The sequence below is a fragment of the Cervus elaphus genome, chromosome 19 (genome assembly GCF_910594005.1).
Source record: "Cervus elaphus chromosome 19, mCerEla1.1, whole genome shotgun sequence".
NCBI lineage: Eukaryota > Metazoa > Chordata > Mammalia > Artiodactyla > Cervidae > Cervus > Cervus elaphus.
The window spans coordinates 14575744-15152459 of record NC_057833.1 but is presented as its reverse complement, the minus strand read 5'-3'; the positions used below and the strand labels follow the sequence as shown (position 1 = coordinate 15152459).

General features: G+C 40.1%; 4 protein-coding genes and 1 long non-coding RNA gene across 36 annotated transcripts; 1 reads left to right on the top strand and 4 right to left on the bottom strand.

Moving 5' to 3' along the window:
• Positions 1 to 52993: 52993 nt before the first annotated feature.
• On the bottom strand, positions 52994 to 84476 carry NMD3 (NMD3 ribosome export adaptor). The gene is made up of 16 exons (XM_043874688.1): positions 84351 to 84476; positions 83757 to 83812; positions 82495 to 82629; positions 81027 to 81123; positions 76217 to 76297; positions 75360 to 75488; positions 74822 to 74912; positions 67555 to 67633; positions 66772 to 66868; positions 64544 to 64661; positions 63067 to 63212; positions 58524 to 58636; positions 57649 to 57721; positions 56190 to 56296; positions 54825 to 54895; positions 52994 to 54391 (listed from the first exon to the last, which is right to left on the bottom strand). The coding sequence occupies exons 2-16, from the start codon at positions 83798 to 83800 to the stop codon at positions 54261 to 54263; spliced, it is 1512 nt and encodes a 503-aa protein (XP_043730623.1). The 5' UTR covers positions 83801 to 83812; positions 84351 to 84476; the 3' UTR covers positions 52994 to 54260.
• Positions 84477 to 208425: 123949 nt separating this feature from the next.
• B3GALNT1 (beta-1,3-N-acetylgalactosaminyltransferase 1 (globoside blood group)) lies at positions 208426 to 236296 on the top strand. 31 transcript variants are annotated; one of them, XM_043873763.1, is made up of 8 exons: positions 208680 to 208819; positions 209539 to 209623; positions 211777 to 211861; positions 227173 to 227239; positions 227314 to 227380; positions 230351 to 230446; positions 231333 to 231353; positions 234151 to 236296. In XM_043873763.1, exon 8 carries the CDS (start codon positions 234224 to 234226, stop codon positions 235217 to 235219), a length of 996 nt encoding a protein of 331 aa, XP_043729698.1. In that variant the 5' UTR covers positions 208680 to 208819; positions 209539 to 209623; positions 211777 to 211861; positions 227173 to 227239; positions 227314 to 227380; positions 230351 to 230446; positions 231333 to 231353; positions 234151 to 234223; the 3' UTR covers positions 235220 to 236296. The 31 variants fall into 31 exon arrangements, with proteins under 31 accessions (XP_043729696.1, XP_043729689.1, XP_043729716.1 ...); XM_043873774.1 differs by lacking the exon at positions 227173 to 227239 and adding an exon at positions 230695 to 230813 and having other exon boundaries at positions 211774 to 211861; positions 234190 to 236296; XM_043873767.1 differs by lacking the exon at positions 227173 to 227239 and adding an exon at positions 230695 to 230813 and having other exon boundaries at positions 211774 to 211861.
• Positions 236297 to 254584: 18288 nt separating this feature from the next.
• Positions 254585 to 575423, bottom strand: PPM1L (protein phosphatase, Mg2+/Mn2+ dependent 1L). Of its 2 annotated transcripts, none has more exons than XM_043873747.1 (4): positions 574273 to 575423; positions 351092 to 351266; positions 263706 to 263867; positions 254585 to 260133 (listed from the first exon to the last, which is right to left on the bottom strand). In XM_043873747.1, exons 1-4 carry the CDS (start codon positions 574669 to 574671, stop codon positions 259787 to 259789), a joined length of 1083 nt encoding a protein of 360 aa, XP_043729682.1. In that variant the 5' UTR covers positions 574672 to 575423; the 3' UTR covers positions 254585 to 259786. The 2 variants fall into 2 exon arrangements, with proteins under 2 accessions (XP_043729682.1, XP_043729683.1); XM_043873748.1 differs by lacking the exon at positions 574273 to 575423 and adding an exon at positions 469527 to 469626.
• On the bottom strand, positions 561857 to 566160 carry LOC122675280. Its single transcript, XR_006335223.1, has 3 exons — positions 566046 to 566160; positions 564319 to 564364; positions 561857 to 563096 (listed from the first exon to the last, which is right to left on the bottom strand). It is a non-coding gene; the product is annotated as an uncharacterized LOC122675280 (long non-coding RNA).
• Positions 574681 to 575797, bottom strand: LOC122675895 (basic salivary proline-rich protein 2-like). The gene is made up of 4 exons (XM_043875073.1): positions 575703 to 575797; positions 575326 to 575632; positions 575071 to 575255; positions 574681 to 575026 (listed from the first exon to the last, which is right to left on the bottom strand). The coding sequence occupies exons 1-4, from the start codon at positions 575795 to 575797 to the stop codon at positions 574681 to 574683; spliced, it is 933 nt and encodes a 310-aa protein (XP_043731008.1).
• Positions 575798 to 576716: the final 919 nt, after the last annotated feature.

The following is a 576716-nucleotide window of genomic DNA, read 5'->3' as shown; positions in this document are numbered from 1 at the left end:
CCAGCACCTGTGATAAGAGCTCAAGGGGAATACAGAAAACTGAAAGTCACTTGTTCCCCAAGAGGGGCAAGAGCTGAGAGCAGAATGCCTAATTTTAGAGGACTGATTCACGATCAGGGGTTGAGGAAATCAGTCAGTCAGTGAGTACACTGCTTGTTATAAAAGGAAACCAATTTGTCTACCCATAAATTCTAGAAATAACAAAGCACTGGATTCTTCAATAAAGGGAAATTCATAACATAACAGATAATGTCTTCAAGCCACAATTTTATAAAGACATTCTTAAAACCTCATGAAAACCAGAGCATACTCTTCAATTACAGCCCAGGGAAAGCAAGTTTTATGGGAGCAAGTCAAATTGAGTCTGAATATATTATTTGCAGTAATCCAACTTGATTTAAAAAAAAAAAATGTAGAGAGTTTAGACCACCTGAATGAGTTACCAAAGGTAAAGAATCTGCCTGCAAGGCAGGAGACCTCGGTTCAGTCTCTGGGTTGAGAAGATCCCCTGGAGGAGGGCATGGCAACCCACTCCAGTATTCTTGCCAGGAGAATCCCCATGAACAAAGGAGTCTGGTGGGCTACAGTCCATGGGGTCGCACATCCGACACAACCGAGCGACTAAGCGCATACACACATTCAAGGAATATGGCCTCAAATCTTAAGAAAAGTGGGCTTTAAAAACCAGTGCATTAGCAGTCAATTCCTCATTTTTTTTTTAACAGAAACTGAATAAATTTCATCTCTGTGGACACGACCTTCATCTGTTTATGTCTCTGAATTATAACAGGTAGATTTGAAAGTCTTCTCCCAGTGTGGGTAGCTGAGGGCACAGATTACAGAGAGTTCATTTCCAAACTTTACTACAGTTCCTGGTTTGTGTTTTGGGAGGGAACTAAATATTCTGATGTATTTGTATGGATTAGAGAGTAATATTGCATGTTGTTCATTTATTTTTTAATGGAATATTAACAGACACACAGAGTAGACCACACCCACTCTGGAAAAATCAGTGAATATTCTAACCTGATTAGGTCTCCATCTTTTTTCAGCAATCATGAAATCCTAGGTGCTCCTCTTACAAGGCCCCAGTATCAAGGGTTAGATGTGAGGTCGAGATTCAGATTTTTAACTCCTCACACTGACAGGGCTTAGCTTGTTCTAATCCCACACCTCCTAGAATATGCTGGATTTTAGCCCACAAACTCAGAATTACAGAAAAATATTTATCCTCTTTTATTGTCATTCTTTCTATTTTACTATCTTCATTCTTTTAACCTTTTACTATCTTCATTCTTTTAATTAAATTCTTTTAATTTCTGTTTTGGGCTTCCACTCAGCTGGGCAAAAAGGAAACCCAGCCTGAGGACATGGACCCTCCCCTCTGGTCATGCTGCGTGTCAGAATCCGGGCGGTGGAAGGCAGTCAGGGAAAGACAGACTCGGAGACATCCAACATCAAGGTGGTGGCCCCTGGAATTTCAGAGTTTTCCTACTGCTGCCCTAAACTTGCTGGGGCCTGGGAGTCTCTGAGAAACTGTCCCAAACAGCTTTCTTAACTCTAGAGTCTTGCCAGCTTCCCAAAGCCCTGCCTGGAAATTAAGCAAACAGTTAAGAAAAACAAAACCAGCTTTCTGGGTTCAATACTTAGCTCTGATACCTACTATGAGATCAGCAAATTATGTAACATATGTCTCAATTTCTTCATTTGTAAGCTGAGACTATAGTATCTAATTCAATAGGTTGTAAGAAGTAAATACATGCCATGCACTTAGAATTCTGGCATACCAGAATGCCACACGTTTTGATGTTCACTAAAATGTAAGCCACATGAGAGCAAGGATCTTCATGCACTTGTTCACTGCCCTTAGACTAGTGCATGGTGTATACAGAAGTTAAGGAATGAATGAATGTTGAAAGATTCAGAGCATGTTCCTTCTTTGTCCCAGGACCTCAGAGTGCTATGTTTTCCTCACTCTCGAGCCCTGGAAACTCCCTCTCCAGTCTCAGAGAAACCTCTATTCATTTGTGTTTCTGGCCAATATGTTGTTTCAGTACTTTCTGACCCACACCTTCCCCACCTTTGCCCCCAAAGCCAGAAAGACATGTAGACTATGCTTGCTTTTCTCCTAACCATACCCCTCCACAGAAGCAAAGAATAGACTTCACTACCCTGCATCAATAGGAGGAAGAGAAAGGAGGAAACATAGAAGAAAAGCAAAGATTAAAAATGTCAAAATAGTATCCCATCCCAAGAGCTTTAACTTTTTTTTTAACCTTTTAGTTTCTCATGAATAAGTCCAAGGGTTTGCAAAATTAAAGGGCTTTTTGTTGTGATCAATACATGTACATGAAATGAACTCATGCCTGCTCACATCAGCTGAATCTAATCTGTCTGTGATTCATGGCCTAGTTACCATGTTGCTTTGCTGGTCAGAACAGCTTCCTCCTGGTTCCCCTGGACAGGATGGGGCTGGTTCTTTGTAGCCAAGTCATTGGAGTCATATCACTAAGCAATTCGCCTTCTTTATTAAAAGCTCTATTCTAGCTGTTAGGTACACAGAGCCCACACCTAAACATACCACATATACTTTCTCAACAGAGGTGGGGCAAGAACCACAATGCTTGTTTCTTGCCAAGTCAATAATGCTCCTCTCCTCCACCCTTTGTCGACCTAGTTTGCCATCTTTAGCTCCAGGCAGAGCAGATAATTACCAGCCTTCTATTTATTGGCCAAAGCTGACTGGGTTTCTTTGCCAAAAGATACACTCAGAAAGGCTTGTCCACCCATATCCTTCCCAGATGGCTCAGTGGTAAAGAATCCACCTGCCAAGCAGGAGATGCAGGTTCTTTCCCCGGGTCGGGAAGATCCCCTGGAGAAGGAAATGGCTACCCACTCCAGTATTCTTGCCTGGGAAATCCTACGGACAGAGGAGTTTGACAGGCTATAGTCCATGGGGTTGCTGAGTCAGACACGACTGAGCAACTTAGCAACAACAAAAACAAAATTTATTAGCCAAAGCTGTCTGGGTTTCTTTGCCAAAAAGATACACCCAGGAAGGCTTCCTGCCCATATCCAGTTATACTGGCTTTGCTACCAGTTGGAAGCCTCCCATCCTTCACCTTCCTGAAGAATACTAAAATCGGGACCCAAAGTTAACTTGACTTTTTCTAGAATGGCAGCACCAGAGCCAAAAATTTTTCACTAACATTTAATGAGATAGTTAAACACTTGGTTTCCAAACAGACCTGAAGTTGGTTTAGGGTTTTGTTTTCAAGCCAGATGTACTTTCTGGTTCCTAGTTTATCGAGGTATGGCTGAGACTTAGATTTCAGTCTAATCAGTGCTGCCTAGAGCTGAAGATGTGAGCAATCTTACTGGTAAAGAGACCTCTCCCTCAGCCTAAGTATTTTCCAGGGTTCACTACTATACCAAGTTCATATGGCAATACTGATAAGGATTGGAAATGATATAATATGGAGGTAAGAGCCCTGGACTGAAATCCAAATATCTGATCCCAATCATGGCCTAGTTCCTATTAGCCCTTGGTAAAAAACAGTGGCTTGGTCTGGATTCATTCTCCCCATCTGTACATTATGAGACATTTAAAAAAATATTTTCATATCCTACAGTTGTCCTTGCCTGTGGTAGCCCACTCATTGAAGCATTTACCCCTTTGGGAGGGCAGATACCATTTAGAACAAAGGTCAGTATCCATGCCCAAAACTGCCTATTAAAATTCTTATTTAAAAAATAGTAATCACTAATTTTAAAATCTCTGTAAATACATTCAGCTTCCTTTATATAACAAAAGCAAGCTTTGACCAACCCATTTTTATTTGCCCAGGACTTTCTCAGTTTTAGCCCTGAAAGTCCCATATCCCATGCATCCCTTCATTCCAAACCAGGAAAAGTGATCCCTCCACTTAGAGTTCTGGACCTACACTTTAGTTATGAACCATAGTATAGAGATTATTGAAGGAAGAAGACAAAGGAGTGGTAAGAATGTGAGCTCCAGAAGGAGTCAGTGCTTCAGTCCTCTGAACAAACCACCCCGAAAGAGAGACTTCAAATGAGAGCAATCATTTCTTCCACTCGTGAATCTGAGCAAGGAATGAATTTAGCTGGGTGTTTCCTGTTCAGGGCATCTCTTGAGGTTGCAGTCGAACATTGACTGAAACTGACACCACCTTGAAGCCTTCTTATCTTGCATGTCAGCACCTGGGCTGGGCACACATGAATAGCTGACAGCTCACTGTCCTCTGCCTCTCTCTCTTTCTCTCTCTCCCTCCCTCTCTAACACTCTCCCTCACCTCCACATCATCTCCTCAGATGGCTGTCCTAGGGTAGCTGGACTCACATGGTGGCTGAAGGCTCCCAGAGCAAGTCCTAAGAGAAACTGGTAGAAATGGCATGGCCTTCTCCAACTTAGCCTTACGTCACACTGCATAACTTCTGCCATATTCTTTTCATTAAGCAAATGTCTACCCAGGTTCATGAGAAGTAACATAGACTCCACCTCTTGATGCAAAGAGCATCAAGGAATTTGCAGACACCTTTAAAAACCACCATAAGGAAGAAGGACACCTACTCCTTCCAGCTCAGAGAATTTACTAGAAGAGAGGTAGGGGAAGCAAGATGCATCATGTGCTAGGGATCATTACCACCACACTTCTCCACACCATGAGCTCTGAGAGGCTGGTATCAGGCCAGACAAGAGTCAAGAAGAAAACTAAAAGTAGAGAAGCTTCTGCCACTCCCTCTTCATAACTTGGGAAGATGTCACCATATAGGGCACCTACAATAGATGATGCGACAGAGTGAAAATGGCAGCACCGCCCAGTCAGGTAATGAAAGCATCGGCTAACCAGCGCCTTCCTTGTGGCACAGGAGAAATTTAGCGTTTCCTGTCTGCCTCAGGAAGGATGTGAGAAGATGATGTTGCCGCTGGCAAAGAGGCCACAGAGCAAAATGATGAGGTCATTCTGAGGTACTTTAAACTGGGAATCACAGGAGTCCTCAGACCTTAGGGAGAAGAAACTGGGACATCAGAGAAAATGGAAGACAGGTGAGTCTGGAGGAAAGACCTCTGCACCAACTGAGCCCAGGGAATAGAATGAGATTTCTCCAGAGACAGGTAAACAAAGTGCTCCCAACCCCATAGCCTGACTGGATGGACAAGGGCGAGACAAGAGCTCTGGCTCCACCTGTCAAGATGGAGACAGGAGGAGCTAGAAGACAGCAGACAGCTGGTGGGCAGACCTGAGGCCTCTCTTCCCTGCCACCTTGCAAAGACAATGGAGTCATCTGAAAGCGATGAGTATACCACAAATTGGCAGCTTTGAATTTCTGGTCCCTTCTTTCAGTCTCAACTCCCATTCAGGGTGGCAGCTGTGAGAAAAATCACGTCAGCTCTAGAGGCAGAGAAACCAAGATTTCTTTTTGCACGTCTAAGTTACAGTGTCAAACTTGTCCCTGAGCAATATGAAGAACAGAAACCACTCTTGATTACCTTACTCCCCACCCTGCAGCCACAATAGCTCCTGTTGCTTACCTCCGGCTTGCCAACCCATTTGCTTCCTTTGTGCTTGTGCATGATGGTTCCCTCTGTCTGGAATGTTCTCTCTGCTGGCTCTACATACCTTTCATAGCTCACCTTAAACGTCAGATTCTACATAACTAATCAGAACCGACTATATAGCACAGGGAACCCTGCTCAATTCTCCGTGGTGATCTAAATGGGAAAGAAATCCAAGAAAGAGGGGATACATACATACATACATACATATATATATATATACGGCTGATTCACTTTGCTGTACATTAGAAACTAACATGATATTATAAAGCAACTGTACTCCAATAAAGAAATAAAACAATAAAATATAATAGCTGACATTTCATTTAGTAAAAAAATAAAAATAAATGCCAACTTCCAAGTGAGGCCTTCACACTGCTCTACCAAAATGGATCTACTCCTATTTTTCCTAATCTCAATAGCTTTATTTTTTTTTAATAGATTATTCCTCACCCATCTACACTGTTCCCAGCCTGCAACTCTCCAGACTTGCCCATCTCAGGAAATGGTCTGACCCTATCGCTTAAGCCAAAAACCTTTATTCTGAGTCCTTCTCCTTTGGCCTCAAACCCACATCCAAAGGAACTGCAGTCCTAACAGTTCTATCTCCAAACATATATTCTGAATCCACTCAATTCTTGCACTTGCCTGTGCCACCACCTTCGTTAGGCCAGAACCTTCTTGCCAGGCCTGATTGTGGTGCTAGCCTCCCTGTCTCTGCTCTTGCCTATCTACCATTCCACATCACACTCAACAAAATACTTTAAAAAGATAAATAAGCTCCTGCAACTCCTGTGATTTTAAACCTTCAATGGCCTCAGAAGTCTCCCGCTAGGCCCACGAGGCCTGCAGGGTCCAGCCCTCAAGCGCTTCACCCAACAGCGCATTTCCTTCCTGGGGCCCTGGTCTGCTCTGGATTCTTTAAAGCTGCCTTCCTGCCTCAAGGCCTCAGCAATTCCTCTACCCGTTGACCATCTCCCTCAGTGTCTTAACACAGATGGCTCCTTCTCATCATTCAAGTCTCAGCTTCAATGCTGTCTCCTAGAAAAGGCCTTCCCTGGGCTCTTCTGCCCCCATCAGGGAGTTCCTCTCCTTGGACTGCTTTTCCTTACAGCACTTAACACTCTGATGAAATAGGCATTTCATTTGTTGACTTCTTAAATTATCTAAATTAGCCCTCCTTCACAAACACGCTTACGTAAACTGCCTGGTGCAGGTCTCTATATCCCCATCACCCAGAGCAAGTATCTCCCAGATGCCCAGAAGGCAGTGAATGAAGAAAGGAATGAATGAACAGCTTGAAAACCAGTTTTTCTTTGAGGAAGAAGAAGCATTTTCTTCAGGTCTGTTTGCTCATCTGTGAAATAAATTTAAAGGGTTCTTTCAGTCTTCTCCTAGAGGACAAATTCGTGTCTGCGAAAATAGAGTATAACTTCACTAGGTTAACAATACATTTAACACTTGCCAATAAGATAAGGTTGCCAGGAGAAAAATCAATAACCTCAGATATGCAGATGACACCACCCTTATGGCAGAAAGTGAAGAGGAACTAAAAAGCCTCTTGATGAAAGTGAAGGAGGAGAGTGAAAAAGTTAGCTTAAAGCTCAACATTCAGAAAACTAACATCATGGCATCTGGTCCCATCACTTCATGGGAAATAGATGGGGAAAGAGTGGAAACAGTGTCAGACTTTATTTTTTCGGGCTCCAAAATCACTGCAGATGGTGATTGCAGCCATGAAATTAAAAGACGCTTACTCCTTGGAAGGAAACTTATGACCAACCTAGATAGCATATTTAAAAGCAGAGACATTACTTTGCCAACAAAGGTCCATCTAGTCAAGGCTATGGTTTTTCCAGTGGTCATGTATGGATGTGAGAGTTGGACTGTGAAGAAAGCTGAGCGCTGAAAAATTGATGCTTTTGAACTATGGTGTTGGAGAAGACTCTTGAGAGTCCCTTGGACTGCAAGGAGATCCAACCTGTCCATCCTAAAGGAGATCAGCCCTGGGTGTTCCTTGGAAGGACTGACGCTGAAGCTGAAACTCCAAAACTTTGGCCACCTCATGCGAAGAGTTGACTCATTGGAAAAGACCCTAATGCTGGGAAGGATTGGGGGCGGGAGGAGGAGGGGACGACTGAGGATGAGGTGGCTCGATGGCATCACCCACTCGATGAACATGGGTTTGGGTGGACTCCTGGAGTTGGTGATGGACAGCAAGGCCTGGCATGCTGCGATTCATGGGGTCGCAGAGAGTCAGACACGACTGAGCGAATAAGAACTGTGACTTCACGACTGAACTGAATAAGATAAGGTAAGCCTGAGTAAAATGTAAGTCCCTCATTTCAATAAATGATGAAATACATTGCCTGTGCTCCATGTGTGTTTATATCTGGCTTTTAGCTTTCCTCTGGAATTCGGCTCCTCTGGGCTGGAGCTCAAATTTAACTAAACACACACACACACACACACACACACACACACACAATCAAAACTCTGTTAACTGCAAATGGTTTGTTGTGTCCCTACCTGGGGCAGTATTTTTTATTGTCTGCAGTACTTGGTTTTCAATTTTGATTTATTTCTAAAGTTCTTCCTGATTTAAAAAAGAAAAGAAAATTAAGAGGGTGGAAGAAACACTCTTTTATTTTGGCAGGGTTCCCAGCTACATGGCTGCAGGTTGCTACCTCTAGGCAAATGGCAACAGAACCCAGGACTGAAAGTTCTCTCTCAAAGTATTTCTCTTTGAAGAACTACAAAGTGACTCTAACTGTTCTTTGAACTTCAAAAAAAAAGCACATTTCAAGCTAGTCCCCATGGTGAATTTTTACCGCATATAAAACACATCTAGCTTCATAGGCTAAAGGCATGAAAGAGTAAGTATGGAGAAAAAGTAGAAGTTTGAATAAGAAAATACTAACCAAAAAAAAAAAAAATCTAGGATATACATTTTAAAAACTTCCTAACTCTCTTCTGTACCTTCAGAATCAGATCCATCCTTCAAGGTTCACTTCAGAAATCACCTCCTCGAATAAATTTTCCCCAGTTTCTTAGGCCACTTTAAAATTTCCTTCCTCACAATTCCTGCCACTTGGCTTGTAATTATTCAATTGATTTGACTCAGATCACAGATGGCTGTTCACATGCCCACCTCCCAGTAGACAATGTGCCATTCACTGAACCATCTTCCCCACTGCCTGTAGGCGCCGAGCAGGCGAGGACTCCCTCTAACTCACCTAGAATGTTCAGCAAATCCTAAAAATCACACTTCTGTTATGTTCAAAATCATGATTGCCTTAATTCAAGTTATTAATAAAATATAGATACTTCTGAAATTTTTATAAGCATTTTTAGTCACTATCTAGGGCTTTTTTTAACTTTTTATTTTTAAACATTTATAATACCCTTCATCCACCTTCCCCCAATGGTGACATCTTGAACACAATATCAAAACAGGAAATTGACATTGGTACAAATATCCTTAACTAGACTACAGACCATGTTCGATGTTATCAGTTTTCACATGCACACATTTGTGTGTGAGCTTCTATGTAATATAAGCATATGCAATCCCATATATGTACAGTTATATAGCCACAATCAAGACACGGAACTGTTCCATCATCACAAAGGATCCTGCTCATACTCAGTTTATATTCATTTCCCCTCCCAACATCTATCCCTGCCTCTTGGTAGCCACTGATTTGTTTTCCAACTGTAGTTTTACCATTTTGAAAAAAATGTTATATAAATGGAACTATAAAGTATACATAAAATCTTTAAAGGTTTTAAAGTATAAAACCTCTTGATACTGACTTTTTTTTTTTACTGAGCACAATGCCCTCAAGAGCATCCAGGTTGTTGTATGCATCAATTGTTCGTTACTTTTTATTGCTGAATAGTATTCTATGGTGGGCTTCCTAATGGCTCAGACAGTAAAGAATCTGCCTGCAAGACAGGAGACCCAGGTTAGATCTCTGGGTCAGGAAGATCCCCTGGAGAAGGGAATGGCTACCCACTACAGCATTCTTGCTGGAAAACTCCATGGACAGTGGAGCCAGGCGGGCTACAGTCCGTGGGTTTGCAAAGTTGGACACGACTGAGCAACTAACATACATACAACAGTATTCTATGGTATGAATGTACCAGACTATTGACTGTTTCCCATTTGGTGTTATTACAAATAAAGCTCCTATAAACATTCATGTATAGAAGTTTGTGTGAACATAAGTTTTCTTTTATCTGGGATAAATGCCCAAGAGTGTAATTGCTGCATCATTATGGTAACTGCATGTTTAATTTTACAAAAAACTAATTTTGCAAAAAAAAATTTACAAAAAAATCTTTCCAGAGCAGCTATGCCATTCCCACCCTGACATATGAGGAATCCAGTTTTTTGGCTTTCTCTCTAGCACTTGGTATTATCACTATATTTAGCTTATCTCATAGGTAGGTAGTGATATTTTACAATTTTAATTTGCATTTTCCTAGTGGCTAATGATATTAAACATATTCATAAGCTTATTTTCTATCAGTATCCTCTTTTTCATGAAATATCTTAGAGTGTTTTGCCCATTTTCTAATTGGATTGTTTGAAGTTTTTCTTTTTTTTTTAATTGTTGAGTGTGGAACTTTTTGTATATTCTAGACACAAAACCTTTGTCAATCATGTGGTTTAAAAATGTTTTCCTTCAGCCTGCTTTCATGCCTTACCAGTGTCTTTTGCAGCACAAAATTTTTGTTTTGTTTACATTTATTTATTATTGAAATATAGTTGTTTCCAACATTGTTAGTGTCAAGTATACAGCAAAGTGATTCATTTTCGTATATATATATGAAAAATGCATATATTATTTTTCAGATTCTTTTCCAATATAGATTATTATAAGACATTGAATATAGTTCCATGTGTTATACAGTAGGTCCCTGTTGTCTAACTATTCTATATATGTGTGTGTATCTGTTAATCCCAAACTCCTAATTTATCCCTCTCCCACTTTCCCCTTAGGTAACCATAAGCTGTTTTCTGTCTGTGAGTCTATATTTTGTATATGAGTTCATTTGCATCATTTTTTCAGATTCCACATATAAGTGAAATCATATCTGTGTTTTTCTGTTTGACTCACTTAGTATGATCATCTCTAGGTCCATCCATGTTGCTGCAAATAGCAATATTTCATTCTTTTTTATAGCTGAGTAATATTCCATTGTTCATATGTACCATATCTTCTTTATCCATTCATCCATTGATGGACACCTAGGTTGCTTCCATGTCTTGCATACTATAAATAGTGCTTACAACACAAAAGTTTTTAATTTTGATGCTGTCCAATTTATCAGTTTTTGCTTTTATGGCTGGTGCTTTTCATGTCATTTCTAAGAACAGCTCTCTTAACCGTAGGTCTAGAAGATTTTCTCCTATGCTTTCTTTAAAAACTGTTTATAGTTTTACATTTGACATTAATATCTATGATTCACTTTGAATTAATTTTTATGTAAGGTATGGGCTTCTCTTGTGGCTCAACTGGTAAAGAACCTGCCTGCAATGTGGGAGACCTGGGTTCGATCCCTGGGTTGGGACGACCCCCTGGAGAAGGGAAAGGCTATCCACTCCAGTATTCTGCCTTGGAGAATTCTAGGGCCTATACAGTCCATGAGGTGGCAAAGAGTCGGACACGACTGAGCGACTTTCACTTTCACTAAGGTATGGGGGTAGGTCATGGCTTATTTTGCCTGTAGATGCCCAATTACTCCAGCGCTTAAAAAGAATATCTTTCCTCCACTGAATTACTTTGACTCTTTGCCAAAAATAAATTGGCAGTATATACTAAAAAGAGTTGAAAATGGGTACAAACAATATACAAATAAATACAGGTACACATGTATTCACAGAAGAACTATTCACAATAGCCAAAAGGTGGAAACAGTCCAAATGTCCATCGGTTAACGAATGGACAGACAAAATAAGGAATATTATTTAGCCATAAAAAGAATGGAGTACTAATACATGCTACAAGGTGAATGAACCTCTAAACATTTTATAAATGCAAGAAGGCAGACACAAGAGGTCACATATTGTGTGATTTCATTTATATGAAATATCCTAGAAAGGTATATTCCTAGAGAGGAAATGCAGACCCAGGAGCAGGGGAGAGGGGGAAACTGTGAGGAACTGCTTAACAGGTACAAGGTTTTCTCTGGAGGTGATAAAAATGTTTTGGACCTAGAGATAGTGGTCGCACAACATTGTAAAGGCACTAGATGTCACTTTAAAATGGTTGATTTTGTGTTATAGTAATTTGGCCTCAGTTGAAAAATAAAGCAGTTGAACAGATTTGTGTGGGTCTGTTTAATATCACCCAGCCTTGATTACTGTTACTCTAAGTAAATAGTTAACATCATACTTTTCATATATAAAGCCAACAGCAGGTGATCTATATAAACAGATGCCCTCTCCTCACCAAGGTTTTTCTGTCTCTATGCTGGGGGTTTTCCCCCAGAGGCACTGATCCCTTTATCCAAAATATATCCACAGGCCCACTATTATTAATCTCCCTATTAAATGCCGGTGGAAGTTGGCTTTGCTGACACAAATTGGCACAGGGTCTAAAGAAACTGGAGGTTCAGTTAAAGTTAATTCATATTATCACTTTAATTTTCTGCTTACCCAGCTTATTGTTTAAAAAATTCTCTTCCAAGTATTAAGTGTAATATTTGTATGTATTATTCACAATTGTATACATGATGAAAGTGAGGAGAGTTTTTACCCTCCTATTACTCTCTAAAGTTATTTAGAGTATGAATAACTAGCTTATCAAGATACTTAGACTTTTATAATTTTATTTAATTCTGGGTTTCACACTAGTGAGAAATGTCCTGGCAGGCATTTCAAAAATACCCATAAACTGTCACCAGGAGCTGTACTGGAATTAGACCATCTTCATGGAGCCATGGGACACCCCAGTCTCCCACTCACAGAAGGCTGAACCTATAACCGGTTTCTTCACCAGCCAGGCAGGAGGCTAACTGGCCTGTACAGTTCCATAATTTCTCAATTGTCTTATCAAACCTACAATTTGCTGACTTTGTGGATCTGATGTGAAGACTGATTTTTGCTGCCTTATCCTTCTTCTTGATCTTACAGTGAGATAATAAAGAGAATCAGCTCATGTCAAACTCCTGCTTAAAATCTTCCACTGACCTCAAAATAAAGTCCATCATCCCAGCATGTCACACAAGCTCCCAGGCCGTCCAGCCTCTCGGGTCCCTTCTCCAACCCTGCTTCTCAGTCTTGCACCACAATATTTCACTTCCAACACTGCCATATTCTCACTTGGCCCAGGGCCTTTGCATATGCTGTTACCCTTCAAGCTTGGCTCAGGATAAATCGTACCTGAGTTCTCCGTGACTTGTCACAGTCGTCTAGGGGTCTCACTGTATTACTCTCTTCTACAGGAAATCTTACCTGTGTTGTCAATTCCCTATTAACTTGTCTTTCTCCCTCATGAGACTAAAGACAGATTGTGCCAGGAATATTGCAGGAGCTTAAGAAATGTTTCTTAAATAAATACACTTATTAATTCATATAAGAGATACTTCTTGAACACCTGTAAAGTGCCAGATACTGTTTTCTACATGGGGATATAGCACTTTGGGCTTCCCAGGTGACTCAGCAATAAAGAATCCTCCTGCAACCCAGGAGATTAATATTTGATGCCTAAGTGAGAAAAACCCCCTGGAGAAGGAAACGGCAACCTGCTCTAGTATTCTCGCCTGGAAAGTCCCATGGGCAGAGGAACCTGCTGGTTACAGTCCATGGGGTCACAAGAGTTGGACACGACTTAGCAACTAAACCACCGCCATCAGATAGCAGTTTGCAAGGCAGGCAAAAAAATCCCTTCCTTCTTGGACCTTACAGTGAAATAAAGGAAGGAGACAATAAATAAGTACTTGATAAAATTTTAGGTGGTGATAAGGTATATGAGGAAAATCAAAGCAGAGTGAATGGGTGAATGAATGAATGAAGAATTTGGAGTTAGAAATCAGGTCATTCAGACTACTGCCATAGAAGTCAATTGTATTGCTATAAATTCAAACTTGAAATTGCATGAATTTATTTTTCATTTGTACACATTTTACAATATGTACAGATTGTCTTCTAGATGCCTAGGTCTAGGATACAGCCTAGCCATTGCTCTAGGTCTAGAATACAGCAGGACACAGCAATTTTTATTTCTGTCCTTATAGAGCTTTTATGTGAGTGTCAATGAGTAAATATATAATATTATCAGAGGCTGGTAAGTGCTTTGAGGAAATAAAGCAAATTAAAAGGCAAAGAAGGCTTCCCTGGTGGTCCAGTAGTTAAGAATCCACCTGCCAATGCAGGGGACACGGGTTTGATCCTGACCTGGGAAGATGCCACATGCTGTGGGGCAACTAAGCCCATATGCCACAACTACTGAAGCCTGTGCACCCTAGAACCCATGTTCCACAGAGGAATTTTTGAGTGTATATGGTGGGGTGGGGTGAGTAATTGATATTTTAAATTATCAAGGAAGAATTCACAAAGAAAGTAGCATCACTGCAGAGAACTAAATGAGGTGAGGGAGTGAGCCAAGTGGATAATCGCAAGATGAACACTGCAGATAGAAAGTGCAAAGGCCCTGAGGCAGGGATAAGGCCTCAAAACCTGAAACCTGCTCCTAATACGCAGCATAACTGTAAATTATAGCTGACAGTACACTAGACTGAGAGCCAAAGAGACGGAGGTATGAGACCCAGGGACTCCACTTACTGGTTGTATGACTTTAACCAAGTTTTTAATCTCAGGTCTCCAATTCTTCATTTGTACAGTTAATGCCTATCTGAAAGTGTGGTCATGCTACTCCAGTAGAATGATGGACTAAATTGACATAAGACAGGTTAACAGTAGAAAAACAAATTTAATTTCATAAGTACAAGAGCCCAATAAAAAATATGACTCAAAGAAATGACCAAAGCAGGCAAATTTCATACCTGCCCGACAAGAAACCAGTAGTAAATTAGTAAAGAAGTAACAAGGTTTGATTACATGTCCTTCTCAGCCCTAAATTCTCTCCCTGTCTCTGGTGATAAGGATGCCTTTTTCTAGCTTCCTGGTACAGGGAGGGTCCCTTTCACATGGGAGATTTAGTTCTTGCTTTCAGGGGTACAAAGGAAGGTCAGAGTGTTTTTGCACCAGATGTTTCTTCGATAACTTTAATTCAAAGGAATCAACACATCAAAATGGTATATTTGGGGGTGGCATATTCTGCGTCTGCTAAGTCATTTCAGTTGTGTCTGACTCTTTGTGACCCCATCACCAACTTCCAGAGCCTACTCAAACTCATGTCCATCACATCAGAGATGCCATCCAAGCATCTCATCCTCTGTCATCCCCTTCTCCTCTCGCCTTTAATCTTTCCCAGCATCAGGGTCTTTTCCAATAAGTCAGTTCTTCACATCAGGTGGCCAAAATGTTGGAGTTTCAGCTTCAGCATCAGTCCTTCCAATAAATTTTCAGGAGTGATTTCCTTTAGGATTGACTGGCAGGCAAGGAACATACCAAAATGTTAAAAGTGGTTGATGGGTACTTTTTTTCCAACAATCAATACTTACCTGTCCTGTGCTCCATTTCCTCAGAGCCAGTCTGATAAACTGTGATAATGTGGTGGAGGATGCTCCATGCAGTGTGGTGTGGATAGCTGCCTCTCCCACGGAAAATTGTTCTCTTACTACAGAGGCCTCCTGAAACCAATGCCTGAAGTCCAAGCCTCATCAAAAGGCCTGTAGTGCAGACAGTTTGAAAGGAAGTAAGCTTTCGATTTCTCAGATCACACCCAGTAAGAACAGGGGTTTTAATTAGTGTTTATTAGATGCCAGGCATTGTACTTGTGTTTCTCACAGAGTCTCATTTAAACCCCCAACAGTCTTATAAGTTAGGTACTGACATTCTCATTCTATGTATGAAGAAACTAAGGTACAGTCAGTTCAGTTGCTCAGTTGTGTCCAACTCTTTGTGACCCCATGGACTGCAGCACAGGGCTTCCATGTCCATCAGCAAACATGAGTTTGAATCAGTGATGCCATCAAAACATCTTATCCTCTGTCATCTCCTCCTCCTGCCTTCAATCCTTCCCAGCATCAGGGTCTTTTCAAATGAGTCAGTTCTTCACATCAGTGGCCAAAGTATTGAAGCTTCACCTTCAACATCAGTCCTTCCAATGAATATTCAGGACAGATTTCCTTTAGGATGGACTGGTTGGATCTCCTTGCAGTCCAAGGGACTCTCAAGAGTCTTCTCCAACACCACAGTTCAAAAGCATCAATTTTTTGGTGCTCAGCTTTCTTTATAATCCAATTTTCACATCTTGTGGCTCAGATGGTAAAGAATTCGCCTGCAAAGGAAGAGACCTGGATTCGATCCCTGGGTTGAGAAGATCCCCCGGAGAAGGGAAAGACTACTGACTCCAGTATTCTGGCCTGGAGAATTCATGGACTATATAGTCCATGGGGTCGCAAAGAGTCAGACACAACTGAGCAACTCTCACATCCATACATGACTCACATCCATAGCTTTGACTAGACAGACCTTTGATTGCAAAGTAATGTCTCTCTTTTTAACTGGCAGAGTAATGTCTCTGCTTTTTAATATGCTGTCTAACTTGGTCATAGCTTTTCTTCCAAGGAGCAAGCATCTTTTAATTTCAAGGCTGCAGTCACCATCTGCAGTGATTTTGGAGCCCAAGAAAATAAAGTCTGTCACTGTTTCCATTGCTTTCCCATCTATTTGCCATGAGATAATGGGACCTGATGCCATGATCTTCATTTTTTGAATGCTGAGTTTTAAGCCAACTTTTTCACTCTCCTCTTTCATCACAGATGACACCACCCTTCTGGCAGAAAGCGAAGAAGAACTAAAGAGCCTCTTAATGAAAGTGAAAGAGGAGAGTGGAAAAAAAAAGGTACAGAGAGGTGAAATAATTTCCCCAAGGGCACACAACTAACAAGAGATGGAGCGAGGATCCGAATGTAAATAATGACTCCAGAGTCCACAATGACTGCAACACTTGCCCACCCATTTTAATGGAAGACAGAAAAAAAATCAGTCCTATGTATCTCCTCCTCCTAGTGGTGGGGAGCTAGGCTGCAGAGGATCCAGTAGAAAATTTCTGGATGAGGTCTGCAGGAACCCTCTGGGTCTGGCACGTACTAGCTTTTGTAATTTGGGGCAAGTCATAACCCCTCCAAGTCTTGACTTTCTTACTCATTAAGGAAATAGCTTTCCTGGACCTTCAAGCCTCCCAGGATGGCTATAAAGATCAAAGGAGACAAAACACATGAAAATCCTGTGGAAACTACCCAGTGCCCTACAAGTAAAAGATATTAGCCATAATGCTTTTAGCATGGAACTCTCAGAATGTCAAACTGGACACCAGATTGCTCTGAGAGGCTCTCCCGAGAGTCATTCTCAAGGAGTTTATCATATGACCCCACAGAAATTTTCTCCAGCTGTGGCCTGACAATAGTGATGTGCTACTTGGAACAAAGCCCCTGATTTGCCCCATAGTGCAATGCTCTATGCAGTAACACCTACCCGGGACTAAAGGACAGAGGTAAGCTGAATAATGGCATTCACGCCACCCAAATCCCGACCTGGGAGGCCATTCAGAGAACTTCCTGAGATTCACGCAGTAAGGTCTTTCCTGAGTCACACAGCAGAACATAAGGGACAAACAGTAAGGTTGCCCACCACAGGCCAGGTCCTGCCAGTGCTAGACCCTTTAAAAACTTCTTCTCGAAGCCTCACAGCACACCTGCTATTCTCCACATTTTACAGTTAAGAGAGCTGAGGTTCAGAGAGGTTAAGGGGCTTGCCTACCAGGCGGCTAAAAGGATAAAAGGAAAATTAAGGTGACATAATTTTGTTCCTCCATTTCAGTTCCAGTAATGTTATCTAAATTATTTTTTAGATAATTAGAGGAATTTCAGCTCCTCAAAAATGAAGATAAATCAAATTTATGGATTTCTCTTGACATGTTAGATGAATAAAACTGACATTTATTCAAAATATTTTATTATAACATATAACAGTATTTTGAGACCAACATTTGATTGCCAGGCTTTTATGAAAATCATGTAAATAGAAAATAATTTTGTCTAATTTTTCTCAAATAACAGGGAAAGCTTTTTCATTTTTAATTGAGGGAAATGAAAGGAATATTTACAAGTATGACCCATCCTTAATGTCAGTAATATGTAAACTCATGTCATTCTACAAGTTTGTTTAATACATAAACAAATTACCCACTGAAAAGAGCAGACAGTCCACAAAGGAAGAAATACAAAATTTTTATCAAACATATGGAAGCTCACTAATAATGAAGTATATTCAAAGTAAAACAATGACACCTCACATCTTATATGCTGAATAGAGAATTTTAAATTTTTAATGTTTAATGTTGGTAAGTGTGCATTCTCATGCAGAACTGTTAGAACTGCATATCTGCACCTTTCTGGAAAGTGATTTTGGGAACTACGTGTAAAGACCCTCAACAATATGCTCTTTGTCTATGGTAGGATAAATATGACCACAAATTCCCTGTTTCTTCCCCTAGAAAACGATGTGGTCTACTCCACCCACCTCTGGAATCTGCCTGTGACTGCTTGGATCAACAGAGCAAGCTGGAAGAGCCCCTGTGCCAGTCTCAGGCCTAGCCTTCAAGAGGACTGGCAGTTCCCATCTCCTTTCCCTCAGGACCCAGGGGAGAAGCCCACACTGGAGGGGACCTTAGGCCCCAGCCAACAGTCAGCACCAATTTGTCAGGCATGTGAAAGTCACCTAGGAAGTGGATCCTCCAGCCCCAGTCAAGCCACTTCTGCCAGTTAACATGAGGAGCAAAGAAAAAATTTCCCCAAATTGCAATATTGCAAGCAAATGAATGCTGTTGTTTTAAGTGACTAGGTTTAAGTTCAGAGGACATGTAACACAGAATAAATATTGACCTGGTATTGCTCCAATAATTTTACTTCTAGAAATGTATCCTCAGGCACTAATCAGGAATGCAAACAAAGGCTTACACCCAGAATATTCTTGCTGAGACACTTTGGAGAATCTTAATATCTAAATTAGGAGAATGATTATGTAGGTCACAGAATGATCATTATGAAAGTAATTTAAATGTTAGCAATATGGTACAGTACTTATGATAGACTTTTAGGTGGAAAAAGTCATATAAAGAACTATGATAAAAAGAAAAGAAATTAAAAGTTAATATTGGTTATTTCTGGGCAATAAAATCATGAGTGATTTTATTCCAACCTTCACATTTTTGTGGTAATTGCACGAAATAGGAAAAAAAAAAAAACTTTAAAAATGAGGAAACTGTCAACTTACAAAATTTGTCCATAGATAAATAAATAAAGCTCCCTTTAAGCTACAGTTTCTAACTTTTTCATAAAACCATTTTACCAAGGCATGCAGCAATATTAATGTCAAATTATCTGCTATTATTCATAATTGACAGTCTGACAGTCAGCAGAGACAGACTTACTAGCAAAGGACTTTGGTAATCCATAAACTGGATGTAAAAATCCTGAAAAATTAAGCAGTTCTAATGATGTGGCAAAAAGTAAAATAATTGAAGAAAAACTTCAGAAAGATCAGGTTAACATCACTGAAAGTCTATTACTTTCATGGATCTAGGAGCTTTCCTAGATCCATGTCACTTAATCCTCTCAACAGGCTTGTGAGGTAGGTGTTATTTGCATTGTATAGATAAGGACCCTGTGGCCTTGATGGAACTTCCTTAACTAACTTTAAATCCCAGCAACATTACTCATGAATATAAATCCCTGCGTGCTCAGTCACTTCAGTTGTGTTTGACTCTTTGCAACCCTATGGACTGTAGCCAGCCAGGCTCCTCTGTCCATGGGGATTCTCTAGGCAAGAATACTGGAGTGGGTTGCCATTTCCTCCTCCTGGGGATTTACCCAACCCAGGGATCGAACCAGCATCTCTTATGTCTCCTGCGTTGGCAGGTGCGTTCTTTACCACTAGCGCCACCTGGGAAGCCTCCAAATGCAGAGTCTGGAGTCAAGTTCAACGCACATGGTTTTACCCCAGTACCAAGCCGCTACACTCCAAGTCAGGGTTCAACATTCTGACAGGATAGAAAAAAAAAAGTATTAAACAGGTAAGCTTTCTGAAAAAGTCTTTCTTGCATTCTAACACAATTAAAATCTAATTGAATTTTGTAAGCTGCTTTTGCGGGCTTATTTTCTTCTTGTAGAACTTGAAGTGATCCTAAAAAGGGCAATGCCTGACATATATAGACTACCATGGGTAAAACAGATACCTAGTGGGAAGCAGCCGTATAATACAGGGAGCTCAGTTCGGTGCTCTGGACAACCTAGAGAGGTGGAGAAGGGGTGGGAGTGGGAGGGAGACTCAAGAGGGAGGGGATATGTGCATGCTTACAGTCGATTCATGCTGCTGTACAGCGGAAACCAACACAATATTGTAAAGCAATTATCCCCCAATTAAGAATAAATTTTTTTAAAAAGAGAATAAAAAAGTCAGTGCCAATTTTGTAAGACGCCTAGACTATTCTTGAGCAATTGGAAGGGGTTGGGGCAGGGGGACCGGCCGACGAAGCAGAGGTACTTGTCCTCTCTCTCATGGCATTTCTGCAAAGCCCTCTCTTTAGCATGACTGAGGCTTTTAGGAAGTTAGAATTTGGCTGTGCTCCTTGGTTTTATTCACTATTCATATTTGTTGTCTTCTGTTTCCAATAGGCCACTTGTTTTGAGAGCCAAGATGTGAGGAATCAGTACCACAGAGGGGCCCCACAGGGCATTAGTTGGGATAAGGTGGAGAGCCAGATTTCAACCAGGCTGAGGGATTTTGTTTAAAGACAGAGGTTTGTTTTGTTTGTTGTTCCTTAAAGAGTAACTAGTGATAATAACAGCTAAGATTTCCGTAGTGTTTATATGCATCAACTTTGTGCTGTGCACTTTGTATGTGACTATTATCCTACTTAATCCTCATGGTTCTAGGAAGTAAGCACTATTTTCATCTTCATTTTTCAGAAGAAGAGGTGAAGTCTCAGACTCCAGGTGGGTGGTGGTCAGGGTGTGAATTGTTTGCCTGATCTCATCAATCCATCTTCCTAACTGCCACATAGACTGCATTAGTCAGGGCTGAAATTTCAAAGAGACGTCTGCTTCTTCACCCTCTGTCAGCTCCTGTGGGAACCCCAACTATGAGCAACAGGAGAAGGGCCATAGCCAGGAGAATGGAGAACTGGGAATCATAGTTGTGCAAGGCCAAGCTGGTTTTTCCCAGAACCAGGGCTCCTTGCCTCCTAGTTCCAGACTAAGGATTCTGAGTCTTCTTTTAAAATGTACTTCTAGTCATTCATCATCCCCTATATCTAAAAGGATATAAGGTAGTTTACAGTGATAGACAGAATATAACAACATGAAGAAAGAAAGAGAAATACAAGTGGTTAAGTATTCAATGGCCAGCATAGAATCATGATCAGTGAGCATCACAGATCACAGATTCATTAGATTGAAATAAACCGGTGGCTCAAGACAAGCACAGCTAATGCCAATGTTAAGACCAAGAAAAGACTTGCTCCTGAAGGCAGAGTGGCACCCTGCAGTGTAGCGGGCAGTGCTGCCTGCATCTCCGAAGGATGAAACACCAGGCGGCAGAGCAGAGTGGTTGAGCACCCAGACTCTGGAGCCAGACTGCCTGGTTCTCCACTTTTTAGTTGAGTAATCTTGGGCAAGCTATCTAAGCTGTTTGTGCCTTAATTTCTTCACCTATAAATCGGGGCTGGGGAAATATGGACGACTCTCTGAGATAACGGGTGTAAAGCCTTTAGAACAGTGTCAAGCCTGCAGGAAGCCCCGCGCCTGTGTGCTGTTACCATCAGCTTGGTTTGGAACATAACAGCCACTTCCCGCCTCAGGACCCCTCGGTCCCACTGCCCCCTCTGCCTGGTACAGCTCTTACCCCCACTATACACGTGGCTCACTCCTTTCTCTCCTTGAAGCTCTTGCTCTAATGTTGCTTTCTTGGTGGCGCCTTTCCAGACAACAATATTTAAAACTGAAATGCTTTCCCTAGTTTTCTGCATCAAACCAGTGGCCTACAGCTCCTGCCCCAATTCATTTTTCTCCTTTTCATGAGCTCTTCTCATGCTCAAATAACCAAAACAACGACTTAATTTCCTCTGCTTTTTGTCCATCTTCCATCACTAAATGAGGACAGGTTTCTGTTTTATTCAGTGCACTATTAACCAACACCTACAACAGAGTATAACAGAGAGTAAACACCCCATAAACCTATGCTGAATGAATTAACCAACACATTCACCATTGTACAACCAGCTGCAAGGTCACTTTGAAACACCTGTAAGGGCAATTCAGTCAGTCAGTCAAAAAGTGAGCCTGTCAATTGTCTAGACTTTACAATCCACTAACAATAATTTGAGAAAGACTCTGAAAGGCTTACAAAGTTTTATAGTGACAAAGGTAATTCCAATGCAATTTTAGGTGACGTGTACTGCTTTATACTCTTGTAGTAAGTTTAAAATTAGTAACTAACAATGGAGAGTAAGAATAAAGAATAAAGCATTATTGGAATCAAATCATTACTCTGTCAGTTCTTAATGGAGCCAGTCCAAATAAATCATAGGTTTTATTATCCCTTCTCTCCTGACAGCAAAGAAAGGATGGGAAAGCTGGTTATTAATGATAATATCTTATTTCATGCCTCAGAGGAACTCAAAATTCCATGCTTCCTAACACAAAGACAAGTGTTAAGTGCAGAACTTGGGAAAAAACACAAACGGAGCTCCCACTTAGTACTAAAACTTACAGGCCTAAGTGCTGAGTGGCCATCTTTTCAATCAATGAAAGGCAATCTAGCAGAAGGGAAAACACAACAGAAAGGGCATCAGAGGCCAGCAAGGTGAGTCAAGCTCCAAGTGAAGCTGGGAAACTCTCCTAGTCCCAAAGGTAGGTTGAGCTGTGTCATCCACATGTGGTAAAATGCCAGCCATTTCTATACACCACTCTTAGGTCCAAGAAGAGCTTGGAGTACTCTTAGCTGTCCCACGGCTGAATGACAGACAGGAGCATTTCCACCAGATCTTCTTCATATTCAGAAGAAAGTTGAGTTGACTGAGGCTGCATTCTGAGCATTCTGCTGCTATCCTTTCCTTTGTTCATGTGAATTATCTCACTGAGGTCCTCAACTGAGAGAGAACTGTGTGCCTGTAAATAAGCCTGTGCTTCTTTGTCTCTTGTTACTGTTTTTGCTTTAAAGTATATTTTGTTTACTAAAGTATAATATACCCCTGCTCTCTTTTGTTTTCCACTTGCATGAAATATTTTTTTCCCATTTCTTCACTTTGGGCCTATGTGTGTACTTAAGGCAGAAGTGAGTCTCTTGTAGGCAGCACATAGTTGGGTCCTGTTTTTCAATTTAATCCATTCAGTCACTCAGTGCCTTTTAATTATTGAATTCAATCTATTTACATTTAGAGTAATCATTTTTCTTGTTTTTTTTTTAATTGGAGTATAGTTGATTTATAATCTTGTATTAGTTTCAGGTGCTCAGCAAAGTAAATATATATATATATATATACACATACACACACACACACTCTTTTTTAGATTCTTTTCCATGTAGGCTATTACATAGTATTAAGTAGAGTTTCCTGCGCTATAAAGTAGGTCATTATTAGTTAAGGACATACTAATGCCATCTTATTAATTGCTTTCTAGTTGTTTTGTAGTTCCATTATTCCTTTTTTCCTCTCTTTCTGCCTACTTTTGCGAATTGGTGATTTTCCATGGTGGTATACTCTGATTCCACTCTATTTTTTTATGAATTTACTAAAGGTTTTTGCTTTCGTTGTTACCATGTTTACATAAAAGGTTTACATAAAACATAACTAAAACAATCCATTTTATGCTGACAGCAACTCCAGCTCCACCCTTCTACTCCTCCCCTTTGGTTTTGAAGTCACAATTATCTATTTTTATATTTCATATTTGTTAACAAATTAAGGTAACTGTGCTTATTTTTAATACTCTTGTCCTTTAACCTTTAATCTAGACTTAAGTTGTTAACAGACCACCATATTACAGTATTAGAGTATTATAAATTTGACTACATACTTAACTTTAACAATATGTTCTGTACTTTATTTTCTTATTGAACTATAATTGACATACATAATCTTATTGAAATATAATTTACATACCTATATTATGTTAGTTTCAAGTTTATAACATAGCGATTTGGTATTTAAATAATCATCATGATAAATCTTTCACAGGCTTCCCTGGTTGCTCAGACAGTAAAGAATCCATCTGTAATGCAGGAGACCTGGGTTCAATCCCTGGGTTCAGAAGATCCCCTAGAGGAAGACATGGCGACCCACTTCAGAATTCTTAGGGCTTCCCTGGTAACTCACTGGTAAAGAATCTGCCTGCAATGCAGAAGACCCTGATTCGATTCCTGGGTCGGGAAGATCCGTTGGAGAAGGTATAGGCAACCTACTCCAGTATTCTTGGGCTTCCTGGTAACTCAGCTGGTAAAGAATCTGCCTGCAATGCAGGAGACCTGGGTTTGATCCCTGGGTTGGGAAGATCCCCTGGAGGAGGGCATAGCAACCCACTCTGGTATTCTTGCTTGCAGAATCCCCATGGACAGAGGAGCCTGGCAGGCTACAGTCCATGGGGTCACAAAGAGTTGGACACAACTGAGTGACCAAGAACACATGGTAAGTCTAGCTACCATCTGTCACCATACAGAGTAACTATAATATTACTGACTATATTCTCTATGTTGTATATTATATCCTTATGATTTATTCTACAGCTGGAAGTTTGTACCTCTTAATGTCCTTCACCTACTTCACCCCTCACCCACACCCTTCATCCCTCTGGCAGTCACCAGTTTGTTCTCTGTATGTATGTCTTTATTGTTTGGTTCTGTTGGTTCATTGGGTTGTTTTTTAAATTTTACATTTGAGTGAAATATGGTATTTGTCTTTCTGTCTGATTTATTTCACTGAGCATAATACCCTCTAGGTTCAACCAAGTTGTAGCAAATGGAAAGATTTCACTATTTTTATGGCAGAGCAATACATATATATATATATATAGCATATATATTTTTTCAACAAACCATGGAAAATTCTTAGAGATGGGAATACCAGACCACCTGACCTGCCTCCTGAGAAATCTGTAAGCAGGTCAAGAAGCAAGTTAGAACTGGACATGGAACAACAAACTGGTTCCAAATCAGGAAAGGAGTATGTCAAGGCTGTATATTGTCACCCTGCTTATTTAACTTATATGCAGAGTACATCATGAGAAAGGCTGGGCTGGATGAAGCACAAACTGGAATCAAGATTTCCAGGAGAAATATCAATAACCTCAGATATACAGATGACACCACCCTTATAGCAGAAAGTGAAGAGGAACTAAAGACTATCTTGATAAAAGTGAAAGAGGAGAGTCAAAAAGTTGGCTTCAAGCTCAACATTCAGAAAACTAAGATCATGGCATCTGGTCTCATCAGTTCATGACAATAGTTGGGGAAAAAACAGAAACAGTGACTGACTTTATTTTGAGGGGCTCCAAAATCACTGCAGATGGTGAATGCAGCCATGAAACTAAAAGATGCTTACTCCTTGGAAGAAAAGTTATGACCAACCTAGACAGCATATTAAAAAGCAGAGATATTACTTTGCCAACAAAGGTCCATCTAGTCAAGGCTATGGTTTTTCCAGTAGTCATGTATGGATGTGAGAGCTGGACTGTAAAGAAAGCTGAGCACTGAAGAATTGATGCTTTTGAACTGTGGTGTTGGTAAAGACTCTTGAGAGTCCCTTGAACTGCAAGGAGATCCAACCAGTCCATCCTGAAGGAGATCAGTCCTGAATATTCATTGGAAGGGCTGATGCTGGAGCTGAAACTCCAAAACTTTGGCCACCTGATGCAAAGAACTGACTCATTTGAAAAGACCCTGATGCTGGGAAAGATTGAAGGCAGGAGGAGAAGGGGACGACAGGATGAGATGGTTGGATGGCATCACCAACTCAATGGACATGAGTTTGAGTAAACTCTGGGAGTTGGTGATGAACAGGGAGGCCTGGCGTGCTGCAGTCCATGGGGTCGCAAAGAGTCAGACGTGACTGAGCGACTGAACTGAACTGACTGATATAAAATATATAAATCTTCTTTATCCATTTGTCTATCAATGAGCTGTTTTGTTTCGCCCATGTAAATAATGTTGCAGTGAACATACAAGTGTGTGTAACTTTTTAAATTACTGTTTACATTTTCTGCAGATAAATACCCAAAAGAGGACTTGCTGGATCATGTAATTATATTTTTAATTTTTGAGGAATCTCTATGCAGTTTCACATAGCGGTTGCACCGATTTATATTCCACTAACAGTGCACAAGGATTCCTTTTTCTCCACATCTTTGCCAAAAGCTGTTATTTGTCGTCTTTTTGATAATAGCAATTCTGACAGCTAATATCTCACTGTGGTTTTGACTTGCATTTCCCTAGTAATAAGTGATGTTGATCCCCTTTTCATGTGTTTGTTGGATATCTGCATGTCTTTGGAAAATGTTTATTCACATATTCTGCCCATTTTTTAAAATGGTATTTGGACTTTTTTGAAGTTGAGTTGTATGACTTTATATATTTCAGATATATATGGAATATATCATTTGCAAATATCTTCTCCCACTGCATAGGTTGCCTTTTCATTTTGTTGACAGTTTTCTTTTCTGTGCAAAACTTTTTAGTTTGATATAGTCCCATTCTGTTCATTTTTGCTTTTGTTTCCTTTGTCTAAAGACACATCCAAATATATATAGAGAGAGAGCAAAGACTGATGTCAGAGTGTATCGCCTGCATTTTCTTCTAAGAGTTTTACAGCTTCAGATCTGACATTTAAGTCTTTAATCCATTTTTAGTTTAGTTTTGTACGTGCAAGTGCTCACTCAGTCGTGTCCAACTCTGTGACCCTTTGGACAGTAGCCCACCATGCTCCTCTGTCCATGGGGGTTTTCAGGCAAGGATACTGTAGTGGGTTGCCATTTCCTCCTCCAGGGGATCTTTCTATGATGTGATAAAGTACTTCAGTTTGATTTTTTTCATGTAGCTGTCCAGTTTTCACAACATCTTTTATGGAGGAGGTTGTCTTTTCCCCCATTATATATTCTTGTCTCCTTCGGCATAGATTATTTGACCATATACGCATGGGCCTATTTCTGGGCTCTCCATTCTCATCCATTAATCTCTTGTTTTGTGCCAGTACCATAATATTTTGATTACTGCAGCTTCACAGTATAGTTTGAAATCAAGGACTGAGATACCTCCAGCTTTGTTCTTCCTCAAGAATGATTTGGCTATTCAGGGCCTCTCATGTTTCCATACAAACTTTAGAATTATTTGTTCTAATTCTGTGAAAAATGATACTGGTGTTTTGCTAGGGATTGCATTGAATCTGTAGATTGCCTTGAGTCATGTGGCAATTTTAACAATATTATTTCAATTCAGGAGCATGAGGGATCTTCCATTTATGTCCTCTTAAACCGCTTTCATCAGTGTCTTATAGTTTTTTGAGTAGGCCTTTTAAATCCTTAGTTAGATTTATTCCTAGGTATTTTATTCTTTTTGAGACAATTGTAAACAGGGTTTGTCTCTTAGTTTCTCTGACAGTGTTATTAGTCCATAGAAATGCAACAGATTTCTGTATATTAATTTTGTATCCTGCAACTTTACTGAATTCATTGATGAGTTCTAATAGCTTTCTGATGGCATCTCTAGGATATTTTATGTGTAGTATCATGTCATTTGCAAACAGTGACAATTTTACTTCTTCCTTTCCAATATGGATTCCTCTTATTTCTTTTCCTAGTCTGATTGCTAGGACTTCTAATACAATGCTGAATAAAAGTGGCAAAGTGGAATCCTTGTCTTGTTCCTGATCTTAGAAGAAATGCTTTCAGCTTTTCACCTCTGAGTATGATGTTAGCTGTGGGTTTTTCACATGCATGCTGTGCTAAGTCACTTCAGTCATGTCCAACTCTTTGAGACCCCAAAAACTGCAGCCCACCAGGCTCCTCTGTCCATGGGGTTCTCCAGGCAAGAATACTGGAGTGGGTTGCCATGCCCTCCTCCGGCGGATCTTTCTGACCCACAGATGGATCCTGTGTCTCTCATGTCTCCTGCATTGGCAAGTGTGTTCTTTACCACTGGCGCCACCTGGGAACCCCTGGGTTTGACATATATGGCCTTTATTATGTTGAGGTATATTCTATGCCCACTTTGTTGAAAATTTTTTTCATATATAGATGTTGAATTTTGTCAAAAGCTTTTTCTGTATCTATTGAGATGATCATAGTGTTCTTAATTCTTCAATTTGTTAATGTGGTGTACCACATTGATTAAAGAATTTAGATCATGTTTCATGGTGTATGATCCTTTTAATGTACTGTTGAATTCAGTTTGCTAATATTTTGTTGAGAATTTGTGTGTCTATCATCACAAGTGATATTGACCTACAATTTTCTCTTTTTTTTGAGGTGGTGTCTTTGTCTATATTGATATCTGGTGATAGTAGCCATGTAAAAGGAGTTTGGAAGCATTCCTTCCTCTTCTGGTTTTTGGAATAGTTCGAGAAAGACAGGTGTTAACTCGTTTAAATGTTTGGGAGAATTAACCTGTGACACGTCTGGGTTTGGACTTTTGTTCGGGAGGCTCTGCTGTAAGGTGACCCTGCAGCTCATGAGAAAGCTTCCTGATGGAGTCTGCAACACAGGAGGATCTGCGTCCCTTTGATGCCCTCCAAGAACCCAGTGTGGTGCCTCCCACCTTCCCCTGCACCTGCCCAGTCATGCCGCTCACAAATCAGGGCTCTGGATGGGATGAGAGAGAAATGAGCCTCTTTGAGCAGCCCACAAAACTGCGAGGGCAAGGTGCTCATTCACACAGTCTCATTTTCTCCCACAGGAGAAATCACAGACTGAAAAGATCTCTCTTGGCTTGAAGCAGTGCTGTCTTGGGATGGGTAATACAGAACAAGTTCCTCTCACCCTCTCCAGTGCATCATACGTTTTTGTTTTAGTGGTATGTTAGAACTTCTGCACTGGAAATTTTTGACTTCCACAATGGCTCTCTTGTTCATGGATGACTTTCTAAGACAGTGTTTTCCAGGGGTTCTTGGTCTGTAGACAAGAGGGGCTGAAGCCAGCTAACAGGTCATTGCAGGGTCTAGGGCCAGGACCAAGGTCCAGTTGCCTATTACCTGATGCATGGGTGGGCAAGACTTCTAGATTCCTTGGTTTATGGTACTGGATCCCACAAAGGCACTTTTGTCCTTGGATGGATGCAAAGTTGTTGTTGGAAGGGGGCCATAAACAAGGGATGTCTTAGTCAGCAATATGTCTGACATCACTCCCCAAACAGCCCAGCCCCGTATCTTTCAGCAAGGTGAGCAATCCAGGAACTGAACAACGTGGACATTCCAGATTTTGTTACTTTAAAATTCTTGGATCCATCAGTTACCTAACTCTCAACCTCCATCTCCATTCCTACAATTCCCAGCTTCATCCAAATATATTATTGCCTCTAATCTTTGAACACTGCCCCCCATTGTCCATTCCACGCTTGTCCTTTGGATCTGAAATGAACTTGGCTTCTCTGACTTGATCCCCTCCTTATTACCTAGTCCCACCCATCCTTGGTGGCTCAGATGGTAAAGAGTCTGCCTGCTAATGCAGGAAACCCAGGTCCGATCCCCAGGAAGATTCCCTGGAGAAGGGCATGGCAACCCACTCCAGTATTCTTCCCTGGAGAATTCCATGGACAGAGGAGCCTGGCAGGCTACAGTTCATTGGGTTGCAAGGAGTCAGACATGACTGACTGACTAACACACACACACATCCATCCTGAGTATTTACTACAAAAGATCAAGCCTAGGTTCCCAGATCAAATTAGTCATTAGCCAGAGGCATGAGACTACCATTGAGCTTATCTAGTGCTCCCCTTGGGAAGAAGTAGGCAACAGTACATGATGCTTGGACATGTTATAATTGTCATGAGTATAGTCAGAAGGAGGGCACAATTCTGCCAGGCTCTCTGCTGCTTCTACCACCATCACCAGCAGTTCTTTTCCATGTCCTGGGTGTGTCAGAAGGAGTTGTCTGGCTTAGCTGACCACCACCAGAAGCAACAACTGATTTATCAGGCTGAGAGACCAAGGCATGAAAGTAGAGAAGACTGTAAGCTCCCTAGAAGTAAGAATTGTGTGTCTTATTCACAACTGCCTCCCTAGAGTATGCCAGTGTCTAATACGTGAGTAGGTTCTCAATAAACTTGTTTAAATAATTAATTAGGAAGAGTGGTACTATCTTTGACCTGTATCTTCTTGTTGTTCAGTCACTCAGTCATGTCTAACTCTATGCAACTCCATCTTACTCCATCTGACAGTCCTTTAAAGAAATTTAAGTCCAAAACATGTATTGTTCCAATCATGGTGCAAGGCCTTACAAATATATGATAGACAAAATGAGTTACATGTAATCTTTACTCTCAAGAAGCTTATAGCTTTCTTTAAGCAGAAAGGCAGACACATTTTAGATGTTTGTGTGTTAAGAGTTTCACAAGAGTTATGGATAAAGAACTGTGAGTACAGATAGTGCTATTAGGAGTAATTTATTCTATTAAAGTTGGGAGCCTACAGGAAAAATAAAAAGTGACATAGGAGGTGGGCCTTGAAATAAGCAGCAGTATCTCAGGGGAACTTATAATGAGAAGACTGAAACTGATCACACAGTGAGGACTCTGTGAGGAACAGCTCCAGTCTGACCGCAGAGTGAGTTCAGGGCTGCTAGTGCCCCTCCGGCAGACAGAGCTCATCGACAGAGACAGTAGACTTTATCACAGAGAGCCGAGGGTATACTGGAGATGTCCTAGAAGATCCCTGAGGACGTGTATTGCGAGCAGAAGGCTAAAGACAATTGCAGAACTTTCCCAAGATCAGCCAGTGGTCCATGCAGCTCAGCGTAGAAGATGCCTCAAGACACTGTTCAGTTCTAAGGCCCTCTCAGAGGGTGTCTGGGCTCTTCTGGGCAAGCCCTGTGGATCTAAGTCTAACGAGGTGGGTCAGAGCCAAGACGGAGAAGTCTGGGACTCAGAGATGGCCTGGAACTACTTGAGTCTCTAAGACTACGGCTAGCTTTCTGTGGCCACCCCACACAGGAGGCTCCTGTGCAATTTCCCCAGCTCCTGAGGTCACCAAAGAACAGAACCTCCCTGGAGATCCGGGCTGGTCTACACATAAAATAAGGGACATCATCTTACCTGCAGTCACCGATACAATCTATAGAATACGGGCTGAGGCCCAGATACTGAAGTCCACGTGGGAAGAAAAAGTCCATGATCAGTAAACATGATACGGAGATGTATTAAAGTCAGAAGGTTGTCTCTCTTGATTATTTAGAAGACAAAATAGAAACTTCACTGAGCAAGAAACTAGTCACACAAAATTAGAGGAAGTGAGGCCCCAAGCAGCACTGAATGCAGGAGACATAAAGACCCTGAGGAAGCAACCCAGGCCATGAATCAGGATATTCATATACTCCCCAGAAGCGTCATCAGAGCTCCAGCCGCAGCACTGCTACTTATTGTATGCCTGATGTTTTTGCTAATTATTGATAAATAAGTGTTACCAATAGAATATTATAATAGAGAAAACATCCATTTGCTAAGGAAAAATGAACCTCATTTAAATTATTTGCCTTATGAACTAAGATTAATGAGTAATGACAATAACAGTAGTTTCACTTTTCAACACACTTTCCCAATCATTGTTTTATATGGTGTTCATAAACTCTGATGAAATAGGCAGATAACACACTAACAGAGAGGTTATGTTATCTGCACCTCCTGTGGATTCACAGCAAAACAGGAGTCAAGCCCAAGAAGGCTGATTCCCAATCCTGTGGTTTCCTAATCCTGGACAAGGATGGCGACCAGGAAAACCACTGTGACCCACTTATTTAGTCATTTCCAGAGTTCATCTGTCAGATGCTTTCTATCTGAGTTGCTCTGACGAATTCCTGTACCTGATTGTTCAGCCATCAAAGCACCTAATTTCTTAAATACCTATTACATACTTTATGAAAAGGTTTCATAGTAGCGTTTGAAACAAAATCATCCTCATCTTTCATGAAGCATGTTTCCTTTTGCATGTAATAAGAGGAATATAAAACAGACTAGCTTTGTATGAGGCTTTTATATGTCTAAAGTCACAATTTGGGTAACTATGTTGAGGGTAGATAAGACACGCTGCTAAGGAGTGCTGAGGAACAATTTATCACAACTGAGATCTCCACACATTCCCTTATTTTAAAATCTGAATTCAGGAATCGGGAAGGATGCCAGCGAAGTCTTTAACCTATTTGCCATTATGTGGAAAATGCCCAGGGCCCAGCCCTGAGCAAACAGGCACTCCCTTGGTGGATGCCTACTGGTCGCCAGTCTCTCACAGCCTGGTCTCCCTACACCTCACCTCTGGCCACCCACGTGCTCACGGCCACCTCAAGACAGAATACGTGCCTGCTTCCCCATCTAGTGCTCCACTTGTAGACTTGCCTTGTCTGAATTCCAGCTCTGGCCTCTACTATTAATTAGCACAAGCTTGAAAAGAAGCATTAGCCCACATGTTGGATGAGTAATAAATTTACACCAAAATCACAGGGACGTACAGAAAGTCCAGCAAAAGAGTTTAATGCACTTGGCAGCAAGCATCGTAAAAACGTCTTGCTTTTCTTTTTAAATTTATTTTTGTTGGTATTTGCTGCTGATGTTACTCAGATTGCAGCTACAAACGAAGCCAAAGGACAGAGGAAGGGAATAGGGAAGGAATGAAATAAAGGAAGAAGAAAGTTAGCTGGCCAGGAGGCTCTAGCCTCACCCCTTCAGAGTTTTGCTCAAAACTACTGAGTTATACTTGCCTATCAATTAGTTTAGTATGTCAGTTTTTTAACAATATATTCCTAATAGTTAAAGAAAACTCAATGATCTGATGTTTATGGATAGAATTTAAGAGACTATGACATCTGAATGGAGAGATGGAGAAGTAGGAAATTCCTTCTAAAACTTTTTACACCATGACATTCTTAGATTTCAAAATAAAACTCTAACTTGCTTATGAGTTGCAGGCAAAAAATGTTGCCTGCCATTTCAGCAAACAAACATTGCCCACCAACAAGCCATCAGCCACAGCAGCCGCCCCCACTGGTATCTGCTGAGGAAATCAGGATGGAGACAAACAGGATACAGGCCCTAGATAAGATGCATATATAAGGAATAACTTCAACGAGCCCAGACTCTTGCACCTTCCCACACACAGGAAAGCACAAAAACCACTAACTGGAGGTATCTGCTTTTGTGATTGGCTATAATCTTTCGATGTTTGACTACAGGTTTTGTTTGTTTTCCCCTGGCAAAAACTCCTACACTGTACATCCTGGCTCTTTCCTTGCCTCTTCAGAACTGTTCCTCAGAGCTATCTGAGAAGCTGTCTCCTGGGCTATAGTCCTCAGTAAGGTCCCCAAATAAAACATACGTTGCAATTGTAGGTTGTACGTTTTTCTTTAGTCTATTGTCTTCAAAAAAAAGTTCTTGCAATACTCATCCTAAAAGAAAACCACAAGATTCCTCCCGTCATGTTCTGAGGTTAGAGTATACCCTAGCCTGTTCCTCTTTGGTAATCCATAAGCTTTTCTCTGAAGCCAGACTCCCCAGGTTCAAATCTCAGTTCTGCCACTTGGGACAAAATACTGTCCCTTCTCCATCACTTACTATTTTGAGTATGTGATTGAACCCTTTTTTTTGCCTCACTTTCCTCATCTGAATAAAGGTAACACTATTACCTACCTCATAAAGTTTGTGAAAGGATTACATGAATTAATGTACATAAGGCATTTAGAATGCCTGACTTGTAAATAGATACACACACACTGTGTGCTATTACTATTTCCTCTTAAGAACAAAGACATCCTATAGGCTTGCAATCTCAACTAGCATTGGTTATGCAAATACCAACCACAAGCCTCAGGAAGAACAAAAGGTAATGGTAAAACACATTCCACCAGGTAATTTTAACCAGTGAGCTGTCATCTCATTTACTTTTCCTCCCCTTGATCACCCTTTTGATCTAGAGATACAAAAAAAAGGTGATGAACTTGAAAGCCAGCAACAGGTAGGAATCAGGAAATGCAAAACCGGTGCCTTCCAGACTAGTCAGCCCCTTACTGGGGGAAAGCTCCACCTGGCCCAGCTCTGCTTTGTCACAGAGCTCAACCTCTCGCCTGCCTACTTACTCCCTGGTTGCAGAAGCACAGAGGAATGGAGAGAAGTCTGTGCCAGGGTCAGCAAACCTCCAGAGCTGTAAGATACAGCAGAAAGGGCAATCAGAGAATCAGATCTGGGAGTCAGGGCTCTCATCTTGGCTCTGAGTAACCTGTGATGAGACACCTGAATTCACCCTTCTCCTGTTTCATACAGAAGGAGAATGCCTATGCTATGTACCTCATAAGATGTTGTGAAAATTAGCTGAAATAAGGCATCTGAAGGCATCTTGAGAAGTATAAAGTACTATTAAAAGTTTCAATAATAACAGCTAGTATAGCGTGAGTCTCAGTGAAGCAGTGAAGTTGCTCAGTCGTGTCCAACTCTTTGCGATCCCATGGACTGTAGCCTACCAGGTTCCTCCATCCATGGAATTTTCCAGGCAAGAGTACTGGAGTGGGTTGCCATTTCCTTCTGCAGGGGATCTTCCCGACCCAGGGATCAAACCCAGGTCTCCCGCATTGCAGGCAGAGACTTTACCGTCTGAGCCACCAGGGAAGCCCAGCATTAGTATAGCCTTCCCTAAAGTTAGCAGATGTCACAAAAAATAAAAGTCAATTTTTATTAAAGTTAATTATCAAAGTTAATTTACCAAATGCAGGGTTAAAAAAATTCTCCAGACTTCTGGAAAATTTAGGAGAGTGGTTCCCAACCCTTTCAGATCCAATATTCCCTTGTTGTAAACACGTATCTTTTTAACACCTCCTTTACTATCCTGAAACAAAATTCATATGAAACATAATTTCCAAAAAGACCAACAATAACAAAAAATATATTTTAATATATAAATCTTGGGAATGACTAAACCAAAAGACATAGATAGTCAGAAACTTGCCTCTATACATGGTGAATCATGGTGAATATAACAGGTACAAACACAGGCTACAGAGTTGTGCTACATCAGACTCAAATACAACCAGTGTTGTTTGCTTTCGGTGTCCTTTTCTGAAATAGTAAACAATCCTGAGCTCCAAACAAAACAAAATACAATCTTCCCTTAATTTACAGGGTCATTGTATTCCTAAAATACTCAGTGTCTAGGATTATAAAATCACAACTACTTTGTGTTTATCTGTAAAACAGAGTTAGGTCCTGAACTTAATTATAAACAGATTTTAAAGCTACAAGAATAAAAGTAAGTCTCAGGTAGCAAAGGACAACTCTTGCTTTTACAGAACAGGCTACGTTGCAGGCTATCCATGACCTCTGGGCTAACTGGTGTGACAACGTCCCCACAAATTTATAATTTATAGTGTCTCCTAGGGAGCAATACCATTCCTTTGAGAATCATGGCTATAGGGCTTCAGAGAGTCTTTAACAAGTTTATGTGGGCAGTGCTAAGAAGAAAAGTTTGCTAAATCACAGAACACTTCCAAAGCCCCTTCTGGAAAGACTGTTGAATCACTAATCACACTTTAGGAAACAATGGTATTCATCACTTTTTAAAATTGAATTCAATAGTAAAAGCATGCTGAGTACCTGCCACAAAAGAACAACAGTAAGAAGGCTCTGAAGATATGTTTTCCAGGAATGGAAAGCCTGATGCTTGGCCAGCCCTCTCAATTGTATCAGTAAAACAGAAAATATAACACGTCTCCAAAAGGACAAGGGGGAGGGAGCTCATTAAAACTGTTGTAGAATACTCAGACCTAGAGCCTAAGTCATCAGTACCATTCAGGATAAATGGTATGAAAATTTTATACTTGGGAGTACAGGTTGTTGCTTGGAAATTACTTCTATGGTCCTTGGATGTATTATATTTATTTTTTCAAGGTCTATAAATTTTTCTATGCCTACTTCCCAAAAGAAAATGGAATTTGTAGATCAATCCAGGGAAGTCTAGGGAATGAAGCGGGTAATCTTGGCTATTTTTTCACTATCAATATATAAAAGTAAACAATGAAATATATATACTTCCATTCTTTTCCCAAACAAGCAGGTTTTATATGCATTGAAAGATATGTTTAAATTAGAAAGCCTACATTTTAGGTTTCACTTTTCCCAAACCTAGCTTTAACTCATAACCTAGTGATTACTAGAAAAATAAATAAAATCTCCACTACTCATGGCCTACGGAGGCTAAAATTTCCCAATCTTTACATCAAAGGAAGGAAATTTTAGTTGCTCAGTCGTGTCCGACTCTTTGTAACCTCATGGACTGTAGCCCACCAGGCTCTTCCATCCATGTGATTTTCCAGGCAGGAATATTGGAGTGGATTGCCATTTCCTTCTGCAGGGGATCTGCCTGACCCAGGGATCAAACCCAGGTCTCCCATATTGCAGGCAGACTCTTTACCGTCTGAGCCACCGGGGAAGCCCCAAATGAAGGAACTAGACTCCAGTAAATAATTACAAAGAAAGACACCTCACCCAACCTGGAGCCTTGGAAAAGGTTTCTTGAAGACTCATAAGGAGCCAAAATTATCTCCTTAGTTACACTGTCAATACATTCTTATTTCAACAGATTTTAACATAAGTGTGAGAATAATGCGTCTGATTTTCGTTAAGTACTTATCATGCACTAGTGCCACCTGGTGGACATTTTTAAACTACAGCTTAAATTATTATTTGAAAAGAGTTTGAGGCCTTCTCCATTAACTTTAAAAAAAAAAAAAGTAGAAAAATATACTTTATTATTTTGCAACATACTTTATCTCATAGTTTCTGTAACTTGGGGACCAATGCATTAATTCACTCCATGAGACTCACCTATTAACCTAACTCAGGGTCACTTGCAACCTGGCCACATTTCATCTTTGTCCAGATTTGTAAATGGATTGCTCCTTGGAAGAAAAGCTATGACCAACCTAGAGAGCACATTAAAAAGCACAGACATTACTTTGCCGACAAATGTCCGTCTAGTCAAAGCTATGGCTTTTCCAATAGTCGTGTATGGATGTGAGAGCTGGACCATAAAGAAAGCTGAGTGCTAAAGAATTGCTGCTTTTGAACTGTGGTGTTGGACAAGACTCTTGAGAGTCCCTTGGACTGCAAGGAGATCCAACCAGTCCATCCTAAAGGAGATCAGTCTTGAATATTCATTGTTAGGACTGATGATGAAGATGAAGCTCCAATACTTTGGCCACCTGATGCAAAGAACTCACTCACTGGAAAAGACCCCGATGTTGGCAAAGATTGAAGACAGAAGGATAAGGGGACAACAGAGGATGAGATGGTTGGAGAGCATCACCGACTCGACGGACATGAGCTTGAGCAAGCTCCAGGAGTTGGTGAAAGGCCAGGAAGCCTGGTGTGCTTCAGTCCATGGGATTGCAGAGTTGGACACAACTGAGAGACTGAACTGACTTTAAATGGGTTAAATTATCACATACATAAACAAAGCAAATTCAAATGAAATGGGCAAGAAGAGAGCACAGTGTTTATCTGTATGTTTAAACCCACTTCAATTCTTTAGTGAGAAGACTTTTGTTTATTCAAAAGATCCAAATTATAGATGGGTTTCCCAGGTAGCTCAGCTGATAAAGAATCTGCTTGCAATTCAGGAGACCCCGGTTCAATTCCTGGGTCGGGAAGTTCTCCTGGAAAAGGGATAGGGTACTCATTCCAGTATTCTTGGGATTCCCTGGTGGTTCAGACGGTGAAGAATCCGCCTGCAGTGCAGGAGACCTGAATTTGATCCCTGGGTTGGGAAGATCCCCTGGAGGAAGGCATGACAACCCACTCTAGTATTCTTGCCTGGAGAATCCCCATGGACAGAGGAGCTTGGCGGGCTACAGTCCATGGGGTCACAAAGAGTTGGACATGACTGAATGACTAAGCACAAATTATAGATATCAGTGGTCCTGCCTGAACAGGATCCAGAGAAGCACAAGCTTTAAGGAGAAGGAATTTATGGTTATAACTACATCAAAGTTAAATACTTCTGTTTAATGACGGATATTACTTGTAAATTTAACAGCTTAATATAAGGAGTGAAGATATTTTTAATTTCTGAGACCAGTAAGGACTACAAGACATTTCATCAAATCAACACATGACATAAAAATCAAATAGCAGGCAAAGAATATTAATAAGCACTGACCAAAAAGGGATATGAATGGATATTCAGCATTTTATCAAATAAGTATAATTAAAATGACAGATCGCTTTACACCTATCAGGCTGGCAAAAAGTCATTTAGAAAAGTCTGATACTAGCAAGTGCTAATGAGAAGCGTGAGGAGACAAAAGCCCTCAAGTATTTGCTGATATGAAAGAAATCTGGCATATACCCCACAACCCAACAGTCACATCCCTGGTTATATCAACTACTTATTACTATACAACAAATTACCCAAGATTTAAAGGCCTAAAAGGACAAATATTTATTTATTATCTCAAAGTTTCTGTGGGTCAGGAACCAGATGTGGTTTAGCTGAGTAGGGTCTCTCAAAAGGTTGCAATCGGGCTTCCCCAGTGGCTAGGGGAATCCACCTGCCAACGCAGGACACAGGTTTGAACCCTGGTCCGGGAAGACCCCACACGCTGTGGAGCAACTAAGCCCGTGCACAACTACCGCGCCCACATGAAACGGCTGCTAACGCCCGCTCCAGGACCTGTGCTCTGCAACAGGAGAAGCCATTGCAACGAGAAGCCTGAACACTGCAGCTGAAGAGTAGACCCTGCAACCAGAGCAGGCCCACAGGGCAATATTCAAAGCAGTCAATAAACAAGAGAGTCAGCTGGGGCCGCAGCTGGGGGAAACACCTGCCTCCAAGCTCCCTCACAAAGCTGTTGCCAGGCCCCAGTGCCTAGTTGGTTGTTGGTCAGAGACTTCAGTTCCCTGCTGTACGGATCTCGCCATGTCTCCCCCAAAGAGAGGATGAGAAATGGCGGGTAAGAAGAGGGTCAAGTCTTTAAAAATCTCATCTTGCAAGTGGCATCTCATCACAATTGCCAGATTTTATTCACTAGAAGAGAATCGCTAGGACGAGCCCACATTAAAGGGGAGGAGATTACACGAGGCATGAATATTAGGAGGCAGGGATCATTGGGAGCCATTTGAGAGGCTGCCTGCCACACTGGATATATACCCCAGAAATTCTCAAAAGATCAGTGTAACAGGGATGAGGCTGTTCATTGCAGCACCGTACGCAAAATAACTGCAGGCAACTTAAATGCCCATCAATGGGAAAACAGATGAGAAGAGAAAGGGTGATAAAGGAGTATGGTAGAATATCATGAAAAAAAAAAATGAACCAAATTTATCTTACAGCAACATGGATTCACTCCAGAAACCGACTGCTAAGTATAAAAAAAGTAATAAACAATTAAATTATCGGCACATTTATTTAAATTTAACCCATGAATAACATTATTTACCTTTAAAGAATTTATGGGAAGTAGACACACATAGGATAACTGATGATGAGAAAAAGCAACAGGCATAATAAATTACATGAACCAAGATCAACATGCTACTGAAATGAGTAAAATCAACTTAATTCTATGGATCTAAATGCATTAAAAACAAAGCTCCAAAGACAAGGAGTAAAATGACTGCATCCCTCCAGTGCCATGCCCAAGCCCCCAAGTTCTTCCCAGACACAGTTACTAATTATAGAAGGTATGTGCACAGTCTTTGCACAGATTAGTTACCTGTTATTTTTCACCCCACCTACCCTTCCATATGCTACTCTGAACATCTGGGGCTGGGAAACATCAAACTACTGATACATTTCTAAGGTCTCCTGCTAGGTGGCTTCCTGTTAGGCACTGAAGGGAACTGAGGAACCTGAAGAAGCAGAAAGGCCCTGGCTTCCAATGTGCGACAGTTGCTGGTGGACACTTGCCGCTACGAAAATGGACTCCAGATGAGCAGCCAGTGCAGAATCATCAGCCTTTAGTTACGTGACACCACTTCAGCAGCCCCTGGTGTCTTCAGGAGTACAACAGTAGGTCAACTCAAAGGCAACACCACCTGCACTTCTGACCTTCATCTTCCTTTTTCCTGCTCCAGGCCCCTTGTCTTCCTTTTTGCACTTCCAACCCTTTTATGTCAGTACAGTGTACAGGCATCTCACAAATACTACACTTCTGTAATACTATCTTCACAATCATTGGACACAATTTTAAACAACTGAATTCCCATTTTACAGATAAGGAGACTGAGTCAGAGACGGAAAGTACCTGCCTGAGGATCACAGCTGGGATGTGAACTCAGGACATCTGACTCTTATGTCTATGCACTGAACTATATTCTACACTTCCTTTCACACACATATAAGTAGACTAAAACTGTATTTCCACATGATGTCATATGGAAAAAAAAATGTGACTATGGTAAAGACAGCCGAGTACCACCTGCGGGCCTTTAAAATAAACATTTATTTTGTATCCTCATACTTTAGAAAACGGAAAATATTATAAAAGTCATACAATAAAGGATATGACCAACTTCCCTTCCTTCTTGATAGATTCATTCATATGCTTGGTGATAAATATGGTTCCATAAGTCATGCTACATGTCTGATGCTAACCTTTCAATCACGATAATATCTGACAGCAAAGGAGCATGTTACTGTGAACATTTGTATTAACAGATCTGAACGTTCCTAATGGAAAGAAAACTGCTTTTAATTTCTTAACACAAAGGTCTCCCTGGATTGCCAAAACTGAAAATTGCTAGTCCTCATTAGTTGCCTTCTGCCTAATAATAACCTCAAAATTAAGATCCTCTTTTCCCTCACCTAAAATCCTCCTCTTCCCTTTTGTTAACAACAGCAATAACAAAGGGTCCTTTTGCGGACTCTGATAATTCCACTGCTGCTGCTGCTGCTAAGTCACGTCAGTCGTGTCCGACTCTGTGTGGCCCCATAGATGTCAGCCCACCAGGCTCCTCTGTCCCTCGGATTCTCCAGGCAAGAACACTGGAGTGGTTGACATTTCCTTCTCCAATGCGTGAAAGTGAAAAGTGAAAGTGAAGTCAGTCGCTCAGTCGTGTCCGACTCTTAGCGACCCCATGGACTGCAGCCTACCAGGCTCCTCTGATTCCACTAGATGGAACTAAACAAACATACACACATACACACAAGCACCCTCTCTTCTACCACATTTTTCTCTAAAGAATATGTTAGATTATCAAAAAATGAATAAATTGCCTAATAAAATGTGTCAATATTCACTTAAATTTCTTTCAAATAAATCACCTGATTTATTTATTATTACAATTTACTATTGGTGACTCAGTGGTAAGGAATCCACCTGCAATGCAGAAGATGCAAGAAACACTTTACCCTGGAGGAGGAAATGGAAACCTGCTCCAGTATTCCTGCCTGGAAAATTCCATGGACAGAGAAGCCTGGTGGTCTATAGTCCATGGGGTCACAAAGAGTCAGACACAACTGAGTGTATGAGCATACACACACACACACACGATTTACTATTAAAGAAAGAATCATTTCTTTTCCTCTAATATTAGCTCTACCTAATGACTCAGACAGTAAAGAATCTGCCTGCAATGCAGGAGACCAGAATTCAATCCCTGGGTCAGGAAGATATCCTGGAGAAAGGAATGGCAACCCACTCCAATATTCTTGCCTGGAAAATACCATGGACAGAGGAGCCTGGCGGGCTACAGTCCACAGGGTCACAAAGAGTTGGACACGACTGAGCAACCCACACTTTCACTTCACTTTCACTATTAGCTTGTATACATGGCAGTGCTTTTAACTCTCAAATTTTGACTCTGAAATAATAATCTACTTACAGGAAGTAGAAAAATATATATATACATATACACACACATACACAGGGAGGTCCTATGCATTCTTCATCTATCCTCCCACCATAACATCTTACATAACTATAGTACAGGACCAAAATAAGGAAACTGACACTGAGACAATCCACAGAGCTTACTCAGATTTTACCAGTTTTACAAGCATATGTGTATGTATATGCATGTGTGTGTGCACACACCTGTCTGTGCAATTTTATCACCTATGTAGTTTCATGTGATCACCACAATCAAACCATGGAACACTTCCATCATCATAGCTCCCATGTGCAATCTCAGTATAGCCACACCCAACCTCCACACATACCCCCATCACTAAACACTGACAATCACTAAGCCATTCTCTTTATAAATGTGTTGTTTCAAGAACGTCATATAAATGTAATGACACAATTTATAACCTTTTGAGATTGACTCTTTTCACTCAGCATAATTCCCTTGAGGTCCATTCAAGTTGTGTGTATCAAACAGTTCATTCCCTTTTATTGATGAATATCCCACGGTATGAATGTGCAAGTTTGTTTACAAGCAACAATTTTTAATTTTGTAAAAAATACCTGTTTTTCCCTAACAAAATCTTACATGAAAATCAAATATCTAAATAAAAATGAAGTTGCTAGCTTGAAGCATGAGTTGGGACAACCAGAGCTAGGTCTTCTTGGCCTCCTCCCCAATCTGCCCAAGACACCATTATTTAAACCAGTAAAGCCTAAAAAACAGGCAGTAGAATGCATGGGAATGAACCCAATAAAATTTTTATATCTGCTCACAACAGTGAAAGTAGCAGTAAAACTCAGGCTGCTTTAAGGGAATCTACAGGAGTATACCCCCATCATCTTAACTGTAACCCTATGTGATGAGAGGGGGAAGGGAGACTGCCTGTCTCTACATCAGAGAAAGTACTGTCCGTTAACAACTACTTAATGAAATGAATTTTAAAGATGAGACTATCAGTTAGCTATTGCCAGTAATACTACATAAGAAACCACTCCAAAACTCAATGGCTTAACAATAATCATTTATTCTTACACTTGGCATTAACAGTTATTTACAGTGACACTGCTTCAGATGTTCCATTCTGAGTCCAGCTGAGGAGGCAGAGACTACAAAGGGCATTTTTCTTTGTGGTGAAGATAGAAAGACAGGAACATAAGTGCAAATAAGCAAAGGCATTTTAATCTTCTTACCATATCCACTAACACCTCGCTGCCAAAGCAAGGCACACAGTCAAGTTCAAAGTTAAGGAGTAAAGAAATACACTCCATCACCATGAGCACTGGGGAAACAATGCTATTTATTACCTACAGAGGGATTAAGAATTGTAACCAACAATTCAATCTACCACACTCAGAGGACTTGCTATCTCCCAAAATGTTTCCTCTACCTGACTGTGCCTTTGCTTAAGCCTTTGGTCCCTAACAAAAATGAAAACACTCCCAGGACTAACACTTTACTCCATAACTATTTATCCATCCCTTACTATGAGTATCAGACCATTTCCTATGAAAAGAGAGAAAAGGTACCAACGTGACTAGGGAAGGCAAAGAGTAAGGGACTGGGGAAACAACCCCAAACAAACTTTTTGCAATATACAAATTTGCTGAGGATCAGAATCTATGTATTCTTACAAAATGAAAGGCAAAATGTCACAGAAATACAGTCACAGATGTAGAAAACAAATTTATGGTTACTGGGCGGAAAGGTGGGGGTAGAAGGGGAGGGATAAATTGGGAGACTGGGACTGACATATACACATTACTATACATAAAATAGATACCTAAAAGACCTACTGTATAGCAGGGGGAACTCCACTCAACACTCTGTAATGGCCTATACAGGAAAAGAATCTAAAAAAGTATATATGTATAACTGATCCGCTTTGCCATATAACTGACATTAACACAACACTGTAAACCAACTATTCTCCAATTAAAAAAAAAAAGGCAAAATGCCAAAATAGAGCTCTACCATCAGAACACAGATATTTTTAAGATCCTCTCTGAATCACAGAATTCCACATCCCAGGCTATTCATAGTGTCACCACCGCAGGAATCTGTCTCATAACACTCGGCAGAGACTTCTGCAGCATTCATTTATGCTGACACTCTGTAGAATGCAGATGAACATGGATTTATCTCAGCCTCTGTCAAGTAGCCTGCGCTTCAACAGTATTTCTGATCTAAAGGTATAAACAAAGAACCATCAGACATACTTAATACTTCCTGAATACAGCCCAGTAGTTTATCCTTTTGATTAAAGGCTACCTTCTCTGAGTAAGTCATTTGTACTTCTCTGTCCACATGACCAATTACAAATATCATTTGTGCTATTATATACAATAAAGTACCCTGAAGGAAGAAAACTATTTACTGTGTGTTGCACTTAACAGTTTGTGATGATACTACATCAGACTTCTGTGGTTAACCAATCATAATCAGTACTACTCAAATAAAATTTATCAAGCTTAGAATTAGATGTAGGTTTTGTTTAAGTAAAATGAAGTCTTGACCAACATAAATAACTCTCCCTACAAATCCGATTTACTGCCTCTCTAACACCATTCAGATCTGCTTGATTTACTTCATGGACAGACTTGTACATAATTACTTAAAATTATGCCCATTTTTTTAAAATACTGACTTCAATCAAATCATACTACTAACTACCTGAAGACTATACATTGCACTCACATTGCCTTAAATAAATGCTAATTAGAAAAGTCTAGTTAGAGGGACAAATACATATAAAAACAGTAATGATAACTTAGGAGGCATCTAAAACCTAAGGAGAGATGCTAACTGCCCTAGATGTTCAACACACAGACCACTGTGGAATGCGCCTCACCTACGTTAAGTCCAGAAAATATTAAGTGAAAACAGGTCAATCACTAAGAATAGTAAGATTTTAAGAGACACTCCTAAAAATTGTACCACACAGTATCACTCTGGAAAGGACTTTTTGTAATGCATCCTGAGATTCTTAGATGCTCTTTGACAGCAATTTCATTTCTAAGAAAATAATGAGCAAAACAAAGATTGTTATAAGGAAAAGAAATGTGGCAACAACCAACTTTAGAGGTAGGATAATTAAATGTTGGCATATCAATCTACCAAATGTCTAATGCTGGGCAACAAGAGCAAACCCTAAGTGGCATGTAAGCAGTAAGCTTACATGTTAGTTGAGGCTGGCTCACCAGTTCTGCTGATCTTAGCTGGGTTTGTTCAATGTATGAGGTTGGCTGGCTTCACACAGGGTAACTGGGGCAACCTGGTCTGTGCCACCTGGATCGCTCCCTCTGACACTCACCCGGGCATGTTTTCACAGTTAAGACAGAGGCACGAGCCTCCTGAGCCCGCAACTCAGAACCTCATTCTAATCACCAAACCCAAAGAGTAGAAGGGCACTTCAAAGTTACATCAGAGGTCAACAAACTACAGGCAACAGGCAAAATCTGATCCACGACCTGTTTTTTTTAATAAAGTCTTATTAGAATATAGACACTTGCTTTCATTTCTGTATTTCCCACGGATTTCTTATACTGTAACAGCGGTGTAGTAGTAACAGAGACCATACAACCTGAAAACCCTTAAATGTTTATTATTTGGTCTTATTGCCAATTACAAGACAAAGGGAATGGACACAGGGAAGAGAAAAGAATTAGGACTATTTTCATAATCCACCAGTGGAATATGCTTTATTATTAAATATGTTTAAAAATTGTTAATGGTTTAGAAAAGGTTTATAAGATAATGTTAATGTTAAAGAGAAAGGAAGGTACAAAAATACAGACAGTATGATCCCACCTCTACATAATTATATATAAGTAAACACAAATATCACAAATAATTCATATAATCTTCACATAAATATTTAAAGGCAAGCCACAGACAAAAACATTTTCAAAATACGTATCTGATAAAGGACCTTTATACAAAATACATGAAGAATTTTTAAAACTCAAGAATATAATTAACACTGTTGTATGTTATATATATATATGTTATATATAAAAGAGTGTAAATCCTAAGAATTCTCATCACAAGGAAAATTATTTTTTCCATGCGTTTAATTCTGAATCTGTATGAAATAATGGTGTTCACTAAACTTATTGTGACAATCATTTCATGATGTGTATCATTATACTGCATACCTTAAACATATATAATGCTGCATGTCAATTTTATCTCAACAAAACTGGAAAAAAAAAAAAACGCAATTTAAAAATGGGCCTCCGAAGACAAATATCATATGATATATCCTTTATATGTGGAATCCAAAACAAAAATGATACAAGTGAACTTATATACAAAACAGAAATAGACCCACAGACATAGAAAACAAACTAACGGTTATCAAAGAGGGCGGGGGATAAATTAAGTGTTTGGGATTAACACACACAATAAAATTGATAACCAAAAAGGACCTACTGTACAATACAAGGAAGTATACTCAATATTTTGTAACAACCTACAGGGAAAAAAAATCTGAAAAAAAAAAGATACATATATATATATAACTGAATCACTTTGTTGTACACCTGAAGTGAACACAACATTGTAAATAAACTATACTTCCATTAAAAAATGGGCCAAAAATCTGAACAGACACCTCAATATATACAGAAGATATACCAGATGGCAAATAAGCAATATGAAAAGACACTAATCATCCTTTTATCAACAGGGAATTGCAAATTACAACCATGAAATACCACCAGGCACCTATTAGAATAACTAAAAGCCAAAAAGCGAACAAAACCAAATGCTGGCAAGGATGCAAAGCAACAAGAACTCTCACACATTGCTAGTGCCAATGTAGAATGCCACTTTGGAAGACAGTTTGGTAATCTCTTCCAAAGCTAAACACAGTGTTACCCTAACAGCCAGCCATCTTGCTCCTAGGTATTCATCCAATTGACTTGAAAACCTTTATCAACACAAAAATCTGCATACAAAAGTTTATAGCAGATGTATTCATAATAACCAAAAGCTGGTAAACACGATATTCTGACAGGTAAATGAATAAAGTATGGTACCTCTATACTAAGGAATATTATTCAACAATGAAATACATGCACTAACAAGGCACCAAAGACAGAGCAACATTAAAGACATGTTGCTAAGTTAAAGAAGCCAGTATACAAAAGGCTACATATGATTGCAATTACATGACACTCTGGAAAGGCTAAATTATACAGATAGTAAAATGATTAGTGGCTCCCAAAGGTATCGGGTTCAGGATGAATAGGTGAAGTACAGGGGACTTTTAGAGAAGTAAAACTATTCTGCATCAAATTATAATGGTGACTAGAAGACATTATGCATTTATCAAAATCCATAAAATTTGATACCACAAAATGAATCTTAATCTAATCTAAGAAAATTTTTAAAAATCATTTAGGAAGTCAGGGGATTAAATGCAGACTGTGACAAGAGATTTGAACTGTATTGCCAATACACAGAAACTTCACTGAAGATGCGTGTGTGCTGAGTCAGCCATGTCCATCTCTTTGCAACCCCATGGACTGTAGTCCACCAGGCTCCTCTGTCCATGGCATTCTCCAGGCAAGGACACTGGAGTGGGTTGCCATTTCCTACTCCAGGGGATTGTCCCAACCCAGGGTTTGACCTTGAGTCCCTTGCATCTCCTGTGTTGGCAGGCAGATTCTTTACCACTGGGTAAGCCACCCGGGAAGCCTATATACACAGAATTGAATAATTGATTGTATACCAGAATTGAATAATTAGATAAATGAATGGCAGATGAAAGGACCAGAGTTTTAGCTGTTTTTTTGGTTTTTTTTTTTTTTACTATTGGAGTGGGAGCTTACAGATAAACAATGGAAGTCAGATGGATCCATGAGGTAAAGATTAAGAGCTGGAGATAATATGAACTCATATTTAGCTTAATACAGATATAAATATGTACAAATACATAGGTTACTATAAAAGCATTTTTTTTCAGTCACTCAAGGCCTGAAAGAAATGACACCCAGTAGCAACAAGCATGCCTTGTGCCTAGACACGGGCTTTTAAAATCATTCTCCAATAAATGGAACCAGAATTTCCTGGCAAAATGGCTGATTCTAAAGCAGTAAATATACAAAATGAGTCTGCAGTACCATAATTATGGGGGCAGAGAAGGGGAATGTGAAGGGGGAGGGAGACAAGGAATGGGGGAAGCGGAAGTAGAGAGAGGGGAGGAGGAGAAAGGAGAGGAAAAGGAAAAAAACCACATACACAAGCCCAATGGGGTTGTGTCAAAGAAGACCAACCGAAAGAGCTACAAATCGCCCAAGCTAGAACTCGAACGGCAAAGTGCAGTAGTACTAGCTAATAACCTCAACATAAAGCGCGTACTCCTGAGTACACGCTGCTCTAAATAAATGACTGACACAGTCCAGCTGTCTCTGGGAATCTGCAAAGGATTAGTTCCAGGACACCCCAGAGGCTCCAAACTACGAGGATAAAGGGCATAATATTTGCACACTGCACACACCATGCGGCACACTTCCAATCATTTCTAGATTTATTTAAAATACCTAATACAATGTAAAGTCAAAGTGTTAGTCGCTCAGTCGTGTCCAACTCTTTGCGACCCCATGAACTATGGCCCACCGGGCTCCTCCTCCCACGGGATTTTCCAGGCAAGAACACTGGAGTGGGTTGCCATTTCCTTCTCCAGATCTTCCTGATCCAGGGCTCAAACCCGGTCTCAGGCATTACAGGCAGACTCTTGACCATGTGCGCCACCAGTGAAGCCCAATACAATGTAAATGCTATATAATCACTGTAACTTCTCCCCAAATTTTTTTTTACAAAATTTTTTAAGTGAAGTATAGTTGATTTACAATGAAACACTATACTGAAAGGAAAAACAGAATGGTTGAATGGGCACAGGATGACCGCAAGTTTATTGATTGTTTACCCTCATTGCTGACTTGGAGCTATGCTCGATGCCGCTGATCAACATCACAAGAGTATTGTATTGCATATTTCTAGCCCCAGAAAAGATCAAAATTTGAAATACAGTTTCTACTGAATACACATCATTTTCGCACCATCATCAAGTTGAACAATCCTAAATTGAACCACCATACATCAGTGACCATCTGGTACAAGCAGCATTGCTACAGAAAAAACACAGTGACTGTCAAACCTACTTCTAATAACTTTGAAATATTATAGATCTTGTTTTACCAGAAGGAATCCTCCAGCATGCCTCTTTCCCAGGCAATAAGGCAGCTCTTTCAAAACATATCAAACTGATTATTCTCCTTAAACTACTTATAAGTTCAGAGAGATAGGGAGACTGATTTCTTGCTTTCGTCAAGGCTCACCACCTTACTGCTCAAGTTAGTTTAACATGTGACAGAATTGATAAAACTGAGAATGAATAGCCTACATCTGTGCTTTTTATGACACCATTTCCTAATTCCTTAATTCCTAGGATGACTCAACTGAAGCTAGCCTATTTTGAAGTAAATTGGTCTATTTTTAGGAAAATTTGCCCCTATCATGAAAACAAGCCAAAAGCAGACTGCACAAAGGCCCTGAATAAGGGATACCCAAAACCTGCTCAAAGAGTTACATTATCAGCATCCATGAATAAAATCAAATATATAGAGGAGAACATGTGAAAAGGACACAGGAGCCAGACTGCTGGCACACCCGCTAGCCAATTACAGGACGTGAGCATCAAAAGAAAAAATTAACTCAACAAAAGGAAAACAAATAATCTGATTCTTAAGTAGGCAAAGGTTTTGAACAGCGATTTTATCAGTTGAAGATATACATATAACTAGTAAGCACATGAAAAGATGCTCAACATAATAAGCCATTTTGCGTGTCTGTGTGTGCCTGCTCAATCATATCCAACTCTGCGACTCCATTAGGAAAATGTAAATTAAAAAGCCACAAAGCACTCTATCTACTATCTATCAAGCTGGTTTAAAAAAAAAAAAATGACATCAAGTGGTAGTGAAGATACACAGTAACTGAGATGCTGACACGCTGCTGGTGGGAAAGCATGCATGAGTGCTCAGGTCCCTTCAGCCATGTGACCCCAGGGACTACAGCCCACCAGGTCCCTCTGTCCACGGGGGCTCTCCAGGCAAGAACATTCGAGTAGGTTGCTGTTCCCTTTGCCAGGGGATCTTCCCAACCCAGGGATCGAACCCACAGCTCCTGCACCTTCTGCGGTGCAGATGACCTCTTTACTTCTGAACCACCAGGGAAGCCTGGTGGGAAAAGTTCAAAAAAGGCACAAATCAACTGGAAAACAGTTAAATACACAATTACTATAAAGATCCAACGTCAGACCCCTAGTTATTTATCCAAGTAAAATGAAAACCTATACACAAATGTTCACAAGAGCTTTACTCCTAATCATCAAAACCTGGAAATTCAAATGGTGTCTCAACAGGGGAATGGATAAACTGTGGTACAACCAAACAATGTAACAGTATTTAAAATAAAAACTAACAAACTCTTGATATATACCACACCTTAGACAAATCTCAACTGCACCATGCTATTTGAAAAGCAGCAGACTTAAGTGACTACATACTGATTTCATACATAATGATTTCATATCACATATTTTGGAAAAAGCAAACCCTAAGGTTAAAAACTGTGGAAAATTCTGAAAGAGATAGGAATACCAGACCACCTGACCTGCCTCTTGAGAAACCTGTATGCAGGTCAGGAAGCAACAGTTAGAACTGGACATGGAACAACAGACTGGTTCCAAATAGGAAAAGGAGTACGTCAAGGCTGTATATTGTCACCCTGCTTATTTAACTTACATGCAGAATACATCATGAGAAACGCTGGGCTGGAAGAAGCACAAGCTGGAATCAAGATTTCCGGGAGAAATAGCAATAACCTCAGATATGCAGATGATACCACCCTTATGGCCGAAAGTGAAGAGGAGAGTGAAAAAGTTGGCTTAAAGCTCAACATTCAGAAAACTAAGGTCATGGCATCTGGTCCCATCACTTCATGGCAAATAGATGGGGAAACAGTGGCAGACTTTATTTTTCTGGGCTCCAAATCACTGCAGATGGTGACTGCAGCCATGAAATTAAAAGACGCTTACTCCTTGGAAGGAAACTTATGACCAACCTAGATAGCATATTAAAAAGCAGAGACATTACTTTGGCAACAAAGGTCCGTCTAGTCAAGGCTATGGTTTTTCCAGTGGTCATGCATGGATGTGAGAGTTGGACGGTGAAGAAAGCTGAGTGCCGAAAAATTGATGCTTTTGAACTGTGGTGTTGGAGAAGACTCTTGAGAGTCCCTTGGACTGCAAGGAGATCCAGCCAGTCCATCCTAAAGGAGATCAGTCCTGGGTGTTCATTGGAAGGACTGATGCTGAAGCTGAAACTCCAATACTTTGGCCACCTCATGCGAAGAATTGACTCATTGGAAAATACCCTGATGCTGGGAGGGATTGGGGGCAGGAGGAGAAGGGGACGACAGAGGATGAGATGGTTGGATGGCATCACCGACTCGATGGACATGAGTCTGAGTAAACTCCGAGAGTTGGTGATGGACAGGGAGGCCTGGCGAGCTGTGATTCATGGGGTCGCAAAGAGTCGGACACGACTGAGCAACTGAACTGAACTGAACTGAACTGAAGGTTAAAAAACAGACTGGAAGTTGGCAGGGGTGAAGTACAGGTGAACAGTTTGAAAACAAAGGGGTAGCAAAGGGAATTCAGGGGAGTTGGGGAGGATGACAGGATTTTTTTTAATTGTTGTGGCAATTATAAGGATCTATACACGTTAAAATTCAAAGAACTGTAAATCAAAGCATATGCTTCACCATTTATAAATTAATGAATTTAAAAAGAAAAATCAAGTTAGAATAACAACTGCAAAGGATCAAGTCTTTTAATCCCTTCAAATAGAAAACCAACTTTAAACAACCCAAGGTCTGAAAACACCTGGACTAATCAACAGCATACATTTCCTGATGCAATGCAATGAGAATTTACCACTACATCTGGGGTAATCCTGCTAAAAGGGCTTAACATAATTTTGAGGAAATATCAGACAAGGCTAAACTGAGGCCATTCTACAAAAACTGGTTTAAGACTCCTCAAAAATGCCAATTACAACTTTAAAAAAAACTCAGGAGCAGGTTCAGATCAAAGAAGTCCAGTAAGAGAACTCCACACAACACAATCTTAGATTAAGGACTTTATTACAGATGGGATAAAAGACAAAATTTCAGTGTAGTCCACTGATTAGATAACAATATTGTGGCAATGTTAATTCTCTGATTTTGATTACTGCACTGTGATTATGTAAGAAAATTTCTTGCTTTGGAGAGGAAAAAAAGTATTTAGGGCGTTACTCATAAATGGCTCAGGAAAAAAAACATAATTTAAAAGACAAAGAAAAAAAATAAGGTTGTGTTTACATTTGGCAAATCTGAGTGAAGGGTTTCCAGGAATTCTTTGTACTATTCTGCAACTTTTGTCTGAAATTATGTCAAAATTCAATTATTTTTTAAAATAAACATCCTTCAGGCTAAAAATAACAGATCAAGTTATCTAAAGGTAGGAATCACCATGAACACATTTAATAAATTAAGAGTCATGGGAAAGCTCTTGATATTACTCAAAACTGATCAGAGAACGGTGTCCCAGCACAAAACCTGAATTCTGGGTTGTACTGAGGCAAGGAACTAGCCTGATGCTGCCAAGCCTCTTAACTACTGAAGCAACTCTCCACTCGACTGCTTCCCTGCTCATCAAGGGCCTTTTGCCTATAAAATAGTGGCTTGACATGCAGATCTGGCTATAAAAAAATCACATTGACTTAGAAATTATTCCTATTTATAAAACTGGGTTATAAATCAGATTTCTGTGGTTCTGATTAATACCAGCATTTCCCAAATCGTATCAACTCTGGGACATCAACAAGAGCATTTTGGGACCCATAAGCCTGGGAACTATCCTCTAAAATGGCAGATTTAGCAAGGCAGTGTAACTGTGCACACTCTTGGCTAACAGCTTTTCTTTCAGCTATATTCCGTCATCTTGTCACAGCCTTCTTTCAACCAACAGATTTCATTACTCATAAAGACACGACATCAAAACAAGTAAGAAACACTAATTCTATCTCAGAAAACTGCAAGAAACTTAAATATGACACAAACATAATCACTTCAAGGACACAAAAAAGGGGAAGATTGTTTTTATTTTCATGCTTTTTAAAGTCTTGACATAGAAGAGATAAAGACAGACCACAGGTAAAAACTTTAAATCTGCAGACAGAAAAGAAGTCACTTTAGAAAGAACAAGGCTTTATTCATAACTTTAGGACTAAGGAATCAAATCTTAAATAGGAAAGTGTTCCACTAAGCACTTACTCAACTTCCTTATTTAGTGATATATATAGAATTTATGAGTTGGCTCTTAGTCCTGGCATGCTTAGTTATCTTGCTTATGGAAATAGGATCTTAAAACTTCATTTTCGGAACACTTTAAAAACCAAACCAATGCCTTGCCTTCAAGGATATGAAAGGTGTTTCCTATTTAAATCTGATTCATGGTTTTATAAAGCAAGATCACTTATATTATTTCATCATCCATATGCTGGATTCTAACATCCTTTTTGATGGTGATGTGTTCAATGAAACAAACTTATAAAGACAGAATTCCTTCTCAATTTGTAAACCAAAATTTTAAAAGCAAAATCCTTGTAGAGACAGGAAGACATTTTTATAACATAAGCAGCTACAACACTAAGCTGCTGGCACAGACCAAAACAATTAGGAATAAATTATTTTTTAACCTTTCAATACTCTGTTTGCTATATAACTTGTAAATATTTTAAATATACCTTCTTCTGCAACAAAAAGTAAGATTATCCCCAGCTTAACAGCTTTTGAAGATGTAAATATTACAAATTAAAAAAGGTAACCTTCCTACTGAATGTCCAATTATAAACTGAACCCCCAATTTTCCTATCCCAAGGATATAAAAGTGATCTAAAGTAGGTTAAAGTACCCTACAAGTTCATATTGAAAATGACTTTTCATATGCTCTTCCACTAAAGCACTCAATATAAAAAGAATGTAAAAGCATGTTTAGTGTTTGAAGGTTTAGGTAACCTCCAAGGAATCACAACTTGCAAGCTCTTAAACCCAGAGCTATACAGTATGTGAAAATACTAATGTCTCATAAAAAAGGCAAGCCAATAAACTTCTATTTGTAAATGGCCTAAATTTCAGTAATAATTCCATTCTCCATAATTTTTTATCTAAAACTTCAAAGCCATCAACTGTTTTCAGTTCTTCAAGTGAGCAACTGAAATAGTTGCATTTATTCAGGTTTAAAACTAAATTTCTCTTCTCTCACTGTGAAGGCATAGACAGAACAGAAAGTAAAAGTATTTTGTCCAACATCCTGACCCTACAGATGTGGAAACCATATACAACATGATCTCATGTCATCATCGATTCACCTTCGCCACCAGTAGCATCTTGAGAAATGTGAAGGTCTTCAAGCATCTCAGCCAGACTTATTCGAGGTGCTCCTTCATCGTCTGTGTCACTTTCCACAGGAATGGCTGAATCTAAGACAAAATATAAAGAGAATTTCAAATAAATACAAATATGGAAATATGCAAACACCTGCCCTCCCCATCATTACTATTTAACCATATTGTATCTGTAGCACTTATATCACATCCAGAGCAGGCATTTAAATATACATTAAATGACTGAACTTGCATAAATGTATGAACAACTACCCATTTGTATAGGGGTCAGCATACTGAGGGATCATGCTAGGATGCAAATTACATAAATGTAGCAAAGTAAACAATATTTTACTGTTGTGAAAGTTTGGGATTTTCTTTTAGGGGAAGATGGGTAAATGTTTAGAGTAGTTTTAGAACATATAATAAAAGTCGTTTATGGAATCGAAGTTTAAGATATCAAGATACTCATACTGCAGTAATTATTTATTTACAGAAGATACAACTTAAATACTCCTTATTCACCAACCTCTATAAATGTTCACATTTTTTCTAATTGCTTCATCTTCTTCAAGATCTTCAAGGAAATCTTGGTATTGCCTACAGAAGGATAAAGAAACATTTAAGTATCTCTCCTTTACCAAAAAGTGTGACGTTAATGTCTTCTTCATTTTCAGCATTACAAGGTAAGTGTGTTCCAAGTATTAAAATCCTTAATAATAACAACTGAAGGTCAAATATGGATCTTAAATAAATACTGACAGGTTTTTGAAAAATATTTTCCTTCAAAATTACCTGATTAATAAAAAACAATACACACCTGAATATAAGTGAAAGTCGCTCAGTCGTGTCTGACTCTTTGTGACCCCAATCACTATACAGGCCATGAAATTCTCCAGGCCAAGAATACTGGAGTGGGTAGCCGTTCTCTTCTGCAGGTGATCTACCTGACCCAGGGATCGAACCCAGGTCTCCCACATTGCAGGTAGATTCTTTACCAGCTAAGCCACAAGGGAAGCCCAAGAATACTAGAGTGGGTAGCCTATCCCTTCTAGAAGATCTTCCTGACCCAGGAATCGACCAGGGTCTTCTGTATTGCATATGGATTCTTTACCAACTAAACTATCTGGGAAGCCACACTTGAATATAAGGGGACATTAAATATAAGACAATGAGAAGACCCCTTCATACTTTACCCTCTCCCCCCAAAAATGTATAGCCAAGTTGAAATACAAACATTTTCAAGACTATAGATGAAACAGTCAAATATGTACTTATAGTATCTATTTAATATTATATATTTATACATACGTACTTATTTTAAACTACACTGAAACTATTTTTTTAGAAATACTGCTGTCTCCCACTCACATTTCAAGACACAACTTCATTTAAACTTTTCATTTTCGTAAATATCAATATTATTAATGTCATCCTTAAGGCCACTCTTCCAATCATCCAATAAATTTTTCTAGAACACAGCATCTTCATTTCTCCTTAAACTGAAAACAGCATATTTGGTATCAGAGAGCTGTTTTTCTTTTACACTAAGTCATTAAGTACTCATTTGCTCTCTGTGATATCCACAAGGTTATCATTATACCTTGTGGATTATACTCTGGACCCACAAGAACTCATTATATTTTGAAATGAATCATCTAGAACACCGCCGCAATTGTCAGGTCACAAATTAGGAAAAAATAACTAGATCTATGGTAAAGGTCATTATTATCTGCTCATCCTGATCCAAACAACATATTGATAAGAAAACAAAATTAATATTGAGTGCAAGAAGCAACTGTGTGCTAACTATTTCCTGATGATATAAAAACCATAAAGATTTATCAAAAGGATTTCCTTTGAGACAACATAAAAAGTATAAACAAAGGGGGACCTTTCATCATCTGTGTCCATGTTTTCTTTATCTCTTGCAAGCTCTTTCAGTTTCCAGTTCCTACGACGCTGACGTTTGGTACGGTCATAGCTCTTCTTGATTAATACCTACAGAAATATTTGCAAAATTACAAAAAATGAGAACTAAGTAACAGGACCTCAGAAGCCAATAAAATTTTTTAAATGAAAGATTATGGGACTGTCAGAAAGACCGCCAACTGATGATAGTGGTTATACCTCAAAGGAAAGGAGTACAGATCAAGCAGCAGTGTCAGAACTTTCAACGTTTTTATTAATGTACTTAATATTTTATGAGAATGCATTTAGCCTCATGAGTGTAACTGCTAAATTTACTGAAATTTTCCAGTGACCGAGACTTTTTTATACTAAAAATTTCATGTTTCTGGTGGTTTTTTCCTTCTGTTACATCGAAGTTCAGTTTTCCGCTACCATTCAGGTAAATCATTCTGAAACATTATCAAAGGAAGACAATTTGTCTCCCTCATATTCCTACTAATAAATACTTATAGACTACATATATATATTCACAACTATATATCCTGGAACAATTTCATAAAGTGGAGATAAAATAATTTCACAAAATCTTATAAGACCATTTTAATCTTCTCTTTATGACCTCTCTGAGAAATACCTATTTATAGACTTACACCTAAACCATGCTTCTATTTCCTAATTTATTAATTAATAAAAGCACAACTGGGTGATGAGGGGTGTCCTTCTTATGCCATGACTTGCTTTCTGCCCACAGCTAAAGAGATCAAGATTTATTTTAAAACATTAAGTTAAGCAAGCAGGAGATAGCCTTTCACATTTCACATTCACTGTTGCTCCTGATTCTTATAAACTCATGTTAAAATTTAACAATGTTTTTTTTCCTGGAAGTAACATCCTTTTCTAAGACTTAATGCTGTGAAGATTATTTTCAACTAATAATTATATTCAAACCTGAATGATGGTGTTAACTTTAAATGCCTTCTTAACAATACATGAGGGACTTTCCTGGCAGTGGTTAAGACTCCACGCTTCCACTGTAGGAAGCACGGGCTCGATCGCTGGTCAGGGAACTAATAAGATCTATATGAGCTGCCGCCAAAAAATGAAGAAAAAAAGCATGAAATAAACTGAGCCTAAAAGAATGAACAGAATAAAGGTCATCATTTTTAGCTGTAAATTTATTTTTGCTCTATAGATACTATCAAGCAATTTGAAACAATGAAAATTTGGTAAGAGAAAACAAAAAACTCAATAAATCTTGGATTTTGAGATTAGCAAAGAATAATTATCTTACATAAAGATTTTGCTATTATAACTTAACTGCAATTTCAAAAGAAACCTCTAAGTTTATTACTTTCAAAAAGTGTGATTTCGTGCATCTTCCCCGTAACAGTTACATTAATCCTCATCAACACAAGAAAAGGGGGAAAAATCTAAAGCCTTACCACATCTGGGACTCTATCTGATTTCATTTTGTTGACATACTCATCATTTAAGTTACAGTTGACCAAATCAAACCTGAAATGCAAACAAGGAAACAATTAATGACACACTTACTCTTTCCATGTTGTTTTATAAATGATCACCTAACAGTTCCTCCTAAGATCAAGCATTCAATATGCTTTCCCACTTCAGAAGTTGTGCGGTGAATAGGCTTCTACAGATCATAGTAAAGATAATAATGCATTCTATCTCTGAGTTTCACAAGTCATCCACTATTGCCCACCTTACCATACTCTTGTAAAAGAACAAAACAGATATCTGTCAGTCTAATGTAAGGATTCAGTTAGATGGCTCCATTTTATTTATAAACAACAAAAACAAAACATCCTTTATTCTCTAGTAAAATGAACTGAAACCCCAAGAGCAAAAGTAATGTTTAAGGCAAGCTTATTAAGTTCTGCATCAGAATGGGCTATCCTATGCCCATAAAGACCCCTTACATATATAGCTGCCATATTTTAAAAGTGAAATTTATTTTAACAACAGCATATGCCTAAGAAAAAACCACTTGCTCTCCCAAAAAACCACTTGCTCCCCAAAAAACTATACACATAATCTTATCATACAATTTCAGGGATCAATTACTCAAAATCTTGTAACAAATGACTCTAAGATAATGGCCAAAATGGAATAATTATAAGCTTCTGTCCAATCAGTAATTTAATTTATTTATCAGTAAAAAAGTGAGCCATATGGCTCCTAAGAATTCTTAAATTCTTTTTAGGATAAACAACTTTATTTTAGATAGCTCTGCTGGCTCCCAGAGAAAATCTGCAATGCTAGTGGGCAGTTTAAAATAACATAAAATAATACAAACCCCAACACCAGGTCTCCAGGATTTAGAAGATGTCCCAAATGAGTGCGACAAAAATACTGTTTATCTGTATTCATTTCAGATGTTTTCTGTACCCAGACTTCCCCGAGGGTATGCTTAACAGAGAAGAAAATGAACTCTTCAATAATCTAGGCATAACTTACAAAGCATCTCATAGAAAAGTTAAATACAAATGTTGATTTTGGTTTCTGATTTTCATTTTAAATTAGAAGTGTTTGACTTTCCAGACCTCTGAAACACTGTCAAAATTAACCAATTACTGAACTATGAGTAGAGAAAAACTCATAAGTAATCATAAAATAAATATTTTTGTTAAGATTTTATTCAAGGCTTCTAGAAAACATTAACACTGTCACCTAAAAACAGACACATATGTAGAACTTTCAAAAGAAATGTATTCACAGGGAGATCACCCAACAAACACTGAGCAAAAAGAATAAATCACGTGCGTCCGTGCATGTGCTCAATCGCGTACAACTCTCTGCGATCCCGTAGACCGTAGCCCCCAGGCTCCACTGTCCATGGGATCTCGAGGCAAGAATACTGGAGTGGGGTGCCATTTCCTTCTCCACAGAATTTTCCCAACCCTGCATCTCCTGCATTGGCAGGGAGATTCTTTACCACCGCACACCTGGGAAGCCACCTACTAAAAAAGCAGGGGAATCTTCATTTAAATACAGTAAATATCTTAAGTTACACCTTATGTTTTACACATAAGGTTAAAAACACCAGAGTTCATAGAAAATAATCTAACAATCCCAGCAGCACCACTGCCACAACAGCACCCAATCTTCATCAAATTAATTTTCTGAATGTCTACTATTTTGAGGCATAACTTTTTAAAAGAACTATCATGGAAACATCATCTCAAGTTTTAACTTTTTAAGCAAAAAACCACTAAAGGCCCTTTCCAACACAGAATTTTACAAGCAATTGTAAATGACATTTCAAATTTCCTGGCTGAGTTAAGTATAGCCATGCCAATGCCTTTTACTAACAAAAACAAACCCAGGTAAAACGGGATTCAGAGCAAAACACTAAGAATTATAGATAGCATTAAAGAATCTCAAAGAGGTAAAAAGAAGAGGTAAAGATAGAGGAAAAAAACCAAAGTTAACAGACAGGTCCTGGATTTAGGGGAAAATTGGGTGGGGAAAGAAAGAAAAGCAAACTACCAGGGAAACACTAAATTCTAACTATGTATTTCCTGAAAACAAAAAAAACATAATATCTAGCTTTATATATGTTGGAGAGGAAGTGGTGGTGTTTAAATGGTAAGTGTTTGCTCTTAAATACTACTTTCATAGTAGAAGAAATCAGACTGACATGCTTGAAGAAATACCTGATTTCAGATATTGGGGTAAGAACTACACAATGTGATTTTAGAATACCTAAATGTTGTGTTATCCCAAAACGTAAGGATGCTTTCAAAGACTAGTAAAGAAAGTCATGGCAAAGGATATAAGAATATACCTACAGCTATTAAGAAACTGAGTCAATAATTAATAATCTTTCAAAACAGAAAGCATCAGGCCCTGATGGATTCACTGGTGAATTCTAGCAAACAATTAAGGGAGATACACCATTCCTCTAGAATCTTCTCCAGATGGTGGAAGCACAGGGAACACTTCCTAACTCATTGACAAGCCCAATATTACCCTAAAGTCAATACCAGACAAAGACATTACAAGGAAAGTAAACTACAGACCAATCTCTCATGAACATAGATATAAAACTCCTCAACAAAATATAAAAGAACTGTACACCATTACCAAGTGGAATTTAACACATGTATGCAAGGCTAGTTCAACATTTGAAAATCAAGTTAATGGAGCCCATCAGTCATTAACAACAAGCTAAAAACAAACAAAAAAAAATCACACAATGATATCAATAGATAAAAAGCATTTGACAAAATCCAACACTCATTCATGATAAAAATGCTCAGTAAACTAGAAATAGAGGGGAAACTTCCTTCACTTGATAAGGAGTATCTATTTAAAAATTACAACTAACATTATACTTACAACTTCCATAAAAACTAACTCAAAATGGATCACAGACCTAAGTGGAAAACATACAACTATAAAACTCCTAGAAGATAACAAAAGAAAAAATATAGCTGACCTTGGGTTTGGCAATGACTTTGTAAGTAAAACAAAGGCATGATCTATGACAGAACAGTTGATAAACTGGACTTCATTAAATTAGAAACTTCTGCTCTATGAAAGACAATGTCAAGAGAATACGAAGATAAATTATACTGGGAGAAAATATTTCCAGAAAACACATCTGACAAAGGACATCATCCAAAATACATAAATAACTCTTAAAACTCAAAAATAAGAAAAAAACAATCTGATTTAAAAAATGGGCCCAAGACCTTAACAGACAACTCACAAAAGAAGACATACAGATAGCAGATAAGCATGAGCAAATACTCCTCATCATGCGTTATCAGGGAAATATAAATTGACAATGAAATACTATCATATGCCTATTAGGATGGTCCAAATTCTAAACATGGATAAATCCAAAATCCTGACACCACCAAATGTTGGTGAAGATGTGGAATAACAGGAACTCTCATACACTGCTAGTGGGAGTGCAAAATGATACCATCACTTTGGAAGGCACTTCGGTGGTTTCTTACAGAATTAAATATGCTCCTTGGTATTTACCAAAAGAAGCTGAAAACTCATGTCCACACAAAAACATGCAAAGGAATGTTTACAGTAACTTAGTCATAACTGCCGAAACTTGGAAGCAACCAATATGTCCTTCAGTAGGTAAGTGAGTAAACTGGGATATCAAGACAATACTTTGCATTACCAAAAAAAAGCTATTATAAGCCAAGACATGGAGGAACCTTAAACACACATTACTAAGTGAAAGAAGCCAATATAAAAAAAGACTATACAGGTACAATAGGAGAAGACCATATGACATTCTGGAAAAGGCAAAACTATAGAGACAGTATTAAAAAAAAACAAAAAAACAGTGACTGCCAGGGTTTAGGAGGGAATAGAAAAATGCATAGTCAGAGCACAGTAGGTTCTAAGGGGAATGAACTATCCTGCATGATACTATAATGATGGATACATGTCATTATATTAATACATCTGTCCAAACTCATAGACAGTACAATACTAAGAGTGAATAGTAATGTCAAATATGTAATCATTTTGTGTGATTATAACACATCAATGTGGACATAAATTGTATGTCCATAAATCTATTCATAAATTGTAACAAATGTACCACTCTTTTGGTGGGAGAAAGGCAATGACGATGGAGGAGGCTACCAATGTGGGAGGCAAGGGGTATACAGGAAATCTTTTACCTCCTCTTAATTTTGGTATGAACCTAAAACTGTTCTAAAAAAAATCTTTCTCCAGGCGATCTAGACCCAGGGATTGAACCCTGGTCTCCTGCATTGCAGGTGGGTCCTTTATCATCTGAGGTACCAGGGGAGCCCCTCTCCCACCCACCCCCACAAAAAAGTAAAAGTTATTTAAAAAAAAAAAAAAACCTTTTTTAAAGGACAGAAACTATTCTGAAGAGGCTGCTACTGGCTACATTTGAGGCAATCTGAGGAGAAGGGAGGGAGGCAGCGAGGGAAGGAAGGAGGAGGGAGAAGGCAGGAACAAAGGGAAAAAAATTCAAAAATCTCAACGGAGGTATCGGGCTATCAAACAATCAAACATTACTTGTCTCTTGATATATCACAAAAGGTACATGTATCACCTCTGAAATGTTCTGACCAAAAAAGAAATTAACCTAAATTTAAATGAGACTTCAGATCCACTTTTAAAGGAAATATAAGAGACTACAAAGCAAGTTAAATAACATCATGAGGAAATGAGAATATAAATCCACAAAATAAATGCCCTAGTTGCCTTAGAAAGTTGGTATCATAAAAAAAAAATAAATTAGAAAAAAAGAGCGGGTACTATTATTAATATTTAAGAGGTACAATATTCAAATTTAATGTACAGTCAGTCCCCAATTACGTACTGGTTTGAACAAACCATAAAAGACACTTTGGGAAAAATGAAGAAATTTGGCAAGCTATCTAGTTGATATGTATGATAATACTTTGATTATGTAGCAAATGTTTCTAGGTTTTATAGATGCATATTGAAATATTCAGTATTTAGTGATAATATATATATATTTAATTCAAAATGTCTGAAATTTTTTAAAAAGTGAAAGAGGGTTAAGCTTCTCATTTGCTCCTTCTATATGAAAAGTAAAAGAATACTTTTTCATAATAACATTTTAAGATTAAAGAGAAAGAAATAACCTACCAGACAGTATGTCTGATAGTTCTCACCACAATGGCCACGTGTTAAAAGCAGATGGCATACAAACACAAAACGCATTTTTACCTGAATGTGGTGTCAGCTTATTTGGAACCACATTTTGGAATTACTAACAAATTAAAAAAAAAAAAAAAACATTGAGAGAGGGGGACTAAAATAGTACGTCAGGATTAGAGGAAGGTGAACAGGATGGAACTTACCTTTTTTGATATCATTCCAGCACCTGCACTGCGTTTTATATCTCGGACTATGCTGCATTCCATAACAATAAACTCCTCTAGCTGTTTGGGATGGCATAAACTATTGAAAGGGTGACTCCAGAAGGTGTTCCCATCAATATCTGCAACTAAGAGGAAACACAGAACATTAAAGAACGAAAGAACTGAAGTATTTCAAAAGCCATCCAATGTGTTAACGAGGAAGAAGTCGATACAGTGACTGTGGAGCATCAGGTCAACAGAAACCAGAGTGGCAACTCACACTGCAGAGGACATCGTTTACTCCTATCCATCAACCCCAGGTTTCCCAGCGAGTCAGAGAAATACCAGGTGTCAAAAATACGAGCGCCAAAAAATTGATGCTTTTGAACTGTGGTGTTGGAGAAGACTCTTGAGAGTCCCTTGGACTGCAAGGAGATCCAACCAGTCCATCCTAAAGGAGATCAGTCCTGGGTGTTCATTGGAAGGACTGATGCTGAAGCTGAAACTCCAGTACTTTGGCCACCTCATGCGAAGAGTTGACTCATTGGAAAAGACCCTGATACTGGGAAAGATTGAGGGCAGGAGGAGAAGGGGACGACAGAGGATGAAATGGCTGGATGGCATCACTGACTCAATGGACATGGGTCTGGGTGGACTCCGGGAGTTGGTGATGGACAGGGAGGCCTGGCATGCTGCGATTCATGGGGTCGCAAAGTCGGACGCGACTGAGCAACTGAACTAAACTGAACAATGAACAAGTACCTTTAAAATAAGATCAGATCCAATCAGCTGTATAGCTGTTTCATGTGCTGGCATTTTATTTGACACATTATCAGCCATCTTAGGTGTTTAGTCTATGGGAAATAAATTTCTACCTGACAGATGTTCATCCCAATACTGCACACAGAATTTTGACTGATGAATTCTAATTGATAAGGATAATAAATGACTTTCTAGAAAATATCAAAATAAATTCAATGTTTTATAACAGAAAACTTGTATTACAGTAAACATATGAAAAAGATCAAGGAGATGCAACCAAGTACTGAGAGACACCTATCAATACAGGGTCTTCTTTTAGGTCGAATGCTCCAAACTTTAAAACATATGCTCTACACTAAAATTTGACAATGAACTTAAATAATTAGTCATAAAAAATAAAAGAGGTAAATAAGTCCAGCTCAGTAAAAATAAATGGGATAAGACTAATAAAAACTTAAAAATGCAAGGAAATTTTTCTTCAAAAAAAAAAAAAATACAAGGGCAACTTACCAAAAGTATTAAAAAATTCCAGTGTTTTAAACACTGTACAGTATTGATTTTAACTAATTTTTTAAAACAATATCACTTCCCGGGTTCCAGCACCAAAAACAAACAAAAAAAAAACCAATATTACTGAGAATACTTGATAAAATTAACATTAACAATTTATTACTGCTTTTTAAATAGAAGTGTCAAGGCAGTTTCTAAAACTTACCTTGTAGGGTATTTGGATCTATGAGGTGGATGACACTCGTTACTCGAATACACACACAAATCTGGTTCATGTTTCCCAGGCTTTGTGCCAGTTTTGGAGACAGACAGACAACATTATCCTAGGAATAAGAACTAACATTTAGTGGGAAGCAAATTTTAAGTAGGAGTCTTTGATAAACACTCATCAGTGTAAACCTGATCAAAGTGCATTTGATCAAACCAAAATGTCATTTTTAATTCTATGTATCAACAAATGGCTTAAGAGAATCAGATCATGCATAAACAGAAAATAAACTATACCCTCTTAAGATGGAGATAACTGTCTTAATAAAATGGCTGTAAAAAGTAATTTAAAGATTCTAGTCACCAAGCTGTTTGGTTCATTTCAATTTTATTGAAGTGTGAATGCTTGCTTATTACTCTGCATTAATATAGTGTGACTTCATTTACTCTCCATAAAAATTTCAGAGGAGCCGTTATGTTCCTCCTTGTCTGCATGGACCAATGTGTAATCAAAGATCTAATGCCCCTTCAAGAGCACATATGCCTATGTGTGCACCAGGACATACTAACACCGATGTGGCTATCTGTTTTTAGGCTGTTATTAAAATATAAAAGGGATCTGGATTATATTTTAAACTATATCTATTGACAATCATAGGTTCCCTCACTGCAAGGACATTCTGCACATCCTTACTGGCACCTAGCTCAGTCCATTTTTTTCCTGAAACTTACTAAGATTCTCCAAAGATTAATGGGAAAACTTCTTCACACTGTGTATTCATTCAGATACCTATATGAATCACTGAAAGCACTTAATACAAAAGGCCTAAATACGTCCTCTCACCTAGATTCACTGTTTTATTTAAACTGGGGGTCTGCAAAGTAAGACCCTGAGGCAAGTATTTGTAAATAAAGTTTTGCTGGGACACAGCCTCAGCCCTTCATTTACCTATTATCTATCGCCAATTTTGTGCAACAACAGCACAGCTGAGTAGTTGCAAAACAAACTATACAACCTAAAAGCTGCAACTATTTACTATCTGGCTGTTTACATAAAAAAAATTTGCTGACTCTGTTTGAGCCATCATTTCATGGTTCTGTACTAAACCATAATGATGACAGACTTAAAGTCTTAGAGTCACAGACCTAGGTACAAATCCTGGCTTCCTTCTGTTGTTAACTTTGGGCAAATCATCCAACCTCCCCAGGCTTCTTACTCATCTTCAGAATGATGGTATGATTTACTCCAGTTGTCATGAGACTAAACAGGTGAAACATCCTTAGGTACTCAGAAAGTACCTTTACGGAGAATGCTCACAACAAATTATAGGACTTATATCATTAGTGATTTAAACATGGACATGCAAGTTCCTATGTAGCAGAGACATCTAGGACACAGTCCTTAATACACTCTTCTATACAACAGATCCCCAATAACTATTTGTTGAATTTTAATTCATCTATATTTTTTGAAGCAGAGTTTTACCTTAGTACAATTAATGAAATGACAATTTTTGTCTTTAGAAAAAGAGATCAGATGTGCAACTACCAGAAGGGGTGGGGGTGGGGGCAAGGGGAAAGAGGAATTGGATTACCATAGTCAAAAGGCACAAACTTCCAGTTATAAGATCCATGACTATGAAGGATATAATGTACAACATGATAAATATAATTAACACACCTGTATGTTATGTATGAAAGTTGTAAAGAGAATAAATCCTAAGTTCTTATGAGGAGAAAAATATTTCCTTTCTAATTCAACTTTATATCTATATAAAATAATGGATGGTCATTAAGAAAATGATAATCTACATCTTAAGTATTATTCAGAAATTTTTAAAATCACAAAAATAATTCAAAGCTCTCCTTCCATAATATTCTTTAATTTTATCATGCCAAAATCCAGTTTGCACACATTCCACAAAGTGGCTCCCTGATAAGTAATTTCCTATATTCAAAGTTTCATAGAACTAGCATGTGTCCACTAGGACTGCAAAGTTTAAGGAGTATATGCCTTAAAAACTGCAATGAGGCCTTTTAATTAGCACACCAAAAATTTATAATTTTAAGCATGATTACTCTTAAATCTTTTTAACATGACTAAAATGTGTCAGAAATCATTAAGAAGTTATTCTAAATGTTTAACCAATCCCAGAAGGAAATCAGGAGCTAATAATTACATATAAACCAATTAAGGACATGGATTAATTAAATGAGAAAAAGTACCTTGCATATTGGAACAATTTCCACAGAAAAAGTGCTTTTGTAATTGTATGTATTACTATGGATATCCTGAGAGATCAGTCTCTGTGAGGCTTTGTATCTATTAAGAGAAAAAGTTAACCATTATAAAAAGGCAAAGGTTTTTATTTGTCTAATCTTGGGAATATAAATTTTCATTAAATCATCACTGTCCAAGGTCTGAAACAGGTTCGTGATGCCTGTTATGGTGAAGTCTCAGCTCATGCACTTCATTTATAAACTTTCACCAGTCTGACTGCACTCTATCTGTTCTCAAGCTTATCTACTGAAAACCTCCAAAACATGCCCATGGCTTAGACCAAGCAAGTCTACATATATCGTCCATTAAAAGCTACACTAATGTCCACTCCAAGTCATTGTTCACACTAACCTCACCCTTCAGTACAAACTCTACTTTTGAAAATTTCCCATTTTAGGAGCTTAAGTCCTTACGCCTCCATAAAGTTTCTCCCCAAAGTTTTTTTAACCCTCTTCTGCTTTTTTCTTATTTAAATACATTGAATCAGTGGTTCAGGACTACAGTGCTTACTATCACAGACTGAGTCTAGCTCCCCAAAGATTCTTAATGCTCTTTGGCTAATACTTCTGTTAAAAGTAGCTAATCCAACAAATGCTTACTAATTGTGTAAGTAATCCTACTATAATTTTACATATTTTAAGGTAAGTTGCCTAAGCCTGAAGAATGGATGTGACCTACGTTCATTCCCTGTTGCCTGGATTTAATCACATGTAGGATTCAGAACATACCTAGTGGGGACGGTACACTGAAGAAATTCTACCATCTTCTGAGCATGTTGTTTTGAGGAATAATAGAAATCCAGACCATCTTTTAAAGAAAAAAGTCATATTAAAGTAATACTGCAAAGATTTTCTTCTACTAATATGACTATATCACAAATAATTAAATGCATATTAAATAACTAAATTATAATTTTCTCACCATAGTACACTAGGAATGCCGTATCACTTAAGACTTGTTTGATAAAAGGATAGATTAATCAAATGCAAACAAAACAAAACAAGATTCATAACTTAAACTTCAGACAAAATTCAAGGTCAAAAGGGAAGAGAAAAATATTAAACAGAACAAAAAAGGGTATTTTATGTAATGAATGGAAGAATCCACCACGAAAACAAGAGAAATGCATGTAATAGCACAGTGCTGAGATACAGAAATCATAAACTACTAAAAAGAAAAAACTGACAAATGTTAACACATGTAATCACTGAGGGAGACCAGTATAAGACTAACAAAACCAAAATGGTCAAAAAATGAAATGTGCGGTACCAAATCACTCAGTCGTGTCCAACTCTTTGCAACCCCATGGACTGTAGCTCACCAGACTCCTCTGTCCATGGAGACTCTCCAGGCAAGAATACTGGAGTGGGTTGCCAAGCCCTCCTCCAAGGGATCATCCCAACCCAGAGATCGACCCCAGGTCTCCCACACTGCAGGTGGAATCTTTGCCATCTGAGCTACCAGGGAAGCCCAAACTGACCCAAAATAGAAAGGATACACAGAACTTGAATAACCAACTATCAAGGTTGATTTAACTGAGATTATAGAATGTGGTCCAAGAAAGAATACCTATTATTTTCAAAAAGTTGATAGAATATTCATAAAATATTCACATACAAAGATTAAATTTTAAAACTTTCATGATTCAGAAGACATTATTACAAGTAGGCACCACATATCCTAATTTCAAAACATATTACAAAGTTACAGTCATCAAAACAGTGTGGTATAGACAAAAAGGCAAGTCTATAGAATCAATCCACACATACACAGTCAACTGATCATGAACAAGTGTGCCAAGAATACACAGTAGGAAAATGATAATACCTTCAACAAATGGCATTGGGAAAACTGGATATCCACATGCAAAAGAATGAACTGAACTCTTGTCTTACATCATTAACAAAAATCAACTCAAAACAGATTAAAAAGACTCAAACGAGGACCTGAAACTGTAGAACTTCTAGAAGAAAATATGGAAAAAGCTTCATGACATCAGTCTTAGAAATGATTTCATGGATGACACAAAAAGAAAAATAAACAACTGAGGCTACATCACAGTAAAAAAGCTCACACACAGCAAAAGAAACAATCACCACAGTAAAAGGGCAACCTACAGAATGGGAAAAAATATTTGCGAACCATGTATCTGAAAAGCGGTTAATCTCCAGAATCTATCAGGAATTCCTATGACTCATCAGCAAAAAAAAAGAAAAAAAAACCTGGTAAGCCAATAAGAAATGAGAAAGGAATAAGACATTTCTCAAAAAAAGATGTACAAATGGCACAGATATATGAAAAAAGTTCAATGTTGCTAGTCATCAAGGAAATGCAAATCAAAACCACAATGAGTTTACACTTCACTGCTTTCAGGATGGCTATTATCAAAGAAAAAAAAGGCATCCTAGTGAGAATATGGAGACCCTGGAACCCTTGTACACTACTACTAAGGCAAACATAAAACAGTACAGCCACTACGGAAGACAATGCAGACGTTCTTCATAAACTTAAAATCAGAACTATCCAATGATACAGTAATCCTTCTTCTAGGTGTTTATCCACAAGAAGTGAAATCAAGATCTCCTGTGTTTATTGAGGTATTCTTCACTAAGCTATATAGCTAAGCTTATATAGTCAAGAAAATGGACATTTAGGTTGTTTCCACAACAGATGAATGGATAAATTGTGATATATACCTCCAATGGAATATTATTCAGCCTTAAAAAGGAAGGAAATTCTACAACGTGCAACAACATGGATGAACGTTGAGAACATTGTGCTAAGTGTAATAAGCCAGTCACAGAAAAACAAATACTGCATGATTCTATTTATATGAGGCACCTAAAATAGTCAAAATCATAGAGTAAGAGTAACTACGGTTGCCAAAGAGAAAGGAGAAATGAGGAGTGACTAAGTTAATGGGCATAAAATTTCAATCAAACAAGATGATTCAGCTAGAGATCTGCTATATAAACACTATACTTACTCAACTATAAGGTATTACACACTATCATACACTTAAAATTTTAAGAGGGTAGTTTTCATGTTGTGTTATCATAATTAAAAAAAAAAAAGAACGAACGAACCCATTAAGAAAATGAAAATTCAGACCAGGAGAAAATATTAACAACTCATATGTGAAAAGGGGCTTATATCTAGCATATATTTTAATAAATCGTATAACTTAAGACAAACAACACAATCAAAACTGGCAAAAATTTAAACTGCTGTTTCACCAAAAAAGATATAGAAATGATAATACAGTCATGAAAAGACAATTAAGATCATCAGTCACTAGGGAAAAGCAAATTAAAACCACAATGAGATACCACTTCATTCCCTAAAATAGCTATTTATACAAAGAAACAATAGCAAGTGATGTCAAGATGTAGAAACTGGAACCCTCAAAGACTGTTGACAGGAATATAAAACGGTACAGCCACTTTGAAAATGGCAGCTTCTTAAAAAGATAAATACAAATTTACCATACGACTCAGCAATTCTACATCTAGGTAGGCATTCAAGAAAATAAAACAGTTTAATGCTTGCTGAGAAAAAAATGGAAAAATATAGCTTTAAGTACCAGCTGCAGAGCCAATATGATACTCAGAAGAAAATTTATTAACTTTAAATCTATATATTAGAAACTTAAAATACGCTAAGCTTTCAGTTAACTTAAATAAAAAATACTAAAGAAAGTAGAAGGGAAAAAAATTGTATAGCTATGTATGGTGATGCATGTTAAGTAGACACAGGGTGATCCTTCAACAATATATACAAATATCCAATCAGTATATACCTGAAATGAATATAATGTTTTATGTGAATTTTGCAATTCTATTTCAATAAAAAAATTTTAAGTAGAAGGAGTTAGTAATAAAAACAATAAATAAGAAAAAAGTAAGACTTTGTTTTTTTAATAAAACTAAAACTATCTTTAGAAAAAACTACTATAATAGACAAAACTCTGGCAAATCTGATCTGAGTGGGGAGAGGGAGGAAGTGAAAGACGATGAGAAAAGACAAAGATTAGCAACAATGAAGAAGATATAATGATGAGTTATGGATGAGATTTAAGACACAATAAACACACATGTCCACACACACACCCCATGTTCAATTCTATGCCGAGTATGTGAAAAGCCAAATGACATGAAATTCCTTGGAAAATGCTATTAAAATTGATTCAAGAAGCAGTATAGTACCTGAAAAAAATTAACATTCTAACAAAATGATTTGAAAAGGTTTTGCTTCCTCCCTCTCCTCATACCAAACTGAATGGCTTAATGGGCTGGTTCTTATTAAACTTAAAGATGTTGATTAAATACCATGCAGAAAGAAAAAAAACTCTGACTGCTTCTACATCACTAACATAACTAATAGCAAGATTAGAGAGAACAGTTTAATATAATTATGCATGCATACGAACCAAATACAAATCTCAACAAATATTCTATTTAGGGATGAAACACAGATGGACAACAATGCCTGTTACATTATCACTCAATGCTATTCTCCACTCCTAGACACGGGGGAAAAAAGGGGAGAAAAAGAGGGAATGATACTGTAAGGGAAGAAATAAAACTATCATTGTATACAAATAATTATTTACCTAGTAAACCAAGAGTATTATGTAAATGACGCAAGAATATAATGTAAACCATTAGTGATATTAAGAAATTTCAGAAAGATCAACCTATAAAATCAAGAGCTTTCCGAAAATATCAGCAATAATGACTTAGAAAATGTAGTAAAAAACCACCATCCCCAATAACTACAAGTATAGAATAGTCTGGGGAAAAAAAGTGAGAATCATTCAAAATCTTGATGCGGGAAACAAAACTATGTCAAAGAAATACAGAAAAGAACTGAAAAAACATGATTATGCACCAGGTTGTCAGTACTTTACACAATTTAATTCTCACTGTAATCCTATGAGACAGGTGTTATTATCATCCACTCCATTTTATAGACAGGAAAACTGAGGCTCAGAGAAGTTAAATACCTTGCCTAGGGTCACACAGCAAAAACATGGTGGGAAAGAGATTCAAATTCACAAAATCTGGTTCCACAATTCATGCTCTTACTATTAACCAAGTTTTACAAAAGAATTAATAAGAGGGTATATATTATGAAGTATAATTTATACACTGTAACAAAAGCAATAAGACAAAATAAAATAGAACTGTGGGATGTGTATAAAGGAATTTAGTATATATAAGAAAGGAGAAATTTTAAATCTGTGAGTAAAGAAGAGACTACTTGGTAGGTAAGTATTGAGACAATGCAAGTTAACTTTTTGGGAAAAAGTCATACCAGGTAAGATTAAAGATCCAAAAGTAAAACAAAAATCTATTTTTTTAAAATAATCTTGAGTATAAAGATAGATTAAAGAAAGATAGAAATTCTATCCTATGTAAGATAGGAAGTCATAAGCCATAGCTATATGACTAAAATGGGATTCCCTAGTAGCTATATGACTAAAATGGGCTTCCATAGTAACTCAGTTGGTAAGAATCGGCCTGCAATGCAGGAGACCCCGGTTGGATTCCTGGGTTGGGAAGATCCCCTGGAGAAGGGAATGGCTACCCACTCCAGTATTCTGGCCTAGAGAATTCCATGGACTGTAAAGTCCATGGGGTTAAAAAGAGTCAGACACGACTGAGTGATTTTCACATGTCTTCATATGACTAAAATATGAACAGCTTAGATAAGAGAAGACATGAGACAGTATCTGCTCTCTCAGTTCACACTCAAGGGCATGCTCTATATGCTTCTCTCTGTATATAAATACACACATGAGACTGATATCCTCTGTAACAGGAAATAAATAAGGAAAAATTAGATATATAAAGAATAATTTACACTAGATAAAACAGCCAATACATATGAAAATGTTAACCCTCATTAGTAATCAAGGAAATGAAAACAGCCTTTATTTTCTTCATTAGAACAGCAAAAATTAGAAAGCCCAACACAACTGTATGCAGTACTGGCAAGTGTTTGGTGAAACAGAAATTCTCACAAGTGATGGGACTGTAAACTGGTACTATTTTGGAAAACAATCTAGTTGCACATGTAAAAATTTAACATTTGCATACTCTTGTTCAGTAATTTCAATTCTCGAACTCAGTCCCAAAGAAAAATTACTGGCTATGCACAAACATAAAGATGTTTGCTACAGTACTGCTTGTAGTAGCAAAAAACTGGAACATCTTGTAAGCCAATTAATACCAAACAACTAAATAATCAAAAACACAATGATTAACAAATATATAACCACAGAGTTAAAAATAATGAAACAGGATTATATGCAATGATGTGGAAAGGTTTCTAAATATAGTAAGATGGCAAATCACAGAATGTTACAGAACTACCTCAAATATGAGGAGAAACCAATGTTATCACATTTGCTACACAGAATAAACACTGTAATATCCTGCTTTAAGGGGCTATATCTGGGAATAACAAATGGATAAATGGGACAGAGGTCCTTTATTCATAAAAGCTTGTTTCTTTTATAATTTTTCTAATTTTTAGAATTTTAAATTTAAAGTTTTATGATTGTTTATAATTATGATGATTCTAAAAACACAGTTATAAGCAAATTAACAAAAGATTAAATTACATCAAACCAAGAACCAGTAGGAAAAAAACCAGATTTAATTCTGGATGAAAAAAGGGATTGTTAAACTTCCAGCATTTTTGGTTTTGAAAGTGACTGCAAAAGTATGTTTCAGAATGTATGCAAGTGTTTTGCTACAAAAAATTCGGTGAGGGTATTTCTGCTACAGTGATGAACAATAATCAGAATTTTCTGTTTCCTTTGCTAGAATATTAGGATCCCAATTCCCAAGTTACTCAAAACAAAGTTACTCAGAACAAAAGTACATTTTTGCCTGATGGCTAGCCACAAATAGCAGACACCATATTAAACAGGTAGTAAAGTACTTTACCTACAGTAAGTATTCAGTAAGTTTCATGTCACAGACTTTGACTATTAACCTTATGTCTACCGGTAATGCACTCAAATCAGATACAAAGTTTAAAAGAGTTTCTCCAGGTGACAAAACTGATATTTTTCCCTCCATTTAAGAGACCCCAAACCACACTTATAAGTACTTTCTTGAAGACATATGAAATAAATGAATAACACATCAGTAAGTAAAAGAGGAACTTACACTTTTAAAATAAGTAGCACAAGAATTTGGTCATTCCTTCAAGAAAAGCTATCTCTAAACCTATACTGTAACAATCAGGAAAACTATGTACATGTCCTACAACTAAAAACATTCACTTTTAGCAAGAGACTGAAGTATTTGCTAAAGAATATTTTTATTTTCTATTATTAAAGAAATATTCATCCATCAACTAGTATATGTAAGTATGCTAAACTAATAAATAATAAGTGCTAAGACAGAATACACTCTGAGGAGCCATTATGAAACTACACAAATATTTTAAAATTCCATCTTCAAGAAATCTAATTATATCATTTGTATATCACTGTTTATTATTACTGAGTTTACCCTTCTGATTCAAAGTATGCATCACAAATGCCACTAGGCATATGAAAAACAAAAATATTACAACTAACAGATCTCAAAAATAATTTCCTTTCAATAAGAAACTGAATTCTGCGTAAAACAGTTTTTGATAAATTTCTACCACTTTACATTCTGTTAATGCAGTTACTGGTTTACTCATTTGGTTAATTTAGTGTAAATATAAACTATAATAGAAAAAAATTAAAAATTTTTATTTAAAAAATTAAATTAAAAAATTAATCACATTTCAAATATTCAACAGCTACTTATGGCTAGTGGCTACCATATTAGTTGGATAATGCAGAAAAAGAACCAAGATTTTTTTTCTTCCTAACAGAAAGTTCTTTTGGACAGTCCTATTCTAGATACTATTACTAATGATAAAAGACTCCTTAAGATAGTTAAAATAAATCTGAAATCATTTCAAATGCTTTAAATTTTAACTCACCATGAATCTCTTTGATACGAAGTGTATTCTGGTGCATCCCATACTTCAAAATCAACTGTTCCAGATAGTAGAAAGTTTTTTTGTGCAAAGTCTAAACTTAAATGAGTTATTAGATCAACAGATGAAATGCAAAATAAAAGAAAAAAAAAAAGGCACCGACAGACACAGCACACTCATTTGTTAAATTTCTATTGGAGCACAGGTGCTTCACAATGCTGTGTTAATTTCCCCTGTACAGCACCGTGAAACCGCTATGTGCATACATGTATCCCTTTTGTTTTCCAGATCTCCTTTCCATGTAGGAGAGCACAATAATTTTTTTTTTTTTTCACAATAATTTTTAAAACAAAAACAATATAAAGATTATCTAAAACGTGGCAGTGATCTGTTTCTAAAGGTGAATGTCCCAAAGCCCTGGAACATCCTTGGTGCCTAAACTACTCGGAAAGAAGGGAAAGGAGGAGGCTTTACCCACTACTTATAATGGACAAAGGCAAAATACAGACGGAGGACTCACACATCACCTTTCTCTCATCACCTTTTGCCTGACTTGAACCACGGCCTTCCAGAAATCCTTAGCTTCCACTCTGTGGCAATCTCCACACATCTGGGGCTGAACTACATAATCCACCACAAACACCTGCTGAAGGATGGCACCATTCATCACCTGACAAAGAAAACAACCCAGTCCTTCATTCTTCCCTTTCTCAAAAGAAGATCCTTTAATATCTAACTCAAAATCTTTTTCCATGAAGGCTTTGAGGACATTAGTAATAAATAAGTTACATTTAATGAGTTATACTATTTCCAGAAACATATACAGGTTTAATTCATAGGATTTATTAGATTAGATTAACATTTCAAACTTACCTTTAGTTGAAGTGGTTGTAAGATATTCTTTGAAGATTTTTTATAGCTATATATACATATATATGCATGTGTGTGTGTATAAAATTCATCCTTAAGGGACAAAGAAAACTCTCAAAGAAAGAAGACATTACTTAATTGTTCCCAAACTTAACCCACCATCAGAAATCACCCAGGAAGTTTTACAGATTCCTGGATCTTACATCCAGGTGAATCCAGTTTGATTCAGTCACTGTGAGTCATAATCATCAGCCGAGTTTGAGAAGCACTGCCGTAGGTCATGTTTTTACTTCAATCTTATTCCAAATAAAAATGACTTTGAGAAAATTAACTTAGCCCACTAATCATGAACAAAGGCTGGTCTTACTAGTGACCTGATCATTTCTGCAGATGATCCAAAAGAAAACAAAAAATTAAAATTAATAATGTTATTTATTTCTCTTTAAGCTGTCGAGCCCTAATTTACCAATAGCCCCTTACTTTCACTACCTACACTTTAACCATGCCAAAAAATTATGTATAGCTTACCTCCTTCTGAATAGTCAGTTTAACTTTAAGTCTCTTAGAATGAGGCTCAGTCCAAACAAAGCTTGCATCTACAAGCCGTACCTTCAATAAAACACAAACAAAAAGAAACATAAGTTCCCTTCAAAAAAGAGAAAAAAGATGAAAGAATAACTCATGATAAAGAGATTTCACAGACGCTCAAGCATCTGTGACTAATCTACCCAACATCATCAATTTTTTAAAAAGCTATCAGAGGTATGGCAACAAAAACAGCAAGTAAAGTGAAAATCTAATGACTATATTAAAGCAACTGGTATAATTCAAGCAAAAATTAAAAAGGAAAAAAACTCCTTCCCCTTAAAAACAGTAGTTTCTCTATTTCAAAGGACACTTTTTAGGAGAAAACAAAGACCTGATGACTTCATCATCTACTAGAAAACTCATGAACAAAGGTTTCTACTTTTATTATTCTCTCTATAGTAAGTTTGTGGCTTAAAAAATATATAAGGACATTCATTCTTCAGAGGGAGTCTCATGCACTGAATACTGAATTCACAATGGTAACTCACTGCTAAATCAGCAGAGTCAGCAGAGGCCAAAAACAGTTTGCCCTATGTGACAAACTCAATGCAGCTCATATGGCTAAAACGAGTGTTTCAAGAAAGGAGGTTGGAGAACAAAAAATAGAGGTTGTTTCATTAATTTGAGCAGGAGTTTAAGTAACCTGAACTGAAGGGCTGGAAATAATAGCAGCAGAAGGATCCAAGCCAAGAGATATTAGGGAGATAAAATCTATAGGATTTAATAACAACTAGATATGGGAAGATTTTAGAATGATAGTCAAGGATCCAGCTTGGACACCAAGGTAACACTATTTTTCTGACACAATAAAAAAGAGATTAAATGCAGAGGAATGTGCTATATTTGGTTTCAGACACTTAAGTTCAAGAGGATTTATCTGAGACATCCAACTGAAGCTGTTCAGGAGACAGTGAGATATACACATTTGGTCTAGTGCTCTATGGAGAAATCTGAGTTAGAGATAACAGGTTTGGGAGACATCAGCAGGCAGATAATAATTTTATCAAGACCTGTCTGGTGAGAAGTAGATAAGCTAGTGTAGATACAGCAGTCTAGAGTAAAACCCTCCTCATATGACTGGCTCCCCTAAACCAAAGCCTAGTAGTCAGTCAACAAGTCACCAGGTACAAAGGGTGACAGAGAGCTGTTGATTCCCTCAGCCTCCATCTGCGGTGGTCCGCGGAAGCTCCGTGGGCCTGGATGAGACTGGCCTCTCCTCAGCCTCCAGTCTCCATCTGTAGGACTGGACCTATTTCACTATTCCCCAGCTCGGGCTCACCACACTCTGTCCTCAGACAACCAGGACTAAGCCAACTTACTGAGCCCTTCAGCCTTCTTTACCATTGCCTCGGCCACCGGCTCATCTCCCACACTCCAATCTCCATGCCTAACACATACGCCCTTTTCTGTCCTATCCAACACTCCTCCCCAAATCCTGAAAACCTTCTTATTGTGGCCTCTGGAATTCAACATTCACTAACAACAAAACCTTCTAAATCCTCAATCTTTTTCCTGAACATTCCCTTCACCTTCTAGATCTCCTGATTTTATACATATATATATATATATATATGTATTGCTCTCCCTACAGCTAATGAGGCTGCAACAGTACAGAGCGGCAGCTATGGTTTTTCCAGTGGTCATGTATGGATGTGAGAGTTGGACTATAAAGAAAGCTGAGCACTGAAGAATTGATGCTTTTGAATTATGGTGTTGGAAAAGACTCTTGAGAGTCCCTTGGACTGCAAGGAGATCCAACCAGTCCATCCTACAGGAGATCAGTCCTGGGTGTTCACTGGAAGGACTGATGTTGAAGCTGAAACTCCAATCCTTTGGCCACCTGATGCGAAGAGCTGACTCACTGGAAAAGAGCCTGATGCTGGGAAAGACTGAGGGCAGGAGGAGAAGGGAACAATAGAGGATGAGATGGCTGGATGGCATCACCGACTCGATGGACATGGGTTTGGGTGGACTCCAGAAGTTAGTGATGGACAGGGAGGCCTGGCGTGCTGCGGTGCATGGGGTCCCAAAGAGTTGGACATGACTGAGCAACTGAACTGAACAGCTAATGAAAAGTAATGACTGATTGTTTTTTCATCTTCTCAAACGTTTATCATCAAAGGATCCTAGGATTCAATCCTCAAATTTCTCCTTCTCTAAACTCCCTAGGAAATCTCATCCAATTTCATAGCTTTAAATACCATATACATCCCCAAATTCATTATCTGCAGTCTAGACCATGCCCTTGCTTATTCATCAAGCTCCCCACTATTTCTGCTTCCATGTCTAACGTACAGCTAAGTACCACCTGAGATGAGCTCTGATTTCTCCCACCTAACCTCCTCCTTTTGAAGTCTTTCCTACTTCACTGCCAGCAACTTCCCCCTGGTTGCTCAAGAACCACAGAAGTCACCCTTGACTCTCAACTCAAGCATACATCCAGCTTCATCAATAAAGTCTACTGACTACCTTCAACAACAGAGCCAGAATCAATCCACTTCTCACTACCTCTACTACTGATTCAAATATCATTTCTCATGATTACTACGATCACTTCCTAAAGGCCTCCATCCCCCTCAAATCTATTCTAAAACACATGGAATTCTCCAGGCAAGAATATAGAAGTGGGTTGACATTCGCTTCTCCAGGGAATCCTCCCGACCCAGGGATCGAACCCGGGTCACCTGCATTGCAGGCAGATTCTTTACCATCTAAGCCACCAAGGGAGCCCCACTCAGAGTAAAAACCAGTCTGCAAAAGGGCCCATGAGGCCTGACCTACTCGGACTTTCCGTGTCTTCCCTAGTTCACCCCCAAGTGCTTTCCCCTCCCAGTTCCACTCTAACCATACAGGTATGCTCCGGTCCCTGGCCTCTACACTTGTTTTGCTACCCATAGTGCTCTTCTCTAAACTGTGGCCTCCTCCCTTACTGCTTTTAATGTTTATTCTAGTATCACCACCGGAGAAGGCAACGGCACCCCACTCCAGTACTCTTGCCTGGAAAATCCCATGGATGGAGGAGCATTGTAGGCTGCAGTCCATGGGGTTGCTAGGAGTAGGACATGACTGAGCGACTTCACTTTCACTTTCCCTTTCCTGCATTGGAGAAGGAAATGGCAACCCACTCCAGTGTTCTTGCCTGGAGAATCCCAGGGACAGGGGAGGCTGGTGGGCTGCCATCTACGGGGTCTCACAGAGTCGGACATGACTGACGTGACTTAGCAGCAGCAGCAGGATCACCTCACTGATGAGGTCTCCTCTAACCACTCTATTTTGAATTGCAACTCTTCCTGAGAAGTTTTTATCCCCTTCCTCAATTTTTCCTCCACAGAATTTTTATCTTTTAATATACCTATTTATTTTGCTTACTGCCCACTCCACACCCTCCCCTCCTATCAAAATAAAAGGTCTCTAAGACAGAGATTTTTCCTCTCTCATTTACTGCCATGTTTCTGACACCACAAGCAGACTGGCACAAGGTTGACACTTAATAGACATCTGTGAAATGCTACTGCTACTGCTAAGTCACTTCAGTCGTATCCGACTCTGTGCGACTCCATCCCTAGGATTCTCCAGGCAAGAACACTGGAGTGGGTTGCCATTTCCTTCTCCAATGCAGGAAAGTGAAAAGTGAAAGTGAAGTTGTTCAGTTTTGTTCGACTCTTTGCGACCCCATGGACTGCAGCCTACCAGGCTCCTCCGTCCATGGGATTATCCAGGCAAGAGTACTGGAGTGGGGTGCTATGAAATGCTAATGAATTATTAATGAACATTTGACAAAAGCCTGAAGAATCAAAGCAAAAGACCAAATTACACACGAAACTGACTCCAGGAGGGAAAAAAGAGAAAAACTTGAGACACATCAGGGAACAGAAGGAAAGTATAAAAACAACAATTAAAACTTTCAGAAATATTCAACAGACTGAATCAAGAGCATTAAAAATTCTAAACTTAAACTATTAGTACTGAAAAAATTCATACAAAAATTAGAAGATAAAAGAAACTGCCAGGAACACACAGAAAAAAAGAATTAAAGACAATACAAGGGCAAAAAGGCATTTCACAAAGTCTTAAGCCGGTAGGGCCAACATTTGACTAGTGAGAATTCCAGGCAGAAAGAAATAAGGAAAATAGAGAGAGAAACTTTAAATAACTATTACACGAAATTTTTTCAGAGGATAAGAGAATCAGAAGACCTTCAAACCAAAAGAGTCCATTTCAATTAAAAACATAGCTGGTGGAAATAATTCATAGAGCTTAGCATAAAGAAAACTCAAAGTGTTATGTAGAGAGGCTAACTAAACTAACAAACCCTATTTGGTTTTTGGAGATGTTTATGTACTGACTTTAAATAATAAGCACAGGTATCTTCCTTCCAGAGAGTGATGAAAATTTTTTAAAAAACTGAAAACCATAGCCCTAATATTATTATAGCCTCCAAAATTATGTTTAGTGATGCTTGTATATATCTATTTTCATAAAAGATTACTGCACAAAAGAGGTTCTCAAATAATTAACGAAGTTTGATTCTATGCTAAATCTTTTAAAGCAAAAGGTCTTTCATTTCCATTAAAGAATATATACAACTTTAAAGATGAAAACAGCATGTGTAGTAGTGTGCTTACCAACAGCAGCATTTAACAGTTATTTTGTAAAATCTACTCATACAAGGATTATCTGAAAATGAGACATTAAATCATACCCACACCCACATACACCTACAAAAACTGATTTTAGCTATTTGACCTACCTTACTCAGAGGGGCTTTGATTTTTTTCAAACACAAAGCAAGAAGATCTCTGGATTCTAATGCACACTGTACCCAAGTTCCTGGTGGCTGAAAATACCTGGGAGAAAAGGTACCATATTGAAACTCAGTATCTCTCAGAAAAAAAAAAAAATTCCACCTAAATATGAAGACACAACAATGATTATTAACCAGATATAATAATACTCAAGGTTGATCTGAGGCGCTTAACCCAAATATATTTTAATAGGTTCAGAAACTTTCAATTAGACCAGTAGTTTAGTTAAAAAGGTGAAATTCTGAGTATTTGAGAAAGTCAATCTGTAATAACTTATTAAAAGGTCTTATTACTTCAAGCACCAATAAGAATTACGATGACAAAATGCAAAGAATTTCCTGAAGCTATGTTCTGAAATATGGATGAAAACTCATCTCACAATAGCATTAAAATGGTTTATGGTGTACAAATAAAATGCTTAAGAACTGCTTATTTCTCACACACACAAAAATGTAAATTAGTACCTAATACTATGTATAAATAAGAGCTCAAGACTACTCACGTACTTCAAATCCCTTTTCAGGCTTCCCTGATGGCTCAGACACTAAAGAGTCTGCCTGCGATGCAGGAGACCCAGGTTTGACCAGTGGGTAGGGAAGATGCCTAGAGAAGGGAATGGCAACCCACTCCAGTATTCTTGCCTAGGAAATCCCACGGAGAGAGGAACATGGTGGGCTACTGGCCATGGGTTCACAAATAGTCAGACATGACTGAGCGACTAACACGCGAATCTTAGTTTTAATTTTCAAATTTGAACTTGTAAAATTTAAAATCTTATATAAAACCTGACTAAATTAAAATCTTTTATATATGTACTTGAAGTCTTGTATCCCAACCAAGCATGGAGTTAGGTCAGTGCTTAGCATATAGTAAACGCTCAACAAATGTTTGTTAAATACGTAATACTTCTAAATGTATTACGTGAATACTTTGTTCATACTAGTTAAGTAAATATTCTGATTTTCACTTTTAAAGGTTCACTGAAAAACCTTACTTACACACTGCTAAATAACTTTTAAATATAAGGTGGTTTTATCATATATGGCTTCAAGTGGTTGAAGGGAAAAACAAAAACTTCATGGTAATTGGAACAGTTATGTCTTTAAAATCTGCTCTCACTCCTGAAAATATGAACTTTTATGTATTAATTATACATATCAAACCTTTTAATCCCTTAACAGAAAAAAAGAGATTCAATCCCTTTATACTAACTTTACCACATTAGCAGGGAAAACTAGGAAAATTACATTACAAAATTGCAAATTCTATAATCTCTAGCTTTGACGCCATAAATAAAACTTAAATCTCAGTTACGTGCACTTTAATATATGTATCTTAATCTCACTATATTCTAATAGCTCTCCTATATGTGAATTTCAACTTTAAGTAGGATAAAAAAGTATCACACTATACCTTTGGCATTGTTTGCAGAAAGATATAGAGACTTGTTTCGGAATGCCTTGGCTGATGTCTACTTTGCTTCGCAGACAAGCCACACAAATGTTAGCAGGATTTGGACTAATTGGGACACCACAGTCGCAGCACAAGCTTAAATAAAGCATACATTTTTTCCAAGTTACATTTCATAAGTGTACTAGTTAGATTAAAAAACTATCAAACAGGGATTAGCAGATACAAACTACTATATATAAAATAAACAAGGTCCCACTGTATAGCACAGGGAACTATAATCAATATCCTATAAGAAACCATAATGGAAAAGAATATGAAATATATATATATATAACTGAATCACACAGTTTATATATAAAACTGATCACACTGCTATAGAGCAGAAACTAATACAACATTGAAAAATCAATTATACCTCAATTAAAAAAAATAATAAAATTAACAAACAAACCAGTCTTCAAGTTAGGCCATAGTATCTCTGCCCTTTTAAAAAACCTGACTTTGAGCAATCTTCAAAGATGCACTAGATTTTTAAAAACCTTAGATTATTGAGGAAAACAAAAAGGATGGCCACAATTCCAAAAAGCCTCAAAATATGACTGACACACAAAAGGTTAAAAAAAAAAAAAAGGGGTCTAGAGAATCTAAATAACTGCTAATAGTAATCACTATCAGCAGTAGATAGATAGCTTTATAAATAGCACTATAGATAGCTTTATAATCCACAGGCAAAAATTTTTTAAAGCCTCAATGTAGCACGGGACTGCCAAAATGTAAAAAGGATGGAAGAGTATCAGCATAACTGATGGCAGTGTCATAACCCTAGGTGTATTGGGAACAGAAAGTATTTAAAAACCATTGATGCTACCCAAAATAAGAGTTCTATAATCACTAATGTCCACTATGGTAGCCACCAGGCATACGTGACTACTGAGGATTTGAAATATGGGTTATAGAAGAACTGAATACTTAGTTTTACTACATACTTGAAATTTAAAAAGCCACATATGGCCAATGGTTGATGCCAATCTAGAAGAATGTACAGAGACTAGACTATTTTAACACTTTTAAAACAGTATTTACCACAACAAACTTTCCAGCGAAAAATGAACTCGTTTTTTCCAGGAAACAAGGCTTTTCATTTTTCCCACTTAAGACAAAAGAACCCCCCTAAAAGAAAAGCTTTCCCCACAGTAAATTTTAAAGACTCATTTTTAAGTTTTTAAATTTAATGGGGATAGGGGAAAAGGGACGCGACTCACATATGTCCAGGTGTGTGCTTGACAGGTTCTGTCATATACTCCATTTTTCTGTACACCTTGATTTCAAGGACAGAGAACAGTGAGATTTAGACATTTTTCTATTCACCCCTTTATACAAATCTTCCTTCTGCATTTTCTGTATAAGACAGCCAAGCCTCGTACAGCAACAAATAAGAAAAACCCATTCCACCTGCAACCTCTGGAAGAAGTAATTTCCTTAATAACAGAAGGAAGCGACCCTCGGAGCCACGAAACTGGGCGCTGACCTCAGGTGTCACTTAGGCGCCAACCCCGGCAAACTCAAGAAGGGGTCAGAAACGGCCGGGGCCGTCCCGGACACCACCAGCTCCAAACCCTGCTGCGGACGCGCTTAGAACCCACTGCAGAAGTCCGCGGGCGGTGTCACCGGGCCTGCGGGCCACCCACCCCGACCTGACCCCGCACCCCGCGGATAAGACCTCATGCGAGCTCCTGCTGGCCGCCCACACGCTGCGCCCAAGCGGCCCGAAGTCGGCCCACGACCAGGGAGTCCGTCCCGGTCTCTTCTCAGAGACCCCCGAGACTGCAGCGCGGGGCTCGGCCACCAGAACTTACTTAACACCGCTGGGCCGGGCCCAAACGTGCTCAAAATCTGGAGCAAGACCAGCTTCAGTAGCCCAGTGAGCCGCCGGCAGAGCTGACTCCGGTACACTGCAGATCTCGCGAGAGAAGGGTTCGAAATCCCGCGAGTCGCGAGACGAGACTCACAGCTGCGGGTGGGGGCGGAGGAAGGGGAGGGCGCTGGGGAACGTCGGGCCGAGCGGAGGCCGAACGGGTGGGATGGATCCAAGGGAGAAGTTAGCGGGCTCTTTCGTCCTGTGGCTCCTGAGATTTAACACAGACTACAGCTCTTCTATTGGGTTATCATCCTTCCTTGGCCAGAGCTCACTCGAAGCCGCTATTTAGATATCCCTATTGGGAGCTTGCTTCTTGGTTAAATGATTATATGAAAGTTATCCGTTCACGGCACCACATTACACAAAGAAATTAGAGTAACTTCCATCGAGGGCAGTGCCTTTGTCGGTTTTGCTCACCGTTTTATGCCTAATGCCTGTCACATCATAACCGCTCCAATGAGTATTTGTTGAATGAATGAGAAAGAAATGTAAGAATTATTTGTGAACTCTATGTTAGTTTAAGACCACTCATTATTAGAAAAGAAAATCGCTCAGTCCTGTCTGACTCTTTGCGACCCCATGGACTGTAACTTACCAGGCTCCTCTGTCCATGGGATTTTCCAGGCAAGAGTACTGGAGTAGGTTGCCATTTCCGTCGCCAGAGGATCTTCCTGACACAGGGATTGAACCAGAGTCTCCTGCATTGTAGGCAGACATTTTACCGTCTCAGCCACCAGGGAAGCACATTATTAGAAAGTGCTCCCCAATAGTGCACTTAATGACTTTATACCTTGATCCTAGAGCAGCTCAGAAAGAATCTAATCACTCTTTCCTATGACAGCATTTCAAATATTTGAAAAGGGCAACCATATTTTTTTTTCTGTCTTCTCACCCCAAATTTCAAGGAATAAGCAAGGTCACCTTGTGATCAGAGATGGCCTCCCTTGTCTTGTGTAGGGAACTTAAGTAGTCCCCCATTCCTTCTCCTTATTTCCACACCCCATCCTTCCAAGGTATAAGTTTGATCTTGTTACACTCCCCTGCTTTTAATCCTTCAAAGGTCTCTGCTCTGGATTATTCAGTTCAGTTCAGTTGCTCAGTCATGTCCAACTCTTTGCAACCCCATGAACTGCAGCCTGCCAGGCTTCCCTGTCCATCACCAACCCCTGGAGTCCACCCAAACCCATGTCCATTGTGTCAGTGATGCCATCCAACCTTCTCATCCTTTGTCGTCCCCTTCTCCTTCTGCCCTCAATCTTTCTCAGCACCAGGGTCTTTTCAAATGAGTCAGCTCTCTCCATCAGGTGGCCAAAGTATTGGAGTTTCAGCTTCAACATCAGTCCTTCTAATGAACACCCAGGACTGATCTCCTTTAGGATGGACTGGTTGGATCTCCTTGCAGTCCAAGGGACTCTCAAGAGTCTTCTCCAACACCACAGTTCAAAAGCATCAATTCTTCGGCGCTCAGCTTTCTTTATAGTCCAACTGTCACATCCATACATGACTACTGGAAAAACCATAGCCTTGACTAGACGGACCTTTGTTAGCAAAGTAATGTCTTTGCTTTTTAATATGCTGTGTAGTGTAGGGGGGGTCATAACTTTCCTTCCAAGGAGTAAGCGTCTTTTCATTTAATGGCTGCAATCACCATCCGCAGTCATTTTGGAGCCCAGAGAAATAAAGTCAGCCACTGTTTCCACTGTTTCCACATCTATTTGCCATGAAGTGATGGGACCAGATGCCATGATCTTAGTTTTCTGAATGTTGACCTTTAAGCCAACTTTTTACTCTCCTCTTTCACTTTCATCAAGAGACACTTTAGTTTTTCTTAAGAACTATAAGGGTGGTGTCATCTGCATATCTGAGGTTATTGATGATTCTCCCGGCAATCTTGATTCCAGCTTGTGCTTCTTCCAGCCCAGCGTTTCTCATGATGTACTCTGCATATAAGTTAAATAAGCAGGGTGACAATATTCACCTTGATGTATTCCTTTTCCTATTTGGAACCAGTCTGTTGTTTAATGTCCAGTTCTAACTGTTGCTTTCTGACCTGCATACAGGTTTCTCAAGAGGCAGGTCAGATGGTCTGGTATTCCCATCTCTTTCAGAATTTTCCACAGTTTGTTGTGATCCACACAGTCAAAGGCTTTGGCATAGTTGATAAAGCAGAAATAGATGTTTTTCTGGAACTCTCTTGCTTTTTTGATGATCCAGACGATGTTGGCAATTTGATCTCTGGTTCCTCTGCCTCTTCTAAAACCAGCTTGAACATCTGAAAGTTCACAGTTCATGTATTGCTGAAGCCTGGCTTGGAGAATTGGAGCATTACTTTACTAGCGTGTGAGATGAGTGCAATTGTGCAGTAGTTTGACCGTTCTTTGGCATCACCTTTCTTTGGGATTGGAATGAAAACTGACCTTTTCCAGCTCTGGATTATTACCCATATGGAAAATTCAAATTTCTCTGCATAGCAAAAAGACCCTTCAGGATCTGGCCTGGACATAATGACCTGTCATATTCCTAAGCACACGGCCATACAAGCCAACTGGCAGGACTTGCAGGAACTAATCTTCCTTTTCTGGCCTATCTGTGAGTACAAGCCACGTTCTGAATGTCTGGAGCTGTTCCTTTTTTCTTTCTCAATACACTGCTTCCATAGTGTGTTTGATTTGTCACCAAGTGCCATAGTGCCAGGTTTGTTAGGCATTAGATCAACTCAGATATGGTCCCTGCCCTCATGGAGCTTATGTGTTATAGGTGAGGCTGATATTTCCAAACAACTAGGTAACTTGTTGACAGTGCCGTAGCAAGTAAGTGGCAGAACCAGGACCCAAACAACAGTTTGTCTAAGTCTATGTCCATGTGCCACTATACCAGGCTCCCAGCCCATCTGAGGCTCAGATCAGCTATTCTTATTCATGGCCTTTTTTTTTTTTTCCAAGAAACTATTTATTTTCCATCGACCTTATTTACATTTTCTGTTAAAGAGTATGTGAAGGAGCCGTGTAAGCCCACTGCGGTTGTTCCTCCTGGGTCAGTGGCCTGAGCCGCGGCAGTTATGGACCAGCCTTCAGAGGCAGGTGGAGCGCTGTGGTCCTCCAGGAGGAGCTGCCGGCAGGCACCGAGGCCACCTGTGCCTACAGACCCTGTCCCTGAAGGCCCGTCTGCAACTTGGGGTTGAGTAGAAATAAACTCAGGACCTGGAGTGATTCATTCACCCTGAAATTCCTCCTGAGTCTCAGCCTTATCAGCGCCACCTGCTCCTCCTTTTCAGGCTCTTCAGGATCCCTGGTGAAACAGAGACAGGACCTGACCTCGCACAAGTGTGCGCCCGAAATGGATCCTCACAGGCGCAGAATCCCCGGGCCGGCATGGCCACATCAGACCCCAGGAGCTCCTCTCTTGCTGTGGGGTTGGCAGTGTCCACACAGCACCGGGGAGAGTCTGTGTGACCTGGCGCAACAGTAGGCAGGTTACTGTAAGACGCCTCTGTGAGACCGGTGGTCAGCCCTGGGGTCTGTAAGCATAGCAGACAGGGCAGAAGCTGCCTATATCAGGTTACTGATGCTTATAGGAGTGGATGAAGCGCCCCACAATGGAAGTAGCTCCTGTGGCAGCAGCAAACGTACACAGCTTGGCTGAATGGCCAGCATTCCTGGAGCACGTGATTCTGGCATCAGCTGGGTTTTCAATGTCAGCAAGGGCATGAGCTGCCAGCAGAAGCTTCTCCCAGGTTCTCTTCAGATTCACAAGGTAACGCCATCACTTTTCCTTTTGTAGATGTGCTGTCCCGTTGGGAAGTCACGTTGGCACCCCCTAACTGGGCTCTGCTGTGAGGGATTTGAGGACATTTTCCTCCTTCGTTTGCAGGCCCTCAAGGGCTCCAGATATTGTGAAATTTTCCCTCCCAAATTACAAGGGGGAGCATGTAACCACAAACCACAAACATGACATTGATATAAATATTAAAAAAATTATATCAGAATCCATAAAATCTCTTTCTTGACCAATTAAGGTGAATATAAATATTTTCATCAGTTTTCTTTTAGCTTACAACATTACTTTCTTGGAGACCCTGGTTTGATTCCTGGGTCAGAAAGATCCGCTGCAGAAGGGTTAGGCTACCCATTTCAATATTCTTGGGCTTCCCTTGTGGCTCAGCTGGTTAAGACTCTGCCTGCAATGTGGGAGACCTGGGTTGGGACGATCCCCTGGAGAAGGGAATGGCTACCTGCTCCAGTATTCTGGCCTGGAGAATTCCATGGACTGTATAGTCTAAGGGGTCACAAAGAGTCTGACACGACTTTCACTTTCACTTTTCTTGAAGACAAATTGAATTAAGTGTTTAAAAGTAAAGTTTTCTTAATTTTAAGTATCTTGTATACCTAGCAAGTAATAAATGCTCAATAGCTGTTAGTGAAATTCTATACAGAATTTTCGAGTGCAGAGTATGGCTATTTTCATACCATGTGATAGCACATGTGTCTCATTATCCAGAGATTAGCGTAGGAGAGGTTTATTATGGAGCACACTTAGAATCAACACCTGTGGAAGGGGAGGAAGGGACCCATAGTTGAGTAGGGAGAGAAGCCCTGATGCCCTGTGCTCTGATGGAGGCCTCACCAACCGTAATGCCAGAAGCTCAGAGGCTGAGATGACTGTTCAGTTTTCCCCAGGGTGCTGGGCCATGGTTCATTGAAGAGTCATTGGATGTGACTGCCCACTGAAGAAGGCATAACCTTGGGTGAGGTTTCTTCTTCAGCCAAGGGAGTCCCAGCAGTGGGTGAAACTCAGAGTTTTCCACCAGTAGCAGGGATAAGGAATAAGTAGAGGAATAAGTCCTTCATTCTGAAGGGGTATCTAGGAAGCGCCTCACAGCATGCCTCACACAAGAGCAATTGTCTACAGAACTGCTACTAGACCTGGACTCTCAGGAGCCACTCAGGTGGTGGAGTGGTAAAAAAAATCCTCTTGGCAATGCAGGAGATGCAAGAGATGCGAGTTCAATCCCTTGGTCAGGAAGATTTTCCTGAAGTAGGAAATGGCAACCCACTCCAGTATTCTTACCTGAAAAATATCAAGGATAGAGGAACTTGGTGGGTCCATGGGGTCAGACATGACTGAGCATGCATAAATTCCCTTCCATGCTGGACTCTCAGGGCCTTGCTTCATGTCCCACGGCTTTTAGACTCTCTGCCCCCAAGGAATTGCTTCACCTCTTTGAGCCTCAGTTTCCTTCTTTTTTAAAAAAAAATTTTTTTTATTGAAATATAGTTGATTTAGAGTGTCATGTTAGTTTCAAGTGTACAACAAAGTGATTCATTTATATATCCATATTGTTGTTGTTTAGCTGCTAAGTCAAATGCGACCCCTGCAACCCTGTGAACTGTAGCCCACCAGGCTCCTCTGTCCATGGGATTTCCCAGGCAAGAATACTGGAGTGGGTTGCCATTTCCTTGTCCAGAGGATCTTCCTGACCCAGGCATTGAACACATGTCTCCTGCATTGCAGGCAGATTCTTTACCACTGAGCCACCAGAAAGCCCATGTATATATATATGTGTGTGTGATACATGGGCTTCCCGGTGGCTCAGTGGTAAAGAATTCTTTTTAAGATTCTTTTTCATTATCAGTTATTACAGTATATTGAGTATCGTAGTTGCCTGTGCTGTACAGTAGGTCCTTGTTGGTTCCTTCTTTCTAAAACTGTGTAATTGTTTGTCCCTCATAAAGTTGTTATGAGAAATGGTTAAGATAAGGTACGTGGAAATATTAGTAAGCTGTAAGCTCCAAAAGGAAGTGTTTAGTAAACTGCAAAAACTGTTATGGACAGAGTTATGTCATTCTTAGGCAAAGTTCCTTAACAGCAATTGAGTTAAATGGCATGAAATGGTTAGTATTTGATACATCCATTGTATAGAATTTCAGATATCACACTTGTGATCTTGCTTTACTATTAATTTACAAGATAAATTATAAACAAAATAAAATTTGAGTGTTCATTTTGTGAAATTCATTCAGCTATAACATCTATGCATATGTCTGCATGTGCATTTTACTTCAACAAAAAGTTTTAAAAAATACAAATAAACTTGTTAAAATCCCAGTTTAAAAAAAAACAGATAAAATGATAAAATCAAAATAATAATACTTGAGAAATTTTCCCACTTTTGCAAAGTTGGAAAATAGGTATCCTAATAGAGAAGATGAACAAAGAAAAAATAGAAGTGAACAAGTTTAGATGTACCAAAATAACTTTCAACAACAAAACAAAATAGATAACTAGTAAGGACCTGTTGTATAGCACAGGGAACTCTACTCCATGCTCTATAATGACCTATATGGGGAAAGAATATAAAAAGGGGTATATTATATGTATGTAACTGGTTCCCTTTGCTGTACCCCTGAAAGTAACACAACATTGTAAATCAACTAAACTCCAATCAAAATTAAGAAATAAAAAAAATAAACTTCACTGGGCCCCAAAGAACTAAGAATTTGGGGATATGAAACTTTTTCCTCTCATCTTTCTTTTCCAGTAATTGCTACCATGTCAGTGTCTCATTCATCCTAAAAGCCTCCTCACCTCTTCCTCTCAGATGATCTCAAAGATGCTTGGTGTCTGTTTTTTATTTCACTTCAGTAGCAAGAATTCAAAGGACACACAAAACTGTACTTGTAATGACCAGTCAGTCTGGAGGTGATGGGGAGAATTTTTCTGCCAAAACTGTTTAGAAGTAAACGTACGTTGCCTATGTGGGCATTTTATATCATCTGAAGTAGAATTTCAGGGGAGGTTTCAAGGATATACAGGGAGTGTATGTAGGCAAATTTGGATGTTAGATAAAAGTATTTTCTAAAACTTCTGGGCTGGGTAGCTGGTTTACTTTAGGATACTTTTCTGTTAGTTGAACCATGGCCTCCCAATTGGTGATAAAAAAATCCTAAAAGTTTCCAGGTAGGAAAAAACAGGTCTACAGAGGCTCAAGATCAGAAGAGCTTCAGACTTCTCAATAGCAACACCAGATACAAGAAGACAATGAAGACATACTTTGAAAATTTTGAAGAAAAATTGTTTCCAACCTTGAATTCTATACTAGACTGAATTATCAATAAAGTGTGAGAGTTGAATAAAGATAGTCTCAGTTTCACCCTTCTGAGGAAGTTACTGGTAGATATAAACCAAGAAAAAGGAAGACACGAGACTCAGGAAATAGGGGGAAAGCAAAATTCCAAGGTGATAGTTATATGCTGTACAAAGGGGACTTCACTCTGGATTGGAGCAATCAGATGACTCTGAGAAAGATTTCTACAAGAAACTACAAATTGATGACATATACAGTGTTTCTGAATATCTTAAAGAATTTGATAACTGGCAAATAGTTGGATATTGATAAGGGAATACTATGATAAAATTCCACACAAAAATTTGAAGACTTAATGATAATAGATCAATATCTCAAAAAGCGCAAACTACCACAACTCACCCCAAATGAAGTAGATAGTTTAAATAACCTGATAACTACTAAGGAAATTGAATTTGTAGTAATTTTTTTCACAAGGCTTCAACACTTTTCCTCATCATCAGTGAACTGACTAACCCCATCCCCGTTCCCCCTCTCGCTTCACCACTAGGAGCAACCTGGAGACAGGAATTTGGCCAGCAGATAACAAGGGGAAGCCTATTGGGCAATCTTCCAGAAAACTTTAGCTTTCTTAATAAGAAGGCGCAGACTCAGTGGGTATGCCATTTTGCCCTCATTCTTTGCTCCTTTGCCCTTTTGTCTGCCTATTGTCTGAAATGCAAATGTGATGCATGGAGGCACAGAAGCCACCTTCTGACCATAGGCAAAGAGCAATAAGGGCAAGGACCAACAAGCAGATGGTGAGGCAGGAGAGAGCTAGAAAGAGCCTGTGTCTTGGCTGTGTTATTATGTGGTGGCACCAACCCAGGAGTCCTTTCCCTTGAAGGAGAAAAAAAACACACCACTTTATTTGTGTAAGCCGCTTTTGGCCAGATTTTCTAATATTTGTCACCAAACACATTTCTAACAGATTCTTCACTCACAGGAGATTCTCAGCAGGACTAATACACTACAGCTACCTTATGAGACTATTACAAGGATGAAAAGCAGGATAGCTGCTTAATATTCTCTGTTTCAGAAACCCAATTGCTGACACTGCCTTTTCCTTTCTCCTTTCTCTACAATATTTTCTATTTCTTATTCTTCTCAGCTTGGCCTGAGTTTGTATTATAATCAGACTCTTGCCAGTCATTCTCCTAATTGGATTGGGCTTTTGTTCTAGCTCAGACAGCTCAGAATTTTTTAATGGTCTTTCTAAGCCATTCCAGCCCAGGGCAGTCACTCAATTCTTTGACCTCATAGCTCTTACTGTCTGCACTTCCCAACTGCCCATTCATCATGCACCATCCCGTGACACTTCTCATACAGCTCGTATAGAATAATCAATGTTTAGAGCTGGAAGGGACATTAAAAATCATCTTCTCCAGCCACCTCAGAGAATGTGAATTGTGGCTTAAATCTTGAATTTTTCTTTACCTCGTCGTGGTTTTACCACTGATCATCCCAACTAGATCTTAAGCTCCAGGGGAAAAGAAAAATGAATAAATATTTGTTAAGTTACCTGCTATAAGTCAGACACTTTACACTCACTGTTTAAATTTAATTTTCACAGCAGTCCTATGAAGTAGGTCTTAATCCCCATTTGCCAGGTGAAGGAACTGAAGCTCAGAGAGGGGTTACTTAGCAAAAGTACCATTAGTCTAAATTTTAGAAACTGAGACCTGATTGAAATTTTTAAAAATATTCATTTGGGATTTGTTAGGACTGCCTCCCAGAACACACAGATCCAGGATGCACTTGAATTGTGTTCTGCCAGACTACAAAATGAGAGAGACTGATAAAGGCAAAAACTGCAGGGTTACAGTTAATTACATGAGTTACTTACTAAGAATTATAATTGGAGCTGGCAAGAAGTAAGGGTGATTGTTAAGTACGGATTGGTTGAGGTCTGAAATGGTTGCCTAGCTATAAGGAGAGACCTTGAGAACATAAGATTGCAGTTGGCTGGGTTTGTTTTAAATGCATCTGCTAGTTGTGTGCCTGGATGTGGTACAGTTTAAAGAATGTCCAATTCTCAGTAGTTTAAGGGACCTGTCTCAGTAGTTTAGGGACATGGCCACCCAACTCCATTTTTGTATACCTGAACTGTGATCACGCCACTATAATTTCAGGTTGTCATCAGTACAATACCTAGAAAGAGGGGAAGCCCATTCTGGCTCAGGTCTTAAGAAGTTTACATGTCTTTAACCTCCCTCTAGGCTGCTAAACCACTTGATTGGATTTTGTCTTTGGGGGTTCTTCAACCTTTAAACTTCAAGAAATTCTGCATTTTCTTCCCAGGCTTTCTCTCTAATAAGAGATTTGAAATATATCTGTGATATTTTGCCATATAATAAGAAATATATATTTGGTCTTTATCTCAAATCCCTGACACAGGACTCCTGAAACCTTTGTAAATTCCTAAGTGGTAAGAGCACAAGCAGCAACTTTTCTCTAGGAGACTCTGGGTGGGCTCCTGGCTGGCTCCTGCATGAAGGATGATCGCCAGAAAGACCAAGCCATGATTAGAATTTCTGAATTTTCATCTCTACCTCCCATCCTCCAGAGAGGGGAGAGGGACTGGAAATGGATTTAGCAATTGACCATGGCTACATGAGGAAGCCTCCATAAAATCCCAATAGTTAGGGGCTCACAGAGCTTCCAGGGGGGTGAACACCCACACACCGGTAGGTGGACACGCTCCACTTCATGGGGACAGAAGCTCCTGTGCTTAGGACCCTTCCAGGTTTTACCCTGTGTATCTCTTCATCTAGCTGTTCATCTATATCCTTTATTGTATGCTTTAATAAACTGGTAAACGTGTTTCCCCGAGTTCAGTGAGCCATTTTTGTAAATTAATAGTACCTAAGGAGAGAGCTTGGAGAAGGGCATGGCAATCCACTCCAGTATTCTTCCCTGGAGAATCCCACAGACAGAGGAGCCTGGCAAGTAGCAATCCATAGGGTTGCAAAGAGTTGGACACAACTGAAGCGACTTAGCACACCACAGCAAGGAGAAAGCTGTGAGAACCTCCTGTTTGTAGCCAAGTCAGAAGTTGTGGGTAACCTAGAGACCCAGGGACTTAGGACTGATATCTGGAGTAAGTTGGGAGCAGTCTTGTGGGATTGAGCCCTTAACTAGTGGAATCTGACACTCTCTCCATGTAGACAGTGCCACGGTGAATTAAATCATCAATCCACCTGGTTTCCTGGAGAATTGCTTGGTGTAGGGAAAAAACCTTCACATTTTGTGACCAGACGTGTCAGGCATGTTATGAATGTGACAGCAGTGTGAGAATAAAGAGAAGCACAGGAGAATTATAGTTTTCTTCCAACTCAATATATCAATATATCATAGCCAAATAAGATATTGGTTCTTTGTATTTAATGTAACATGGTTAAGATGCAGTGCTGATAGAACAAAAATATTTTACTGTTTTGTTTTAGTGAAAAAATTGTTAGCTATCCATCATGATAAAATCTTATAACAAAAATACATAAATTGTTAATGCAGAAAAGTTTTTGTTCTATCTGAACAGCAGCAAACAAGAGTGCTTTGTAGAGAATAACTTTGTAAGCTATTTGAGATAATTCATGCCACTAAGAAAAAAATAATGGAAATATTTAGAGAAATGAAATTTAGTAGTTCCAAGGTTCAGAGAAATGTCAGCTATGTTTGATTCCATTCAGTAAACCAATTGTATCTTTATTTTTATCTGCAGTATTCCATACTTTAATCTGGGCCTCTCAGGTTTTTGATTTGGAGATTGGAAGTCTTTCAACTGCGTTACATTTTTGCAGAACTACCTTAATGCTAGATTGGCAATTAAAATGCAGGTGTTCAGTTCAGTTCAGTTCAGTCGCTCAGTCATGTCTGACTCTTTGCGACCCCATGAACCACAGCACACCAGGCTTCCCTGTCCATCACCAGCTCTCGGAGTTTACTCAAACTCATGCCCATCGAGTCAGTGATGCCATCCAGCCATCTCATCCTCTGTCATCCCCGTCTCCTCCTGCCCCCAACCCCTCCAGCATCAGGGTCTTTTCCAATGAGTTAACTCTTCACATCAGGTGGCCAAAGTATTGGAGTTTCAGCTTGAGCATCAGTCCTTCCAATGAACACCCAGGACTGATCTTCTTTAGGATGGACTGGTTGGATCTCCTTGCAGTCCAAGGGACTCTCAAGAGTCTTCTCCAACACCACAGTTCAAAAGCATCAATTCTTCAGCACTCAGCTTTCTTACAGTCCAACTCTCACATCCATACATGACCACTGGAAAAACCATAGCTTTGATTAGACAGACCTTTGTTGACAAAGTAATGTCTCTGCTTTTTAATATGCTGTCTAGGTTGGTCATAACTTTCCTTCCAAGGAGTAAGTTTCCTCTAATGCCATCGCTATTGTTTAGGTAACAAGAAAAATCTTAGGTAATTGGCTTTGAAGAGTGCAATCCTATATCTGTCTTCTGTCTCTGACATAAAACACACTTGATTTTTAAAGTGCATAGATAATCTCTTCATTTTTTAAAAAAGTGTAATTTTACATTTCTACATTTAAAAAAAATTTTGGTCATAATTTTAGATGCCTGATTTAATTAATGTACATGCCACCTTTGGGAACATACCTTTGCCTTTATGAGTTTATTTCTAACTTTCTGATTATATTATATACTGCTTAAGTCTATACACTCAAGACATGCAAATGAGTATCAAGCTTTTGAAAATACCACAGGTTATGGTAATCGGTTGTACATGCTTAAAACGTTAACCAAAAATAAATAAGCTAAAAAATATATATACATATATCTAATAGGTGTCTGTGTGTCACAAGGCCACACAGGCTTCTAGTCATGTGGATGATTATTCCTATTAACCATAAACCTCAACAGACAAGGACTATACCTTGCAGATCTTTATATCCATCAGGTATAATATAGGAGAGTCTAATAAACATTTGAAAGATGAATAAATGTGTTTCCCTGAAGGCCAGTCAGGTGATCCATACTTCTTTGAGTTTCTTCAGATTGTTAGCACCTGTTTTGTCCAAAGTAAACAGCATTTACTAATTAGCATAAGTGTTAAAAGAACGAAAGGGGAAAGTCTCCTTTGTCTTTCTCTCCAGGCTACCTGATTGTTCTAAATATTATGGAATATACATTCTCCCATCAGCATGTTATGTCAGGGATTCAGGCAAACTAGGTGTGCACTATGACCCAGCCATTTTACCCCTAAGCTTTGTCTTTTCTTTGATCCTGTAACAATTTGTTAAAGAATACTTAATAATTATTACTCTGTTAAATACTCTTTTAAAAAGATAGGATGCTGGGAGAAAATGAAGAAACCCAACTTGTATGAATTATGTTCATATTTCTTTTCCCCCACTTTGTTTATGAACAAGTTTGCTATTTATTCATTTATGTATTTAGCAACACCACGTGGCTTGTGGAATTTTAGTTCCCTGACCAAGGATTGAACCCTGGCTACGGCAGTGAAAGCAGAGAGTCCTAACCCCTGGACCACCAGGAAATTCCCAGGAGCTTATAGTTTATAAGGGATGACTCGAAGTGATGTACCATCACAAATCCAGTTCATGGGGATTTTTTTTTTTTTATGGGGATTTTTGATATTCTAACATTGGCTTTTAAAAAATTGAATGAATAGCTTTATCATGTAATCAGTTCAATTCAGTTCAGTCACTCAGTCGTGTCCGACTCTTTGTGACCCCATGAACCACAGCACACCAGGCCTCCCTGTCCATCACCAGCTCCTAGAGTTTACCCAAACTCATGTCCACTGAGTCAGTGATGCCATCTAACTATGTCATCCTCTTTCGTCCCCTTTTCCTCCTGCCTTCGATCTTTCCCAACATCAGGGGCTTTTCAAATGAAATACTATGTTCTTAATTATAAGCATGAGAAATTGACTCTGGCTTAGTTAGCAAAAGGAATTCGTGACATGCTCTTGAGAGGCCCCTGAATCCAAAGGAAGGTGAAAGACAAGACTGAGGGCCAGGCAGCCAGGAACACCACCCGAAATCACACAGCAGAGCCAACATGTCCAGTCAAAACCACATAGATACCACTATCGCAGTATCTACACTGCAGCCTGCCCTGCAGATACCGCTATTGCTGCTAGAACCTCAGTCCCTGCTTCCCTAGGAACTCTGTGTGGCCATAATGAGGCTTCCTGCCATCCTTGATTCTTTGCATCATTAACTCAGAAGTTAAGGGCTGGCACCTGTAATCAGCAGAGCCTACATCATGTGAGCAGATTGAGACTGGGCAGTAACTAAAGATGCACAGGGAGTGTGAGCCACTGACCACTGTAGTCCAGTCCTATTCATGCTAATTTTCCAAGAACTACCTCCTACTCTCCTACCTTTGCCCTTTCCAAGTTTAGAATCCCTATACCAGCTTAGCAATTTTCACATTCATTGCCAAAATTAACACAGTTGGGTGCATTCAGTTAAGAAGTCTAATAGCCAGATATTCTTGGTAAATGTTTGCTGGGCTATTTTTAGACAGTGGCGATGTTGTCGATTAATATTTGTGAATGTAAAACAGAAAGCCCTAAGTGGTCATGACTGCAGCCTTCCAATATTCTTTTAAATTTCAGAACTAGCTCTTGAATAGAGTCTGTAAGTGCCTTGAGAAACCAATTAAAATCTTAATCCCCGTATGGAGTGGTTTTCTTTCTCTTCATTACTGCGCAGTCTCTCTGCTTGCTAATCCATCAGCAGCACTGTCAATGACGGTCCCTCACTAATAACCTTTAATCCATCTAACAGACTGAGCAAATCAAACAGCTCAGTGAAAATTTACTTGAGTTCAACAAATTCTTGGTTACACTTACTAATTTTTTCAAAAAGCTTCTAAGAGGGTATGTGGTGGCCCAGAATATGATATTGATTCATGAGTTGCTTGGCATGTAGCTGCAAGTCTTAATTTCACATACAAGGAAATGCTTTTAGCTGCAGGCACTTTTACATCTGTTCAGAACACAACAAACTTATCTTCTAAAATCCTAGTGATGAATTTATTGCTGAAGTTTAGAGACTTTTCAGTAAAACCCATCCATGTCAGTAAAATCTATACACAATAAACAATTTTTTGCACATGTGATATTTCAAGAGACTAAACTGTCAGATTTAGACTCAATTTATGTTTATCGATCACAGACTATGTGTCAAGCACTGTTTAAGGCAAAGTTACAAGCATTCTCTACACTGTTGCTGCAAACTCATAAAGTGGAATAGATTAGATCCCACTTCACTGGTGAGGAAAACAAACTGGAGCCCCATGGGACTTACTGGCGATCACAAGTGTAGTAGTTGTTAAAGCCAGGGTTTGAGCCTGGCTCCTGGTCTAAATCAGCTCTCTGCCTCAGTGGAACCATCCAGGGTGAGTAAGGGTTTCAGCGTGACAGAGTGGTTAAGGTAGATTAAGCTTTAGGCAGAGATGTGTAACATCTAGCAATTCTTCTCTGATTCAAATGCCATGGGGGCTTCCCTGGTGGTCCAATGATGAAGAATCTGCTTGCCAACGCAGGAGACATCAATCCCAGGTCTGGGAAGATTCCACATGGCATGAGGCAACGAAGCCTGTGCACCACAACTATTGCAGCCCAGGCACCCTAGAGCCTGTGCTCCGCAACAAGAGAAGACACTGCAATGAAAAATCTGAGCACTATGACAAAGACCCAGTGCAGCCAAAAAAAAAAAAATAAAAGTCATGGATTAAGCCAATGATGAGCCCAAACTGCTGGGATCTCATCGTGGCACTGCAGTTTGGCATCCTATTATTCAAAACTGAGTTGAAAGGAGGGACACCATCCAAAGCAAATGGATGTTCCACCTGGTAAAAGGATGCGCCCAGATGATGGAGGATGGCTAAATAGAAACCTCCTCACATTTCAATAAATAGGTTTAGAAGGCAACAAAAATAAGCAAGATAAAAGCACATATAAAATAATGATATAGAGTGAAGTAAGTCAGACAGAGAAGGACAGATATATGACATCCCTTATATGTGGAATCTAAAAAGAAAAGACACAAACGAACTTAAAAAACAGAAACAGACTCATAGACTTAGAGAATGAACTTTTGGTTGCTGGGGGAAGGAATGGTGGAAGGAATAGTGAGGGAGTTTGGGATGTACATGTACACACTGCTGTATTTAAAATGTATAACCAGCAAGAACCTACTGTATAGCATATAGAACTCTGCCCAGTGTTATGTGGCAGGCTGGACGGGAGGGGAGTTTGGGAGAGAATAGATATATGTATATGTATGGCTGAGTCCTTCACCGTTCACCTGAAACTATCGCAGCATTGTTAATTGGCTATACCCCAAGGCAACATAGAAAGTTTAAAAAAAAATAATGATGTAGAAAATTGTCTTGCAATGTTTAGTGACTACGTGATTGGATAGTCTATGGCTAGGGCATGTATTTTGCAGTCTTTTTTTCCTTGTTTAATCTCATGATTCCTTGTCAACATAAGTAACTCTGGACTTGTTGATTGGATCCTAAAACTGGTCCAAGGGTGCTTTAGCATGACTCCCAGAGCCATATGGGTAACAGATTACCCAGTACTCTGGTTCCATGGCATGGAGTTCAGAATTACATCCAGCCCATGCTGTCATAGTTTGGAGGGGTTAAAAGCAATAAACAAAGAGTTTATTTAGCAGTACAAGTACTATATTGGAGAAGGAAATGGCAACCCAGTCCAGTGCTCTTGCCTGGGAAATCCCACGGACAGAGGAGCTTGGCAGGCTACAGCCCATGGGGTCACAAAAGAGTCAGACATGACTTAGTGATTAAACAAACAATATGAGTACGATGTACTCCTGCAAATCTGGCGTGTGTCCTATGATTCCCTGATGGTTGTGGTATACCTGGCCAGGGTGCAGTTGCCTCCAGCATGTACCCAAGCAAGACCAAGACATCCTGGACTGCTTTAGCATTATGTATACGAGACTAGGTCTGACAGTCCTAGTCTTTGAAAGGTCTGATGGGAGCCTCATTTGCTCAGACTTACCATCCCCAACTGTGTGTCTGCTCGTGTGGCCCCCTTGATGGGTTCTCAAGTAAAAGCACTTCTGACTGTTAATAGGAAATGAGAGTTGATGCCTCTACTGCCCAGCTAATCTGTTCTGACTTCATGCCGCACCTTCAAATACGTAAGCCGTGTTTGATTTACCCAAGTGTTGTCTGCTTCTGACTGTCCAGTCAGTGTGAGCCTATTATTCACATTTGTCAAGTTGGTGTGTGTGCAGAGCTAAATGTCTAAAATAATTCCCAGTTCACTGATTTGCTGATAATAGACTCTTTGCAAAGGAGATGGGTAGATTTATGGTGAAACTGATACTCAGTTATGGTTCTTATCCTTACAAAATGTAATGAATGAACCTTCAAGAAAAGATTTCTATCACGTCCATCTAAAATGAGTACTCTTTTAGACGTATCACATAACCTTAAACTAAGTTCTGCTAAATAACTCACATAGAAAGGAAAGTCTAGGGCAAAACAGACATCAAAATTTATGAAATGTGAAATGTGCTGTAGCAGTAAAGCTTCTAGAAGGAGAGTCTTCCAGTAGCAACAGAGTCTAATGTATTTTTGTATGTGATTTTGTGATATGGAAGGAGAAAGCTTTCAAAAGTAATTTGAAAATAATTTGAAGATCTAGGTATAGATCTGTAGGAATTAATAATCTCTGGCAAACATTTTTATCTGCAACATACAATGTTAAATTAACTTCTACTCAACAAAAATCTGCTCCTTCCACTGGGTTTATGGCTAATGGAGCCCTCACTCCATTTCCAACATCCATTTAACCATTTACCCATATCTTTTACTGAGAAGTACTCCTTTTTATTTTATTGGCTTGTGGCTGTTTTCTCTCTGTGGATCCAGGCCAAATGGGGAAAAAAAGGTTATTATGTCTTTGAAAAATCTTTAAAAGGCTATATGACTCTTAACAGAGTCGTATTTTCAAGGACCAAGTAAATTATTTGGGGATATATTACTCTCTGTTATAAAATAGCTTCATAGAGTTTAGCTATTTTGAAGGTTAGTATAGAGATTTGGTAACCTTTGTGTTTCATTGATTTTCTGACTTTTGTAATCCACTTCTATTTGTAGTAGAAAGTATTGAGTCATGAATAAAAATTCTTTCAGAGGCTTTCATGATGAGACAATGGGACTCCATTAATTAACCTTCTGGTTTCTACTCCCCTACTCCTTGCGTGGCCTTCCCATGTGGCTCACAGTGATAAAGACTCTACCTGCTAAGCAGGACACTTGGGTTCGATCCCTGGATCAGGAAGACCCCCTGGAGAAGGAAAAGGCAGTCCACTCCAGTATCCTTGCCTGGAAAATCCCATGGACAGAGGAGCCTAGCGAGGCTACAGTCCATGGAGTTTGCAAAGAGTCAGACGTGACTTGGCGACTAAACAACTCCTTCAGTTATAGATAATTAAATTAGCCAACTTAATATTACCCTGGAATTATCAGTTAGGTCAGTTTTGCCTTTTTAAATCTAGGGAGTAGAGTTTTTTTTTTTAATGTTTTAAACCCTGAAATGCGACATCCACGGAAAGTCACACGGATCTTAAGTGGTACAGTTTAATGAGTTTTCACAAACTGGACACAACTATGGAGACCGTGCCAGCAGAGAAAAAGAACACAGGCAGAAAACCGGTTGTCTCTCTCGCGCCCTTAACCCATTCTCCTGACTTTGACCCTGTAGACTACTTTCGTCTCTTTGAATTTATATAAATGGAAACAAACAGCATGTATTCTTTTGCTATGCTATGCTTAGTTGTGTCTGACTCTTTATGACCCCATGGACTGTAGCCAACCAGGCTCCTCTGTCCATGGGGATTCTCCAGGCAAGGATACTGGAGTGGGTTGCCATGCCCTCCTCCAGGGGATCTTCCCAACCCAGAGATTGAACCCAGGTCTCCCGCATTGTGGGCGGATTCTTCACTGTCTGAACCATCAGGAAAGCCCATGTGTACATTTGGGTCTGGCTTATTTCACTCTGGTTTATTTCACATTTATGAGATTCATCCATGTTGGTACATGTAACAATAGTGTGTTCATTCTCATTGAATATTACATGATTTATTTATCTACTCTATTATTGATGGACTTTGACGTTGCTTTTCATTCAGGGCTATTATGAATAGTGCTGCTATGAACATTCTTATACATGTCTTTGATGAACCTAGGTGTTCATTTCTGTTGGGGATTTATCTAGGAATTAATTGTCATAGAGCTCATGTAGTATTGGCTATCTTTTCATTCTGGTAGGTTCAAAGGTATGTCGGAGTTGGCTCAGACCAGCTCTCAGGGACCAAAGGTTAAATTGGTAGTAATTTTGACAACTGGTTGTTAAAAATAACCATTAGTAAAAATTAACTTACATAAACATAAATAAGTTATGTTAAAACAAAAGTATTCAAAATTTATCACCTCTTACTGTACTACATTTGACTATCATTCTATGCTATTGAGTTTATTTATAGTAATGTTATCCATATGATGGAAATACTATATAATACATAATATTATATGCATCTCTTTAGCAATATCTTCTAGGTAGCTTGAGGTTGACCACAGTGGAATATTTATACTATGAAAACTGGGACATGCCACTAATCAGGGCTTGATTTATATAGACTTCAGAAAGTGATGGGGGAAATATTAATAATGCAGATTAAACTTAAAAGTTTCATGTATGTAGTTGGTATCTTGTGAATAGCTAAAAAAATTATTAAAGCATGGTTGAATTACAGCCTTAGATAAGGATGCAAAAGTTCAGCAAAAATCAGAAAGAATTCTGTAAGAATCAATTGGCTGTATGGAAATTACAGTAAAGAGTATATCTTGTATATTTTATTATTTGTCAATTTGTGACACACACACATACACACTTTTCCTCCTTCTAGAAAGCCAAATGTCGAACATTTACCAGGATACCTCTGGTCATAGTGCTATCACATTGTGATTTAATGTTTTCTTTCCCTGATGACTAAGAAAGTTGAACACATTTTCATAAGTTTATTGATCAGTAGAATATCTTTTTTTGGTAAAGTCCCTATTAATTTTAAGTCATTTTTCATCTGTGTTCATTTCTCTATTGATTTGTAGGAATTCTTTACGTATTCTTGATAAAAGTCCTTTATGGAACATACATATTGCATAGGTCTTCTAGTGGTGTTTTTAAGTAGAGAAGTTCTTAATTTTCAGTTAGTACGGTCTTTTGCTTTGTCGTTAGTGCTGTTCACATCCAGTTTGAGAAATATCTGCAATCCCTGAGGTGGCCGTGTTTTCTTCTCAAAGCTCTGATGTTTTACCTTTCACATTAAGATCTGCAATCCACTTGGAACTGATTTTTCTTTAAGGTATAAGGTAGAAGCTAAGATTAATTTTTGTGTGTGTGCAGATGGACATCCAATAAATTCAGAACCTTTTGTTGAAAAGATCACATTTTCACCATTGTATTTTAGTATTCCTTTTGTCATAGCCAAGGGACTGTCAGCCTGTAAGTCTTACAGGACAGTTTTAAATCAATGGAACACTGAATTTTGGCATTTGCCAACCATCTTAGCAATTCATCCAGAAGAGATTTTATTTCAGTTTGTTAGGGAACAACTTGTCTCACCTCCAATCAACAATGTTTATTGATTTTCACTGTGAACAAGACTCTGGGCTGGCCTCTGAGAGCATAATCTCCTGCTCCCCGTGCCCATTAACTCTACACACAGTCCCTTTATTCTTTTATCTCTTTCTCAAGCACCTTGACCCTGAAAGTCATAAAATAAGAATTTCTGTCAACATCTTATTTTTCTAGAGATTTGTCATTAGATCTTTTTGCTTTAGGTAACTTTCTTTTTTTATCTCTGGCTGTTCTGGGTCTTCAGCGCTGCATGGACTTCTCTCTAGTTGCGGAGATGGGAGGCTACTCTGTCGTTCTGCTGCATGGGCTTCTCATTGTGGTGGCTTCTCTTGTCGCAGTGCAGGGTCTCTAGGGTGTGTGAGCCTCAGTAGTTGTGGCATGTGGGCTCGTAATTGTGGCCCACTGGCTCTAGAACACAGGCTCAACAATTGTAGCACACAGGTTTAGATGCGCCACGGTATGTGAGATATTCTCAGATCAGGGATCAAACCCCTGTCTCCTGCTTTCTCAGACTCTTCACCACTGGGCCACCAGGGAAGCTCTTTATCATTAGATCTTTTGATAACTTTGCAATTTACTTTCTCTCAAATATTTCTTTTATAAAATTAAAGCAAATTCTGATAACACATTCAGATTATCTGTTGAACAAGTCAATATTTATAAACTTGTGAGAAAGAGTATATTTGTCAATAAAGAGTAACCCTTTCTTTTTTTTTCAAAATAGGAAACAACAGATTTCCTCGACCTAATGACAATTTGGTTATTCGTATTTACAGAACAAAACAACTTAGAAGTAATTAAAATAAATAAAATTCATTCGGGAAGAACATATGAATGAGAATATAATTTATTACGTAAAGGAATTAATTTATTAATTCTGTTATTGATTTTATTGTTCAGAAAGAAAGCAAAAGCTCCACATTGCAATTGCCTTGTAATTGTGAATAGATTTTCTGTTCTTTCAGTTTGATTGTAAAATGTACCTGACCTTTCACTAGAGGGCATCTTTACTCCATTTGGTCTTTTCTAAAAATAAACAACAGCAACTAATATTTTGCTTAATGTTGTCATATTACCTTTTAACCTCTCCTGATCCTAAGGAGAAAGTTGTGGCTGATCCTGAAACTAGAAGAACTCTGAGAAATACACACACTCTCTTTTTATTAACAGTTCTAGCATTAATACCTCTTACTATTATGAATAGTAATTTTCCTTTACCCTTCTAGGTTCTGTGATCAGACCCCTTGTAATAAAAGACAGATTAAATAGAGAAAAACACACAGAAGTTTATTAACACATATATATCATGTATACATGGGAGATACCCATGAAAACTGAGTAAAATACCCTGAAATGGCCCAATCCATCACTTGAAATACTATCTTCAGCTAAAGACAAAAGAAAGATGTTGGGAACTAGCGGGGACAGTTACAGGAGGTTATCAGGAAAGACACAGTAAACAGGGTAAGGTTGTTATGCAGATTTAAGCCAGCACCTTCTTCATGGATGAGTTTTATGATTTAGAGTCATTCTCTTCCTGGTACAGAGAGGAAGATAACATAATCAATGGAGATTTCCCTTAGAAAAGGGTAAATTCAGCTCTTTTTTGGAGCTTCTCCTGTGTCTGCTGTTTCTTAAAAAATAATAATAATAATCAGTTCAAAATAATCCTTATGCCAAAGAGGTATATTTTGGAGTGGGATATTCTGCTGCTTTTCATTCCATCCTTTGAAAGTTCTCTGCTAAGTTTCATAGTCTTTGTGAAGTTGGTAGTCTCACTGAACTAGTCTCTTAGTACTGAGAACAGGTCAGTTCAGTTACAGAGCTGTGTCTCACTTCAGAAGGTGGTATAAGGGAGGAAAAATAATTTCCCCTCTATCCTCCCAGCTTGTTGGCTGAGACCCACCTGTAATAAAAAGACTAGCTCAGGTGACTGTGGCTCAGACAGTAAAGCGTCTGCCTGCCATGCGGGAGACCCGGGTTCGATCCCTGGGTTGGGAAGATCCCCTGGAGAAGGGAATGGCAACCCACTCCAGTACTCTTGCCTGGAAAATCCCATGGATGAAGGAGCCTGGTAGGCTACAGTCCACGGGGTCGCAAAGAGTCAGACACGACTAAGCGAGTAATAGGAGATAATCAACATAATTATATGAGACCCCCCCACTGCCCCCCGCCCCGCAAAGACATGAGACTCAAAGTGAGCAAAGCAGGACACTTTTATACTGTTGCAGCTACGTGTTCCAGGAAACAAACTCACTCAGAAGAGCAATGCAGATAGTGGAGTGCAGTTTATGACACCAGTGGGCCCAAGGCAGAGTCTCCTCTTAGCCAAGGACCCCAACCAGCTTTTGTGAAAACTTTATATACCCTAAGTGTACGTGCTCAAACCCACCTCCCCAAATGCTCTGAAACTAGTCTGAACAAAGGAAAAGAAAGATACACTCAAAGTTAACCCGTGATTCGTATGCCTTAAGCCTAGGTAGTTAACAGTGGACAATTATCAATAGGCCTGTGGTCCTACCCCAATAAGCATACTAGAATTTATGATTCTATGTGGTTACACAGATAATTAGGGTGTTCTTTTAGGTGACGGAGAGTCTAGGTACGAGCCCTGGGGCTCTTCCATCTGGGGGTCTGCTTTTCCAGGTGGTATGTCCTTTCCATAGATACCAGGCATAGAGCTCAGAGTCCACCGTCCAGCCCAAGATGGAGTCCTGCTTTCAAGATGAAGCCTGTTCCATCTGTTTCCTCCTTCAGTACATTTTAGACAAAGTAACAATAAACATGTGAAGAATTGACAAGATGAGGGTTTTGGCTTGGGGTAGTAACATGATGAAGTAGCAAGCTTTGTTTCTACAGCTTTCTTGGCCCTAAATTCCCTGTCTCTGGTGATAAAAATGCCTTCTAATTTCTTAAAAAACTGGAAATAGAACTGCCATATGACCCAGCAATCCCACTTCTGGGCATACACACTGAGGAAACCAGATCTGAAAGAGACACGTGCACCCCAATGTTCATCGCAGCACTGTTTATAATAGCCAGGACATGGAAGCAACCTAGATGCCCATCAGCAGATGAATGGATAAGGAAGCTGTGGTATATATACACCATGGAATATTACTCAGCCATTAAAAAGAATTCATTTGAATCAGTTCTAATGAGATGGATGAAACTGGAGCCCATTATACAGAGTGAAGTAAGCCAGAAAGATAAAGAACATTTCAGCATACTAACACATATATATGGAATTTAGAAAGATGGTAACGATAACCCTATATGCAAAACAGAAAAAGAGACACAGAAATACAGAACAGACTTTTGAACTCTGTGGGAGAAGGTGAGGGTGGGATGTTTTGAAAGAACAGCATGTATATTATCTATGGTGAAACAGATCACCAGCCCAGGTGGGATGCATGAGACAAGTGCTCGGGCCTGGTGCACTGGGAAGACCCAGAGGAATCAGGTGGAGAGGGAGGTGGGAGGGGGGATCGGGATGGGGAATACATGTAACTCTATGGCTGATTCATATCAATGTATGACAAAACCCACTGAAATGTTGTGAAGTAATTAGCCTCCAACTAATAAAAAAATAAAAAATAAAATAAAGTTGAGAACACTTTCATAGAAAAAAAAAAATACCTTCTACCCTCCTGGTACAGGGCGGATACCTTGTACATGAGAGTTTTATCTCCTACTTTTAGGGGGGACAAAGTAAGGTCAGAGTTCTTACATCAGCCATTTCTAAAGTAACTTTAATTCAAAATAATCAATATACCAATGTGGCATATTTTAGGGTGACATATTCTGAACCCCTATAGCTATAGATGATACAGCTGGGCTCCAAAAGTGAGGCATATATGGTTCAAGCCATTAGGTATTTAATAAGAGGCATTTCTAGGGAAACAAAATAGTAACAAAGGTTAGTAATTGAAAGAGACTGTAAGTCTAATTTCTGAGTTCTGAGGGGAACCAGTGATTTTGAGATATTTGGGTGTGAAGCATCTTTTGTGGTTTGAATCTCTCTGGTGATGTCATCAGGTATCCAAGGAACTTTATGTGTGGCCCACACAGCAACAGGCATGAAGGTTGGCCACACATGAACTGTTGCAGTGATTCCTCTGAAGTTTATATCAAGTTGTCCAGCTTCAGTTTGCAGAGAAAAAGGCAGTCTCTGTTCTCAGTGGCTTTAAATCAGATGAATGGAAGAAAATTAGAAATGTTAGCTTGGAGAGTCATCACCAGATACCTGAAATTAGAAGAATTCAGTATGCAGCCTAATTTACAGGTAGATAAAAAATCTCAAAGACAGTTTACAAGACTAGATTCTGGTATCCACTGAACGTGTGCTGTTGAATAATAATTCTCACAGTTTGCTTGTAGGTCATGAGAGTAAAAAACAGCTAACTATATGAATAGTACCTTGACCGGAAGATCAAAATGAGCACAAATTATCACAAATGAGGGACTGAGGACACATTGCCACTAATGTCGCCAGGATGCAAAATCTGAAACTAATGATGAGGAAATATTAGACAAGCTCAAAATAAGACGAATTCCACTTTTTTATTTTACAGGGTCTATATTTTTCCCAATTATTAAGGTCATAAAAGACAATGAAAAGCCAAGGAAATGTTCCATATTAAGGGAGACTAAAGAGATGTTACAGCTAAGTGCAGTTGTCCCTTGAACAACGAGGGAATTAGAGGTACCAGTCTTCCTCACAGTCGAAAGTCTACATTTAGTTTTACAGTGGTCTGTGCATATCTGAGGTTCAGTATCCTGGGATTCTGGTCCACCAAGTGTGGACCATGCAGTACTGTAGTGTGTATTCAGTGAAAGAAAACCGTGTATACGTGGACTCACAAAGTTCAAACCCCTGCTATTCAAGGGTCTGCTATGTAATAACCTAGTTCTAGATTGGACCCTCTGCTGGAAAGGAAATGTTTGTTATAAATATATTATTGGGTCAATTGACAAAACTGGAAAGTGGATGGTAGATTTAGGAAATATAATTATATCCAGATTAAGTGTACTAAAGTTGATAATGGTGCTGTGATTATGTGAGAGGGATACCTTTGTTCTTTGTAAGGTTAAATTAATTAAACAAGGGAACCATTAGACTGAGGTGCTTTGCCTGCATAAGTAAACCACAGCCTAGGTCTATAAATGCTTCAAGGTGAAGAACTCAGAATCAAAGGACAACCAGTCACCAGCAGCAAACTAGGCTTTCATAAATGAAGCAATTAAATAATTTCCTTGTTTTGTTTCTACCTGTTCTCTATAAAAATCTTTCCCTGAGTTCTTGTTGGCGGAGTGCTCCTTTCTCCTTCTTGTTTGGTGTTGCCTGATAGGAATAGTTCTTGTTCACATAAATTCTTAATATTTTTAATATGCCTCGGTTTGTCTTTTAATAATTCATACAAACTGAAGTATTAGGGGTAAATACAGTGGGGAAAAGGTGGTTCAGAAAATACACACATTCAATGAGTTTATATCTGTATATCTATCTTGATATTGATATAGATACATAGAGAGATGAGGGGACTAATAATCTACCAGAATGGCATAAAGATTACCTTCAATGATAAAAATTTGAGCGAAATATGCATTAGGATATCTTATCTGAATTGCCCTTATCTGGCTAAACCAGAGCCCCCCCAAAATGCAGCTGCCATTTAACACCCCTCCAAGGGAGTTGCATGTTTGGGAGAAAATGGAATTCTAGCACCAGGAGGTGAGAATTCAGCTGCCATAAGCTCCCCTCCGGGAGAGCTTCCAGCCAGAAAGGAGGCTCCCCATTAGCATCAGGATGAAACAGCCCAGTAGAATCTTTTGTACTTTCCAACTAAAGTCCTTAACCACCCCCAACTTTTTCCTCTATTAAGATGCTATACAAACTGTTATAAGTGGTCCTACAGGTTTGTAAATAATTGTCCTTCCTCCTGGAATGTGGCTATTGTCAGTTAATTCACAGACCTCCACCACCCCACTCTGAGGTGGTAGAGGAACAGTTCTTCCCCCAATAAAGAACAAAAGATAAAGCAAACGAAGCAAAATGTAAATAGCAGGGGGATCTGATGGAGGGCATATGGTCATTCTTTGTACTATTCTTGCAAATTTTCTGTGAGTTTGAAACCACATCCAAATAAAAAGTTTTAAAAACTAAAAAAACAGAGATACACATTGAAATGATATCTGTAATAGCAAAAAAAGAAAAGAGAAAAATTCTTAAATAATTTTTATGTATCCATTCAATGTCATCATCAAAGCTGATGTTTTTAAAATGTTCTTTAACATGGGAGAATGTAATATAAATATTCCTTTAAGAAAAAAAGAAATGAAAGCAATCTATACAGGAAGATGCCAGTTAGGTCAAACACTAAATGGTTTATGTATTTATACAGGATATTAAATAATGTAAGAAGAGTCTCATGAAATTGTTTTCAGCTTCATAACTGGAAAACCAAACTTACTCTGAACAGCTCTAGCAGTTAAGATATGTCTAGGGGGGGAAGTAGAAGAGCAGTACCATATTTCTCCTTGTCTCTCTAGTTCCAAATTTCTGCTTTTGATAAATAAGTCCCATCTCTATTCTCTAGAGCATAGTCCCCAATATAAGGCACATCTTTTCCTTGCTTTATTTCTAAAGGATAAAATAAATCATTTGCATGTACTGGGGAAATAAAAGTCCTGTAAATGAAGGGAGACCCCTCCACATCAATGCAGAAAAGAAAACTAATTTAGTACTTGAGATATTATAATTTATGAGAAATATATATTTGGTCAGTCAAATGACCAGAATATATTTCTCATGTATATTTCACCTCTATCCTCAGGTCCTGGCTCACTGGCCCCAAAAACCTTGGAATTTCATCAGTGTGGAGAGTGATAAAGGTATCTTTTATGTTAATGAGGTGACAGTGGAACCAACCATGAGATTAGAGGGTTAGAAACTTTAATCCTACCCCCAACCTCCAGGGAGGGGAGAAGGGCTAGAAGTTAAATCAGTCACCAATGACTGGTGAGTTAATCAATCATGCCTATGTAATGAAGCCTCCATATAAACCTAACAGAATGGAATTTGGAGAGCTTCCCAGTTCTGCACATGTGGAGATTGGCGAGAGCGTGGAGCCTGGGGAGGGCATGGGAACTCTGCGCCGTTTTCCTGTGCTGTGCCCTACACATCTCTTCCACCTGGCTGTTCCTGAGTTATATCCTTTCCTAACAAACTGGTAATCTAGCAAGTGAAATGTTTCTCTGAGTTCTGTGAGCTGCTCTAGCAAATTAACTGAACCCAAGTAGGGTGTCATGGGAACTTGTGATTTATAGCCAGTTGGTTAGAAGCTCGGGGGTACAAGCCTGGGCTTGTGACTAGTGTCTGAAGTGTGTGTCTTATGGTGGGGAGGTGAGGCAGGGATGGGCTGTCTTGTAGGATTTGTTAAAACACAAAACTCAACTGAGTAAATGTAAGGGTTTAATTGACTCTTCAGTGTTTCATGCAGCAGCTCATCTAGCAGACAGAAAGGAGCTCCAAGGAGCTATACAAAATGAAGCGCTTTTATAGGCAAAAGGGGGCTGGAAGAGGAAGTTTCTAGCAACGAGTAGATTATTTCAGGCAAGGTCACCTTCTGGTGTGGGAAGGTGGGCTCTATCAGACAGATTACCTTACTAGTGCCGACCAGGTACAGACATACCTCAGAGATACGGTGGTCTGGTTCTAAACCACTGCAATTAAAGGGAGTCACACAGATTTTTTTTTTTTTACTTTCCAGTGCATCTAAAAGTTATATTTGCACTCTACTGTAATCTATTAAGTGTGCAATAGCATTATATCTGAAAAAACAGCATGCATCCTGATGCCTGGTATATGTATTGTGTACTGGTACCAAATCAAATCTCAGAGACAGAGTTTTGAGTGAAGCAGAAAAGAATAGCTTCATTCAGGCAAAGGGGGATACAACGGGCCTGTGCTTGCAAAAACTGTGTGCTCACCAGGGGGAATTTGGTGAGGAGTTTTATAGCAGGGGTTCAAGGGTAGGGTTGCTAATAAGGGTGTGTGCAGGGCCTCCAGGGCTTTAATCTTGCTTCAGGCTGTCTCCTGTTGAGTTTCTGTGGATCTCAAAGTTATCAAACTGTGACCTTCTTTCTGGAATAAAGAATGCCTCATCAGGAGTTAATGTCTTTTTTTTGTTGTTGGGGGGTTAAGTTCTGCAGGAGAACTCAAAGATATTGTTATGTGTACCCAAGCCCATGCAACAGCGAAGACCCGGGACAGTCAAAGCTGCATAGATAAATAAATTAAAAATTTTAAAATACTTTATGGGCTTTCCCTGGCGATCCAGTGTTAGGACTCTGCACTATCACTGCTGAGGGCCTGTGTTCTACCCCTGGTTGGGGAACTAAGAACGCACAAGACGTATGATGTGGTAGGGGAAAAAATAAAGTACTACTAAAGATGATCCAGATACCCACGATGGTGTGATCACACACCTAGAGCTAGACATTATAGAATGTGTAGTCAAGTGGGCCTTAGCATCACTATGAACAAAGCTAGTGGAGGTGATGGAATCCCAGTTGAGCTACTTCAAATCCTAAAAGATGATGCTGTTAAAGTGCTGCACCCAGTGTGCCAGCAAATTTGGAAAATTCCACACTGGCCATAAGACTGGAAAAAGTCACTTTTCATTCCAATCCCAAAGAAGGGCAGTGACAAAGAATGTTCAAACTACCACACAATTGCACTCATCTCACACACTAGTAATGCAATGCTCAAAATTCTCCAAGCCAGGCTTCAACAGTACATGAACCATGAATTTCCAGATGTTCAAGCTGGATTTAGAAAAGGCAGAGGAACCAGAAATCAAATTGCTAACATCTGCTGGATCATAGAAAAAGCAAGAGAGTTCCAGAAAAACATCTACTTCTGCTTTATTCACTACACCAAAACTTTTGACTATGTGGATCACAACAAACTGTGGAAGATTCTTTAAGAGATAGGAATACCAGACCACCTGACCTGCCTCCTGAAAAACCTGTATGCAGGTCAAGAAGCAATAGTTAGAACCAGACTGGTTCCAAATTGGAAAAGGAGTATGTCAAGGCTGTATATTGTCACCCTGCTTATTTAATTTATATGCAGAGTACATCATGAGAAACACTGGGCTGGAGGAAGAACAAGCTGGAATCAAGATTGCAGGGAGAAATATCAATAACCTCAGATATGCAGATGACACCACCCTTATGGCAGGAAGTGAAGAACTAAAGAGCCTCTTGATGAAACTGAAAGAGGGTGAAAAAGTTGGCTTAAAGCTCAACATTCAGAAAACTAAGATCATGGCATCCTGTCCCATGACTTCATGGCAAATAGATGGGGAAACAATGGAAAGAGTGAGAGACTTTATTTTCTTGGGCTCCTATATCACTGTGGACAGTAACTGCAGCCATGAAATTATTATTATTTTTTTTTTTTGCAGCCGTGAAATTAAAAAACACTTGCTCATTGGAAGAAAAGCTATGAGCAACCTAGACAGTGTTTTAAAAAGCAGAGACATTACTTTGTCAACAAAGGTCCATCTATTCAAAGCTATGGCTTTTCTAATAGTCATGTATGGATGTGAGAGTTGGACTATAAAGAAAGCTGAGCGATGAAGAATTGATGCTTTTGAACTGTGGTGTTAGAGGAGACTCTTGAGAGTCCCTTGGACTGCAAGGAGATCCAACCAGTCCATCCTAAAAGAGATGAGTCCTGGGTGTTCATTGGAAGGACTGATGATGAAGCTGAAACTCCAATACTTTGGCCACTTGATGCAAACAACTAACTCATTTGAAAAGACCCTGATTCTGGGAAAGATTGAAGGCATGAGGAAAAGAGGACAACAGAGGGTAAGATGGTTGGATGGCATCACCGACTCAATGGACATAAGTTTGAGTAAACTCCGGGAGTTGGTGATGGACAGGGAAGCCTGGTGTGCTGCAGTCCATGGAGTCACAAAGAGTCGGACACGACTGAGTGACTGAACTGAACTGAGCTGAACCATCATCTGAGCCTTCAGTGAGTTTTCATAGTTGCTGGTTGAAGGTTGGAAGTATTGCAAGGATAAACAAACTGTGACAGACAGATACCAAGTGAGCAAATGCTATTGGAAAACGGTGCCTATAGACTTGCTCGGTGAAGGACTGCCACAAATGTTCAATTTATAAAAAATGCAGTATCTGTGAAGCACAGTGAAATGAAGCATAGTAAAATAGGGTATGCCTATAATTCCAGATTTGTTAAAAGTCATATTCCTGGGAGAGGCTGAAACTGCAGCTGGGTTAGATATTATGATGTCTTGGTCTGGTGATGTGGGGCTTAGCACAAGAAATCTCATTTTATTAACAGAGTGAAGTTTAACCTGTGGAATTGGATGCTCTCTCCGGGTAGATAGTGTCAGAATTGAGTTGAATTCTTGCACACCCTACTGGTGTCTGAGAATTGCTTGGTGTTGTGAGGGCAATCTTCCCCGGAAACACCACACATTATAATTGGGTCTAGGAACCTGACTGGGTGCTGAGTAAGCCCAGCAGAGCAGTGCTGCACATGGGTAGCCTGTGAGTAACTACGAAGCCAGGATGAAGTCTCACACAAGTGAGTAAAGCAGAGGAAAGACTGTTTAAACTTCTCTTTCCCTGAGAGGCAAAGAGTTACTCCAGACAGCCTGCTGGGTTAACTCCAGAATTGCGTGTGGACATTTCAAGGGGTGTGAAGCCCAGACCTTGCAGATAACTCTGCATAGGGAAACAGGAGTTGGAGCTTATCTGGAGAGATCTTCCCAAGTTCCAAAAAGTTAAAGTAGGGGCCAAGGACTGTTCTGTTTCTGAAGAGATTGTTTCAAAAGCAAAGGTAGAGAGAAAGCTCTTCCTCTCCTTTACAAGCAGAGGAAAATGATTTTCATCTATCCTCACACACGGGCAGCAGCTTTTTGCACTTTGGGGACTCTGTGTATGAAGTGTGGGGCCAAATGAGAGTGACAACTGGTGAACAGCTGAAGACTGAAGCTCCTGTTTCATATATCCTGGTTATTAGTCTTCTAGCCTCCACAGTTACTGGAATTTTGCCCAGAGCACCTCTATCTCAGCAGGCTCTCGCCTTTCCCGTGTTTTCTTATTCCATTTCTGACTCCACACTCTACTTCTCCCCCTTTAGCCACCTTCCTCCCCTAGCAAGGTGAAACTCTGTTTCCCTGGTATTTTTATGCAGAGTAATTTTGTTTCCTATCCACTACTAGTCTCTGGAGCATCAAAGGCATTTCTACTCCCTAATGCTTTCACAACTCAGGCATCAACTCCAGATCCCACTCTTTATCGGCAGAGAAAGATGGGCAGAGGCTTTGCAACTTCAGATTTCCCTTCTTCTTTATCAGGGTTTGAGGAGAAGGAAGAGAAAAGGAGAGATGTGTTGCCCAACTGCTGATATGAATTATGCCATCCTTTCCCTCCATACTTCCCCTCAGAAGGCAACAGTGAACAAGAAGGGAAAAAACAAGAAACAGCAATAGCTAGACTCAGGTTTAGTTTTAAATTAATATTTTCCTCTGATTTTTTCAATTTCCTTTGCTCTAGGATATCTATTTCTCTTCATGTCATCTAAAAATTGAGATATATCATATATATGTGTGTGTGTGTATATATATAATGCCATCAAGTAATAAGATAGCATTTTTATATATAAAATTAGTGAAGATTTTTGGTTTTGTAGGACCAGAGGAATTAAAATTATATTGTCAGTAGCAAGCTGCGTGGCAAGTTGGCATCGGTAATCATATTCAAGGTTCAGTTCTGGGGCTTCCCTGGGTGGTACAGTGGTAAAGAATCTGCCTGCCCATGCAGGAGACACAGGTTTGATCCTTGGTCTAAGAAGATCCCACATGCTGAGGAGCGGCTAAGCTCCGCAACTGCTGGGCCTGTTCTCCAGAGGACGAGAGCCGCAGCTACTGAAGCCCGAGAGCCTAGAGCCCGTGCTCTGCATCAACAGGAGCCTCTGCAGGAGGAGCCCAAGCACCGCAATGCTTAGTAGCCCTGCTCGCTGCAACTAGAGAAAAGCCCGAGCGGCAACAAAGACTCAGCACAGCCAGGAGATAGTTTAAAAAAAAAGGTCAGTTCAGTTCTAACCTAGGTTTGGAGTCCTAGTGTTCTTAAATTGTCTTCAAAAATCGTGCACAGAGCAAAGAGTACAGAGATAGAGCTACAGAAATTGTACCACATGTGTAGCAAATATTAGCCACTGAGGAATAACCGCAGATAGACAAAGCTGTCTCTCTTATTGTCACTGTTCCAAGTACAAAATGACTGCCTGTCACATGCCGGGAAATGCTGTCAAAGGCTGGACAAATTGTCAGAGCCTTTGGAATAGATCACAGATTGTTCAAGCCTAGGGGAGTTGGTGTGACTCACTCATCCAGGCTTCAAGGACTCTCAGTAAGATGTTGACCATCAGCTTGTCAAAAGTCTTCTGCTGACTTTCAGGAGACACTATTTATCTTCCTTCAAAATACAATTCACTCAGGAACGCAATAAAACCGACGAGTTGAACCAAAAGGTAACAGTCAAAACCCTTAAATTCCTTGATTAACCTCAAAATAAAACCATCTGCAACTGTGTACCTAAAGGTTGCTAGAGAAATCATGATCAGGTGCACATATTCCAGACATTATCATGTCTCCATGAAGATCTGCAGGGAATCTTCATATTCAAAATGTGGGGAAGTCCTGGACTCAGACTTCCATTGCAATGCTGAAAAGTGACAATTAGGTAGATGCAGTATATTAGTGTGCCCAGGCTGCCATCACAAATACCATAGACTGGGTGGCTTAAGCAACAGAAATTTATTTCTCCTAGTTCTGGAGGCTGGATGTGCATGATCAAGGCATTAGCAGGTCGGATTACTCCTATAGTTTCCCACTTTGGTTGCACATGGTTGCAACCATCCTCATCTGGTCTTTACTGTCTGTGTTAACCTCGGGTGTCTCTTTGTGTGTCCAAATATCCTCTTCCAAAGGACACCAGTCATATTGGATTAGGGTCCTCACTCTACTTCCTTTTAACTTAATCACCTTTTTAAAGGCCCTATCTTCAAACGCATGACTTAAGGTCTTCCCACCTTAAAGCATATGTGGTTTAAGGTCTTCCCACCTTAAACCATATGTTAAAAAACTCCATAAAAATCCTGCCTTTGTCTGCCCCACTTTGAAACACTAGGACTTTTCACAGTAGTCTTCTCCTTTATCATTTTGAGCAATAAATAAACTGTACTTTATCAGCAGATTATTTTGGTGGTATTTTCAGGCAGTCAGTTCTCAACATTTAGAAGACTCTTGACAAACTGTGTAGTTCTCCTATCGATCACACCTGAGTCTCTCATACATTATCCCTAACAGATAATATTCTGGTTTCTACTTGGCCCTGGAATCCAGGGCCTGGGAGTTCACTATCTGTAAGTCATGACCCTTTAGACAGTGACATTTTTGGAGCTGGCCAGGTATTTAACAGGAGGTAATAATGTGATGGTAGTAATAAATGTCATTTCAATCAGTGAAAGGATAGATGGCCCGTGTCAGGCTTCACTGGTACTCCTTTAGTTAGCTGAAAAAACTAGGATTAAAAATTTTACTTACCTCCTTTCAATCTCCTTTATTTTTCTGTGTTTTATTTCTTCCCTACTCCATCATTGTAAAATGATTTTAAAATGATTTTTGTGTGTGGTTATAATATTCTCTTTGTAAGACATTGTTGGAAACTTTGAGAAGAAATAAACAGGAAAGTAAATCTTTGGAGGACTTCCCTGGTAATCCAGTGTTGAAGACTCTGTGCTCCCAATGCAGGGGGCTTGGGTTTGATCCCTGGTCAGGGAACTAAGACCCTACATGCTGCACAGTACAACATAAAAAAAAAAAGAAAGAAAGAAATCTTTGGAAACTGGGGGGATAAAAGCTCAGGTAATAAATTTTTGAAAATATGTTTATTTTCAGAGCTTCATAATTATTTTCTCTAGATTTCTTCTTTGTTATGCTCTTAATTCACTTTGAATTAATGAAGACATAGTCTCCAATAGTATTCATTTTAAAGATTAATAAAACTAGTTTATGGAAAAAGAGAAGAAAAAATGAGTAGCTCCCAAAAATCTATTAATTAGGAAAAATATAAACTGCTGACATATATACAAAGAGAACAGCATTGCTGATTATCATTTTGATACAGAAAAACAGACACACCTGCCAAAAGTTCTTGCCCGTAAACAAACTGAAAAGAAAATATTGAAAATTTTTCTGAAGTTCTACTTACCAATAAAAACTACTTAATGATGTAATTATTTCAAGGAGGAAAAAAAATTAAGAATCACTCTGAATTAATAAGATGTTAGTAGTCAGAATATACAGAAAAGATGTGTATGCATATCTGGAGTGTTTTCCAACACCAACAGCCAGTTCTCTGATACTCTGGACACCAGTTGAATATCCTTTAATTCAATTAAAAAAAACAAAACAAAAACATTTTTCTTTTTTGGCCGCAGGGCATGTGGGATCATAGTTCCCCAACCAGGGATGGAACCTGCGTCCCCCTGCAATGGAAGGGTAGAGTCTTAATCTCGGATCACCAGGGAAGTCCACCTAGAATTTCATTTTGATATGAACTGCTTAGATTTAGCACAGATACCACAAGATTAAGACTCAGTCCTCCATAAAACTACCCCCACTTCCAATGCCAGTCTCAAGTCTACCCATACTTCCAACCTGCTGTTACGAACTAGAGGTTCCCATGATCCCATCCTAAAGTTTGCTAATTTGCTAGAATGGGTCACAGAACTTAGGGAAACACTTTATTTCTATTTATCAGTTTATTATAAAGGATATAACTCAGCAATAGTCAAATGGAAGAGATGCATAGAGCAAGGTACAGGGGGTGGAGGCAGGCATTGAACTTCAATGCCTTCTCCTGGCTTGCCACCTTCCCAAAACTTTTATATATTCACCAGCCAAGAAGCTCATTAAATCTCATCATTCAGGAGTTTTTATAGACTTAACTTTCCAGACCCAACATGCAGATGATACCACTCTAAGAGCAGAAAGTGAAGAGGAACTAAAGAGCTTCTTGATGAGGGTGAAAGAGGAAAGTGAAAAACTTGGCTGGTAACTCAACATTCAAAAAACTAAGATCATGGTATCTGGTCACATCACTTCATAGCAAATAGAAGGGGGAAAAGTGGAAGCAGTGACAGACTTTTTTCCTTGGGCTCGAAAATAACTGCAGATGGTGACTGCTGTCATGAAATTCAAAGACACTTGCTCCTTGAAAGAAAAGCTATGACAAACCTAGGATGTGCATGTTCAGTCCTGTCTGCCTCTTTGCAACCCCATGGACTGTAGCCTGCCAGACTCCAACATCCATGGAATTTTCCAGGCAAGAATAGTTTAGTGGGTTGCTGTTTCCTACTCCAGAGGATCTTCCTGACCCAGGGATCAAACCTGCATCTCCTGCATTGGCAGGTGGATTCTTTACTACTAACACCACCTATTATGTCAAATGCTTTTTATGCATCTACTGAGATGATCATATGATTTTTATCCTTTATTCTATAATTGTAGTATATCATAATGATTGATTTGCAGATATTGAATCATCCTTCTGTCCCTGGAATAATTTGATCATGGAGTATGAACCTTTTAACATACTGCTGAATTTGGTTTGCTGACATTTTGTTGAGGATTTTTGCATCTATGTTCATCAGGGATATGGGCTTGCAATTTTTTTGTGGCATCCTTATCTGCTTCTGGTATAGTGGAAATGCTGACCTTATAAAATGAGGTTGGAAGTGGTCCATCTGTACTGATGTTTTTGGGAAGAGCTTGAGAAGGTCTAATATTAACTCTTCTTTAAATGTGTGGGAGAACTCATCAGTAAAGCTATCTGGTACTGAAAAATGATAGATACTTACAGTTAAGATATATGAACAATGCTTAAATTACTTCTGGGTAAATACTACTCACTTGTACCCGGAAGACTACTATGATTAGTTTCACCTCTATATTATATTTATATAATTATATTCATATAATATTATACAATTATATTTATACTTTAATTATAATTATATAGTTATCTATAATATATATTATATTTAATATTGTTCCAATATTAAAACCCTGTGCAACCCTCTCAAATGATAGAATCAGGAGAGCGACAGCCGAGTCTTCCCCAGTCCTGTTCATTCATTTATGAATAATAACGTTTGATCCTATTTGTTACAGTTTGGCTAAACTTCTATTGTTGTTGTTCAGTCATTCAGTAATGTCTGACTCTTTGTGACCCCATGGACTGCAGCACGCCAGGCTTCCCTGTCCTTCACCATCTCCCAGAGCTAGCTCAAATTCACGTCCATTGAGTCAGTGATCCTATCCAACCATCTCATCCTCTGTCCTCCCATTCTCCTCCTGCCTTCAATCTTTTCCAGCATCAGGGTCTTTTCCAATGAGTCTGCTCTTCGCATCAGGTGGCCAATGTATTGGAGCTTCAGCTTCAACATCAGTCCTTCCAATGAATATTCAGGGTTGATTTCCTTCAGGGTTGACTGGTTTGATTTCCTTGCAGTCCCAGGGACTCTCAAGAGTCTTCTCCAACACCAGAGTTTGAAAGCATCAATTCTTGAGCACTCAGCCTCCTTAATGGTCCAACTCTCACATCTGTACATGACTACTAGAAAAACCATAGCTTTGACTATACAGACCTTTCTCAACAAAGTAATGTCTCTGCTTTTTAATACACTGTCTATGTCTGTCATAGCTTTTCTTTAAAGGAGCAAGCATTTTTTTAATTTCATGGCTGCACTTACTGTCCACAGTGATTTTGGAGCCCCCAAAAATAAAGTCTCTCACTGTTTCCAATTGTTTCCCCATCCATTTGCCATGAAGGGATGGGGCAGGATGCCATGATCTTTGTTTTTTGAATGTTGAGCTTTAAGCCAGCTTTTTCACTCTCCTCTTTCACTTTCATCAAGAGGCTCTTTAGTTCCTCCTCGCCTTCTGCCGTAAGGGTGGTGTCATCTGCATATCTGAAGTTGTTGATATTTCTCCCAGCAATCTTGATTCTAGCTTGTACTTCATCCAGCCTAGTATTTTGCATGATGTAGTCTGCATATAAGTATTTTGCATGATGTAGTCTGCATATAAGTATTTTGCATGATGTACTCTGCATATAAGCAGGGTAACAATATACAGCCTTGACAAACTCCTTTCCCAGTTTGGAACCAGTCTGTTGTTCCATGTCCAGTTCTAACTGTTGCTTCTTGACCTGATTATAGGTTTCTCAGGAGGCAGGTAAGATGGTCTGATATTCCTATTTCTTGAAGAATTTTCCACAGTTTGTTGTGATCCACACAGTCAAAGGCTTTAGTGCAGTCAGTGAAGCAAAAGTAGATGTTTTTCTGCAATTCTCTTGCTTTTTGTATGATCCAATGGATGTTGGCAATTTGATCTCTGGTACCGTTGCCTTTTCTAAATCCAGCTTGAATATCTGAAAGTTCATGTTTCACGTACTGTTGAAGCCTCACTTGGATGATTTTGAGCATTATCTTTCTAGCACGTGAAATCAGTGCAACTGTGTTGTAGTTTAAACGTTCTTTGGCATTGCCTTTCATTGGGATTGGAATGAAAACTGCTCTTTTCTAGTCCTGTGGCCACTGCTGAGTTTTCCAAATTTGCTGGCATATTGAGTGCAGCACTTTCACAACATCATCTTTTAGGATTTGAAATAGTTCAGCTAGAATTCCATCTCCTCTACTAGCTTTGCTTGCAGGGATGCTTCTTAAGGCCCACTTCACTTTGCACTCCTGGATGTCTGGCTCTAGGTGAATGATCACACCATCATGGTAATCTGGGTCATTAAGATCTTTTTTGTATAGTTCTTCTGTGTATTCTTGCCACCTCTTAATATCTTCTGAATCTATTAGGTCCATACTGTTTCTGTCCTTTATTGAGCCCATCTTTGCATGAAATGTTCCCATGGTATCTCTTATTTTCTTGAAGAGATCTCTAGTCTTTCCCATTCTATTGTTTTTCTCTGTTTCTTTGCATTGTTTATTTAGGAAGCCTTTCTTATCTCATTGCTATTCTTTGGAACTGTGCATCCAGATGGTAAATGTTTCCTTTTCTCCTTTGCCTTTTGCTTCTCTTATTTTCTCAGCTATTTGTAAGGCCTCTTCAGACAATCATTTTGCCTTTTTGCATTTCTTTTTCTTGGAGATGGTTTTGATCACTGCCTCCTGTACAATGTCATGAACCTCCATCCATAGTTCTTTAGGCATTCTATCACATCTAATCCCTTGAATCTATTTGTCACTTCCACTATATAACTATAAGGTATTTTATTTAGGTCACACTTGAATGGCCTAGTGGTTTTCCCTATTTTCTTCAATTCAAGTCTGAAAATTGCAATTGGGAGTTCATGATCTGAGTAACAGTCAGCTCCTGGCCTTGTTTTTTCTGACTATATAGGGTTTCTCCATCTTTGGCTGCAAAGAATATAATCAATCTGATTTCGGTGTTGACCATCTGGTGATGTCCATGTGTAGAGTTGTCTCTTGTGTTATTGGAAGAAGGTGTTTGCCATGACCAGTGTATTCTCTTGGCAAAACTCTATTAGCCTTTGACCCCCTTCATTTTGTACTCCAAGGCCAAACTTGTCTGTTACTCCAGCTATCTCTTGGCTTCCTGCTTTGCATTCCAGTTCCCTATGATGAAAAGGACAACTTTTTCTTTTTTTTTTTTTTTTTTGGTATTAAGTTCTAGAAGGTCTTATAGGTCTTCAGATAACCATTCAACTCCAGCTTCCTCAGCGATAGTTGTTAGGGCATAGACTTTGATTACTGTGATACTGAATGGTTTGCCTTGGAAACAAACCAAGATCATTCTGTCATTTTTGAAATTGCACCCAAGTACTGCATTTCAGACTCTTTTGTTTACTATGAGGGCTACTCCATTTCTTCTAAGGGATTCTTGGCCACGGTAGTAGATATAATGGCCATCTGAATTAAATTTGCCCATTCCCATCCATTTTAGTTCACTGATTCCTAAAATGTCAATATTCACTCTTGCCATCTCCTGTTTGACCTCTTCCACTTTACCTTGATTCATGGATCTAACATTCCAGGTTCCCATACAATATTGTTATTTACAGCATCTGGCTTTACTTTCACCACCAGGATCATCCACAACTGGGCATCACTTCTGCTTTGGCTCAGCCTCTTCATTCCTTTTGGAGTTACTTCTCTGCTCTTCTCCAGTACCATATTGGGCACCTACTGACCTGGGGAGTTCATCTTTCAGTGTCATACCTTTTTGCCTTTTTGTACTGTTCATGGGGTTCTCAAGGCAAGAATGCTGAAGTGGTTTGCCTTTCCCTTCTCCAGTGAACCACATTTTGTCAGAACTCTCCACCATGATACATCCACCTTGGGTGGCCCTACATGGCATGACTCATAGTTTTCTTTGAGTTAGACAAGGCTGTGTTTCCATGTGATCAGTTTGATTAGTTTTCTGTGATTGTGGTTTTCTGTCTGCCCTCTGAACAGAGGCTAACGCACAGTGGGTTAAACTAAGTTAACTTACTTCTCTCTCATAGAACAGTAATGCTAAGTGTGCTCACCTCCACATTTGGTTCCAGCCTGCTGGATGTGGGGGTTAAAGTCCATAGCGAGTGGCTTCATATTTTAGGTGATTATATAAAAATGGCACACAGCACCTGTGCACATCCCCATCAGGCAAAACCTAAGACACAAAGCGCCATCCACTGCAAGGCAAACTGAGATATAAGGACCAGCCGGGCTGCCACGCATGCACACAGTTAAAACTTGGGGTTCTCTTTCCAAAGGGAAGAGTAAAAATTGAAATGCAATTTGTACTCTAACCTATGCTGTCCTGAAAATACTCTGGAATATTATCTCCAAGTTCTGTCTGTCTAGCCTACCTCTCCTTCGTCCTACACCACTCTTTCCACTCTACCATTCTGCCTTTACATTCTCTCGACATTATTTAAATGCTTGATTCTCCATGGGTCTGGTCTAGACAGCATGTTAAAAAGCAGAGACATCCCTTTGCTGACAAAAGTCCATATAGTCAAAGCTATGGTTTTTCCAGTAGTCATGTACAGGTGTGAGAATTGGATCATAAAGGGGCTAAGCAGCGAAGAATTGATGCTTTTGAACTGAGGAGTTGGAGAAGATCCTTGAGAATCCCTTGGACTGCAAGGGGATAAAACCAGTCCATGCTAAAGGAAATAAACCCTGAATAATCATTGGAAGGGCTGAAGCTGAAGCTGGAGCTCCAATACTTTGGCTACCTGATTTGAAGAGCTGACTCGTTGGGAAAGTCTCTGATTCTGGGAGGATTGAAGGCAAAAGGAGAGGAGGATGGCAGACGATGAGATGGTTGGATGGCATCACCAACTCAATGGACATATACCTGAGGAAACTTCAGGAGATAGTGAAGGACAGAGGAGTCTGGCATGCTGCAGTCCAATGGGTCACAAAGAGTTGGACAGGACTTAGTGACTAACCAACAACAACAGTTCCAGACCCAGCTTCTCTCCCGGGAAGTCATTGAGTGGGACTCAAAGTTTCAGCCTTCTAATCACTTGCTCTTTCTGGTGACCAGCCCTCTCCTGAGGCTATCAAGAGGCCCCACCCAAATTATCTCATTAGTATAAATTCAGATGTATCCTAAAAGGCTAATTATGGATAACAAAGATACTCCTGGCTGTTGTTCAGTCAGTCACTCATGTCCAGCCCTTTGTGACCCCATGGACAGAAGCACCCCAGGCTTCCCTGTCCTTCACCATCTCCCAGAACTTGCTCAAACTTGTGTCTGCTGAGTCAGTGATGCCATCCAACCATCTCATCCTCAGGGTTTTAGGAGCTGTGTCTTCCACTTCCACCCTCTTTCACACCTGTTGGGCCTGTAACATACTCCTCTGGTTCAGTTTCTCTGGGATATAAGCCTGTGACTGCTGCCTGGGGATAGTTACTAGGCACACGGGAGTGGAACTGGGGATCCAGCCTCTCTTAATACTGACCTAAGGAGATCCCTCTGCTTTCAATACCACACCTTCACCCCTGCTGTGTCCAATATGTGAATCTTTCAGGAATTTTCTAGAGCAAACCTATCTCTCAGCTAGTCTTTAGCTTGTTTTGACCACTAGCATATGGTAGAAGTGATCCTATGTGACCTCTGAGCCTCACCCTCAAGAGATGCTGCAGCTTTTTCTCTCATCCTCTTAGAAATATGCCCTAACACTGCCATGGAAGAGAGCTGATGTCACCTGCTGAAGAACGAGAAGCCACATGGAGAACTGAGGCCCCCGTCAGTTGCCAGACACATGAATGAGGCCATCGAGAGCCAACTATTCCTCAGCCAACCTCAGTTCAGTTCAGTTCAGTCACTCAGTCGTGTCCGACTCTTTGCGACCCCATGAATCGCAGCACACCAGGCCTCCCTGTCCATCACCAACTTCTGGAGTTTACTCAAACTCATGCCCATCGAGTCAGTGATGCCATCCTGCCATCTCATCCTCTGTCGTCCCCTTCTCCTCCTGCCCACAATCCCTCCCAGCATCAGGGTCTTTTCAAATGAGTCAACTCTTCACATGAGGTGGCCAAAGTATTGGAGTTTCCGGTTCAGCATCGGTCCTTCCAATGAACACCCAGGACTGATCTCCTTTAGGATGGACTGGTTGGATCTCCTTGCAGTCCAAGGGACTCTCAAGAGTCTTCTCCAACACCATAGTTCAAAAGCATCAATTTCTCGGCGCTCAGCTTTCCTCACAGTCCAGACAAACCCACGTGGAACAGAGAAAAATCACTACAGTCACATCCTACTCAAAGTTTCAAGCCACAGAATCATAAAAATAAATGGCTAAATTTTAAAACTCTAGGTAATTTGTTTCCTAGCAAAAGTTAAACTGATACAGTGGTAAAGTATAATGATGTCTGGTACTTTCAAATGTTTCTGAAAAAAAAAAATACATATACATACACATACATACAAATATCTATATAAATATATTTGAGAAAGGTAAAGCAAATATGTCAACATATTTGTTATTTAGTCACTAAATTGTGTCAGATTCTTTGTGACCCTAGGAACTGCAGCACACCAGGCCTCCCTGCCCTTCACTATCTCCCTGAGTTTACTCAAACTCATGTCCATTGAGTCAGTGATCTCATCCATCCATATAATCCTCTGTTGAGCTCTTCTCCTCTTGCCCTCAATGTTTCCCAGCATCAGGACATTTTTCAATGAGTCTGCTCTTCACATCAGGTGGCCAAAGTATTAGAGCTTCAGCTTCAGCATCAGTCCTTTCAATGAATATTCAGGGTTGATCTCCTTTAGGATTGACTGGTTTGATCTCCTTGTTGTCCAAAGGACTCTCAAGAGTCTTCTCCAGCACCACAGTTTGAAAGCATCAATTCTTGAGCACATAGCCTTCTTTATGGTCCAACTCTCACATCCATACATGACTACAGGAGAAACCATAGAAGACAGTATGGACCTTTGTCAGCAAAGTGATGTCTCTGCTTTTTAATTCCCTCTCTATGTTTGTCAAAGCTTTTCTTCTAAGAAACAAGCATCTTTTAATTTTGTGGCTGTAGTCACTGTCAGCAGTGATTTAGGAGCCCAACAAAATAAAATCTGTCACTGTTCCTATTAGCAATTGTTAAATCTAAGTAAAAGGTATGTTAGTATTTATTGTGCTGTCTTTTCCATCTTTATGTATGTTAGAAATTATTCAAATTAAAAGTTGAAGGGAAAGAAGATCTAAAATACAAAGGAAAATAATATTGGCAAAATGTTGATAATTTTTGAAGGCACGTAATGAATATGCAGGGATTCACAATGCCAATTTTTGCTTATGTTTGATATTTTCACAGTAAACAAGCTAAAATATACAGCAGGCTTGATTACTAGGCAGGGAGTTAAGATTTGGTTCCTAGTCCGCTTTAACGGGCCTGCTTCTGTTGCCTCTACAGAACTGTTGCCTTTATCAGTTTTGCTAAAGTTTCAGACTCTCTAGGTTACCTACCTACTTTCCAACCCTCTCCTTCCTTTCTGGCAGAATCTGTTTCCTGCTGAAGAAACTGGAAATGGCAAGCTGTCACTTCCCTGGGCTTCCCAGGTTGCACTCCTGGTTAAGAGCCTGCCTGCCAATGCAGGAGGCATAAGAGATTTAGGTTTGATCCCTGGGCCAGGAAGATCCCCTCAAGGAGAAGGCAACCCACTTCAGTATTCTTGCCTGGAGAATCCTATGAATGGAGGAGCCTGGTGGATTACAGTCCATACGGTCACAAAGAGTCAAACACAACTGAAGTGATTTTGCACGCGGCACACACAGGCTGCTTATAGCCTTCCCAGAGCACGGATGGTTTAGGGCCCAACCAGAGGTTTGGGGTGAAATTTATATGCAGAGTTTGGGGTGCCCCTCTATGACTCTGTCCTTTCTAGGATGTTCCCCTTTATTTTCCTGCTTTTGTGGTCCCTGTGAACTCTCTCCCCTGGTACTTTAATTCAGTAAAATTGTGGATTTCTGTGTACAGGGATTCAGCCAGCCCTCCTAGGGTTTGTCCTCAAGCTTAGAATTTTTAAAAATGGGGAAACTCACTGAGTGCATTTTTCCTTTTCCAACTGCAGACCCTGTTTCTACCCACTTTTAGTCTCCAACACTTCCAGGGAGTTGTTTATTTTTGCCCAGACTTTATATTTGTTATATGCAGGAGGACTGGACTAACAAAAGGTTTTTGTTGTTCAGTCACTAAGTTGGGTCCAACGTTTTGTGATGCTATGGTCTGCAGCAGGCCAGGTTCCTCTGTCCTCCACTATCCCCCAGAGTTTGCTCAAACTTCTGTCCATTGAGTCAATGATGCCATTAAACCAGCTCATCCTCTGTCACCCCCTTCTCCTCCTGCCTTCAGTCTTTACCAGCAACAGGGTCATTTTCAATGTGTCAGCTCTTCGCATCAGGTGCTCAAAGTATTGGAGCTCCAGCATCAGTCCTTCCAATGAATATTGATACTTACTTCACAATTCTCTTCCAGAAGACAAAAGAAATATGACAGTAAACTCATAATTTTTAGATATTCAACCTTAGTGAATGCATACTACAAAGAGAATCAGAATCTGTGTAGAAATTGCTTAATCTTGCTTTTTACAAAATATCCCAGCTCTTTGAAGAATTGCTAATATTAAATATGTTCATTTTTTAAAATAGGCTAATGAAAAATATCTGTTGTCTTAACATATTAGCCAGATAAAACTATTGGTTTTTCTTATATATAAAAGGAAATAGTGTTAGTGATCATTTGACTTTTACTTCTACTGACCTAATTTAAAATGTTGATTTGCTCAACACTTTATTCTCAATAGCAGTTTGAGAAAGTATAGCCACTCAGTAAGTTGTTGAAATAACTTATACAGTGACCAATATATACAATTAATGGAGTCAATCTCTTTGTGGTTTTAATTGGGAAAGTATATATTCCAGATCAAAACTTAAAATGCAATAAAATTTTACCATAAAGACTTACCAGAAAAGCAAAGTACTCTGGTTGGTCCAAAAGTTCACTCAGGTTTTTGCATCTTATGGGAAAACCAGAACATTTTGGCCATCCCAATATATTACTTTTTTTTAATATACAGAAATCAATAGGGTCCAAAATAGTAGCCATAGGGGAACAATACATACGTTAGAAAAAGCAGAATGTGAACCAATCTGGAAGAGGCTAAAGATACCATCTTCTCTCATTTTTCAATAATTCAAAAGGTACCTCCTGCTATGCAATTAGGTGTTTATAATGCATAATTGCATTTATATGCATTTATAATGTTCCTAGATTATGATTAAGGACAACAGACTCACATTTTATATGCATGGCAGTATAAACCTTGTAAAAGTGAAAAGAGAAAAGGTGAACAGCACACTTATTTTGGACCCTTCAAAGTGCTGACTTAACTGAGGTGATTGTGATGGAATCTCAGCTTTCCTGATGCTTATGATGAATCAGAATCAGCCAACTGACAGATAACCTTTTCTGGATCGGCTTCCATTTATTGTTTTTGCAACTGGTTAAAGGATAATGTCATCACGTAGACCGCTGTGAATCCACAGGAAAGTGATTACAGACACAGGGAAATGTCTTTCTTGGAAACTCTAACCGGTTTATCTGTGTGAATGAAAACCCTTGATGAGAAGATTGTAAATACCACATTTGTCTTATGATGCAGTATCAGCCCGGGGCCTCTTTAGAAACCACGCATTATTTATCCAACACCTGTTGTTGTTTAGTCACTAAGTCGTATCAACTCTTTTGTGACCCGATGGACTGTAGCCCACCAGGTTCTTCTGTCCATGGGATTTCCTAGACAAGAATACTGGAGTGGGTTGACATGCCCTCCTCCAGGGGATCTTCCCAACCCACAAATTGAACCCGTGTCTCCTGCATTGGCAGGTGGATTCTTTACCACTGAGCCACCAGGGAAGCCCTATCCAACACCTGGGAATGCACGAAACACAAGCTGCTGAAACTTCGAGGAGATATAGGCTTTGTCCACAAAACAGTAACTTTTCAAGCCATATTCTGCTTCTGTCTCACATCTTGGTACTTCAGGAAATGACTACAGTCTCCAGATATATTTTGTTCAATCTGCAAGTATTTTTAAAGAATGAAACAGTATTTTAAAATATGGAGAGCTTTGTTTCTCAAAAAAAATTTTTAAGCATAAACAAAAATCCAGATTTCCATCTTCTCTTGAAACTTGGAGGATGTGGCAACTCAACATTCAAATTCCTGCATGAGAGCTGAGTATTTGCATCTCCTAAGGGGCCTGGGCTCTCAGTTCACTCCATCCTTTCCTTACCTTCTCAGCTCTAAAGGATTTGAATTTGAGATCTTTCCCTTAAACGATTACAAACTATCTTGTAGGCATTATTCACCAATGTATGTAAAACTGAAGTTGTTGCTGAGGAGGCCCAGTGGTCTTTGAGAATCAGGCCCAAATACAGGATATTATAGGAGTCATCTCTCTAATCAAACCCCTACAGAGAATATACAAGCTTTGCTAAGGTGACTTTTCAGCATACAAGCCAAAAACTATTTTTTTTTTCTGCATTAATCTATACATACAGGTTTTTAAGAGAGTTATTGAGCATTTTTTCAATGTGATTTATATCTATTACAAGATGTAAAAATTCGCTACTTTTGCCAAACACATATTTCCAGCATGAAGTAGAAGTAAAAACTGTCTATAACCTCTAACTTAAGAGTGATGGGAGGGGAATTCCCTGGAGGTTCAGTGGTTAGGACTCTGTGCTTTTGCAGGGGTTTGATCTCTGGTTGGTGAACTAAGATCCTACAAGCCATGTGGCAAAAAAAAAAAAAAAAAAAAAAGTGATGGAAGAATTTAAAGAAACTGAAAACAAGTCCTAAAAGTTGCTAAAACTTCAGAAAATTGAACTTGTCCAAAGAATAAGCATAATCTATAAAAAAGAAGTAAATTCCTGACCCAAATTCTGATAGACCTTACTAATATGTATATTCCACTTGACCTCATTTACTCATCAAGACAATCGTAGATTGTGGATTGTATTCATTATTTATTGCTGGATAAGAAATTGCCCCATAACTTAGAAACTAAAAACAGTAAACATTTATTGTTTAATTAACCATAGGTAAGACTTAGGAAAACCTGTATGATTACGAAACTAAAATGCTGATGGGTACTTTTCCTTCCATTTATTCAGATGGTGGTTTGTACAAAAATCCTCCTCAATATATACATACCCATGAAAATATATACATTTGAGAGAAGTTTTTGAACAGTGCGTGCCTGCATGCTAAGATGCTCAGTCATGTCCAGCTCTTTGCAACCCTATGGACCATAGCCTGCCAGGCTTCTCTGTTCATGGGATGCTCCAGGCAAGAATACTGGAGTGGATAGCCATGCCCTCCTCCAGGGGATCTTCCCCACCCAGGGATCAAACCCATGTCTCTTACATCTCCTGCATTACCACTAGCGCCACCTGGGAAGGCTTTTTGAACAGTAACATTATAGTAAAACTAGAAATGTTTTCCACGTGAACAGCTTCCACCACCCCCACCCCACCTGTTCTCACAGTGGTTGTGGATCCTTAGCTAACTGAGAGGGACATTGTTCAGTTTACTTCCCTTCTTTCCCTTGCTTTAGTTTTTTTCCTCTGTTTCCCTGATTCCTTCTTCAAACGAAACTACTTTTAAAATATTGCTTGGATTTTATGAACCCAATCTTGCTCTTGGGACATTCTACATGAATTAGCAAATAAAATGTATCCTATTTTTATAGTGACATTTTGGAGGAAATTAAAACCACACTATAACAACGACAAACAAAACCCCTGCAAAATTGCTATTATGGGCTCTTCCATAATGCAAATTAAATAGTTGACTGCAATACACATAGAACATCTGCTAACTCAAATTAAAATGAATGAGGAAATAAATTAGAATTGCTTTTTCCGTCTAATCATATAGAAAACTAAATGTATTATGAGCCAGATATTCTCAGTGTTTTAAGGCATTACCTATTAGTGAGCTTAGTACAGTAAATTGAAACAATAACTAAATAGTAGCCTGGAGACCTTCACTGAAAGAGTTAATGACAGTGGCTGCCTAAGTGCTTAATTAACAGCTGTGTAGAGCCACCAGGCAACTCTAATTCAGTAATAACAACAAAAGGTACAAATTTATTCTATATCTCAAGCCAGTATAGGTCATGGTTCTTTTTCCTTGAGTTGAACAATTTTATGCTCTTTTGCTTTAATTACTTGTTATCAAATGTATTATCTTGGTATGCATATAGTATAAAACAGTAGAAAATAGAAGACAGAAAACAATGTTTTAAAACATCTCATTGTCAAAATTTTTGAAAATGATCATTTGAAAGCCTGCCAGAAGGATACAAAATATAATGTCCATTTCTCTAAGAACAACCTGACTTCTTTCTTTTCAACATTTTTTCATCACTAAAGAAAAAATAAATCATGCTTCTTTCAATAGCATATATATCAAAATCAGAGCAAATCCCCAAAATGAGATTAGCATGACACTAGCTCCCTATGACATGAAACCTACTAAAGTATCCACATTTTTTACATTGCTTAAAGTTAAATGAATTACTTAAATTATTTGAATTCATTAAAATTAAATGAATTATAGCTGGAATGACTTTCAATTGTACCTAATGAGAAACAAACAAATACTTGTTTAAACAAACTATGGTAGCTATTCTCGTTAATTTTTCAAAGGAGCTATCAAAGAACCAGTTAGCTTTCCACGTTAGCATTTCTTCTTTTTTTTTTTTTTTCATTTATTTTTATTAGTTGGAGGCTAATTACTTTACAATATTGTAGTGGGTTTTGTCATACATTGACATGAATCAGCCATGGATTTACATGTATTCCCCATCCCAATCCCCCCCTCCCACCTCCCTCTCTACCCAATACCTCTGAGTCTTCCCAGTGCACCAGGCCCGAGCACTTGTCTCATGCATCCCACCTGGGCTGGTGATCTGTTTCACTATAGATAATATACATGTTTGGATGCTGTTCTCTCAAAACATCCCACCCTCGCCTTCTCCCACAGAGTCCAAAATTCTGTTCTATACATCTGTGTCTCTTTTTCTGTTTTGCATATAGGGTTATCACTACCATCTTTCTAAATTCCATATATATGTGTTAGTATGCTTTAAGGTTCTTTATCTTTCTGGCTTACTTCACTCTGTATAATGGGCTCCGGTTTCATCCATCTCATTAGGACTGATTCAAATGAATTCTTTTTAACGGCTGAGTAATATTCCATGGTGTATATGTACCACAGCTTCCTTATCCATTCGTCTGCTGATGGGCATCTAGGTTGCTTCCATGTCCTGGCTATTATAAACAGTGATGCGATGAACATTGGGGTGCACGTGTCTCTTTCAGATCTGGTTTCCTCAGTGTGTATGCCCAGAAGTGGGATTGCTGGGTCATATGGCAGTTCTATTTCCAGTTTTTTAAGAAATCTCCACACTGTTCTCCATAGCGGCTGTGCTAGTTTGCATTCCCACCAACAGTGTAAGAGGGTTCCCTTTTCTCCACACCCTCTCCAGCATTTATTGCTTGTAGACTTTTGGATAGCAGCCATCCTGACTGGCGTGTAATGGTACCTCATTGTGGTTTTGATTTGCATTTCTCTGATGATGGGTGATGTTGAGCATCTTTTCATGTGTTTGTTAGCCATCTGTATGTCTTCTTTGGAGAAATGTCTGTGTAGTTCTTTGGCCCATTTTTTGATTGGGTCATTTATTTTTCTGGAATTGAGCTGCAGGAGTTGCTTGTATATTTTTTAGATTAGTCCTTTGTCTGTTTCTTCATTTGCTATTATTTTCTCCCAATCTGAGGGCTGTCTTTTCACCTTGCTTATAGTTTCCTTTGTTGTGCAAAAGCTTTTAAGTTTCATTAGGTCCCATTTGTTTATTTTTGCTTTTATTTCCAATATTCTGGGAGGTGGGTCATAGAGGATCCTGCTGTGATTTATGTCAGAGAGGGTTTTGCCTGTGTTCTCCTCTAGGAGTTTTATAGTTTCTGGTCTTACATTTAGATCTTTAATCCATTTTGAGTTTATTTTTGTGTGTGGTGTTAAAAAGTGTTCTGGTTTCATTCTTTTACAAGTGGTTGACCAGTTTTCCCAGCACCACTTGTTAAAGAGGTTGTCTTTTTTCCATTGTATATCCTTGCCTCCTTTGTCAAAGATAAGGTGTCCATAGGTTCGTGGATTTATCTCTGGGCTTTCTATTCTGTTCCATTGATCTATATTTCTGTCTTTGTGCCAGTACCGTACTGTCTTGATGACTGTGGCTTTGTAGTAGAGCCTGAAGTCAGGCAGGTTGATTCCTCCAGTTCCATTCTTCTTTCTCAAGATTACTTTGGCTATTCGAGGTTTTTTGTATTTCCATACAAATTGAGAAATTATTTGTTCTAGTTCTGTGAAAAATACCATTGGTAGCTTAATAGGGATTGCATCGAGTCTATAGATTGCTTTGGGTAGAATAGCCATTTTGACAATATTGATTCTTCCAATCCATGAACAGGGTATGTTTTCCAATCCATGAACATGGTATGTTACGTTAGCATTTCTTGTGTTTAGCTTTCACCCTGTGAATGCATCTTGATACCAAAATAGCTCTTCTCCCACCCTGCACTTAGATTCCAGAAGGAATAATGAGAAGGAAGAAAGACAAGATACATGTACCTGCTTAAACCCTTTAAAGAGAGCTTTTCTAAATATCCCACATGGTAGACATAGCTCCTAGGCCAGACCTGTACTATTTGTCCTATGTCTACCCCTAGCTTCAAGAAAGTCCAATAAATCAAGTTTTGAGCTATACATATTACCATCAAAAACAAATGGAGTTCTGTTAGTGATGAAGAAGAGAGAAACATATCATGTAGTGATAGTCTATGGTGGACAATGTCAGATTTATGATCTCTGAAGGAGAGAATTTTGTTCAGGACCAAAGATAACGGCTTCAGTCATTCAGAGCTTCATGTGGCAAAAGTTTTATTACAGTGAAAAAGATATAGAAAAGGCTTCTGACATAGATATCAGAAGCTGGCAGAGAGTGCCCCACTGGCTATTCTTATCAAGGCCTTATATACTTTTTTAGTTGGTTGCTAAAGGTCTTACCAGACCCACTGCCACAATATACACCTCAAGATAACAGGATTAGTCAGAAGGTTCTTGTTAAGAAGGAGAAACATGTCCTTGAGCAAGATACATTGTTGGTATATAATCATTAGTACAGAGCTTAAGGAAAGACATGCCTTTGAGCAAGAGGTGTTGTTTTGCTGTGTAATCATTATTTCTGGGCTTAAAGTTAGTCTTAAAGATTGTTGTCATAACAACTCAGAGTTTAAGAAAAAACATCTTATGTGATTAAGGAATGTTTAAAAAAAAAAAAAAAAAAAAGCTTGTCCCTTTCTCCTCCTGGGTTATCATCCTACCTAAGAATTAGGTCTCTCAGTAGGCAACTACCACTGTCTCCTAGATGGCATAAAAGGAAGACTTAAGGATACCACAAAGATTGCAGAGGAAAAAAGCAAAGAGATTAAAAGTTTCAGAGAACGTGATAAACTGAACAGACAAAGATGACCTATCCAATAATTGATATCCCTGAGTTAAAACTCAACAGGGAAACTGTAAAAATTTAAATGTAGAAAAATTTTACTGAAAAAATACTGACCCCTGAGTTAGGATACATTATACATAAGGGGAAAACTGGTATAGATCAAGATATGCTGCAGTTAAGTTACTGAACTTGGAGAATTAAAAATATTAATGTCTTAAAAGGAATTTAAAAATATTATTCAGGCAAAACAAGTCCTTTATAAGAGAAAAAAGGATGTCTCACTGAGTCTCAGATTTTGATAAGGCAAATATCCATGCTAGAAAGGAATGGAGTGAGCACTGTCTTCTAAAGGCTGAAAGAACAAGCCCCACAAATATTATATCCAGCCAAGATATCACTCAGTCATACAGCAAAGCAGCAGACATTTTCAGGGACTAAAAACCTTAGAGAATATAGCAACCTCTAATTTCCAGGGGCTCTGGGTGTTGCAGACTTGGGTATGGCATAAGCCCTTTTGGAGGAGGTCGCCATCAACCCCACCATAGAGCTGCCAGAACTTACACAGGACTGGTAAATAAACTCTTGGAGGGCACAAACAGAACACTGTGCACCAGGACCCAGGAGAAAAGAGCAGTGACCCCATAAGAGACTGACCCAGAGATCCTGTGAGTGTCCAGGAGTCTCCATTGGAGGTGTGGGTCGGTGGTGGCCTGCTGCAGAGTTGGGGGCATGGAGTGTAGCAGTACATGCATGGGATATTTTGAAGGAAATTACCATTATTTTCATTACCTCCACCATAGTTTAGCCCTGGGTAAATAGCAGGGGCACTGATGAGTTTTCTGACTTTGCTGGCATATTGAGTGCAGCACTTTCACAGCATCATCTTTTAGGATTTGAAATAGCTCAACTGGAATTCCATCACCTCCACTACTTTGTTCGTAGTGATGCTTCCTAAGGACCACCTGACTTCATATTCCAGGATGTCCAGCTCTAGGTGAGTGATCACACCACCATGATTATCTGGGTTGTGAAGATCTTTTTTGTACAGTTCTTCTGTGTATTCTTGCCACCTTTCCTTAATATCTTCCACTTCTGTTAGATCCGTACCATTTCTGTCCTTTAATGAGCCCATCTTTGCATGAAATGTTCCCTTAGTATCTCTAATTTTCTTGAAGAGATCTCTAGTCTTTCCCATTCTATTGTTTTCCTCTATTTCTTTGCATTGATCGCTGAGGAACGCTTTCTTATCTCTCCTTGCTATTCTTTGGAACTCTGCATTCGAATAGGTATATCTTTCCTTTTCTCCTTTGCTTTTTGCTTCTCTTAACAGCTCTTTGTAAGGCCTCCTTAGACAGCCATTTTGCTTTTTTGCATCTTTTGGGGGGGATGGTCTTGATCCCTGTCTCCTGTGCAATGTCACAAACCTCCGTCCATAGTTCTTCAGGCACTCTGTCTATCAGATCTAGTCCCTGAAATCTATTTCTCACTTCTACTATATAATAGTAAGAGATTTGATTTAAGTCATACCTGAATGGTCTAGTGGTTTTCCCAACTTTCCTCACTTTAAGTCTGAATTTGGCAATAAGGAGTTCATGATCTGAGCCATAGTCTGCTCCCGGTCTTGTTTTTGCTGACTGTATAGACCTTCCCCATCTTTGGCGGCAAAGAATATAATCAATGTCTTATGGGAACTAAAATGATATCTGATTGTTTTCAGATCTCTCTGTCTGGCTTTTTATGACTGTTTTAGTCATAACATTCAAGGACATTCTACTAATTCTTTGGTGTTATTCAAGTAAAATTAAGCACTTTTTAATAGGTTCTGCTTTTGTGATCTTACTTCTTTCTCTATTCCCAAATGAACTGTTGTATCTGTGTGTGTGTGTGTGTGTGTGTGTGTGTGTTTGTGTGCACGTGCAGGTGCACACACTTGACTGTGGGCTTCCTAATTGGTGCTAGTGGTAAATGACCCACCAGCCAATGCAGGAGGTGTTAAGATACACGGGTTCAATTCCCGGATCTGGAAGGTCCCCTGGAGGAGGGCATGGCAACCCACTCTAGTATTCTTGCCTGGAGAATCCCGTGGACAAAGGAGCCTGGAGGGATACAGTCCACAGGGTCACAAGGAGTCGGACATGACTGAAGCAACTAGGCACAGATGCACACATGTGGTTGTTTGCTGTGCGTCTGTGTGTTTATCTGGGTATACTTGTGTGTATGGACTTGTGTGTGTGTGTGTGTGTGTGTGTGTGAATATGTACACACATACATGCAGGTGGTAGTGGGAGACAAAGACTCCCAATATTTTCAAAGCGAGTTGATAGCAATCATGTTCACCAACAATGATACTAGTTATTTCAGGATAGTAAGATTCAGAGATGTTTGCTGCTTTTTACTTTAAATCTTTCTCTATTGTTTGAATAAGCAAGTGTCACTTTAAGAGGGTAAAAAACTCTTTTCTTTAATATTTTTTTAGAGGATAACTTTTCTTGTATTGACATAGAAATATGTCTAATATGTCTAAACCATATTACTGAGGGAAAAAGGGGAGTTTTGGAATAATAAATATAGGTTTATATGATTTTTTTGATAAAAATTTAATGTGCTATTAATATAGGTGGGTCCCAAAAGATACATAATAAATATTAAGAATGTTTATCTCTGGGAGTGGGGTTGGAATTGGGATTGGAAGTATGTCATACATAACTTCCTAGAACATTGATGTAAACAAGAAAGGGGGTTATTTTTGTTCACATAAGTCCAGAGGTAGGCTATCTGCGGCAGGAGTGGAGGGAACCTCAAGGCTCTAGGCTCTTTCTATCTTTGGTCCCACCGTCTTTTGGGTGTGTTTTCCACACTCACAGTTATGGCATTATTGATCCACTTCTAGGCATTGCCTCCAAATCCAATCAGGAAAAAGATGGAAAGATAGATAAAGATGTGTGCCAGATGAGTTTACCTCTTTTTCCCAGGGGAAAAAAAACAAGTTTCCCAGAAGTCTTTCCTAATAAGACTTAAACTTCTGTCTCATTAGCAAGAATTATGTCATGTGGACACGTGTGGCTGCTAGGAAGCCTAGGAAACCTAGCTTCTCAGTTGTCACACTGTTAACCCCAAACATAATCCAAATATTTTTACATTAAGGTAAAAGAGATTTATTCTATATGCGTGTCTATGTGGTTTCCACTTTTATGATTTTTTTTTTATTTTTTAATTTTTTTCAGCCATGCCATGCAGTTTGTAGGATCTTACGTCTCTGTTCAGAGATTGAACCTAGGCCCTCAGCAGTGAGAGCACAGAGTCCTAACCACTGGACTACCAGGGAAAAAACGGCCCTGTTTTCACTTTTATAATAACAATGAACTTAATGCAGTGTGTGTGTGTGTGTGTGCGCACACGTGTGCACTTAACTTAGGAAGAATTCATATATATAAGTGAAGGGAGGACATTTCAGGTAGAGAAAATAGTCTGGTTTAAAATTCTTTAAAAAAAAAATTATTTGTAAATCAAAGCTTGAAAACAGAAAAAAAACTTACCTTCACTTCCTCGATGAGTAGTTTTAATTTTAAAACATCCTCATCTTTCTAGTCCTGACCCTTCCGTGTACATGTTTTACTAATCTCTAATTTCAAATGACTTTCTATTTGTAAACTGGAAACCAATTACTGCAGAGAAGAATTAATGCAAATACTTTTCTCATTTGCATAAACAAAGATGACATCAAAGCAGTGAGATCTGAGAGAATAAATAGTGCAAGGTGTTATCATCTCAGTGAGCTTTTTGTTTGTTTTCTATATTTGGGAGCACGTGATCGGGGTTTTTCTGCATTTTTAAAATCACTGTCTTTTTTTTGTGTGACACTTTATGTTTAATTGAAGGATAATTGCTTTACCGAATTTTGTTGTTTTCTGTCAGACATCAACAAGACTCAGCCATAGGTACACCCAAGTCCCCTCCCTCCCAAACCTCCCTCCCGTCTCCCTCCCCATCCCACCCTTCTAGATTGTCACAGAGCCCCTGTTTGAGCTTCCTGACTTATACAGCAAATTCCCATTGGCTATCTATTTTACATATAGTCATGTAAATTCCCATGTTACTCTCTCTGTATATCTCACCCTCTCCTCCCCTTTCCCCATGTCCATAGGTCTGTTCTCTATGTTTCTCCACTGCTGCCCTGCAAATAAATTCTTCAATACCATCTTTCTAGATTCCATATATATGCATCAGTATACAATATTGATACTTTTCTTTCTGACTTATTTAACGAAAAGGGAACCCTCTTGCATTGCTGGTGGGAATGTAAATTGATACAGCCACTATGGAAGACGGTATGGAGATTCCTTTAAAAACTAGGAATAAAACCTCCATATGACCCAGCAATCCTACTACTGGGCATATACCCTGAGGAAACCAAAATTGAAAAAGATACATGTACCCCAGTGTTCATTGCAACACTATTTACAATGGCTAGAACATGAAAGTAACCTAGATGTCCATTAACAGATGAATCACTGTCTTTTTAATGAAGAGTGCTTCCTAGGCATTAGAAGAAAGATTTCAGAAGGTGTGCTTGTGTGTATTCTGTCACTTAGTCATGGCGGACTCTGACCCCATAGACTGTAGCCCAGGAGCCAGGCTCCTCTGTCCATGAGATTCTCCAGGCAAGAATACTGGAATGGGTTGCCACTTCCTGCTCTAGGGGATCTTCCGGCTCCAGGGATTTGAACCCATGTCTTCTGCATTGGCAGGTGGTTTCTTTCTCCACTGAGCCACCTGTGAAGCCCTTCAAAAGGCAAAGCTCTCCAAGTAGACTGTGGGCTCTGGTTAGCAGGGAGCAGCTGCCTGAGGACAAGAAACTACAGCCTCTCAGGAGGAGCTTGAACACCCTGGAGAGGAGACAGAGCCCAGAGCTGATGGGCTGATGAGGTATTGAGGTGTGAGGGATGAGTCAAAAGCCTGGGCTGAGTGCAGGATGACATGGGGATGAGGCAAGTTTCTCATCTCAAATATTGACTTCTGGAGGGAAGCAGTTCCCTACCCCGCCATCCCCCCCACCCCACCCCCGCCCCCAATCTTGTGTGTCTGGGGAAAAGGAATCAGTTCTAGAGTATGGCACAAAGGAAGCAAGGGGACTGGACAGAGAAAAAGACCTACTAACTGCAATAACAATTTTAAAGGTCTGGAAGTTTAAAAAGAATTAAATATTATCTGCAAAGCCTCCAGTGATACAGGCCCTCGGAAAAATGTTAGCCCCTCTGCCCCACTGACATTGGAGGTCCCTTGGTGCCTGCAGGGTGATTTGCATTTGCTGAGTGCTCGCTAAGAACCTACTGCAGGACAAGATAAGGCTGATGGCCACAGCCTATTCATCCCAGGAGATATTTGTGCAAGATTTATAAGATTTCATATTTATAAGCCTGAATTTCTCTATATCATAATCCTCTCTCAGCATCCCCTGAGTCCAATTGCTCTGTCTTTACCACCTTCCAGAGAACTAGGAGCCTATTGTTATATGGAACTCTCCAACCTGTAGCCCTTGGGACCTCTTTCCTGGTCAGCATTTTAATCCAAAATTTAAGCTTCATCTCTCCCACACTGGTGGCCACACAGTACCTCTGTTCCTCACACCAGTTCAGGCACTAACTGTGCTGCTCCATGTCCCCGCCGGGACACTAGCCATGGCACCCTATCATGCCAGGCTTGGGTTCAGCAGGGGAACCCATCTAACCACTGGCCTGTGCATCTGCAGTCCTCCAGGGATGACAGAAAGCTTTTTTTTTTTTTTTTTAAACTAAAAACAACCAACTTAACAGTTTTCCATTTTCACATGCCTCTTATTTCTGCACTTAAACATTAACTATTGAAAAATCATGCCAGATTTTACTAGGAATATTTAACACCTTGCCAGTATTTCAACCTTCAGTTATGATTCATACACTCCACAGCAGTTACATCATCTTTGTTCAATATAATGATTATTCATGAGCACTCTTTTCCATTAGCTTTCCTCCTAATTCAGACCATTAATATACCTCATGCAGCTTCACTGCTCTGCCTAGCTCCTGGAGGAGGACAGGGCCTCCAGGCCCTCCATCACACCCAGTTATTCTAATTACCGTGTCCTAAGACATCTTTGTGAAACACAGACATGATCATGCGATGCTCCTGATCAAAAACCTTTGATGATTTCCTGCTGTAGAAGAGCTAACACCTGCTGCTTCTCAATCATGCCTACCTCTGCAACACGTCTCTTTAGGTTTCATTCCACACTGCTCATCTTCAGGGCTGTTGTTCAAGGTATTCTTGGTACACTGAGTGTTCACTAACTATAGAAGTTTTCTTGCAGCCTTGTTTTCTGTCTTTCCCTCCTCCATACTCCAAGAGCTTTTTGAACCTCTTTTACGATATGTCTTATGTTGAAATGATATATGTATTGCCCACTTCCATAAGATTGAGACCAAGGGACTAGAACTGGTGTTTCATTTATCCTCCTCACTCCCATTTCTCCTTGGGTAATTGACCTGTGTGTTCCAGAGTGTAAAAGCAACATCACCAATATACATGATTCTGGAACCCTCCTTCTTATAGCAGAATCTGATTGGAGCAGAATGGATACTTAGGCTAAGCCAAACAGATTCTCTCCTGAATTTGGAACTAGATAGAACACATGCACAAAATCTAGGAAAGTAGGTGGGCTTAGTGTCTGAAGCTGTAATTTGGGGTTATCTTGATGGGCCATCTACAAACAGGTCAGAGAGCAGAGAGGAGGCTTACAGAAAGCAGAATGAAGCAGAAGCATTGCAGAGGCAGGAAGTCATGCAGTAAGAGAGAAGAGGGCAACAGAATTGTTGTCCGAAAACAAATAGATCGCCAGATATTTCTCCACTAAAAAAAGGAGGGGGGGTGGTTTCTTCAGGATCAGCAGAGAATTGCAATTTGGGGTCTGCAGGGCATGAGCTTGAGTAAGCTCCAGGAGCTGGTGATGGACAGGGGAGCCTGTCCTGCTGCAGTCCATGGGGTCGCAAAGGGTCGGACACGACTGAGTGACACTGAACTGAACTGAGGGCTTCCCTAGGGGTTCAGATGATAAAGAATCTGCCTGCCGTGCGAGAGACCCAGGTTCGACCCCTGGTTCCAAAAGATCCCCTGGAGAAGGAAATGGCTACCCACTCAAGCATTCTTTCCTGGGGAATTCCGTGGACACAGGAGCCTGGTGGGCTACAGCCCATGGGGTCACAAACCACCTGACATGACTGAGAGACTAACGCATACACAACCATGGCAACCTCCTGCAAGGTCCCCCACAACAAGGGGAGGAGAACACTTAGAAAGGGGAAAGGTGGTGGGAGGGGCTAGAGCCAGCAAAGAGTCCAGTGGCTTTTCATTGGCTGAGCCTTGGCGGGGGGCGGGGGCTGGGTGCGGGAGTCGGGGAAGCAGAGTCTCTGCTTCCGGCTTGGCTGTTTTGCAGGGCATGAGCGCTCCAAGAGGAGAGTGAAAATGCAAGCTTAAAACTCAACATTCAGAAAACTAAGATCATGGCATCTCGTCTCATCACTTCATAGCAAATAGATAGGGAAACAATGGAAACAGTGACAGACTATTTTGGGGAGGCTTCAAAATCACTGCAGATAGTGACTGCAGTCAAGAAATTAGAAGACGCTTGCTCCTCGGAAGAAAAGTTATGACCAACCTAGACATCATATTAAAAAGCAGAGACATTACTTTGCCAACAAAGGTCCTTGTAGTCAAAGCTATGGTTTATCCAGTAGTCATGTATGGATGTGAGAGTTGGACTATAAAGAAAGCTGAGCACTGAATTATTGATGCTTTTGAACTATGGTATTGGCGAAGACTCTTGAGAATCCCTTGGACTGCAAGGAGATCCAACCAGTCCATCCTAAAGGAAATTAGTCCTGAATATTTATTGGAAGGACTGATGCTGAAGCTGAAGCTCCAGTACTTTGGCCACCTGATGCAAAGAGCTGACTCATTTGAAAAGCCCCTGAGGCTGGGAAAGATTTAAGGCGGGAAGAGAAGGGGACAATAGAGGATGAGGTGGTTGGATGGTATCACCGACTCAATGGAGATGAGTTTGCGTAAACTCCGGAAGTTGGTGATAGACATGGAAGCCTGGCGTGCTACAGTCCATGCGGTCACAAAGAGTCGGACACAACTGAGCGACTGAAATGAACTGAACTGAACTGAGAGCTCCCCATTCTGGTCTCCCAACTCTTTTTTGTTTTTTGCAACATTGCACTGCTTGCAGAATTCCAGCTCCCCATTCAGGGACTGAACCCACACCCTCAGCAGTGAAAGCTGAGTCCTAGGTACTAGAGGCCGGGGAATTCCCTCTCAACTCTCTTTAGTTGAGGTTTCTGTGTATTAAATTTTTACAGAGGACAGGACCAAAGAGGGTGTGTGGGTCAGGGCAAGGGAAAAACGAAGATGTCTAGCCATTTTCCAGTTCCAATGGGGTCTGACTATCTTCCTAGCATAGGCGCTAAGAAGCTTCTCTGCACCCTTACCCTTCATACAAACAAACCTGAGTGAGAATGGTCTTTCCTTACAACTAAGGGATCCCTTACTAACACAGCCTAGCATTGTGCTTTGCTTATTAAATGTCTATTAAATTGAAGTGTTAAAAAACATTACACTGATTAGAATTTCCTTCAGTTGAATTGGGACTGGGCAGCCTCAGGAATGCAGGACATAAGTGGACCAATGTGCCATGACTGGTGGTTGCTGATTGTTCCTATGGAGCTTAGCCTCCAACATGGAGGAGAGAGGGCAGGACTCTCTCCACTGTCCCAAACTGTCTCATAAATTTTACATTAAAAAATTATGAGTCATTTCTCCAGAGCAACACACATTTATTACCTATGTTATAAAAAATGAATGATTCAATATTTTTATTTTATTCCAGATTTTCAGTAATCTTGGGGTTAATTTGATATTGATTGATAGAATGAACACTTTTACTGGAAGCTACAAATAAAATATTTACAAGCACAATCCTACGGACTGAACTAGTCACAGGAGGTTTGATTAAGATGTATAGAATTCTCTATTTGCTGACCTTAACATGAGGGCCAAAGGGCAGCTCCCATCACAATTAAACCCTGCAGCCTGTATCAGAATTAACCTGTAGGAAAATCTGACCATTATTTAGACATTTCTGTTCTGAAACCCCTTCCTGAATTGGAATAAATAAATTATATGCCAGTCAGCGCTAAAACAAAAAATATTTTAAACATGAAATTTAGCTTGCATACAACATAGAGGCTATGTTGCTAGAAATGAATTTTAAGAACAGATTTTACACATTTATACCTCATAACTATTACCCTTCTCATGTGTGCAGTTAAGGATGTGACCAGAAAGGTAAGAAAATGCCTGCATGAGGATGTATGCTTTTTAACACAGTGAGAAATATTTACAGAGTAGCTTGATTGCTTCATCAAATAAAACAAAAAGCGGTGTTTTATATGTTTCCTTTCCTATCCTCCTTCAGTTTTATCTTTTATAGGTGCATGTGTGTAGCTAGTTATGCAGAACAGAGTAAAATGCAAGATCTAGGTCATTTTGGCCAAAGAAATGGAAAATGTTAACTGTTTTCTCAACTTAGCTTCACCTCTGGCAGAGAAAAGGAATTTGCCAAGAAATTCAATGCTAGTGCAGACTGAAGGAGATGCTATTGAATAAGAAATTAAGCAATGCTACTCACATTGAAACTATTCATATATAATCTCCTTATGAAATTCATTTATGGAAAGCAATCTGGGTAGATTGTATGTGCTTTACAATGAGAAAAAAAATCACAATTCTCCAGCATTCTTCAGTCTTTTCAAACTCTTCCTGTGAACTTGTTTGCCTGAAAGTTTATAGTGCAGACCTGGCCAGTTTTAATGCAAGTGGAGCAGAGCTGGTATCCAGTCCACTGACCCGCAGGGTACCGAGTCCAAGAATTAGCGAAACAGTCCAGGGTAGCATGAGCTGGGGACAGACACTGTGCATTTACCAAATAACTCTCCCCTGATCATTTGATCCAACCTTGTCAAACCTGTCATATGACAAGTTATTTATTGCTGAAGCACATAAAACTTCACTTTTAGAGCTTATTAGGTGCTTTGGATGAATATTTCAACTTGATTCATTATAAACCAAGATGTAGTTCAGCAAAAGGATTTGGACAGGATAAGAAGTAATTTAAATTATTCTGTTCTTTTTATGTACATTTCATGATAGATATATTTTTTACTTTTTCCATTTCTTTAAGGAACTTAATACAGTATTAAAAGATAAATTAAGTAAACTCTGGGATATTATGCAATGGAATATTAATAGAATAATATAGACTCATTTGAATTATATGTATAGTCTATGGCCATATCACCCTGAACGCACCCGATCTCATCTGAATTATATGTATAGAGATAAAGAAAAGTTCTTTGATGTAATAGACAATAAAAAAGATATCTACATACATAATATGATTCTATGTAATGAAAATCTACACATAGAAAATAATGCTAGAAGGAAATATATAAAAATATTTATAGTGACTGTGTTCGGGTGCCACTGAGAGTCATTTTTCCTTCTATTTTCAAACTCTGCAAGTTTTCCTTTATGAACACACAACATTTGTTAATGGTAAAATAAGCTTAACAGTGTGGTCACAAGTTTATACATTTTATGATCAGATATTCAGTGAAAATACAACCTTTAAAATTTTCTCCATAACAGATATGATCCCTTTTTTTTTTTTAATTTACTTTTGTCTGTGCCGGGTCTTCATTGCTGTGAGTGGACTTCCTCTAGTTGTGGTGAGCAGGGGCTGCTCCTCATTGTGGTGTCAGCTTCTTACTGCAGTGGCTTCTCTTGTTACAGAGGTTGGGCCCTAGGCATGTGGGCTTCAGTAGCTGTGTCTCACGGGCTCTCGAGCACAGGCCAAGTAGTTGTGATTCCTGACCCAGATATTGAACCCGCATCTCTCATATCTCCTACACTGGCAGGCATGTTCTTTACCACTAGGGCCACCTGAGAAGCCCCTGGTTTACAGAGAAGGCAAAAGAGAGAATGGATACACAGAGGAGACGTGAAATAATAGTTTAATCTGAGGAACTCCTAGTAGTTGGGCATGGGGACATTGTGTAAATGTGGGGAAATAAGATGAGACCGAGAAAAGAAAGTGGGGTTCTCTTTGTGAAGGTCCTTGCTTGATAAGCCCAGGATTTTTCATTTATGCAGCAGGTGATGAGATAGCATCAGAGGATTTTAAACAGAGATTACATTGCCAGGTTTGCATTTTCTGAAGAATACTCTAAGGCCAAATAGAGAAGTATTGGGGGGAAAAGAAGCCATAAAGGCTAGAATATAACCTATAGAAGAAAGGGTGAGGGTCTGAACCGAGGCAGGGCTGGGATGGGAAGGGAAGACAGGATCCTTAGGAGGTGAGGTGAACTAGAGCTAGTGATGGATTTGATACAGAGCAGGAAGTGTCTAGGCTGAGTCCCCATTTCTTTATTTTACAACTAATGACTAGTGACAAGACAAGAGGAATGTTTGGAGACTGGACAGAAGAGGAAGGTATTTTCCTTTAGAGTTGGGGTTTTTTTTTTCGGCCATGCCATAGGGCTTTCAGGATCTTAGTTCACTGACCAGGTATCAAACCCAGGCCCCCGCAGTGAAAGTTCTGAGTCCTAACCACTGGGCCGCCAGGGAATTCTTCATTAAGAGTTTTTGAGACATCTAGGCAAACATGTCCAGTGCCCAGTAGGATGGTTGGGTGTAGAGGAAAAATGAGGACTGAGAGACAAATTTTAAAGTCACAAACAGAAAGCTATTATTCATGGGAGAGATGATCTTGCTTAGAGAGATGCAGAGATTATGCCTTGAACCTAAGAATTTCTTTAGTGACACAAGGAAATCAGGAGTTTTACTGCAAATACATGGGTGGCACTTTCTTTATGAAACCTTCACAGACTCCCAGGCAAAATTAAGCCTTTCCATGTGTTTGGAAGGGATACCGTAATAAAATATTTACCACAGACTGGGTGGCTTAAACAACAGAGATTTATTTTGTCACAGTTCTGGAGACTAGAAGCCCAAGACCTTGTGTTGGCAGGTTTGGTTTGTTCCGAAAGCCTCTCTCCTTGACTGTGGATGGCCGTCTTCTCACTGTTCTTCACATGGTCACGTCTCTGAGAACATCTGTGTCCTAATTTCCTCTTCTGATGACACCGGTCACATTGGATTAGAGCCCACCGTAATGACCTCATTTCAGCCTAATCACTTCTTTAGAGTCCCTGTCTCCAAGTACGGTCACATTCTGAGGTTCTGGGTTAGGACGTCAACAAATGCCCTGAGTGAGCAGGGACACGATTCGGCCCACAAGAGTGCGGCTGGGCTAACACTGGACTTCCCAGGAGGCACAGTGGTAGAGAACCTGCCTGCCAACGCGGGAGACGCAGCAGATACTGGTTCCATCCCTGGGGAAGAAAGATCCCCTGGAGGATGACATGGCGACCTACTCCAGGATTCTTGCCTGGTGAATCCCATGGACAGGAAAGCCTGGTGGGCTACAGTCCCTGGGGTCACAGAGAGTAGGATGTGAGTGAGCACGCATGCGCAGGCTCACACCGCATCCGTCCCTGATGCTCCCTGCATGCCCTTAGCTGGTGCTCTAAGCCTTTGCCTATGTGCGCATCCCCTGCTGAGACTCAGAGCTCCTTTGGGGCAGTAGCAATATCTCACTTATCTCTGTGTCCCCAGACACTGAGCCATTGCCGCTGGTTTCCAGAAATTATTTGCAAGCTTGAGCATACTCTGAATTTGGGGGAAAACACCTCATTAACATAACAGGCTTTTCCGAGACCAGAAACAGAATGCCCTAGGACAAAGTGCAGCCCATAGATGTGTGTGTTTGGCCACATTGTTTTTGTTTTATGAAATCAAGAGTTTTTACTTTTTTTAAATCTGGTATTTTCACTTCTTTTGAATAATATAGAGATTTGGCAACTTGTAGCTTTGTTCCTGTGTGGCCATAATCAGCCTGGGTTTATTAGCAGCTGCCACATTTATTTCCTTTTCTAATTTTTATTGTGAATATTATAATGAATCCTCTTGTACCTTTCACATAACTTCAGCAATTATTATAGTTTTCACAATCTCATTTCACCTGTTTAGAGCAAATTCCAAATATTTTAGTATGCCTTTGTAACTGAAAAAAAGTATATGTTTTATATAACCACTATGCCATTATTATATCTCTGAAAATTAACAGTAATTCCTTAATAGCATCTAACATACAGTCTGTATTCATATTTTCCTGTTTCAAAGCTGTCTTTTTATACTTGGTTTGTTCAAACTGGGACTCAAAATTACTCATCACATTTGATTGTTTTGTGTCCTAAAACCTTTAAAAAATATCACCTAACTGTTTTAAAATATAAGTCATTTGTCCCATAGAATGTTCCAGATTCAGAATTTGGCGGGTTGTGTCCTAACAACATCATTTTATTTGTTTTTGTAGCTCTTAAAAAAAAAAAAAAAACTGTCTTAATTGCCTCTAGTTGTGGTGCATGGGCTGTAGAGCAAGCATGTGGGCTCAGTAGTTGCACAGTTGCAGTGTGTGGGATCTTAGTTCCCCAACCACGGATCAACCTGTGTCCCCTGCATTGCAGGCAGATTCTTAACCACTGGACCTCTAGGGAAGTCCCTCTTCTAGCTTTCATACCTCCTATAAATGGGTAGTTAAATCCAAAGCAGTACTGCTCAATCTCACTGTTCATAAGGGATAAGGATTTTCTATGTCTGTGCTATCCGATAGAGCAGCCATGATCAATATATGATGAGACAGTCCTTGAAATAACAGAGGAACTGAACTGTCCAGCCTGTTTTCCAGCCATCTATAGCTGTGAACTAAGGTTTAGTGCATAGGAAATAGAAGAAAGTGATGGCCTCAACTGCTGGGTCTTGTCTCTAAAAGGAAGGGGACTAGCTTTCACTGTCCCCTTCTTCAGACTTCAGATTCCTGCCTGTGTGAGTGCAGAGATGAGTCTTTCCCACCATGTAGGAAATATTTTACACACGACAGAGTGATAAGATAGAATGAACCTGGACTCCCAATACCATGCCACCCCCAGATTGCTTATGTTTAAACTATCATGGGAGAGTTATGCTCTATCTTTTAAGCCACTGTTAAATTGGATCTGACTACAAAGCGAACAGATTCTCTAATACATGTCCCATTTAACTTAGCACAGAAGCCTCCTGTAGGAGGAGAACTGTTTCCATGAATGTTAGTCATCCTTCTACTTTAACCTACTGTGTGTGTCTCTATCTAATGAACAAGGTACTGATAGGCACTTGCAGAGATGGCATACACATGGGCTCAATAAGGGATTTTCCCTCCCAAAGGCCCTCCCTGCCACTACTGAGTACTTAATTTTCCAGATGATAGCAAACCATAGCACCAAAATATTCTAGTTGTCTGGGGTCCTGACAACTAGCTCCATCACGTAGATGCCTGTAACCTTTCATCATGTAGATTGAGCTTCCCAGGTTGGGCTCGTGGTAAAGAACCTGACTGCCTGTGCAGGAGACTTAAGAGACATGAGTTTGATCACTGAGTCAGGAAATCCCTTGGAGGAGGGCATGTCAGCCTGCCAGGAGCCAGCACACGAGACCCTACCCATGACAAGGCCATAAGGGAGAAAACCTGACGGGCAAGGCGGATCAGGTTTTCAAGGATTCCAAAAAGGCTAGCTCACAAGATCCCACCCATGACAAGGTCATGGGGAGAAAGCCTGATGGGCAAGGCGGATCAGGCTTTCAGGGATTCCGAAAAGCTGCCCCAAAGCTGCCCCCGGCTCTCACCTTAAAGATGATATCTGTCTTTCTGATGCCTGCCTCAATGGACTACTCCCTAATTTCTCTGACACAGGCAGGAAGGCCTTCCCCGATCTCTTTCCAAATAAGAATTAATTTAGAACTTTATAAGTTTTTAGGGTGGTGGTATTTTATGAGATTATTTAGGGTGAAAGGAGTGTTTTAATTTGAGCTCCTTTGCTGGTAGTTTGTTAGTCAAATGTATTTATGCCCTTGGTACTAATATGCATGATTGCTTATGATATTTTAATCATAGAATAGCATAAAGAACCTGATTATATAAAAGCCCTAATAGATATAGAGCATTTTTGAGGGATGAAGGAGTTTAATTAAAAAATATAAGAAAAATTATTATAAAAGTGGTTTTTAGAAAAAAAAAAAAAGAAGTGGTTTTTGGGTTAACGTTTGCTAGCTGTGTTTTTGCTTTTAGTGTGCTAAGGTTGTGCTATGGTAACCATTGTTAATATAGTTATAGATCTAGAAAAATAAGAGCTTAGCCCTAGTATTGTAACAATGAAATAGTTGTTAATTATTAACCAGGAGTGCTAGGCAGAGGCCGTCTTATTAGAGCCACAGAGTCTGTATGGGGTAAAACTTTTAGATAAATTTAACTGACAACTTTTGTAGAAGAATTGATGTTGGTATTAACAGGGTCATATTTTTATTATGTTGTGACATGCTGTCCTGTTGCCCTATGAGACTGTAACTCTTCTGTTAAGGTCACCACAGAAACAGAAAACAGGCCTACATTCACCTGACTTACATAAAATGTTAATAATCCCTAAGGCCAAAAGGTAATGTGTAAAGATTTATTATAGAAACGAAATGCAGAAAGCGTCTTGTTCTTCCTTAAGGACAAACTGACGTAATGTAAACTAACCCTGTATAGACATGAGTGAGCATCTTGTATCCTGGATACACTCTGAGTGAGGGTATAAAAACTGTTGTCAAAAAATAAAGACAGACTTGGCCCTATCAAGGCTGGTCTCACGTGTCTTCTATCACTCGCCGACGCCGTTCATCCTAAGGGAACCCCCTGGATCCTACTGGGGCTGGACCCCGGTATCAGCCCACTTCAGTAATCTTGCCTGGAGAATCCCATGAACAAAGGAGCCTGGTGGGCTATAGTCCAAAGGGTTGCAAAGAGTTGGATGCTACTAAAGTGACTGAGCACACACACATCATGTTGACCATAAGAACAGATGCTTAATTCTGCATTTGCCAGGCTTCCTTTACCCATCATTCTTCTGCCAGAACTAACATCATTTGTGTTGTTTATTGAATATCCTAGACACCACCATGCTTTCTTAGTAAATGTTGCTTTCAAACAGGATTTTTATCAATGGCAAAAAAAGGTGAAGCCGTGGTATAATGCTCCAGCTGTTCCTATCATGGACTGTATCCTTAAAAGGCAGAAAATGGAATGGATAAAAGAGAGGGAAAATCATAAATGCCAAACTAAAGCTGCATGACCAGTCGTAAAAATGAGAACAAAACCTCTACTATACTATCTTAATTGGGCATCTGGCCATCAGAATAAAATTTACATTTTCCAGCCTCCCTTGCATCTATCTGTGGCTATGAACTAAGGTTTATGGAAGTTGAATAAAGTGGTAGATTCAACTTTTAGATTGCGTCCCTAAAGAGAAGGTAGTAGCTTTCACATTTCCTTCTTTAGACTTCAGGCTTCTGACTGGTAGCTGAATGTACTGCAAGAAGCTTGAATAATTACTCCTCCCCCCTATTCTTTTTAAGAAATAGCATTTGAACAAAAGTCTTTATCCTCTTTGCTCTTCCTTTTTCCCTATTGTTGTTTCATAGCAGTAGTCTGCAAATTTCTTTGCCAGTAGTTCCTCAAAAGAATTTTTAAAACATTTGTTGCACAATTTTAAGTTACCTAAGATTTTTCAGCATGTTTTAAGTGGATATAATGTGGAGTATATTATAAATATTGACATTTTAAAATAAAATACACCATTCCTTCAAAGAAATGCAAGAGAAACTTAACAATATAGCAGTTTAAAAATAATTAGCATTCATTTAAAAGTTAGAACAAGTTCTTTTTCAACAGTCAAAAGTTTTACACCATTTTTTAACTCCTTAAACTCCTATTTGCATTCCATGTCCTTCACAGAATTCCATTCTAATGTATTACATTCCTTTGTTTGAGTGTCTTTTATTGACCATTCTCTCATACTCTGTGTAGCAAAAATATGCATATATATAAAATTAATGTTTTTAGACTCTCTGTGAATTTGACTCTAAGATTTTAAAAAATGTCTTCTAGATTGGATCAGCCATACAATATTATGTAAACACAAATGATCAAAACAATTTCCATATAAAAACATTTGATCAAAGAAAATAAATATAAAAGTTAAAACTCAGATGTTTGTCACTTTCTGAATTAGATGGAGCTTTTTAAAATATATAACTTTATGGGTGAATAATTAGTAGAATGAGACAAGGTAAAGAATTATTTCCAATCTTCACATTTTTATAGATTTCATTTATGATAAATCTTATTCATATAAATAAGTAGTTGGGAATAAAAGGAGTTTCAGGCTAATGGTATCATTTGGCTCTTTGAATTCCTTCTAAGTCATTTTTTTAAAAATATAAAGACATGTTATTTAGCATCAAAAATATATTTACGAACCTGATAGTTTACAACACAACTGGGTTCTCCTTCAATTTTATTGTTAGCAAAGAATTAGAAACCGCTTGACTTGCAAAGGATTCAGTACAGAAAAAAAGAGTTTGGACCAGGACCTGCACTTCTGGGAGAGAAGGTTCCCATGGGTAGATCCTCACCCTGGGGAATGAAAAGGGCGAGCCACAGTCTGGATATTCCAGTCCTGGAATCCTGCACGGAGGAGGCAAGACCCCTTGCCTGCTGGGAAATGCAGAGAGCGTCTAGACTCTGCCTGGGAGGCCTGGCCATGTGCTGGCTTGCCAATAATCAGAGGGTATTGTGCTCTAGCCACTGCGCAATCTGAGGGTGTGAACACCCCGATCCTGCTCACTCTACACCACAGCCTGGTGCAAGATCTGGGACCACCACGCCGTGGGGAATGACTCAGTCACGAGACAGAGCGGGGCACCTAGAGTGTAATTTGGATGGCGCCTCAGAAGCCACGGACAGCACGTGCGTGAGGTGACGTCACACGTGTGCTCAGCAGCCAGGCGCTGGATCTTCGGCAGACAGGACCCGGGAGAGGCCAGCCTGGAGGGCCGGGGCGCGGGCTGAGTGTGGCCGCGATGGCCGCTGTCAGCACGCTCGGGGCGGCGAGAGTGCCCAGCTCTGCGAGCTCCACGCTGCAACTCAGCGCTGGCTCTGAGGCAGACGGGTCCTGGGAGAAGACCGCCACGGAGGCGGCCCAGATCTCAGGTGGCTGCAGACCACCGCAACTCCTGCGGCCACAACACCCAGACCCGCAACCTCAGCCTGCTCCACACCACCGCCCTGAACTAGACCCGGAACAAACACAACAGAGAAAGGGATGCAACCTTCAGCTGCTTCCGAGCGGAACTGAGCACATAGATCCTCCATGATCGCACAGGCCTCACTTCCTTCAACAATCACCGCCTTTGGCGTCAGCGCATGCACTCCAGGGCAATGGAACCTGCTCAAACCTGACCCTCGGGGGTTCTAATCCAACAACTAGGGAGCGGCCTCACCCTGTCAGGGTGACAACAGCCGTGGAGCGGAGAGGAGGCCCCACACAACATCCAGGGCAGCCTCTGGGCACCAGGGCACCAACCACGTGCCCTGTCAAGGTGATATCAGCCAGCATACCCTGAGGAAAGGCGTCACTGGTGTCCATACCAAAATCAGCCCTTACACCAGAAGCATTGGGTACACACAGCCTACACAGGGGCGCTCCCTCATAATAACACCACTTCAAGACCACAGTAATAACTCTTCCTCCTAAACTCGTAGAGACAACAAATTTAGTAAAATGAAAAGGCAGAGGAACTACTCCCAATTAAAAGAACAAGAGAAATCCCCTGAAAGAATAAATGAAGCAGATCTCACCAATCAATTAGAACCCAAGTTCAAAAAAAGTGGCAATAAACGTGCTAACTAAACTGAGAAAGATTATTGGCAGAAATATAGAGATCAGTGACCAAGGAACTAGAAGCTATAAAAATGAGCCAGACAAAACCAGACAATTCAATTGCTGGTACAGAAATTGATCTAGAATCAAAGATTAGCAGACTAAGTGACAAAGAAGAATGAATAAATGATATGGAAGCTAGATAATGGAAATCACCCCCATCAGAACAGCAGACAAAAAGACAAATTTTAAAATATGAAAGCAACATATGAGATCTATGAGATAATATAAAACATGTGCTAGCCTATGTATAATAGGATCAAACTGGTCTCATCAAATCCTTTATTTTCCTTCCAGTTTTATTGAGATACAATTGACATATGACACTGTATGAAAGTGAAAGTGAAGTTGCTCAGTTGGGTCTGACTCTTTGCGACTCCATGAACTATAGCCTACCAGGCTCCTCAGTCCATGGGATTTTCCATGCTAGAGTACTGGATTGGGTTGCCATTTCCTTCTCCAGGGGATCTTCCCGATCCAGGGATCAAACCTGGGTATCCTGCATTGTAGGCAGACGCTTTACCGTCTGAGCCACCAGGGAAGTCCATGGCACTGTATAAATCTAAGATTTATAGCATAATGATTTGACTAACAGAAATCATGAAATGATTATCACAATATGTTTAGTGAATATGCATCATCTCATATAGACACGAAATTAAAGAGGTAGAAAAAAATATTTTTCCTTTGTAGTAGAACTCTTAAGATTTATTCTCTTAACAACTTTCATATATAATATATAGCAGTGGGTTTTTTTTTTAAACTGAATATAGTTCCCTGTGCTATACAGTAGGTCCTTGCTGTTTACCTATTTTATATATAGTACATTTGTATCTGCTAATACCAAATTCATACTTTATCCCTTCTCCAACAGTTAATTATATTTATCATGTTGTACATTAAATCCCTTATAACTGGAACTTCATATCTTTTGATTACCTTCATCCAGTTCCCCCACTTCTTGCCTCCGGTAACCACAAATCTGAACTCTTTTAATATGACTTTGTGGTTTTTAAAGTACAACTTATCTAGAATGCTGTTAATTCCTGTTATACAACAAAATGATTTGGTATTTCTATTCATTTCAAAATAATCATGATAATTCTAGTTAGACTGTGTTACCATCCAAAGATATTACAGTTATTTACTATATTTGCTGTACTGTAGATAGCCATACTTTTTTAAAAGTTGCTAATCTCTTAAGCTCAAACACATTTTAACAACCCTGAATTTTTACTCCCCCCCTACCACCAGCACATTACTGATTTTGACATCATATTTTATTTTTGTTTGGGTGTTCTTACTGCTGATACAGATTATTTTACCACTATTATCTTTTAATCTTCCTATCAGCTTTATACATGGCAGTTTTGTTACCTTTACTGTATATATTTGCTTTTGTGTGTGCGTGCTCAGTCTTATCTGACTCTTTACATCCCCATGGACAGTGGCCTGCCAGACTCCTCTGTCTGCGGAATTTCCAGGCAAGAATACTGGAATGGGTTGCCATTTCCTTCTCCAGGAGATCTTCCCAAACCAGGGATCAAACCTGCATCTCCTGCATTGCAGGTGGATTCTTTATCTGCTGAGCCATCAGGGAAGCCCATATTTGCCTTTACCCAGTGGGATTTTTCCTTTCTTCATTGCATGTTTCTAGAAGTGGTCTTTTTTTTTTTTTTTTTTCCCTTCTTCTTAGAAAAGTCAACATTTCTTGTAAAGCTGGTTTGGTGGTGCTGAACTCCTTTAGCTGTTGACTAAAACTTGACCTCTATCAAATCTGAATGAAACCCTTGCTGGGTAGAATATCTTAGTTGCAGGTTTTTCCCTTTCATCACCTTAAGTATATTGTGTCTGCAGATTGTCTGCTGTAGTTCCCTTGTAGGTAACTTGTTGCTTTTTCACTTGCTGCTTTTAACTTTCTCTATCTGTAACTTTTTCTGTTTTAATTACAATGTTACTGGTGTGGTCTGCTTTGAGCTGATCTTGTTTGGGACTCGGCTTCTGGGACAGAGAGTTCCAGCTTGCTGATCCATTCCTCAGTTATCATGTAATCTATTAATGAGTCCTTCTAATATGTTTTGCATTTCAGTGATTATATTCTTCATTTTCATTCGGTTCTCCTTTATATTTTTCTAATTCTTTGTTTAAAATTTCTAACTTGGACTTAGCTGGGGGCAGTGGTTATGAATCCACCTACCTATGCAAAGGGTATGGGTTCAATTTCGGCCTGGCTGCAGGGCAGCTCAGCCTGTGTGCCACAACCACTAAGCCTGCTCTCTGGAACCCACGTGCCTAAAGCCTGTACTCTGCAACAAGAGAAGCCACTGAAATGCAAAGCCCTTGCACCACAACCAGAGAACGTCCACATGTAGCAATGAAGACCCCAGCACAGCTGAAAATAAATAAATTTTTAAAAATAATAAATAAAACTTCTAACTTCTCACTCAGTTCATCGAGTCTTCTCCCAAGTTCTTTGAACATCTTTGCGATCATTACCTTGAACTCTCTATGAGGTTGACTGCCAGTCTCTACTGCACTTACTTCTTCTGCGGTTTTGTCTTGTTCCTTCATTTGGAAGATCCTCCTGTGTAGCCACATTTTGTCTAAGTTGCTGTTTTTAATCTCTATTTATCTGGTAGATCAGTTATATTTCCTGACCTCGGAGAAGTAGCCTTTTGTAGGAGATGTCCTGTGCATCCCAGCAGTACACCTCCCTTTGGTCACCAGAACTGTATGTTCTATGGGTGCCCCCTATTTGGGTTGCATGGGTCCTTCTGTCGTGGTGGGCTGACTCTTGTGGGTGGTCTGGTCAGCATGGCTGGCCCTCAGTCTGGTTTGTTGCCTGGCCCTGCCTTGTGTGGAGACAGTCAGCCACTGATTCTAGGGCTGGGTCTGGGAGTTCCCTGGCAGGGCTGGTTAGGACTAGTTAGGACTCAGTGAGTGCTTTCACTGCCAGAGCCCAAGTTCAGTCCCTGATCAGGGAACTAAGATCTCACAAGCTGCACAGCATGGCCAAAAGCAAAGAACAAAAATAGCCATAAACAACAACAGCAACAAAGATGCTGGCTGCAGGCCCAAGGAGGACCCTGGCCCACTGGTGGTGGAGCTGGCTTCTAGAACAGATGGTTGTAGAGCTGGGGTCCCAGATCTAGTGTTGGCCAGCTGTCGGGCGGGGCCAGTTCCTGACACAGCTGGCTATAGGGCTGGCCATATCCCAAAGCTGGTGTTGGCCTGGTGGTGACTAGGGCTGGACCCTACGTGGGGCTGGTGTCCAGGAGGTCTTGGGCTTAGTGCCAGCTTACTGGTGAGCAAAGACAGGTCCCCAGATCTGTGGCTGCAGGACCCAGAGCTAATGCTGGCCTGCTCATGGTTTGGCTGGATGCTGGTTTGGAAAGCTGCCAGGCTGTGGTGGTTCTGAGGCTGCAGCCTGTCCACTGAGGGTGGAGTCAGGCCCCAGGGTCTCTGGCTGCAGGACCCTGGGGCTCCAAGGGCGAGTGCCGACATGTTGATATGCATGGCAGGTCCTGGGCTCTCAGGTGGAACTTGTCTGGGTCCTGGGGTGACTGAGAGCTCAGGCAGTCTTAAGGTAGCAAACCTGCTGGTGGGTGGGACTATGTCCCTACCTGGCTCATTGCTTGGCCTGAGGCATCCTAGTACTGGTGCCAAAAGACTGGTGGGCAGACCCAGGTCCCCAGGCTAATAAGCTGGAGGGTGGATTCTAAGATTGTTCTTGCCAACATCATTGTCCATGTGGTAGCATGAACACCTAAAAATATGAACAGCTGCTGCCAACATCTCTGTTCCCAGGGTGAGCTCTAGTTGCCTCTTGCCTCTCTGGAGACTTTCCAAGGTCAGCAGGCAAGTCTGACTCAGGCTCCTTTCAAACTACTGCGAAGCCCTGAGATTTTGTGTGTTCCTTTTAAGAGTGGAATTTCTATTTCCCACAGCCCTGTGGGCCTCCTAAAAGTAAATCCCACTGGCCTTCAAAACCAAATGTTCTGGGGGCTTGTCTTCCAGGTGCAGGACCCCAGGATTGGGGAGCTGGGTGGGGGTTCAGACCACTTGTTCTTTGGGGAGGACCTCTGTGACTGTAATTATTTTCTCCTTTGTGAGTCACTCCTTGATGGCTCAGTCCGTACAGAACCAGCCTGCCAATGCAGGAGACACAGGAGATGTGGATTCCAGCTCTGGGCGGGGGAGAACCCTGGAGGAGGAAATGGCAACCTACTCCAGTATTCTTGCTGGAAAATTCCATGGACAGAAGAGCCTGGTGGGCTAAAGTCCATGAGGTCACAACACCACTGCGCATGTGGTGTATACACACACACACCTCCCAGGGATATGGGTCTTAATTACACCATGCCTCTGCCCCTCCTTCCCATCTCATTGTGGTTCCTTCTTTATATCTTTAATTGCACACAGTTTTTCCTGCTAGCCTTCCAGTTTACATAGTTGTAACTTTGGTGTGTCCCTGGCAGAAGATGAGCTTAGGGCCTTCCTACTCAGCTGTTTTGGCCCCACCTCTGGTCTCATCAAATCTTTTGTGTCCAAGTTAGACAAGATACAGATCCTGTCATAGGTTTATCACCTGGGTGAGATAAGGGACCAGAGCCCCCATTTTCTACCAGTGGTCTTTGCTCTGATTTTTAGGGGTCCTTTCACAGAGGAATACTTCTTTAACAAGAGTCAGGGGGGTAAAGAGACTAAGTCATTGATGGGAAACTGTCATTTCTCATACTGTGCCACTTCCTGCATGCTCAGTCACTTAGTCACGTCTGACTCTTTTATGACACCTATAGCCTGCCAGGTTCCTCCATCCGTGAAATTCTCCAGGCACAGACACTGCAGTGGGTTGCCATTTCCTTCTCCAGGGGATCTTCCCAACCCAGGGATCGAACCAGCATCTCCTGCATTGGCAGGTGAATACTTTACCACTGAGCCACATGGGAAGCCCTGTGTCACTTCCTAACATATCTGAATTCAGAATATCCTGCTACTAATGTTTCTCTCTCAACCAAAAAACATGTTAGACAGCAAAAGACACCTGTGTATTTATGATGCCTTGATTAAAGAAAGCTTCTCCAGTATGAATGGCGTAAGATAGCTTGTTGTTCAGTCCTCCTGGGGTTTTGCACCCTGATAAATGAACCAGAGTAAGATCCATGATCTGGGGAAAGTACACTTGTAATAAGTTAGAGTCTATTGTAAAAGAGGAGATAGGGAAGCAGAGACTCAAGAGTCCTTAAACTGAAACACATCTCGGAGGGATCGGTTGTAGGAAGCTGAGAATCTGGACACTGATTCCCTCAAAACTTTCCATGCTGAAGTACCCCTTGGAATGTTTTTATGTACCTCTAAATTTACTGGAGTAACAGGCAAATTTGGCCTTGGAGTACAGAATGAAGCAGATTAAAGGCTAACAGAGTTCTGCCAAGAGAACACACTGGTCATAACAAACACCCTCTTCCACAACACAAGAGAAGACTCTACACATGGACATCACCAGATGGTCAACACTGAAATCAGATTGATTATATCCTTTGCAGCCAAAGATGGAGAAGCTCTATACAGTCAGCAAAAACAAGACTGGGAGCTGACTGTGGATCAGATCATGAACTCCTGATTGCCAAATTCAGACTTAAATTGAAGAAACTAGGGAAAACCACTAGACCATTCAAGTATGACCTAAATCAAATCCCTTACGATTAAACACTGGAAGTGCAAAATAGATTTAAGGGACTAGATCTGATAGACAGAGACCGTGATGAACTATGGACAGAGGTTCATGGCATTGTACAGGAGACAGGGATCAAGACCATCCCCAAGAAAAAGAAATGCAAAAAAGCAAAATGTCTGAGGAGGCATTACAAATAGCTCTGAAAAGAAGAGAGGTGAAAGGCAAAGGATAAAAGGAAAGATATACCCTTTTGAATGCAGAGTTCCAAAGAATAGCCAGGAGAGATAAGAAAGCCTTCCTCAGCATCAATGCAAATGAATAGAGGAAAACAATAGAATGGGAAAGACTAGAGATCTCCATAAGAGAATGAGAGATACCAAGGGAACATTTCATGCAAAGATGGGCTCAATAAAGGGCAGAAATGGTATGGACCTAACAGAAGCAGAATATATTAAGAAGAGGTGGCAAGAATACACAGAAGAACTATACAAAAAAGATCTTCACGACCCAGATAATCTTGAAGGTGTGATCACTCACACTCACCTAGAGCCGGCATCCTGGAATGTGAAGTCAGGTGGGCCTTAGGAAGCATCACTAGGAACAAACCTAGTGGAGGTGATGGAATTCCAGTTGAATTCCACCCTAAATCCTATTCCTATTTCAAATCTTAAAAGATAATGCTGTGAAAGTGCTGCACTCAATATGTCAGCAAATTTGGAAAACTCAGCAGTGGTCACAGGACTGAAAAAGTTCAGTTTTCATTCCAATCCCAAAGAAAGGCAATGCCAAAGAATGCTCAAACTACCACACAATTGCACTCATCTCACACGCTAGTAAAGTAATGCTCAAAATTTTCCAAGCCAGGCTTCAGCAATATGTGAACCGTGAACTTCGAGATGTTCAAGCTGGTTTTAGAAAAAACAGAGGAACCAGAGATCAAATTGCCAACATCCACTGGATCATTGAAAAAGCAAGAGAGTTTAAAAAAACACATCTATTTCTGCTTTATTGACTATGTCAAAGCCTTTGACTGTGTGGATTACAACAAACTGTGGAAAATTCTGAAAGAGAAGGGAATACCAGACCACCTGACCTGCGTCTCGAGAAACCTGTATGCAGGTCAGGAAGCAACAGTTAGAACTGGACATGGAACAACAGACTGGTTCCAAATAGGAAAAGGAGTGCATCAAGGCTGTCTATTGTCACCCTGCTTATTTAACTTATATGCAGAGTACATCATGAGAAACGCTGGGCTGGATGAAGCACAAGCTGGAATCAAGATTGCCGGGAGAAATATCAATAACCTCAGATATGCAGATGACACCACCTTTAAGGCAGAGAATGAAGAAGAACTAAAGAGCCTCTTGAAGAAAGTGAAAGAGGAGAGTGAAAAAGTTGGCTTAAAGCTCAACATTCAGAAAACTAAGATCATGGCATCCGGTCTCATCACTTCATGGCAAATAGATGGGGAAACAGCGGCTGACTTTATTTTTCTTGGCTCCAAAATCACTGTGGATGGTGACTGCAGCCATGAAATTAAAAGATGCTTACTCCTTGGAAGCAACGTTATGACCAACCTAGACAGCATATTAAAAAGCAGAGATATTACTTTGCCAACAAAGGTCCATCTAGTCAAGGCTATGGTTTTTCCAGTAGTCATGTATGGATGTGAGAGTTGGACTACAAAGAAAGCTGAGTGCCGAAGAATTGATGCTTTTTAACTGTGATGTTCGAGAAGACTCTTGAGAGTCCCTTGGACTGCAAGGAGATCCAACCAGTCCATCCTAAAGGAGATCAGTCCTAGGTGTTCATTGGAGAGACTGATGTTGAAGCTGAAACTCCAATACTTTGGCCACCTGATGCGAAGAGTTGACTCATTTGAAAATACCCTGATGCTGGGAGAGATCGGGGGCAGGAGGAGAAGGGGACAAAAGAGGATGAGATGGCTGGATGGCATCACCAACACAATGGACATGGGTTTGGGTGGACTCTGGGAGTTGATGATGGAGAAGGAGGCCTGGCGTGCTGCAGTTCATGGGGTCACAGAGTCAGACACAACTGAACTGAACAGTTTGAAAAACCACTATAATTTAGGATATGTTAATGATTAAATTTTTCAGCCAACTGGTTTACTATAGAATATGAAAGGTTGTTTTGACAGAACTGGCGGAGTAAGCGTGCTGTAGGAAATCCCTGACTTGCAGCTGTATGATCTTATGCCATCGGTCAGTACAGGGAGGAGTTTGCGTCATCTCCCACTGGAAAGGGGTGGTGCAGTTGTGTGTGGGAGAGATGAACCATGCAGTGACAGGAAGGCTTCAGATGTATGAGATGGGCAGGTGGGCACAATGGAGTGGACAGTTTTTGGAGTACTGTTCAGCTCACCACACTTTGTTTCTTTGCAACCTTCCACTGGTACACAGGGCTGGGCAGTCATGTCTGTAATACATGAATCTGTCCCCCTAAGAATAGATACTTGATATGGAGATTGATACTCAACCTAAGCTAAACCAATCAGATTTTCCGAGGACTTTGAAATTTTGGACTAAAAGTCACTCAGAATATGAATTTTAGACCTGAGTTACACTAATAGCAGAGTTCTAGAAAGAAGAACTCCTATTCTTTGAAGTTTCCTGATTTCTGACATTCCAGAGGCTTAGGTTTTTAGTAGTGCCTTATATTTCATGCAATATTATAGCAGCATCATAGTACCATTTTTTTCATTTGGTAATACTACATAAATAAGTAGGTCAATGAAACAGAATGAAATCCAGAAATAGACCCACATACATTGAATTTAATGAGAATATGACAGTGTTAATAAATACAAGACTATTATAAAAGTAGTACTCAAAACTTAGTGGAGAAAGGAATTGTTTGACAGATGGAGTTGAGAGAATCTCATTTCTTTTCCCAACATATACTTAAGATATTATTTTTTATCCCAAATATCTCAATGAAAAAAATTACATAAGGTATACAAAGAGAATTTTCCTGGCCTGTTTTCTTCGAAGATTGCATTCAAATCTTTCTTGGAAATGTACAACTTTGGGAGCTGACTTTATGCTGAGTGCAGATTTGGGGCCTGGGATTATTTTAAGGATTGAAGTTCGTAAGCTGTTGCTTTGAAAATTTTTTTAAAACTTTGGCTATGCCAAAACTTAGTAGATGGCTGGTCTACTAGCAAGAACCAGAGCCAAAAACTTCATCCAGACATGATTTTCAGTGTATCTGCCTGTCATTTACTTAGCTGGCCCCCCCCCATTCTGCATCCCTCCCATCCACAGCTCGCTTTACCCCATCTGGAAGATAACGCTCAATCTGAACTTCTCTAACCAGTTTGCTCCTGTTTTCTGGCTGAAGATTCTGATCAGAATGGAAGGAATAGGCATTAAGGTACAGTCTTCAGTAAGGCTTCCGTTTTACAGCCACCAAATAAACAGCTCTACTACAGGACACAGAAGGAGTTAGCTTTTTCAAGCTCCAAGCCACAGTAGTCAGGACTTTTCACTGCAGGGTGCAACAGAAAGCAGCGTCCTATATATCCAGGCTGAACCATACTCAGGTGTGATTATTATTAAAGGGGAAGGGATCAATATTATTTTATAAGAGGTGTTGTGGTCTTCCAGGCACAAACTGTTTACCTATCTTTTCCTGAAGCTAACAGCCATAGGTGCTCAATACTTACATTCAATAATTCATTAAAGATTGTCAAATACTGCTCATATTCAAATTCTGTTTCTTCTTCTGTTATCTGATGGACTGCTTCCATAAAAAGAAACTTCACATCATCTACTATTTGGTTACCTACTATTACAGTTTATACAGGAAAGGCAGGCTAAATGCTTGAATGTTTTCTTTTATTTACCAGTTTTCAAAATAAAGAGATAGTTTCTAAGCATCCTCCAATGATGACCAAATGACCAAGTAGTTTTCTGTATTAAGATGAAATCATGGTTTTAAATATATTTGATGTGTAGTATATTTGATTCATTGTAGTTATCTTCCTCAGTAATACTCAAATTATTCCATCTTTAGTCAGTAGGAGCCAATAATGCTACCACCAGTGATTACTGGAAAGAGTTACAAATTCTTTTGAATGTGTTCTCCATCCTCACCCCACTTTTCTGTAATTGTTGTTGTTAAGTTGCTCAGCTGTTTCCAACTCTGTGCCCCCATGGACTACAGCATGCCAGGCTTCCCTCTCCTTTACTATCTCCAGGAATTTGCTCAAATTCATGTCTGTTGAGTCAGTGATGCTATCCAAACAACTCATCCTCTATCACCCCTTTCTCCTCCTGCCCTCAATCTTTCCCAGCATCATCGTCTTTTTCGATGAATCGGCTCTTTGCATCAGGTGGCCAAAGTACTGGAGTTTCAGCTTAAGCATCAGTCCTTCCAATGAGCATTCAGGGTTGATTTCCTTTAGGATTGACTGGTTTGATCTCTATGCTGTGCAAGGAACTCTCAAGAGTCTTCTCCAATACCACAGTTCAAAAGCATCAATTCTTCGGTGCTCAGCCTTCTTTATGGTGCAACTCTCACATCTGTACATGACTACTGGAAAAACCACAGCTTTGACTATACAGACCTTTGTTAACAACTGTACTACACCTATATTGTCAGAGCACTCAGCTACCACTCACTATAGACTCTTCCTTATGTCTCTTATTTCAGTTCAGTTCAGGTCAGTTCAGTCTCTCAGTCATGTCTGACCCTTTGTGACCCCATGGACTGCAGCACACCAGGCTTCCCTGTCCATCACCAACTCCCAGAGCTTGCTCAGACTCTTGTTCATCGAGTCAGTAATGCCATCCAACCATCTCATCTTCTGTCGACCCCCTTCTCCGCCTGCCTTCAATCTTTCCCAATATCAGAGTCTTTTCAAATGAGTCAGTTCTTTGCATCAAGTGGCTAAAGTATTGGAGCTTCAGCTTCAGTATCAGTCCCTCCAATGAATACTCGGGACTGACTTCCTTTAGGATGGACTGGTTGGATCTCCTTGCAGTCCAAGGGACTCTCGAGCCTGCTCCAACACCACAGGTCAAAAGCATCAATTCTTCGGTGCTCAGCTTTCTTTATGGCCCAACTCTCACATCCATACATGACCACTGGAAAAACCATAGCTTCGACCATATAAGACCTGTGTCGGTAAAGTAATGTCTCTGCTTTTTAATATGCTGTCTAGCTTGGTCATAGCTTTTCTTTCAAGGAGCAAGTGTCTTTTAATTTCATGGCTGTAGTCACCATCTGCAGTGATTTTGGAGCCCAAGAAAATAGTCTGTCACTGTTTCCATTGCTTCCCCATCTATTTGCCATTAAGTGAGGGCACCAGAAGCCGTGATCTTAGTTTTCTGAATGTTGAGTTTTAAGGCAGGTGTTTCACTCTCTTCTTTCACTTTCATCAAGAGGCTCTTTAGTTCCTCTTCAATTTCTGCCATAAGGGTGGTGTCATCTGCATATCTAAGGTTATTGATATTTCTCCTGACAATCTTGATTCCAGCGTGTGCTTCATCCAGCCCAGGATTTTGCATGATGTACTCTGCATGTAAGTTAAATAAGCAGGGTGACAATATACAGCCTTGACATACTCCTTTCCCAGTTTGGAACCAGTCCATTGTTCCATGTCTGGTTCTAACTGTTGCTTCTTGATCTGCATACAGATTTCTCAGGAGGCAGGTAAGGTGGTCTGGTATTCCCATCTCTTTAAGAATTTTCCACAGTTTGTTGTGATCTACACTGTCAAAGGCTTTGGTGTAGTCAATAAAGCAGAAGTAGATGTTTTTTAATTTAGTTTTTTTCATTTAAAATCTCTCATTTAGTCTAGTTTACATAGAAATTATGCATTCATCATCAGTTATTTATCCTGTCTCTTAAGAATTCTGCTTCCTTCAATCCCCTTTCCTTTTTTTTTTTTAAAAAAGTACTTGTTTAATTACTTATTTGGCTGTATCAGATCTTAGCGAAGGATGCAGGATTTTTTAGTTGTGACATACACACTCTTAGTTGCAGCATGTGGGATCTAGTTCCCTGACCAGGGATCAAACCTTGGCCCCTGCATTGGGAGGTCAGAGTCTTAGCCACTGGACCACCAGAGAAGTCTCTCAATCCCCTTTTCCAGTAGATTCATAATGAATACTATTCCCTGAGTTCTTACATGTTGATGACAGCTGGTAAAGATAAAAATTCCTTGCCTCATGTTTTCTTTCTTTGAGTATCTTAAATATATTGCTAAAGTTTCTTCAAGCATAAAGCACTGATGTTAAAAAGTTTAAAGACAATATTATTTTCTTCCCTAAGTAAGTTGGACTTTTTCTCCTAGTCCCTAAAGTATCTTTTTTCTTTCCCTTAAAAGTCCATGATGGTAATTCTGGGTTAGTTTTATCAGATAAACTAAATGTCCTCTCAATATTTGATTTCAATTTTCATTTTATTTCAATTTCTTATTTCAAAGAGGTTTCATCATGGTTTTCTTCTGATATTCCATATATATATACATGTATGTATATATATATGTATAATCGTCTCTGCCTTTCTTATTGTTCCTTGAATCCTCTTCATCTCTCTCTTCTTCCACTGTATTTTTAAAAATTTCCCTTCTTTTTATATTCCATTGAGGCATTATCTTGTATTCTTTCTAATTTTGCTTTTATTTTAGTTCTTCTATTTCTTAATATTTTTGCTTTAATTTTCTTTTAGTTCTGTCACCTCAGATAAATTCTAATTTATTTGTCTAATTAACTTATTTGATTTCTTTGTGTCTACTAGCTTGATTTGAAATATTAGCTTTTAATCTATTTTATAGGAATTTTTTTGGACATTATTTCATCATCTGTAGGAATATTGTTTTTTTTTCTTTAATTTTAATGGAGTTTTATTTCCATCTTTTCTGATGCTGAATTTTTATGTCAAAATCATTTAGAAAGCTCCTAAGCTTCTAGAAAGAAGATATTGTTCTGGATAGCTTTTTCAGTTTAAGTTTCTATCCAAACTTTGATAGCACTATAGCCAAACCTTATACTTTTGAGTTTTTTTGCGCTGATATTTTTTCAAAGCATTCAAGAACATGTCAGGTTACATTTTGAAACCTCCTGAGTGTTCCCTCCTGCCTCCACCCCACTGTTCATCTGGATGTACCTTTTCTTTTGCCCTTGGTATCTGTGTCCTGCTAAATTTTCGATTTTATTCCCAGATGTTTCTCCTCTTTGAGGAATTTTGTCCTAGAAGGGAGTTTACTTAGAGAAGGTATATGGCCCGGACAGCCTTTTCAGTTTCTGCTAAACTCCTATCACAGAAAGACATGTAATATTGACTTCAGCAAGAAAAAAATAAAGAAAAATTAAGATATTAAAAATGTACTGATTTAGAAAAAGTCACGAAGTTCTCTGAGGAAAGGCCTTTTCCTGACCATTAGAAAACTAACAAAAATAATTTTAAAGTAAGAGAAATTCCTCAAAATTTCATGCAGAAATCACCATATATTTAACATTTTTCTTATAAGTAACAGAAACCACTTTTAACTAACTGAAACAAAAAAAGGATCATTTACCCTAAGGAAGAAGAGCTGATTCAAATAGCCTGAGAGTAGGGTGCAACCAGGCCAGGAAGTCTTCCTGCCCCAGCATTCAATTCTGCTTTAATCCTTGGGTGGGGAAGTTCCCCTGGAGAGGGAATGGCAACCCACTCCAGTACTCTTGCCTGGAGAATCCCATGGACGGAGGAGCCTGGTGGGCTACAGTCCACGGGGTCGCAAAGAGTCGGACACGACTGAGCAGCGCTCACTTTCTTTCTTTCTTTCCGCTTTTTTCTCCTCTCTTACCACACACTAGCTTAGGCTACATCCTAGTTCACAAAGTGGAAGTATCTACTGACATCTTCTGAGTTTCCATCTCCTTTGTTCCAAAAAGCAGCAGAATAGGGCTAGGAATTGTTAGTCTAAGTCCTGAGTGTCTGCAGAGGGATTATGATTGATCCTGAGTGTATTACTGTGACCAAGAGAGTGGGGTCAGGTTGTTAGAAAAAGTGTTCTCACTGTGATCAAATGATGGCACAGGATCAAGCCTAGTGATGAGATGGAGGGGCAGGGCAAATGGAAAGATGGGTTAGTTCCTGGGAAAAGGGAGTCAAACAATAAAAATGGGTATGAAATACAGATTTCCATTTTCACCAATATTAGACATGTATATTGCACACATGTGGTATGGCTATAAAGACTCAGGGGTTAAAAAAAAAAAAAAAACTGGTTCAAACACTAGGAGCATGAGTAAAAACTAAGAGAAGCATGAGTAAAAACTAAGAGATCTTTTCTACTCCATCTCCATCTTCAACATTATTTTTTGAAACAAAATCAAGACTGTGAGAACTAAAATTGATGCCCAGGAGGTTAGAAACAACAAAAACAACTTAAAACTAAATACCCAAACTGAATCTTGAGTTTTAAGCAAGATGTTTGCTGAGTACTATTTTGCTACCTTTTCAGAAGCAAATTTAGACTCTCCAGTAATGTCAGAGTTATAGGAGCTTCTGAACTTAACATAAGCAAAACTGCATAAAATGCATATTTTGGAAGCAAATACTTTATAAGCTTAGCTACGGTCTCCACATGAGAAAGGTTAGCTATCTGAAATAACTTTGGTCAGTGACAGTGTAACTGGAAGCAACAGTGAGAAGGTTTGAATCCTCAAAAGATGCATTTTCAGAGGAAAACAAGTTTCGGATCCTAGAATCAATTTACTGTCGGCTGTCACTGAGATTTATTATATACTGTTTTACCTTTTTTTTTTCTTTCAGTTTAGATGAACAGAGCGATAAATCCTCTTAGACATTGGAAGCAAATAATTTGAAGATAAAACTTTCAATTCTTTTGTCATATTCTTGATAAAGTCTTCTTGGGGAAGATACATACCATTCTTATGTTTAAGTATGTACGGTACCTAATTTTTAAAAACAGATTTCAAACTTAAAATACAGGTATGAATTTACACTGTGTAAAAAGTTATATGGGTTTCCCAGGTAGCTCAGTGGTAAACAATTCACCTGCAATGTGGGAGGCTTGTGTTTGATCCCTGGGTCGGGAAGATACCCTGGAGCAGGAAAATCCAGCCCAGCCCAGTATTCATGCCTGGAAAAATCCATGGACAGAGGAGCCTGGTGGCCTATAGTCTATGGAGTTGCAAAGACACAACTTAGCAACTAAACCACAACCAAATGTTGTATACCTATTCCTGAGGTGGGCTCCTTATCATAAGAAAATCCTTCCAGACAGTGAATTGTGTTTGTTCATTTGTGGTGAGGCAAGTTGGCACCTGCTTCTCCATTTTCAAAGACAAAGAATTATCCTGCAACTGTGCTACTCCAGTGGTTCAGTACAGCTCAGTCACTCAACTGTGTCCTACTCTTTGTGACCCCATGGACTGCAGCACACCAGGCTTCCCTGTCCATCACCAGCTCCCGGAGTTTACCAAAACTCATGTCCATTGAGTCGGTGATGCCATCCAACCATCTCATCCTCTGTCATCCCCTTCTCCTCCTGCCTTCAATCTTTCCCAGCATCAGAGTCTTTTCAAATGAGTCAGGTGGCCAAAGGATTGGAGTTTCAGCTTCAACATCAGTCCTTCCAATGAACACCCAGGGCTGACCTCCTTTACGATGGACTGGTTGAATCTCCTTGCAGTCCAAGGGACTCTCAAGAGTCTTCTCCAACACCACAGTTCAAAAACATCAATGGTTCGGCACTCAGCTTTCTTTACAGTCCAACACTCACATCCATATATGACTACTGGAAAAATCATAGCTTTGACTAGATGGACCTTTGTTGGCAAAGTAATGTCTCTGCTTTTTAATATGCTGTCTAGCTTGGTCATAGCTTTTCTTCCAAAGAGGAAGCATCTTTTAATTTCATGGCTGCAGTCACCATCTGCAGTGATTTTGGAACCCCAAAAAATAAAGTCTCTCACTGTTTCCATTGTTTCCCCATCTATTTCCCATGAAGTGATGGGATGATGCCATGATCTTAGTTTTCTGAATATTGAGTTTTAAGCCAACTTTTTCACTCTCCTCTTTCACTTTCATAGAGAGGCTCTTCAGTTCTTCTTTGCTTTCTGCCTTATGTGGTGTCATCTGCATATGTGAAGTTATTGATATTTCTCCCGGCAATCTTGATTCCAGCTTATGCTTCATCCAGCCCAGCATTTCACATGATGCACTCTGCATATAAGTTAAATAAGCAGGGTGACAATACACAGCCTTCAAGTACTCCTTTCCCAATTTGGAACCAGTCTGTTGTTCCATATCCAGTTTTAACTGTTGCTTCTTAACCTTCATACAGATTTCTCAGGAGGCCAACAAGGTAGTCTAGTATTCCCATCTCTTGAAGAATTTTCCAGCTTGTTGTGATCCACACAGTCAAAGACTTTGGCATGGTCAATAAAGCAGAAGTAGATGTTTTTCCAGAATGCTCTTGCTTTTTCTATGATCCAGCAGATGTTGGCAATTTGATCTCTGGTTCCTCTGCCTTTTCAAAATCCAGCTTGAACATCTGGAAGTTCATGGTTCACAGTTAAACTGAAGAAAGTAGGGAAAACCACTAGACCATTCAGGTATGATCTAAGTCAAATCCCTTACGATTATACAGTGGAAGTGAGAAATAGATTCAAGGGATTAGATCTAATAGACAGAATACCTTAAGAACTATGGATGGAGGTTCATAACATTGTACATGAGGCAGTGATCAAGAGCATCCCCAAGAAAAAGAAATGCAAAAAGGCAAAATGATTGCCTGAGGAGGCCTTAGAAATAGCTGAAACAAGAAGAGAAGTGAAAGGCAAAGGAGAAAAGGAAGGATATACCCAGTTGAATGCACAATTCCAAAGATTAGTAAGGAGTGATAAGAAAGCCTTCCTCAGTGATCAGTGCAAAGAAATAGAGGAAAACAATAGAATGGGAAAAACTAGAGATGTCTTCAAGAAAATGAGAGATACCAAGGGAACATTTCATGCAAAAATGGGTACAATAAAGGACAGAAATGATATGGACCTAACAGAAGCAGAAGATATTAAGAAGAGGTGGCAAGAATATACAGAAGAACTATATAAAAAAAGACCTTAATGGCCCAGATAACCTCAATGGTGTGATCACTCACCTGAAGCCAGACATCCTGGAATGTGAAGTCAAGTGGGCCTTAGGAAGAATCATTATGAACAAAGCTAGTGGAGGTGATGGAATTCCAGCTGAGCTATTTCAAATCCTAAAAGATGATGCTGTGAAAGTGCTACACTCAATATGCCAGCAAATTTGAAAAACTCAGCAGTGGTCACAGGACTGGAAAGGGTCAGTTTTAATTCCAATCCCAAAGGAAGGCAATGCCAAAGAATGTTCAAACCACTGCACAATTATACTCATCTCACATGCTAGCAAAGTAATGCTTAAAATTCTCCAAGCCAGGCTTCAACAGTATGTGAACCATGAACTTCCAGATGTTCAAGCTGGATTTGGAAAAGGCGGCGGAAACATCTTTAACCCTCTTTTATTAGACTGTGATCTCCCTCTTCAAAAGCAAGAAGTTCTCATTCTAGTTTGCTTCCCAATTCTTTGTTAATCTAGAAATCAGAAAAATATCAAGGCAGTTGCTTCTAATGCGGATGGAAAGTGAAATAGGCAAGTGAGAGGGTTTTCATCTGTTGACACAGAGAAAGAAAAATAACAGTGCTGTATTGAATATTCACATTGAATTTTTTTTTCACGTTGAATATTGAATAAGGTTGAATTTATCCAATTTGACCATCCATTATTCTAAGGTTGTCTCTCTGCTTTTATGTTAAAATAACTTTAAAAAAAAACTAATGATAATAATGGGTAGGAAAAAACAACTAATGATGATAATGGGTAGAAAAATTTTTGTTTTATTTTGATATTTTGATATTTTAATAATGCCCTTTGACACTGGCTTGTGGGTTTTCCTGGTGACTCAGACGGTAAAGCATCTGCCTGCAATGCGCAAGACCCGGGTTCGATCCCTGGGTTGGGAAGATTCCCCTGGAGGAGGAAATGGCAACCCACTCCAGTACTTATGCCTGGAAAATTTCCAACGACTGAGGAGCCTGGTAGGCTACAGTCCATGGGGGTCGCAAAGAGTCGTACACGACTGAGCAACTTCACTTTCTTTCACTTTTGACACTGGCAAAATAAGGTCACAAAATCACAGGATTGGGAGCTAGTTTCCTGACATACAGGATAAACAAATCTCCCTGTGGAAGATATTTCCATTTTCCTCTCCTGTGTGTTCCACCTGTGGCCAGGGCTGATTCAGCAATTCTCAGTCTGTCACTCTGCCATGACACTGTGACCAGTCACTCTGAGAACAGACTGCAAAAAGAACTTAAATAATCATCAAAAGGGAAACAGTTAAGAATACCATAGTGCTAGGGACATCATGCCGCAGTTATGAAGAATGAGGCCGATGTAAGTGAATGACAGATAAAGCCCTCCCTGACCACATATTTTATGAAAGAAGGGTGTACTGTTTATCCAGTGTATAGTCTGGGTTCACCAGAGAAATAGAACCAATCAATATATATTCTCTAAATACACAGACAGATACATATATCTATATATCTGTATCTGTTACTGCTGTTCGGTCGGTAAATTATGTCCGACTTCTGCAGCCCCATGGACTGTAGCCCACCAGGCCCCTCTGTCCATGAGATTTCCTAAGCAAGAATACTGGAGTGGGTTGCCACTTCCTTCTCCAGGAGATCTTCCCAACCCAGGGATCAAACCCATGTCTCCTGTATTGGCAGGAGGATTCTTGACCACTGCGCCACCTGGGAAGCCCATCTGTATCTGTATCTTACATGGTAAGAGAGAGATTACTTTAAGGAATTGGTTCACACAATTATGGAGGCTGATAAGTCCAAGATCTGAAGCTGGCAAGCGATAGACTAGAGAGAGCCTGTAGTGAAAGTGCCAGTCCAAGTCCAAAGGCCTGAAATTCAGGAGAGCAGATGGCATAGGTTCAAGTCCAAGTTAAGAGTTCAAAGGCAGGAGAAGACTGATGTCCCAGCTTGAAAACAGACAGGCGGAGGAAAAGCACTCTTTTGTACTCAGCTTTTGAGTCTATTCAGGCATTCAGTGAACTGGATGGAGTTCATCCACATTGGGAAGAGCAATGTGCCTTATTCAGTCTACTGATTCAGATGTTAATCTCATCCAAAAATGTTTAACCAAATATCTGGGCATCCTGTGAATTACTGACACACAGAATTAATCATCACAAGTCTACTCCTTGTCAACTTGTCACTCATGCAACTATACATACCTAAAGCCTCCAAAAAAAAAAAGACATTAACAAGATCCTAATTCCATCTAACATGATACAACTGTTCTGTGTACAATCAGAAATGTACTGATCCTTTCCCCAAAAGAAGTAATGTGATGTCCTTAAATGATGTTTACTCTTCTCCTTGATATCCTGTAACTTAAAGACTATGACATAAAGTCAATACAGCTACGTTACACGATTAGGGAGTACAAAGGGAAAGAAAACGAAGATACTTGCTTTATACACACACACACTCACACACATTCATAACAAAATAAGGAGGAATACTCATGACAATTGCAGTCCCTATTTCTGTAACTGGTCATGTGGTCACAGCTAGTATTTATAACTACCTTCTTCCACCAAGGGCTTCCCTGGTTACTTAGATGGTAAAGAATCTGCCTGCAGTGTGGGAGACCTAGGTCAAGTCTCTGAGTTGGGAAGATACCCTGAAGAAGGCAATGGCTACCCACTCCAGAATTTTTACCTAGAGAATTACATGGACAGAGGAGCCTGGCAGGCTCCAGTCCAGGGCGTCACAAAGAGTCAGACACAATTAAGGAAATAACACTTTCACTTTTCTTCCACTGCCCATTCTCTATTCCCTTTGCCTTTGGTAAATACCTCAGCTGGTAGTGACTCTTACCACACTGAAGTGATCAAACCTTCATTCCTGAAAGATCTGGGCCACAGGTAGTCCTGCCTGGATTCGGTTATTGTTTGCTACTGACCTTAATCACAAGGCATGGTAATATTGATACCTCCTTAAGGGATCTTCTATATTCCAGACACACTCTTCCATATCTCTGTTGTGGAGTAAAGTCCATCTTTCTCTTGGTAATCAGGACTAGTCATCTCAGCCAGCATAGTAACACACTGCATTTCCTGTTGAGTCAGAGGCTTGAGGAGTCCAAAGTAACCAGACAGCAATTTTAAATTTCAGTTCAGTGAAATCACTATTCTATCTCCTGATGAAAGCATTTTTATCTTTGGCCTAAGATTTCTAAGCCAGTAGAGCATAAGGTCATGGGAGCAAGAAGCAAAAAAAATTTTAATGTGGTCCATTTTGTTAAAAATTATTTATTTTTAATTAAGTATAATTGCTTTACAATGTTGTGTTGGTTTCTGCGATACATCAACATGCATCAGCCATAGGGATACATATGTCTCCTCCCTCTTGAATCTCCCTCCCGCCTTCCACCCCATCCCATCCCTCTAGGATGTCACGGAGCCTCAGTTTGTGTTCCCTGAGTCATAGAGCAAATTTCCACCGGCTATCTATTTTGATGCGGGCCAGTTTTAAAGTCTTTATTGAATTTGTTGCAATATCACTTCTGTTCTTTTATGAAGTTTTTTTGGTGTTATGGCCACAAAGTATGTGAGATCCTAGCTCCACAAACAGGGATTGAACCCACACCTCCTGCATGGGAAGGCAAAGTCATAGCTACTGGACCACCATGGAAGTCCCAAGAAGCAAAACTTTTGCCAGTGGGTCACTAGGGGTCGTAGTGATTAGGTGCAGTCATGTCTGACTCTTTGTGACCTTACAGACTGTAGCCCACCAGGCTCCTCTACCCATAGGATTCTCCAGGCAAGAATACCGGAGTGGGTAGCGATTCCCTTCTCTAGAGGATCTTCCCAACCCAAGGATCGAACCAGCGTCTCCTGTGTTACAGGCAGATTCTTTACTGAGAATCTGAGTAAAGAATTGTCTGAGCCAGCAGGGAAGCCCACAGTGAGTAGAGCCACTTTCACTTCCACCCTTGATTCACGAATCTCAGCTTTGGGAGACACAGAAAGAAACAGTGCATTCAGGGCCTTCACAGCCTTCTGGAGAAACCTGACCCAGTCCTGCAAGGTACTGCCATCTGCTGGATGCTGTAACTGATTCTTCAAAAGGACATCCCACTATTCCACCACGCCAGCTGCTTCAGAACAGTGAAGAACAGGTAAGGCAGTGAACTCCATGAACATGGGGACACTGACACACTTCTTTTGCTCTGAGGTCAGCTCCTTGACCAGAAACAGTGCTGTGTAGACTGCCATGATGGTGGATAAGGTGTCCTGTAAGTAAGATGGTAGTTCTGGTAGAAGCATTGTGTGCAGAGAAAGGCAAGTCTTATATCCAGAGAACAGATCTACTCCAAGAACAAGATACTGCCCCCTCCATGATGGAAGTGGTCCAATGTAATCAACCTGCTAGCAGGTAGTTGGCTGATCACCCTGGGGGACAGTGCCCTATCTAAGACTCAATGTTGGTCTCTGCTGCCAGATTGGATACTCAGCAGTGGCCATAGCCAGGTCAGCCTGGTTGAGTTGAAGTCTATGTTGCTGAGCCCATGCATAACTTCCATCCTTGGCACTATAGCCACTTTGCTCACAAGCCCACTGAGTTATGATGTGGGTAGCTGGGAAGGAGGCTGACTGGCTTCCACAGACAGGGTCATCCTACCCACTTGGTCATTAAAATCCTCCTCTGCTTAGGTTACCCTAGGGTGAGCATTCATATGGGACTCAAATATCTTCATGTTTTCAGTTATTCAGAGACATCTATCTATATACCTCTTACCCAGATTTCCTTGTCACCATTCACGTTCCTTCTGAGTCCCTGACCATCCAGAAAAACCACTGGCCACAGCCATGAATTAGTACATAATCACATGTCTGGTCATTTCTCCTTCCAAGCAAAATGAACAAGGGCACAATGCTCAAAGTTCTGTCCACTGGGAGCATTTCCCTTCAGCTTCAGGGATGTCCCAGAAAGGGGCTGTGGTCTGCAGCTGACTACATTCCAGTGATGTATGCATACTGTGTAGAACCATCTGTAAATCTAAGTCTTCCTCTGTCAAGTGATCAGTCATAGAGAACTCTCCATGAGGCCATAGGTACAGGCAGGGAGAGAGAAGAAAGTGTAGCAGAAATGGGGACCATGGGCACTTGGGCCACTTCTTCAAGTAACTTACACGTGCCCTCAGGGCCTACTTGGGTCCATCCCCTGTATACCACTTCCGTTTCATGATAGAGTGCTGCCATACAAGCCCAAATTAATGGCTTGGTGAGTCAGATCACACCTAGTTTGTGATGAGCATCTTAGGTCTTACGGCTTCTTGGTGGTGTGTGGTCAAGCATTCAGTCTCTACTAAGGCCTAGTATCAGGCCAAGAGCTATTTCTCAAAAGAAGAGTAGTTTTCTGCAGAGGTTGGCAGGGCTTCACTGCAAAATCCTAAATGTCTGTTCTGTGGTTTACCTTTAGGGGCATTCCTGGTGGTTCAGATGGTAAACGACCTGCCTGCAATGCGGGACACTGGGTTCAATCCCTGGATTGGGAAGATCCCCTGGAGAAGGGAATGGCTACCCACTCCAGTATTCTTGCCTGGGAAATTCCATGGACAGAGGAGCCTGATAGGCTGCAGTCCATGGGGTCACAAAAAGTCAGACACAACTGAGTGATCAACACTTTTACTTTCTTTAGGGACCTTCCAAAGGCTTCAAATCACACCCCCATCTGCCACTGACACTTCAGATAATGTTGGATCTGCTGGATCTTGTGACCCAAGGATCAGAGCAGCTTGTAAATCAGCCTAGACCCATTGCAGAGTCTTCTCTTTTTTTGGATCCACTTAAAACTGGTCAGTTTTCAGGTCAGTAAGAAATGGGCTGGAGTAATTCACCTAAATAAGGATTATGTTGCCTCTGAGATCCAAGGAGGCCCACTAGGCATTATGTTTCTTTCTTGGTTTTAGGAGCAGCCAAATGCAACAACTTACCCTTCACATTAGAAAGGATACCTTGACATGCCCTATACTACTAGACCCCTACAAATGTCCCTGAATATAGAGGGCCTCTAAATTTCTGTCAGATTTATTTATCACCTTCTGACATGCAAATGTCTTGCCAATAAGTCCAGAGTACTTGCTATTTCTTGCTCACTATGTCAAAGCAGCATAATATCTTCAATGTAATGCAACAGTGTGACACCTTCTGGGTTTCCCAGGTGGTACAAGTGGTAAAACATCTGCCTGCCAATGCAGGAGATGCAGGAGATATGAGTTCTATTCCTGGGTCAGGAAGATCCCCTGGAGAAGGAAATGGCAACCCACTCCAGTATTCTTGCCTAGAAAATTTCATGGACAGAGAAGCCTGGTAGGCTACGGTCCATGGGGTCACAAAGAGTCAGACAGGACTGACTGGGCATGCACGCACGTGACATCTTGTAGAAGGGAAAGGCCGTCAAGAGTCCTAAGACCTAAACTAAGACACGGGGTGAAAGAGTTGATACATCCCTGACACAAGAGAGTGAAGATGTATTACTGGCCTTGCCAGCTGAAAGCAAACTGCTTCTGGTGGTCTTTACTAACAAGTTAAGAGGCAAGCATTTACCAGATGAATCACTGCATACCAGGTAGTAGGGGAGGTTCTAACTTGCTCAAGCAGTGAAACCACATCTGGTACCGCAGCTGCAATTGGAATGACAATCTCATTAAGCTTGCGATAGTCCACTGTCCTTCTCCAGGGCCCATCTGTCTTCTTTACAGGCCAGATAGGTGAGCTGAATGGGGACATGGTGGAAATCACCAGTGTGCATCTTTCAAGTCCTTAATGGTGGCACTGACCTCTGACATTCCTCCAGGAATGCGGTATTGCTTTTGGTTTACTGTTTTCCTAGGTGGAGTTCTAGTGGCTTCCATTTGGCCTTTTCCACTATCACAGCCCTCACTCCACAGGTCGGGGAACCAATGCGGTGGTTCTGCCAACTGCTAAGTATATTTACTCTGATTATGTTTTCGAGAAGGCTTCCTAGGTGGCACAGTGGTAAAGAACTTACCTGCCAATGCAAGAGATATAAGAAATGCAGGTTCAATCCCTGGGTTGGAAAGATCCCCTGGAAGAGGGCATGGCAACCCACTCCAGTATTCTTGCCTGGAGAATCTCATGGACAGAGGAGCCTGCTGGACTACAGTCCTTAGAGTCACAAAGCCTTGGACATGACTGAAATGACTTAGCATTCACATGTTTTCTAGAACTGGAGAAATAACCACAGGGTGGATTTGGGGACCCACTGGGCCCATGGTGAGATGGACCTGAGCTAAAACTCCACTGGCCACATCACTTCCATAAGTCCCCTACTCTGACTAGTTGACCTCAAGGACATTTGGATCTCCTGGAATTAGGGTCAATGAAGGGCCAGGTCCAGTAGTCCCTGAAAGGTCTAATTATTTCCTTTTCCCCAGTGCACAGTTTGCCTGGTAAAGGCCACAGGTCCCTCAAGGAAGGCTAGGAGAAAGATCAACAGTACAAATGTTTAACAGTGTCCAAAGGCAACTGGTCTCCCCTTCGTTCAAGGGGTTCTGGGTCTGTAAGCTGGCTCAAGGCTGAGAATTGATTAATGTACTGTTACTCCCCATTTTTATGATTCAGATTTGACTTTCTTTAACTTGACCTCGAATTTTTCTGTTTATACAGATCAAGGAAGTATTCAGTAGGCTTCCAATCTATTTCCTATCTACTACTTCCTATCTACTTTCAAGAACACTGGTGTCAATGCCATAGGTCTGTGGGAGTCAGACTGTTCTGATTGCTGCTTTGACTCTGCTGTCCATCACTTGACCTTTGGTGGTTGAATGTGGCCATTTGGCCCTTGTCATCCACAGATCCTACCACACTTAGGTTTTCCAATTCAATGCCTCCAGTCCCCACTGTAAGGTCTGGTATTAGAGAAGAGCAGTCACAGAACTCTTAAGAATGCTGGGGCTCCTCTCACAAATTTATTTCTCACAGTAGAGGTGACTGGTATATCTTCTGGACCCTCCGGTGGGTGGTTAAGTAGATCTTAAAGGACAAATTCAATCTAATATTGCAAATTCCCTAAGCCGTTGAATCCCTCCCTACATTAAACCAAGGCATGTCTACTATTTCTAAATTCTAATTTGCCCACCGTGGGCCCCTTTTTGGTCCATGTTTCAGCCAACAAACCAAACAAACCACTTGAGCCCTTCCTGACTCCTCAAGCTGCAATATTCAATGCAGCATCTCTGCTTAGAGAGCCCATATCAATCCACTGGCTCCATCCAACTTTATGTTCCTTCCATCACTACCCCACACCTCAATATCCAATCCCACACATATTCTCCAGATTTGTTTCTGTATAAATTATAAAATTCAAAGTAGTTCTTCTAGAGTAGAGCACACCTCCTCATGGGTCTCACTCTGTATCTCTGTGTTAAGGCTTCTGGGACTTGAGTCTAGTTTTAGGTCTCAAGGGCTTTCCTGGTGGCTCAGACAGTAAAGAACCTGCCTGCAATGCAGGGGATGTGGGTTCGATCCTTGGGTCAGGAAGATCCCCTGGAGAAGGGAATGGCAACCCACTCCAGTATTTCTGCCTAGAGAATTCCATGGACAGAGGAGCCTGGCGGGCTACAATCCATGGGGTCACAAAGAGTCAGATATGACTGAGTGACTAACACTTTCACTTTCATAGGTCTAGAAGCAGACAGGGTTGAATTATGGAGAGAACCAGCACTGTCTTCTTTGGCAATTGCCTCAGGAGAGGCCATTACAGTTTCTTCAGACTAGAGGAATCCCCTCAGATAGAGGTAGACAGACTGCTACCAGTGAGGGTAGGGAAGCCACTTTTTTTTTCCCTTTTGGCCTTGTGGCATGCGAGATCTTAGTTCCCTGACCAGGGATCAAACTTGTGCCCCCTGCAGGGAAAGTGCAGAGTCTTAACCACTGGACCACAAGGGAAGTCCCAGGGAAGCTAATTCCAAATGGCCACATTCAGCCACCTAAGCTCAGGTGATAGAGAGCCTGCTTTCATTCAGAGTTGGGGGGCCTCTTCCAGGCAAAAGTGACATTAGAATTTAGGTGCTCAGTGTCTCCAGCTTCACCAGGGTCTTACCACATGTCCCCATTACAGCTTACAGAATTCCCACCCAGTCAACACCTTCGCTGTAACAAGGGACACCTACCATGGCTGGGAGCTTAAGTTGTGCTGTCATCCAGCCAGTCACAAGATAAGATTCTCTGTTTGGATTTAAAAAACCTCAGCCCTGAAGCTACAGTAGTGAAGGGTCCGTCAGGACACTCAGAGATTTTCAGGTCATGCTGTGTGGTGCTTGTGTTGAGAATCTGAATCCCTGAACTCAAACTTTTCCTTCACCACTTATCTAGTGGCCTGAGGACCAACCAGCCATTCTCACTATATTTGTTAGCTTTCCAGCGATGTTTTGAAAGTATCATATTCACCGTCACTCAGTTCTCTGATTCTCATAAGTTGTTGATTTAACAGTATGCAATGGAGATATTTTCCATATCTCTATTGCCAGATCATGCCACGGACTACAAGTGCTCTCTTTACTACTGGAAATAGTCATTAATGTCTTTTAATCTAATCATATGAGACATTCAAGTCCAAAAATCCCAGCGCCCAATTAAGAAAACTTCCTTAACATTCTGTTCCTCTAGAGCCACTCTCGGTACCTAAATCTATACTAATCTGGGTTCTCCAGTGAAATAGGACTACCAAGTACACCATGGCCCAGTCAAACTGACACATACAATTAACCATCACATGTACTGATGCATAATAAATTATTCCATAACATAGCGGCTTAAAAGAGCAAACATTTATTGTCTCACTGCGGTATGTCAGGAATCAGGTAACAGCTTAGACTCTCTTAGGAGGCTGCAGTCAAAGTGTTGGCCACAGCTACTGTTATCTCAGGGCTTGAGGGGGAATGGATCTGCTTCTAGCTCACTCTTGCTGTTTTCAAGTCTCAGGTCCCACCTAACTGTTGTCCAGAGATTAATATTTTTTTTTGAAACATAGGACTAGTCCCAACATGGCAGCTTGCATCCCCCAGAGCAAGGGCTCAGAGAGAAAGAACAAAACAGAATCCAATCTTCCTGTAACCTAATCTTGGAAGTAACATTATTGCTTTTGCCTTATTCTATTGGTTAGGAGCAATTCATTAAGTCTAGCCTACTCATTTGTGTGCATACATGCTAAGTTGTTTTAGTCACGTCCATCACTTTGAGATCCTATGGACTGTAACCGGCCAGGTTCCTTTGTCCATGGGATTCTCCAAGCAAGAATACTGGAGTGGGTTGCCATGCCCTCCTCCAGGGGATCTTCTCAACCTAGGGATTGAACCTGCATCCCTTACGTCTCCTGCATTGGCAGGTGGATTCTTTACCACTGAGCCACCAGGGAAGCCCAGCCTACTCATTTTTGTATAAGTAAAAATCTAGCTCCCAAATAGCTTGTGTGCGGAAAGGAACTGGAAAGCTACAGAGCAGGCCAACATGGGTGGTTGGTTCTTCCTGTAAACGTAGTGGAATTCTGGTGTAGGGGAAGGCCAGGTGAGATGGGGATGCAAGGGAGGAAATGGTGTTAAGAAGGGCTTTCACACTTCCATTTTATTTGCATTGTTTGAGTTGTTTTACCAGAATATATTAAAGTATTACATGTGTAATTGAAAATAAATACAAATCCAGAGAAATCCTCACTGAAGTCAATAAAGTACTCCTATTTGCTGTTGAAGGAAAAAAAATTTTAAGGAATGAAATGTCATAATCACTGAAATGTTCTTATATTGAAAGAAGCGCTTCAAGAATATCTGCAGCTTACATTATGAGCTATATGCAAAGGTACAATAAAGCGGTGACCTTTTAGTTTGGACTTGATTTTCCTAAGTTGAATGGAACTCTGGCAGTGGCTTTTAATTGTTTTTTGATTAAATACAACTGAAAATATCTACTTAGGTTGTCAGTGGGAACTAGGAGGGCAAAGGGCAAGAGTTAAATAGACTTGTTCATAAGCTAATTTTTGAGAATGATTTTTTTTTGCATATTACTGAGATGGAATGTAATTTTTCCATGAGAGACCATTATGCTAACAATGATAAAGCTATATGACATCTTTTGAATTTTTAATATGTGCCAGGTTCTGTGCTAAGAGCTTTTCATACATTATCTCATTTAATCCTGACACCCCTATGCAGAATGCACTATAACTGCTCTCTTTTTCAGGCTAGGAGAGGCTCAAGGTCACACAAGAGTAAGAAGTTAATATGGAGCTCTGTTCAATGTTATGTGGCAGCCAGGATGGGAGAGGAGTTTGGGGGGAAATGGATACATGTATATGTTTGGCTGAGTCCCTTCGCTGTTCATTTTAAGCTATTATAACATTGTTTGTTAATCAGCTATACCCCAATACAAAATTTAACGTTTGAAAAAAATTTTTTTTTTTTAATTATGATGTGAAAAAAAAAAAAGTGGTTAAGCTGTGATTCAGAGGTCTTTGTTTTATGACTTCCCTGTGAGGAATGAGGCCCATCTCTGACCCTGAGAACAGGAGCACCCTACCTGGCTCGTGCATGTCCTTGGTCTTCTCAGTCGTGTCCGACTCTTTGCAACTCTATGGACTATAGCCCACCAGGCTCCTCTGTCCATGGGATTCTCCAGGCAAGAATACTGGAGTGGGGTGCACTTCCTCCTCCAGAGGATCTTTCCCACTCAGGGATCGAACCCAAGTCTCTTGCATCTCCTGCATTAGCAGGCAGATTCTCTACCACTGTGCAACCTGGGAAACCCCACTATCTGGCAGAAGATGTAAAAAGTGATGATGAAATTAAATGACAACTCTTTCTTTCTGCTGTTCTCCAGAGCACTTGCCTGACCAGGATTTGATCTCAAAATCTGGGCCCCAGCTCTTCCTAAATGGTAGATCTGGTCTTTCTCAGGTCATGTGTCTGGGCCCAGGAGAGAGGTCAGTTGTGGAGTACACACTTTATATTATCATGTGAGAGATTCTTCAGGCACCAAATAAGGAGATGAATGTTTTCTTCCATCAAGACCAAAGTTTTCTTCCTCCAACCAAGACCAGGAGGGAAAAAGGGAGCCTCACAGAAATAAATCAAACATGTCTTATCTGCTAGGGTCGAGGGGGAGGTGTGTGCCTGGTAAGCAGGATTACGAGGACATTGAGTACTGGTACAGCTTAAGTGCCTCGTTACACAATTGAGAAATCCAGGGGCCAGAAAGGAAAGTGATTCATGGACTTTCTACCAACAAGGGGAAAGCTGGTAGTAGAGGCCAGATCTCCTGGCTCCCGGCTCAGTGCTCTTTTTCTATCATGTGCCAAGATGAAGACCTCACATCCTTCTGGCTGAGATATGTGATGGGGTTAACAAAAGTGTAGATAAACCGCACACAAAGAATAGGAAATCATCTAGGAGCATGGAGGATCTGAATGAGATCAGCTCAACACAGCCAGAAACGCGGGAGAGGGTCGCTCTCCAGCAAGCCATACGCGCTGGGGTCAGGCCACAGTGTGAAGTAGTAAGAATGTACCAGCTGGCATAGGCTGAAAGCCAAAGGGCAGGTGGAAAAGACGTGGAAAGGGCTTCAGTGAAGAGAGGCAGTTCTCAGAAAGCTATTCCAGGCCTGGAGAAAGGAACAGACAAGGAGTGAGTCAGTGGGGACTAAACCTCCTATGGAAAATGCCCTGGACTCCGTCAACTTAAGGTCACTGGTGAGGCAGCACTATGGCTAAGATGGTAACCCAGGTTGGGTCCTGGGACTTTGATGAAAAAGTTTTGACTCTGGGATACAGAAGGGATCAAATACTGAAATGCCGTCAGTAGCTGGAGGGATAATGAAAATAAATTATATGAGCAGGGAGAAGTGAAGTCTTTGCCCCACCACCTCTTTTCATCCCTCTCAAACCAGTTTTGAAAAGATCATCAACAGTAGGGATTGGGTCACTTAAGGCAGAAATTTGATTTTTCATATGGTTCATCAAATGTGTTATATTAGAGTTCCGAAGAATAGCAAGGAGAGATAAGAAAGCCTTCCTAAGTGAACAATGCAAAAAAATAGAGGAAAACAATAGAATGGGAAAGATCAGAGATCACTTTAAGAAAATTAGAGATACCAAGGGAACATTTCATGCAAAGATGGGCACAATAAAGGACAGAAATGGTATGGACCTAACAGAAGCAGAAGACATTAAGAAGAGGTGGCAAGCATACACAGAAGAACTATGCAGAAAAGATCTTAGTGACCCAGATAACCACGATGGTGTGATCACTCACCTAAAGTCAGACATCTTGGAGTGCTAAGTCAAATGGGCCTTAGGAAGCATCACTATGACACAAAGCTAGTGGACATGATGGAATTCCAATTGAACTTTTTCAAATCCTAAAAGATGCTGTGAAAGTGCTGCACTCAATATGCCAGCAAATTTGGAAAACTCAGCAGTGGCCACAGGACTGGAAAAGGTCAGTTTTCATTCCAATCCCAAAGAAGGGCAGTGCCAAAGAATGTGCAAACTACCATACAATTGCACTCGTTTCACATGCTAGGAAGATAATGCTCAAAATCCTTCAAGCCAGACCTCAACAGTATGTGAACTGAGAACTTCCAGGTGTATAAGCTGGATTTAGAAAAGGCAGAGGAACCAGAGATCAAATTGCCAACATCCGTTGGATCATCGAAAAAGCAAGGGAATTCCAGAAAAACATTTACTTCTGTTTCATTGACTACACTAAAACATTTGACTGTGTGAATTACAACAAACTGTGGAAAATTCTTAAAGTGATGGGAATACCAGACCTCCTTACCTGCCTCCTGAGAAATCTGTATGCAGGTCAAGAAGCAACAGTTAGAACCAGACATGGAACGGACTGGTTCAAAATTAGAAAAGGAGTATGTCAAGGCTGTATATTGTCACCCTGCTTATTTAATTTATATGCAGAGTACATTATGTGAAATGCCAGGCTGGATGAAGCACAAGCTGGGTTCAAGATTGCCGGGAGAAATATCAACAACCTCAGATATGCAGATGATACCACCTTTATGGCAGAAAGCTAAGAGGAACTAAAGAGCCTCTTCATGAGGGTGAAAGAGGAGCGTAAGAAAGCTGACTTAAAACTCAACATTCAAGAAACGAAGATCATGACATCCAGTCCCATCACTTCATGGCAAATAGAAGGGGGGAAACAGAAGCTGTGATAGATTTTCTTTTCTTGGACTTCAAATCACTGCAGATGGTAATTGCAGCCATGAAATTAAAAGACACTTGCTCCTTGGAAGGAAAACTATGACAAACCTAGGCAGTGTATTAAATAGCAGAGACATCACTATGCCAACAAAGGTCCATACAGTCAAAGCTATGGTTTTTCTAGTAATCATGTACAGATGTGAGAGTTGGACTATAAAGAAGGCTGAGAGTCAAAGAACTGATGCTTTTGAATTCTGCTGGAGTAGACTCTTGAGAGTCCCTTGGACTGCAAGAAGATCAAACCAGTCAATCCTAAAGGAAATCAACCTGGAATATTCATTGGAAGCACTGGTGCTGAAGCTGAAGCCCCAATACTTTGGCCACCTGATGCAAAGAGCCAACTCACTGGGAAAGGCCCTGATGCTGGGAAAGATTGAAGGCTTTTTGGAGAACGGAGCAGCAGAGAATGAGATGGTTAGATAGCATCACTGACTCAATGCAAATGACTGAGCAAATTCTGGGAGCTAATGAAGGACAGGGGAGCCTGGCATGCTGTAGTCTGCTGCTGCTGCTAAGTCGCTTCAGTCGTGTCCGACCCTGTGCAACCCCATAGACGGCAGCCCACCAGGCGTCCCCGTCCAGGGATTCTCCAGGCAAGGACACTGGAGTGGGTTGCCATTTCCTTCTCCAATGCATGAAAGTGAAAAGTGAAAGTGAAGTCACTCAGTTGTGTTTGACTCTTAGAGACCCCGTGGACTGCAGCCCACCAGGCTCCTCCATCCATGGGATTCTCCAGGCAAGAGTACTGGAGTGGGTCGCCACTGCCTTCTCCCATGCTGTAGTCTATGGGGTTGCAAAGAGTCGGACACAACTTAGCAACTGAACAACTTTTCTTTAGGCAAATTAGATTAGAGCTCTTTTACAAATTAACCTCAGTAATATTATCCAAAGACAAACTCACATATTGAGACATACATACATCCAGACAGACACAATGATATATCTAGTTTTATTTTCTAAACTTAGTCATGAATCTGATATCACAATATAAAACTTACTAATTATAAATAACAGTTGGAATAAGACAATTTTTAAATGTTTCATTCCCCCCCTTTTTTTTTTTCTCTCCTCAGTCTCAGAAATTAGAGATGGTCCAGATACAATAAGTGATCCAGAGAGCTCTGGTCTCAAGGCACAGGAAGTAAAAATCAGGTTCTCCTAGTAGGAGTTGTTCCCTCAGGGAAAGAATTCTAAAGAGAGATATATGTCAGGAAGTATTTAACAAGAGGCTTCCCGTGTGCTGTTTTGGGTCTGTCAGGAACCCTCTGGCCCTTATTAAGTCCTGAATATTCGGGAATTAAGAGGAGAGGCACGCCTTTCCCGGGGCTGAGGAATCCAGGCATTTCTCATTACAGTGATAAGTACCCTCTTCCTTTTTATGAGCCAAATGGTAAGGGGTGATTGTTTGCAACTCTCTCTTTGATAGGGATCATCTTATGTTTTGTAAATCTGGAATTTTAATCTTTGTCTTTGCTGAGAATAACCACCTTGTAAGACAGTATGTATGCCCACGCCATGTTAATTAAAACACCTTTGCTCCATCAGAACTTTGGTCCCTGTGTCTTTCTTTCTTTCTATTCTTCCTGTCTTCCTCTCTCTCTCTCTCTCTTTCTGGCTAATTCCTTGGAGCGCGGAGGCCCACTGAGCTCACTTTCTTGCCCGGGCTTCTAAGACCCTCTCGAGAAGGCGCACTGCGCCTTCACCCACTCGAGAGGGCGCCCGGTGCCTACGTGCAGCCGCACGAGCCCCAAGAACAGGCCTCTATTGGCTTTCCGCCTAAACCAGGGGATGTCAGCCTCTTTCTCTCTCTCACTTTCTTATCGTCGACTCCGGACCACCAGGTTCCGGTCCATTAAAGGACCAACAGATATATATGTTTTTTCTTCAAGCTTTCTCTACTGTTTGGGAGTTAAACTGATTAGGGGCCGGTTAACCTTCTACTCAACATTCAATAAACTAAGATAATGGCATCCGGTCCTATCACTTTATGGCAAACCAATGGGGAAAAAATGGACACAGTAACAGACTTTATTTTCTTGGACTCCAAAATCACAAAAGACTCAGACACGACTGAGTGACTGAATGACAAACCTTACTGGCATTGTGTAATTAATTGGCAGAGGTGAATATTCATAATTTTCATAGATACCCCCTTTTCTTGCATTTTAATGGTTTTGAAAAGTTGGTCAGCCAGTATAACAAGGCCATTTTGTGTATAACTCAGACCAACCTAAGTGAAGTGAAGTCGCTCAGTCGTGCCCGACTCTTTGCGACCCCATGAACTGTAGCCCACCAGGCTCCTCCATCCATAGAATTTTCTAGGCAAGAGTACTGGAGTGGGTTGCCAGTTCCTTCTCCAGGGACCAACCTAAATTTTCTTTTTTATTAAAAGTAGCCAAATCCTTATCTAAGTCTTCTTTAAAGGCAGAATTAAGCAAAGGATCATTTTGGTAGTTAGAGAATGATTCAGGTGTCAAGCCAAAATACTGCTTAAAAGTTTTTTCTTTCCAATCTCCCACAGTAGTCTGGATTGATTCATCTGATCTTTCTTTGCATTATTGAACCTTTGTCCAATTTACAGTTTTTGGAGGAACCTCTGGGATAGTTTCGAGTAATTTCCGAGCTAATTCCTTGCATTCATTGTGATCCTCTGGACTATGTGATTTAAAGTCCATTAAGGGGCTTTTCCTTCCTGCTTTCTCTATTCATTCCCTTGCTTTGCTTTCAGAATGTAACAGCTGTATTAGTTGATACAGATCAAAAAAACCTGGCTCATAGGACCAGATGGTTAAATCAAATTCCTTAGCAAATCCCAATGGACCCTGACTTGGATCAGGAAATTCTTTAGCTAAGGCCCTAAGTTCTGTTTGGGTCCAGGGTATATAGATAAACACTGAGGATGGTTCACTTCTCCCTGTAATAGGTTTCTCCTTAAAAGAGCTATAATCACTTCTGATTTTTTTTTTTTTTTTTTTTAATCCTCTTTTGCTGGGGAAAAGGGAGCAGCAGGAAGCAGGAGAGTTGGAAGAGAAAAAGTCTGGGCCAGGCAGTTCAGATGGAAAAGGATATATGGGAGGAGCAGAGGGAGAGGGAGAGGCAGTGCTGGTGGCCTTTTTTAGTTCTGATAGAGTTTCAAGCAATTTCTTGTTAATTTCCTGCAAAGAAGTTACTCTATCATTTCCTGTTTTAGAAGCTTCTAGATACCAAAACATTCCATTCAGTCTGTTTGATCTTATGATTGGCTGTTTTTTTTTTCTAACTGTGCACACAAAAATATCAATTTTGGAGTATCCAAAGCACCCCGATTTGGCCATTTTAGTTGAGATCCCTTTAGTATAATTTCCAAGTTAAGTAGGTACTTACAAGTTTCACAAGTACATAACCCTGGCTGGAGTGTTAGAAGCTGGTTTCTGATGGCCCTGGTTTCTGTGTTTGAGCGGGTCTATTTTCCACTTTTAGTTGAATCTGTCAGAGATAACAATGGCTGGTGAAACTGCGTGGTGGGCCTGTGTGGTGGGCCATGTGCCATGTGTGGCACACGACTCCTCTAGGAGTCGCCCCCGAGTCGTTTCAACCCTCTTATGTGTCTCAGTTAACGCCCTTCAGCACCCTAAGATCACTAAGTAGCCAGTTCTTTTCTGTGACACTTGGATGAGCAAGCATTTTAATTAATAAGTATGGGGGTGGAGAGTCCCTATGGGACCACCACATAGTATAAGGACTCAGCCTCTACCGCTTCTATAAATTTCTCAGTCACCTGAGAAAACTGTAACTGGCTGGGAGGAGTCTCATACCTTTCCTTTGGAACGAAGTTCTCATGTAATATCTTCACTTTTATCCTGACAAATTTTAGGGAAATGTAGGGAAATCTGAGGGGGGAATTCTGATGAGGAATTTTAGGGACATCTGATGAGGGAAAGCATCAGATCAGCCTCTCACCTAACTACTCAGCACAGACCACTCTGACTCCTACAACTAAGCAACCTCCGTGTCTTTCAACCGAACCCCACGCAGTGTCTAGACGATGAGTGGGTACACCTCCTTATCTTTCAACTGCCCTGCTCCAGTATCTTTCAACTGAGAGAGGGCAGGTAACCTGCTCCACCACTAAATAAAACTCAGGATCATCAACCAAAACAAGAGTTTGTCCAGACTCCCCAAAGAGGAAGATGGACACAAGGGGTGACTGCTGGTACCAGGAGCTGCTGGTTCCTCACACAGTTCAGGTCAAGGAGGGAAGTCCACTCTGGGTCACTTTGTCAGCTGCCGTAACTGTTGACTTTAAAAAGATGCACAAATGTGAGAATTGCAAATTAAGTTTTATTTAGGGCTAGCCGAGGTGCTGTCTCCCCAGCTGCAGTCCTCATTTTGCCCCAAATAAAACTTAAATCACAACTCTCATATTGTGCATCTTTTTTAAGTTAACAGCTCTTAACCATTTCTGTTGTGTGCTATGGCTATGTCATTCTTTCTTTTTTTTTTCTTTTTTAATTAGTTGGAGGCTAATTACTTTACAATATTGTAGTGGGTTTTGTCATACATTGACATGAATCAGCCATGGAGTTACATGTGTTCCCCATCCCGACCCCCCCTCCCACCTCCCTCTCCACCCGATTCCTCTGGGTCTTCCCAGTGCACCAGGCCCGAGCACTTGTCTCATGCATCCCACCTGGGCTGGTGATCTGTTTTACTATAGATAATATACATGCTGTTCTCTTGAAACATCCCACCCTCGCCTTCTCCCACAGAGTCCAAAAGTCTGTTCTGTACATCTGTGTCTCTTTTTCTGTTTTGCATATAGGGTTATCATTACCATCTTTCTAAATTCCATATATATGTGTTAGTATGCTTTAATGTTCTTTACCTTTCTGGCTTACTTCACTCTGTATAATGGGCTCCAGTTTCATCCATCTCATTAGAACTGATTCAAATGAATTCTTTTTAACAGCTGAGTAATATTCCATGGTGTATATGTACCACAGCTTCCTTATCCATTCATCTGCTGATGGGCATCTAGGTTGCTTCCATGTCCTGGCTATTATAAACAGTGCTGCGATGAACATTGGGGTGCACGTGTCTCTTTCAGATCTGGTTTCCTCAGTGTGTATGCCCAGAAGTGGGATTGCTGGGTCATATGGCAGTTCTATTTCCAGTTTTTTAAGAAATCTCCACACTGTTCTCCATAGCGGCTGTACTAGTTTGCATTCCCATCAACAGTGTAAGAGGGTTCCCTTTTCTCCACACCCTCTCCAGCATTTATTGCTTGTAGACTTTTGGATAGCAGCCATCCTGACTGGCGTGTAATGGTACCTCATTGTGGTTTTGATTTGCATTTCTCTGATGATGAGTGATGTTGAGCATCTTTTCATGTGTTTGTTAGCCATCTGTATGTCTTCTTTGGAGAAATGTCTGTTTAGTTCTTTGGCCCATTTTTTGATTGGGTCATTTATTTTTCTGGAATTGAGCTGCAGGAGTTGCTTGTATATTTTTGAGATTAATCCTTTATCTGTTGCTTCATTTGCTAATATTTTCTCCCAATCTGACGGCTGTCTTTTCACCTTGCTTATAGTTTCCTTTGTTGTGCAAAAGCTTTTAAGTTTCATTAGGTCCCATTTGTTTATTTTTGCTTTTATTTCCAATATTCTGGGAGGTGGGTCATAGAGGATCCTGCTGTGATTCATGTTGGAGAGTGTTTTGCCTATGTTCTCCTCTAGGAGTTTTATAGTTTCTGTTCTTACATTTAGATCTTTAATCCATTTTGAGTCTATTTTTGTGTATGGTGTTAGAATCCTTTAAAGGTTGTGCCTTGCCCCATTCCCTCCTACTTCTATATGATAGTTGAGAGTGGTGGGAACTGTGGCAAATAGACAATCTTCCCATCTAAACAAGCAGCCTGCTATTCAGGGCCAGCAACTATCTGATCTGTCAGAATTCAGACTCAGTACCGCTAGCTTTCCAGCTTCCCAACAGACACTAGAAATCGAGACATTTTTGTGTAACCACCTGAGTTTTACTATTGGCAACACACTTCAGATAGTTTAAACCTGTACAGACAATGTACTTTTTTTTGTAAGGTATAGCTCTGGCCAAGGCAGAAAAGGAGAGATGACCTCAACGGAGGTCGGTTACCTTTATTCAAGGCAAGGAGGGGCGACAGTCGGCCTAATGACCAGGCTGAGCTCGAGAGGGATCAGGGAGGCTTCGTATTTAAAGGGAGGTTTGTGGAAGCGATAAGGGAAATGTTAGTTAGTCAGGTGGGACGTTTTGGGTATTCTTTAGTTGAGATGGCATTTGTAGTTGAACAGGGGGGTGGAAGTTTTCGGGGCAGGGGGTGATAAGTCCCAGGTAGATGCAACAGGCAGGGAGCATCAGGGCAGGACCTAAAGTTCGGTTTTGTTTTCCCCGAAGTGAGATGATTCAGCAAGGGCCTTTGAGACCATTGTTTTCTTTTCTAGGCCCAAAGAGTCCTTCATTTTTATCTCAGAACCGCAGCAGGAGGTGGGATGGCGTTTATATCTAAAGATCAAGGGAAACAGGCTCTGCTTCCCCAAGGACTCCGAGGCCAACTTCCAGCTTGAATGAAGTTTCATACAGCTGCAAATTCCTTATCTAAGTCTAAATCCTTATCCCTTGTGGCCAGACAGGGTTTGAAACTCAGCAGTTTTCAGATTTACAGGGCCCTTGCCACAGAGCTGACAGAGAGAAGTCTGGGGCAGTGCCCTACTGACAAACACATCCATTTTTCTGCAGCAAAGCATATAAATATTCAGAACTCAAGTGACATACACAGTATAAATAATTTCACGTAAGTTCTAGTCAACCTTTGCCACCAAATGAGATTGTTTCAAACCTGCAAAAAAAATATATTAAGTCTTCAAAGTCATTGGGATTTCAGAATTACTGATAGGAGATTGTGAACCTGCTATAAGGAAGAGACACAACCATTGAGGAAAGGCTACATAATCCATGAATTAACAGACACAAAATATGTATGCCTGATGACCTCTACCCTCTACCCTAAAGAATAATGGGTACACATTTCATTATTCAGGTAGAAGGCTGGCAGTGGAATTTTGTTTCCCTTCAAAAGAATCCCCACCCTAACCCTCAGGTTATCCTGAGCTCCATCCTCTCTCAGCCCCCAGGGAACGCAGTTGGTATCAGCACAATCTGGGTTATGGAATCTCAGTGAGTGTATCCACAATCCACTCTGTGCTGACCTGGATTCAGTGTAGGTCACTTCCTCCATGAAGTCCTGGAGGAAGATCCGGTGTGCGTATCTCTCCTACAGCTTTGGGGGTCTGCTCCCACTTCTGTGTGCATTACCCCACTAAGAAGAATATAGACACATCTCCAGTGATAACAGCCAAGTGGTACTGGGTTGGGTTTACTCACTCAGTCGTGACCGACTCTTTGTGACCCCATGGACTATAACTGCCAGGCTCCTTTGTCCATGGGATTCTCCAGGCTGGAGTGGGTTGCCATGCCCTCCTCCAGGGGATCTTCCCGACTCCAGGGATTGAACCAGGCTGTCCCACACTGCAGGCACACTCTTTACCAGCTGAGCTACCCGAGAAGCCCATCACCAAGCAGCGCACAGGCTAACTCGAAACGTGGAAAAGAATCCTTTCTCTGACGGAAGATACACTTCTGCAGGACCTTGGCTTTGTTAAAATACTGCTTTGCAGCAAGACACAGTGGATTTATATTATGAAATAAGGTACTTGGTTTAGCTTCTCAGCATCACTATTCCGATAGCCTCAGTTTACCGCAGGAACAATATTTTTGTGTCTAGAAGTAGGAGTGTTCCAAAACAACATGCCCAAAGATAAAAACAGAAGTCTCTTATTTCAATGAAGATTACTGTTGAAGATCTCATAAGAGTTCCTCCCATTTCTGGGCTACTGAAGGTTTACAAAGATCAGGGTACTCATCTTGACACATTCCAGTGTGTGTGTGTGTGTGTGTGTGTGTGTGTGTGAGTGATATTATAATTAATAGGTAACTGTGGGATGATACATGATAATGTGTGAATACCTATTGCTCAATAATCCTTGAAAATCTTTCATTCAATAATTTCAGCATCTAAATTTATGATCCTTGCCTAAATTATTACAATGTTGGTGGCAAAAATGGTAATTTTTCTGACTCAATATTTTCTTTTTACATTTACTAGTTAGCAGCCTTTGAAAGAAGAAAGCTCGTTTCCACCACCATTTTTAAGTGTCACTATGAACTATTGGGTTATTTTCTGATTCAACAGAATCATTATCATTCTTCATGTTTTATTTGACTCAAGTATAATTGCTGTGCAATATGTTACTGGTATCCAATATAGTTATTCACAATTTTTAGACGTTATAATCCATTTGCATTTACAAAATATTGGCCATATTCTCCATGTTGTACAATATATCCTTCTAGTTTATTTTCTGCGTAATAGTTTGTACGTCTTACTCCCCCATCCCTTTATTGCCCCTCCTGCTTTGTTTCCCTCCTTGGTAAGCATTAGTTTGTTTTCTCTGTGAGTCTGCTTCTTTTATGTTATATTCAGTAAGTTATTGCATTTTTTTAGATTCCACATCTAAGTGATATCATACAGTATTTGTCTTTCTCTGTCTGACTTACTTTACTTAGCATAATGCCCTCCAAGTCCATCAGTTCAGTTCAGTTCAGTTATTCAGTTGTGGCCAACTGTTTGCGACCCCATGGCCTGCAGCACGCCTGGCTTCCCTGTCCATCACCAACTCCCGGAGCTTGCTCTAACTCATGTCTATCAAGTTGCTGATGCCATCTAACGATCTCATCCTCTGTCGTCCCCTTCTCCTCCTGCCTTCAATCTTTCCCAGCATCAGGTTCTTTTCCAATTAGTTAGTTCTTCTCCTCAGGTGGTCAGAGTATTGGAGCTTCAGCTTTAGCATCAGTCCTTCCAATGAATATTCAGGACTGATTTTCTTTAGGATGTACTGGTTGGATCTCCTTGCAGTTCAAGGAACTCTCAAGAGTCTTCTCCAACACCACAGTTCAAAAGCATCAGTTCTTCAGCACTCAGCTTTCCTTATGGTGCAACTCTCACATCCACACATGACCACTGGAAAAACCATAGCTTTGACTAGACAGACCTTTGTTGGCAAAGTAATGTCTCTGCTTTTTAATATGCTGTCTAGCTTGGTCATAGCTTTTCTTCCAAGATACAAGTGTCTTTTTCAATTTCATGGCTGTAGTCACCATCTGCAGTGATTTTGGAGCCCCCCAAAATAAAGTCTCTCACTGTTTCCATTTTTTCCCCATCTTTTTGCCATGAAGTGATGGGACCAGATGCCTTGATCTTAGTTTTCTGAATGTTGAGCTTTAAGCCAACTTTTTCACTCTCCTCTTTCACTTTCATCAAGAGGCTTTTTAGTTCTTCACTTCCTGCCATAAAGGTGGTGTCATCTGCATATCTGAGGTTCAGGAAGATCCTCTGGAGGAGGAAATGGCAACCCACTCCTGTACTCCTGCCTGGGAAATCCCACAACAGAGGAGCCTGGCGGGCTACAGTCCATGGGGTTGCAAAGAGCTGGACACGACTCAGCACACACCCAGAACCGGATGCAGATAGGTAGTCTTATTTCCTTCCTTTTAATGCAACAATGTTTTATTATCACAACATTCCTCGAAAACATCAGTACATAGAGATTTTTGCTGCATAGTATTCCATTATTTGGATGTATCATCCTTTACTCAATTAGTTTTATATGGGTGGGCATGTAGGGCATGTATTTCTTCTATGAAAATTGACTTGTTTAAGCTTCATCCTTATTAGGGAAAATTTTGGAAATTTTAATTGTTCTATGGAATGAGTTATTTCAACCAGGTTTTCAAGTGCATGTGCTTGAAGTTGTGCAAAGTAGTCTCTTAAATGTTTAACATTTTCTTCTGTTTCAGAGCTTATATCTTGTCATTTCTTGTTTTGTATATTTTCTCCCTTTTATCATGATTAGATTAGTTGATGGTTTAATTTTTTTTCACAGAACTACTTATGTTATTTTTCCCAGATTTATTTATAAATTTTTTAATCTTTCCTAGTCTAATAATTAATTTCTCTGCTTCTTAATCTTTATTATTTTCTTCTCCTTGCTTTTTTGTTTTTTCTCCCTGCTTTCCTTTGTTTTATTTTAGTATTCTCTATCTAGGTTTGGACTTGAAATTTTAGTTTATTCATTTACATTCTTCCATTTTTACTGATGGATTTTAGGCTATTGATTTTCCTCCTATTGCTGCTTTCATTGTTCCTCTATCTCCTACATTCCTAAGTCTATAAAACTGACTTAGATCTGGAAGCATGATTAGATTTTTATTCAAGAATACTTCACTGATGGTGTTATGTGCTTCCCATTACATTTTACCATGAGGCACACATTACCAGCCTTTCCAGTTTTATTGCTGCTAAAGGTGATCATCAGGTTTTAGTGATGTTAGCCACTTTTCTTCATTTTAAAGTTCCTTAACATTTTACCTAATATTTTTAGTAGCCTTAGGTGCTAGCTTCCTTCTGCTGCTAAGTCGCTTCAGTCGTACCCAACTCTTTTGCGACCTTCTTCTGTCCATGAGATTCTCCAGGCAAGCATACTGGAGTGGGTTGCCATGCCTTTCTCCAGGGGATCTTCCCCACCCAGGGATCAAAGCCGTGTCTCTTATGTCTCCTGCATTGGTAGGTGAGTTCTTTATGATGAGCACCACTTGAGAATCTCCCCTTTATTTCATTAGAGGCTGCAAAATGGTGGTGGGCTATTCTACCATTGGTTCTATATTCATTAGCTGAAATTCATGTACAAAAAATGACTTTTCCTCATTAATTATTACGTTTATATAAGAAAGGTAGGATCCTTGATTTTTTTTCCTTTATTCATCAATGTTTAGAATAGTGACTTAGTAATCTAGTAACCACCAATGGTAACCAGTGTGTGTGTGTGTTTTATTGGAGTATAGTTGATTTACAATGTTGTATTTTAGGTGTGCAGCAAAGTGAATCAGTTATACATATATCCACTCATTTTTTTTTTTAAAGATTCTTTTTCCATATAGGCCACTACAGAGTATTGAGTAGAGTTCCCTGTGCTATATACAGAGAAAACAAATAACTATCTATGTTAGTTATGTACTTTATATATAGTAATGTGTATATATCAATCCCAATCTCCCAATTTATCCCTCCCCCCTTATATCCTGCTAACCATATGTTTGTTTTCTACATCCGTAACTGTACTTCTGTTTTGTAAACAGGTTCATTTGTACCTTTTTTTTTTTAGATTCCACATATTAGTGGTATCATATGATATTTGTCTTTCTGTGTCTGACTTACTTCACTCAGTATGACAATCTCTAGGTCCGTTCATGCTGCTACAAATGGCATTAAGTAACCAGTGTGGTTTTATTTTTTACCTTTTTAATGGCAAATACATTGAAAATTTTTCTTTAGTTTATTTGTATTCAAAAAGCAGTAGAGGTTTAAATTAAGTAAGTAAGAAGAGTTTAACCATAAAAATTGCTTCCTTAGGGAGGTAAAAGGCTATGGTAATTAAAATAACTAGTGCGTTTTTAAAGCATTATCATGAACTCAGATTTATTTATATTTGACATTTTGATCCACTGCAGTCATTATCCTGTTTTCACTTAACTTTTAAAGTTTTACACTTGTATCTATTTTACTGTGCAAATCTTAGTTTCTAATAGCATTAACACAAGTGTTTACTTGAGTTCCTTTTTTTTTCTTACATCATGTCACTGTTAGTGTTACAATAGGAACATGGTACCACTGGACCACCAGGGAAGACCTACATTTTAAATAAGGGATTATTTTCTCTATGCAGCTATGGCCAAAATTGATATATGGTTGGTTAGGTTCATTTGTTTCCAATTTGTTAGGGATTTTTTTCCCCCTATCTTTGAATTATATAAACAGCCGGTAAAGAATCCACCTGCAATGCAGGAGACCTGGGTTCAATCCCTGGGTTGGGAAGATCCCCTGGAGAAGGGAAAGACTACCCACTCCAGTATTCTGGCCTGGAGAATTCCATGGACATGGGGTCTCAAAGAGTCTGACAGGACTGAGTAACTTTCACTTTCACTTTATATGGTTCCCAAGCCACAAAATGCACCCATAAAACTTTTTCTACTCTCCTTGCCCCTTCATCCTGCACCCTCTTTCACAATCTACGAAACCATTTTTATTAGTTTTGAACATACACTCATTGTTATTTCTTGAAAAATATAACAAATATGTTTTCTTTTCCACCATTTCTCACACAAAACACTGTCTAGTATCTTGCTTTAATTCACTTAACAATCACCTAGTGATGGTTCTATACCAATACATGCAGGTCTTCCTCATTCCTTTTTATGGTTGTATGGTTCTTCACTATTTGGATGCCCCAGAGTTTACTAAACCACTTCCCTATCACTGAACATTTTGATTGTCTCTAGTTCTTAGGTTTTTTTGCTACTATAGCAAATAATGCCACCATAATTAGCTCTATGCCTACTCTAATAATTTATAACAATTTCATATTTTTGCAAGGATATCTTCAGGAGATATTCCTGAAGGTGAGTGAATGTTGGGTCAAAGGGTAAGTGCTTGTGTTATTTTTCAAGACATTGCCAAACTTGCCACCAGAGTGGTTATACTATGTTTTTTGGGGGTTTTTTTGCCTTGCCGCTAGCAATAAGAAGGCCTGTTTCCTCACAGCTTCATAGGATTAAACTCAGACTTCTGTCAATCTAATGGGTGAGAAATTACATTTCAGTGTTGTTTTCATTAACATTTCTTTCTTTCTGTTTTTTTTAACTTATTTTTGACTTTTTAAAACATTTTTCATTGTGGCAAAATATACATGTTTTATCTTTTTAACCACTTTTAAGTGTACAGTTCAGTGGCATTAAGTATGTTCACACTATTGTGCAATCATCACCACTGTCCATCTACAGAACTTTCATAAAGCTGAAGCTCTATACTTATTAAGTAATAACTCCTCACTCCTTCTTTCCCTCATCCCTGGTAACCTCTGTTCTACCTTTTGTCTCTTTGTCTCTGAGTATTTCAGATACATATTTAGATAGTATTTCAGATAGATATTCCATGTAAGTGGAATCTTAAAGTATTGATACATCTGTGTCTGGTTTATTTCACTTAACAGTATATCAGCAGTGATTACATCCTGACAACTTGATATTATTGGACTTTCAAATTTCTGACAATAAGTAGGTATAAAATTGTATCTCATTGTGGCTTTAATTTGCGTTTCCCTGATTCCTAGGAAAATGTACATCTTTTCAGATATTTACTGGCCTTGTAGATTTCCTCTTCTGTAGATTATTTCCTCATATCCTTTGTGAATTTTTCTACAGGTCTAAACAGGGCTATTTGCATGCGCCTGGAAACTACATAGTTACACAGGGCCCTGTACTTAAAAGGGCGCTGTGTTTTGTATAATGTTCTGCGGTTACTGTTTTGAAATTCTTAATAATTTTTTTACAAACAGTCCTGTATTTCATTTTGCACTGGGCTCCACAAATTATGTAGCTGGTCTTTAGGCTGAACCACGTTTGAACTGAATTTTAACAGATGAAAAGGCACTCATATAGATCTGTATTATTCAATATGGTAGGGATTCATATTATTCAATCTGGTGGCTACTTAAATTTAAAGTAAGTAAAATTAAAAATCCAGTTCCTCAGTGTCATTAGCCACACTGCATGGCTCAGTAGTTACAAATGATTAGTGCCTATGGTACTGGAAAGCAGAGAGCATTTTTATCATCACAGATAGTTCAATAGAGGATGGCATCATCAACTCAATATTCATGAGTTTGAGTAACTCCAGGAGACAGTGAAGGACAGGGAAGCTTAGTGTGCTGCAGTCCATGGGGTTGCAAAGAGTCCAACATGACTGAGTGACTGAAAAACTACAATAAATAGTTCTATTAGATGGCGCAGTCCTAGACTTGCTGGAGTTAGAGTTGAGAAGTACTACTATAGAAGTTGTGAGCCTTGGGTGAGTCAGGTGGTGTGGCTTTGGGGTGCAGGGAATCAGGGAATGAAAGGGCATTCTGATGGGGAAGTGGGTGCCAAGACAGGTGCAGGAAAATGGAGTGAGAGCAGGAACCAGAACAGCAGGAATTTGCCGACTGAGCCAGACTAAAGAGCTTTGTAACCCTTTAGACTGTGCCCTGTGGGGAGCCGCTGACCCATTTAAAGCCAGAAGTGCATGGAAAGATGTGAGTTTAAGGAAGACAGTCCTCATAGTAATGAGGATTGGATGGGCAACTGAGAAGTCAGAGGAACAGACAGAAAGCTCTAACGCAAACCCAGGTGAAAAATGAGGTTTTCTGGGGAGCAGGAGAAGGATCAGAAGGTCAGGTCTCAGAGAGAAAGAGAATCCACAGGGTCTTGGTGACTGTTCATGTGGAGTAATGAAGAGGGAAGAATTAAGGATCAAACTGGGAAGACTGATAAATGAGGCTGCTTTGACCGAATTTGGAATCTAGGAGAATAAACAGGTTTTATGGGAAGGCACTGAGGTTGACTTGAACACATTCAATTTGAAACATTCTAGAATATTTGTTCACCAGTCTCCCCATCTGCCAAATGAGGTGGTGGTAGCATCATCCCAGAGGACCGATATATTAATAATCAACTGATAGAGTATATGTGAATATACTTTGTTCGTGTTTAAGTGTCATAGACATGTGATCTAGCATCAGTCCTGTATGTATCTGTGGTCTGATGGAAGGCAGCAGGGGAGTGCAAACTGCCTGCGTTTGCACAAAAGCAGCACCATCCATCTAGTTCAGTAAGACGGGAGACACTGAGGAAAATGCCAAAGAGAATGAAAAATGTGGACAGTCAAGTAAGAAATATCAGATAACAAATCATCAACTAGAACTACACCCCAGCTGCTTCTAAACATAATAAATTGTCAAAGCTTTCCATCAAGTGGGAGAAGACAAGTGGAGTTACAATGAGATCTTGGAGAAAACACATATTAAAAAATTCAGCTGAAAGACTATACTTTCAGGGATCGGGATCGGGATGGGGAATAAGTGTAAATCTATGGCTGATTCATATCAATGTATGACAAAACCCACTGAAATGTTGTGAAGTAATTAGCCTCCAACTAATAAAAAAATTAAAAAAAAAAAAAAATTCAGCTGAGTAATTAGTAGCAGCATTTACTGCAGATTAGATATCCTCTCCAGAATTAGTTCTGCCTTGGAACGTACACAGTCTATATATTATAAACTGCTGTTACTTTTTGATTTTCATCTGCAGACACATTTAAAGTTAAAATGTAACATGTCCTTAAAAGTGGATGCTGTTCAAACTTGTCATTAAGCATACTGCTTCCTAACACTTGAGTATATGTTTGAAAAACTGTTAGGAAGCTTAACTATCTGATTAGATAGTATTCAGGTGTGAAACGTGACTCTTTGATACATGATGTTCTTTCAGAATTTGGAGGCAGTGTAAGACTCTTAAATTAGTTTTGCTCTTGCGAAGTAAGCAAATAACTGATGTTAAACCTCAGTTAGGTTATTTAATTAAATTCTGTACCTATCTATTGAAGATACGTCACAGTAAGGCAGAGTGGTGGGGTGTGGTCCTTCCTTCACGGAGCTGGCATCTCCCAGCAGAGACACCTGTAAACTGGTACAAGGGGAAATGAGTGAGTGCTCACAGAATTCGAAACAGGCTGGGGTGATAAGGGAAAGCAAGAGCTTAAGATCAGTAGCCGCCATCAGAAGTCATAAATCCACAGTTTATGACTCAACCTGAAGTTATCTGAATAAGGCTCTGAGAGTCAATCTAATGTCAAGGTGTCAGCATCAGCCTCCCATCTCCCAGGGTGGTGCGGACAGTAGAAATCTCCCACTTAGTTTAGCTAGCTGTGGCCACAATATCCACACTGTTCCTGCTGACAGGGAAGCTAGTAGCCCATCCCTTCAATCTGCATTGGCCTTGTGGTCTCTTCTGACCTATAGAATGTGGCATATGTGACCCTGTGTGACTCCCCGGCTATGCCTTAACTCTGACCACTTCCACCTTCCACAGACAGAACGGAGCACATGGAGGATGAGAAGCCCTGAAGATCCTCCAGAAGAATCATGGCCAGCAGTGGGTGGCATCACCAACCACCAGACACACACTGAAGCCACCTTGGACTTGCAGCTTAGCTGACTCTCCAGTTCAGGGGTTGGCAAACTATGAATACAAACAGGGCCCTCAGCCTGTTTCCATGTAGGGCCCTTGAGCTAAGAATAACTTTTGCTTTTTAAAGGCTTGTGAAAAAAATAAATAACAGAAGAATATGAAGTGAAGTGAAAGTCGTTCAGTTGTGTCCAACTCTTTGCAGACCCCATGGACTGTGGTCTGCCAGGCTCCTCTGTCCATGGGATTTCCCAGGCAAGAATCCTGGAGTGGGTTGCCACTTTTTTCTCCAGGGATTCTTCCAGACCCGGGGATTGAACCCAGGTCTCCCACATTGTGGGCAGACTCTTTACTGTCTGGGCCCCCAGGGAAGGCCAATGAGACGGAACAAAAGCTAAAATGCGCACAATCTCCCACCCTTTGCAGAAACTTTTGCTGGCTCCTGGACATAACTATGTGAGTAAATCTAGATAAAACCACAGGGGAGTCAACCAACCAACACTAAGAATTGTGAGGACTATTAAATGGATATTTTCAGTATACGGGATGCAATCAGTTCAGTTCAGTTGCTCAGTTGTGTCCAATTCTTTGCAACCCCATGAACCGCAGCACGCCAGGCCTCCCTGTCCATTACCAACTCTCGCAGTTTACCCAAACTCATATCCATTGAGTCGGTGATGCCATCCAACCATCCCATCCTCTGCCACCCCCTTCTCCTCCCACCCTCAATCTTTCCCAGCATCAGGGTCTTTTCAAATGAGTCAGCTCTTCACATCAGGTGGCCAAAGTATTGGAGTTTCAGCTTCAACATCAGTCCTTCTGATGAACACCCAGGACTGATCTCCTTTAGGATGGACTGGTAGGATCTCCATGAAGTCCAAGGGACTCTCAAGAGTCTTCTTCACCACCACAGTTCAAAAGCATCAATTCTTCGGCACTCAGCTTTCTTTATAGTCTAACTCTCACATCCATACATGACTACTGGAAAAACCATAGCCTTGACTAGACAGACCTTTGTTGGCAAAGTAATGTCTCTGCTCTTTAAACTGCTGTCTAGGTTGGTCATAACTTTCTTTCCAAGGAGTAAGCATCTTTTAATTTCATCGCTGCAGTCACCATCTGCAATGATTTTGGAGCCCCCCAAAAATAAAGTCAGCCACTGTTTTGACAGTTTCCCCATCTAATGGGATGCAATAGATAGCTGAATCACAAGCTGAATAAATGCTACACAAAGAAATAGGAAACTGCCTTGAAGGAAATAATCTTTTGAAAGTTTTGGAACTTTTCTTCTCACTTATTTCACTTGGGAGGATTTCTTCCCCCCCAGTCTGCTGTCCATGGCTCCGTTTCACATCCTGGGAGGTTTTGCCATCTACGAGCACATATACCCACTCATTATTCATGGGACATTCAAAATATTTTAAAAATAGGAATTGAAATATCACTTTTCAAAAATAAAAATACAGAATTTGTAAGATACAGTATGAGTGTCCTAAAGCATCCTTCCAAATACAGAGGTTGATTTTTCTTTTTTTCATATATTAGTTTATTTGCAATGGAGCCTTTCTAGTTTTGTTACCGGTGGACTTCCTTTACTTGGTGAGGTGAACTGTCAGCCAAGGAGAGGTGAAGAATGGCTATGATAAAGGCGCCAGCAGGCAGCAATCACTTTACACTTTGCAGAGGGCACGACTACCTTCCAGGGCTGGAGCCAGGAAAAGAATCATAACCACAGCTTCTGATCTGAACATTCACACAGTGTCAACCAAGTCCAGTGCTTGGAACCACACTGCTACTATCCAAAAATAATTTTGTCATACACCCATTTTAACTCCTATATCTACCTCAAATCACCATAAATAATTTTTAGGTGTATATTTCACATCCCTATTCTTTCCTCTTCTGTAGGGAAAAAAAAAAAAAAAAAACCATTTTGATAAAGGAGAAGCAGTTCAACCAGAGAATCTGTAAACAAAAAGAAATACGGCCCCATATCTATAGTGTTGATGAAAATGTGTAGATCACAGTTGGGAATGGGTGGTTATGACTAGTGTGAGTGGGTGCTTAGTTGCCCAGTCGTGTCCAGCTGTTTGTGACCCCATGGACTGTAGCCCACCAGGCTCCTCTGTCCATGGGATTCTCCAAGCAAGAATACTGGAGTGGGTTGCCATTCTGTTCTCCAGAGGATCTTCCCAACCCAGGGGTTGAACCTACGTCTCCTGCATTACAGGTAGATTCTTCACCAACTGAGCCACCAGGGAAGCCCCGGTTATGACTAGGTTTGAAGTTAAATAGACGATCCAGATCCACCTGATTTTAAGCAAAGGACCACTATGCTCAAGACTACACATTTAAGTTTGCATTTGGCTGAGAGCAGTGTGGTAGCTCCTTTCCAAATGTGTTCCCTCCCCAACCCCACAATGAGCCTCCTCTCCTGTTGTTTATGCCTTGTCTGATCCCCTCCCCTTGAATCTTTTTTTTTTCCTCCTTGAATCTTGAACAGTCCTATGCTTGCTATTGATCAATAAAATGTTACTAAAAATGATGCTACAAAACTTCCAAGGTTAGCTTCTTTTTTTTTTTTTTTTTAATTTATTTGTTTATTTTTGGCTGTGCTCCATCTTCATTAATGCATGGACTTTTCTCTAGTTGCAGCAAGCAGGGGTAACTCTCCATTGCAGCACACAGACTTCCCATCGCTGTGGCTTCTTTTGTTGTTGAGCCTGGGCTCTAGAGCTCATGGGCTTCAGTAGTTGCAGTTCCTAGGTTCTAGACCACAGGCTCAATAGATGTGGCCCACAGGCTTAGATGCTCCGAGGCCTGTGGGATCTTCCGACCCAGGAAGCTAACCTGTGTCTCCTGAATTGGCAGCAGATTCTTTACCACTGAGCTACCAGAGAAGCCCCAAGGCTGGCTTCTGCCTTGGACTCTTAGAAAGCTGACTCTGATAAAATTCAGATCAACTGGCAGAGGGATGAGCGGACACTCATTTGCTGATGCAAACAAAAACCATTGATGTGATCCACTGACTTAGACTGACTTACTAAAAATTGTAAAAGTGAAGATACAGGCCCTCTGTTTAGAACCCTACATTTGCCTGTGGAATAGAAGATGCTCTTTGAGAGTTTTCTCCTGGGAGAAACCACTCGAAGTGGCCATTGTTATACAGCGTAAACTTGACACAGATCTCACCCTGTGGAGCTTATGAGCATAAATGGATGAGCTCACATTCCTGGATATTTATGATATGAGCCACAGACTGAGACTACATATATATATTATATATTCTTGAGGTTTGTTTCTGTTATTGGAATGGAACTGGGAGTTTAATTCAGGTTTGCTCAGTTAAATACAGGAAACTTCCCCTGGATTTTATCAAGTCTTCTTAAAACATACATCACAAGACCCGGTAGAAAGTATCACTATTTTTTACCAGTGAGCGAGTGAAAGTCGCTCAGTCATGTCCGGCTCTTTGTTACCCCGTGGACTATACAGTCCATGGAATTCTCCAGGCAAGAATACTGTAGTGGGTAGCCTTTCCCTTGAATTATCCATAAGAATGGGCTTCCCAGGTGGTGCTAGTGGTAAAGAACATGCCTGCTAATGCAGAAGACATAAGAGATATGGGTTCGATCCCTGGGTGGGGAAGATCCCCGGGAGAAGGAAATGACAACCCACTTCAGTATTCTTGCCTGGAGAATCCCATGGACAGAGGAGCCTGGAGAGTTACAGTCCATGGGGTTGCGAAGAGTTGGACACAACTAAAGTGACTTAGCATGCACACACACATCTAAAAGAACTCTAAGGTGGCTCAAACTCCACCGAGTACAGAATTTTACTGTTCTTTGAACGAAGCGAGTATGTAATTCAATGAGGCTTCTAACATTAGGTGATCTGAAGTAGGAGGTACCAGAATAATACAAATGATTACTCCATCTGCCTAGATGAGTAGATCTGTAACCTATGTTCTCCTTGCAGGGATCTAAGACTTTCTCGTCCAAACATTTCCAAAGTCTTCACCCCACTGATCACTCATTAACTACAAAAGAGTAAATGAACTTTAATAGAGAATCTGGAGAACACTTCAGATTTCAGTGACCACTGATACTGGTACAACTTAATATTATGCATATAAGAATAACAGGTGCTTAATATTTAAAATGGTCTTCCTGAAGGAAAACAATAAGAAGAGCACCTCATACTGTGTGCCATCTTAGAAGGGTTCTTGCCATCTAATCAAACCAAAGAATTGATGCTCTCAAATTGTGGTGCTAGGGAAGACTCTTAAGAGTCCCTTGGACGGTAAGAAGATCAAACCAGTCAGTCCTAAAAGAAATCAACCCTGAATATTCATCAGAAGGACTGATACTGAAGCTCCAATACTTTGGCCACCTGATTCAAAGAGCTAACTCATTGGAAAAGCCCCTGATGCTGGGAAAGATTGAGGGCCGGGGGAGAAGGGGGCAGCAGAGGATGAGATGGTTGGATGGCATCATTGACTCAATGGACATGACTTTGTGCAAACTCCAAGAGATAGCGAAGGACAGGGAAGCCTGTCGTTTTGCAGTCCATGGTGTTGCAAAGAGCTGGACATGACTTCGTGACTGAACAACAATCAAACCTCTCAACCTTCCTTCGAGCCTACAGGCAAAATGGTGTCTAATTTTTTAGAGAAAAAATTAAATGACATCAGGAGGAAAATAAAGTCAGACAAATTAAGAAAGAATCCTCTGCTTAAATAATTGGCTCACACTCTTCAAAAACTTAATACCACAAAAACAGGTAGAGGATTTATTTTCTATTTATTCTCCAATAAAACAGACAACCATAACAACAAAGGCATGTATGACTCTTTATTGGGCTATTTCTCCATAAAACCAAGACTTTTTTGACAACTGTATTAATTTGCATATGGCCTAGATATTCAGTTCAGTTCAGTTGCTCAGTCGTGTCCGACTCTTTGAGACCCCATGAATCGCAGCACGCCAGGCCTCCCTGTCCATCACCAACTCCTGGAGTTTATTCAAACTCATGTCCATCAAGTCGGTGATGCCATCCAGCCACCTCATCCTCTGTCGTCCCCTTCTTCTCCTGCCCCCAATCCCTCCCAGCATCAGGGTGTTTCCCAATGAGTCAACTCTTCACATGAGGTGGCCAAAGTATTGGAGTTTCAGCTTCAACATCAGTCCTTCCAGTGAACACCCAGGACTGATCTCCTTTAGAATGGGCTGGTTGGATCTCCTTGCAGTTCAAGGGACTCTCAAGAGTCTTCTCCCAACACCACAGTTCGAAAGCATCAATTCTTCGGTGCTCAGGTTTCTTCACAGTCCAACTCTCACATCCACGACCTTTGTCGGCAAAGTAATGTCTCTGCTTTTTAATATGCTATCTAGGTTAGTCATAACTTTCTTTCCAAGGAGTAAGCATCTTTTAATTTCATGGCTGCAATCACCATCTGCAGTGATTTTGGAGGCCCAAAAAATAAAGTCAGCCACTGTTTCCACTGTTTCCCCATCTATTTCCCATGAACTGATGGGACCAGATGCCATGATCTTAGTTTTCTGAATGTTGAGCTTTAAGCCAACTTTTTCACTCTCCTCTTTCACTTTCATCAAGAGGCTTTTTAGTTCCTCTTCACTTTCTGCCATAAGGGTGGTGTCATCTGCATATCTGAAGTTATTGATATTTCTCCCGGCAATCTTGATTCCAGCTTGTGCTTCTTCCAGCCCAGCGTTTCTCATGATGTACTCTGCATATAAGATAAATAAGCAGGGCTAGATATTAGGTGATATCAAATTATCAAGTTTCTTAGATGTTATTTAGTTTATAATGTGGTTGCACTGGAGAATGTCTTTGTCTTTATTTAGGCAAGAGACAGCATAGAAAGAAAGCAAAATGTTAAGAGCTACTCATTTCTTGGAGGAATGGACATGGGCGTTCACTGAACTATTCTTCCAGCTTTTCACACAGCGATGGTGCAGCCAAACGGTTCACGATACGACAGAATGGGAAGCAGTTTTCAGATGGCACTACTTTAGGGGTGCCCAAGAGATGAGAGGAAATACTATTCCTGGGTTAATTCAACACCCGCCACCCAGAGACCGGTACAACCAGAGGCGCGCCTCAATAACAGCACACTCAGCTCCCGCGCCTCAAAGCCTCTCCATGCCTCCCAGGGAGCAGCAGTTTGGTGGGACAGACTTCCTCTGAATTCTCCAGGGCAAAGGAAGAGTACCGAGCGGCATTTCACCAGAGCGCGCGACGCCAGGGACTTCTGTTCACACCCCGGACCACTGAAACCCCGACGTATCCCCACCCTCCGTTTTCTATTGATTCTAAAAGGAAAACGAGCATTTCTTCCGCGAGAACAAAAGAACTCCCCAAGCTTTCTTCTCTCCTTCCTAGCCCTGTGCGGGCTGCAATAAGTAAATCCCTCCCAGATTGCCTCGAGGCCGGGCATTTACGCAACTTGAAAACAGGGCTAGGAGAGCATATAGGAGCGCCTCTTAAATCGAAATCCTTCCCGAAGTCGGCCACTACATCGACTCACCCTGGCTAGGCTCAACTGTAAATTGCCTACCTAGCACCCCGGTGCGTGACATGCAAACTGATGGCGAGGATCCAGAGCGCGCGCCCGGACCAGCGCGGAGGGCTGGGGGCACATGCCCGCCGCCCTCCAGCTGGATTCGGGACCCGCGCGTGCGTACAAGCGAGCGAGCAAGGGGCTCCCGGGCGCGGCGCGTGGTCTGCGCGCGCCCGGCCGTGCGTGTGGCTGCGGGAGGCTGCGTGTGCGCGCGGGGAGGGACAGTCCGCCGCCCGCGCGCGTTGGAGCGGGGTGCGCGCCCTGCGCGGGAGGTGAGTGTGGGCAGGGGCGCTGGGCCGGCGCGGAAGCCTCGGAAAGCACTCCCCGCCTCCACTCCCCGGGCTGGGTGGCGGGCGTGGCCCTAGGACCCGCTCTTTCCGCGCCGCGCCCTCTTCAGGGACACCCGGGCCCGGGCGGCTCGGCCGGGAGGAGGGCAGGGCGGTGCCGCCTAATCCTCAGGCCCTCTCCCGGAGCGCCGCTGGGGGTGGAACCGCGATCAGCCGAGCCCTGGGGCTCTGGCCTCCGCGACGTTCAGCTGCCCCACCGGGTGAGCGCGGGAGATGGGGCCCTGTGGGGCTGTGGGCGACATCGCGGAGCGCCGGGCTGCGTGGTGGGGCCAGGCGGAGGCTAGAAGGAGCTCGCTGTCCTTCCTGACCCACCCCAGGGCGCAGCCCACCCCAGCCCGTCGCCTCGGACCGCTCCGGTGGCACATTCTGGGAGCAGCCGGTGGCTCGTTAGCCGGGTCGGCTGGGGAGGAGACGGGACAGTGTTTCGGCGTCGGATTCCCCAGCAGGCCTGGAGCATTGCCCAGACTCTGGGGAAGGGCCCAGGAGCTGAATTGTGGGAGGGTTGTTCCTCCTGGGGAGGAATTGGGAGGAATATGGACCTAAGAAGGATGGGCGGGCGAATTGGCCAGAGGGAGGAGGAAAGCTCAAGGGGCTGGGGCTTTGTGATTTTTAAGAGGCGGTCTTAGCAAGCCTACAAGTCATTTTAAAGGAAACCTTGAAGGTGTAATGGAGCCTCACTTTTTCAAGCAGTAAGGAATGATACCAGCAGGAAGCAGGAGTTACATTCCGTATTCCTTCTTTCTCTTCCGCTTCTCACTGCTTTTCTAGGAGGGAAATTTGCAAAGCAGAGATGGTTTTCTTTCCTCTCTGTGTTCTTCACATAGTACCAGCGGTAAGGAGGTGGCTGCTTTGTCAGCCACAAGTTGTTTTTTTGTTTTGGGGTTGTTTTTTTTTTTTTTTTCTTTCTTTCTGTTTTTAGAGGTAAAGAAGATTTGAGTTTGCAGTCCTCAGCTGGGAACGGCTTTGTGTTTTGGCCCTTTTTTGCCCAGGCGGCTTAGACAGAGGTAGGGAGCTAACTTTTTGCTCTCAAAATGTGTTAATGCCTGATAAAAGCATACGTTGAACCTGTATCAGTGTAGAGAAATGAACTATTTACTATTTAGAGATAAGAGTCTAAGACTCTTTTTTTCTCCTAAACTAGAAAGTTCATTCAAATGAATGGTTGTTGGGTAATTTCAGTCCTGAAAATAAAGCCTGTTATTAAGACAGTTGTTGCTCAGTTGTGTCAGACTCTTTTCGTTCCCGTGGATTGCAGCATGCCAGACTTCCTGTATTTCACCATCTCCCAGAGCTTGCTCAAACTCAGTGTCCATCAAGTTGGTGATGCCTTCCAACCATCTCATCCTCTGTCATCCCCTTCTCCGCCTGCCTTCAATCTTTCCCAGCATCAAGGTCTTTTCCAATGAGTCCGCTCTTCTATCAGGTGGCCAAAGTATTGGGGCTTCAGATTCAGCATCAGTCCTTCCGGTGAATATTCAGGACTGATTTCCCTTAGAATTTACTGACTTGATCTCCTTGCAGTCCAAGCGACTTTCCAACACCACAGTTTAAAAGCATCAATTCCTCACTGCTCAGCCTTCTTTACAGTCCAACTCTCACATCTGTACATGACTACTGGAAAAACCATTGCTTTGATTAGACGGACCTTTGTTGGCAAAGTAATGTCTCTGCTTTTTAATATGCTGTCTAGGTGTGTCATAGCTTTTCTTCCAAGGAGTAACTGTCTTTTAATTTCATGGCTGCAGTCCCCATCTGCAGTGAGCCCAGGAAAAGAAAGTCTGTCACTGTTTCCATTGTTTCCCGATCTATTTGCCATGAAGTGATGGGACCAGATGCCATGATCTTTGTTTTTTGAATGTTGAGTTTTAAACCAGCTTTTTCACACTCCTTCTTTCGCTTTCATCAAGGGGCTCTTTAGTTTCTCTTCACTTTCTGCCATAAGGGGTGGTGTCATCTGCATATCTGAGGTTATTGATATTTCTCCTGGCAGTCTTGATTCCAGCTTGTGCTTCATCCAGCTCAACATTTCACATGATGTACTCTGCATATAAGTTAAATAAGTAGTTTGACAATAATCAGTCTTCATGTACCCCTTTTCCAACTTGGAACCAGTCTGTTGTTCCATATCCAGTTCTAATTGTTGCTTCCTGAGCTGCATGTAGGTTTCTTAGGAGGCAGGTCAGGTGGTCTGGTATTTCCATGTCTTTCAGAATTTTCCACAGTTTGTTGTGATCCACACAGTCAAAGGCTTTAGCATAGTCGGTGAAGCAGAAGTAGATGTTTTTCTGGAATTCTCTTGCTCTTTCTATGATCCAACGGATGTTGGCAATTTGATCTCTGGTTCCTCTGTCTTTTCTAAATTCATCTTGAACATGTGGAAGTTCGTGGTTCACGTACTGTTAAAGCCTAGCTTGGAGGATTTTGAGAATTACTTTGCTAGCATGTGAGATGAGTGCAATTTTGTGGTAGTTTGAACATTCTTTGGCATTGCCCTTCTCTGGGATTGGAATGAAAACTGAGTCCTGTTGCCACTGCTGAGTTTTCCAAATTTTGAGTGCTGGTATATTGAGTGCAGCACTTTCACAGTAACATCTTAGCACTTTCACAGTAACATCTTTTAGGATTTGAAGTAGTTTAGCTGGAATTCCATCACTTCCACTAGCTTTGTTTGTAGTGATCAAGACAGTGGCCAAATATAAATCCAGATGAGATGCATGAAGTGATTTGAGAGCAAGGAAGAAGAGAGGATCAAAGCTTTAACAGAAATGAAAATAATGTTGATAATAGGTATAGAACATTAATTTTACTAATTTTTTAAACGTTTTGTTTTGGGGTGTAGCTGATTAACAATGTTGTGATAGTTTCAGGTGAACAAAAAAGGGACTCAGACATACATATACATGAATCCATTCTCCCCCAAACTCCTCTCCCAGGCTGCCACATACCATTGAGCAGAGTTCCATGTTCCTTACAGGAATAGGTGTTTGTTGCTTATCCAGTTTAAATATAGCAGTGTGTTGATCCCAAACTCCCCAAGTATCCCTCCCCTTCCCCCTGCAACCATAAGTTCGTAGAACATTAATTTTAGGTGTTATCATGCCCAGTGTTGTTAAGTTATGACTGTAATACATTCCTTTTCTTTTCTTCTGTTCAGTAGTTCATGGCAAATCTTATAATTAAGCATGGAATATGGAAAACAAAACACTTCAGCTGGTACTTTAGTCTTATGTGAAATTCTACAGGTAAGCCCATCTTATTTTAATTGAGAAATTATCCATATTGGTTAAAATTGCATATAATTGTCTCCTTTATAAGATTTTAAGGATCATTTATGCAGCTGCAAGTTTTGTTGTGTATTCTAATATATTTCTTTCCCTAAAAGATTCCAGGAGTTGAAAGAGTTAAGCTCAATTAAACCATTTAAGATTATATAGATATATGCGTGTGTATATATATATATATATATATATAAAATCATAAAACACCATGGTATCTCAGAAAAACATAGCTATATATACTGAAATTAGTGGTCATATTCAACTCAAGATCGGACTCAACTCTCTTTATCCCTAAAAACATACTCCATTGAATATTTCTGTCTTTTTCTTCCCTTTCACATGATTTGCCTTGTCTCTATGCCCAGTCTCCAGCTCTGTTCTGTTCACTATTGGATAATACAGGTAGAACTCCGTTTTAGGAAATGCCTTTATCCCTTCTGCCGCCATATAATGTCCAGGCCAAATACGCTTTTCTGTTGCATCTCTAACATCTATCATTGCTCATCCCTGCTCATTGTGTAGTAGGTACCCATGCTACAGCTTCATGAATGAGATTCACAATGGGAGAGTCAAACAGGGTGCTTTTAAATGGCCTGGCACAACAGATTCAAGAGTTGCAATCAGTTTAATAGCAGGCTCTTTAGCATATATCTTTTTTGAGACTATGAGCATTGATTTCGTTTTAGTAAAATGTTGCATATAATAAATATTGATTTGCTTTTGCAACCAGAGCTTTTGATACATTGTGAATTAGAAGAGAAGGGAAGGCGGCAAAGCCAGAAGTGATTTGTAGGGGGTCTTCCTCCGTCTTCTCCAGATGGGCTTTGCTCATACTGTTCAGTCTGAAACTTGGAGTTGTGAACCTTGCTCTACACTCTGCATTGTGTCTGAAACTTGAGGGCCAGGCAGCCCAGTCTCTATCATAGGTCCAGTGTATTAAATGGATGCATGAAATACATTCAAATAGCTAAGGACGAGGGAAGTGGTAACTTGGTTTGACAGACAAGAGTGTCAAGAGATCTGTTAATACTCCTCATCTAGGGCCACAGTGGGAAGAAGTATTAGCTAGAGCAGCTTTCACTGTCCTCCTCCAATGAGTGAAGCTCTAACAAAATAGAGACAGGCAGCCCAGCTGTCAGGTCAGCCTTGGCGCTACTCTGCCTGACTTGCTACTCAGCCTCTGCTGCACTGGCTACTTGCTAGTCAATCTTTGCTACACTTCCAGTTTTCCTAGCTTTTCTGGACCTGGTTATCCTGTTGCTTCTTCCCACAGGCTACTCTGTCATGTGACTCCCTCAGACTGCCTACCACTCGGGGCAGAGTTGTGTCAACTGTTTTGTACACTTTGCTCCCTGCACTGGAATCTCGAAAGGCTGTGAGGTTGGGTGTGAGGTTAGGCTCTTCTACAGGTACTGAGCTCTAGAGGAGGAACATAGCATTTAGAGTTGAACCTGAGCTTGGGTTCCAGGTCCACCTGTTCTTGGGCTGCACTGGTCTCTGAAACAATGACATGGTGACACCCATTTTACCATGTTGTGAAATGTGCTTTGTAAATTGCCCAAAAGTCCACTTAACCTTGAAACAAACAAACCCTGCTGACAACATTGTAAATCAACTGTACTTCAATTAAAAAAATAAAAAAAAATAAAAAAAGTTTTAAACCCTGCTTAAAATTCTAACATGTATTGCAAATTACAAGAAGTACATTCTGTGTGTGTGTGTGTGTGTGTGTGTGTGTTGGATACAGTTGCACATAGGGCAGAAGCAAAGAGAAAATTGCAAATGAAAAGCAAAGAGAAAATTGCAAATTGGCAGGTCCTGCTACTTCTGACTGCTCTTCATCTTTCTAAGCCTAAAGATCCTACACTCCACAACCACAGAAATCTGTAAAATATAGATGTCCTCTATCTGCAGGGGATTAGTTCTAGGGCTCCCTCAGATACCAAAATCCATCACAAGTCCTTAAGATGTCCATGCACATCCTCCATATACTTTAAATCATCTCTAGGTTACTTCTAATACCTAATATAAATGTTATGTAAAATATAACATTTAGTTTTGTTGTTTGTAAATACAAGGTAAACGATACATAAATAGTTGGCAGTGCATATGGCAAATTCAAGTTTTGCTTTTGGGAACTTTTTGAATTTTTTTTTTTTAACATTTTTAATCAAAAGTTAGTGGAGCCCATGGTTGCAGAGCGCTGTATTCCCTTCTGTTGTTATTCCTACACTAAAATACCTTGTTTATAAACAGTACATGCCTTTTTAAAATATGTTTTTAAAAGCCCAGGTGTCTTCTACCTCAATAAGCAGGCGACTGGAGGCTTCTCTAATGAGGCTGGAATAAAGGGTATTCCTCCCACACATCTGAGTATCTGAAGGTGGTACTGCTGCCACCTGCAGGGCGTGCAAGGGCAGAATGGGGAGATGCTAATGAAGCTTTAGGTGTTTATACTCACTGTCTACCTAAAACTGTATAACAACCACAGTTATGCTTAATACGAATGGTTTTCTTAAACTCATTGTACTTCTAGTCCATTCTTAAAAATGGAACAACTTTAAACTGTTATGCAAAATGCAACCTTTTCTATGTACTACATCTCATTTTATTTTTAACATTTATTTATTTATTTGGCTATCCTTGGGCTTAGTTAACGGCATGCGGGATCTAGTTCCCTGACCAGGGATCAAACCTGGGTCCCCTGCATTGGGAGTGGGGAATCTTAGCCACTGGATCACCAGAGAACTCCTCTATATACCTCATTTTAAACATGAATAGCAAAGTCATGGAATCTTGAAGTTGGGAGGGACCTTAGAAGTTATCTAAAATAACTTAAAACTCAGTAAGGAATTAATCTTTGAAAATTCCTACCTACTGCTTCAAGATTTCTGTTGGTGAGGAGCAGCCCATTCTAGTACAGTCATCTGTACTGAATCTTCCCACTGATTTTTATCCTTGGGCTTCCATCTGCCTTCCAGAGTTACACTGATGTATTGTTCAGAGTATCTGAAAGCATCTATCATGGTCCTTCTAAGCTTTTGTTTTCCCCAGAACAGAACATGCCCCAGTTCCTTCAGCCACTGCTTCATACAGTCTTTATTATTGGAGATGATAAACCCTTAACCTTCCTCTGCACTAAATCTAACTTGTCAGTTTTCCTTTTAAAATGGAACATATATATGGCTATAGGATTATGATCCCTTTTACCCAGACTTTTTCCTGTTTCTTGAACCTAAGAGTGTATTAGGGGTTTTAGTGTGTGTATGTGTTTTGGCAGGACACATTATGGTATTAACTTGTAGAATTTCTGTAAGCATTGTCATTCATTTACAAGCACTTGGGGAATGCTTTCTGTCCTAGACACTGGGGACTCAGCAGCTATAAAAATGAACATTGTCTCTGTTCTGCTGGAACTAGACAGGGCCTGAGAAGTATCTCGCCCACTCTCTTAAAGATTCTAATGAGAGAAGCAACACCCAAAATTCAGTAACTTGTCCCCTTCTTTAGCCGTTGGAACTAGAACCCTTGTGCCCTCACTATCCAATTCCTCCTTTACATCATCACCTTTCTTCATATTGAGTTCATACTCATCTAAAACATTTAAGTCTTCTTAACTTCGACTGCTGTTAAAATGATTTCCCATCCTCTCTTGTACAATTGGTTTTTTGAACTCTGACACAGATCAGTAAATTTGTTTTCACCAGATTTCATCCTGCTTTGGCTCTATTCTAACCTGTTGAAAGTTTTTTAGATTGTAATTATATCTTCTAATGAATATGCTATTTTTTCCCCTGCTTTCGCCTGTCTTCAAAATTGAACATTATCTTTCAGCTTTTATTGTCTTTGTTTTTGCATTCACAGTTCTCTGATGAACATACATTTGTAATTAGAAACATTTTATATGTTTTTTAAATAATTAATTTTCACTTTGCAGAAAATAAGCAATGTTTTTGCACCCCAGGGAAGAATATCAGATTATTTTGGCTTAAATAATTATACCATTGCCATAATGCTCTTTTCCATTTCCCTGGAACCCTTGTATTTGACCTGATCCTTCCACCCATGCCTCCAATTTATTTTCTTGTACCCAGCATGTTTCTGATGGAAAATGAAAGGTCCATACCTGCATGAATTGTTAGTTTATTATATTTGACTGTTATTAATAACTCATATGTCAGGTTTTGAGAATGGGCATCTTGAGTCTTGCTATATAAAAATGATGAGGCTGTGATGCCATTTTACTGTTTCTCTCAAGGTTCAGTGGTTAGAAGTTTCATCCCGCTCAGGGTAGCTCTGGTCATGAGGGTTGCAGCAGATGCCCTAGGATAGGAAGCGCAGTGGCCAGGAACGTGAGGTTTGGAGTTCTGTTTGATTTTGGTTCTACCTCTGCTTGTACCTGTGTTTACCTTTGTTTGTAGCCTGTGACTTTGAGCAAGATATCAACTCTCCCTAAACCTTAGTTTACTCACCTGTTAAATGTGAACAGTAAAGGTCTTAAAAGCTCCTTAAATCGTGGACTCTCTTGAAGATGACATGACTTAGTGCCCGGTGCCCTTCCCATAGCTGGGACACCCGGGGCCAGCATATCATGTGGACATCTGCCTACATAGATTGCACACAGTATCTGTATAAACAGATAACTGATTGAACGGCCAAGCTCTTCTTACCTTTCTGTTGGAGTATGGTGTACAAAAAGAAAAGTGTGCAAGCTAGAAGATAAATTATTAGAGTGACCACACCTGTAGCCACCATCTAGATATAGAAATAGCACATGGCCAGCACCACCAAAGGGCCCCTCCAGACTCTCCCAGCTGTATTTCCTCCCTCTCCCCAGGGGTTACCTCTGTCCTGAATTCTGACACCATAGATTACTTCTTCCTGCTTTTCAACTTTGTGTAAACAGCATCATGATGTCTCTTCTTCAGGTACCTGGTTTTAGCTCACCATTATGGTTGAGAGATTCTCCATGGTGTCATGGGAGGTTATAGTTTGTCTTCATTTTGCATAAAGTGCTATTCTCTGAATTTCTTTCTTTCTTCTATCATGAGTTGTTTCCAGGTTGGGGCTGTCATGAACAGTGTGCTATTAAGAACTTTTTTGGGGGGTGTCCTTAAACAGACATACACGTTGTTGCCTGTTCTGCCCGAGGTATAGTAGCCATGTCATTGGGCTGCTCAGTTGTATCTCAGTGAAGATTTTTCAATTTCCATTCATTGAACCAGTTTGTTCAGCCTTTTGTTTTTGTTTTTATTTCAACTATTTAAATATTTATTTATTAAATTATTAAAATTAGTTTCACAGTTCAGTGAATACAAGATGTTCTAGGACAGGATTTCCCGAGGTGCAGAATTCTAGTCTTGCCAGAGGCTGTGAAGTTTAAAATAGGTTCTTTGTTCAGGTAAGTTTGAGAAACCTTGCACAACATATCCTTTTCTCAGAAAATGTACAGTAGTATGTTAAGAACTCTGAAAAACTCTCCACATGTACACTACTGTGTGTGAACTTCATAGCTGGTGGGCCGCTCTGTATAGCCCAGGGAGGTCAGCCTGGTGCTCTGGGGCGGCCTCTGAGAGTGGGATGGGGGTGGGAGCGAGGTTGAGAAAGTGAGTCTCCAAGCCGTATCCAGTTCTTTGCAACCCCATGGACTGTCGGTCCATGGAATTCTCCAGGCCAGAATACTGGATTGGGTAGCCTATCCCTTCTCCAGGGGATCTTCCGGACCCAGGAATTGAACCAGAGTCTCCTGCATTGCAGGTGGATTGTTTACCAGCTGAGCTGAGGTGGAGGAGATAGGAGATGTATGTATACTTAGAGCTGATTCACTTTGTTGTACAACAGAAACCAACACAATGGTAAAGCAACTACACCCCAATAAAAAAATAGTAATAATAGTTTGAATGAAAAAAAAATAGTTTGATTTCCAGTTTTTTTTGTCACAGCCCTTTTGAGGTTCTGTAACACCTAAGGTAAGACACAGATGCAGCCATCTTTGGCTGCCATAAAGTCCTATGCTTAATAACTGAGACGCCAGTTCCTTCTCCGAGAATGGTGGTTTCATTGGATATTTAAAGCATTTGCATACTTAATAATCTAGAAGCTGACAACTGTTTTGTCTCTGGAGGTCCTTTGGGCTTTTCTGTTATTTGAGATTTTTCTTCAGCTGTCGTAGTGATGATGATGCTAAGTCACTTCAGTCCTGTCCGACTCTGTGCGACCCCATGGACTGCAGCCCACCAGGCTCCTCCGTCCGTGGGATTTTCCAGGCAAGAGTACTGGAGTGGGGTCCCACTGCCTTCTCTCTTCAACCACCAAATCAACAAGTAATTACTGGTAACCTGCTGTGTACCCAGCATTGTGCTAGACTTATGAGACAGAGAAGATGTTTTGCTTAGTGTAAATTATTTAGAGTCTAGTTGGTGAATGCCTGTGCAGTTAATACAATCACAAGTTTATTTTTTAGGAAATGAAAAGTATTTTAAAATTATAAATATAATTTATTTCTTGACAATGAAAAGTGGTATTATTAAGAAGTCAGTAATAGAATCCTAGTGTCCATGTTGGGCCCTTTTGTGTTTTTCTATGCACTACTATTTTAGGTTTTTCTTTCTGTCCCTCCCCTTGGGCATGGGGTTTAGAACAGTGTCAGGGTTCATCAAGCCTCCTGCTCAGCCTTCCTAAGTTGCCCCGGCTGTCACGGCATGGGCTGCTTCCAGAGCTCAGGCGAGGCCAGCTGGATTTCCGCGGCATTACAGTATGGGCCTTTGTCTGGATGTCATTCACCTTCGTGAACTGCTGAGTGCCCCAGTGCTGACTGGTTAATTTGTGTTCCCCACGTAAACCTCATCATAACCAAATTGGTATCGATGCTTGATTTATATCTGGAAGAAGACGCTTTTGAGAAGTTAACTTCTCCAAGGTCACGCAGCCCGTTAAGTGCTGCAACCAAGATGGAGAGTGAGCCGTCTAATTGCATTTTTGTTATGGTTTTTTTTTTCCTGTTTGGATAAATTTGAAATACAAAGAAAACTATGAATATAAGAGAAAACCTGCATTTCTATCACCCTGAGTTAACAACTGTTCATACTTCATAGTACTTGTGTCCAATCTCCTTTTTCCCATGTCTCCCATGTGCCTTCTTCATTCTTTCATAGTAACACCCACACTGCTTACTGTGGAAGGTGTTCCTTTAAAAAATAGCTTCATAGCTGCTTCTAAAAACTCGCTCTTTCTTGTGTACAGTTTACAATTGTTAATCTAAGTGGTATTATATATGGTGTATATATAATGGTGTAATTATTCAACTTGTATTTTGTACTCAACATTTTCATTTTGAGAACTGTTCAAATGAATACACTATGTACAAATCCAGTTCATTTCTTTTAACTGTCTTGTCGGCTTCCACTGAAAGAAGACACACGGGTTTTATTTTATCTACTGTCTTTTGTTCATTGTTTAGTCGCTAGGTCATGCTTATTGCTTTTTGTTTTTCATTATTTTCTGTTTTATCTTATTATTCCTTTTATTTTCTTAGTAGTAACATCAGAATTTTTTGAACTTTTTGTACTCAGACCATTTATTTTCAGTCTGTTTTTAAGATAGGGAAAGTGAAAGTTGCTCAGTTATATCCGACTCTTTGTGACCCCATGGACTGTAGCCCACCAGGCTCCTCTGTCCATGGAATTCTCCAGGCAAGAATTCTGAACTGGGTTGAAGTGAAGATTGTCTTCTCCAGGGATCAAACCTGGGTCTCCCACATTGCTGGCAGATTCTTTACCATCTGAACCACTATATTATCTGTTAATGATGATGAAAGAAGACAGACTAAAAAGTCTGCATAACATTATTTCATTTATGTGCTTTCTGGTAGACAAAACTATGGGATGAAAAAATCAGTTGTTGCCTGGGGGTTGGGGGAAGAATTGATTACAAAGGAACACTAGTAGATTGTTGTGATGGAGCTGTTTCGTATTTTGATTGTGTTGGTGGTTACATGAGCGTCAAAACTTACAGAGTAGTGTGGAGATTCCTTAAAAAACTGGAAATAGAACTGCCATATGACCCAGCAGTCCCACTGCTGGGCATACACACCAAGGAAACCAGATCTGAAAGAGACACGTGCACCCCAATGTTCATCGCAGCACTGTTTATAATAGCCAGGACATGGAAGCATCCTAGACGTCCATCAGCAGACGAATGGATAAGGAAGCTGTGGTACATATACACCATGGAATATTACTCAGCCATTAAAAAGAATTCATTTGAATCAGTTCTAATGAGGTGGATGAAACTGGAGCCTATTATACAGAGTGAAGTAAGCCAGAAAGAAAAACAGCAATACAATATACTAACACATATATATGGAATTTAGAAAGATGGTAACAATAACCCTACATGCAAGACAGCAAAAGAGACACAGTGTATAGAACAGTCTTTTGGACTCTGTGAGAGAAGGAGAGGGTGGGAAGATCTGAGAGAATAGCATTGAAACATGTGTATTATCATATATGAAACAGATCCCAGTCCAGGTTGGATGCATGAGACAAGTGCTCGGGGCTGGTGCACTGGGATGACCCTGAGGGATGGGATGGGGAGGGAGGTGGGAGGGGGGTTCAGGATGGGGAACACATGTAAATCCATGGCTGATTCATATCAATGTATGGCAAAAACCAATACAATATTGTAAAGTAATTAGCCTCCAACTAAAATAAATAAAATAAATAAATAAAACCCTACTAATAAAAAAAAAACTTACAGAATAGTACAATAAAAATGATGAACTTTACAGTATGTAAACTATATGCCAGTGAAAATATATCACATAGATACAAAAAATATATAAAGTAATACTACTTTTTTGGAAAAAAGTCCATTATTTTTAAAAGTTAATTTTCTGTAAGGATTGTTTTAGTTATACCCCATGCATTCTTATACGCAGCACTTTTTTAAATGGGGAGGGAAATTTTTTATTTTCCTTGTTTTGAATTGTAATGTATTCATGTATCCTAAGAATCAATATTTAAAATATGTATAAATAATGATGTAATATAGCAATATAATATTACAATTACTAATTATAATATTAGTGGTGGTGGTTTAGTCGCTGAGTCATGTCTGACTCTTGCAACCCCATGGAGTATAGCCCCCCAGGCTCCTCTGTCCATGAGATTCTCCAGGCAAGAATACTGAAGTAGGTTGCCACTTCCTTCTCCAGGGGATCTTCCCGACCCATGAATGGAACCTGGGTCTCCTGCATTGCAGGCAGATTCTTTCCCAACTGAGCTATAAGGGAAGCCCCATCATATTAGTAATTAATTGTTACTAATATTACATTGTTATGTTACATTGTTACTTAGTAATATTGAATTGTTAATGTAAAAGTAATATTACAAAGTAACACAAAGTTAGATTGAGTAATCTAACAAAGTGATAGCAAGTAGTGTAACAGAGTAATACAAAAAGGAGTGCTCTTACCTTTCTTCTCTACCCTGTTCCTCTCTGTTCACTGTATGTGTGTCTTGACTTTGTTTTTCTTATGTACATACAAATGTTTGCTTTATTTCTTCTTCCTTTCTAACACAAAAGTTAACATATCATAAACATTGTTCTATACTTCTTCCCTTGTATATATTCCATGTCAGTACTTAGAAAATATGGGCTTCCCAGGTGGTTCAGTGGTAAAGAATCCACCTGCCAATGGAGGAGACGCAGGAGACGCAGGTTCGATTCTTGGGTCAGGAAGATGCCCTGAAGGAGGAAGTGGCAGCCCACTCCATTGTTCTTGCCTGGAGAATCCCAGGGACAGAGGAGCCCGGTGGGTTACAGTCCAAAGAGTCGCAAAGAGTCAGACACAACTGAGGACAAGCATGAGCAGACAGGATATTGAATATAGTTCTCTGTGGTATGTAGTTAAGACCTTGTTGTTTATCTGCTTTACATAGAGTTGTTTGTATCTGCCAATCCCAAACTCCTCATTTATCTCATATCCCTCGTCCCCTTCGGTAACCATAAGTTTGTTTTCTGTGTCTGTGAGGCTGTTTCTGTTTTGTAAATAACTTCATTTGCATCCTCTTTGAGATTCCACGTATAAATAATACCATATGGTATTTGTCTTTCTCTGACTTCACTTAGTGTGATAATCTCTAGGTCCATTCAGGTTGCTGTAGCTAGCATTATTTTATTCTTTTTTATGGCTGATAATTTTCCACATTTTTTTTTTTATTCATTCATCTTTTGGTGGACATTTAGTTTGCTTCTGTGTCTTGACTGTTGTAAATAGTGCTGTTATAAACACTGGGCTTCAGGTATCTTTTCAAATTAGAGTTTTTTTCTGGGTATATGCCAAGGAGTAGAGTTGCTGGATCATATTGTAACTCTATTTTTAGTTTTGTAAGGAACCTCCATGCTGCTTTCTATAGTGGCTGTACCAATTTGCATTCCCACCAACAATGTTGAGGGTTCCCTTTTCTGTACACCTCTTCAGCATTTGTTATGTATAGACTTTCTAATGACCTGTTGAAGTGATACATGATTGTAGTTTTGGTTTGCAGTCTCTAATAATTAGCAAAGTTGAACATCTTTTCATGTGCCTATTGGCCATCTGTGTGTTTTATTAGAGAACTGTCTATTTAGGTCTGCCCATTTTGGGATTGGGTTTCCTTTCTTTTGTTGTTGAGTTGTGTGAGCAGTTTATGTGTTTTGGAAATTAAGCCCTTGTCAGTTGCATCATTTGCAAATATCTTTCCCAGTCTCGGGTCTGTCTTTGCATTTTGTTTACAGTTTCCTTTCTTTGTAAACACTTGTAAGTTTAATTAGATCCCATTCATTTATTTTTGTGTTTATTTCTATTGCCTTAGGAGACAGACCTAAGAAAACATTGCTACAGTTTATCTTAGAGAATGTGTTGCCAGTGTTCTCTTTTACCAGCTTTATTGTGTCATGTCTTGGACTTCTCTTGAGGCTCAGCTGGTAAAGAATCCACCTGCAGTGTGGGAGATCTGGGTCCAATCCCTGGGTTGGGAAGATCCCCTGGAGAAGGGAAAGGCTACCCACTCCAGTATTCTGGCCTGGAGAATTCCATAGATTACAGTCCACGGGGTTGCAAAGAGCTGGACATGACTAAGCAACTTTCACTTCACTTATATTTAAGTCTTTAAGCTGTTTTGAGTTTTATTTTGGTGTATGAGGGAGTGTTCTGATCTCTTTGGTTTACATGCAGCTTTCCAGCTATCTCAACACAATTTGCTGAAAAGACTGTTTTCCCTCCATACTGTATTTTATTCTTGCTCCCTTTGTCAAAGATTCAATGACCACAGGTGTATAGGTTTATTTCTGGGCTTTCTAGTCTGTTCCATTGATTCATATATGTATTTTTGTGCCAATACCGTGTTGTTTTGATTATTGTCACTTTGTAATATTGCCTGAAGCCTGGGAGGGTTAAGCCTCCAGTTTTGATCCTTTTCCTCAGGATTGCTTTGGTAATTCTGGGTCTTTCATGAGTCCATATAAATTTTAGAATTATTTGTTCTAGTTCTGTGAAAAATGTCATGTGTAATTTAAGAGAGATAACATTAGTTCTGTAGACTGCTTTGGGTAAGTATGGTCATTTTAACAATATTAATTCTTCCAATCCCAAAGTATGAACTTTCTTTTTATTTCTTTGAATCAGCCTCAGTTTCTTTTATCAATGTCTTATAGTTCTCCACATGTAAGTCTTTAACCACCTTGGTCAAAGTTTTCTTGTTTGTTTTTGATGTGATTTTAAAAGTTACACTGTCAGTGTAAAGAAATGCAGGTCTCCCGCTTTGCAGGCAGATCCCTTACCAACTGAGCCACAAGAGAAGCCCAGTGTAAAGAAATGCAGCAGATTTCTGTATGGTAATTTTGTATCCTGTTGCTTTACTGAGTTTGTTTATCTAGTAGTTTTTGTGTGGAGTCTTTAGGGTTTTCTATATATAGAATCATGTCATCTGCCTATGACAGTTTTACCTCTTCCCTTCTAATCTGGGGCCTTCCCTAGTGCCTCAGACAGTAAAGCATCTGTCTGCAATGCAGGAGACCTGGGTTCAATCCCTGGGTTGGGAAGATCCCCTGGAGAAGGAAATGGCAGCCCACTCCAGTATTCTTGCCTGGAAAATCCCATGGACCACGGAGCCTAGTAGGCTACCGTCCATGGGGTCGCAAAGAGTCGGACCATGACTGAGCAACTTCACTTTCACTTTCACATTTCTAATCTGGATATCTTTTGTATCCTTTTCTTGTCTGACTGCTGTGGGTAGAACTTCCAATACTATGTTGAATAGAAGTGGTGAGACTGGGCATCCTTGTCTTATTACAGATCTTAGTGAGGGATGGCTTTTAGCTTTTCACTGTTGAGTATTATGTTGACTGTGGGCTTGTAATAAACAGTTTCTATTATATTGAGATGTGTTCCCTTAACACCCACTTTGATAAGAGTTTTTGTCATGAATGGATGTTGAATTTTATCAGATGCTTTTTCCACCTCTGTTAAAATGATTATGTGGTTTTCTCTTTTCTTTTGTTGATGTGGTGTATCACATTGATTGATTTGCATACATCGAACCATCCTTGTGACCTGGGGATAAATCCAATATGATTATCTTGTATGATTTTTTTCTTGGATTTGATTTGCTAATTTTTGTTGAGAATTTTTACATCTGTATTCATTCAAGATGTCAGCCTCTAATTTTCTTTTTTGGTATTATCTGGTTTTGGTATCAGGGTGATATGATGACTTAAGTTCTTCTTTATATGTTTGGTAGAATTCCCCAGTGAAGCCATCTCTGTGTTCTGAATTCTTAAATAAAATGTTATATAGCCTGTGTCAGTACTTTCTTTTTATAGCTGAATAGTATTCTATTGTGTGGATTCTCCGTTAACATTATCACACCTAACAAAATCTGCAATCCTTTTTGCATCACCTAATATCTTGATTGTCTTCAGTTTCTCCAAGATCCAGTCTGGGATCGTACATTGCAGTTGTGTACATTCCCTTAATCTTCTTTACTCGAGTCATTCTTTGTTTTATGGGATTGACTAGCTGCAGACACCATGCTAGTTATCACAGAATACCCCACCTCCTGGGTTTGTTTGAGTGTTTCCTTGTGGAGTTCCTAGCTTTTTCTTCTGTCCTCTGTATTTCATATAAAATGTGATTAGATTCCTGTTAACCATTTTGGCTAGGATGTACACTTCATTGTATCTCATTGGGAAACACATGATATGTGTTTCACTATTTATAGTGCTGAGATTGATGATTGAATGAGAGTGGTAGCAGTTTGATTCCTCCATTGTGAATTTTATCTTTTTTCAGTCCTTACAAGTAAGAAGTAGTCTTTGTTGTATTACTTTGGTACCATACAATGTCTAATTCTCCATCAATCTTTTGTTTGATGATTAAAACACTGATAATCATTGCCTTAATCAGTAATTTGATGAAATATTGCAACATAATAATTTTCTTATTCTGTCATTCTGCCTACATTCATGATTGTCATTTTTCTATAAAGAAGAGCTTTTCCTTTTCACTTGGAGCTATCTGCCTCTCCTGAACCACTGATCACTCTTTGACACCAAAACAACAACAATCAAAATTTACTTGTCTTCTCCCTAATAGTTTTAAGGAAGGGGTTGATGTTATAGCTGCCTCCTTGAAATTGAAATCGCTGGCATTCAGTTGCAGATATTTTGTAGTTAGCACTATGGTGTTCTGTTTGCTGCTGCTGGTAAATTGCTTCAGTCGTGTCCAACTCTGTGCGACCCCATAGACGGCAGCCCACCAGGCTCCCCCGACCCTGGCATTCTCCAGGCAAGAACACTGGAGTGGGTTGCCATTTCCTTCTCCAATGCTTGAAAATGAAAAGTGAAAGTGAAGTCGCTCAGTCGTATCCAACTCTTAGCGACCCCATGGACTGCTGCCTACTAGGCTGATCTGTCCATGGGATTTTCCAGGCGAGAGTGCTGGAGTGGGGTGCCATTGCCTTCTCCAAGTGTTCTGTTTAAGTTTATGGATTAAACAAAAGTTGGTTTTGTGAGAGTTTTGAGCTTCCATACAGGTTTGTTTTTTTGTTTGTGTTTTTCAAGTTATGTTTTTGTAGTTAAACAATATATATGAAATAATATTATACATATAATATATATTATATTGTATATATATTGTATATTGTATTATATATTGTACATATTATAATATGTAAATGAAAATAGTACTGTGATCAGACTGGGGCCTGTGTTAAATTGAATTTTGAATTTTAGAGACAGCTTGTATAACCTAATATGATCAGTTTTTTAATTAATGTTTTCATGTGGTCTTGAAAAGAATATTCCTGTTCTTTATAATTGAATGAAAAGTCCTAAATCAAGACTATTAGTAATATTAATAATGTTATTTGAAACACTCATATCCCAGTTTTTTGTCTGCTGTAATCTATTAGCCATTTAGAGAGATTTGTTAAAAATCTCCTATTAGAATTATAGATTTTTCCATTTTACTCACACTTTTCAGGATTTACTTTATATATTTTGAGCCTATGTTTCTATCTTTAGGTAGCTTCATGATTGTTAAATTATCTTTTTGGATGGTTCCTTTAGCAACAAAATCTCCTTGTCTCTTTTTTAATTAATTAATACTCATTTTTAAATTCACTTCTGGCTGAGCTTTGTTGCTGTGGCTTTTCTCTAGTTGTGGTGTGTGGGCTCCTCTCCAGCTGCAGCGTGCAGGCTTCTCATCGTGGGGCTTCTCCTGTAAAGCTCAGGCTCTGGGCTTCAGGGCTTCGCTAGCTGCAGTGCATGGGCTCCGTAGCTGTGGCCTCATGGTTTTGGCGCGCAGACTCAGTAGTGGCTCACGGGCTTAGTTACTCTGTGGCTTGTGGGGTCTTCCTGGACCAGGGGTGGAACCCATGTCCCCTGCGTTGGGGGGCAGATTCTTTATGACTGAGCCACCACGGGAAGCCTGCCTTGTCCCTTTAAAATGCTGCTTATTTAAAATACATGGTGTTAATAAATAACCACAGCAGATTTCTGATGGGCATTTTCCTGATTTTTAAAAAATTTCCTTTGCATTTATTTCTGCCCTAATTTTTAAGATTTCTTTCCTTCTACTAACCCTGGGGTTCTTCATTTCTTCCTTCTCTAGTTGCTTTAGGTGTAGAGTTAGGTTATTTATTTGACTTTTTTCTTGTTTCTTGAGGTAAGCCTGTAATGCTATGAACCTTCCCCTTAGCACTGCTTTAAATTTTTGTATTGTTTTGTTTTAGGCATGTGTCTTATAAGCAGTATACAGCAGAATTTTAAGCCAGTCTGAGAGTCTCTGTTTTTCAGTAGGTGAGTTTACATTTATATTTACTCTGATGATACATTTGAATTTAGTTTTGCCATCTTCTCTTGTTTTGTTTTAGGCATGTGTCTTATAAGCAGTATATAGCAGAATTTTAAGCCAGTCTGAGAGTCTCTGTTTTTCAGTAGGTGAGTTTACATTTATATTTACTCTGATGATACATTTGAATTTAGTTTTGCCATCTTCTCTTGTGCTTTTCCATTTGCCATGCATTTTCTCTGCCTTTTTTTTTTTTCCTCTTCTCCTGTCCTCTGTTGAACTATTAGCTTGCTTTGTTTCTTTTATTTCTTAATCTGTGTGGAAATGTATATGTTCTGTATCTGTTCTTTCAATGGTCACTCTGAAGGTTAATATGCATTAAGTGAAACTCTCTTTACGCAACCATGTCACTTTTATATAGTATTTTGGATTCACTTTTTTTTTTTTGGATTCACTTTTTAACCACACCAAAAAGTACTTTTTGTGCTCTCCTTTACTCTGTGTATTTGTTAGTTTTCTTTATCTTTCAATAGTCTCTTTATTTACCTTTGTTTCTTGCATTCCTTTCCTTCCTCCTGAGATCATTTTTCTTCATACTAAAATACATTCCCTTGATACTTCTTTTAGCTAGAGTTTGTGCACTTTATAAGTCCTGATCTGTTTCAGAATGTTGTTAGTTCATCTTCATTTCACCTGAACTCTCTAACATTCACCTGTAAATTATGTACAATAAAACCAGTTGGCCCACAGTATAGAGTTATTGGGGGTAACTAATAATATTTGTTGAAACACTTTATAAACTGTTTTGTGTGTATATATAATGCTATTATTATTAGCTAATATACCTCCTGAAAATGAAAGTGTTAGTCGCTCAGTTGTGTCTGATTCTTTGAGACCTCATGGACTGTAGCCCACCAGGCTCCTCTGTCCATGGAATTCTCCAGGCAAGAGTACTGGAGTAATACTTCTCCAGGGGATCTTTCCACTCAGGGATCAAACCCAAGTCTCCTGCATTGCAGGCGAATTCTTTACTATCTGAGTTACCAGGGAAGCCCAATATATATCCTATTAGAGTTATATTAGAATTACTGTGTTTTGAATGGATTTTAAAAAGCATCACTTACTGTATTGAGATCATATTTTCTAAGATAAAAGAGAATACCTACTAGAAATACCATGAATTGTACTTGCTCACTCCTTGGGAGAAGAGCAGCTGGGATAAGATGAAATTAGCGGCCCTAACTGCCAACTTCGGTTACTACCATTCAGTAGAAATTTGAGACATGCAAGCATGAAGTCCAATTGTTTTACTTTGTTTTTATCTATTTGCAAAGACAGTGCACAAATGGTGTGGAAAATTCAAATGATAAGAAAAGAAGAGGAAAGAAAGAAATCTTTCCAGAAATCCCACAGAATTGAAACTGTTGACATATTGGAACACATCCTTCTAGAACACATCTTCCTCTGCATGTATAGCTATATGGATTTATAGAGACTTGTCTTTTCATGTTTCAAAAGGAATCTTACTATATATGCAGTTTTGCTACTGCATTTCTCACTTAGTAATTATTAAGGGAATTTAAATGAACATCATTGTATATAACATTGAATAGATGTATAGGGTCGAGAAGATCTCCTGGAGGAGGGCATGGCAACCCATCCAGTACTCTTACCTGGAGGATCTCATGGACAGAGGAGCCTGGCGGGCTACAGTCCATACGGTCGCAAAGAGTTGGACCAATCGAAGCAACATAGCATGCACATACTATTGTATGGATGTGTCATAATTTTATTTAATCAGTTCCCTATTGTGAGGCTTTAAAATTATTTTTATTCTATAAAGTACGCACAGTTTCCTGAAAATGTCTTTAAGATAAATTGCGTGCAGTGATATTAAAGAGCGTGCACATTCACCTTTTTTATACATATTTAATATTTCTCTCCAGAAAGTGTCCAAGAATGCCCCTTATCCTCACACAAACTAAGTATTGTCATTTTTTCCCTTTAAGTTTCCAGTTTGAGATTTTTATCAATATCCCTGCTTACTATCATTTGAGTATCTTACTGAGTTTGAGTACCTTTTCTTGTTTTATCGATCTTTTGTAACTATTTTGAAAATTTTCCTTTTGGTCATTTATTCTCTTTTTGCATTTATCCATTGCTTATTAAGCTGTGTGGACCTTTTTCTTATCTGGCTTATAAGTTCTTTATTATAAATATCCTGTTGTTTTTTTTTAATCTTTCAACTTTGTGCTTTTTATTATGTTACTGTTTTTTGATTTTTTGGTTTTCAACCTTGTTCAAGAATTTTTTGAAATTTTTATTTGATCAAAATTTCCTTTATGAGTTCTGGGTTGTTTCCTTACATGGGATAGCTGAAAGTTCTTCCCCACTTCAAAATTATTAGAATGTTCTCTCATATTTTCTTTTAATGCTCTTACCAGTTTATTTTTCTCCCATTTAGAATCTTTAACCTATTTGGAGTGTTTTTGGTATAAGGAGTGATATATATATGATATGTGTATATATATCACTACCTTCCTGTTTCTCACATTCTGTTCGGCCTTTTAAACTTGACTGATAAAAATCAAGGTACATTGAACATCCTGAATCGTGGCAAGAAGTGAGATGTGCTGTATGGTTTTCAGTTTACTAATGTGTCTTGGGTATTTGTGAGCAGAGTCGGAGGCTCAGAGGGGGAAAGAGTGGATTGGGAAGAAGTTGACAGTCTCATGTCTGGGTTACCTTGTATGTACATGCGTGAAATAGAAGTAAAGAGAGGATAGAAGCAAAATGTCTCTTAGAAGTTCTGTGTTTCACTTCTTTTAGTGACCCTGAGTTCTTTATCAGGGGAAGTGGAGCTGTGGTAAGAAGACATAAAACACCAGCTAACGTGAGGACCTAGAGGGTTTGCATCTTGAATACCAAGTGCCCTTCATGATAAATCCATGAACTTTATGAATTCTGTGAACTGGTGGGGTTTTCTTTAACTATTTTTTCAGCACATGTTTCATTTTAGAAAGAAATTGGAATAGGGAACAGGATTCCCTTTCCCTCTCTGACCTCTGATCCCCTGACCCATAAGTAAATGCTTGTTAAGCTTCTTGTATATCTTACAGAAATTGCAAGCATTATTTTGACTGCTACTTGCTATCAAATGCTCAGTTGGTGAAATTGGAGGTCTTTCACTCAGAAGAGAAAAACCAGGAAAGAAGGTGAGAAATAGAAATCTGTTTATGGCTTTGAAACATACATTTCTTCAAGTTAAGAACAATTCACAAGATAATTTCTTTAGGACAGTCCCTTTCAACAATAAAAATCAGTTTAATGAACATAAACAGGAAGTAACAGATGCCAAGGGTGGAATATGGCTCGTGATGACAGCCTCTGTTTGTTGTGTACTGACACTAGCCAGATGCTTTGCACACACTGTCACTAATTCACACCATATTGACATCTTCAGTGCAGAGATGAAGAAACTGGGGCTTCCAGAGAGAAATAACATGCCCCGAGCTTGCCCTGGTTGGTAAAGAACAGAGTTGGATTTGGACTCTAGTCTTCACCTTTGGAGCCACCTGTGTTGTGGGTAACCTGAAGTCTGTTCCAGCCAGGCCTGAAAGACCTTCCCCCCACTTTTGAAATAGACCATTCCTTTTCTTTTTTCTGCTATTTTGTTCATAGGCCCATAATAGATGTAATACATCTAATACATTACATTATTACAGTAGATGTAATAATACAGACACAATTTCACATTTGTCAACTATGGCTTGTAGAATGCCTATAGGATAACTTTTATAGTAATATTTGCTGTTTTGAATTCTTCCCATTATTGAAGAGTCTCTGGGCCTCCATTGCTGTGTGTGCATTACTCAGGATCCTTCTATTTGTCCGTAATTTGTTATAATGTGTTGATTCATTAGAATGAGATGTAAAACTGACACTTGATAACAGTTGTAATTAATGTACAGGCATCAGTGGCTGAGATTAGATGGTGCTTGCCCCCTAGGGTTATGCCCTGTCTAGTGGGCAGGTGAGGGGGGAGAGCAAGAAGATATTAATTTCTTCCATAATTCTCATTCAAGGTCTGTTCTGTTTCAGGTTTCTCTGGGAACTGGCTGGGTAAGATATTAATGGGGAGAAGGAAGGATGGGGTGGGATGGGCAGACCTATATTTTATCCTTATACAAATAGAAATGTCGTATCACACGTCATGTCCATTGCACTTCTTCCGTAGGTCTGTCTCCGTCTTGTACTTTGTTGTTGTTTGGTCGTTAAGTCGTGTCTGACTCTTTGCTCATGGACTGCCGCACACCAGGCTCCTCTCTCTTCCTTCATTATCTTCCAGAGTTTGCTCAAATTCATGTCCATTGAGTCGGTGATGCTGTCGAACCATCTCATCCTCTGCCGCCCTCTTTTCCTTTCGCCTTCAAACTTTCTCAGCATCAGGGTCTTTTCCAGTGAGTCAGCTCTTCACATCAGGTAGCCAAAGTATTGGAGCTTCAGCTTCAGCATCAGTCCTTCCAATGAATATTCAGGGTTGATTTCCTTTGAGATTGACTGGCCTGATGTCCTTGCAGTCCAGGGAACTCTGAAGAGTCTTCTCCAGCCCCCACAATTCGAAAGCATCAATTCTTCAGCACTCAGCCTTTTTTATGGGCCAACTCTCATATCCATACATGACCACTGGAAAAACCATAGCTTGGACTATACAGACCTTTGTTGGCAAAGTGGTGTCTCTACTTTTTAATATGGTGTGTAGGTTTGTTATAGTTTTCCCTCCAATGAGCAAGCGTTTTTTTAATTTCATGGCTTCAGTCACCATCCACAGTGATTTTGGAGCCCAAGAAAATAAAATCTGTCACTGCTTCTGCCTTTTCCCCTTCTATTTACTGTGAAGTGATGGGACCAGATGGCATGATCTTCGGTTTTTTTCATGTTGAGTTTTAAGCAACTACTTTGACGCTTGTGAAAAGAAAAACATCCTTTGCCAATAAGGTCATAGGATATAAGTGGAAAGGCAGGGCACATAAACAAACATGAAACCAAACTAGAGAGTTTGCTGAAGCATTCCACTGTACTATGTGACTTAAAATATAAAAAACATTAGAAATAGGAAAGATTATTGTGGCCAGAAGTAGTCAGGACAGCTAAGATATGGCCAGATGGAAAGGAGGAGTCTTGAGATCCTGTCATTTTTATATATAGTAAGAGACTGAAGAGGGGTTTCCCTGATAGCTCAGTTGATAAAGAATCCGCCTGCAATGCAGGAGACCCCAGTTGGATTCCTGGGTTGGGAAGATCCTCTGGAGAAGGGATAGGCTACCCACTCCAGTATTCTTGGGCTTCCCTTGTGGCTCAGCTGGTAAAGAATCTGGCTGCAATGCTCGACACCTGGGTTCAGTCCCTGGGTTGGGAAGATCCCCTGGTGAAGGAAAAGGCTATCCACTCCAGTATTCTGGCCTGGAGAATTCCATGGGCTGTATAGTCTGTGGAGTCGCAAAGAGTCGGACACAACTGAGCGACTTGCACTTTCACTTTCAAGAGACAGAAGATCTGTGTGTCCAAAGACCTAAGATAAACCCAAGGGTAGAACCCTTGGTAAACCAGTCTTTCTAAGTAATCACATTAATGTATGTCCTCCATGGCAAATTCTGAGTTCCCAGGAGCCCTTCCCCCAGATAATTGTAGGTGAAAGGTCATCATCAAGAAGCTTCCTCAGCCTGCCCTTTGTGTTAGGTGATCTGTCTTACTCTGAAGCCCCTTGGCACTTGCCGTAAACAGTTTGTACTCCATTATTGTGACATGTTTATGTGTTGTCTTGGAATCTGTTCTCCTCCCATTCCTTCTTCCTTTGGCCTCCTTAGTGCCTGGTGCAGTCTGCGGATGTAGAAGGTCTAATAACAGTGCATGAATGCCTTTGGACTGAGGCCCATGGTCTTGGCACCAGGAAAGCCCTGTGGGGTCCCGAATTGTAAACCAACCTCATGCTTGAGATCCAAAACAGAGCTGAGCTTGAGATGTGAACGCACCATGTCTCCTAACTCCGTTTTCTCGTCTCAGATGGAATTTCTGTGTTAAAGTGAGAGTTCTAGGAGATTCCATCCCATCCTCTGCAGGATTTCTGAACAGATTAGAATGGGAAACACATGAAAACTCCTACTGCAGACAGACCTTTAATTTAAGCACTTGCTGTCCAGACTGATCGTTGAGTTCAGCAAGTGAGTTAGAAAGGAGACAGGGGTGGTATTTGAGGCAAGAAAAAGCTATTTCATAGCCTTGTTCATTTAAAAACCCCAGAGATGGTTATTCTGTTTATGTTTAGAAGACTCGCCTTTCAGGGGAAGTATCTCCACTTTATCTCATCCCATATCAAGCAGGTCACCAAGAATAATTGTAGCCCTTTTCTTACTCTAGATTTGCTAGAATCATGTCAGATCCCACAGCTAAGAAAGACCCTTGGTCTGTCTGAAAGACCCTTGGACATGTCACTGATAATATCTCTTCACATTAATGGTTTTGTTGCTGATAATATTTCTTTGCAGTAATGATTTTATCCTGGATATCCAGAGGGACAGAAAGAGATGAGTAATGGAGGAGTGGAGTTAAAAAATAAATCTACAGTAAAAATAAAACAAATTGCTTCTCTACTGTTATAAAAAAGAAGAATTATTTCAACAGTTATTTATGTCAAGCAGGAAGTATTAATTTCCCCCAAATAATTAAGAATATGTTTTTAACATTGGTCTTGATATAAAATGCTGAAATACACTTTTGGTTGTGGGTTTCCATTTGCTTATAGTTAAATGAAGCTAAGTAGACTCAGGTCAGGGTATCTGGTTTTGCTTTGATGCATTTGTTTTCCTGATTCTTTTTCTTTTAAGGAGGTGATCAGGTATCATTTGGAAATGTGTTTCAGGTGATGGCATACTAAGCGGATCTTTGATAAATCTTCCAGAACCCGAGGCTTGCATGCTTCTGAGCGTCTGTGAATGGCCCCGGCACTCCTGACCACTCTTCCGGCTAGGATGTCACTCAGATCCCTGAAATGGAGCCTCCTCCTGCTGTCGCTGCTGAGTTTCCTGGTGATGTGGTACCTCAGCCTGCCGCATTACAATGTGATAGAGCGTGTGAACTGGATGTACTTCTATGAGTATGAGCCCATTTACAGACAAGACTTCCGCTTCACACTGCGAGAGCATTCCAACTGCTCTCATCAAAACCCATTTCTTGTCATCCTGGTGACGTCACACCCCTCAGATGTGAAAGCCAGGCAGGCCATTAGAGTTACCTGGGGTGAAAAGAAGTCTTGGTGGGGATATGAAGTTCTTACATTTTTCTTATTAGGCCAACAGGCTGAAAAGGAAGACAAAGTGTTAGCATTATCCTTAGAGGATGAACACCTCCTTTATGGGGACATAATACGACAGGATTTTTTAGACACATACAATAATCTGACCTTGAAAACCATAATGGCGTTTAGGTGGGTAACTGAGTTTTGCCCCAACGCCAGGTATATCATGAAGACAGACACTGATGTTTTCGTCAATACTGGCAATTTAGTGAAGTATCTTTTAAATTTAAACCACTCAGAGAAGTTTTTCACAGGTTATCCTCTAATTGATAATTATTCCTATAGAGGATTTTACCAGAAAACCCATATTTCATACCAGGAATATCCCTTCAAGGTGTTCCCGCCTTACTGCAGTGGGTTGGGTTATATAATGTCCAGAGATTTGGTGCCGAGAATCTATGAAATGATGAGTCACGTAAAACCCATCAAGTTTGAAGATGTTTATGTTGGGATCTGTTTGAATTTATTAAAAGTGGACATTCATATTCCAGAAGACACCAACCTTTTCTTTTTATATAGGATCCATTTGGATGTCTGTCAGCTCAGGCGTGTGATTGCAGCCCATGGCTTTTCTTCCAAGGAAATCATCACATTTTGGCAGGTTATGCTAAGGAACACCACGTGTCATTATTAATTTGACATTCTACCCAAGCCTAGAGAAGGGAGGGATACTTTGTGGAAAGTGTTAACGTTAGACTATGAAATCGCCAATGAAAAACCCATGAGAAGGTCACTGTGTGGCTTACACAAAGCTGAAACTCATGTAGAGCCTATAGACTGGAGACTGGAGGGTTGCACTTGGCCTGTGGTTTATTATGACAACAATCAAGTCAAGCCTTTTAAAAGTGATATTCAGAGGAATTAAAATCTTATAAAGGAATGGGAAGTTTTTTTTAAATAAAACTAATAGGGCCAAACAGTTTGAACATGTCATTCTACAGACTAGAGCTTCTTAAATGGGTTTCATTGAATTATAAGCTCATTTATCCATAACAACAAAACAGTGTGCAGTATTATTCATGAGGCATCTAGTCAGTTCAGGGTTTTGTGTATATCTTCATAGATTACTAGTTTTTTTAAATACACAGTTCTGTGTAAAAGAAACTGAAGTTATTTCTGAACAAAGTTTAATCTGTTTTTGGTCATTTGGAAGATATTTCAAGATGTTGCAGTATTAAAGAGTTATTAATTATTATTTAATAATACTTAGAGTTTTACACTTTATGGATGTTTGAATGTTTTGGTTTCAATACTGCATAAACAGAATAAACTTTTTTTCCAGTTACTTCAGTGATGAATTTATGGTGAATAGCTCCGTTAATGTGTTCTCATTATTGTATATCAATAATCTCTTGGACTTTGATAAATATTTCATTGTGGTAATGTAGAGAAGAATTAAAGCAAGAATAAGAAAATTATTGTCTTGTTTTTAAAAACATAATCCCTGGTATTTTTAGATGCCACTTCATTTGTCTCATTTTTCTGCCTGGAAATTTGGAGTAATATAGAATGCCAGGTAGCATGTTTCCTTTCAGAAAGGACTCTGAAGCCAAAAAAGAACGAACGAACATGATGGCCAGAATATCATGAAAAGGAGTATCGTATTTCAGTGCTTGAGTTGGAAAGAGAAGACTAATTGAGTTGCAGTTAACTGTTCCATGTTTTTTTCATTAACAATCAGTTTGAGAATAAAAAAGAATAAAGAAAAAAACACTGTTGCTGTTGTTACTGGTTTCACATCCAGAGGAAAGCCTGACTACGTGGTCTAAAATCAAGTCTGATTTCATGTCGTAGAGAAACACATTAAGTGGTGACGTAGGTCACCTTTGACTTACTAGTTGGTCCAAGAAGAGCACTCCTTGCCCCCGTATTCTTGGGGCTGTGCAGTTTCCCATTATGCCTGATATGGGAAAAGTGACTCTTTTTCTCTGGATTACATGATGGCAAAAGATCAAATCTGTTGGGAGAAAATATGAACTTGAAAGTATATAGTCAGCTCTTAGAACACTCATACATTTGTAATTTTCCTGTAAAAAAGCTTAGTTTGAATTAGAAGTGTTATAACATGTGATTCCTTATAACAAGGCTGTTTCCATTTCCCTCATCTCAGACCTGATCCAATCACAATAAAATCATAAAATAAATATTCTGTGGAATCAATCCATGCCCTTACTAATTCCCACCCATCTGGGAGTCACTTTCTCTAAGACACAGGTGGTGGTTTTTTTGTGGTAGGATTAGATTTGATTGAATTTGTGTTGTTTATATTCATGTTTGGGAAGCTAACTCAAAGAAGTTTTAAAGATAATTTGTGAAATAAAAGATAGTATCCCTTCACTTTTAAGACTAAAAACAGAAGTAAAATGTGAATAATTGCCAAGTTTTAGAAGATTTTTCCTTTTCAACTACAGATTGGTGCTTAAGAGATCTCTAAAGAATTAAATGATTATGAAAAACATTAAGAGGTCAGGTCATTTTATTTTTTTTTTAACTTCATGTTTGTTTCCAAGTAGTGTTAATCAGCTGTATTATTAAAATCTTGGCCTCTGATGTTTAACCACATCGCAGCACTTTTTATTTTAACTGATAACAAAGTTCAATACAGGAGCCTAACCTCAGGCTGCTTCTCTTCTACCATCCACAGCCCTGCCATCCCCGTGGTCTTACATATTCTCTGTCTCACTCATTTATTTGCCCCGTAAGCATTGAGTCTGGGACCCAAGCATGTTAACTTCTGCCAGATTATGCTGCAAGAACAGATCCCAGAAGTCGTTAACAACCGTGTGTTCTTTTCACCCATACCGCACGCCTCTGGTTACCTTGGCATGCCATCCTGGTTACTGTGTGTGTCTTCTCACCTCAGGGTCTGGTTGAAGGACAGCCCTTGCCTGGACCATGTCATCCTTATCAAGGGAAGGGAAAACACTGGCATCTATATCCACTGACCAAAGCAAATATCATGCCAAGGCCAGTGTCACTGGCGGCTGGGGATGGGGGGATTTGGTCTCACTGGAAATAGTCCCAAGTCATGTTTTGGCAGCCAGGAGTATTTTGTTCTTTTACAGGATGGGGGAGGGATAGTTGGGTCCAATAATCTGCTTCCCTGGTGGCTCAGACGATAAAGAATCTGCCTACAATGCAGGAGACCTGGGGTCAACCCCTGGGTCGGGAAAATCCCTCAGAGGAGGGCATGGCAACCCACTCCAGGATTCTTGCCTGGAGAATCCCATGGACAGAGGAGCCTGGCGGGCTACAGTCCATGGGGTCGCAAAGAGTCATGACTGAGCGACTAAGCACAGCAGTCTGCCACACCTCGTGTGTGAAAAGGAGAAGGGACTCAGGGATCTGGCCTCTGAGGCCAGCACCGGAGGACCAGAGGTTTTCTGGCTCACTTGGAGACAGTGAGCCCTTCCCTGAGAGGGCTGCCCTTTCTCCCTCCTTAATCTTCCCCCAGCTCTTGCTTAAGTGATCTTGGCATTATCATGTTCCAATCAACTTGCCAGATGAAGAGCAGTCAGAGTTGAGCTATTTATAACAGTATTTCTGACTGTGAGGTTGGGGATAAAGCTCTCTTCTCTTGGGGTCTGGTAGGCAGTTATTTCAGGATATGGAGTGGGAGAGAGAGGTACTGGAAGGGGGCCAGCTTTGAGGCTGGAAGGGTGAATGGAAGAAATGTAGCAGAACTGCATCTTTGGGGTTCTTTATATCCACTAGGAATTAATCTTTATATTAAGCCAACTCCTCTGGATTTCGTGTAAGCCATTAGAACCCTCTCACATTCTCTCTCAGTTCCCATGTGTAGTTAATACAGGACAGATCCTTTAAGGAGTCAAAACAGGTGGCCTGTGGTGATGGAGGTGTTGGTAGGAGACAGAAGCAAGCACGGGAATATGGGTCCTGAGAGGCAAGAGGCAGTTTGAGTGGGCAGTCCCTTGGGAAGAGGCAACTCATGGGCCTTATAAAGTCAAAGGAGGGCCCAACAAGAATGGGTACCATCGCTCTGTATTTAAGGTAAATGACAGGCACAGAACTTGCACTCGGATAGTCTCCCCTCACATCTAAACTTTCTTCCACATTTGCAAGCCCTTACCCCTCCTTTAGGTTTTCAATGAATAATTTCTAAAATGTCTTGTCAACTTAGCCCTCCACGTGGGAGGAAGGGTGGAGGTCAGTGCTACTTAGATTTTACCCTTAAAGGACCCTCTACACAACATTTTTCCAGATTAAAAAAAATCAAGATCCCTCATGGTGAATTACATCATTCTCTTAAAAGGTTGCAACAGCTGCACCAAAGGTTTTAAATCACACTCTTCCCCTTCTCCCTAACATATATAGAAACCACAGAAACAAGCAGAAGAAAACATCAAACTGGTAACAGGAATTGCCTCTCAACAACTTTGCTACCTTTGAAGCACCTTTTATCACTTCTTTCTCAACAACAAGGATGAATTACTTTTATAACACATGTTTTAACAATATATTAACAAACTTGTTTTTGTGTTGTGCTTAGTTTGCTCAGCTGTGTCTGACTCTTTGCAACCCCATGTCGCAAAGGCTTTGTAGCCTGCCATGCTGCTCTGTCCATGGAATTCTCCAGGCAAGAATCCTGGAGTGGGTTGCATGCCCTCCTCCAGGGGATCTTCCCAACCCAGGGATCAAACCCAGGTCTCCCACATTGCAGGTGGATTTTTTACCCTCTGAGCCACCAGAGAAGCCCATTAACAAATTTAGGTAAAGGCAAAAAAGCAGGGTCAGAAAATGTCATGGGGAAACACTGGTGGGGTGTAAGGTCAAAAGCTGGGCTCGCTTTGCTGAGCCTCCGGGCCCTTCTGCCCCGCCCCCTTTCTCCCACAGCTGAGGCTTGTGAATAAATCCAAGGCTGTAGGCTCCCAGGTGAAACCAAGCAACTCTGACTGGGACTTGAATGAGCTTGTCTTTTAGTCAAAATTGCTTCAGGACTTACTGAAGCTCAGGTTCTCTGTTCGCAGAAAGAGTTCCGTGAGAGACAAAGTGATAGGGAAGAAGTGGATTTATTAAGAGAGATATATAGTCCACAGACAGAGCGTGCTCCGTCTCAAGGCCCCAGGGTCTGGGATCATCTTGGAAAATGAGAGCGGCCCTGGGAGAAACACACTGCAAAGACAGGAACCCAGACCTTCACAAAAGGTAAGAGCACCCCTGGAGGCTAGTTTTTGTGGGCTGTGGCATTTCATATGCTAACTACAGTGGGAGGATTATTTCAACTCTTTGGGGAAGGAGCAGAGATTTTCAGGATGGGCCACTGCCCACTTTTTGACCTTTTCTGGTTGGCCTCAGAGATGTTACGGTGTTGGTGGTGTGTTATTTAGCTTGTGCTGTTACAGTGAGTACATAATGAGGCTCAAGATCTGTGGGGAGGTGAACCTACCGCCATCTTGGGCCTAGTCGGTTTTAGCCAGTTTATGCCATATTTTCAAGGGCTGTGTGATTCTTTTAAAGGTTGTGCCCTGCCCGCTTCCCTCCTGTTTCACAGGGGCCATCTACTGGGCTCCTGTGGGCTGTTCCAGCCTCATTTAACAAAAAAAAAAGGACAATGCCTCCTTCTCCTTCATCAGAGGTTCCATCTATACTGCTGGGATCTGCAGCTTCCATGCTGATCCCTGAGGCTAAAGGCCAAGGCGGTGAGCTGAAGCGGCAAGCCCAGGCTGACATTCTTCTAGACTCTGGAGGTGTGTCATAACCACGCCTTGGGATGTAGTGGGTCCAGGGGTCAGTTCCTCACAGCTGAGGGGAATCTGACTAGGGACATGGGAACAGTTTGCCTGACGAGTGGGTTGTGCTCACGGTTGAGTGGGAAGCTGTAAGAACAGAAGAATTCCTCTGGGGTAGAGAGGAAACAGCTGGCTCGTGACTTGGGGGCTCTGGGGCTCCAGTGTGGATTGTGCTGGGGGCCAGGTAGGGCGGGGAGTCTGTGGGGGCAGGGGGGCAGGAAGCCAGGGAGGGAGCCCCGAGGAGTCTTTACGCAGCTCACTGTGAAGCCGGCTCTTCTCATTTGGGAGAAGAGATGCCAGGGCCTCATCTGTTTGCCTTCCGTGGTTTACCCCTTGTGTCATCCCAGGAGGTTTGCTTTGTGAACTTGGCACAAAGTAGTTTCAGGGTTTGATGATAATACCATTCACTCTGCCCTCTTCATAAATGAGAAGCCAGAAAATCTCTAGCTTTGGGTAAATTCACAATGAAATGACCAGTGCTCTGGACCCCGGTCTTGCCGTTCTTCTGTGCCCCGGCACTGCTGTGATTTCTTTTTTTAAAATGGAATGAAATGTCTCAAGGTTTCAGGAAAAGAACTCTTGAGAAACCATAAATGATTAATTTGGTATGCAAAAGGTCAAGTGATAATCAAATCTGTCTCTTAGGTCAATGACTATGAGGAGGAGGAAAGTATACCTCACTTTTGTTATTGAATCTCTTTTTATATGAATCTTTAAAAATTTCTGCACATTTTGTTTCTCTTTCCTTTAGTGAACCTTAACATAAAAATGAAGTAAAATTTTGAAAAGTATTACATATGTAAAAATTAAAATTTTTATTTCTCAGCCTTAAATTCAAAAGCAAATGGACAGGCAGTTATTATTTTGTCTGTTGAACAACCTCCTGGAGAATTTCTACTTCTGAGAAATGTCTTCTCCACTAACTCCTTCTGCATGGTCAGTACAGTGTGACTCAAGCCATGAGGATTCCCCCAGTCCTAAGATCCCAGCTCCCTGGAGACAGCCCAGTGGTCAACTTGACATTACTGGGCAATTGCAGTTCTTCTCAAAGAATTTAGAATTAAGGCTAAGCAGTCTAAGTCTGAGCTTTGTCTTTAACTAAGGAGATATAAGTTTGGGAAATTTTGATATTTGTTGTTCAGTCACTAAGTCATGTCAGCTCTTTGTGACCCCATGGACTGCAGCACACCAGGCTTCCCTGTCCTTCACCATCTCCCAGAGTTTGCTCAAACTCATGTCCACTGAGTCGATGATGCCATTCAACCATCTCATCCCCCATCGTCCCCTTCTCTTCCTGCCTTCAGTCTTTCTCAGCATCAGGGTCTTTTCTGAACGAGTCAGTTCTTCGCATCAGGTGGCCAAAGTATTGTAATTTCAACTACAGCATCAGTCCTTCCAATGAATATTCAGGGTTGATTTCCTTTTAGGATTGGTTGGTTTGATCTCCTTGCTGTCCAAGGGACTGTCAAGGGTCTTCTCCAGCACCACAGTTCGAAAGCATCAATTCTTCAACACTCGGCCTTCTTTATGGTCCAACTCACATCCATACATGACTACTGGAAAGACCATAGCTTTGACTATTCGGACCTTTGTCAGCAAAGTAATGTCCCTATTTTTTAATATGCTGTCTAGGTTTGTCACAACTTTTCTTCCAAGGAGCAAGCATCTTTTAAATTTCATGGCTAGTGTCACCATCTGGAGTGATTTTGGAGCCCAAGAAAATAAAGCTATTAAAAAATAATAATAAATTTCATTTTTTACAGCAGTCTTAGTTTCATAAAAAAACTGAAAAGAAAGTATAGAGATTTCCATATACTCTCTGCCCCCACAAACACACACTCTCCCCCACCAGGAACATTCCCCACCAGAACAGTCCATGTATTACCCTGGCTGTCATCACAGTGACACATCGTTGTCACCCAAAGCCCACAGTTTACACTGAACTCTTGGTGGATTGTCAGTGAGGCTAAGATTATAATCCCTGGGGAAAGCTCCAGAGCGGAGGGAGGTCTTCAGCTTGTGGAAGGGCAGTAGTTTACAGAAACAGAAAAGGCCCACATTCAGATAAGCCCTTTGCCAGGACCAGTCCCCTTTCCATGGCTGACCAAGGGCGGGGCTGGTGGACCTGCGGCTCTGAGGGCTTCACTTCCACCAGACCTCACAGGAGGCAGCGAGACTTCCTATGGATGTCAACCCCAGGCTGGTATCTGTACCCGGTAGGTAGGAGGGCAAAGGGGTAAATTTGACATTTGGGGGCCAACAGCTTCAGGGGTTTGGTTTCAAACTGCAAATGCAGCCCAGCACTGCCCGCTCCCCGCCCCCAACCTCCGCCCCACGCCTTGCACACCCGTCATCTTCCACCCTGCCATTTGTTTCTCAGGCACCCTAGGCCCATGTTGGCCACCTGCTTACATCTCAGTACTTTACCTGGAGTGCACATTGCTTTTTCTGGGTCTCTATTTCCTCATCTATAAAGAGGGATAGTATTAATAATTCTCATTCTATTCAGAGTCAGATGATGATTTAGAGATGCTGGGGCCATCAACCTGGAGCATAGAAAGCCTTGTGGCAGAGAAAACAGTCAGAGTGACTCTGGAAAGCAGGACCAAGATAGTGGGGGGTAGTAGCAGGGAGAAAGACTTTAGTGCAGGATCCGAGAAAACCAGAGATAGAGAAGGCTGCTTCAGGCAAGAGTGAACTCCCAACCTTAAAGGAAGTAAGCGAAGCTGGAGAGTCCTTTGGTAAGGATGCTGGAAGTGGAGAATAAACAGGGTCTGGACTTGAAAAGTCTCCTCTGAGAGAAATACCAGTGTCAGCTTTGGAGTCGCACAGACCTGAGTTCAAATCTTAGTGCAACCTCTTACTAGCTAGGTTACTTCTTCTGAGCCTCATTTGCCTCAACGTGGCAGGGAGGTAATAAGCGTGTCTGGCTTGTAGTGCTTTTGCAAGAATTCATTGAAGTAGGAGATGGGAAGGACCCGACAGGAAGTAGGTACTCAGTACCTGGGAAATTTCATTAAATCACCATTTAGTTCTAAAGAATGGTTGTAAACAGTGGAGGGCACAGTGGAGAAGACATTGCTACTGCCCCCAGGGCCAGAGTCTAGAAAGATTGCCAACAGGAAGGCAGAGATTGGAAGCAAGTAGTGTTCTTTGCAGAGGAACAAGGGAAAAATGAATGGGTGATATGTATATTGATTTTTTTTTTCCTGAACTCTAATTCTGTTCCATAGCTCTGTAGATCTGTCTTTCCATCACTGCCATACTATCTTGATTACTCTGGCCTTATACTAAGGTTTTTATTATTTTTTTAATTAAAAAATTTTTTTGGCTATGCTGGGTCTTCATTGCTGTTTTCTCTAGTTGCGGTGAGCAAAGGTGACTCTCTAGTTGTGGTGCTTGGGTTTCTCATTGTGGTGGCTTCTCTCATTGTGGAACTGGAGCACGGGCTCCAGAGCACAATGGCTTCAGTAGCTGTGGCTCGCTGAGGCTTAGCTGCCCCTTCAGTTCAGTCCAGTCACTCAGCCATGTCCAACTCTTTGCGACTCCATGGAGCAGCATGCCAGGCTTCCCTGTCCATCACCAACTCCTGGAGCTTGCTCAAACTCATGTCCATCGAGTCAGTGATGCCATCCAGCCATCTCATCCTCTGCCATCCCCTTCTCCTCCTGCCATCAGTCTTTCCCAGCATCAGGGTCTTTTCCAATGAGTCAGGTCTTTGAATCAGGTGGCCAAAGTATTGGAGTTTCAGCTTCAGCATCAGTCCTTCCAATGAACACCCAGGACTGATCTCCTTTAGGATGGACTGGCTGGATCTCCTTGCAGTCCAAGGGACTCTCAAGAGTCTTCTCCAACACCACAGTTCAAAAGCATCAATTCTTCAGTGCTCAGCTTTCTTTATAGTCCATCACTCACATCCATACATGACCACTGGAAAAACCATAGCTTTGACTAGACGGACCTTTGTTGGCAAGGTAATGTCTCTGCTTTTTAATATGCTATCTAGGTTGCTCATAGCTTTTCTCCCAAGGAGCAAGCGTCTTTTAATTTCATGGCTGCAGTCACCATCTGCAGTGATTTTGGAGCCCCCCAAAATAGTCTCTCAATGTTTCCTTTGCTTCCCCATCTATTTGCCATGAAGTGATGGGACTGGATGCCATGATCTGGTTGTCCCTTGGTATTTTTTATGCTCCTGGTCTTCCTGGACCAGGGTTTGAACTTGTGTCTCTTGCATTGGTAGACAGATTCTTAACCACTGGACCACCAGGGAAGCCCACTAGGTCTTAAAATCTGATAATATAGATCCTCCAACTTTATTCTTCCACAGTGTTGTTTTTGGCTATTATATGACCTTTGAATTTTCATGAAAAGTTTGGAATCAGCTTGTCAGTTTCTATGAAGGAGTTTTCCAGGCTTTTGATTAGAATTGTATTAAATATAAAAAATGGGGGGAAAGGATATTTTCATAGTATCGAGTCCACCAGTTTATGAATGTGGTCTATCTCTCCATTTATTCAGATTTCCTTTAATTTCTCTCAGCAATATTCTGAAGTTGGTAAAAAGGTAGCAATCTTGCATATATTTCATTAGATTTATTCCTAAGTATTTTATATATCTTGATGCTATTGTCAGTGAAAGTTTTTATAGCAGTGCAATTAGAATACAATAAAATGTACAGAACTTAAGGGCTCAATTCAATAACTTTAGACAGTTTTATACATCTGTACAGCCATCACCTAAAACAAGATACAGAACACTTACATCATCCCAGAAAGGTTTCTAATGCCACTTTTTAATCCCTACCCCTATGCCACCCCCACTACAGAGCAACTACTTCCTGGTCTCTATCACTATAGATTTAGTCTTGCCTATTTGGGATTTCATATAAATGTATTCATGCAGTATGTATTATTTGAAGTCTTGCTTCTTTGATTAAACATAATGTGCTTGACATTAATCCATGTTTTGTGTGTCAGAAATTTCTTTTAATTGTTGAGTATTATTCCTTTACATGAGTGAATGGCAATTTGGTTATCCATTTGGGTTGCTTCTAGTTTGGGGAGATTATGAATGACTGCTGTAAAGCTCTTTGTATTAGATTTTTTGTGTATTTATATTTTCATTTCTCTCTGTAAACACCTAGGAATGGAATTGCAGGGTCATAGGGTGCATGCGTGCTTAGTCGCTTCAGTTGTGTCTGACTCTGCAACCCCATGGACCAGTCAGCCAGGCTCCTTTGTTGACGGGATTTTCCCAGCAAGAATACTGGAGTGGGTTGCCATGCCCTCCTCCAGGGGATCTTCCCGACCCAGTCATCGAACCCAAGTCTCCTCCATTTCCGATGTATTCTTTACCACTGAGCCACCAGGGTTTTCTATGAAATGCCAAATAGTTCTCAAAAGTGTACAATTGTATATTTCTACAGTTTTTCTTTTATGGTTTATGCGTTTTGTGCCTCACCCAAGAAACCTTTACCTACTCCAAAGTGAGGGAGATCTCCTATGTTTTCTTCCAGAAGCTTTATGGTTTTAGGATTTACATTTAGGTGTATGATCCATCTCCAATTTAAATTTTTATTCAGAGTGAGAAAGCATTTGAAATTCATTTCCCATGCAAATATCTAGTTTTTAAATATCAGCAGCATTAAAAAAAAAGACTTTCCACATTAGCGAGTGTTTAGTCCATTTTTATTTAATATAATTTTTATGATTGGTTTTAAGTGTACTTTCTACTTTGCGCCTCTGTGGACCCTTTCTTGCCTTCTTTTGAGTTAAGTGAGTAATCACTAGCTTATCATTTAATTTCCTTGATTGCTGTCTTAGCTAGTGCTCATTCTTATTTTTGAAATTAATTTTTTTAATTGATTGCTTTAGAGCTAGGCTTCTCAACCTTGGTACTATTGACATTTTGAGTCAGATAATTCTTTGTGGGGTGTGCTTTATTTGTATTTTGCTTCATTGTGGTTTGCTGATCTTGCTTGTTTCATACATTGATGTTTTTCATAAAACTTGAGAATTCATGGTCACTATTTCTTCAGTTATTTTTCTGTCCCATCCTCACTCTTGACTCTTTCTGGTATTTGAGTAACATATAACTTAAACTGTTTTGTAGTCTCCTACATGTCTTTGTAAAATGTATTCCATTAATTTTCCTTTAATCTTTTTTCTTTTCTTCAGATCAGATAATTTGTATTGATCAAGTTCACTCACTCCTTCTTTTGCCATCTCCAAGTTCTGTTAAGCCAATTCAGTGAAATTTTCATTCCACTTTTTTATTTAACTGTACTAGAATTTTTATTTTTAATTTTCCACTTCTCTATTTTATCTGTTTTCTTATTAAGACCATAGTGGCCTTAAATTCCTTGATCATATTTATTATTGCTGCTATAAAATCAATATCAATATTGATATTGATAGCAATAAAACCAAGATCAATATCTAGGCTTCTCCGAGTTGACTACCATTGGCAGCTGTTTTTCTTGACTATCATTCACATTTTCCTGTTTCTTTGCATGTCTAATAGTTTCTCAGGCTTATATTGTACTAGGCAAAGTGAGTGTTATGCTGAAAATCTGTAAATATTCTGGATTCTACTGTTTTCCCCTGAAGAGTTTTGATGTTTGGTTTTTGTTCTAGTAAGTAGTTCAGTTACTATCTAGTCATCTTGATCTATTATTAAGGTGTTTTTTTTTTTTTTTTTTTTTTTTGATGGGTGTAGCAGGAGGAACATGTTATAGTTTGTCTCAGCAAGTCTGTAAAAGCCTGAGGTGTTCCCAAGGCCCTTCAACTGAAGTTGTTACTCAACTTCCCCATTCTCTCTTGCGGATCTTGTCAACACTTGAATTTAGGCTCAGTTAGGCTAGATCTGACGGAGAAGGCAATGGCACCCCACTCCAGTACTCCCGCCTGGAAAATCAGCCTACTAGGCTGATCTGTCCATGGGGTCGCTAAGAGTCAGGCACGACCGAGTGACTTCACTTTCACTTTTCACTTTCACGCATTGGAGAAGGAAATGGCAACCCACTCCAGTGTTCTTGCCTGGAGAATCCCAGGGACAGAGGAGCCTGGTGGGCTGCCGTCTATGGGGTCACACAGAGTCGGACACAACTGAAGCGACTTAGCAGCAGCAGCAGCAGGCTAGATCTGAAATGGGCCTTCTTTGAGAGCGTGGTCCTTACTTCTAATACACAGCCTAAGCACTTCACTGGATGTCTCTCCAACTCTGTTTTGGCCAGAACTTGATTTTCCCCACAACACTCATTTACAGTGTTTCTATTCCACTCTCAGTCCCAGAGCAGCCACTTCCGGCTGAGCCTTGGATTCTGGCCCCTGTGCACATCAGTGAGCTCTCAGCTGAGGGCTCGTGAGGGGCCCACGCGTAGACTTCCAAGGCTTCCCCTCTGTTAAGCTCTCCACAGACTCCAGCCACATCCTTTATCTTCACTTCAGTCCATCTCCGCTTGGACTCCAGGTTGCTGTGCCAGTCAGAAAAGGTCTGCTCATAGAGCTGAGGTGATGCTGAGACAACTTGTGACTGCTTCGCCCGAGGATGCCATCTTGCACTCCCTATAGGCCAGTGTTGCCCAATGTCTGAACACAGTTGCTTAGCACCATTTATCCAGTTTCACAGTTTCCTGTTTACTGTGGATGGCCTAGTGCAATACCAGTTAATCTGTGAGAGCTGGAAGAGGAAGCCCCTGGAGACTCCTTGATAGTTTTTGAGTGTTGAGTGTAAATTGTTCCTGAGGCCTCATGTAAATACTCAAAGCCCTTGAATTCCATGAAATGAAAGTGTTAGTCACTCAGTTGTGTCCGACTCTGTGAGTCCATGGGCTGTAGCCCACCAGGCTCCTCTGACCATGGGATTCTCCAGGCAAGAATACTGGAGTAGGTTACCATGCCCTTCTCCAGAGGATCTTCTCAACCCAGGGAAGAACCCAAGTCTCCCACATTGAGGGCATATTCTTTAATGTTTGAGCTACCTGGATTCCATGAAAGTGAAGTGAAAGTGAAGTCGCTCAGTCGTGTCCGACTCTTTGCCACCCCGTGGACTGTAGCCTACCAGGCTCCTCCGTCCATGGGATTTTCCAGGCAAGAATACTGGAGTGGGTTGCCATTTCCTTCTCCAGGGGATCTTCCTGACCCAGGGATTGAACCTGGGTCTCCCGCATTGCAGGCAGACGCTTTAACCTCTGAGCCACCAGGGAAGCCCAGATTCCATGAGGCACCACTAAAATCCTTTAAGTTCCCTTTCTGCTTAAACTACCAGGATCTGTTGCTGTTACCTCAAAAATCCGAATAGACTGTCACCACTGTATTTCTAAAAATGGAAGGAAAGAGAGAGAATATAACCAATCACTGAAGTGAAAGTGGGGATTTGTAATTTCTTGATTCCTATTTCCTTGGATCTGTGGTTGATGTTGGAAACGTCCATAGTTCTTACTCTAATCCAGATAAGAAACTCCTGTCCCAGAATCTCTAATCACATCCTTCATTTTATGTTAGAAACCTTCTATCCAGAGAAAGGAGTGGAAGACCAGAATTTGCAGACTGCATGTTCTAATCTGGCTATCAAATATTATTTTTAATGAAAAGGATAAAAATAATCCAAAGCCACAGTTTTTTCCCCTGCTTTGTTATACCCAATTACAAATTTAGTAATCTGGTGATTAACTTGTATTGTTGTTCTTCTAAGTTCCAGGTGCTGTTCACATCTAAGCATTTCGAATACATGTAAACATAGTATTAGATGTGTGCATGGGTGTGTGTATATATCTGTCTCTAAATTCCATACTGTTCCTTCCTGCATCTTGTGAAAACCTTTGCAGATGGATATTCTCTACTGAACAGCTTTCCCAGAAGTGTGTCATGTCATATTGCTGGAGTTTACACATGTGTATAGCTAATCTAACTTTACCACCTAATACCAGTTATACACTTTGTTGTTGTGGTATAAAACTGGGTGAAAGTTGTGTTAACCCTAAGCAATTTTTATTGCATACATTTAAAAAAGTCATCTCATTTTGAGTCAAAGCTAGGCTTATTCCTGTTCCAAATGAAAGCACCCAAATTCTCGATACTTCCTATTTCTTGCTTCTGTTATGCTTTTATCTTATCCTCAGGCCATGAACTGTTTTTTCTGCTTTCTATGTGGAATCCCAACTTACCAGCCACTCCACCCCAGAAGCATTGAGAAATTAGAAAATTCCAGCATAGGTGTCAGAATGTAAAGTGAGTTTAACCAAAAGAAAAAGAAGAGCAGCAGTCTCATTTGTAAAGTCCAATAGCTTTAATGTGTTTACTCTTGCTTTAATCTGGTCATCAAGGGTGTATTTTTAGCTGTTCATTTGGTATACAACAACACAGAATCAGTGATTGCATGAACACATTAGTCTCTACAAGGCTAAATCTACCTCTAGCACACATCCAAGGGACCTGAATGACATGCCATGCATCTTAAGTGACCGCACTGCCAAGTACTCCAAGCTCATCGTCAAATTGACATTTTAGTTTTATTTCAAATGTCTCTTAGAGACAAACAGAGACTAGTAGATATAAAAACCTCTGAAGAGTACCAAGAGCGATGAGGTTTTGCCAATGTTTTGTTGTATTTTATGGACAGTTTTCAGGGACTAACTTACCAGAAAGTCTGATTGATTTGAGCAGTCATTTTGATCTGTGATTTAATTATTAAAATATAGTTGGAAGGCTCCTAAAAGAAAGCATTGTTGAATATATCCTGCTATCTTTGTATAAATCCATAACATCATGTGATTTTTAAAATAGCAAGAAAAAACTGATGGAAAATTTTCCTTAATGTTAAAATGGGTATAGTAAATGCATTTGCAAAGTCCTGTTTCACACTTCAGCAGGGAACAAGGACAGAGCTTTTGAGATATACAGTTCATGAAAAATACTTCTAAGTTATGTGAGTTTTCTTCTTACTCCATCCAACCCTCCTTTCCTTTCTTTACAACTGGACTCCCCCTGTAGTTTTAATCTTACCAAATCAGAAATCGGTTTCATTTAACTTGCATTTCCTTTTGTATATTCTCTTGATTAAAAACAACAAAAATTCCACTGCTGACCACAATGAGATATTCCCAATCTCTTATTTACTCTCTATTATTTTAATTCAATAGGATTCTAATGTAATTTGGCAACAGCTAATATTACTTGAATCAAGAAGCATTTGGCATAAACAGAAAGAGATGTCTAGGGAAGATGACCAAGCAAAGAATTTAGAAAGAAGGGATGGCCTCTGTGGTTAAAAGGAAAAGTCTGGTATTCAGTTCTGCTTTACTGTGCAGAAAATAGATACTGTTGTTATTATTCAAAATATAAAACTTAAATCCCATGCTTAGATTCTGGAATATCTAAAGTAACTATGGATACCAAATTTATGATTAAAAAAAAAATCTTGCACTTAGTCTTCACATTTAAGATCAAGACATAATTGTATTTCTGAAATGTGTTAATTTTCTATACAATAAATTCACTCATTTATCAAGGAATACTGATGATTAAAAACTCAGTTCTGGGTTCTCATCTGGGACATGAAGCTGGGACATAGCCTCTTGGGAGTAAAAATAAAAACAGGCCATGGAGAGATGTTCTCATTGTTTCCTGTCTGGCTTTGCTGTAATTCTCCCCTTCCTCCAGAGGACCCTGTAGGGAGATCCCTGGCTTGGATCTCCTGCTGAGCCCTTGTATGGCTATTGTTCCAGTGGTTATTCCTCAGTGGGACAGCCCTACCCCTGCCCTGCTCCCCAGAAGCTCCCTGTCTCACCTCCCCACTCCATCCTTGGGAAACTAGATGATCTAATGTGGAGTAATTATCTGTGCAATTTGCTTGGGTGGTGGTAAGATACTCCCAATCAGTTACCATTCTCTGTCTGTTAAGTGTAATAAAGAATGACTCTTAATTCTGCCCTGTCCTTACACAACTAAGTCACTGGAGAAAATCTTGAAAGATGTGTTTTTACCCCATTCAGCCAATACTGAGCATTGCAATATCCATGAAGCCTCCACGGGCCTGAAAGTGACAAGGCAGGAACGATGCCTGAGTACTCACCTCTAGATACACTCCCTTGGGCTATCTGCACTTGGCACATGGTAGGTGCTCAAAAAGGTCATAATAGTAATGGAAAGAATATACAAGCAGGTTTATTTACAGCAAAAATAGTGGCTTTCTCAACTAAATCTAATGTAGATCAATGTTTTATGAATCCAGTGATGCTTATATGTGTGTGTATATACATATATATTTATATATTTTAAAAACTTGTGTATTTGGTATATAGGAATTATGTATGTGAACATAATTCACATTGGGGTGTTTTGGAACGAACTGTTTCATTACTGTTTTTCAGGCTTGTTAGAATAATTATTCTTTTGAACTCTAAAATGTCTTCTTTTGCTTCTGTTTTCCTTTTCCTGGCTGACCAAGGGAATGTTGAGGCATTGCAAAACAAATTTCAACTCTTTATAATCTGAAATGAAATTGTGTGAGTGCTATGAACCAAAGCCACTGGCTTTAGTAACTGAAAGAGTAACCAAAGATAACGCTGTAGGTGTCAGTGTTCCAATGTGAACATGTATTTCTGATAAAATATTAAAAAAGCAAACAGTGCTTTCTAAAAGAGGAGCAAATATTATTGGACCTTCTCCCATTCTGTATTTACTACTCCATTTTTCTGAATATATGCTTGAGATAAGGGTAATCAAGATGAAAAATACATAGACTGGTTATAGTCTTAGAACCTGAATAGGGGGAGTATTCTTGCTTAACGTCCCATGGTTATAGTTTTTCCGCATGGCAGGATTTATATCTTTTCATTATTACACTAAGCAGTCACTGTTTGTCTCTGCATACACTGGGAGACGGATGGGGATATCAAATGTGCACAGGAGATATCATTCTCTTCAGTTAGAGATGTCTAATACATCATTTATACAGGATTTTAAAAAAATTATATGAGCAAACGTGACCTTTGTACTTATATGAAAAAGTCTCTAGGAAGCAGTGCTTTGTCTTTGTGAAATGGTCAGTTTTAAATTGAATACTAACTGGCATTCATGTTGGTGTTTGAAAAACTATCAAATTTAGAACTCACCCCCAGATGTAGCTGTGAGCGACTTTATCTTACTTCTGTTTTACTGAAGACACCCTAAAATATAAGGTCTATCAGTTAGTGTCTCTTACTATTTTAAAAAAAAATTCTATAAAGGAGTATTCCCTCCTGGAAATGCACAAATTCTTAGGATTCAGGGTAAAACAATGTCTAGCATTTGGAAAGCAAACAGTACTTAGGACAGTGAAAGTAGTTTAGGAGAGCAGTAAATGAGACCACATGTATCTGTTTTCACTGGCAAAGAATGGAACAAGGGTTGTAATTTTACTAACTTTACAAATAACCCAGGATTCAATTTTACTTCAATGTTATCTACTTAACTTCAGAAAGAGCACAAATATTAGAATGATTCATGATGTTAATAAAATATAATGTCTTCTTAATTGAAAATATGTTTTCTTTGGTTTTGTCTTAAATATTTTTTTGAAAATGCTCTTCTTTACATTCTGACTTCGATCTCACTGGAAATTAATTTTGCACTTTTTAAAATTAAAAAATGCTTCAAGCTATATTTTCCTTATCTATTATTCTACCTAGACCATCAGTCATATAAAAAGATTTAGAATTGTATTTATTAACATATAAGTAAAGCTTTAACCAATACTTTAAATGGGAAGCCTTGAATTTGAGTAAGTGAAAAGTGAGAAAAACTGCTTTCTATGGGTCTATGTGCATGGGCTTCCCAGGTAGCACAGTGGTAAAGGAGATGCCTGCCAATGCAGGAGATGCAGGTTCGATCCCTGGGTCAGGAAGAGCCCCTGGAGTAGGAAACAGCAACCCACTCTACTATTCTTGCCTACAAGATTCCATGGACAGGAGTCTGGTGGGCTATAGTCCATGGAGTCAGAGAGAGTCATATACACCTGAGCGCTTGGGTCTCTGTGCAGAGGTCCGCAATTGCTATTAAATACAACATATGCAAGTAAAATTCTAACAATCCAAATTTTTGATAACTAACTTTTTAACATTTTTAATGTCTGATTACTCTAAAGGTTTTTTTCTCCCTAGTTCCTTGACTATTACTTCTACCTTTGTTTCTGCATGAGCACATTTAAAATTATGCCTTGTCTAATTAATATAGAAATAGGTTGAGATCCTGCATGGCTTCACATTTAACCTCTGAATTTCTTTATGACAAAAGGTGATGGGAGAATGTGGCGGAAACATGGTCCCTTTCCTATGAAGAAGTGACCCAGGCAGACTGCCCTGCCTCCTAACCCTCTCCCGATCACAATCTGCCACTAAAGCCCTCACCGTAGGGCTGTGCTCCAAGCTAGGGACTGGTCCTTAGAGGGTCTGAGATTAATTTGGATTCAGCAAATGTCAGAGGGGATTTCTGTGGCAGGTAATGCCAGATTATAGGGCTTCTAGAGTAAACAGAACCACATCTCTAAATATAATCCACATTTTTGCAACTTGCTTGCTTTTTGGTTGTGTTTTTTTCCTTTTCAACATTTTTTTTAATTGTAAAATACACACAAAAGGTGTCATCTTAGCCGAGTAGAGTTCCCTGTGCTATACAGTAGATTCTCATTAGCTATTTATAGTGTGTATACGTCATCCCAATCTCCCAATTCATCCCACCTCTCATCCTTGCCTTGGTAGCCATATGTTTGTTCTCTAGGTCTGTCTCTATTTCTGCTTTGCAAATAAGGACATCTATACCATTTTTCTAAATTCCCTATATATATAATATGGATTTGTTTTTCTCTTCCTGACTTACCTCACTCTGTATGGTAGGCTCTAGGTCCAGCCATGTCTCTGCAAATGACACAGTTTCTTTCCTTTAAATGGCTAATATTCCAGTGTATATATGTACCACATCTTTTTAAAATCCATTCCTCTGTTGATGGGCATTTAGGCTACTTGCATGTCCTGGTTATAGAATACAGTGCTATAGTGAATACTGGGGTGCATGTATCTCTCTGAATTATGGTTTTCTCTGGGTATATGCCTAGTAGGATTGCTGGGTCATATGATAATTCTGTTTTTAGTTTTTTAAGGAACCTCCATACTGTTCTCCATAGAGACCATATCAATTTACATCTTCATTGGTGGAGTTGTGAATTGTGCAAATGCCTGTGATGATCTGTTAAAATGAACAGTTACTACATGCTCTCTTCAAAGTCCTTAACTTGGATTTATTGAAGTGATTGTACAAATGAAGGGGTGGTCATTACTAAACACTTGAACATGATCATAATCAACCCTTGGTTAAATAGTTTGTGGCTTAACAGTGGTAAAAATAAAAAATAATGGACAAAGCATCAACATTATTAAGAATTAGCAAATAAACTTACATACTAGAAAACAAATTTAGAATCAGGTATATAATGGAAACCTCACAATCACTTGCTCTGTGCAATCTGCCACCGAGTCTAAGAGGTCTTACTTTCAGTTTTATTCTGTTTTGGATAACAACCAGAAAGAGTGTATTCCTAAATACTGGATGCAATTTTAAGATAATGACTTTACTGTAAATTCACTTTGTACCATGTTTTCAACTAGATTTATTTCCTCTGTGGTATGGATTCTCTCTCAGAGCTTTCCGAACATATTATCCAGGCTGAGTGTGACAATTATGGAGCTATAGTCAAGCCTTACATTTTAGGCAAGAAATAACTTGCCAAACTTAATTATATATATAAAATGTGAAAGGTGGGACAACATGGGATAGGGATTTTAGAATGAATAAGAAGAGAGAGTAAATAAATGTAAATAGTTTACATTTCCATTATAAAATGGATACATAATTTTTACAAGTCTAGCTAGAATTTTAAAAATGAATTAATACCAAATTTGCTATTCCCCCTTTTCCATTATTTTAAATAGATTTTCTTACTCTCACATAGAATCAAAATAAATACTTACATTTTATCACTATCTGAAAAGCAAAGATAACTTCAAAAATGCAACTAAAAGCTCTTGGAACGAATTTAAAAAAATCCCTAGCTGTAGCAAGGTTTTTGCTTATTATTCACACAAAAAGAAGGGAGCCCATGTTTAGAGTTTCAAGCAAGATCGCCGGGCTTCTACCATCGATGTGAGGTTGCTGAAGGTCAAAGTAAATCATGCTATTTCTTAATACTGCTTTCATTAACAAATCAGCCTCTTCCATGAAAGGATGAGTGTTTCTAAATTGCAAACTACACTGCAACCGCTAAGAGCCACAGTGAATGAGAAAACAGTAATATTTCCATACAGCAGAATTTCCCAGAGTGGTTCCTATGGAACACAAGCTTCTTTTACTAGGTGTTACTCAAAAGAGTTTCCACGGTCAAAATGAATATGGAAAACACTAGAACTATGTATGTGGTGGGGGGGTTGTTTTTTAATTTTCCTCAGAGGATATTTAAATTAGAACCTTCAATGTGCTGATACGTACTAACTTTCTAAGACGGTATCTTTCCCCAAACTCTTTTGACCCTGGAACCCTATATGAGGAAGGGTATCTTTGGACCTTGTATCCTGTGGAACATGCTGGGGGAACACTCCTACAGTGCTCAACTAATTAGCTTCAAAGTCTAGATGTGAATGAGTTGATCCAGGGGCAATTAAAAAGGCCCTAGTGTGGTATCAAATGGTCAGGTCATTTCTTCAGAGCTAGGTCAGGAATGCTGGTGTGAGGAGCTAAGGCAATTTAGGGGAACATCAAAATCAGTCTCATACTGGGTCAAAGGAAGGAAACAATTTTCTGAGATCACTGGAAAATAAAACCTGATCCAGAGTATGGATGACTGTACTTCCAAATGCACAATGAACTGTTGCCCTTTCTAAACTTTCTGTGTTTCCAGTTGCAAGAGAGTTAGCTCTAGCAACAACTCTGGGTGGGGTGGGGGGGGGGTGGGGGAGAGTCAGGAAAATCTAAGTATAGTTGGCAAAGAGGTGATTACTCCTCATGTATGGATGAACATCGCAGTGATCCAGTTCAATCATGTAATCAACTTCCTAGAACCACTTCAGATAGGGTTGACGATGCCATCACTCACATAATCCTGCCTGCACAAAATGTTCATGGGTTGAAATCACAACGGTTGTATGCAATAAGGCCCATTTTAAATATCCAAATTGCATGGGCTCCCTGGTGTTCAGACGGTAAGGAATCCGCCTTCAATGCAGGAAACCCAGGTTTGATCTCTGGGTCAGGAAAATCTCTGGAGAGGGGAATGGTAACCCACTCCAGTACTCTTCCCTGGAGAATCCCATGGATGGAGGAGCCTGGTAGGCTCCAGTCCATGGGGTCGCAAACAGTGGGACCCAACTGAGTGACTAACACTTTCACTTTCATATGCTCCTTCACTCTGTAAAACACTCTGTAATACTCTTGCCACATAGACAAAATGCTACAGGCCAACACCTTCAGTCCAAGGCAAGGAATAGAATGGAGCCTTGATTACCAGTGACATGTACAGTCATGCTATATTAGAATGGTGACCTCAGGGTCAAGTGCCTTGGGCAAGCTGGTCACATGAAATAAATGCCGGTCTTGGGAACTAGTTTCAGAGTTTTCCATATAAGTATTATTTATTCCTTCCACTAGAAACCTGCAAATACAGTGAGTTAAAAATAAGTTTCCCTGCCTTCTCCCCCTGCCGCCACCCTCCCCCCCGACACCAAATTCCGACCCATTTTAGGAGTACAGATTGGCCCTAGAGCAGCAGGAAAGCTGCGCATTAATGAAGACCTGGGCTTGGCATCTTGCTGGGGGGTCATAAGCACATGATCATTGGTTCCCAGCTTCATTTCTTAAAGACTATAAAACCGTTCCAAAATTTGGCACCATGGGGGCTAATGGCAATGCGAACTTGGGCTAGGAAGCTGGGGTGACGGTTCCAAAGCTTTGGCAGTACTATTTCAGGAAGCTTCACATGCAAACTTCTCAAGTCAATTTCCCTAACTAGACTCAACCTTCCTGTCCCTAGAAAATGGGGCGGCTGGCTAAAGAGCCACGGGGCGCCCCAGGTGAGGTCTGCAGACCCCTGGAGGCTGGAGCCAGCTGAGAGAGAAAGAGAGCGAGCGAGCGAACTCCAGGAGAATGGGGAAGGGAACAAAGTAGCCCGACTTGAGACGTAACTATTCATCGAATTGTGGCTATTTTTGCCTGTTTCAAAAATCTACAAGCCAAAATGGGAGAGAAAGAGGCAGTAAAAAATACACACACTACTTGCTTAAAGTCAGAAATGGGTTAATTCTACAAAGAAAAGTTTAGAAGATGCCTTGTGAACCTCAGTCAGAGGGAAAGCCACACACTCCTGCACTCAGCACTATCTACTAAGACATTTCGCAGGGCAGAGAAACACTGTTTTACTAATTTAGTAGCTTTTCTTCTTCATCTTCACCAAAACAGTAGCATTTTCATTTTACGCAATAACAATGATCACAGAACTTAAAAAGGTCTTTCCATTGTTATTTATGAATTCTGGGTTAAGTTAGAAATAGAAAAAGGAAAATGAACTGTGTGCTGTAACATGCTGACACTGCTTACTCCTGGACTCCAGTTAGAGGGTGGGCTCCGGTAACTTCATAATCAGAATGTCCCGAATCCCCAGACAAACTCAGGCCACTTGGCCCGACCATCCCGTCAGTGATCATAACCAGCATGCTTCCCACAACTCCCTCCCCACCCCACCTCAAATACACACATCCAAATACTGTGCCTCTCAAGAGGCAGAGACTCCAATCTAACATGGTGGCAGGTATTTTGTACTGAAACATGCTACACCTAAAAACAAAACAAAACCAAAGTTCTAATTCTAATATCGTAAATTCCAATGTTAGTTTACAAAAGTAAGTACATCGCTTGGGAAACCATTATTCTTTCAGTCAAAGAAAGGTTAAGAGCTCAGAGGGATCCAGACAGATCACAGTCCTCGGCAGCCACAACGGGATCTTTGCATCCTCCTGAGTTCTCTCCTAGAACCTTCCACATTTGAAGAAGGCAGGGGAGGAGGTGGTCAGCGAATGGGGCCTCGGAGAAGCCATAAAGACAAATGCCCACTCTGGAAGGACAAAACCAGGTGGATGCCCTGGTTTTTCAGACACAGGGTGGGGATGCCGTGAATATCTTATTTGGCTGTTTGAGCCCAGCATTTTCCATAATAATAAAATACTGAGATTGGAAATGTGACATTGGTGATAAGAAATGAAAAGTAGCAGGTCTGGCCCCAAAATAACTCAATGGTTTGCAACCAAACATTAAAGACTGCTGCCTTTCCACCATCTAGCAGAAGCACATCCCAGTAATTTACTACCAAATTCCAACAGGAGGCTGGGGACTCTGTACTTGGCTTCAGGGGGCACACATGCAATTCTATGCAGCTGCTTCTCAGAACACCGCTTGAGAGACGCTCGAAAGCTACTAGGACAGAAAGAAATACACAAAACCAGGCAGCTGGCGCTCAAGTCAGGATGGCAACCTCAGTAGCTTTCTCTCCCAATGCAAAGCAGCAAACTTCCCAGGGGATGCTGTGACTTATTTGGCTGTGATTTCCCCATCTATCCTTAAAGGTAGAAGGAACTGCGGTATTGTGATTTGCTTTTTTCCACTTTGTACTGTAAAAAAAATCACGGTGTCAGGTGGTAAAGTTTAACAGCTGCCTATTCCATTAGGTAAAGTGTAAGCAAAAGGTTAAGGTCATGCACGATTAGGATAAACACACACAGACTGGTTGGGTGGTACACAAAGTCTATTTAACTAATGAAGGCGGGGGAGGTGACTTAAGGGCGGCAGGTGGTTCTCCTCCTCCCCGCTTCCCTCAGCTTTCAAGAACAGCTGTGGAATAATAAACCATTTCCAAATCTGTTTCTGGGCTGCTGCAGAGCAGAAAGGCTGGGCTCAGGAGGACAAAGCACCCTCGGGACAGCTCTTCCTCTCAGCAAGGGGCATGGCCACATTGGCTCCGACTCACGGGTTACCCACAGCATCTCCTGGGAGTCCTGCCCTGCTCATCGCTCCAGTGAGAGGACACGAAGTCTGACGATCGGAGGGCCCTGTAAGGGATCTTGAAAGCAACTGTAAAAGGAGAATATATGGCACATACGCCTTTAACTTCATACATGTGACTCTACAGCTATATCTATTTTGGACGTTGGATGAAAGAGTTGGGAAAACACGAAGAAACCATTTTCCAGCCTCTCAACTACATTGGCCAAGAGCACCCTCTGTTCATACGGCACATAGACTTAAGACAGTTGGGGACGGGGAACCCCATGTCTGGGATGGATGATCCTAATTGTAACTCCCACACGTTTCACTACATTAAAAGAGACCAGTGTGTTGAAAGTCCTTTAGTCTAAGGCAGCTGAGACCCCGAAGGGTTCACTGCTCTTCTGTTTTGCTGCTATTCCTGAACTTCACCACCATGACTGTTATGTTGTCAGGGCAGCCTCTGTAAAAGGACTGTAAAACGATGCTCTTGGCCCCAAAGTGAGGTTCATCCAAGCGGTCCTTGATGAATCGAACAGCTTCCTCGTTGCTGAAAGCATCCCAGAGGCCATCTGATGCCAAGATCATGAACTCGGGCTGGAGCTTGTCCAGGTCAAAGGTCAGGATATCTGGGTCTGGGATGACCACATTGAGGTTTTTCAGTGGATAATCCCCCAGCGATCGAGACATGGCCAGGATCCCCTGGACCCTCCAGGAGCCATTGAAACTGATAAAACCACCTGGAAAGAGAGAATGAGCCCATTAGCTTAAGCAGCTGCTCTCTCACATCCTGGTGTGATTCGTGCACACCTGCAAAGGGCTGACCTACTATGTGTGACCTGTCATAGGTGCTCCTGCTGGCTCTGCCAGGAAGGAGGAGTGTTCCTCCTGCATGGCCTGACGTCTGATGCTCTACTAGTAGATCCTCAGGCCCTCATCCCTGGCATCTTAAAGGTCTTCAGGACTAAATCAGTAGGAATATTGAGGGTAGGAGGGATGGATGGGTGAGAGCATCAGTTTTATTAGTAACTAAAGGACACCTATGCAGTTCAGTGACTGATAGTAGGGAGCCCCAAGGAGGGGATTCGGGGACATCAGCGAAACAACACTGAAAGGCAGGTCGCTGGACCAGATACGACCACTGGGACCCATCATTAGCATGAGGCCGCCCTTGGTTGTGCCTGTATTGATCACAAACATCTCCCCAGCTGGGACAGGGATTAAAGAATGGTGTACTTTAGCACAGTTGTTAAAGGCTCAGGCTCTTGGGTCAGTCTACTAGGATCTGATTCCTGGCTCTGTTACTTCTAGCTCTGAGTGACTTTAGATGAGAAACTCTCTAATCCTTGGTTTCCCTGGTTGCAAAATTTGGAAAATAATAGTATCTATTCCATCGAGAAGTTGTGAGAAATAGAGTTATTCTATATTAATCAGTTGGCACAGTGTCTGAATATAACATGCACTCAGTATTACCTGGTGGCTCAGATAGTAAAGAGTCTGCTTGCAATGCGGGAGACCTGAGTTCGATCCCTACCTAAGTCAGGAAGATCCCCTGGAGAATGAAATGGCTACCTACTCCAGTATTCTTGCCTGAAAAATCCCATGGCTGGAGGAGCCTGGTGGGCTACAGTCCGTAGGGTTGCAAAGAGTCAGACACTACTAAGCAACTTCACTTTCACAGTATTATCTATTATTATTTTTTCTTTAAGGGAACTAGAACTTTGTTCATTTGCAAGTTATGTCAGATATTTATTAAGTATATGCTCCATGCAGGGCAGCTTGCAGGCTATAAAGTTGGACAAGATCTAGACCTTTTCCTAAAGAAGCAGAGAGTCTGGCAGGAGGGAAAATTCACCTGCATTCACAGCTACAAGCACAGAGCAGTAATTTTTCAGGGAGAACCTAGCACCTATTAAATGCTATAGGCAGGTAGAGGGGAGAGGGAAGATTTCCAGTTGTGATAATCAGGGGAGAGTGAGCATTAAAGCTCAGCTCTGAACGGAACGACAGGTAGGACTTCCATGAGCAGGGATGTCTAAGAACATTCCAGGAAGAGTGGTTTCCCGGGCAAGAGCACAGGCTCTGGAGTCACTGTCTGGGGTTTCAGTCACTGTCATTCACTCGCTGTGTGTCCTTGGGCACACAATCCTCTCTGAGGCTCCATTTCTTTGGTTGTAAAATGAGAATAACATTATCAACCTCATAAGGTAGGGAAAGAGAAAGTGTATGTAAAGCACCCAGCGTAGCTCCCAGCACAGAGTAGAATGCACGGTAAATGACCGCTGACATCACTACGGTTGTACAAACAGCTTAAGGCAGGGAGACAGAAAGATTGATGTGTATTTTGACCTAGACAGGTTGCAGGGTATTGCGACACCAAACAGGAGGGGGACAGGTGTCCAGAAAGGAAGGCTGAGGCCAGAGAAGACACACATAAATATAATAAAACCAATCATTGCTCATTAAGCCCTGCTGTAAAGTACACCCTTGACACAGCACGTGAGATTAACCTCCTTGGAGATGCGGTCTGAATTTGCTCCTGTAATCACTTCCGGGTGGGGGCAGGGAGGAGGAGAGAGGATACAGTGGGCTGACGTGTCAGAAGAGAGCGCTAAGGTGGCATCTCAGGTGTACCGTATACACATCCCCACCGTGCTTCCTCAAGAGTAAGCTGACTGTATCCCAAGTCCAGGGTCACAGTGGATGCCTGAGGAGATGCTGCCTTCATAAGCAAGGGAGATCATCAAAGCTTGACAGGTGTTCTTAAAACACCGTGCCATCCCACTGACAGAAAACCTGTCCAGTGCTTTCATTAAAAATTATTCTGCATCTCAAGTAGTCACTGAAGCAGGAGGTTGTAATAAAATTCAATGATTTTGGATTCAACAGTATAGCTTCCCACTGTAAGAACTCAAATGTTGATTAGGTTCTGGGCAGAAGCTGGTGTGCAGACATTGATGGTCAATCTGCAGATTCCCCTAGAGGGCAGGGGCACTTCTTGGGCAGCGACCTGGGGGACGTGAACTCCCTTGGGCAAGAGGGCCTGCCGCTTGGCATGCAAGACACAGGCTACAAGCTGTGGTGGTCAGTTTGGGGAGAGAAGGGGTCCTCCTCTGGACAGGTAGAAAAAACGAAAGTGTTAGTTGCTCAGTAGTGTCCAACTCTTTGAGACCCTATGGATTGGAGCCCACCAGGCTCCTCTGTCCATGGGATTCTCCAGGCAAGACTACTAGAGTGGGTTGCCATTCCCTTCTCCAGGAGATCTTCCTGACCCTGGGATTGAACCCAGGTCTCCTGCATTGCAGGTAGACTTTTTATGGTCTGAGCCACCAGGAAAGCCTACAGGTAGAAAAGTATCCCTCCAAATTAACTATGAAAATGTAATCACCAACTGGTAATCTTTCAAGTCTTTGCCAATGTCACCTTAGTGAGACCCACACTGACCACCCCAACACTCCCCTTTCCCTAACGTTCTGTGTCTCTCCATAGCAGTTATCACCTTGTAATAGACTAAATAATTTGCCTGTTTTAACTTTTTAATGATATCTGTCTACTCCATCCCCTACCCCTTCTCAATTCCAGGATGTCCATTTGTACCTCCAGCCCCTAGACGTTGAAAAAATAAAAAAGGGATTCTCTCCCTCCTGCAACTGACATATATACTTAGATCAGGCATTCAGCTTGGAGTTGGGAGTATACAGATGAACAGACCAAAGTTCCTGCCTTAAAGAACTCATGGTCAGGAAGGCAAGACAGATGAAAGGGCCAGATATGTCCACATCCTGCGAAAAGTGACCCAAGAGGTCCACATAGGATGCCAGGGAAAGACTGAAGGGGTACCTAAGCCAGACTGGGGAAGCCTTTGGCTCAGTGTGACAGGGAAGGCTGCCAAAAGGACATCCTGAAACCAAGTCTTAAAGGGCAAGGTTATTATTACCCACTGGACAGTGTGGGCAACACTTGCAAAGGCACAGACGTGTCAGCTCCATGGTTCATTTGGTGGTTAGTAGTTTGGCATGGCTGGAAGGAAGCAGAGTATGGTAAGCAATGGCCCAAAGATCCCATTAGCCTTTCAACTAAGGGCTTTTTTTGGCTGTTGTGGACACGTTGGCCATGAAGAAGGGCAAATTCAGTGGCCATGCATTTGATGGGAAATGTTACAAAGTCCAGTCCCAGCTGCCTCAGTTGCAGCCTTTGTATGGATCTGCTCCTCACTGGGTAAAGGAGCGTCTCTCCCGGGGAATCTCCCGGAAACCGCCTTGGCCACTTGAACAAGACAGCACACAGTCCTTGGAGGCACTGATAAGCTCACCGGCTCTCTTTATCCTCTTCCTCTCCTTCAGCTGGTAGGGTTTGTGATCATGAGACAAAGGAATGGCATTTCCATCCTTGTCACATAGGACCCCACGCGAGTCACCCACGTTGGCCACAGTGAGGTCTTTATCTGATAGCAGAGCAATCAAACACGTCGTACCTGCAAAACAGAAGAGACAGGCCACATGGGCAGTCAGCGGTGCTTTGAGCTTAAGCTGCTTCTCGAGGTTACTGGCGTCTTCAGGCATTAAAACTGCTCCTGCTGGGTCAGCATCTGACTCCCGCCACTCCGGGAAGGAGGGCTGTTCACGTCAACAACACTGATCAGATCTGACAGTCAATTTTCTTAACCATGTTGGAGTGTCACTGAAATCGGCTAGGATAAGATTATCATTTTCCCCAAATCATTGTTGTCTCTGGTTCTCTTGATTTAAGTGCATATCACACTTAAAAGGATTAGGAGAGAATCAGAATCGGCTTGAAGCTTCAGACAATGGATACTTATTTTCTGCTTCTTGGTGGTGCTTAGGTTCTGTGAAATCCCAGTTGAAAGTGGGAAGACTGGGGGGTGGGCTCTCACTGGGAGCACCTGGACAGACCAGCAGATGACAGATGGTAACAACCAGATCCTATGGAGCCAGGGGCACAGGCTATGCACACAGAGTCTGAGAGCAAAGACCAGTGGCCAGAAATAGGTTGGCTCCAGGGTGTGATGTGGCAGACGATCAGGGGAGAGGCAGGAAAACCTACTGTGATGAGGGAAATGACACCTAGGCCAATAGGAGGTGGGGACTGGAGGTGGTCAGAGTCAGAAGGGAAGTAAGAGTGAAGAGCTATTTGCCTGGGTCCACAAAGACACAAAAGGACACGTTCCCTTTCCTCAAACTCTTCCTGGAACAAGAATGGATAAAAGCAATAGAACTACAGAGTCTGGTCTAGTTGGAGGTTGTCCTTCTTACCTGCCCATTACCCTCTGTTCACCCCTCACGTTTCTCCTCCCTGACTTCTGACAGTGTCACTAAATATGCAAATACCTGCTGAAATGCACAATCCATTAAGCTCTTGCTTCAAACTAATAATGACCTTCCTTGTTAAAATTATGCATCAATTAGTCTTCATTAATATTTAACCTCCTCATTAAGAAGGTCATATTCCATAACAGAATGTAAGTTGCATCTAAACAGCTCTTTCTCTTCATAGAACAACAGCAAAGGCTGAATTCTTAAATAGACATAAAGAATAAATACAGGTTGATATCAAGAGGGAGGAGAATAATCAGGATATTCAGCTATCACATAGTTCTATTCGAAATTCCATTCTAAAGCCTGTGTAGCTCAAAAGTGCCTTGATTAGAAATGGAAACGCATGAAATGTTGGTTGTCTCAGGATGTCTGATATGAAAGGCCTTGTGAAAGGAAAAAAGACTAATCTCAGGATTATCAAAGCAAATCACAAATCTTTCATCTTAAAAAAACTGTAAGAATGAAAATGTAACCATAAGAACAATCCATATGATTAGAAATTGTTATTCTTAGTTTTTGATATTAGCTGCATTCTGGTGTTAAACTGGCCTCACTTTGTGTTCAAGCATCTGCTTGTGTTAACCTGTTGATCACAATGACAGCACAAATTCTCCTAGAAGGCAGACTCTCGGAAGTTTGAAAGGTGAAATGGAGACACTATGCTATTGGGGTATTACATGGTTTGGGGGCATTATTTAACTCAAAGACCCCCTTCTCCTCTAGCTTGGTGCACTTTGAGAAATCATAGCCCAGAAAGGGCTTTGAGGTCCCCATATGAGGGAAGCAAAAGGATCTACTTGGATGAGCTATGAGCTCCTTCCACACTCCCATTTCAGGCACAGCAGCTCTATATCCATTGTTATCTTAATTGAGCTGCCATGTATCTTTCTTTCTTCTTTTTTTTTTTTTTAAAGAGAGAGGTCATACCTATGGTCAGAAAAAAAAAATTGAGATTTAATTGTATATGGGTTAAAAAACCCCTGAAGGATTTTAAGTAGGATAGTGATATGATGAGATCTGTGTTTTATAAGATCACATCAGTGGCTTTGTGGAAGGTAAACTGGAAGCAGGGAGAACTGGGAGAGTTCATGAGAATCTGAAATACTGTAGTAAACAAAAGGATGGAGGATCAGTGACAGATTACTGAAGATCAGAACGGACAGGTGATAGAGAATAAGGAAATACAGGAGAGGGGAGAATTCAGGATAATGTCCTGGTGTCTAGAACACAGTGGGGAGGGGCACTGGGTGCTCCATGGACAAGCACGTAAGGAAACGTCTGCCTGGGCTTCTGGGAAAGGCTTTCTCTCTCACCGAAGGAGACGCCATGCAGAACACAACCCGTTTCTTTGGCCTCATGTGGCTCCTGTGTTTCCCGGAGCTGTGGCAGCCATGTTGTACCACGAGGGGCTACAGCTCAGAGTCAAGGCTCTGTGCCCAGGAGGAGCAGCCAAGGGGTGAGGAACCTGAGTCCCTGAGACATCACAGGACTTCTGAACCAGCCTAGACTCACCCTGTTCTTGTTCTGGGAGACAGCAAACGTCCTTCCTTTTTAAGGCTTTTTATGGTGGGTTTTGTTGTCATTTCTTCTCGTGGCATCCTAACTGGTTCAAGGGCTCCTAGTTCAGTAAGGGCGTTTCTGGGTGAGAGATTTCGTCTGACTGCTTTGCTTCACTCACACATGAAGATTCACGGCTTGCTAACTTCTCTGTCCAGAACACAATCCCATTGTTTCTATGGGTCAATAAAATCTACCTCCTGATGTGGATTTCAGGAATGTACTGCTTTGAGAAAGTGGAAACTGCCTGTGACAACAATAGACTCTTAGATCGGACAAAAGGGGTGTGCCCCAGATGGCAGAATGAGAGTTGCAGGCAGCGTTGAGGATCACTGAAATGGTACCATTCTCCCTCCGCAGAAACCTGCCTGTGTCCTGGGGGGAGGCCCACGCGTGATCGAAAACAAAACACGATGCTTCACTGTAAACAACTTATTGTTTGGACTTTGCAGTCTTAGCTCAGGATTATAAGAGATAATTTATAATCTAATCTTACATTATAGCAGAATGTAACTACCTTGTGGTTGAGAAAAACACCAGAAAAACATTATGCCCAAGAGGAAACATGCCAAGCCTTTTGTCATTGGGCCTCTGTGTTCTCTCTGCCTAGCATAGTGCCTGGTCCTTGATTTTGTGCACATGGTGATGATTCAGTTCAAGCATGATATCTTCAGAGGCCTTCCTTGACGGGGGAATCTAATTTCCTCTTGATGTCCTTTATTGCCCTCATAACACATAATTATGTAAATATCTTGTTTATTTCTTTAAGCAATTTATTTAACACCAGTCTTCCCCTGTACAACATAAACTTCACAAGAGTAAGACTATCACCTGCTTGTTCTTCCTCCTATAATGGTGAAGTCTAGAATACTGCAGACCTCAGTATTTGCTGAATAAACAAATTAACAGAGAAGTGATAAAGAATCACACACTCTCTCTGGTCCTGATCGAATATTACGCTAAGCACCCACCGTCTTGCTCTGAGTATATCAAACCAGTTCAATAGTACACTGTACAACATCTTCTAGATATTGCCACAGCAGGGAGATACCCAACTGCAGCAAAATGCATTTTATACACTGATCAAAACATAAGGACCCCCCTGTACATGTATAAGCATGCTCACAGGCACACTGTTAGCAAGTAGGCGGAAGTTCAGCCTAGGCCTGGCCCTAGCTCTTTCCTCCAGTCCAGGCTCCTGGGCCAATGCAAATGAAACGGGGGTAGGGTGCTCATCCTCAACAGCTTCCAAAGCCATAGCACACTGGGACACAATAAATGCATCACGGTGACCATTACATGAGCAACCTGTGTCTACTTCTGACCTCAATGTGTACTTCAGCAAAGCAGGCACGTTTTTGTGTTGTTCTATTAATTCTTATTTTCCTTAGGGAAGAACACACAAAGGCCAATTATTCATTAGCCTATTCCTCTAAACCAGCATGTTCTCTCTTCATTTAATTTCTAGGCTGCAAAGTAAAAGTACACAAGAAAATCTGTTCTGGACTTATCTAAATATTTTTATTGGCTAACATTATTCAGTGAATTTACCTGATGAGCTGGAGAAAAATGTAAATCTTAATGAGGGATAAGTAGTTTGGGACATCTCAGCCATCTTTTAAAACCCTAATTTAAAATGTTCCTGGTGAAATGAATAACAAAGTAGTAATAGTTTGTTCAGTACTACAAATGCCACTAGTGTTAGGCACTCGGTCGTGTCTGACTCTCTGCGACCCCATGGACTGTAGCCCATCTGGCAAAGAATACTGGAGGGGGTAGCTGTTCCCTCCTTCAGGGGATCTTTCCAACTCAGGGATCGAACCTGGGTCTCCCACACTGTAGGCAAATTCTTTACCATCTAAGCCACTAGGGAAGCCCATGAACCCACAAACACACTTGCAGTTGATTTCCTGACACCTTATGGTGGAGAAGAGGTAGCTATTATTCTTCAATTTTAGCAGATGAGAAAAATGCGACTCAGAGAATTCAAGTGTCATATTCATGATTACATGACTCAGTGCATATGTACTAAAAGACCAAATTGACTAAAAAAACCAGGGAATCCAGAATTATTAGTAGTAATAATAACAATGACAGACCTACTCCTTATGCATTTTACTATAATGCTAAACATTTTATTTATGTTATGTAACTTAATCTGCACTACCTATAAGAAGGCATAATTATCGCCAACTTACAGATGGGGAAACTAGATCTCAGACAGTACAGCAATCTGCCCAGGTCACTCACACGGACTGTCTGATTCCCTGGGCCAAACCTTTGATAAATTAGCACTCCTTCTTGCTCTAAACTGTTCTCTTCCACCTCCAAGAAGGAATGACTTCTGTAACCAGTTTCTGCATTTCTGTGTTTTGAATAGTCCCCATCAACTTGCCCCCTCTTGTAGTATAAACTAGTGCATGTTACAGAAATGTTTGTAAACCAGAAGAAATTCTGATTAGTGTGACATGAATTTCCTTTCATATAACTGTAAGTCTGGATTAACTTAAAGCTGATACATTTCAAATTCTCAATAATGATCAGTCAGAAAGTATCTGAACTTCTGCAGGGAAAAAGCAATCGACTTGGATTAGCTTTACATCCTTTCCAGCTTGAATATTTTGCTGGTTTTGAATAGGAACTGCAAACTCCTCTGCCTTCAGGTGTAAGAAAAAGCTTATGACCCTCTTGGAGTAGCTTCACCCCTGTACTTTTGACAGGATCCTGGGTTCTGAAGATGTTTTTCTACTCTAAGAATGGGCAAGCATGAAGATAAGAGACAAGTGACATCAGGTTTCAGTGCTGGGTCCATAGCAAGCAGTGGTGGGGCTGGTGGCAAGCTAGAGAATGCACGCTAATGGGGCAGCATTACCTCTGCAAGGAAAACGGCTGCCAGCGGGGAACGTAATAGTTATTCAATGTGAATAGTTATTCAGATTTTTCAAGAGAAGCTGTTTTTATGTGAACTCTGACTTATGATGTTGACCACTTTAACTACAACGCAGGCCACACCTGGCTATATTTAAAATGGATAACCAACAAGGTCCTACTGTATGGCACAGGGAACTCTGCTCAGTCTGGATGGGAGGGGAGTTCGGGGGAGAAAGGATATATGTATATGTATGGCTGAATCCCTCTGCTGTCCACTGGAAACTATCACAACATTGTTAACCGGCTATCCTCCAAAACAAAACAAAAAGTTAAAAAAAATAAAAATAATACAGATATCAACAATTAAAAAAAAAAACAATGCACGCCAAACAATAGGTAACTGTAGGTCAAATGATTCTTTGACCCATTAGGCTGGCAACTTCTTTTTGACCCAGGGTGACACCTTATTGACTGCAGTATTCTTAACACAGTGCTTTCTACCCTGCACAGACCCTAATGTTGGGAGGGATGCTAAGGACTGAAGTGGTCGTAAGGAAAGTGGGGGTGCTTATCGATATATAACTTATACTAATTGTAGTATTTATACAATTCACACCTTTGTCCTATGTAAATATATATACTCTTATTTTTTGAAAAATATTAGCAGAGTTATGCTGTCAATGGGATGTTAGACCACTTTGTTTTCTTCTTTATACTTTTCTGCATTAAGGTGAATTTAACGTTACTTAAAACCACAAATTAGTCACAGTGTTTCAGAAGGCATGTCCTATAAATGATTCACAACATTTCAGAAACTATATCCACTGCATGAAGCAAAGTATCCAAGCCATAAAACAGAAAAAGCAGAACTGACGGTCGTGGTAGTAGGATGGTACAGGTAGAAAAAAGACACAGAGGAATAGCAGTAACAAATGATGACAGCACCATTGTCGACAGACGGTCAAGTTCAGATTCAGATCTGAGCATCAGTGATCATTCATCAAGGACTCAGTGACAGACCAGTGAACCTCAGCTGCCTTCAGGCTCCCTGCCCCCCCCCCTCCCCACCCCCCACCCCGCACAGCCTCATCTCACCTCTGAGCAGGGCTATCTACAATTTCTACTCAGAGCAAAACACCCAGCCCTGAAAGTGAAGGTCAAAGTGTTCGTCTTTCAGTCGTGTCCAACTGCGACCCCATGGACTGTAGCCCACCAGGCTGCTCTGTCCATGGGATTCTCTAGGCAAGAACACTAGAGTGGGCAGCCATTCCCTTCTCAAGGGGATCTTCCCAACCCAGGGGTCAAACCCAGGTCTCCCACACTGCAGGCAGATTCTTTAATGTCTGAGCTACCAGGGAAGCCCCACTCAGCCCTGAGTCCCTATCAAAACATAATACCATCAACCTCTTGCACTCCCCTCCCCCTCTTCCTGTATGCAGACAGCTATGATTTAAAAAAACTGGAGTAATGAGAATCCCTATTTTATGCAAGTTCAGCTTACTGCAACATCTTCTTGTGTGCCTGACACTGCAGTTTCACTTTTTCTGGTGAGGGAGTGTGAGGCTGGGCTGAGTGGAGAAAGCCGGATGTGATGAGCTGGGTGCGATTAGTCGGCGCTTGCATGCTTCAAAGCAGTGGATGTTTTCCCAAACAGCGAGGCCCCACACAGTGAACGCCACTCGCTCAAGCTAACAGTGATTTCCCTCTGTGACAGAAAGTCTTTTGTAAGAGAATTTTTTAAATTTCCTTTTTTTTTTCCTTCAGAAAAGAGAGAAAGAAATTGGGAGATAAGTGGAGAAGAAGGGAAGGAAATGGACACATTCACAGGAGCAGAGAGAGGGAGAAGGGGAGAGAGAATGAATGAATATTTCGGTGAAGGTGTTATAGCTGCCTAAAAGCCATTCTTTATACACAGCAAAGGAGAATCAACACATTCATATGATAAGGGAAGATGGGTTTATCTTGAAAAGGTTTGACAATGAATGTGAGTTCAATAACACAATTCCAGAGCCTAGATGACATCAAGGCCTGGTAACTGACAGAAATTATATTGGTGTGCAACATATTGGAAAAAGAGCAGGCAAAGCCAGCCATTAATGAAAGCATTACAGGGAATGATAAGATCACTGTCGGCAGGGGCTTCTAGCCCCTACCTCCCACAGCCAACATTGTGATGAGCCCTGAAACACAGATAAAGGGCCAGGCAGCTTGCAGATAAGGCTCCTGGGCCCCATCCCCCATCTGCACAATCTCTAAATCCGCCAAAGTTTGACTTGCTCAGAGCCTGCTCACCAGTCTTGTAATTGTTAATGCCATGGCAGAGACACATCTATCGGGACAATCCATTGTCTGAAAAACTAAAGAGTAAGCTCTAATCTTTCCTTCTTTATTCCTTTTCTCTCATTATTGCCTGAGTCTTTGCACCCCATGCTCTAAATCCTCAGGCCCTCTTTAAGAATTTCTATATTAATGTGCCTGGGTGGGGCTACTAAGTTAATAGTAATTAACTTTTCAAACTATAAGTCAATAAGTCTACTGTAATGAGTCTTGTGAGAGTTTGAAAGCTATTTTATGCTACGAGAGCCTTGAATGGAAAGCAATTAGAGATCTATGTGCAGAGAGACACGTGTGGGTCAAATTGTGAGAGCTGCTATATACTGTCCATGCACCACGAAAGCAAGTGGAAGTGTTAGTGCTCAGTCGTGTCTGATTCTTTGCGACCCCGTGGACTGTAGCTCACTAGGCTCCTCTGTCCATGGAATTCTCCAGGGAAGAATACTGGAGTGGATAGCCATTCCCCTCTCCAGGGGATCGACCTTGACCCAGGGATCGACCCTGGGTCTCCCACATTGCAGGGAGATTCTTTACCATCTGAGCCACCAGGGAAGCGCCCCCATTTGCCATGTGCAGAGGTAATATCTTTAATTCTAACAGCCTATAGGGTACTATTGTCCCCATTTTACAGATGATAAAACTGAGATTAAAAGATCAGCCCAAGATTATGCGGCTAAGTGAGGGACAGAATTTAACTAGTCTGTTGCCTGAGTGTTGCTTTCAACCTTGAAGCAGGCTGTGGCTAGCCCATGGTTCTTGTATCTGTGCAAACCAGATGTCTTAAGTCATCCCTTCCTTAAGAGATTTATTAAGGTTTATTACCATCCTCATAAAAGGGCCGTAATACATGTTCAAGTTGACAACGACTACAGTGTGAACAGTGCCTCCTAGAACCCGTGGGCAAACATGCCTGGTGATGTGGGCAACCCTGCTTCTGGGCTATATCCTGGCCCTGCCGCCCCACACCCCCTGTCCCGGGAGGGAAGAGACCAGAGGAGAGGGTCGCTCAGTGAGGAATTTCAGCAGAACAGCTGAACATAAGAGGTTTTCAACTTCACGTGAAGGCTAGCAGTAGTCCAAAAGCCCAAACTGGAAGAGTGAAATACGGACAGCAACACACGTGAGGCCACACGTGTATGACCGGGAGTACTTTAAGGCCTTCTCCCATCAAGGCCTGAAGTATTGGTGCTGAGAAGGCAAACTATCTCCGAGGCTTCCCAAACAGAGCGAGCAGTGACAGGACACACCACACAGAGAGGGAGGCTCATGTGGGCCCCCCACAACACGGCACCCCTTCGGTCCTCCTTTAAAACCCAAGCTGTCTCAACTTCCCCTCACCACATGCTGGAGGGCAGGGTGGCAGAAATAACACTGTGTGAGGAAAAAAAAGTTCTATTACCAATTGCAATTTTCTTTTCCTCTATGCGACGTCTGCATGAGCAAAAATATCAGCCATTGAGTTTGACACTGGCTGACTGTGAGGCAATCAATTTGATGGCAAATTCTATTATTTTAAATCCTAGGTAGTCTAATTCCAGATTTAGGTTTATTTGGGCTCTTCCTTGGCAGACATACAGTAATTCATAAAATGACAAGAAGAAATAAGAAACCATGTCCAAGTGCCAGAAAGGTCTTTTCCACAAATGAGCTGTGCTATCCTAAATAAGATAATCTATTTTATGGGGGAAGGAGGTTAGGGTTAGGGTGTGTGATCTGTCACTTCAGTCGTGGCGGACTCTTTGCGACCCTATGGACTATAGTCCTCCAGGCTTCTCTGTCAATGGGAATCTCCAGGCAAAAATACTGGACTGGGTTGCCATGCCCTCCTCCAGGGGATCTACCCAACCCAGGGATCGAACCCATGTCTCCTGCATGGCAGGTGCATTTTTTACCCATTGAGCCACCTCAGTAATTCAAACTTTTAGAATCTGATGGAGTATTCATTAAATTTTCACACTTCACCAAAGTTAAAATTATAGATACGTTATCTGATGCTCTTGAATCGCATTTTAAAATCAAAGTGTTCTTCAACTTCACATTTCAACTACTGTAGTAGTTCAGTGTGAACATGTTGAGGAGTCACCTCCTGTTAAACTGGTCACATACTGGGGAGTCTTAGAAAACCACAGCAGCAGCAGATCCTCATACTTTAGGAGCCTCTATCTTCCTCTCCAACGTGACTATTTTGAGGTATGAGTAAGCACGCACGCTTTTCTGAAACTCATTAACATCCTGCTCATTACTCTGACTGACATTTAGTTCAGATGATAACATGCTGCTGAAATTAATTTCTAATTACATAATCACAACCTAGATTCTAAGTTCTGTGTCTTTTAGTGGTAAATAAAATCAATTTCATGGTTCTTTGATTCTTCCTACATAAGCCAGAGATGCACTACTATATTTTTTCATGTCTTCATGTTATATCAGAGTTCTTCAGTGAGATATTTCATTTCTTTTTAGGGCTCCCAGCCCTAAATCACAAGTACTGTTTCTGCTTCTTTATGAATGCTATGGGAACGAGGTACAATACGAACTTCTGAAATTGAGCTTTATTAAAAGGGGCATTTGCTTTTTAATAAAAGGCAGAGAGAGCAAAGAGAAGAAGGCTGGGAATAAGAGGTGCAGCCTGACTCATCTGGTGCTCGGCAGAGATGTGCACTTTCTTTGACCTTTTCTTTTTTTTCCTCAGCGCAGAATCAACCCTCCTCCCTATTCTTTCCATTAAAAACAAACCTGATCTTTGAGGTTATTAAGTTGGAGCTCCCCTGGTGGCTCAGACAGTAAAGAATCTGCCTGACATGCAGGAGACCCAAGTTTGATCCCTGGTTCGGGAAGATCCCCTGGAGAAGGAAAAGGCAACCCACTTCAGTATTCTTGTCTGGAGAATTTCAACCACAGAGGAGCTTGATGGGCTACATTTCATTAGGTCTCAAAGAATCAGACACAACTGGAAGTTATTAAATTATCTTTACTTGAATTACCATATATATAGCTATCTACCTACCTACCTACATATGTGTGCATGGGTGTGGGTGTGTTGGAAGGATGACATCTGGAGATATTAATGGAAATTCCTGCCCCATGCGTGGACGGAACCCTCTTTCACTCAATGTGAGGCACTCGTTGTCCCAGGGAAGATTAGGAGTACTGTGGCTGAAGTGCAAGGAGACAGAAGTAGTCAGATTTAGCTTCTGAGGCTCGGGGAGATTGGAACTCACAAAAAGACAACGTTCTCAAGAGAAAAATCTTCCTGAGCATCCATCAGCCTCGGTTCTTGGAAAACCACAGGTATATGAAGGTGGAGCAAGTTCTCCTGCCCACAACTGCCCTCTTCCTGCTCCCCTGACATGTAAGGCTGGGCCGGCAGGAAGGTTGTGATGGGGGGAGGTGGAGGGAAGACAGAACCTTTGATGTGTGGAGCTCCAAGAATTATATGGTGCTCAAAGCACAAGAGACTAGACCTTGCTTTCCAGGGTAGAGCCCAAGAGATCAGAAACCTCTGCCCCAGTGTAGAGAGGCAATGGCTGAATGAACCCACTTGGACAGCCCAGTGTGGAGCAGAGAGGACAGCTGAGGACTGCTGGGCTTGTCCTGAGGGAGGAAAGACACCTCTCAGGAGCATAAGACACTTCCAACCACAGGTCCTGGAGACCCTGGGTCATCCCAACAAGTGCCAGGATAGTAACAACAACCTGATATGTAGATCACTCATGGAGGAAAGGGGTGTGAGCACATGGCTCAACTTGGTATTTACACTTAAGAACTTGAGGAAAAATCAGGAAATTACATCATGTATCTGCTAATGAATATGGCAAGATTTTAGTAACAGATCCAATAAGGACTCAAGATCTGTTACATTCAGTTCTATGGAGACAAATAAAGTTAAATTTCGCATGTTCATTTTGTAGCTGTGTAATCTGTGTGTGTGCGTGCATGTGCGCATCTGCCTGTTTATTGGCTATCTGTCACACATTGCACGTGTTAAATTTTACCCTGACTTCTGTTCAGTTCAGTCGCTCAGTAGTGTCTGACTCTGCGATCCCATGGACTTCAGCAGGCCAGGCTTCCCTGTCCATCATCAACTCCTGGAGCTTGGTGAAACCTCATGTCCATCGAGTTGGTGATGCCATCCACCATCTCATCCTCTATTGTCTCCTTCCCCTCCTGCCTTCAATCTTTCCCAGCATCAGGGTCTTTTCAAATGAGTCAGTTCTTTTGCATCAGGTGGCCAAATGGATGCCACCATTTGGAGTTTCAGCTTCAGCATCAATCCTTCCAATGAATATTCAGGACTGATTTCCTTTAGGATGGACTGATTTGATTTCTTTGCAGTCCAAGGGACTCTCAAGAGTCTTCTCCAACACCACAGTTCAAAAGCATCAATTCTTTGGCATTCAGCTTTCTTTATAGTCCAACTCTGACATCCATACATGACTACAGGGAAAACCATAGTTTTGACCAGACGGACCTTTGTTAGCCAAGTAATGTCTCTGCTTATTACCCTGACTTGGGCATTATGAAATCAGCTAGTACCAACAATGTTTGACAACCAAACAAGACTTCCTTGGGCACTGAGTTAGTTATCACATATCTGAATTATTACTGTATTACTGTGTTAGTCACTCAGTCGTATCCAACTCTTTGCAACCCCATGAACTGTAGCCCCCACCAGGCTCCTCTGTCCATGGAATTTCCATGCAAGAATACTGGGGTGGGTAGCCATTCCCTTCTCCATTAACATATACCTATTACTAAGGAATTCCAGATGGAAGGTGAAATTGTTTCCAAAGCCAAGTTTGCCATGTGAAGCACACCATTGGTAGGTTGTACAGCTACACATAAGTTAATTTTCAAATGATCTTTTCCATTCAAACAGAACACAGTCACTTATATCCCCATTTAAAGGGACAAAATAAAAGTTGTATAATTATATTTATTTAGGATAATTAAAACAAATCTGATTTGGGGCTAATTTGATTCAATAAAGATTAATTCTCCAGTTTGTTTTTGGTTCAGTGGACTACAAAACTGACTCTAAATCGATGTCTCCAGGAAGGCTGTGTCCTCAAAGACCTGATAAAATCCTGACTTTAATTCCATCTGGCCCATGCCCAAAAGTGATATCCCATCTCTATACCTACAGCCAAGAATATCCAACCATATTCCTTCATGATAATGACCATCTTTCTTCTCTTTCTCTCTCATACCTCTATGTCCTGTACCTAATAATAAGACTGGAAGTGTGCGTGTGTTGACTAAATAGTCGTATGGCCTTTGTTCCCTTATTCTGTGCCTGTGTATGCATGTGTGCATGCTAAGTCGCTTCAGTCACGGCCTACTCTTTGCTACCCTATGGACTGTATCCCTCCAGGCTCCTCTGTCCATGGGATTCTCCAGACATGAACACTGGTATGGGTTGCCATATTCTGCGCCTACTGTGTATAAGTTACTAGGTTTGGTGCGGGAACAATGAAGATGAACAAGATACATTCCTTAACCCCCAGCACTTACTGCCCAATGGTGAGATGGAATTAGACACTTAGGATCCAGTATGGTAGATGCCGTGACACCGCTATGAGTGGAGGAGGAAATGGCAACCCGCTCCAGTGTGCGTGCCTGGAGAATCCCATGGTTACAAGAGTCTGGCAGGCTGCAGTCCAGGGGTCACAAAGAGTTGGACATGACTGAAGTGACTTGGCACGCACGTGCTATGAGAGCTGGGATTGTGGATGGGGGTGACGGCAGAGGGGGCATGGCTCAGGCTAGGGAGATGCTGGGTGGTGAGGAGATATGCAGGGAGGATGACTGGGAAGACGTGAAGCCTGAACTCTCCTGAAGATGCAATAGGGTAAGGAATTCGTGTAACCCAATTTGGTTCTTGGCACAAAGGAGGAGTTAAAGAATGAATCTGTAGGGTAAAAATGGATGATGAGAGTAGCTCTCTGAAGGAGATTTCTTTATAGTTCATTTCAAAACGAAGACTAGAACAAACACTTGTTTATACCCTAACCTGATAATGCCAATTCTTGAATTTTTTTCCTAAGGAAATAATCTGAGATACAAACAGAGCTTCATATATAAGGATTGACCTCACAGAATTTAAATAATACAATAGAAATAACCAAAATGAACAGATATATAACACATCATGAAATATTCAAATAATAAAAGCACTCCAAGGACATTAAATATAGTGTTTCTGAAGAACATACACTGTGCTTATAAGTGAAAAATAAAAACTGTACATAAATTTCTTTATAATACATTAGCATTTTATTTGGAAACAATCATATAAAATATTTCAATTGCTATTACTTCAATAAATACATGTGTGTAAATGTATGCAGAAAAATGTTAGAAGGAAACAAAAATAGATTATTAAATAGATTATTAAAGTTTTTTAAAAAGATTGTTCTGAATTTTCCTCAGTTTTATTCATTAATGTGACTCATTTATAGAAATTATTTCACTTTTTATCAAATTCAGTGCTTTTTACTTTCTTGTTCCTTGATGTTATTAGGCACTTCTATCCTTCCCACTGAGGGTCTTCTGTTATGGTCTACAATGCCTTGACTGGATTTTTAGTTGAGCTATTTGATTTTACTCACTGAACCAACTTGTTAACTAACAAGACTGGGGCTGTGCCTCCACTGGTTCCATGTTGGCTGATGGCTAATATAGCTCTAGAAAAAGAAGGAACAGTGTCGGGGGCACCAAGCCCCAGGCTCATGATGGGTGGGCTCAGAATGCTCCCCGTTGGTGACACCACACTCGTGTGACACGATCATCCTACATGATTAGATGCTGTTGCTCAGAAAGTGGGAAGGGATGAGTGTAGGGGGCAGAGGGCAGCAGGAACAGGCTGTTTGTGACACACTTCCTGCACAGGAAGTCTTGACCAGGGAGAGCCAGTTTCCCAAAGAAGTGGCTTGCGGAGGTTAGGTCTATTCTTGTCCGAGCAGGTGGTTAGGTCTGTTCCTGCTCAGACCATTGCTGAGTGGGTGTCACAGTACAGGAAGTGAGGCTGATGAGGGGAGAGGGGGAAGGAGGGGAGGACAGCAGACAAAGGAAGAGTCTCAAGATACCTGCACCTCAAGTCACAAAGGAAATGTCATTAACTAAACAAGTTACAGTGGGCCAGGCACTCTGCTTGCGGCTCACACATGCCTGACTTTATTTTTATTTTCACAAAAATCCTGCAAGGTGTACCTTGTTATCATCACCATCACCATCATCCCCATCTCTCCATTCTACAGATAAGACACAAGAGGCTCACCAAGGTCACACAGCTTTTGAGTGGAAGCATTGGAAATTGAACCCAGATCTGACACCCTCAATCAGGCTTTAAAAATATTCTCTAAGAAAATTGAATCAGGAGTGTGACAAGGAAGCAGTCAGTTTTGCCAACAAACTGCTTTATTTTAGGATCCTTTAAAGTTTATATTTGCTTCCACTGAGGAACAATACAGGGAAATACACAAACCAGATATTCACAGAAGCCTTTCTGGCACAGTATACAAATGATGTATAAAATATTTTTAAAAACCATTTTCTAATTCATTAGAATTAGACCGAGTTGGAAGATGAGTATGTGATTTTCCTGGAGGCTAGAAGCAACATGAAGGTGAAAAGCCCAAGGAGTAAGTAAGGGAGAAAGATCCGCTCAGGTCGGTAAAGAGTAAGGAGATTCTACAATTAATTAGAGAACACTGGGCTCTAAGTAGGTTTAAATCCCCTCTTGACCCCTGACTGCTTAATATGTGAACTGCAGGAGACATCTTTTGAACTGAAAAATAAGACTCCATCAAGGAGCATAACCTCCATTTATTTAAACACTGCTTTCAGGATCGCTATAAGGTCTTCCCTCCAGTTGATGGCTGAGAAGTGGAGCTTCTCACAGCCACACTGCCCTTCTGCACCAACCCTAAGTTGAACTGGTTTCTGAAGGCAGTTTCTTTTCACTTGTCTCCAGTCTATTTTCCAGGCAAATGTGCTGAAGTCACCTCTAACTTGAATACAAAACAAGGTGGTTAAACATTAAGCACGATTCATGGAATTGAATTTTGCCTAAAAGGGCTTCCCTGGTGGCTCAGCTGGTAAAGAATCTGCCTGCGATGCAGGTGATCCCAGTTCAATTCCTGGGTCAGGAAGATCCCCTGACTGAGCAACTGACAGACACACCCCTCACCTCTGCATCCCAAACAAGCCTGGCCTGGTGACACATGGGGTCACAGACAGTCGGACAAGACCGAGTGACTCAACAACAACAAAAGCCACACACACCCCCCTAACTCCAGTATTCTTGGGCTTCCCTGGTGGCTCAGCTGGTAAAGAATTGCCTGCAATGACAGGTTCAATCCCTGGGTTGGGAAGATCCCTTGGAGGAGGGCACAGCAACTCACTCCAGTACTCTTGCCTGGAGAATTCCACGGACAGAGAAGCCTGGCAGGGTCTACAAGAGCTGGACGTGACTGAGCGACTAAGCACAAGGCTGGTAAACATTAAGTACGATTCATGGAGATTCACTGAATTCTGTCTAGGGCTCTTGCAAGGGGACTGCAGCTCTCTACCTACTTCACGGAGCTCCTGAATAAGCAAACAGTCTGTAGGAGCCTCGCTCACACTGAGCTGGTTGTGGGTCTACAGGCTGCGCAAAACTGGTAGGCAGCAGGGACCTTAGGTGGAAAGGCACGTGGTTTCGGTGTTGGTTTGGCCTCAAACAGCCTCTGAAGGTGCTCTAAACCCCAGGGTGGCACTGTCGTAGACTTGCTGGGTTCCTACCAGTCTGGCTGAGTTTATAAATGATGCTTATTTAGCTTCTGAACTCCTCTGCTAGCTGGCCCAGAGGCGAGAGTTATTCATTCATTTAGAAGGCTTTTAACAAGCACTTTCTGCTGTGCTAGGCATTCTGATAGGAGCTGGGGACTCAAACAAAAGATGCGGTCTCTAAGTGAAGAAGTCAGAGGGAAGAGCATAGAAAAACAATTCTATGATGGTTGGAAGTTGAGAGAGGAAACCACAGAAACCCACCTACAATCATATGAGGAGCAGGTGTTTGAGCTGAGTTCTGGCTGATGAATAGAAGTTAGCCAGACAAAGTTGGCAGGGGATGGGGGGTGGGGAGGAAGGCTTGGACTGTGTGTGTGTCTGTATGTGTGTCCTCCTTGTGTCTATGTATGGGGTGGGGAGAGTTGAATAAATAAATGAATGAAAGGGGACTTTTTTCCCTCTCCTTCACTAGAGAAAGACTTTTAAAATATTCTTTTATTGTGATGGTGAGTAGGACATCTGATTTAACATGAGTCCAAATATATCAAATCTCAATATGGAAATTAGTGACATTAAGAAATGTCAAAGCTCTCAAACGTTGCCGAGTTGCAAATATGATTATATAGACCCACATGCTGTTTAAGAAAATTATGTTTAGAAAGAAAACACAATAAAGAAGCAAATTCCCAACCTGACTTTAGAATGTTCACAAATCATCCATACGGAACTTTCTGTGACTACTTAATTAATAGTAAAGACTCTCACCATATGCTAGAGTACCCCATTTCAGCACTGTAGATAGTCAATTACTGTACTTAATTTTGCTCTATTTTCAATTCATATGTTTAATCTTACAGAGAGTTAGGGAACATGTGCTCTTACTCGCTTGCAAATAGAATGTGTAATGGGAAATCCCCAGCCTTGAAGAATTTAAATCAATAGCACATGTTGTATCATCCCTTGTTATGATGGCTGGATGACACCCAGCTGTGGAGTTCTGAAAAAGGAGTCGAATGTCTAAGCACCACTTATTAACTAAATCTCCAAGGCTATGGTTTAAAAACAATTCTAAAAGTACTATGTATCGTACTTCAAAATCTTGATGAAAATTGCTGAACTGTCACTCCTTGAAGAAATATCTTAATGTAAAGAAGAAAGTAAAAGGTTATTCAGAGTTAAAAGAATGTATTTCACTAAGCACCAAGCCATTGGCCAGGTAACACTTTTTAAAGTAGGATCATGAACTCTGGCAAATTCTTATTGCCTTAGGATACACAAATGGCATAATCCATCTTAGACACAAATCTGGTAGATATATACTCAGTTTCCAAAAGGAGTATATATTGTTTGAGAGCCAGGACCAATTTTTCGGAAGTCAGTGTTTAAAGATCTGAACACTTGTGGAATCAGATTTTAGCATTTATATTGGAGAAGTTTAAGTCAGGCTCCATTTTGCTCAGCAGATGGGATGCAGTTTCGTTCAATGCTTTGTACCTAAATTTACCAAATGGTAGAAATTTACAATACGATGAGGTATGAGCTTCAGAAAATTCCAAGAGAGAAACTGAATGTTGGAAGTGCCAATGCTGAACGGCTTCAAACGAAAAAAATCCATGACGCCTCCTGATGGCTTCCCCACTTAGTCACCCTGCTTTCTAAGAGGGCAGGGCATTAAGAACCTGGATCATTTTTCCTGGAGAGTTCCCAGGGCAGTCTCCTAAGTGATGAAAGGTGGAACTGCTGAAGAAAATGGAAGGATATTTGCATGACTTTCAGACTAATTACTGAAGAAGACTGGGTTATAAAACATACAAAGAAAATATGCTTATGATTAAGAATGAAAAGATATAAGGATAGAATCAACTTTAATTTTAAAAGAAAATAAAACTCTTAAATATACTTGTTGTTATATGCCACCTAAAACCAGCCCTCTACTGAAAATGTATCTGAGGTGATGTGACTTAGTCTCTTACTGAAGAAATGGACACAAGAATAAAAGTGTTAACCACTTGTATCTTGGCAGGAAAAATGACACTTACAACCTTAATGCAATCCCTTAAAATCATGGATCTCTGCTCTGAAAGTGCCCTTGAATTTGCAACATTAAATGGATGTGGAATACCCTGATGGGTGACCACAGGTTGATAATGACTAGGCAAAGAGACTGAAGGAAACATGAAAAAGGAGAAAAAACATAGGTAAACAAGAAGGAATCTGTACTCTGCATCAAAAACTCCCCCAAGGTCTGCAATGTCTTAACTAGCCCTGGCTTGTCTTAACTAAACTCTACGACCATCTAGGTAAAATTCATCATTTACTGAAAGATAATTACAGCTAATGTTTATTGAGCACCCACTTTGTACCAAGCATTGTTCTAGTACTTTAAATGTATTAATTCCCATAGTCCTCACATTGCGCGCGTGCACGCACGCACACACACACACACACACGTATGTATGCTCAGTTCAGTTCAGTTACTCAGGCGTCTGACTCTTTGCAGCCCTATGGACTGCAGCACGCCAGGCCTCCCTGTCCATTGCCAACTCCTGGAGCTTACCCACTCATGTCCATTGAGTCAGTGATGCCATCTAACCATCTCATCCTCCGTCATCCCCTTCTCCTCCTGCTCTCAATCTTTCCCAGCATCAGGGTCTTTTCAAATGAGTCAGCTCTTTGCATCAGGTGGCCAAAGTATTGGAGTTTCAGCTTCAACATCAGTCCTTCCGATGAACACCCAGGACTCATCTCCTTTAGGATGGACTGGTTGGATCTCCTTGCAGTCCAAGGGACTCTCAAGAGTCTTCTCCAACACCACAGTTCAAAAGCAGCAATTCTTCGGCGCTCGGCTTTCTTCACAGTCCAACTCTCACATCCATACATGACCACTGGAAAAACTGTAGCCTTGACTAGACAGACCTTTGCTGGCAAAGGAATGTCTCTGCTTTTTAATATGCTGTCTAGGTTGGTCATAACTTTCCTTCCAAGAAGTAAGTGTCTTTTAATTTCATGGCTGCAATCACCATCTGCAGTGATTTTGGAGCCCCCCAAAATAAAGCCTGCCACTGTTTCCACTGTTTCCCCATCTATTTGCCATGAAGTGATGGGACCGGATGTCATGATCTTAGTTTTCTGAATGTTGAGTTTTAAGCCAACTTTTCACTCTTCTCTTTCACTTTCATCAAGAGGCTCTTTAGTTCTTCTTCACTTTCTTCCATCAAGGGTGGTGTCATCTGCATATCTGAGGTTATTGATTTTTCTCCTGGCAATCTTGATTCCAGCTTGTGCTTCTTCCAGCCCAGCATTTCTCATGATGCATAGAAGTTAAATAAGCAGGGTGACAATATACAGCCTTGACATACTCCTTTTCCTATTTGGAACCAGTCTGTTGTTCCATGTCCAGTTTTAACTGTTGCTTCCTGACCTGCATTCAGATTTCTCAAGAGGCAGGTCAGGTGGTCTGGTATTCCCATCTCTTTCAGAATTTTCCACAGTTTATTGTGATCCACACACTCAAAGGCTTTGGCATAGTCAATAAAGCAGAAGTAGATGTTTTTCTGGAACTCTCTTGCTTTTTCGATGATCCAGCGGATGTTGGCAATTTGATCTCTGGTTCCTCTGCCTTTTCTAAAACCAGACTGAACATCTGGAAGTTCACGGTTCACGCATTGCTGAAGCCTGGCTTGGAGAATTTTGAGCATTACTTTGCTAGTGTGTGAGATGAGTGCAATTGTGCGGTAGTTTGAGCATTCTTTGGCACTGCCCATGAACAGTATGTATGCTCAGTCATGTCCAACTCTTGCGATCCTATGGACTGCAGCCCACCAACTTCCTCTGTCCATGGGATTGTGCAGGCAAGAATACTGGAGTGGGTTGTCATTTCCTCCTCCATGGGATCTTCCTGACCCCAGGGACTGAATCCTCACCTTCCATGTCTCCTGCATTGGCAGGCAGATTGTTTACCACTGCTCTACCTGGGAAGCCCAAGTATTTCTGTCTCAACAACTAAAAGAAGCTGGATCTTGCCTTTAAATTATGAGACACAACCAGCTGTCTGCACTTGTGAAGACAGTCAAAACCACTTTCTAGTTACTTGAAAGCAATGGTTACTTCTCTCAAAATTAGCTATTTCCCGTTTTGGCCAAGGGGCCCTGTACCACATAAATCATGAAAACTCTACATGTGTTACATCAAGTTTTAGAGCTTCCTGCATTGCCAGCCACTTCCTTTAATTTAGGTTCCTTACCTATTCAATAAGCAGAAGCAAGCTCAGGCAATCTGTGAGGTGTCTTAATTTTGTCTCAAAGGGTCTCATAGTCTCTTTCCTCCTTGGAGGTGGCAGTGGGGTTGGGGTAGGGACTTTAATCCCATCCCCTAGCGCCCACCACTTTAAGACTTCTCTGCCTACTAAACCACTATATTCAGGTCTGTTTGCACAAGCAATGCTCCAAGCCTCCAAAATCTCCCACTTTTCTGACTCTTCATCTCCACCGCTCCCACCTAGGATTGCTATTACCTTAGTTTGAAGAGCCTAGCTGTTAGGTGAACACTGAGTATTAGAAAGCTGATCTACAAACACTAGGTCAGGAATCTGCAATGCAATCCTCAAGCCCTTGTAATAAAATTCTGAATCGCTTTGGGTATTTACAAATTGCTCAGGAGTGTGACCTATTGAGTGATGGACAATGAACCAAAGTGAGAGTAGGAACTCTTTGAAATACTGGAATACCCAACCCAACAGGAGTGAATGGATGCAATTCCATTGCTTCCACTTATGGGGAGAGGGCCTGGCTCCACTTTACCCATTTGGATAAATCTACTGACACTACTATAAGAAAGTACTTTAAAAACTGACCTCTTGTGGGACTTCCCTGGTGGTCCAATGTCTAAGACTCCATGCTCCCAATGCAGCGGGCCCAAGTTTGAACCCTGGTCAGGGAACTAAGAGACATGGATTTGATCACTGGGTCAGGAAAATGCCCTGGAGAAGGAAATGTCAACCCACTCCAGTATTCTTGCCTGGGAAATCCCACAGACAGAGGATTCTGGCGGGCTATAGTCCATGGAGTTGCAAAGAATCAGACACGTCTGAGTGACTAAACAACAACAAAAACTAACACAGGGAACGAAATCCCACTTGCTGCAACTAAAAATCCCATATGCCACAACAAAGATTGAAGATCCCTCTTGCCGCAGCAAAAACTCAGCTCAGGCCCCCGCAAAAAAACAAAAAAAGACCTTTTGTGTTCAAGCCCTAAAATAAAATGGGCTGGGGGTAAATTAGACTGGGAAGAGAGACAAGGAGGAAGAAAGGCCAGCTCTGTTGGATTCCACTCTCTCTCCCCATTTTCTCCCTGGGCAGAGAAAGATGCTAGCAAAGCCCCACCCTTGTTGCCCTATTTCACACTCCATGGCCCCCACAGATAAGCTGTTTGGGGTGCAACAGCGCCATCAGCAGGTGGGCTAAATCGGCAGACCCCTCATCACAGAGCGCTTCTGTTGCTGCACCAGGATGCAGAACCATCAACAAAAACAGGGAAGAGCTGTTCTGCCAGAGAATGATGGAAAGAACTGGAGCTTTAGATTGGACAGCCGAGCTTCGCCATCTAGTTAAACACCCTCAGGCAAGTGAACCAAGCTCTCTCGGTTTCGGCAGTACACAGCAATGCCTGAGAAATTATCTGGAACAGTCTTTGCTCAGTGGGTGTTTGCTCCCAGTGTTTTTCTTTCCAGATCATTACAAGGTCACCCTTACCGCCAGCTTGTACCTGTGGTATCTTCCAGAACTTTCTGCCTTCACTACACTTGACCTCTTGCCTGATCACACAGATAAAGGGCATTTGGTTCTTCCTTGGTACTTCTCAGAAACAAACTTCTTACCTGCCTGAATTCCTGCTGGAAGGGACCTGGTCGTCTAGTCTGTGATTGTAGTTTATGAAGGTAAAGAAACAGAACAGGGGTGAATCATTTTGGGTCCCGTTTCAGGAGGGAGCCTGGAATATAGTCTTTATGGTCAAGCCTACTTGTCTAAGATTTCTTCCTCCTGTTCTTTTACTCAAAGTCTGGTTTGACATCCCAATTCTTTTCTAAAGTCTGGTGAATTACACCAAAGGAATGACCTCTGCAAACCTTCCTTTCTGGCTCAAAGGGGGGCTGTTCCTATAACCTGTATGATGATTAGTAAGTGCATTAGGGGCTGCCTTTCATTTCATGTAATTTAGGATTTTGATGTGTGGATTATGCTTATGGGGAGGCCATATATAGCTTTGAAAAACACATTAGGAAGCAAAAATGTTGGAAGCCTGGGCCGATCCACGAGTCTGACTCCGACTGGTAGTTCTCTAAACACCTAAACTCCTACTGTTGTATCTCTCTCTCTGGAAAAGCAAAAAAAAAACTATTTGGCCCCACCAGGTCTTACTTGTGGCACACGGGACCTTCAATCTTCATTGTGGCATGCATGATCTCTTAGTTGCAGTGTGTGGGATCTAGTTCCCTGACCAGGGATCAAACCTGGGTCCCCTGCATTGAGAGCATGGAGTCTTAGTCACTCGACCACCAGGGAAGTCCCACCCACTTCTGTATCTCTTGATAACAGATATGACTGTAATGGTGACAGGAAGCAACTGCTGATTGGTAAATGGAGAAGTTATCATAAAAGGGAAAACAGAGTCTGGAAGGTTTTAATTGAGATTAGCATGAAACAGCTAATAGTGTGGTCTCATGGTGTCAGTGGGCAAGAACTCAAGAAAGTATCCCAAGCCTCCAGGGGTCAGGTTGGGCCCAGTCTTTTTTCCATCGTTTCCCAGGACCTCAGGGAGGCCCTAGAGTGGGAGTGGCAGGGGTCCTGATACCAGGAATCAAGTCACATCCTTTTGTAAAACAACCACCGAGGCAGAGGTTCAAGTCTCATTCTCTTTAGGTTTCTCTTCACCAGTGCCACCATAAATCCTAGCAGAACAGCCAGGAGGGGAGAAATGCCATGGAGTGTGTGTTAGTTAAGGGAGATGGTAGAAGGGGAGGGTGAGGCAGTAGTTTCCACAAAATGGTTTGTATGAAACTGAGCTCCTGGGGTTAGCAATAAACAGCAAGGTCAAGTAAGGGCAATATATTAAAATTCTCTTCTGGGCAAGGTGGGGCTAATAAGAAAGTACTTTCAGAGATTATTTTGAAGTGTCTTTTATGTTTTCAGCTACTACTTTTGATGTTAATAATGGAAACTAAATATACCCTTCCTACATATGGCTTTCTTCTCTTAGTGCTTTCAGGTTCCTTATTTATTTGAAGTTTACGATATACTTCGAAGGCAGGCAGTCTGATTTCATACGATTCCATCTTGGCATTAGTGGAAATCATTAAGCTTTGAAGTGAGATGGGCAAGGGTTTCACATTTTAGTTCCTTATTTACTAGTTGTGTGTCCCTGACCCTGGCAAGCTATCAGCCCTCTGAAACTCAACTTCATTTGTTTACTCAGTCTGGCTCCTCCTCATAACTGCCTGAGAGGATGCACCAGAGGATACAAGGAGATAACCTCTGTAAAACGCTGGCCACAGATGTTTCGAGAGAACAGCATCGAAACATGTATATTATCTAGGGTGAAACAGATCACCAGCCCAGGTTGGATGCATGAGACAAGTGCTCGGGCCTGGTGCACTGGGAAGACCCAGAGGGATCGGGTAGAGAGGGAGGTGGGAGGGGGGATCGGGATGGGGAATACATGTAAACCCATGGCTGATTCATGTCAATGTATGACAAAAACCACTACAATATTGTAAAGTAATTAGCCTCCAACTAATAAAAATAAATGAAAAAAAAAAAAAAAAACGCTGGCCACAATGAGCAATCATTGTGATTGCTATTTCCCCTCGTGTGAGACGGCAAATCCACAGTTGCTCTCACACACCAGCTGCCCTCAGACTGCACGCTGAGGTTTTTGTTTTCTGTGTGCTGGCTCTGACACTAGAATTGAGATGGGTGAACACTAAACAAACGATCACTAGAAATGCTTAATGGCGCTGAGTGTAACAAAAACCACAAGTCCATTGAATGTGATGAATGAGACGTCTGTTTGTACAGATGACCTCCCTGAATCCACAGACCAGAGTTCATCAAGATTACCGCTATCACATGGAGCCGCGTGTTAAAGAGTACAATCTCACCAATTAAAAATGTGTAGGGTGTACATACTGACAGTCTGTCAGCATCCCGATAACTTTTTATTAATGAGGGTCTCAGACTTAGGGCGCCCCCTCCCATTCTGGGAGAATCTTCCTGTCTTTGGTATCACGTAGCCCTATCCACACACATACCCGTTTACTCGTGTGGGGGAGATGGCAGGAAAAGGGGTGGCTATCAACCTCTGCAGGATGGATGATCTGCTCCTGGATTTCTGGGCCACACCTCCTTTCCTTTCCTCCTCTGTCTCTGCTCCGTGTCTTTTTCCAGTCCACTTTGCAGAACGTGTGTCCTCTACCAGTTCCCCAGGATTCTGTCCTCAATTCCCTATCTTTTTTTTTTAATTTACTTTTAAAAAATTCTATTTATTTTTAATTGAAGGATAATTGCCTTTCAGTATTGTGTTGGTTTCTGCCATACATCAACATGAATCATGTGGATAGGTATACATATGTTACAGGTATACATAAGTCCCTTCCCTCTTGAACCTCCCTCCTACCTACCTCCCCAATAAATCTACTTATTTTCTTTAAACACTAGCAACTATTTAAAAATTTTTAACACTACAGAGATGGTTAGATGGCATCACCAACTCAATGGACACGAGTCTGAGCAAACTCCAGGAGATGGTAAAGGATAGGGAAGCCTGGCGTGCTTCAGTCCATGGGGTCGCAAACAGTCGGACACGACTGAGTGACTCAACAACAACAAAAGACACACACACACACACACACACACACACACAGAGCTCACCTCTGCATCCCAACCCAAACTCTGCCTGGTACCCTACACACACACACACACACACACCTCACCTCACCTCACCTCACCATCCCAACCCTACACACACACACACACACACACACACACACACCTCACCTCACCTCACCATCCCAACCCTACACACACACACACACACACCTCACCTCACCATCCCAACCCTACACACACACACACACACACACACACACACACACACACACACACACACACACACACACACACCTCACCTCACCATCCCAACCCTACACACACACACACACACACACACACACACACACAGCTCACCTCACCTCACCATCCCAACCCAAACTCTGCCTGGTACCCTATAGGAGCTTGTTGAACTGCCTGATCACCACACTGCAAAACAATGTCAGTCCCCTTTCTAGTCGTCCTCTGTACTTGCGGAGGGTGGTCCAGCCACACCGGCACCTTCAGGCACACCCGCCTGTTGACATCTATTCACCATATCTGCATTTTCAGCTTGAGTATCCAACCTATCAAGGCTTTGTACTGTGTTTTCCTATAGGGACCTCAGAGATTTATTTTAAAAATTAATTTACAAATGCCTTTGCTTTACACTTGCTTCCTCACTGATGTAGCCTGAATCAAAGAAGCACATCAACATTAATCCACATTCAGAGACCTGGGAGTCAACATCAACACCTCCCTCCGTGCCCAGAGCTAATTACCCAGTGCAGGCATGCGTGCTAAGTCCCTAAAGTCATGTCTGACTCTTTGTGACCCTATGGACAGCAGCCCACCAGGCTCCTCTGTCCATGGGATTCTCCAGGCAAGAATACTGGAGTGGGTTGTCATACCCTCATCCAGGAGATCTTCCTGGCCCAGGTATCAGACCCGAGTCTCTTCTGTCTCCTGCATGGCTCCTTACCATTAGCACCACCTGGGAAGCCCAATTACCCAGTATATCTTGCTAATTCTATCCATTTACTGTCTATGAAATACCTCCTTTTCTCTTGGCGCTTTCTGATTAGGAGAGGAACACCATAATGGCTTTGGGACTGATTCCTAGGGTTTCTGCTTAACAACTGTGTGGTTATAAGCAAAGACCTTAGCCTTTCTGATCCTTGGTTTCTTCATCTGTAAAACACAAATAACATCTGATTTGTTGTTTAAATGAGTTGGTGTTTGGTATGGAGGCCATGAAGAGCTCTGCACACAGTTACATTTTGAATGGTTTCTCATGTCTTCTCAGTTACACCAGGGCTTTGACTTGGTTGCACATAAGATTCACCTGGAGGACCGCATCCTAGGAAATCTGTATTTCTAACAAGTACCCAGGTGATGCTGACTCTGCAGCTCCCAGGCCCATACCTTGACTAAAAAGAAGCCCCTTGGCCTGCAACCTTCCCATTTCCAGCCCCACCTCCACCCTATACACAGCCATCTTTAAAAAACATCCTCTGATCTTTACATAAAAATTATTTGAACTTCCTAGTAATTGCTTAGCACTTTTTCTGCGCTCAAACTTCCAGTTAAGCGCTTAACATGAATGAGCTTATTCAAAGCTGGTAACAGCCTGTGAGACGGTACCTCCATTCTACAGATGAGGAAGCTGAAGCACAGACAGCTTAAGGAATCCGTCCACGGTGACAAAGGTAGTAAGCCTCAGAGTTGGAAGTTGACACCAGATTCCAGCCCTTGAGTCCAGAGGCCAGAATCTTTATTAAAATTTACTTATGTATTTATTTGACTGCTCTGGGTCTTAGTTGTGGCATGCGGGATCTAGTTCCTGACCAGGGCTTGAAACCTGGGCCCCCTGCATCGGGAGCAGGAGTCTCAGCCACTGGACTACCAAGGAAGTATGAGAGGCCAAAATCTTAAACATTGTACTCACTGCCTTTCTGCCTTGTCATTTCTTCATCTTAAGATCCTCCAAAAAACAACAGTCTACGGGATTTAAACCCATCCCTTTGCATAGCCTATGTGACCCCAAAGTCTCCTTCTGCACCACTCACCACCTTGTTCCCTGACCTCTAGACATTATAAACTGGTTTATCAAGCACATTTCCCCTGTATGAAACATCTCTCAACCACCTCTATTCATTCTTTACAAAGTTCAGCTAAGATATTACCTCTTTTGAGAAGTCTTCCCAGCTCTTCCTCACCAACTGTGGATTAAAAGTCACTCTTCTCTGAAAGCTCCCCTAGCACTTAGCTCTTGGAGCTACTCCACACACACTTGCTTACTGCTGGACCCTTTACCAAACAGTAAGCACCCAGCTCAGGGCACTGCAGACTCCTCTAAGTGCACCTAGAAGGCAGGTAAAGACCACCTGTCCGTGAGTGACATAAACTACATCCAATGGCACTTTCAGGCCCTCTCCTCTGAATTCCTCAGTGGGTTCTTTCTCTGGGCTCCCTCAGGCCTGTGTGAAAACCAGTCTTGATGACATTTCTTTAAAAGAGATTTAACTTAGCTTTATTGTTGAGAATTTCCCTCAAGAATAAAATGTAAAATGTATTAATCGCAAATATCCATATATCTGCCACACAGCATTTTTTTAATTGAAATACTTAACAATATTCAAATTTACAATATTGTCTCTGTTGTGATTTACAATATTGTGTTAGTTTCAGGTGAACAACAAAGCGATTCAGTTATGTAGTTTCAGATTATTTTCCATTATAGATTATTTCAAGGTACTGAATCTAGTTCCCTGTGCTATACAATAAATTCTGGTTGCTTCTCTATTTTATGTATAGTAGTTTGCATCTGTTAGTCCCACACTCCTAAATTATTCCTCCCTCACCCATTTCAGTAACCATAAGTTGGTTTTCTATGACTGTGAGTCTGTTCCTGTTTTGTATATAGATTCATTTGTGTTATTTTTTACATTGCACATACAAATGATACCATATTTGTCTCCATCTGACTTACTTCACTTAATATGATATTCTCTAGGTCTGCTCATGTTGCTCCAAATGGCAATATTTCATTCTTTTTTATAGCTAACATTCCATCATGTATATGTGTGTGTGTGTGCATGCGTGCATGTGCCCGTGAATGCCACATCTTCCTAACCAATTGTCTGTTGCTAGGACTTGGGTTGTTTCCATGTCTTGACTATTGTAAATAGGTGCTGCTATGAACTGGGGTGCATGTATCTTTTCAAATTCAAGTTTGCTTCTTTTCTGGAGGCATATATCTAGGAGTGGGATTGCTGGATCATATCTATTTTAGATTTTTAGAGAAACTCCATACTGTTTTGGAATATTATGTCCCCTAATGGGTGTGCCAATTTATATTCTTATCAACAGTGCATGATGGTTCCCTTTTCTTCATATCCTTGCCAAAACTTGTTATTTGCTGTCTGTTTAATAATACCAAGTCCAACAGTGAATGAGGTGATAGCTCACTGTGGTTTCGATCTGCATTTCCCTGATAAGTGATATTGAGCATCCTTTCAAGTGCCTGTTGGTCATCTATATGTCTTGTTTGGAGAGATGTCTGTTTAGGTCTTCTGCCCATTTTGGGGGGGTGGTGGTTATACTGAGTTATACGAGCTGCTTGTATATTTTGGATATTAACCCATTCTTGGTCTCATTGTTTGCAAATATTTTCTCCCAATCTGTGGGTTTCGTTTTGGTTTAGTCACTAAGTCATGCCCAACTCTTGAGACTTCATGGACTGTAGCCTGCAAGGCTCCTCTGTCCATGGGATTCTCCAGGCAAGAATACTGGAATGGGTTGCCATTTCCTTCTCCAGGGGATCTTCCCGACCCAGGAATCGAACCGGGGTCTCCCGCATTGTAGGCAGATTCTTTACCGACTGAGCTATGAGAGTTTCTCTTAGGGGTGATGAAAATATTGTAAAATTGAAGAGAGGTGATAATTGCACAACTCTGTGAATATACTACAAACCACTTAATTGGACATTTCAAAGGCATATATTTTATGGTCTTTGAATTATGTATCAGTGAAGCTGTCTTAAACAAAAAAACAATTTGTATACTTCAAATTACTCTGACATCTCCTGAGACTCTGAATAATACTTGCTAGGAGGCAAAAGTCAGATATCACATTTGTTCCTTTAGAAAACTAAATGTAATTGTCAACTAGAGGCTAAGCACACCAGCTAGAGGTCTGTGATGAGTTTGCTTTCATCATCTCACTCTTCCTGCAGCTGTTTACACTGACCATTTGGTTGATACCCCTCAATCTGGACTGCACACAGAGGCTGTCTCTCCCTTCCCCCTTCCCAGTCTACTTTCTGTGTGTCTAGTAGCCCAGGACCACATTTATCCAACTTAAGTCAAATGTAAGAGGCGATGCAGAGGACTGTAACATCAGGAATGGCATCTGTAGTTGAAGCTTGGATAGCAAAATGGTCACTGGAAAGCAAAATGAAAGAATCAATGTAAGTGAACCTTTATATGGTATTAATATCTTAAGGAGCACAGTCAGGGAAGTGTTAGTCACTCAGTCGTGTCTGACTCTTTGTGACCCAATGGGCTACAGCCAGACAGGCTCCTCTGTCCATAAGATTCTTCAGACAAGAATACTGGAGTGGGTTGCCATTCCCTTTTCCAGAGGATCTTCCCAACCCAGGGATTGAACCCCAGGTCTCCTGCATTGCAAGCTGATTCTTTACTGTCTGAGCCACTAGTCAGGAAAACTCATCCCTAAATAACAGAATCCATTTGGGGGCCTCTTCACCTTCTGAATGTTCACTCCACAGAGGGACCAAGCAATTTATTTCTGAACACTGGTAAGAGGACAGCGATAAAACCAGTCCTTGAGCTAAAGGTCAAGATTAAGCTCTTTTCTATCACTGTCTTTATATTAGTTTGTTTTTAAGTGGTTTTTTTTTTTGTTGTGTGTTTTTTTTTTCTTAGACATATCTCTAAGCAACCGAACATAGGTTTGGGGCTTTAAACAGTAGAAAGGATGTTTGGGTTTGCTTAGTTCTGTGTTTGCTTTTCCTCAACTGCGATCCAGGGACTCTGATTGAACCCCATTTTCACTTGAAATTCTAAGTCCTTGTAAACAAATTCCTTTTGGTAGCAGTAACTTATTTTCATCACCTTCATCTAATTTTGTCTCTGGTTGAAAGAGCCCAGGTAGGCTGCTGCAATCTAGAGAACCTAACTGTTAGGAAAGCTGATGAGCAATATCCTGTTGAACATGGCATTTCTAGGTATGAGACGTGCTGTGAGTGTAAAAAGCTCTAATTATAAAGCCCCAGGAGAGTCAACCACAGTAGCAGCTGCAGGCGTTAGTGACACGTGAATGTTTTGTACTCCTGCCACTTCTAATGTTTCAGGGTGGTGTTTCTGGAATCACATGCAACTGACTGTTAGGATAAACAAATTCCACATTTTGACAGCACAAAAGATAACATCAATGGCCTGGCTCAAACTTACAGGGAAATGCAGACCTAAAAACCAAATCTGCTTCCTCCACTACCTGCTTCCCTTGTACATGTAATGATACATAAATCAGTTTAGAAGAACCTCATCATTTCCGAACAGCAATTTAGTAATTCAGACAGAGAATCAAGTTCTAGTGAAACCCAAGATTTTATTTATGTAGGATGCTAATGAGTGTGTATGAGAAAATGGAAGAGTGGGTGTGTGACAACAGGGAAAAGAAGAGATTCCAGCATAATTACCTTCTTCTCTCTCCCACTCCTGAGCTTCAGGCCAAGAGCAGAGAAATTACCATGCGGAAATCTGTCTCTACCATTAAACAGTGAGCTCCTTACAAAGACATTTGCTTTCACTGCAAGCATGGGACATAGCACAGAGTCTGCGCAAAAAAAAAAAAATGTTACTGAAGGAAGGGAAGAAAGGGAAAGATAGGATAAAGGAAGGAAGCTTGATGTATCTTGCCTAATGAGTGGTGTTAGTGTTGATAGCCTCTCTCTGGCACAAGATGAGGTTGCTTCTTGGGAGAAAGGAAGAGAGAATGTCTAGAGTATAGGGTTTAAACAGTGGCATTCTTTTTCCTTTTTCATGATGAAAGAGGATATCAGCTTTTACTTGAACCCAGAAACTGACAACTCCGTGGATATGTGAAGAAAGGAAAGAAAGGCAGGCCAAAATAGATTATATTAAACTAACTTTAGATACAAGGTTAGTTATTGGATCTAACTTTGCAGCGGTTAGATACAATAACAGAGGGTGTGGTCATTTTCCCTTGCTATATAAGAATTTACTGCAAATTCAGCAGCTTAAAACATCACACACCAATTACTGCACAATTTATTTGGGTCCCCAGGAGTTTGAATACAGCTCTATGGGGTTCTCCATGCAGAGTCTCCCAAAGGTATATAGCCAAGGTATCAATAGAACTGCGGTTCTCATCCAGACCTTGGTGTCCCCTCCAAGCTCATTCAGGCAGAATTCAATTCCTTGAAGTTGTAAGACTGAGGTTGTCATTGTATTGTTGGCTGTTGGCAGGGTGGGGGTGGGGGCCCTCTCAACTCCTAAAGCTCACTCTTCGTTCCAAGTCAATGCGCCTCTTCAAAATGGTAGCTTCAAAGCCAGCAGGAGCAGTAGTCTTATGTAACATAATAGCATCCTGGTATGACTGCCCATCACCTTGGATTAAGATTTTCAGCATCATATATAGTATTATCTAGAGTTGATAATCAGCCAAATCTATCAAATAACCTTATCCTACACTCCAGTGTTTCCTAAAATGGTTTCCATGGAGTACCAGTTCAGCTTTATGTAAACAGAGGTCATTCACTTAAAAAGGTTCATGTCTTAGTAAGTTTGGGTAAATCAAATTACCATAGTTAAAACAGTTAAACTAACAGTCTTTATAAAGCCTTTAATGTACTGTCCAACAGTGGATCCAAGTAGAAACATGGTTATGCAAGATACATTAAATGTTTTTCCTAGAACACCTGCGTCCCAAGGAATATACACTGAAAATGTGCACAGCTTCCTATAGTAATAAGATTCAATAAATTTTCTTGACCATTAAGTTATAATTTAAAAGAAACATTATTCTTGGATATAAATTTTTTTATCAGCTTTATAGTAATGGGCAGTGTGTAATAAATATTTACACTACAAGAAAAATATTCACACTCCTATAACTGTACAAACTTCCTTTTTAAAAGGATATGATTCAAATTCATTAAAATGCTAATTAAATCTAATCTTAAGCTAATTATTCTTTGTCATCAACTGGAGCTTGACTTTTATATAATATCCAAATAATAAAAAGACCCAAAGCAATAATATTGGACTTTCATTTATAAATGTAGCTATGTTATCTTTCCTGTTAATAGAAAAATGAAAGAAGCTATGAAAACCACTTGATAGTATTACTTTTGAAGAAACAAAATACATTTGAAGATTTCTACTTGAAAATTCTTGCTTAGAGTCAATTTACTTGTAAAATGAAAAGAGTGCTTTTTAAAAATTGACTGTCATGGTCTTTTACATGTAAATGCAAATCCTGTATTTGTGATTTGCTATGGAGTATTCTTCTCTAAGGACAGTCCTTCCTGCTGCAGAGAATGGGTTAGCTAGCACTTAATCTATGAGGAAGCAAACACATTCACAGACAGTCTACAGGAAAACTTAATTTGGTTTATAATCTGTTCCATTTAAGACTGATAGCTGAATAATATCAGGATATGTGCCCCATGTACTCTTATAAAGATGGGCTGGCATCTTTGCACCAAGGACAGAATGGGACATAGCAGAGGATTTAAATGAGTTAATTACTCTCTCTCTTTGACCACTGAAATGTTTTCAACTTCCCACGACAATTCTAAGCTTAGTAAAATTGTAACAGTAGCTATAATGGGCATTTACTTTGAAGGCTGGCATTCACGTACAAAGGTAGAACCCAATGGACTTTCAATGAAACACCCAAATGTAGGCAGATCATTAAGCCATGTTCTAGAATCTTGAGGGTCTTTGGCGAATAAGAAAATTGGTGAAGAAATGAAAATGCTACTGAAGAGCCAGTCAACATAATAAGCTGGGTCAAGATGCTCAGACTCCATGACTGGGCTTAAAAAAAAATTATAACCATACTCTATATTTAATGTCCCTCAAACTCCTTAGAATTCTGACAATTTGCTGTTTATTGTATTCTGCAGCAGTGACATTCCCCTTTCTCTTTAATTTTCACCATGGCATTGATTCAAATGTTCTTTCACTTGGGATCATTCGGGAAGAGTTTTAGCATGTTCCCTGAGCTAGCTGGAGACACACTCAACTGTCTCTTTCTAAAGTGTCACATGCAAAAATGAAAGCTATGAATCATCTCTATTCATAGTTCCACTTCAAAAATAATGACATATTCCATAAATCTATACCTTTCCAGCTAGAAATAACAGCTGAAATATTTTAAACTAGTTCTTAATGATATGCCAAGACAGGTATAAAAAGGAAAAAAGTGAACCGTGTTTGGTTCAGACAACATCCCAAACATCATCTAGAAAACTGAGAAACAGACTCCCCTGTCAGAGGTGAGCACTTAATCCATGGGCATGCTCTGTCCTTAAAGATTCACTTACTGCTTAACCCTTTAGAAAGTTTCCAAATTATGGACATATCATTCTAATCAGTGAAAGTGTTAGTCGCTCAGTCGTGTCTGACTCTTTGGCAACCCCATGGACTGTAGCCCACCAGGTTCCTCTGTCCATGGAATTCTCCAGGCAAGAATACTAGCGTGGGTTGCCATTTCCTCCTCCAGGGGATCTTTCTGATCCAGGAATTGAACCCGGGTCTCCTGCATTTGCAGGTGGATTCTTTACCATCTGAGCCGTCAGGGCACCCGTCCTAATCAGGGCTTACTCTACATAAAATTGACAGTAAAACTGCTCTCAACAAGTTTCCTGTTCCCTAACCCGGTGTCCTGTCACTGAGTTCTTCATGCTCAACCCCATCTTTCTCTTCTACCAAAGCCTGTTTGTACTATGCCTTACTTCTCCAACAGAGACATGATGAAATAAGTTTCCTGTAACAAGCAGTTCCTCGTGTGTTTCCTAAGCCCTATTTGGAACTGCCCAATTTGGAACTGCCCACTAGACAACACAACCTGGATCCCTGCGAGCACCTGAAACCCAAATGAACATCTCTCCCTGCATCCCCTTCCAGCAACCTGTTCTTACTTCTGGGTTCTGGATCTTGGCTAAGGCATCATCATCCACTCATCTGCCTCATTTAGAAATCTGAGAGCCAATTGATCATGTCATAGTAGAATTATTTGTTTGCATAGAAGTTTCACCCATAGGACTGTTTCTTTTTTATTGTGATAAAATATACATATTTATCATTCTTTTTATTGAAGTATAGATGATTTACAACATTGTGTTAGTTTCAGGTGTGCAACAAAGTGATTTGGTTATATACATAGTCTTTTGATTCTTTTGCATTATAGTTTATTGCAAGGTATTGAGTATAGTTCCTTATGCTATATGGTAAACCCCTGCTATTTATTATATATGTATTAGTGGGCATCTGTTAGTCTCATACTCCCAATTTACCCCTCTCCCCCACTTCCCCTTTGATAACCTAACTTTGCTTTCTATGTCTGTGTCTGTCTCTGTAAATAAGTTCATTTTTACTCTTTTTTATTTTCTACATATAAGTGGTATCATGTAAGTGTGCCATTTTCTAACTTCACTAAATATGACAATCTCTGGGTCCACTCCTGTTGCTGTCATTGTGTGCGTGTGTGTGTGGATACACACCACTTCTTTATCCGTTCGTCTTGTCAATGGACACTTAGGTTGTTTCTATGTCTTGACTACCGTAAAGAGTGCTGCTAGGAATCCTGGGGGGCATGTATCTTTTTGAATTACAGCTTTCTGGAAAAAACAAAAAGACTGTTAATTCTTTAGAGAAATATGATGAGTCTCTCCCAGAATACAACACCAAACTATACTGCCTAAGTGAATATGTGTTTAATGCTGATAGAGATCATAGTCAAATGCACTATCATATATATGTGTGTGTGTACATATATACAGTTGTTATTTAGTTGCTCAGTTGTGTCTGACCGACTCTTTTGCAGCCCCATGGACTGCAGCCCACCAGGCTCCTCTGTCCATGAGATTTTCCAGGCAAGAATACTGGAGTGGGTTGCCATTTCCTTCTCCAGGGGATCTTCCTGACCCAGGGATCGAACCCATATCTCCTGCAATGCCAGCAGATTCTTTACCACTGAGCCACTAAGGAAGCCCTTGGTCAATTTTTAAGTTAGCAGCTAGAATGCCCTCAAAGGAATTACAGCATTGGTAAAGTTTTCATACCTGGGTACCCACTTTGCATGAAACCTTGATAAATGAGGATAAATGGATAATTCCAAAGCATCTCAGGAGGCCAGATGCCATAGGTGGTATAGCCACATCTCCTGTTGACCTGGCCAACCACAAAGTTAAAGTCAGGACAATCCTTCCCATAGGATTCAGTCAAGACTGGAAATTCTGGGCACTCCTCTTTCCAATTGGGGATATACTTTTCACAAGGGCATTCAATAAAAGGCAAACACTGGATTCAGATTGAATGAGGGTAACTCACAATACCCATCTGTTCTAATGAATAAAAACGGTACTCCAGTTCTATGAAGGGCAGTATTTGGCTTGGAGGCTGCCTGCATACATACTGATCAGGTTTTAATTAGCCACTCCAAACAGCAGCTAGCTTGGTAAACTGATTCTTGCTGAAGAAATAAAGCAAACCAATCAGAAGACCACTGAATCAGTTGGACAAAAAAAAGCAGAACTAAAATATTTACTCTGACATAAAACAGGAGGGCCCAGACCAGGCTCAGCTGCGTGACACAAGAAAGCCTTTGTCTGGAGACAGGTCCCAGGTGGTAGGTGTTGCAGCTAAGTCAGGGGATTTAATTAGGGAATGCAGCTGAAGGATGTAAATAATGACCAGTTTAGAGATGCTGTTCGCATCTCCTGATCAGTCGGCGCCAGCATTAATAGAACACATCTGCTAGAAAATCCCCTTTAGGGTTTCAGATCACATTACACAAATTGCTTTTACTATAACTGCATTATCTCCAGGCCGTGGCACAGAGGTTTTATGAAGAACTTGCACATGTCAGTGGCACAACCATATTTCAGTCCACCGCTGACTTCACTGAGGTACCCTGTAAATACCTAGTGTTCCAGTGAGTTTGGAAGTAAAAAAAGAATCACCAGCATCATCTCAAAAATGAGACTGGGTCTGCAGTGAGATTCTGGGCTCAAACTGCTAATACCTGGAAAGCAGACTCAATATAGCGCACGATTATGTTACAATGCTTTTAGTGTGTGTGTGTGTGTGTGTGTGTATGCAGAGGTGAGGGGGGTGTGTCGGGGGGGGGTGGGGGGCGGGGTTCTGCATCCAGTAACAATTTTCCCCATTCATTCCCTCTTTGCTCCTCTACCAGCACACACCTAGACTTATTGCTCCTTGATTTACAATCGTGACTCTCCCCAGGGAGCAGCTGCCTCCTTTGACAACTCCTTAAATATGGAAATAGACTTGCCTGCACACAGCACAGGGGAAACTCAGGCACACTTCTTTTGCTCCAAGCCTGGTAGAATCAACTGCTTGGAGGTGGTATACTATAACTCTCCCAGACATCCCCAGCCAGAAGATGAAGGCAAAGACAGAGATAACTGAAGAGTTAGTGCTTATCCTACTTTCTACTACTATTAAAAATCTTAACTTGGAAAAAGGAAGTGATAGTGTTTGGCGTTTTGAACCAATGGCATCAGTTTCGTAAATCTGAGAATGTGGAGCACAAAAACAACATAGATATTTAACATTTGGAGGTTGATGTCAGAAACAGTTCTGTTCAGTGACACACCAAATTTGAATATCTTCTGTAGTAGAATTTCAGGGAGAGATAAATCCTGGCAAGCATTGCTTTCTGGGCTGAACTAAAAGTGTGTAGCAAGCCAACAGGTTTGCTTTTCAAGTATAAAGGATTCAGTTGGACATATAGCTTGCAGCTGGTTTTGAGCTTTGCTTTTGTGACTTTTCAGTTTAAAAAAAAAAAAACCTTTGGGAAAGAATAGAAAAGAACAGCCTATAAATAGTCTTTTTATCTGACCACCTTTTCTGACTCAGACTAATTTGTAGTCAGAGGCAAAGGAGGGAGATGGAAGGAATGAAATCAATAGGTTCTTACACTGCATTTTAACAGGCTGCAGAAATGTGGTATTGACTTCGGAGGGTGGGAGATGAATGACAGGAGGGGTTAGGTAACAAAGCTGGTCAACCAGATTTCAAAACATTATTTTCATTGAGATGATGCAGAAGGTTGATTTGCATCCAATTAAGAAAAAAATGAACAAACACTGCATCTTTAAATAGTATGGGTACTATGTGGTCATGTTTTTTTTTTTTTTTTTAAATTTCTGAGTAAATTTAATTTTCTCTATATAAGCCTACATTATAATAAATGTTTCATTCTAAAAAGGGGGGAAAATTGAAACCACCTCTGGGGACAACATTGTGGGCAAACTACCCAGCACACTTCGGTTCACCATTCATCACTACCACCCAGCCACTGGCAACTCACAAAACACTATAGAAATTCCTATTAGAAATCACTTGCAAAGGGATGTTTTTTGAGACATCCTCCTCCTTCACTGGCAGCTCCTCAAGCCTTGCAGTGTCTTCCTTATTTCCTCGTGTTGAAGTGGGTAGCCTAGAGCTCAAGTCCACAGAACTCTTCCTCAATTACACTTATGCCCTAGCTGATCACATCCAGTTTAATGGCTTTAAAATCCATCTCTCTGCAGGTGATTTCCAAACTTTTGTTTCCAGCGCTGATCTTTCTACTGAACTTCAGACTCATATTCAATTACCTACTTAATCCAATTTAGCATCTCAGACTGAACACCTCCCAGACTAAAATCCCAGGTCTATTATTCCAGCAAACGTGTTGCTCTTGTATTCCCTGCCTCAGTACACAGCAGCTTGGGCCAAGACGCCTGGAGTCACCCTAGACTCTTGTCTCTCACTGCACATCCAATCCGTTAGAATCCCCACCGGCTCCACCTTCACAACCAGATCTCACACCTCTTGCTATCATTTGGTCTCAGTCACCTTTGTTTTCCTCCCGACTTGATTCTCTGCTTTCCTCTCCTCCCTCCTATAGTCCATTATCTGCTGCCAGAGAGACCATGTTGCTCAGCATTCCCCAATGACTCCCATCTGATCATAGTGAAAACAAGGTCTGTATAATGGCCCACAAGTGCCCTGCCCCCATCTACTTCTCTGATCTGATCTCCGATTCCACCCCTCTCCCCCTTGCTCTCCCTCCCCAAGCTACTGGACTCCCTGACCTTCTCCCTCAAAATCCAGCCACTCCTCCCTCGGGGCTTTCACCCTGGCTGGTCCCTCTACATGGAAGAGTCTTCCCCCAGACAGCCACTGTTCATCGTCCTCTGTTTTCAAATATTCCTGCTCATGTCTTCTATATGAGGCTTTCCTTGGTTACACTATATATAACAGCATTCCTCTTTTGCCCTAGCATTCCTCCCTTCTCACCCCCAACAATCTTTTCTCTAGAGTCCTTAACACCACCTGGCATACTATGTATTTACTTGTTTATTATCTGTCTCCCCCTATTGGACCATAAGTCTGCAGGTGTAAGGATTTTGTTCTCTCACTGTTAAGTCCCTGTCTAAACAAATGGCACATAGCATGCACTCAATAAATATTACATGACAGAATGACTGGGATAGTAAGAGGAGTAATTAAAAATGGCACATTTTCCTAATGGCAAAAGGGAAGGAGTCACACTGGAGAGGGTAGGATTTCAGAAGGTATTCTATGGCATAAAAGCTTCAAGCACCACGGTGAAGAAAAAAGAAATGGGATTTTAAGGAAAATCAATTATTAAAATTTTTTTTCCACTTCAGCATTCTTCAACATTTAGATTAAAATAGCTTTCTTTTTTTAAAATTTTTTCATTTGTTTTTATTAGTTGGAGGCTAATTACTTTACAATATTGTAGTGGTTTTTGCCATATGTTGACATGAATCAGCCATGGATTTACATGTGTTCCCCATCCTGAACCCCCTCCCACCTACCTCCCCTTCCCATCCCTCTGGGTTTTCCCAGTGCACCAGCCCTGAGCACTTGTCTCATTTAAAAAAAGACATACAAAATTCTCTCTCTAAACTGTTTCTTCATTTTTCGAATTGAAGTATAGTTGATTTACAATATTATGTTAGTTTCAGGCATATAGCAAAGTGTTTTAATTAAATATACATGCATATTTTCAGATTATTTTCCACTAGAGGTTATTATGGAGAAGGAAATGGCAACCCCCTCCAGTATTCTTGCCTGGAGAATCCCATGAACAGAGGAGTGCAGAGGGCTACAGTCCATGGGGTTGCAAAGAGTCATACACAACTGAGAGACTAACACCTTCACTTCTTTCAGAGGTTATTAGCAGATACTGAATATAGTTTCCTTTGGTATATAGTAAATCCTGTTCCTTATCTATTTTGTGTATAGTAGTTTCTGTCTGTTAATCCCCATTCTCCTGATCTATCCCCCTCTTTCCGCTTTAATAACTGTAAGTTTGTTTTCCATGAGTCTGTCTTTTATATACAGATTCATTTGTATTTTTTAGATTGCACATATAAGTGATATCATATTTGTCTCTCTCTGACTTACTAAACTTAGTATGGTATTCCTTAGGTACATTTTGGTGCTGAAAATGGCAATATTATATTCTTTTTAATGGCTGAGTAATAGTCCAATAGGTACCACATCTTCTTTATCCATTCATCTGTTGCTTCCATGTCTTGGCTATTATAAACAGTGCTGGTATGAACATCGGGGTGCATGTTATCTTTTCAAATTAAGTTTTCAGTTTTTATGGCTACATACTCAGGACTGGGATTGCTGGATCATATGGTAGCTCTGTTTTTAGTCTTTTTGTAGAACTTCCATACTGTTATCTATAGTGGCTATACCATTTTACATTCCCACCAACAGTCACAGGGTCCCAATTTTTCCATATCCTCACCAACACTTGTTATTTTCTGTTTTCTTTGTTTTTTGATAGTGGCCATCCTAATGAAGTGATACAGTTTTGATTTGTACTTTGCTAATGTTATGACCAACCTAGACAGCATATTAAAAAGCAGAGACATTACTTTGCCAACAAAGGTCCGTCTAGTCAAGGCTATGGTTTTTCCAGTGGTCATGTATGGATGTGAGAGTTGGATTATAAAAAGGGCTGAGCACCGAAGAATTGATGCTTTTGAACTGTGGTGTTGGAGAAGACCCTTGAGAGTCCCCTGGACTGCAAGGAGATCCAACCAGTCCATCCTAAAGGAGATCAGTCCTGGGTGTTCACTGGGAGGAGTGGTGCTGAAGCTGAAATTCCAATACTTTGGCCACCTCATGTGAAGAGTTGACTCATTGGAAAAGACCCTGATGCTAGGAGTGATTGGGGGCAGGAGGAGAAGGAGACAACAGAGGATGAGATGGCTGGATGGCATCACTGACTCGATGGACATGAGTTTGAGTAAACTCTGGGAGTTGGTGATGGACGGGGAGGCCTGGTGTGCTGCAATTCATGGGGTCGCAAAGAGTCAGACAAGACTGAGCGACTGAACTGAAAGATTAGTAATGTTGCACCATTTCATATGCTTGTTATCTTCTTTGGAGAAATGTCTATTAAGGTCTTTTGTACATTTTAAGATCTGGTTTTGTTGTTGTTGAATTAGAAAAATCCTTTGTACATTCTGAATATTAATCCCTTATTAGACGTATGATTTGCAATTGCTTTCTCCCATTCTGTAGGTTACCTTTCCATTATGTTGACTGTTTCCTTTGATGTACAGAAATTTTAAAGCTTTGATATAGTCCTATCTGTCTTTTTTTGCTTTTCTTACCTGTGCTTTTAAGATCATATCCATGAAATTATTGCCAAATACAATGTCATGAAGCTTTCCCCCTACACTTTCTTTTAGAAGTTTTACTGTTTTTTTGCTCAAAGTTTACTTTTTAAAAATTATCACATAAGCAGGTGGTTAATAATTAAATTTCTCTTTTTTGGCCTCCATTAAGTTCTGCAAAATTTTAGTGCTATTTATGGTATTTTTAATTCAGTTTATTTTGATGGTAAATTTATCAACCCTTTCATTTACAGCCTCTGGATCTGGAGTCACACCTCAGAAAGCCCCTTCCTACTCCGAGATTATATTTAATTTCTTCTAAGGTTTACGTTTTTACATTTTGTAATCTTTGCTCTTTTTGAACTTTAATTCAGCCAGATTAATGTCTGCATGTCTAAATCCTACTTATCCTATCTCTCAAGGCCCAGTTTAAAGAATAACAGATAATCCTTTGTGGAGGACTTATGTTCTAAGTGCTTTAATTATCACAACCCATTTATATCTCAGAAGAGATTATAAAGTAAATACTACTGTTTCCATTTCATAGATAAGGAAACTGAATAACAGACAGCTTACTGAGTTGGAGTTGGACGCGACTGAGCACATGCAACTTCAGTTCAGTTCAGTTCAGTCGCTCAGTCGTGTCCGACTCTTTGTGACCCCATGAATCGCAGCACGCCAGGCCTCCCTGTCCATCACAAACTCCCGGAGTTTACCCAGACTCATGTCCATCAAGTTGGTGATGCCATCCAGCCATCTCATCCTCTGTCGTCCCCTTCTCTTCCTGCCCCCAATCCCTCCCAGCATCAGGGTCTTTTCCAATGAGTCAACTCTTCACGTGAGGTGGCCAAAGTATTGGAGTTTCAGCTTCAGCATCAGTCCTTCCAATGAAGGACTGATCTCCTTTAGGATGGACTGGTTGGATCTCCTTGCAGTCCAAGGGACTCTCAAGAGTCTTCTCCAACACCACAGTTCAAAAGCAGCAATTCTTCAGCTCTCAGCTTTCTTCACAGTCCAACTCTCACATCCATACATGACCACTGGAAAAACCATAGCCTTGACCAGACAGACCTTTGTTGGCAAAGTAATGTCTCTGCTTTTTAATATGATATCTAGGTTGGTCATAACTTTCCTTCCAAGGAGTAAGCGTCTTTTAATTTCATGGCTGCAGTCACCATCCGCAGTGATTTTGGAGCCCAAAAAAATAAAGTCTGACACTGTTTCCACTGTCTCCCCATCTATTTCCCATGAGGTGATGGGACCAGATGCCATGATCTTAGTTTTCTGAATGTTCAGCTTTAAGCCAACTTTTTCACTCTCCTCTTTCACTTTCATCAAGAGGCTTTTCAGTTCCTCTTCACTCTCTGCCATAAAGGTGGTGTCATCTGCATATCTGAGGTTATTGATATTTCTCCCGGCAATCTTGATTCCAGCTTGTGCTTCTTCCAGCCCAGCGTTTCTCATGTACTCTGCATATAAGTTAAATAAGCAGGGTGACAATATACAGCCTTGACATACTCCTTTTCCTATTTGGAACCAGTCTGTTGTTCCATGTCCAGTTCTAACTGTTGCTTCCTGACCTGCATACAGGTTTCTCAAGAGGCAGGTCAGGTGGTCTGGTATTCCCATCTCTTTCAGAATTTTCCACAGTTAATTGTGATCCACACAGTCGAAGGCTTTGGCGTAGTCAATAAAGCAGAAATAGATGTTTTTCTGGAACTCTCTTGCTTTTTCGATGATCCAGCAGATATTGGCAATTTGATCTCTGGTTCCTCTGCCTTTTCTAAAATCAGATTGAACATCTGGAAGTTCTCGGTTCACGTATTGCTGAAGCCTGGCTTGGAGAATTTTGAGCATTACTTTACTAGCATGTAAGATAAGTGCAAATGTGCAGTAGTTTGAGCATTCTTTGGGATTGCCTTTCTTAGGGATTGGAATGAAAACTGACCTTTTCCAGTCCAGCGGCCACTGCTGAGTTTTCCAAATTTGCTGGCATATTGAGTGCAGCACTTTCACAGCATCATCTTTCAGGATTTGAAATAGCTCAACTGGAATTCCATCACATCCACTAGCTTTGTTCGTAGTGATGCTTTCTAAGGCCCACTTGACTTCACATTCCAGGATGTCTGGCTCTAGGTGAATGATCACACCATTGTGATTATCTGGGTCATGAAGATCTTTTTTGTACAGTTCTTCTGTGTATTCTTGCCACCTCTTCTTAATATCTTCTGCTTCTGTTAGGTCCATACCATTTCTGCCCTTTATTGAGCCCATCTTTGCCTGAAATGTTCCCTTGATATCTCTAATTTTCTTGAAGAGATCTCTAGTCTTTCCCATTCTGTTGTTTTCCTCTATTTCTCTGCATTGATCGCTGAGGAAGGCTTTCTTATCTCTCCTGGCTATTCTTTGGAACTCTGCATTCAAATGGGAATATCTTTCCTTTTCTCCTTTGCTTTTTGCTTCTCTTCTTTCCACAGCTATTTGTAAGACCTCTTCAGACAACCATTTTGCCTTTTTGCATTTCTTTTCCATGGGGATGGTCTTGATCCCTGTCTCCTGTACAATGTCACAAACCTCCGTCCATAGTTCATCACGGTCTCTGTCTATCAGATCTAGTCCCTTAAATCTATTTCTCACTTCCACTGTATAGTCATAAGGGATTTGATTTAGGGCATACCTGAATGGTCTAGTGGTTTTCCCTACTTTCTCCAGTTTAAGTCTGAATTTGGTAATAAGGAGTTCATGATCTGAGCCACAGTCAGCTCCTGGTCTTGCTTTTGCTGACTGTATTGAGCTTCTCCATCTTGCCCAAAATCATTCAGCAAGTACCACAGTTAGGATTTAAACCCAGGCAAAGCTGTTGAAGATCCCTTTTTTAATCATCATGCTATACAACCCTCTTAACTGCCACACTCTTTCCATAAAACTTTCCCACACTGAGTTTGAGGTGGGCCTCTCCTTTTCCTAAACTCTAGAAACCTGTTCTCCTCACTTTTAAAAATCTTAGCTCATAAATTAGTTATATACATTTCACGCTACTTTAAAAAGTAGTAGCTTTCATATCTAATTCACCTTATATTCCTCAAACTAGTATTATGCAGAAAGTTCACTAAATATTTATTGAGTGAATAAATACATAAGTTAGAAAAATGCTTAAAATGTAAATACTTTAGGAGGGCTCATATAGAATTCACATTAAGTTGTGAATAGGTGATAAAAAGTCCCTTCCACTACTAAATAGGAAAGAGAAGAAAGCTTGAGGGCACTGATAACTAGTGATGTTTAGACAGAAGGAAAAACGAAGGCCTGGAGGCATCTTAAATTACATTTAATATTTATAAATATGTATTGTTTTATGACTGGGCCTTGATATATAAATATTGGGTTGGCTAAAAAGTTCATTTGGGTTTTTCAGTTTTATATATTTTCCTATCATTGGGAAAAGCTGGGTTTGTTTGCTTTTAAACTATAGGGCTTTAGTTCCTAGGGAGTTTCTGTAATCTAGTCTATAGGGTGCTCAGAGAATTGCCTGAACGGCAATTGGCTTGTGATTCATAGAATAACAAGTGAAAGGAAGAAACAATTACTGTTATAGAAAATCAGAAATTATAATTATTTATAGATGGTCTTAAATCTTAATAGTTTGAAGTAGACTCAAGCCACGTTCTTGAAATTAAATTCCTAGTAAGAGTTTATAATACACTTAGATTTTAGGAAGTAAAATTAATTCTTCAGTGAGTTGGTATCTTTTTCTCAACTGAGGCATAGCTGACGTACAGCACTATATTAATTTCAGGTGTATAATGTAATGATTCAACATTTATACATTTTGCAAAATGATTACCACAGTAAGTTTAGCTCACATTCGTTGCCACCCAGATTTTTTTTCTTGTGAACACTTTTAAGATTTTTTTTCTCTTAGCAACTTCCAAGTATGCAATACAGTACTAACTAAATATTAACTACAGTTGTTATGCTGCACATCACTCTACCTCTACAATCACCAGTCTTGTTTGCTGTTTATATGAGCTTGTGGGTTTCATTTTTGATTCCTCATATAAGTGAGAAATAATCTGGTATTCTTATCATTTCCTGAAAGTAAGCACCCAGCATAGCCTTTAAGATGGTCATTGATGGATCAAGGAGGTTTTAGTTAGATGTATCTTTGAGCTCTGTAAAGTGTGGACAGAAAGAAAAAAAACAAATATCCAGTGATTTAAGTGATTTATTTAAGAATGTGCTCTGCTCAATGTTATATGGCAGCCCTGAATGGTAGGTGAGTTGGGGGAGAATGGATACATGTGTACGTGTGGCTGAGTCCCTTCACTGTTCATCTGAAACTATCACAACACTGTTGATCGGCAATATCCCAATACAAAATAAAAGGTGTTTTTTTTTTTTTTTTTCTCAAAAGGGGTCAAAGGAGAAGAAGAAGTTAGAGAAACTTATAATGGAAAACAAAATATTTTTACCAATCTCAAAAATTAAATGCCAGTGGCATTAAAAAAGTAAAATTCAAAAAAAAATTCAAAAAAAAAAAAAGTAAAATTCTTTCAGGGAAAAAAAAAAACAACAACGTGCTCTACACAAGGCTACTTTGTTTTAAGCAAAATTCTTAAAATGATTCCACCCTGGAATCAATCCAAATGATTATTTTAATTGGTAAATAGCCCAAGTGAGTCTTATAAAAATGGCAAAAGGCTACCTATCGGGAACAGTTTTTGTTAGAAATCAATACAATGAATATAAATAAAAATGTGAAAAACAAATTATTTCACTGGAAATGTACTTTTAAAGGCCTCTAACAACATTTTGTTCTTGCCAAATTCACTGGCCTTCTTGCCCTTTTTTTTCTTGATTTGCCTTATACATCTGATTACTTACTTGTCATATGCTTGCTTGATTTTACTGGTCACATTTGTGTGTGTGATTGTTTAAGTTGAAGTAAAGTTGATTTACAGTGTTGTGTTAATATCTGCTGTATGACAAAGTAATTCAACTATACACATATATGCATTTTTTTTAATTCTTGTCCATTATGGTTTATCATAGGATACTGAATAGAGTTCTCTGCGCTATACTGGAAGACTTTTGTTGCTTATCCATTCTACATATTAAAGCTTATATCTGGTAACCCCGACCTCCTGTGCCATCTCTCCCCCAACTCCTTCCTTCCTGGCAACCAGAAGTCTGTTCTCTATATTTGTGATTCTGTTTCAAAGATTTGTTCATTTGTTATAATTTAGTTTCCACATATAAGTGACATCACATGATATTTGTCTTTCTCTTTCTGACTTCACTGAGTATGATGATCTCTAGCTGCATCCATGTTGCTGCAAATGGCATTCATTTGTTCTTCCTTATGACTGAGTTGTGTTCCGTTGTGTATATGTACTCCAGCTTCTTTATCCATTCATCTGTTGATGGACATTTAGGTTGCCTCCATGTCTTGGCTATTGTCAATAGTGCTGCTGGGAACATAGAGGTTCATGTATCTTTTTGAATTACAGTTTTATGCCCAAGAATGGGATTGCTGGATCATGTGGTAATTCTATTTTTAGCTTTCTGAGGACCCTCTATATTGTTTTCCATAATAGCTGCATTAACCTGCATTCCCACTAACAGTGTAGGAGGGTTTCTTTTTCTCCACACCTTTCCAGCATTTATTATTTGTAGGCTTTTTAATGATGGCCATTCTGACAGGTGTGAGGTCACTGTAGGTTTGATTTGCATTTCTCTAAGTTGACCATCTTCTCACATGCCTATTGGCCATCTGCATGTCTTTTGAAGAAATATCTATTTAGGTCTTCTGCCCATCTTTGGATAGGGTTGTTTGCTTTTTGGTTATTGAGTTGTATGAGCTGTTTGTATATTTTGGAAATTAAGCCTTTGTTAATCACATCATTTACAAATATTTTCTCCCATTCCATGGGCTATCTTTTGTGTTTATGGTTTCCTTTGCTGCACAAAAGCTTGTAAGTTTGTTTAGGTCCTGTTTGGTTAGTTTTGTTCTTATTTCTATTGCCTTGGGAGATTGTACTGGTCACTTTTGAAACTCACTTCTTTCTTAGCTTCTGATAGATGCAGCTTCTTGAACTGCTTCTAACTTCTCTGAATGCCACTTCACTAGCTTCGTTACTAGATTACATTCTCCTAAACTTTATGTGTTTTCTTCAAGTCTCACTCTGCTTCCCCATCCTTCACTGCTTTTCTTTTTAAGACATATTTTGAATTACAGCTTCAATTTCACATTCTTTATTGGAAATCTGAGAGTCTGTATGTGTAGCTCTGATTTCTTATCCAATTTCTGACCTCTAACCTCTAATTATTTAAAGCACATGTGTATTCATTCATTATCAACTTGCTGTATTAAAGAGTAATGACATATTTATTTAATTGTCTGTTCATATACCAGACATTTACTAAATGTCTGTTTGTGCTAGATTATGTGGCTGCCGAGGTGAGCACAACTGATCCTGTCCTGGAGGACTTCAGGCTTGGGAAGGAAAAATACCCAAATTAGTACTTAGAACACAAATACACATTTTAAGGATTACAATTAGAATTGGCCTACACATCCTCTCTTGATTCTGGGAAGGAGATTTTTAGTGATCCAAATATAAGAACCTTTGCCTTGTTTTTGGTGAAAACATGAACAAGCAAAATGACCCAAACTATGGAAGCTTCAGACCAAGGTATTAGCATCATAAGCTGGACAGGTGAACAGGACTTTGAAAGTTACTAGGTGAACTCTGAGGAATTACAGGAAGCTATGTCATTCCTGAGGTCTGAGTTGGGGGATTAAGGTGGCTACATCCAATAAAAAATTATGCCTGGCTAGCAGCAATCTCCTTAGAGTGTGGCAGATGTGAGGGAGGAAGAAATTTTCCTCTACCTTCTAAGTTCTTCTGGCTGGCCTAAGAATTATATTGACAAGTGACAGATTAACAAGAGAAAATCAAACAAGAGTTTAATTAAGTGTATACACAGACCTTCCAGGTGGCGCTAGTGGTGAAGAACACTGTGCCAATGCAAGAGATGTAAGAGATGGGGGTTCAATTCCTGGGTTGGGAAGATCCTCTGGAGGGAGGAAATGGCAACCGACTCCACTATTCTTGCCTGGAGAATCCCATGGACAGAGGAGCCTGGTGGGCTACTGTCCATAGGGTCACAAAGAGTTGAACACAACTGAAGCAACTTAGCATGCATGCATACATGGAAGAGACCCAGGAAAACTGAGTAACAATAGCTGAAACCCTCCCCTTAAATACCATCTTCACGCTAAAACAAAAGATGTTGGGATAGTGGTTTGGGACATCAAAGGGCAGAAAGATGGAGATGAAAAAGCAACTGTTTGGTAAACAAAAGTCTGCTGGGCCTGCAGAGACAATGGAACACATTGAGTTTCCCCCAGGATACCTGACCCATGTTCTTCGCACGTGTCTCTGGTGATGGCTTTATTCCAGGAACAGCTCCTGTATCCAAATTCTTTTAGGCAATTAAGGGACAGGTAACAAGACACATTTCCTGAGTGTTCTGTTTTTGTTTTTAATAATCAACCTAAATTAATCTTTATGCCAAAGAGACGTATTTTGAGGTAGCCAACTTTCCTCCCAGAACAGAAATCATGGCAGCGAGGTGAGAAGGCTGGGAAGAAAACACTGAACTCATGAGTAGCAAGTGTGAAGTCATACCCTGGGAAGTAGGAGTTGTGGCTTGAGGTTCTAATTACCCTCTGTCCTGCTGATACAATGATCTGGATTTAAAATGAATAGTGAGTCAATAATGATGAAATGATGGCTTCCTAAGTGCAACACACTATGACATCGAGCTTTACTAGACCGTAGGCTCTAGAAGCAAACTTCCAGCAGTGGAAACCCAGATTGGCCACTTGGAGATGGGTCATCTTGAGCAAGGTACTCTGCCTTCCCGTGCTGCAGACTCTTCATCCACAAAGTGAACATATTCGTTAGTCCTTCCTCATAGGGTGGCTGTGAAGACTAGACACGCTACTCCATCTAGAATGCATGAAAGAAAGGCACATCGAATGTGCTAAAAAATCTAAGCTATTATTAGCATGTTTGCATTTTATCCTACACTGCACCATAATTGTGTTGCAAAGAGGTAGCAACTATGTCATATCTTGAGTGGCCTTTACTGAGAAAACATAGCTCCTTTCACAAGCAGCTTTTTAAAATTACAATAGAGCCATAAAAAGTAAAATCCATTCTCTTAGAGGGCAAATAGTTTATTAAAAAGCCACATACCTTTGTGAAGTGAAAGTCGCTCAGTCATGTCCAACTGTTTGTGACCCCATGGACTATACAGTCCATAGGATTCTCCAGGCCAGAATAGTGGAGTGGGTAGCCTATCCCTTCTCCAAGAGATCTTCCTAACCCAGAGGTCAAACTCAGGTCTCCTACATTGCAGGCGGCTTCTTTACCAACTGAGCCACAAGGGAAGCCCACATACCTTTATAATTCACTATTAATAAGTCCAATTATGAAATAACTTTCTGGTCAACCCTGTCAGGCTACTGGGATCACATCACTGTCTAACCACAGTACTTCACAAACAATCCCTGTATTACAGTGATAACTTAATGGTCAATATTTATTCTTGCTTCATAAAAATGTACACTAAAGAAAGGACTTTTAATAGTCTTGCTCATACTGCCAATGAATTTATTCACTCTTGCTCAAATTCCTAAAATGTGATCTAGGCACTCCAAGTCTCCCCAGACATCTCTTCAAAGATGCCTGTCAAAAATCTCCCTAAAAAAAGTCCTTCTGAATTCTGTGACTACAATGAAGGTGATGACAAAGTCACCTCTGTGGTTTGCTATGAAAGAGAAAAAGGGAGGGAAAGGAGAGTGAAGTACAGAATAACAATGGTAAGAGCCACATCAGATTAAATCGTATTTTATGTGTTTTCTTCTAGCTGTACTAATTTGTACATACTTTTTGTTATTTTGGCAAATGAATAGAAGGGGTGATAATAAAAAACATTAACAACCAGCAAGGCACAGATGCTAAACAATTAGAACAGATGCTGGCTATAGACAGCTGGAATAGTGAGTCCCAGGTGAAAATCAATCCTATTGTACATTAGCATGGCATTTGTGGTCCTTTCAGTACAATATGGGGCACTTTCATTATGTTGTTTTTTATGTGGAAACTGGATTGTGGAAATGTCACGCAACAGAGGGAAAATTTTCCAGTAATGTTATTTGTCTTGACTGCAAAAGCTACTTATATATTCAAAGTAATTTGACAGTAAGAGCTTTTAGTTACATATTACTTTCCTTCTATTATATTTTCTATTATATTCAATTATAGCCTTCTATTATACTTCCCCAACAGGCTCTGTGATATGCTCTTCTGAATTTTTTCATCAAACCTGCTTCCTGTGGTCCTCAGCCATTCTAAGTCCTGGTAGGTTCTTAGTACATGAATAATTTTATTTTGAGATTGTCTGTGACAGGTTATTCTTATTTAATCTAGAAGTAACTTATAATACTAGAAAAACAAAACTGAAAGATAGGTCTGTGTCTTTGCTTCCTACTTTCCAGCTGACTTTTTCCCCCCTCTTTAATCTCATCAAGAGAATGTTAGAGCCAGAATAAAACCATCTTCCAAGACCTGGAGTTATTCAGTCTTATTCCAGCCTGACCTAAGATTGTCCTTAAGATGACAAGTTAGTCATTAAACCAGCCCATTTGGCATCTGACAGTGTGACTGGTTGGAACCACCCAGGTTTCCTATACCATACTTAAATAGCCATAACTGACACATGTAAGAGAATGCAACAAAATAGTTTCCCAGTCTGGTTTTTTTCTTGACAGCATCCTAACTGCTGCCAACAGCATTAACATTCTCCCTTTCACTCAAGGTCAAAAACTCAAAAGTAATCTCCAGTAGATATTAAACAAATATGGAGATATTTATCACTTTAATAATAGGTGGGACGCAGACTCCACCTCCTGCTATTGCCACCAAAAAGCCCAGATACTCACTTTCTTAACCTCCCTTTAGTGTCAGGAAACAAAATTTGCCACACCAAAATATCTCTTTGACATGCAGATTATTATGAGCTGAAAACAATCAATACCCAAAAGACTCAGGAAGACTCAGGAAGCTAGACCTTCCCCCTTGACTGCCTTAAAGAGTTTAGAGGGCCTGTTCCTGGAATAAAACTTTCACCAGAGAAATCTGCAAAAACTACGGCCCAAGTGTGGTGGGGTAAACAGCAAGGCCTAGAAATCAGTCCATTTTATGTCACCTTGTTTCTGTGGTCACCCAACAAACATTTGTTTACCAAACATCTGCATTTTCATCTTCATGTGAATTGCCTTCCTCCCCTTTGAGATCCCAAACCACTACCCAAACATCATTTTTTGTCTTTAGCTGATGACGGTATCTTCAGCCATTGTTATATTTTCCTGGGTCTCTAAGGACATTAGAAACTCTCTTAGCCAGCATATTTGAGACTGGTACGTGCATGCTCAGTTGCTTCATTCATTTCCGACTCTTTGCAAACCCATGGACTATAGCCTGTCAGGCTCTGTCTGTCCATGGGATTTTTTTTTTTTTTAATATTTATTTTTATTTATTTGGCTGCACAGAGTCTTTTTTTTTTTTTTTTTTTTTTTTATTTTTTTTAATTTTTTTTAATTTTTTTATTAGTTGGAGGCTAATTACTTCACAACATTTCAGTGGGTTTTGTCATACATTGATATGAATCAGCCATAGATTTACACTTATTCCCCATCCCGATCCCCCCTCCCACCTCCCTCTTCACCCGACTCCTCTGGGTCTTCCCAGTGCACCAGGCCCGAGCACTTGTCTCATGCATCCCACCTGGGCTGGTGATCTGTTTCACCATAGATAGTATACATGCTGTTCTTTTGAAACATCCCACCCTCACATTCTCCCACAGAGTTCAAAAGTCTGTTCTGTATTTCTGTGTCTCTTTTTCTGTTTTGCATATAGGGTTATCATTACCATCTTTCTAAATTCCATATATATGTGTTAGTATGCTGTAATGTTCTTTATCTTTCTGGCTTACTTCACTCTGTATAATGGGCTCCAGTTTCATCCATCTCATTAGGACTGATTCAAATGAATTCTTTTTGACAGCTGAGTAATATTCCATGGTGTATATGTACCACAGCTTCCTTATCCATTCATCTGCTGATGGGCATCTAGGTTGCTTCCATGTCCTGGCTATTATAAACAGTGCACAGAGTCTTAATTGTGGCACGTGTGATCTAGTTCCCTGACCAGGGATCGAACCCAGCCCCCCTGTATCAGGAGCGCAGAGTCTTAGCCACTGGACCACCACGGAATTCCCTGTCCATGGGATTCTTGAGGCAAGAATACTGGAGTGGGTTACCATGCCATTCTCCAGGGGATCTTCCTGACCCAGGGATCAAACCTGCATCTCTTAGGTCTCCTGAATTGACAGGCAGGTTCTTTACCACTAGCACCACCCGGGAAGCCCTTTGAGACCAGTAGCTGCCTAATATCCAAATTCCAGGTTATCTTTTCACATAAACCATATCCATCGGATATTACCTAGGACAGTTCTTTTCAAAATGTGTTCCCTGGACTGGCAGAGTCAGTATCACCTGGGAACCTGACAGAAATATACATTTTCAAGGCTCACTCCAGACTTGAATCAAACCCCAAGGTGGGGCCTAGCTCTCCAAATGATCCTGAAGCATGCTAAAGTTTGAGAACCACTGGTCTTGACTATATAGTTTCAGTCTCTAAGCAGAGTAAAATGTCATCCCTTTAAAGACAAGAACTAAAAACAATCTGCAAGCAGAATACTTCTTGATTTTCTTACATATTCCTCCTTATTTGTTCATTCAGTCATTTGATAAACGCCAAGCATGTTCTAAAGCACTTAGGATTTAAGTTAAATAAGACCAACAAAACTCCCAGCCCTGGTTGGAGCTGGCATTCCTGCAGACTGTGTTCTAGAGAGCAGCTGTCTTCGGTGAGGATTCAGCTTCCCATGGGTGTTGGTCAGCATGTCTTACGTGAGGGCCAGCAACATTCAAGTAATCTGACAAGTCAATTGAATGCATGTTGGTTAACAGAACCTCCTAAATCAACTTAATTTTTAAAGCACTGGCTTATTTATCTCTGATCTCTCATATAATTCCTAATTCATGTTTGACAAATTATTTTTGTGGTCAACAGTGAAAAGTAAGAGCAATCTAAATGTGTAACAGTAAATGAATGAAGTATGTGTGTGTGTCTGTTAAGTTGCTCAGTCGTGTCTGACTCTTTGCAACCCCATGGGTTGTAGCCCACAAGGCTCTTCTGCCCATGGGATTTTCAAGGCAAGAATACTGGAGTGGGTTGCCATTTCCTTTCCCAGGGGATCTTTCCAACCCAGAGACTGAACCCACATCTCCTACATTGGCAGTGGATTCTTTACCACTGTGCCACCTGGTTAGCCCCAAATGAATAAGTCATAACAAATTAAAGGTCTGTAATAGGGATTTGTTTGTAATAACCAAAAACCCAAAATTAGTGGGTGACTTAAATAAATGATGGTAAGTTATAAAACATTACAGAATGATTCCAATTTTTAGAAAATAATAATATATAATTATATACATATACTAAAAGGATTCTGGCAAAAAATATATATGAATGTAGAAGCACTATTAGTCTCTAAATAGAATTGTGGATTTTTAAATCTATGTTTGGTTGTCTGTATTTTCTCATTTCACTAGAACAAACCTCCACTGCTAATAAATAAGATAAAGCACTAACAAGTTAACCACAACACCCCTACCCCTCCGCCAAATCTGAGCTTATAGGGGATTTGTAGTATGTTTTCTATTTCAAATGTTTTTCTAATTCACTTTAAGACAATTACATTTTCTTGCCCTTATTTGTTTATATTTTAAAGTTTTATGTATAAACTTGAAGTACACTTAGGTCATTCTGATTTTCTGATTTTTAGACATTTTATTTTTCCACCTAATCTCTTATTTTGAAGGACTGAAGCTGTTCTGACTAATCCTCAGTGAGTGGATTTTTAGCTTATTACAGGTTACTATGAACCTTTAGTTAGTTAGTTAGGTCGCTCAGTCGTGTCCGACTCTTTGCGACTCTGTGGACTGTAGCCCACCAGGCTCCTCCGTCCATGGGATTCTCCAGGCAAGAATACTGGAGTGGGTTGCCATTTCCTTCGCCAGGGGATCTTCCTGACCCAGGGATCGAACCCAGGTCTCCTGCATTGCAGGCAGACGCTTTAACCTCTGAGCCACCAGGGAAGCTCCCTACTGTTGGGCATGCATATTACATGCATGACTTGATACCATTGCATGAAGTCCATAAATCTGTTGCATTTCTTTACACTAAGGATGAAATATCAGAAAGGGAATGTGGGGGAAAAAAACCTTTTAAAATCACACCAAAAAAGGAAAAAAAAAAACAACTTAGGAATAAACCTGACCAAAGAGATGAAATGCCAAGAACTATAAAACATTAATAAAAAAAATTAAAGATTATTCAAAGAAATGGAAAGATTATGCATGCTCCTGGATTGGAAGAATTAATATTGTTAAAATAGCCATACTACCCAAAGCAATCTACAGATTTAATGTGATTCCCTATCAATTACCCATGACATTTTTTTTACAGAACTAGAACAAATTATCCTAAAATTTACATGGAAACACAAAGTACCCCAAATTGCCAAAGCAATCCTGAGAAAAAAGAACAAAGCAGGAGGCATAACTCTCCTAGACTTCAGACAATACTACAAAGTTATAGAAATTAAAACTCTGTGGTACTGATACTAAAACAGATATATGGATCAATGGAACAGAATAGAGTCCAGAAATAGACTCACATACCTAGTTCAATTAATCTTTTACAAAGGAGATAAGAACATACAACAGGAAATAGTCTCTTCAGCAAGTGGTGTTAGGAAAGTTGAACAGTTGCATGTAAACCAACGAAGTCACTACACACTCTCTCACCAAACACAAAAATAACCTCAAAATGACATAAAGACTTAAATATAAGACATGATACCATAAAACTCCTAGAAGAGAATATAGACAAAACATTCTCTGACATTAATTTTACCAATTTTTTCTTAGGTCATTCTCCCAAGGCAATAGAAATAAAACCAAAAACAAACAGGATATAATCAAACTTACAAGCTTTTGCATAGCAAAGGAAACCATAAAATGAAAATGCCACCTATGGAATGGGAGAAAAAATATACAAATGATGCAACCAATGAAGGGCTCAATTTCCAAAATATATATAAACAGCTCATACAACTCAAGAACAACAACAAAACAATCCAATTGAAAAATGGGCAGATCTAAATAGACATTTCTTCAAAGAAGACATACAGATGGCCAAGAGACACATGAAATGACGCTCAACATCACTAATTATTAGAGAAATGCATAACAAATCTACAATGAGGTACCACCTCACACCAATCAGAACGGTCATCATGGAAAAAAAAACTACAAATAACAAATGCTGGAGAGAGTGTGAAGAAAAGGAAATCCTACCACACTGTTGGTGGGAATGAAAGTTGGTATAGCCACTATGGAAAACAGTATGAAGGTTCCTCAGAAAACTAAAAATAAAACTACCATATGATCTAACAATCCCACTCCTGGGCATATATCTGGACAAAACTATAGTTCAAGAAGATACAGGCAACCCTATGTTTATAGCAGCAACCAACCTAAATGTCCATGAACAGATGAATGGATAAAGAATACGTGGTATACATATAATAAAATGAAATACTACTCAGTCATAAAAAACCAAAATAATGTCATTTGCAGCCACATGGACAGACTTAGAGATTATCATATTAAATGAACTAAGTTAGACAAAAATATCATAAGTTATCACTTATATGTGGAATCTAAAAAAAATTAATACAAATGAACTTATTTACAAAACAGAAACAGACTCACAGACTTTGAAAACACACATGGCTTCCAAGGGGAAAGGTGGGGAGGGAAGGTACGTTAGGAGTTTGGGATTAACAGATACACACTACTATATAAAATAATCAACAAGGACCTACTGTATAGCACAGGCAACTCAACTCAATATTCTGTAATAACCTAGAATCTGAAAAAGAAAGGATATATTTATAACTGAACCACTTTGTTACATACCTGAAATTAATACAATATTATAAACCAAATATATTCCAATACAAAATAAGTTACTTAATATAAATAAAACATAACACAAATGAACCTATCTACAAAACAGAGACAGACACATAGGCACAGAACAGACTTGTGGTTGCTGGGCTGGGGAGGGGCAGATGGACTGGGAGTTTGGGGTCTGCAGATGCAAACCATTAAATTCAGAATGGATAAACAAGGTTGTACTGCATAGCACAGGGAACTATACTCAATATCCTGAGATAAACAACAATAGAAAATAATAAAAGGAATATGCATACACAGCCATATAAACACATTTATATGTATGGCTGAATCACTTTGCTCTACAGCAGGAACTAACATTGTAAATCAACTATACTTCAATTTTACAAAAAGGAAAATATCACCATTCACCACTTTGTACATCCCTGTTTTCCCTGTCATCATAAGTCCAAGCCTCACAATCAGGACTCATCCCAATTTGCCTCCATGTATCCCCTAAGCTGTCTCCCATCTCCTATTTCTCCCTTCAACTATCTCTCTTCTAACCTTTCTACTATGTCCACTGGAGCTTCTTACCAGAAAATTATCCTGATGCTGAAAACTCTTTTTTGATACTCTCTTCACCTCCTTGTTCCAGCTGAAGCCTGGCTCCATCTTCTCTCACACCCCCAACATGAAAGGCTCTAAGGGCAGGGCCCAGCTCTTCTTTTTCTCTTCCCTCAGGGCTGCTTCCACCCCACTTCCCTTCCTGCAAACACTGAGCTCCTAGGAAGAACCGGTAGGTAGACTATCCAACCCCCTTGCTCTACGCTGCCTCCTGGGGGACAGGAGGACAAGCGCCTCTCCTATCACCGTCTCGCCCACTGCCACCATCGCTGAGAAGCCCTGCCGCTTAGTGAACCTTGAACCACCTTGGGAATCTTGACTTGAAGCATGTTCTTCTCCAACCACCACCTCCTAACTTTCCAGATCATTCCCAGTGCCACGTGGGCTCCAAAAACTCTTCAGCCAACCAGATACTCTATCAGCTCTATCCCTTTTGCACCATCCCTCACATCCCTGTACCCTGCCCAACATGGAAATTTTTCCTGTGTTCATCACTCTGTTGCCCTGCCTAGAAAATCTCCAAATCTGGTTAATCCAACCCTCTTTTGACTTCATGTGTGCACTTTAGAATTTCCCCTATTGTCTCACCTTGAATTTCTGATCATAAATCTCAGAACACTCATCACTGCATTTTTACCATTTTCTCCTACTTAATTCAGTCTCTCCATCTCTGAGTGGACTATTTCATACATTTCCTTCTTTTCTCAGATTCCTCAAACCACTCTCTTTATCCTTATTCTCAACTCATGACCTCATCTATTTTACTATGAAAAAAGATACAATCTGAGAAAATGAAACTATTCTCCCCCATGATTAATTTATTAACCCAGAGAAGCAAGAAACTCTTGCCTGCCTTCCTGTTCCTATCTCTCTCACCTACTCAAGAGCTCTCATCTTATAATTATTAATATCCTCTCTCCTGCATCATCAATTTCTTCTATTCCAGAGGGCCATTTATTAGCATATCAGTATGCTGTTATTTCTATCATTTTAAAAAAAATTTTGTCTAAATACCTAAGACCCTCTCACTATTGGTACATCTCTTTGCTCATCTTTATGGTAAAGTGCAAGAAAAACTCATCTTTACTTAAAATTTCCACTTTTTTCACCTTCCACAATTTCCTCTTAACCCATTTAAAGAGTTTTTGTTCTCACCAAAACTGCTCCTGTGGAGGAACTGACAACCTGTATTTTGTCAAAGCAACTGTCAACTTCTGTTTTTTCATCTTATACCAACAAAGTAGCATTTGAAATAAGCCTCAGGACTCTCCTTGCCCCTCCAACCTTACATCCTACCATCCTCTGCCTTGCTCATTCTGTAATTCCTTGAACATGGCACGCTTATTTCTGCCTCAGGGTCCGTGTCTTTGCTGGTCACTGGGCTTGGGGTGCTCTTCCTGCAGTTCTGAGAAGGGCTTACTCCTTCACTCCATCAGGTCTTTCCCTGCCCACTGCTCCTGGCCTCTCCAGGCCCTTACTGACCAAGCTCTAGGGTTCTGTCCCACTTTGCCTCTGCAGCACTTGCCTCCATTCTGGGTGCTGTCCGCTCATCATCACGTTGTCTCCTTCACTACACTGTAGGCTCCATGAGGGCAGGGAACATGTCTGGCTTGCTCACAGCTGAATTTCTAGAACCTAGAACTGTGCCTGGCACTTCAGTTCAGTTCAGTCGCTAAGTCGTGTCCGACTCTTTGCGACTCCATGAATCACAGCACGCCAGGCCTCCCTGCCCATCACCAACTCCCAGAGTTTACCCAAACTCATGTCCATCAAGTCGGTGATGCCATTCAGCCATCTCATCCTCTGTCGTCCCCTTCTCCTCCTGCCCCCAATCGCTCCCAGCATCAGGGTCTTTTCCAATGAGTCAGCTCTTCGCATGAGGTGGCCAAAGTATGGGAGTTTCAGCTTCAGCATCAGTCCTTCCAATGAACACCCAGGACTGATCTCCTTTAGGATGGACTGGTTGGATCTCCTTGCAGTCCAAGGGACTCTCAAGAGTCTTCTCCAACACCACAGTTCAAAAGCAGCAATTCTTCAGCACTCAGCTTTCTTCACAGTCCAACTCTCACATCCATACATGACCACTAGAAAAACCATAGCCTTGACTAGACGGACCTTTGTTGGCAAAGTAATGTCTCTGCTTTTTAATATGCTATCTAGGTTGGTCATAACTTTCCTTCCAAGGAGTAAGCATCTTTTAATTTCATGGCTGCAGTCACCATCTGCAGTGATTTTGGAGCCCCCCAAAAATAAAGCCTGCCACTGTTTCCACTGTTTCCCCATCTATTTGCCATGAAGAGATGAGACCAGATGTCACTTAGCAAGTGTCAAATAACTATTTTTTCAATGAATGAGTAAAATTTCTCAACTATGGTTAAGGTTATTTTTATTCATGAATAAATAGAATATTTCCCCTCCCAAATAAATCTTGAGTAAGATTTGCAAAAAAGAGACCAGGAAAAAAAAAAAGAGAGAGAGACCAGAAAAGGTGTCAGGATGAATTTGCTCATATGCATGAGAAAGAAAATGGAAATTAGCTGAACAGTGAAAGAAAAAAGGGGAAAAGGAGTAGGGATTGGTATGGGGCAGGAAAAAGCAAGGCCTCACGTGTATCCGTCCCTGATGAGAGAAAAATGAACTAACAGTTTAGAATGGCTCTGTCTTCAAAATGAGGGACAGGAGTGAACTCCTCTACACCTGGTGATGCCATTCAAAGGTTGTTTCTATGGCCTGAATGTGCCTGAAGTGCTGACCTGTGTTCATACCATGGCATTGGCCACTGTATAAATCACAGACGTTGATTATTGTAGTTCTCATGTCTAGCTGCATACCACTCATCCTGTGAATCTGGGTCCCTCCCCATTTACCAAATCAGTCTCCAGGATTGAGGCCTGTGAGCTATAGTTTTACAAAGCTCCCCCAGTCTTCCAGTGTAGGCAGACTGCTGCTGATGGTTTAGAATCATTACTAGTACAGTACTTTTCAACTAGCAGACCTGGCGCGGGCAAGGGGCAGCTTTTTCACCACCTTGCAGTCATCTCTACTCTGACCCTCTTCAGTATGACATGTTGTAGTTCAGGTCCCATATTTTCTGACCTGATTTCCTTTTCCCCTGCCCAGCTCTGTTGTAGAGAACCAGACAATTTATCAAACTCTGGAGTTTAATCAAGATTAGGAAATCCTGCTCCATAATTCATCTAGTTGCTGACAAGCCTTGGGATATTGTTGCTAGGCATCAACTGAGACCAGAATACACTGTAATTTTTCGCTAGATGTTCATTATTGAGGCAATGGCAGAAATATCATTTTTACTTATGAGTACAGAATAATATCAGCTAACAATTACCCTATGCCAGGCACTGTTTATAACTCTATATTTTCATGTATAAAACAAAACAAAGGAAGAAACATCATTATAACGAAAGTAAACACCGTATTATGGATCAGCAATTCAGGTACACGTTGGAGATGCTGTGGCCTGGGAATGCAGAAATAGCAGTCAGTCAGATTCTGGCTTAGTCTGTGTCCTGGAAACAGTCACATGTTGTTTTGACCTATCCAGCATTGCTCTTCCCTGGGGAGCCACCTGTCTTCTAAGCCATGAGGCCCACCTTGCCTGCCTACCCGCCCACAGAGAGCTGAGGTGGATGAGCAGATGGCTCAGGGTGGCCAATCAGACTTCTTCCTCCTTGGCCACAGCTGGTGGGGTCAAAGCTGAGCATGTGACCCACACCAGCCAATCAAAATCCTCCCTGTGGATACCAGAAAAGAGCATCTCTAACACTGGAATCACAAGCTGTAAATATTTTTTGTGGCTCCAAGAAGGAAACTATTTGCAATAGACAAGAATAAGGTTAACATGCAAAGAGAAGGAGAGCTCAGAGAGGCTGAGAGGGAGCTTTGATATTCTTTGAGACTTGGATCAAACCATTTATAAATCAAGAGTATCCCCTGGACTTTTTCACTTATGAAACCAATACATTTCACATTCCATTTTTTTTTCTTTGCTTAAATGAGTCAGAATTCAATTTCTGTCCGTTGGAAAGGAAAGTCCAGGGCCCCAATTTTGATGAATTGAGTGAAGGTGACACTTGCCATTTTCCCAGTTTTACAGATAGTTCTGTTCATGTGCTTCTGGTTACACTGAAATTAACACTGGGAGTTTCCTGTAGACACTTAAGGAATAAAGCTATAACAGCTTTCTTAACCATTATCACCTCCAAACATTTAGCTTCATCAGACTTGGGAGCAGGATAAATTTAAAAGGTGCCTCTTTGTGTATTCTGAATTGCTAACCCATGTCCTCAGGCTTCCTATTTCTTAAATATGTGTAGTTAATGGCTCAGAGCTTGGATTCTAGAAACACTGACTGCCTGGGTTCAAGTTCTGGCTCTGCTACTTACAAGTGAGGGACTCTTATGCAAGTTACCTAACCTCTTCATGCCTTCGTTTCCCAGTGTAAAAATTCCCCATATAAAATAATGATACTTATTTTCTAGAGCTGTTGGAGAATTAAACATGTGAAGTGCTTGGAACTGTATCCAGTATATAGAAGTAGTCAATAATTGTTAGTTGTCATTATTGGTTACTATATTATCTAGGGAAACCTAGAGATGATGCTCTCCTCATAAATTTACTGTAAATGCATGTACATACAGGCATAAATGCATATACTGACTGCAACATAATGAGATGAATGGTACATATTGATATTTTTAGACATTAGGCTTGTCACTTTCTAGGCAAGCACTTTGGGTTCTCATTAGTACATCAGTGGTTTCAGGCTCCTCCTGTGGGTCTCTCCTACAGGCCACAGCCCTTGGGCTACATTTAAGGTCTAGGTTCCAATAACTGCACAGAAAATGAGACAGTGTTACCTTCAGGAGATTCTAATAGACACACAGTGGATCTAGAGTACTCCTAGAAAGATATATATACACTTTAATTTCATAAAATATTTACACAATTGCCCAAGATACAGTGAGTCCATTTTTTAGGTTCCTTAAAATGGTATTTAGGCTTGAACCAATATCTGCCATTGGGAATCTTCTTTCCCTAACCAAACCACAAGGATTCTAATGAAACTCAAATAGTTTTGTGAAAGCTATAAATGTAATGTGCCATCTCTAAACAACATCTTTCTTTTTCCTGAGAAGATCTTATGGTCTGGAGGTTCCAATATTTGAAAATGGAACAGCGCGTCTCAACATTTCAGAGCCAAAGACAATGAATCAAAAACATTCAAACTGTACTCAGAAAGACTAACATCTCTCACCTCAACTTAATTCTTCACTTTTGTTCCAGATTATCTAGAGTACTGGCTCTAAATGGGGGCATTTTGAATATTTAGAGGTGCAGTTTCATTTGTCACAATGACTGCGTGTTACACACATACACACACACGCAAAGGGCAGTGACAGCAGAGGTCTTACAACACAATACATAGCCCTGCAAAACAAGGGCGTTTCTACATCCCATGCAATTTTCCAGTAACAGAGGTGAAAGCCTGTTTATAATCACATGAGCCTGGACCTTCTGCTTTATGTATAAACAAAATATATTTTTGGAATGGCTTTATTATACACTGAATTTTCCCGGAATGCAACTACTGTGTGAATTAAGAGGAACTTACACGTTGTTTAGAACTTTATGACGAGTTAATCTCATCATGGAAAAATCACTTCACCAACAATAGCACCACTGATTGTATTGGAGTTGTCAAAGCAATCCACAGTCAGCCTGCACCCGTAGCTGTTGTACTGATGATGGAGGGAGCTCCAGCATCAGGTGCAGGCATCTGACAACTCCACTGTGATTTCTAATATATTGGGGCCTGAATATTTATAAACTGAAATACATGCAATTCTACTATGCATTCCTTTCCTTTGTTTTCCCCTTTCTATTATTAGGACATTTCAGTGACTTTTTAGAACATTATGCATATCAGTAGACTATATTATCTATGAATTTCATTTTGGGATAGTAAATAGAGTGCTAAAAAGTGTTTTTAAAAAAGTGCTCGTTTGTAAGGGTGAGAATTACTGTTTGAGAGTAGTAACCGAATGGAAAGAAATACTCAAATTGTTTTCTCTGACTTCCCACTACAGAGGAACTTACTACAGGGAAACCATCATGTTGGTTTTATGGGATTTTGTTCTATAAAAATTAAAGGGGGAAAAGAGAAAAATGGACAGGTAACTAAACAGATTAAGAAATATTGAGAGGAAAAGAAAAACACTTCAGCATGAGGCAGTGAAGTCCTTATACTCTTCAAATGTCAGATTTTCCTAAGGAATTGTTCCTTTTGTTCCAGCCTGTTTTTTTTTCTTTCTTCCCCTTGCATAAGAAGTGAGTAACAGCATTCACTTAAATCAATACATTGAGTTTTATATTAGCCAGCTCTAGTTAGATCTTTCCTACAAATGAGTCATGCCTTCTCCCTCCCATAGCAAAAACCTTTTTCTAGTAAAGGTCTGATTACCCTTAAAATCTGCTGCTCATGAGATCCACAGAATTGGTTTATAAAATCACAGACATTTCCTAGCTTCTTCTCAAGCATAAAGAATCATATTGACTAGCTGCACTAACACATAAATTCTATCCGAGGCAGGTTAGTAGTGCATAAACGCTGGCTCCCAGGATAGTTTCGATAGCTAAGGACTGGCTATTCTCTTCTAAGTTGTTCAGAGATCTTGAGAAAGTTATTTAACCTCCCAAATTTGTTCTCCCAAGCAGAAAGAAAGCTTAGAAAACATTCTTTTCTTCTTTAGAGCCTGCTCTTGTGGTATCACACCAAAATTAGAACCATGTCTCCCTGTACTTACTACCTTAGGGTGCTCAGCTAAGCTACTTACCAGATTAGGTAGCTTGAGAATCTCAGAGGAAAGATCTTTCATTCAGTGCTGTTAATTATTGACTGGAACTGAAAGCCAAGAAAATCTGATATTTAACAGATGCTTCTACAAGTTGGAAATCTATAGCTGCTGTGAAGTGGTTCTTTTGTTTTTGATTTTGCTCAAGGTCCAATTTGTTCTCATTTCAAGAACAAGGTTGATTTTCTCATATCATTCACTTACTGCTTACCTAGAATGCTTCCAGACTTCACTTTCTTGTGGATGTCATATACATAAACAACTCAAATGCCGTGCTCCCGACAAAACTTACCTCCCATGGGCTTCAGCCACCCTATGGCGTTTTCCTTATTTCTTTTCTCTTGCCAGTTTCCTCTGCCCACCAAAGTACTTATGGAAGGCAATAACATGGTTGCCATTCTTGGCAGTGTCTACACTAGAGATCCCGTTATTCCTTCCTCAATCTTGAACTCTTTTTAGAGAACCTGCCTATTTCAGAGGCAGAGAAGAAAAGTTTTACTAAATAGGGAAGCCTGTCCCCTTTGCCAGAGCTGACAGGACAAGGGGAACTGATCTATATAATGAGATGAGTCAAGCAGGGTCCCTAGGTCAAGAATTTAAACCAAGAAACAAAGTGAAGCTGGTGGCCCAGAGTATCAATTGTTTTAAATGGTACAAATGCTCTGATACCCCTCCCATGAAGAGGTGGAGCCTCTGTTCCCTCCTCTTGGACCTGGGTGGGCTTTTAACTACTCCCACAAAGACAATTTGGCAGAAGTGACTCCCAAGTTAGGTAAAAAAAGAAAAAAGGCATGCAACTTCTACCCAGAACTTTTGCAATGATTACTTCTTGGATCTTCCCTCTTAGGACACTCCCTCTCAAAACACTGCACTGCCAAATAAAAAGTCTATCTTTCGGCCTCCATATTAATAAGCCCATGTGTAGGCACTCAGGCCAACAGCCCCAAGGGAAGCCCAACACTTTCACAGTTCTTACCAAGAGGCCAAGAGTACGAATGAAGAAGCTATGTTGGAAGTGGCTTCTCCAGGCCCAGGTCCTCAGCCCTCTGGGTCTCCCACAATCTCTTTAAAGAAGCTGGATGTCTTCCAGAGTTCCACAACCTGACCTCCTCTAAGGCTTTGAAACAAGTGTGGAAGAGGACAGTTTTATTGTTTACTAAGCAGGTGTGTACTGGTTTTTATATAAATGGAATGGTTTTTACTATATAGTGAATTGTTAGTAATAGACTACTTAGAGTAATTGTTCAATCTACTCTGTCAAAAGCTTTGAAATGCACTTATGATTTTGGGGGTTTCCTGAAAACCTGCATCATCAATACAGGCAACTGAAATAAAATAAAAAGCTATATGTTATAATAATAATACTTGGAGAATATATATCTGTTTAGAGTGACTGTCTATGCATTTGGAGATTCAGTTTTTGGTGAAAGAAAATAGTGAAGAATGGAGTACAAAGGCAAAAATTCATATAAAATATTCTCAGAGAGGAAACTTTATATTCTATGCTTTGCACAGCACATCCATTCAGGTAGATACAAATGATGAGACTTGTTCATCAAGTAAAAAAGATACACGAGAAACGTCCAAGGGAAACAAATCAATATTCCAATCTCACTCCAAATGTTATCTGAGAGAACTTTATCCATTAAAACTACCAGTAAATACCCGCTATCACTACTTACCAGAAGGATAGAAAGAACCAAAGGAAACAAACTTCCAACATGGCAATGACAATAGCAGTGCCTCAAGTGTTAAGCACTGGCTTCAGAGAATATAAAATGTTGTTAAAAATTCATTTGAACCTTACTATCACACTATAATGGGACATTGCCCAATACATCAAGCCATATTTTAACAATGTCCTTTCAGGTACTTTAATAAGGAAAGTATCTGAGATGATGCCTAAGCTAGTCTTGCCCTCTAAAAATGTTTGCTGTAGAATAGTATTTCTCAACCTTGGCTGTGTACTTGGATCACCCTGGAAGATTTTAAAAACACTGAGGCCTGGGTCCCACTGCTCAAATACTCTGATTTAATGGACCTGGGTGCCAGACTGGCCATAACACTCCCCCCACCCTCCACCCCCCACTGCCCTGCCCCAGGGTGATTCTAGTATGCTGCAAAGGTTGAGAAATTTTGCTTGAAGTAGAAGTTCCAAGACCTCAGCACTATCAATATTCACTAGCACAGTACGGTACTAAGTCACTTCAGTCGTGTGTGACTCTTTGCGACGCTATGGACTGTAGCCCTCCAGGCTCCTTTGTCCATGGGATTGTCCAGGCAAGAATACTGGAGCAGGTTGCCATTTCCTTCTCCAGGAGATCTTCCCTGACCCAGGGATCAAACCCGTGCCTCTAAGTCTCCTGTGCTGCAAGCGGGGTCTTTACCACCAGCGCCACTTGGGAAGCCCCTGGTGGCCAACCTTTGGGGCCAGATAATTCAACATTTGAAGCCAGATAATTCTTTACTACAAGGGCTGTCCTGTGCATTACAGCATATTTAGCATCATCCCTGGCTTCTACCCACTAGATACCAGTAGCCCTCACTCCCACTCCCCTTCCTCAGTTGGGACAACAAAGAACACCTCTAGACATTGCCAAATGCTGGAGGAGGTGGAGGCAGGTTGGAAATTGAAAACCGCAGCTGTATACAGAGAGTACTATAGTAAATGGATTTGACTACTTGAGGCTGGTAGAAAACAATTCCTGACAAATAAAAGCAGGGTATAAGAGAACCTCACTCGAGACTCCAGGAAGTAGGATCCAGCGGGTACCAGGGAACAGGGCCCTCATTGACAAAGCACGGAACACAGCCGAGTGCCCCCCAAAGCTGAAGCGACGTGGAGAACTGCTGAAGATGCCATACATTCAGTAACACGTCAAAATCTCCATTTTAAAAATCAACACAACCACAGGATTTACAGATTAGAGGTGGATTTGACTGTATCTGTAGTATTTGACCTCATTCCATTTTGTAAAGCTTTCGAGTTAGGGGGGTGGGGGTGGGGTGGGGGGTGAGGGAGTTGGCGGGTGGGGAATCTGCTAAAGTCTTGTCAACAAGCAACTATTTTTAGACAAGCTCATTTTCTTTGGTGGCTCTGAAATACTGATTTTCCCTACCGGGGAAGGTTTACAAGGAAGTACAGTCAACCAAAGAGGTTTGAAGTTACTGACATTACAACAAAAAGGGAAAATTAACCCACCTAATTGGGTTACCTAATTATACTCTGAGCACTAGAGCTTCCTGCATTTTATTTGCAAATGCAATTACACCAGGCCCATAACACTCTCAGGTATGATTTTAAAACACACACAGGCCTGAAGACGAGTAGGCAAATTTGGCTGTGTTTATTTCTTTCTATTTACATGGGCCAATACTTTTCACAAGCTAAATCTTAAGTGCAAAAATCAAATACATCTCTAATTCTGTGAGGGCATTTTCATTTTTCCTAGTCCCTAACCTCAGATTGAATTTTCTATAGGTCAGAAAGCAATTTGAAGAATGGAAGGTTAAAAATGTATGAGTTTTTTTCAAAACATTTTAAACAAATCTAGCCTCAAAGAAATAGTCCCTAGGAAATGAGGGGACAGTTATTTGTTAGTTCCATCCATGTTTTTCTTCTACAAATGCTGACACAATGAAAGACTCACTCATTTACTGCTGTTTTCTTTAAGAACAAAGAACTTAAAGTAGAGGAGTTTGGTAGAAAAGCAGAAGATCACAAAAAAAGGGAAATCAGGGCATTGTAAAAAGTGGAAGAGAGAGGCAAGATCTTCAGTGACTGTCTCATTTTCACTTTTTCACTTTTTTCTTGTGCAATAGAAGAGACAGCCAAGAAGTAATAAAGAAAGAAGAGGAAACTTTTTTTTTTTTAACTGAAGATAACAGCTGAGTCAAATACAAAAAAAATTTATTGTTATTCTACCCATCCATTTTAAAAATAAACAGAACAAGTCATCGACATTTTTAATAAATATAAAAATTAAAAATGCAATAAATTTTAGAACAGCCATTTAAATGAAAGAAACAAAGAGAAAAATAAGGCGAGGGGTGGGGAGTGAGAGATTGTTGAAAGCAAGAGAGAGATGGAGATGAAGATGACAGCATTACCAACTAGAGGATAATGCCTTAATTTGAAGGATTCAGGATACTGCTGAGAAAACTAAACTGCAATTTCACAACTATTGAGGTACTCGAGTCTTAGGGTCTGAATGTTTGTATCCCCCCTATGAATTCTCAGGTTGAAATCCTAATGCTTCCATGATGGTATTAAGAGATGGGCTTTTGGGGGTGATTAGGTCATGAGAGCAGAGCCCTCATAAATGGGATGAGTGCTCTTATAAAGGAGGCCTGAGGGGGGGGTACTTTTTTGCCCCCTTCTGATGCCTATGTCAGAAGCTTTCTCTATCTCCTTTATACTTTAATAAAACTTTATTACACAAAAGCTCTGAGCGATCCAGCCTCGTCTCTGGCCCCAGATTGAATTCATCTCCTCCGGAGGCCAAGAATCCCGCGTCTCATCGTTCAGGAACAACCTTTCATCTTGGGGGCTCGTCCGGGATCCTTCAGGACAAGATGGGCCTGACAATCTATGTGAGCCTACTTCTGCTGACTCCAGAAATCCTGAGTCTGCCATTTGATCCTCAAGACAATGCCTTCCTGTCCTGGGCTCACTCCTATGCTGCATTCCACAATCGGTCTAACTGCAGGGTCTGCGGAGCACTCCCCTCTTCATCAGTGGAAGGCGTCCCATGGTGGACATCTCCACTTCAAGGAAAAGACTTTCTCCAAGTCTGCGAATACATTCGACAACAATCACATGTGATGCCTCTGCTTCGTCTGATGACATCTAACAACCCTAGAATGGACTGGTGCAATACTCTGTACCTTAACTACGGACATAACATGACTTTTAATTCTGATTGTTTTGTTTTTGCTGTTTGGTCCGTGCATCTGTAACTGTGTAACTGGATTTGTTTCTAGTAGCATGAAAGCTTTTAAGTTACAAATGGTTGCTCAAACTCCTGCTATCACTGCAGCCTCTCCCGACTACTATTTGGGGCCCCGGATCAGACATCCTCACTATGAGGATTAGGAGAATATGTTGCCTCACCAATTTAGGGACAACGCCCCTTGTCAGCTCGGAAGCAGTTATGGAATGAGAACAACGCCCCTTTTCCCTAAGCAACATAATTCTCCTAAAAGAAAAGTGGGGAATGAGAGAGTCATTTCCTAGGCAGGTTGATAAGAAGTCTAGGGGTCCCCAAGGAGAGAGAGGTCTGGGATATTCAAGGAGGAAGAAAGGATAAACTTTTTTACTTTTTTTCCTCTACATTCCTTAGGATTATATAACAATAATGTATCCTGCCTGAGGACAGTCTTTGGATTAAACCCTCTGGCTAATTCTGTTATCTTAAAATGTAAATTATGGGAGTAGGTCTGGTCTTTACAAGGATGTATCCTGCCTGAGGACAATCTTTGGATTAAACCTTCTGGCAGCTGTGTTATCTTAAAATGTAAATTATGGGAGTGGGTCTGGTGAGGTCTTTACAACCTCCAGACATTCTTTGGATTCATTGGAGAGTATATAACTCCATTGCTAACACTAGCAAAGGGGGTACTCTTTTGCCCCCTTCTGATGCCTATGTCAGAAGCTTTCTCTATCTCCTTTATACTTTAATAAAACTTTATTACACACACACACACACACAAAAGGAGGCCTGAGAAAGCTACATAGCCTTTACTCCATGTGAGGACCCAAGAAGTCAGAAGAGGGCCCTCAGCTGACCATAAAGGTACCCTATCTTGGACTTTCAGCCTTTAAAAACCATGCAAAATAAATTTCTATTGTTTATAAACCATTTACAATGGGGTTACATTCTGATCAATCCATTGTAAACGGAAAATACCATTAAGTTGAAAAGGCAATTAATACATCTACTGAACATCAAAGCTTGGTCTAGCCTACCCTAAAAGTGCTCAGAACACTTACATTAGCCTGGGCTTAGTCACTCTGTCATGTCCAACTCTTTGTGACCCCATGGACTGTAGCCCACCAGGCTCCTCTGTCCATGGAATTCTCCAGGCAACAATACTGGAGAGGGTTGCCATTTCCTTCTCCATACATTACCTACAATTGGACATCTCAAATCATCTAATACAAAGCCAATTTTATAATGAAGTGTTGAGTATCTCATGTAATTTACTGAATACTGTACTGAAAGTGAATATGAGAATGGCTATCAGCAAAAAAAAAAAAAAAAAGAGAATGGCTATCAGCAAATTAGTTGTTCACCCTCATGATTGTGTGGCTGGCTGGGAGCTTCAGCTCGCTGCCCTGCCCAGCCTCATGAGAGAGAACCCTACTGTGTATGTCCAGCCTGGGAAAAGAGAAAAATGCAAAATTAAAAGTCCAGTTTCTTCTGAATACATATCACTTTTGCACCATCATAAAGTCAAAAGATTGTTAAGTTGAACCATCGTAAGCTGCGGGCTGTCTGTATTTTATTGTAGCAACCTGAACAGACTACAGCACTGGGCATATGTGAAGATGCTCCAGGAGGAGATGTCTTCATGAAATAGAGGAGACAGAAGTGATATGCAAAATGAGAAGTTGACGGCATTGCTTTTGCGCCGGTGAAATGAAGCTGAGGTATGGGAAAGGAGGCTGGGGTAAGCACCCTACGGCCATCTGGTGCTGAGCGCAGGGCTACACACTCCAGCTTGGGTTTAGAGAAGTGGGAATGTAGGTAGTCATTAGGAAATTAGAGGAAAAGATGATGATACTGGAGAGAGGAGATGAAGGAGCTGGCAGAGTCAAAGTAGATATTTTTACAAGGCAGACTGTGGTAGCCTGCCTCTAAGATGCCCTGCAAGCTGAAATCCACGGGGTCACACAGAGTCGGACACGACTTAGTGACTGAACAACAGCAGGGACCCTGGTAGCTCAGTCGGCAAATAATCCATCTGCGATGCAGGAGTATGCTGTGTTTAGTTGTTCTTTGTGACCCCACAGACCGTAGCCCGCCAGGCTCCTCTGCCCATGGGGATTCTCCAGGCAAGAATACTGGAGTGGGTTGCCATTTCCTCCTCCAGGGGATCTTCCCAACCCAGGGACTGAACCCAGGTCTCCCACACTGCAGGTGGATTCTTTACCATCTGAGGCACCAGGGAAGACTGCAACCTCGTGAGAGAGTAACCAGCATTCTGGACCCTCATAAGGCATGTGAGATAATAGACATTTATTGTTTTAAGCTACTAAGTTTTGGTACTTTTAAGTAAACTTGTAGATAAATAATTATTTATTGTTTTAAGATACTAAGTCATTTATTAGATAGCAGTGGTTAACTAACACATAGCATTAGAAAACGTGAAAACAAATATACAAAAACATAGTACACATACACTAAACTCAAGGGACTGCTTTTCCATCTAGGGCAGAGCATGGAATGAAGAGAAGGCTGACAGAGCCAGTATTTTGGTGATTTCAGTTGTGCCCTGGGTAAGAATCAAATTAACTTATGCCAAGTGCATCACAGTAAATCCTCTCTACCATGAAAGCGATTGGAAAATACACCTATATACCAAGCCAAGTAGATGGCAAGTTAAGTGTATTTCCTATAAAGTTGTTTAAAGACTTCATTTTTATGCTCACACAGCTACCTCCTGTGTAGCATTTCACACACTCCCGGTCCCACTGCACAGGGACCAGAAGAGCCAAATGCAGCCCTGACCTGAGCCCTTTATCACTTGCCCTTCCCTGGAGCTGCCCTGATGCCAAGGTGTGCGATGTCCCCAGAACCCACGCAGCTCTCAGGCACACACAAGCCAGAAGTGTGGGTCAGCTAATGTCTATGGAGCTCCCCTTGACAAACAAAGGCACGAGACTGGATGTTAAATGCTTCCGCCTTCACCTCCTGGTAGAAAGTTCTGAGATGCCAGTCCACTCCACACTCAGTGGAGACCAGCTCCACACTGTGTCCTCATTCTGGCTTTCCCTTCTCTTTCCCTTCCTTCCTGGTTCACTTCCAAGCGCTCTCACTCCTGCCCCTTCGGTTACATTCTTAAATTGGTGACACACACAGTAAAGAATCCACCTGCAATGCGGGAGATCTAGGCTTGATCCCTGGGTCAGGAAGATCCCCTGGAGGAAGGTATGGCTACACACTCCAGTATTCTTGCCTGGAGAACCCCATGGACAGAGGAGCCTTGCAGGCTACAGTCCATGGGGTCACACAGAGTCAGACAGGACTGAGCGATCAACACTTTCCCTCTGGCCTTTTGTTTCAGCCTCTGCTCTGGGGAAACTCAAGCTGAGACAATGTTGCTCAATGTCCAAAGTACAATAGGGAGCTTGTGAAAAAGGCTCTGTAAACTTCAGCATTAGGAGTTGTCTCCATGGAAAAACACTTTCATTTTGTCTTTTCTTTATGGTTAGTGCATTTGTTTCCTTCCTGTTTTTTGTCTTTGATTTTCTGTTGTTATTTTAACATTACTTTTGCATGTATGGCAAATCCAACTTTCAGGAAGCTAGTAGGATATAAATAACAGACATGTGATTTGTGTCACTCCCTTAATAAGAAGGATTGAGATCGAAGGAACAGAGAAGGCCCTGGCTCAGAGAACGAAGAAGCCAGCTAAGGTGTCCTTTTGAAGCACCTCTTAGAGGAAAGATTTATAGAGACAGTACTCAAGATGAGCAATAAATTCAAAGGGAAAAGACCTCTAACTGGACTGTCCTGCCCCATTTCTTAGATTCTCAGCACTTAGCCAGAACCTGGCACACAATAAATGTTTGTGTTGAATGAACAGTGATGGTCCTAGGGATTTCTCTGTAGCTGATTTAGTTTCCTTTGACTGACTGCAGAACTACAAGAGTACATTCAGGTGCTTGCTGAGAGTCTATACTACAGAAACTCCATCAAACCAGCCTCGGAGATGGCCTTAGCCACACAGCCTTGTGACGAGGACATTAACAACAGGAGAAACACAGGGAGTATCCCTCTGGGCACTAGAAGGTGGCTTAAAAACAACGCCATTCAGGAGGCAGTTTACCAGATGAGACGTCAGAGTATCCAGCAGCTCACCAAGATTGAACTTAACATTATAGCAAAATGACATTAAATGGCAGTCCAGCTGCCTCCGATTACAGATCTTCCGAATCTGAAAGTCAGCCAGAGGATACATCTTCCTTACTTCTCACCACTACAAATGGATGGTCACAGTACATTAGAAATTTCAGTGCTTTAAAAACCACCTATCGTTCCCTTCATACTGAAAGTCTTACCATTAACATGGAGTTCATGAAAACTTATTATGAGCATTCCAACAAGGCCTCACAGAAGCTCGGTTACCAAACTCCCATGGTACAGAAAGGAAGAGATACAGATGGCATCGACACCCTGCCTCTAGCTGGTCAATGCAGTCTAAATGGTGACCACCTGGTACAATTATTTTCTTTGAAGTAAACACATTTTCTCCAGGCCTCGTAATCAAATACTACTTCAGAGCAGGTAGTAACATTACTTCCTTTGTGACAAACAATGACAACTTGATTAGGAAGATAAACACAGCTCCAGTCAAATGTGTTCATCACCAGAGGCAGCATATCTTCATTCTAAATCTCAGTGTTAGCCTGTTTCCAATATTCTCAGCAAAGTTCCCTAAAACTTAACGTTTTGTTTGCCCACTGCAAAACTTGGATCAATGTATTCTCAGAGTGCATATGAGGCCTTTTATGAAAAAGATAAGATGAAGTTGGAAAATGTGATTTAAAAAAAAATAACTTCCCATCATATTGTTTTTATAAAATTTAGTCTGAATTATTATGTTTTTAGGGGGTAGGGGTGAGACCTCATAAGAAAACAGGTGATCCTGATAAGTATATTAATATAAGCTAATTAAGTTATGACCAACCTAGACAGCATATTAAAAAGCAGAGACATTACTTTGTCAACAAAGGTCTGTCTAGTCAAAGCTATGGTTTTTCCTGTAGTTATGTATGGATATGAGAGTTGGACTATAAAGAAAGCAGAGCGCCAAAGAATTGATGCTTCTGAACTGTGGTGTTGGAGAAGACTCTTGAGAGTCCCTTGGACTGCAAGGAGATCCAACGAATCCATCCTAAAGGAAATCAGTCCTGAATATTCATTGGAAGGATGATGGTGAAGCTGAAACTCCAACACTTTGGCCACCTTATGCGAAGAACTGACTCATTTGAAAAGATCCTGATGCTGGGAAAGATTGAAGGCAGGAGGAGAAGGGGACGACAGAGAATGAGATGGTTGGATGGCATCACTGATTCGATGGACATGAGTTTAAGCAAGCTCTGGGAGCTGGTGATAGACAGGAGAGCCTGGCGTGCTGTAGTCCCTGGGGTCACAAAGAGTTGGACACAACTGAGCGACTGAACTGAATTAATATAAACTAAAATTAGTTGGAGAGTGACACAGAATGTGGAAGGTGATGTTGCAGCAGAGGTTAAGAATAGGTCTGTACAGATGGCCAATAGGCACATGAAAAGATGCTCAGCCCCACTAATAATCAGGGAGATACAAATCAAAACTACAGTGAGGTACTATCTCATACCACTCAGAATGGCCATTATTAAAAAGTCTACAAATAATAAATGCTGGAGAGGATGTGAAGAAAACAGAACCCTCCTACATTACTGGTAGGAATGTACATTGGTACAGCCACTATTGAGAACAGTATGGAGGTTCCTTAAAAAACTAAAAATAGAGTTACCATATGATCCAGCAATCCCAATGCTGGACATATATCTGGAGAAATCTCCAATCTGAAAAGAAACATGTACCCCAGTGATCATAGCAGCGATCTTTACCATCGCCAAGACTTGGAAGCGACTTCAGTGTTCATCAACAGATGAATGGGTAAAGAAGATGTGGCGTACATATACAACGGAATATTATTCAGCTATAAAAAGAATGAAATAATGCCATTTGCAGCAACATGGACAGACCTGGAGATTATCATACTAACTGAAGTAAGCCAGAAAAAGACAAATAGCATGTGATATTGCTTATCTATGAGTTCTAGAAAAAAAAGAAAAAATGTATAAATGAACTCATTTGCAAAACAGAAAGAGACTCACAAATGTGGAAAACAAATTTATGGTTACCAAAGGGGAAAGGGGAGGGAAGGATAAATTCGGAGTTTGAGATTAACATATATACACTACCACTGGGGGCAGGAGGAGAAAGGGACGACAGAGGATGAGATGGCTGGATGGCATCACCGACTCAATGAACTTGAGTTTGAGTAAACTCCAGGAGTTGGTGATGGACAGGGAGGCCTGGCGTGCTGCGATTCATGGAGTCGCAAAGAGTTGGACATGACTGAGCGACTGAACTGAATTGATACATAAAATAAACAAAAAAGTCCTACTGTATAGAATGGGGCACTATATGCAATATCTTATAATAAACTACAATGGAAAAGATTATCAATATTATAAACTATAAAAGAACTACTTTGCTGTACACCAGAAACACAACATTGTAAATCAACTGTATGTCAATTGATAAAAATATATTTTCAAAAGAATAGGTCTGTATAATAGTAACCACAGTTACTGAGCAAAGAAGAAAAAAAGCATCACACAATAAACCTGCCTTTAAAACATGCAACTGATGTTATAGTTCAAGATGAACAGTTCAAGAGATTTATAGGTTCTCTTACCATTTCCTGATTTATCTAAGAACTTTCTCAATCCCAAATCCTATCCCTTCCTCCTCTACCCATTCACTATCCCCTGAGCACACGCAGTAGCCCCTAGTGCCCTGTACTGTAGTTATCTGTTCCTACCAGTGTGTCTCTGGCCTCCCAGCACCACACAAGTGTGCACACGAACATGTATGCCCCCACACACACCTGGAGTGAAGGGCCATGTGGTCATCTGGGCATCCCCAGCGGCAGGCACGGTGCCTGGTTCCTGGGCACTTAGTGTTTACAGAGTAAAGAAGGAAATGAACCAGTGAAAGTTAAATGAACTGGACACAAAAGCCACACGTTGTTACAGCTGCGAGAGGCATAGGATGTATCCAACCCGTTGTCCTTTGTTTTTTTTTTTATGGTAAATGAAACCAAGCGGAGAGAGCTGCAATGTCTTGCCACAAACACGGAAACCAATCCCAGCGCTGGTGAATCGTGCATCTGGATCCTTTCCAACAGCCATGGCAGATAGTCCCCTAGTTTGTAGATGGCGAAGTCACTCTGTTTAGTTGCTACTCCTTCGCCCTTTATCTTTTGGCCTTTTAAATCCATGCTATAACGGGAAAATATAAGAATTAAATGAAATTCAAATCATCTTGGTTAAAAAGACTGGTATTATTGGCCAGAAAAAAGTTGAGTTTGTAAGTAGATTTTAACTAGCTATATTCGTCCTCTGCTCCCACTGCTATATGACTAACAGCTGGCTGCATTACAGAAGTCTTCATCAGCTTCTGGTTAGTCATACTACCATTCTCATCTTTTCAGATAAGAAAGAGACCTCCAAATTCAGGTGACATGAACTGTGACATGGTGACCAGGACTGAAACAGGAATAAAAGAGAGGGGCCAAACTGAAAATGTTCAGAGGTTCTGGGGACGCTAACTGTGGCATATCCATTCAGTAGGATACTATGCAGTCTTTATCAATTACTCTTATGAGTGGCTTGTTAGAGCACTGAGAAATATGATTATATTTCATTGTTAACTGAATAAAAGGTATCAAATGGGGCACAAATTATTAAAATGCAGCAAGGAAAAATGACTAGAAATAAATATACCAAAAGATGGTCATTATGTTTCGGTGGTAGAATTACAGCTAATCTTTTCCTCTTCTATTTTTTCACAGTTTAAAAATGTTCTAAAACATATTTATATTACTCTCATAATGGAAAAATCAAACATATAACTTTTTACATAAATTTAAAAGTTTGTATCAGAGGTTACACAACCAATATTAAATTTTCCTTTATAACATTTTTCTTAAGTTTCCCCGTTCTTCTCTTCCTTCCAAATCCTGACAAAGCCTCTGGTGAGAATGTCTTCTGAGCTTGGAAATAAGGTTGTGGTTGAAGACATAAATTAAGGAAACCTAAAGCCACCTTTTCCCTTAGGACGTGTTTGAGAAACATACTGAGAAATTCACTCTATTTATTAGAGTGAAGAACTTCCCGCAAAGGCCTTTTACTGCACTTTTTATGTTCTTGGAAAACTTGGAGGGCCCTAAATATTTCACAATCTCTTTCCTGGGTTTGGTTTCTCGATGTGTATTCAATTTTTTCTCTATGATGGTAAATGGCTTTCCTTTTGAGATCAGTGGTTACTCTGACACTAACGGCTCAATTAAATCAGAGATATAACTTCTAGGTACCATCTATATTAAGAAGAAGAAAATAAGCTCGATAGGAGGGACCCCTCCTGCTACTTCCTAAATTGCTTACAGCACATTTGCCACCCTTTTAAAAACAAAAAGTGCATTACAGTACTTGGTGTGTCTTCATGGCAGGTAGCTTTGCTGGGGCTCAGCTCTCAGGAACTCCTACTGGAGGACTGCATCAGGCAATCACCAAGCAAAGGCTGACAGCTTCATGCTGTCCCTCCTTCCTTCCTTCCTCTGGGAAAGTTGGACGTGACTGCCTGACACTTGTCGATGGATCTGTGGGCCCCCAGCCTGAACTGATGCCCAGATGAACACAATAAACAGCTGACTGAGTTCTTTCCCTACCTCATCTGCACTGTCTGGCCCACTTTTTACCTCTAAGTGCTCTTTCTACGTGGTAGACAGATGTGTTCCTCGGAAAGCTGTCTAGGTTTCTAGTGGACTGTAAGAACAAATAAAACCTTTGCCGGTCTTAGATTTAACTCTGAGAAAGAGATCAAAGCATCAACTTCGGCAAATGTTTCCAGACCCAAAACAAGATTCCCCTGCTGGAGAGTCCACCCACTCACGAGCAGACTCAGCTCTTCCCAAAGGGAAAAGGAGGTGCTCTCTACTTCTGTTTCCCATGCCTTGGGGTTCTTGAGTGTGCAACCAAGTATCATTCTCAAATAAATGGACCTGTTCTTCTCACAATCCCCTCAAACACAAGGCATTACAAGTTACACTACTTTATCCTTGACAAGAGAATGTGTAGATTATTAATTCATGCCCAAACTTTAGAAAAAAATTATAAAAAATTTGAGGTTACTTAGAGAGACATAACCTGGATAATCAGGGTGGTGTGGTCACTCACCTAGAGCCAGACATCTTGGAGTATGAAGTCAAGTGGGCCTTAGGAAGCATCACTATGAACAAAGTTAGTGAGCTATTTCAAATCCAACTGAGCTATTTCAAATCCTAAAAGATGATGCTGTGAAAGTACTGCACTCAATACGCCAGCAAATTTGGAAAATGCATCAGCGGCCACAGGACTGGAAAAGGTCAGTTTTCATTCTAGTCCCAAAGAAGGGCAATGCCAAAGAATATTTTAACTACCACACAATTGTACTCATCTCACTCGCTAGCAAGGTCATGCTCAAAATTCTCCAAAATAAGCTTCAACAGTATATGAACTGAGAACTTCCAGATGTACAAGCTGGATTTAGAAAAGGCAGAAGAACCAGAAATCAAATTGACAACACCTGCTGGATCACAGAAAAAGCAAGGGGATTCTAGAAAAAATCTACTTCTGCTTCACTGACTACGCTAAAGCTTTTGAGAGTGTGGATCACAACAAACTGTGGAAAATTCTTAAAGAGATGGGAATACCAGAACCACCTAACCTGCCTCCTGAGAAATCTGTATGCAGATCAAGAAGCAACAGTTAGAATCAGACATGGAATGACAGACTGGTTCAAAATTGGGAAAGGAGTACGTCAAGGCTGTATATTGTCACTCTGCTTATCTAACTTATATGCAGAGTACATCATGCAAAATGCCGGGCTGAATGAAGCATAAGTTGGAATCAAGGTTGCTGGGAGAAATTATCAATAACCTCAGATATGCAGAAGACCCCACCCTAATGGCAGAAAGTAAAGAGGAAACAAAGAGCCTCTTGATGAATGTGAAAGAGGAGAGTGAAAAAGCTGGCTTTAAACTCAACATTCACAAAACGAAGATCATGGCATGGCAAATAGATGGGATGGGGAAAAAATGGAAACAGTGACAGACTTTCTTTTCTTGGGCTCCAAAATCACTGTAAATGGTGACTGCAGCCATGAAATTAAAAGATGCTTGCTCCTTGAAAGAAAATCTATGACAAACCTAGACAGCATATTAGAAATCAGAGATATTACTTTGCTGACAAAGGCCCTTCTAATCAAAGCTATGATTTTTCCAGTAGTCATGTACAGATGTGGGAGTTTGACCATTAAGAAAGTTGAGCACCAAAGAATTGATGCTTTTGAACTGTGGTGTTGGAGAAGACTCTTGAGAGTCCCTTGGAGTTCAAACCAGTCAATGCTAAAGGAAATCAACCCTGAATATTCATTGGAAGGACTGATGCTGAAACTGAAGCTCCAATACTTTGGTCACCTGAAGTGAAGAGCCAACTCATTGGGAAAGACACTGATGCTGGGAAAGATTGAGGGCAGGAGGAGCAGGGGGTGACAGAGGGTTAGGGTTAGGGTTAGGATGGCTTCATTGATTCAGTGAACAAGAGATTGAGCAAACTCCGGGAGATAACCAAGGACAGAGAAGCCTGGCATGCCATAGTCCATGGGTCACAAAGAGTTGGAAATGACTGAATGACTAAACAACAAAGAGAGACATGAATAACATACCAGCATAAAAGTAAATAATGAGAGAAAAAAATTCCCTCTTGGGCTATTTCAACCCTTCAACTTTTGCCCACTCTGTGTGCGGGCTAAATCGCTTCAGTCGTGTCTGACTCTCTGCAAACCTAGGGACTGTAATCTACCAGGCTTCTCTGTCCATGGGATTCTCCAGGCAAGAATACTGGAGTGGGTTGCCATGCCCTCCTCCAGGGGATCTTCCCGACCCAGAGATCGAACCCAGGTCTCTTATGTCTTCTGCGTTGGCAGGTAGGTTCTTTACCACTATTGCCCACTATGATAAACACTAAATACTTAGGTTAATGATGCTCTCTGAGACAGTGTGGAATGCTATTTTGAATCATGCAACTCTTTTCCTTGGAAATTTCTTTCTGCAAAATCCAATCTATTGATATGTGTATGAACTTGTACCTCCATTCAAATAAAAACATTAATGGATCAAAAGCAAACCATATTTCTTATGCTAGATTTTGCTTAGTATTAATAAGTGCTAATAAAAAAATCTAAGCAGTCTTACAAAATGCTGGAGAGGGTGGGGAGAAAAGGGAACCCTCTTACACTGTTGGTGGGAATGCAAACTAGTACAGCCACTGTGGAGAACAGTGTGGAGATTCCTTAAAAAACTGGAAATAGAACTGCCATACAACCCAGAAATCCCACTGCTGGGCATACACACCGAGGAAACCAGAATTGAAAGAGACATGTGTACCCCAGTGTTCATCACAGCACTGTTTACAGTAGCCAGGACATGGAAGCAACCTAGATGCCCATCAGCAGATGAATGGATAAGAAAGCTGTGGTACATATACACAATGGGATATTACTCAGCTATTAAAAAGAATGCATTTGAATCAGTTCTAATGAGGTGGATAAAACTGCAGCCTATTATACAGAGTGAAGTAAGTCGAAAGAAAAACACCAATACAGTATACTAATGCATATATATGGAATTTAGAAAGATGGTAATGATGACCCTATACAAGACAGCAAAAGAGACACAGATGTAAAGAACAGTCTTTTGGACTCTGTGGGAGAAGGCAAGGGTGGGATAATTTGAGAGAATAGCATTGAAACATGTATATTATCATATGTGAAACAGATCGCCAGTCCAGGTTTGATGCATGAGACAAGTGCTCAGGGCTGGTGCACTGGGATGACCCGGAGGGATGGGATGGGGAGGGAGGTGGGAGGGGGGTTCAGGATGCGGAACACATGTACACCTGTGGCTGATCCATGTCAACATATGGCAAAAACCACTACAATATTGTAAAGTAAGTAGCCTCCAATTAAAATAAATAAATTTATTTTTAAAAAATCTAAGCAGCCTTAACAAGAATACATGAATGATGGCTCAGAATCTTTCCTCCCAAAATCTGGTTTTGCCTCACTCATACAGTCTCACTCATATCTTACCAACAAAAGCATGCCTGAGCAAATTCATGTGCACATGCCATAAAAGCTAAGTGACAGTTGTCTTCTAGTCAGTTTTTAAACAAATTACATTGGATGTCTGTGAAGAGGAGAAAGGCAAATGAGCAAGCAGAAGATTCATGAAGCAGCTATGTGCAACCTTCCAGAAACTATGGCTACCTGAGTTTTCCATGTCAAAAGACCAGAATCATAGTTTTAGAAATGGAAGACATCTATGAGATCCTATTCACACCTTCCATTTCTAGGGAAATAGGCTTTAGGGAGGTTTGGTGACTTAATCAAGGTCATATACCTGGTTGGCAGCAGAGTTAGGAACAGAATCTGGGTCTTCTGGCTCCAAGCACTCTTTCAATTATACCACAAAAATCTTTATTCCTCTAATAGTCTGACTTAAAAATAAACCAACCGGATGAAAATCTAAAGTGGTTTAAATTCATACAATTCCTATTTTTATATACAGAATGTAATTAACATTATTGAACTTTTTCTCTGTGAATGAAGGTCACTGTTAAGCAGATCGATGATGTCAGCTCTATAATGCAGGGTCTGTGAATGCTGATTTGAATTACAGTGTAGGGCCATATGATGACTACTTTTTATGGATTTACTCTTTGCTGTTATTCCTTGCTGCTCTGAGGCTTTGCTCTAAGCATCATCCCCTTCCCTACCTTCTAATTCTAAATTCATGTTTTTGAAAGTCTGTTGCCTAGAGTAATATGAAATGTAGACAAAGGTATATATTCACTGCAGCGTTATTCATAATAGCAAAACCAAAAACCATAATCATCCAACATAAGAAATGTTTGAAAGTGAAAGTGAAGTCACTCAGTCGTGTCCGACTCTTTGCAACCCTATGGACTGTAGCCTACCAGGCTCCTTTGTCCATGGCATTTTCCAGGCAAGAATACTGGAGTGGGTTGCCACTCCAGAAATGGAGTGAGTAGCAATTTCCTTCTAAGAAATGTTTAGTGAGTAGCAATTTCAAAGAATAGAACATTATGCAGCCATTAAAATTATCTTCACATGAAGAGGTTTTAATAAAATGAACCACTTAGATAATAATGTTAAGTGAAAAAAAGAAAGATATAAAACTGCAAGATATGAAAAATGTACAAAATCTCAAATCTCAAGAATGTTTAGATTGAGGGAAGTACACCAAGATTGTTCACCATGGCAGGATTACAGATCATTATTAGTCTCTTATTATACCACTATATATATTTCTATTTCTGTAGTAAAAATGTAACACTCAATTTCAGAAAAAATAATAATAAAAAATGCATTATATTGGAACATATAACCTCACTGGTCAGAAATATATAAAATAATAATATATAGATTCTAGATGAGACTCTACAGCTCCTGTGACACGGTATGGCTACATGTGGCTTTAGCTTTCTTCCCATTTTTGGCTGGCTTTCAAGTCTGTCAGGTTGCTGCAGAGTTGAATTGTGAATAAGTAAGGCATTAGGATAGGTATGTACTTAAAGAGGGCAAGAGGATACTGAGAGAGAGAAAGAGAAGGGAGGGAGAAAAGGCTGTGAGTCACCGCTTCTGGACAAGCACTGAAGGACTTTTTTCTTTTTGTCATTATTCGGTTTTAGAAGTTTAGCCACAGATGACAGCAACTGTCATTAAGTTACTCAGGCTGATTTATCAGTGGATGAGCATTAAAGACAAATTAACCTCTCTAGCTACCAGGAAGTTGTCTGACTAGCAATTAACTACTGCCTAAAACTGGGAGAGCTGACTTAAAAATGTGAGGAAGTAAAACTGGGGAAGCATGGCAAGAAGCTAAGTGGTTCGAAGCTAATGAGTGGCTTAGTGGAGGATGTTTATATTTGAAGGTATTGGATACTATTTCCAATTTTCTGTCCTGATTCCTTTGTATGATGATGACTTTTTTTTTTCTGTTAAAGAGCAGTAACTTCATATTTTCCCTTCTTTGAAATAAAATCATTCATATATTCATATATGGGAGGAGGAAGCAGTGTTTTGATTCACAACACACAGCAACATTCATTTATTCATGCATACACACAGTCCCCATCAAACGTGTCACCTCATGCAGGAATGACAAAGGGCAAACTGAGCCTGGAGTGAATGATTTAACAAATAGATGCTGTTTGACTTCTCAAAGGTTCTGAAGATCAGTTTTAAAATGTGCCTCTGCCTCTCCAAACACTACATGTCAAGAAAAAAACTCAAACAGTACTTTTAACTGGTCTGAATGACAGACAACATCTGTATCTGTTCTTATTCAGCATTAGTGACATCTGCAATAAGGATTAAGGACTTGCCCAAATATTATGTAATTTATCATAATACCCCTATGAGATTTTATTAACCCAACTTCATACATGAAGAAACAGAGGCCTTAGGCATTAATCATGCCAGTTTTAAGCCAGAGCAAAGGCTGGAAATTCAGATCCTCTAACTGATCCTGTAGCTATTACCACTGTTTGATGCTCCAGAATTTATTGATCATTAATTCCATGCCAAAGTATTTGTCCCTAAGGGTCATACATAGATTAATCACTGCTCAACAACAGTGCAGGTGAGTGGAAAATAATTCCTGAAGGAGGAAATGTTGAATGGTGGGAGGTGGCAGATGATGTTTACTCTCACCTTGGTGTCCCCTTGGGCCCCCTTCATCACATAGGCTGCATCACTCTTCTCATGAATCCACGTTCATTGTTAGTCCTTCAGGGTCTAGGCGAATGCCCTCCCCTAAAGAATTCCACTGAAAACTTGAGCCACTTTCACTGTTCCTTTTCTCCACATCCCCTCAGCTTAACTTTAACAGATTATGGATATTATAGAGTGTACGTATTCCAAATGGTCAGCAATTTTTCTCAAGAAGCCATAAATCTATGTTTTAGCTAGATTTTCTCTAGAAGTCATAAATCTATGTTTCAACATAAACATAAAACATAAACTATGTTTTAGCTAGATTTCATTATGCAAGATCTCTGTTTTCTACATCTCAGTTTCCTCTCTGCCGTTTCTACGCTCGCCCCTCTTTCTTACAACTGCCAAGCATGTTGCTGTTCATTCCACAAACGCCAACTGAGTGAATGACAACTTGCATGAATATGATGACAACCCAGCTTGATTAGTAGTTAGGAGGCTGGAGTTCCAGCTCTATAACTAACTGTGTTACTTTAGACAAGTCACAGTTTTCTCATTATAGAATGGTAATGGACAATCCTAAAATTTACATGGATGCATAAAAGACCCAGAATTACCAAAGCAATCCTTAAGGGGGAGAAAAAGCAGGAGGCATAACCCTCTCAGACTTCAGACAATACTATAAAGCTACGGTAATCAAAACTGCATGATATTGGCACAAAAACAGACATATGGATCAATGTAACAGAAGAGAAAGCCCAAGTATCAACCCACACACTTATGGACAATTAATCTTTGACAAATGAGGCAAGAACATACAATGCAGAAAGGACAGTCTCTTCAAGTGGTGTTGGGAGGGTTAAACAGTCACATGTAAATCAATGAGGTTAGAACGCATCCTTTCACCATACACAAAAATAAATTAAAAATGGCTTAATGAAATATAAGACATGACAGCATAAAACTCCTTGAGGAGAACACAGGCAGAACATTCTCTGACATAAACTGTACCAATGTTTTCTTAGGTCAGTGTTCCAAGGCAATAGAAATGAAAGCAAAAATAAACAAATGGAACCTAATCAAGCTTATAAACTTTTGTACAGTAAAGGAAACTAAAAAAGACAACCTATGGACTGGGAGAAAATATTTGCAAATGATGTGACCAGTAAGGGCTTAATTTCTAAAATAGACAAACAGTTCACATAATTCAATAACAACAGCCTAAGCAACTCAATTGAAAACTGAGCAGAAGACCTAAACAGACATTTCTCCAAAGAAGACATAAAGATAGTCAATAGACAGGTGAAAAGATGCTAATGTTGGAGAGGATGTGGCAAAAAGGGAATCCTTTTATACTGTTGGTGGGAATGTACATTGGCACAGCCACTGTGTTAAAGTGTGGAGGTCCCTCAAAAAAATAAAAATGGAGTTGCCATACGATCCAGCAATCCTACTCCTGGGCATATACCTACCCAAACAAAACTATAATTTGAAAATACACATGCACCTCAATATTCATATGAGCACCATTTACAATGGCCAAGACATGGAAACAGCCTAAACGTCCACCATCAGATGAATGTACAAAGATGTGGTATACATATATACATATATATGTGTGTATATAAATACACACACAAAATGGAATGTTACTCGGCCATAAAAAAACAATGAAAAAAAAATGCCATTTTAGCAACATTAATGGACCTAGAGATTATCATACTAAATGAAGTAAGTCAGAAAAAGACAAATAGCATACGATATCACTTATATGTGGAATCTAAAATATGACACAAATGAACCTATTTATGAAACAGAAACATGCTTAGAGAACAGACCTGTGGTTGCCAAGGGGGAGGGAGAAGGGGTTGAATGAACGGAGAGTTTGGAAATAGTTGATGCAAACTAGTATATATAGAGATAGATAAACAAGGTCCTATGATGTAGCACAGGGTACTATAATCAATTTCCTGTGATAAACCATAACGAAAATGAACATGAAAAAGAATATATATCCACATATAACACAATCACTTTGCTGTACAGCAGAAATTAATACAATATTTAAATCATCTATACTTCAAATAAAATTTAAAACATGGTTATGGGGACAGGAAGCAGATGGACTATTTGAGTTCCATAATCTCTGAGAAGCTTGAAACTTTAAAAATTATTTTGACAGGGCTGGTCATAGCCTTACATTACTCCAATAGGATGAGAGAGGAGATGACTGAGCATTCCAAAGAGAAGAATGTTAAAAACAAGACAAATACAGACGCTAAATAACTAAAAGCCCAACAAGCAGAAGAAAGTCACCGTGTCTTTCCCACAATCAATAAAGCAAAGAAGAATCAGAGAGAGTAGTGATGTCCTGGGCAAGCCTAGACATGTGTATCTACCCTGCGAATATAAACAGGTTAGCAGTCTGAATGAAAATGTGGACAGCTTAATCACCACAAAAGGTGCATCGGTGGTTAGGCATGTGCAGAAATTTTTTTTTAAAGGTTTGCTCTTCTGTTTGCTATTTAAGCTTGAAATTCAATGTTAAGAATGTCAGCACTAAGACTGTTTAGATCGTGTGAAAGAAATAAGATGCATAATAACAATTCCTTTGTAGAAAGAGAAACAGAAGATGCTGGTATTAAAAGGGGGATTAATACTACTAGTGTTTAACCACTAGAAACCTATTTTCCCATACTTCTTAATCCATTCTGTGGAAGGGTGGGATGCAGAGGTGGTATGATCATTTTAATCAAGATATTTCTCCTGAATAAGTTTAGTTTTATTAAAGATTTTAATAATTCCAAGTAATATGGCACTGGTTTCATTACAATTAGGTTTTAGCTGACAGACCATGTAATAGATAAAACGGTATTACAAGGGAGGTCAATCCAGGCCTTCATTAGTAAGTTCCTTCATTAAAAACCTCTTTTCGATAATATGAACTTACAGAAGGCAGTAAACCAAAGTGTCCAGTGTGGTGTTAGGGGCTAGGATTCATCTGAGGAACTAAAGGAAAAGAAAGTCAAGTTCAACTTGAAACTTCAGGGGAAAAAATGGTACCTCTTTAGAGAAGAAAATTTCTGAAATTAAAAAATAATACTTGAAACAACTAACAGTTCTTGGATTATTGGATGTAAAAGTTTTCAGCTCACATCTAAAACTGAAGTGACACTTTAAAAGATTAAATCAGTAGAAGCACATGGCTGATAAAAGGGCAGAAAAATTCCATTTAAAAAAGAACAAAAAATTTTAACAGGATTTGATATTTAAGAGCCATTTTTAGAAATCTCTTGATTAAAGTCTTTGATACTAAAACTTCAGAGATGAAATTTACTGCTAATCCATGTTATATAACTTTGAATCCAGTCTACCCTTCATCTTCTATCAAAGAAAGGGACCTAAATGTAACGAAAATCTAAAAAAAAAATTTCTTTAGGAAGAAAACATTGTATGTGTGCATGCATGTGTGTGTGTGTGTGTATGTATTAAAGACCAACATACCTGCTTCATCATAGGATACAGTCAATTTTTCTAGCATTTCTCGGTCAATGGATAGAATCTGCTGCTCAAGGATGGTCTGGTAAGATAATACACTGTTTTCTTTGTCTTTCTCGTAGTCTTGAAGGTGCTGTTTAAGGGCCTCTGGGAGTCGAGATTTTACATATTCAGCTGCTGTCTGCAGATAAAACAAACAGTGAACCCCATTAGTATTTCTCATCTTAGGTTTTTCACTTCCCTTTAGGTGCTGCAGTGAGAACTCCAGAGTACTGTGGAACCAGCTCTTTACACAAACATGTCCTTGTCACTGTTGTTGTCATTTTTAGACTCCACTGTACCAAGTTTAGGTGTCAAATACACAAAATCACAGACTTTTAAGAGTTTTCCACCAGGTTTAAAGGTATAAACGATGCGGAGTGGCATTTATGGAGTGAGACCTCAGAGTTTCAACTATTCCACTGAACCTGGAAGGCCCAGTGATAGTAATTCTACTGGAGATAATCTGACTCACCCTTGTCTAGAATACAGAAGCTAGTAACTCATCTGAGCAGGAAGCCCTACCATGCTGAGGCATCCACATCTCTGCTTTGCTTTCTTGTTCTCTGCTCCTTAATGCTTAGGCAGGAACTCTTGTGAAGCAAATAAAAAGGAAAGCCCTCTGCAAGGGTTAATAATGGAATAATAGGAGAAACAGAAAATGAAGAGATCTAAAACAATGATGCCTCAGCCTGAACAAAGAACTGTTTGCCACTAAAATATCTTGGCCTTTATATATGTATATATGCATATAGAAATATATATTTTATTATATGTAAATAATATATATATATTATTCTGAACTTTTTTCCCTGCTTCTGGACTATCTGCATAATAAACTCTCAACTAGTGACACCCAAAATCACACACAATGACTTTAAACCAAGCAACCGAGCTTCCCTTAAGAGGTAGGAAGGAAGACATCTGAAAAAGATCTTCCCAAAGATTCTGATACATTCTTCTGCTGGACTGAGGCCATAGCACACTTTTCTCCCTTCCAGCTGAGAATCACAGTTAAAGTTAAGTAGAACTTCAAGGGAGAAATTAAGTAATAGAGCAGCATGTATGACTCAGAAGAACTGAGTTCTTAAATTCTTAAAACACATCTCCTGAGAATACCAAGGGTGTTGGCATCTTCTTATAGTGCAGCCCTGCATCATACATAGAGGGTCTAAAGTTGATAAAATAAATGAAGGCATATATATATACAATTTATAATTATATTCACAATTACTAGAAAACTAAAATAAAAGAAATTGTTAAACAGTATTGTCTCTGGGGTATGGCCCCAGAATAAAGTGAAGACACATTTACATATTTTTAAAAAATTCCCATAATTAAAAACATTATCTTTAAAATATGTTTTTTTGGGGGTAACTTTTGTAGTTTTCCTTCTAAACGTTAGCACAATTTAGGATGGAAAAATAACTTGCCAGAAGAATGACAACTGACTCTCAGGAAAAACCCACTGGGAAGTGATGGGAAAAACTATATTTCAGTCTTCAGAGCAGCCAAATATAGCACACAACACTTCACTTCCAGATTTATATTTAGATCCACCAAGTTGGTTGCTGATGAAACTACAACTTTAAAATATCACTCGTTTTCTCTGCCAGCTACCTAGTGCAGAACAAATACAATTATCCCATAAAATGTAAATTGACTCAGCACATTAGTGCAACATATTTAATTCTAGAATTTAATAACAATTTTCTACTGACAATGGAAAATGAAGAAACACACTGCAAATAACTATTCAAATAGTTATTTGAATAACTATTTCAGAATTCACACTACCTTGCTCTTCAGTGTAACACGTGTCTTTGATTCTTTTCCCTTGGAAATATCTATGAGGTACAAGAAATAATTCCGTAATGTACACTGAAAAAGTAATGTACACTGAAAAAGTTTTACTGAAAGCAAACCACACATTTTCTTCCCATTGTGTCCACTGACATACTCTTCTAATTAAAATCGTGATGTTAAGTCTTGGAACAGAGCCAATATTTTTTACTAAAGTGGAGTTAAATGTTGGCATTTCATTTCTAAAACAGTATCATTTCATGGACAGTCAGCCCTCTGTATCTACAGGTTCCAAATCTGTGGCTTCAATCAGCTGCAGGTGGAAAATATATGGAAAGAAACCTGCCCCATCAGTCTGGGTGAGTGCCCTCGGCCAGCACCAGGGCCCCTCCAACATGGCCCACAAACTTGCCAGCATGACTAGGCACCCTTGGCGGGCACCAGCATACCCCCACAGTGGGTCTCACCCTACGGGTCATACCAGAACATCTGCAACAGTGGCAACCAGGCCTTACAGCCAGCCCGAGCACCAGCATGCCCACAGCAAGGGGACCGTTGTCTTACACCATGTACAGTAATGAACTCAAAATGGATTACAGGCCTTAAAAGGCCTGAGACCATAAAAGCCCTAGGAGAAAACACAGTCAGTATGGTCTCTGACATTGATCTCAGCAATATTTTTTTGGCTCTATCTCCTCAGGCCAGGGAAACAAAAGCACAAATAAACAAAAGTAAAACAACATCAAACTAGAAAGCTTTTGCACAGCAAAGGAAACCATCAACAAAACAACAAGACAACCTACTGAACAGGAGAAGATATTTGTAAATGGCAGATCTGATAAGGGGTTATTGTCCAAATTATATAAAGAAGTCATACAATTCAATTTTTTTTTAATCCATTTAAAAAATGGGCAGAGAAACTGAATGGACATTTCTCCAAAGAAGACATACAGATGGCTGGCTAACAGACACATGAAAAGATGCTCAAAGTCACTAATCATCAGGAAAATGCAAATCAACATCACAATGAGCTATCACCTCACACCTATCAGAATGGCTGTCATCAAAAAGACAACAAATGACAAGTGTTGGTGAGAATATGGAGAAAAGGGAACCCTTGAGCACTGTTGGCTGGAGTGTAAGTTGGTGTACCCACTATGGAAAACAACATGAAGGTTCCTTTAAAATTAAAAATAGAACCACGAGGCTTCCTGGTGGTCCAGTAGTTAAGAGTCCACCGTGCAATGCAGGGGACGTGGGTTCCATTCCTGGTCCATGAAGATCCCACATGCTGCAGGGCAATTAAGTCTGTGCGCTGCAACTAGTGAAGCCTGAATGCCTAGAGTCCATGCTCCACAACCAGTGAAGCCACTGAAATGAGAAGCCTGTGCACCACAACTAGACAATAGCCCCCACTTGCTGCAATTAGAGAAAAGCTTGTACACAACAATGAACTCCCAGTGCAGCCAAAGATGAAACAATACATTAACTTAAAAATACTATTAAAAAACTGCCAACCAATCTAGAAATTCCACTTCTGAGTATTTAACCAAGGGGAGAGAAAACCCACTAACTCAAAAACAGCCATATGTTCAGTGCAGTACTATTTACTAAAGCCAAGATATGGAAGCAACCTAAAAATGTCTGTTGGATCATGGACAAATTCCACACAACCACAGGGACAGTTCCAGCAGCCTATCTTGTGTATTTGTGTGTCTGTTAGTCACTCAGTTGTGTCCGACTCTTTGCAACCCCATCCACTGTAGCCCGCCCGGCTCCTCTGTCCATGGGATCAAACCCAGGTCATCTGCATTGCAGGCAGATTCTTCACCATCTGAGCCACCAGGGAAGCATACCCAAGATACGGAAGTAAGCTAGAAGTTCATTGATAGAAGAATGGATAAAAGAAGATCTGGTACATATGTGCAAAGGAATATAACTCAGTCATGAAAAAGAATAAAATTTTGTCATTTGCAGCAAAATGGTATTATGCTAAGTGAAATAAATTAGGCAAAGAAAGACAAATACTATGTGATCTCATTTACATGTGGAATCTAAAAAGCAAATGAACAAACCAAGGAAGAGAAAAACAAACTCATGGATAGAAAGAGGTGGAGGAGACAGAATGGGAGGTCAGGTGAAATAGGTAAAGGGGATTAAGAGGTGCAAACTTCAAGTTATAAAATAAATAAATCACGGAGATGTACTATACAGCATAAGGAATATATAGGCATTCCTTGTTTTACTATGCTATCATTTATTGCTTTTTCTTTTTGTTTTTGTTTTTGTTTTTTTTTAACAAATTGAAGGTTTGTGACAGCCCTACATTATAAAATTGTGGTCAGCAATTTTTAGCAATACAGTATTTTTTAATTACTTTGCTGACAAAGGTCCATTTAGTCAAAGCTATGGTTTTTCCAGTAGTCATGTATTGATGTGAGAGTTGGACCATAAAAAAGGCTGAGCACCAAGGAACTGATGCTTTTGAACTATGGCATTGGAAAGACTCTTGAGAGTCCCTTGGACTACAAGGAGATCAAACCAGTCAATCCTAAAGGAAATCAATACTGAATATTCATTTGAAGGGCTGATGCTAAAGCTGAAGCTCTAATACTTTGGCCACCTGATGCAAAAAGCCAACTCATTAGAAAAGACCCTGATGCTGGGAAAGATTGAAGGCAGGTGGAGAAAGGGATGACAGAAGAAAAGATGGTTGGATGGCATCACCGACTCAATGGATGTGAGTTTGAGCAAGCTCCAGGAGATAGTGAAGGACAGGGAAGCCTAGGTGCTGCAGTCCATGGGGTCACAAAGAGTCAGACATGACTGAGCAGTTGAACAAAAACTTTTTCTAAATAAAAGGTATGTACATCATACTTTTTTTAGACATAATGCTACTGTACACTTAATAGGCTATAATAAATTTTATATGCACTCAGAAACCAAAAAAAAATTGTATGGTTCACTTTATTGCAATATTAGCTTTATTTCAGTGGTCTGGAACCAAATCTGCAATATCTCAGAGCATGACTGTAGCAGATAACACTGTAAAAATTTTGTGTGGTGACAGATGGTTATTGGACTTACTGTGGAGATCATTTTGTAATACATTTAATTGTCAAATGATTACGTTGGACACCTGAAACTAACATAATGTTGTGTGTTAACTATACCTCAATTTTTAAAAATTAAAAAAAAATTCAGAAAATTCCATAAAGCAAAAATCAAATCTGCCATGCCAGCAACTGTTTACATAGGATTTACATGGTATCTAACAACTATTTACATAGCATTTACATTGTATTAGGTATTATAAGTGATCTACAGATGATTTAAAGCACATGCATAGGTTACATGTAAATACTACACCTTTTTATATGCAGCTTGAGTGACTTGGATTTTGGCATCTGAGAGGGTCCTGGAACTAATCCTCTGTGGACACTCAGGGACTACTGTAGAGAGTTCTTTCCACTGGGAAAGACTTTTAAGAAGAACAGAAAGAAACAACTCTAGCAAAATATTAGCTTCTTTCAAGATATTTCAAGAAATCACCTTTATACTGAGGTGATTCTCTAAGTGGATTCAAATGTCAGTTAAAACCTTACATTCTAGCAAAAACCTGTGCTAAAAAGTAGGCTGGCTGTCATAAAAATACCACACGATCTCACGTGTGAAAAATAAAAACACAAAAACCAAACTCACAGATATAGAGAACAGACTGGTGATTGCCAGAGGTGAGCGAAATGGGTGAAAGCAGTCAAAAGATACCAAACCTCCACTTATAAAATAAGTCCTGGGGTTATAATGTACAGCATGGTGACTACAGTTAATAATGCTGTATTGCATTGTTGAAAGTTGATAAGAAAACAGATTTTAAATGTTTGCATCAAAAGAAAAATATGCATAATGATGTGTGATTAACTAGACCTTACTGTGGTGATCATTTCACAATATACACAAATACTGAATTATTATGTAGTACACATGAAACTAATAAGTCAATTATATCTCAATAAAAAAACAGGCATTCATGTTATTAACTGAGACTGTAATTATTGCACAAGTAATAGTACAAAGAGCAGCTTAAATTTTAAACTTTCACTGGAATTCTAAAAGTGAAGTGAAAAACAAAATTAAAAAATAGGATTACTTATCTATTCTTTCATCATTGATAAGTGCTGTCTAGTCAAGGCTATGGTTTTTCCAGTGGTCATGTATGGATGTGAGAGTTGGACTGTGAAGAAAGCTGAGCACCAAGGAATTGATGCTTTTGAACTGTGGTGTTGGAGAAGACTCTTGAGAGTCCCTTGGACTGCAAGGAGATCCAACCAGTCCATCCTAAAGGAGGTCAGTCCTGGGTGTTCATTGGAAGGACTGATGCTGAAGCTGAAACTCCAATACTTCGGCCACCTCATGCAAAGAGTTGACTCACTGGAAAAGACCCTGATGCTAGGAGGGATTGGGGGCAGGAGGAGAAGGGGACGACAGAGGATGAGATTGCTGGATGGCATCACCGACTCGAAGGACATGAGTTTGGGTAAACTCCGGGAGCTGGTGATGGACAGGGAGGCCTTGTGTGCTGTGACTCATGGGGTCGCAAAGAGTTGAACAGGACTGAGCAACTAAACTGAACTAGAAACTTAAGTTCTAAACTGAATATTCTCATAAACTATTCCAGAAATAGTACTTTGTTACAATCTTGAGTCTTGCATTTGTGTGGTACTTTATACTTTTCTCAGCAATTTAGGTGGCTATCATTCTGTGTCTTCACAATAACTCTGAGTGAAAGTAGGCAGAATATGGGCTTCCCTGGTAGCTTAGCTGTTTAAGAATCTGCCTGCAATGCAGGAGATCCCGGTTTGATTCCTAGGTCGGGAAGTTACCCTGGAGAAGGGGATAGGATACCCACTCAAGTATTATTGGGCTTCCCTGGAGGCTCAGATGGTAAAGAAACCGCCTGCAATGTGGGAGACCTGGGTTTGACCCCTGGCTTGTTGGGAAAATCCCCCAGAGGATAGCATGGGAACCCACTCCAGTATTCTTGCCTGGAGAATCCCCATGGACGGGCTACAGTCCATGGGGTTGCAAAGAGTCAGACACGACTGAGTGACTAAGCATAGCACACAGGTAGATTATGGATTTGGCCAATCCTTCACATCCTTCAAACTGGGCTCAAGTGTTATAATTCTGTTAGTGAACCCATCTAATAGCAGCCAATAGTCTTTCAAGTTTTTATAGAGGCACAGGTATTTTAGCTCCCCAGTTTGGCTGATGTGAAGACTGTATCTTACATATCATTGTAAGATACAAGAATTGTATTCCCCCAGCACCAAGTTCAGCGCTCTGTACCACAGAAGCTTAATATATTTACCATATCCAAGAATCAGGGACTTTGAGATAGCTTTCAGAGAAAACTTCCAGACAATTCACCATTCTTTGTAATCAGAACTTCCTTTCATGACTCAAGAAAGGTGTGGTCTTCTACTGGCAAATGGAACTACACTCAGTCTTTAATTATTATTGGAGCCATTATTTTAGGAAATAAACAACTTAAATCCACAACATCATCCACATGCCAACATGGTTAGTTATGTACTTCATATACCAAGCCGCATATGAAGCTCTATTTAACAACATCCTCTCCATAGCAGTTTGATCTTCTCCATTCTTGCCTTTATTTCTTCATTTGGGAATGAACTCAATTCTTTTAGGGGTTCTCTGAGCAGTCACATAGAGTGCCTCAGGAAAGTGTTCCTGAGTGAAGGGTTGCCTTGCAGGGTGTTAATGCAGCCCGGACACTCAGGTATTGCTTAGCTGAACTGCTGAGTAGGTTCCCAAACATGCCCTAGGAGGTGGCAGAGAAACCTCAGGGCAGAAAGTGGATGATACAGGTTCATGGGTTCTTTTGGTTATAACTGGGAAGATGATGGAATAAAAAGATGGGCTAAAAGTTTTGAGACCATGCAGAAAAGGTGCCCCAAACCCCTTCTTATGGAATTTGCATACATTTTTATTACCCATGCCAACTTCATTCTGGAAGACAGTAAAAGGCTGGAATAAACCCTGTAAAAAGCTTCAATGAATGAAAAAGATAAAAGAAGCAGAAAAATTAAGGATCTAAATTCTGGGAACCTACTAGGTAGAATGCTCATACTGGTCATTATGCAAAAACACTACTAACTCTATCAGTTGTATGTTCTTTAAGAAATAACCAATGTCTATGAAATCATTTTGCAGGGGATGGGGAGGAGTGTGCAAAAATAAATAAATAAATAAACTAGTGTATTTTAAAAGCTGCTAAATGCTTCACAGTTCATCTTAAAAAAAGAAAACCTGTCAGCCAGCCAATTCTAATTAATTGAGTGTCTGCTGAGTGAAGCACATTAGATTTGACACTGCTGGGAGAACAAACCTCTGCCACAAACCTGCAGTTTTAGCATGCCAACACCACACAGCTGAAACACTGGAAAAATGCATTTTACAAACCAATACAAAAATAGACGTGAATCTTGAGATAAATTACTATTTGTTTAACATATGAGCTATGGTAAGTGTCGAGCAGCCTTTAGGGAGAGAAATTAAAGAGGGCACAAGAAAAAGAATCAGGAAATAATGCTGATGGAGTTTAAGGATCAGTTTCGAGGTTAGAAACTCTTGTTGGAGGAAAGAAAAGCAATCTATAATGTGGTGAATGTGACTTCATGGGGAAGAATAATAAAAGAAGTCCATGAAACTAGGAGTATGAGGCAGCTGGCAGGTGAAGAAGTTTTAACCCCCTGTTAAACCAGGGAGTTTTGACTTGTAGAGATTAGTAAGAAGAAACAACTGAAACATCAAAAAGAGAGAAAAAGTGAAAGTGAAAGAAAGTGAAGTCGCTCAATCGAGTCCGACCCTTTGTGACCCCATGGACTGTAGCCTACCAGGCTCCTCCATCCATGGCATTTTCCAGGTAATAATACTGGAGTGGGTTGCCATTTCCTTCTCCCAGGGATCTTCCTGACCCAGGGATCGAACCCGGGTCTCCTGCATTGTAGACAGACGCTTTACCATCTGAGCCACCAAGGAAGTAAAAAAGAGTGAATAAATTATCAAATCTTGTTTGCGGAAGAATGAAATTTGCTTGAAATTGAGTTTACAGTGCATTGAAACAGAAGAACGATTAAAGCAAGAAGACAAAAAGCCTGAAGTAAAGGAAGACTGGCCTTCTACACTGTGATTGGAATATAAATCAGACAATCTTTTTGGACAAGCAAATGAAAAAGTGGAACCAAAACTTTAGTTTACACTTTTAACTTAGTAACTGTCCTTTCGAGAATTGAAGAAAAAGTTAAAGATGAGCATAAAGAGTTGTGTAGCAAACATGTTTATCCAAGTATTATTCAAGATAATGAAAATTTGTCTAGAAAATGGTTGATTACATTACGGGATAGCTGAGAAATGGAATACAATGCAGCTATCATTAAAAATCATGTTATGAAAGAATACTAATAATGTGAGAAAACGTTCATAATGAAAAACAGATTACAAAGCAGTTTGCTTACTACACATATGAGAGGGAAATGGCTGAATTACACTAACATGTATCATTAGTTATCTCAGACTAAAGAGTTTGGTTGATATTTCTCTATGCAGTTTTCTTCGTTTTCCAAATTTTCTAAAATAAAAAACAGAAAAATGACTGACTATTTTCTGGGTACCAAGCCCTGTGCTGAATGCTTCACACGTGTTTGTTTATTTCATCCTTTCAACAACCCTTACTGGTTTTTATAGATGAGGAAACAGACTCAGAGAGGTTAGCTAATTTATCCTTGGTATACAGTGAGTGGTGGATTGGTGCAGGAATCACCAAACACTTTTGAACCAAAGAAGAAAAAAAAAAATCATATTTTACAAAGAAGACAATGCCTACTGTGGTCCCTTTCTTTGCAGGGTAAAGCAGCCCCAGGCTAGGCTAAAGCCCTTGAGAAGAGAACGAGAGCACAGAAGCAAAGCCTGGTGACCCATGGAAAAGAAAAACCCATAAAATGGCCTCAATGTTGCAAAACTGGAAGCTAAAGATGAGGGAGATGCTATTGAATATAATGGGAAAACAGAGTAAAGTGAACATTAAATTTACTTTGAACATTTAACTGTAAGCCTGAAAATGGTCCACCTCTGTATTTTACAGAGTTATCTACTACTCCCTAAAAAAGAAAAACCTCCAGGAGGAAAAGTATTAGACTTATTTTAGAAAACTCCAAAGAAAAATTTCAAACTAATGATTTTGGTTACAAGTTTCAGAGAGGCAAAAGCTATTTTCAAGAAGATATTAAGTGATATTGAATTCTATTCTAATATAGCCTCCATTGGAGAAAGATCATGAGTAAATTAGAACTATGTTCAAATCACTTTTAGGATTTTTCTCTAGGAATCTGCAAAGGGCAAGTTACTATTCGTTTTAATTTTAATAGATATAAAATAAAAATAGGCCTCTGATGTCCTTAACTATGGAAATATGTCTTATAATTTTTATTTAATATTGCATATTTCGTAGATGTGGGAAGCTTTCTTGCTGCCTTCTTTTAAATCAAATGTTCTATTTTACAACCAAGTCTAAGACCCTATATGCTGCTGCTAAGTCACTTCAGTTGTGTCCGACTCTGTGTGACCCCATAGACGGCACCCCACCAGGCTCCACCATCCCTGGGATTCTCCAGGCAAGAACACTGGAGTGAGTTACCATTTCCTTCTCCAATGCATGAAAGTGAAAAGTCAAAGTGAAGTCGCTCAGTCGTGTCCTACTCTTCACGACCCCAAGGACTGCAGCCTACCAGGCACCTCCATCCATGGCATTCTCCAGGCAAGAGCACTGGAGTGGGTTGCCATTGCCTTCTCCCAAGACCGTATATATAAAACGCAATTTTGCATTTAAAAAGTTAGGTATGATATTTAAAGGAAATGTGGTATTCAAACTCAATAAATTCCCACTTAGAAGATATTTTCAAAGCCAAGGAATGGATTTTATCATTGACTGTGTAATGAGTTGTGTTGTAAATGAGGATTCTGATGTAAAGACCCAATTTTAAGCAACTTTGAAAAACCAACAGATGAGATTCTAAGATTACAAAACCTGGAAATTCATCTTAAGAAGAAATAGCCACTTTTGCCTCAAGGATGGTCCAACTGTGCTTTGCCAAGATAAAACAAATAAAAAGAAATTTTGGAATTTTACTATCTTTCAAAGTATCTGATTTTATAAATTACCCTTCCCCTTTCATTTAATGTATGTATGTGCACACACACACACACACTGTAATTTGGCAGAGACACATCCTCAAGCTCCACTGAAATGAATGGGACCAGTAATTGATGCCAGTGCCTCTCAGTTTATATTTACATAGCAGGTATGCCTGCCTTGAACACACACTGCTACTGTTTCTGATAGGAGTGTCAATCATGTATGGACACAGGCTTCTAAGACTGGATCAAAAGGAGACTAAAGCAAAGGGGCTGATCCTTGGACCCATGCTAAGGGTAAACGCACACTAATCCCCCACACAGTAAGGTGCTATCTCTGGCTCTGAGGGCATCTGAGCAGTGACCCTCTGGGGAGAGGAAGACTTTGACACTGAGGAGGACACACAAGGGAGGTGAAAGTGGGGGATCAATTCTGTAAATGCTGGGCAGGAAAGAGCTGAATTTTAGGAATAGTAAACTCAGGGATGATGGCTACATAATCAGCAGATAGAGGAGATGCTTCAAAATTCGTGCCACAGGAAGACAGAGAGAGAAGGGAGTAATATTTTTACTGCAGACAAGGTTGCCCTGCCCTTGAAGGGAGACGAGCGGGCATGTGCTGAGTTGGCAGCAGCCAGCACGGACCACAGGTGAATTTACTTAGGTCCACCTTGGCATCCATCTTTCTTGGGGGAACATATCATTAACTCTTGACAACAGCTCTTTGGCTGCAGGCAGTTCAAAACAACGTCAGAGTGAGTGTCCTTGCCCACCAAAAGAGGACAGAAAGCAAGGGAGTTGTTCCTTTCTCTCGCCTGCCAAGAGCATCATTTCTTGCCATTTTTAGTCTTTGCCACTTCTAACCTGGAGGGGTTATTTAAATAAGAAAAGCATCTTTCACAGGACCATCTTGCATTTCGGAATTTGTAATTATGCCTCAAGGAGGCAAATTTGATTCCTTCTAGACACACAGCATCAGGAAAAAGTCTCAGGCTTGAACCTGAAGTATGTAAAGGTTACCCTATGCTTATTATGGAGATTTGCAATTGCCCTGGAAAACCAAAGCTGTGGACCTGCAAATGCTAGTCAGTCGGGTGGCAAAATGACCAGAGAGGGTGACTCAATATGTCAGGGACATGGAGCCATATAATCTAACCTACTTAATATGGAAATTAAATTTTTCATTGATTTTAAATATTAAAATGACAGCTAAGTTATATGTTTTTCAGGACAATTCCTCTGGGGATCCTCCAGTGGCAAACCTTTGATAAATAACTATCAGTCATCTGACTCACATGTCATCTGGGACATAGTCATGTGCTAGCGCCAAGCATACCATAGTGTGAAAATATAACACAAACTCCATCTCCTGAAGGATGGCTTCCCTGATGACAGATGGATGTTTTTTAATATACATATGTATGTAAATATATATATATACACACACATACATATATAAATCACATCATATGATATGATATAAATCAAATCATATGTATCATATAAACATGACACAATAAGATATCAAATACTGTTTAGCCATGTGGTCCATTTTCCTAAGCTTATTATCTTGGTCAAATCTACATTCACACTCTAAGGGGTTAAAAATATATCTCTTTACAGTCTAAAGAAAAGTGGCGGTTATTTCACCACTACTACTACCAAAGTGATGATTAATAAGCTGGATCTCAGTTACCACACATACTTGAGAGTCAGGGGAACAGATCATACTGTACCAGTTCCATGACTATACTAGTTCCTTCTTTTTATTTTCTTAAAGCACATACACACATTCAAGTTCTCCTGAGAGATGGCAACATAAAAACAGCCAGCTAGTAGAGTTATTTTTTTTTATTATAAATCTGTTAAGAAAACAAGCAGAACCCAGCCAGAGTGGTCTTCTTAAATCTGTGTAATAGGCGAGTTCCTATCTCTTCAGCAGTTATAAAAAGACATAATAAATTGTTTCATACTCTATATACTTGAGCTCTATAGAAGAAAAATGTTTACAGACAGGAAAATGTTTCCTATTTCAAAGGAAATTATAGTTAATTACTGATAAAATTCCCTTTCATTTCAGAATGTTGGGGCTAGAAAGCCTGAGGAAAATTTAACTTCTATGAGCACTATTCAAGTGTATTCTAGAAAGTTCCATGCATAACGCTAACCAAAAAATGCCCTTGGTGATTCAGGAAGCCAATGGGACCAACTGTTATAAATGAATTATAAAACACTCATGAAGAATTCATCAAAAACAACTCTGTAGCTATGACAATAGAGCAGTCCCTCAGGGAGGCAGCCGACGCACAGGTAGACAAAATGCTCCTTGGCTGGCAACAGGGCCGGGGGACCCCTCTTGGAACTCACCTGACTCCTGCCCGTGGCTTCCTATCAGGCTCTTTTGGGAGCACCTCCAGAGAGCTAGTGAGGCCATGGCGGCAGGGAAGCTGAAGGCCGATGCCAGTCACTGGATGTCCCCAGTCTGACATGCTTGGGGGAAGTGTCTTCAAAAGCAGCATGAGACTTAGGCTCCTTGTATGTGCAGTGGGGGACTGGATAAGGGTCCATCTTTCTGTCCAGGAATCTGGTCTTCTGTAATGTGATTTAAGGATCCCCAAAAGGACCTCTGCCCCCAAATCATTTTCTCTTTTGGCTTTGAACCCTGAAATTCTATCATTACAACTTTCAATCTCTGGCTTACATCAGTTCTTCCCCTTCCCAAAAGGCAAATATTTTAAAGAAAATTAATAAATCAAGAAATGTTCAGTCTTAGTGTGATTGTTACACACAGGGAAGGGGAATGAGAGGGCTTCCCAGGTGATGCTAGTAGTAAAGAACCTGCCTGCCAATGCAGATAGACCTAAGAGATGTGAGTTTGATCCCTTGGTTGGGAAGATCCCTGGAAAAGGAAATGGCAACCCACTCCAGTATTCTTGCCTGGAGAATCCCATGGACAGAGAAGCCTGGCGGGCTACGGTCCATAAGGTTGCAAAGAATCAGACACGACTGAAATGACAGCATACACACACTCATGAAGGGGAATGAGAAGCAGAAAAGCACCCAGGGAAATTCCTGGAAATAAGAGGTAAAATTGTCAAGGGAAGGTCAGGAAAGACAAACGTTGTCTACTCTGATATTTAACCATGTATGGAGGAAAACACAAAAATCTGTACTGTTTGAAGGTTTAATTTACTCTTTACCACCACTGGCTCCACCGGCAAGACCAACTATCCAAACTATTTTGAGGTTAACCTGAGAAGGAAAACATAATTTGTTGCATTTCACATGTTGATCAACAAAGAAGGCATTCAGTGTCATCTATAGCACATTATTATTATTATTATTTTAGTCTCTAGCTCCTATACTTTTATTTTTTTTCATCTATTTTTATTAGTTAGAGGCTAATTACTTCACAACATTGCAGTGGGTTTTGTCATACATTGACATGAATCAGCCATGGAGTTACATGTATTCCCCATCCCGATTCCCCCTCCCACCTCCCTCTCCATCCGATTCCTCTGGGTCTACCCAGTGCACCAAGGCCCAAGCACTTGTCTCATGTATCGCACCTAGGCTGGTGATCTGTTTCACCATAGATAATATACATGCTGTTCTCTCGAAACATCCCACCCTCACCTTCTCCCACAGAGTTCAAAAGTCTGTTCTGTACTTCTGTGTCTCTTTTTCTGTTTTGCATATAGGGTTATCATTACCATCTTTCTAAATTCCATATATATGTGTTAGTATGCTGTAATGTTCTTTATATTTCTGGCTTACTTCACTCTGTATAATGGGCTCCAGTTTCATCCATCTCATTAGAACTGATTCAAATGAATTCTTTTTAACGTCTGAGTAATATTCCATGGTGTATATGTACCACAGCTTCCTAATCCATTCGTCTGCTGATGGGCATCTAGGTTGCTTCCATGTCCTGGCTATTATAAGCAGTACAGCACATTATTTTAAAAATTTTCTTGTTCAGATAGGAGGCATTGCTAATGCAGCGCAAGTGTCTTCTAGAACAAAAGCCACTGCTCCCTCGGCAGGGCTGCCCCAGCACTGTCCTGCATCAGACCTCTTCACGGTGTCTCCATCTAGCCATCTAGCTGCCTCCTCACTAGTTTGTGAGCAACTAGCAGGGAGGACAAAAGTTTTTCACATACCAAGATTTCCCCAACATCTAACCCAGTGCAGGGATGCCAGAAGAAAACGATGGGGAAAGGGTGCTTTCAAAGTAGGCTTAGAACCTTATGAGTGATAATTCTGTATAACCACAAACATGAAAAAAAGGACCAGGTTCCCTGTGTTTCTATCACTCTGACATTTGTCATAGGCTAGCAATGCTGTACTATTTTATATTTCTTTAAGCACCAAATCCTGTTTAATCCCACAGAAATAGGACAGCTGCTTTGGGCGGAGCCAAAGCTTGTTGCATCTCAAACCAAGAAAGTGTTTCCTATTATTTTTGTATAATTTTGAACCTAAATGAAAATCTGATGAGAGCCATGGATCCTCTTCCCAAGCACGTGCGCACACCCACACATACACACACATGTACACTCTAGAGTCCCATTTTAAGAATCCGAGTATGAAGTTCATGAACCAGGTCACAGTGAAGGCTTATTAGATCCATGCATGCATGAGACGGGCACCAGGTACGGGGCTGTGGTTTTTGTACAAAATGATGTGGTTAGACTTGACTGGTATTTCTCAAGGGTGGTACGCCAACCAACTGCTTCTGAAGCACCTGGGAGAGGGAGGGGGGTGTCTTAAAAATGCATACTATGGCTCCTGCTTCATATGCAGTAAATCAAGGTATTTCAGAAGGCACTCTAGAATCTGCTTTTTAAACTCGTGCTACATTTCAGCAAGCTTACTGAGAAGTGAAACCCACAACATCTACCCCTGAGAGTTCTGATTTTTTAACACCTAGTCACATGTATTTTCACAAAGTTAGACAGTACATTCTGATGGACGTCCGGAGTTGTACCAGATTCTCCACAATAAGAGCCCTCTGCATCCCCCAGGACTCAGTTTGGCAAGTAAGTATTTTTAATTCTTTTAATAACCTTGACAGTGTGCAGTGACATTCCCACACTGCCTGTCTACCGTCAGTGCCACGGGCTTTTCTTTTTTCTCCATCGAACTGCAAATCTGCTCAGCCTCTGAAAGGCTAGCCCTCCCTAAAGCAAGCTAAGTGACCTTGAGTCCTCCTGATAGCGGCAGCACCTGGAACCCTTTTCCAACAGCTTGTGGGCAATCAAGCAGATCTCGGCAAGCTGTGTGAAACAGGCCACAGAATGACCTGTGGCAAAGCACCTTGAACACACCATGATTTCCTCTTGACCGAGCCTGGGCATGATCAGAACACTGAGCTGACCTCTGCTGGGGACAGTTAGTGGAATTGGGAAGCCTGGAATTGGGAACAGCAAAATGCGGCAGAAAAGAAAGCAAATCAGCATTTCCAGCACTGTTGCAGAACTTTGCATACAGAGTTTGAAAGGTATCTTATTTTAGCAAGAGGAAAATGGGATACCTAATTGCATGGAAAAGCTATAATTTCAGCAGTGAATGCACCTGCTTGCGTAAATATAAAATGACATTTTAAAATCTGAATGAGCAAATGGCTGAGAGAAAATGTACCCTTTCCCGAGTCCTGCTTCAGTTCCACATGATGACGGCTGGGTGGGCAGGCAGGATGTAGTGGGGTAGAACTAAACCTTTCGATGAATACACCAGGGTCCACCGTGCGCCAGGCACTGCGCCAGCCGCTAGGAATAAATGGTGGGCGCACATCAACAGGCCTCTGCCCTCAGGGAGTTTGTCATCTGGTGGAGAGATAAGGATTAACCAAATAACCACTTCTGTAGAAGCAGTACTGCTCTACGGAAAGGAACAAGGTTCTTTGAGAGGATCTAACAAAAGAACGGAAACAGCCTGGAACAACAGGTTTCCTGAGAGAGTGACACTCAGTGGAGATCTAAGAAATGATGAGGAAGGTCACAGCTAAGGAGGGTCACGGGATGAAGGAAGGAAGGAAGAAGTCAATGCAGGTGGGACACACAGTCTATTTTATTGATAGGAATTTGCCAAAATGTGGATAAATGAGAGCCACGGGTGAATGAAAGTTGAATTTATAGGATACAGGCCTTCAAGATGGACGTGTGCTCTGAGATGTTAAGATACCCAGTCACTGGGTCTGTGGGGGAACATGAGGGAGGGCTCAGTGTTCACTACGCCTGCCCAAACAAAACCAGCAAAAACTTTCTGTTGCTGTGGGGGTGATATTAGTTTCTGAATTTCTATTCATTAAAATGGCTTTTATAAAGAATCTGAGTTAAAACATCACTAATTATGAGAGAAATGCAAATCAAAACTACAATGAGGTATTAGTTCACACTGATCGGAATGACCATCATCAAAAATATCCACAAACAACAAATGCTGGAGACGATGTGGAGAAAAAGGGACCCTTCTATATTGTTGGTGAAAATGTAAACCGGTATAGCCACTATGGAGAACAGTATGGAGATTCCTTAAAAAACTAAGAATAATTCAACTACCATACGACCCAGCAATCCCACTTCTGTGTGTATATCCAGAGAAAACCATAATGTGAAGGGATGCATGCCCACCAAAGTTCACTGCAGTGTCGTTTACAATAGCCAAGACATGGAAGCAACCTAGATGTCCATCAACAGAGGAATGGATAAAGAAGATGTGGTACATAAACACAATGAAATATTGTGCTGCTATATATGTGCTCAGTAATGTTGGACTCTTTGTGAACCCACTGACTGTAGCCCACCAGGCTCTTCTGCGCATAGAACTTGCCAGGCAAGAACACTGCAGTGGGTTGCCCCTTCCTTCCCCAGGGGATCTTCCCAACCTGGGGATCAAACCGGGGTCTCCCATGTTGCAGGCAGATTCTTTACCTTCTGAGTCCCCAGGGAAGCCTAGTGAGCAACTAATGTGGTTTGATTTTCTCTTCCTCACCTCATCCTCACACTGTCACTTCTCTTGGTTTAATTCAGGCCACTGGTAGAGCCTCAGCTCTCCTTCTATGTTACCCTCAAGCATTGAATTTACACCAAGTTTTGACCTTTTTACAAAAATATTCAGAGTTATAACATATCTGGGTGTCTTATACAAGTGATTTCTTTCAAAAGTCAGCTAAAACAGCACCGATTGATAAGTATAATTTGATTGGAATCATCTGTCCCACGCTGTAAAATTTTTGCCCCCACATTCAGAGGAATAAAACTAAAATGAGCTTTTCTCTTTTAAGAAATGTATGTCTCAGCAGGGTAATAAGGAAGCCAAATGGCCTTTCCACTCCAAACTCTTCATAATTCTTCTGTGTTGATGCATGATCCTATTCCATGCATAAAGTTCCCCACAAACGGAAGAGTAGGAAAGAAGACTCAAATGCATAGTGTGGCCTAGTATTTCCCAGAGAGAGACTCAGAAAGACAAAATCTGAGTAAATGAGAGAGTATTCCCATCTTTAGTGTTTCTGCCTACCAGGGAGAAGGGGCTGAAAAAATCATATAGGCATATATTTAACAGTTATCATTTATTGAGTACTTACTGTGTGCCAGGTACTATGTTTGGTCCTTTATATAAATTACTTTATTTAATTCTCACAACAACCCTGAAAGGTAGGTATACTTACAGATGTTTTACAGATGGGCCCCTACATATTTCCTACAGTCCTTTGCTCTTCAACAAAGTCTACAGTGTCATAAATATTTTGTGTAGGTAAATTTTCGGAAATTGAGACTAAGAAAAAAAGATAGTAAAGTTGAGATAAAGCTGAGACACAAAATATATGCCTTAAGATTCCTTTGATTTGTTAGTGATGAATTAAAATCTGAGTCCCCAGCACCCAAAGCAAAGAAATAAAGGCTATCATCTTCACAGGTTATAGTGTCCTTAAAATATAAGAAGAATCCAAATAATGCCTATGGGAGACAATATTAATCAATTAAAGAACTATTTGCCATTGTGCCCAGACATACCCTGAGAATTCATCTCAATACAGTGCTCCAGGCAGCAACCAATCAACCAAAGTTAGCACAGGAGATGAAATGTGTTCATGAGCCTTGGTCTAAATCAAGGGTTGCAAACTACAATAAAAACACCTATTTTTGTGAATAAAGATTTATTGCAACATGGTCCCACTCAATTGTTCACATATGGTCTATGGTTGCTTCTGAACTTCAATGGAAGCATTGAGCTATTGAGGTAGAGTTTGTGAAACAAAACCTAAAATATTTACTGTATGACTCCTTATAGAAAAAGTTTACTGAACCCTGATATAGATGCATTATCAAACTAAAGCAAAATTAGCAGGCGTGTGTGTGTATACAACTGACATTGTTTAACTTACATTTATTATTTCCCCTTATATATTGAACAATGTGATGGGGTTCAGGTGTATGAAAATAAGTTGTACAGAGTTGTTACCATGAAAGAGTTCACAACCTAGTTACAGAAATGACTAAACAGATAATCACGAGATAATTTGATTGGTTCTAAAATATAAGTACATACGATTTGCTGTGTGAACCCAACAAAGTGATTTAAAATTCTAATATCCCAGAGAGACTTCTTAAGCATTCTAATGCTCTCCACTTGACCACACAACCTAAAAAGTCAGAAAGAGTCTTGGAAATTACAGTCCTGCAGCAATCCTCAAAGGAAATGAGTGGATAAAAATGTAACCAGACAATATAAAGAGTGGCTGCTTCAACTTGAAAAATGAAAATGTCCCTAGGCATTCTAAAAACAACAGGCAACTGGTGATGCCCCATAAAAAACTAACTTAAACAACTTTGGATTCTCAAAACTGTCATTTGTTGGGAGCCACATAATCATGAGAAAATGAACAAGGTTCCAAAGAGACATGTAAAGTTTAAATTAGGATTCACAGGAGATTGGCAGAGACATAATAAATTCATAATTATAGTAATCCACAGCTGCTTCAACCTTAGAAAATAATGAATTGCTTAGTGAGGGCTGTTAAATGGCAAGTGAAAACCATCTGCTATGGAGCAGTGTCTTATCTTTAGGTCCTATAGCCACACAGTCCATATCCAATAGAGACTCACCTCAAGATCTATCATTGCAACAAGCAACTTCCAAATGTCATAAATCAGTATGGAAATTGTCAGACAAGAAAAAAACATAACTTTGCCATTCACAATACTCAATTATTAATTGCCTTTTATTCCCCAAGATAGTACCTGTGATTCTTCTTCAAAACATATTGATCTGAATGCCCTAGGATAAAGAAGTCATTAAATAAGTCAATATGACTTATGACACCCACTCAATAAACCAAGCTTTCTTTTCTAACACAAATCATATGTCCACATTCAGGCAATTCAATACTGAAGGTGAGTAGAGTGTTAGAAGGCAGGTGGCTTGCCATTTCTACTTTGAATAGCTATTTATAAATTGAGCTGGGAGCTCTGAAATCTTTCCTTCAGAGATGTATGAAATAAAATTTTATATATAATACATTTTAACTTAATACTTTAATGGTATCCTTTCAAATAACTAGATAAATTCTCAGGGCCCCTTTTTTTGGTTCTTCAGTTAAAGAGAAAATTAAATTGGATATATGTGTATGTGTGTGTGTGTGTGTGTGTGTACGTGTGTCCTATGTAATTTTTCAAATGAAAGTTGTATAAATGATAGCTTGATTCTGTAATATCTCATTTAACAAGTGCCATCAGGGAATGAACAGTTCCACATAAGTGAATGTCCCATTTAACTCAACTTCACAGTCTAAATGATGAAAAATTATTTTAACCTCTTTTCATGGTAATGTTTCTAAACTGAAACACATACTTCTGCAATTTTTCAAAGAGTATGCATGGAAGAAAATCCAGTGGGTTTTTTTTTTTTTTTTTGGATGATTTAAGGTCATTTTTTGGAATATGAAAGGAGGGTTGAAATGTGCACACCTCCTGCATATGAAACTGGCTCCCACACCAAATCTCCCTGATACTGTAAGAGGCTCTGGGTTCTCCTTCCATAAGCAGATACCCGACTTCTAAGCAGCTACTTTATGCACAACTGTCTACCCTAAAGACCTGGAAAATGTTTAACCTTCCTAATGGAAAGAGGTAGGTGTATGGGTTTTGTGATGTTTCTTCTTAGTCCTCCTTTGTTAACCACCTTGTTCATTATAGTGCTTCAGACAGTTGAAATGCAAAAATAAGGTCTATCCATCAGATAAGTGCAATGTAAGAAGCCAGAAATATGAAGACTGAATGGATATTTACTTTTTATTAGAAGTTATAAAGAACTTCCCTTTAGATTCACATGCTCCAAGAAAACCCATCAAAAGGCATGAAGTTTTCTCTTTGAAATCTATTATGTTTATAATGCTCATGGATGGGTCAACCAAAATAAGGAATTCTTATGAAAATCTAAATGGTGTTGGTATGATTTGTCTTATGAAAGTTACACAGCTTTACATTCTGACCTAAATATTCATTAATTGAGCCAAAACTGAAACTACACATTTCATCTCTGGTTCTTTAGCATTGTGTACAGTATCAGGCATTAGAGGTAGGCACTCAGTAAATGCTTGGTGAATGAATGAATCAAAAGACTTTGGTGTCACAGAAACATTTTTAAAATTCAATATCCAAATTTTAGATAATCAGTTTACTTTACTTAAATTACAACAGTTATTCTTCTCCATTTTATAACAAAAAAATTCATAAGCAATTTCAGATGTCAGAGCTATATATAATGGATGGACCATTTGCTCTAGAATCTGTGCCACTATTCTCTTTATGAACCAAAGCAATTAGAAAAGCAATTAGAGTCTGGAAAGCTCCTAAAGCCACAGTTTAAACATTTTTATAAATAAGCATTATAAAACTTTTAAGTTTTATTCTATCACATCCTGGAACAGATAAACAACATTTAGTTCCATATATCTTATTTGCCCAAATAATGTTTTAAAACATTACTTGTGATGGACCAACTTCTTAAAATATTAAGAAACCAAATGTACGAGAATGAAAGGACAATACCAAGCAGTTTTTGGTTCTTTCACTCTGCTTCTGGAAACCAACATGAAACAGTGAAAAATTCCGTATTAATGAACAACAATCACCTTAACTTCCATATGGTTTTGGTTAAGCATGAGCCTTAGGCTCATGTGGTTTTGGTTAGCCTTAGGCTCATATGGTTTTAGGCTCATACAGTTTTTATTTAAGCATGAGTCTTAGGCTCATATGGCTATGGTTAAGCATGAGCCAGCTGCAAAAGATTGAAAGCAGGAGGAGAAGGGGACGACAGAGGATGAGATGGTTGGATGGCATCACCGATTCGACAGACATGAGTTTGAGCAAGTTCCAGGAGTTGGTGATGGGCAAGGGAAGCCCGGGTGCTGCAGTCCATGGGGTGGACAACTGATCAACAGAACTGACTGAAGCATGAGCCTGTACTTACCCTTTTGTCCACCAGATGGCATTCATGAACCAAGAGAAATACCTAAATAAAATACTCAAGAGGAAAACAAAAAACATAGTGAAGGATGGCTGTCTTCTTGACTAGATGAGCAGTTGCTAAAATTCAATTATGATAAGCAGATGACTGTCTGTACTGGGCTGCAAAGCAAGCCTAGTAATTCATTCATCTATGCATTCTTGTAACATAATGACCATGGGTTAACAATGCTCCCACCATTATGGTGAATATAGAGAACAAGAAAATCCTTGCCCTCAAAGAGCTTATGATTTAAGGAAGCAGATGAGTGGCAAACAGATAACTACAAACGACAGCAGTAACTTCAAACAATAAATTCTCTAACTGAGAAGCCTTGGAGACACCATGTCAGAAGGGATGTACGGGCTGAATCTTGAGAGATGCTAGGAATGAGCAGAACAATGGACTGGGTAGAAATCCAGGCAGAGAGCACAGCCCACACAAAGACAGAGGCACAAAAAAGCCGAGTATGTTTCCGGCTAAAATTGGGTGGAGGGCTGCAGTGGACTGTACCACAGGGGAGGAAAACATGGAGGAAATAGAAGAAGATTAAGAACTAACAGCAGACTGGAACCACATATGTATACTTAGGAATTTTCATTTTAACTTTAATTCTATGAAAATAATAAGTAGGAATAGCTAATATTTATTTAAAATTGTTCTAATGCTGAACACTAGGCTAACACTCAAAATGTTTACTCCTCATTATAACTCTCAAGAATATGTACTACTTTTATACCTATTTTTCAAATAAGGCCAAAAATATCACTTAACTTGCTTAGCTTAGTAAATGGTAAAGCTGGAATTTCAACCCAAGTCACTATTTGCTTCTAGTCCAAATTACTAAATCCATAGCTTGAAAAGCTGGCGCGGTAATGCTCAAAATCCTTCAAGCTAGTCTTTAGCAGTATGTGAAGCGAGAACTTCTAGATGTGCAAGCTGAATTTAGAAAAGGCAGAGGAACCAGAGATCAAATTGCCAACATCTGTTGGATCACAGAGAAAGCAAGGGAATTCCAAAAAACATCTGCTTCACTGACTACGCTAAAGCCTTTGACTGTGTGGATCACAACAGCAAACTGGAAAATTCTTCAAGAGATGGGAATACCAGACCACTTTACCTGTCCCCTGAGAAATCTGTGTTTGGGTCAAGAAGCAACAGTTAGAACAAGACATGGAACAACAGACTGGTTCAAAACCTGGAAAGGAGTATGACAAGGATATGGTCACCCTGCTTATTTAACTTCTATGCAGAGTACATCATGCGAAATGCCAGGCTGGATGAATCACAGACTTGAATCGAGATTGTTCGAAGAAGTATCAACAGATGATACAACTTTAATGGCAGAAAGTGAAGACGAACTAGAGAGTCTGTTGATGGGAGAGAAAGAGGAGAGTGAGATAGCTGGCTTAAAACTCAACATTCAAAAAACTAAGATCATGGCATCCAGTCCCATCACTTTATGGCAATAGATGGGGGAAAAGTGGAAACAGTGACAGATTTTATTTTGGGGCGTGTGCTGTGGACAGTGACTGCAGCCATGAAATTAAAAGATGTTTGCTCCTTGGAAGGAAAGCTATGACAAACCTAGACAGAGTATTAAAAAACAGAGATCACTTTGCCAACAAAGGTCTGTATAATCAAAGCTATGGTTTTTCCAGTAGACATGTACGGATGTGAGGGAGGGACCATAAAGAAGGCTGAGCATCAAAGAACTGATGCTTTTGAACTGTGGTGTTGGAGAAGACTATTCAGAGGCCCTTGGACTGCAAGGAGATCCAACCAGTCAGTCTTAAAGGAAAGGAGATCAAACCAATCAATCCTAAAGGAAAACAACCTTGAATATTCATTAAAAGGACTGATGCTGAAGCTCCAATACTTTGGCCACCTGCTGTGAAGAGCTGACTCACTGGAAAAGACCCTGATGCTGGGAAAGATTGAGGGCAGGAGGAGAAGTGGATGGCAGAGGACGAGATGGTTGGATGGCAGCCACCTCAATGGACATGAGTTTGAGCAAACTCTGGGAGATAGTGAAGGACAGGGAAGCCTGGCATGCTGCAGTTCATGGGATTGCAAACAGTTGGACATGACTTAGCAACTGAACAACAAGCTTGAAAAAGACTTCTTGTGGCGTCTACAATACAAACAAACCCCTAAAGTGTTTTAAACAAAAGAATGGACCACCACGAATGTGCTTTAAAACAGCAAATGGGGCGGTAGTGAGGAGGATGCAATGATGTTAAGAAGATTCTGCCAGAAAGGAAATCTGAGGTAGATAATACTAAGGTAATCATATTAAGTTAGACAGAAACAGACAAATTATTTTCAAACACACTTGCCTAAGGATGCCTTAAACTGACTTTGTCATATTGAGATTAAAATGTTGTTTGTTTTTTTTTAAACAATTTCCAGACTTCACAGTTAACTATGCCTTGTTATTTTGTCACTAAGTCATGTCCAACTCTTTTAACCCCATGGACTGCAGCCTGCTAGGCTCCTCCGCCCATGGGATTTACATGGCAAGAATACTGGAGTGGATTGCTATTTCCTTCTCCAGGGCATCTTTCTCGCCAGGGATCAAACCCGAGTCTCCTTGAGCCACAAGGGAAGCTCTAACTGTACTTTGGGACCTTATAAAGTAAATATTTCTTAGAGAGATTCCAAGGTATTATGATTGAATCAAGTTTCAGTTATTCTTTTTTTTTTTTTCCCAGCTTGAGGTATAATCAACATGTAAATTTGTAAGATATTTAAAGCGTACATCATGGTGACTTGATATATTTTTTTTTTACAATGTGAAAGGATTCCTCCCATTTAGTTAATTAACACATCCATCACCTCATATTTTCCTCTTCCTTCTCATCCCCTTTCTTGTTCTTCTCCTTCTTTTGTGGGGGTGGGAACATTTAAGTTCTACTCTCTTAGCAAATTTCAACTATACAATCCAATTGTTCTTTAAGTGGGCAATAATAGGGAAAGTGTTAGTCACTCAGTTATGTCAGACTCTTTGTGTGACTGACTCTTTTGTCTCTCCATGAACTGTAGCCCGCCAGCCTCCTCTGTCCATTGAACTCTCCAGGCAAGAAAACTGGAGTGGGTTGCTTTTCCCTTCACCAGGGGATCTTCCCAACCCAGGGATCAAATCCAGGTCTCCTGCATTGGCTGGCAGATTCTTTACCATCTAAATTAGGCAATAATTGGGAAGAGGTGACTTAAAATAACCTATATGATAACTTACTTTTCTTATACACTTGGTGGTTGAAGGAAAAACTATAACATTCTTGTTGAGTTACCTCGTAGATTTGTGAATCAAATGTGACAGATGAATCTAAGAGTGAGAATGCATGAAGAAATGCAGTTATTTTCTCTATGACTTTAAAAGAATAGTTGAACCAATTTACAGATGTTACTTTAAAAACTAAATTTCCTAGCAAGTTCCCCGCATTCTAAACAGTATGCCATTGGTCTGTCCTTAGGTTCCCACTGTGAACTCGCTATAATAACTGTTTCTCCCTACTACCCACCTACTTTCAAAACCTGTGGAAATGGCTAAGCATGCTTTCCTTGGGGAAGTAATTCTAGTTCATAGTAAACTATGGGGCAACAAAGTTTTCCGTTGTTCTAGTTTCCTCTGGAAGGAGTCCCCAACAGGACTATGAAACACGGGTTCCTGTTCACATTGCAATTGGCCGGCTCCGTGGCTATGTTCTCCGGCACATGGTACTAACCTCTCTGACCTTCGGTCTCCTCATTGATAAGGTAGGGGAGCGGGCTGGAAGGAAAATACTGGGTTGGAGGATCTTTAAATTCCTTCCTGTCTGAAATTTTATTACATGACTTTTTAAGGTATATATATGTTTGCAAGTATTTAATGTTTCCCTCTGTCACACCGGGTGGCTCAGGGGTAAAGGATCCACCTGCCAATGCAAGACATGCAGGAGACACGGGTTCGATCCCTGGGTTGAGAAGATCCCCTGCAGGAGGTACTGGCAACCCACACCAGTACTCTTGATGGGGAAATCCCATGGTCAGAGGAGCTGGGCGGGCTACAGTCCATGGGGTTGCAGAGAGTCAGATACAACTAAGGGACTGAGCACATACTCACACGCACACATCTGTTAAACCATCCTATTTGGGAGGTGCTCATGAGTAATTTAAGGCAGGATACAAAAAAAAAAAAATCTATAAAACCTATATAACCATAGAACCCGAGAATTTACTATAATTCAACAGACTAATCACACAGGAAAAAACAGTAGTTTACAAGTTGCTTACATCCGTTTTGCAAACTTTCTGTTTTGCAGGTATACTAAGCAGTAATCTCTCAAAGTTAAATAGTACAAGCCTAATGAACAGAAGGCACATTGATTATCCAGATGGTTAAAAATATGCTCATGTTTTTGTATATCATTGGAACAGAAGTAGTTTAAAAACCTCTGTTAACTTCAGTGACTTAGCAGCCATCCATTGGCAGTGCGAAGCCATTACTGAATTAACAGAACCAGCTCAGAAATCAGATGGCTTCAAATTCCTGCTGACAGTTAGCGACACTAAACAAATCCACTTATTAAATAACAGCAACTCTCTTGTTGAGTCTTAACTAAAGCAGCAAAAACGAGACCTAGTGTGACTGATTTTCAACATCATAGGAGTATAGTGTTAATAAGCAGTCATGATTTAAGAATGAAGCAGGAAAATACTTGTAAGAATTTAAAAATGACACTTTAAGGCAAGCACTAAATGCTAGTCCTTTAAAAAAAAAAAAAGACTGACATATCAGACTTAAACCATACAACTCTTCATTTTAGGTAGATCTATACCTATAAAGCCATGAAATTAAAAGATGCTTACTCCTTGGAAGGAAAGTTATGACCAACCTAGACAGCATATTAAAAAGCAGAGACAATACTTTGCCAACAAAGGTCCATCTGGTCAAGGCTATGGTTTTTCCAGTGGTCATGCATGGATGTGAGAGTTGGACTGTGAAGAAAGCTAAGCGCCGAAAAATTGATGCTTTTGAACTGTGGTGTTGGAGAAGACTCTTGAGAGTCCCTTGGACTGCAAGGAGATCCAACCAGTCCATCCTGAAGGAGATCAGTCCTGGGTGTTCACTGGAAGGACTGATGCTGAAGCTGAAACTCCAATACTTTGGCCACCTCATGGGAAGAGTTGACTCATTGGAAAAGACCCTGATGCTGCGAGGGATTGGGGGCAGGAGGAGAAGGGGGCGACAGAGGATGAGATGGTTGGATGGCATCACTGACTTGATGGACATGGGTCTGAGTAAACTCCGGGAGTTGGTAATGGACAGGGAGGCCTGGGGTGCTGCGATTCATGGGGTCGCAAAGAGTCAGACACGACTGAGCGACTGAACTGAACTGAACTGAACTGATACCTATAAAAATATTCAGCAATAATTATGTATTGAAGAACTTAGAAAATATCCTGAACTTGTGACATAACAGTTTCCATAGCTCAGTGACTCTTTATGCTAATTCATTGTCCTTTGAAGCATTAAATGTTGTATGAATCTAGAATTTTAAAAACAGTACAAAGTATTGAAGTGATTTAACCTGAAAATAGGCATTTTATTCCTATTGTGTCAAAGAGTTCCCTTATGTGGTTTTGCACTCTTTTATCATTAAAGAAAATGGATGATAAATGAGAAGTGTTTTAATTCACAGATGACTATGAAATGAATTTAAATTATTTTACTAGCTCCTGGGAAACACATTTTATTAAAATTTATTCAGAGTTTACTTTTAATTCTGTGAGACTCTGTAAATACTTGGAGATTTAATTATTTCAAACAAAAACATACAAGCTGCTACTAGAGGTAAAAAAAAAATGAACTGAAATATTTTGGTGAATACAATGAAAATGTTCACAAGTGCTACTACTTATTGAACATTCACTATGGGCCAGAAACTTAGCTAAGAATCATACATGTATATTCCTGCAACGAAAGTAAACAAAAAATTAAGAAAAAAATCTACTTGGCCAGTCCCAAAATCACACTAGATTGTCTTTCTTGAATGAAATTCATCCCATTTCAGAGTTATTCTATAAAACACTGCATAATTATTACTCCATATGGGGCTCCACCTACATGAAATAAAAAATGAGAGTAATTTAAAAGGCCATGATTAATAATTACGTTGACCAATAAATTAAACTCTCCTAAAAAATAAATAAAATAATATTAGGCAGGATTCATTAAGTCCATTAAGTGAAAGTTGCTCAGTCGTGTCCGACTCTTGGCGACCCCATGGACTACACAGTCCATGGAATTCTCCAGGCCAGAACACTGGAGTGCACAGCCTTTCCCTTCTCCAGGGGATCTTCCCAACCCAGGGATTGAACCCAGGTCTCCTGCATTGCAGGTGGATTCTTCACCAACTGAGCTATAAGGGAAGCCCATTAAGTCTACTAGGAAACATAAATCACACACTATTTCTAATACTTCATATTTTAGGATATTTTGCATTACAATGAACCTGACAGTAGATATCTGGTACAGTTACACAATAAAATAACTTGTATGTTAAGAAACAATTCTGTTGATGTTGCCACCATATTTCAAAACATAAGACAAACACACCATTGGGAATACTAACCATCTGAGAAACTCTATTCACTTACAGCTGTTTAGAGAAGGCACTACACAAGTTTCTTCACGTGTTGTCAGACTGATAACTTAGGACTGAATGAATCTTGAGCCATTAAAACAATGTCCAAAAAATCAATGAAAATTCTCTCCCAATTCCCCACACATGACCATTATAATAGAGGAGAGGAAGAAACAGACGAACAAAACACCTAGGTAGACTCCATCTCAAATGTGACTCAGAAAGTCTTAGGTTATCATGGGACCTTCGAATATGTTTCTTCAACAGGACTTGTTAGCCATTGGGAGAGCAAGAGTGGCCTAGGACACAGCATCTGGCACCTCCAACTTTACTGGATTGTCAAAATGTTTCTCTGATCTTTCTACCATACAATAAAATATGAACCATTCAAAGGGAAAAATGCATTCTTTATGAGCAGATTTAGTACAAGGGCCTGATGATATTTTCCAGCAGTGGAACAGCTAGTAATTAAATATCAAGGAGTTAATGACCTGGCTGACTCAACAAGCTTGGATTTGGTGCAATTAAGACTCCTTCACTAAAGCTCATTCTTCTCTGGGGTCTCTGAGGTGCAGAGCTCCAAGTCCCAGGACAAGTCGCTGGGAAAAGCAAATAGAGGAGCAGCAACTTCTACTATTTATGCAATGCCACTTCAGTTCTGCCTGGGTATACACCATCTCCGTATTTTCCAGTGTTTCTGCTGCAGTGCAGATTTCTGGCCTGGCAAACTGGAACTGATGGATCACTATTCTTTCGACCACACAAAACCAAACATAAAAGCCATTTATATACGTATGCTTACACAAATGTATGCAGCTAGTCACTCCCCAGCCTCCTTCCTGCCAGAAAGGTTACCCCAGAGCTGTCACAAATCACATTATTCAAAGATATAGCTTGAGGAGAGATGAGATTAATGGATTAGAATCTAAACTACATCCTGCAAGATGAGAGAATTACGTGATTGTCAATATGAAGTTCATTTGCAATTTAAAAAAAAGGTAACAGTCCCACAGACAACACGTTCTCATGACTTTAAGGAAAAAACATTGTATAGAAATTGCCTTGTTCACTTTGAGCAATGACAGTGAAAAACCCTCTCCCCAGAGACTTTTTTTAGCCACGAAGGAAGCAAGGCACCAGACATGAAAAAGAAGAGATGGAACAATCTAGACTCTCCCCAAAGTCTTACCAGTTCAGTTCCCTGGACATTCCAGCACCCAGGTCTTCACAGGTGCATCAACTGTGCACTCACCCTTTTATGGCCTGTAACTTACCTTCAGGGTTTAGGGTGTAAGGCTTTTGTTTTCAAATAAATATTTTGTCCCTGTCTACATATATTTATATGATGGAACACAACACAACCATCAAAAATGATGTAAAAGAAGTTTTAATAATGTGAAAAATTTACAGTACTGCTCCCTGAAAAAATGTTTACCAAACTGTCACTCTGGTGTGAACTCACATACACATAAAACAAGGATGTACACCACTACACAGAAGTACTATCAACAGTGGTTCTCTCTGGGTAGAGGAATTACATGTGATTTTTTTTTTTCCTCAAGTTTTTTGTATTTTTGAGGATTTCTACAATGAATACATATTACTTTAATTTAAAAAAAAACATTGGATTAAAAAAGGGAAAAAGGAAGAAAATACAATAGGTAGATAGGTGGTACCATGGGAACACTGAATGTGCTATCTCTTAAATTAACCTCCTTAAATGTCAAGCTTCCCTCCTTTCCAATCATTTTGACTCTGGTCACAGCAGGAAACCTACCAAAAAGGCATGTGTGGTAGGGTAGAGCAGAACAGGCACAGATGTAACCCACAAAAAATCAAAGTCTAAAAACAGAAGAGGCAGCTGAGAAGTACACTATATAACACCAGCCCAGAGAGGAAAGTCATGAGGCATGTAGTTTAAACATACGTAATGGTTTTCACTTTTTAAGAAACTGATCATCTAGATTTCTTGTTTTTCATATCCTCATCTTGCCAACTTACATTTATAATGAATAACATGCTAAAGTTGAAAACATTTGCTTTTGTTACCTGTTAGCTTTAGGAAAAAAAAAAAAAGACCAATTCCCTGTAGGAACAGGATTAATGACATATGGTAATTACACCATTAGGCTGAAATATCCATAACAACATAAACCTCCATTAAAAACATTTCTCAAGAGGCACTTTTATTAAAGAGAGATGCAGCCATTTTAAATTCATAAACAGAAAGTTTTGGGTCAAAACACCTTTTCTCTGTAGACTGTCTGAAGTCATTTGTTCCACCATTCCTGGCCCAGATTTCAGATAAAGAGAGAAAGTTAGGTTACAGCCCAGGCAAGACAGTATGTGAAGCTCTCAATTCAGGAAAAATTGTCAAGGCAACAAAAAGAATGTACACTTTCTATTTGTGTGCTATAAATTCTTGGTCAGCTGTGGGTCATTTCCCACCAAACTCTCAGGCTCCGAAGTCTCCCATTCTTGCAAATGATGAGTGGGTTGGGCATATAGGGAGGTGAGGACACTCAAAAGAAAGAGAAGGAAAACTGATCAAGAGACAAGAAATGCAACATAGTAGCACCCTTACTCTCCTCTTTCCTTGGAGGTATTTTGCACCACATATCATCAGGTGTCCAAAATTAACTCCTTTTTTTTTCTTTTGGTTTTCTAATAAATTATTCTTTTTAAAAATTGATTTTTTTACCAATCTGGTTTTTGTTCCAAGTTCCTTATTACTTGTTTTCTATTTGTCTTAATTTTATGAACAATTTAAATTTTTTTCTTAAAATAGGTAAATTAATAATAAAAATCATTTATTCAGGTCATAACATTTCAAGTGCTAATAAAATCAAAATGAATTGTTTCCTGTAATATTTCTAAACAACAGCTGTACTCAGTTCATAGTCAGTACACAATACAAAACTACCATGTTTTAAAATATGATGTTTATTAGAATCCCTTTTAAAATGCCATCAGAAAAATAAAACATTTAGGAATAAACTTGACCACAGAGGTGAAAGACTTACATGCTAAGAACTAGAAAACACTGACAAAAGAAACTGAAGATGATTTAAAGAAATGGAACAATATTCCATGCCTTTGGATTTGAAGAATTAATATTGTTTAAATGGCCGTACTACCTAAAGCAATCTACAGATTTAATGTGATCCTTATCAAATATTCCATGCTGTTTTTCACAGAACTAGAGCAAATAATCCTAAAATTTACTGCATAAATTGTACCAGTGTTTTCTTAGGTCAGTCTCCCAAGGCAACATAAATAAAGGTAAAAATAAACAAATGAAACCTAATCAAACTTATAAACTTTTGCATAGTGAAGGAAAAGATAAACAAAATTAAAAGACAGCCTATAGAGTGGGAGAAAATATTAGCAAATGGTGCAACAGACAAGGGCTTAATTCCAAAACATACAAATAGCTCGTACAACTCAATAACAACAACAACAAAATCAGATAACCCAATCAAAAATGGGCAGAAGATCTAAACAGATGGTTTTCCAAAGAAGACAAACAGATAGCCAATAAGCACATGAAAGGATGTTCAACACTGAATCATCAGAGAAATGCAAATCAAAGCTACAATGACGTACTAGCTCACACTGGTCAGAATGTTTATCATTAAAAAGTCACAACAAATGCTGGAGAGGGTATGGAGAAAGGGAACCCTTCTACACTATCGCTAGGAATGTAATTTGGTGCATATGGAAAACAGTATGGAGATTCCTCGGAAAACAGTATGGAGATTCCTCAGAAAACTAAAAATTGAGTTGCTATATGACAAAAGAATCCCATTCCTAGACCTATATCTGGATGTAACCTTATTTTGAAAAGATATATGCAGCCCAATGTTCACTACAGCACTGTTTACAACAGCCAAGATATGGAAGCAACCTAAATGTCCATCAACGAATGAATGGATGAAGAAGATATGGTGTGTGTGTGTATTTCACACACACAACGGAATACTACCCAGCTACAAAAAGAAATAATTCCATTTGCAACAATATGGAGGGACCCAGAGATTATCATACTAAGTGAAGTAAGTCAGACAGAGAAAGACAAACCTATGACATTGCCTATACCTGGAATCTAAAAAAAAAAGACACAAGTGAACTTATTTCCGAAATACAAAGAGATTCACAGACACAAAAAAACAAAATTCTGGTTACCAAAAAAGAAAGGGGGGGGGGATAAATTAGGAGTTTTGGACTAACATATATACACTACTATGTATAAAACAGATAGCAAACAAGGACCTACTATATCACAAGGGAACTATACTCAAAATTATGTAACAACCTATCAGGGAAAAAAATCTGAAAAACAATATACATATCAGTTCAGTTCAGTTGCTCAGTCGTCTCCAACTCTTTGCAACCCCATGGACTGCAGCACACCAGGCTTCCCTATCCACCACCAACACCCACAGCTTACTCAAACTCATGTCCATCGAGTGGGTGATGCCATCCAACCATCTCATCCTCTGTCGTCCCCTTCTCCTCCCACCTCCAATCTTTCCCAGCATCAGGGTCTTTTCCAATGAGTCAGTTCTACACATTAGGTGGCCAAAGTATTGGACTTTCAGCTTCAGCATCAGTCCTTCCAATGAATATTCAGGACTGACTTCCTTTAAGATTGACTGGTTGGATCTCCTTGCAGTCCAAGGCACTCTCAAGAGTCTTCTCCAACACTACAGTTCAAAAGCAGCAATTCTTTGGTGCTCAGCTTTCTTTATAGTCCAACTCGCACACCCACACATGACTACTGGAAAAACCATAGTTTTGACTAGATGGGCCTTTGTTGGCAAAGTAATGTCTCTGCTTTTTAATATGCCATCTAGATTGGTCATAACTTTCCTTCCAAGGAGCAAGCATCTTTTAATTTAATTGCTGCAGTCACCATCTGCAGTGATTTTGGAGCCCAAGAAAATAAAGTCTGACACTGTTTCCATTGTTTCCCCATCTATTTGCCATGCAGTGATGGGACCAGATGCCATGATTTTAGTTTTCTGAATGTTGAGTTTTAAGCCAACCTTTTCACTCTCCTCTTTCACTTTCATCAAGAGGCTCTTTAGTTCTTCTTCACTTTCTGCCATAAGGGTGGTGTCATCAGCATATCTAAGGTTATTGATATTCCTCCTGGCAATCTTGACTCCAGCTTGTGCTTCATCCAGCCTGGTATTTCACCTGATGTATTCTGCATGTAAGTTAAATAAGCAGGGTGGCAATATACACTCTTGACATACTCCTTCCCCAATCTGGAACCAGCCTGTTGTTCCATGTCCAGTTCTAACTGTTGCTTCTTGACCTGCATACAGATTTCTCAGGAGGCAAGTACGGTGGTCAGGTGTTCCCATCTCTTTCAGAATTTTCCAGTTTGTTGTGATCTACACAGTCAAAGGCTTTGATGTGGTCAATAAAGCAGAAGTAGATGTTTTTCTGGAATTCTCTTGCTTTTTCGATGATCCAACTGATGTTGGCAATTTGATCTCTGGTTCCTCTGACCTTTCTAAATCCAGCTTGAACATCTGGAAGTTCACAGTTTATGTATTGTTGAAGCCTGGCTTGGACAATTTTGAGCATTACTTTGCTAGCTTGTGAGACGAGTGCAATTGTGCGGTAGTTTGAGCATTCTTTGGCATTGCCTTTCTTTGGGACTGGAATGAAAACTGACCTTTTCCAGTCCTGTGGCCACTGCTGACTTTTCCAAACTTGCTGGCATATTGAGTGAAGTACCTTAACAACATCATCTTTTAGGATTTGGAATAGCTCAACTGGAATTCCATCACCTCCACTATCTTTGTTCGTAGTGATGCTTCCTAAGGCCCACTTGACTACACATTCTACAATGTCTGGCTCTAGGTGAGTGACCACACCATTGTGGTTATCTGCATCATGAAGATCTTTTTTGTATAGTTCTTCTGTGTATTCTTGCCACCTCTTCTTAATATCTTCTGCTTCTGTTAGGTCCATAACATTTCTGTTCTTTATTGTACCCATCTTTGCATGAAATATATATATATATATAACTGACTCATATACATATAGTATGTATATATATGTATATATACACACACATAGCCTATAGGGCTTCCCTACATGTATGTGTGTGTATATATATATATGCATACATACACACAGACACACACACACACACACAGCCTATATATATACATATATATATATAGGGGCTTCCCAGGTGGCACGATGGTAAAGAATCCTCTTGCCAATATAGGAGATGCAGGTTGACGTCCTGAGCCAGGAAGATCCCCTGGACTAGGAAATGGCAACCCACCCCAGTATTCTTGCCTGGAGAATCCCAGGGACAGAGGAGCCTGCTGGCCTGCCGTCTGTGGGGTCACACAGAGTCGGACACGACTGAAGTGACTTAGCAGCAGCAGCAGCAGCATATCACCAATGCAATGGTCATGAACTTGGGCAAACCTGGCAGATGGTGAGGGACAGGGAGGCCTGGCGTGTGTGGTCTCAAAGAGTGAGACACCACTGGGCGACTCAAGAACAACAACACACACACACACACAGTACAGGGAACTGAATTCAATATCCTGTAATAAGCCACAATGTTAGAGAATAAGTATATTCGTATAAATGAATCACTTCAGAAATGTACACCAGAAATGAATATGACATTGTAAATCAATTGTACTTTAATAAAAAATAACAAAAAGCAAAATATGTCACTAGAAAACAAATGGCAGATGTGCCTCACTTTCTCAGCTACAGTAAACTTAAAAAGAGAAACTGAATTTATGATAGTCATACCCCTTTATGAATGCTTTTTTTTACAGGAAAAAAAGAAATCTGTTTTGCAAATATTAGGTTTCATAGGAGGGCTTCCCCAGTGGATCAGATGATAAAGAATCTGCCTCGATCCCTGGGTTGGGAAGATCTCCTGGAGAAGGGCATGGCTACCCCCTCCCATATTCTTGCCTGGAGAATTCCATGGACACAGAGCCTGGTGGGCTTCAGTCCATGGGATTGCAAACAGCTGGACAGGACTGAGCAATTCACACACACATACACACACACAGAGGTTCCACAGTGGTAGTTTTTTTTTTAAGAGGAAGAACACTAGCACTTAGGCTTTTAAGCCTATCATAACAGTGGGTTAGGTGCTTCCATCATTTTTATCACTTAACACTCAAAACCATTTCACAGAGGAACCTGAAGCGCAGAAAGAGTAAAATCCCCTGGGGTCATTTGGCAGTGACTGCTGGGGTCAAATCCACACCCACTTCTTCTCTGCTTCAAAAGACAGAGTTTTCTAACACACACGACTCTCGGGGATACTGCAGCAGGGACAGTCGCTTCATAGGACATTTACCCAACCAGGGACACAGGTAAGATGGCATGAGTCTTTGCCTCAGGATAAACGAACGTGGGGAGAACAGTTTTGTTGACCAAGATCCATCATAAGCATAAAACTCAAAACCAGCAAATGGCAATGATAATAATTCATCAGATGTGAAGGTTTTTATTATAAAAAAAAATATTAAGGTTTCTTCACTTATCCCCATAACACTCCTGAGAGACAGTGAGGCAGGTTTTAACACTACCCTCTTCTTGTAGCCAAGGAGACTGAGGTACAAAAGGCACCGAGTGACTACTCAAGAAGAACCATTAGTGAGGGGCAAAGCAGGAGCCAGAACCCATGTTTCTTAACGTGCCATCCATGCTACTTCTGCTGTGTCATACAGCATTCAGGAAATGGTTTTTATCCAAATGAAACTGACAACTGATAGTCTCAACAGGTGTCAAGCATTCTCTCCAGTCCACACTTTAAGCAGCTTTTGCATTGCAGTGGAAATACAGGCTCTTTCTCAATTCATCCCATGTCTGTCTGGCCAAATTGTTCTATTTCACAACATGCTCATAACCATATTCACTTTCTTGCTGTCTTGAAGAAAACCTCAGGTAATCTGTCTTGGAGAAAACATTATTATTAGTAAACTATTCATTGCCAAAGAGGCTTTCCTCATTCATCTTACTGACCCTCTCCATTCCCCTGGGATCCCTGCTATGCAGTAGAATAAATAGAGGGATTAACCACAGAGAGTAAGAAAGCAGAAAACAAAAGAACGACTCCTCTGTGGGCACTCTTTAGGTTTCTGATGACAAGAAGCTCTGAGAGGCAGAATTGACCACTTAAGAAAAAATATGATACACAAACTTCTGTTCCAGTAAACACTGACGATTCCCAGAGTAGTCTTTTTAAACAAATTCTAAGCTCTACTTGGGAAGAGAGTCAAGCACCATCTGAAGAAGACAACATTTTGGAGGAAAAGGCTTGAGTTGTACTCCTGTAAAACACTGCGTTCTAATCAAATGGAACCTTTCATTTAGCATTACTGACTTGTTCAGTCGTCTCTGACTCTTCGCAACCCCATGGACTGTAGGCCGCCAGTCTCCTCTGTCCATGGAATTTTCCGGGCAAGAATACTGGAGTGGATTGCCATTTCCTTCTCCAGGGGATATTCCCAACCCAAGGATGGAACCTGGGTTTCCTGCATTGCAGGCGGATTCTTTACCATCTGAGCTACCAGGGAAGCCCATGAACTGCATACTTGGACAAACAGTGATCCCTATCCTTGAGGCTTCCTCTGCCAAGAATGTCACCCTCAGCCCCAGATTAAGATAGGTGACCCCGGCCCTCCACCCACCCCCTCTCCCTCCCATCACTTTTCTTCTTGCCCCTTGGCCCAATTTACAATTGTGCCCTTAAGTGTTTGATGTTTGTTTCTATTAGATTGTAAGTTCTGTCGGTTTAGCTTATCCTATAGACCCAGTGTCTGTTTAAATGCCTGGGGAAACTAGAAGATGTTCAGTAAGTAACTGCTAAATAAACTTAATAGATGAAGGAGAGACAGGTGAATTCCAAGGACAGGTGCAGCTTCCCACTGGACCTCTACTTTTCGCGGACAACTTCTCCAACCCTTGAGCGAAGAACATTCTTCTCTGAGTGAACTACGGATTGGCCGATCAGTCTGGGCATCTTGGCCAAGTACCACAACCACAGAAGCCTCCACTGAGTGTGTGGATGTGGTGTGTATTTGTGCAGACAGAAGACTTCAGAAACTGAAAGGGAGAGAAATACTGGCTCCTTGGGTGACTCTCATTTTTCACTTTAAGTGTTTGTCCCCTACCGTCTTGATTACTGCCATTTATACATGTAGTTAGGAGAGCAGCACAAATTGAAAGCTATGTATTATGAACAATTCTACCTTAACTAAGTAATAAAACATGTATTAATGAGACACGAAACAAAGCCCCCCAACCAACCTCTATAAATCCGTTGGAAATGTCTGCTTTGTCAAGGACAGCCACACTGTATTTTCTGTTTCTGGCACATTCGGCCCCTGTAGCTCTTCAGAGCAAAAGGAGTCAGTTCCCTACACTTGTGCAGCACTTCATGGCTCAGAGTACTTTTTTTTCCTAAGGTCTATTAAATTGGAAGTTTCCACTGAGATACCACAAAAGTGAAATTCCCACTTAAAGCTCCAGGCCCATGGGCAAATCTGTAAAAGAAATATTTAATAATTCACTTGTGATTCTAAATAGACCTAACCCATGTGCAAAATGAAAGGGTCAAGAGAATGACAATTAAGGGTTTCCAAGGAAGATTTCATGGGGCAGCACTGTTTCAGATGTGCCTTCCCACACATAATACAGAAGGTGGGTACAGGTGGTGGGTACATCTCCTTTCACTTCACGTCAGGAAAGAGGGGCTCCAAAATATCATGTGGAGAGCCTAGCATGTGTCCCCCTATTTGGAGTTCGGGGGAATGAATGGCTGGGTCCCTCTTGAGAGAGCTAAGAGCACAAGAACTGGAGGAGAGGCGGCAGGACAAGGTGACCAAGCTGGCCTGGCCTCAGCCCCAGCACTTGTCACAGGATCCCCTCAAGTACTTCCGGCGGACAGATGGGGGCCCCAGGGAAAGAGAGCCAGTGGGGGAGAGAAGGCAATGGGTCCTGCCCAGGAGGATGGCTTGCAGGGGCGAAAGGACTCCAGACAGTCTGTATGGTATGGATGACTGAGAACAGGAAGTAAGGGGAAAGCAATGCTTATAGTATAACTAAGTAAAATGCAGGGTCAGGGGAGAGGCTGAAAAACTCACGCAAGTGACCAGGAAAGAGTCTTTCAGCATTTAGGAGGCACTGAAAGCATGAAGCCATTTTGTGTCACCATCAGTCAAGAGCACTTCCCTGCCCCTCTCTTCTCCTGCTTAGACCTTGACAAGATCAGAAACTTAGGGCAGGGTTCCCAATCACAAAGGTCTTAGCTGCATGAGGGAAACAGGAAGATCTCATTTCAAATCAAGTTTGAAGTTTTGATGACCTCATCAAACTGCTCATTTAATCCTCTGACCTGAGACTGTATTTGCAACTTAAAAGCCCCCATAATCAAGGATGGGTACACACTGGAAAGTAGTGTTAGTCGTTCAGTTGTGTCCGACTCTTTGCGACCCTAAGGACTATAGTCTTCCAGGCTCCTCTGTCCATGGGACTTCCCAGGCAAGAATACTGGAATGGGTAGCCAGTCCCTTCTCCAGGGCATCTTTCCGACCAAGGGTTTGAACCCGGTCTCCTGCATTGCTGGCAGATTCTTTACCATCTGAGCCTGCCAGGGAAGCCCAATAATCAAGGATATTACTTGTAAATTGTCACAAAGCCATAGGACTGCCCAAGTTTTCACCCCAGGGTAGGGGAAGAACTTCCTCCACTGAATACATCCTAACTGGACAGTGAGAAGCAAACATCAAGATGATTTCTGATTAGATTCCACCTTGTTTGTGGTTGCTAAATTAACTGAAACTCGTTCAGTAGCAAGTCATACCTGAAACCCAACAAAATACCTTCCAAGACTGAGTTGTAGCCACTACAACTTATATGTTGAAATCCCAGCTCTCTGTACATCAGAAAGTGGAGGTATTCAGAAATAAGGCCTCTAAAGAGGTAATGGAGTTTAAATTAGGTCGTTAACGTGGGCACTAATCCAATATGACTGAGGTCCTTACAAGAAGTGATTAGGACAGAGTCACACAGAGGAAAGACCCCGTGAAGACACACGGAGAAGACAGCCAGGCATCTGCAAGCCAAGGGGAGAGGCCTCAGAAGAAGCCAATCATGTCACCACCTTCATTGTGACTTTCTAGCCTCTAGAATTGTGAGAAAACAAATTTCTGCTGTTTATGCCACGCAGTATGTGGTACTTTGTTACGGCAGCCTACAAAAATCACATAAAGTGGAACAGTTTTGCCAGCAGCATGTATAAGTCTCCAACATAAAAAGAGAATTCATCAGCACCAGAATGCAGACACAACTACAAAGTCAAGGTGGAAAACAAATTTTATGTAGGTTATTTTTTAGAACTTAAAATGCGGTTGTTCAAACAGTTCCTCTATTTATCACTTCATAATTCTCCCTATTTTAAAAATATCCACAGTAGGTATTAAATACCCATGCTATCACACCAGACAACTTCAAAGACAAAACTGGAAATTATTTTGCTTTTCCAACTGTACTTTCCGGACAGCTTCTGGTTAGAAGAGATAACACAGCTGGCTTTGATTCTGGGCTTTTGCTGAGGTTGGGATATTAAGCAACACAGGTTAGGGTTTTCTAGCTTTAGTTTCAGACATGGGACGTTCCTTGTACACATATCTGGCAAAGGCAAAGATGCAGAAAAAGACCTCCTGCCCCACCGACCTTCAGAGCATCTATTTGACGACATCAACCCATTTGCCTTAGGTAGCAAACCTAACAACTTCAGCTTTCTTGATTCATCTGTAAAACAGAAATACTTGCTGTGAGGCATCCCAGGAGGATCAATGATTATTTATAGGACTATAACAAGCTCCTTGGAATATACTTGAAATAAAACAAGTGCAAGTGACTTGCTTCTTAAAGAAGTTCCTCTATCAATTCAGGCTCTACCCAACCGATATTCAAAACAAGTCAGGAGGGCCCAGGAGAATGTCATGGTCCCCATCTATTTGGGTCAGAGTGCGGGCCTGTGACAATAGTATCTGATTTTTTAACCCATTACCCACAGCCAATCATAATGAAGACAGGAAAGAAACTTCTCAAACTGAAACAAATATCCCCCTACTAGGTTGACGGGAGCCACACAGCCACTACAGCTAGCAGAATGCTTTGCTCCAAAGGCAACTCAGTATGCACTTCCATGACTGTGGAATTTTCCAGCACTGTGTCACTATCCTGAGAAGGTCTAAGAAATCCTTGTCCTCAAAGAGCTTAAATTCTTGGTATGGAGTCAGGCTTATTGAAATGAAACTACAGAGAGCAATCACATGCTGGAAAGAGATGTAAAATAGCTCTCGTCCCAGGCCTACTATATTTATTAGCTGTTTCATCTCAAGTTTCCTCACTCCACTCACCTTTGAATAAGGAACCTGGCCTAATGGTCAGTACACCTCAGTTCCCAAATTCTAGAACTCTAATCAAGCATCAAAATGCATGGTTCAACCTATCATGGTTCAGAAGTCATAAAATGAGATGCCACTAGGGCCCTCTAGAAATAGAGGGAATCAGTGAGTTGAGATATGAATTAGCAGAGAGAAGGAATCAGACTAAACTAGGGCAAAGGGGCCCTAGTTACAGAGCCAGCCTTCCTGGCTCCTCAATGTTAGGTCCCTGAAGGAGCCTTGTCTCAAGGGCTGTATCTCTTATCCTGCTTCCGTCACCTGTACCCCCACTTCCGCCAGCATCAGGGTTCCTAGCTGCTAGAGTCCTGAATCCAGAGGTTTATGGCCATGAGGTTAGCTTGCCTTATAGCCCCAGTAGGCTTAATTTTCTACCACCATCAACTTTGGCATGAGTATCCCATAAAGAATGCTAGTGCCTTGTAAGAGAGGGATGAGCAGAACTAGAAGGTGGGATTTCTGTCCCCTCTGGTCCTACACTTAACTAACTCTTCAACCCCGGACCAGTCATGAAACCTCTCTAGACTTCAATTTACTCCCTCATAATATCTGCTTTCGTTATTAAAATATCGCCACTTTCATCTGAGGAAACTACCTGAGATAACAGACATGACTAAACCTTAATTCTGAAAACATTAAGGTAGTTATTTTTATTCTTATTATTAGTGGCACAGCTGTGAGGGCTTATTAAGATGATGAATTAGAAGAGTTTGGTATTCTGCTTCCAGTAATAGTGGACTGCTGCTGCTGCTAAGTCGCTTCAGTCGTGTCCGACTCTGTGCAAATCCATAGATGGCAGCCCACCAGGCTCCCCCGTCCTTGGGATTCTCCAGGCGAGAACACTGGAGTAGGTTGCCATTTCCTTCTGCAATGCATGAAAGTGAAAAGTGAAAGGGAAGTTGCTCAGTCATGTCCGACGGTTCGTGACCCCATGGACTGCAGCCTACCAGGCTCCTCCGTCCATGGGATTTTCCAGTCAAGAGTACTGGAGTCGGGTGCCATTGCCTTCTCCGAATAGGAGACTAGTTTACAGCAAAACCATCAGCCAGCGTCCTGAGAACACAAGGACTCACTAAAACACTTAATAACTGCTATAAAAGTTGAAGGCCACAAATTTTTGTTAATAATGACAAAATTAGAACAATTAGGCCAAACTCAATTGTTGTTTTGATCACCAAATGGATAGTTTAAGTAAAACTATACTGCATTTCCGTCTATGTGCTCTACAACATACACATCCTAAATAAATAAAAAACCTCTCAAAAATATAATGATTCCAACTTCCAAAATTCACTGGCAGCATGAACTGGAATGAGAAATTCAATTTTATGCATGCAAATGTGACACTTACAAATAGGGATTTTAGTGAACTGGTAAATCAGATTTGCTGAACAGCGGCTGTTGCAAATGGCCGTGACTGCTTCTTGTTTGATAACAACGCGTGATTTCCACATTTAGAATTCTAAGAGCTGACTTCCATGATTAGAAGTAGCTTGACGATTTTCAGAATTTTACAAGTTGAGTGTGTTTGTACAGAAGCAGCTTATTCTTAAACGGAATATAAACCAAACAGCAGAGAACAGTCATTTTTCTATTTTTGCTGAGCGAGATAAAAATGAACCTCAGTGAGGTTTTATGTCAATAAACATCTGACAGAGAATAACAGATCTGAAAGGAAATCTAAATGTGAATTATTTCCTATCATCAGACATAAGTCAGAATTTAGCTTGTCACTTTGCAAAAATATCATGTAACTGACCTACCTTGGTCCCATGTGGAGAAGTCAGTCTACTATACACCTGCTCTGTGCCTTATAGCATGTCACAAAGTGTTATATATTACATTTTGATTGTGGAAGGCATATGCCAGTACCTCTACCAAGCCTTGAAATAACAAATGTTTTCCAGGAAGCCTACTATACTTAGGATACTATATTTTTCTAACACTTAAGCCCCATGGCTGCTTTATTTTATTCTGTTTTTGAGAACAATATATAGGTAGGTGCTGACTTCCACATGGAGAAGTTGCCCCATTCATTATTAGGATAGATTTTCGCTGGTTAGACTTGATTCTCTCTCTTTCTCTCTCCCTAGGATAGAACCTGCCAAAACTAGAGATGATTTTGTCTCTGGGCTGGATCTTCCTTTAATTCTAGAAGTTTAAGAATATAAAGAGATGGAGAATAGCCAAAAGTTTTTTATGTTCCTCTCAAAAATAATACCAAGCTATTACCCACACTATTGTAACCCTCTGCAAGACTGGATTCTTCCATGTATCCAAAATTTCTAGGCTTCAAGCTGAGGTGGCTGGGTGTTTCTCATAGCTAAGTGCTGTGGGAGTTCTCAATTGACTATGCCTAAGACAATAATTTTTTTCGTAGGGCAGAAATCATGGCTCAATGACAATATCCAATCACATCCTCCTGTGTCATTTAGGAGAGAGGTTAAACCTTAACTAATTTCTTTTCTAAAATAAACAGAGGACTTCCCTGGTGGCACAGTGGATAGGAATCTGCCTAATAACGCAAGGAAAACCGGTTCAATCCCTGGTCTGGGAAGATTCCACATGCTATGGAGCAACGGAGCCCTTGAGCCACAGCTACGAAGCCCAAGTGCTACAACTACTGAAGCCCACGTGCCTAGAGCCTATGCTCTGCAATAAGAGAAGCCACCACGATGAGAAGCCTGCCCACGGAAAGAGAGGAGCCCCCGCTGACTGCAACCAGAGAAAGCCCGCACAAAGACCCAGGGCAGCCAAAAACAAATACATTTTAAAAATACACAGAATGAGTGAATGTAACTTCTGAAGAAAGAGCTTCAACAAGGCATTTGCAGAAAAATTTTTACCCTCTTTGCTGATTCTCTGGGAAAGGGGCATACAGTTTGTGGTTTAACTTGTCTTAGAGTATCAGATAACAGAATTGGATAATTCCATCCACTTCCCTAGAGAAGAATAAAAAATCATCTTCTGAAGATGTTACGAGTCCCAGAACCCAAGAAGATTGTCCTGAGACTTTATCATGCTCACAAGGTTCAACCGCACCCATACAAGCTTTGTGGAAAAAGACTATTTTGCCCAGCAGAGAATCATTCTGGGGTCATATCAAAGAAGGGTAAGCTCTCTTATGCTGTCTGAATTTCCAACTCATCTTCAATATTCATTTAAAAGGGAGGGTGGGGGGTACTCTTTTGCCCCCTTCTGATGCCTATGTCAGAAGCTTTCTCTATCTTCTTTATACTTTAATAAAACTTTATTACACAAAAGCTCTGAGTGATCCAGCCTCGTCTCTGGCCCCGGATTGAATTCATCTCCTCCGGAGGCCAAGAATCCCGCGTCTCATCGTTCAGCAACAACCTTTCACCTTGGGGGCTCGTCCGGATCCTTCAGGAAAAGATGGGCCTGATAATCTATGTGAGCCTACTTCTGCTGACTCCAGAAATCCTGAGTCTGCCATTTGATCCTCAAGACAATGCCTTCCTGTCCTGGGCTCACTCCTATGCTGCATTCCACAATCGGTCTAACTGCTGGGTCTGCGGAGCACTCCCCTCTTCATCAGTGAAAGGCGCCCCATGGTGGACATCTCCACTTCAAGGAAAGGACTTTCTCCAAGTCTGCAAATACCTTCAACAATCGCATGTGATGCCTCTTAAACTGATGACATCTAACGACCTTAAGATGGACTGATGTAACTATGGACATAATGTGACTTTTCATTTTGATTTTAACTTGGTTTAATGACTATTTTGCCTTACATCTGTAACTGTATAATGGGGTTTTCCAACTGTCTAAAAGCTTTTAATTTACAAATAGTTGTCCGAGCTCCTATGAGTGCCACAGCCTCCTCCAACTATTATGTGGAGCCCCTGAATCAGACATCCTCACTATGAGGATTAGGAGAATATGTTGCCTCACCAATTTAGGGACAATGCCCCTTGTCAGCTCGGAAGCAGTTGTGGAATGAGAACGACGCCCCTTCTCCCTAGGCAACATAATTCTCCTAAAAGAAAAGGGGGGAATGAGACAGTCATCTCCTAGGCAGGTTGATAAGAAGTCTAGGGGTCCCCAAGGAGATAGAGGTCTGGGATATTCAAGGAGGAAGAAAGGACAAACTTTTTTACTTTTTTCCTCTACATTCCTTAGGATTATATAACAATAGTGTATCCTGCCTGAGGACAGTCTTTGGATTAAACCCTCTGGCTAATTCTGTTATCTTAAAACATAAATTATGGGAGTAGGTCTGGTCTTTACAAGGGTGTATCCTGCCTGAGGACAATCTTTGGATTAAACCTTCTGGCCAGCTCTGTTATCTTAAAATGTAAATTATGGGAGTAGGTCTGGTGAGGTCTTTACAACCTCCAGACATTTTTTGGATTCATTGGAGGGTCTATAACTCCATGGCTAACACTAGCAAAGGGGGTACTCTTTTGCCCCCTTCTGATGCCTATGTCAGAAGCTTTCTCTATCTTCTTTATACTTTAATAAAACTTTATTACACACACAAAAAAAATAAAAAAAAAAATAACAGTGAGGGTGACGGAGGGGAAACTAGTATTTCCTTATGACTACTTTTCTTTTTTAACGAAGTATAGCTAACTACTTTTCTATTTAATATTCTAGCGCCCAGTCCAATATTCTTTGATGTGACATAGTTTGAGAGCAGTGTTGAGAGAAAAAAGCTGTTTCACATGTGATCATGGGTTAAACCCACTGAGTAAACCAGCTGCACGTCCTAGGCAATGACCTACAACTTGCTAAAATAAGGCCACATTTTCTAAGTCATCTTGACTAACTCCTAAAGCCCTTTCTTAAGAATCAGGAAATAAAGCATATGGTTCTCATGAAGCTTTTCCAGAATGATAAAACATTCATTTCAAAAAAAAAATCTTGAAGTGGAAATAAGGCAGGAATCAGTCTAACTAGATTCTGACTCATTCCAATTTCCTGACGGACTTCAAAGCAAGATGCCGAAACTCCTTATGATCAAGCTTTATTATGATATTTAAAGTGAGATCTTAAAAGGCAGATGACTTCATTTTAAAATAAAGCTCATCAGTGAATAGGGAAGATATTGACTGCTTTTAGAATTGGGCTTTTTTCCTTTGTTCCTTGAGGTTATTCTTGATATAACCAGACAGAAATTGTAGTCACTTTGCCAGTAAAAATTTCTAAGTTAATTTTATAGCAACTGCAAATTGGACAGGCATTAGTTTCACTCCAGAGAAGGGGTAAATTAGTACCTTTGGATGTTTATTCATTGGCAATTTACTGGTAAAACAGGCCCGATATATAAATAACCTGTCCTTATATTACCTGAATTTCACTTTTAGGATATGGTCAACCTCACTTTATCACATGCTTTATGAGGAGAGAATTCATGACTGTCTTCTTTTTGCCTAGCACAGAGCCTGACACATATGCCAACTGTATAATAACTTTTATTTTTTAAGAATCATCTAAGTTTGCTTATCTGCACATACCAAAAATGCATAAATTCTTTCAGTTTTTACTGCTGTGGGAATGACTTCAAGGTACATACAAGATATCCAAATCCAATCTATATCATTTAAGTACCTTTTAGAATTGTGTGGTCCTAAGAATTTGAAAGACTGTAAGATCCCATCAAGTTCTTTAGATATAGATGGAAGGGTCAATTACATAATAGGAACCAGAAAGATGCAAGTGATGAACCTGTTGGATGACAGAGACATTTGGATCGTGTAGTCAGTTTCCAGTGTATGAAGACAGTCTGGGGAATGAGCAAAGTACCTTTATAATATTGGCATTCTGAGACCAAGATTTCCTCACCACCACCTTCTGATTTATAAAAGAGATTGTCCAAAACAAGCATTCTCAGGCCTTTAAAAATTGTGTGTGAGTGTGTGAGAGAGAGGGAGAATGGCAGACTAGTCTCTTTTTAAGATTATATAACACACTTGCAACGCATATAAGACCCTAAATTCTTAAGTTGCAGAGCATGCATGATAAGCCTTGCAAAAACTTGGCAGGGGGTGGAATGTGAGTGACTGAGGATTTAATGTGGCAGGATATGAAAACTAAATGCATAAATGCAACTGCCGGGTTTCAGCTGTCTCAACAAAACATGCAGTTCACCCTTGGGGGATGGGAGACCATGATACTGCATTCCTAAAAACTAAAACCATCTTACCCATAGGAAAGTAAAGAGGCTTTTGTGGTCCTAGAATTTTATCCATTTAGAGCTTCCAGATGGGTCATAAACCTCATTGTAAAAGACAAAGCGAAGCAAAGTCCTTCCAGAGTGGAGGTACCAGGAGCCTGGGGAGGGTGAGAGGCAGGCTGGGGATGCAGCGGATCCCTCGGGTCAGTCTGGAAGGCCTGGCCCTTATTTCCACAAACCCCTCAGAGGTGGCAGACCTCTGAGTGACCACAATGAGTGTTCTGGCTCTCGGGCATACTTCCCTTGGCTGGCACCACAGAGCCTGTCTGCAGCGACCAAGGCCATGGGTGGCAACTTCAGAGAGCCCCTCACAGTGATAGACCCGGGCAGCGGAGTGCTACTCCAGCCTTGGCAAAGTAAACAAAAGCAGCCATGGTGACCATGATGACAGGTCAGGGCCAGACTTCTCCTTGTGCTCCCAGGACCATTTAAACCCTGGGAGACCAGGACAACCCAGTGCGCAGGGGGGTGGGTGAGGGGAGGTTGGTGGCAGCACTGGAGGAGAACCTCAGAAACAACTGACATCAGATTCCTCAGCAACCCTGACAAGAAGGACTCGAAAGTCAATTTAACTTGAGTGGTAAAGATAAAGACAAGTAATGTTTTCTTGAGCCCAAGTTTCAGAGAGCAATTCACACCAGCTACTCGCTTATTAATGTTCTAACACAAAACAGGACAAAGTATATATATGTGACATTTGGATGCAGCTATTTCCAACAGGAGAAAAAGATTTTCTTCAGTCTGAAAACAAACTATTAGACTTTTAGCTTTTGTATAACAGGCATCTCTCCTTTCTAGCAGCCTTCTCTACGTTTGAGCTGATGAAGGTACCTATCATGAGCAACATGAGAACATGGCCCAGGCACTCCTATTAGAGCCACTGGTTATTTTTTTATCTCTAAGACAGCACTGTGAAAATGGTCACAAGTAAATACTCTATTTTGAAAGAAAGCCCAGTGCTTAGGTAGCCTCAATTATGACCTCAGACAAATGAAAATGCAGAACACAGTTGTCACAGGCCAAAGGGAGAGGAAAATAGAGGAAGAAAAAAGGCCCTCAGAAAAGGCTTCTCGGTCAGTCCTCCTGCTGAATCAAAGGGTGCACAGAGCCGGCCCTAAAAATATCCAGTCTAACCAGACTCTTCCTGTCTTTAGTGGGTTTCACCAATTTTATTCTAAAGCTAAATAGTACTGGTGGTTATGATTCTCATGCATATAAAAAAAGGGAATTTCAAAGCTATTATCCCAGTCTGAGAAGATTTCACCATTTTTTTCACTAACTACCCAGGGCTTAATAACCCTTTGCTCTAATCTCTGTTTTACTCCTGGCACTAAACTTTAAACTCAACTTCCCTTCACTTGTATGTATCACTGTGCTTCTAGGTCTAATGACTTGAACATGGCATTTTGAAATTTAAGGCTATCACCTAACGTTATCCATGTCCTCTAATTTCTGGTTATTAGCAAACCTGTTAGTAATGAGTCTTGTCTCTTTGTTGGATTAAAATGATTCCAAATGACAGTATTTTATTACTGACTAGATCTATAGCACATTTCTTATTGTTCTCTCTCAGTCAAGTCAATGGTGAACTATTCAAGGTTCTCAAAGTATCATTTTCCAAAATTATTTAATTATAGGAAAACATCCAATTGTGTGATGTCATATGGACATTTTTAATATCAAACAAAAACCATTAATGACAGATACATTTAACCTATAATTTTTCTATTATGCTAGAATATTTATACACAGTACAACTTTTTAGATTCAGTTTGTCTTTCACATCTGAAAGACATCCCTGATCCTACTCTGAATTCTTATCTGCTGAGATTCTGTGTAACAGATATTTCCATACAGATGAGAACACCTGTTTTCAAAAGGTTTGGGCAGGCTGCTTTTCCAAAGTACTGTACAGACAAATCTTGGCTACCCGGACGTTATTCTGGGTTCATTCACATCTGTTCAGCCATTCATTTATTCAACAACTATTTGTTAAGCATCTATTCTGTGCCGGTACTACTGTGCTAGGCATATATATCAGTGAATAGCTTTCAGTATGGTACAAAAGCTGAGCAAGTAAACGGGCAATTACCATACGGTGCTGTGAATGTCACGAAGATACAAACAAGCAAAGGGTAATCAAAGGAGGGCCAGTTAAATCAATTTTCCTACGGAAAACACCCTTAGCAGGCGAGCCCTGGATAAGAAGGAGTTTAGTGTACACAGTGTGTGTGCAGCGGATGGGGGGAGGGCACAGAAGAATCAGGACAGGAAGCAGGAGAAAGTTTTCCTGATGGCCAAAGCCTTCAATCTTGATGTATAACAACGTTTACTTAATGATTTTGGTTTGAAATCTACCTAGAATTTTATTACAAAGAACACAGGATGATTGCTTAACATTTTCTTTATGACTCAGGTCCATCACATCACTGGTATGACTTATATCACAGGGATGTCCTTGGGGTCCAATGGGATTTGCTACATCTTACTATATGATCCCAAATTGGTTTTGAAAATCATGTCCTTTTTTTAATGTGGTGGTCTCTTCCTCTGATCTGCTATCAGTGTTTCTGCACATAGGAGTCCCTCACCACCTCATCTTCCTTTTTGCTTTTAATAGCTATGGGCCTGGAAACCAGATAACCAGACTTATGAAAGTCATACTTAATAGAAAACATAAGCTCTGAGTGAAGCTAGAGGAATTCTGCTAGGCCTAAAGTCTGTGAGATAGGAGGAAAAGTTATCTATTTTAGTCATCCAGGGATCACGTCACTTACTGTTCATTGATTAGATATATTCAAAGTAATCAAGGCCAGAAATACAAATTCTAGAAAGGTCAACAATTTCTAAAAGAAGAAACACTTTCACTGATCTGTCATTTTATACTTTACATAGCAATGTAAGTTTAGATGAAGCCAGACAGAATAGCCTATACCTAGATTGGGAGATTTCTTTAATACCTTTCAGCAACAGGGGATCATAAGACCAAATGTCTCACACTAATGCATTTGCAGAATGCCTATTCCATCTCACTGAACCAAATACTGTCCAAATACTGTCCAAATACTGAACCAAATACTATGTCAACAAAAGCAGATGACGATAAGTGGCAGGAGGGACAGAAATGAATGGCATCAGAAGCATTCAAGAATCCTAATTCCTTCTCTTGCCCTCAGGATCTGTTCTCTAAGTACTCTTGGGAATTATGTCTGTGTTCTCCACCATGAAGTTAAGCTTTCTGGCAATGTAGAGACAGCACAAGGAATAGCTGATGAGCAAGTGGGTTGCAAAGACTTGGACACAACTGAAGCAATTTAGCACAAGTGTTCCTATAGCTTAAAACGTAAAGTCACTGACAGAAAGAGGGATGGCGCTATATGTTCCTAAGTCACTTTTTAAAAACTGGTAGTAGGCAAGTTTTCTTTTCCTTCCTATTAGAAAGTGAATGGTTGGATGGCATCACCGACTCAATGGACATGAGTTTGAGTGGACTCCGGGAGTTGGTGCCTGGCGTGCTGCAGTCCATGGGGTCGCAAAGAGTCGGACATGACTGAGCGACTGAACTGAACTGAGAAAGTGAAAAATCATTCAGTTGTGACCGACTCTTGCAGCCCCATATACTGTAGCCCACTAGGCTCCTCTGTCCATGGAATTCTCCAGGCAAGAATACTGGAGTGGGTAGCCATTTTCTTCTCCAGGGGATCTCCCCAACCCAGGGATCAAACCTGGGTCTCCTGCATTACAGGCCGATTCTTTACCATCTGAGCCACCAGGGAAGCCCTCCTTCCTAGTTGGAGGGCCTGATTCCTCCAAGAAGCTCCATGAACTTAATCACGCACTTAACCAGCCCAAATGCCTTCCTGATACCTAGAAATGGAACAGGAGGCATATGGAGTCAAAAGCAGTAGCTGAAGTTGGAAGCATATGTTTCTCAAAGGTGTTGCCAGGAAAAAACTGGAATGTGAAATTAGAACTCAACTGGCAGCTGTCTAAAAAAATATATACTTAAAAAAATAGGTGGATTTCAGAGTATACTGAAAAGCTATATGAAGACAGGCCTCTTGTTTGAAATCTGATATCATGAAATTGAAGATGACAAAAAGTATTTTTAATCTACATTTTTCTATTATACTCAAATGAGCTACATCAGAGAAAATGTGTTACACTTTAGCAACCAGACCAATATTTTTATTTTGATTATGTACTGAAACCACTACTGTGGTAAGATTTTCAGTACTTTCTTGTAGTCAAAAAGTACTTTGAATATTCATGATATCTAATAAAGAAGTTATATCCAGAATATATAAAGAATCATTACAACTTAACAAGAAAGTAAACACTATAAAAAAAAATGACCATTTCTCTGATAATGAGTGTTGTTGAGCATCTTTTCATGTGTTTGTTAGCCATCTGTATGTCTTCTTCGGAGAAATGTCTGTTTAGATCTTTGGCCCATTTTTTGATTGGGTCATTTATTTTTCTGGAATTGAGCTACAGGAGTTGCTTGTATATTTTTGAGATTAATCCTTTGTCTGTTTCTTCATTTGCTATTAGTTTCTCCCATTCTGAAGGCTGTCTTTTCACCTTGCTTATAGTTTCCTTTGTTGTGCAAAAGCTTTTAAGTTTCATTAGGTCCCATTTGTTTAGTTTTGCTTTTATTTCCAATATTCTGGGAGGTGGGTCATAGAGGATCCTGCTGTGATTTATGTCGGAGAGTGTTTTGCCTATGTTCTCCTCTAGGAGTTTTATAGTTTCTGGTCTTACATTTAGATCTTTAATCCATTTTGAGTTTATTTTTGTGTATGGTGTTAGAAAGTGCTCTAGTTTCATTCTTTTACAAGTGGTTGACCAGTTTTCCCAGCACCACTTGTTAAAGAGGTTGTCTTTTTTCCATTGTATATTCTTGAAACCTCAATGAGGTACCATTACACGCCAGTCAGAATGGCTGCTATCCAAAAGTCTACAAGCAATAAATGCTGGAGAGGGTGTGGAGAAAAGGGAACCCTCTTACACTGTTGGTGGGAATGCAAACTAGTACAGCCACTATGGAGAACAGTGTGGAGATTCCTTAAAAAACTGGAAACAGAACTGCCATATGACCCAGGAATCCCACTCCTGGGCATACACACCAAGGAAACCAGATCTGAAATAGACAGGTGTACCCCAATGTTCATCGCAGCACTGTTTATAATAGCCAGGACATTGAAGCAACCTAGATGTCTATCAGCAGACGAATGGATAAGGAAGCTGTGGTACATATACACTATGGAATATTACTCAGCCATTAAAAAGAATACATTTGAATCAGTTCTAATGAGATGGATGAAACTGGAGCCCAGTATACAGAGTGAAGTAAGCCAGAAAGATAAAGACCAATACAGTATACTAACGCATATATATGGAATTTTAAAAGATGGTAACAATAACCCTATATGCAAAACAGAAAAAGAGACACAGATGTATAGAACAGACTTTTAGACTCTGAGGGAGAAGGCGAGGGTGGGATGTTCAGAGAGAACAGCATTGAAACAAGTATACTATCAAGGGTGAAACAGATCACCAGCCCAGGTTGGATGCATGAGACGGGTGCTCAGGGTTGGTGCACTGGGAAGACCCAGAGGAATGGGATAGAAAAAGAGACGGGAGGGGGGATCGGGATGGGGAACACGTGTAAATCCATGGCTGATTCATGTCCATGTATGGCAAAAACCACTACAATATTGTAAAGTAATTAGCCTCCAACAAATAAAAAGAAATGGGAAAAAAAAAAAGAAAAAAAATGACCAAAGACATGGCACTTCACAAAAGTAGATATATACAAATAGACAACAAGCACATCATTAGTCACCAGGAAAACACAAGTTAAAAAACCACAATAAAATACCACTACACACCTAATATATTCGGTAAAATTTTGAAAGAATGACCATGCCAAGCGTTCGCAAAGATGCAGGGAAACTTAAACTCTCACTCACTACTGCAACAAAAAATGGTACAACCTCCTGGAAAACAGTTTGTCAGTTTCCTATAAAGGTAGACATATACTTAGTATACAACCAAGCAACTCCACTCTTAGGTATTCATCCAAGAAAAATCAAAACATACTTCTAATCAAAAATTGTACATGGAAGCAACCTAAGTGTCTATCAACAGATGAATGGATAAAGAAGCCATGTTATATATATACACACACACACATATACACACAGAGATATATATACATATATAATGGAATATTAGTCAGCATAACAAATGAAATAATGCCATTTGCAGTGATATGGATGACCTAGACATTATCATACTAAGTGAAGTAAGTTAGAGAAAGACAAATATTATATGATATGACTTACATGTGAAATCTAAAAAATAGACAAATGAACTTATTTATAAAATAGAAACAGACTCACAGACATAGAAAACAAACTATGGTTACCAAAGAGGATGGGGAGACACGGATAAATTGGGAGTATAGAATTAACATAGGTATACTACCATATACAAAATAGACAGCAAGGATTTACTGTATAGCACAGAGAGTTATATTCAGTATCTTATAATAAATGATACTGGAAAAAAACTAGAAAAAATAATATATATATATATACACACATGTATATGTATAACATACTTTCCTGTATATCTGTTACCAATACAACATTGTAAATCAACTATACCTCAAAAAAATTGTACATGAATGTTCACAGTAGCTTTATTAACAGAAGTCAAACACTGGAAACAACCCAAATATCCATGAGGAGCTGAATGGATGCATACTTAGAAATGAAAAGGAAAGAACTGCTAATATACAGATCGACATGACTGAATCTCAGAACATGCTGAGCAAAAACAAGCCGGACAAAAAGAATACACCTTGTACGACTCCTTTCAGATGAGATCTGAGAGACGACCGATCTAACCGACAGTGACAGAAGGTATAGCAGCAGTTGCCCGGGGCCAGAAGTCAAGGTAGGAAGTAACGGAAAGGGGGCACAAGAGAACTGTCTGGAGTGATGAAATATTCTATATTTTGATTGCGGTGGTTACACAGCTATACCAATTTACCAAAACCCACTGAAATATACTTAAAATGGGTTTGTTTTATTATAGATGTATTATACCTCAAAAAAGGTGATTTTAAAATGTTTCATGTTAAAACTAAAAATATTACTGAAATCATATTTTCTTCAACTTCTGACAATATGGTTCTCTGTCTACCTCTAGATAGCCTAGGTTCCCTACACTTGTCTGAAATAAAAAATTTACCTACTTTGCAGCCTCCTAATTTCACTTTTTGCACATTATCACCCTCAAAACTCATGAATCCAACTCTACTAGCTGTTGAGGGGCCAAAAATTCCATACCCTTATTTGAACCTCTGCTCTTTCTCCTTTTAAACACAGCCCCAAGATAACTCAAATATTTTGAAAAATTCATAAGTGATTTGCATGGAACATAGATATGTTATCCACAGAACATCTTAGCTACAGGGCACCCCATTAAACATCTTATCTGTCCCCTGAAAACCTGCTTCATAGTCAAGTTACCCTATCACAGTATGTAACGCTGTCAAATACACATCTCAAAATAGTTATCAAATCCAACGTTTACAAGAAAACTCAGGGTTATTTCACTACTGGGGATATCCCAAATATCCTTCTCTCTCTGCTGGAGCATCTCTTACTACATGATAAAATCATTTGGGAAGGAATCATTTATTCTCCCATTTACCCAGGAGGCCCGCACCAGTGGTAAAGAATCCACCTGCAGTGCACAAGATGCAGGTTTGATCCCACTCCAGTATTCTTGCTGGAAAACCCCATGGGCAGAGGAGCCTGGGGGGCTACAGTCCACAGGGTCACAAGAGAGCTGAACACAAATGAGCATGTGCACGCACGCGCGTGTGTGTGTGTGTGCGCACACACACATATTTTATGACTCACAGCACCTACAGCAGCCCTCTGAACTTCATAAATACTTAATAACTGTTTGTCACATCAATTAGTACATCGACCTATCAACCAACCTGCTGTAATTAACACTTCAACAATTTCTATCAGACATACTTCAATTTGAGCAAATAACTCTCCAGCATGGACAGTCACATTCTTATAGAAGGTCATAGGAGATTCAGAGAAGTGAACTGGTAGAACTGGGGAAATTCCCGGCCTTAGTGAATGTCTTCAGAATCCCTCCGACAACTGCCTCTCAGTATCTTTTCCCTATTTTTAAGAGTTTGCTCTCCCAGTGCAGAATCCTGTCAACAGAAGGCAGCTCCGTGGTGTTACAGAGTGCACCGATGCTAAATTTAAGGCTTTAAGTGTTTCGGTCTCTTCCTCTGATTAATGGGTAGGGTTAAAAGTTAAGGGGAAGCTCTTTGAAAACACAAAACCAGCAATTATAAAGGATTATTTTCTAACAAGTAAGAGGTGAAGAGGCATGGATTTGCTCAGAGAAAGCAAATAGACCCCAGCTTGCATAATAATTTGCCTGACTGAAGCACTGTTTTAGGAAAAGTTGAGAGTGAGGTTTGTCCCAGGATTTATTTAGGCTTTGTCCTTTAGGCTTGAAGAATAAATACACCAGGTGATCTCTAAATTCCACTCAATTTTCAGGGCGTATGGTTCTATTTAAATCCCAACTATCCCTTCTCACTACTGATTTAGCACAGATTAATCTCATAAACTGAGAAGTCTTTACCACCAGCTTCTCTGCTTTCCTTCCTGAATGTAGAGATACAAATAACCTGTAGGGGTTCAAGACTCTCCCTCCACCATCAAGAGCAGCAGAATTGGTATCGGGATGAGATCAAAGCCCAATAGCCCACATGTTTGAAAGCAGGACAGATCAAACCTCTTGGTCTACTCTGCTTGCCCCTTTTGTATTCCTCCACCAGCGTCTATGGGGCTTCTCAGGTAGCTCAGTGGTAAATAATCCACCTGCCAATGCAGAAGACTCAGGTTTGATCACTAGGTCAGGAATATCTCCTGGAGAAGGAAGTGGCAACCCACTAAAGTATTCTTGCCTGGGAAATCCCATGGACAGAGGAGCCTGGTGGCCTATAGTCCATGGGTTGAAAAAAGTCGGACACGACTCATAATACATCACAGTCTATAGACTAGACGTTACTAATCCTCCTTTGAAATGCCTTCTCCCGTGTGTAATAAGGCTGCTCCTGGCTTGGGAGGACCCTTGCCTCTCCTGTGTTATGATTACTGTTTCTAAACGTAAGGTATGCTTTTTCAAAAGGAAAGTAGTGGTATGTAGATTACATATATAGTCACAACCTCTGTCCAGAGACTTTCTCCCCCATGTTCACAGATATTTACAAAGCAGCATTCAAAGAAACTGAGAAACAACTATCCAACAAAAACTATTTCTTTGTATAAACATCACATCCATTTCTTATTACTCCAAATGTAATAAGGATCCATATTTCTTCTTTGTAAGTCATTTTAATGTCAAATATCCAAAGTAAAAGCAACTCTTAGGTCATGACTTTCATCATAAATAGAACCTAATAAAAACATGATCTAATACTTTAAAAAGCAGTTCTTGAGTTGGCTTTAACAATTTAACGGCCATTCAAGTTTAAAGACTGATAAAAACTGACAACTTTTTAAGGGTAAGCACATTCAAATAGGTTCATATTTCAAACAAGAACCAAATAAAGAAATAAAAATATTTTCCTTCTTTGCTGAATGTTCTCCTTCTGTCCCTCCAGAATCATTCTCCACCCTCTATGGTGCTCTGCCCTGAGCTGCTGATCTGCAAAGCCAGCAACAGTTGGACTCCCTTGCCTTCTAGCTTCTCAGTGGGTCTGACTAATGGAAAGTAGGAGATTTGACTAATGGAAAGAGGCTGAGAGGACAGTGAGGTTGAGATATTTATCTCCTTGGGCTCCTCCCTGTCAGACCACAGACTGGCAGTGGCTACATTCCTGTTCCTCTTGAACAGTCGGCCTCTCACATCTCCAGCTCTTGCTGGTTTCCAATAACAGGATACTGCTTCCCCTTAAGGCTTAGGAGTAGCATCAGCTTCCCACTGTTGCTAGTTCAGGACTCCTTCACCATCCCTTTTTGATTTCTCTTATCTCTGTCACACTGTTATAAATGGCCCTTTCATTAAATGGGCTTCCCTGGTAGCTCAGCTGGTAAAGAATCCACCTGCAATGTGGGAGACCTGGGTTTGCTCCCTGGGTTGGGAAGATCCCACAGAGAAGGGAATGGCTACCCACTCCAGTATTCTGGCCTGGAGAATTCCATGGACTGTATAGTCCACTGGGTTTCAAAGAGCTGGACATGACTGAGCACCTTTCACTTTTTCATTAAACATAGTGACAATACTTGGAAACGAATTGGCAAGATATGATGAAGAAAATAATTGAATCTCAGCAATAAATATAACAAAATATAATACACACATGTGTGAGTGCTCAGTCACGTCCAACTCTTTGTAATCCTATGGACTGTAGCACTCCAGGGTCCACTGTGCATGGGATTTCCCAGGCAAGAATGCTGGAGTGGGTTGCCATTTCCTTCTCCAGGGGATCTTCCCAACCCAGGGATCAAACCCAGGTCTCCTGCACTGCAGGCGGATTCTTTATCACTGAGCCACCTGGGAAGCCCCAGTACACACATAACTAAGAGCAAAAATACTACACTGCCAGTTCAGAAAAATGAAGCACAGAACAAATAAAAAATATAAACTTGAGAGAAAAAGAAGAAAGCATGCTGATACTTTATATGATAACCTCCTAAATATTATTGCTTAATTATTCTTCATTTTTGATGTGAAAGGTCAATATTCCACATTTATCAATGAACCAGTGTCAACTGTAAGAACATAATGATCCCAGGTGAACAGGATTCAGTGTGGAGTGTAACGAGATTAAGAATGACCAATGGACAGAACATGCTCTACAGAGCTGGAGTGGTAGGGCCACAACAAGAAGAATACTTATCCAGAAAGACACTGTTAATAGAACTGGGAGAGAAAATGCAAAAGAAATCCAGTAGATTACCTCATACGAGGTTAGGTTAGCAAATCACATAGTTAAAATTACCCTTAAGATCCTTAGAAAGGGTCAGAGAAACACAGTAATGTCTCTGTTGAGTCCAAGTCAGCCAGCCTTTCCTCCAGCACTGGAACAGACCTTTATTTTTCTGCTCTGAACCAGATGAAACAGTTGGAGCACGTTGTACAGAATCACGTATCTTTCAACACCAAAATCACACCCAGCATGGCAAGAAGCTCACAACCTGAGACACCAGGCGAGCAAGATGACTTAGGAACAGCAGGTGCACATCTCACGTGACAGATGCACTCCAGGAATAGCACGGGGAATGGCTCATACCATGAAAGACGTTATCTGTCTGTCTCCCTCTCCTGTCTCTATCTCAATCTCTCTCTGCCCCCCCACCACCCCATTCCCTCCCTCTGTTTCCTTCTTTCCCTTTCTCCCTCTCTCTCTCCACTCCCAAAATATAATGTACATACAACAATAAGCTACTGCAGTTGGCGGAAAAGATCTAGTTGGCGGAAAAGATCTAGTTACAGCTGATAACAATGTAGCACTGAAACTTTTAAAAGATAAGATCAGTAAGAATTTGGCCCAGTGATCTGAGCTCACCTTCCCAATGCAATAGACTGTATTCTTACCCTTATCATCTTTCCCTCTTCTACACTAGAATTCTACTAAATACTTCCTGCAATGGAGGGGAGACACATCATGGGGGATGTATGGAAATACTCTGGCTCTAAAAGTCAAGAGACCTGGGCTCTAGGATGGCTGCACCCTACTAATTTTGTGAACACGAACATGTCCCAAGACTTTTCTAGGCCTCAGCTTTTTCTTTTTAGAAATATATTATCCTAAACAGTGATCTCTCTAAGGTAATTTTCAGCTGGGCATTATGCCTTTATTTCCCATACATCAAGGTTTGAAATATTTTTTTCCTAGTACATAATGAATCTCTTGTGAAGTGTTACAGCCAAATGCTTAAGAGCCTGGGCTCTGAAGTACAATAAATCTGGATTCAAATCCCAGCGCTGTCACCTTCTGTGACAAGGGGCAAAGTTGCTAACCTCTCTGACCTTGTGTTTTCCCTTCTAAGATGCAGGGCAATAATATTCCTTTTGCAATAGGATTGCTATGAAGACAAAGAATACATATGAGTCACCTACTATAGTGTCTTGTAAGCGCGAAATAAATGTTATTATTGATGATGATGTTACTGGAATAAAAATGGATTAAACGTTTGGTTAAAATGAAGCCCCAGAGGAATGGGAAGCAAGTGATTCCTAGGGTATCAAACCAAGACCCTTGCTTCATTAGCTCCTTGTGCCAATCCATGAAGCTCTCAGATCAAATCTTGTCCAAGATATCCTGTCTATTCTGGCTTCATAGTCTAGGATAGGCTTCCAAAATATGGACAGTGGTCTGTGCTTAAATGGAAGTAGAAAACCTGTTTAAAACTGAGATTATTTGCTTGTATGAAAGAAGTCAAAGAAGGTTATCTAGGATTTTATTTTGCTATAAAAATCACACATACCCCTCAATTTTTCTTTTAAGTTTAAAAAGTATATTTTAAAAGAGAGAAAGAGAAAGAGGTGAAATACCTAGAAATCAACTTCTGCTAATAGAAAGGTTGAGGACAAGAACTTACATGGCATACAAGAGAGTTAATAAAAAACACAAATTACTTGGTATTATGATATTAAATAATATTAATATTAAATATGATATTAAAAGCATGTTTATTTTCATTAGCTCTTGCCATTGAAGGGCAATTTAATCTCAAACACAGAACCACTTCAAATTTAGAAAATGTAACTTAAACATTGACAGTTTATTTTTTTAGTATTTATTTATTTTTATTTGGCTGCATAGGATCTTAGTTGCAGTATGGGAACTCTTAATTGTGGGAATGACAACGTGGGAAAACTGCTTAACCCTCTAGCCCTCCTTTCTCATTTACAAGAGGAACTAATATCATCTATTTAGTAGGTTTGCATTACAAAACACCAAGCGTAATACCTGAAAATAGCCAGTGCTAGATAAAGGAAAGCTATGGGGAACATTGAGAAGTGAGATGAAAAAGGAAAAACCTAAGAGGTAGGTCCATAGTGGAAAACCATGGATACTGGAACTAAACAGACCTACCAGATCTGGTTCTGCTGAGTCTTCTTCCCCACCTCTGTAATTCTGTACAACCGTTGTAAAGATTAGAAACTGGAAATACAAGACGCTTAGTATGGAGTATGGCACATAATAAGTGCACATAAATAGTGACTCTTGTCATCACTCCCACACTGCCTCAATTGTGAGTCTTCATGAAGAACGGTTGAACTGAATTAGAACTTTATTGTCAGAATCTCACTTTGCTGTCCAACCAGGTGTCCTACCAAGAATCTGTCTGCCAATGCAGGAGACACAAAAGACACGGGTTCAATCCCAGTATCAGGAAGATCCACTGGAGAAGGAAATGGCAACCCACTTCAGTATTCCTGCTTGGAAAATCCCAAGAATAAAGGAGCCCGGCAGGCTACAGTCCATGGGGTCACCAAGAGTCAGACATGACTGAATATGCACATCATGGGGCACTTGGGTTAGCCTGGTCCCCTGATAACCCAACAAGAAAGAGAAATGACAGCAAGCTATCAATTTAGTGAGGCCAGGTCTCAAGACTCTGCTCCAGTTTGTGCCTGTGGTTCAGCAGAGGTCAGAATAACTGAGGCCTCAGGATTAAAAAGCAATCTCATGTGAGGTTGTCTCGCTGAATAATTTGTTAGGAATCCTTTCCATGAAGTTAGATCATTAAAATTGGCACCACAGCCATCTCTGAGAGAGCCCAAGGCAGGTCTCACTCATTAATATAAATTAAATTCCTCAGGAGACACTGTGAGTCTTCCCACCTGACAAACAGTGTTGACATTTTGCCGGATTTCCCTCTGACCTTTCTGGACTTAGGAAATATCTCCAAATATTAGCTATGAATAAGCTATTATTTTGGCTTGTACATCACCTCTATCCCTGAGAGTAAAGCATTTTTGTCAACTTTGTTTTTTTAGAATGACCCTTCATTTAATGTGTCACCTTCCTTTTATGCTCACACATGAGGTCGTGCATGCCAAAAGAGGAGCTAGTGTGAATGGAATAACAATTCTGAGGCAAGATTCTTTATTGGAGATCTTTTTTTCCTCCATTAAGTAAAGACAGGTGATTTTTTTCTTCCTGAAAAGTCAAAGCTAAAAATCTTTCATTTGGTATCTCAAATCCTAGAAGTAATACTAAAAGGTATGTTAAAATAGCACTGTTACTCCATTTTGTTGGTATTAATGGAGCTCATTAAATTACACAGTTGTAAAATGTTAAGGGGGAGAAAGGTTCTTGCTAAGTGAGTGATTGGGTGGAGGTGGGATGCTGAGAATATTGTTATTAAAATATGCAAACATGAATGTTCACCGGGGATAGTGCAGACTGGAGCTTTTCGAACTGCCATTTCCCTGTATCCAGCTATCAGTCTTGCTAATTATCACACCGTCATTCTGGCAGATGAATTTTGATGAATTATAGAAGGAGGGATCTTTGAGATCACCTAATATAACCCACATATTACGAATTGGGAAGATGAAGTCTGCAGAGGAGAAGTCATTTGCTCAGAGCTTTAAAGCCCATTAGCTGTCAGAGCCAATGCCAGCACTGAGCTCTCTTGGTCTCTTTGCCCAGTTCCACACTCCTTTATCATTAGGAATAAAGGTAAAGGCTGTCTCCACTGTAGAGGTTCATGGAGGGGTTGGGGGTCAGGAGACTAAGAAAAGCAAAAAGGCACTATCTAGTCAGAGACTTCAGAGGCATCATCTGATGATGAAGCCCTACAAAAGTCAGTAATATGAGAAATGTCAGCCATTCATTGTGACTAGGGTAGTAATCAACCTGTAAGAGGTGTTAACAGTCAAAGGAAGGGTGTTCATAAAGCTGCACTCACTGTGAGCACCCAACAGTAAAAACACAAAAAATAAAGCACTATTTCTACTTGGTCATGGGACCATCTGGTTATCCAAATAAAATTTCTGAATGACCTTCTAATAAGGCTAGACAACACCATAATAATTCCCATTAATGTCAACTTGAATTATGACTGTGTCAAAATTTCCATCATAACTCCAGGCAAAGCTATCAGAAACACAATGCTCTCAGCCAATAAATATCTTTCCATTTTTGACCATAATATTGTAAAGAATGACTTTTGTCATTTTAAAACACTTTGGTAGTGGAAAATGAAACGTGAGGCATCATTGCTCACAATGGCTCCTATACTTACTTTTTAAAGGGGCTAGGAAGGTTATAATCTCGAACATGTCATCAGTCTTCAAGATGACATATTTCTATCCTAAGAATTGATTTGCTATGAGTAAATGGAAGTAAACTTCCTTTAAAAAATAAATGTAATTTGAGACATTATTTGCCCAAAATTCAGTTCTTAACTTTGAATACTTAAATACAATCACTAGAGATAAAAGAAAAACACAAATGGAAAATAAAATTTAAGTTTTAATTAAAAAGATGTACAGCTGAATTGATTTATAAAATAAACTATAATCCTCTAAAATACTACTTTCTTTCAGCTTCTAAAATTCCAGTTAATATACTGAAAGGCATTGGAAGTTAAAGTTTTTTTTCCCACACACTATTATTTGTATGTGTGTGTGCAAGCTCAGTCTCTCAGTCACGTCTGACTCTTTGCGACACCATGGACTGTAGCCCACCAGGCTCCTCTGTCCATGGAATTTTCCAGGCAAGAACACTGGAGTGGGTTGCCATTTCCAACTCCAGGGGATCTTCCTGACCTAGGGATCGAACCCATGTCTCTTGCATCTCCTGCACTGGCCGGTTGATTCTTTACCACTGCACCACCAGGGAAGACCCTCATACTATCGTTTAATTCTAGTTAAATAACTCAAAGTAAAATTATAAGGAAGGAATTGAGGGAGAAAAATACTAAAAATGCATTTTTCTCCCCAAATCAATCTAATAAATGTTACAAACAACCTATAATGTGCAAAGCTTTCCTCTAGAAGTTTCATAAAACCCCTGAAGGAACTTTCAGTCTAGCTCTGGACTAAATTAAAAATTAATAGTAGTAATAATTATGATACTCAATGTAACATGGTGGGGAGAGGTGAATCAGAGATGCCTAAAGAAAAAGCAGCATTGGAGAGGGGACTCTAGGAAGGCAGACATTAGTGAAGATCAGAGAGGACAAAAGCAGAGAGGAGCAACATCCTGGTACTAAGACAGCTGATAAAAAACTTGGCTGGGGCATCCCCGTCGGCTGAGTGCTGAAGAGTCCGCCTGGCAAGGCCAATGCAGGAGACACGGGTTCAGTCCCTGCTCCAGGAGGATCCCATGTGCGGCAGAGCAACTGAGCCCGTGTTCCCTAACTACTGAGCCTGTGCTCTAGAGCCTGGGAGCTGTAACTATTGAGCCCATGAGCCACAATGACTGAAGCCCGGGAGCTCCTGCTCCACAAGAGAAGTCACTGCAACGACAGTGCATCGCCAACTAGAGAGCAGACCCCACTCGGAGCAACTAGAGAAAAGCCCACACAGCAATGAAGACCCAGCACAGCCAAAACAAAAATAAGCAAATAAAACTATTTTTAAAATTTTTGGTTGGTGGAGGAGGGTCCTGCTAACAATATTAGACCATCTTACGCTGTTGTTAAACTACAATTTGTCTGTTTATAAAGCATTTTCTCCCCTTCCTCCCTCTCCGCCTCTTCCTTAATAGATAGTAGGGGTTTGGGTGACACTCCTGATGTCCTTACTGAGACGACATACCCAAAGGATCAAGAGCCCCAAACAAAGCACTCTTCTATAAATGTCTCAGAAACTCTATGAGTGTCACGTTCTAAGGTACAGAATAGATGACAATTATTCCCACTGGCCACAAAACAAGTTCAGAAGGCACAGTGAGGACCCAAATGAAAGCTGCAGGTGAAGAGTAGCTCTGCAGGAACTCTGCAGGTCTTCAAAACTGACAACTTAAGAACTTTTCCCACCAGGCTCACCAAAGTGAGGACAAAGTTCAGAGTGAGGCTGTACACAGTAAGGTCCCAAGAGACATCTAACCCCTGTTCTTCAGCAATAACGTGAATGTAACATCAGATAGAAGCTACGAAAATTGACTTTACTCCCCACGGCACAGGGTAATAAAAGACACAGGAGAAAAAAAAAGACATGTAGTTTGGCAAAAAGGAATAAAAATAGGTAATAATAAGTTAACAAGGTCTTATAAAGTGAATTACAATATCATAGTAGTCTAGAATTTCGAAATCATTAGATCCATGTTTCTGAATTGATCATAATGCCTGGTTATGGGAAAATCAAATCTCCTGAAGGCAGATTTCTTATTGAGTATATATATATTTTTGAATGTTTTTAATGGTACAAACACTTTCATTTATTTATTTAATTTCTGGCCACATTCCACGGCATTGGGACCTTAGTCCCCTGACAAGGGATCAAATCTCTGCCCTGCACTGGGAGGTGAGTCCTAACCACTGGTGTCTCTGTGCTTAGCCATGCAGTCGTGTCCAACTCTCTGCAACCCCATGGACTGCAGCCCACCAGGCTCCTCTGTCCATGGGGTTCTCCAGGCAAGAACACTGGAGTGGGTTGTCATGCCCTCCTCCAAGGGATCTCCCCAACCCAGGGATTGACCTCAGGTCTCCACAATGCAGGTAGACTGGACTGATGGGCATGTATATTTTTTATACAAAAAGAAAAATGGTACACAAACAAAATGGGCAAAGCCAACGTCCTTTGTGGTCATTTGCCTTGTTGCTAAACAAGATTCTATATCTACTGAACTGAAAAATGAGTAATAAGCCAGGGATCTGCGGATTAGATGGTTCCTATCTCAGCTCCACCACTAACTGGCTTTGCAATCTTGGGCAAAATACCTCACCTCTTCAGGTCTTTGTTTCTGACCTGAAAACTGAAGCAAGTCACCTGAGTTATATTTATGGGTCCTTCTTCTCTAATGGAGTCTATTCATTCCCAAGTTTTTGGACATATAAGAATTCAGAAGATTACATGAGCCATTTTCCCTTAGTACCTTATTACAAAACTTGTACATATGAAAATCTAAAATGCATACAGAACAGGTGAGTCAAGCTCCATGGACCCAGTGTAACACCCAATACTTACATAGCACTTTAGTGTTTCAAAGCGCATTTTCATGTATCTCCCACACTTTAAAGGCACACTTATACGTACTTGCAACAGAAACAGAAAGCAATCTAAATTTTCCTTGCAATACTGGAGATATTAAAATAGCAATAGAATTTCAGTGTAGTGTTTCTATCAGTGCTAGAAGTGCATGCTACAAGGTCCATCATTTTTTACTTCATTTTTACATCATTACTTTACTTCGGCAAAATATACAAAACAAATTACATAACTCAGCCAAAATGTCCTTCAAGTCTGGTACATTATCTTAAACTACACTGAAGGTTAAAGATAACTTAGACACTCATAGGGCCAAGCCTTTACTTTGGGATCATTGACCAATTGATTGGGGTATGGACAACAGGGGATAATCTTGGTCCATCAGTTTGATATAGGAAGCTCTATAAATAAAAACAATTTCATCCACTTTCACCTTCATATTTTGACATCTGGAGACTGATTTTGGAATCAGGAAAATGACAGATAAGACTGAAGAGGAAATGCTATTTGGTTCATGTCCCAGGGATATTATTTAACAAAAGTGCTGAGTGAGCTATTTCAATAGCTCAGCAAGAGAGAAGGCAAATGCACTATATGCTATTTATGATGCTTTTAGAAACATCCCTGGAGGTATCCATTTTGGCAACTTATACACATTGCTTTAGGCATTTTCCTGTATTGGTTTCCTGCCTTCTATATAGAGAAAAGTTTTATCCATTGCAAGAAAGAGAGGCAACAAGAAGTATATGCATGTTGATGATGATAAGAAAGCAAGTGCAATATATTTTGAGATATATGGTCAGGAAGTGAAGATATCTTGCTTCTGTGAATTACTGAACATAGCCTTCTTTGATCTGCTGTGATATTTTACATGCATTGATTATATATATATACACATATTTTATAGCTTTATACATTATGTTATATTATTACACAGTTTTACCTGAAAAATATTAAGAAAAAATTATGAGGATCTTTTCCAAAATACCAAAAACTTAGATTAAAAAAATATATATAGTGATACAGCAAAAAAAATTTTGATTTCTACTGAAATGACTGATATTTATTGTCCTATTATCAATAAATTTCAGGAATCTAATTGTAATCTCCCCTGTTTCCAGAAATGAAGATATATGGTAAAAAATCTGAATTTTATCTTCTTTCTAATCTCCTTGAAAGTGAAAGTGAAGTTTCTCAGTGGTGTCCAACTCTTTGCGACCACATGGACTGTAACCTAACAGGCTCCTCCGTGCATGGGATTTTCTAGGCAAGCGTACTGGAGTGGGTTGCCATTTCCTTCTCTAATCTCCTTAAAAAGTGCTAAAAACTTGAAAGAAACATTCCAAGAGAAGTAATATCAGTTGCTGAGCAGATCCTTGATCATTCTGAGCCAAATTATAAATTCACTCTACTTACAATCTGCAGCAGAGAGTTTTCTACACATTGCATTACTTGGTTTGAAGATACATTTAATGTCAGTTTAAAATATTAATGAGATTTTCCTGGTAAAGGATCTACCTGCAATCCAGGACTCTCGGGTTCAATCCCTGGATTGGGAAGATCCCCTAGAGAAGGAAACGGCAACCCACTCTGGTATAATTGCCTGGAGAATCCCATGGACAGAGGAGCCTGGCAGGCTATAGCCCAAGGGGTTGCAAAAGACATGACTTAGTGACTAAATAACGACAACCAAATATTCATAAAGCAGTTAATTAGGCTTAGAAATAAACTTATAAATTCTAAAATATATTTCCATCACATAATAACAGTCCAGGCATGCCATGTCCAACTCTTTGCAACCCTACAGACTATAGCCCACCAAACTACTCTGTCCATAGGATTCTCCAGGCAAGAATACTGCATTGGGTTGCCATTTCCTACTCCAAGGGAGCTTCCCAACCTAGGGATGGAACTCCCGTCTCTAACGTCTACTGATTAGACAGGTGGGTTCTTTACCACTAGCGCCACCTGGGAAGACTCAGTTCAGGCATCTTACACTCTGTTCCGATCAGTTCAGTCTCTCAGTCATGTCTGATTCTTTGTGAACTCATGGACTGCAGCACGCTAGGCTTCCCTGTCCATCACCATATCCTGGAGATTTTGCAAATTCATGTCCATCGAGTCAGTGATGCCATCCAACCATCTCATCCTTGTTGTCCTCCTCCTCCTGCCTTCAATACTTGCCAGCATCAAGGTCTTTTCTAATGAGTTGGCTCTTCAAATCAGGTGGCCAAAGTACTGGAGCTCCGGCTTCAGCATCAATCCTTATAATGAATATTTGAGACTGATTTCCTTGCTGTCCAAGGGGTTCTCAAAAGTCTTCTTCAACACCACAGTTCAAAAGCATCAATTCTTCAGCATTCAGCTTTCTTTATGGTCCAACTCTCATCCGTACATGACTACTGGAAAAACCATAGCTTTGACTAGACGGACCTTTGTCAGCAAAGTAACGTCTCTGCTTTTTAATATGCTGTCTAGGTTGGTCATAGCTTTTCTTCCAAGGAGCAAGCATCTTTTAATTTCATGGCTGCAGTCACCATCTGCGGTGACCTTGGAGCCACCCCAAAATAAAGTCTGTCACTGCTTCCATTTTTTCCCCATCTATTTACCATGAAGCAATGGGACTGGAAGCCATGATCTTAGTTTTTTGAATGCTGAGTTTTAAGCTGGCTTGTTCACTCTCCTCTTTCACTTTCATCAAGAGGCTCTTTAGTTCCTCTTCACTTTCTGCCATAAGGGTGGTGTCATCTGCGTATTTGAGGCTATAGATATTTTTCCCAGCAATCTTGATTCCAGGTTGTGTCCAGCATTTCCAGCATCCAGTCCAGCATTTCACATGATGTATTCTGCATATAAGTTACATAAGCAAAGTAAGTGTCACACATAAATAAGTGACAACATACAGCCTTGACGTACTCCTTTCCCAATCTGCAATCAGTCTGTTGTTCATGTCTAGTTGTAACTGTTGCTTCTTGGCCTGCATACAGACTTCTCAGGAGGCAAGTAAGGTGGTCTGGTATTCCCATCTCTTGAAGAATTTACCACAGTGTGTTGTGATATACATAGTCAAAGGCTTTAGCATAGTCAATGAAGCAGAAGTAGATTTTTTCTGGAACTCTCTTGCTTTTTGTATCATCCAACACATGTTGACAATTCTATCTCTTGTTCCTCTGCCTTTTCTAAACACAGCTTGAACATCTGGAAGTTCTCAATTCAGAGACTTTTGAAGCCTGGCTTGGAGAATTTTGAGCATTCTTTTAGTGTGTGAGATGAGTGTAATTGTGCGACAGTTTGAACATTCTTTGGCATTACTTTTCTTTGGGATTGGAATGAAAACTGACCTTTTCCAGTCCTGTGGCCACTTCTGATTTTTCCAAATTTGCTGGCATATTGAGTGTAGCACTTTCACAGCATCATCTTTTAGGATTTGAAATAGCTCAGCTGGAATTCTATCATCTCCAATAACTTTGTTTGCAGTGATGCTTCCTAAGGCCCACTTGACTTTGCATTCTAGGATGTCTGGCTCTAGGTGAGATATCACACCATCATGGTTATCTGGGTCACAAAGATCTGTTTTGTATAGTTCTGGTGTGTATTCCTGCCATCTCTTCTTAATATCTTCTGCTTCTGTTAGGTCCATACCATTTCTGTCCTTTATTGGGCCCATCTTTGCATGAAATGTTCCCTTGGTATCTCTCATTTTCTTGAAGAGATCTCTAGTCTTTCCCATTGCATTTTTTCCCTATATTTCTTTGCACTGATCACTTAGAAAGGCTTCTTTCTCTCCTGGCTACTCTTTGAGACTCTGCATTCAGATGGATATATCCTTCCTTTTCGCCTTTGCCTTTCGCTTCTTTTCTTTTCTCAGCTATTTGTAAGGGCTCCTCAGACAGCCATTTTGCCTTTTTGCATTTCTTCTTCTTGGGGATGGTTTTGATCACTGCCTCCTGTACAGTGTTACAAGCCTCCATCCATAGTTCTTTAGGCACTCTGTCTGTCAGATCTAATCCCTTGAATCTACTTGTCACTTCCACTGTATAATCATAAGGGATTTAATTTAGGTCATACCTGAATGGTCTAGTGGTTTTCCCTACTTCCTTCAATTTAAGTCTGAATTTTGTAATAAAGACTTCATGATCTGGGCCACAGTCAGCTCCCAGTCTTGTTTTTGCTGACTGTATAGAGCTTCTCCATCTTTGGTTGCAAAGAATAGAATCAGTCTGATTTCAGTACTGACCATCTGGTGATGTCCGTGTGTAGAGCTGTCTCTTGTGTTTTTGGAAGAGGGTGTTATTCCAATGATCCACTACTTCCTGGTGGCTCAGGCAGTCAAGAATCGTCCTGCAATGCAGGAGACCTGGGTTCAATCCCAGGTTGGGAAGGTCCCCTGGAGGAGGGCATGGTGACCCACTCTAGTATTCCTGCCTGGAGAATCCCCGTGGACAGAGGAGTCTGGTGGACTACAGTCCTTGGGGTCACAAAGAGTCAGACATGACTGAGCGACTAAGAACACAGCACTACTAATCTAGAGGTGATCAATAACCTACTTGGCCTTTGCTTACATGTATATATTTATATTTTTCTTCACAAATGTTTTTTGGACCACACCATGCTGCTTATGGATCTTAAGTCCCAAACCAGGGATTGAAACCCAGGCCCCAAGGACGAAACCCTGAAATCCTAGGACTGCCAGGCTTCCCAGGTGACGCTAGTGGTAAAGAACCTGCCTGCCAATGCAGGTTCGATCTCTGAGTCTGGAAGGTCCCCTGCAGGGAGGGCATGGCAACCCACTCCAGTAGGCTTGCCTGGAGAATCCCATGTACAGAGGAGCCTGGCAGGCTACAGTCCATGGGGTCACAAAAAGTGTGACATTAACTGAAGTGCTATAGCATGCATGCACATAGGGAACTCCCCCCAACTTTTTAGTAAGGTTTTTATTATAAAATTTTAGCAATTAGGGATTAGGAGAGGGAGCCCTTACTGTTCATGCAACTGAAGAATAATTTATGATACCTTAGGTTGGGTCAGAGAAGGGGTAGAGATAGGGAGTGGGAGACTGGAGGCATGGACAAAAGATATGAGGATGGCCAGGGAGCCCACATTGCTCCTAGCCCTCTGAGCACCTGTCCCACCCCTACCCTGCTCAAAGTCTGATATGCTGGAGAGGATGCAGGTAAGGGAAATGGTAAGCAAAGCATCTGCTTTCTTAAAAATTTCATTTAATTGGCAGATAATTACCTTACAATATTGTGATGATTTTTGCCATAGATCAACATGAATCATCCATAGGCATACATGTGTCCCCTCCCCCCTGAACCCCCCAACCTCTTCCCTCCCCACCCCATCCATCCTGGTTGTCACAGAGCACCAGTTTTGGGTGCCCTGCTTCATACATCAAACTTCCACTGGCTATCTATTTTATATATGGTAATGTATATGTTTCAAAGAGATTCTCTCAAATCATACCACCCTCTCCTCCCACTGAGTTCAGAAGTCTGTTCTTTATGTCTGTGTCTCCTTTGCTGCCCTATACATAGGATCACTGGTACCATCTCTCTTGATTCCATATATATACATTAATATATGATATTTGTCTTTCTCTTTCTGACTTACTTTGCTCTGTATAATAGGCTCTAGTTTCATCCACCTCATTAGAACTAACTCAAATGTGTTCCTTTTATGGCTGAGTAATATTCCATCTTTTGACAAAGCTCCATACTGTCCCTGATGACTGGAAGAGAACATCTTGGGGAGATGTTAATACAAACTCAGGGAACAAAGGGTTCTGAGGTCCTGTAAGCTTGGGCAGCGCTTACACTAAACCTCCCTCCACGGGATTTGGCATATCAGCACAGTAAATTTTCCAAGGTTAACAATAAATCCTATTATGAGTATGGGCACTTTAGTAGAGAGACCAAACTTTTAAGAGCATCCACTGAAAACTAAATTTTCTTCACGTACAAGGTTGTTTACTTGGTAATGGTACCATAGTAAGTATTAAATGCATTAGTCTACTCAAAAGCTACCAACAGTCCTGCTGAAACAATCTATACCACCAAGGTCCTACAGCACACAGGCCACAGAGAAAAATGACTGCTTAAGCTAACGTCCCTGGAGAAATAAGGCCACTTGCTACTCATTAAATGTCCTTTCATTCCCATCACCAAACCTTTGCTCTTGCTTTTTGCTCTGCCCAGAATGTACTCCCCACGATTATGTCTCCAAATGTCAGTCTTACTTTACTAACTCATACAGACCTGTCTACCTAAATGCCAGCTTCTCCATGAAGCTTTTCCAGATCGTCCACAGTTGGTTGGCTTCTGCCTCCTTTAAAATACACCCCAGGACTGCCCTGGCAGTCCAGTGGTTAAGACTCCAAGTTTCCAATGCAGGCGACATGGATTCAATCTCTGGTCAGGGAAATTCCTCATGTCGTGCAGTCAAAAGAATAACTAACTTGAAATTTTAAAATAAAAATAAAACAAACCTCCCCAACCACTGTGTATCTCTTAAAGCAATAATCTTATTCTTGTTTCATGACCACAGTTCTTCTAATCTCATCTTCCCATTAGATGATAAATTCTTTAGAGATAGGAACTATGTCTTCCCCCTATATAGACAAATAAAAATGCAGCCATTTAGCTAAGGTCGCATAACTAGTAGCACCAACTTCCATAGTGGCTCAGATGGTAATGAATCTGCCTGCAATGCAGGAGACCCAGGTTCAGTCCCTGGGTTGGGAAGACCCCCTGGAGAAAGGAATATCTACCCACTCCAGTATTTCTGTCTGGAGAATTCCATGGACAGAGGAGCCTGGTGGGCTACAGTCCACCTGGTCACAAAGAGTTGGACATAACTGAGCGACTTTCACTCTTCACATCACTAGTACATGGCAGTGTTGGGATTCACACCGGATCTGTCTAACCTCCAAACCCAGGCGCTTTCTCCCATCCCCCATCCTCTCACAACGTCTCAGACAACAAGGCAGTGGTCCTGTGGCAGGAAAAAGAACACCGTCTCCTCCTATTAGAGGCAGGCAGGAGAAAAGTTCTACCCTTCTGCCCTAACTCAGTGCCTGGCGTCTGACTCAATGTTTTAACTCTGCCTTCTGCTTTTCAACCTTTATTTCTCCAAACATATTCTGGAAAATAATAGCAATGAGAGGTGTACTTTTTTTTAAAAATAACTTTATGAGCAACTGTAGGCTAAACAAAGTTAGACACGTTGATTGCTTACTGCCGAACTCTGCAGATCATTTTATATGCTACTATGCAGCATTATACAGTTTTCGTATATATAGTTTCTATTTTAGAAGGTATAGGATATTAACACATATTTTATTATGTATGAATGAACAGAACCGTCCTTCATAAATTTCATCTAATAGAGCTGTACCTTATTTTAACAGCACCATTTTACTATATAATAGCACCAAATTCATTTCAAAACCATTTAACCACACATATCTAAATAAGAAATCCCATAACCAAATGCTGTAGGATTTAACGTTACTAGTATTTAAAACTAGCAACAATCCACTTTGTGCCAGCAAGTGAGTGATTAAGTGCTACCCATACCGTGTCTGACATTTAATGAGGGAGTCACATGGATACAGAATATGTTTCACTCCATGATTAATATAGGTTCACTATATTTAGTTTGTACTTGAACATTTCATCTTTTCTTCTCATCGGTGAACCCAGCCGAGGACATGGGATAAATGTGATGACTAAAATCAGGAAGTTTTGATGAATGAAACAGATGAAGAAAAAGACTGACTCTTCAAGGAGAAAATGAGACTTTCCCCCCAATATCATTTTTAGACGAGTTGCAGCTATTTAAAATAAACTAAAATAACATTGGTAACCTTTGAGGAGGGCAAATGGGTGACCTGAGGATAGCAAGAGACAGGAACTTTTCATATATACACTTTTATATCTGTATGGATAGAACTGTGATCCCCTAAAAGAGATCTGTTCAAGTGTTAACACCCCTGATATCTGTGAACATGAGGTCACAGTGCATGGAGGTGGGCCCTAATCCAATGACTGATGTTCTCATAAGAAGAGAAAATTGGATACAGGCTCAGACTGGGGCACCAGGAGAACCCCATGTGATGACAAAGGCAGGGACTGGGGTGATACAGTTGCAAGCCAGGGAACACCAAGAATGCTGCTTAACCAGCAGAAGGTAGAAGGGAAAAAGAAAAATTCCTTACTAGAGCTTCTAGAGACCGGGGTCCTGCCAACATCTTGACTTCAGACTAGTAGCTTTCAGGACTCTGAGAGAAATTTCTGTCCTGTAAAGCCACTCACAGTTTGGGTTACTCTGTGTGGCTACCCTAAGAAACTAATACAAATACTTGATACAAAGTGACAATGCCATGTGTGCAAAAATTAATCAAATTAAGATGAAGCAAGCTCAAGGGAATGAAAACACAAGCCACAGACTGGGAGAACAGCAAAAAGATATATCTGATAAAAGACTTTACTAAAAATATACAAAGAACTCTTAAAATTAAACAATAAGAAAACAGACAATCTGACTAAAAATGGGCTAAAGACCTTAGTAGACACCTCACAAAGAGATATATAGATGGCAAATAAGTATATAAAACATGCTCCATTCATATGTCCCCAGGGAAATGCAAATTTAAAAACAAGATACTGCTACATACCAACTGGAATAGCCATATCTGGGACAATGACAACACCAGATAAATACTGGTGAGTATGTGAAACAACAGAATTCTCATTCACTGCTGGTGGGAATGCAAAATCATATAGTCATTTTGAAAGATAGGCAATGTCTTGCAAAACTAAATATATTTTTACCACACAATCCAACAATCATGCTACTTTGTATTTACCCAAAGGAGTTGAAAATTATATCCAGACAAAAATGTGCATATGGACAGCTATAGTAGCTTTATTCATAATCACCAAAACTTGGGAGCAACCAAGATGTCCTTCAGTAAGTAAATAAATAAATAAGCTATGGTACATTCTGACAATGGAATAGTATTCAGCACTAAAGAGAGAAGAGCTACCAAGCCATGAAAAGACATGGAGGAACCTTCAATGTACATTACTAAGTGAAAGAAGCCAATCTGAAAAGGATTCCAACCATATGACATTCTGGAAAAGGTGAAACTCTGAAGACAGCACAAAGATGAGTGGTTGTCAGGGGTGAGGGTGGGGGGAGGGATGAAAAGGCAGAGCACAGAGGGGTTTTAGGACATGAAACTCCTTTGTACAATATTACTATGGTGGATGTATTTAATTACACATTACGCATTTGTCCAAACCCAGAGAATATACAACACTGAGGAGCAAACCCTGCTGCAAACTATGGACTCTGAGTGATGATGTGTCACTGTAGGTTCATTAACTGCAACAAACATATCGCTCTGGTGGGCGATGTTGATGATGACAGAGCCATGAATGTGCAGAGACAGGGAGTACATGGAAAATTTCTGTACTTTTTACTTAATTTTGCTGTAAATATGAAACTGCTCTAAAAAACAAAGTCTAATAAAAATATTTTTACATCCTTGAGCAAGCCAAAAGTTCTACCCTTTTTTATACTACAGTTTAGTAACCATCTTGAACCCATGACTAAAATATGCATATTTTTTGTCAAAGCTTTCCATGTTCCTTTGTTTGTTCACTCATTCATTCATTCAAACTTCAACTAAGTACTTACTCCAGGCCAGATGTGGTAGACTGGGAAAGGTTCCAGAGAATCTAGAAATAAGATATTCCTGGTCCTTTGGAATGATGTCTACTCTTAAAAATAATCATAAAGGCAATATATCAATTTAGCAGCAAATGCCTTACTTATCTATCTTGGGGAATTAAGATTAAGATCAAATTTTCAAGTGCTATTCAACCATGCACATGAGACAGATTATATTTCTTCTTCCCTCTGCTCAAAGATTAATGATATCAAAAGTATACTATTTACTTGACTGGTTCAAGAAGCATCTTGGGCGAAAAGACAAAAATTACAAGAGTGAGATCATTCGATGTGTACCACAGCATGACTGTTAAAACAACAACAAAAAAAGCCACTTAAGAGAATAGTTCAAAATGGAACTAGACTCTGAAATCACTAAAACTCTACTGTTAAAAGAGAATGAAAACTGGAGGTGAATGAGTCATATGACATTGGGGGATTCTTGTATCTTAAAAAAGAAGGGAAGGAAGGTCTTAAAATTATTCTGAAAAGACACAGGTCAAGAACAGAATTATGTACAAATCTCAACTGTCCTCCCCTAACCTTCTGTTCTTCTGCTCTTGTCAAATTAAGGAAAAACTGATAACTCGGTTTTTAGAAATTGACAGTAATAATTCATTCTCATGAAAAAATAAATTGGAAGGAAACATTTAAAAGAAATGTGGCCCTCTCCTGGAACCAGGTCCTCAATCTTCTTAAAGGAAAAATAGAGCAAAAGTAATAAACATAATGTAACACACATCTTCATATCCAAAAGGTTCCTGCTCGATCCTGTAGTTAAAAATCTTTGCAAAAAAAAAAGTACAGTCCTCCTTAGTGCCCAATTAGATGTATGCATTGGTATGCTTCAACATAAAGAAAACCATTACCTTAGAGAGAGTGGTATTTTTTAAATGGCTGAGAAAGTAGGGGGAAAAAACCCCAACAAGCTACTCTCTATATTAAGAATCACAGGCTAGCAAACATTTGAAAAATTACCATAAAGAAAAACAAAGAACTACTGTCCTATGAAATACACACCAAGTTTCACTATATCCCCAAATCCTGGTATCACTATATCTAGGGAGGTGAATGTGTATCATTGGAAGATAACGGAGGAAAGGGATAGAGCTGCAAACTGGGTTGGAGGGGAGGAGGGCTGTCGGGCTGCCCTCCGCAGACCTACAGGGCTGCACTTGCCCAGCTTCAAGCCTGAAGAGCGAGCCCGGGGTCCCCAGCAGAGACATTAATGGCTGAATGTGGATGGGGGAGCGTACATGTCTGAAGCAGGTCCTGATGCAACACACCACCGTGTGCGGCTAACAGCGCGCAGGACTGGTCAGCAGTCCGGGCTCCCGGAGCGGGAAGGGGAGTTACCAGTTATAGTTATAGGGGAATTGATGTCAGGTGGGCTCCTGAGTCACCGGAGAAACCAGCAGAGGGGCATGCCTCTCACTGTCCCTTTGATAAGCATGCTCATCAGCTGGGGTCTGGGGCAAGTCCATAGGAAGGTCAGCCATGTATCAGGGTATCAGTGAAGCAGGCACTGGTCAGCCAGGGGAATGTACAGAGAACAAGAGACCAACCATCTTGAGGAGCCTGACCGTACAAGGACCTGTGGTAACGTTTTCTGGCTCAATATCAACAATGCCCAGAATCAGTTTCACCAGATCAACCTTAAACTGCTGTCAGATTAAGAACTGGTTTCAGCAGAGGACAGAGAAACTGTAGGAAATGCCTTATTCTCTCTGTATTGGTATTTAATAGAAACTTCGGACACATCTAAGTAATGATTCAAGTACATTTAAGACTCCCTACTGTTAAAAAAAAAAAAAAAAACACTGCAGAAAAGAAACTGCAGAATGCTCTTTCCCAAGTAATACCAAATAGTAGGAATACATATTTGGGAGCAGAATCATATCTACTGCTAACTTAATAGCAATGAAACCTCCACTTCGCTGCAGTAAAACATTATGGCAAACCCCCTTCCAGAGGCTGTTATTGCATTTCTCCTTCAAAAATATATATACTCAATCAGCAAGTGTTCTCAAAAAGTACCAAACAAGCCTTTCCAAAGAAGCTTGTTTTCTGAACTCTTCACCCTACATAATTTTTTATTTTTTCTCCTCTCCATTTTCCTAATTTTAACTTAATTGAGTGTGAACCCAAAAACATGTGTTTCCTATTTGCATTTGGCTGCAGAAAAAAAATTCTTAATGTACTTTAGGGAATGTAGGGGTGAATGCTGAAAGTAAGAGAAAGTAAAAGAATAATAACAGCTAAACAAAACCAAGAATACTATTTCTCTCCTTCTACTGTTGCCAAGAATATGGCATAAATTTCCTCTCCTTGTGCAGAATTCCCTAATTATAGGAAAAAGCAGGCTCCCTGCTTATGATATCAAAAGTGGGTATTTTAGAGTGCTACAAGCTGTCCTCTTAAAATGAGGCCAGAAAAGAGAAGTGTGGTAACTGCAGTACTTGGGGGGATGGACCATCTCAATACACATCAATCACACCTTTGTGTCACCTCTCTTCTCCCCGACCTCTGAGAGCAGCAGCTAGCATCATGGTCTTCAGATCAGTAGCATCAGCACCAGCTGGGAACTTAGAAATCCAAGTCAGCAGGCCCCACCCTAGGCCTACCACCTAACCAGAAACTCTGGGGGTAGGACACTGGAGTCTGTTTCAATAAGAATTCCATGGGATTCTGACTTGATGAACCATATTCAACAGAAACATGGTCTCCCCTGGTGGCTCAGTGGTAAAGAATCCACCTGCCAATGCAGGAGACATGGGTTTGATCCCTCGGTCGGGAAGCTCCCCTGGAGAAGGACATGGCAACCCCCTCCAGTATTCTTGTCTGAAGAATCCTACAGACAGAGGAGCCTGGTGGGCTACAGTCCGTGGGGTCACAAAGAGTCGGACATGATGTAGCGACTAAATAACAACAGAAACTTACTCTCTTCCAGTTCATCCTGGCTTTTAATCACAAGCAATCAGAATTGTTACCAAACATTTTCATGTGTATACATTGTCCAACTAATTTATATGATTCTTGGGGCAAAAATTCTCTCTTCCCTGGTCCCCTTTGCTTTCCCTTGCCCGCCAGTATCCTACATAGAGCCAGTAAGCAAACAGAAACATAACGAGCATTCACAACGACAGGAACAGGGGAGGGGTCCTCAAAGGAGAGCTCCCCTTTTGAATGTGACATTCCCACCCAGCTGAGATAGACCTATTTCCCTTAATTATGACCTAGAAATGAAAGGGCCCAGTTCCCCAATATACAGTCTAGAGAGGATTCAGTCATTCTCCAGATGGAACTGCTCAGCTTCAGAATTTGGGTACTCCAGCTGAAAATCAAATTAAAAGCTGCACAAAATATTTCCCCCAAAAGGCTTGGCAACCTCGAATACAGAGTGAAAAAGGAGAGGTAACACTACTTTTTCAGAAGCACGCAGTAGGGGTCGTATACATGGAATGTTCATTAGTTAGAGCTGTGGCTGGATATAACCGTCCAAACTCTTTTAATATGAAAATACCTTTCTGTTTGCCTTCTCCTCCTTTGCCACATCCAAAACATAAAAGGCAAATAGTTCCCCTCACACACAGGGTGCCCCCACTATCCTTGAGCAAAGTGGAACTAGTCCTTCAGTCGCTAATGATTCAGGTTCTGAATTGAATAAAAGTCAGAGCTTAGTGGTGGTGGTTCCTGCGGAGGCTTTAACCACAGGGGAATTCCTCCACCTGGCATAAATAAATAAAATGTGGTCAAATGTGTTTGTTAGCACTGAGCATGGATCCTATTGACCTGAATGTGCAGAGATGTGCCACATTATGGCAGAAAGAATCACCTGTGCTTTCCCTGTTCTGGACCTGATTTTTTTCCTGAGAACGGCAGGGGCTGGGATTTGTACTTTTTTTTTTTTTATAATTGAAGTTAGTTGATTGACAATATTGTGTTAGTTTCAGATGTACAGCAAAGTGGTTCAGTTGCATGTTTGAGTGTGTGGGTGTTCAGTCACCCAGTTGTATTCAACTCTTTTTGACCCTATGAACTGTAGCCCATCAGATTGTAATAACCTAAAATGGAAAAGAATCTGAAAGAATATATATGTGTGTGGGGGTATATATCTGAAAGAATAAATATATATATATATATGTATGTATATACACACACATACATATGAATGTATATATATATACATTTGCATGATATATATGCACACACATATATATTCTTTCATATCTTTTCCATTTTAGGTTATTACAAGATGTTGAATATAGTCTCCTGTACTATACAGTATGGACCTGATATTTTTAAAAAGTATCTACACACTAAAGAGAGAGGCTTCTCCTAGGTTCTTCCATTTCTCCAATGAACACATCTGTAGGTTCTTCAAGACAATCTGAAAAGGGGCCTATTCTGGACTAAATGTCTGTGTGCCCCCAAAATTTACATGTTGAAGCTCTAACCCCCACAGCGTTTGGAAGTGGGGCCCTCAGAAGGTAATTAGATTTAGATGAGGTCATGAGGGTGGAGCCCTCATGATGGAATTAGTGCCCTCATAAGATGGCAGAGAATCAACTCACGCTGACATCTTGCTCCCTCTACCACATAAGGACAAAGCAAGAGGGTGGTTGTCTGTAAACCCAGAAGAGGGCTTTCACCAGCAACTAAATCTGCCAGGACCTTGATCATGGACTTCCCAGAACTGTGAGAAATTGATGTTTCTGGTTTAAGCTACCTAATCCACTGTATTCTGTTACAGCATCCTGCACAGACTAATACAGACCCCAGCCTGGAACTTTCCTTTCATGGCTCCTTGCTAGACCTCTGGCCCCAAATTCTTAGTAAAGATAGGAAATGGTTTTGTTTGCATATGCTAGTGCACATCTGATCTGACTCAGCTACATGCAATCCAGGGGGGCCAATGTAAGCTGTGACCTCTGGAGAGAAGATGGTAGGCACTGGGTGCCTAGACTCAAAATACAAAATAATTTCCATGAGCCAGGCATAACCAGAAAGTCACAGAGATGCCAGAGCTGAAGAGGAAGTGCACACTGAGGTAAGAGGCATCTCAGCAGAAATCACTGCCATCTCCAGCTTGCCGTGAACGCGGAGTTGGGAAGAACTCAAAAACTGACAAAGGTCAAATTTCTCTCCAGCCTGGTGGAAATGGGGAAGGTCCTCTGCTGAAAATTAAGCTATCCAAAAAGAAATTTTAAATTGTGAATTTTCCCAACCGATCTGACTTTGAAGATAGATTTATACTTACGACACACATGGCTCATAAAAAAGAGCCCTTAGAGGATTATTCATGTCAAATCTAGGTCTCTGCAGTGAAACACCAGAGCAAATAATAGACTGAAAAAATACAGCAAAACTTTGTCCTTGGTGGGATTCTTGCAAACCTAGACTCTCTAGAATGTGGTGATGTCCCTTTTCCTAAAGCTAATTAGTAGATTTTTCCTTTTCCTCTGTAGTTAGGGGTCTTCAGCCTATGGTTGTCTAGGTGCAGGAGTCATTCTCAAAGGATATAAAAAAAGCAACGACTTTTTGTCACTTGCTAGGCTCAAGTTTGCTGTTTGAAGACGAAAACACAAAGTCATTTTTCATTACCTTCTGCATCATTAGGGAAAATGGGATACACCCATCTCCCAATAAGACAACTTTGGCCATTGTAGCTACACCTTCATGAAGCATTTTTGTGAAAAGGACTTCTGGCAATTCGCTGCTGAGTATTTAGAAGTGCTGAGCTTCCAGGGGCTTGTTGTTTGCTAGGAAATCAATTCCTCTAAGTATAAAATTCAGTGGTGCTGACATACATAATAGCACAGTGTCTGCAGTAATGTACAGGGGCTCTTTCAGAGAGGAGATTCGGGTTTTGGCAAGGACGCTGATGTTGGAAAAGATTGAGGGCAGGAGGAGAAGGAGGCGACAGAGGATGAGATGATTGGATGGCATCACTGACTCAAAGGACATGAGTTTGAGCAAATTTCGGGAGACAGTGAAGGACAGGGAAGCCTGGTGTGCTGTAGTCCGTGGGGTTGCAAATAGTTGGATATGGCTGAGCAAATGAACAACAGAGATGAATTTTTTCTAACATCTTATTTGCCAATTTTCTCCTATAAATCATCTATGCTGAGGAAGCTAAGCATGACGTACATACTATTAAAAAAAAAAACACTAAAGTAATCAGGATCAATATACTTTTCTTTCTTCTCTCTTCTTAACTCTATGTCAGCATAGTTTGCTGACATCATTCCACACAAGTGTGGCGGGGAGAGAGCACACACAAAAAACACACAAAACAATAGTCTCCATGTCCTTCCCTCAGTTCAGTTCAGATCAGTCGCTCAGTCGTGTCTGACTCTTTGCGACCCCATGAATCACAGCACGCCAGGCCTCCCTGTCCATCACCAACTCCCGGAGTTTACTCAAACTCATCCCCATCGAGTCGGTGATACCATCCAGCCATTTCATCCTCTGTCATCCCCTTCTCCTCCTGCCCCCAATCTCTCCCAGCATCAGGGTCTTCTCTAATGAGTCAGTTCTTTGCATCAGGTGGCCAAAGTATTGGAGTTTCAGCTTCAGCATCAGTCCTTCCAATGAACACCCAGGACTGATCTCCTTTAGGATGGACTGGTTGGATCTCCTTGCAGTCCAAGGGACTCTCAAGAGTCTTCTCCAACACCACAGTTCAAAAGCATCAATTTTTCGGCGCTCAGCTTTCTTTAGAGTCCAACTCTCACATCCATACATGCCCTCAAATCCTCAAACTACTGTCACAGGTCACTCAAATTTGAAGTATTAGAGGTAGAAATCTCCTACCTGAAATACTTAACAATTAGTGTCATTATGAAGGATAAATTATTTTTGCATCATTTGTATACAACTTGTACACTTCCTACACAAAGCAGACTTGATTCAAAGAACAGCTGGACACAGCTGCCACAGAGGCCATCAAGATTCCCACACAGTTTATGTTCTCACACTTTTCCTAAGAATATGGAGCCGCTTAAAACATAGCAAGACCATGGCTTGTGGCACATGGGAGAAGGTGTAAAAGTGTATTTTTGATTCTGAAAGGGAAATGTATGAAAAGGGCTAGAGTGTGTGTGTGTGCAGTCATTGGATATAGGGGCCTTAACGGTAATTCTGAACAAGGAAGAGAAAGAAGTAAGCTAAGATGCTGAAGCATCACACATAGCCATTCTGGCTGTAGAGCATGGGGGTTTACAAATACACTGACCCTAAAGACACATACAGCCCTAGGTTCAAATCCCAGCTGATAGCTAATGTGACCTGAGCAAGTTTTACTTATCTTACATGTGTTCCTCACTTGTAAAACGGAGTGCAAGTAATAAAATCTACCTCATAAGATTGTTATGATGACTGGATAAGAAGTCCTAGAGGCACTAAGCGTAGTGCCTGGCACACAGAAAATCCTCAGTAACTTTCAGAAATTAAATAAAATGAGCCAAAACTCCCTTTAAATTCTACTCTGTTAAGTGGGACATGCAACCCAAAAGAAGAGTTTTCATCTTGCTTTTTGAAAGATGTGTTACAGTCTTAATAGAGGGCATGAATTTACATTTAGAGATACATACACAGGACACTGCCAAGCAACATTTTATCATGGCCATAATGGAATGAGGTGTAAAGCTGCTACAAATATCCAGAAAACTACTATTTTTAACATCTCAATATTGAAGATAGTCTTGATATTTTATAAAGCTCTATAATGTTATTCCAGCCAAGTTTGGTCTACAAAAGACAAAACAAGTACCACTCTCTTAACCTATAAAATGCAAAAGGGAAAAAGTAGATCAGTAAGTTCCTTGCATATCAATAACTCTGTCTTTTAAGAATCTGAAAACATGATTCTATGCTAAGAGTTAAAGCTCGGGTGTTCTAGTTTGAATAGCTATAATAGCCAGAGTTCTGGATACATAATGCTATATAATAAACCCAAAGTGGCTTCAAACAATAGCAATGTTTATTTTGTTCATGAATCTGCAATCTGTACAGGGCACAACCAAGACAGTTTATTTCTGCTCCACTCAACATCTGCCAGGCCGCCTTAAAGGCTGGGGGCTGAAATCCTCTGAAAAGCTTACCCGCTCTTCTGTCTGTATGTCATCAAAACTGGAAGAACTCAACCAGCAAGCTGCTGGAACAGCTGGGGCTCTTCTGGCATCCCTTCAAACTCCACGGAGTCCTTCCATGTGATCTCCCTAATATGGTAGATTCAGGGTCACAAGGCACAGGTCACAAGAAAGGAAGAGAACCAGGAGGAAACAATTGTCTCTCATGGCCTCACCTAGAAAGTCACTCAATAATTCCACTACTTTCCATTAGTCCACCCAGATAAGGAATGAGAACACAGATGCCCAAGGACTGGGAAATTAATACTGTAAGCAGAACATATGTTGCTCTTTAGTCGCTAAGTCATGTCCAACTCTTCAGCGACGCCATGGGCTGTGTGTAGATTTGCCAGGCTCCTCTGTCCATAAGACTTCCCAAGCAAGAATACTGGAGTGGGTTGCCATCTCCAAGGGATCTTCCCATCCCAGAGATCAAACTAATGTCCCCTGCATGGGCAGGTGGATTCTTTACCACTGAGTCACGTGGGCTTCCGAAGACAACATTATAAATCAACTATATTTCAATAAAAAGAAAGAAAAGCAGACAGCTTGTTCCACCTGATATAAGAACATAACACAATCTATAAAGCAATCTTGCGTGGAGGGAAGAAAATTTTAAACCATTAAGCCTATAGAGTCAACTGTCAACTTGCAGAAAATACAAAGAGAATAGAAGAACATGATAAACTATACTATGGGGATGCAATCAGTAAAATCCAGACTGGGAAACTGCAGGACTAACAATCCTTTGAGACATACCGAATCAGCCCACATCGATTTAAAAGCTATCCAGGAAGATTCAAGATTCTACAGTCTAGTCATATTAATAGGGTAGAATTAAGAATTACTGGTATTCTTAGTCTTGTTTAAATGGTTGAGGTACTTAGTTTAACAAACAAGTATTTCTAAAGGATTCCTTGTCTAACCTTAACCTCTTTGTATTTCAGTTTTAAAATCATTTCCTTTTATTTTGCCCTTAGCAGAGGTGAAGAACAACTAATCCTCAAAGGCTAAAATCATAACACTTCATGTGTATGAAGGCTTTTACGATAACATATCACCTTTGTACTTTTGCTCTTCTGGAATATATCAGATGTGTCCCTTCAACCTCTTTCTGTTTTGGTTTTTTAGACCCCACTGATAAATACTTTCTTGATTCTTTCAAACCACTTTCTCCTCCCATTCAAGCTCAAATCCAAAAAAGAATAAGAACAGTGTCAATTATAAGAAAACAGTTTAGAGAATTGTAACAGCAGACTTTGAAACTGAAGCCTTGATATTTACATATAAATATATTTTTAAATATATATATTTAAAGCTGAGGTAAAATGGGATAGAATTTCTAAAGCATCCCAGAATAGATCTTTGGATTTCAAACCAATTACTCTTAAGTTACCTATTTAAATTTCCAGCTCTGGATTCAATCAAAGGATCAAGCTATTTAATTTCTGAGAAATTACAAAGATGTGCTCAACATAAGAGTAGGCAAGTCCCACTCATATACTGAGATTTAAAAATAACTACTCTTTAACATACCTGCCTTCACTTTTATGATTATTATTATTATTATAAGATTTGCCAAGAACTAAAACCTCCGGGAGTTGGTGATGGACAGGGAGGACTGGCATGCTGCAATTCATGGGGTCGCAAAGAGTCGGACACGACTGAGCAACTGAATAGAACTGAAAACCATACTGCAACACTTGTTTAAATGAAATATTACAAATATAAATTTAAATAATAATTTGTTATTCTGTTTTCATAAACTGAGTGTAAATGCCTGTCTTCTGTGGGAGGACCTCAGGAAGTCTAATTATCAGCTTCAGACAACAAATTATAACCTTAAGCCTTTAGATTCAATGGTTGTAAAGCTACCATTACCTGCCAAAACATGGAAATGACACAAAAATGTCACAGTTCATGAATTACTGTGAAGACCCAGCAGTGTTCTGTATGTGTCCACCACCATGTCTGTCTGTATTGGCCTGGTGTTCATTGGAAGGCCTGATGCTGAAGCTGAAACTTCAATACTTTGGCCACTTCATGTGAAGAGCTGACTCATTGGAAAAGACCCTGATGCTGGGAGGGATTGGGGGAAGGAGGAGAAGGGGACGACAGAGGATGAGATGGCTGGATGGCATCACCGACTCGATGGGCATGAGTTTGAGTACACTCCGGGAGTTGGTGATAGACAGGGAAGCCTGGTGTGCTGCGATTCACGGGGTCACAAAGAGTTGGACATGACTGAGTGACTGAACTGAACTGAACTGAACTGAGGCCACTATGACATCATCAGTTAATGATTTGTTAGTAGTTACTATGGCCTGCGCCAGAGCATGTGGCTTTTAATTAATATAATGGCATGATTTTTTTAAATGTATAATGAATTTAAAGACCTTTTGGAACTATTTAGACACTTCTAGTATCTTGCCTCCCAAGGAAACAATCTTGTATTATATTCTTATATATTCTCAGGTTAATTTAAAAGGACAGTTGCTCGATGGCCTTAGACCAACTTTGACTCAGTTTTGGTGAGGAGGGTAGGACAACTTTCCTCCCGTGGTGAAAGGAAAGTTACAGCACTCTGCCCAGAGAGCCTTTACCTGGTAACTCAGGCAGTAAAGCATCTGCCTGCAATGCAGGTAGAAAGGGTTTGATCCCTGGGTCAGGAAGATCCCCTTGAGAAGGGAATGGCTACCCACTCCAGTTATTCTTGCCTGGAGAATCCCATGGACTGAGGAGCCTGGCAGCTACAGTCCATGGGATTGCAAACGAGTCAGACATGACTGAGTGACTAACACACATTTTGGAGCCTTCTACTGTGAAGTCTGCTTTACAGAGTTCATCATCTCCTCCCCCTCCTTCCCCCATACTTAGTGGCAGGTGCTGGCAATAAATACTAATCCAGTCCTCAGGGCAGATTCTGAATTGTTACTGACACAGAGATACCTATCAGGAGGGACCGAGTTACAGAGACAGCTGGACAAGAACAGTATGTGATTCTGGCAGCAACAGACAAAGCAAGACTAAAGCATCCCATAGCGATACCTGAAGTCCATGCCAGGGCTTCCGAGCTCTGTGCAACTACATTCTTCCTAGAATTTTCTTGACTAGAGAGAACATTCACATGCCCAATCCTGTCTGCAATATCTTTCTTTTGAGTACTGAAAATAAGCCCAATTTACATACATACAAACATTTGTATACACACACACATACAAAACCAAAGGTAGGAACTATAAAAGAAAAGATTAGTATTCTATTTTATTGAATATGACTTGGCTTCTTCATATTTTTGACATCTCTAAAAGCATTATGTGTCATATAGTTGACAGTTCTTATATCCAAAGAAAAGCAATGTATCTCATGATATGATAAAAGTTTAAATTTCTTCATGGCAGAAAACACTATATACACTGAAAAGCAAGGCAAAAAATATATATAACATGCCTAAACCTAAAACACTAAACATAACCTAAATCTACAAATCTAAGGTTTATATCCTAAATAACCAGCAGCTTTCACAAATCAAACCCAAAATGAGCAAACAATAGGGAAACGGGCAAAGGATATGAACAGGAAATTCACAAAACAGGAGGCAGAAAATTTTATGTCTTATTATGTTTTTACTATTATGATAATGTGGAGTAGGAAATGGCAACCCATTCCAATGTTCTTGCCTGGAGAATCCCATGGACAGAGGAGCCTGGCGGCCATAGTCCATGGGGTCACAAAGAGTCAGACTCGATTGAGCATTATGATAATGATCATCTTAAAGCCCTCCCTATACCCTAATGCTCCTAAAAGTCCAGTTATTAACGTAGGCTGGAGAAAAGGGAAAACAGAATTTCTCTGTCCCAGGCACTGTCCTACCAGATTTCATGAACACAAGTTCATGAAAAACCATACAACACCCTGAAGAGCTAGATATCACTGTATAGATGAGGAAATATAGCATTAGAGAAGCAGAAGGACTTAAGCAAATTGTCTAAACAAGTGTGGTAAAGCCCAGGTTCAGAGCTTTCATACAGCTTCTGCTCACAGCATGACTTTAGAAATCCTATTCAGACAAAGGATTTCCCTTGAGAACAAGGGACTGGACCTCAGAGTTTTAAACCCAAAGCACTAATTGAAGGTCAAAGGCATCAAGTTTCATGAATCTAAAAAGCTAGTATTGAGCTACACAAGAGATTTCTTAAAGTCCTGTTTATAATTTTCTTACTTTGGAAAAGAAGAAATTAAGTGTCATAAAATATGTTTAGATGCAAAGATTAAGTCCATTTGATTTAAAATACAGATAATTTTGTACTATGAGTGAAACCATGACTTGAAAAAACAAAACAATTCTTAAGTGTCACTACACTTTGTCCACCTTAAAAAGATAAAACAGTTGTAATTACCAGATCCCTCCCTAATCATTAGATTTAGTTTTAGGTGGAAATAGCAAAGAGGAACTAAAGAGCCTCTTGATGAAGGTGAGAAGTCAAAGTCTCTCAATCATGTCCGACTCTTTGCGATCCCATGGACTATACAGTCCGTGTAATTCTCCAGGCCAGAATACTGAAGTGGGTAGCCTTTCCCTTCTCCAGGGGATCTCCCCCACCCAGGAATCAAACTGGGGTCTCCTGCATTGCAGGCGGATTCTTTACCAGCTGAGCCACAAGGGAAGCCCAAGAATACTGGAGTGGGTAGCCTATCCCTTCTATCGCAGATCTTCCCCACCCAGGAATCGAACCAGGGTCTCCTGCATTGCAGGCAGATTCTTTACAAACTGAGCTATCAGGGAAGCCCAATGAAGGTGAAAGAGAATGAAAAAGCTGACTTAAAACAACATTCAAAAAACAGTGACAGATTTTATTTTTCTTGGGCTTCAAAATCACTGCAGATAGTGACTGTAGCCATGAAATTAAAAGACGCTTGCTCCTTGGAAGAAAAGCTATGACAAACCTAGACACTGTAATAAAAAGCAGAGACATTACTTTGCCGACAAATATTGGTAAAGTCAAAGCTATGTTTTTCCAGTAGTCCTACAAGGATGTGACAGTTGGACCATAAACAAGGTTGAGCACCAAATAATTGATTCTTTCAAATTGTGGTGTTGGAGAAGACCACTGAGAGTCCCTTGGACTGCAAGGAGATCAAACCAGTCAATTCTAAAGGAAATCAATCCTGAATTGTCATTGGAAGGACTGATGCTGAAGCTGAAGCTCCAATAGTTAGGCCACCTGATGCGAAGAGCTCACTCATTGGAAAAGACCCTGATGCTGGGAAAGATTGAAGGCAAGAGAAGAAGGGGACGACAGAGGGTGAGATGGTTGGATGGCATCACCAACTCAATGGACATGAATTTAAGCAAACTCTGGGAGACGGTGAAGGATAGGGAAGCCTGGCATGCTGTAGTCCATGGGGTCACAAAGAGCTGGACACAACTGAGTGAACAAAGCTAATGGGAGAAAAATATATCCTTTTACTGAAACATATTCAAGGAAGAGGGACCAGTGACAATTAGGTCCTGCTCTGGTGTCCCAGAGGGAAGGAGTTCTAATGAAGGGCTGACACAGGCCAGGATTCCTCGAGGCAATGTTATGGCCTTATTGCACAGGTAAGGCCTAAAACCTGACCCTAATGATCCAGCTTCAAGTCTTGGCAGGGTGCCTTATCCACAGCCCAGGAAGTCAACAATAGGACCTTTGCTGCCAGCCACCCCTCTCCCAAGGTGAAAAAAGAATCTTCATTCTCTGTGTCCAGGGTTAGGAGAACAGAGACAAGCAAGAGATGTCACTTGCATATCTGTCCACTGTACACAGAAAAATAGGTCTCTTATCCTTTCAAAAATAATCAGGTATTAAGGGCGCTCAGTATGATGCATGTTGCTGGGTTACAAAGGATTAAAACAGGATGCCTCCAATTTCCCAGTCTTAGAAGCCATTCTACAATATCAGCCTAGGGCTTATATAATACTTCTCGACTTCCAATAAAGACTGATATTTCTCCCTAGCCTTTTTGTACACCAGCCCACTCCTTTAAAAACCAATTTTATTTTTTCTGGACAATCAAAATGTAATCAATAGGAAATCAAGTAGGTTGGGTTATTTAGCCTGAATTCTGATCATTTTTGTGAATATGTTAAATGTGTAAAGTGTCACAGGCATTCTGTCCTGGAACGCACCCTCCAAAAAAGTGACCAGTTAAAAGGACTAAACCAAAATGACTCTTTTCAGCCCAGTTGTTTAAACTGAGAGCATGCCGCCAATGTGCTATGTCAGCTGCATTTCACCAGCCATTCATCAAAATAGTATCATTATTTTATAACTGTCAAAACAAAGGAGAGAATGAATCCTATTTTCAAGTACTTAGTTTACAATTGTCTGTTTTCAACACTGACTAAAAAATATTTTATTCAGGTCAGAAGTTTCTTCTAGATTTAAAGATTTAAGGAAAAGGGAAGGAAGGGAAGAAGGCTGAGAAATACAAGATGTCAAGAAAACTTAAAACACAATTGTAGTTACATCATAATAGTGCAGAGTGTATGTTGGGGGAAGGCGGGGGGGGGGGGCGGGGGGTGGTAAAGACAGAGAACCTAGAGAACCTAACACTTAGATATATGTCCTCAAAATCTGAAATAAAAGGATAGAGATACAAAGAGCTTAACAAGCCTATTTGCCCTACTGTAAGAAATAGAATATGAAACTGATTTTGGGCCAAAATGTAAACAGGAATCTTATTCAAAGATTCCTGCTAAATCAATTAGGGCTACAGATACTTTCAGAAGTTCATGAAAAATTAAAAAACAGCCTAGTAATTTCCAGTAACAATATATTATTTGCTGATCATCTTTTCTTTCCGTTCTTTTAAAAGTTGTAAGGTAAGTGGGTTCTAAGAGTCTAAAAAGCCAATGAGAAAAAGCTTTTGAGTCTAGAAATTAATCTGAGAGATTATAAATGAGAAAAAGGTAATCAGATGTCTTATTAGATGCTCAAAATACCTGATGATTAAACATAAGGCGCCTCTAATACAAGGGGGAATGAGTTCTTTGTGTGGGGACAGATGGTTTACCATTATCACATCTTTCTAGGGTACCACAAATATCACTTTCAACTTTTATGACAGATTTACTACAGTGGTTTTAAGACGAAAATCTTAAAGACATTCAATGCTTATATTGTGATGTGAAGTCAAAGTCGCTCAGTCGTGTCCAACTCTTTGGCACTCCATGGACTACGTAGTCCGTGGAATTCTTCAGGCCAGAATACTGGAGTAGGTAGCCTATCCCTTCTCCAGTGGATCTTCCCCACCCAGGAATCGAACCAGAGCCTCCTGCATTGCAGGCAGATTCTTTACCAACTGAGCTATCAGGGAAGACCCGTGCTTATATTAGGTAGTGATATATATCATTATTTCAGTATTAACATTTTCATCATGTGTACATCATTATCTAGAACAGTAAGAATCAAGTACTGAATATTTCTAAAGGAAATGTAAGTCATAAAGTGTGCATAGGGCACGAATCTTTCCAACAAAGAATGAAATGAACAGCAGTCATATTTTCCTGAACTAGGGCCTCACCAGCTTGAGCCTATGATAAAATCTAGCAAACAGTTCCACTGGCCTCTATAATTTATAAAACTAATAAAGTTAAATCATCCCATTAATATTAAAATCCCAAAGAGTGTGTCTTCATGACCATTCTGCATAGCACTAAATACAAAGCAGATACTTTGTAAATACGGATATTCAGAAGGACTTTAGCCAAGTACCTTTCCTGGGCATGGAGAGCAGAAAAATTCCCTATGTCTGATAGGAGGAGGAAATAAAAAAAAGCCACAGCAACTGTAATAGTTCAGGATGACATAAGAGATGCCTTATTGAATGAGACCAATTGTCGGCTTGGTATTTGGTCCTGGGCAGAAATATCAAAACACATTTTAAGAAAAAATACATTGGCTCTCTATGACAACTTCTGATGCTAAGAGACACATATTTAACATGATCTATTTCTTTAATATTCCACGAGGAATCTACTATACACATAAGTACATATCACCCACTGAGATAAAGAATTTCCTAGTTGTATCTTAAAATCTGCTAAAAGACCCATTTCTAACCTTATAACTACATTCACAAAAAGGCAGAACAATTTTGAAACTAATCCAAGGGGGGTTAATTACTACAACAGCAAAAGATATTTATCCTAAAGTGGTTTCATCTTAGGCAATGTTACAGTTTAGACTTGAAAGTGTTAGTTGCTCAGTCATGTCCGGCTCTTTGTGACCTCATGGACTGTAGCTTGCTAGGCTCCTCTGTCCATGGAATTCTCCAGGCAAGAACACTGGAGTGGGTAGCTATTCCCTTCTCCAAGCAATCTTCCTGACCCAGGGATCAAACCCAGGTCTCCTGCATTGCATGCAGATTCTTTACAGTCTGAGCTACCAGGGAAGCCCCAAGAATACTGGAATAGGTAGCTATTTCCTTCTCCAGGGGATCTTCCCAACCCAGAGATGGAACCTAGGTCTCCCACATCGCAAGCAGATTCTTGGTGACTCAAATGGTAAAGAATCTGCCTGCAGTGCGGGAGACCAAGGTTCGATCCCTGGGTTGGGAAGATCCCCTGGAGAAGGGAATGGCTACCACTCCAGTTTTCTTGCCTGGAGAACTCCTTGGACAGAGAAGCCTGGCAAGGAACAGACCATAAGGTTGCAAAGAGGCGGACACAACTGAGAGATTAACACTTTTACTTTCAGACTTTAAAGCCAACAGTAAATACAATCTCCATGACTTTTCAATGACCCTAAAGTCACTTTTTCAAAGCTTTAAAGTATTTTTATAATTTGAGGAATAAGTTCATATTTGCCTTATTCACATACCTCGTGATTTCATAAACCTGGCTCAGGTCTCCTCTGGGACTTTGTCTTTCTGGAAAGTCAGTCTTCTTGGTTAGTCTTTATACTGAAGCTACTTTAAAGCCTCAATTATTGACTTTTCCAGAACACCACAGCTCTCTGCTTTCTGGTATTTGCCATCAGAACTGGATACATTAGAGATAAATCATGGCTAAGATAAAAATATTAGAATTTTTTAGATTTTCCTCTTTTTTTTTCTTTTCACGAAAACACTTCTTTGGCTGGTTTTCACTAGCCTGTATAAACTGCTACAGTGTACTGTCTTTATCTGTAGACAACACTCAGTAGATTAATTTTAAAGTGCTGGACTTTCACCTGAAGCTTAGACACTTGACAGATTAAAGCACATCTTTTTGGATTTTTCAGCATATACATTTATTCAAACTTGCAACTCTGAATTCATTACCAATGTGTCTACCCACTCCTAAGATATAAACTTCCTAGACGATCTTGGTTAATACTTTATCCTGAAATTTCTGCAATCTGCTACCTCTTACTTCTTGTTGAGAATAAATTGCTCTAGTTTCCCCAATGAAGACTCAGCCTTCTTTAGACTGTTCCCTGGGGATAGGAAGGGTCTTTTCAGGAAATGGCACCATGTCTATGGTGACGGTGTCCATGAAGATAAGACTCATGTCTTATGGATCTGTTTATGCCCAGCACCAGTGAATAGTTGTTCAATAAAATAATTGCTAAAAGAATTGATCAAGATTCTAAATCAACTATGATGAAGTAGAAATAAATGGATTATTCTGGAATTCTAATATTTATTTATATATCCTTTGACACCTATCTTCTGGAGCAGAAGCAAAGAGTGGTCAAGAAAAACAGGGGAGAATGAGGTTCTAAGATCTCCTGGGGACGTGGCTTTAAAAAAAGTCAGCTGGACTCCTACAGTTCAATATGGGTCATGGGAGGCTATTTTGTCTTCTCTGCATTAACACTTGGGTTTCCCAAGTGGCACAGTGGTAAAGAATCCTCCTGCCAATGTAGGAGACCCAAGAGATGTGGGTTCAATACCTGAGTCAGGAAGATCCCCCGGAGTGGGAAATGACAATCCACTCCAGTGTTCCATGGACAGAGGAGCCTGGTGGGCTACCGTCCATAAGTTTGCAAAGAGTCGGACATGACTGCGCACACACACACTTCAATACAGAGTGGTAGCCAATGTAACAGAATTCTGAGTGAGGGAAGGTAAAGACTCTGAGATGGTCTGTCGGGTAACTTTCAGGAAGTTCTGAAATCACTTACTTTACCTACTCAGGCTTCCTTCATCTTCCCACATCCGTCCAAAGGACTTTTCAAACTCCAATATTCCAATCAGATTAACTTCTTCACAGAATGAACATTCTCACCCTGAGTTCTCCTTGGGGGTTCCCAGGGAACAATGAAATCCCTTGAATTGTACCCTTGACACCTGGAGGAAATGACTTTTCCTCCAGGAGGAGGAGAACAGAAGGGCATAAGGTTCCACGCAGAAGGAAGAACTGCTTAGGAATTAGGCTTGTGTGATCAAGGAACCAACTACTGATGACAGACTGTTAAGGTTCAAACTGCAGCAACATACATGATAGCGGTCTAACCTACACACTCCCCGATCAGTCTAATGACTTCACACGTTATGCAGGTGCATGCTTAGTCACTTCAGTCACGTCCAACTCTTTGCGACCCCATGGACTGTAGTCCGCCAGGCTCCTCTGTCCATGGGATTCTCCAGGCAAGAATACTGGAGTGGGTTGCCATGCCCTCCTCCAGGGGATCTTCCCGACCCAGGGATTGAACCCAGGTCTCGTATGTCTCCTGCATTGGCAGGAGTTCTTTAACACTCGCTCCACCTGGGCTTCCCAGGTGGTGGGAAGGTCCCATGTTTATGCAGGTCCCGGACACTTTTCACAACAGCACATGACCTAAATCAGGGCTAGGACTGGGGGCTGGAGCTTTACGTAGAAATGTCAACCTGTTTCAACCACTGGGTGATGAGAGCAAAGCTTTCTCCAGATGGCAATCATGACGGATGGTGTTAAATTTCTGTAGGAAACAGTAAGTTAAAAATGAAAGGCATTTACTGAAGCGACAGGGAATATACAAGGGCCAAGCAGAAACAAGTGGCTTTAGCTGACTGGTAAATGCTGATTGTGCAAAAGATTTCCTGATGCTGGGGAAAACTGAAGATGAAAGGAGAAGAGGCGGCGGAGGATAAGATGGTTAGATAGCATCACTGACTCAATGGACATGAACTTGAGCAAACTCTAGGAGATAGTTGAGGACAGGGAAGCCTGGCTTGCTGCAGTCAATGGGGTCACAAAGAGCTGGACATGACTTAGTGACTAAACAACAACAGAGAGCATTGGGCAAACCAGGAGCTGAGAGAGAAGGCCGGAAGGCTAAGGCAGAGCCAGAAAACTGAGAGCCTCTGGTTCGCTACAGAGTGCTCTGAACGTGGTCTCCAACTCTCCATGTTTTAAATGCTACAGACTTCACTTTAAAGTCACTGTTGTAATATGTGGTCTTTTATTTGAAGTAAAAAAATAATTTATACTTGTCATAATTGACAAAAAAACCCATATGTGAAAATATATCAGTGAAAGCATCTGACAAAATAGAAGCCATGCAGGTATTGTATCTAAGAAAGGCTAGTAAGAGAACGCATTGAGTGACTGTCAAATCACTGCAGTGTCCTCCTGCTATAGGACAATTTGTCTGATTTCTGTTTTTAAAGGAATTGACAGGTTGTTCTTTATTCTTCTCCTTAGCAGACCTATAATTTATAACAAAATAGAAGGAAAATTAAAGCAAGAGGTATCTTCACACTAGTGTTTTTAAAAAGCTAATCACCATTTTATTCTATTGTCATTTCACTCAAGCTTTTTTTTAAACTACCTTCCTGATTATGACCTCTTCATTTAAAAAATTTTATTTATTTATTTATTTATTTAGCTGTATTGGGTCTTAGTTGTCGCATGCAGGATCTTTGATCATAGTTGCAGCAGGTGGGATCTCTAGCTGTGGCATGTAGGTGGGATCTAGTTCCCTGACCAGGGATCAAACTCGGGGCCCCTGCATTGGGAGCGTATAGCCTTAGTCACTGGACCACCACAAAAGTCCCAGACCTCTTCATTTTTTATCCATAGTTTTTCTTGCAAACTAAGACTCACTTGGGAATTTGACAGGATTACAGTTTCAACAGTCCATGGGGTCGCAAAGAGTTGGACATGACTTAGCAACTGAACAACAACAGTTTCAGAAGTATGTGTGTGTGTGTGTGTGTGTGTGTGTGTGCGTGCGCGTAGAAACAGGGATAGAGACTAAAGCTTTCTGTGCATCTTCTGTGTAAGACTGTCTTCTCAGTTCAATATTTCAAATATGATTATTGACCCTCTGCTATGAACAGTTACTTTATCTCATTCTAAGTCAAACCCTGTCTGTTTCTCATCTCCTCATTGCCTTCTCTGTCACTTGTGCTAGATTGAGAGCTGGGTATTTCTCCCAGAAAACATGATTGTACTTTGCTGCCTTTTAATGCCTGAATCAAAAGGATGATGTATGTAACCATTCTATGGCTTCCCAGGCAACCCTGTAAAGGAAGACATTTTTGATCACAAGGTAAAGATCCTTTTTATCAAACCAGAAGTGCCATTCTTTTATTAGGCCAGCCTTGCTCTTCTTATGTGCTTTTGGATAGAACAACTTATTTTCTTTGATGAAATACTAGAAGTAATTTTGGGGACAACTGAAATATTAATAGGAGTAGCTACTATTCCTCATCATTTTCATTAGCATCACTATCATCAGTATGGTAGGCAGAATAATGGTCCCCAGAGATGTCCAAATCCTAACGCTTGACATGGGTGCATGTTACCTCACATGGCAAATGGGACTCTGCAGATGTGACGGTGTTAAGGATCTTGAGATGGAAGATTATCCTGGATTTTTTAAGTGGGCCCAAGATAATCACAAGGGTCCTTCTGAGAAGGAAGCAGGAATATAAGAGCCAGAGGAAAATGTGATGACAGAAGCAGAAGTCGGAGTGACACCAGTGCTGGGAGGGGGCTATGAGCCAAGGAATGTGGGCAGTCTCTAGAAGCTGGAAAAGGCAAGAAGAAAATTCACCCTTATTCTAAAGGAACACAGCTTTGTTTAGCCCCGTAAGATCCATTTTCAGAAGTCCAACTCCTAGAACTAAAACAATAAACTTACATTTTCTTATTTAAGTGACTATATTTTTTGTAATTTCTGCAGTAGCAAGAAACCAATGTTTCTAATAGGTGTATTAACTTCCAGAGCTTGTTCAAACTCATGTCCATCGAGTTGGTGATACCATCCAACCATCTCATCAGACAAGGAAACTAAGGCTCAAAGGCACTTCAGACAGAAAGTAACATAGCCAAGAATCAAATTCAGTACTATTTGGCATCAAAACTCACATTCTAAGTAAATAATTAAACTATAATGGCTATAAGACCAGTTGGTAAGAGAAAAAAGTGATTAAATATAAAGCATTTATATTTAATATAAAGCATTCTTTATATCAGCCACTAAGCCCTTGACAAGCCAGCTTTTCCCAGTCACCTACCCTAACTAAATGGCCCAATATCTTGGCTTTCTCGTGTCAAAGACACATGAGAGTTGTCTCCATCCCCTAGTAGGTAATTACACTATAGTCTGTCTAATACATAGTTGATCCTCATCATAGTCCTTACTGATATTAAAGTTTCCATTGTTATTAATATCTTTGGGCTGATGGCACAAGAAGGCTGTGTGGTGGAGAAGAAAGAACACGGGCCCTGGAGTCAGCAAACAAACATTCTATACTGAGTGGTGTGACTAACAACATACTATGAGACCTCCCACTTTGATTCAACCTTTTAGCTGAAAAAAAATCGAGACCAAATGATGTCTTAAGGACCTGCTATTGACTGAATATTTGTATACCCTGCCCCTGACCAAATTCATTTGCTGAAGCCCTAATACCCACTGTGATAGCATCTGGAGATTGGGTCTTTGGGAGATAATCAGGTCATGAGGGTAGCACCTTACGCATGGGATAAGAGCCCTCCAAAGAGTCATGAAACAGCTAGCTGCTTCTCTTTCTTTTCGCCATGTGAAGCCATAGCAAGAAAGCAGCTCTCTGCAAATCAGGAAGAGGGCTCTCCCCAAACGTCAAGTCTATCAGGACTTCCCAGGAACTGTGAGAAATGTTTGCTACTTAAGCCATCCAAGTCTCTGGTTATTTCCTTATAGGAGCCAAACTGACTAACTTGCTTTGAGGTACAAAGTTCAATGACTTCATAACTTCTAGATCTATACGGGGACTCCATTCCTTCCACTAAGTGCTTTGTCTAAATCTGCAACTTCTGATGCAATCATTCCATTGGGTGTCTTATCACCCATCATGGACCCCTTATCAATCTGCCTCCTATTAGTAATAACACCACTGTCCCAGTCTCTCAGATATATTTTGCTCAGTCCTATCTCCTGTTCTCCATATTCTATCAGTCACCACATTCAGCTGCCTTATTATGTAACTAGGGTATATTATTTTAAGGAAGAAAAATGTGGCAATAGGATATTGGTTATAGAACAGATCGGCATCCACAAGGTGAGTCACGAGTTTGTACTGTATGTGGGAATGAACAGAGAAAATCAAAGTTTAAGATATGATCTGGAGGAAGATATCTGGATGTAGTCACTAATATTTGCTTCTTTAAACAAGTTTAAACTTGTCAGCTGGATTTAAAAATCTGAAACTACCTTCATATCTATTCTTATTAGGTATTTCCCAGATTTAGTATCATTGTTCAGGTGGTTCCAATCCAGTCTAGCCTCCTTTATCCAGAGATGTGTATGGAATCTAGCCCAGCCAATTAATTGCCACTCTGCTACTCCTGTGGCCACTGTGGTTGGTTAGAGTTGACAAGCAACCCAGGCTGAATGAATCAAAAGTCAACTTCTGAGTTCTGTCTGGAAATGTTGAAAAGAAGCTTACTTTTCAGTAAAGTTTCTTATATTTTCTAATCTGTTGCTTCTGGCACAATTCATCAATGAAACTCACTGAATAAACTAGCTACATTCATTCCTAAATGATTTCAGTCATCATCCAGTTTTACATGCAAACGGCTTCCACAAACATTAAATACCACATCATCCTCACAAGTACCCAACATCTGAAAGATGAGGGAAGTCTATACAACTTGATCAAGGTTACCTGGGCTTCTGCATCCATGTTCTCTCACTTCTGCTTCACTATCTCATGAACCCTCTCATAAATGTTTATAAATTTTCACACGTGCCACAGGTATTCTCTTTTTCTCCATTCTTATGCAGTATTCTTAAAAAGTCATCATCACAAAATGCACATATTATCCTGAGGGTGGGGAGGCTCAGAAAGGGATCAATTGTGAATGTGATTCAGAAAGGGAAAATTTCTCACATCAAGCAGAGTTTTGCTTTTCTTTTTTGTTTGCTTGTTTTATTTCAAAGGGTCTAGTGAATACAACTGGACCTCCCTGGACCAAGGGAGGGTAAGAGTCATAGAAGGTCAAGTGCGCTATAAAATGAAGATAAATAAGATCAAAATCTAGATAACTTTGATAAAAATAAGATCAAAATATAGAACAGCTACTCTTGGCCTCCCACTTATAGTTCTCAGGATGGAGAAATTACTTCTGAGAATTTTCGGTTGTTACTTGCCTAACCTCTATCAATGAAAGTAATCTAACTTGCATATGATACAGGAAGGCACAGAATCACAGAACATTGAAATGGGAACACCATGGAGGTTAACTAACCCAACTGAATTAGCCTGGACCCTGCCATTTGCATGTGGCAGAAGAAAGGACAATTCAAACTGATTTTAAAGCAACAACAAAAACCCTTTATTGGTCAAATATCGGAAAAGACAATAGTAGCTCCAGGTACATCCTGGATCTGCTTTCCTCAATAGAATTTCCTTCCATCCCTAGTGCTCCTGCTGTGGAGCTTTCCCACAATTCCAGCCTTCCATTCCACTTAACTTAGGGACCTTATTGAAAAATAAACTTCTCAACAGTGCAAGACAAAGCCCAGAACTTGACTTCTGATTCCTCCAGCCTGGGTTGCCTGTCTGCTCTGTCCATCCACAGTGATATAAATGGCTGGACTGGGTCACGTGCACATCTCTGGATAAAAGGGACTGGGCTGGCCTGGAACCATCTGAACAATGAGGATTCAATCTGAGAAAGCAGCAACTCCTTAAGGGCAACTCCTTCAGTGAGGAATGGAAGCTGAGCAGAACAAACGAATGTCTACTACCCCTTATTAAAGATGAGAAAACTGAAGTGCCCAAGGTCAGACGGTTAGGACTTTCCTTCACTCAGTAATTCATTTAGATTTAAACAGGATTAATACCACCTACCCTTGGAGAAGGGCATGACAACCCACTCCAGTATTCTTGCCTGGAGAATCCCATGGACAGGGGAGCCTGGCAAGCTAGCCCATGGGGTCACAAAGAGTCGGACATGACTAAGTAAGTAACACAGGTACACACGCACACACACACAATACCACCTACATAGACGATCTTGGATTTTATTTACCTGTGCTGCACTGTTCGGCAAACACTTTCTTAAAACTGTATTTTCACTCAAAATGTAACTAATATGAAATAAAGGTAGAGATTTCCCTTTAAGGGTAATATATTCCCTTTAATTTTAAAAAACAAACAAAAATAAAGAGCTAAGGCTCCACTATGAATCATTACACATGAAGTGGCTTTGAAAGTTATTTGTCCTAAAAGGGAGGCGCTGCTTTACCTAATTGCATATACGTGTGTGTGTGCGCGCTTATACATATATATCTGGTTCCATATTCTAAAAACAGTTCACATTATATAATATGGATAATTTTCCTTCTAGGACTGTAGGCTCTGCCATGTTTCATATCAACTGCAACACTCTAAATGCTTCCAAAATAATGAGACACATTATTTTTCTCTCTGTTAACACTTAAAGGCAGAGCCAGGATATTAGAGAGTGCTACCAAAAAGAAGAGGAGGAGATACAGGAAAAGGCTTTCACACCTAAAATGAAGAAACCTGGAGCAGAAAAGAATAAGCAAGCAATATCTCTATGTGTGTATCCAAAAAAAAGAAAAGATCCACAGATAAAGATTCATAAATAATCAGTTGGGAAATGTGGGCTAGACAGTTTAAGCCACAAGGCGGACTTTGTCTTATCACTATAACAGCATTTATTATTTTAGGCTGTAATTACTTGTTTATATGCCTGCCTCTCCCACAAGCCTCTTTAAGAGCAAGGATCATGCCTTTCATTTCTGGATTCATAGGACTGGCACAGAAGAGATACTCCATATGGGTTTCCCAGGTGGCGCTGGTAAGTAAAGAATCCACCTGCCAATGCCGGAGATGTAAGAGGCACGGGTTCGATCCCTGGGCTGGGAAGATCCCCTGGAGGAGGGCATGGCAACCCATTCCAGTATTCTTGCCAGGAGAATCCCATGGACAGGGTAGCCTCGCTACAGTCCATGGGGTCAAAAAGTGTCGGATGTGACTAAGCGTCTCAGCACTGCACAGACACAGTACACATAAGAACAAACAAATAAACAGAATATAAATGGAGTTTACACAAAAAAGGACTTTTACACATATGAAGTTCAGAAAACAATAAGGTCCCAGTTGCAAGACAAGAGATGACCAGTTATTTGCATTATATTTTTAAGGTAGCCACTTAAATTATACTACTCACAGAGTCTACCCTTGATGATCCAACCAGAAACACAAGTAAAACAATTTTAGCTGTACATCAAAGTTGGGGTTCTGCTTTGTTTTTCGTTTTTTTTTTTTTTTAATTCCAAACTTGTGATTTTTCTGAATAATGGTTTAAGACCTAATGATTGTTAAGGCAAAGGATCAAATGTGTTGAATTTGATGAAAAGTACATTTAAGAGTTATGACAGTACAAATTCCAGGGCCCACACTGTAAGAATTTTAATTAGACGAAATCATGACCTTTTGGAAGCAAAATTTCCGTATTTTGTCTGGAAACAAAAGGCATTTCTTAAAAAGAAGCATAACATAACATGAAGAACACTGACCTCTTTTTTTTTTTCAAGTGGTAAAACTTTCAAAATGCAAAGTTCAGGGTTTCTTTGTTACTTTTGGCAAAAAAAAAAAAAAAAAAAAAGACTGGAATTCAGAATCAAATATCAATATACACTCTTGGAAAGGAGTTTCAGAAATTGGTTTAAAATTATAGAAAGGAAATAAAATACTGAAAAATCAACTACAAAAATAGTCTAAGTAAATCTACTATTGTCTAAGAGGAAATATATATGGAGGAAGAGATCACATGAAGAGGGAAAGGATTATAAAAAGAAGAAAATCCACATTTCTAAGCCTAGTATTCAAGGCTTTCCATGATCAGACTTAAAAGAATGGCTCCAGCCTTACCTTCCACTGTTCCCTACAAATGCCCTCTGTGGCACCCAGACAGGTATATCCTAAAAATATCTTTACTTTGTACACTTACGCCTACATAGAAGGACTGGAAAAACACCGCTCAGACAAGAGTATAAGATCAGACCCCAGAGATATACTAACTGGCTCTGGCTCCTTCAAATGAGTTCTCCGAACTTCAGGTAAACAAGGGCAACAGGGCAATTCTTTCCCCGTCTTCATTTTTAAATTAACTGAACCACATAATGAGGGTTAAGATATCTATCTGGTTTACGCGTCTCAGACATTTCTACAGTCTAAAAGACAGATCTCTTCAATCAACTTGGCTCTGCCTGCCTAGCATGCCAAGATCACCTGAAAATCCAATAAACCTTACTAGTTGGGTTCACACTAACTTGACACTGTTGTCAGCAACTGATATATGCGGATTGCAATTATAAATAGCTTTATGTGTAGGGCAAGTCCAGGCTCAGGCAGAGGGGTTAATTAAGGTTTAACATTACATGTTCTCTTCTTTCTGAGAACTATGAAAAGGAGAAGCATTTTATGGGCATCTGTCAAAAATGAATTAAACTGGAAACAAATATAATACAAACTATCTTTAGTTTCACAAACATTAACACTTTGTATCAAAATACTACTAATAACTTGATCATCATGTATGCACCTTACGAATTATTTACCGACAAAGGTTCAATCCAAAATAAATTATTCTCAACTCTCATTCAACATAACCCAAATGTACCCTTTATCACCCAATATTTTCCAGGTATATAAATGGTGGTAAAGATGATTTTAAATATTTTAATGATTTTAATATTGTCATACTTGTACAGTTGACAAAGATCAAATATAATGATACTAGGATTATTTTCCTTTGCATATTTTCTATTTTTAATTTCACTAGTATGATCTACAGCATGAAAAGTTAAATCTAGGTTGATTACTGGGAAAGGTAAAAAGTTCATATTTTGATCTCTATCTGAACCTCAAGATTTAGAAAGATTATGATGGTATATTCCAAGTGTAGGTAGAATAGGTATATTGAATATTCCAAATCTTACAGACCAATAAGAAAGAAAAAAGCACTTTTTCTAAGAAAAAAAAAAACTTTTAATTTTGTACTGGAACTTCCCTGGTGGTTCAGATGGTAAAGAATCTGCCTGCAATGCAGGAGACCTGGGTTTGATCCCTGGGCCGGGAAGATCCCCTGAAGAAGGGAAAGGCTACCTACTCCAATATTCCTGCCGGGAGAATTCCATGAACACAGAAGTCTGGTGGGCCATAGTCCATGGGATCACAAAGAGTCGGAAACGACTGAGCAACCAACAACAACAAAGCCTATTAACAATGTTGTGATAGTTTCAGGTAAACAGCAAAGGGACTCAGCGATACATATCCATGTATCCATTCTCCCCCAGGCTCCCCCATCCAGGCTGCCGTATAACATTGAGCAGAGTTCCATGTGCTATACAGTAGGTCCTTGTCGGTTACCCATTTTAAACACAGCAGGATGTATATGTCCATCCCAAACTCCCTAACTATCCCCTCTCCCCATCCTTCCGTGGGGCAGCCATGAGTTCATAGAAAGAACAAAGTACTTCCTTTGAATGATGCCCCCAGAAAAAAAAGATATGTCCATGTCGTAAGCCTCAGAACATGTGACTTTTACGTTATAACCAAAATGTATGATTAAGGATTTTGAGAAGAGGGTGGATCATGAGGGTGGCCCCTAAATGCAATCAGAGGGGATTTTCAGAGGAGGTAATATGACCATGGAGGCAGAGGCTGGACTGAAGTAGCCACAAGCTAAGGAATGCCAGGAGCTTGCTGAAAAGGCAAGTAAAGGATGCACCTCTGGAGCTTTCACAGGGACCACTGCCGTGCCAACACCTTGATTTCAGACCTCTGGCCTCCAAAACAGTGAAAGAATGAATTCCTATTGTTTTAAGTCATCAACTTTATGGTAATTTGGGAACAGCAACCACAGGAAACTAACATAATTGAATTATAATTGATTCACACTATTGTGTTGGCTTCAGATGTGCAGCATATCGATTCAGTTATTTTTTTCTGCTTATATTCCATTATAGGAATTAGTTGGTTAGTTAGTTCAGTCGCTCAGTCGTGTCCGACTCTTTGTGACCCCACGAATCGCAGCACGCCAGGCCTCCCTGTCCATCACAAACTCCCAGAGTTTACTCAAACTCATGCCAATTGAGTCGGTGATGCCATCCAGCCATCTCATCCTCTGTTGTCCCCTTCTCCTCCTGCCCCCAGTCCCTCCCAGCATCAGGGTCTTTTCCAATGAGTCAACTCTTCGCATGAGGTGGCCAAAGTATTGGAGTTTCAGCTTCAGCATCAGTCCTTCCAATGAACACCCAGGACTGATCTCCTTTAGGATGGACTGGTTGGATCTCCTTGCAGTCCAAGGGACTCTCAAGAGTCTTCTCCAACACCACAGTTCAAAAGCATCAATTTTTCGGCGCTCAGCTTTCCTCACAGTCCAACTCTCACATCCATACATGACATGATTATAGGAATTACATGATATTAAATATAATTCCCTGTGCTATACAGTAAATCCTTGTTGCTTATCTATTTTAGGTATTGTAACTTGTATCTGTTCATTCCATACTCCTGATTCGTCCCTCTCTCCCTCCACTTTGGTGACCATAAGTTTGTTTTCTAAGTCTGTGAGTCAGTTTTGGTTTTGTACATAGATTCATTAGTAGTATAGTTTAGATCCCACACATAAATGATATCACATAGTATTTGTCTTTCTCTGAGTATTAAGCATAATATTCAATACGTCAATAACACGAAGCTTTGATGGGAGAAAAAATATCAAAATCTTAGAAAACAGGACTTTTTATAAAGTGGATATCTTGGATTAAGTGCTTAGTAGTACATTAGTTGGGGCTTCCCAGGTGGCTGGTAAAGAATCCACCTACCAGTACAGGAGTTGCAGGTGTGATCCCTTCAGGGCAGAGATGCCCTGAAGAAGGAAATGGCAACTCGCTCCAGTGTTCTTGCCTCGGAAATCCCATGGACAGAGGAACCTGGTGGGCTACAGTCCATGGGATAACAAAAGTCAGATACGACTTAGTGACTAAACAACCACCACAACAAGGACATTAGTTAGCTAGAGGGAAAGATCAGATACTTGGAGAATGGAGAGAGAAGAAGCCAGGAAAGGAGCAGGAAGGTGGGAAGGACACCCTGCCATTATTCCTTACAGTGAGCCTTGCTCTATTCAGCTCAGTTCAGTTGCTCAGTTGTGTCCGACTCTTTGCAACCCCAGGGACTGCATGTAGCACACCAGGCCTCCCTGTCCATCACCAACTCCTTGCTGGAGCCTGTATTTTCTGAGCAAAGACTTAAATTCTATAATAAGCCACCTGAAGTACCTAATTATTCACAGAATACAATGGGAGAAGTACAATATTAAAAGCATAGTTGCTGACTGAGAGTCAGCGAAAAGCTGGGATTCTTCCAAAAAATTTGTTCACAGGAGATGAGCTGGGTTTTTTGCAGCATAAGATAAGGGGTTTGATTTTTTGCATTTGGGTCATGTGCTTCATTGGATGAACAAGGTCAAGAAAAAATAACCAACCCTCTAAATTCTGAATTAATAGATTACTCATATGTAAGGGTTTTATTTGAAGGGGCAGAAATAATAAGACAATTGGGGGAAGCTTTCTCACTGGTATCCCTTGTCATTGAACTGTCTACATCATGAATTAACATGCTTCATTAAAATAGAGTGGGCTTTTTAAAATTAAATATCTTCCTTAATTGCTTTGCAGAAGACTACACAAATACAATTTTTTTTTTTTTTTTTGTAACACAGAAGACTGTACAAGAAAAATCTACTTGTCCCATTTGCCCTTGATTGTCCTGGAGGCTCAGATGCCCCAGGCTCTCTAGCTCCTGATGCTGCCATAAATCTTACTTCTCAGAATGGTTTCTTATCAACAATTTTCTTCTGAGGAGCAGTAACAGACAGCATCTTCCTTTATGAAACACTTGTCATGAACATTAGGCTCTCAGAGTTTAATACATCCTAACTAATCTTCATTTGCCCCGAAGATTAAAGCTGAATTTCACTTGATGGTTCAGAAAATGATTATCTATAAAACAGACTATAGGACCTTTTCTTCAGCAGAGAGTTCTAATTATCCATCCCTTGAGGGGGGAAGTGACATGATGTCAAAACCAACAATGAACTCATTGCTTTCTATGAAGAGCAAAACCAGAGCTAATACTTGTCAGAGAACAGAGGTCTTTGCTCAGAAAACACAGGCTCCAGCAAGGCTCACTGTAAGGAATAACGGCAGGGTATCTTTCCCACCTTCCTGCCCCTTTTCTGGTTTCCTCTCTCTCCATTCCCCGAGTATCTGATCTTTCCCTCTAGCTAACTAATGTACCTGTTGTGGTTGCTGCTCAGTCACTAAGTCGTATCTGACTCTTGTTATCCCATGGACTGTAGCCCACCAGGCTCCTCTGTCCAGGGGATTTCCCAGGCAAGAATAATGAAGTGAGTTGCCATTCCCTTCTCCAGGGGCTCTTCCCAACTCAGGGATTGAACCCGCATCTCCTGCATTGCCAGGCGGAATGAACCACTGAACCACCTGGGAAGTCCCAACTAGTGTCCTACTAAGCACTTAATTAAAAATATCCCCTTTATAAAAACTCCTGTTCTCTAAAATTTTGATCTTCTCTTCTCCCATCAAAGCTTCATGTTATCTATAGACTATTATGCTTAATACAGTAAGTCAGACAGGGAAAGACAAATACTATATAATATCATTTACATGTGGGATCTAAACTATACTAAAAATGAATCTATATATAAAACAGAAACTGACTCACAGACATAGAAAACAAACTTATGGTCACTAAAGTGGAGGGAGAGAGGGATGAATCAGGAGTATGGGATTAACAGATGCAAGTTACTATACATAGACTAGACAAGCAACAAGGATTTAAGTGGCTCAGATGGTAAAAGTATCTGCCTGCAATGCAAGAGACCCGGCTTTGATCCTTAGTCGGGAATATGCCCTGGAGAAGGGAACGGCAACCGAACTCAGTATTCTTGCCTGGAGAATCCCATGAACAGAGGAGTCTGGCGGACTACAGTCCAAGGGTTCCAAAAAGTCAGACACGACTGGGCAACTAACACTTTCACTTTCACAGGGAATTATATTTAATATTGTGCAATGCCTATAATGGAATTTAAGCAGAAAAAAATAACAATAGGTATGGTGCATGTCTCAAACCAACACAATAGTGTAAATCAACTACAGTCAGTCAAAGTCAAGTCGCTCAGTCGTGTCTGACTCTTTGCGACCCCATGGACTGTAGCCTACCAGGCTCCTCTGTCCATGGGATTTTCCAGGCAAGAGTACTGGAGTGGGTTGCCATTTCCTTCAATTTAAAAAAAAAATGCTTCTTAAAAAAGTTTTATATTAGATGTTCAACAAATGCTTTTAATATTTTAATAAACTCTTTTACTCAAAGATTAAGTATGTACCTCTTCCAGGAATATCTAACTTCCTAAAAGGAACAATTTACCTCAACTTGGAAAGCATTATGCTGAAGCAAATTACCCCTGCCAAGCAGCCATGGAATCTACTGGCAGAGGTAATTTGCCTCTTAAAAAATTTTTTAAAAAGGCATCTGAATTGACGATTTTCACATAGTTTGGCCTCGTGCTTAGACACAGACCTTAACTTTTCAAAGAAAAGAAATAGTCCCTGCTTTGATTCCTTTTATAACCCTAGATGATTAGTTCAGTTCAGTCACTCAGTCGCCCTAGATAATAGCCAATCAAAAACACATCTACTTAAGTAAATACAGATTAATCAGAAGCAGATGCTGTCTTTAATTTTTAATCATCTCTGATGGAAGGGGCTACACCTCTGATTTTCTAAACAAGATTCCATTATCCCATTCTCCTATTTAAAACAAAAAAATTCTGCCTACAAGATCAGGGAAATTTAACATCTCTCAGGTCTTACAGCTGTGCAATATTTCAAATCCTTTGTCACGGAAGGAGGAGAATAAAATAACGTGTAGAAGAACATTTTACAAGGATGTCTCCTGAGAAGTGGGGACTGAGGAGATATAGGAACCCCCGTGGGAATGACTGGGGAAAGAAACTGCTCTCTGACAGGCATGAGGAAGGACCGAGAGAGAATGACGATCAAAACACAACCTTCCTGACGTCCAAAAGAGGAGAGGACATATGTTTGTGTATGGCTGACTCGCCTTACAGGACAGCCAGCAGAAGCTAACACAGCAGTGGAAAGCAACCATGCTCCAATAAAAAATCATAAACAGAATAAAGACAAAGACCAACCCTCCTTAAAGTGCAGGAAGCGCCCTCCTCCTGTGGATTCCGCAATGAAGACATGACATGGTGTTACAGACTTCGGGCCAGCTAAGCAGTCCTATTCCCCAAACGGCACAGGGGAAAAAAAACTGAAACTATCCCCAATTCCCTGACAGCTCAGTTGGTAAAGAATCTGCCTGCAATGCAGGAGACTCTGGTTCAATTCTCGGATCGGGAAGATCTGCTGGAGAAGGGATAGGCTACCCACCCCTGTATTCTTGGGCTTCCTTTGTAGCTCAGCTGGTAAAGAATCTGCCTGCAATGTGGGAGACCTGGGTTCAATTCCTGGGTTGGGAAGATCCCCTGGAGAAGGGAAAGGCTGCCCACTCCAGTATTCTGGCCTGGAGAATTCCACGGACTGTATAGTCCATGGGGTCACAAAGAGTCGGACATGACTGAGTGACTTTCACTTAACCCCAATTCCAGCCCAAGATCTGGGACAAACTAAAATTGCAGGTCTCCTGGACATACCAGAGGCCTCTGCCTGCCACTCAAATACAGGGTATGCCAAAAACAAGAGAAGGTCTTGAGAACATCCCTACTGGACGGGAAACATGGCTCTGGAAAAGATGAGAGTCTTTCTAGGTCTAGGGCAGCCCAGAGAATTCTAGGGCAGTCCAGGCCAGCCAGGAAATCATGAAATAGTGCATGGAGAAGTGAGGAGGAAAAAATATAGCGTGATCTCAGAAATGTGAGGACTGGAAAACAACCCAAACACTGGTGTTTAATACCTGCCCATATATTGATAAGTCTTGAATCACTAACCTGACATAAAAAATGAAGTCACTGGACGGGGGAGTATAGATTTCTCCACTCCCCAGAGGCACTATCTACTCTACAAGAGTACTGCAGAGAGAAGGCAGTAGTTTTGGAATAATGCAATTAATTTGTAAAATTTCTGGGAATGAAACTGAGAGGTTTTCATGGGCAATTTGAAAGGGATCACCAAGGAAGAAGGATCTTGGGGAAGAGCTAGATTTCTAGCTTCCATAACTGAGTGGATGGTGGTTTCAACAAATGGTGGAGAGTGATATAGGAGAAGAATGAATTCAGCAGAAAAGAATAGGAACTTCATTTTAGATGTGTAGGATCTGTGAAGCCTGGGACTATCCCAGGGCAATATCAAGGAGAGAGGTGCCAAGATTAGAAGGCTGCCCACTCAAGACCCCAGTCTGGGGATTATGGTCAGAAAACAGAATCAGGGAGTGTGGCTGACATGCCCCAGTGTGTACACAAAAAGGCAGGTGCCAAAGACACAACCTGGGGACAGGAAGAGGAGCCCGTGGGGATACGATGGTTGACATAAGATGTGGGAGAGCACACTTTTCCACAAAGAAGAACAAAGAGCTACAAAGTGGAGACGTTACAATAGCATCAAACACAGCAGCTAGCTCTAGAAAAACAGCAACGAGGGGGAAAGACACACTGGATTTGGAAACTGGGTCACTGTTGGCCTGGCAAGAGCAATTTCAGTACTCTGTGCTGTGCTAGAAGCCTAACTACAGCACACTGAAGAGGGAATAAAATGTATAAAAACTCCATTTTCCCTGAAATGTTTGAAAACATTTACCAAGGCCCCCAAACAGAATTATCTGCACTACTATGCTCCACACATGATTGTCACCTCATTCATTAATTCAAGAAAACATTCAGTAAATATCTACTATGTGTCAGAACCCATACAATGCAGCAGGATATACAGATGAATAAAAGATGAGCCCTGTCTTTGAGAGTCTGCAGGTACAGAGACATACATCCATCATCAACCCACATGACTTAACCAGACTGCTTGAGACTCCACGGTGATACACTGTGCTAATTACAGCAACAGATGCAGGAAGAAAGTACCTGGAGAAGACAGCCCCAGGGGACACCTAGACAGAAGTTACACATGAACTCAGAATGGAGGAACGGGAGGGGGTGGGGGAGACAGGAAGGGTCAGGTGGGGTTGACAGTGTGAACATTCCAGGCAGAAAGAATCTGGAAAGGACTGAATACTGACTGGTCCACATTTGTGAGAAATTCAGCAGATTTTTATACCAACCTAATTGGTTTTTCCAGTGGTCATGTATGGATGTGAGAGTTGGACTGTGAAGAAAGCGGAGCGCCAAAAAATTGATGCTTTTGAACTATGGCGTTAGAGAAGACTATTGAGAGTCCCTTGGACTGCAAGGAGATCCAACCAGTCCATCCTAAAGGAGATCGGTCCTAGGTGTTCATTGGAAGGACTGATGCTGAAGCTGAAACTCCAGTACTTTGGCCACCTCATGCGAAGAGCTGACTCATTGGAAAAGGCCCTGATGCTGGGAGGGATTGGGGGCAGGAGGAGAAGGGGACGACAGAGGATGAGATGGCTGGATGGCATCACTGACTCAATGGACATGAGTTTGGGTAAACTCCAGGAGTTGGTGATGGACAGGGAGGCCTGGTGTGCTGTGATTCATGAGGTCACAAAGAGTCGGACACGACTGAGTGACTGAACTGAACTGAAGGATTTGGGGGTAGGGTTTAGGGGGTTGGTGGCTTGTTTGGTTTGTGTGTGTGTGTTTTGTTTGGTATGCCAGAACTTCACCATTATTTCCAAAGTGGAAACACCAGTGGCAAAGAGAGAACATGTGCTAGGAAGGGTAGAAGGGTTCCTAGGATCAGACCTTTTATAATTCAGATCAAAAACAACATTTATTTGAAGTCTTCTTTTGTATTTCATGTAAATTCTGCATTCTCCACTACATGGTGACGGTGGTGGTTTAGACACTAAGTCGCGTCCAACTCTTGTGACCTCATGGACTGTAGTCTTTCAGGTTCCTCTGTCCATGGAATTATACTCGCAAGAATACTGGAGTGGGTTGCCATTCCCTTCTCCAGGGGATCTTCCGCACCCAGGGATCATACCCAGGTCTCCTGCCTTGCACGCAGACTCTTTACCGACTAAGCCAGCTGGGAAGCCCCTCTACACTATATACATTGTCTATATTGAGAAATGTTTTAACTTAATATAAAATATTGGTTTTCCTGTAAAATTTTTAGGTAAAACTGATGTCACAAGCAAATGTACCATATTTATACCCTTCACACACACACACCCCTTCCCAGCCACCAGTTTCAATACACATGACCTTGAATGAGTCTCATATAATAATTTCAAACATGACCTCTGATGGTGGGAATGAAGAGGTAGTTTTAAAGAGGAAAGCACTGTGATGTGACTTGGCTTCAGGAATATAATTCTGTATCCTTAAGAGAATATGAAACACTCCCTGTAGCTCAGACGGTAAAGAATCTGCCTGCAATGTGGGAGACCTGGGTTCGATCCATGGGTCGGGAAGATCCCCTGGAGAAGGGAATGGCAACCCACTCCAGTATTCTCGCCTGGAGAATCCCATGGACAAGAGGAGCCTGGTGGGCTACAGTCCACGGGGTCGCAGAGAGTCGGACACGACTGAGCAACTGACACTTACTTATCTGATAAGGAGTTTTAAACTTTGCTTAAAAGCAACATTACATTAGCTTCAGTGTGAGTTTTCAGTATATTTATTCCTCCCTTCCCACCCATTTTTTAAATTAGTTTATTTATTTTAATTGGAGACAAATTACTTTACAATAGTGTAGTGGTTTTTGCCATACACTGACATGAATCATCATGGGTTTACATGTGTCCCCCAACCTGAACCCCCCTCCCACCTCCCTCCCTGTCCCATCTCTCAGGGTTGTCCCCCTGCACCAGCTTTGAGTGCCCTGTTTCATGCATCAGACCTGGACTGGTGATCTATTTCACTTATGATAATATACATGTTTCAGTGCTATTCTCTCAGATCATCCTACCCTTGCCTTCTCCCACAGAGTCCAAAAGTCTGTTCTTTATATCTGCATCTCTTTTGCTGTTTTGCATATAGGGTTATCATTACCATCTTTCTAAATTCCATATATATGCATTAATATACTATATTGGGTGTTTTTCTTTCTGACTTACTTCACTGTATAATAGGCTCCAGTTTCACCCACCTCATTAGAACTGATTCAAATAATGTTTTTGATCTCTTATACTAACCTGTTATAAGCCTGTTGTTGTAAACCACCTCAAATCTATTTTGAAGTAAACCAGACAAAATTAGCAAAAAAAAGAAAATAAGTCATATGAGATTGGCAAATAATATCATGATGTTCTAGAATTAGATACTAGTGATGGTTGCACAAATTTGTATGTACACTAAAAACACTAAATCATACATTTTAAAAGGATAAATTTTATACTATGCAAATTATAAAATTATATGCCAATAAAGAAATCTTTTTAAAAAAGAGCATAGCAAAAGCACTATGCAATTGTTAATGTCAAATATATTTTATAACTAACCAACCAATTTCACTGATAACTTACTTACCTACCTACAGGTATATGGTAGTTTTCAGTTATTCAGCTATGCTATGTAACAGGAGGTTGTACTTTTAAAAGCTTATCTTAATGTCATAATCACTTTTTTAAATATCTGAATGATATGAACTTTTAAAGGAACACAATGAGTTATAAAGTATCTAATGTGTGACTGTAAATCTGCAGAGACAGTGAGTAATATTAAAAAATATAAAGTATCTTCAGAGGTTTCCCAAGACAAAAAGGCCAATTTTTATAAAACAAAAGTTTGTCTCAAAGCAAAATAACTACAAAGAAAGAGACAACAAAACCCCATGGAAAATTTATATTCTATTAATGAGGTATAACTTCACCATATGTCCACCAACTGTTCACAAACTACCTAATTAAAGCCATGGATGAACAAAGTTCCAGACAAAAAGACTTGAAATATGAAAAGTCAAGTCTTTTCATTGTGGTTATTTTAGCTTAAAGACTTTAGAACTTTTAAAATAATATCTGTGTTTTCATCTTCAAGGAGAAACTTGCTTTCCATTTTCTTTATGGGAAGATAATCTTATCAAATAGTATTCCATTTGTAAGGCTTTCAAGTAGCATTTATAAATAAATGGACCTTTATAAAAAGAAATTGGTGTTCCTGATTTTAAACTTTTTTTTTGTTATTTTTACAAGAAGTAAATATTCTCTCTCTCTTGTAGGTGGAAAAACTGAGGGGCTTCTACATCTTAATTTCTTGACACCACTACCTCCTATTTAGCTTTCTTCTTTAGAGGCTAACAGTTGGACGATTCCATCTCAGATGTATTTCCTTAGAAAGAAAACTAACTTGCAGTCTAACTGCATACGAGACAGTTAAAATTTAACCTAAAAGTTCAACAAATGGTCCTGGCACAACTAGACACACTTTTTACAAAAATTAACTTGAATGCGTCACAGACTTAAGGAATACGATGAGTAAGTTCTGAGGATCCAGGGCGCAGCATGGTGACCACAGGTACCAATGTTGTGTCACCTGAAAGTTGCTAAGAGAGTAGATCTTGAATGTTATCGCTACAAAGAAAAATGACAATTATGTGAGGTGATAGAGGTGTCAACTAACCTTACTGTGGTAATCATTTCACAGTACATATGTGTATCAAATCATCATGGACACCTTCAACTTACACAATGTTATAAGTCAATTATATCTCAATACAGCTGGAAAAAAAATTTTTAAGTGTTAGAAATATTTACACCATACCCAAATTTAATAAAACATGGACCATAGACCTAAATATGAATGTAAGAATTAAAAATATAAAACTCTTAAAACATTGGGGTAAATATGTGACATTGGATCAAGCAACGGATTCTTAGCTATAACAACAAAAGTACCCATAAGACAAATATATATATATATATATATATTCCCCAGTGGACTTCAATGAAATTAAAAACTTTTGTCCTATAAATGATATCATCAAGAAAGTGAAAAGAAAGATAGCCCAAAGAACAGTAAAAAAATATTGCAAATCATATATGTGATAAGATAATTATACCCAGAATACATAAAGAACACTTACAACTCAGCAATAAAAGGATAATTCAATTTAAAAATGGGCAAAGAAACTAAACAGACATTTCTCCAAAGAAGATACACCATCTTTTTTTCATGTGCTTATTGTAGATGTACACCATCTTCTCTTCATTTGCTCATTGTAGACGTGCATTCACACACACACACACACACACACACACACACACACACACACACACGGGGGGGGGCATGGGCAGGGAGAGAAGGAGTCTCACTAAGGAAACATTAATCAAAATCGCAATGAGCGATCACTACCTGGCATTACTTTTCTTATAGGAATGTAAAGTGCTAGAGCCACCCTGGAAAAAGCATATGGCAGTTTGCTGTAAAACTAAATATACACTTCTTTCACAATAAAGCAATACACTCTTGAGCATTTATCCTACAGAAAAGAAAACTTATATTCACAAATGTCCATAGCAGCTTTACTTGTACTAGCTGAAAACTGAAAACAATACAAATGTTCCTCCAAAGGGTGACTGGTTAAATGAAGTGTAGTATAGTCACATCCTGGAATACTACTCAGCAATAAAAAGGAATGAACTCTGGATACACATAACTTGAATGTACCTCAAGGGAATGGTATCGAGTGAAAAAATTCAATCTCAAAGTCTTATGTGTATAATTATCACAATAAAAATGTCAATTAACAAAAAATTAATGCATATCAGATTTATGTATTTTCATAAACAACTCTGTGAGGAGGGAAGCTATCTAGAGCCTAGAGGATTAGCTGTTCTTTGTCCTCTCTGTGATAAATGACTAAGAGTTAAACAGTGGTTCTGAGGCCTGGACTGCTTATCAAAAAAAGCTAACATACTGTAAGGTCCCATTTATATAATATTCTTGAAGTGGCAAAGATGGAGAACTGAATGGCGGTTGCCAGGAACTAGGGAAAAAGTAAGGAAAGAAGTAACTGCTAAAAAGGGTAACACAAAGGAGTCTTATGTTGATGGTACTAACAGTGGTGTAATCATATTAATCTATACCTGTGATAAAACTGCACAGAATTACACATGCATATACACACACTCACTCACTTACAAATGAGGACATATAAAGCTAATGAAATCTGAATAAGCTTTGTGGATTCCATTAAAGTCAATTTCCTCATTGTGATAGTATACTCTAGCTATTCAAGATGTTACTTTTGGGAGAAAATGGGTGAAGAGTATATGGGATATCTCTGTATTGTTTCATACAACTGCCTGTGAATCTACAATGATCTCAAAATAAAAATCTTTTAAAAATTTGGTTGAAAAACCTAAACAGATGATGAAAAACAGAAAAAATCCACAAGTTTTTGCAACAGCACATCTCATTATGTGAAAGAATATTTTTAGATATGTGATCATTTTCATATATTTGTTGTGGCATATAAGCACTGTGATGTGGCATATATTTTACTGAGTCTGACCCGTGGAATTCTAGAGGTAATGACCTGTACAAGTATCATGACTGCAAAGCAGAAAGTAGCCCCAAGTGTGTGTCAATGGAGTCTGTGAGGGCATGCTCGGTTGAGGAGATCATATCCCAAATTCTAAGACCTCACTACTATAAAAAGAAATAAAGATAACATTAGACTGAATGATTATAGATAAAATCTTAACCTCTTTAATTGGAAAGTTAAAATGCTTTATAGTAGATTAAAAACTAAGGGCAAAATATTCTACATAAGAATATCAGTGAAATAAAACACATTTATGGCATATTTAAGATGATTATATATCCATGAGAAAAACATCACAATTGGTCTCATTTCCATGGTGACACTGGCCTAAGATACAGGAACATACTGAGGGGCCTTGGCAGAGGTTGTTGGCTATCCATCGGAATCTTACCTTCCCTCTTCCACAGTAATGGCTATGCGGGCAGGAGTACGTTTCCCAGCTTCCACTGCAGCCAGGCATGACCAAGGGACTAAGTTCTGGCCAATGGGATGGAAGGGCATTACGTGGTAGTTTCCTGGCACCTCCCTTAAAAGACAACTCTGATTCCTAAGGGTTTTTGTTTTTTCTTTCTTCTAGCTCAAGATCCTATGCCTACAGGGTAATAGAAAAGGAAATAAAGTATGTGAAAAAGAGTCGCACAGCTAAAAACCAAAATTAACATAATTAAATTAAACCTATCCAAATCCCACCAACCACAATACCAATAGCTACAATTATACTGAGTGTCCTAACCAAGGGTGAATGAGTTAAAGTTGCTCAGTCACGACTGACTTTTTGTGACCCCATGAACTATACAGTCCATGGAATTCTCCAGGCCAGAACACTGGAGTGAGTAGCTGTTCCCTTCTCCAAGGGATCTTCCCAACCCAGGGAGCGAACTCAGGTCTCCCACATTGCAGGTGGATTCTTTACCAGATGAGCTATCAGGGAAGCCTAGTTCTAACCGAACATTGTGCTAAATTATCCATTTTTATCTCCAGAATAGCCCTACAAGGTAAGTATTATTCCCCATTTTAAAGATGAAGAAGCTGAGGCTCAGAGATGGCAAGGGCTTGGAATCTGGGGAGACAAAACCTTTAATTCTGTTTTTACCCAGAGACTCTCTCCAGCTAGTCTATATCCCAACAGGTCTCACAATGATTCTAGCCTGATACGCCCTTAAAAGTCTGTGTTTTTATCTATACTCTGCCACTATGATTCTCGGAAGAAATCCACTTATATAGAGGGAAAAGAACCTGCTTTAAGTTCTATCCACAGAACTAGAAAAACAACATGTGTAACAGTAATACACTTAGGTCACCCAGGGAGTGAGTGGCAGAATGGGGATGTAAAACCAGATTTTCTGACTCCAAAGCCTGCACCATGATCTACTTATACCCACATCACAACACCTGCTGCTAATATGGACGGTGTCCTTTGGAACTTAATTTTAGATGTTGAAAAGTCTAACTTCCATCAATGGCTCACACTTCAAAAAAAACTATTTCTGTAACTTGCGAGATATGAAACAGGAGGTCCAGGAATAAAAAAAGTCTTTAAAGAATTGCTACCTAATTTTTTATAACTTTTTAAGTATAGTTAAAGCCAAAAACTACTCTAGAAAAAAAAAATTAGAGTGCAGAGGGATCTAAATATTCTTGGCTCTGTGTTATATGCCTTTTGAGTCTGAACGATCCAGACAAATATTTAAGCAGAAAAGAAAAAAAACATATACTTTTACTTAAATGGTGAGAAAGAACTAGGCCACATTTCATTTTCATGTCCTGAAATGCTTAATTTAGAATTGGATTTTAAAAACAATCCTCCACAGGCCAGGTCTGGCCCTTCCAGTTGGCACCTGGACATCAAACTCATGACAATCTGGAACAACTGAAAATAGCTCTGAGTATTCAAACCATCATGCAGTAAGGAAGGTCAAATTTGAATTAATGTATTTTAAAAGCCTCAAAAGAGGGGTTTATACAAGCCTTAAATGAGAACAGGAAAAATAAAGAATGACAATTAAGCAGTCAACGCAACCTACATCCCCATCAGCAGTGAGGCCAGACCCCGCTCACATTTTCACCACTGTCTGCATCAGAAGGTACCGCCGTTTCACAGCTATGTGCGGCTGCTCTAACTACAAAGCTGTTTCTTGCATTTTCTACCTATTCCTGTCCAACAAGTTTCACTATTTATATATCTTCTACTGAATAAAGTCCAAATTCCTTTGTCTGGCATTCACCTTCTGATTTGAATTCAACCTAACCTTTCCAACTTTATTTCCCATTATTCTTCATTAGTCCCCTAGTAGATCCAAACAAGTCTACTCACTGTTGAAAAGGCAGCACATTCCAGTCCAGCCACCTTTGGTAACGCCATCATCCCTCCTACCCTTGTCCACCTGGTTGAATCCTTCCTATTTCCAAGGACCAACTCAAGGCCCAGCTCTTGTATGAGTAGTCATCACCAGCCACACCAGGATGTATAAAAAGTCTCTCTCCCTTTGAAGTCCTAAATTAGGTTATGTAATATTCAAAACCACTCATTTGGGGCTCAATATAAACTCTCTCATATTAATATTTTTTTTAATCTTATTTCTGTCTTAAGTCCTCAAATAAATCTTAAGTTCCCTGAGGGAACAGACTTCAGTCTTCTTTATCACTATATTTTATATTACCTCTAACCAGGAACAAATTAATGTTACATGAGCTTCAGCTAATAGGATTTTAAAGCATTCATGCCAGGATGCTAAGCAAGTTACTATTTGTAAGTCAAAGAGGGGAGTATATATCATCAGAAAATTTCAATATTTCATTGTTCCCACATGTCCCAATATAGTGACAATAGTTTCTTTAATTAAAATAAAACTATAGAAGTCCCAATGTGTTCCTACGCCAGGAAAGGATAACTACTGAAGACAAAGCTATTTGACCTGCTGAAAAAGGCGGCAATAAGTTTAATCGCAGCAAGTAGTTTCTCTGCTTGATTCCACATAAAATATGACTGTGCTGCACCCTGCAGTCTATGAGAAAAGGGGGTTATAAGAAAGCCTATTCAAAGATTAATCAATGTTTGGGCAGGAAATAATTTTCCTGCTGTTCTAGAAATACTAATCAATTTTCTTTCCAATGTTGTCATTATACACTGAGAATACACAAAGGAATTGTACCTGTAATCACCATTTCATGTTTGGAAATAAGAGTTCTACATTCATTTTCCTTATTCTATAATCAAAGAAAATGAAACGAGTGTCTATAAAACCACATTACTCTACAATACGACCTTTGATCCTCTGAAAATAATCTCAGTAGTTAAACACTGTGTTCACAGAGTCCTCGCTGTGAGAATATGGCTGAATTCTGGGATAGGCCTTAACAAGCAACTTCCCAAGCTCTCTTTTAAGAAAGTATGCTATCAGGAGAAGAAATACACAGATAAAGGAAGTCTTGGACTCTGAGAACTCCACACTGACTTACAATATGTAGATCCAAATTCCCAACACCATGTTGCCAAATTCCATTTCCACCCTGGGGTCCACACTGGGATAATTCCATCTGGTAAGTAAATGGTCGTTCTAGGTATTCCTGTGGATTCCAGAACACTCAGGTAGACCTTAGGGAACCAGATGCAAACTGGGATTCAATAAAATGTTCCCAAGCTGCTCCATGCTTTCCACCCAAGAGGATTCCAGAAATACCTCATGTGCAAGCTTAACACCACGTTTTGCAACATAGTGTTTTCCAAAGGCACTGCCAAAGGAAACATTTTAAAGGTATCATTAGCAAATGAAGTTGGTGTTCCTACTGAAGATCACTCTTTAAAAGGTATGTGGAATCTTAAAAAAAAAAAATGATACAAATGAATCTATATACAAAACAGAAAGAGGCCCACAGACATAGAAAACAAACTTGCAGTTACCAAAGAAGAGGAGGCATAAATAAGGAGTTAAGGATTAACATATATACACACTACTATATATAGAATAAGATAACCAACAAGGACACACTGTATAGCACAGGGAACTACATTCAATATTTTGTAATAACTTACAAGGAAAAAGAATGAAAAAGTATGTGTATATCTGAATCACTTTGCTATACACCTGAAATTAACACAACATTGTAAACCAACTAACTTTCAATAAATAAACAAATAACTTTTCAAACAAAGCAGATGAAATGCTCTGGAAAAAGTCCTCCTAAAGGAAAACAACTTACATTCACTTAAGCCAGCGTGTCCCCAGCTTATCTGAAATCCTACTAACACTTCTCTGGGCATATGAACGTCCTTCATAGCTCAGTTGGCAAAGAATCTGCCTGCAATGCAGGAGACCCTGGTTCGACTCCTGGCTTGGGAAGATCCCCTGGAGAAGGGAAAGGCTACCCACTCCAGTATTCTGGTCTGGAGAATTCCATAAACTGTGTAGTCCATGGGGTCACAAAGAGTTGGACACAACTGAGCGACTTTCACTTTCATTTTCACATCCCTCTTCACCCCATGATTTTTATGCACTAAGTATCTCATCTCTACTACTAAAGAAATTCAAATAGGAAAGATGCATACAGTCAAGTTATATTTTTAGTGTCATAGGGAAAAACTGCCAAGGCACCTACCAAAGTGACATTCATTACTTTGGCCAATGTGCCATAGTATAGAGCCTGTGCAAATTCAAAACTGACTGTGTCAGCACACCAGAGAGATTCCAAATTTCACTGGCAGACCCACAATATAACCACAGTCATAAGCACAAGCCTAGAATGTCAATTTATTAAACTACAATTAGCAAGGGACTTCCCTGGTAGTCCAGAGGTTAAGACTCCATGCTGCCAATGCAGGGGTCCCAGGGTTCAATCCCTGGTCAGGGAACTAGATCTCACATGCCACAACTAAGACCCGGCACAGCCAAATAAATACCTAAATAAATAATAAATACTGAAAAAAAATCAATCAATAAATTAAAAATTACAATTAACAATAAGTACTCACAGAAACACTGACATTCTAATCTGCAGAGCTCACCCACTGCCTCCCCTCTGGTAGATCCACTTGGGAAGTCAAATCATAAAAAATTGCTGAGCACACAAACAGGGTAAAAATGATTAGATGAATGCATTTTTAATGGCATCAGACTAAGAAAGAAAGTCTTAAAACTCTTCTGTCCATTCCTGCAGATGGGCAATTGTTGTCTTCACAATCTTATCTAAAGTGTAGGGAAAATCATTAGAAAGCTGAGCTAATTTTTATGATCTATGTCATAAAATTTGAGTAAAAACAGTGAGTTTACTATGCAAACACAGCTCCAAAACAGGTCTCCCCAAATCAGTCTCCCTGTTAGCCCTGAAGCCCGTCCAATACAGAAAGTCTGGAACTCCTTTTGTATCATAAACCTCAACATCTATTGGCAACTCTTGCTCTAACTCTATCTTCTTACCAGGGATGGCCTCATCAAAGATATTAAAGTTAGGTCTATTACTATGGCTGCCTCCCCTAAAAAAGTAATTTGGTCACTTCCCATGTTTACCTCTAGAAAACAAGGTGGTTATTTTTTAATGTCTATTTAAGGATTGAAATGAATTCAATTTGACAGTATTTTTCTTTAATTGGAAAATGTCCCAGTCAAGGGACTTCCCTGGTGGTCCAGTGGTTAAGCATATGCCTTGCAATGGCAGGGGATGATGGTTTGATCCCTGGATGGGAAACTAAGATCCCATATGATGCAAAGCAGTGAAACCCACCAGCTGCAACTACTGGGTCTGCCCGCTCCGGAGCCCAAGTGCCACAACTAAGACCCAACACAGCCAGATAGAAGATAGATAACTAAATAAATACAGATCACAGTCAAAAAAAAACCAAGGTTTATAGCTCATCCTAAAGCATCTGAAGAGTTTAGCCCCACGGGACAAAGACAAGGCTAAATACAACACGGCAATAACAAGGTGAAGCAGAACAGTTTTTCCTTCAGGTGGGTCGCGCTTCCTCTGGTGCTCACCCCGACTGCCCACCATCCCTGTCATCTCACAGCCACTCTTGGTAGATATCTACACTTGTCAGCCCCTGCTTGATCCAGCATGGGTTGATTGAATTCACAGATATTGTATGTATTATGGCTCAGATGGTAAAGACTCTGCCTGCAATGCAAGAGACCCAGGTTCGATCCCTGAGTCAGGAAGATCCCCTGGAGAAGGGAATGGCAACCCGCTCCAGTATTCTTACCTGAGAAATCCCATGGACAGAGGAGCCTGGCGTGCTACAGTCTATGGGGTCGTAGAGTCGGACAATGACTGAGCAACTAACACTGTCACTTTCTATCTTCACTTGCACAGTGTTTTCAAGTTCCTAAGGGTGAGTGCACTGCACTGGCTCAAGCTTTCCTTATGTAAGTTGCACCATTCCCTCTGTTCCTCTACAACCATGAAAGAGAGGCAGGAAGGCAGAAAGGCAACCAGACCACCTGGAAGTTTAAAGCAAAAGGAATCCTGGAATCCCGTGCTGGATCCCTTAAGCTAAGGTCAGTCAGAAGGGATCTAGCACGTAGTAACCGAAAGCTCCTTTTGCCACTCATTTCTAGATTTCACTCTTCCATTTCTACCCCAGAGTAGTTTCATCTACTCTGTGACACTTTCTGTAAATATATCTCCCTACTCTATCCCAAGCACTAGCTATATATGCAGAGCCCAGTGTAAAATGAAAATTCAGGGCCCCTTTTCAAATTATAAAAAAATTGTAACAAATTACAAGACAAGGACAGCTCAGCATTAAACCAAGTATGCCCTTCTAAATGTGGGAAACTGTTCAACCACACGGTTCACATGCCTATGAATCCAGCCCTACCCTCTTCCTTTCTTCTAACCAACCTCTACAATCTCTCTGTGGCCTCCAAGGGTCCTGCCCTTGGCTTGGCAATCTGAATCTGGCCTCATTTGCTTCTGACTGTGTTTTGTTCAACGAAGACAAGCAATTCTTTCCCTGGCACAAAGACTGGCTTCTTGACAAAATGTATAGCATAACACTTACTTCTATATGGTCTATGACTCCAGAGTTATTCAATGAAGAAATAGTTATTTGGAAAAAAAAAAAGAGGGCAAGCATTTAAGGCCCAAACATCATTTTGTTAGAATTCCTTCTTTACATGCACAAATTTACCTTGATGATAACAGGGATTGCAGGTCAAGGAAATTAATTTTTCTTTTATAAACTCCTGTTTCCATTCTTATTTATCACCTATGTCATCTATACACTTATAGTCATATTCATTTTTTTTTTCTTTATTCCTTCCTTCATTGACCGTTCAACCAACAGACCCAGATGGTCTCATGTAAACTTTTCCAAAGCATAGAACACTGCACAAGATGTTTTCAAATGGCATGAGGGTCCTTTTTTAGACATAGTTAATTACTTTAAAGTGAACTGGAGATAATAGAATGAAATAAGTATATAATGAACAATTTGGACAAATATAATGAACGACATGATGAAATCAAACTGTGAGTACAGTTATTAAATTTTTTAATGTATTTAAGTAAAATAAAGTAAGTCAATATTAATGAAAAATATTAAGAAAATAACAGTAGGAGTGGAACTCAGAAAGTAAAAAAGATATAAGATAGAACTCAAGACAGAACTCACATAAGCAAGAGAACTCTGTTTCTTAAAACAAAATGAGCATTTGTGTCTATTTCCTCCAGTGGAGCTGACATTTTCTTTAAAAGAACAGTGGTGTACCAACTTGCACTTAGAGAACACTATCTAGGGCTTCCATAATCCTTATCAAATGAGCCTGGTAAAAATTCACAGAGAGGTCAAAAAGAAACCAACCAGTCTAAGGAACTTTAAAATGCTTGAAATGTACATGGTAGTAACCCAGAGTGCTTTGTTGACTAAAGTTGGGCTGCCTGGAGGAGTCCATCAAGAAAGCACAGGTGTCCAACCTCCACTAAGCTAATCTACTATCCACATACACGGTGGATGGTATAAAGACACCTATATACAACAAAGACACAAGTTCTAGGGCTGGTCCTATCATGAATGAATCTCATGACCTTAAGTGCTACAGAGGGAATGTTTGTGTCCCCCCAAAGTTCTTACCCTGAAGCCCTAACCTCCAACATGATGATATTTGGAGGTGAAGCTTTGGGGAGGTAGTTTTAGATAAAGTCATGAGAGAGGAGCCCCTATGATGGGATTTGTTGTTGCTTAGCTGCTAGGTCATATACAACTCTGCAACCTGATGGACTGTAACCGGCCAGGCTCCCCTATCCATGGGATTCTCCAGGCAAGAATACTGGAGTGGGTTGCTGTTTCCTTCTTCAAGGATGACAGGATTAGTGCCTTCATAAGAAGAGGCAGAGACTGGAACTTTCTCTCTCTCACTGCCAAAGGAGGACACAAGATAAGACAAGAAGGTAAACATCTGCAAATCAGGAAGAAAGCCTTCATAGACACCAAATCTGAGGGCAATCAGACACTTTGATCTTGGACTTCCCAGCCTCCAGAACTGCGAGAAATAAATATCTGTTGTTTAAGCCACCCAATCTATGGTCTCTTGTTATATCAGCCCCAACTGACTAACAGACGAAGACATAAAGCAACTCCTTTAACTTCCTTGCATCTATGGATCAAAGACACCAAACTTTTAGAGTTGAAAAAATTCACTCTAGCCTGATGAAAATCAGGTTCAATAACTTGCTCAAAGGCACACACTTTCGTGCTAAAGAGATACTAAATCAGTACTAGACCAAAAGGCTCTGAGTCTCCTGGCCAGCATTCCAGGCCTCTCCCAGGCTGTCTCCTCTGCCTAGAAAACCCTTCTACCACCCCTTGTCTCCCTCTGATCTATATCACATCTCAAGGCCAAGTTCAATGACACCTATGAGAAGCATTATCTGGCCTGGGCTTCCCCACCATACCAGACAGAGTTCTGACTGTTCTTCTCCATCCCCATAATCCACAGTGCTGTATCCATTCAGTAACGTATTCCACTACACTGTACACTAGTTAGTTAACTTTTCATTCCTTTTCCTCAATACACTGTGAACTCTTTGAATAGAATGAAGTCTTATTCATCTTTATATCTCTAGTAACTCCACAAAGCCTGCTGCATTGAAGGTATTCAATAAATAAATGCAGATTAATTTACACAAGATGTACATGAAAATACTATATTCCAAGTTTCAATCAATAGAAGAACCAGGGACTATCATTACCTACATAAATATTACTTGTAGAACAAAACAGAGTACCTTCCCGAGCATCATTTCCTATCCAGGGACCTCTAGGAGTTAAAGAGAGACTTATAATGTCCAGTTGGAAAATGGAACATGTCAGGCATTACACTAAGTGTTCTGGATTTAATCTTCACAACAACCTGCAGATTTAAGTACTACTACATCCATTTTACTGATAAGAAAACCAAACCTCAGAGAGCCTAAGCTTCATTAAAATAACATGAAAAGAAGGAGCTGGGACTCAAATCTAGATTTCTTATACCTCTATTCTGGTCCCATTACTTCATGGCAAAGAGATGGGGAAACAGTGGAAACAGTGAGAGACTTTATTTTTGGGGGCTTCAAAATCATTGCAAATGGTGACTGCAGCCATGAAATTAAAAGATGCTTGCTCCTTGGAAGAAAATTTATGACCAACCAAGATAGCTTATTAAAAAGCAGAGACATTACTTTGCCAACAAAGGCCCATCTAGTCAAAGCTATGGTTTTTCCAGTAGTCATGTATGGATATGAGAGTTGGACTACAAAGAAAGCTGAGGGCCGAAGAATTGATGCTTTTGAACTGTGGTGTTGGAGAAGACTCTTGAGAGTCCCTTGGACAGCAAGGAGATCCAAACCAGTGGATCCTAAAGGAAATCAGTCCTGAATATTCATTGGAAGGATTGATGCTCAAGCTGAAAATCCAATACTTTGGCTACCTGATGTGAAGAGCTGATTCATTTGAAAAGACCCTGATGCTGGGAAAGATTGAAGGTGGGAGGAGAAGGGGATGACAGAGGATGAGATGGCTGGATGGCATCACCGACTTAATGGACATGAGTTTGAGTAAACGCCAGGAGTTAGTGATGGACAAGGGCACCTGGCGTGCTGCAGTCCATGGGGTCGCAAAGAGTCGGACACAACTGAGCGACTGAACTGAATGCCTCTGCTCACTGCTTCAAACAGATTCTAAGGTCTCACAAATAGCTCATCTGACCCTAGAAGGTGGCCTAACAGATAACTGATGGGGAAAAAAAGCAAAACACCAAATCAGTTCCCATAAACTAGCAATGCAGAGGGCCTTTAGCCACCTGGCCCTCATCCTTTCTGTACCTGGCTTTGTGTAGCAGGAATCATAATAGCTGACTTAGACTAACTTGAAATAGTATTTTAAACAGAACACCTTTTTACATAATTTTGAGCTCTTTAAGCTTAATTCCACTCAAAATCATATAGAGTTCACAAAGGACTGCTGACAAAAATAAAATACATAGGAACAAAGCTTCTGTTGCCATCAACTCATATTTGAAACATACCTAATGCTCTCCAGCCCCAACTGACTACTGACTGTTACTCAAAAGTTAATTCAGGGACTTCCCTGGTGGTGCAGTGGAAGAGAAGCTACCTGCCAATGCAGGGGACACACGCTGATCCCTGGTCCAGGATGATTCCACATGCCTTGGAGCAACTAAGCTTGTGGACCACAACTACTGAGTGCGTGCTCCAGAGCCCAGGAGCCACAACTCCTGAGTCTCTGCGCCACAGCTACTGAGGCCCACATACCTTAGAGCCTGTGCTCCACAAGAGAAGCCACTGCAATGAGTAGCCCACGCACCACAGTGAAGAGCAGCCCCTGCTCACCAAATAGAGAACGTGCACATGGAGCAAGGAAGACACAGCATCAGCAAAAATAAAATAAATTAAAATCTTTAAAAAAAAAAAAAAAGCTGGTGCCCTCCTCACCCTCCCACACCATTTCAGGCAAGTCTTCCAGCCTCTGGGACAGATGCATCTGACACCAGGGGAAAAACTACAGTTGCATGGCCCCTTGTTCCACCTACCAGCTCATCATCCTCACCCGGTGTTCACCTCCTGGCTCTGGCTGGCTGTTTGCAAGCCTCATGCCCACAGGTTCACTATTCCAGCACCGGGAAGGCCTTCTGGGATTATGGCCTTAATCTTGGCCTGAACCACGGCTCTTCAAAGAGATCCTGGGAGAAAACGATTTCACCACTTCTACAGAGAAGCACATTGGAATGCTGGACACTGGAGATCAAGCCCTGAGCCTTTGGAGTGGCAGTACTGACTCTAAAACCCTAGAATACCAGAGAACCAACCCTAGGGAGAATCGAATACTGAGGACTCACACAAAGGGAACCACTTGAATACAAGACCAACAACCAGTAGCACCCTGTGCAGGACGCCTCATCCAAACAACAAACAAAAATACAAACCAAATCATCAGCAGACGGGATTACCACCTCACTCAGCCTTGCCCATTAGAGGAAAAACAAACAAACAACAACAACAAGAAAACAACTCAGCACAAATCTCACATTATATGAAGCTTACACAAACCACTGGACCAACCTTAGGAAGGCAGAAACCAAAAGGAAGAACTCAACCTTAAAGCCTGGGAAAAGGAGACCTCAAACACAATCAGTTAAAAAAAAAATAATGAAAAGGCAGAGAAATACTATACAAATGAAGGAAGAAACTAGAAACACGGAAGTCCAAATAAATGAAGAGGAAATGGGCAAACTACCAGAAAAAGAATTCAGAATAATGATAATAAAGATGATCAAAAACCCTGAAAACAAAATGGAGAAAATGCAAGAATCAGTTAACAAAGACCTAGGAGAATTAAAGAATAAACATACAGAGACAAACAACACAATTACTGAAGTTAAAAATACTCTAAAAGGATTCAATAGCAGAATATCTGAAGCAGAATGAATCAGTGAGCTAGAAAACAAAATGGTGGAAATAACTTCTGAAGAGCAGAATAAAGTAAAAAGAATGAAGAGAACTGAGAATAGTCTCAGAGACCTCTGAGACAATATCTAATGCACCAACATTTGAATTATAGGGGTCCCAGAAGAAGAAGAGAAAAAGAAAGGGTATGAGAAAATTTTTGAAGAGATTATAGTTGAAAATTTCCCCAATATGGGAAAAGGAAACAGTCAATCAAGTCCAAGAGGCACAAAGAGTCCCATACAGGAAAACCCAAGGAGAAACACACCAAGACACATACTAATCAAACTAACAATGACTAAACCCAAAGAAAGAATATTAAAAGCAGCAAGGGAGAAGGAACAAGTAATTATACAAGGGAAACCCCATACACTTAACAGCTGATCTTTCAGCAGAAACTCTGCAGGCCAGAAGGGAATGGCAGGATATATCTAAAGTACTGAAAGAGAAATATCTATAACCAAGATTACTGTACCTGGCAAGGATCTCATTCAAAATTGGTGGAGAAATAAAAATCTTTTCAGACAAGCAACAGTTGAGAGAATTCAGCACCACCAAATCAGCTTTTATAGCAAATGTTAAAGGGACTTACATAGTCAAGACATACAACAGAAGAAAAAAAAATCTTCAAAATCAACTTCAAACAATTAAGAAAATGGAAATAGGAACATATATATCAATAATTACTTTAAATGTAAATGGATTAAATGCTCCAACCAAAAGACACACACTGGCTGCATGGATACAAAAGCAAGACCCATATACATGCTGTCTACAAGAAACCCACTTCAAGACCTCAAGACACATATATATAGACTGAATGTGACAGGATGGAAAAATATACTCCATGCAAATGGGAAGCAAAAGAAAGCTGGAGTAGCAATCCTCATCAGACAAAACAGACCTTAAAATAAAGACGATTACAAGAGATAAGGAAGGACACTACATAATGGTCAAGGGATCAATACAAGAGGAAAACATAACAATTGTAAATATCTATGTACCCAACATAGGAGCACCTCAATACATAAGACAAATACTAACAGGTATAAAAGGAGAAATTGACAGTAACACAATAACTGTAGGAGACTTTAGCACCCCACTCAAACCAATGGACAGATCATCAAAACAGAAAATTAATAAGAAAATACATCTTAAATGATACATTAGATGAGATGAATCTCCTTGATATCTTCAGGACATTCCATCCAAATGCAGAAGAATACACCTTCTTCTCAAGTGCACATGGAACATTCTCCAGGATAGACCACATCTTGGGTCACAAATCAAACCTCAGTAAATGTAAGAAAATTGAAATCACATAAAGCATCTTCTCTGACCACAATGCTATGAGACTAGATATCAATTACAAGAAAAAAACTGTAAGAAACACAAACACATGGAGATTAAACAACACGCTTCTAAGTAATCAACAGGTTACTGAAGAAATCAAAAGGGAAATCAAAAAATTTCTAGAAACAAATGACAATGAAAACATGACAACTCAAAACCTATGGGATGCAGTAAAAGCAGTTCTAAGAGAGAAGTTTATAGCAATACAATCCTACCTCAAGAAACAAAAAAAAACATCAAATAGATAACCTAACTTTACACCTAAAACAACTGGAAAAAGAAGAACAAAAAAAAACCCAAAATTAGCAGAAGGAAAGAAATGATAAAGTTCCAAGCAGAAATAAATGAAAAAGAAATGAAAGAAACAGTAGTAAAGATTAATAAAACTAAAAGCTTGTTCTTTGAGAAGATAAACAAAATTGACAAACTTTTAGCCAGACTCATCAAGAAAAAATGAGAGAAGAATCAAATCAATAAAATTAGAAAGGAAAAAGGAGAGGTTACAACAGACAATGCAGAAATACAAAGGATTATAAAAGACTATTATGAACAACTATACAGCAATAAAATGGATAACCTGGAAGAAATGGACAGATTCTTAGAAAAGTGCAATCTTCCAAGACTGGACCAGTAAGAAATAGAAATTACAATTACAAGCAGTGAAATTGAAGCTGTGATCAAAAATCTCCCAAAAAACAAAAGCCCAGGAACAGACAGCTTCACAGGAGAATTCTATCAAATATTTAGAGAAGAGCTAATGCCTATCCTTCTAAACCTCTTTCAAAAAATTGCAGAGGAAGGGACACTTCCAAACTCATTCTATGAGGCCACCATCAACCTGATACCAAAACCAGACAAAGACAACACAAAGAAAGAAAACTACAGGCCAATATCACTGATGAACATAGATGCAAAAGTCCTCAACAAAATTTTAGCAAACAGAATTCAGCAACACATAGAAAAGCTCATACACCATAATCAAGTTGGATTTATTCCAGGAATGCAAAGATTCTTCAATATATGCAAATCAATCAAGGTGATATACCATAATAACAAATTGAAAGATAAAAACTATATGATAATCTCAATAGATGCAGAAAAAGCCTCTGATAAAATTCAGCACCCATTTATGATTAAAACTCCAAAAAATAGGCATAGAAGGAACCTACCTCAACATAGTAAAGGCCATATATGATAAGCCTACAGCAAACATTATTCTCAATGGTGAAAACCTGAAAGCATTCTCCCTAAGATCAGGAACAAGTCAAGGGTGTCCACTTTCACCACTATCATTCAACACAGTTCTGGAAGTCTTAGCTACAGCAGTCAGAGAAGAAATAGAAATAAAAGGAATCCAGATTGGAAAAGAAGTAAAGTTCTCACTGTTTGCAGATGACATGATATTGTACATAGAAAACCCTAAAGATAGTATCAGAAAATTACTAGAGCTCATCAGTCAACTTCGCAAAGTTGCAGGATACAAAATCAATACACAGAAATCACTTGCCAGTTCTATATACTAACAATGAAAAATCAGAAAGAGAAATTAAGGAATCAGTCCCATTCACCACTGCAACAAAAAGAATTAAGTATCTAGGAATAAACTTACCTAAGGAGATAAAAGAACTGTACACAGAAAATTACAAGAGACTGATGAAAGAAATCAAAGACATAAACAGATGGAGAGATATTCCATGTTCCTGGGTAGGAAGAATCAATATTGTGAAAATGACTATACTACCAAACACAATCTACAGATTCAGTGTGATTCCTATCAAATTACCAATGATATTTTTCACAGAACTAGAACAAAAAATTTCACAATTCATATGGAAACACAAAAGACCCCAAATAGCCAAAGCAGTCTTGAGAAAGAAGAATGGAGCTGGAGGAATCAACCTTCCGGACTTCAGATTATACTGCAAAGCTACAGTCATCAAGACAGTATGGTACTGGCACAAAAACAGAAATATAGACCAATGGAACAAGATAGAAAGCTCAGAAATAAACCATGCACCTCTGGGTACTTTATTTTTGAACAAAGGAGGAAAGAATATACAATGGGGCAAAGATACCCTCTTCAATAAGTGGTGCTGGGAAAACTGGACAGCTACCTGTAAAAGAATGAAATTAGAACACTTTCTAACACCATTCACAAAGATAAACTCAAAATGGATTAAAGACCTAAATATAAGACCAGAAGCTATAAAACTCTTAGAGGAAAACATAGGGAGAACACTTGATGACATAAATCAAAGCAAGATCCTCTATGACCCACCTACTAGAGTAACGGAAATAAAAAGAAAAGTAAACAAGTGGGACTTAAAAGCTTTTGCACAGCAAAGGAAACTATAAGCAAGGTGAAAAGACAACCCTCAGAATGGGAGAAAATAATAGCAAATAAAACAACTGACAAAGGATTAATTTCCAAAATAAACAAGCAGCTCATACAACTCAAGGCCAGAAAAACGAACAACCCAATCAAAAAGTGAGAAAAAGACCTAAACAGACATTTCTCCAAAGAAGACATACAGACGGCTAACACACACACAAAAAGATGCTCAATATTGCTCATTATTAGCAAAATACAAATCGAAGCTACAATGAGATATCACCCTGTAACAGTCAGGATGGCCATCATCAAAAAGTCTACAAACAGTTTGCAGATGACATGATCCTCTACATAGAAAACCCTAAAGACTCTTCCAGAAAATTACTAGAGCTAATCAATGAATATAGTAAAGTTGCAGGATATAAAATTAACACACAAAAATCCCTTGCATTCCTATATACTAACAATGAAAAAACAGAAAGAGAAATTAAGGAAACAATACCATTCACCATTGCAACAAAAAGAATAAAATACTTAGGACCTATACATAGAAAACTATAAAACACTGATGAAAGAAATCAAAGAGAAAAAAAAAAAAAGAAATCAAAGAGGACACAAACAGATGGAGAAACATACCATGCTCATGGATTGGAAGAATCAATATTGTCAAAATGGCTATTCTACCCAAAGCAATCTATAGATTCAATGCAATCCCTATCAAGCTACCAACGGTATTTTTCACAGAACTAGAACAAATAATTTCACAATTTGTATGGAAATACAAAAAACCTCGAATAGCCAAAGTAATCTTGAGAAAGAAGAATGGAACTGGAGGAATCAACCTGCCTGACTTCAGACTCTACTACAAAGCCACAGTCATCAAGACAGTATGGTACTGGCACAAAGACAGAAATATAGATCAATGGAACAGAATAGAAAGCCCAGAGATAAATCCACGAACTTATGGACACCTTATCTTTGACAAAGGAGGCAAGGATATACAATGGAAAAAAGACAACCTCTTTAACAAGTGGTGCTGGGAAAACTGGTCAACCACTTGTAAAAGAATGAAACTAGAACACTTTCTAACACCATACACAAAAATAAACTCAAAATGGATTAAAGATCTAAATGTAAGACCAGAAACTATAAAACTCCGAGAGGAGAACATAGGCAAAACACTCTCTGACATAAACCACAGCAAGATCCTCTATGACCCACCTCCCAGAATATTGGAAATAAAAGCAAAAATAAACAAATGGGACCTAATGAAACTTAAAAGCTTTTGCACAACAAAGGAAACTATAAGTAAGGTGAAAAGACAACCCTCAGATTGGGAGAAAATAATAGCAAATGAAGCAACAGACAAAGGATTAATCTCAAAAATATACAAGCAACTCTTGAAGCTCAATTCCAGAAAAATAAATGACCCAATCAAAAAATGGGCCAAAGAACTACACAGACATTTCTCCAAAGAAGACATACAGATGGCTAACAAACACATGAAAAGGTGCTCAACATCACTCATTATCAGAGAAATGCAAATCAAAACCACAATGAGGTACCATTACACACCAGTCAGGATGGCTGCTATCCAAAAGTCTACAAGCAATAAATGCTGGAGAGGGTGTGGAGAAAAGGGAACCCTCTTACACTGTTGGTGGGAATGCAAACTAGTACAGCCGCTATGGAGAACAGTGTGGAGATTTCTTAAAAAACTGGAAATAGAACTGCCATATGACCCAGCAATCCCACTTCTGGGCATACACACTGAGGAAACCAGATCTGAGAGAGACACGTGCTCCCCAATGTTCATCGCAGCACAGTTTATAATAGCCAGGACATGGAAGCAACCTAGATGCCCATCAGCAGATGAATGGATAAGGAAGCTGTGGTACATATACACCATGGAATATTACTCAGACGTTAAAAAGAATTCATTTGAATCAGTCCTAATGAGATGGATGAAACTGGAGCCCATTATACAGAGTGAACTAAGCCAGAAAGATAAAGAACATTACAGCATACTAACACATATATATGGAATTTAGAAAGGTGATAACGATAACCCTATATGCAAAACAGAAAAAGAGACACAGAAGTACAGAACAGACTTTTGAACTCTGTGGGAGAAGGTGAGGGTGGGATGTTGCGAAAGAACAGCATGTATATTATCTATGGTGAAACAGGTCACCAGCCCAGGTGGGATGCATGAGACAAGTGCTCGGGCCTGGTGCACTGGGAAGACCCAGAGGAATCGGGTGGAGAGGGAGGTGGGAGGGGGGATTGGGATGGGGAATACGTGTAAATCTATTGCTGATTCATGTCAATGGATGACAAAACCCACTGAAAAAATAAATTTAAAAAAAAAAAAAAGTCTACAAACAATAAATCCTGGAGAGGGTGTGGAGAAAAGGGAACACTCTGCACTGTTGGTGGGAATGTAAATTGATACAGACACTATGGAAGACGGTATGGAGATTCCTTAAAAAACTAGGAATAAAATCACCATATGACCCAGCAATTCCACTCCTAGGCATATACCCTGAGGAAACCAAAATTGAAAAAGACACATGTATCCTATTGTTCACTGCAGCACTATTTACAACAGCCAGAACATGGAAGCAATCTAGATGTCCGCCGACAGATGAATAGATAAAGAAGTTATGGTACATATACACAATGCAATATTACCCAGCCATAAAAAGGAACGTCTTTAAAAAAAAAAAAAAAGGAACGCCTTTGAGTCAATTCTAATGAGGTGGATAAACCTAGAATCTATTATACAGAGTGAAGTAAGCCAGAGAGAGATAGATAAATATCATATTCTAACGCATATATACGGAATTTAGAAAAATTTACTGATGAATCTATTTACAGGGCAGCAATGGAGAAACAGACACAGAGAATAGACTTATGGACATGGGGAGAGGGCATGGGAAGATGAGATGTATGGAACGAGTAGCATGGAAACTTACATTACCATATGCAAAATAGATAGCCAACGGGAATTTGCTGATGGCTCAGGAAACTCAAACAGGGGCTCTGTATCAACCTAGAGGGGTGGGATGGGGAGGGAGATGGGAGGGAGGTTCAAAACGGAGGCGATATATGTATACCTATGGGTGATTCATGCTGAGGTTTGACAGAAAACAACAGAAGTCTGAAAAGCAATTATCCTTCAATAAAAAATAAACGAATTTTTTTTAAAAAGTTAATTCAGACCACACACAGGTTAAATTTTTAATCATGTGGCCAGTGATGAAAAACCAGATTCTCCCTGGCTACTTAAACAGAAATCATGTTTAAATAAGTGCATTCCAATGCACCTAATATTCAACCCTCTTGAGTGCTGCCCAAGGTAGGTACAGGCTATCGCTGGTACTGTTCAACAGAACTCCATTCCCAACACCAGTTTCTGGCATGGAACAGGAATTTGGAAAATGCTTTGCTGATTTATAATCTGTGCTAAAGTGGGCAATTAGAAAGTTTCTTTAAATAGTTCCTAAACACTCTTATTGTAACCTTAGGCATGTTTACAAGTAGCAAACTCAAAGCTATTTTTAAACTATTTAAACTAGTTTTGAAATTACATAAGAAAACATACCATCAAGATTCATCAGAAAACAATCTGGAGTACATTTTTTTTTTAGGTCTTCATTTTCCCCACTGTAGAATGCATTACTGTAGACTGAGTATATGATCTGAATTATCAATCTCACGTGGGTCTTGAGGCTGAAAAATTCATCAATAAATGTAAAGACTAATTTTCAGAGCAACAAAGTATAATTATGGTTTGACTTGTTTCTCTTTTATGTGAATCCAAACTCCTCTACTCCATTTAGAAAATGAAATACTAGACTTTCAGGGTGTTGTTGGGGGCTTCCCAGGTGGTTCTAGTGATAAAGAACCCGTCTGCAAATGAAGGAGATGTAAGAGAAACAGGTTTGATCCCTGGGTTGGGAAGAGTCCCTGCAGGAGGGCATGGCAACCCACCCCAGTATTCTTGCCCAGAGAATCCCATGGACAGAGGAGCCCAGCAGTCTACAGTCCATGGGGTCAGGACACAACTGAAGCAACTCAGCAGCAGCAGGGTTCTGTGGGAATAATATAAAATCCTCTCCCTCCCAGAGAAAAGTTTATAGATTACTTCCCTCTGTAGTTTTACCCAACCTCAAACTCAATGCCTCCATAGGAAAATTCATATGGTTTTCCTTTCTGATCTAGTACCAGATTATAATTTAGAACTCAGGGTCAAAAATCCTTCCTTGGGAAGGTTACAGGAGGATTACATGAGCTTATCATCATAAGGACTATAGCTGTCTGCTGACATTCAATACACAGCAGTTTTCATGACAACAGCCAAAAGGATAACAAGAATGAGGATGATGATGAGAACAGGACAAACCTTTAAGTGTCATTTTAAATGAAGCTAAAAAAAAAAAAAAAAAAAAAAAAACCCATTGTACCCCAAGAAATGCCTAACAGCAAGGAAACAAAGTTTACCCAGCCAAGATTCATCATGCCAGGCTTCTGAAATTCCTGTTTTCTCAACTCACCTAAGAACTACAGTCCTGTTTATACGGCAGGTCAATCCACTTGTGTTTCCCAGGCTGAGAAAGAGCTGCCAGGCTGCAGCTTCTCAGGCTGAAGCGCAGCATGTGTGAAGGACACTCTACGGTGTTAAGGAACACAGCATGGAAGAGGGTGCAGGTGATGGGACCAACGCCTGAGATTTCAGCTCTCTCTAAAGAACTGGAAAATACCTGCATATTCATCCTGCACCTCCCCCTCCCTGATAAACCAAAGTTGCTGCTCCCTTAATAACTCTGCCTCCCAAACCCTTCTTAAAGCTCAACCGTATCTCTGACAACATGAAATCCTATTCTAGCCTGTCTACCTGCAGGATGCCAAGGGAGTAATTAGTGAGGCAAGAAGGGAAGAGGAGGCTCCCCAATCAGGAGGGGGGAAAAGCCATCTTTTACAGATAGATGGAAAAGAGGAAACTATATGATGTCCACTTAAAAAAACATGAACGCAAAAGTGCCTTCCTCTCAGGTAGTTGAGTTAGTTGTCTGGCAGTCTCCTTAACCACAGTCTTGCCTTGTTTCAATTAGAGGAATGTGAGAGGAAGGAGAATCTAAGCAAGTGAGAAGCAGGACAAAGCCTGGGAAGGCCACTTCTAACAGCTATTTGTGGACTGAAAAGTAAGGTGGGCAAATGCCAGGTGTCCTCCCCTCTCTCATCCCATTCACACATTCATGTAGCACATTTATTGACCACTTACTGATGCCGGATACCACAAAAGCTGTCAAGGACACACAGAAAAAGAACTGAGTCCCTATCCTCCCGGAGATGGGTGTTGATAAACAAAAACAAGGAAGGAGGGCAGTCCAGGTTTAAAAACAACAACAGCATTTAACTGGTAGAAAAAAATAAAACATGCAGAGGCAGCCAGCAAGTGCAGAGCATATTCTGGAAGACTGAGGAGACCTGATGCTTCTACTGCTTGCTCTTCGCTGGGCCACTAAATGACCACATGTATCATGTTCTCACTGTGCGATATCCCTGCCCTGGAATTAGTTGTTCAGTCACTAAGTTGTGTCCATCTCTTTGTGACCCTATGGACTGTAGCATAAGCTTCCCTGTCCTTCACTATCTCCTGGAGGTCACTCAAACTCCTGTCCATTGAGTTGGTGATGCCATCCAACTATCTCATCCACTGTTGCCCCTTTTCCTCCTGCCCTCAATCTTTCCCAGCATCAGTCTCTTCCAATGAGTTGATTCTTCACATCAGGTGGCCAAAATACTGGAGCTTCAGCTTCAGGAACAGTCCTTCCAATGAATATTTAGGGTTGATTTCCTTTAGGATTGACTGGCTTGATCTCTATGTTGTTCAAGGGACTCTCAAGAGTCTTCTCCAGTACCACAATTTGAAAGCATCAGTTCTTTGGTGCTCAGTCTCCTTTAAGGTCAAACTCTCACATCATCTGTGACTACTGGAAAAATCATAGCTTTGACTATACAGACCTTTGTCAGCAAAGTGATGTCTCTGCTTTTTCCTTCTAGTCACTGGTCTCCTTTATTAAACTAAAAATGGCAATTCTACTAGAGGTACAAACATTCAGACTCCAATGTTTGAAAGAAGGGCAGTTTCTTTTCAGTTACACATCTCTCTCAGGGCTATCGATATTTTCTACTTAGCTGTTTTGGTAAACTTGGTTATAAATAAAAGGTGTTTCGGTCACTGTCCTTTGGTTTAGTTTTTAGTAGTTCTACCTAACTCTATATGCTGAAAGGTTTTCTCTTCTTGAAGTTAGAGCAAGCAATGGAATCTAAGGAAATAATGCAGGAGATCTAAGGACTGTGGGTGAGCAGAGCACAAAGGGGGTCCATTATCATATGTCCCAGATAGGAATGTGGTTCACTCCTTATCAAAAATAATAATCCCTACACACCCCCAGTACCACCTGCTACACCCTTTCAATATGCTTGGTTTTAGCCCTAGTACCCTTCACTATCCAACCTATCCTACTTTTTAGTAACTTATCTATCTATAATCCATTTGACCCTTCTGAAGAGAAGGGATTTTTCTTTTTTATCACCACTGCATCTTTATCATCCATAATAGTAACTGGTATAGAGTAGGCATTTGATAAGTACTTACTGAATGCATGCTAAATAAATGAATTCTATGGGACAGTCCCAATTCTAAATACTTTGTCACACTGTCCCCATAAACATAACCCTACCTACATCATATGTCCTGATTTAGAGGTTGGCAACTATGGTCAAGACATGAAATATACACATGTGTAGGTAAAGAAGCTTAATACCTGCTATTCATAGCTCAAAGTATCTTATTATCTGCCATTTGTAGAGACACATAAGTATTATACTTACACAGCATCAAGCAGTACTAACCTACTAACCCACATGGTTTCTACACACATTAATCTACACTTAATTAATCACATTAAGTCATTAGTCAATGGGTGAGGTGCAGAAGCCTGTGTGAAAACACAGCTTAATAGCCATGCCTTTGCCAAATCTGTTATTTGACCATGTTTATATTTTCTGTGCTATATCTCCAAGTGTCTTCTCTAAAAGTAGAAGTCTTTCTGGACAATATAGTATGCATGCATTTTTCCTCCAGTTCTGCCACTCTTACCCTTGGAATTTAAAATAGACACCTTACACCAAAATTCTTTCCCAGTAGGCATTTTGTATATGAAGGCACACATAGGGAATTCCTTGCTATTCTTTGGAACTCTGCGTTCAAATGGGAATATCTTTCCTTTTCTCCTTTGCTTTTTGCCTCTCTTCTTTTCAGAGCTATTTGTAAGGCCTCCTCAGACAGCCATTTTGCTTTTTTGCATTTCTTTTTCTTGGGGATGGTCTTGCTCCCTGTCTCCTGTACAATGTCACAAACCTCCGTCCATAATTATTAGGCACTCTGTCTATCAGATCTAGTCCCTTGAATCTATTTGTCACTTGCACTGTATAATCATTAGGGATTTGATTTAGGTCATACCTGAATGGTCTAGTGGTTTTGCCTAGTTTCTCCAATTTAAGTGTGATTTTGGCAATAAGGAGTTCATGATCTGAGCCAAAGTCAGCTCCTAGTCTTGTTTTTGCTGACTGTATAGAACTTCTCCATCTTTGGCTGCAAAGAATATAATCAATCTGATTTCAGTATTGACCATCTGGTGATGTCCGTGTGTAGAGTCTTCTCTTGTGTTGTTGGAAGAGGGTGTCTGCTATGACCAGTGCGTTCTCTTGACAAAACTCTATTAGCCTTTGCCCTGCTTCATTCTGTACTCCAGGCCAAAGTTGCCTGAAACTCCAGGTGTTTCTTGACTTCCTACTTTTTCATTCCAGTCCCTATAATGAAAAGGACATCTTTTGGGGTGTTAGTTCCAGAAGGTCTTGTAGGTCTTCATAGTACTGTTCAAATTCAGCTTCTTCAGCATTACTGGTTGGGGCATAGACTTGGATTACCATGATATTGAATGGTTTGCCTTGGAAACGAACAGAGATCATTCTGTCATTTTTGAAATTGTACCCAAGTACTGCATTTTAGACTCTTGTTGACTATGAGGGCTACTCCATTTCTTCTAAGGGATTCTTGCCCACAGTAGTAGATATAATGGTCATCTGAGTGAAATTCACCCATTCCAGGTCATTTTAGTTCGCTGATTCCTAAAATGTCAATGTTCACTCTTGCCATCTCCTGTTTGATCACTTCCAATTTGCCTTGATTCATGCAACTAACATTCCAGGTTCCTGTGTAATATTGCTCTTTACAGCATCAGACCTTGCTTCCATCACCAGTCACATCCACAACTGGATGTTGTTTTTGCTTTGGCTCCATCTCTTCATTCTTTCTGGAGATATTTCTCCACTGATCTCCAGTAGCATATTGGGCACCTACCAACCTGGGGAATTCATCTTTTAGTGTCCTATCTTTCTGCCTTTCCATACTGTTCATGGGGGTTCGCAAGGCAAGAATACTGAACTGGTTTGCCATTCCCTTCTCCAGTGGACCACGTTTTGTCAGAACTCTCCACCATGATCCATTCGTTTTGGGTGGCCCTATACGGCATGGCTCATAGTTTCATTGGGTTAGACAAGGATGTGGTCAATGCGATTAGATGGGTTAGTTTTCTGTGATTGTGGTTTTCATTCTGTCTGCCCTCTGGTGGAGAAGGATAAGAGGTTTATGGAAGCTTCCTGATGGGAGAGACAGACTAAGGGGGAAATTAGATCTTGTTCTGACGGGCAGGGCCACACTCAATAGATCTTTAATCCAATTTTCTGTTGATGGGTAAAGCTGTGTTCCCTCCCTGCTATTTACCCGGGGGCCAAACTATGGTGGAGGCAATGAAGATAATGGTGACCTCCCTCAAAAGATACCATGCATGCACTGCCTCACTCAGTGCCCCCAACACTGCAGCAGGCCACCACCAACCCACGCCTCCGACAGAGACTCCCAGACACCCACAGGCAAGTCCGGGACAGTCTCCTGTGGGGTCACAGCTCTTTTTTCCTGGGTCCTGGTACACAAGGTTCTGCTGTGCCCTCCAAGAGTCTGTTTCCCAGTCCTGTGTAAGTTCTGGCAGCTCTATGGTATATGGAATAGCAAGGAGAGATAAGAAAGTCTTCCTCAGTGATCAATGCAAAGAAATAGAGGAAAACAACAGAATGGGAAAGACTAGAGATCTCTTCAAGAAAATTAGAGATACCAAGGGAACATTTCATGCAAAGATGGGCTTACTAAAGGACAGAAATAGTATGGACCTAACAGAAGCAGAAGATATTATGAAGAGGTGGCAAGAATACACAGAAGAACTGTACAAAATAGATATTCATGACCCAGATGATCACAATGGTGGGATCACTCACCTAGACCCAGACATCCTGGAATGCGAAGTCAAGTGGGCCTTAGGAAGCATCACTATGAACAAAGCTAGTGGAGGTGATGGAATTCCAGTTGAGTTATTTCAAGTCCTAAAACATGATGCTGTGAAAGTGCTATACTCAATGTGCCAGTAAATTTGGAAAACTCAGCACCAGCCATGGGACTGGAAAAGGTCAGTTTTCATTCCAGTCCCAAAGAAAGGCAATGCCAAAGAATGCTCAAACTACTGCACAACTGCACTCATCTCACACACCGTAAAGTAATGCTCAAAATTCTCCAAGCCAGGCTTCAACAATACATGAACCATGAACTTCCAGATGTTCAAGCTGGATTTAGAAAAGGAAGAGGAACCAGAGATCAAATTGCCAACATCCGCTGGATCATAGAAAAACCAAGAGAGTTACAGAAAAACATCTATTTCTTCTTGATTGACTATGCCAAAGCCTTTGACTGTGTGAATCACAATAAACTGTGGAAAATTCTTCAAGAGATGGGAATACCAGACCACCTGACCTGCCTCCTGAGTAATCTGTATGCAGGTCAAGAAGCAACAGTTAGAACTGAACATGGAACAACAGACTGGTTCCAAATAGGAAAAGGAGTACATCAAGCCTGTATATTGTCACCATGCTTATTTAACTTATATGCAGAGTACATCATGAGTAACGCTGGGCTGGATGAAGCATAAGCTGGAATCAAGATTGCCGGGAGAAATATCAATAACTTCAGATATGCAGGTGACACCACCCTTATGGCAGAAAGTGAAGAAGAACTAAAGGACCTCTTGATGACAGTGAAAGAGGAGAGGGAAAAAGTTGGCTTAAAGCTCAACATTCAGAAAACAAACATTATGGCATCCAGTCCCATCACTTCATGGCAAATAGTTGGAGAAACAGTGGAAAAAGAGACAAACTATTTTTGGGGGGCTCCAAAATCACTGCAGATGGTGATTGCAACCATGAAATTAAAAGATGCTTACTCCTTGGAAGGAAAGTTATGACCAACCTAGACAGCATATTAAAAAGCAGAGACATTACTTTGCCAACAAAGGTCCATCTAGTCAAGGCTATGGTTTTTCCAATAGTCATGTATGGATGTGAGAGTTGGACTATAAAGTAAGCTGAGCTCTGAAGAATTGATGCTTTTGAACTGTGGTGTTGGAGAAGACTCTTGAGAGTCCCTTGGACTGCAAGGAGATACAACCAGTCCATCCTAAATGAAATCAGCCCTGAATGTTCATTGGAAGGACTGATGTTGAAGCTGAAACTCCAGTACTTTGGCCACCTGATGCAAAGGACTGTCTCGTTTGAAAAGACCCTGATGCTGGGGAAGACTGAAGGCAGGAGAAGGGGACAACAGAGGATGAGAAGGTTGGATGGCATCACTGACTCAATGGGCATGTTTTTGAGTAAACTCCAGGAGTTGGTGATGGACAAGAAAGCCTGGCATGCTGTGGTCCACGGGGTCACAAAGAGTCCAACACAACTGAGTGACTGAACTGAACTGACTGATAGGAACTTCCCAGATGGCTCAGTAGTAAAGAATCCACTTGCAGTGCAAGAGATCCAGCTTCTATCCTGGGTTGGGAAGACCCTCTGCAGAAGGGCATGGCTACCCACTCCAGTACTCTTGCCTGGTAAATCCCATGGACAGAGGAGCCTGGCGGACTACAGTCCATGGGGTCGCAAAGAGTTGGACACAACTAAGCAACCAAGTGCACACACACATACTTCTAAAAGAGGGAGGAAAGGAGAGTGTATCAAGTAGGAAGACTATTGTTACTTCTAATTAAGCCTCTTTAAACGTTAAGATTTTAAAAAGAAAAAAAAAATCAGCCCATGAAAAAGAATATCCGGGGAGAACAGTATTTCTGCTGCAAACCAGCCCTCACAGAGGCTGATCATATTTGCAGAGGCAAAAGTCCATTATTTCCCCAACAACTTCAGAAACATTATTCTCCGGTCAAAGGACCAGAGAGGGAGGGAGGGGGAACTGTCCTTCTTCTAAATGAGGAAAGAAAGCAGCCAAGCAAAAAGAACTGGAGAAAGAACAATGGCCTCCTGGTGAGAAAGCGTGTTAAGTAGGTCGGTATTGGATCCACATTTGTTGCACACAAATCCATCATTGTTCCTTTGTATTTTCTTTTCCTTCTCTTTCCCTCTTCTTTTCTCCCCCCTGCCCTATTCACTATTATTGTCATCTCATGTGAGTTTTTTTAAACCATGATGTATTTGCTCAATTATCTGTAGACCTACAGCCTCTTCATCAAATTAGCTGATCTCTATTTATAGCTGATAATTCTGTACAGGAGATCTAATGAAATTTCCTGAGAGTGAGAAAACTAAGTCAAATTTTGTGTTGCTGTTTTTGACCCAAGGATTGTTGCCATTAGCCAAAAATTTGTTTCAGTGAGTGTTATAAATGTATCTTTTTAAAAAGATAGTACTTTTCAAAAAGAAAAACTGGGCTGAGTAGTATCAGGAGATAACATTTCCACAATTTCCTTCACTCTCTACTTCAAGATCATATTATCTTAAAAAATTAGTTTTGAGAGACAAAAAGATAGAATAAACCTAAACAGACTTTGAATAATGATTCTATCAGGAAGGGAATTCATCTGTACCTGATAGGTATAATTGCAGAAAATGCGCTGATGTATCTTCAGCAATTAATATGTAAAACTGTCAAAGAAACTCAGCTATAATACTCAGTACTCCAGTGTGACTTTTTTGTTATTCATATTCATAGTAACACATTTTCATAGCAACTAATTATACAAAACATTTAATTTCATTTACTATACTCAAGTTATCCATTGTCCTAATGGCTTCTAATGATATTAAAAAGTGTAATAAAGAAAAAATTAAGACATATAGCATCATTAAGCCAGGGTCTAACAAAGACCCCAACCACATTCTGAGCAATGGATCAAAATCTATGTTAGGGCTTCCCCGGTGGCTCAGTAGTATAGAATCTGCCTGCCAATGCAGGAGACGTGGGTTCGATACCTGGGCTGGGAAGACCCTATATGCCGTAGGACAACTAAGCCTGTAAGTTGCAACTGTCGAAGCCTACATGCCTGGAACCCATGCTCCACAACAAGAGAAAGAATGAGAAGTCTGCCCACAACTAGAGAGCAGCCCCCCTCACTGCAACTGAAGTTCCAAAAGTCTAAACAGAAAGACAAGTTCTTACCTAGAATATTCAAAGGTTGACGAAACAACCAGAATGAGAATTAACAATACACCCTGCTCATCTGGCAGAACTTGACTGCACCCTGCCCTGTTTTAAAGCTGTTACTAGGTGTGTTAAGGGTTGGCAAAAATCAACCAGTCAAAAAGAATTTAGAAGCCTTTGTGCACTTCTCTTCCAAACGACGATAAAATTATTTCACAACACCAATGGCTCAAAAAAAGTATCAGAGATGATACTGGCTCAAAAGTGTCAGAGCTGTTTTAACAGTCAAATATTCTTATCTTCTTTCTTGTCTTGTCGTCCTCTACTGACTCAATCAGCCCTGCCAGTCAAAATAATGAGGGAGGTAAACATTAGCTAAGAGTGCTACACTAAGTGACTTTGAAAAAGCTACTTAACTTCTCCAACCTGTTCCTCTGTCTGGGAAATGGGGAAAAATAATACTCGTCTCACTGAGTGGGAGGATGCAGTAACGCATCAAAGCAGGACTTCCCTGGCGGTCCAGTGATACTATAACAAAGTCAGTAAAGACTTTAAAAATGATCCACAACAACACCAAAAAATCTTTTTAAAAAGGCATGAAAGCATTTAAGACAGTCCAGGCATATAATACAAGCAATCAGTGTAAATGAGCTGCTGTTGTGACCAGCATTTTTTTGTTAAACCATTTAAACTGTCATTTTTTAGACAGCTACATACAAAAGAATAAACTGGATTACTTTCATACCATATACGAAAATAAACTCAAAGTGCTGTAAAGACTTAAACAAAAGATCTGGAATCATGAAGTTCCTAGAAGAAAACAGGCAGTTTACTCTTTGACATTAGTCCTAGCCACGTATTTTTCGATACGCCTCCTCAGGCAAGGGAAACAAAAACAAGAATAAATAAATAAGATGGCATCAAACTAAAAAGCTTCTGTACAGCAAAGGAAACTGTCAATAAAACAAAAAGGCCACCTACTGAATAGGAGCAGATATTTACAAATATCTCAATACCCAAAACATACAAAGAACTCATACAACTCAACATCAAAAGAAAAAACAGGCCAACTAAAAACAAACACAGGATCTGAGTAGACAGTTTTCCAGAGAAGACATACAGATGGCTAATGGGCACATGAAAAGACACTCAACATAATTAATTATCAGGAAAATGAAAACCAAAGCCACAAGGAGATACCACCTCACACCTATCAGAATGACTACCGTCAAAATGACAACAAATAACAAATGTTGACAAGGATGTAGAGAAAAAGGAAGCCTGTTGGTGGGAATGTAAACTGGTGTATACTATTGAAAATAGCATGGAGGTTGCTCAAAAGATTAAAAATAGAACTACCATACAATCCAGCAATTCCATTTCTGGGTACTTTTCCAAGAAAAACAAAAAGACCAATGCAAAAAGATAGCATATACTTCAATGTTCACTGCAGCATTATTTATAACAGCCAAGATATGGAAGCAGCCTAAGTGGCCATCCATGGATGAATGGATAAAGAGGATGTGGTATGTGTGTGTGTGGGGAGGGGGTGTGTACAGACTCATAGAACACAGTGAACAAACTGGTGGTTATCAAAGGAGAGGGAGTGGGGGGGATTAGTGAAATAGGTGACAGAGATTAAGAGACACAAACTTCCAGTTATACAATAGATTAAGAGACACAAACTTCCAGTTATACATCCATGGGCATGTAATGTACAGCCTAGGGAACATAATCACTAATATAATAATTTTGTATGGTGACCAATATTAACTAGACTTATCATAGTGATCATTTTGTAATGCACAAAAATATCAAGTCACTGTGTTGTTCATCTGACATTAATACAATATTGTAATCAGTTATAATTCAATTTTAAAACGTCATTTCTATAGGGAAAAATGGCCTAGTATTGGCAATTTCATATGGTTCACCCCAAAATTTACATTAATTATGACCAATTTATTCACATTAATAACAGTAGTAGTACTGACAAAGATTTTTGACTTCTTACAGTCCTACTTTAGGTTCCAAAATGTTCTCAGTTTAGAAATGTAGACAAATAGAAACTATTCTATTGCAAATGCCTCTCTACTGATCAATCTTCCCAAAAAGTTGTGTCAAGAGTAAGGAAAGCCAGGCTACAAGAGGATGCAAAACATTACAAAAGAATGAGATGACCACGAGATTTTTTTGCTCTTATATAGTTTAACCATTTGAGTCACTGCCATGCTAATGACACTGTCCTAGGTCCTGGAGCCTAGGAATTCAAATTAAGGAAAGTTAAAAGAAAACATGGATGTTTAGAGACCTCAAAAGGAAGAATTTCCAAAATAAGGGTGAGTTCAAGGAAAATAAAATGAAGCCCAAAGGAGAAGGGAGCATGTAAAAATATGGGACTAAAAAAATATATGTTTATATATGTAATACTTTTTATTAAAAATAAATACATATTACTTCTCTGAGGCCTTCTGTAACAGAGCTCTGATTTGCAGCCACCATCCTAGGGATGTAGGTGCACCGAGCTATCTACATCCTCACATTCGCTTCCCCTTATGCCCAAATGCCCACTGTGTCAGGTGGGAGCCAGGGTTAAAAGGGCAGAGTTTGGCCCTAGAATGAGCAAGGGAACTGATATCCACAGGACTCTAGCCCATGACTTAACTCTCATCAGGGAACTCCCTGCCCTAATCACAAACTAACTGGGCTAAAATGTGTTCAAAATACCATCAACCTTATGATTTAGTACTTTAACAAGCACTCATAAATAACCCTTTTTGAAATTTAATTAGAATCTTAAATCTAGACGTGAACAGCATAATAAAAATAAGAGCTCTCCTGGTCTCTGAATATCATACACACAAAGATCCAAACAAACCAACTTCTGAATAAACCTGGTCATCTACACTAAATAGTGTCATTGTCGAGGGTGCAGTATTAGCCTACCTAGATTTAAATCCCAAGCTTAGTAGCTACAGTAACTTCAACAAATCATTTAACCATTTTGTGCCTCACTTTCATCATCTGTATGTAAATGGGGAGCACTATTAAGGCTACCTTGTAGCACTCTTGTGAAAATTAAATGCTCCAACATACAAAAAGTGCTCAGCAAAGTACCTGGCACATAGGAAATGTTGACAAAATGGTAACAGTTAGTTAGTATTATGGTCATACTAATAGTCTGGTTATATCTATACTAATAACGATGTTATGAATATAGAAAATGAATGATGAACATTAGAAAGAATCATTGTATATTATATATATTTTATTTTATGGGGCTCCAAAATCACTGCAGTCAGTGACTGCAGCCATGAAATCAGAAGATGTTTGCTCCTTGCAAAGAAAGCTATGACAAACCTAGACAGTTTATTAAAAAGCAGAGACATCACTTTGCCAACAAAGGTCTGTATTAGTCAAAGCTATGGTTTTTTCCAGTAGTCATGAATGGATGGGAGAGCTGAACCATAAAGAAGGCTGAGCACTGAAGAATTGATGCTTTCGAACTGGAGAGCTGGAGAAGACTCTTGAGAGTCCCTTGGATTGCAAGGAGATCCAACCAGTCAATCCCAAAGGAAAGCAACCCTGAATATTCATTGAAAGGACTGATGCTAAAGCTGAAGCAGGAATATTTTAGCCACCCGATGCAAAGAGCTGACTCACTGGAAGACTGATGCTGGGAAAGACTGAAGGCAAAAGAAGGGGGCAGGAGAGGATGAGATGGTTGGATGACATCACCGACTCAAGGAACACAAATTTGAGCAAACTGCAGGAGACAGTGAAAGACAGGGGAGTCTGATGAGCTGCTGTCCATGGGGTCACAAAGAGTCAGACACAACTTAGCAAATGAACACACACACACACACAACATATAAAGAGAAAAAGTATAACCATTTACAATTTTTCACAACAGATTAAGAGCCTCAACATTATTTTACACTAATACACCACTCATCAACTACTTTTGAAAACGCCCTCACTCTAGCCATCTGTAATCAAGAAGAATATTAAAAAGATCAAGCAAGTAAACAATCAGATGAAAAAAGAAAACAACACTGGTTTTCTGTAAATTAGAACTCCCTTCAACTTTGTCTCATCAAAGGCTATCCTGGCAACCATCCAGGCAGTCAGTGCCTGTACAAATTATGCATGCTAATTTATTTAAATCAAGCTAATTTTATTCTCTTGAGATTAGAGAAGACAGTTCCATCTTATTGTTATGAGTAGCGATATTTTTTACTTTGTCTTCTAAGATTCACTTTTCATATTCCTTTTGTCTCACGGGTTTTTGTCTATTTCCTCTCCTTAATCTCATGTTATTTTCCTTAAAATAGCTTTTTTCTATAAAAGCTAAACATAGCTTTTTCTAGACATTCTAATTCAACTTTCCTTAATATAACCTTCAAGTTATTTTATCTGAGGCTTCCCTGTTGGCTCAGCGGTTAAGAATCTGCCTGCCAATGCAGGAGACCTGGATTCAATCCCTGAATTGGGAAGATCCCCTGAAGAAGGAAATGGCAGCCCACTCCAGTATTCTTGCCTGGAAAATCCCAGGGACAGAGGGGCCTGGTGGCTGCCGTCTATGGGGTCGTACAGAGTCGGACACGACTGAAGCGACTTAGCAGCAGCCGCAGCAGCAGCTTTTAAAAAGATTTCAAAAGAATGACAACTGTGTTGGGTGATTTCTCCTTAATGTTAAATAGCTTCTAATTAACACTGTTATCAAAATGTGCAAAAATAAACACACACACATAGTATTATGAATCTTTTTAAAATTTCATTTTTTTAAAAAAAGCCCAGAAGACTGTGTGGTATAAAGGGATGAAAACCACCTTTGTAGCCAAAGGACCCCAGTTCTAATTCAGCCTTTACCTTTTTGCTCCTAAAGCTATCAAGGGAATTAAATAAAATTACAGAGGTAAGATATTTAGTGCAGTTCCAGACACCTAGTAAGGGTTCAAAAAATAACAATACCATTACCATTAAATGAAAGCATATTAAGTACATAATTCATTTTGTATCCTCCCCAAATTGTTCTAGAATGTAATGGGATTAAAAATAAAAAGTGAAAACCACAAAAATAATGAAAAGAGAAGACAATAACAACAAAATCGTGTAAGCTTGTAAATAGATGGATGAGTCATAACTAACCTACCAGAGCTGACAAAGCCAATCCTAAGTCCTTTGCAGGACTCTTAGCTGTACTGTTTCAAACTACAGCTAAATATTTATTATAGTTTTATTATTATTGAAACATTCCTATCTATAAAACACCAGCTAAGCAGAAAAGTTTTTAAGATTATTCATGAAAACTGCAATCATTGCTTCTGACAGTATAGGACAAGAATACTAGAGACAAGGATTCTAATATATTTCAATTTTTTTTAACTACAGAAGTAAAGAAAAATAGGATTAGGGTTGGGTCTAGTGTTAGTGAAAGTCGCTCAATCATGTCTGACTCTCTGCGACCCCATGGACTATACAGTCCATGGAATTCTTTAGGCCAGAATACTGCAGTGGGTAGCCTTTCCCTTCTCTAGGGGATATTCCCAACTCAGGAATCGAACCCAGGTCTCCCACATTGCAGGTGGATTCTTTACCAGCTGGGCCACAAGGGAAGCCACTAGGATTGAGTAGAAAAACCAAAAAACAAAAGCAAATTAAAATGAGAGGTTACCAGGGCTTTACAGATAACAATAAGCCATTAAATCAGTCAATAATTTGAAGGTTCTCAAAGAGCTAGTAAGGCTTACGTGTAAGACTTCTCATAAATTTCCCAGTTCATTCCCAATACCAACAATACATACACACAAGGGGTCAAAACCTAGAGAGAAACAGAGGGAGGAAAAGGTATGTGCTTTGGGAGGTGATTCTCAGACATCACATACTGCCTTGCCCCTGTTAATAAGAAGCACCAGTCTACAAAATACAGGTTTTCTTTCCAGCAGTAAAGTTAAGGAACACTCTCTACAATGCATTATTGACAGGAGTGTAACTTGGTGCAACCAATATGAAGAACAATTTAGTAATAATCTAATAAAATTTAAGGTGTGCATATCTTATTACCTAGCAATTCCATTCCTGTAAACCAAAAATAAGCTCTTGCATATGTACACAAGGAAGTAGGTACTAAAATGTCCATGGCAACATTGTTTATACTACCAAAACATAGAAACACTGAAATGTCCATTAACAGGAAAAGAGACAAATAGATAGTGGTATAATCTCACAATGGACAGCAGTAAAAAAGCACGCTACATGCATCAACATGAATGAATCTCATAAACAATTCTGAGCTAAACAGAGCTGCCATGGAATAAATAGAGCATTATACCACTCATTTAACATTTACCATACATAGCAATATAATTACATTTCTTAGAAACACAAACATATGTAGTAAAAGGTTTTCTGGTGGTTGTTTTAAGAAGGAATGACAGCCAATTTAAATAGCGGTGTTACTACTAAGACCGATGAGAAAGAAACGAAATCAAGCAACAGAACTATAAGGGCTAAAATGTTTGACTTCTCATACTAGGTAGTGTGAATAGGAGGGTCCAATGCCTTAAATATCTTCCTGCTTTTTATGTCTTAAATATTTTACAATAAAAATTTAAATCTCAAATAAAAATTCTGAGATTCTCTAGGTTTGTGGCCCTGAATGTGGAAAGTACAAAAACAAATAAACCAAGAATGATTTCCTCATCATGCACCTCATCTAAACACACATGAAGAGTGGGTGAATACTAATTTTGTGCCGTGATGACAGTGCAATGCCTTTTCTCTTAAATCCAATCCTGCCCAGCTGTGTACTTCACTGCCACTACTAAGGTTATATGTACCTCATCACCTCTCCCCTCTAAGTGGTCTCCTCACCTAAGTCTCTGCTCAACTCCCATCTGGACTCCCCCTTGCCCCAATTCCTGCTTTTTAAAAATCACTTTAAAATAAGGCACAAATAGAAGTTACCTAGTAGATCAAGATTACTGACAATATTCCAGTTCTTGGCCTTGGTGATGGGTACATAGATTTTCCTTACATTACTAGTACATGAATAAACTAACCATAAAATGACCAAGGATGTAGTCTGTCATGAGGAAAAAACTATTACTAATCAAATCCTATATACCTAAGATCTACTTGAAAACTAATGATGAGAAGGCCAACTTCACTCTCCAAGCTCCCTCCCCTCATGAATCTTACATGAGAGTGTATAAAGACAATTAACAAATAAACACATAAAATATACAGTATGTTAGACAATGATACATTTATTTACTGACCAATTACCCTCTCTAGAATATAGGCTCTTAGAGGGCAAGAATTTTTTCACTGCTGTATCCCTAGCACCTGGAATATTGCCTGACACACAGTAGAAAAGCAGTAAATAACTGCTGAATGAATAAACAATATATGGCAAAATAAGTGTTCAATAAATGTTACTTGCCATTGTTGTTATCATTGAATATGGCCTGGCCTTCCCTACTACACGTATAGTGATAATGAATGGAAAGTGACTTTTAGAAAAAAGCAAATCACCTTGCCTTCCCAGTAAGTGTGCGTGCTCAGTTTGTTGGACTCTTTGCAACCCTATGGATTGTACCCACCAGGCTCCTCTCTCCATGGGATTTTCCAGGCAAGAATAATGGAGTGGGTTGCCATGTCCTCCTTGAAGGGATCTTCCCCGCCCAGGGATAGAACTGGCGTCTTCTGTGCCTCCTGCATTGGCAGGCAGATTCTCTTACCACTGAGCCACCTGGGAAGCCCATGCCTTCAACAATGGTGGAATCCAAATAAAAATTGGACGTCTACAGTCTACCTCCATCAAGTAGGTCTTAAGACTCAGTTTCTCATGCTTTTTTAAATGACACTACGTAATGTTACTAAACCACACATCTCAGTGTACATTAGAAACATCAATTATTTAAAAAAAAATTCTTATAATGTAAAAGAATAAATTTAAACCAACTAAAAACAGCAATTTGTCTGAAGTCAAATGTATTAATGACTGGTTTAGAATCTTGGACTCAGAGAATATCATTTTTTTAATTTGTTTATTTGGCTGCAACAGGTCTTGGTTGTGGTATGTGGGATCTAGTTCCCTGACCAGGGATCAAACCCAAGCCCCCTACATTGGGAGTACGTAGTCTTAGCCACTGGACCACCAGGGAAGTCCCAGAAGATATCATTTTAGACTCAATGATACCATCGATCATAATTATAATACTCAGTTTATACTATGGTACCTTTCTTTTTAGCTGCTGCTCAACTTTGCCACCAAGTTGATTAAACAGCAATATGTCTGTCACTTTCGACCAGACTCCAAATATCAAGGCAAGACTGCTGGCAGCTCACCAAAAGAGACAAGGCAGAGAAGTCAGAACTGTGCGCAAGGGAAACAAAGGAAGGCTTGTTTTTGCTTGTCCCAAAACATATCAGAAGGTACCGTAAAATGAAAGCAGAAGAAAAGCAGTCTGACAAGACCAGCTGAAGTTGAAAGACAAGAAGAATCAAATTTTTAATAGTACAACTGTGGCATTTTTCTGTGGGCTATAATTTTCAGAGTTTAAAAAACTACCAATTGATTATTTTATTCATAATTTTTATATACTAGGAATGCTACTAAACTGGATAAGGAGTTGAAAGAACTGTAGGACAGTGAGTTCAGTAACTCAGCTGGACATCAGATCAAAAGCATTTAAGTTTATTAGAGCTATGTCACAAAGGCTTATGTAGGTAGGCAAAGGCTTTCAAATAAATATACTGTCCAGCAATCTGTGTGAAGCACTAATTTCAAACAAAACATGTCCTGGACTATAACTTTACCCAACTACTCTTTTTTGTTTTTTGGCTGCGCCATATAGTATGTGGGATCTTAACTCCCCAACCAGGGATGGAACCCAGAGTGGAAGCTCAGAGTCTTAACCATGGGACTGCCAGGGAAGTCTCATCAGCAATCATTCTTAAACTGCAGTTTTATCTTGGCTCCATAACCTTTCCCTTGTGTTTGATACGACTCTTGAAAATTTCCTAACCTCTTGCCAAATCCAATGTGCTTAGTTCACTTTGCCATCTTTCCAGCATCTGTCAATATTAAACTTTTTCTTTAAATTTTTTCCTCGTTGAACTTTCCTAACTTGTACACTCTGGTTTTTTCTACTACAATTCTATTTCTTTTAAACATTCCTGTTCCTTCAAACTTCTAACTATCCCTTGATGACCAGGCTGTATTCCATGGTTTTAACCAACAACTCCACACAGTTGATTCTCGTATCTCCAGTTAATTCCCTGTCTCTAGCATCCACTCCAGGCTATAACCAATAAGAGACACTTATCTGGCAAACAGTCTCCTAAACCCAAATGTGTATGTCTAAACCTGAACTCCATCTTCCAAAACATGCCCCTCCCTCAGTCAAACCAACTCCCTTTATCAGCTTCCCTGTCTTACTCAGTGGAAGCTAGACAGGGCCCTGGTTTTTCCTCCGGTGTAGACATGTATCAGATGGAAAAGAACTCAATACAAAATTAAGGAATCTTGGGAAATGTTTATATTATCTTCCCCTCTCCCCATCAAACCAAGGCTATCTTGTCCTTACAAAGCCTGTAATTAGCTAGGACTGGATTTAAAAAAAAAAAAAATAATAACTTCTCTTCCTTTTTTTTTTTTTTCCTTTCTTAAATCTCAAAAAATTTTAACTGCATTTTCTTAGGCCAAATTGTATAATGAAAGTGAATTTTCCTTTCCTGTTCATAAAATGTTCCATATTTCACAGAAAAGAAATAAAACATACAGTTTTCCCTATACTCACAAATATTTAAAGTCCCAATCTATGGGTTTCACCTAAAAATGAAATTGCTGTTCATCGCAGATATATCATACTCACATACACACACAATTCACTTCTTTCTCCTTTTTCCTGATAATTTTTACTCTAAAGGAGGAGAAATCAGTTTATTGATATCTAGGTGTTTTAAAACTTCACCTTTCCTCTGTCTCCTCCTTCACTGAAGGAAAAATTGAAGGTTCGGTGTAAAAGGGAAGGTTGTTTATACTCCAACAGCGTATTTTTGTGAGAATGCAAAGAGGACAGGAGGAGTAAAAGATGACGTCCAGGTAACTGAAAAGTATTGTTTATACTTAGTATTTCTCTTCCTTTCAGTCCCTGTCATGTAACTTGAACACACTCTCTTTCCTAGGGAAAAAGGGCCCAAGGTATTTTTAATCTTTCACAACTCCAGTATCTGTCTGCAGGATTCAGTGTATGCTCTGCCTTGAGCAAATTGTAAAACATTTGATTTCTTTTAATAAAGGTCTTTTTCTGCAAACTTCACCCTTTCCTTTCTCTCTGATCATAAGTATATCTCCCCAAAATCTGGGGCTCTCTACACAGGCCCTTGGCATAATTTCTAATGGTAAAGTGGCAGTTAGTAAGGCCAGTAAGTTATTGAACAAAGTTTATTAAGCACCCATTATGGACAACTTGGACCTTCCTCAATATGTCAATCATTTTTCCTGGGAAACAAAGATTCTGTAATTAAAATGTTCTGGTTTTTTAACACTGGATCAAGCAGGTTTCTCAGAACCTATAATATGTTAAAGAACACCTGGGACTCAAAAGAGTCCTGGCCAGCAGGGACTCCCAAACTTACTGCCCAGCAGCCAGCACGGCTTTTATTGAACACCTATTTATGGCTCTGCAACATGATTGGGGAAAAGTTGTGCTTGGAGAATTCAGGGAAGGCAGAAAGCATCTATACTGGAGGAGACAAATTAGAAATAGCTTCATGGAGGACCATTTGAGCCAGGTCCTGACGGATGGGTAAAGTGTGACCACAGAAATGGGAAAAGGTCACCGGGCATGGGAAGCCCTGGGCAGTGCCTCTCTGTCACTCGCTTTGGGTCATCTACCCACTTCACTTAGGCTGAAGTCAGGCCACCCATGCCCCAGGCTGAACCTACTCTGGAGAAATCTCCATGGCTCAAACCTACCAAGGTTCCCTGGTAGCTCAGAGGGTAAAGAACTGGCCTGCAACGCGGGAGAGCTGGGTCCGAGCCCTGCGTCGAGAAGATCCCCTGGAGAAGGAAATGGCAACCCAGTCCAGTACACTTGCCTGGAGAATTCCATGGGCAGAGGAGCCTGGCGAGCTACAGTCCACGGGGTTGCAAAGAGTCAGACACAGCTGAGCGACTAACAGACACACATACACCAAGGCCCCAGATGCCCAGCCCGGCATGCAGACCCAGCTCTGAGGAGCAGGGGAAGGCAATGAGACTGAAGATGGAAGGTTGTGAGCTTCCTTCTCATCCCTTCCCTACCTGCTTCCAAAGATTTCCCTATTTTAACTCTCTTTTGCCCTAAGCAAGTTAATATATCTTGCCAGTTGCAGATTTCAAAAGATAGAAGCCTTGAGAATTAAAAATCTTTACTTTTCATGTATCTCTAAACAAAATTTCCCAAATGTGTTAACGATACTATTGCCCCTCTTTGTCTCAGATGTAGAGATCTATAAAGCAAATTGTCGAAAATTATTGCTTTTAATAATAAAGTAGGTGTACAGTGCATGCAGACTGCACCACTTAATCAGATTCATTCCCTTCACTTCTGAATCTCTAAGGCAAGGGTTATTAGAAAATAGTAGCTTTGAATTAAAAAAAAAATGTGTGTGGCTTAAATACAGGCCTAAAATTAAACCAATGTGAGGGGATAGAGAGTACTGTTAGTGGCTGTAGAACAGTGCTAAAAAATTTTTTTATCTTATATAAATGAATGCCTATTTATCATTAAAAAAAAAAAAAACCAAAGCAACAACTGAGAAATGTAAAAAAGCCAAAGAAGAAAATTAAAACTACCAAGACAATTTATTAATTTCTTTAAAATTGTATTCTGATCATTTACAATAGACTTTAAAAAATATGGTATAATACACACAACATGAAATGTACTCTCTTAATGTAAGTTTTATGTGTACAGTATAGCAGCATTGAGTACATAAAAGAGATTTTGATGTCCAGAACACTTGGGTTTCTCAAGCCATTTGAGGAGAAAAAAAAAAAAAAAATGCTATTTGGCCCTTAAACAACAAAATACTATTTATTAACACGATGTAAAAGAGCTGGACTATAAAGAAGGCTGAGCTCCAAAGAACTGATGCCTTCAAACTGTGGTGCTGGAGAAGACTCTTGAAAGTCCCTGCAAGGAGACTAAACTAGTCAATCCTAACAGAAATCAACTCTGAACATTCATTGGAAGGACTGATGCTGAAGCTCCCATACTTTGGTCACGTGATACAAAGGGCTGACTCACTGGAAAAGACCCCGATGCTGGGGAAGATTAAAGGCAAAACGAAAAGATGGTGGAAGAGGATGAGATGGTTAGACAGCACCTCCAACTCAGTGGACAAGAGTTTGAGCAAACCCCGGGAGACAGTGAAGGACAGGGAAGCCTGGGGTGCTGCAGTCCATGGGGGCATCGCAAAGAACTGGACATGACTTGGCGATTGAACAACAAGTGGATAAAAAGAAAACCCTTACATAATATATAAGTAACATCTTAATAAAGCCATCCTGTACCTGAAGCGAAAATGCCACATAAATAAAAGGCATTATAAACATCACCTACTTTCTTCTAAGGTTGGCAGGGACTTTCTCACGTGCGGCTTTCTTCACTTCCTGCCAAATACAGCCATGTATTACAGATGGAGAACCCTAATTTAGCATTTGCTACCTGTAATCAGAGTGTTAGAAATCCTGGCCAAAAGCCTCATCCCTAAGCACACCACTAAGATCGGACTTGCCAAGCAGCCCCACACTCCCAGGAAAAGGAGAACAGCCTGATCTTTGCACACCCTCTCAGTTACACCTCTCAGAAACTCATAGGTTGAGTGCAGGCTTCCAAAGGAATAATTCTATCACACTTGTAAAATCAAGCAGTATATAATTACACAATCAGAGAACTTCTGGGCCCCAACCATTTCAAAACAGCAAGCATAAAGAAGATTTTTTTCTAAAACCACCCCCATAACTTCAACCTCCACTGAAAGGTACTCGGGCAGAATACAGTGCTTCTGAGTCTCCTAGGTACAAAGCAGAGAAGTTATCTATTTCATTTTCTGAAAAAAGAAAAAAAAAAAAGAAAAGGAACAGCAGTTTAAATCCCTCGCCAGAAGTCACTTGGAAATCATAGTGACACCTTAGGAAAGGGACAGTTAAGACCATATTCTTTTTGACCCAATTAATGGATACATTGTCCTTTAGGAAAAGCAGGAGGAGAGAAGAAGAAAGAACAGTTCTTGGCAACAAATCAGCATCAAAGGTTCAAATGTTCTCAAGTATTTGGAAGAGTGCCCAGTGCTTAGGCTCAAAGACACAAACTCTCCTGAGATTCTCAGGTAAAAGTCACGCAGCCAGGATTCAGAACCAAGTCTGCCTGACTCTGAAGCCCATGCCTTTTCCACTCTTCTACTGTGCTAACCTCGCTGAGGACACAATCTAGGGCATTCAACTTAAGCTCATAAAGAGAAATAACTTATTGGGAGACTGGGATTGACTGTAGCCCTCCAGGCTCTTCTGTCCATGGAATTCTCCAGGCAACACTGGAGTGGGGAGGCAATCCCTTCTCCAGGGTAGTAACCTAAATGGGAAGGAAATCTAAAAAAGAGGGGATAAATGTACACATATAGCTGATTCACTTTGCCGTACAGCAGACTGACACAGCAGTGTAAAGCAACTCCGTTCCAATAAAAATTTTTAAATCAGAGACAGAAAGATCTTATTTATAACATATTAAAACAGAAGTTGACCACGTTTTTCTGTAGAGGGCCAGTGAATATTTCAGATTTTGCAAGCCATGTAATGTTTCTGTTGAATATTTATTTTTGCTTTCTCTTGCAACTTTTTAAAAACATTTTTAAAAATTCCTAGCTCATAAGGCTGTACAAAAACTGGCCATAAGCTACAATGTACCAACCCCTGGGTTAGAAGATGAGGTCCAAGCAAGGCTAAGTGATTTTGAAGGATGAGAACTGTACCACTGACTCAGTTTCTTGATTTACCAAGGCACTTCAGAATGGGGAGAAAAAAGGGAGGCCAGAAGATCAGTATTCAATCCAGTCAATTCTTATACATTCCATTATAAAGTAAAAGGTAAAGAATAGCAGTCCCTTACACAGACTCCTTCATTAGAATAGTTTTAGAAGCTACTCAGCATTTATTTCTTCATTCTGTTTTCATGCCTTTGCATATTCCAACTTAGGCATTAATCAGTGACTGAAAATCAATGCTTTCTGCAGTCTAATTAAAAACGACTATTTCACGTGGGCCAAAACATAATGAACAGAAACCTAGGGAGATTCAAGTTGACCAGGGGCTCTTTCAGTATGATCAAAGGCCTCAGGGGTTCTGCGATTTGAAATTATAAAAAATATTTTCCATTCATTTTACGACACTTGTAAAACAGGCTTCTGAACACTCCCTGCAATTTGCAATAATCATCAAGTCATCCTAACAGATGTTGCAAACGGGATCCAGTTCATCAACCCCAGAGCACATAATGAGATGCATTTTAAATGACATTCAGATTTCACTATACAAGCAAAAATAATCTACAACTTGTGACCTCCTTAATATTCTCTTTAGATATTAAAACTTGCATCTAGGATTTGCTCTCAGACCACCCTTAGCATATGCAAACCATGTGCGGTGTCAGTTGTTGGCTGGCTGACCTCTGCCTTGGTCTGGGCAATGCAAGCTTAGTACCAGCTCCAAGAGTCTCTGGTTAAAATATCTTCAGCTCTGCTGATTCATGCCCAGCTGCTTGGGAGCTACAAAGTGGAAACAGAAGATGGCCACCAGGGGCCAATTTAACAGCAACAAATGTTATTTTCTCTGCTGAACTAAATAAATTGGAAACAAGAAGAGTCCAGATTCCAAAAGCTGGCACCTAATTTCAAAGGTGGCATGTGGAACCACACAGCTTAGTCTACAGGTAAATATATACAGGCCAATCTTGATCACAGAGACAACCAGCAAATCAGGATAGGAATGAGAGCAATGAATGCAGCTCCCTTCTCGAATTTTGCCCCTTTTGTGCAGTTGCATAATCCCCTCTTTTGAAACCCAAAACAGTCAGGAAAAAGACCTGGCCCAAGACCTACTAACAGATTAAACAGGACTGGAAAAAACTGACCAACTGCAGAAGCTAATTACAAAGAGCAAACAAATAACGAAAGTGCTTCCTTGTGTACAAAGGTTATGGCAACCTCAGTCATGATGAAGATCCAGCGCCCCAAGGCGTGAAGGTATGTATTTGACATTCAGTATATCACATGATCATCATAAACTTGTAAGAGAGGAAACAGCACCCCTAATTTAGAGATGACAAACTGAGGCTGGGGAACACATATCCAAGATCACACAAGTAAGAAAGCCAGGCTGGGGAATTCCAACTGTGTCCGTCTGGGATCAAACTTGCCCTTTCATTTCATCAGGCTTCATCTCCCACAAGAAACATAACAAAACAGAGCATAGAATAGAGAACATTCAGGAGTTATACAGACAGGTGGTATTAGTAAGCAGCAGGGCTCCAAGCTCAGGCCAGAACTCTATCATTCCATCGGAAAGACTGCAAGAGCAAGCCAGAAAGCAAGGGCCATAGTTACAAATGACATCATACTTGGCAACAACCATCTTTCCAAAGTCAGTTCCCAACACCCAGCACTGTCAACATGAAGCCAGAAGCCAGGTACAAAGTGTGGAGACCTGGGACTCAGTTGGCACCATGGGATTCCGGGGTAGTGGGTTGTCACCTGTCAGGAAAGGTAACCTGGACGCCATCTACCAAGAGGCCGAAGCTGTTTAAATACTGTCTGTCTTGGCTCTGCTGCTAAGTCACTTCAGTCATGTCCGACTCTGTGCGACCCCATAGACAGCAGCCCACCAGGCTCCCCCGTCCCTGGGATTCTCCAGGCAAGAACACTGGAGTGGGCTGCCATTTCCTTCTCCAATGCATGAAAGTGAAAAGTGAAAGTGAAGTCACTCAGTCGTGTCCGACTCTTAGCGACCCCATGGACCGCAGCCTACCAGGCTCCTCCGTCCATGGGATTTTCCAGGCAAGAGTACTGGAGTGGGGTGCCATTGCCTTCTCTGGTCTTGGCCCTAGGGTAGTTCAAAAACTAAAGTCGGGCCTTCAGGGGAGAAACTCAATGTGGAGAGGGAGAGGGCAGGAGTTATAGGACAGGGCTGACAAGTTTTTAACCTCAGGACCAGGGCAAACACAATCAACTTTCCTTTCCATTTCTTCACATTGATGACCTTCACAGAAGGCCAAGTCTTCAGAACCAAAAGAACAGAGAGAATCAGGATAATAACCTAAGGAAGCTTAAAAAAAAAAAGAGAGAGCGCGAGAGTATTTTGCCAGAATTAGATCAGAATTTTGTATTCCCAAACACCAGCCCCAGGCTGACAGAGCTGGGCTCTGGGAGCCGATTCTGAGAGAACCCTGGTGCCAGGCACGCTGGTCTTAGCAGCTGGCATTCCCCTGCCCTTGCTGCCGGCGCGCTCACCCCTGTGCGGGCTACTGCCACACCTCTTACCCAAGGCACCCAATCAAACGTGAAGTCAGTCCTCGCCCGTGTGAGGTGGAAAGCAAGGAAGCTGGCAGCAGGGGTGGTGAACAAAAGGGAAGGTGGCCAGGAAGGTGAAATGCCCTCACTGGGGACCCCCCTTCCATCCAGAAAGAAGCTGCTCTACAAATACACGGGTGGGGGGAAGGAAGCGGCAGGATTTCAAAATTCAAGCCCTGATTCACTAGGCTCTGACTGAGGAGTGAACCAGCTGGATGCACTAGGCTGACTATATGATTAATCATTCCCTTTTTCTGCTCTGTGACGGAAGCCATGGTCTCAAGACTTGTAATTACATCCCAGGTGTCCTCCGGCACCTGAAGGTGATAGCCAGGCTGGGCAGAGCTTCCGGTCTGGCCCTCCTGGACTGGCTGACTCTCCCACCGGGTCAAGTGATGCCACTGCTATAGGTCTGAGAAGAAGCCAGCCAGGTTCAAGAGTGGGGTTGGGAGGTGAGGTCAAAGCTCCTCAGGCAGCCGCACTAACCTGACTCTCTCCAGAAGCCCAGCACCACCTCTCTCCTCCCCGAATCCCCCTGGAGGGAAAGGGGAATAACCAGACCCCTCCCCTCTAGCCTAAGAGGGAAACAGATGTGAACCAACAGAAAATCTTTAAAACATCTAAAATCCTATACCAATAAAGCCCAATTGCTGGATTCAATTTAGATAAATCAGCTTTCTCAGTGAGATAAACGGGCAGTTTGGAAAAGATCATTGATCAAGATACAAAAGATTAATTGGAAGAGGTGTTTTTGTTTTGCTTTGTTTTGTTTGATCATAGAGATAAAAGAAATCTCAACAAGCTATCTGGTCAGACAGGCAGTAGTCAATCTTCTTCATAAAGCTCTCCTAGAAAAGAAATCACACGGTTAACACCACTACTGAATAGTCTTTAAATAAGAAATGATTCTTTAGACATAAATCTGTAAAACTCCTTTAACTTTAAACAAACACCTACCACTTCACTCTCAGTGGAAACAAAAGTTACCCTCCACAAAAAAATACCCATAAAGAAATTTTTTCACCTCAGTCTATTCTTATCCGAAATAAAGATATCCCAATTCATAAACATTTCTTTAACTCTTTCATTATTTTCCTTTATTTTCCCCCCTGAACCCTCTCAAACTAATTATGAGGCCAGGAATAATTTATTAGACAATACAGCTGATGATATCTTTCACCCAGTAAAAGTGGTTTTTATGTAAGTGTGTTTTCCACACAATGTTTTGTTTTTGTCTATTTTCCAACTAGATGTCCCAATATAAAACAAGGAAGAATATGGAGAAAAGAGAAGCAGTTGGTGTTGGAAACTCAACAAATGCCTAAGCTAATTTGCAGAGAGATTGAAAAATAATCCACTTACATTTCAAATCAAAATGCAGCCATGTGGAAAATGGCATGTGGCTACACAACATAAACTACCAAAATTATAAAAAGCTGTTAATGTCCTGCAATGACACTGCTGCTGAGCTATCTGTCACCACTTCAGTTTGAAGAATTATTTCACTGTTGTGGGAGAAACTGATCTTTTGAAGACAGGCCCCTATTTGTTTAAACACCTATGTGCTATCATAGTTAACTAAAGATGTTCATCACAGGCGGACTTTCCTAAAATCATCATGAAATATTCTAACCCAAAACTAAAATCATGACAAATTACTTGCCTTTAGATGACCCTTAGTTAGTTAAGTCGCTCAGTTGGCGTCCAACTCTTTGCGACCCCGTGGACTGTAGCCCACCAGGCTCCTCCGTCCATGGGATTACTCCAGACAAGAATACTGGAGTAGGTTGCCATTCCCTTCTCCAGGAGATCTTCCCGACCTAAGGATCGAACCCAGGTCCCCGCATTGCAGGCAGACGCTTTAACCTCTGAGCCACCAGGGAACCCCAAGACCTTAGTCACATGTATTAGACCGGTTTCTGTTAAGTTTGGCTGCACATTGGACTCACCTGAGGAGCTTTAAAAACTACTGGTGACTGAGCCCCACCCTCAGAGATTCAGATGTAATTGGTCTGGGGTGAAGCTCGGATACTGACAGTTTTTAGAGCTCCCCAGGTGATTCTAATGTGTGGCTAAGGCAGAGAACCACTGCTTTAGATAATTATCAATTAAAAATAATGTATCTCAAGCTTACTGGGCTTCCCAAGTGGTGCTAGTAGTAAAGAACCCAGCTGCCAATGCAGGAGACTTAAGAGATGCGGTTTTAATCCCCGGGTCAGGAAGATCCCCTGGAGGATCTGGCAACCCACTGCAGTATTCTTGCCTGGAGAATCCTATGGACAGAGGAGCCTGGCGGGCTACAGTCCGTGGGGTCGCATAAACAAAGTCAGACACGACTGAAGCGACTTAGCACGCCCGCACAAGCTTAGTATGTGCCAAGAACTGTGAGTTACTGAGTAAAAGGAGAGGTGTAAGACAGACCCTGCCCTCAAGGCCCCCAGTCTCAGGGAGAGAAAGACATGTAATCCAACAGCTACCACAGAGGGTGCTGAGTGCTACGACCAAGGAGCAGAAAGCAGTTAAAGAGCCTGGCAGCGGGGCACACACATAACACAACCAGGCAGAGAGGGAGTGGTGTTAGAGGCGGCTTCTCCAACCCCGCGATCAGGCTGGGTCAGCCAGGAGGAGAAAGTTTGGAAAGGTGTCTCAGGAAGAGGGACCAGAACGTGCCAAGGCTAGAGAGAAGCAGGGGAGTGTGACTCCTTCCTCAGAGCTCTGCACATGGTTCTCCGGTGAGGCAGAGGGTGGGGATGACTACAAGAGGAAAATGAGGCTGCAGGGGTCTTCCAGGATGCTGAGAGGGTAATGTGAATGGACTGAGCCATCTAAACTTCAGGCAACAGCTGGTGTGGAGGACTACCCAACCCAAGACGGAGACGGGGAGGGGTGATGACTGCTGCTTCTTAACTCCACTCAATGTAAGAATAAAGGTTCAATAGTGACATATCCTCCAGATTTTCAATGCATGCCAAGAATCTAGTCCCGCGGTGAAATTTGCAGGTTTTAAAACCTAGAGAAGGAGAATCACGTCTGCGGGCCAGATACTGCCCACAGAGCTGCAAATATGGCCCACACCTTTTCACTACATTATGGAAAACTACTTAAGGCTGTTAAGGGGGCGAGGGCAGCAGTATCCAATTTAGATTCAAGTACACTTTAAACGTGAAATTGAACTGCAGTGTCAGCAGGCAGCAATCTGATAAGTCCAATTGCCTAAAGCTTTCCTCCCCACAGTAATGCTAAGTCAAGGTGCCGCTGTCTTTAAATTAGGCCCCTACTTGTTCATTTTTCAAATTCAATACAGGACCTTCTTACTTTTCACCACAGAGAGGGAAAAAATCTGGTAAATATTAAGATGCAAGTAAAGACCACACTTATTAGGACTCCAGCTAATGTAAAGTATAGTCAGATTTGAATTATGCATGCAGCTGGAGTACCGAGGTGGTCATCAAAAATCACAGATGATCCGCCAAGCTGGGCTAGGGCTCCAGGCCCTGGGCAGTGACCCTCTGTAGGCTGGGAACACAGCCAGCTGTCCAAGCAGGACAGCCTGACAGGGGGAGTGGAAAACCCAGATGCCAGGAGAAGGTCACCCAGTCCCCAGGGAGGACTCTGGGCACCACCTCGACCTCCTTCCCAAGGTCAAGTTCCCAAATGTAAGGGAAGAGACAGATCCCTCACACAGGACGATGGGATGTAAGGGTCAACCACGAACAGAAATTCTGCACTCTCTCACTTTAAGTGAGTATCCATTTAAAGGCACAAGGCAAAGCTCCATGCGGAACAAACAGCGTTCATAGAAGATTCTCCCAAAAATCTATAAAAGGCACTTGGCTTAAATGTCCCAAAGGTATATTTCACAAACATAGTTGTCTATAAACAAAATTAGGAAGTGTGAACATTTGGATGACCTTATAGATTTTTAGGGGAAAAAAAGTCCTAACTCAAAAACTGGGCAGTGGTAAGGAACACGTGATAGACACATGGCTACAATTGATTCTCAAACCAAATAAATGGACAGAAGTATTGTCCAAAGAAAGGCTGTTTATCTAGTAAAATGCTAACTGATTTTTTTTTCCCTTCAGGTTTTAACAGAAAGAGAAAACATATCATTACCATGTCTGGTAAAATGCCTGTAGTCTCTGCATGTCATTTCTAATTTTAGATATGGAAATGGGTTTCTCTCAGGCACTCTGACTTCCAAAGAGAGGTTGCCGAACTGCAAGACATTAGAATCTCTGAAGGCTTGGAAATTATACAGTAACATTTATAATTCAGCAAAACCAGCGGTCCTTTTTTTCACAAGGACGAGGCTATTTAAAGTTAAATTACATTTAACAATCTACATTGAGTCTCTCAAGTATTTTTTAAAGATTAAAATTACACAAACTCATAAAATACCTCTAAAGGCAGAGAAGGAAAAGTACCTTTAAATATGAAGACTCAAAATTTAATTTGAAAAATTGTTCTCCATCCACCAATTGTTGTGCACAAACAGCTAGATAAAGAAATCACAGCACTAAGATCATTAGAAGAGTTTCCTTTTTCAGCAAGAAGTCACCTTAGTGAACCCACAAAGCATGTATTAGAATGTATTCTATGTGAGAATGTATTAATAACAAACATTTTTAAGTCCCATCTAAACACGTCCAACATGCAATCATATTTTTCCTGATATAGAAATTAATATTTGTGGGACATCCCTTGTGGTCCACTAGCTAAGACGCTGCACTCCCAGTGCAGGGGCCCCAGGTTCGATCCCTAGTCAGGGAACTAGATCCTACATGCTGCAATTAAAGATTCTGCATGCCTCAATGAAGATCAAAGATTGGGGGTACCATGACTAAGACCTAGAACAGCCAAATAAATAAATATTGAAAAAGAAAGAAAGAAAGTAATATTTGTGTCAGTTTTTACCAATGGTTTCTTTTAAATATGCCACAGGTTCTTAATTTCTAAAGTTACTATTCAAAGAGCTGTAACTCTGGTTAAACAAATCATTCGATGCTGATATAGGGATGGTCCTTCCAAGGAGAGAGGCCTAGATTAATGACACCACATAGGAAAAAAGGAAAATGGATTATATGAGTATACAACTGCCTACTGGGGGCAGGGGGGTGGACATACAAACAATCATATGTCTTTCTACTGGATTAGCTTTGGAAAGCAGCCTAAATTTCCCCTTTGTGTATTTCACACTTAAGTGTTGAGTTATCCCCAGGCTTCACTGTAATGCTCCAGCTAGATCAGCTGGCCAACACTGTTTCTTTCATTTTCACCTGTTGGGGCTTACTGGAAACTCTAGGAATCTTGCACTTAATCCACGAGGGAATTTAGCATGAGTACGTGCTCAGTCGTGTCAGACTCTCTCTGTGATCCCATGGACTGTAGCCCACCAGGCTCCTCTGTCCGTGGGATTCTCCAGGCAAGAATACTGGAGGGAGTAGCCATTCCCTTCTCCAGGGGATATTCCTGACCCAGGGATCGAACCCAGGTCTCCTGCATTGCAGGCGAATTCTTTACCATTTGAACCACCAGGGAAGCCCAAGGGAAATTCTCTTTACTAGCCTTCATGTTCTACCTCCAAAGGGCTTGAACCAACGGTATGAGTAGTGAGATTTTTTTATTTTGCTTTCTTTAAACCAAAACTCTGTATTTTATTTTTTCTTTAAAAACTAACTTTTTAAAAATAATTTATCCCAGAAGGACTATTACTTTTGCCTAGATAAAAGTGAGATTTAAATTCAGGTTTCTGTGACTTTCCAAAACCCATCTCATACTGTTACTTCCTATCACACCACACTGTCTTCTAGTGTGACTTTGTTGGGCACACTTAGAATTTGCAATATAATGTGTGCAGGTGTTTAAATCCATACACTGTTGTTCAGTTACCCAGCCGCGTCCAACTCTGCGACTCCATGGACTGCAGCGCACCAGGCCTCCTGGTCCCTCACCAACTCCCCGAGTTCGCCCAAATTCCAGTTTATTGCATCGGTGATGCCATCCAGCCATCGCAGCGATATATATGTTTTCTTCTAACTGCTCCTGCCAGTCACTCGCTCCTCCATAAGAATACTGGGGGCCGAGTGAGAACAGGACTCAATAAACAGTCACGCCCTTCTTAAGACCCAGTTGCCCACCTTTTAAAATGAAAGAATTCTAACACAGAGTGGATGGCTCACCTGCAGAGAATCATATCTTTGAACCTTGTTTCTGAATTCTGGTTTATAGATTTCTAACCACTTGCTTAGATGGATGGCATACCACAGCCTAACCACACAATGACCACATCCCTCTCTCCTAGTCACACCCCCAGGCATGACCACAGAGCCCAGAGAACATCTGTGAGATAAGCCAATATCTGAGACCCTCTCCCCCAGGGACTGCACCTGGACAAACAGATTACAAAGAAACTATAAGGAACCAAAAAATAATTGTGCGTTTTGGCAGCTTGGACAATTAGGAACAGTAAGATACAAAAGGCCACAAACTGACTGCCATTTCTTTTTTTATTTTTTTTCCAATCTTCAATCTGTATTTCTATTACTTAACCGTCTCCAGAAACAGAGTATTTAATACAAAATATAAACTGTTTTTTCACTAGACAATTCCACAAGATTTCAGTGAATATTTAACATTCATTACCTTTGTAAATTCCATGTAATTATCAGTGGCTACCAAAGGTTTCCTATGTGTGATTTTTATACTTTTGCACAATCCTTCATATAAACTATGTACCGGGAGGAAATGTCATAAGAAATACCCAAAGGACAACTATTCCTTTTTCCTGAAACAGCAAAATCAGATTACACCCTATCTCACACCCCTCCACTGCCATGCAGACAGTTGTTTAATCGCAAAGTCATGTCTGACTCTGCGACCCCATGGACTGTAGCCCACCAGACTCCTCTTCCTCGGGATTTCCCAGGCAAGAATACTGAAGTGGGTTGCCATTTCCTCCTTCATCAACTGCCATTTCTGAGGTGCTGGTAACAAAATCAGGGCCCTACACCTGATTCCCACAGACAGCACCACCAAGGGGGCGGGCAGACCACCTAAGTTATACCTTCTGCCCAACCCATGGAGCCCAGCTGTTACCCCTTTAAGGGCCCCAGCAGCTCTTCTCAGGAAGCAAGCAAAGGCACCTGTTTCTAGTTCCCATTCCCTTATGTTGCTGCACAAGTCCCTATAAAACCTTATCTGAATCTCCTGCCTGGCCTCTTATCAATTTCTATGGATTAAAGAGTCTGGGGTTGTTAACACCTGGGGTGAGTTTGGGGCCCCAAGGTAAGAGAAAATATTAATAGAGCAAAATCATGAGGGCAGGCTGTGAGGGAAAAAAAAAAAATACAGGTTTCCAAAACCTTATGTAACCAAAAAGACAAAGATGAGGCTTTCCAATGTAAGGAATCAGTGCAGGGAAGAGGACAAACATCCCAGGGGATGCCATCTAAGTAGAGGATGCTGTCTTAATTCCCAGGACGGGACATCTACGGAGGGGATGCTGGCAGAACACAGTGAGACACCAAGATGCCTTCTGTGAAGAGACAAGGAAACCACTTCTGAAGTTACAGATGGGAGGGGGGCTGGAGCGTGCTTTCCCAGTGACCAAAGCAATGGATAGAAATAGCTGCAGCCCAGATTAGACAGTAGCAGAAAGTAAGAATCTGGAAGGAAAGCTGGAAATGACTATATAAGTTCAAACTATGTGTGACACAGAGCCAGTGAGAACTGAGCAGTGTGAATCTATACAATATTCTAATCTGTAGATAGGTCCCCAAGTTCTTCTTCACTATTGAGAATTAAATTATCTCAGGCTGAGACAACTGTGGGAGAGGAAAATTACAGAGAAACACCCTAGAGGCAGAGAGGACACAGTTTGGAAAGGAAAAACAAAAAACAAAAAAACACTGCCATATCCCCTGAGTAAATTCAGGAGAGTACTAGTTACCTGGGCACAAAGAGTCAGCTACGGCTCTGCTGAGGACTGTGCTATGCAGGCTTCATCACATCAACCCAAGGACCCCTGGGCACATGAATCATTTGCAGATGTACATAAGAAAACACCCATGGTTCTGCTTTAAACACGCCTCCTCATGTGAATGGCTGTGAACTGGCAGTCTTAAATTGGACAGTGTTCTCCATCCAGGCTGCAAGAATTAAATATTACTACTTCTCCAGCCCTGCAAGACATAAAATCCATTTACTTAAATTTTGCTTTGCTCCAAGTGCAAAATGTCCTTCAAAGCATAGGTTTTATGCTCCTATTCAGAAAGTTATTTGGCTCTAAGATGGATAAACCTCTGAGACAAAAATCACTTGTATTTGAGATGATCTAGGTAGGTATGATAAATAACCTGGTAAATATTTGTGTCTTTCCTTTCAGCATTGCTAAGAGGTAAAAAAAGGTGCCTTGTGAATATTACTCAACATTCAATAAATCTCATCAATACCACATGGAAAAGACTTATTTGTAGGATTATGTTTTCTCAAACAAATGGTGAAAGCTGACTTACAGCTTGCACTCTCAGGACAGGCTTTATACACAGTAATAAATAGGAAATTAAAACTGAGTGCAGCTGTATTAAAAAAAAAAAAGATGTGAAGTAGCGCATTTAAAAATCTATTTTATCAAAGTTGGTTTCAAAAATCGTTTAAACTGCTAATCACTGTTCCCTACCCAAGATAAAAATACAGAAAATATGTGAACACCATGGACTGATAAGCATACCAGATATTCCTGTTCTTAGAGTACTTTATTAACCCAAGGGAGTCTAGATGCAGAACCAGAGGTGAAGCATCAAATAGGGTGGAAATAAAACAGGCTCTCAGGTGACTTTTAAAGATACATGGCAAAACACCTATCTGGTAAGTGAAGTTATCATCAGAATTGCTAAAATAAAAATGACCATGACTCCAGTTGTTTAAATATTGCATGCTATTCTTTCAGAGTAAACAGGAAAAAAAAAAAAAAAAAAAACATTTTTAAAAAATTCAGCAGATTTTCCCCCACAGTGGCAACAAAACACGTCTTTACACTATTTTCAGTTAAGAAAATCTACCTCAATATATTCATGTATTTTCAGAAAAGAAAAAGGTACTGGGATTTGGACAATCAGCTGAAGGTCACAAAAATTGATATAAGTAGAACACACGTCTCTATTTTCCCAATTCACCACACAACAGTGACCTACAGACAGGAATGTTAATGATACAATTAAAAGTTCTCTAAAATTAAAACTGTAGGAAGGGAAAAGCCTCAGAAGAAATCGTATTTTAATATAAAAACAGTGACGGTGAAAAACGGTTACCTTTGAATTAAATAATATTTTGAGGTGATAATAATGAGACAATTTAAATATTTTACTTTTTAAAATCAGTATACATGTTTTTTCTTTAAAAAAAACTGATGAAAAGTGTAATAAATAATTTGAATAAATAAATGTTTATTGAGAACCAAATAGAGGCCAAGTATTGTCCTAGGCACTGGGTACACAGCAATTAACAATGAGTCCCTGACCCTAAGAGGCTTATTTTAGTTGGGGGAGACAGATAATACAGAAACAAAAATCTGCCAACAGATGCTGAGTGGCATACAGAAAAATAAGCAGGGCAAAGGGGAGAGGAGATAAAGAGCAAGTCCTATTTCACGTAAGACTGTCAGAGGCTTTTCTGATAGGTGACATAGGAATAGACCTGAAGGATGTGAAGGCACAGGCCTCGTGAACACCCAGTCCAGGCAAAGAATGAATAACAAACGCAAAGGCCCGAGGGCATGAGCTTGGGATGCTGAGAGAAAGGGCAGGCAAAGTGAGTATTGGGTGCAGGGGAGGGGGGGTGCGGTAATGGGAGATATACTTTTGTCTATTCTGTCTATCCATAGCATTTGGAATGAATTGGTTTCAAAAGGTAAAGGGTAAAAAAAGCAGACGTGATTGTAGAGACATGGACGGACCTAAAGAGTGTTGTACCGAGTGAACTAGATCAGAAAAAGAAAAGCAAATATCATATATTAACGCATATATGTGGAATCTAGCAAAACGGTACAGATGAACTTATTTGCAAGACAGAAATAGAGACACAGGTGTAGAAGACAAATGTATGGATACCAAGTGGGGGTGGGAGGAACTGGGAGATCGGGATTGGCACATATACACTCTTGATACTAGGTATGAGATAGATAACGAACAAGAACATACTCTACAGCACAGGGGACTCAGCAGGCTGAGGTGACCCAGGCGGGAAGGAAACCCAGAAGGGAGGAGATACATGTATGCACGGCTGATTCTCTCTGCTGTCCAGCAGACAGTAACATAATACTGCAAGCCAACTATACTCCAATAAAAATTAATTTAAAAAAATAAAAGTGAAAACAGAAAAACAACAGAGAATTAAAAAAAGAAAAGCAGGAAGTGAGAGTGAAAAGACAGGAAATACATTTCATTGTACGCCTACTAAGTGACTGATAAAGGACATTATCTCACTTAATCCATTCCTATTACAGGTGTTGTTACAGATGAAGCACAGAGGAGTTATGAGACAGACAGCAAGCGGCAGAACCTAATTTAAATGTAGAGCCTCCCAGCTCTAAAGTTGAAGTCCTTAATCATTATGCTTCTCTGTTTCCCTAAGACAAAAGTATTAGCTATAAAGGGGAGAATCTTCAAACTAACTGAGGTCCTACAAAGAGAAAAGCAAAATTACACAGCTGATAGCCATGTGATACTTCTGTGTACATTCTTGTAATGGTTTCTTATTTTTCAGATCACCCAAAACAAGGCACTTAATATGCTAACTGAGGTAAAAGATACCTTCAGAAACTAAGGATGACAGATGAATTGAGAATCAAAGTAACAGAGATGCAGCCAAAAATACCTGTCACAGAGTCTAGGTAGTTCTTTCCTCCCCTTTCCCAGGCCCCAACTCTACCTCCAGCTGCTTGGCAGATAAAACCTCTGAGAGGTTGAAATATGGAAAGTTAGAAATCTGGAAAAATTGGAAAGAGACTTAGAAATCCAAAAGGAAAAGGTGATGGAGGCAAGAGATGCTTGCTGCTTTTCTTTTGCTTTACTCCATTTTAACATAAGGGCACCCATGGAAACACCATAAAACTTTATTATCTACAACATACATAAGATATTCAAAGAAAGTAGTAGAGATTCACTCCCTTAAAGATTTCCAGACCAGCGTTTCCTTGGCTCTCAGCTTTGAATTACGAGAAGGCTGAGAGGGGGAAGTCTTTGGCTGCTGGTTTGTTCCCTCATTAAAAAGAAAGTATTCCCTCTCTCTGTTCTAAATTCAGATTTGGGAGAAAGTAGTAAAGGGATTTCCCTGAGACCGACCTCCACCAGAACTTTCTCTAGGGAAATAACTAGTTGAAATCACTAGCATGGGTTAGCAAAGCCATTGTGAGACCAAACAGCTGCAGACAAAAACTCCTTGGGCAGCCCTGGGAGGCTCTGCAAAGAGGTAAGTGGGGGAGAGTTTGCAGTTTTCCTAAAAGTAAAATAATAGCAAGAATACAATTAAGTAGTGACTGATGAGAGTTTAAATTCACTTGAGGAAATGTACTTGTAAATATGATTTGGATTACTTTAAAACTGTTCAACATCATGTCAAGATAAATTTGCTACACACGGTTATTCATTAGTGCTCCATCTTCAAAACCAAACCCAGAAACACTATGTACTATGTATGTGCGCACTTGGTCATATCGGACTCTTTGCAACCCCACGGACTGTAGCCTGCCAGGCTCCTCTTGCCTATGGAGTTTTCCAGGCAAGAATACTGGAGTGGGTTGCCATTTCCTACTCCAAGGGATATTCCCAACCAGGGATTGAACCCACATCCCTTGCACCTCCTGCACTGGTAGGCAGATTCTTTACCACTAGTGCCATCTGAGAATCCCCAAAAAGTGGTGAGCACAAACAACATCTCTCATTTTGCAGGCAGAGAAAAGAGGACTGACTGGGGATGATACATGACACTGCGAAGATGCACGTCATGGTCAAAAGTGGGGTCTGAAGGCTGCAGTGCTGACCTTAAAGCAGTCATCCTCACCTAAGGGCAATCCTGCTCCCCAAAGGATATTTGGCAATGTACAAAAACAGTTTTGTTTGTCACGACATGGGGTAAGAGGGTTGAGCTGAAGCCAGGGATGCTGCTAAACACCCTACAAATGCACCAGACAGTCTCCACAACAATAAAGGATTATCCAGCCCCAAATGCCAACAGTGTCCAAGTTGAGAAATCCTGGTCTAAACTAGAAAAGGGGAGTATCTGTCATTTGAGGTGGGCGTGTAGGAGGGGGAAAAAAGACAAAGTTGGGAAAATTACTGGGAAAAAAATACTTACTGATGGATCAGAATTTTGCAGGAAAGGTATGGGAATACATTACACAGTCTGCTATCCAGGTGGTACTTTCCCATCTTTCATTCCAAAAGTAATATTTCTCCCTAGAAGTGCTATTCCCTGCAAGGTAGGTGAGGTCCACCAACTACAGCAGAAGCAGCTTTTCTTTTCAGTCAGACATGGACCCAGTCAAGATAACCAAGTCTAATATCCCAGGTTCAGCCATTGCCTCAAATCAGATCATTTTACCGTCATCCCCTGGGTTTCTTCTTTCCATAAAGTGAAAATAACACTCTTGCTCTTGGAGACTGTTATTGAGATTAATCGGCCCATTAAGAACATCATATTTATAATGAAGACAAGAGGAGCTAAGTGTTTTTAGATGTTACAAATGATGCGGCTTGGAGCACTTGAAGGAAAAAATAATAAAAAGATGCAAATCAAACTACAAGGTGAATAACATTTTTTCCTACCCCTAGACCAAATGCTTTTCAGTAAATATTCCAACTTAAAATGTCTTATGATTTGCATGTCTGGAAGCTAGAGTTTTATCACCAGGAGAGCTGTTTGCAGGACATCAGTCACAGTAGGGTTCTTAAATCCCTCAGCCAACTCAGAATGCCCTGTTCCCCACTCTGCAACTATCAGATTTAATACACTGCTCTTCTTTTCTCCAAGTAGTTCTACAAGTAATCTGACATGGCAGACCACAGAACCTGAACATACATAAAATATTAAGGCAAACCACCCATTAATCATAAGTTGAATCTTCCCAGATAAAGACAATAGCAAAAATCTCCAAAATTCAACACTTATGGAATTCTTGCATGGAAGAACTAAATTTCATGGAAACAAATGCAGAAGAGCGGAAATTGCCACCGCAAAATGTATCTCTTTGGCGTATTAATTATTTTAAGATGATTCTTTTCTAAGAAACAGCAGACATGAGGAAAACTCTGAAAATGAAGTAGGAGTTACCCTGTTCTTAAAAATATTTATGTTTGAAAGGAAAATCTCCATCTGTAAGGGAGTCTTCCTCAATGTACCAAGAAGAGAAAGATGGCCAAATCCCTAGAAATTTATCAGTGGAAAAAGCAACAGCTTAAATCTGCATAACTTTGCCTGTGTTCACTGTACTCTTCCTGGTAATGTCTCAACTGATTTTTTCCACCCTCAACATCTTCTTTTGGCCATTTTGGAGAGTTACTCAGTTCTGGGTCTCTCCCAAGTTATACATGTTATTAAACTTTGTTTAATTTTCTCCTATTAAGCTGTCTCATGTCAATGTAATTTTAGTTCAACCAGAAGAACCTAGAAAGACAAGAGGAAAATTTCCTCCTCCCAAACATAAACGTGCACAACACTTTACTCAGCTGAAACTAAATAACATGAACACAACATTACAAAGGAAAGAAGCGGCTCTCACTGTATTTCCTATCACAAAACCCATTAGAAAGCTGTGGAAGGAGAGTGGGGAGGAGGGTATGACAGTTTTCTATCTGGCAGGAGCTTCCCTGGTGACGCAGTGGTAAAGCGTCTGTTCACCAATGCAGAAGATGCAAGAGACGCAGGTTCAATCACTGCATCAGGAAGATCCCCTGGAGTAAGAAAAAGCAACCCACTCCAGTATTCTTGCCTGAAAAATTCCATGGACAGAGGAGCCTGGCAGACTGCAGTCCCTGAGGATACAGAGAGTCAGACACAATTGAGTACACACACACACAGACTACTCACCACACCATAGATTACCCACATAAGACAGCCTGAGGCAGAACCCTGCATATGTAGCACTTGAATCATCAAAATCCCCCTCTCCAACAGGGAACTCTTCATCTATCAACATCTAACTCTATGACCCCTCCAAGTTTGCTTATTTTAAGAGAAATCCCATTCAGCTCTCAGGATTCCACTTTTTGAACATTTGAAAAAATTAACAGATTCTTAAAGACTTACAGATTTCAAATCTTGGGCTTCTCTCATGGCTCAGGAGTAAAGAATCCATCTGCCAGTGCAGGAGATGGGTTCGATCCCTGGTACGGGAAGATACCATCAGCCTGCGAAGCAAGTAAGCCTCTCTGCCACGACTATTGAGCCTGTGCTCTAGAGACTGGGAGCCACAACTATTAAGACCACATCTGCAACCACTGAAGCCCTAGAGACCGTGCTCCCCAAGGGAAGCCCACGCACTGTAACTGAAGAGTAAGCCCTGCTCACCACCACTGGAGAAAAGCCCATGCAGCAGTGAAGACCCAGCACAGCCAAAAATAAACAAACGAAATTGTTTTTTTTTTAATTTCAAATCTTTTCTATCAAACATACCTTTATCCTACTCCATACTCAAGGTGATAGAGCATACTCCTCATTCTTTAAGTGTGGGCTGCACATAGTAACTGCTTTCCAAAGAGTATAATAAGAAAGGGGGGGGGGGGGGGGTAGTAACTTTACAGTGGAGAAAACTGATAAAACTATCTCACCTGATGATTAAGGTCAGGATCAACAGTCATAAGTCACATTGGCCATGGACCCTTGACATGATGGTGTAAAGAAATGTCGCCTGCCATTCCAGTTCTATAAGGATCAAACGATTAGCCACTACAGTTGCCCACCAACAGTGCACCCTGAGGGGAATATGGGATGAAGAAACACAAGAAGCATTCTGTGCTTCGACTATACCAGTGCCTAGATAGTTAAGATATATAAGGAAAAATTTCAATGATCCAGATTCCTGCATCTTCCCATACATAGAAAAGCACTAAAATCACTGAATTGAGATACCTGTTCTTTGTGATTAGCAGTAATATTTTGATGTCCAACTACATGTGAGTGTATGTGTTTGTGTGTGTTTTTGGCAAAAAAAAAATTATATATATCCTGGCTCCTCCTCACTCCTTTGAAGCAGTTCCTCAAGAGCTATCTGAAAGGCTGTCTACTGGACTAGAGTCCCCACTAAGGTCCCTCAATAAAACTTAACTCACAACTTTTATATTGCACATTTTGGTCTGCAGTTTTGGCAACCACGATGGAACCTAGAGCAGACATCTCTCCTTAACCTGAACTCTCCAAGGATCCAGAGTCTTGGTAACAGCAAGGGCCACCTGTGCCTTTTACCTCTTCAGTGAGTCCAGATGATTGGGTGACTCTCTCCTGGGTCTTGGATCTCCCATTATTAGCTGATGATCCTAAGTTCTATTTGGCGGTAGATAAAAAATTACCTGACTACTCAGTTGAGAGACATTGAGAAAAATACATTCAATTGAAAGACACCAGGGAATAATGCCTCAGTTGAAACATTAGATTAACTAGTATTAATTATGTTAGCAAGGGAATAGGAAGAAGCTGGGAAGAAAGTCGAGTGACTTCTTCTCAAGAAGGTGAAAATTTTAAAGGGACTTGTCCCAGAAAGACAAAAATCTTTACATGCTTATTAAGAAAGAGGATAAATAAAACAGATGTTGATGGGATTAGAACAAAGGTTTTAATACAGTATTACTTAAGGTTGGGTCAAAGGCACCGCCTATTGGTCCTAATATTAAAGGGCTCCAAACAAAAAAGCCCACTCCTTTTACTCAATTTAAAAATAAACAAATAAATAAGGCTAAAAGAAAACTACACCAAGATAGCTGACCAGCAATTGATTGGTGCCATTAATCAAGGCACAGATTGACCAAAGGGCCTGGGTACCTCATCTCAACCCCTCACCGGGCACTCCAGGGCCTTTTATATAAATAGATAAAATGGCAGGGAATAAAAGGAAAGTTTCTGGGACTCTTTGTAAGACCAAGACTTGCTGATAGGATCCCAATGTAAGATAAAGTTAAAGGTATAAAAGTTGATAGACTTGGGATAAAAACTTACTAAAAACTGGGGTGTATTTGAACAGGCTTTATGTAAGATGAGTACATCTTTTACCTAATTATCTTGTGGGACAGACATTACATCTCACTGAAGAATGCTTCCTCTGCATGGTATTATAAGACAGGGCATAAAAATGTCCCTCAGACAATATTAATTAGACATACTAAAAGAAACTAATAGGGTAACGGCGCCTGGAACGGTGCCCATAGACGGGTTGCCGTCTATGGGTTCGCACAGAGTCGGACATGACTGAAGCGACTTAGCAGCAGCAAGTGCACATAACATGGAGTTAAAACTGGGGTCTAATATTCAGGATATAGTAAGAGCAACAATGGAGATTTTGTTTTTTTAAACCCCCAGGGTAAACTGGTCTGAATTTTACTTGCACACACAGATAGAGAGCCTGTGTTGAACACCTTACAGAAACTTTTTTTTTTTTTTTTACACAAACTTTTGAAAGCATGATATACTGAACCCTATAGTTCTAGAACATAAAAATCTTTTGATTGCCAGTTTGGTTGGAAATCTTCTCACTGATAAAAAGAAACAAAAATTTTTAAATGTGGTAAGGCAAATCAATCTTTTGGTATCATTTGGGCAATAATCCAGTTCTTTGGGGAACTAAAAACTGTCTTTATCTTGCAAGTATCTACAAATCAGAAATGTAATGACCTGACTCTGAGCTCAATCAGGTAGAACCTAAAACGAAAAAAAAAAAAAAAAAACCCAACAAGAGAGGATAAGAGGGCTTTTTATTTTTTTTTTTTTCCATTTATTTTTATTAGTTGGAGGCTAATTACTTTACAATATTGTAGTGGTTTTTGCCATACATTGACATAAATCAGCCATGGATTTACATGTATTCCCCATCCCAATCCCCCCTCCCACCTCCCTCTCCACCCGATCCCTCTGGGTCTTCCCAGTGCACCAGCCCTGAACACTTGTCTCATGCATCCAACCTGGGCTGGTGATCTGTTTCACCACAGATAATATACATGTTTCGATGCTGTTCTCTCAAAACATCCCACCCTCGCCTTCTCCCTCAGAGTCCAAAAGTCTGTTCTGTACATCTGTGTCTCTTTTTCTGTTTTGCATATAGGGTTATCGTTACCATCTTTCTAAATTCCATATATATGCATTAGTATACTGTATTGGTCTTTATCTTTCTGGCTTACTTCACTCTGTATAATGGGCTCCAGTTTCATCCATCTCATTAGAACTGATTCAAATGAATTCTTTATAATGGCTGAGTAATATTCCATGGTGTATATGTACCACAGCTTCCTTATCCATTCGTCTGCTGATGGGCATCTAGGTTGCTTCCATGTCCTGGCTATTATAAACAGTGCTGCGATGAACATTGGGGAGCACGTGTCTCTCTCAGATCTGGTTTCCTCAGTGTGTATGCCCAGAAGTGGGATTGCTGGGTCATATGGCAGTTCTATTTCCAGTTATTTAAGAAATCTCCACACTGTTCTCCATAGCGGCTGTACTAGTTTGCATTCCCACCAACAGTGTAAGAGGGTTCCCTTTTCTCCACACCCTCTCCAGCATTTATTGCTTGTAGACCTTTGGATAGCAGTCATCCTGACTGGCGTGTCATGGTACCTCATTATGGTTTTGATTTGCATTTCTCTGATAATGAGTGATGTTGAGCATCTTTTCATGTGTTTGTTAGCCATCTGTATGTCTTCTTTGGAGAAATGTCTGTTTAGATCTTTGGCCCATTTTTTGATTGGGTCATTTATTTTTCTGGAATTGAGCTGCAGGAGTTGCTTGTATATTTTTGAGATTAATCCTTTGTTGCTTCGTTTGCTATTATTTTCTCCCATTCTGAGGGCTGTCTTTTCACCTCGCTTATATTTTCCTTTGCTGTACAAAAGCTTTTAAGTTTAATTAGGTTCCATTTGCTTATTTTTGCTTTTATTTCCAATATTCTGGGAGGTGGGTCATAGAGGATCCTGCTGTGATTTATGTCAGAGAGTGTTTTGCCTATGTTCTCCTCTAGGAGTTTTATTGTTTCTGGTCCTACATTTAGATCTTTAATCCATTTTGAGTTTATTTTTGTGTATGGTGTTAGAAAGTGCTCTAGTTTCATTCTTTTACAAGTGGTTGACCAGTTTTCCCAGCACCACTTGTTAAAGAGGTTGTCTTTTTTCCATTGTATATCCTTGCCTCCTTTGTCAAAGATAAGGTGTCCATAGGTTCGTGGATTTATCTCTGGGCTTTCTATTCTGTTCCATTGATCTATATTTCTTTGTGCCAGTACCATACTGTCTGATGACTGTGGCTTTGTAGTATAGTCTGAAGTCAGGTTGATTCCTCCAGTTCCATTCTTCCATTCTTCTTAAGATTACTTTGGCTATTCGAGGCTTTTTGTATTTCCATACAAATTGTGAAATTATTTGTTCTAGTTCTGTGAAAAATACCGTTGGTAGCTTGATAGGATTGCATTGAATCTATAGATTGCTTTGGGTAGTACAGTCATTTTGACAATATTGATTCTTCCAATCCATGAACACGGTATATTTCCCCATCTGTTTGTGTCCTCTTTGATTTCTTTCATCAGTGTTTTATAGTTTTCTATGTATAGGTCTTTTGTTTCTTTAGGCAGATATACTCCTAAGTATTTTATTCTTTTTGTTGCAATGGTGAATGGTATTGTTTCCTTAATTTCTCTTTCTGTTTTCTCATTGTTAGTGTATAGGAATGCACGGGATTTCTGTGTGTTAATTTTATATCCTGCAACTTTACTATAATCATTGATTAGCTCTAGTAATTTTCTGGTAGTCTTTAGGGTTTTCTATATAGAGGATCATGTCATCTGCAAACAGTGAGAGTTCCACTTCTTCTTTTCCTATCTGGATTCCTTTTACTTCTTTTTCTGCTCTGATTGCTGTGGCTAAAACTTCCAAAACTATGTTGAATAGTAGTGGTGAGAGTGGGCACCCTTGTCTTGTTCCTGATTTTAGGGGAAATGTTTTCCATTTTTCACCATTGAGGGTAATGCTTGCTGTGGGTTTGTCATATATAGCTTTTACTATGTTGAGGTATGTTCCTTCTATTCCTGCTTTCTGGAGAGTTTTAATCATAAATGGATGTTGAATTTTGTCAAAGGCTTTCTCTGCATCTATTGAGATAATCATATGGTTTTTATCTTTCAATTTGTTAATGTGGTGTATTACATTGATTGATTTGAGGATATTAAAGAATCCTTGCATTCCTGGGATAAAGCCCACTTGGTCATGATGTATGATTTTTTTAATATGTTGTTGGATTCTGTTTGCTAGAATTTTGTTAAAGATTTTTGCATCTATGTTCATCAGTGATATTGGCCTGTAGTTTTCTTTTTTTGTGGCATCTTTGTCTGGTTTTGGAATTAGGGTGATGGTGGCCTCATAGAATGAGTTTGGAAGTTTACCTTCTTCTGCAATTTTCTGGAAGAGTTTGAGTAAGATAGGTGTTAGCTCTTCTCTAAATTTTTGGTAGAATTCAGCTGTGAAGTCATCTGGTCCTGGGCTTTTGTTTCCTGGAAGATTTCCGATTACAGTTTCGATTTCCTTGCTTGTGATGGGTCTGTTAAGATCTATTTCTTTCTGGTTCAGTTTTGGAAAGTTATACTTTTCTAAGAATTTGTCCATTTCATCCAAGTTGTCCATTTTATTGGCATAGAACTGCTGGTAGTAGTCTCTTATGATCCTTTGTATTTCAGTGTTGTCTGTCGTGATCTCTCCATTTTCATTTCTAATTTTGTTAGTTTGGTTCTTCTCCCTTTGTTTCTTAATGAGTCTTGCTAACGGTTTGTCAATTTTGTTTATTTTTTTAAAAAACCAGCTTTTAGCTTTGTTGATTTTTGCTATGGTCTCTTTGGTTTCTTTTGCATTTATTTCTGCCCTAATTTTTAAGATTTCTTTCCTTCTACTAACCCTGGGGTTCTTCATTTCTTCCTTCTCTAGTTGCTTTAGGTGAAGAGTTAGGTTATTTATTTGGCTTTTTTCTTGTTTCTTGAGGTAAGCCTGTAATGCTATGAACCTTCCCCTTAGCACTGCTTTTACAGTGTCCCATAGGTTTTGGGTTGTTGTGTTTTCATTTTCATTCATTTCTATGCATATTTTGATTTCTGTTTTGATTTCTTCTATGATTTGTTGGTTGTTCAGACGTGTGTTATTTAGCCTCCATATGTTTGAATTTTTAATAATTTTTTTTCCTGTAATTGAGATCTCATCTTACTGCACTGTGCTCAGAAAAGATGACTGGAATGATTTCAATTTTTTTGAATTTACCAAGGCTAGATTTATGGCCCAGGATGTGATCTATTCTAGAGAAGGTTCCGTGTGCACTTGAGAAAAAGGTGAAGTTGATTGTTTTGGGGTGAAATGTCCTATAGATATCAATTAGGTCTAGCTGGTCCATTGTGTCATTTAAAGTTTGTGTTTCCTTGTTAATTTTGTTTAGTTCATCTATCCATAGTTGTGAGTGGGGTATTAAAGTCTCCCACTATTATTGTGTTACTGTTAATTTCCTCTTTCATACTCGTTAGCATTTGCCTTACATATTGCGGTGCTCCTATGTTGGGTGCATATATATTTATAATTGTTATATCTTCTTCTTGGATTGATCCTTTGATCATTATGTAGTGTCCTTCTTTGTCTCTTTTCACAGCCTTTATTTTAAAGTCTATTTTATCTGATATGAGTATTGCGACTCCTGCTTTCTTTTGGTCTCCATTTGCGTGAAATATTTTTTTCCAGCCCTTCACTTTTAGTCTGTATGTGTCCCTTGTTTTGAGGTGGGTCTCTTGTAGACAGCATATATAGGGTCTTGTTTTTGTATCCATTCAGCCAGTCTTTTGGTTGGGGCATTCAACCCATTTACATTTAAGGTAATTATTGATAGGTATGGTCCCGTTGCCATTTACTTTGTTGTTTTGGGTTCATGTTTATACAACCTTTCTGTGTTTCCTGTCTAGAGAAGATCCTTTAGCATTTGTTGAAGAGCTGGTTTGGTGGTGGTGAATTCTCTCAGCTTTTGCTTGTCTGTAAAGCTTTTGAATTCTCCTTCATATCTGAATGAGATCCTTGCTGGGTACAGTAATCTAAGTTGTAGGTTATTCTCTTTCATTACTTTAAGTATGTCCTGCCATTCCCTTCTGGAAGAGGCCTTTTTAAACTCAAACTGCTAAAGAGGCTCCCTCACACAAATTCTAATCCACAGCCTCGTTAAGGATTTATCAAGGACAAATACAAACTTTAAGTCTCTTCTGCAAACAGTATAAAGCCTTAGTCATAAGAACAAAGAAATTTAACTTATTACAATCATTATTTAAAAACTAGTAAGTTTTGTATTAAAATACATGATTCATGACTAAGTTTTAAAATGAAGCTATGCAGTCTGTGGTTATGTCTGTTTATATGTTTATGTGTCCATTAGAGATATGTCTCTAGCTCCCAATGGTACTCTCAAAATTAATTTGTAAAAAAGCTCTATTTAATTGACTTAAAAGTAAGTGCTTATACTTGAAGGAAGCATTGAAATTATTATATGCCATTTCAATTTACACTATTCAAAATAAGTACAGCTGGTCCTTGCCTAATCACACATTTGAGACTATCCAAACTGTTTATTCTTTTAAGATCTAATTTAATTTAATCTGCCAAATAAAGAATAATTCAACAACTGTTTTAAAAAAACACTAAGTGCTTATAAATTAAATCTTTCTAAACGTAATAGAGACTAACCCAAATGAATTTTGAGTTCATGTGATTTAGGGAATATTCAACGTGTGCGTGCACACTCAGTCACTCAGTCATGTCTGACTCTTTATGACCCTATGGACTGTAGCCATCCAGGATCCTCTGTCCGTGGAATTTCTCAGACAAGAATACTGGAGTGGGTGCCATTTCCTCCTCCACAGGATCACATGATCTTCTTGATCCAGAGATCAAACCCACATGTCCTGCATTGGCAGGCAGATTCATTACCACTGAGTCACCTGGGAAGCCCACAGAATATTCAATATTAAAGTTTAAAATTTGTTGGTTAAATTAATACAGACATACCTTTTATCATACTTAGGTTTACTAAAAGTCAAATAAGTCATATTATCTGTTATAAAACTTATCAGCAAGAAAAATGGCTTGGGATGAATACTGACTTAGTCAAGTGTCTCATGAAATTTTCATGGGTGATTAAATAATTGTTGGAAACAAGTGAATTATGTAAATACAAATGGGATAAGAGATTTTAGGTGAACTCTTTAAGAATAATTATGTTTTATGGTATGTCTAACTTAAAAATAGCTTCTCCAGTGTTTTGGTAACTTGACACTTTAGAAATTTGCTAAGTTAAATGAAGGAAGTTTATTAAGTACCTAGATCATTTCCAAATAAGATAAGACACTGAAACATTAATTATGGATCAGAGGCTTCCTTTTAAAAAGAAACTAAAGATATTTAAGACAATTAATAAATATATTTGGTGCCACACTGAAAATTTTTCTGATAAAAACACATGTTCTTAGAAATCATAAATATTTACCAATCTACAAAATGCTAATATAAAAGTTCATAATTGAGTCTCACTTTTCATTAGAAATTAAGGCTTTTAAAGGTTAAGAATTCTAACTAAAATATGTAATTAAAACTACTAAGTTAATCAGGAAAACATCTTTGTACATAAGAAACAAAAAAGTGCAAGGAAAAGAAATGCGTTTTGTTAAGAGAGAAGAAAGTAATTTTGCCCTGGAGAAAAAAAAGGGGGTGGGGGTGGAATACAGGGCAAAATCTGAATAAAAAAGGAAGTTATAACAGGTTTTTGGGAAAAGAACTCTGAGAAGAGTTTCATGCACAGTCAGAACTCACTAAGAATAGAACAAAACTTAACTGAATAAATAAACTTTAATACTAAAAGTAAGTTAATACAAAACTAGAGTTTGGTTTTCTCTGTGTGTTTTCTTGGAATATTGATCTGTTTCTGATAACAACAACAAAAAAAATCTTTACCTTTTAAAAAGTTACTCTCCCTTTTAAGTGATCTGTTAATACTTTCTGTATTTGCCTTTAAAATCTTTTATTGTCACCTTGGTTAAGTAAATAAACAACGTTTCACTTCCTATTTGACCAAGTATTTTAAAACCTTTTGATATCTTTAACAAACTTGCCCAAAATCAAATTCTAAATGAAGTTCTTTGGACCTCGAGCTAACTCTGAGATGATTCAGAGGACCCCTGAAGCATCCCAAAGAAAGATATTAAACTAGTTTATTTGGTATGTTAAATTACATGGGAAACACGGTCCAAATAGTGGTAATAAATCTTCTTGGGTTATACTCTATGTGTAAATGTCATTAGTATAGACATTGTAGAAATCATATGGAATTCCTAAAAATCTGGGGTGTCATGTATGTTCTGGTATAACTTTTTTTATTGATATTTTCTTTTTTTTTAATTTATTTAATTGGAGGCTAATTACTTTACAATATTGTAGTGGTTTTTGCCATACATTGACATGAATCAGCCATGAGTTTACATGTGTTCCCCATCCTGAACCCCCTTCCCACCTCCCTCCTCATCCCATCCCTCTGGGTCATCCCAGTGCACCAGCCTTGAAGCACCCTATCTCATGCATTGAACTTGGACTGGCGATCTGTTTCACATATGATAATATACATGTTTCAATGCTATTCTCTCAGATCATCCCACCCTTGCCTTCTCCCACAGTCCAAAAGACTGTTCTATACATCTGTGTCTCTTTTCTGTCTCGCATATAGGATTACCGTTACCATCTTTCTAAATTCCATATATATGCATTAGTATACTGTATTGGTGTTTTTCTTTCTGGCTTACTTCACTCTGTATAATAGGCTCCAGTTTTATCCACCTCATTAGAACTGATTCAAAGGTATTCTTTTTAATGGCTGGTATAATGTTATCAGTCATAGTTCCAGTTATTATCTTAAAATGTACATCATAGAAATAACCAAATTTGTCAACTGCATTTTAAGCAGATCTTTAATCATGCTTTTTTTTTAAAGTAATAATCTTTTATTTATTGTTTATGTTATTTTATAATTACCATTGTATTAATTCAACCATGCCATTTTAAGTCTTTTGTCATATATACTGTCATTATATATATAGTCATTATTTTCTCTGATTTCACAAAACGAAGATCTTCAAGAATGAAGATCTTCAAGAAGATTTATTTAAAAAGCCTTTCAACAAATGTAGATTTCTGATGACTTTTAGATCATATCATTGAACTGGGTGAAAAATTACAAAACTCTGTTGGAAAATGTACTCACTTCATTCAGATCAACAAGCATTCACTATATGGGACTGAATGAACTGGTAAATAAGATTTATAATTTTTATGAATTTTGTTTGGAATATTACTGGCTTTTAATCCTTGTTTCCCAGAAAACCTTTTCTCTTATGCTATGACCTACAGCAAGTTGGTAAGGTATAGCTTTGTAAACAAAGATGAAATATTTATTGTTTTCTCTCTAACCTGATTCATCTAGAATTTGACTTCTCCAGCTGGCTCCCCTCTGAACTTCATAGCTGAGATTCAAACTGCAACTAGTTATACTAGTAACTGTTTAACTGATTCTTTGTTGTTTTCAAACTATTTATGCTTTCTCTTTCTGCAGTGCTGCTACCTTATTAATATTAGTGTATATATTACATATATCCTATCTATTTTATAAGACTGTCCTCTTTTGTATGACCCAATGGGTAACCAGATCTCTGACAATATTAATGATCACTTGAGGCTATCATCACACATATAAGTATATAAAATTAATTGCAGTTGTGCAACTCTAGATATGGGAATAAGCAACAAGAGAAAAAACTACCCTGGATCATACCATACTGGTAAAACAGATGATCCAGAGAATTTTAGGTTATTAAGAGGGCCTAATTCAGACACAGCACACAACTGGCCCATCACTGAAATACTCGCCTGACTAAGAATAAGCATTTTTAGAAGCACAGGACAAATTGGTCACGAAATGCCTCCCAGACTTTTGTAGAATTTACGACTAAGAAGTACTTTACAGAAAAAAATTGTTGCCTGCCATTCCAGTTCTACAAGGATCAAGCCATTAGCCAATTTGAATAGTCCCAGGTTCTTGCATCTTCCCACACATAGAAAAAGCACTAAAATCATTAACCTGAGATGTCTGTTCTTTGTGATTAGCAATAATGTTTTGATGATCTCTGACTACACGTTTTTTTTCCAGCAAAAAGAAAGAAAGAAAATTCATCTTGGTTCCTCCCTTACCTCTTCAAAGCAGTTCCTCAGAGTTATCTGTGAGGCTGTCTCCCAGGCTAGAGTCCTTAGTAATGTCCCAAAATTTAATTCACAACCCTTACACTGTGCATTTTTCCTTTAAACAATAATAGGTTGAGAATGGCACTTTACCTCCATGGTCTTCTTCCCAAAAACACCATAACCCCAAGTTAATCTGAGAAAAACATCTGACGAACCCAGACAGAATTCCACAGTGAGTTTTCCTGGTTGGTCATCATATATCATTGTGTCTGGAGGCTGATGTATCCCATGGCCATGGAAGCTTCACATCTGGGGCACTCCCAGACTTCACCCTAGCGACACACTTTTCTTCATTGGCCACTCCTGATTTGCATCCTTTATAATAAAACTGTAATCATAAGTATAGCAGTCTTCTAAGTTCTGAGTAAGATTAGAACAGCAGCCCCCAACTTTTTTGGCACCAGGGACCAATTTCGTGGAAGATGATTTTTCCACAGACAGGGTGGGAGAGGTGGTGTTGAGATGATTCAAGCTCATTACATTTAGTGTGCACTTTATTTACATTATTATTACATCAGCTCCATCTCAGATCATCAGGCATTAGATCTTCAAGACTGGGAACCCCTGTCTAGAGAATTACTGAACCTGATGAGGCAGTGGAAACCCCTTAATTTTAGCTAGTTGGTCAGAAACACAGATGGTTTGGAAACCCCAAAGCTTGCAGCTGGTGTCCGAAATGAGAAGTCTGTGAAAGTCATGTTTGACTCTTTGCAACTCCATGGACTGTAGCCTGCCAGGCTCCTCTGTCCCTGCAATTCTCCAGGCAAGAATACTGGAGTGGGTAGCCATTTCCAGTGGATCTTCCTGACCCAGGGATCAAACCCAAGTCTCCTGCACTGCAGGAAGATTCCTCACCATCTGAGCCACCAGGGAAGCCCTACGGTCTGTGGAGGACTATTAATAACAGCAGAAACTGGATGTGGATTATATGGAAATTCCCTCTGTAACTCTTCTGCAAATCTGAAACTATTCTTAAAAGTTTACTTTTAAAAATATACCTTTATACTAGTTCTAAGCTACCATCAAATATATGAGTGATGTTCAGTACAAATTTGTTATCTAAGTGGTCATACTTTTTATATCATGCCACAGTATCCCAAGAATAACCATAAACCAAATGGCACTAAGAAAAATAATTAAAAGTTAATTATATGAGCATATTACTTTAATCACCTCTCATTAGCTAACACAAAAATTAGTTATGTATAATGGGCCTCACTTTGATTTTTAATCTACTTGCTTCACTATATTAAGATAAGGCTCTCATTCTGCTTCTTCTCAAAGGATAATATTATGTATATTATCCAGGTACATGCTGAGATCAGACTATTACCACAGTAGTTCTGCAATGAAAATTAACATATATCCATAGATCTGAGGCTTAGAAGAAATTGCAAGCTCCCCTCACAGCAAATTCCAAATGCTGATCTGTCAGTTAAGTCGCTCAGTCATGTCCGACTCTTTGCGACTCCATGGACTACAGCACACCAGGCTTCCCTATCCATCACCAACTCTGGGAGCTTGCCCAAACTCAAGTCCATAGCATCGGTGATGCCATCCAGCCATCTCATCCTCTGTGGTCCCCTTCTCCTCCTACCTTCAATCTTTCCCAGCATCAGGGTCTTTTCCAGTGAGTCAGTTCTTTCTATCAGGTGGCCAAAGTATTGGAGTTTCAGCTTCAGCATTAGTCCTTCCAGTGAATATTCAGGACTGATTTCCTTCATGTTTGACTGATTTGATCTCCTTGCAGTCCAAGGGACTTTGATCTGTGAGATCCCTCAAAATCCTGCCCTTGTCCGAACATCTCCATCCTTCTCTTCCTACAGCATGACAAATTCACTGCCATCTTTGTACTATCTGCTCCCTCTGCCTACAATATTCTTCCTCTAGATCTTAGCATAGCTGGCTCCTTTTGGATACTCAGGTCTCAGTAAAATGTCACTTAATCGAAGAAGGCTTTCCTGTCCATCCAATCTAAAATAGTACTTCTGACACTCTATTTCCATTTCTCCTGATTTATATTTTCTATTGTGATGCTAATCACCACATGATATTTTCTAGTTTATTTGGTTTTCTCTCTTTCTCCCTACTCAGAATGCAAGTTTCATTGAACAGGGACCTTGCTTGATCTATGTCTAATCCCAGCCCCTAGAACAGTGCCTGACAGAGCAGATTCTCAATGAATGTTTTCAGCATGAATAAATGAATGAAACGGAACCAGACACAGAAAATCATGCAATAAGACTATAACATAAGATATCAAGAAAAAGAGGAACTTTATTAAATACACAAACATTAAAAGCTAATTATGCTATCTCCTTCATGGACTGACTGGCTCAAAATTGGGAAAGGAGTATGACAAGGCAGTCTATTGTCACCCTGCTTATTTAAATTATATACAGAGTACATCATGTGAAATGCCAGGGCTGGATGAATCATAAGCTGGAATCAAGATTGCCGGGAGAAATATCAACAAACTCAAATATGCAGATGATACCACTCTAATGGCATAAAGTGAAGAGGAACTAAAGAACCTCTTGAAGGGTGAAAGAGGAGAGTGAAAACGCTGACTTGAAATTCAGCATTCAAAAAACTAAGATCATGGCATCCAGTCCCATCACTTCATGGCAAAAAGATGGGGGACAAGTGGAAACAGTGATAGATTCTAATTTCTTGGCTTCAAAATCACTGCAGATGGTGACTGAAGCCATGAAATTAAAAGACACTTGCTTCTTGTAAGGAGAGCTATAACAAACCTAAAGAGTGTATTAAAAAGCAGAGACATCACTTTATCAAGAAAAGTCCATATAGTCAAAGCTGTGGTTTTTCCAGTAGTCATGTACAGATGTGAGAGTTGGACCATAAAGAAGGCTAAGCACCAAAGAACGATACTTTCAGATTGTGAGGCTGGAGAAGACTCTTGAGAGTCCCTTGGACTTCAAGGAGATTAAACCAGCCAATCCTAAAGGAAATCAATCCTAAATATTCACTGGGAGGACTGCTGCTGAAGCTCCAATACTTTGGCCACCTAGTGTGAAGAGCCAACTCACTGGAAAAGACTGATGCTGGGAAAGATTGAAGGCAAAAAGAGAAGAGTGTGGCAGAGGGTGAGATGGTTAGACAGCATCACCGACTCAATGGACATGAATTTGAGCAAACTCTGGGAGATGGTGGAGGACAGAGGAGCCTGGCACGCTACATTCTATGGGGTGGCAAAAAGTAAGGCACAACTTAGCGACTGAACAACAACAGCAATTATGTTCCAGGTTGTTCACATACATTATCTCACTAAATATTCACAAATCTACAAAGTACATAACATTAACCCTATTTACCATTTACAGATGAAGGCACAGTCAGTTCAGTTCAGTTCAGTCGCTCAGTCGTGTCCGACTCTTTGCGACTCCATGAATCGCAGCACGCCAGGCCTCCCTGTCCATCATCAACTCCCGGAGTTTACTCAAACTAACATCCATCAAGTCGGTGATGCCATCCAGCCATCTCATCCTCTGTCAGCCCCTTCTCCTCCTGCCCCCAATCCCTCCCAGCATCAGGGTCTTTTCCAATGAGTCAACTCTTCGCATCCGGTGGCCAAAGTATTGGAGTTTCAGCTTCAGCATCAGTCCTTCCAGTGAACACCCAGGACTGATCTCCTTTAGGATGGACTGGTTGGATCTCCTTGCAGTCTAAAGGACTCTCAAGAGTCTTCTCCAACACCACAGTTCCAAAGCATCAATTTTTCGGCGCTCAGCTTTCTTCACAGTCCAACCCTAGGAGAAGTCTAATAAGTAGTTCAGTGAAAAAAGTGACATGGTTTCACTTATGATTGACTCTAAGCCTGTGTTCTTTCCATTCCTTTTTTAATGTGTAAACCCAACCCAATTCCTCATTCTATGACCCTCTTTTTAAAACGGTCTCATGATAGGTAGGAGTTGAGCAAAATGCTGATTGCCGTGAATCTGACCTTAGCTGGATAAAACCAGTGAGTAAGACCAGATGATAGAGTAGCACCAATTCAACTGGGCACGGTGAATGAAAATACTGTGAGCTGGTGAGATGTTTACAAGTCAAAGACCTTCTGAATTTTTCTCTCCTGGCCAAAACACGTAGCTCAAATTCAATTGAAAGGTGACATAAAGAAACTTCCTAGAGCCTAGAATCCTCTAAGAACACTGTACAACCTAAAAATAATTCTACCAGGTCAGCCTAACCCTGACTCACGTAATCCTTAACTATATCCTTCCCGACTCAAACATCCACACTGACTATCATGGAGAGAAAACACAAGTTCTTACGTGTGTAAATCTAAATGGTGGTAGTGGTCTAGTTGCTAAGTCGTGTCTGACTCTTTTCTGACCCCATAGGCTATAGCCTACCAGGCTCCTCTGTCCCTGGGATTTCTGAGGCAAGAATACTGCAGTGGGTTGCCATTTCCTTCCCCAGGGAATCTTCCCAACCCAGGGATCAAACCCAGGTCTCCTGCCTTGCAAGTAGGTTCTTTACTGACTGAGCCACCAGGGAAGCCCTCCAAAGACTCAGATATGGTTGGTCTCCCCGTGGTAGGCTCTGCCATCCCTCGGTGATTTCCTGCAGCTGAACTTTGTCTCCATGTACCATCTCCAAAAAGAAGATCCAACCATACAGGCATTCTCAAGTAATGAGAATTACTTAAGAATTCTCAAGATTTTACGACAGTAACACATCTTGTCCTCAGAGAATTTCCACCAAGTCACAGGCTCACCCTCCTGTCCCTCCACTTTCCGAAACCTGTGTTCCCAAATGGGACCCTCTTCACTTGATAGAGCCCCCACAAAAAAGGGTTTTCAGCCCCCTGGATTCACTGCCTCTCTGCCAGGCCAATTTGTCTTCCCCAGTTTACTTCAATCTTATCATATATTTATATACAATATATTTGCAAAGAACTGTGTTACATTTTATCCTGAAAAATTATTTTACACATTGTAGTTAAAGAAGCATACCTAATTTCTAAGGTGCTACAGAAGAATAAAAATATTAATAAAGTTTTAACTTTAAATGCTAAAAATGATCATCTGAACTCTCAAAAACAAACCAATGTCAAATATACAAAACATCATATCATTAATTAATGTTACACTTCATCAAAACAGGTTAATAGAAGTTCGTGTAACTAAGTAATATATAAAAACTCTACCTCACAAAGCAACAGGCCCATAGAATGGTACAGATGAATTCTAGCAAATCTTCAAAGAATGGATAATTCCAGTGTTTACGAATAAAAGGTAAAGAGATTTAAAATTCTTTGTATACCAGAATAAATCTGTTACAAATACCTTTTAAAAAAGATAAAAGCCCATAGAGCCATCTCACTTATGGATATCATATGATTCATACTATTATTCAGATTAAAATATCAGTATAGAAATCCTGATTGAAAAATGAGTCAACAGAATCCATTAATACTTTAAAAGAATAACACATGCATGCTCATGCGCGGTTCACACTAGTAAGACAAAAACAGTTCAATATTAGGGATCCACCAATGTAGTATATTTACATTAGCAGGTCAATGGAGGAAAAAATGATAATATTCCTAAATGTGAACACATGTTTTATAAAATTCAACATAAATTTCTAATTTTAAAAATTCTTAGTAAAACACAAAAGTATATATACTGAATGACTAACATTTTCTCTCTTCATATATATATGTATATATACATATACATATATATATGTAGGTATATAAATATAGATATAGTCCAAAGCTTATATCATGATTAATGATGAGATTCTAGAAACAATTCTACTAAACTCAGGAACAAAACACAGATGCATATTATCACCATTATTATTTAACAGTATTCTGAAATTCCAAGTCAATGCAATTAGAACAGAGGGGAAAAAATGAGAGCTATAAACAGCAAAGGAAGAAGCAAAATTATCAGTATTTACAGCTAATATTAAATAACAAAAAGACCTATGAGAATCTACTAGAAAAACTATAACAAAGAGTAAGAGAATTCAGTACAGTAGCTTTTCTGTATATAAGGAAAAAATTAAAAAACAGTATGCCATAAAAGAGCTCATCTGTAAACATAATAACTAAACAGAAAAGTCCTAAGAATAAATTTAATAATTTATTCTTAAATGTAAAAGATCTATATGAAAACCTCTGTGTGTGTGTATATATGTGTGCTCAGTCATGTCTGACTCTTTGTGACCACATGAATTGTGCCCACCATTGAATTTTCCAGGCAAGAATACTGGGGTGGGTTGCCATTTCCTCCTCCAGGGGCTCTTCCAGATCCAGGAACCAAACCCATGTCTCTTGTGTCTCATGCACTGGCAGGCAGGTTCTTTACCTCTGAGCCACCTGGTAAGCCCATGAAGAACTTTGGGACTCGAAAATAGGCCATAACAGAAGTCTCAAATAAATTAAAGAAGTATCCTCTTCCTGGGTATTATAAAATTATCAATTTATTTCAACTAAATCATAAAGGTAATGAAATCCTGACAAGACTACCAAAAGAATTTTTGTCGTTGTTTGAAACCATATAAACTGATTCTGAAAGTCAGATAGTAAAATGAAACACACTAAAGTAGCCAGGACAATTCTATCTTTTAAAACATTATAAAGCTATAGTAATTAAAATCATTTGTACTCGGTGTATGAAAAGCAATGAAATAGAAAAAGCCCTGCAATAGACTCAAAAATATATTTTCAAAATTAATAAACAATAAAATTGCACTTCAAACTGCTGGTGAAACAAATGGATTATTCTAGTAGGCTGGAAAAATAAAACTAAACGTCTATCTACATCACTTCTCACAACATAATAATTTGAGTGATCAAAGGTAAAAAGAAAACAATATATAATCTTTATCTCTTCAAAACATAAATGTGTTTTCTAAGTGAAACACAAAATCCCAAAACTATACAAGAAAATGGCTAAATTTGACAGCAAAAGAATATGCTTTAATCTGTAAAGAAAAAAATGCCATGAGTCAAAACACAAACAACAAAAGGCAAAAATATAATGGCAGCATATATGACAAAGACAATTTTTCTTATATAGAGAGAACTCTTATTACTTGGTCAGGAGAAGACTAACAGTAGGAAAAACGCAAAGAACATGAACCAGAAGTTCACAAAATATAAATACTAACAAATTTCATCCACGAAACTTTCAGCTTCAGTCATGGTTAAAGAACTAAATATTTTAATGAGATATCATTTTCACCCAACCAACAGGCAAAAGTCAAAAAGTTTCAAAATAGAACGTTATGGTAAGAACATGAGGATTCAGGAACTATCACCTCACCCTAACGGAAGTATACACTGGTCAGCCCCAGGAAGCTCCTTTTGACAATATCTATCAAACTAAGAACTATATACTCTTTGACCTAGAATTCTCTTCAAGGGCTTCCCTCGTAGTTCAGTCCGTAAAGAGTCTGCCTACAATGGAGGAGACTTGGGTTTGATCCCTGGGTCAGGAAGATCCTCTGGAGAAGGAAATGGCAAGCCACTCCAGTATTCTTGCCTGAAGAATCCCATGGACAGAGGAGCCTGGCGGGCTACAGTCCATGGGGTCGCAAAGAGTCACACAGTTTACTGAGTTACATTCAGTAAACTGAATGACTTTTACTTCACTTTACTTCTCTTCTAAGGATGTACGCTAAAGATACACACTTGGGAAAGAGATATCTTAAAAAAAAAATCAGTGTAGCAAAGTCTATTGGAGCAAAACCTGGGGAAAACTTAAATGCCTATTAAGATTAAATAATGAACAACAAACAGTTCACTCATACAATGGAATATTGAGCAGCCAGTTTAAAAAAAAAAATGCAGTAGATATGAAAAAGTACCAGGATCAGAAAAGATTATATAATATGCTCCCATTTGTATGAAAAGGGGCCTGGAATCAAATATATATGTACATATATTTGTACATACTTAAACCTTTACTCAAAGGTGCGAGAAAAACTGACAGTGAGAGTTGCTTTGGGGGAGGAAGTTTAGAGTCCTGGAGACCTTCTACTCTAGGGAATTTAATATTTTTATTAAACACATTTTTACAGTGTTTGAATGTTTTAGTTTGGGTATTTTTTAATTTAAAAAATAACACAACTTTCACTTTACTTTCAGGCTTAAGGTACTTAAAAGTCACCAATGTTTCTTTTAGATAAATTTTTAACTTTTTCCTGGAATATAGTTGATTTACAATGTTGTGTTACTGTCTGCTATACAGGAGATAAAGTGTTTTCTTTTTAAATGAATAAAATAATCATTTACTATTTCTTATACAAAGCTTAAAATTATAAAGAACCTTCAAAATGTTCCAGGAAGTGAACCCCTAAAACTCTTTCCTCTAAAAATGTGGATCCTTAGACCTTTAAGCATAATCCTAATGATTTAACCACTAGTTTGGGAAGATCCCCTGGAGAGTGGAGTGGCTACCCACTCCAGGATTCTTGCCTGGAGAACTCCATGGACAGAGGAGCCTGGAGGGACACGACTGAGCAACCAATACTGAGACTGAGACTTCAAATACCTAACACGCTGGTTAACAAAGAGTAAGCAAACACTTCATAAATGCGTGCTGAATGAAACGAAAAAGAAATCATACACTGGATGAAACAAAATATTCTCCCCAATGCTAGTCTTCAAATACGAGAAATAACTTCTGATTGTGTCAAAGGCTTGGAGAGTTTCCAGTCACCCTCAGAACAACCAGAGCCAGATATACTGGTCAGAGTGGTTCCTTGATAATATACTCTTTCCCAAACAATCAATGCTTTTGTCTTGTCATTCCTAGCTTGTCGAAAACCAGCACATCTTTTCTTCCATAGGTTTATCCCATAGGTAAGGTTTATCTGGACAAAAAAAGAAGTACTTTCCTTTCAACTAAACCAACTGATGATTGATCTATCCAAAATTCATGGCAGGAGTACAAATAAGGATTTGTTGAGATAAATTAATGTCTGACAGGGAGATTACATAAGGCAATGAATTTGCCTTTGGGTGACAGAGTATGTCAGGGGGAAAAAAATAAAGACAATAACAATGTTTTAAAATACTATTTATGTAAGTATTAAGTACAACTTCTTGTGAAGTTTCACACAAGGTAAGCTTCAGAGCCTACACACACTTCTCTGTTTTCCTGGGAAAACAAAGCGTGTGTAACCTGACCTCATCTTACTGTGTGGGTGGCTTGGGTTTGTTTTTGTTTTTTTCCATTTTCTCTTTCACTTGTGGGTGCTATCTAATATTCATTAAGGCTCCAGACTTTTCTGCAAGATATTCTTTATTCCTGATTAACTATTCATATAGTGGAAGATGGTTTGCTTGGCCTTTTACAACTTTTTCCAGTCCATTATCAATATCAAATCATGTTCCAATAGTCACATCACTCCAGCAAATAATACTACATACGAAGGAAACAGTATAGCAGAGGAGATAGTATCAAACTATTTTAAAACTACAGTGATGATACATATACATACATTAAATATCCTAAAATGAATTTGCTACAAGTTACCCTAGTAGAATGAAAATATGGTATAAGTTCAAAGATGCTAAATCATTATTAGGTAGTTGCTCAGGCAATAGCTGAATCCAACTCGTTTAAGTACTTGTTCACGTAAATTATATATTCTTCCTAGAAACTTCTGACCTAAAGTAAGTGTAAGATTCTCTTCCAAATCCCTTTTTTGCTACTTAAAAAACTTAACTGCTAGAGCCATCTCTTTACCTGTAAGGTTATTTCTTTGGTCCTATACCTGATTCCCATGAACAAAGTTCTAAAATTAAGCATCTCTACATTTCTCCTGGGAAACTTCAGAAGACATTGCAGAACACTAGGATGAAAAAGTAAATATGGCAGAGAAATGCTCAAGTGAACATTCCGATAAAATATGTGTATTGTTTTGTGTAATAAAATACACAAAAGTTTGTTTTTTGTTTCACATAAAAGTGAAAAGGAGAGACATTTAATATGGGGGGAAGGTTCTAGTGAGTCCAGTCAACCTCAGAATCTTGACAACTCCACTATTTAATTTCTATACATAGTAAAAATACCATTCCTTTCCTGAGATTTACTAAAAAGTGTGCTTTACAATCAAATCACCATAATGAAATATCTGTACTTGAAGATATGCAGACAAGAATTTGGCAGTCATTTGGTCCTGAACGCTTTGGATAAAAGCTGCTCTGAGAGATGAGGCCTCTTGAAGAGTTCTTAAAGAGTTCATGCAGCCTTCTTTGATGATAAACAGACCTAGCTTTGGAAGTATGTATATTTCCATAGTTTCTCAGAAGTTCCGCTGGACCATGAACAAACTAAAGTAATTTTTAAGAAATATTAAAGGTTTTTAGTTTTTTTAAGCAATCACTACTTTGAAAGAAAAAGTTTTAAACCTTCCAGAAACCTAAAAACAGTATGCAATTATAGAACACAATTCAACTTCCACAACTGCACTCCCACTGTTTATTTAAAACTTAAGTAAAAATTGGAATGTGATCAATAATTTATAATAACTTTGTATAGGGACAGTTGGTTACTAGACTTACTGTGGTAACCATTTCACAGTATATGCAAATGTGAGATCACTACACAGTACACCTGAAAATCAACTTTATTTCCATTTTTTTAAATATTGAAAAAAATCTTAAAAATAAAAATTATAATGATTGAAAACAAAAAGAATTAAAAACTGAACAGGCTATATGATTAGACATAAAAATATTTGACACATAAACTCTGTAAAGTGAGAGGAAGGATGACAACTCTTTTCTCATTTCACAACTCTTCTAAGGTCTACACATTCAAGAAATGTTTTCAACTAGCATCTATTACTTTTGAAATAATAAAAATACAAGAAGGTAATGGCAACCCACTCCAGTGTTCTTGCCTGGAGAATCCCAGGGACGGGGGAGCCTGGTGGGCTGCCGCCTATGGGGTTGCACAGAGTCGGACACGACTGAAGCGACTTAGCAGCAGCAGCAATAAAAATACAGACTCAAAAAAATATTTTAGTCTAAATGAGGTGTTTAAAATAGGTCAATCACATTCATTTAGAAATAATCTATTTTAGGCCTTCAACTAAGAGTTAATACAAATAAATTTTATGCCTTTTTTTTTTTCCCCCAAAAGCAGGTAGCTGCAGAAGCAAATAAACCTAAACCTTTCCACAGAGGCCAGAAGAACTGATTTCTCAATCCATTAAACTCTTAAAACACAGGTCAGCTTTGGCAGATTATCAGAAGTCTTCACCAAGCTAGTTAGTTTTATAGGAGTCACACTGTTGTTCACATGCACTGAAATTTTTTTAAGTAATTGTGACTAACATACTGTCATTTTATGTCTTATAACAGTTTCAGTCAACACATTATTTGTGATACTACTGGAAAATGTGCCCCCAAGTCCACTTGATGAATATACTAAAACCCACCAAACTGTGCATACTTTAACAGGGGGGAGTTTTATGGTATGTGAATTGTATCTCAATTTAAAAGAAAACTAACTAAATAAATCTCAAGAATAAAATAGTAGCCAAAAATGAGGAATGATATTCTGAAATGCATGAACAACATTTTAGCAGAGCTCTTAGCTGAGCCCAGTAAATTAAACAAGATGCACCCAGCAAGACTAACATGATGGTGATTTCAGAGTTAATGTGTTTCTGTACTTTGATTTCATAAAGAAAATATAGAGGGAGCCTCAGACTCAACCCCTGAATTTTTATTCTTCTTCTGAGAAGCTGCCATGTGAAAAATTACTATTGGTTTTCTAAATGTGACCGGACAAAAGCAGGGTAAACACACTACAGTCCATTACTTCCAGAACTGGCCAGTCCTTCAGCCTCACCATGTCGGTCAATGGCAGGAGATGAGGTCATACAAGTGCACCCAGCATTATACAGCCTTCCTTCACCACAGGGTATCTTTCATGTCCCCTGAACTCTATTGAATGTGGAATGCTTTTAGAGAGGACATCTAAGAGGTCTGCATGGCCAAGCTATTTTCCTTTTCTTTTAGTACAATGGACTCCTTTTCAGTTTCAATGGACTTTTACAATATAGACAAATAAAAGCAAAGAACACATCACTCATTTGCAGAGGGAGAGCTACAAGATGACTCAGTCTATCCACGTCCAAATATAACAACCCCCAGGTCTGAAACCCCTTTCCAGAAGATGTGCTTTTTAAAGCAAAAGAAAATAAAAGCATATAATAAGGCCATCCCTAAGGCTAGAACTGTCAGTCACACCTATTAAGAGTTTACATAAAGCCATAAGTAGCTTTGAATGTCACTAAACGGGGAAAAAAAAAAAAATTTTTTTTGTTAAAAACTAAAGGATAATGGCCAGAAGGGAACATGAGTACGGTAATGGTAATATTCTGTTAAGTGCTGACTGCATGAGTGGGTTCAATTTGTGGAAATATCATTAAGTTATCAAATTATGAGGTGCACTTTTCTGAATGTGTGTGTGTCCGTAAGAGTATTTTTAAAAATAAAAAGTAAAGTAAAAGGGAAAGTGAGTTGCTGAAAAGTAAAGAGTTTATTTCTAAACTGAACTAAAACATAAAATTTAAGAGTAATGATGAGTATAATGATGATGACTATGATGACATCAGCTAACTCTTATTAATAATAAAGCACTACAATGCCAGGCATTATGCTAAACCCTATGCATATACTTTACCTTGCAATTAAATAATATATTCTTGCATTTATAAAGGGCTGCACCATATGTGACCTATAAACATGTCCATCTAAAATCTGATACCTGCAGGAACTGATCAGTCACCTCAGTTCAGTCGCTTGGTTGTGTCTGACTCTTTGCGACTCCATGGATTGCAGCATACCAGGCTTCCCTGTCCATCACCACCTCCCAGAGCTTGCTCAAATTCATGTTCATCAAGTCCATGATGCCATCCAACCACCTGGTCCTCTGTCGCCCCTTTTCTCCTGCCTTCAGTCTTTCCCAGCATCAGGGTGTTTTCTAATGAGTCAGTCCTTCCCATCAGGTGGCCAAAGTATTGGAGCTTCAACTTCAGCATCAGTCCTCCCAATGAATATTCTGGCTTGATTTTCTTTAGGATTGACTGGTTTGATCTCCTTGCAGTCCAAGGGACTCTCTAGCGTCTTCTCCAACACCACAGTTCAAAAGCATCAATTCTTCAGCGCTCAGGAACTGGTAGAAACCACTATTTGGTTCCCCAGAAAATTATCTTTGAGTGAGTCAATCTCATATACTATCAAGGGCAGGACCTGTTCACCCACCGGGATACACAATCACACCTCAAGGATGAACGCGGAGTTTAAAAAGAATCAAGTTTTTCTGCTATTTCTCCACTTCCTCTCCACTGAGGGTAACTTCATGAAGGCTAGACTAGGAAAACAACTGTTTCCAATCCAAACCCCCCCTCACCACTCCATACGTTCAGCTGACTCTCATAATTCCACAGAACTCTGGTCTCATAATTCCGCAAAAGTCTGGATAGGCCTGCAATTCTTGAAGCACATTTTTTTTTAATTTAATTTTTTTTTCCCCATTTATTTTTATTAGTTGGAGGCTAATTACTTTACAATATTGTAGTGGTTTTTGCCATACATTGACATGAATCAGTCATGGATTTACATGTGTTCCCCATCCCGATCCCCCCTCCCACCTACCTCTCCATCCCATCCCTCTGGGTCTTCCCAGTGCACCAGCCCTGAGCACTTGTCTTCTGCATCCAACCTGGGCTGGTGATCTGTTTCACCCTTGATAGTATACTTGTTTCAATGCTATTCTCTCAGAACATCCCACCCTCGCCTTCTCCCACAGAGTCTAAAAGTCTGTTCTGTACACCTGTGTCTCTTTTTCTGTTTTGCATATAGGGTTATCGTTACCATCTTTTTAAATTCCATATATATGTGTTAGTATACTGTATTGGTCTTTATCTTTCTGGCTTACTTCACTCTGTATAATGGGCTCCAATTTCATCCACCTCATTAGAACTGATTCAAATGAATTCTTTTTAATGGCTGAGTAATATTCCATGGTGTATATGTACCACAGCTTCTTTATCCATTTGTCTGCTGATGGGCATCTAGGTTGTTGAAGCACATTTTTTAACAAGAACCCAAAGGAATCTTTACCAGGTACAAATAGGAAGCAAGAGAACGACCAGTTTCCTTTTTGTATCCTGAAAACATCTTAAGATCAAATGCCCACTCATTTAACTTTAGGAGCTACTGAAATTTTGTTATAATGGCATTATAAGAAACTGTCTGCTACCAAAATTTAAATTTTAAAAAGCCAGTCATCAAGCACCTTCTATTTGTTCAACACTACAGGGTCCTTTAATCCTTAATCTCAAATAAACCCCAAAGTAGCTATTTACTGAGTGTCTATTACATTCCAGGCACCAATTTAAGTGCTTTACATGCATTAATTCATTTAATGTCAGAACAGCCCTATGTTGTTGCTGTTGTTTAGATGCTGAGTTATGTCTGACTCTTCGCATCTCCACGGACTCTAGCCCACCAGACTCCTCTGTCCATGGGATTTCCCAGACAAGAATATTGAAGCAGGTTGCCATTTCCTTCTTCAGGCGATCTTTCTGACCCAAGGATTGAACCCGTGTCTCCTGCATTGGCAGATTCTTTACCACTGAGCCACCTGGGAAGCTCAAAAATCCTATGAAGTAAATACTATTATATTTCTTCTCATTTTTCGAATGAAGAAACTAAGGCCTAGAAAGGCCGAAAAACTCATCAAAGGACACACAGTGAGAGGCAGCAGAGTGAAGATCCAAGAGGCAGCCAATTAAATGTGAGGGTTCACAGCCTTAACCACTGCATCCACTGCCCTTCATCACTCGGCAAAGCAGACATTATACCCCAGGCAGAGAGGACAACAGACTTTGGAGAATATACTGTATTTGCCCAAAGTCAGAGAGCTAGTAATGGATGGGCCTGGAATCAAAGCCAGGTCCACAGGATGCCGACGTCCATGCTATTTCCACTCTCCTCCCCCTACTAGAGCAAGAGATAAAAGAGAGCTGGCAGCCAGCTTCTCTGCAGAGAATGAGAACGGAAAGAAAGCCATCTAAGGCACCTTTCCCCAACACCACTGCTTTCTTCCCCTAGGCATCAAGAGCAGTACCTAAGCATCAAGTACAGGAACATTTGCTTTTTTCAGAGTTTACATAGTTTTTCAACAGCAGCAAATGGCAAAGAGAAGAGAACACGGTAACAGAAACATGTGAGCTATAAGTGACTGCAATGCAAAATAACACCAGGGAGAGTATTTTTAGACTGTTCACTGCAGAAAATTTATAGTAAGAAGACCAACTAAGTTCCCTGGTTGTGGGCTACACATAAAAGAGAAAAAAAATTTTTTTTCATACCTATTCTTTAATCAAGCAAGTCTTCATTGTGCTATCCAAGTGCTTTGGATGTGTTTGACAGAATTTCTGGGCCCAAAGCCTTTAAAGTGTTCAAGACAGGTTTTCTGCAAAGTCTGGTTCCTGGGGATAGGGCAAGAGCTCTCTGCTTTGGCACTATTAACATTTTGGACTGGATAATTCTTGATAGTGTGGGGCTGCCCTATACACTACAAGATGTTAGCAGGACTCCTGGACTCTACTAGACACCAGCAGTAAACTTTCTGCCATGCATTCTGCAGTGATGTCAACCAGTGAGCCTCCAAACACTGCCAGAAGTCCTCCAGGGGACAAAAACATCCCATGTTTGAAAACCACCAGGACAAGTCTCCAGTTGTAATAACTCAAGTTATTCTTATTTTTGGCCCCTTCTCACTTGTGTTCTTATATTATTCTCATCTGTACTTGCTGCTTTATAAACATCCTTATTCGTTTTCCATGTTTAGATGGGGACCATGTTTACATTTTTATATCTCCCATAGCCACAAGTAGTTCATTCTGTTTAGAAGACTCACTAAAATGTCAAGAAACCTAGGTGGTCCTTCAAAAAACCAGTGATTCTGTATAAAGAGTATGCAGGAGTTCCCTGTACTAATCTTGCCATTTTTCTGTAAGTTTGCAATTATATCAACATAAAAAGTTACAAAAACATTACTAGAAATATGGAAGAAAATATCTGCAGGTCATTTATTTAGTAAGGGGCTAATATTTAGAATATATAGAACTATTAAAACTCAATAACAACAAAAATAAATAACCTGATTTAAAAATGGATGAAAGACTTGAATAGGCATTTCTCCAAAGATGATATATGAATGGCCAAAAAGTATATGAAATATTCAAGATCAATAATCCTTCAGTTCAGTTCAGTTCAGTCACTCAGTCATATCCAACTCTTTGCGACCCCGTGAATCACAGCACACCAGGCCTCCCTGTCCATCACCAACTCCCAGAGTTTACTCAAACTCATGTCCATTGAGTCGGTGATGCCATCCAGCCATCTCAACCTCTGTCGTCCCCTTCTCTTCCTGCCCCCAATCCCTCCCAGCATGAGGGTCTTTTCCAATGAGTCAACTCTTCGCATCAGGTGGCTGAAGTATTGGAGTTTCAGCTTCAGCATCAGTCCTTCCAATGAACACCTAGGACTGATCTCCTTTAGGATAGACTGGTTGGATCTCCTTGCAGTCCAAGGGACTCTCAAGAGCCTTCTCCAACCTTAATAATCCTTAAAGGAATGCAAATCAAAATATAAGCTATCACCTCACACCCATTACATTGGCTACTACTTTAAAAAGCAGAAATGTTAGTCAGGAAGTGGAGAAGTTGGAACCCTTGTGCACTGTTAGTAGGAGTATAAAACAAAACAATCACTATTGAAAATAGTATGGCAGTTCCTCAAAAAATTAAAATAGCACTACCATATGATCCTAGTGTGATGCAGTCCATGGGATCGCAAAGTCGGACATGACTTGGCAACTGAACAACAACAAGCATGTAATCCAGCATTCTCATTTCTAATTATATAACCAAAAAAACTGAAAGCAGGATCTCAAAGACATATTTACATACTCGTGTACATAGAAGAATTATCACAATAACCAAGAGATAGAAACAACCCAAATATCCTTTGACAGATGAATGGATGAACAAAATATGGTGCATACAATACAAAAGATGATACATTCTACAACATAGATTAATCTTGATGACATTTTGCTAAGGGAAATATGCCAGTCACAAAAAGACAAATACTGAATAATTTCACTTACACGAGTTCTCTAAAGTAGTCGTTCATAGAAACAGGAAGCTGAATGGCAGTATGAATAGGATGGAGATAGACAGAAACTGTAATTACTGTTCAATAGATACCGAGTTTCAGTTTTCCAAGATGAAAAAGTTCTGGAGATCTGTTGTATAACAACATGGATATACTTAACACTACTAAACTGTTCACTTAAAAAATGGTTAAGATGGGAAATTATATGTTATATAATTTTGCCACAATTTTTAACTATTTTAAAGAAAAAAAATTTTAGAATTTAGATTAAATCCTCATTCTAGAAGAAGTAAAAAAGCTACCTAAGAACTTTCATAGTAATAATCTTCTCTGATTCCCTGATGAGATGAATCTGATAAACATTTATGGGGTATGTATAAGGCGCCAAGGTAGTACAGTATGTCTGAAAGGAGACATACAATAACTAAACAGTTAAAAACAGGCATAATGCTAACTCAAACATTCATAGCCATAACTTCTACCCAATTTCAAGAAACTAGAAATGTTTTGGGTATTTCCATGACTGTCCAGTGGTTAAGACTCCACATTCCCAATGCAAGGGGTGCCAGTTCAATCCCTGGCCAGGGAGCTAAGATATAATATCCCACATGGCAAAAAAATAAATAATAAAAGATCTTCATAGGACACTCATTTAAAAAAAAATAAGAATATTTTTTAAAAAATGAATTTATACTCAAACTGAACACGACCAAAGGGAAATTGGGCTTCCTTAGTAGTTTAGATGGTAAAGAATCTGCCTGCAATGCAGGAGACCTGGATTCAGTCCTTGAGTTGGGAGGATACCCTGGAGGAGGGCATGGCAACCCACTTCGGTGTTCTTGCCTGGAGAATTCCCATGGACAGAGGAGCCTGGCAGGCTACAGTCCATGGGGTCACAAAAAGTAGGACACGACTGAACGACTAAACAAAAGGGAAATTTAATCAATTGCTTGAGGAAATATCATGTTTTCATTCTGTGTGACCTGTTTCTCTCTGGAGTGGTGATCAGTGACAACTGCATGGGTGAAAAGCACCATAGAGCAACTTCTGTTTCCCATGGTTGGAAGAGCTGAGGAAGAGGTAGCTAATGGAGTTACCTGTTAAGAACTGAGTTACCTGGGTTTTGAATATGAGTCAAAAAGCTCCCCCCCCCCCCAAAAAAAAGCTCCTCAAAGGTTGTCTACTTCTCCCCAAAGTAGAAAATGTAGAATTTTGTACATGAGAAATCTATCACCTCCTCATGCTGGATGTTTTCTAAAATGCCATTCTTTCAACTCAATAGTGTAGAAGAAGCATATATTTTCATGACATTAGGCAAAATAAGATAAAGTTGATGACGTTCACTTCTTCCAAAGGTATTCTGACACTATCAGTAAACTATTTTCTCTTCTGTCATGCAACTTATCTGATGCCTCTCTCCTCTTGAGTATAAACCAAGAATGTCTGAGTTCCAAATCTCAAGTCTATGAATCACTGTTTCTACCCCTAGGCAGCCAAAGTTGTTCATTTATACTTCTCCACTCTTTGATACTCACTAAATACTATAATTTTATTTTGCATGATGCTTTTGGGAGAGAAGCTATAGATTAAACTTTTTTTTTAATTGAGCTCTAGAATGTCCTTTTGTACTTACCTTTGAAAACGGAGGCACGCCTAATGCCCTATAATCCATAACAACCCAGCAACATAATTGAGCCACCTTGGGAAGGGAAGACTGAGTTAAAGCAGAGAATGCTGGTTGCCAGCTTCCTTTGAAGAGCCGGCTTCAATTTTCAAAATTCCTGCCTTACAATCAGATATAGGGTCACACCTGTCAAACTGATGAAAACCATTAGGCTCACCTTCAGAATTCTATGTATTTAATCTGCATCTTTCTTGGTCATTATTTAAACAGCTTTTGGATGGACCATATATTGCACAAGTCACAAGAGTTGATGAGAAAAAGCAAAAAGTAAATACAAGTGAATGATGTAAATAAATTACTTTATTTCCTCAACTTTATTCCATTTCCATGTACTTGAAATATCCATTACAGATAATCTAAAGTGGTAGAAACCGAGAGCTAAGAGTACCTCAGAAATAACCCCCAGGTGAAGGCCTTGCCAAACCTTGTCGTTGCCTACACAGACAGCATGGTACAGAGAAGGGGGATTTGGCATTGGGGCAGACAAGAGAAATATTTTCATTCCAGCCCTTCCACTTAGCAATGGTGTAGCTCTGGGCACACAGTAGTCTGAGCAGCAGTTTCCCCAACTGTGAAATGAAGACAACCATGGGCATGCTAAGTCACTTCAGTCATGTCCAGCTCTGTGACCCTTAGGACTGTAGCCCGCCAGGCTCCTCTGTCCATGGGATTTTTCCAGGCGAGAATATTGGAGTGGGTTGCCATCCCCTCCCCCAGGGGATCTTCCTGACCCAAGGATCAAACCCTCGGCAGGCAAGTTCTTTATCACAACTACCACCTGGGAAGCCTGAAGATATCCACAGCAGCCCGCAAAGACCACGAGGATTCAGTAAAGCACCTGGCACGTTGCAGGCACTTGGTCAGAACGCAGGGCCCTGTGGTTTCCAACTGGGAGGATGATAACAAATGCAGTCACAAAACTTGGTGTTTCCTTTTCATCTGCAAGGCATCATTATTTCCAGGATTATTGTAAGGCGCTGTTATTGTCAGAATGCAAGCGTCTGGAACAGTGCAGGCGCACCTTAGGGATTTGAGAGAGACATGAAACTCAAGGAAGCTGAACTCTGGCTGAAGAGAAAAGGTACCTTAAAAATGAGTAATAATACAAGACACAGTCCATGGGGTCGCAAAGAGTTGGACATGACTGAGTGACTTTCACTTTTTTTTTTTTTTTTGGAATAAGGATAAAACACAGTTATGAGAAAAGGAATGGGAATCAGAGAACGGAATAGAGCTTTTCACAAGTAGCAGCAGTGGCATGTGTACCCATCAGGTATTTGGGGAATAATAAAAAGACCAGTTCTGCTGCAGTGCAGAGTTTTGTGTAGGAGAGCAACCCATGATAAGGGTGAATAAGGTAAAGTAATCAGGAATGCTGTTAAGAGTATCCCACAAATAAATTCAGAGGAATATATCATGGCTGGTCAGAAATCAAAGACTTTTTAAAACAATGTACCAGCCAGGAGCTTAAAAGACTGACCTATCAAAGGTGATTGGATTGTCAATCCAGTGAGTGGATTGGCAGGGAGAGAGACCAGAGACTAAGTAACCCATGAGGAAGCCACGGTCACAGTCCTAGCAGGAAGCAGTGAAAGCCTGAATTAGGATGGTGGCGGTGGGACTATAAAGATGGAGACAGTAAAAAAAAAATTAAAAAAAGATGGAGACAGAAATGAGACATATGACACAGTCTCACAGACTTGAATGAAGAGAGAAGAAACAAATGTAGTCGTTTCAAGAGTGGGAGACTGAAAACAAGACGGTAGTACCACGACAGAAAGAGACAAGTCTGAAGATAAAATTAATCTATAGACACAGCAGGCAAATTTGGTTTCAGACAGGTAGCTATGGAGGTGACACCAAGACATAAAAGTCAGCATGAAAAGATGTGGACTCTAGATGGGAAGGAAAGCCCTCTTCTCAAAGAGGATGGCTGAATCCAGGGAAGCTGCAAAGATTCTGGTGCAAAGGAACAGAATGGGACCAGTACACTGAGGACAGCTGTCCTCGAAACCCAGGTTCATAAGGAAATGAAAACCTAACAGAAGAGAAGGCAAAAAAAGAAAAAAGTGTCACTAAGGCTAGGGAGATGAGTCTGAAGAAGACAGAGGTGGTCAGGAAAGCCAGATCCTGCAGAAAAATCTAAGATGAGGACTGAAAGCAAGTCATCACACGTGGCAGTTATGAGGCCTCTGGAGACCAGCAAAAAACCAGATTTGAAAAAGTGTCAGATGATAACATGATAAGTAGAAAGAAAGCAGAAGCAGTATGTACAGCCTCTGTTTTCAAAGGCATTTAGGAGAAGTCTCTTTCAGATTTTTCATTTGGAATACAAGAACATGCGGTTTTAAGAACACGAAAGAATCTGATAATACAAACTGTCCTCAGTGGTCACTGGCCTCGTCTTTCTTTTCTGCTCTCCTTGTTTCATCTAATTTCCTGGTTATCCGGCACAGCCTCTCAACACCTCTTATTTTTGGCTGTACTCCTAGCCTCTCTCAGTAAGAGAGAGTCATGTATAATCACTCCTACTCCTTTCACTTCTTACTCTCTTCTTTCACTCACACCAAAGAGAAAAGGATTAAAAGTCAGATTTTACAAGAAAACCAAAATTTAATAACCACCTTTTTCTGTTTTCAAAAGAAGACCATCTTCCCCAAAGTACATTAAAAAGATGCTCAATATCATCAGTCATTAGAAAAATGCAAACTAAAACCATACTGAGCAACCAATTCATGACTACCAGGAATTATATTGGGTTGGCCAAAAAGTTTGTTCAGTTAGTGAATACATTGTTCAATAAAGTTCTTGGTAAACAGGAAAATTATGTCTTTTATTTTTTACTTAAAATTGAATGAACTTTTTGGCCAACCCAAAACTAAAATTTAGAAGACTGCGGAGGATATGCAGCAACCAGAACTCTCACACACCAATGATGAAAATGTAAGATAGTACAACCACTTTGGAATAGCAGTTTACCCAGCAGTTTCTTAGAAAGATAATAAAACACCTACCATATGATCCAGTCATTCTGTTCCTAGGGCAACGCCATGGACACAGGAGGCTGGTGGGCTACATACAGTCCCTGTGGTCACAAACAGTCAGACATGACTGAACATCTGAGCACACCCACATACAATGAAGGCATATGTCAGTACACATACTTAGATGAATATTGACAGGCAAAAACTGGCATCAGTTCAACTGTCCAGGAACATGTGAATGGATATTCAATTGTCAGTATATCCATACTAATTCAATTCAATAATTATGCTAGGGCGGGGTGAGGGAAAGCAGCCAGGAAAAAATATACATACTGTATATTTCCATTTATATAAATTACATTAACAAAGTGCAACTAACTCTATAGTGACAGAAAGCACATCCAGTGATAAAGGGATGGATTGGAGAAGAACATTAGAATAAAGGTATTACAAAGGGGCAGGAAGAAACTTTTGAGGGTGATGGATATGTTCATCATCTCATGGTGGTGGATACGTTCATTATCTCGATGGTAGTAATGGTTTCACAAGTATATATAAAATTAATCAAACTGTATATATTAAACATATGCAGTTTATTGTATGTCAGTCATACATAAAGCTGTTTTTAAAGAGAACAGTTGGGATGATTGGCAAAATTGGAATATGCACTGTGTATCAGATAATAATATTGTATCAATGTTAAATTTTCTTTAATGAAGAAAGTCAATATCCTAACCTCCATTAACAGACAGTCACCATGAAAGCTAGAGCTGAGACTTCTCTCAGGTAAAGTGAAAATATCAGTTGGGCACTCCCACTGTTATCCTACTTTTGAGAGACAGAAAAAAACTAACAGCCCTTTCCATCAAATTTAGGCGATATTGCCAAAATACATGCCTGCCTGTGCTATTTCATGTCTAAACTACTTGCATTACATTGTCTTTGGGAATAAAAACTCTCCATCACTGTGTGACTCTGTGAACCAGAGCAGGGTCTTTGATTCTAACAGGAAAGGGTGGAGAGTTTCTCTGACCCCCATCAGAATCCCAGCTCTTTACCCGTGTGATTTCTTCAGCAGCAGCCACTTGGATCTCACGGCTATTTAAAATACAAGCTTCCTTTCCAAGAATTCCTTGCTGCTCAAAAAGTCTCATTCTTAGACAAACCCAGGACCAGACACTTATCAAACGAATTTAGACTTGAAGTACCACATCAGATTGGGGTTTCCTAGGCAGCGCAGTGCTAAAGAATCCGCCTGCCGATGCAGGAGCCACAGGAGACACCAGCTCAAACTCTGCGTCAGGGAAGACCTCCCTGGAGGAGTACATAACAACCCACTCCAGTATTCCTGCCTGGAAAAAATTCCACGGACAGAGAATCCTGGCAGACTGCAGTCCATGGGGTCTCAAAGAGTCAGATACAGCTGAACACAGCACAGAACAACCATATCAGATGCTTAGGAGAGGCACCAGGAAACTGGGCAAGGTCAGAATTCCTGATTTGTCTCTTCTGAAATCGCTGGAGAATAAAATCCCCCAAGGTCTCAAGCCATAGGCAAGAAAGAAATAGCAAGTATAAACTATTTCTATGTGTTAATGAATACAAATTACCACGCTGGGTGCCCATCTCTATACTTCCATCTGGTGTCAAAGATACGGCTGGCACTTAGATTAAAAATAAAGTATTCAATATGGCACTATAATTATCCTTCTAAAACCGACTTTCAAAATAATCAGGATAAATTCAGCCTGACTCCAAAACACCAGATATTTATTCTGCTTTGTATTTTTAAAATACAAAATTTAAGTAACTAAATTTTCTCAAAGTGATCACACAGAAATATATAACACACTCTCTAAAGGAAATAAATTCCTGTTGTCACTTAAAAATCACAAAACACTCTTCAATTTCTTATCCTATTATCTTACAGAAGGTACAGTGAAATGATACTATTTACAAATCTACACAAATTCAAGATATTCTTTTATATCATTTAAAACACCTTAAACTATATTTTATATGCACCTCCTCTACTTTATGCTTAGTCGCTTCAGTCACGTCCAACTCTTTGCGACTCCATAAACTGCAGCCCACCAGGCTCCTTTGTCCATGGAATTTCCCAGGCAAGAATACTAGAGTGGGTTTCCATTTCCTTCTCCATCCCATACTTTATACTATACATGATTTGGGCTTCCCTGGTGACTCAGAGGGTAAAGAATCAGCCTGCAATGCGGGAGACCTGGGTACAATCCCTGCATTGGGAATTACCCTGGAGAAAAGAATGGCAACCCATTCCAGTATTCTTGCCTGGAGAATCCCATGGACAGAGGACCCTGGTGGGCAATGGTCCATGGTGTCACAACTAACCACAGCACAGCACATACATGACTTGGGGATATTATATATTTATACCTAGATACTGCTCTACAGAATAAGAAGTACAACATCATAGACACCATTCTCTATAGTCAACTTGAGGGATCATTCCAAGGAGATTTTGGCTATACATGATCTTATATTTTTAAACCAACTTAGGACCCAACTCCCTCTATACAAGACTCTTCCACAATCAGCTACAGTTTTCTTACAAGACATGTAGTAGAAATTAGAGCAAGAATCTTCTTGAAATCTCAGAGGGGGAAAAAAAGAGTAACCTTCACCAAAACCGGCAGAGGTACCAGGGTAAGACAGCTCCAGCACTTGCCCACTCCTCTGGAACCATGGTTTCCTTCCAGGCAAATTCTATCCTAAAGCCAATTTGAAAATAAGATGGTTTACCCTTTTCTAAAGTCTTCTAACTTTTTCCCTCATGTCAGTGTTACACACTTAATAGCAACATTCTTCAATGAAGTTGCTAATGTGTAGATAAGAAATGTTCCAGGCCACCTTCTCTGAACCCTCCTGTGTGGCCCAACCAACAACCCTTCCCACTTCCCTTTCTTCTAGCTAGTAAAACTCAGGCCTTGTCCACCTTCCTAGGCTGTCCATGATCTCCAAAGGAGGCTGGGCTCTTCTCCAGAACCGAGGTGAAATATGATGGGTCAGAGCTCATTACCATGGTGATAGTTTTCCCAGGGCCCATTCCCAGTTGAGCCATGGAAACAATTCTGGCCAAGGAGATGTGAGTGGTAGTTTCTATTTTTTTTTTTTTTTTTTTGAGTGGTAGTTTCTAGATAGGTTTTCCTCAGGCTTTAAGAATGCAGGACAGGTACAGTTTCTTTTTCACCTCTCTGGATGTAGTTATACAAAGACTTGAAGTCACCGAGCTGCTGAATCAACCAATCTTGGAAACACCTCCTTCCAGGACATTTGTTACATGAGATAATAAATAAACCTAGAGTTTAAGCTGCTTCCACTTGAGTTCTATGTCACCTACAACCAAAAACTTCCAAATAATGCACTAGCTAGGTGTGTCTTGAATTTACTTCTGCTACAGCCTAAGTCTCTGACAATGAACATGAAAGACAAAACCAGCCAATCTGTAAAACTGGAAGAGGACGTTTCCTTTATTGCCCAACTGGCTCTTTAACAAAGAGGAGGTATTATTGATTATCTGGAAACATCATTCTGTCTTTGGTTGAAATGATCTTGTATCTCCTTTATCCAAGATGAATACTTCTTCCATAAATTTGATGTACCTGTTTAATACGGGGGGAGGAGATTTCTGATTACCATAATCTTACTGATTTATGAACCATAACAACCTAATCCTACATTATCTCCGTTGAGGGCAGACTAAAAGAAATACATTTAAACCAACAGAATGTAGTTCACATATAAAGATGATTTTCCTGAGAGAGGATTATAGAGACAAAAATTCTCCAGGGACAATGTGAAATCTCCTTGATGAAAGTCTTTAAAAATAGATTATCCATGTAGCTGTGAAGTTTTAGGCACTATATTTGGATTATATGACAATTCACTATCTCTGCCAAGCCTATCTAAAGAGAAAATTTATCTTCTTTCTAAACAGAAATTTAGAAAAACATCTGAGAGTTAAAATAAAAAGAGAACTAAAAACTTCCTAATCCCAAATTCTAGGACAGTTATATTTATCATACACATATGCAAATCAGTTCTTACAGCAAATTCAACTCATCATATTAAGGATCAAAAAGGCAAACAGTATGATTGAAATCCTACTATGTCTCAATTTCTATAAAATCCTGACAGTGTCAGTTAAAAGCCTTACTGGATAGAAAATGTCAGTGACTAATTTAACTAAGAGTTAATCTATTTAATTAAAAAGGGAAACAAAACCACTCAGTAGATTAAAAAGAAACAGTATATATGTATCAGAATAAAACAGTTTCTACTCTCTGGCAATCCTATAATGAAGAGAATAAAAATTTCTTAACACTTTTAGATGTAAACTTTACCGCTAATGCTAAATATAGACTGTCCTATAAAAAACACCATTTGAAATATTTAAGATTTATAGCTACAGGGCATTAAATCCCCATTCAGGTTTATAATGACCAATAACTTTGAAAAGCAAACACAAATAAGTGTTTACTTCTCCAGGGAAGTCATAAAATTTGCTGGCATAATGTGCGGTGAATAACTGGTCTTTGGCTTAGCAAACTAAGACATACAGATTATCTGTCACCTGCTCACACAGGAGCAAAACAAGGATGGATGGTATGGTAAAGAATGTGAGTCTCAGAAGTCTAGCCTATTGTTACGGTGACTTTTATAGAAATTAGAAAAAGGTACCCTTTCCAGGTGACTACAGGCCCACAGATGCCTAGCTTGGGAAACAGACAGTTCTTCTGCACACACAGAAAAGGGTATCTCTCTACCTGGCATCATTACACAGTTTACATCTTACACAATTATACACAATGGCACCAAACTTACCTTTGGGTGGTCCATCTGCAGTAGCTGACAGGAACTTCCTTGTCTTCTAGGAATGGAGGAAAGTAAGTCTCATTCTTTCCTTAACAGACTCAACTACCAAAGCCCTCCCTCATTCTTAAAAAGTTGGAGGCTGCTGAAGTTCCATTAAACTGGGTCCCATTCTCACTAAACAGAGAAAGGGGAAAAAAAATTCCCCAGAGAGACCAAGCAAGTGAGACTTTTATAGATTTATTTTTCAGATGTAAAGTATCATATCTTTACTTTTTAAGCATAGTATTTCATAGTACAGACTTCAGCTTTATTGAAAATATCAACATATCAGAATGCATGGTTTCTCTATATATGAATATTTACTTTAAATGCTTTGTACTTTTCAAGGGAGGGCCTGTAACTACAAAAGCTATAAGGGGACTACAGAGCTACTCTTATCTTTAAAATAATGTCTTCCTTCGTTTACTTAAACTTTGCCTTTGAAGATTTATATTAAAAACAGATTATAACTATCACAAAGACTGGGCTTGACATAAGGCCAACTAAGAAAACAAAGTTCTAGGGAGTCTTCTGGGATGGAAACGCAAGACTTAGCACCTACTCAAACTAAACATACCAACTCAGTATTAAAAACAAATGAAAAAATGCTACCTTGCTCTTTAAAATTAACAATTATTTACATATTAGGAAGTTATTGGTCCTCCAAAAAAAAAAAAAAACTGTGCTTCAGTATAAAAGAGTATAAAAGAGAAATTATGCAAATATATACACACATAAACCTACATACTTATTCTAAAGTCAAACCTTTGGTACTTTAGAATAAAATAAAATATAAATCATTATTGTTTATTGAGAATGGCTACAGGAGCCTTTCATGAGCTAAGAGGCAAAAATGTTAGGGATTCTCTGCAGTGGGATAGAGATTCTGCCAGCAAAGAAGGGGAGTAGCTGAGAAAGGCTAAGCGTGAGTCACCACCTGCTCTGACTTCTGACCCCTAATTTCTTTAACTTCAGGACTTTCCCAAGTAATTATAAAAAATCTACCTACCAAGGTACCAGCATAGAGTTTCCAAAAGCAACATGTCACGGGACATAGGGACACAATCATCAAAGAAGAAACTCTATCTCTTGCCAACATGAGAAAACCCGGCAGTGTCCACCTAACAACGCTATCTGCACTTTATTGCCCAAATTTAAGATATGGAGAGCTTCAACTGGAAACTGACAGCACAGGCTTTGGAGGTAAATAGCTCTAAGTTTGAATCCCAGTTTCAAATCCTAGTTTCACCACTTAGGAGCCGTGGACAGTCCTTGGGCAAATTACTTAACCTCTCAGAGCCTTAATTTCTACTTATGTACGTAGATAATGCAGTACCTACATCAAAAGTGTCATGATCACTAAAATTTGATAATATATATAAAGTACTTAGACTTCCCTAGTGGCTCAGCTGGTAAAGAATCTGCCTGCAATGCAGGAGACTGGGGTTCAATCCCTGGGTCAGGAAGATCCCCTGGAGAAGGGAATAGCTACCCACTCCAGTATTCTTGCCTCAAAAATCCCACAGACAGAGCAACCTGGAGGACTACAGTCGATGAGGTTGCAGAGAGTCAGGACTGAGCGACTAACACTTTCACTTTCATAAAGTACTTTAAATAAAGTACCAGTACATAAAGGACTGGTACATAAAGGACTGGCATATTATATACATTCAATAACTGTCAACCATTATTATTACCATGAATACTGGTTTCTTCACTTCTTCTCGGATCCAGAAATCCCACTTCTGGAAATCCACCCTGGAGAAATAACCCAAACTACAGTAAAAGCATACTTATTACAACCATATTTACTGTTTACAATGGTGAAAAGTCAGAGGAATCTAAACGTATACCAATAAGGAAGCAATTAAGTAAATCGTCAAATATTCAGTAAAATATTACTCCATCACTAAAAAATACATTAGAAATATAACAAAGAATTATTGAGCAAAATAACTGAGTCTATACAAAGTGGAAAAAAGCCAAGATTTAAAACTATATGTATATCATTATAACAATGTAAAATAATATTTTAAAAATATATAAAAAAAGATGAACAAGTAATACACCAAAATCATAATAATGGATGTGACAGAATAATGAAATTTGGAGTGATTTTTTCTTCTATATGATAATGTAGTCATACTACTTTTATAATTTTAAAATTATTTTTAAATATGTTTAATTTGCTACATTTACTTTAATATCTATTAAATAGAATTATTAAAATGGTAATAAAAATTAAACCACAAAAATACATTACTGAAGTAGTTCAAAATCAAAAATAGAAATTACGAATAAAACAAATGCTTCAAATACTAACATCCATATTAAAATATTACTTTTTAAAAATCTGAGTCCCTATTGAATTATGTGCTTACATTTAAACTGGACAGAGCCTGGGAAACATTTTCATCTGAGACTGAATGATATACATATTTTTAAATTTAAAATAAGTGTTGGTGAAATGAAATCATTTAAGATATATAAAGATACCCTGTTGTTTTTTAGTCTTAGAAAAGCTATACTTCATAACAAAACCTAAATTATTCCTAGTAACAAAGTAAAACAGTAATAAGTGCCTTTCTATTTGAATAAATCAAATATTATATACAATGCCTATTTTCACTGTTTTAAAATGTGTCCATTTAGATAAGGTATGACTGAGATAACGTTTTACAAATTGGGGCGCTAAACAGTCAACAAACATTTTATGAATCTCAGAAAATGTCTAAAGATAACAGAAAAAAATTTATAGGCGAATTCACACTATTCTCACTATTGCCCAAATGTGCTCATCTATCTGTGCCATCTCTCATGTCGATGGTGGGACACTGGGAGCCCTGGCAGCAGCCCCGCTACTTCAGAGGGTCTCCAATTCATCTTTCCCCCTCTTCAGCAATGAGCCACACCCCAGGGTTTCCTCTTCTCTGCTCTGGCCCAGCCCTCCTCAACTGACACCACCCGCCACACACACACATCCTTTCCATCTTATTTATTCGTGGGGGTTTAGTTGCTAAGTCATGTCTGACTCTTGGCAATCCCATGTACTATAACTCGCCAGGCTTCTCTATCCATGGGGATTCTCCAGGCAAGAATACTGGAGTGGGTTGCCATTTCCTTCTCCACTCAATCCTCTATATAGATTAGAGGGATTAGGAGAGCAGGGATTTAAAAGCCATGCCTTTGCTCAAAAATATCTATGGTTCTGCATTATCCACAGCACATGAGCCAGGCTCCTCGGCGTGGCTGGCGGCGTCAGGGCTGACAACAGTCCCAGCGGCATCTCCAGCTCCTCACCTGCGCAAACCGCGAAGTCCAGGCTAAGCCTCCTCAACCGCGAGCCCAGCACGGCTGTCGTTGTGCATCTTGTCATTGTAAGGAATCACAATTTGTGACCAATAATGGCTCAAGTTCCAAAACTGATGAATTATTTCCTTTTTAAACTAAGCTAGAAAGGATTCAGGCTTATTCCTATAATATTTCCTCATTTAACTGCAATAGAAACAGGGATGGAATTTCCGCTAGAATGCTGTAAACTGCCTATAATTCTGGGTTCCCCATGGAGGGATGTTATACATGAAATCTTATCTGTCGCATGAGTCAGAAAGCTGTTCCAAATCAAGGCTCCTCACAGAGTGGCCTCACCAGAGGCACCTTCCACCTGAAAAGGGAACAAGAAGCCTGCCTCACTTCAAACTGTGGCCAACAACTAAACTTTAAAAGCCACCTTTCTACTCATAAAAAGCAAGGGGAGGGGGACAGAAGGACTCCAGAGGTAACCAGATACTAAGAGAAGAACTTTTTTTAGACTCACTCTACTCCATCAAGATGGAGACAGCTTATTAGCAGGTTGGAGGCCAAGAATTTCATTTTCTGGATTTTCCACTCACAGTGCTGATATGAAGTTTCTTTTTTAAACAAATATACTTGACTTTAAAAAACAGATGATCTAAAAAGCAATATAAAGTATATCATAAAATAGAAGGTATTTAAATAAAGAAGAAAATGTGTGGGCTTCTGGATCACAGCAGATGGGGAAAGCCTGCTCTAAACAAACAGAGCCACCTGCCTTTCTTCTACTGTGCCTGCATTTTACATCTATACCACTTTCACACTTTTTCTTTCACCTGTAATGCTATCTTTTCACCACCCTCCACCCAATCTGTTTACTAAAATGGGAGGATACAGTCAAATGTCAGTTCCTTTACAAAATTTTCCAGGACTCCCCAATCTCCCTTAGTCAGGCCAACACTCTCTTGCAGGTAGCCCAACTTCATCTTGTAGTTCTGCTATTTCTTTAAAAAAAAACTCATCCCTTCAAGCAGATGGAATGCTCCCTGAGGGCAGAGAATGTACTGATTCATCTATGGGTATTACAGAGAACACAACTCTTGTTTGCCGCAAGCTGCAGACTATACAGAAAATGCATGTTTAATTAAACTGAATTTCTAAACAATCTTTTCAGAAGATGCAACAAAGTCAGCCGTCAGGATCCTACATTCACCTACAAACAGCCACTGAGCCCAGGACAGGCGTGGATTATTAAAGGGAAAGTGCCTCCCTCTTTGGGGGCAGAAAGGTTAATGTGCCATTGAAAGCCAAAACAATCTGAATTTTCTCTTAAACCATAAGGCATTTGTCCACACTAAATCTACAGGCTTCTAGTATGTCAATAATGTGGGAGCCCAACATTTACTAAGAGCAGCAATAATGTCTGAAAAGCAGATCATTCATTGCGCCACTTATAATTTATTTGGAACTAGTACGTCTTATTTCAGAAATATCTACTGAAACACATAAACACATATACCACAAGATAAACTGGCATATCTAAAAGGAGAAAGAGAAAAATGGGGCAAAAGAAAGGTAAACATAGGAACTATAAACTTTCCTGGGAGTGAGCCTCAGTTGATGTACCAAATTAATAAAATTCTCCACTCTTGCTAGAGGTAGGTCAGAGGTTTGGCTCTAACACTTCTGGCAGCCAACAAACACAGGATAAGCCAATCATGATTCAGCATCCTTATGATAAAAACAAAAGGCTCTCAGCGAACTCTCCCTCCCTTGGTCCTTATCAAGAGAATACTATCTAATGTAACAAAGTCCTCAATGACATCCTGCAGTTGATCTGTCAGAGCATTTTGGAAGACCATCCTTCATACTAATCTTCACAGGCAAATGCCAGCACACACATCAGTAAATACAAAATGACAGAGAAGAAGGTGATCAGGGCAACCGAGGTACACTGCTCCCTGCAGGTCTAGATCTATCAGAAACATTTTATTCTATCTAGACTAACCTAAAATCCAGAGGTTTCAGGCATCCAATTCTCTTTGAAATTATAAACAAAACTTGATGCTCATGTCCATCTTTCTGGGGGATATGTCTATGGTTTCATAACATCTTCAAAGGGAAGCATGACTTAAGAAAAGATAAGAACCACTGATCTAAAGAACCAGACTGTATATATCCTTCAGGCAACCGTTCATAAGCAGTTTTTCTTCTGAGCTTCTAAGAAGTGCTAAGCCTGAAGACTATAGCTTCTGACAAGCATCTGAAGTATAGCTTCTCTCTAAAGTCATGTGTGGAACTCTAAGCTTAAACCACTAGCCAAATTGTGTGTTAATTGTATGATACAATGACACATGACTTTGAATACAGTAATGCCCATAAGCATACAGAGTACATAACAATTATTCTTCTACACAGTTTCAGCCATGAACATTGACAAAGGTGCCTCAAAGGATCAGTGGTATTTTTCTAGTTAATATAAAAAGTTTAAAAACAAAAAACACCTTTTGCCTGTGAATAAAAATTACAGATAAGTGCCAAAAACAATTTTCCTAGATAAACAGTATTTTATAATCTTATAATAACCTTTCCACATTAGTTGATACAATCTACACTTTTTTTCCTTTTTGTTGCTTTAACTTGCATTATACAGCAAAACAGAAGCTGCCTTGACTTTAGACACACACACAGAGTCAACCATCTACGCACAGTATGGTGGTCAGAATATCTCAAGGGCCCAAGGGCATCAAGTGAGGAAGCCGGCCCATAGAAACTCTAAAAAAAAAAAAAAAAAAAGGCTCACTAAGACAGCATCCGTCTAGAAGCCACAGCCATCCTGAGTCTGGTCCTCAGCATAACAAGTCCAGAGACATAGCTTTGTCAAAAATAAACAGTGACTAGACTCAAGAGAACTAACTCATGTTAACTTAACTCATAAGAGGCTAAAGTACAAATCAGAATACCAATTTGCCAATTAACCATAAAGAATATTCCTTTTTACTTATCAGAAATTTTTCACCTGAAGCCAGGATGCTACTTCCCCAATGCTAGGATACCTGAAATTCTAAATAAATAATTGGTTCACCAAAAGTTAGAACAAGCAGTGCTAGAGAGTTTGGTGGATACCTAATGAAGTATCTATATCCAATATACAACTTTCTAATGATCAAATTTGTGGCTTTCATGGGTAGAGTCTCTTTTCTTCTGTTGAATACTGTTGCCCTAATACTGTGGACTTCTTGGTCTCCAAGCTTTCCTCTTTCACATCCTTCTATCATCAAGTATTTTTCTAGACAGGCTATTAGACAACTGATGAAGGTGAACCTCACATGCATTATTATCCATATTTTTCAGACTGAAAACTCCCAGATAAAGTTGCTTAAGCAAACTTGCCCTAAGTCACAGACAGTTTAAAGCAGAGCACGGATTGAAAACCTATACATTTAACCTTGCAGTAAATGAAGCTTCAAGGTGTCCTTCCCAGGGTCTCTGACCTCCTTATTTGATTAAAATGACAATGTTCCAATAAGACCCTAACTATAACTGCAAGTACACCATAACTATAATTCCTGGTATACAGGTCTATCTCTCTCACCAAATTGAAACTCTTTGAGGAAGGGAATTGTATCTCATTCATCAGTGTATCCCTATTGTGATATCTATTTACCTAGGTAAATATGCAAATAAATTTGTCCACTGGTTTAACATAAAGACTATCAAACTGAAGGCCTTGAATAACCATGCAGTCTTAGGAAAGTCACAACTTCTCCTGCCATCAGTAAACATACCATCTAAAAAACAGAATGAAATAGATATACAAGGTGGCTGAGGTTCTTTCTGTATCTAAAAGCACTACGATTGAAGATGGGTCCTGATTTTTAGTAGCCTATCTTATTAGTCTGAATTATTATAAATAAATTAAATTCCTCATTTATCTTCCATACTATACTACAGACAATACATAGTTATATACACCGAGTTCAGAAAAAGCTTCCTCTTTTCTGAAAGGTGATAACTATCATCCATACCAAAATCAAACAGTGGCACCCTCCTCTGGTGAATATTAAAGGAGTTAAACCACACAAAAGACAAGATTTAGATGGGGGGATTTTCTTTGAATGAAAGAAAAAGCAAGAGAGAAGCTACCTAATATTATCTGCCATCACATTCCCAAGAGCAATTAAATAGCTCCTTTTTATAACTATATTTTGTCCTAAAACAAAGCCAAAACGAATAAACGGGCTACACTCTGTACAATGTCATACAGAGAACAATTATTCTATTTTCCAGAGTACTGATAATACTTATTATTTTGCAGACAGCAAACTTTTTAATGGAAGGCACAATGAAACGCATTTCATAGTCTGGCTAACGATGATCTCCTTTATTATTTAAAAATTTAATGAAAAGCCTTATACAGGTAAAATATTTCCAGTTAAATAAAAGCATTTATTATGGATCTTTTCTGAATGGTACATCTACCAGAAGATAATACTGAATTTTTCAACCTGAAATCTGTTGGAGTCTTCAACATTTAAGTTTTAGAATATCAACTTGGAAGAAAAGTTTAAAACACCCCACTCACTTACATGTTCAAAACATAACAATACAGCACACCCAGAGAAGCACAACCCAGAGTTTCACAACATTAATACTACATCCAGACCTTTAAATTAATACAACTGTACTTTCTAAGACAAGAATCAGACCTGCCAACAATTTTAATGTAAAAGTATGTAATAAACATAATCTTTATTAAATGATTTATAAGAATTGAGGCATGGTGGAAACCTACATTACCATATGTAAAATAGATAGCCAATGGGAATTTGCTATATGACTCAGGGAACTCCAACCAGGGCTCTGCAACTACCTAGAGGGGTGGGATGGAGAGGTAGGTGGGAGGGAGTCTCAAGAGGGAGGGGACATATGTATACCTATGGCTGATTCATGTTGATGTTTGGCAGAAACCAACACAATTCTGTAAAGCAATTATCCTTCAATTAAAAGAAATAAATATAAAATAAAAATTTTTTTTAAAAAGTCATAAAATGAAAATATAGACATTCTGACTCAAACCAGGAAACAAATCAGTCATTATATTGGCAACCTCCTCCTTCAGATATGTTTTTACCCAAGTACACAGTGGCCCTTCCCTCAATTAACTTCACATCTTGGCCCTTCCCTCCGTTATAACTTCACACCTTTCACCTACTCAAAGGAAAAGAACCCCAAACTATATAAGAGGCTACAAAATTACAATCCATGAGAAAGCTTCATTTTGAAACACAGAACACAGAAAGGGCTAGGGTAGATGAAAAATCGCAAAAATTTATTTCAGCTCTACCAAATAAACTTTCCAACTATTAGTAAGTTGTCATTGCTGGCAAAGTTGGTTCTACCAGGCAGGTAGATGCAGTATGTCGTAAAGATAAGCGGAGTGGTGGCTGAAGTGACTTGGTACCAAAAGAGACAACCAGCTGAGAGCTCTCTCAGTGTTCACCAAAAACAAAGAACAAGCTTGAAAGAGAATTCCCGCTACAGCCCACCCAGTGACCATAGCTCCATAGCTCCAAGAAGAGAAAGAGCGGAGGGGAGTGATGAAGAAGGGGTGGCAAAGGTGGGGGGAGGCGAGGGGATATGAGTAAGAAAGTACGCTTAAAAAAGAAAGTATGCAACAAGGAAACTCCATTCCAAACTGCCAGATTTAGAGATGGGGTGACTGAACCACGTTCACCACTCACTTCGCCTGGGCCGATGCCCAAGGACCAACGCCAGTTCTCGCTCCGACCTCCAGGAAATCTGAGCCCCGGCAAGCAATCAGGATGCCGCAGAAATGCTGGAGAGGGACCTGAACCTCCCTCTAACCTCAACTCTTGCCCCTGCATGAACCCCCGAATAGAAGAATTCAGAAGCAGGGAGACGTCTCCGTCCCACGCCGGCTCGGGGGACTTCGCAGGGATGAAATCTGGGCACCGCTACCTCTGCGGGCTTTGCCACCTCTTCTAAGGCCAGAGGGACCTCGGTCCCGCGCCTCGATCCAGCTAAAAGCGGCCGGCCACCTAAGCGCTGCTGTCAAGTGGCCGGATTGCACTTGCAAAGTTAATGGAATTGGGAAGGAGCCCAGCGCTGCCCCCTCGGGTTCCTCCTCTGGGAGATGGAGATGGAAAGGAATCACCGCTTCCTCCATCCTCACTAAGCCCTCACTGACTCGGCTCTGCAGATGTTATCTTTTCCCTAACGAGAAACAAAGATACCTTATTCCTCCTTTGTGCCTAGTTCGGGGTTCCAACCCATAACAGGGGCGCTGAGGCCCTGGACCAAAGTTGACAGTAGAAACCATTAACTCCCCCAGGAAAACTAGCACAGTCATTTGCTGCGTTCTGGCCTTGAAAAACTTCATAAATTATGAGTTATGCATGATCCTCCCTCCCCCGCATAGGACCCTCTGTACAAGAGGTCTGGATCCGGAAGTGTTTTTGACAACTTGGTCACATTTGGAACTAGTGGCTCTGTCCAACCCACCCCCAGGTAGGTCATCACCACGCCCCTCGCACCCAGTCCTACCGGCTGCGCACACAACGTCCTGTAATACACACACACACTCTCAAAGTCTCAGAGAATTCCTACCTCGCCCCCGTGCCCGTCGAAGATCCCGAAGATAGAGGGGTGCGTCTTGTTGGCTAGGTCCGTAAGAACTTCGAAACGGTCCTCCATGTGGTCTCTCCGACCCTGGATGGAATACACCGCCACATTGTGGCTCTTGAACTCCCAGGTCTTGGAGAACTCAGCCTCCAGCACGTCGAGCCCCCCCAGTCGATCGTTCTGCATGATCTCGGCCACCTTGCCCTTCACCATCTTCACGGCGTCCCGGCTGGACTTGACGATGGTCTTCACCTCGTCCGTGTGGAAGAAGTAACTCCACAGCGCCAGGCTGATGCACAGCAGGAAGAGCGTCTCGGGTCTCAGCAAGAAGTAGCGCATGATGCGACCCAGGAGAGACAGCAAAGTCATTGTATCCTCTATCATTTATTATCGCTAGAGCCCCAACCACCAGCAGCGACGCGCGCCCCGAAGGCTGGCTGGGTCCCGGAGCACTGCGGGGACAGCCCGCGGGGAGGGAGGCGGAGCAGTAGCCGAGGGTAGGCGGGGGGGAGGAGGCTCACGGAGCCGGGCGGGAGGCGAACGATCGGGCAGCTCCGAGCCGGTCCGGCGAACAGAAGCAGTTTCCCTTTTGTCTCCCGGCCTCGGCGGCCCGGAGGCTAGCGCCCTGCGTACCGGCGCCGGTGCCCGCCGCCTGCTACCCCTCCCTACGCCCCTTTGTGAGGCGGCGGCTGCTGCGGCCGAGACGCCGGCGGTGGCAGAGCAGTCGCGGGTGCCGGGGCTGGAAGAGAGGAATCAAGTTTAAGTTGAACCGGGCGGGTCTGCGGCGGTGGGCTGGAGAGTTTCTGGGCGCCGGCGCCCGCGCGGCCCCTCGGCTGGGGCCCCTCGACGCTCCCGGGAGCGATCTGCAGGTGAGGAAGCGCGAGGCACAAGAGCCCCGCGGGCGAGGGATGCACGTCCCCTTGGTCGTCGCCGCAGGGGAGCGCACAGCGGGCCAATCGCTCCGAGTCCTTCAGACAGGCCGGGGGGGTGCCTCAGAGAATAAAACTTTTGCGGGAGCCTGGGCAGAGGCGGGGGTACCTGGAGCCGGGGACGCAGCAAGAACGGCGCGGAGCCGCAGGCGGCCGGCCAGGCTCTGCCTGCCTCTCCCCAGCACCTCCCAGCTCCGCTCGGCTCGGCTCGCGCGCTCCCTCCTCGCGCCGCCGCTCGCGCTCGCCCCGCCCCGCGCGCGCTCGCCCCGCCCCGCCTCGCTCCGCCCCCTGAGCCGGGACTAGAGGCCTGGAGGTGCTCGCGCCGAGCTGTCAAAGGCCGAGGCCGCTCAGCCGCGGCTGGCGCGCTTGCAGCCGCCGGAGGTCCGGACGAACCGAAGGGGAGGGAAGGGGTGCGTCTGCAGCGGAGCTCGAGTGGATGGTCTTGTGTGCCTCCTGTGCGAGCTCTCAGGACAATATAAAACTGACCCTGGTGGTCTGATCGGTGGTTTTCTGGGAGGCACGGCTACCGGCTGGAAAGCAGAGGGTCGCACGTGAGCGTCCCCCCCTCCGGCTGGCGGCATGGTAGTGCGGTCCCCGCCTTGCCAGGCATAAGGCAAGCGAGAAGGGACGCACTTCTTGCTCGCAAAGCGAGGCGGAGAGGCTCGGACCCTTGGTTTTTTGTGACAGAGGCCTACCAGGATCTCCCGAGAGTCTGAGAGAGATCGTCGGACCTAAAAGGCTTCTCTCGGCGAGAAAAGATCGAAAACAGCAAGATATGAGGACTCAGAGCCACGTGGAAGTGCGTTCTGATAATAACCTCGGGAGAGATGAGGATGGGCTGGCCCCTCTTCAAGTCGCAGCCCCTGGAGTGGGGACTTAGCCACGAAGGCCTTTCCGGAGTCGTAACCCTTCCACAAAGAGACACAGAGTCAGCTAGAATACGGAAACAAGGGGGCCTTAAAAGAAAATACTGTGTTGCTATCCCTGTCCAGGAAGGCGAGTGCTGATCGGCAGCTTCTAGTCCGCTCGACAATAGAAGCTGTCTGATTCCCACCCAGCCAGAGGCCGTCTCCGCAAGCACTCCTGACGACGTTTTTAAAAAATAAAAGGAATAAAACACTGGAGGAAAATACACCAAAATGTTAACGATGATTAATTACAGTAGTAATTGTATGTGGTTTTCGTTTTCTGATTTGAACTTGTGTCTGCTTTCTACAACTTTTCCAACGATTTTACAAATGTCATAGATTGCCATCTTAATCAGAAAAAAAAAAAGGAAACTTTGACATTTCAATGACATATACAACATGATCTCAATTATATACATATGCATAGAAAAGGAAGGAAATGGGAAGAATTGTTAACATTGTGCTATTTTTGACAGCTCAGATTTGGTCTCTTGTTCTAATTTGCACTTAATGGTATTTTCCACATGATAAATAGAGAAATTAAGCAGTTTAGAAATGAATGAGATCATTCTGTTCAAAAGTCATAAGTCAT

Bases quoted from the DNA above. Each gene is read 5' to 3' on its own strand.
- NMD3 (XM_043874688.1), bottom strand. From the start codon at position 83,800: ATGGAGTATATGACAGAACCTGTCAAGCACACACCTGGACATAT. The intron at 82,630-83,756 runs GTGAGTCGCGTC...GCTTTATTTAAG, and splicing joins AAGCACACACCTGGACATAT to CTTGTGCTGCGACTGTGGTG. The intron at 76,298-81,026 runs GTAGGTCAAATA...GTTTTATTGAAG, and splicing joins TCAAAGCCCCTCTGAGTAAG to GTACGGCTTGTAGATGCAAG.
- PPM1L (XM_043873747.1), bottom strand. From the start codon at position 574,671: ATGATAGAGGATACAATGACTTTGCTGTCTCTCCTGGGTCGCATCATG. The intron at 351,267-574,272 runs GTAGGAATTCTC...TTTTATCTGCAG, and splicing joins TCGACGGGCACGGGGGCGAG to ACAGCAGCTGAATATGTAAA. The intron at 260,134-263,705 runs GTGAGCTTATCA...CTCTCTTTCCAG, and splicing joins GAAGAGGATAAAGAGAGCCG to GTGGTTTTATCAGTTTCAAT.
- B3GALNT1 (XM_043873781.1), top strand. From the start codon at position 234,224: ATGGCCCCGGCACTCCTGACCACTCTTCCGGCTAGGATGTCACTCAGA.
- LOC122675895 (XM_043875073.1), bottom strand. From the start codon at position 575,797: ATGCCGCCAGCCGGAGGGGGGGACGCTCACGTGCGACCCTCTGCTTTC. The intron at 575,256-575,325 runs GTACCCCCGCCT...GCCTGTCTGAAG, and splicing joins TGCTGCGTCCCCGGCTCCAG to GACTCGGAGCGATTGGCCCG. The intron at 575,027-575,070 runs GCAGACCCGCCC...CCTCTCTTCCAG, and splicing joins AAACTCTCCAGCCCACCGCC to CCCCGGCACCCGCGACTGCT.